The sequence below is a fragment of the Lonchura striata genome, chromosome 2, assembly GCF_050655825.1.
Source record: "Lonchura striata isolate lonStrDom1 chromosome 2, ASM5065582v1, whole genome shotgun sequence".
Lineage (NCBI taxonomy): Eukaryota > Metazoa > Chordata > Aves > Passeriformes > Estrildidae > Lonchura > Lonchura striata.
The window spans coordinates 90,479,803-90,983,065 of record NC_140704.1 but is presented as its reverse complement, the minus strand read 5'-3'; the positions used below and the strand labels follow the sequence as shown (position 1 = coordinate 90,983,065).

At 38.4% G+C, this 503,263-nt stretch overlaps 1 protein-coding gene across 15 annotated transcripts; it reads right to left on the bottom strand.

Moving 5' to 3' along the window:
- Positions 1–61,012: 61,012 nt before the first annotated feature.
- On the bottom strand, positions 61,013–429,516 carry FHOD3 (formin homology 2 domain containing 3). 15 transcript variants are annotated; one of them, XM_085573657.1, is made up of 31 exons: positions 428,999–429,515; positions 391,000–391,106; positions 374,197–374,261; positions 260,321–260,388; positions 246,511–246,616; positions 210,069–210,163; positions 182,634–182,745; positions 175,765–175,859; positions 171,509–171,652; positions 169,469–169,701; positions 160,461–160,559; positions 159,650–159,691; positions 157,801–158,178; positions 154,175–154,300; positions 143,659–143,793; positions 140,320–140,370; positions 135,401–135,615; positions 130,812–130,835; positions 129,166–129,477; positions 124,548–125,437; positions 117,935–118,093; positions 109,579–109,761; positions 104,885–105,004; positions 104,218–104,379; positions 93,045–93,235; positions 91,277–91,469; positions 85,775–85,804; positions 83,058–83,229; positions 80,945–81,106; positions 80,122–80,159; positions 61,013–66,806 (listed from the first exon to the last, which is right to left on the bottom strand). In XM_085573657.1, exons 1-30 carry the CDS (start codon positions 429,161–429,163, stop codon positions 80,143–80,145), a joined length of 4,851 nt encoding a protein of 1,616 aa, XP_085429783.1. In that variant the 5' UTR covers positions 429,164–429,515; the 3' UTR covers positions 61,013–66,806; positions 80,122–80,142. The 15 variants fall into 15 exon arrangements, with proteins under 15 accessions (XP_085429783.1, XP_085429779.1, XP_085429782.1 ...); XM_085573653.1 differs by lacking the exon at positions 80,122–80,159 and having other exon boundaries at positions 428,999–429,514; XM_085573656.1 differs by lacking the exons at positions 80,122–80,159; positions 140,320–140,370 and having other exon boundaries at positions 428,999–429,516.
- Positions 429,517–503,263: the final 73,747 nt, after the last annotated feature.

Below are 503,263 nucleotides of genomic sequence, written 5' to 3'. Positions count from 1 at the left end.
AACGCAACACAAGCCTAACGGCTTCTTTCACCCAGCAGGTTAAGAACAACAGAATCATTATCGTTGGAAAGGGCCTCTGGAGACCACCCAGTCCAACCCCCTGCCAAGGCAGGGTCACCTGGAGCAAGTTACACAGAAATGTGTCCAGGTGGGTTTGGAATGGCTGCAGAAGGGGACATTATATGACCTCCCTGGGCGGCCTGTTCCAGTGCTCTGCCACCCTCACCAAAACGCAGTTCTTCCTCATGTGGGGTGGAACTTCTTGTGTTTTAGTTTATGGTCATTGCTCCTTGTGCAATGGTGTCATAGGTGCTGCTGAAAAGAGTCTGAGACCATCCTCTTGGTACCTGCTTTTGAGATACTTGATTGTATTGATGAGATCCTCTCTCAGTTTTCTCTTGTCCAGACTAAACATCCCCAGCTCCCTCAGTCTCACCTCGTTAGAGAGACACCCCAGACCCAAAATCATCTTTGTGGCTTCCACTGGTCCCTCTCCAGCTTCTCATCTTCCTTGTGCTGAGGAGCCCAGAATTGGAGATGGCACTCCAGATGTGCCTCCCTAGGGCCGAGTAGAGGAGCAGGATCACCTCCCTCCACTGGCTGCAATGCTCTTCCTAATGCACCCCAAGATCCCAGTGGCCTCTTGGCTACAAGAGCACTGCTGGATCATGGACAGCTTGTTGTCTGCCAGGCCCCCCAGGTCCTTCTCCACAGAGCTGCTGTCCAGCAGCTCAGCCCCCAGCCTGTCCTGGTGCAGGGGGTTACTCCTCCCCAGGTGCAGGATCCTGCATTTGCCGTTGTTGAATTTCAGGCAGTTCCTCTCTGCCCATCTCTCCTGCCAAGGTCCTTCTGAAGGGCTGCACAGCCCTCTGGGGTATTGGCCACTCATTACAGCTTTTATTTTTTAAATTTTCATAAAGGTATATCCCTATTTCATATCTGACTTTCAGAGGTGTCCCAGTGGATTGTTTTTGGGCAATTTTCCTAATATTTGTTCCCAGTGAAATCTTCCCTTTAAACATAAAATTTTGGTGAGGGTGAGGTGGGAGTGTTAGGAGGTTTTAATGTGAATTGTATTTACAAAATCATCCATATAATGAGTGATCTGGGGGGAACTAGAAAGGTTTTTGAAAAATTCTTTTAACAGAGAAATTAAATAAGTTGTACAGAGTTTCTTATTCACTGCATTTTGATCACCATGGATGAAAGAATCTGTAACATACTGCTATTTTTGCTATGTACAGCAGAGGACACTCTGGCATTAAATAGAACTGACCAGTGCAGTAAAATTAAGACAGAGCTGGCAAACCCATTAGAAAAAATGGAATATGAATAGTAATCTAGTAACCAACACCCAAAGAGCATTTCTTGGAGTCATATATATTCTGACGTTAACAGGAGAAACTTTTGAGCAACTATGGAAAAAGAGCTATTTCTTTCACACCTAAAACTAGAAAGTATGCAGCAACAATGGTAAATCCAATTTTTAAAAAGGAAGAAAAGAAGGAAATTGGTAGAGAATTTTAGTAATGATTGTAAAAAAATGTTTATTACTCCTTCCTCTGCATCTTCCCAGATTATCAGAACATTTTACAAAAAAAAAAAAAATCCTCTGAGATTTGTATTTTTTAAAATAAATATATTTGAATATCAAGAGATTTATCTTCTGTGTTATATACTGTATAATAAACTACACTGCAAAATAGAAATTTCACCTTTCCCATAATTTTTTGTAACACATTTTAAATTTGTAATAATAAGTGTTTACATCAGTAATCTAATTTAAAAGCTATGCTTTATCCAGTCTGTGAATAGAAATTTGCCACAAGATTTCCTCAAAGCAAAGCGAATCTTGGACAGGAAGCGTGCACAATGGAAGGTTCATTTGTTGCAGAGCTTGGAAAACCTCAGCTTTCATTCAGAAACAAGTCATACATTATTCACCTGCCTTTAAAATTTCACCCACACCCACAGGGGCAGAGCTGTCAGCAGATGTCGAGTTTTCTTCCGCCCATTCCTGTGTTCAGACCCCAATAGCATCTTCCCCCTGAATTCCTAAGAACAAAGTTCTGTACTGCTTCCCTTCTGTCTGGGTAGTCTGCTGTGTTCTCCCACTCCAGGAGAAAGGAGCCACATGCAAGTGTAGGACAATAACTATGAATAAATTACTCATTTGATGTTTTTGTAGAACATGGTACTGGGATGCTCTAGGTAGTTCAAAGATGTAAGTACAGTCACCAAGCAGCTGTACAGCACTCCTACTTTATATGCAAGTTGCAGGTTTTTCTTATCCTTAGTATTATTCTATGCTTCACTGGAGTTTTTTTGGAACCCTTATTTTACAGTACTACATAGAGCAGTAAAACAATTTGTGTATATACTGGTTTCCTAAACATTGCTCATCAGCTATGTGGGATTTGAGTTAAAACCAGCTCTTGCACCAGAACTGGTCAGATCTTTCTCTGCATGAGTCTGGCCTTTTCTCATTTTAAACTTTGTTTTATCTCTTTCTCAAATAGTCTCACCCAGGAGATGCAATAATATTAAAGGAAAAATGAGATTTCTCTAGTCGTGTTTCCTGTCGAGAATTTGTATTAGTCAGCACAGAAATCACCATCTGGATCTCAAAAATACTACACTGGCAGAGCAGTTCTTTTTTAATCTTCCAAGAGTCTGGTCCACCAAATGTAACCATTTCTGAAGTTTCGTACTTAAAAATATTTTTCCACCTTTCACAATATGTTGTGCATCTCACAGCCCTGTTATGCATAAATGTTCATACTTCCTTACCCTGATAAGAACATCGAAAATGGAGATATGCAGAAGCAAGACTCTGAAGTATAGTGGTAAAGTGTTTCTTGACTGAGTGATGGTAATTCATCTGGGTAATTTATTCAGAAGCACTAAGCCCCATTTTTTTTACCTGAGTAACAAGAGGACATATCCCTGACAGAAATGATAAATAAATACATCCATTTATAAAAAAAACCAAAACAAAACAAAAACAAAACAAACAACAAAACCAGAACCGCCCAAAAGCAAACATTGAGAAGTCCTGCAGGAGGAGAACAAAAGAAAGCTTAAATGGAAGGAGGAAGCCTTCTGAAGTAGCTTAAAGGAGCTGCCTACTGGAGTCAAAAACCCCAGGGTGATTAATCATGCTTTTACATGACTTTCTGCCACTAAGCACTTCACCTTTTAATGTAATTCATTAAAGACAGAAATTATTTGCTATTTAGGAGATTAGCAAAAACCACTCTCTGAGACATGTATATATGATCCAGCAAAGCATGCCCATATATTGTGGGGAAAGATAGATTGAACAATCTGAAAAAATATGTCCAGCATTTCTGTGCTTTCTTTAGCCCTCTGTGGAAATGTAAAAATGTTTGTGGAAAGCCTTCTTTTTTCCCTATGTCAGGCATTCAGCCAGACAGTTATGTACATCCGGCTTCTTCATCATTATGCAATTAAGTGAAGTCATACTATGTAAACATCCACTGTGATTAATATATGGATGCAATCAAGTCCCAGTTTTTTGTAGTAGAGAGTGCTGTAACCAAGCAGGAAAGCACTCCAGGGTATGTATTAACTCAGGTGTACAGAAAGGCACAAAACATTAGACTGAGTAATTTTAAACATCTGAACAATATATTAGTGGATCATTAATATGTGCCCTAGAGTGCATATAGCTCTTAGTGACAGCATAAAAGTAAAAAAAGAAAAAAATATTGACAATAAATGTTATCTTTCAAGGAAAAGACAAACACTGCAATATATTGACATACTGTATGAAGAACAAAAAAAGAAAATTTAAATTTTACTTTAAATCATAGGAGGTGGGCTGATTAACCTTTGTGATCCAGTAGAGAACCCAATGTTCCAGAAGCCAGTTAGCTGTAGGAAGCAGACACTGTGTTTTTCTTGCTGTGTACTCAGCTCATGGTAGTGGAGGTGGTTGCTACCAGCATACTGAGCTCTACTACTACAAGCACAGCCAGAGGGCTGAGGAAAGCACTTATTCACCTTTACTCCACACTCATTCAAACACATCTGGAATGGTGCATTCAGTTTTGGCCTTCCCTAGTATTGGAAAAATATTTATAAGCTTGAATAAGTTCAGCCAAAGCCCACCAAGATGGTCAGATGGTTGGAACACAGAAACCAGATGAGGAAACTGTGGAAACTGGGCTCGTTTTAACCTAGAAAAGTAAAGGGTTTGGTGCAACCTAATGGCAGATTTCCAGCTTACCTACAAGGAGGTAAACTCAGAAAATTGAATGATTCATGGACATGCATGATGAGAGGCTGACAAACAATGGTGAGAAACTGAATTGGAAGTTCTAGCTAGATAGAAGGAAAAAGTTCTTTCACCGCAGGGACAGTCAGACAACGGAACATGTTGCCTAGAAAGGTTTTGCATCCTTGAGTATTTCTTCAAGACTAGACTGGATAAAATTCTTACCACTGTGGTCTGATCACATGGTGGTACCTGCTTTGAGCAGGAAGGGTGAAGTAATGCCCCAGGTTATGTCTGTACACTACGCTATTCACATTTGTGACATACTTGTGACATTTGTGACAGCTTGGTTTGTACTTGTACAAGTTAAAGTTCAAGCTTGATGGGCTTCCATCAGTTAGATCCACACAGTGCAATAGGCTGTGCAGCTGCACAATGTTACTGTCCTATCATGCAGAGCCTAACCACAGGTTAACTTGAATGTCAGCATCACCCTTCAGTACAGAGTACAGTCTTCTGGAATGTGCTTACCCTCAAACTCCTACTACACAGTGAGCAGGCAGAGTAGGATGGAAAGGTCTGCCATTAAAATTGTTACTACACAGCCATCAGCCATATCTTCTGAATGTTAGCCATCAGTTATGTTGTCAAAACATCAATTACTTAAGTAGATATAACTTTCTCAAATGCATGGGGATCCATGTATAAAAGCCATGTATTTTCTCATGCTTACTTGCTCCTTTCTCTTCCTTAAATTGAAAAGACACCTGAGCATTGCCAGTTTTAGTGGCTGTTTCCAATGGAAGTTATTTGTTCACCCTAAAACTGTATTTTTAAGCCCAGTTTTTGAGGAAAGAACAATAAATAAAGTGAGTTTATGAAGAAAGAAAGATTGTGCAGACAGTAGGAGCTCTTAGTTTGATCTTGCAACACCTTCAGGAACATGACTCAGGCACAGTAATTTTTCCAGTCATTGTTAATGACATGGTACTTTGTGCCATTGTCTTGCTATATCTGACTCAAAACCAAGTCAGAACTGGTGAAGGATAAGCAGCTGTGTGCAGGAGTCAGCTATAAATGCAATGGAAAATCCATGTTTCTTCAGACATCTGTGGTTTATAAAGTGGTGACCAGACACGCTGTCACTATCTGGTAATGGTCCAAGGCCACCGTGTGCTTTTTTGCTAAGTTACTCTCCTAACCTGTCACATCTGGCACTGCTGCCTAATTAGAGTAAAAGCCCCTCATTTCTATGGAAATGAGATTCTTATTTCTCTTGGCAAATGGGGAGCAGGGGACCGGAACGTTTGGAAGGTGGATAAGGATCCTGTAGCTGAGAGCACTGTAGCAATGCTGGGAAAATGTGGCTGCCCACAGTTATTGTCTGATGTTTTCCTTCTTCCAGCTGTCACATACCTACAACTTTATGTCCCCAAAAAGCATAATTTTCAAATTAACATGTTTGTGAGATGTTTGCTGTTGTTCCAGAAAGGAGAATCTGAGCTTTTCCTGTGCAGCCCTCCAGTACTCAGTGCCCATTTGCTTTGCTTTTGCTTTAATTTGAACTAGGCACAGTGTGAGGGAAAAGAGGCTCATGACCTTCCCAGTACTCCAGTGTCCTCAGAGTACTGTAAGGATGGCAGGTCTCACCAGACCTGACTCAATTGCATTTCTACTGATTGTGAGCATAGGACTTATATGTGAGTAAGCTGCTCCCACAAGTTCAAGGTATCACCCCAGAGCTTTTCTGAGTACACATCAATATTTACAGTGTGTGGACAATCAGGGCATCAGTCCCCAATGAAAAACCAATGATGTAGCCAGTCAGCACAGACACAGACATGGCAAAATGTCTGATATATTACTGCATCACTGCCTTTCACTGAGAGGCCACACCTGCAAGCTCTGTGTCCCTTATTGAAGCACAGATTTAATAGACATATTTTTATTGTCAAAGTCTATTTGTCTGGGGTTATGCTATCCAGAGCTTTGCAATTACCAAGCCCTATAATGTTGCCAGTGCAATCAAATGCATTTTTCCAAGTTGCAGTGTTAATGTAGCTACTGGTATTTTTTTTGGAAACTAGGTGTCACTAGTGGTTTAGAAATAGCAGATTCAGCTTCATTCCTATGTGCTTATTTTTCCTGCAATTAATTTATAACCTCTCAGACTCTCCCTGTGCACCTCAGAAAGAGTATGGAGCTGCCTTCTCTGTAACTGAAGAGTGAAACTAGATCCTTCTGTAGCCTTCTTTTCATCAAGGCAAAGAAAGATAGATTCTTCGTCTCTGTATCTCATCTTGATCATCCTGGTGCACTTTTGTGAAACTCACACAGTTTTTTCCTTTTCCCTTGCTACTGTGGGACCCAGAGCCAGACAGATCCAGGCATGATCTCACAAGTGCCAAGCAGAGGGCCCTTCTCTTGGCCTGGCCATGGTGCATTAATACTGCCAAGTATGGGATGATCTTCCATCATCATTGTTTGTGCCTGTTCAACTGTTCTGCCTATAGGACTCAAGAAGTCCTGTCCTGCAGAGCTTCTTCTCAGCCAGTGCTCCACAGCCCCAGCAGTCTGCAGCACCTGCATTGCAGAGTTCCAGGATTTCTGGGATCCAAATGGCTGCCCTACCCACCAATGCATGGAGTGCTTTCCCCTACCTTGCTGTCCAGCCACCAGCATGCTGTTAACTGCAAACTTGCTGTCTCCTTGCCCAGTTCATTCAAGGCATTAACCATTTTGATTCTGGTTTTGACCTCAGGTATCTCTAGTGGGGCACAGCAACTGAACATCAGTCAAATTCAACATAAGTTGAATTTTGTACCATTGTTCACAAAATTCCATTTTTCACCACCCAGTAGCCAGCTTCTCTAGTCCTATATCTCACTGACTCCCCAGAAAGAAACTGTGGGATGCTGTGTGCTAGATCTTCATGTTCCTGGATGCATTTTCCAGGAGAATTTGCTCCCTAAACTTTCTGGAAACTGAGGTTAGTCTGACTAGCAGATAGCCCATGGTTTCCCCATTCTTACCAGTCTTGAAGGGATACTAATCCCTATCCTCTCATGGAAATCACAGCCAAGATTGTCATTGAATAGCACATGTATAAACCACTACTATCTATAAGTAAGGAATCCAGTGGAGGCATCTCCAGTGCTTGGTACATCTAGAAGCTTTATTAAAGAATTACATCTAAATTCCATACATTTCCTGAATTCTTGCACCCTACTGTGTTGACCTTACAGTGGATACCCAAAAATAACTACTCTACAGTGCTGAAAATAAAGTGTGATATAATACATTCTTATTTTCAAGATGGGTTATCAAAGATTGCTTGAAAATCAGAGTGGGAGAAAACCAAGACCTGCATAGTCCTTTCAAGTAAGGAACTTGCTATGTAATCATTATGTACTAGAATTCCTTCACTAAGTTTCACAGTATAGATAGAAATTATTTTTTTAACACTCCTCAAAGAAAATGTACAGATTCAATACAGGTTCATATCAATATGATGGTCTGGAGAATTCTTCTGTATGATCACATGATAGGTGCACATGCATGATTCAGACTGTAAAGATACATACAAGCTGTTTTTCTTTGCAGGAAGGAACTCCACTGCTTTGAAATGCCTGAAGTGAACTTCTGTACCTCACAACTTCTGCTATCACCTGACAATAGTAATACACTGTGGCTCAGGTAGAAAATGGCAGAAGGATTTACCCCAAGGGAAACTTTGTACCAGTGATGTAAATTTAGCAATTTAGCAGCTCTTGACATTTTCAGCTTGCACATAATGATGGTACCGATCATCAGCATTCAGAACTAATCAGCATCCTGCATCTGTTCAGGGCTGAGATTAAAAAAAATAAAAGCATATATAAATAATGTAGAAGCAATCCCTCATTGTATAGTTCTTGGATACTGCCTGGTATGTTCAATCAGACCTATTTAGTTGTGATCAAAGTCACTGTTGTTTCATGCATAAATGAATGAAATAACCCATCTGTGACCTAGGAATCGCTCAAAGCATTTTAAGAATGATGATCAGTTATATATTTGAACACAGTCCTCATGGCTCAGGTAGATGAGATTTCCTGCGAATAAATATATATCCTTATAACATGAAACAATACTTTAGAGTGATATTATTTTGAAAACACAAAAATTAATGACATAAATAATTTTTTCATGTTGATACAAATATTGTTTTTCAGACTGTACTTTCAGCATATCTTCCCACCTTCTATATTCCATAAAGCTCAAGAAAGTTGTCTGGGCAGCATGAATATGAAAAGGAGTCAGAAGAACTTGGCAGGACAGGGAGGTATTGGTTGCCAGAACTGCCTTAAGTGCTGCTTTTATAAGGAAGGAGCTGGAGTTCTGTCAGTTCCATTGGTGTCTTAAGGTATCAGGACTATGCCAACAGACTTCATATGAATGATATCATCAGGAAATTTTGCTCACCCCAAGAAGTCAATGATTACTTCCAATTAGTATATGATTTGTTCTGAAAATTACCTGAAATCCTACCCTCCCAATGACTACAAACTTATGTTTTGTTTGTTTTTAATCTGAAGTTTGCTGTGTGCACAGCTAACCACATGCCATAGACAGCTGTCCTGAGTTAACTTCTGCTGTACCTGTATGGCAAGAACCTCATTTCACCACAGGCATTCCTCCCAGGATTCACTGCATGGCTGCCAAATTGCCAGTGTTTGTTTTGATGTGTCTGCCTTTGCTTCAGCTATCATGGCATTTATTCCTTGCCATTCTCCACCTGTATTTAAGTCTCAAGACTTAAAAGGGCCAGCTAAAAATTCTTAGAGGTCATTTCCCATGCAGCATGAAAAAAAGCAGAAAATCACTCCTGCCCTCTCTATCCTCAAACTTTGATCTTATAGAGCAGAAAGCTTACCAGCCAAAGACTAATTTACTTCTCTGTCTGGGAATCACTCAAGTACTGAAACATGGCTTGAAGGTCTGTTTTCACCCTAACACACAGGAATTAGATAACAGTTAAAAAAGAATGGAAAATTTACAGATCTGTGTGATGTTCACATGTGTAGCCAAATTATTTCAGTCTTAGTATGCTTTGAGAGTTGGTAAAAAATCAAAAGGGTATTTTGCCACAAATATCTTGTGTCAGAATTGTGACACTGTAAGTGAAATTTTAATCCATTCCCAGCATGGCAAGGCCAGGCCTTTTCCCTCCGTATTTAAACTTGTAAACTCATGATCTGAGTTTCTTGTCTAAAGCAAAGGTTATTCTTATCTTTCTTACACTGGTACCAATATACTATCAGTGTCCTCAGCAGAGCACCATTGGTGTAAAGCAGTCTTACAGCCATATTTGGAGTTCACCTCCAGTTTGCATGCCCCAGGCCTCTCTCACTGGTATCAGTGTGCAGCCACTGGTGAGCTTAAATGCACATCCTTGCCCACCGAATTTAAGGTAAAATGAAATTCATCAATATTGTTGGAGCTTTCCCGACACTCAGGGTTATTATTCTGATCTGGATGTGGATAGACACCTCGTGCTGTGAACACTGCAGCACAATGAACTGCACATTCAGGTCCTATGGGTGCTGCTTTGGCTTTTGCTGATGGCATAACTTGCCAAGGGAGTACGACTCATCTTTTCAAATAGGCCCTTATTGATTTGAGTGGCTGTATTTTCTATTTTGTTATTGCATTATACACAATTTAAGAAAGACTTTCCAGAGGTTCAAATTACATACAACTAAAATCCACTGATTTTTTTTACATTTACCTTTGGTCCTGATGGTAAACAAATATCAGTTTAAAATATCGCCTTAATATTACAGTATATGTATTGTCACAGTAAAATTGCTAGTAATGTATTTCTTCCAGTCTGCTGTATACCACTTAGTTTCATGTTTTCTGTTTGGACTGTAAAATTTATCTGATAGACTACCAGAAACCAAAAGAAACAACTGTCAACATGCCACTAACTGTATCAGTGCACAGAACAGATTTTAAAAGTCAATTTTGAAATTAAAAGTGACATAAAGGTAGCTGCTAGTGAAAGAATTTCTGGGGAAAAAGTAGAGTGTGAAACAAATGAAAAAAGTTGCACAGAACTGGTATCATCTTAAAAATGAAAAGAAAGAGAGCAAAATACAAGCCAAGCAAAACAAGATTTTATTTTGCAATTGTTTTCCCAGCTGATAATTGTTTTCCCAGTCTCCAGAATATATCTTCCTATTTCTAATCTTACTTTTTAACCAATGTTTTTTACTCTGTGTGTGTGTGTGTACGGTAAATGAGATGTTCTGATGATACATCTTAGCTAAATGCTTTGTACGTTACCAAGTGTTACCCAGATAGAACCTCTGACTGCAGCTCCCATACATAATTTAATAAGTTAGATGTAGCCACTGGATTTTATTTTCATTAAGGAGGGCTGGATGGAAAATTGATGGCTGTAGCAGGACTGGTTGGTATTTAACTTTGTTCTGTAAATACTGATTTTTAGGTTGTAATTTTTGCTTACAATTAGTCTCCAGCAAGTAGACTAATGAAAGGTAAAAGTTTTATTTGAAAACTCAAAGGTAAAAGCCTAATTTGAAGGCTGTGTGATAAGGCTATCAGTTTATTCTTCCAAAAGGAACCACCCAGATACCATAAAACTGCAGTGAGATAGGCATGTTAGAAGAGATCATGACTGGTAAATAGCGAAGTTCCTTTTCTGCCATGAACACCACCTGTCAGCAGACTTGGTGGCAAGTGACTGCTAAAAAGAACAGCAAAAATGTGATTTTTTTTTTAATGTTTATGTTTTCGGCAAAGTGCAAATATAAAGCTAAACCTTTTTTATTCTTTCCACCAACCATGGGACAACAAACCAGATCTTCCTTCTGCCTAGCAGTGCAGTGGGGTTGTTGTGGTTCGGGATCAGAGGAGCAGGTCTACTGGCTGGGCATTGGGAGAGCACCTCAGGTCCTGCCCTGCCTCTTCCAACCTTACACTTGCCTCAAGAGATAGCATTGCTCTTGCCAGAGGCAGATTCTCCCTGGCAGGAAGATGGCCTCCTTAGACAGAACTGTTTGAAGTACAATTTTCTTTCACTTCTCTACCCAAGCGATTCACATGGTGCAGTTGGCTACAGTGACAGAGAGAGCCTTCTCCTCCAACACTTCTCCAACCATTTTGTTCAAGGCTATTTCTTTCTTTCTCCAGCACAAGCTTCACTGCTTAGTTTACTGTGGTCTGGATAAAAGGTTTACTAGGAATTTTAATATGAAATGATTTTCAGAAGAAGAGCCACGTGCTGCATGCCAAGAGAACAATTAAGGAATCACTGTGGTGTTTCTGGCTCTCACAGCCCTCTTGTCCCGTTCCTCCTCTGTCTCATCCGAGCAATCTGTTTACTAATGAGAGCTTCAGTGTGAGAGGTTTAAAGGCTGAGAGGCTGAGATCAGGACCCTAACAAGCCACAGGCTTTTATCGCCTTCTCTGGGCATTCTTTCTTGACAATGTCTGTCTCTCTTTTGTCAACAACCAATTGAGTTATGATTTGGGCACCTCTCTTCCAGCTGAAGTGAGGAATGATCCTCTAGGGTTCTCCCCTGACATCAGTTTTAAAAAACCCCTGTTTCCTTGGTTGTGGTAGTTCTTACCCAGTTGGGATTTTTTAGGAAAACAAAAACAAAAACAAACAAAAAAACCCAAAAATAATTTGCCAAAAATGCACCCTTAAAAATTTTAAACCAAAGCAGAACTAGGAAAGCAGGGAATAAAAATCGGGGTGCAGAACTTTTTTTCTCTTTACATTCATTAGCAAAAATGAAAAAAAAAAGAAGAAAGGAAAAAAGCTGTCCCAAAAAGGCAATGTTAAGAAATATTTCCTATTAGATATAAAAAATAGTTATCTATATAAATGTATGATACAAAAACATCAGTATCTGATGTGAAACAATTTTATGAACAACTATAATCTAGTCACAAATAGAAAATATATTTTCTTTAAATATATTAGTTTATTCATTATTAGTTATATTACTTAAAAGACTATGTGCAAATACCATTTCATTAACAAAATATTTCTTGCCTGAAGTTATATCATTGTGTTCAATGGATTTTCTCCTTGAATTTTTCTAATTCCTTTCTAAATCCAATTTTATTTTGATGCTCACAATTATCCTGTAGGAATAAATTTCAGAATTTAATTCTACTCTGTTAAAACTTACTTCCTTTTCCAGTTGCTGATAACTTTAGTTAAAACCCTCCTATTTTCTGTATTACAGTGAACCAGAAGTAAAGACTTCCTACTCATTCTCTCTCTTTCTCCTGTGACTCAATTCTGTTATCACCACTCTGTCACCACTTTTCAAGGTTGGCAAATCCTGGCCTAAATGCATCTGGTACAGCAGTTTTTGTCATAAAAACTAAAATGGTACTAAACCTCTGCAACATAAATAACTCACATTGCACAAACCACCTGGAAGACTAATTCTGACTCATTTACACTTGAGACCCTAAGTAATTTTAAATAAGTTGCTCTCTTAACAACTGCTGTTATTTAACTCTGCAGAATATGACCACTTCTGTTAAAAAAATTACCGATACCAACATTAACAAGGCCTTTAGTTCATTTCTGAATAATAGCATAATTTTAGATGCTCACACTTGCTCCTCTATTGCTGCTTGCAGTACTCAGGATTAGTATGATATACCCTACAGGATATATCTGTCAGCTTGAAACCTGAAGAATAGATTGTACACAACTGCTATTTCAGACTTGTCAGTGTGAGAGATATATCCTGTCCTTGACCCTAAGATTTTACACATCTGAATGGATCGAAGTATGACACAAAGACCTTTTGCAGGAGTTTCTTCTTGTTCTTGGGAAACAAATTTTGCATTAGCTCTCAGCCAAAAAATCTATAATTGGGTCATGATGCTGAGTAATCATTCTTGTAAATATCCTTAGCTGCTTTTTTGTCTAGAAAATCAGCAAGAAGAAATGTCAAGTGGACAAACCCACAAAATTTTAACATACTTTAAAAATTGTAGCTGTTTTAAATTACCGTGTTTTGACTGTGCGAGTTAATCCTCTTCCTTTTTCAATCACAAAATATTTCTCCTTGTGGTGATGTAGACAAAATACTATATAATTTGCTCATGTGCAATCTTCATTCATTTCAGTGAGATTATATGGAAGTGGAAAAGAACCACCTTTCATGGAGTAAAATTTCTATTATGTGCTCTAATTTCAGGGAATACATCCCATCTTTGTCAAAGGCAGACATGTGCGTAGGGTAGTTACAGAGCGTATTTTGCTGAACCACATTACTCACACATGAATTTGGTTTTACATGCATAGACGACTGAGTGCCAGATCCTACTAAGGTTGCTTATACAATTTGTCTTATTTATTTCATACCTTACTGTACAAGGAAAGCTGGATTTAGCTCACTGTGTTTTTAGTACACAAAGAAATTCTTATTTCTCCGCTTCCCATAACCAAAAAGGAATTAATTTCCATGAGTGTGAAAGAGCAGGGAGCTTTTAGAGGTATGTTGTGCAGCCAATGTTTCTTTGATGGTAGGAAGAAAATGAAATTCTGCACTATCTGATTCTCCCAGCACATTTAGCAGTGCTTTCAGGTTGGATCTCCCCAGGTGATAAATATGCTTCCCTATGTTATGACCTGCCCCTGTGGTGGGGTAATTGCAATTCTTATTAATCTCTTGGGATAGAATACAGTGAAGCTACACAGAATGACTTGTGTTTATATATTTATATTTGTGTTTATATTTATGTTTATATTTATAAGTATATACACATATGGCAGATTAATTTTAGAAGAATTTGGTTGCAATGGAAAGGAGGTTTGCAGCACTTTTGGGCATTATCTATAGAAATATAACTATTTAAAGTATAACAATATCACTTAAGAAATTATATAAGGAAAAGCCAGAAAGAGAAAGAAAGGATAAGAGTAGACAGTGGAAAGGAAAGATATAACCATGCATGGATCCAGCAGCAAGGCTTGATTGCTGCAATTTCTGTATCTGATGGTTGAATTGATGGTCACAGACTTGATCCATTGGGGAGCCAAGGAAAGCCTGTGGAACACAAAATTCAGTGGCTCAAGTTCAGGTGGGAACACCCAGGGACCTCACCCGGAGGGGGAGTTTAACACTCTCTTATGCAACACTGTGGATCATGCACAATCCTCCGGTGGGAGGGCCCCAAAATTAGTCTGGTGGCACTGAGAGGGTTTTTGATGGTTTATAACATTTTTTAATGTTATAAATGCCTCTCATGGCAGCATAGTTGAGCGAGCCATGCCCCATCAGAAGGGATGAACACCTTCAGACCTGGAGTGAATGTCCCTATACCTCCTCCAGGAGAAAGTTTTATGCCTAAGCCTGATGAGGACGGAGGACACGGGCATGCTAAAAAGCATTGTCCCGCTTCGAAGGATCTGCCTTTCCCTTTCTCTGGCTCAAAAACCAACTTATTGGTAAACAAAAATCAGTTTGTGATGGTCAGCCTCCAGTGGAGGGTTCACATCCCCTCTGCACCTGGCCTGTTCTTATGGAGATCAGAGATTTTTCCACCACTCACCCAAAAACTCCCCTCCTCCCCTTCAGTTTGAAGGTGCAGCCCTGCCTCAGGAAACAGCTGATTATTTGAGTCATTAACCTTTAATATATCAGTCTCTCACACCTTGTTTTTCCTGTGCAAACCAGAATTGTCTAATGGGTTAGAGCCAGGACGGGGCAGTGGCACAGCTCCACTCTGTCACAGTCAGGGTTCTGTCACATGCTGCTCACAACAGCTGCAGTTCTGCACGGTGGTACTGGGGCTTGTTAGCTATTACGCTGAGCTAGGTAAATGGGATGAATCATTGTGCTCCCAAAAAACACTTGTGCTCTGGCACAAGATGTCTTGTCACGAAGTGTTGTTAAATGGACACTCAGACAGTTTGAAGCTGTCTGCCAGGCTCACCAGCTCTAACTGATTTCAAAACATCACATCGATCAGCATTTACAAAGTAATTTGCAGAAGGCATTACTCAAAATAAACTGGAATTTATCAAAGTCACTGATACGTGTAATGTTTTTTATATATTATACCATTTAAAAATAAATATGCTTTCAGCTTATCTGTCTTCCAATAGCTCCAAAGTATTATAATTATTTTTGGATGGTTGGCCTATAAAGCAGGATAGGGTATTTTAAACAACTGTTCTCTTTAAAAGAATCACATTATTTTCATGCCTTGGCATCACTTCTCACATAGTGACAGAGCCAGGTATTTCCAGTGTAAAGGTCCAACTGATGATCTGACAGAATATTATCATGTCTCATTGGAGTCACACATGGCTTGCTGTTATAGCTCTGTATCAACAGGAATCCAAATCCTGCAAGTGATAGAAATAGGTTTATTATTTGCAAGACAGAAAGAAGATTTCAGACAAAGTTATTTGCACCAAAAGCCAGACTCAGCTTGTTTTGATTTCTAGACTGTTTTGTTCACATTTTTACATTATTTTTTTGTGTTATACACTGTAATAATTTTTAAGTCTGATTTTCTAACAGAAATAATTATAGATAATTGCTAATATGTTATTATAATTTATTTATATGGGTTTTGAGTTTGTCCTATTTGTTCCATCCTTATGGAGTGCTACTACCTGGCGACCCTTCTGAAATGGCAGAACTCCAAAATCATTTTGGCAATGAAAATGCATGATTAGAGGCATTCCTGCCATCACATATACTTGTAGCTTTCTGAAATTTATCTTGCTTTAATCCTGGTGTTCATTCATCTAGAAAAGCTGGGTGTAACAACTCTCGTCTACACACATATTCTTTGGATTTTAATGACAAAGTTAATAGGACTTTTCATGCTTCATCCATTTCTCTGACTATGGACAAATTAACAGTCATGCATAGTTATATTTCTGCATAACTTTAATATAATAAAGTCCTCTGATCCCAAGTGCATCTTGGAGTGAAATCCTTTCTCCTCTTGAGCACATAATAAAACTTCCACTGATTCCTGTAAGTTTCATAGGCTTTGCCTGTGTTTGTTTTATTAGGCTTGAACTGTGCAATTCAGATCTGGTTCTGGATTTCAAACACTGCAAAATTTGAGAAAATCTAAATCCCAGATTTAATGATTGCCCATCTTGCATGAACCTGCACTCAAAAAAAAAAAAAAAAGACATTTTGGGACTGAATACAAACATTACTAATTTTTCACTCATTTGTTAGGGCAGGCTTCCTTATTTTATAGGGACTATCCAGCTAACTGCTGTACCTCTGTGATTTAAAATAGGAGTGTTTCAACGCATCATCCAAATGCTAAAATCCTGATACAAAAGACACTGCACCAGTTCCCTGAGAGTTGCCCCACCATCCTATTAACTTCTCTACACAAAATGAGGTACAAATCATAGTATTACTCATACAAGTTCTCTAAATCTTGAACACTGCTACCGTGGTTGACATGAGTTTAGCCCAGAATTGAACATTTAGTCCTGACCTGGTTCAAATAATGGAAAAATAATTCTGTGAAATGTATTTTCATTCTGAAGCTTCTTTTTTTCTAAAGGCTTAAAAGTTGAGATTTCTTTTCCACCCACGTTTGTGACCTTTCAGAAGAGACTATTCAAATTGTTATTTTTTCCTGTTCCTACTTTTTTCCTTTGAGTGTAAAAGAGAACAAGGTTCAAGGTGTACTTTGGGTTGCTTTTTTTTACCCCCAATTACTTTTCATCTTTGCCATTCTACAGCTATTCAAAATTGCTCCAATTCTGAGGCAGTTATCAGATCAAATCTCAGATATTTTTTCAAAGGTATGGAACTGCTGAAAAATTCCTGGCACAAAGAAAGAGTATCTAAAAATAAAGGAGTAGAGGGAAGATGGTAGATAACAATTTCTCATATGAGCAAAAAGAGGGGAAAAAAGAAGGGGGAAAGAGAGAAATTAAAACCAAGTTTAGTTCTCTGAAAATTAGGAGAAAATGGAAAAAAAAGCAAACAAATTTTTGATTAAAAAGAGATTTTGTAATGAAAGGCTTGATAGCCTTGTTCTTCATTCAGCTGGTGATGACTTAGTCTCACTAGAAGGAGCTACCAGAACATAAACCAAAGCTGTACATCAGCTAGCTATCTGAACTAATTTATATAAACTAAAATAAATTGTATGAGTTTAATTTTGGGGTAAGGTATATATAATTATATATATATAAATATATATATTTATAACAAGGCAAAATTTGACTACTGAAAGGTAAAACATCCAGAAGTGGTTGTCCTGTTAGGAATTAGAAGACTTCTAACCACACCATTTCTCCAGGATTCCTTGTTGTTTGAAAGAGAGCCAGGTGCTCCTCTAGGCACACATCATTCTGCTTTGATCCCCACTTGGGAACACAGAGGATCTGTTTCAATATTTAGTGATTGTACTGGGAGTCAGGAAAACTAAAATCACTTTTGAGTACAAGTTGCCCTCTCTGTATATTGGATTCACTCATTGTAAGAAAAGTTCAATAGGACTTACCTGTGGTTACACCCTTTACTGTGCTAAAACAAATCTGTAAAATTCAAAATTACATTCTTATTGTTTAACCAACATTATATATATGTCATTAATAATTACAACAACAATTTTCAAGGCATTCTTGTTCAAATACTTTATGCATTCTTATCAGCTTGCATTAGAAGGATTAGGCAGTGCAATAGTTACATTAGTCATTCCTCACATCTCTCTGGACAGCCTCTTTCAGGTGTGCCTTGCTTTTTGCAGTTACACCTGGAATATAGTGAGGAATTGCAGCTTCTCACTCCTGCTTTGGAACGTTATCTCGGAGATGAGATGGAGATTGTTTATCATTTAGACAATGGTAGAGATGAATGACTTATGGCAGGCAGTCAGCAGCAGTGAAGTTACTGCAGAGTAATGCACAGGTTATCGCACCTGCAGAGCAAACCTATTAACTGCATAGGATAATTGCATAATACTCCAGTCACTGAATTACTGCACATTAAAATCATGATAGATGTCCAAGATGTCTGTGTTTTAAAAATTATGCTCTAATATGAGATTTAAGAGGATGTATATTTTTATGCAAGAATAAGAGAAAGGAACAGATTAATGTAGCAACATAAAGTATTAGTTTTGCAAGATACTCAGGCATGTGCACAGCATAAGTATAAATAGCTCTGACAGAATCTTTGGGACTCAAGGATCATTGCAGAATTGCACTTAATCTGGAAAAGCTTGGATGCACCTTGTAGCTATATCATCAGAACTCAGAAAGGAGGAGGGATGGAGCAAATAGTATCAAAGTATAAGCCTGCTGTACCAGTACTTGTTACTTGGGAGGAAGTATTACCAATTAATAAGTAATCAGTGCTGCTTAGTAACAGCAAGTAAGCTGTTCACAAGCACATACAAATCTAAATAAGATGATTTATTGTCTCAGATGCCCTCCAGAATGTAATATAAGGTGTTAATTGTTTTATAGTAATGATAGCCATGCAATACGTACATGAATGCTGTGTGGCAGAACATTGATGTGTCATGCTGTTTCGGAGCCCATAAAAGAAAGAACAGAATTGGAAAATGCTAAGACTTTTGGTGAAGCTCCTCTATGCCCATCCTTCAGAATTACACTCCTCTGAATTTATTTAAATCAGAAAGTAAACTCTTTCCCCAGGTTTTTAAAAAAGACTTTACAGGGATCAACTTGCTTTCCAAAAATTATCAGCAAAATCCTATTAATTGTAGTCTCAACAGAAGCAGGTCCAAAATGGCTGTTCCTTAAGCATCTGACCAGAGTTCAGCTGATTTTTCAGAGATGGGACACAGCATTCAGATTCTTTTCAGCTACCCCCAGAAGCTGGCACTGCATGTGAAACTGTTGTTGCAAAGCCACAATACCAGCAAAGAAGGGTATTAAAAGGGCTTTCAAACAAACAGGGAGAGGAGCAAAAGGTAAAATCAGATACCAGTCCTAGGGAAATAAAGCTTGCAATAATATCTGGATTCTACATCTGCCCAGCATATGTAATTTCTGGCAATGAGTAACTACTGTTGGAGAAGTAAATAAAGAAGGATGACAAAAGAATCAAGCTCAAAACTATGGCTGTAAAGATCAGAGAAGGCCAAGTTAATAATGAAATAACATTGATGGTCAAAGACTGCTACAGTTTTTCTGACTTCTTCTGTTTTTTTAGAAAAAGACTCAGTCCTGCACAAGCTGCAGATGGGAAAACGGCGATGGTACCAATAGAAAAATTGTATTTTTCGACGAGATCTAACTTAGCACATAGACATGGATATGTCAAAATTACACAGGTAACAATCACCTTCAGTATGCGCATCAAGTTGACATTTTAGGTTGGTCTTTTAATTCTACAAAAGAAAAACATGCTTTCTACACCAAAAGGTGTATGGAAGCCAGAGAATGTCAATAAAGTGTTTGTATTTAGCATGGAAATGCAGTTTTTTGTCTTGGGTGTATCATAAAACATCCAGTTTAAAAGGAAATGGAGTAGAGAAATGCTGTCATCATGATTTATCTTTTTTTAAAGTTCTTCTAAGGATCAGCTCAAAGACATTCTCCAATATGATTTTGAGGTTCAGAAGGAGCACTATAGGTACTACAGAACATTTCCCCCATGTTCTTCTAATGACAGAGGGTAGTTTTGGCCATTCAGTACAGTCTTGTGTTTGGAAAACAAAATAATTGCTTAATCCCAGTGAAACAGTGTCTGTTTCTGGGCCTAGTCCCAACTGAGAGTGTAAAAAGAGTGTTCCAGTGTTTTTCAAGTATCCCAAGTCAAGTCAAAAACCGGAGTGTAGATGGCTTTTTCTTCTTTATGGGAATAAACTGCAGAAAGTAGCTTCAGCATGCACTTTCTGCTCTATGTCACAAGACAAATGGCTTTATAATTCCAGGGGAACACAACTACTCTGGCAACCGGTAGTCATAGTGCCGCGCCACAACACATACCAAGAGAAATAGCACCTGAAGCATCTGCATGTCAACTGATAGAAAGTTTTATATGCTTAGGACAGACATCCTAAATATCTGGGGGCTTCACATGGGAGAAAGCAGTAATATGAAATTTTCCAAGCATCCTGTCCTGCTACCAAGTTGGCTGCCATATCTCATATAGCATATGGGTCTTCTTGGACTTCTACGTTTTCATAGCAACCATGAATTATTATAGCTGGTTCTGACCCCAGTAGGAGATGATGCAATGTCTGGCTCTTTTAAACAATCACCATTATTTTTGCCTCTCCACAAGGCTTGTTCTCACATGATAGTTATAGGAGCCCAGCAGGTAAAAATCTGTACAATGACCTTATCTAAGGACCGGGGCTAGATATAGATGAGATTTTATTTGAGACAAGTCCCTTGTTTTCATCAGCATCGTCCTTTAGATGTTGTATTTCACTAGCTCTAGAGGAAGCCAGAAGGCAATGATGTTTGTATTTGAAATAAAACTAGATGTTGAGTAGTAATCTTGCCAACACTGCACCTGCTCTGTTCCTTCTGCTTCACTGCTCTGGATCGGCACCTGTGTGGGTACAGTCAGTGCCTTGGTGTGAGTCTTGGCTCCAGCTCATCTTCTCTCATCTCTCAGAGCAGGCCTGCAATGACAACCAGCCTCAGCTAACAGTCCAAATTGCCAGGAAAGTCCATGGGGATGGGACAGCTTCCAGGTCAAGCTAAAAGCCAAGTCAGTGGGTAAAGATCAGGGCCAAAATCAGGAACGTAAAAGGGTGGGCGCTGGTGAACCAACAATGTAGCTCAGGCAGAGATCAAGAGCCTGAGCTATTTTACAAGTATCAGATAAAGGAGAGGCAGGCCCCCACTGCAGCTTGTCACAGCATTGGTTTAAGTCTGAACATCTCTGTTATCAAAATTGGCTCTGAGCCCAGGGTGCCAAACCCCCAGGAGAAAGGAGATGTGGTCAGGTCCATGACAGTAAAACCACCCACAGTTTGAAAGTACTGGTTTTTGCAAAGAAAGATGAAAAAAATAGGATCCTAACTCTCTTAAAAGAACACATTTTTACTTACTTATGTCTTATTTTAGGCTGTCTTTCTAAATCCTGGGAATGCCTTGTAGACATCTGTTGCAAAATTGGAGAGATTGGGTTGTATTCTTCCCATTCGGTCTCACCTTAAAAAACATTATAGTAAAATAATAAGACCTGCGCCCTGGGGGTCTGAGCATTTCACTGCCAAATGTCTGATTGCTTTTCAGCTCTACACACAAGTTGCTACCAACTTGCCTTGATATGTATCAAAGAAGCTGAGTTCTCAAATACGCTGCCTAACGAAGAGATTAATAGAAGTCTCTAAAATCTAGGGATGAAGTTCACTTATACTTGCAGCTGTCCTTGCCTACCAGGGTCTTCTATGAGGCTCTACACATGTATGTTCTCTACCAGATTGCTGAAGATCAGCCAGTGAATTTGGGTGAAGCATCCAACAGTTTCATTTTCAGAAATGAGACACACAGTGCATAAAAAGGATGCCAAATAATCATCTACACTCTCTGCCTGTTTCTAACATGTATTAGAGAACATTCTTTGATGCCTAAATGACATAACAAGAGGTGACAGTAATGTTATTAGTCCTTATTCATCTCACCAAGCAGGGAACCCTAAAAAAAATAAAAAACAAGCTTCAGATAGATTTGCTATCAAATTCCCTCAGCAGCCCTTTGATTTTGAAATATGTTTTCCCTTTTTTGCAATATTTTTCAAGACCAACAAATACTGATCACAAAAAGTCTGATGTTGTCCTAAGTTTGTAACAGCTTTCAGAAACTCAGATTTATACTTTGACATATGAAACATGTAGAACATGTTTCCAGTCAACATTTAGTCCATGGCATCCTAGAAACCCTTTTTCTTTTCTTCACTGTATTCCTACCTGTCAGCCTCTGCTTGCTGCATCTTTCTGAATGCCAACACCCCAGACACCTGAGAGTACAGCCGGCTAGAACATGCTTGGAAATTTGCCCCTTGTCCACCTGAGAAAGGCTCGTTAAGTGCTTGGAAATTAAGAAGGCAGATAAAAGGATAATGTGATTGGTTTGAGTTTTTTTAAAGTCTTTTGGTTTTAAACTAATCTGATGGAGTTTTTAAGTGATCTGGAGAGAATTTGGGGCTAAAAAGCAGGATACAGTACTTTCCATTCTAAAGAAAAGGAACTCTAACCTGAAGCAAAAAACTGTTAAGTAGGCAGAAAATGCAGAACAAAGTTTGAAAAGGATGTTTTCATTCCAACCCTTGTATTCACGCATTTAAGTAAAGCTATGCATTACGTGTTTTAAAATGATTTATCGAATAGTAAGCCCTACAGTTTACTGCAACCTGGAATTGTTTACAGAATCTCACAAACAGCAGTTCTGTGGGGAGCAGCTGTGCTCAGCTGTGAGCAAAAGCCCTTCAGGCAGAAAAAGTGACATTTTGAGAAATCTCTGCATTTTCCACCCCAAGTCCTGCAAAAGAAGGTGTTAAGTCAGGACAGTCTGATGGAAGATAGAATTTATAAGCTTTCCTTAAAAAAAAAAAAAAAAAAAAAAAGTTTTCCCTTGAGAAATTGAGGAGTGGGGAAGGAAGAAGGTGTTAAGTGTGTGGAAATGTTTATGAAGCAGCATATTCATTTCATTCTCTCTCTGTTGGAATTTCTTTCAGTCTTCATTGCACAGAGCAGCAGGAGACGAGGAGCAAGACCAAGCTCAAAAGAAGTCAATCAACTCATTATCTATGATCCTTTTGTAGTGAACAGAGAAAGGTGAAAGTCTTCCAGATAATGACAGCAGAGGAGAAGCTCCTTTTATGCCCTCTGGGAACCTCTCTTTCCTCATCAACTGTAGATACCTAGAAAGTCCCTAAACTACTAATTTTGGCATCTAACATCCCTGAAGCAGGGAGGTATGATTATAGCCAAGAATGATTTGTTTCTTGGAGACCGGGGAGCAATAATGGAATTGGGTCTGTTTGTGGTGCCCCAGGTGGCTTCTTCCTTGCTGTGTTTCTAAGAACTGTGTTTTGCCCTCTGGAAGACAGCATTAAAATTTTCCCTTTTTTGAACAGATTGGTTGACACAGTCTGAATGGGTGCCAGAAGATGAGCCCTGCTGTCTGGCACCAGTAACTGGCTCCAACGAGAAGTCTCTCCCCATTTCCCTCATACACCAGAGAACATGAAGGAGCTTTACCCCACTGAACTAAGCTGTTATCCTAACTTTTATCTACAAGACCCCAAACATCAAGAAAGAAGGAGCTTGAGGTGTTCTACATTTTCACATTGCAGTTGGAATCTGGGAATCACTTTTCAGCTTATTCTACCAAGAGCATCTGATGACTTTGGACTTTTCCACGTAGTCTTTTTACAAGTTTGTAGAGGAAAAAAAAATACTTTTCATTTTGGAGAGTCTCTTTCCAATTTATTGTAGAAAAGGGGAAATTATGGGAAAGGCTCAGCAGAGTATCTGCCATCTTTGTTGTTTCCTTAAAAAGCCTTGCAGCAAACTTACAGGGAGACTGGGGAATCCAGTGCTTTCTCCCTAATATCTCTTGAACAATTGTCTAAGGCCACTGTGCAGGATTTTTCCATGCTGCAGTCCTTCTCTGGGAAAATATCTCAAACTCTTAAAGTTTGTTTTAGCAGGTTGAACTCTAGCATGCATTCTGTGCTGTGCTGATCACCTTCCAAGCACTGAAGTACTGTAACAATGCCAATCAGCTGTCAGGCTTTGGGGCTTACAATGATTGGGGCCAACAATTCTTTATGGAATTCAACCACAGAAAGCTGCAAAAGAGCAGGCACAGGTGCTAAAAATATCTTGTGTGTTCAATATTTTCATGTATTTTTTTAATTGTTGGGGAGAGCTTGCACTGATACGCTGGAGGCTCTGCCATCCTGGCAAACAAGTCAACATGGACATGAGACTGAAAATAAATCATTCCTGACTTTTATGTCTACCCCATTCTTAGTGTGAAGACTTGCTTCTTGGGAGTATTTTTCCTCCAGATAAAAGCCTCATCTGAGATTCAGACATATTTGGGTTTGAATTCCAGACACTGACTTGGAAAATCTTGCATTGCACATGGAAAAAGTGACACCTGATTCTTACGGCTCGCTGTAGCTCTATCATTCTCTCATCTAGTGGCAATGCTTTCTTAGCATTCTGTGCTTAACAAAGTTCTCTTTAATGAGGTCCTGCAAATGATTTGCAAGCCCTGAGAGGAGAAGTCTGAAGTTTGCTTTACGCAGTTGCTATCAGAGCTAAATGCCAATGGGCTGCACTGTGAAAACCTACTTTTGTCCATACGTGGAGGAGTGTGTCCCCATGAGAATGAAGACATCTCCTCCTATACTCCTGAGTATTCCCAGGTGAGGCTGCCTTTAATCCACTTTTTACAAGTGCAACCTTACCGCCTCCGTGCCCTTTATTGCCCATCTACCCCTCTCCTGCTTCTTGCCAGTTGTCTTCCAGTCTGGTTTTGATCAAGCTTGCATTCAGCCAGCCAACTTCAGTGTGGACTAAAAAGATTGGAAACCAATGCATTTGCAGAAAATCAGTTAGCAAGCTTAGTTTCATTGCCCTGTGTAACTTCTTTTTTCCTTACCCCAACCAGTTAAATGAATAGGATTGTAAAACATTCCCAGAAATTACTTAAATATATGAGGAATGGAGGTCATTTAAAATGGCATCTGGAGGGCAGGAGAAATCATTAAATGAATCCAAGCCTAAATTTTCAATTACTAAGGTCTCTTCTTCTGCAGTGCAGTTTTTGGCAAATCAAATTTCTACAGACAAATGTAAACAAATATTGTCAGGATTTTTGAATGCTGTGTTACAGGAGCAAACAAGTTCTGCCAATTTCTCTCACATTGTTATGGAGACTTGAAGCAACATGTTCAGTTTGGAGTATTCTGTTTTTTCTTTCCCGTGACTATTTCAATAGATCAAAGAAGAAATCTTCCCACAGTACTTGGTTTGGTCCTGTTTAAAAGGAAAAATCTGTAAGCTTTATTTGCTATTTTTCATCTCAATCAATCTGTTCTGACAGAAAAACAATAGCTGTTGGCTGAGGTGCCTAATGCTGAGGCCAAATAAGATTAGGGAAGGTAATATCAGCTTGCATATCACAGAACTGTTCATGGTTTGTGATAACCATTGAATAACCAGCATCAAATTGGTGTTTTCCTGATAGTAATTTACAAACAAGCTCCCACAAAATAACCTGTTTCACTGAGTCTGCGATAAGCCAAGGGTATCAAAAACCAGCATTATTGATGAGAGGAGCTAGACAAACCCAACTGTGCCTGAGTTTATATATCAGCTGAATGGAAATAACAATGCTTGATTTATTTATTTTACAAGTCTTTTTCAAGTTTAAGTAGTAGATGTCCCCACGTGGTTAAGGAGAACTGTACAGTCTTTCTATTATTGCAACACATCTGATAATTTTCTTGGCTTCAATGATGATTTTTCTTCCTGTCAGCAGTTATTTTCCTATAGATATTCTGAAAAGTTGCATGTGGTAAATCCAACTGTATCTAATTTTAGCATCTATTTGAGTTTGATGTTACTTGTTTATGGAACCAAGTCCAACTTCAAATTGAGCAAAACATATATTTATTCTGACTTTGGAGAGAATGTCTGCTTCTTTACTGTCCTATCTTCAGAATGTCAGATGGTTGCTGTGGCTCACCTGTTTACAATGAAGTTCCTTGAAGGCTTTATTTCCTATTTCTGGCTCTGCCTGATCTCTTCAATATGGTCTGAACATTTCTTTGAACTTCAGTTCATCATTGTGTTTCATTTCTAAGATCATGGTACTGAGTCATTGATTTCTTTTCATGGATTTGAACTATGTTCCAGTTCAATACATGATTGGAATTTTTTTCTCACACCTACTAAATATTGCTTGCTTACAGATCAACTCCTGGCCATGAGTTATTAATCTGGTGTGCAAATCCACTAAATATGGCAATTACTCTTCTTTTCAACATCCTTATATAGGGTCTTATCTGATGCTTGCAGGCAGCCAAGAATGTCTGCAGCACATTTAGAAAACCTTACAAAAACTGCACTTTGATCCTTACTCCCATTGCTGTTCATGTCTGTGCCAAATTCACTTTTCTCTTGAAATGTCTTCATAAGACCCTGCAGACAGCATAGCCATTATACCATATCATTTTGATGCTCTTTCAATCAGAAAATTTTGAATTCTACATTTAAGTAAAGACACCAAAAAATCAAGATTTAAGTCTGGAAAGGAAATACACAGCTTAATTAATGCCAATGCAAGTCTTTACTTGAGCTATTTCATCACTGGCTTGTAACCTTATCCTCCTGTGCTTCTGTTAATATTGTGCTAAAACATTCGATAGGCAAGATGGGAATTACAGAGAGACCATGCACTTGTGCATTTATCAACAAAGAATAACTGAGGAATAGTTTATAACAAATATATTGAGGAATATATTTGTATCTGTACATATAATTGTATCTGATCAGCACAATATAATTGTCTTTTTTGTTGCAGCACATTATATATCTGTTCAGTATTTGTCAGCTCACCTCCTCTTCTCATCAGAAATGTAATTTAGTGCTTTGTAAAAATAGTGAAAAAAATGAAAGACCTCTGTGAGGTAGGAAGATGATCCCTTAGATAAGTTCGTGGGTGTCAAATACAAGCAAGATTGTAAGTCTTATTTTCCAAGATAATGAGATTCTTAAAGATTCAGAAAGACACTTTGCAGAATTGTCAGATGCACATTAGGCACTTGACTTCCCAAGATGCACAGAGCACAGAGATTCAAGCCCAGAAAGAACATTGGGGCTATGGCAAGTGATACAAGAGTATCCTAAAGCAGAACCTGTAGCTCAAGCAAGATGGAGGGACACTTCACATTTGGCACAGACTTGGGAGCTTCAGGATGATTTGTGTAAAAAAACCCTAATTCTACAACTTGTAAAAGTTGTTAAGCTGGTATGTTTATTTCAGTGCTGGATGCATGTGGGGATTGTTCCCCACAAAGGACATGCATGCCCTTGAGAATTCTCGAACTTTTAAAATTATCTTTATTTGTATATATGCATAGGATTTCACAATATGTTAATATACATTTATTTTATTGGTTTTGCATTACAAATTGCAACTAGTTCTTATTAGTCTTTGTACAGAGAGAACTCTCTGGTCACTTTGTCGGTCTCTTGTAGTTTCAGCTTTTGTTCTTGTCTTTGTTTCAAAGTTTAAGGGGCACCTTTTACCTTTTTTTAGCTTGGAAGTTAGCATTATATTTTTTTGGCTGAGGCAGTTTTGTGAGCACAGGCTTTTTGTGAGAACAGGTAGTCTTGACCATAGCAGAGTTAACAGACTAAGCAAGTTAAAACAGCATGTTTCATCTGTGTAAGCAATCTATAGACTAAATCATTCAAAATGGCACATTTCACCTAAATCTGAAATGGATTTCTACCTTGTTAAATTTCTAATCTGTATCAAGGTGAAGAAAATAACGAAACATCAGTTAAAAGGCAGTTAGGCAGCAGCAAGCTTAAGTCCTTCCTTTGATGGGCTGTTCTTTTCTATTTTGGGCTCTGTAATGAACTCTGGTCTCTTGAAGACTGGAATGTGAAACCACACTTCAAGCTTCAGAAAAACAGAGGAGAGTCACTCGTTTTTTCAGAGACAAGTTATTAATTCAGCAGGTGGGCACCTGTAATGCTTTATATCAGAAGCTTGAGCTCAGAGACTTTAACACATATACACCCACTGAGAATTTTTAGAATCTGCATTTTAGACTTAAGTGTCTTAGCCAATCTTAATATGTCTGAGTCTTTTAATGACCTGAACCTACAAGGTATTTTCTAAAATTTCCTAAGTCTTTGAAGTTCTTAATGGGTGGTTATATATACCTTGGGGTAACACAAGACTTTTGCAATTCTGGGTATAGTTGGGATGTACAAAGAAATCTGGAGCTGGAGTAGGGATGTGAACCAAAAGCCCTTCTCATCTGAGTAGTTACATATGAAGTCTAATGCTCATGAATACTAATACGTTGGTATATATGACCTCAAAAAGGTAAGTGCTGCTAGAACTCCATCACTTTTATGTTTCCAAAGAAACAAATGTAAAAGGAGTGTGAGATTGACCCATGCACCATTTAAAACTTTATAGGGTTACTTACATTAAAAATGTGCAGTATTTGTTGAACTGTTACTATAAAAGTAGCTTTTAAAGTATCTGAGACCCTGGTCTAGTTATTTATTGTTCTAGGAAATGACTTTTATGAGAGCTGCACAGAAACCAGAGACTTTTGATTCTAAGTCTAGACTAAAGCTCAGCAAACCATCCTGAGAAAGTGGCTTTCTGACATATTGCCCAATGTGGAGGAACAGCTTCAGTGACAAAAGGGGTTACCTCAGATGAGAAAGTCAGTTGTCATCACTATGGGATTTTTTTCTCAGAGGCCATTCATGTACTGTAATGGCAAGTAAATTTCTCTGAGGGACTGCAGCCAGTATTCTCAATTTGGTAACCATTGCAGAATCATTTGAGATCTCTTCAGCAGAAATGTTGCTTCAATTCCACTTTTCAGTACTCTGAAATTTACAAAGTCAAAATTATGCTACTGATCCACAAGCAGAAAACACTGACTGTTTCTCCAGTCTTTGAATAAATGGGGCAGGACACGATGTTACAAAAAAGAACAGCAGAACTCAGCATAAAAGACAGAGCCTGCAACTGGTGATACAACTCCCTTGTGGTACCCATCTGTGAAGGCAGGTAACGTAAGAACAGCTCTAGCAGGGCAGATCAGAAATCTTTCTCTTGCAGTACCCCACCCCGGGCATTGGAATCCAGGAGATGCCTGGAGAAAGGAGCACAAGGATGAGACAACCATGCAATGCTATTTGCCAGAACATATTCTCAGTCTCCACTGCTTACAGCTGGCTGCCTCTTCCTTTCTGCTCTATACCTTTCAAGGGATCGTCTGTCACAAATTTTTTTGTTTATGTTTTTGAGCTCATAGAGCCTTTGGCAACCAGGATTTGGATTTTGAAGTCATGGCTCTCCCAGTTTCTGTGCCTGTTGTGAAGCAGGGACATGCTCTCTGCTTAGAGCAGTACCTTTCACTGCTGTTTGATTTCCAGATCCTTATGCATTTGTGGTATGGCAAAAACAATCCCTGACTGACTTATTGTTCTTAGTTACAGCTTGTGGCTTCATTACCAGTAGTCTGTGGACTCCCAGAAGCCTGCTAACCCCTGGTTTTACTCTCTAATATCCCTATGCCCTCTCTTAAAGAAATGCTGTTAGTCTACCATACAATTTTCCCAAAGAGACCTCTTATCACAACACCAGACTTTTGCATTGGAACTATTCATGTTTCCAAAAGACATTCCAGTTATGTAATAATGTATTAATTGCCATTAGCAGTATGGAAGAATATTAGTTAGTCTCCTTCTGTCTTAAATTAAGTTTGATTTTCCAAAGCAAAGTTAATTAAGAATACACATGAATTATGCAATCTTTAAGCATGACATAATAAAAAAGTAATTAGATTAATTTAAGAAATGTGTATTTTATTTGTAATCTGTAACACTTGAGTTGTTCCTTTCAGTTTTAGTTTCTATATCCATAAATTTTATGTGGAAAGTATTTTGGTATATTAATAAAAAGTCTTACCTAAAGACTGAATACTGTTCTGCTACTTAGTTGGCAAAGGTATATTATGTATGTGTGTCAAAATATAGAAATATAAAAATTTCTATGGCAAGCTGAATCAGACCATGAAACTAATTTCTTGAGAAGGCCCCTAGCAAATACTTTAACAGAAATAAATTTCATATTCAGCAGGCAGAAAAGCCTGCTCAATGCTCCACTGAAGTGCAGAGTACTAAAGAGTATTTTCATTCTGTCTGATTGTAATACTGAAACCATACTATTTCTGGAAGTACTTATGGGAGTAACTTTCAAACAGTTAATTGGGCATTGTTAAGAAGATGTGGTTTTTTGTCAAGGGTGCTTTCCCATTCAGTACCTTCTTTTATCTTCTCTCCATGACTAAGCAGAAAGCTGGGAGCCTCCCATGCACAGAGACCATTCATTATTTTCTGAATTGTTTGTAAGAATTACCTACTGGAGCTCTTTTATCTCCATACTTGTTTTGCAAAGAGAAGTCAAAGCAAATATCCTGAGTAGCTGTAATGTGTTTGGTTGTTTCTTGTAGCTGAAACCTTGGGTGATTTAAGATCTTAAATTGCCCAGACAGTGGCTGGGACAAAGGGACCTAAACTTCACATTGTTTACACAACAGAGCTGTGCCAGAAAGAGTTACTTTTTGATTCTAAATAATATGTATATGTTCCTTATATCAGTGACTGTTTAATAATTGGCTATCCAAGACTTGGTAAGGGGAAAGTTCCATGAGTGAGCCAGTGATGAGGGCAACTGTGCCCTGGTAGGTGAAAGACAGACAATAAAATGGAATAAAAGAAAAAAATATACCAAACAAGTGACTCAAAATCACATCACTCCTTGGAAAGTCCTCTTAATTTCAACAGGCACATACACAGGCCAGCTAAAATCTTCAGTGGAGGTCAATCAGCACAATCTTCCATTAACATGAATGACCTAATGATGATTTATTCTACCCGAGGATATAGCCCTGAGCATTTAGCCACAGGTTAGATGTGATTTTATGAGTTTTCTGCCCAGTTTTCCTGCCTGAACATTTGGAATGACTCTCCTCTAAGCACACAGTGTTTTCTGTGTCATCATTTCAAACTAGCCAGCAAGTTCTGTGTGGCACCGAAACCACTGCTGGAATGAGGTGCAAGCCAGAGATCCCAGCTAAGACAAGCAAATGCTTCTGAACTCACACACTCATTGTCCAGAGTTTGTGCTGAAGAACAAGCCCAGAGTACCTGCCAAAAAACATAAGACACTTGCACAGCTAGAAAAAAATAAAAAGAAGGAAAAAAAATGTTGACCAAAGAGTCTTAAAACGATTCTGAAAACATTAAATAAAATCACATCTCCAGGCTAGATATTTCTTTTTTTTTTTTTTTCCCTAAAGCAGCTATTTAAAACACAACAACCCTTTACAAATACCTTCTTCCATTATGAAGTGTCTCATTTTCGAGGCCAAGGAACTTGAAGGAAAGCATCAAATCAGGCAAGGCCAGGTGACTCAGGACAGAGTGGTTTACCTCCACAGTCAAAGCCCCAGGGTATTTCATGACTGTAAATTCTTTTCTTCTTACATACAGGTCTGGTGAGAATTTACAGGAGAACAAAACTGTTCTAATCTTGGACTACCATTTTCTCATCTCAAATATTGTAATTTCAAGCTGATTTATTTCAAAGTAGCTAGAGGAGTGCTGTAGCAGTGATTTCTTGGGTGAGCAGCAGGTACTGCAGCATCAGGTTGAGAGTGCTGGTAGGAAAAGCTGGGAGCAGCCTGGGTTGTGTCCTCCCTCCCTCCACGTGCTGAGTTGCACAAGAACAACCGGGATAAAATGGGTTCACTCATTGTTTTTCTTTTGTTTTGACAGGTCTGGGGACTGTGCTACCTTCACTGCTTTATGGTACTACAAGAGGGGGTGTTTGGGTAGGATGAGAGAGGCAACAGGAACTTTGATCATTCACCACCAGTTTCAATCCCTTCTCAGGTAGTTATGATCTATCAGCCTTCCATTAGGAGGAACATTATTAAAGTAACAAAGCAACAGAGGATCTCAGGCACTGTGTCACTACAAATTGCAACGTCCCATCTGGAATTCTGAGAGATATAAATGTGTTACTCCTTTTGACTAATCTCTTTAGTTCAGTTCCTCCCAGCAGTGCCATTGCTGCATGGCAGGGCGAGGGGAGAAGCTCTGATTATTACCTGTAGGTATGGGCACTCTTTTAGGTAGGAAAACTGAGAAGGGAATAATCAAGAACAATTTGCAGCTCCCCAAGTAATGAAAAAATTTACAGCCAGTAAGTCGGCACCAGACTTGTAATTCTGGTGAACTTGTACAGTTTACCTGTGAATGGGAATCCAATCACACCGCAGCATCATCACACACAGACAGGCAAAAGGCGCACAAAAGGTGCACAAAGTCTTTCTCCAGTACAAGACGGAGGAAAACTCATGCCAAAGTACTCTTTGGAAGATATACGTAACATTTTGCATGATACTGTGTTTGTGTACCTTTGAAAGCTCTCCCACAAATGAAGAACTAGTTAATAAACTTCTTTTTTTCAAGCTCAATACATCCAGTTCATAGTAATATAAGATACAAACTTTGAAATCTGTATCTATGGACAACTTTGGAAAACAATAGTCTTAGGAAGTGCTGTTTGGAAGAGAGCTGTTTACAGAAGCAGAGGTCCTGAGGAACAGCCATAGTGTTCTGGGCCCAGTTTTGGTAACAGCTGAGTTGTGTTCACCTTGCTTTGGGTTTGTCCCCTCCACAGTGGGTAGAGGCTGAGAAGTGAAGAATGGAGCAGATGAAGAGTGAATGCAAGAAGGATGGAAGAAGAAGAAGCAGCATATGTAGAAATAATGTGACAGAAAGAAGAAACCTACTGAGCAGAACTTTTCTAGCAAAGGAGGGAATAACAAATGGGGCAGAGATCAGAGAGAAATATGCTGCAGAGCACAGCAAATAGAGCATATGATGATAATGTGGGCAGGTGGCATATGATCACATCCTATTGCAGATGTGGATGCTTTTTGTCCATCTCCACAATGTTGGAATGCCTGCTGTGGCACTGTTTGCCAAGTCTGCATTTCCATATGACACATGCCTTCAGGTTGCCATGAGCCTGCTGCGTATTTGTCCTAACTGAGCATGCCAACCACTTGTGTAATTACCATTAAGTGAATCCAAGCTCACAGACAGGCCATCCTGAGCTGAGTGGGAAAGGCTTGAGTTGGGTAATGAGAACCACCAAGCATCAGGTATTTTGAAATTTATGAAAAATTGAAAGCAGCATCTACTGCCATTTATTTTCAGCTATAGAAAATTTCAGAGAATCTACTGCTGACCCAGAGAAAAGTTTTATTCTCTTGGAAACCTCCTTTTTCAGTTACTTGAGTATTAGATACCCTCCTAACAAACATGCATGTTGTATATGAGCCACTGCCATTCTGCCTTTGAAAAAGACCCAAGGCTCCTTTGCTGGATTGTCTGAAAGATGGCTTGGAGGGACCAGCCAGCATGTTAGATCAGAGAGTACTGTGTGCTGTTTATCTTCTTGCTCTATCTCCCATCCTTGGTTTCTGATTAAGAGTTATCCTCTCTCCAGTTTTCTCTGGAGACAACTGTTCATTCTCTAAGCTCTTGATCCTGGCAAGTTTTATTTGCTACAATATCTTACATGCTTACCACACAGAATTTCCTAGGCTTTCTTTGATCTAGTCAAAATATTTGCAGGAAAGCTGAATAGACATCACTTCTGTCTCCCTTTTACTTTACATGACCTAAATTAGTACTTAGTTATACTCTTCTTAGTGGTATAGTGTGGTGAAGGCAATTTATTTGCCATTTCCTGGCATGTTTGCTTTTTGTTAGTGAAACGAAGAGATACCAAAATACCAATTGAAGACATATAATTTTACCAGGGAAAAGACCAAGAATCCTTTAAATCACATAAGTATGTGTAAGCTGTTGCATATGGATGTACTTAAGTTTTTAGAGGGCTAGACCTTTTTTTACAGTTAACGTGTTACTATAGCAACAGCAGTACTTATTCTGGTTCCATTTGACATTCAGACTTTAATAGCTGACAGCATTTTGGATGGGTTATTTGGGGTTTTTCCCTCCATTTTGCCTTGTTGATGGCAATGAAAATTAAGTATTGGGACAGATTCTGTTCATGTTTAGAGAGGTGCAAGCTTGTTCTCAGCTGGAGAATTGCATAATGTGATCAGTAGTAAAACTTGGCCTGTCTAAAATTTATTGGAAAAATCTCTGAAGAAGATGTGCCTTTACCTTGCATGCTTTCTGAAATGAGAAGGATCAGAGAGCTAAAAAGAAAAAAGTTCTTTATTTTCCAGAAAATAGGTTTATCTCAGGAGAAGTAAGGCTTGTACTGGCTCTCTCTTCTTGGCAGAAAAGAAAGTAGTTTATGAATATTTGATTGAAAATACCCTTTGGTATCATGATTAGATGTTATCATATACTCTGCTTTGTGGATTAGAACTCGTGGGTGTACAGAAATCTTCCTAAGCAAATTGGGAAAGACCAGATATTGCTTGGCAGAATTTGGTGAATAACCCAGGGAACAATCATTTGTCCCAGAAGTGATGTTGATGAAAATAATTTGGCCATGGTGACTGTAAGAAGCTGCCCTTCCATACTGAGAAGGCTTGGCATTCACCTAGAACAAAGAATGGGCTACAGGGAAAAGCTGTAACTTTTACCCATGTAAATTTTCACTGTTTGTAGCACACAGATATATACAGCTATGCTAGCTTTCTGCTTTATCAAACAAAAAATCTCAAATAATAGCCTAGATAAAGGCATCTGTAAACAGAACAATATCTGTGTATACAATGCAATATAATTTCAAGGCCTTTTATTGGTAGTACTATAACTCTGTTCATGTTTCTGGCAGAGATTTTAGAGTACATAATACAGTATAGGAAACAGGTGGGACAGTAATTTAATATTCCTAGTGGCATACTTTAATATCAGAAGAGGCCACTGAGAGTCTTCAAAGAAGTCTCAGAGCAAGAACCATTTACTGAAATGATATGTAGTGTCTACCAGATTTTGCATCAAAGCATGTTTTTAAAGACCACTATAAAAGAGGAGAAAACACCACTTTTATTGGGAAATCTATCTTTACAAAGGGAAAAAGTCCATCATCATTGCATTATCTAGGCAGCAGCTAGGAAGCGTTCCAAGATCTGGGATAAGTTTACAGAATGGTAGGTAAAATATTTAGGCACATAATTCACGTTAACACCGATGTCTCTCAAGTGGTCACTTATTAGAAAGTGATCTCCTCAATTCTAAAGTTACATTAAAAATCTTAAAGAAAAAAAGTAAATTATTAAACTGATGGGTGAGGAGCTGGATGCTAATTTCCTGTTTAAAAACAGTGGGAGTTCTAAGTTTGTTACCGTACTGTAGTAGCAATGCCATTGGAATAACGATGACTTAGGAATCTAAGTGCTTTGCAGGGCTAAATTATGTGTTTCTAGGCTATAAAGTGTTGCTTATAGCTTAACAAACATAAGCCCGTTTGGCCTTTCATGTGTGGCTGAATGGGACAAAGCTACTGCTTAAGTCAAGGACATGTGGTCTTTTTGGCAAACTGGCAATCTTTTTATCCTGCAAAAGACAGTGCTATTGCTGTCTCTCAAGGCAGTGCGCCTCTTTTTCACCAGATGGTTTGTTTTAGCTGCTATTTATACCCCTGTATCTATTCATCCACACTGGAGAAGGCCAGGGTAAGGCCTTATTAAGGATTGGCAGTTTTATGAAAGAAATAGACTGGATTTTTCACTTGGAAGAGAGTCGCCTTCATGTGCAGCTGTACTGTGAGCAACTACCCAAATGAAAGGTGTGGTGGGATTTCTTTTTTACTGGCCTTCATTTCCTTCTGATTCAGATATTTTCCATTTGCTTGCTTTAAGCTCTAACCAACCCTCTAACCAACAACCATGAAATATAGCTTCCCAGTCAACACCCTCCATTTAAAGAGGAAATAGGTCTGTCACAAACCCAGTAATAGGATAACTATTCAGTGCCAGTTGCCATCTTTTTCCCCTGACAAACAGGCATTCTGCTTGTTTTGTCACACAGCCTGGCCTCAAGTTAAGAGGTAAAACAACCATCAAGGTGGCCATCAAGATGGTCACAGACACAGAGACACAGCAGACACAGAGCTGCACAAGCCCAGTGATAAAGATGACATTCAAGCATCTCTATTCATCATCAACAATAAAAATTCTGTGAGCTGTTACTAACCATCAGTTGTTGCTATTTCTTCTGCTGACAGTCAAAATTGTATCTATGCTAGCTCAGTTTGTGTTGCTTTCTCCAAATTAGGAGGCCTTTAAGGGAACTGGGTAAGTATTGAGATGTCTGTCAAACACCATTGGTGAGTATGTTGCTCAGCCATCTCAGTAACTACTCTCAGTTTATTAAACTGAATGATTTTATTTATATAAGTAACAGCCAAGATAGCCTTCCCAAGTGCAGTAATTATAATAGTAGATAACCACCAAAATCCATAAATATCTTTGGAAAAGCTGCAATGTGGGCTTCAACCTCCCATGCATTTAGCCCCCTCCTCTTCCTTTTTTGAAACCTACTTTATTAAAATTATCAGAATATGACATTAAAATAGCAATTGTCTTAAAAAAATTCAATTTGAGATTCCACATTTGAATAACAAGTCATGGTACATTTTCCATATTCAGGGTGTGGTTACCAGCAAGCTAATGGGAGCTCATCTGCAGATGGGGCATAGTGCTGTGTTCATAAATGCCTCCTCTGGATGCTTCCACAAGACTTATCTTCTGCCAAAATATTGGCATAACACACTCACCCAACAAAGAATTCATTGCAGGTAAAAAAGGTTAATAAATGTATGGTGCAGATGAGGTAAAGCATCTATTCTAAATTACATCAAATAATTGGGGAAAAAAACCCCAACAGAACAATTAAAACTTTACAGCATAAAATTTTATTGCTTTTTCCAGTGTGAAGCAAATCAGCTAAGAAGCCAACAGAGTAGTAGCTTCTTGCTGTCAGAAAGGCATTCAAAGCACCTCTATGAAGTGATCTGCTCTCAGGAAGAGTAGCAAGGCTGTGGGATGCTGAGGACCAGCCCTGCTGCAGCATCACTGGGGCAAGAGCTGGGGCCACAGGGGCTGACCTGGCCCTGGGCAGGATGCAGGGAGCCCTAGGGAAAGGGGCAGTAGAGTCTGAAACACCCTCTGAGCACAGACCATCTGATCCCTATGAAACTGCAGAGATTTCAGAATCCAGCCTAATGCCCAGTTCTGCAGTATATTTGGGGAATTTCAGATTCAGACTGAAAATAAAGGGAAAAAAAATCTGCAGCCAAGGTCCCTTTTCAACATGATAGCCTTTTTTGCCAGACAGGATATTCTAATGATGTTCTTCTGCTGAACAATATGAAACATCAAACAAGTTGTTTTACAATAACATGGGTGGATCTAACTGTCTCCATATGCACATTTTTATAGCATCATTGTTCAATTAATACTTTATTTGGTAAAAAAAAACAGTAACAAAAATATTTCATCTGAAAGTATGATCAAAGATTTGTTTCTCTCTGATGAATATTGTGAGAGTATATAATATGGGACGTAAGTCAACTTATTTTTCCAAAGATGTCTTTTGGTGTAATATTTTGTAAGTCTTACGGCTTTTATTGCAAAGACTATATGAAATGCCTGGGGAGGAGAAATATATATATGTATGTCTCAAATCATCCTGAAATGCCTCAAAGGGGGAGGGGGAGAAGGGGAAATAGAAAGTCATGTTGCAGTATTGTTCTCAGCTTTAGCAATGAAATGATGTAATATTGAATAGTTATAGAGTTACTGCAGTAAAATAAAAAATTCTTTTAAGGGACAATGTCCTGGAATTCTTGACTTTCAGCTGTTAAAGTCATACCTTCTAGCAAAGAGAGGGGACATCTTATAATCAGAGGAATAATAATCTTTTATATAGAAACATGAAATATTAGTATCAATTTTAATCTATTTCAAATTCAATGAACCAATATAAATTAGAATTATGGCAGAAAAAAACAATTGTCCATGAGACATTTCTTATGGTTTGGCATGTTTCATTTCAGGGTAAAGTTATGGCTTCCTGTGATAAAGGTTACAGCTACCTGTAATTCGCAGTGATTCTGCAGCAGAGACAGCATCAGGTCTGTGGTCTCCTTCCAAGCATGACAAAGAAACATAGATTAAAGGCAGCCCTGGGATTCCTGATTTCTGCATTCAGAGCTGGGCTCTATCACCAGTGTGATGTGTTACAGGGAGCAAATTCACTTCATACTTTCTAACTGTGAGTTGAAAAATAGGATAAATATTTCTCTGTATCATTATATATACAGGGAGTTACAGGGGGAAAAAAATCACCCATTGAGAAAATGAAGAGCAGAGAAAGAGACTGAAAAAGTGCAACTGAACTTCAACTGAACCCAAAGGTTATCCATATCTTTACATGGCTCCTTTACAGAGATAAGCTGCAGCCTTCCTGTCAGCTGCAGTGCTGAAGCAGGTCCCTTGGCATAGGGTAGGTCTGAGGGTCCTCTCCTGTGCTGATGTAGGACAGAAGTTACAGAGCCTGGAAGGTCAGAGTAGCACACTGGACCTGGCCTACCACCAATCTGCAAATTCATCTCTTTCAGATGAGAAAGAGGAATTGCTAAAGATATGTCTACTCAGTGGATTCAGGGAATGCAGGCATCTCCTATATTTTGAATCTATTTCCTCCAGGGAGGACCAAACCCATGTTTGAAATAAAGGAAAGACAACAGATTTCCAGTTCCATTTGTTTCCCCTAGAAGTCCACAGAGAGAGAAATATGGTGGGCTCAATGATGCTGAAAAGAGCAATGCAAAATAAAGCTGATTGATCCAGAAGTTTTACTATAGTGAAAATGAGTGAGGTAAATTAATGCTAAACATAAAAAAACCCCCAAAAACCTAACAACTATATTTCATTTGCTTCCTCATGTTGAGGTATAAGCATCTTATAATATACATATGCACATTCTTTATGAGTAATCCCTATCTTCTGGGTGTCTGCCCCTAGGGAAAATTTATGTTTCATGGATTTTTTGTTTTGTTGTCTGTGGTTTTATAATTTTCAGTTTACAGTTTTGGGGGTTTCATTTATTTTGTATACGTCACAACTCTGAATTCATTGTAACAAGAACTGTTTTCTTGATATGTTATCAAAGGTGTAATGGGCAAAGTTTTGTGTTTTAACCACAGACAAAATACTAGAATTTTGTCTGCTCTGGACAAAATCTATGGATGTAAACAGACCCAATGAAACATTAATTTTCTCTTCTTAGCAAGAGTATGAATTCAGCTGCATATCATTTAAGGTAATAAAGTTGAGGTACCCCAGAAAACAACATTTCATGACAGCTGCCATTTTCAGTACAGGGACTACACCATGTGATTACAAAGTCTGTTCACTATGTTCTTTTGAATCCCAGTTTTAGGCTTCACTAACAATCAAACAAGATCAGGGTATCTAGAAAAGGTCACCTGAAAAAAAAGGTCACCTGCAAAAACACTCCCACATCGTAAGTATAACAGTGCTCTTTCATTTCCCTCCTTAGCCTAAAGCCAGTTTGAAGCTGTAGCAGGGAAAGAGAAAAATTATTTTTTTTAAAACTGAATAATTCATTTAGTATGTTAAACATTTTCTAATTCAACATCTTCTCTTCAGTCAAAAATTTATCACCCCCACGTGAATGTTCTTGGGATGGGCAACTTACAATATGTGAGATATGCACTCCTCAACACATTTCAAGATGAAGTCTATGTCTCTTTCTTGGCCCAATCTTTCTGGCATTCAAATCTGTATTGCACCTGAGCAGGCATTTTCCTCCTGCAGACATCTGTCTGCATCCCTGTTGCAATGAAGCTGGTCATGTAAATCATGTAAAGGAATGTCATGTGTGTGATCTGCTCTTCAGCTGTGCATTCTCCTCCACGTAAAGAACTGAGAGGCCATGGGGAGGAGCCTGCCAGGAACAGTGATCCAACTACAATATACTGGTGGCATCAGGTTAAAGCAGCCCCTTCAAAACATACCCAGGGAAGGGAGGCAGGGTAATGAAAATGAAAGCCCTACCACTGGCCTTGTGCAAGCCTTTTTCCTCCTTCAGTATAGTCAGGGCTTTATATACTGAACTTCAAAAGTTTAAAGACTTTAAAAATTATTAAAATATCCCAAAATTACCTAAGTATGGAGACTTGTTCTTTATGTCACACTAACTTTTTCATTTCCAGGAAAGAAGAGATAATGCAAAGATAATTTAAGCTTTGGTATTTAAAAGACTTTAAAAAAAAAATCCTGATTGAAAAAAATATCAAATCTGTGATAGAAACTGATTAATATGACACCTGGTAAGCTATGACTTTGAACATCTATGTCTAATGGCAGAGCACACTTGAGCTTCTCATGCATTCTGAATGAATGGAAATATACAGGGGCTATCTGTCAGGTTTTGGTGGTTGATGCTGCTGGTTTTCACCCCTTTTTCACACATACAAAGGAATGCTATTAAAATATTTTAAAATACACTAAATAATGACTGAAGAAAACATATATTTTTCCAAAGAAAATATGAACTTAAAGATTTGTTTTACTGCTGCAAGAATGACAATTTGAACAAAATAGAAGTAGGATGGTTCCTATCATGGCACATTTTTATTAAAGATAACACAATGCAATGGAAAGGTGGGGAGCATCTGGGACATCTTCTATATGGGGACAGAAGTGACCAGGGCCACTTGAGGAGCATGAATTTTTATTGATGCTAACTTAATTGCTTATGATCCTCAACAAATACTCTTTTTCTCTTCATGTTATTCTTAACACATAAAAATCAGGATTTGCAGATGGATTTTTTAGCACTTTTAAAATGAGACTCCTTACCTGCCAAGAGTAGAATGGCCCATGATGGTCTTTATCAGATGCAGCAAAGGAAGTGGAGCAGCCCTATGGCCCAAAATGTGATCAAAGCAGCTCTGAAATGAGCTGTCTTCTGGATGGACACTTCTTGCAAATACTTCCTTCACTGTTTTGCTGTGCAGATGACTTTCCAAATCTGACTTGTCACAGCAACAAAAATATGTGGCTATGGACTCAAAATGTTGTCATTCTAGCTCTGCTGTTAGTGGGATGGCAGAGGAGACTGTGCATGCAAACAGCTGAGTCCTCAAGCAGGCTAATGTGTTTGAAAAGCTTCCCTTCAGTAGAGTGAAAATATTTATCTGCTTTGCAATCTTATGTAATACTAAATTAAGTCCAAGTCTCCAATAGCAAGCTGAAACTCAGGAGAACCTTTCTTCTTTTTAGTCTAGTAGCCTATTAAGGTTGTTCCTTATTCCTCATTCCTTGTAGACAAAAGCAAAATAAAAAGAAAAGCGTAGTCCATCTCAGAAAATATTTTTGATGTTACATCCACTTGGAATTACAGTAAAGAAGGAAATATTTCCCTCATAATCTCATGCCATTTTTCTTCAAACCTCTTAAGCTGCAGCCTGTACTACAGAACTGAAGACTTACTTATCTATATATTTATCTCTATCACTTATACACATTGACATCTCTTACTTCTCAATAATCTTTCACCAGAAAGGTAAAAGGGAATTTAAACCACTGGAAAAAACCTAAAACATTTGTTGTGTAACTATGGAGTCTGATTCCGAAGAGAAATGAGAAAAAAATGAGGTGATACTTTGCATTAGTTATTCAGCCATAAGTGCACCAAAAGAAATAGGGAAAATTTTGATTGTCATATAGCATTAATAGCCTGCTGTGGAAGTGATCATCATTCTTCTTCATGCAGTTCATACTTTAGGATGAAGGAGCTTGCAATACCCCCTTGAATGAAATACTGTGTAGAAGTTTAAAAAAATGGACTGTAATTTTTTTGTGTGCATTTTGTAGTCTTTCTATTAATTGATTGTTTCTTCTGATGTCTAATTACCTGAATTTCTTAAGGTAGCATTCAAAAGAACAAAGTTTTAAAACAACTGAATCTGAAGTTCTTTTGGCCTTGTCATCATGTTGCTACACACAACGTATTCAATACACAACGATTCAGCACAAGAATCTGGCATAGAGTCAACAAATTATTTACAGCACTGCCCTGCATTTGGAGGTCTGTCATATACAGAACCATATATGTACTTTTTTATTTCCTACTTCATAAGGAAAACTCTGCCCATTTTTTTAACATATCCTAAGAGAAACTACAGTAGACCTATGGATCATCTGTATATTAGGATATGAACCTGTTTAAAGAGATTTTTACATTCAGAGCCAATACATGCCAGATTGTATGTGAAACAGACTTTACATAAGTCTTCACCTCATCAAGTGCAGCATATGGCTGATTTACACAAAATAGCAGAAGCAAACATAGCAAAATATACTTTACTTATTTAGTAAAGTATAGCTTTCCAGAGCTTCCACCAATGAAGTTTCTTGTGCGTTTTTCCTTGATGGCATGGCCCAAGAGAAAATAATTGGGGTTTCTTATTATAAGGAGAATAGTTTTCAGGTGCTTAGAGGTATGTATGGTCTGCATCTCTACAGTAAATAAAAATATAACAGTGTCTGGTGGTCATTGCACAACTCCACTCATGAGAATAACAAATCTTCCTAAAGACTTGTTTGGGAGGCTAAAACATCTCTGGGAGACATGACAACAGGCTAGATACAGTTCTGCTGTGGTTCAGGAAAGATTGGTCCTGCTTTGGGATAGAGGCTAGACACAATAGTTCTGGAGATTGTTTCCCTATTTTGTAAGACTTTGTCTCATGTTTCCAAAAAACTAACCAATTTTTTGTGTGGCAACATAAAAATATCTGAGTTACTTTTCCTGTGTCCTGATACTTCATGCCACAAGCCTGGAACAGGGTACACACACACAGAAAAAATATTGAGATGAAACTTGACAAATTTGTTTTGTTAATTGACTGTTCATCTGGTGTCTTAATTCTACAAAACTGTGCTTCAGGTGCAATTTAAACTACACCTCTTTCTTTTTTTCCCCCATATCAACTATCATGTTCCATGGAACAACTGATGCTCTCATAAAGCATCAATGAGGCGAGAGATTGCCAAGTGATCATCTCTCCTATACCAATGTTTTCTAGAAAAGAGAACTCCTGTCTGTCTTCAAAGTCAGGATAAAGCACACAGGAGGTTTAAATGGGGGAAAGATCTTTTGAGAGTATTTTTCAGATTTCATACATTTTAAAGAAATGCAAATGACAGAGCAAGTGTGCCATTGTATTCTTGAGCATCCCTCACCTAATGCTTTTTCCTCAGAGTTCTGAAGACATGACATGCAAGTGCTGAGCAACGTTCTAGAAACAGCATGCTGCAGTGTATTTATTTCCTTTGCATGGGCTTATAACCATAAGCCAAAACTATGTGTTATATTGCTTCCTTCACATGGTGAAGGAAGTATTTGCAAGAAGTGTCCATCCACAAGCTTTGCATGTAACTTGTGACCCACTGTTTCCCTTTATGGCAAGCAACCAAAGGGAACTTAGGCCCTTAATAAGAAACAATCCCTTTTGCAAATGGACTTCAGAGTAGCTTTAAGAGGCAGCAGGACTGCAAGTGTTAATGCTGCGAGGATGCCCAGAAAACATGAGCACTACATATTTTTGGGCGTTAAGTACTTAAAAAAAAAAAAAAACAAAAAGAAGAGACATGTTGGCTGTTGTTAAGTATGAGCCTTAATGAGGTTGTTTCTGCCATTTGTTGCTAGACAGAGCCTAAAACTATTCACTGAGAGTATCTGAATAAATTTTTCTTCAGAAAGCAGCTGTTTACCAGATGTTCTTCAACCCATACAGTAAAATTACAGGTAGATATATTCCTTTCTTTTTAAGCCACAAAAACATATTGATAGGCATGAAATCTGACTTTAACTATCCCCTTACTATTGCCTTCTAACAGAAAAAAATAACACAGCATAGTATCCATTAGCAGTCACATAAAAGTATGTATGCATGCTAATTACTTCAAATACGTTGTGAAGACTCCTTTCATAATATGCTGGCTACTGTCAATATGGAACTGATTAATCCATGAAAACTCTACTGTGATTCCAGAAATATCTGCCTGCAACATTCATTCTGCAACTATCACCATGGGAAGACCAAGCAATGTCATCTACCTAGACTTCTGTAAGGACTTCAACACTATCCCAACAACATCCATAACTCCAAATGGGAGAGACATTGGTTCAAGGGGTGGACTATTTGGTGTCTAAGGAATTAGCTGAATGGACAAAGCCAGAGAGTTGTGGTCAATGGCTCTATGTCCAGGCTGAGGTTAGTGACAAGTGTTGTACCTCAGGGCTCTATCTTGCCATCAGTGTTCTTCAGTATTTTCATCAACAAGACAGACAGAGGGATCAAGTGCACTCAGCAAGGAAGCTGAGCAGGGCAGTGGGCACAACACAAGGATGGGATGCCATTCAGAGAGAGCTGGGCAAACATGAGAAGTGGGCGCATGAGAAACTCATGATGTACAAGTCCAAAGGCAAGGTGCTGCATCTGAGTCAGTGTAATCCCAGACATGAGCACAGAGTGGGGGAAGAACTCATTGACAGTCCTTACCTGTGAGGAAGGACTTGGGTGTTCTTGTGGATGAAGACCTGGACATGACCCAGCAATGTGCACTGGCAGCCCAGAAAGTCAAAAGTATCCTGGGCTCCATCTAAAGCAGCATGGCCAGCAGGGTGAGGGAGGGAATTCTGCCCCTCTGCTCTGCCCCACCTGGAATTCTGCATCCAGCTCTGGGGTCCCCAGCACAGGAAGGACATGGAGCTGATGAAGCAGGTGCAGAGGAGGGACAGCAAAATGTTCAGAGGGCTGGAGCACCTCTCCTGTGAAGACAGGCTGAGAGAGCTGGGGAAAAGAAGGCTTTAGGGAGACTCTATAGCAGCTTCCAGTACTCAAGGGGGCATATGCAGAAAAGTAAGAGCGACTTTTTATACAGGCAAATAGTGACAGCATAAGGGAGGATGGCTTTAAACTGAAGAAATTCTTCACTAGGAGGAGGGTAAGACACTGGAAAAGTTTGCGCAGAGAAGCTGTGGATGTCCCATTCTTTGGAGTGTTCAAGGTTGGATTGAGCTTTGAACAGCCAGGTTTAGTGAGACATGTCCCTGACCAGGGCAGGAGGGTTGGAACTAGATGATTTATAAGGTCCCTTCCTACTCAAGCCTTTCTTGTTTCTATATTTTTATGATTCTCTCAATTCTGTAAAAACAACTTCGATACATATTTTACTACTCAGCACAACATATTTTTGATCAAATCCTAACAGAAAAAATATTGAAGACATGCAAGTTACCTGACCACTGTTATATGTGCTTGTTCAAAGTAAATAACTGGTTTTATCAATAATCACAAAAAAATTCAGAACAATGATGCATCATATAAAATTGAGAAGGGTTTTGTAGAAGATGAAAGTCTGACAGAAGTAGTCAGAGAGAGATAATTTTTCAGAAACAAAAACTATTCACCAGATTAGGCCAAGAATACCTAAGCTTGAAAATTTATGTCTACCACTATGTGTTAGGAAAATGTTTTTGTTTGCTGCAATTCTATTTCCCCTCTTATTCGAATTAATATTTTTTTAGATTTTTGTTGTCAGTCTGATATTTCAAAGTACATCTGTAATAAAAAGAAAGATCCACAGCATCTAAAAAGACATAGAAAATGTTGAGCAGATGCTAGAAAATGAAATTGAGAAATCTGCAGAGGATAACTAAGTCAACTGGACAGAAGTATCTTGTCTCAATGAATGAGGTTGTCAGTGGGTTGAAGAAGCTACTTTTGAGAGAAAGGTCCAAAGGATGAACTCAGATTGTTCAGGGACCCATTAGGGACATTACTGCAATAACACCTAGAAACCATTCAGAGAAAGATACTGTCCTTGTGGTGGGATGAGGAACGACATGGCTCAATTCAGTATGTCTTATAAAAAGTTTCTATGTTTTAAAGGTAAGGATAGGGGGATTGACACCAGCAGACAAAATCAGCCGGGCTGAAGTTTCTTGTATACAAATTTACAAGGCAACCATGAAAACCACACACCTGATGAAACACGCCTTCGTCACCAAGATGAACCTGCAGGTGAACCTGTGGGGAAAAATACATTGCAGTAGGAAATCTCAGCGAAGGAATTCAAGAAGAGCTCAGAAAAAACTTTGGTCTGTCTACACAGACTTTAAAAAGCTTTTGCTCCTAGGAATTGGCTACCTACCTCACACATCCTGGCACAGGATGAAAGGGGTGACTACAGAGCCTGTTTCTCCATACTGCAGGTGTATAGATCGCAATCCTTGAGCACCATAGTCAGACTGTGTATGGTGTGGGTGTGTGAGCACATCTGATCAGTTTTTCCTAGCTCTCTGCAAGACCCAGGCATTAGTAAAAGGGAAAATGTAATATCCTGGAAAGATATTTGATTAATATGTTTGATGATATGAGACACTAATTTTTACCTTATCATGAGTAAAAAAAAAATTAGCAAGGCCCCTTTGCATGCAAGAAGGCTATAGCATAAAACAAAAATATGGAAAGGGAAAAATATTGCTTCAGGTGGGGGCCTTGTAGAAGAGTTAGACGACAGGACATGATATCAGCTATGCAGAAGCACGGATTTATGGTTTTCCTTGGGACAGCCTAAAACTGCAGTAGACTAACCTTCATCTTAATAACAGGCACGGTGTAATGTCTGTCTTACAGAATGTCTTTAAGGTTGGATTTGGTCATGGTCTGGATGGTAGAAATAGAAAAGAATTCTGGCAGTAAAAACCCCATAATATTTATCTCACTGGAACAATGCTGCAGCATGATAACACTGATGTGTCTGTATGTACATTTGTGTCTACACACGTACTTTAGCACCTGCTCTAAACAAAAGTCTGTTTTCTACTCTAAATACTGGAGCTGTCTGATTAACAGAGCACATGGCTACACCAGAGATAAGGATTTTCCTGAGACTCCTCTTCTCCAGGCTAAATAATCCCAGCTCCCTCAGTGACTTCTCATGGGTCTTGTGTTCTAGAACCCCCTTGTTGCCTTGTTGCCCATCTCTGGGTAAGTTCCAGCATCTCAACATCCTTCCTAAACTGAGGGGCCCAAAACTGGACACAGCACTCAAGGTGTGGCCTCACCAGTGCCAAGTACAGGGGGAAAATCACTGCTCTGCTCCTGCTGGCCACACCATCCCTGATACAGGCCATGATGCCCTCGGCCTTCTTGGCCACCTGAGGACAATGCTGGCTCATGTTCAGTGTGCCATCATCAGTGTACCCCCAGGTCCCTTTCTGCTGGGAAGGTTTCTAGCTGCTCTGTCCCTAGCCTGCAGCACTGCAGGGGGTTGTTGTACCCAAAATGTTCTGGCACTTGGTCTGGTTGAACCTCATGTTATCGGATTTGGCCCATCAGTTCAGCCTGTCCAGCTCCCTCTGCAGAGCTCTTCTACCCTCCAGCAGATCAACATTCCCCACTATTTGGTGTCATCTTCAAATTTCCAAATGATGGTCTCGATCCCAATTCCAGATCATCAATGAAAAAGTATTAAACAGTACTGGGCCCAACACAGATCCCTGGAGGACACCAATAGGGACCGGCCACCATTCACAGTGCTCACCACCGCTCTGTGGTCCTGGCCACTCAGCAAGTTCCTAACCCAGCAAAGGTCCCACCTGTCCGAGCCGTGGGCTGCCAGCTTTCCCTGGAGGGTGCTGTGGGAGATGGAGTCAAAGGCTTTGCTGAAGTCCAGGTTGACACATCCACAGCCTTTTCCTCATCCACCAGGTGCGTCATCTGGTCATAAAAGGAGACCAGGTTGGTCAGGCAGGACCTGCTGGCAGGATCCATGCTGGCTGGATTCCGTTCTACAGGAAGGAGTGCACTGTAATGCAGGGACGATCACTGAGGTGAAAACTGAGATAAGTCTAGAATATGAGCATTGTGTGGCTCAGGGATCAGCAGCTGGACTTTCTCCTGGCAGCTGGGCAAAAGAAGCATCCAGATTTTGAGCCTGATCAAAGCTTGTCAAAGATGCAGATGCAGCCTTCAGTTTTACCTTCAGGACCCCTCAGACATCCTGAGAAGCATGATAAAAAATGCCCCTCCCGCAGCTTGTAATGGGGTAAACATCAACCATGCACACACGTGTAGGAGAGATTATCAGAGACAAGCATTAATGCAAAGAGCACTAATACAACATAAGCCCAAAATGTCATTATAACATATATAACTGACAGCAAAAGTGTATTTAAATAATTGTGCTACTTGGGTAACTTTTGGTGGCAACTAGAGCAACCTGACAGAGAAATTATCTTACAAAAAGGAGAACCAGCTAAAATATTTGAACTTCCACATTTTTATCTTATATGAAGAAATAGATTGTCTTTTATGTGGAGTTTAGCAGGAGATTGAGGTGGCAGCTTCCAGGCTGCACAGCTAACAGTGAATTGCAACAACAGAGGTTTTTCCAAACTCAGACTTGTTATGCCACTAAATGGTGATGCAAACTATACAAGAGGCAATGGCAGCTCAGAAACACATGGTCCTTGGGGGCTGAGTTTCCTAATACTTGATAAACATGAGTTTGCAAGTGGTGTATGTAAACAATTTCAAGTTTCCATATCTATGCAATCATGAAAGAGAGGCGAAAATTTTTCCAGGAAATACCTTCTTCAGTGACAGGAGAGGAAGTGGGTCCACAAATCACCAAATGGGAGTCACATCACAGCTCTGCTTCTCCAGAAACTCCTTCCATTTGCTGGTGCACTGCATGTACTATCTCCAGCAAATTCAGTGCAAGCAAAAATTGTTAAAGGTGGGGATAAAAAATTATATAAACCCAAAGAATTTGCTTATAGGTCACAGAAAATTAGAGACCTGCATAAGACCCTTAGCTATGACAGAATAAAAAGAAATTCCACAAATTGTTTTAAAACCAGCAAGTGCATGTGCATTTACTGTAAACATTTCATGCCATGTTTATGTCGACGCTGCCATCTGCTTCTTCTACATATGAGGTCTTGAAATCAGCATGATTTCCCTTTCCAACAGCCAGCACCTCTCTGGAAAGAGGGACTCCTTTTGTTTTTGTCAGTTCTTGGGCTGCTGCCCTTCTAGACTAAACCACTCCAATAGTCTCAGCAGGAAATCACAGCCAGTGCTGTTGGAGCCAGTTGGTCCCCTATTATCCTATTCCTGTGGAATGGCTTATCTTGAGTCATTGTTTCTTTACAGCCTCTTTTTTAGACTGAATCAATGTACTCATACAGTGTCTACCCTGTAATAAGGCCATCAGAGTTTTTATACATTTTTATGGCCCACTCAACATCCTTCACAACAGTAAACTTGAGAGATTTCTGTCATTGCAGAGATGGGCCTTAGGCCCATAGAATATTGGCTGAACTAAAAAAAAAATATTTTAGAAAGACACCCAAAGCTAAAATAATTTTTGGAAAATATTATCAAATCCTTCATAAAAACAAATGTGTAATGAGGCAAAGAAATATAACCAGAAGAAGATGAAAGACTGGGCAATCCTTTTTCTTTAAGAGATGGGAATGTGGTATTTGAGACAATAAATTAGAAAACAATTTCAACAACAAAGTAATAAAAAGGATCAGGAAGAATACCCTGGAGATCAACTTCACCGAGTCTGGTTTCAACATCAGTTCCTGAGTGCGCTTATATTACTCACTCCTGTCCTAAAACCGCCCCTTCCAAATCAGACGCAGTTCTGTGTAGCTCCATTAATCCCCTATATCCCCTCTCTGCTGATTAAGTGGCTTAAAGAAGTTTATTTAGTCTCTCTAGCTTTCAAGATGAAAGGCTATTTCCTCAAATACTCAAGGCCTGTAGATACAGAAGGTGCAAGCTTCATTCCATACACTAGACAGGAATATCCTCGGCCAAGGACCCCCTCAGAACACAATCATCAGAGCACAGTGCACTGAGAAGTGCCAAAATGAGAAGAGACAGGATGACACTGCTTATAGTGACACTCTTTAGTTCAGGTCACAGTGTGTTGCTTTTGCAAGATGTCCAAGATAACAAAGAGAGAAAGAGAGTGAGGAAGGCAAAACAGAGCAACCTTCTGCTTCACTTGTCACCTTCATTCAGAGTAAAAGAATGAATGCCAATCCACCCTCAGCCATGGCGAAATGTGTACTAATGGGCAGAGCAATATTTCAGTAAAATTAAGGCAATATTCATGCAACAGCCAAAGAATATCTCAAAGCTCTGTCACAGATTGGAAGCATTATTCATTCTGTGTGAACATTTCTCCTGTATTGAGCCTTCTGGAGCATCTATCTCCTCAGATGCCTAACCTATCTAAAATTACTAGATCTCCACATCATGAGAAGAAAACTTCCAAAAGGCTTTTTCATTCATTTTTGCAATTTAAAATTAATGGGATTATTAACAGGAAAACTAATGAGAAGTTGTGTTGAAGTTACTATTAAGAACAAGAGATAAAAATAAAAGCATTTTGGCTGAAATGTGAAAAATTCAAAGTTAACCTCCAGAGTTTGCATCAGGTAAGTATAGAGCTCCAACATGAGACTTTTAGCCTATCTGGAGGTCCCTGGGTAGAGGAATGAGAATCTCCTTCCCTAGTACATGTGAATTTCTGCATGGACAATCCTGGGCCATACCCAGCAGGTCGAGTCCAACAACAGTGCACAGAAGAAAAAGTTTTACCTTGCTGCTGAGTGTTCTCCTCTGCAGAGGCATTTTCAAGTGAAGGCAAGAGCATCAGGCTTTCACTGGTTCCATCAACACATGCAGCTCTGGTATACACAGAAATAGAAACTTGCTTTTAGCATTATTTTAACCATGCCTTCAGCCAGCAAGTAAGGACCAGTAAAGACAATTCTCCTGTTCTGTGAGGACACATTGATACTCCATTTATCTTTTAAGCTAATTCACCTTCTCCACAAGGCAATGGGGTAACAAAATACATGAATATAACTGGCAGGCTTGCAAATTGACTGGACTTTAAAAAGGGTATTTACAGTGTTTATGATACAAAGTATGTATGTGAAGCCATATTCAGAAAGAGTAGACTTTGATTACTGACATTTTTACCATTTAAATTTTGCTCAATAAATCTCATAGAAGACAAGTACAGGAATTTGTTCAAGAACACTCCACATTCATTATTTACAGCTGCATTTTCTAAAAATGTTCACTGTAACTGAATCCCTGTTTGCCTCTAGAACACTCTAACACTTTCTAATTTTTGCTTCTTTCTTTTGAAGGTTTTAATGGCAGAAAAAAAGATATGAAATCACTGTGATCATTACCAGCTTATATATGCAGGAAGAACACTCCTGCATATATAAGAGTATTTTTGGTATTTAAGTCTAAAAAATGTGGAAGAGAAATAAAGGGAAATGGAAAATTTAAGGAAAAAACTGTGAATGAAAGCTTAAAGAGTTCTGTGAGTGCTGCTGATTAGATAATTGAGTTTCCTGATTATCCAATGAGGAAGGAAGATAAGTTTGGTTAAAAGCTCATAATAATCTGGTAAAGTGAAATCAGTAAGGTGACAAATGTCAAATGAAAAATGAGATGATGGTAGAAACAGAAATCATGTCTGGCAGAGCAATGAATGTTAAGAAGAAATTTGAATATACTAGTCATTAATTCTTGTAATAGGGAGGCTGTTTTTGTAGGAATGTTGATGGAGAAAAGACACAAGAATGGCACTAATTTTTCTGTTCTGCATTTGAAAAGAAACAGACCAAGATAATCTAACCACTTTGTTAAGCAGTATTCAGTGAGAGAAGCTAGGAAAAAAATATTAGTCCTGAATATCTTGAATGCTGATGTTTTGAATTTTTTTTACTGGGGGATTTTTAGTCCAGGGAAATTAATTTTATATAATACTTTGAATACCAGCAGGAATCCAAATGGTGCATGAGTCAGGGAGGGAAAGGGGGCTAACCCACTGGACTACAGCAGGCTTCTGTTAATCCCCCAGAAACTAAATGGAAAAATTAATATAGTATTTGCCCTAGCTGGAGGTATTCAAGGACAGCGATATAATTAATGTGTGCTCTAGGAATTAAGTTCATTTGTAGGAAATAAGTTCATTTAAACAAGCCCCACATGGCTGATGTCTGTTTACAAGTGTGTTTTTATGCATGCAGATCATCTGCTGGCATATGTTATAGGTTGAGGAGGTGAAAATAACAACACTCACTTATGCTAAGTGATGGTTACCTGTTCTGAGCTGGGCTTTTTGTGCTCTAAAGGCACTAGTTAAGGACTTTCTTCAGACACGTTCTCTGATTTCCTCATATTTTTGACAGCCTCTAAAATAAAAGCATAGCAAAATTTGGTTCCCTGCTTGTCCTGGCCAACATATGATCTGCAGCATAGACAGAGAGAGCACCACACACTGAATGACAGATGCTTTCCAGCTTCATAAAGCCTCGTCCAAGAGCTCTTGCATGCCTCTAGCAGGTGCTGCTCTGGGTGATGCCTGGGTGACTTGAGATGTCCTGTCACCTGTGTGAGGGGTGGCATCAGCTCTGCATTTCAGAAGCTTCCTTGATGAGAAGCTAACCAAATGTGCAGTATACTGCAGTGTGAAGTCCCCCCAACAAAGTCCCTGGGGGAGTTTTCAGGACCACCTTCTAGAATTATTGGGTTTAGTCAGGCTGGGTTGGGCTTGTTTTTTTTTTTTTTTTTTTTTTTTTTTTTTTTTTTTGTTGTTGGTGGTGGTGGTGGTGGTGGTGGTGGTGGTGGTGTTTTTTTTTTTCCTTTTTCTATTTCTGCTCCCCTGTATGAGCAAACTGTCATTGGCACATTGTACTGAGATGCAACTGGACTATAAATAAATGCTAAACCTCTTGTTTACACACACAGTGAAATCGTGGGAGCTGAAACAACACCTGACAGGCCAGCACGAATCAGTCCATTATAATGTAAAAGCAGTGATATTTTGTAGCCTCATACAACAACTTTAAAGCTTCAGAGGTGACACAGAGAGAATACTATCAATCATTTAAAAAAAAAAATCTCTCCAAGAACTTGTGGTCTATGTCAATGCCAATTATACTTTGGGCATAACTATATGCACGAGGTTTATCATAGCCAGTAACTTCAGCCAAAATTTCTTTCCAAAACTGTAGATAATGCAATTTCTGCCAAGTATAAATAAAGACTTTGAAAACACAAACTGCTACAAGGCAGTTATCCTGCAACCACAGCCCTCTTAGTTAAGAGTCTTGTATTCATTGGTTGCAACATTTAAAATGTTGACAGGGCTGCTCTTAAGGCTTATGTATTTTTCAGTAAGTAATTTGCTATCCTGTGCTACAAAGTCAAAGCATCTCAGAAATATCTGCAATTGAAAATCCACTTAAGAGTAACACAGGCTTTACTGACAGCCAAGTATTTTCTGACATTGGTGCACTCAAGATTGCATTCACATTTTATAATGGGAACAAGGAAAGATTGCCTCTATTCCTTGTGGCTATGGCAAAGTGCCATTTTATCCTGCAGCCATTCTGAATGCAAGCATCCTTTGGTCTGGTTCAACATCAAAATCTTGGTAAGCAACTCTGACTAAGAATTATAGAAACAATTCTGTTCCTAATGGTACTACTGTCTACTCTGAAATGCATTTACAGCTCCAAGTTGCAAAGATGTATAATGTACAAAGTAGAAGAAAGAAAGTCTCTTCTCCTTCAGTTTGTGCTGTGAAGTCAAAATTACACCAGTAGCTCATATTATATCAGAATAAAGTACCAAATTCAAATTCTGTTTTCTGCCTATCTGCCAAGTCCACAGATATGAGTAGATATACTTGCCTACAAAATTCAATCCATCACCTATTCAAAAATCATACATCCATTTACGCAGTCCAAAAGCATCACATCAGAGCATTTTGTTTTAAACTTCCTTTTACTGAGTGTTACTGAACTCTTACCATGAATATTGATATTAGCAGTAGCACCTTATAATCTTTCTGAAGTACAAGTGTTTCATATAATTTTCCATATTGTCTTGATTTTTTTCTACTGGATTTCAACAGCCTTACTTTAGTAAGGCTCACATACTTATCAATTTGGCTTTTATTATTCCAGCTTCAGTTTTCTAGGTCTCAAATTCCCAGTGATGATATTACAATAAACAAACTGTAGATAATAAGTAATTATTCCTTTACACAAGAAAATTCTATTACTTATATCAAGATTTGCTTAGCCTTCCCATCTATTACCTCTATATCTTAAAAAAAATAATTTTCTTCCTTTTTTTTCAGGAGGTTCATCAAGACTAATCACCTTTACAAACACTGCTGGTTTTATTTTCCTTATGAAGAAATTCCAACTCCATTCTAATTACTTTGATTTTGCAGACTGGATTCTATAATGTGACAGTGTATGTGTGTCATCATGTCCTGTCCATCACTACAGATTTTACTTCCTTCCCTCTGACATTCTGAGTTTTCTTTAACTTTCATATTGAACTTCTCCTTTTCAAAGTCTTTACATTGGTCTGTGTCAGTAATCACAGAATAAACTAGAAGAGAACATGAGCTTATTTGTCTCCCTCATTTGCTAGCAGTAGCTTCTCTGCTAGATATGAAGATGACATTAGAAATGAGTATTTCAGCCTGTGGTTACTTGTTTCTGGACCTCAGGAAGAAAACACAGAATAGGAGCACTGTGATATTAGCTGGCAAATGGGACATGGTCAGGGCTCTGCTCTGAGGAGCCTCTTCTTGCTCCTGGGTCAGCACTCTGGTGTCAGGAACCACACAAGGAAACTTATAGATCACTTGCAATGAATTCCTGGAACCAAGTGCCAAAAAAAAAAAAAGAATTGGCAGAAACAGTAACATATGATGATGAGTAACTAGAACCTTTAAGATGAAAGAGAAAGCCAACCATTTCCTACCTGGATTTAGAAACACTTCTCATATTCTCTTTGTACTCTGACTTTGTAAGAAAACTACCCCTAAATACTGCAGAGATGGCAATGTTGTCAGAAACAGTATACCTTCAGTAAAGATTTTTTAAGAGTTTCCTCCAAATTGTGGTCCTTATATGCAGAAAACATACATATTTTCTACAAGCAAGCCTGCTTTTTCTCCACAATTACACCCTTTTAGCTGCCAAGGAGAAAATTAAGCTGCTAACAGTCTGACTGGGGAGACCACAGAGCTTTTTGACTGTCATCTTCCTATTTCCTCTGATCAGATTTGGCATCTGGGGATGAATTGCATTAAACTTTGCCTGTATCTGCTGACCCAAGTGCTTTACTAAGAGAGAATAACTTCATCAGGGTGTGTAAAGAGTGACTGACATAGACAACAACCCCAGGTTTGACTGAAGGTTCTTAGTGAAACCCCTGGCTACAATGGGAGTGATCAACAGCACATTTCCCTGAGCATCCAGAGCCACTAACATAATCCCACTCTAACTTCTGCTTGCTGAGGGGAGCTAAATTTGCTACATTTGCTAAATCCTTCTAGCTGTGTACTGAAATACTTACCAAGATCTGGTCCACTCTAAAGCACACTGCAGCCATCTTCACAGTATTCAGGCCACACCTGGGATGAGAGGGCTCTCTTTGCTCCCTTGCTGCAGCCAGAAGACTCTTTGGCATCTTGTCTTCAGCCTCCAACTTGTTCTCACCAATTCCAGCAGCATGGTATCCTTTTTTAGCCATCCTAAGGGTACAAAATGTTACCTGAAGGAACCCTAAGGTGACTTGATGTAAGGAAGAGAGAAGAGCATCTGTTACAAGGGAGAATTTCTGGCTTTTTCTGTGTCTACTGCTGCTTCAATAAAGATAATGACAATGGGAGTCACAGAGCCTCTCAGAGCCTGAGGAATACAACAGAGGTACAACACCAGCAGAACCACGGATTATCCCATAGACTCCAGTCAGGATTTTATTATAGCCCAACAAGAAGTGATGCCCCCACTGCCACACCCAGAATTTGTGATTGTCTGAAGGCAAGGCCCAAAGCAGGCCTTTTTATGAGCTATATACCTCATTTGTGTTGCACTTACTTTTTTTCTCTCCTCAAAAAATAAGCCTTGGAAATTGTCAAATTCTTAAAACAGACTCGATAGTCTGCTTAAGGCAAATCCACTTAACAGTCTGTGTGATGTTCCCTTTCTTATCTTCTCTCTCTGTACATACAAACTGTCCCTCCTTTCTTATAGTGACAGAGGTCATAATCAATCCCCTTTTTCTTTTCATGTAATTTAATACAATACTTCTCTACAAGTAAGCCTTTCTACTTTGCATATTAAGCTAAATATGCCCTTCCCAGCCTTCCAACTCTCTGCTGCATTTGGGCTTCATTTAGTCCAGTGCTTGAAGATTGGCTGCTAAAAAAATCTCTGCACTTTTCATTGTCGGGTTTGCCTGTATATCAAAATAAGAATCTTGTCCTTGCCATTAAGGCCTTCCTTTGTTTATTTTTACCTTATATTGTTGATTTGGCATTTCCATTTGGGAACCCAAATGCCTTCTTTGCCAGTGTCCTTTCTGCCGTAGGGAGTGCTCTTTGATGGAGTCTGAATTTTCATATGTGCCTTAGTGTTCCCCTTTACTGGGACTCTGTGAGCTTCTGATGCCTAAACACATAAGAAGTTGAGACTGTAGAAGAGAACACTAAGGATGTGTAAAAAATAGGTGCTGATCATTCTTCAGGAAATTTATATCCCTGTGTATTAGATCTCCAGCCTTGTTGTTTGGAGAGCCATGCTCTGAGAGATAGAAAGAGCAGTAAACCCTGCGACTTTCTAGTAGGGTCAATCCCTTTTACCAGTAAATAATCTCCAAAGTTAAACCATGCATATAACCACCATTCATTTTCTACCCACCTTGAAAAAATATGTTCTGAAGTCAAAGTAAGACATTACCAGATTATAGAAAAGATTCCCTTGTGGTGTGAAAGAAGCATAAATTATATAATGCTGTTGAGAGATATTTGAAAATATGGATATTTATCTGTTACATACCATAATGTAAGGTCCACTCTCAGATTAACTATTATCAAGTAATCACAACTTTATGAAGACCTCTAGAAAAATTGATAGGATATTATCAAATAATAAGCTATTTGCTCTTCATTATGCATGCTATCTAAGTCATTCCTATCATAGAAAAGTAAGAAAACCTAAAGATGGTGGAAGTTAGCTTTGCATGGAGGATGCAGACTTGGAGAAGTAACTATTTACATTAAGCAAAATTAGTTGGCAAGAAACTTCTTAGAGTTCTTAAGACCAGCCCTAAACTTAAACTTGTTAGTTTCTGTTAAACTGTCTTTCTGTAAAGAAATAGTAAAAATTTTATAACAGTAAAAAGAGTTTCTACTGAAATTTTGTTTTCCTGTGAGGAAATTTAATGGTTGTCACATTCCATAGTATTAAAAAATAAAAACAAATAAAAAAAAAAACCCAAAACAAAAACAAAACTAACAAACAGAAAAAAGAAGCAACTGGATGCTTCAGGTTGTTTTGTTTTCAGATTTTGTAGTGTTTTGGCTTCTAGAAAGATGTAGAATTTCCAGATCATTTAATTTTGGATGCTAACTGTGTTTGGTCCCACATGCTTTTAATCTGAACACTTTGAGATAATTTCTCTGGAAACAAGGATTCACTCTCTTTTCAGACTATGGTGTGCTGTCCATTCTTGAAAGAGAACTCCCCGGTGCAACTGGTGAGGTTGAAATGATTTAGGGCCCTTTTATGCCAGAAAAGAAATTCCATTTTCCGTCTAGTTTAACATTCTAATAACTATCTTTAGGGGCTTGATTCAGGCTTGCTGATGTTGATCAGGCTCTTTCCACTGCTCGGAGAGCCAATTATCATCAAATTTTCATTTTGCTTTGGTCACTACTGCCTGATTTCCAATACACTTTATCATTATACGCACAGCTAGTTTTATTTCGATCAGAACTGCTGTTACGGGGATTATTTAGATTTTTTTTATTAACCTGTGCAGCCATTGCTCCCCATAATTAATGCAGTACATCTGGGAGGTCTTCCAGACAGACCTATGTAAAGGCAGTCTAGTCCACATTCAAATAGGTATCTTGCCATTTTACAAGAAGAGTTTCTTTCTTTCTCGACTTTACTATGAGGTCAATAATTTTCCGTAAGTTTATGTGAGGAAAAAGTTTGTTGAAACAATATCCAGGGCCTCTTTTTTAACAATAATTTTCCTTTGCTGTATCTTGCCAAAATTATTTAAGCCTCCCTATTTAAGCCTGCCTATTTATAGGAAGCCTGGACAATGATGGAAGGAAGATTCATTTTTTTGAGATCTTGTTCAAGAGTCTCAGTATTTCATTGCTTTATTAGAAAGGAGAAGTTTTACCTTGCTGTAGCTTTCCAATTCCTGGGAGAAATGTGTTTTCACAGGTTACTCCAAGGTCCATAGTAGACATATTTACATCCAACAGGCAGTCATGGCACACAGTTTTACCATGGTGGATATACTCCAGAGGTAGATCTATTCCAGACCCTTTGTCATCTGCTGGCCCCTCACCTGAGCCCTGCTCTTGTTGGGCTCTGGCAGAGCTTTGTGCTCCCTGTACCAGGAATAAGATGTGAAACCACTGCTGTAAAGCAAATGCAGAGCTCTTCCAAGATAGGCTTGGCTAATGCTGCCTTCAGATGGAATGAGTAGAATGTTTACTGGAGGCTATGACGGCTTTGACTCACCTTTGCCTTCAAGTTTATCCAGTTTTAAGTGCTGTGGATTTCAGTCACAGGTAATTTCCTTTGTTGCTTGTTAACTGCTGTTCTTTTTGTATTAAGTATGGAAGAGAGAGAGTACGTACAGAAGTCAAGACTAGTCAGTTTGTCTGATTTCTAGGCAGAAAGATCTGAACACTCACCAAGAGAGGGCTACAAACTTGTTTGCATGATTTTAGCATATGCTTAAAGAATTTCTGCTCATTATAACACCAATAACAGAGCAGGATATGCCCAGGGATGTGTTCTGGGACACAGAATGAGCCTCACCCTCCCCACGTCTTCTGTACAGTGACATGCTCCATACTGTTTTGCAGCTACATAACAAATTACAGGCTCTGGAATTGGCTCAAACAAGAGAGCAAGCTTGGTGTAGCAGTGGGAGAGAGGTTGGTATTGGAGAGAACTGGACTCTGAGTTTTGGAAACTGAGAATCGGTATTTTTGAGCAGTATACCTCTTCAAATGGATGAGTCCTGCTCCTACTCAAAATTCACTCAGTAAAAGCTGTGGAGAGGCCCTCACTGGCATGACACTTCAGGTAAATTGTGTTCCTTCTGGGATTTCCCAGCAGATGTCCATCTCATCAGAGCGATGCCAATACAGGCATCATTCTTCATTTCCTGCAAAGAAACTTGCAAGAGGTGAAGCTTTGAGAACAGCCCTCTCCCTTTTCCAAACTGCATTCCCATCAGAAAACTTGGAGAAGTTATAATAGGAAAAGATAGTTTGTCTTTTTTTTTCTTTAGTTGTGTGTTCTCAAACTGTTTTCAAGGGTTTATAAACCAGGGCATGCAGCTTTGCAATGGATAATCTGCATACTTACTCATTCCCTGACTACAGGCCAGAGGCTCCTCTGTGACAACAAATGAGTTCTGACTGGGCACAAGGTCTGAAAAATATATGTACGCATTGTCACAGCACATCTGGAATTTAGAACTGCTAATGGATATGCTGTGATAGAAAAGTGTCTGGCCAATAAACTTGGTTTATATATTTATTTTAAAAAGCATTACCACATTTCTGGCTAGTAGCCTTTCATCCTCTAGACTTTACACCAGTGTATCTGGAATGCTAAGCAGCTCTTTCAGGGATGCAGCCATATCCCAAAAAGCACCTTTTTTATTTGAAATAACTTTTAAAACTAATTAAAAAGGAGGAAGGTTTACATACCTAGCCTTGTATATCAGCTCCTACAATCTCAGAAACCACAGGTGAAAATTCTCTCAGACTCTCTGTCAACCCACTTTATTTTCCAGGGCAGCGCTATGAACATGTGCAGCTGTCTTTGAATAATATATTTTGACCTCATTACATGCACAACTCAAAAGAGCAATTGTGAGCAGCTTTTTCTCAGGACTAGCAGTGGAAGCCTGAGCATTTTGAATTCCTACATGTCACTTGGACTCCCTTGTCATCATAATCATTGAACCCATGGGCAGAGCTCAGCTCAACTTCTGTAGGGGCAGGGATGCCACGTTTATCAACTCAGCCTCTCTCAAGTACTGGGAAATAGCAGTAGAAGAAAGCATCAGAGACCAACAAAGAGAGAAAACTGTAAGACCACTGCCTCTCCAGGCAAGGTCATAGGCAGCCACCAGAAAAATACATCCCATGATGATGCATGAAAAGTATTTCAGCCAAGTTGAAGGCAAGTCTTGTTTACAAGCCACCTTCAGAGCTCTGAAGCTCTGGCAGGGACAGTGCTTCGTCTTGATGCAGAGGCAATGTGAAAAGCTCCCCCACACAGGCTGTCTTTTATCTTATTGATGTTTGCTTCTGTAAATCTCATACCTGTATGCTGTGAGCTCTGTGCACAAAGTATTTTTTAGGCGGGAGCCAACTCCAAGCTGATGGCAGTGCCATGTATGTTTAAGCGAGGATTTGTAGAGCTGGAGTACTGAAGGCCTGGAGAACCAGAGACACATTTTCACTTTCTTCATTCAAGATTAGGAATTATGCTCAAACTAATTCCTAATCTTGAGTGAAGAAAGTGAAAATGGAAAGTGGAACCAGGTGTAAAAGATCAGTTTTTCATCATCAGACCTCCCAGGTGTCTTACTGGCAGCTGTTTTGATGTCCACATGATGGCATTGTAGGTACATGGAGGAATGAGAAAAATAATTCATGATCCCCTTTCCCACCCATTTTCCACCCAAGCTCTCAAGATTGGCTTCATCACAAAACAAGAACCAGCTCAGTCAGTGCTTTATAAAGCTTTATTGCAAGATGTGTTTACATAATGCTGCAGAGGTGAGCTTTTTAACTACTTATATCAAGAACTTTTGGACACTGGTCTGCGGTCAGTTTTTCATATTGACCCTGCATGGCACAGGAAAAAAAAAAAAATAGGGTGTGATTGGATCTTTCCAGACAGTAAAGTGGGAAGAGTGGGGGAGAAGAGGCAGATAAAAATAAAATCCCCCCTAGTTTATACTAAATGTGACACAGCTTCTGAAGGATCAATACAAACGGTAGGTGAGCTTCGTGTGTAATAAAATCTTAAAAGAGTAATTCAAGTTCTTTATGAAATAGAACAGAAACAAAAATGCATTTTCATGGACAATTAAATTTAACATAGAATGAATTCACCTAAAATGAGAAAATAACAACCAAAACCAAAAACTCAACCAAAAGGACCTGTAGATAATATCTCTGACCATGCATGGCTTGTTTTTTAAATTACAATTCACAGAATAACACTGCTGGAGAGCCTATTTTACACTATGCTACACAGAACATGGAAAAACATGAGTAGTGACATTTACACAATTTTACAGTATTTCTCCTTTGTTTAAGAAACACGTCCTCTTCTACTTTACATTTTTTTTACAATTCCCAGCTCACAATAAAAGGACACTATATGTGCGAAGACAGTCTTTAAAAAGGAGAAATGCATCCAATGCTACAAATAAACCTTTTCTTTCACAGAAGCCTCTGTATTAGATAGTGATTAAACAAAATATATCTCTATTTGCCACTCAATGTGAAATGGACTAATTAGATTTTTTTTGGCATAAACATCAAACTATACATCTCTGAAACTCCTTTCTATATAACTATCAAACTGCTTGCCAAAACTTATTGGGGTCACATCTGAAGTGCCAAATAACCCAGATGCTGCCCCAGTTGAAGCAAAGGAAGGTGGGCTGTACATGCTATTCAAATGATTGTGAATGGTTTTCGATGGTTGCCTACAACCAAACATCTTGCCATTCAAAACACTTCAGTTTATTTTCTTTCAGAGACTGTAAACCTGGCAGTTTTTCCTCCAGATGAACATCATTGTCTGTATGCCTTCCAGCCTAAAGTGTTCCTTTTGTCCTGCTGCTGCAAGCACAGAGCCATCATCTGACTGTGTCCCAGGGTCAGGCTGCTCACCAGTGCACTGAGCCAGCCTTGAAGGTAACGGGAGGATTGGAACACGTGCAGTGAGCTACAGGAGTGAAAAGGAGAGAGGAATATGATCCTTCTGCCTAACACCATGTTCTCATGCATCTTTTGGATAGAGGCAGGCAGTGCATGTGCCTACCCATGAGTTGCAGTGGAAGGATGAAGAATGAAGGATGTGAAACTGGTGGGCTGACATCTTGTTCCCATTTAATCTCTGTGAAATCAAAGCATTACAATAACCACAGCTGCACAATGAACCTGACACAGACTACTGCCATCAGCCACAAGGTTTCCAAAGCATTTTGGACAGCCACTTGCTGTGATTACATCCCCAGGGAGGCTGCTGCAGGGCAGATGCCTGAGAAAAGGAATGATCTGCTGCACCTACAATAGCATTGTGCCCCTCAGGGTTGTGTTGGTTGTTGAAGTCCTCAAATGTAATTTTTCAATAGCTTTTAGTGTTGGCCAGGGTACATTTAGAGCACAGCGCACCAAGGATTTAAGGTGCTGTCCTGCAAAACCTTACAGGAGGCCCTTGCTGTTCACTCACATCATGACAGACTCAAAATTTCTGTTGAACTGGGACAATAACTCATAGCTTGATATTCACATGTGATTATCTATTATGCTATAAAGTGTCTTGTCTATCTAAAAAACTGATGCGTTATTTTGCTGACAGGATCAACCACTGCAAAGACTCACTAAAAAAGGGTTTCAAAAGAGAAAAACAAATGTATTTTTAAAACCATGTTTAAAGCTGCTTCCAGTATTTAAGGGAGAAAGACCCTCATTAAACAGCCTTTTTTTTTTGTTGATTTTGGATTATGGACAACAGAAAGGTCATACATAGCAGCCAAGGGGCTATAAAACATCTGGAACACATGAGACTGGTGCCTGGCCTGACTGAAAAGTGAAGAGTGATGAAATCACTTTTGTGAGGGATCTTTTACTTGCAAGTGCAGCACCCAAGCATTCCCTGGGGGTGTCTTCACCGCAACTGCTACTGAGCATTATCTCCACTTGGGAGTGAGATTATTGGAAGTATTTGCATGCAGTCTGTTTTTAAACATCAAGTGAGATGAAAGAAAATTAGGATAGCTTCCCTTTGGAGGTTATTTCATGTGCTAAAGTTTACCTCAGCATCCAGATCAGGAAGGTATTATGGTGGCAGTCAAGCAGACACAATGCTCTGAGCACTGCATTTGCAGCTGACTGTATCGATTGGAAAAGAAGAGAGGTAGTTATTATGGCTGCAAATATTAAAAACAGCCTTCATGGATCTCTGAGTGAGAAATGGGAACATGTGTTACTACATTGTGTATCCAAGATTTTTATATTTGTTAAAAAACAATCCATATCTCACAGAAAACTTGTCTTAAAACAAGTGTTACATCCTTATGGTGGGCTCTTCCAATGCTGGAAGGGCAGGCAGCAGCTCAAAACCTGAAGGTTATAACCTCACTAGATAGAGAGAGGAATACAGATATCATGAATTCCTCTACCTCATCTGGAATTCACTAGTTAGATGAATGTTATTCCCACAGTCAGGGCATGCTGGCACTCTGGAGGAAATACTGTCCCCTTACAGATTAGTTGATAATTTTTATCAGGAACCAAAATGGAAATATCTCCTGTAGTTACTGTGCTATACTGTGTCTGATGATCTTATTGCAATAAACGGTGAGGACAGTGGAATTTATCTGACAGTATACTAGTGCATAAACAACACCAAGTTATTCCTCAGAAAAGTTGCTATCAGTTTTACAGATAAAGAGCATAAACAAAAAACAAATGCCATGGAAGAACAGAAAAAGAATTTGCTTCACATGTAACATCCAGAGAATATGAAAGAAACCACCTTTTTTCCACTGAACTTACTCCAACTTATATTATTCCCCATATTTAATGTTCTCCTTGATAAGGAACATATAAAGTTTTGCAAAATTTTTGCACAATTTGGAAAATACATATGCCCAAATTCACCAGCTATGTTATGTTTCAGAGATAGATGCTGTACTATGCTTAAATGAAACACAAATTTGTTCCCTGTTAGAAAGTGGCCACTAACAGCCAAGTGGTCACTAATTTTGCACATTCAGCATATTTTAATTAAAATATTAATTTTTAAAGACTTGTTTGATTTTCTCCCTCCAAACAAATATAGGATCTCTGACAGCATAAATGTACTTTGTTGTGTTTTTGCTTTTTTGTTTTATCACCTAACAAGTAGCGCAGTTCAACATGACCATTTACATTCAGGGTGTCTTCCTCTTGTTTCACACTTCAAACACCTCCACGAACCCCCATTACCTTCAGTTCTTTGTTCTAAGCATACTTAAGCAAGATTTAAAAAGTTCATAGTGGTGAGCAGCACATAAAAATCCCCTTTCAAATCCAGATGTTCATAGGTCTTGCCTATTTTTCAGTGAAATTAGTTATATGCCACTTCTGTTTCCTAGCCAGCTTCTTCCTTTCCACAGCCTTCAAATACACAATATATTATATTGATTACCCAACTACTGCCTTCTGTTTACTTGTAAAATCAGCTTTTTAACAAACTGAGGGGAAAACCACATCAAACTCAATGCTGTTCTTAAGAACCATTGCTCATTAGTTTTATTCCATGGCAGATCCAAGGCATTGGCAGATAAAGAATGAAATGTTACAATCAATACGGTAGACAGCATAGTTAGGATGTTCAGCCACAGGTCTCACTGCAGTGTTGCCAGCTCCCTGGCTCTGTCATCACTTGGATGCTGTGCTCAATGCATGTGATGGATGACCATGGTTTCAGAGGTTTATTGTGTTTGGTTTAACTCTCTTGAACAATCTTCAGTGATTATCCTGTCCTTAAAGAGAGCAGAGTAGAAAAACTTGAAGTACCTGACCTAGCCTGGGTGCCAGAAGCAACATTGCTATGGCATTAGGACCCCAGCATAGACTATTAGTTAACTCTATTTTCCAAGTGTGTTTTGCAGCCAAAATGGAACCCTGTTACCATTACTAAACTGCTGCAGTTCCTCAGTTAACCAGCTTAAAGAAAGTCTCAGTTGTTACTGCTGTGCAGACATACCCTTAATCTTAGAGGCTAAGGCAATGGAAAGAGACAATCTTGTGCATCCTTTAGGATCTATTGGACATATACAGACTTTGGCTTAAAGAGTTCCCTTTATGTTATTGTTGTTTGCAGTTCTCTTTAAAATACTTCAGCACTGGCTAGGGTGATTGTTCAGTCCATCTTCACTACTGTATATGTCCTCCACTTAAAGGCAGATGAGTTGACTAAAGGTTCTTCCAACATGCTGAGGGCAGTTATAAAAGTCAGTTATAAAACTGTGAGATAAGGGCAACATATTGGAGCTGTTTACTGTGGTACTCACTCCACTGGTATCAAGGATAATCACACGAAAACAGTAAAGAATAGCAAAAACACAGCAGGCTTTTTAGCAGAGCTATTTCATATTCAGATTCATTGAATTGAAATAAAATCACCACCACATTGTCTTGCAGCAGAGAAAAGCAGCATGAAGGGCACAGGCAAGTGAACAAAACTTCTTGATCTTAGCATCCAAATGCATTTATGGAGTATATGTAAAAATCTTGGTGTAGATCTGTCCAAAATTGTACAAATGCAAAGTACAATCATAGCTCAACAAGAAGGAGGAACTGTGTTCTCTCCTCTGTGTGCATGCTGCTATGCACTGTATGAGTGTGCATTAACACACATGAATTCAGGATCCTAAACTCGCCACTTGTATTGCAGGCCATGGCCTGCCCCACAGGGTGAATCACACTAAACAACACTGAGTTCCTGCAAAAAAGACATTCTTTTCCTCCTGTCCAGGTGGAACAGTAAGGCCCCACAGTGAAAATCATGGTCCAGCTGGCTTCAGCAAAAGCATGATTTCACACCATGACTGCATATGTACAGATACATGCACACATGTCCACACATTCATTCTGTACATATACAAAGGTACACATACATTTTTACATTCTTTGGAGGCAAAATAATAGAATACCCAACAAACCACAGGGTTGCACAGATTGTGTATCTTTGCTTAATGAATCTGCTTGAGGAAAATTTGGGTTGCTGTAACAGGAGTTATTTTGCCTCTTTAAGGACTGTTTCTTGCCTTGACAAAATGCCACACATTTACAATGACTAAAACAGGGCACAAGGAAAGCCAACGTAAACACAGCTCACATAATGACAGATAACCTAGAGAGGCCCCTCCTACCCACATCAACACACCATGAGAAGAAGAAGCCATGTGCTTTCACTTAGGAACACTCAAATGCTTCCTCAGTTACCGTCTGGATGTCATGCTGAGCTGTGGCACACCCTTCTTCTGCCCTGGATGTGGGGTTTTGCTTTTTGTTGCTTATTAAAATTGAACTAACAGAGGATAGGATGTTGGGAGCAGCAGAGGAGGCTGGCAGTTCAAGGCTGTGCTGAAGGGCTGTCAGCCTGTGTGCTTCAGATAATCGGCTCTTCTTGTTGCCACCTCTGGGATGTCAAACCTGCATCTCAGAAGTGCTGATGAGGCCCAGTGCTTTGGCTTCTTCTGGTGTTAGCCCACTCTTTAGTGTCCTTCTCACTGCACAGTCATGAATTCCAAAAGCAGGCCAAAAAAAAAAACAAACACCAAAAAAACAAAACAAAACAAAAAACAACAAAGAAAATGCAAACAATTAGAATCAATAATTACACAAGACTTTCAGCTGCAAAAACCCCTGTTAACATGCAAGCTCAATCAAATCAAAAGTTGCTATCTATTTAGGGCCTCAAGTTCAGAAACACTGAGCAATGCCCTATGGCAAACTCACTGGAGCATCAACAGCAACTCCACACAGTCAGGCAAAAATACCTTTGTCGTTTCTGACATTTAGTCAACAAGAAGTTTTAAGGAAAAATACCCCAGCTTTTGAAGACTTTTCTTTTTCTCTGAAATTGCATCAGTTGTTTTTCAGTCCATTGAAAGTATCATCTGCCCTATTATTTTATAATTCATAAGAATTTTTAAAAATAGCTTTGGGATCTTTATAGGGATTTATGTATCTATCTATCTAAAACCTTTGATATTTGTAAAACCCTCCCTTCCCAAAGTTAAAAGACTATAAAATTGACTACTTTATAGTTGATTAAAATAGTTAAAACTACTGTTTTTGTACATGGTCCCCTTTCTTTTGTAATTTTCTCCCATCCTAGTGCTATTTGTGTAATCTTTGCTATTGGTAGTCTGCAGCATTTTAGCTGAATTTAAAAGATAAATCTAAGCCAATCAAAGCCACTAAGAAATTTGTTTCTTAATTTTCCATAGAGTGTTCTGAACACTAGCCCTGACAAGAGTTTTAAAATTTGTGATTGCCTTTTTTATTCAGAAACAAGTGACTGACTGCACAGTGAGCATCAGTGTCCTCCTAGTTTTACTAGTGCTTTGATTTTCAGGTGAATTCAAGACACAAGTGGGGTGTTCACATTTTAATGTTCCTCAAGTACAAAATGCACATTGAGAAGTTCAAGCTTCATGCAAAGCATAAACAGTGACTTAATATTGAACAGAATATATTTGGAGCCTAGAAACAGTGAACTCTAGAGGAAACTAATCTTAGAGAAACCAATTGCAAAGAGTTCTTTGCAATTGAGCAAAGAACTGGTCAATTGGTCAAGGAGTTCTTGCATAATTGAGCACAATTAAGACCTTTCATTTACTGAGATATTCAGTCCATGTAACTGAAACTGGGTGGTCACACTCATGAGTTGAGCAGGAGTGAGAGAAGGGACGGGATTGGCATAGACAACAAGGGGATAAGATAAAGGAAGATTATGGCATATCTGAACATTTGATTCATGCAGGTTGAATGAAAGGGATCTATTTTTGGTTGTGAAACAACTTTCATCAGATACTGAGGTTAATCAAATGAGCTGGAAATGCCACATTTCTATTTCCTCCATTATCAAACCCTTACTTGAAAACTTTTTTCAACACTCACTCCTTTCTCCTAGATTATTTGTATTATTAAACACCATCCAGGGGTCTGCATGACAGCTTTTTAGGATTCCTAGTTTTTCCTGCAATACTGATCAGCAACATCTCCCAAGTTTACCAATACTTAGGTTAAAGCACTGCAAGGTTAAATGAAACCGACAAAGCTAAGTTTAAGAAAGACCAGTACTACCAGGAGAGAAATAAACTTCAGGAAATGCTCTGGTCTCCTTGGTTAAGAATAGACATCAGGACTTTTGACTCAGTTCTCATCATTGGCACTCTTTCTGCCTTCTTAGATTTGATATCCAAAATATCCACAGTGTCAAGTGGTAATTTCTAGACATATGCTGTGGAATACCTTAGGATCTTAAGGTCTTGGGGAATCACCAGATACTTATTTCTCTATCAAAAGGAACTGTATCAGGAATGGAGTTGAAGAAAAAATCCAAGAAAGCTGCAGTAGAAACATTTTTGCCATATTAAACCCAAAGATTTCCCTATGTATTTCCCTTGCTTCACTTGGCTGCACTGCCTCTCCCCTGAATGCTTTTTTCTTTACCTTCTGTGACATCAACAGCTAAACATAGACCATAGCTTGTTTGGCCACAAGAAAACAGTGTCATGCTGAAAAATGCAGGGGACCAAACTTTCCCTGCATCCCTGATGGCCACATCCCCAGGGTGGCCATCTAGATGACATTTTATCTTCCTTTTCCTGATGGAAAAGTGAACTGGAAAACCAAATGTGGAGCGAATTTCCACATTTTAGACACTTCTGTGGAAGTGTCAATCCAAATGCATTCAGGACTGCTCTCACACATATCCCCAGCTCTCTCAAACCAGTCAGTCAGTCAGTCAGTCACTCACTCACTCACTCACTCACTCACTCACTCACTCACTCACATTTTCAAACTGAGCACAGTAACTACTGTAAAACAAAACTATTCTTTTCTCGACAGATGGGAAGAGAACAAATTGTTATTCCTGTTTGTAAACATTTCACAGGAACTGATGTACTCTGCCAACACTGGTTAGGTATTGGACTAAGCATAATTCTGCTCTTATTTATGATAAGATAAATCTGGAACAACCTTCTTTAGGTCAGTACAATTGCTACTGCACAAATAATTGAGTTGAGACTCTATCTAACTACTGAAAGGACAATGAATGCCTCAGTAAATTCCATCAAGCAGAACACAGTTGTTTAAATTCCTCCATCAGCCTGAGTAAGAGAATTACCTGTTTACTAGGAAAAGCCAAATGGATCTACAATAATATATAGGTTTCTTTGAAGTAAACTACAGTTTATATTCAGAAACCATAATTAGGAGTTAAAATACATGGTAGAAACCATTTTCATGGAAAAGCAGGTAGTCTTCTTTATGTTAAACAAGATAAGTCCCTGAATCTCCAGATGCCTACCTATCAAACATACTAAAGTATTAGATTGACATCATTTTGTATTAACCCTTTGATGACCGAAGAAAAGAAATCATTTATGTAGCAGGTAGTAAGGACGAGTGTACTGTTCTGGATTTGCTGTATAATTCACACAAGAAGTCTGGAGACCAACTCCACACTTGTATTTTTTGTGTCACTGCAAAGCAAGTAGGAATGGCAATACTCAATGAATTTCTGGGACATATGCAGCTGTAGCTCTCCTTTAATACAGAGAATGGTAACTTGGGTTTAAAATATTACAGCAACTTTAGGTATTAAGTAGGAAGTTTCCAGCAGGGGAAAAAAGAAAAAAAAAAGAGTTAAAAAATAAAGAGCTCCAAATAATGCAGAACTTTGTTGGTCATAATTAGATGGTAATGAAAATAATAAAAAGCAAAGATGTGAAGAATATTTTCAGTGACAGAATGATTTCCATAAAAACTGATGGCTGCTGACTTGTATAAACTAAGCATGTGGGGCCAAATACTGCAATTACTGTGGCTACTGGCAAGATTAAAGCTGTCCACCATCAATAGGCAACTGGAAGGATAACAGCTGACAGAACCATGGTCCAGTCTCAAATGAGGGAATTTTTAACCCTATAATGCAATAGGCCAGTCTGACAATGAAGCCACTTAGTGTTTGAAGTATTACGTACTTAGGAAGATGAAAGTAGTTTAATAAAGTGTCCTTTTGTATAAAAATTGTATCTAATATGCACAAATTACAGTACGTTTCCTCATCTGAAGAAAGAGTGGATGGGTGCAGCATACACAGTAACACAAGTTCCAGCCCCACTATTCTCTGCACTGACTTGTTGAATATAAAGGCTTGTGGGTGATGAAACCAGGAGAAGTGAGTTATGTACAGGAGCAAAAACTGCTGTGGGAGGTGGATGAAGCTGGTCTTGACATTCTGTTCCACACATGTCCGCAGAAATTTGTCTATTTCCTCATAAAGCTCAGTAGGGTTCCTCTACCTTAGGTCATGAACATGTTCTGTCATCAAAACTGAATGCAGGGAGATATTTTCCTTCCATGTTTCATAGACAATGCAAAATTACATTTCTCAACCTAGGTCTTCACTTTCTGTGCTTCGCTGAACTTTGTCGTGTTTCTTAACTGGACTAGACATAATATCTTGGCTTGTAAAACTCTTGGCCTGCTGCAGATCACATTAAACTGAGTTATGGAATGTATTTTGGAGGCAGTGACAATAAAAATAAGACTTTCAAATGACCTTTTAGGTTCTTAAAGAAATTTTTAAAATATTTGTTAAAGAAACATAACATCAAGAGAAAATAACTTTTACTCTTGTCACAAGCAAAGCCTGTTGAGATCCCATAACCAATAAACTAAATGTTTTTTTTCTGGGGTTTGAGTGTATGATATTCCTTATTAATAATGAAATCTAGAATTCTATTTTATATTCTGGCAGAATGCAGTGTGCTTAGGATGAACTCAATGAATTTGACTCTGCCTGTTGGGTCAAAATCTACAGATACACAGCCTTCACATTATGCTGGGGAAGTTTTTAAAAAGAGTAATTCTTGAAGCACAGCTTTGTCAGAGAATATAATTATCTAGGGTTAGGTTGTTTCTTTAAAGAGCAAATAGCACTCCTAATTTCCTCTCTCCATACTTTTTTTTTTTTAAGATTCAACAAAGAGTAAGGATCAGTCTGGCTGACACCATTTATTCTTGCATTTGCAATGGCTTTTGGCATGTGTGTCTACATTTGTGTGAATCACTTGTAAGGCAGAATAGATGTGACCATTCTCCTGCTCAGGCAGTCATAGAATGAGTGCCATTCCTACTACAAAGATGTGGCAGCCACAGAACCTTCCCTTTGTCCCAGGTAAAGCAGCAAGCTGCTGCTTTGGAACCAAGAAAATTCTACATGGTGTAAATTACACAGTAAGGACAACAAAAAGGGCAGATTATAAGAGGCAATACAGGCCAGTTCCATCATCTCATTTCATTTAATGTATCTTAGGGGTTTTTTTTCTGTTACCTATCCACATCCAGCTTGTACACTTAAGTCTATGTTTTCATATATTTACATTTAACAAATTGTCTTGGACTTTTTTACAGTGAGTCCAGCAATGGCAATTTGCAACTCAAAAGTTCAATCCACACAGCCTTGCTCGTATTTTCTTATTTTAATCCTTTTCATATTTTTATACCACTGTCTACATAAGTTATGTTTAATTATGCATATATCATTGTTTAATACAAGTAGGCCTAAATTCTTAATAGAGATGCTGTAACATTATGTGTAGCAACTTTCTTACAGAGATTTGCAGGTGAATTTTTGGAGTATATCACCCACTTCTTTGAAGAAGTACAAACAACTGAAATGTGGTCTTTGCCTGGGTCAACCACATAGAAAGCTCTCAGAACCAATACATTATTATGTATTATCATTCTGCAGCTTTGCTTTGAGTCCTGTCAACACTTCACAGATGGCACAAGTCTCTCCTAACAAGAAATCTAGTAGGTAACAACCACATTTGGGTGTTTCTTATGGTGGCTGTGAAATAAAGAGAAGTCTATCAGTGGGAAAGGACAAACTGGCACTTTATAAGGAAAGCTAAATTTGCTTTTTTTCATCTCCAGGTGGCTTATATTATAGGGAACAAAAAGTAACATTGCTTTAGAGAACCTGGGCTGCATATGAAGAGCATATGTGTTTTCAAAGTAATATTTAACATGTAGTTGAAACTGTTAAAGTTTCCAACTTTATGTATTTCACAGATCATCATTTACACAGTCCCAACAGTAGGGCAGAAAAGAAGATTTAACTCCTTCCTTGAAAGCCTTCTGTGACAAAATCTCCTTAATTTACATTAATTCCACTATGAAGAGTTACTACTAAAAGCAATCCTGCTGCACCTCTTTCATAATTTCTCCCACTTCACCAGTCAGAAGTGATTCCACTAATAATAGATAAAGAGTATAAAGCTCACCAGCAACCAAGGCTGCATGACTGGGTATACAGTGAGTCATGACTGAGTCACTATACACTATTTTCAAGACCAGACTATACATTAAATATGCACAGGTTGGAAAAAGATAGGACATGGGATACAAAAAGTAAATAATCTAATGTAAGTGTTTAAGGCCTGCAGCCTTTGTCTTTCATTTGGAATTTTAAAATGACCCACTAAGGGGATTTATCAACCTCTGAACACTGAGATATCTCTTGGAGAGTGACTTGGCAGAGGAGTGTGACGAAGCTTGAGCACCTGGACTCTGCAGAGTGCAAATTAACTATTCCCATTGGGAATCCACGCTGGGCAATAAAACAGTAAAATGCATCCTCTCTATGAGTCCATCAGATGGAAAATAACTGTGATCAAAATAATCTTGCAAATTCACTAATCAGATGGTGTTATTCTGCCTAGAGAAAGCCATATATACACATATATATATAATTATAGAATTTCTTGGCCATAGTACTGGAGCAAGAGAAATGAAATGTAGCTTTTTGTGAAACATTTTTGTTCGTCTTCTAAGAGAGACTTCCCTTCAAACACTTCTGACACTTGGACACTTCTGTGTCCAAGCAAATCTCTTCCTCCCCAGCTCCTTCTGCTGATCTCCTTGGCGGCAGGAGAGGGCTCCCTTTGGCAGCTGAGGCAGTGCCACTCAGGAGATGGTGTTTGTTTCGTGTTTAGAAAGGCAGCATGAAAACTGCCCTGTACCTCTTTGCCTTCTCTCGTTCTCAGATGAGGTGCTTTCCAGAAGAACTCAATGATTTTGTCAGCCAGCAACTCACTGCTGCCGAGCTCTTACTAGGATATGTACATGATCCTTCAGGAAGGAAAGATGATGCAAATAAGGAATAAATCACTGACCGGTGAAAAATTTGCAACTTACTTTAATACCAAGAGAAAGCAAATAAAATATATATCCTATCGACTTTGGATTAATGGTGTGCAACTCAGCTATCCCCATTTTTTCAAATTTTTTCAATTTTTTTCGTTTTTTATCCTATCCAAGAGTATCCTGCTTCTGGGAATGAATCCTGTGACAAGAATTCAAAAGCCTTTACCTTTAAAATATATTAATTAAAATGAAATTGGAGGGCAACATACATGAATTCACTGATGCAGTGAACAGCAAACTGGCAAAAGTGAAAACAATTTGTATTCCCTGTAAGATGCAAACAAATGGAGCAAATTTATTTCTTCTTCTAACAGAACTACAGTTGAAAAAGTAGCAAAACTGTATAGCATGAAAGTATTTATATAGAAAATGTCAATGCCAATATGCTGTGATAGGGAACAGAAGAGCTTTTTTTCCTACATATAATACTGATAACACCTGCTCTTTATCAGCTGCTTATCTCCTGCCAGTTTCTCCTGCATTACCTTCAGCTTGCTCTCTCCTGAAATTACGGAAGTGTCACTTGGCTAAGAAGAAATGGCCAGAGAGATTCCAGCACTTGTTAAGTCCTTGTCTAGGAGCCCATGGGAAGCTGCATTTGGTTCTCCCAAAGTTGGAGACAGAGCACAAGGATGGTCTGCCTATGCTGTCAGATCCTGGGGGGACACTAGCTTCACCTGCACAGACATTTAGTCCCATGAGCCGACAGCTACTCTAAAACCACTTGGGACCACCCATCATAGCAGCAGCTTTCTCCTTGTTCCTACACCACAACCTCTGTGCTTGGGTTGTAATGGACACATACATGTGAATGTGTAGTGCTCGTATCTCTCTTCTCCCTGTGAAGTAAATAAACAGGGATAAAAGATATACAGTTTTTGTAAAAATTGAATTAATTCTGACTTCTCACATCAATGCAATGACTTCTAGCCCCTTTTCAGTTGATGTATTCAAACAATGCTGTCCAATTTCAAGCAAATACTACAATCCACAAAATCTCTAACAGTGGTGCAGGAATCCAACACAAAGTTAAGGAATGCAAATATTGGTGCAGGCTAGGATAATTTGTTATGTGACCTCTATTTAAAAAAAAAATATAAGCAGTTTCAATCTGAAAGTTTGAGGCTAGGAGCCCCAAAAGAAATAATTTCTGTCAGAATAATACTCATTTTAGAAATGCCTCACAGATTCCTCTAAAATAGTGAGTGGAAAATGAATTTAAGGCTCTTTTATGAGCCATTTTTTAAACAGGTATTTAAACCAGCCTTTCAAAATCCCTTTTGTTTTGAAGGCTATGGGATGTAGAATTGTACAGGATAACTGCAAGTTCCCTCTACAGTGCTAGGATCAGGCCAACACTCTTGAACAAACCCTGAGGTATGAGAGATATGGTCTGGAACTCATGCAGACTGACAACAAAGTCCGATATATTTGAAAATGCAAAAAGTAGAATGTCTATCCCTATCTGTCAAAATTTGGTATCTTAAAAGAAAGCTATTGAAAAACCCCATAATACACACTGTAAAGCAGAAACAGAACACTAAATAAATGTGTAACAACTTAGAAATGGTATTGACATCAACAATCAAAATTATATATGCTATTGATTACAATGGAGAAAACTGAAAACATGGAACCAGCTATTCAGCCTGAATGTGAATAAACAAATGAATAAATGAATAAATAAATGAATGAATAAATTTATAACTATCAAAATCCATGGCAAGTCCTATGGGTTACACAAATAATGGCTAATGGTTATGCAACAGAATGGCAGATATGGTGCTACTTAGGCAAAGCTTGGACTTGATGAATTTGGAGGTCTCTTCCAACCTGAATGATTCTGTGCTTCTATGATTCTACCTCTCCTGTTTGTTCTTCTACAGCTGTTGATGTTGGCCTCTGGCACAGATGAGACAGGGGACTATGGAGACCTCATCCTAATCAGATACATCAATTTCTAGAGCTTACTGTGCTCAGCTGCATTTATTATTAATTCATGAAGTGCTATTAATAATTTAAATTCACAGGTTTTATTTTTATTTATTGTAGATCATGGAGTTTATTTTCCTAATTTTGCAAAGATCTTGCCATCTTAAGGATGGAAGAATGTATTACTTAAAAGGGATCTAAGACTCAAGCTGTCTTGGCATCTAATGGAGATAACCTTCCAGCTGCCAGAGGTCTAAGTGCTTTATCTCACATTCTATTTTTATTCAATAATTACATTTTTTTAAACTATGTATTGGTCTTTTGAAGGCTCAGTACTTTGTGCAGGGACAAACAGAGTTTGATACTGAAAACCATCAGTCTTACATTTACTTTTTCTAAATGAAAAATAATACCTCCTAAATATCCATCACTAACTAGATTACTCTGCTCCATACTCTAACTCCTGATAGAATCCAGCTACTCAAATCCAAAATAATTAATTGCAAATTCAAAGTGATGTTCTTTGCCTTTAAAGCATTTTATATAGTCTTTCTTCTTGCAAGGTTTTTTTAAGTATAATTTCCATTAACTCCTGCTTTTAGTCAGGCTATAAATACCAGAAGAACAGTCTCCCTCCTGGTATTTTGGCACTTCTGTACATTTTCAAAGCCAGAAAAAGTAAGTTAAGAGACATGAAACTGAAAAATAATGAAAATAACAAAGAAAATACGAAGAAAAAGTTACATAACACACCCTATGAATGCTCAACAAAAAATATGCACCTTTGGATTCACACAGTGTCCCATGTAGTACTTTGTTTTCTTTCAACACATTTATTCCAAAACAGCACTGCATGTGGTACTAAAACTTGTCTAAAGCTGGTCTCCATGCCTGGTCCTTTGGCACAGCTCTTTCCCACATTTTAGCACCTGATGACACCAGGCTGATTCCTATTTCACTTTTACAGTATGAAATACCTGACCTAGGATGTTCTGTAGTTGAAATTTAATCCACTAGCCCTAAGCTTACTTGTCTAGGATTCAGGTAGACTTGATTCAATTCCTATCTCCACCTACTCATGTGGTGCCTCAGACCCATTTCTGCATCATGATTTGTAAGTATTTGTTACTCCCTGCAAGCCATTACACAAATAAATCATAAATCCTTATGAGATACTTCCATACCTCAAGGGTCTGTCATGGGGTGTATTATTAGGCTACCATACAATTTTGAAGCCTGATAAAAGAGCAAGGCATTATCATGTCTCTCTCTTTTTTATACATCACAAATAAGTTTGATCGAGTTATCTCACTCAAATATTACATTAAAATGTGATTCAATTATTATATGTTCCAAACCCTCTTTTCTAACTAAAATCTAAAGCAGATTTTAAATTTTAATAAAATCTAAGAGTAACAGGAGTGTGCACACACACAGACACAGATAAAACAATTTGTGGGAAAACAAGCCTCTTACTCTGCCCTATCCCCATGCAGTGTCTCCAGCAGCATCTGATAAAACCATTACTGTGCTACTCATCATCAAATACCAGTCACACCCAGGCCCTACATTATAGTTCTTCATCCAGGGTCAGATGAAGATCTAGAATCAAACAGTGCTGCACAGTAAAGCCATCTTTAAAGAGCTATTTCTTTATAAATAAATAGCCGTTTTTGGCTATTTATTTCTAAGGAATTCACAAGTGTTGCTCACAATTTCTAAGCATTCACAAGTAATGCCCAGCATATGCTAGAATTAGTGCAAATATCTTCCATAATATGCTTATTCATATTTAATAAACTGGAGTATGATTTTTCCTCATGCTGACTCATAGGAGTTGTATCCTTCTCCTGAGACAGGTCCATCCAGTTCAATGAGACCAACACAGAGATGGCACCACAGTAAGAGCCTAATCCTGAGAAGACTGATTTTCCCTTAAGGGATCTATATTTAAATAGACAGCATGGACAAGAAAGAAAAAACAGTAGTATCTTCCTATTTGCTATTATGGAGTTTTGGGGAGGCTCTTAAATTAAATATATGTAAGTAAAATATTGTATCTTATGAATGATACTACTAGTCTTTATGAAATTTGGAATACTAAGTAGAGTGATTCCTAAAACTAAAACTTTCTTATCCCAAATTTCCCTTGCACTTATTGTTAAAGCATTGTTAAGGCACCATTTGTGAAGGCTTTCCTAAACTTACCAGAAAACCAGACAATTCTAATTATATTATCTTTATTTCATTGCTAAGTTGAACATGTCCCTGTAATGCTATAGAAAACCTCACAGAAAGCTGCCCTCAGACTGCAAGAACAGAAATAATATATTTTCAACTTAATTTTTATGCTTTTAAAACATGCTGAATTGACATCTCTGGTAGCTGGAGCCTACAGAATATAAATGTAAGAGGAAAAAAAAAGAAGCCACAGCAGAAGTTTCCCATAGCAACTTCCTTTGAAGCTCTCTTTGATTACCTTGAGGGGGTGCAAGAGCATTTCAGTTTCTGTGGCTCATTCAATCCTGTGGCTTTCTGATGAACAGATACAATTGCAATGTTATTTTCTCAGATATAATGCCACTGTAGTGTATCTGGTAGGCGGGTCTCTGAACACCTGTTGTAAGGCAGTGACTTCCAGTTGATTACTGTACTTCTAAATGACAAATTTTATTCTGAAAATCTTTTACTGTGTAAAGGTCTAGCACAGAATCTCTCCAGATCATCCCAGGAACTCAGTTGTTAAGCACTTAGCACAGTTGTTATGTACCTTAGATTTCTGTAATTCACTTCAGCTCCCACTGAACAAATTCCTTCCTAGTAGTCATATCTTGATTTATCAGTGACCCTATCTTCAACCAACAGATACAGATATTTCCATCTGTCTTTTGTTGGGTGACTCCCTGTCTTGCTCCTCCTCGCATTTTATAGTTCTGATGATTACCCTGAGCTTTCAAACTCTTCTACATCATTATGCCCTAACCAAGCTTGCTCCATACCAGATACAGACACACCGGTCAACAACCACAAAAGGTAAAATACTTCAAAAAAACATATCAAGATGTCTTATTTTCCCATTGCAACAATTTAATATGAATATAACATTACATTTTCCATAAACCTATTTCTGCCTTCCCCTAGCTATAAATAACTTGAGTAATTAGTTTAGGTTTTTTTTTCTTTTTTTTTTACTTCACATTTCACTTTCTTTTTTATGGGAAAAAATCCCTTGCCCATGAGAACCTTCTGCTGGAACCACAGCAAACGTTTATAGTGCAACTACATATAAATATTTTGGGTTTCTGATTTTGCTAAAAACCATGTGTCTCAGTTTGTGCTCACTAAAATCTTTTCTGAATGCTAAGTAAGCCTGACAAGTTTTCCAGTTGTGCACTGAAAGCAATGAGACATGTGCAACATGATGCACAGGGAAAATAATTCCTTTCAAGTGAGTTTCTCTTTGATGTTCCTGAAAAGATTGAATACCAAGCTCATGGCAAAAGCCAAAAGATGTGTATGGGAGTCTGAAGATTGAAGGTGATGAATCAAACCTATCAGATAATAGGGTCTCTTTGCTCTACAGATAATAAATATTGTAGTGTCTGCTAATCTAAATCATTGAGATATGACTAAAAATCGACTTTCTTACATGTTTATGTGTTTCTAACTGGAATATCTTCTGCTCATTTAACTCACATCATGCATTTGCAAGGGCTGATCTCTCTTCATTTCCTGGAGATGTCATATAATCAGTCCAGCTGAGTGTATTTTAAAGATAAACTACTTAATTAATTCATCATCCAAGTATATTGACTAGCTATCAGAGTGAAACAGTTCAGTTGGGAAATTCTCCTTCCACGCTTCTGCACATGTCAGCTAAAAGGGACATTAAACTACTGAACTTTATGTTTGTTTTGAAACTGTCTTTTAATCCACTTAAGAGTCTCATCCAGATCTTGAAGAACAAACAAGCACAAGAGCTGGATTCTATCATGATTAATTACAATGGAAATCAGTCCCAGCCTAAACATTTACTGAATGTTTAATCCCTGTTAATGCTTTTACTGAGCATAAAAGACAGTTCAATTGAAAAATAATGTAGTATATCTATTATCATTATCCTGTTTTGTTGTTTCTGCAGCAAGTGCTTCCTAGGGAAGAAAAGTATCAGGCAAAAATTAGGAATAAAACGTTTTGGTATATGTGTGTATGAAGACAGTGTTTTCAACAGGGGAGATACTTTAATATGGGATAAACTGGGGAAATAGGGATAAAGCATGGAAATAGGCAAATGTACAGGAGATTTATTTGATTTGCACAAGCCAACTGCAGCAGTCAGCACGTGCAGAACACCAGAACTCTGTGGGGAAGTGGGTAGCAGCAGGTGATGCCAGAAAGAGGTAAGGCACAGTGTATGACAGAAAGTAAGACAGACAATCCAGTGTCAGCTCATTTTCTTTGTTTAGAGACTGGCTCATCTAACCAGAGTGTTCACTTTGCCTCTGCTCTTGCCACATGCATAAGTTCCTTTTTTAGCATGTTGGGGGAAGTGAATATGCTTTCAGCACATGCTAATTTATAGCAAATAGCAAATGTTTTTGATCACCCATTATGTTAGAACAACTCCACAAGAAAGAAAATCTGTGTCATTTTTTCACTCACTGTTGTTGTCTCCTCTTTGTCCTAACTTCCCAGAAATGCTAAAAAAATGGATGGAAAGGTAGTCAAAAAGCCATATATGGTTAATGATGTTAAACACTAAAATCTTATATTCTTTTGGTAGTTATCTTCTCATAGTATTTGCACTAGTTTCTGCACATAAAGAAGAAAAAAACAAACCCAAAAAGTTCATCACCTCTTAAACATCGGATTTACTAAACCATGAAACCAAATTCCTCAAACTTGGGTGTCGCAGCTCAGTCCCAAGGCCACACTACACCATTGAAAGACCACCTTATAAATGTGCTACCTTTTCTTCCCAGTGGAAGTTAAACTCCTCTATAACCACTTTGCAGCCAAGCAGCAGTAGACATTTTGTTTTCAGGGCTGCGGAAAGATAGCATACAGCACGAGAGAGAAAGATTTTAAAAGGCGAAATGTCTCAAACTATTTTTGCTTTATGAGTAAGTTCAGCTACAGACACAACTATTAATCTTTATGCCAGTTCACAGTAGGTTACAGCATTTTAAGCAGTCTCCATCTGAGGTCCTGATCTGAACTCTCTAGTTATGCATAAGTACTGTCATAAATCACCATAAACCATTCTTATTATTCTGCTTAGGACATTTCAAGTTCTGTAGAAGACAGTCACCCACTGCATACAATACTGATTAAACAATAGTAAGAGGAACACAAGCCAATCATCAACACACACTCAAGCCACTCCCAATGTATGTCTGCCTACCAAAGGCCTGGTTCTTACACCAATATAAATAAATATTTGCACTTTCCCTTACTTTGAGCAATTTAATAGCCTTATACTCACATGACTTCCTATTTGCTCGTGACCGCTTCCTCTCTCTAGGCACCGCTCGCTGGCTTGGCACTTGGGTGGCAGACTTGACGATGCGATCCATGATCTCATCCGCGGCGTCATCCGTCGCGTTTGGTGAATCGTCGTTGCCAGCGTTCCACGAGCCGATACGGCCTGCAAAAGTCCAGCAAGTGAATTCAGGGAAAAGAAGAGAAGAAATCTCTTGCATCACTTTGGTTTTGCAATTGGGTTTTTTTGGAAATTACAGCAGGCAGCTCAGTCATCCTGACTCCAATTCAACTAAAAAAGAAGCAGCTGCCTAATGGAGAATATTTCTAAATAATAGTCTAGACTCCTTGCTGCACCAGGAGAGAGCCAAGAGCTCAAACACAATTATAATATATATATAGTTATATATACACTTTCTATTCCTTTAAGCCTCAGTGTCTCACTCTTGAGCACACTGCTGGCAAATGCCTGCTGGAGGCTCCTATAAGCCAAGGATGGATACTGTTGTGTGATCATGTTTCTCTCTGCTCCTATTACAAAGACACTAGAAGACATGGCACATTTTACAGACTGATGCAAATCGGAAACATGCATTCTTTTGTAGTGAAAGAAAGACATAATTTCTGAGCATCTGTATAACAACCTAGTGCAAAGGAAACAAGAAAAAGTCATAAAGTGTGCTTTGACACGTATTGTCCTGTTCACAGTGAAGAATTCACCTTCTTATCATAGAGCTGTATGTGTCCTGGCATGACTGTGTGTGCTCTAATGTGAGTGGCAGAGTTGCTGGCAAGCTGAAAAGCTGAAAGCAATTTTGGTTAAAACCATGAACAAACAAGTCAGCCATATTTCTAAATCCAAGGCCCTGGCACTCCTTCCCCCACATAGCATTGTGTAACACATCCTTGGTTTCCTCCACTACTGGCTACTGTTCTGTGGGCATTTTGTTTTTAAATTATTTGAAGACTTGTGTGCAGCGTGAACACTGACAGTGAGCTTTGCAGGAGTGGATGTGGTACAATTGCAAGCAGCTAATAAATCACCCACAATGCTATTTTATACTACAACCCTGAAGTCCATAAACAGCTTTGATTAGACCTTTACTCGGCTGCCTTGTCTCCTCGCTTTTTCAGAAGTTCTACTACAACAGTGCTCCTGACAAGCTCTTGTATAGCTCACCCACCTTCTGCCTCTGCTGTTCTGGGGAACACTAGCTGACTCTCACAATCAGGACACTCTCCTCATCAGCATTCAGTGGATTACTTGCTGTTCAGCTTGTTGCAGTGTAGCTTGAATTATGTAATATTTGTACTTTAGCTAGCTAATTGGCTTCTTACACTGGGGCTGTAAAACTTCTGAATTAGCCAGGATCATGGTTTTAAGCCTTAGTAAACTATACACACACAGAGTTGGATGTGCTATCAGTTGTATATATAAAAAAAAAAAAAGTATCAAGAACGTGTAAAATGTCCAGATATGAAGGACAAGAAATACAGAGAAAAAAATGAAGACTTGAATTTTGATTCATCATCTTTACTCCAAAACCATCTTCCATGTATTCCAAGTATGGGAGTGATGAGAAGAAGACAAAAGCAAGTACCCATTACCTTTGCAGTTTAGCAGTGAGGTTGTTAAAAGACAAATCACCTTTTTCCTACCCATTTTCTCCCCAGTCTCTCCCCAGACATTCATAAAATGCTGGAAGATCTTTCCACTTGAATTTGAATTGCTACTTTCTACTTGCTTCTCTTGAAAATAGAGAGAAAACCACATTCTGGATTCTGAAGATGGCCCATTTTGCTTTCATCATGAGAACAAGAACTCGGGCGTTAGTGGGCAGTCACCATCATCATGCAGGGAGAACTGAAAATTTCTGCAGGCTTGGACTCCTGATACCCTTACTCTGGCTGTGATCTATGTGTTGAAACTTCAGGAAAACTCTTCTTCATCCCCATGCCTCAAATCACTTCTATCATGAAAACACCACTGGGATGTTGCCCTTCCCCTTCCACCTTTCCAGCTGAGTGCTATGCAAAGGGGACACGACCCACGTCTGGGCCACTGTGCGGCTACCACAGCACAAGAAACGTGGCCAAGAGGAAATTCTGGCACTTACCTCGGCTGGCCCGGCTCCGAGTGCGGATGCCGAGTGCCATGGTGCTGTCCCCCCCCACGGAGCAAGTCTTCAGCACAGCCTTCATGTTCTCGTGCTCGGCAGCATCCTCGGCGTACTGCAGGCCCTGGGGCTGGCCCTGGCAGGGCGGGGAGCTGCTGGAGAACTTGCCGGACTGTGGGAGGAAAAGGACTTGTTTCAACTGAGAACAGCATGGACAATAGGCTAGGGGCTCAACAGCGAATTGCAAAAGAAGTGTCCTCCCAGGCTTGGTTTGGTGTAGAGCTATTCCCAAAAGAGCCCAGCAACAGTTGCTCCTCTCCAAGAGCATTCACTCTGACCAGAAATAAACCTGAAACAGGGTGACAGCAGGGAGCAGACAGTCGGAGGAAGAACAGATGCATTAGCTCAAGCTTTGTAATTTCGACCTTATGTCTGAGAGTAAAAGGTACAAAGCAAGGACTTGCTTTGAAACCTGCGATCCAGACTGGGCCTGATCGGGGGTCAGGCATGATGCTGAGAGGAACAGCATGAGATCCAACAGAAAAAAGAAACTGCTTTTTTTCCTGTACAATCAACTTTCATTAGCAAGCCAAAATGGGCACTGTGGTCTAGGAAGAGACACCTTTCCTTCTTTCCTCTCTGTCTTGCTGCTCAGAAAGCTCTGAAACTGCTCTAAAACACAATTATCTACAAGTAACTTTAATACACATTACCACTAATGCTTACAAAGTGTCTGGTCTGAAAACATCCAGACAAATCATTTATGGCTGAAACACAAAAACTGCAGTCAGAAGTCAGAAGAACAAGCAAAGCCTTACAAGAAATTGAGGAGTCTGCCCTCAGTATCCCTGTCACCACAACTACATGAACCACAGCAGCTACACTTAGCAGGGCATGCACAGTGTGGGCATGCAGCAGCTCCACCAGTGACCAAAACAACCATCTAGGAAGGTGGGAGCAGCAGAAGTGGGGACTTCCCAAGGAGAAGGGCTTGCATTGCTGGGCTGCTCTCCCTTCCCAGACTCTGCCTCCGAAGGGCTTGGATGCTGGTATTCACCACTGTGCTCTTATTTACAGAAAGCTCAAAGCACATTGAAAATACAGCCCTGACTGCAGGAAATACCGACCCTGTTGACAGCAAACAGGCATCAACAGATAATAATAAACCTTGGTACTCTCACTCATATCAGCCCAGCATCAGACACCAAAGTATGTTTTGTTTTTCCTTTTAATCTTACTCTAATTCAGCACAGATGAAAGGACAAGTGCTGAATTCTCTTCTTCCTTTGCATAATAAACAACATTAATTATTCACTTGATGATATCAAGCCAGTCAGTTAAAGGGATGCAAACCTGCAAAGCCCTTCTGTCAGAGAATGGTAAATTGAAAGAAAAAACTGGGCCATACTTTCAGAGCTTTGATCAAGTCCCCATGTCAAGACTGCAAATTGAAAAAGTTTAATCTGGAAACCAGTGATAAGATGATTCTATTTAAACATAGTGACTTTTTGGGGTAAGATAGCAAGTTAACTAAGTAGCAAAACAATAATCCTTACAAGGCACTGAGCTAAATATATCACTATGAGACCTATTTTTGATAGTTAGAAGTTTGTTTTCTTGTTAAAATATTAGTTTGCAACATTTTGATGTGAAAAGTATGCAAGTGCTAGAGTTTCACATGTGAAATTAAGAGACAGAAAAATATTAGAGGAAAATTCCTATGAAAGGGCATGCCGTTTTTGCATTAAGACTACTCTTATACAAAGTGGGTTTTTCAGTAATCAATACAATTTCCAAAAAATTACAAAGGATAAAGCCTCCACATAACTGTTAGTTCCTGTTCACACAGGTTAGTTACATGTTGGCATAAACAGGGAAATTAGTCTAATTTTCTTTCCATGCCCTAAACTATACAGCACAAACCGTAACTGGGGGCAAAGCTCTAGAGCCAAAAGTTTTATTTCATTTCCTTAATTTTCAGATGTTGCCATAAATTGCTGGCCAAACCCCAGCCTAGTGAGGAAATGACCACCACTATGAAACAGTGAGCGTTAAGCCACATTGTTTATGGCCAGCAAATTGAAGAAAGCTCTAATGCTGAACAAAAAAATGCATTACAAAAAAGATGCTCCTCAAATCAATAAACTTTTATTATGAATAGAGCTGGAACATCACCTTCAGGAGCACTTTATGATAGATACATGAACTACTTTCATGGCTCACCACTATAAATTAAGTGTCTCATTCTCTATTTATACAGCAAGGCAAACAGTTAGGATTTGTTTAACATCCCCATGTCTTGATGCTTTTGAAAATTTTATAAAATAATACCATGCACGGTTACACAGCTTAATGAGTATGAAATTATCCTGGTAATCCATAGCCCAAGATAATTTACGATATCCATAACAATTAGATCACTGATATTCTGGGTAATGGAGTACATTACAGATAGTAAGGAAAAAAAATGAGGAAACTTAAAATTATTAAGGCCTCAGATAAGGATATCCTTATTCAACAGGACATGGAGGCATATGGTTAAAGATGACTGTAAAAATGCATTCTTATGACTGAGACAAAAAGGTATGTGAAGTACGTCATGGTTCATAGTTCCAGTGGAGCAGACGGAATTGAGCAGCCCATACTATCTGAATTAGAAATTAGATGTCACAGCACACAGGAGGCATGGGATGACATGCTTTTTCAGGGAACCATACCTCAACATCCTCTTCTTCATCGGTCTGCCACTGGAAACAAAGGTCAAGGTGGAGAAGGACAAACAGCAAGATAGAGGAAAGACAGCACCGTCAAACCATGACAAAGAGGTAACCATGGTACTGTTTATGCAATAGGAGGACATAAAAATACAAGGCATATAAGGAATTTATTTTCATGCCTTAGATAATCAGTTTGCCTTTTTATTTTTTTTTTTTTTAGCTGATTGTATGTAGAGCAGACTGTCACTGCCAGTAGGGTATGTAGTGATTTCCTGATTTTTCTTACAGAAATGGTGAACTGAAACTACCGCTAACCCATCCTAGTTCTCTCCCTTGAACCATGTGGTTGTTTGCCCCATGGAAGCTGACAGCACTAGGAAGGGCTCCTTCTTCTTCCTTCTCTGTGCAGCACAGGGAGGTCCTGGCTGCTGTTTCTTTCAGTGCAGAGGTCAACTTCTTGGCAATTCTTTTCCTCTACACTTAAGTGTTTGTTTTAATTCCTTTTTTAAGCTGGGTTTCTTCAACTTCCAATTTAACAGAGCAAATTTTTCCACTTCCAATTCAACTCAAATCAAATACTGGGTAGTCTTTCAATAAATGCTTAAAGTTCTTCAGTAGCTGCCTGATACCTGATCCTGGGAATCAGAGAGGCAATTATCCACTGTTATTCAGGGCTTTCACCCTCTGTGACAGCAGGCATCTAAAACTATCTTGACAGTTGTACTACAATAAATGCACAGACATACAAAAATATTGTGGGATATGGAGTATTCTTAAATTTTGGGATTTACAGGGAATTAGTGAACTATTTAGATCTGTATTCCCAAATGCCTTCGGAATTCTTCATCTTTTAACGTAGATGCCCCACATGGAAGTTTCCCAAAGTAAAACATGGCTTCTCAAGTATCTGGGCTCCCTATTTCCACAATTTTCAGTTTGATTGATTATAAAGTGAAAACACAGTCCAGAAATTTTATGCACTTTTTTAAAATTTGTGTTTTGTTTTCTTTTTTTTTTTTTTTAAAGAAACATTCCACCAATAGTATGCCTCTCTTTAGTGTTACTAATACACATTTTTGACCTTATCTCCATCTCAGCTCTGATTTCTGTCTAGGATTGATACATTCTGTTCCATAAACATTCATCATTAAAAATGAAAGCCTGATTTACTTTGGCCCTCAGTTTAGTTTCAGTACAATCTCCTTAAGAAGATTAGCTGTGACTGCTGAACAGCAGATTAACATTACTTTTTAAGGGTATGTTTTATGCAAAGAGTGAGATGCTTATTTTAATTTGGACACAGTGGTACTGACAGAAACACAGGCAGTGTGTTTTGCAGAGGGACCATGGCAGGTATGTTCCCTTCCCTTTGCATTAAAATTGTCTATTTGATTTTTTTCTGTCCCCTGGGGGCAGGGAGTCACTCTATAAAGCAATTCTCTGAAGAGGACCACTGTCCAATTTTTGTCATGAGTAAGAAACAGAAAGAAAAATAGGAAATACAAACAATAGAAATAATTCTATCTATCTATCTATCTATCTATCTATCTATCTATCTATCTATCTATCTATCTATTTCATCATTCTGTACATCCAGCTAAAAGTAAAGGGCAGCAGGAGAGCAAATTAAACTAAACAATACAAGAAGGCAGTCAGGGCAAGGTAAAATTTTAGAGAATACACATTATAGAGGCTGTACTCCAAATAAAAGTGTATTATAGTATTTGTATCAAGATAGACTTTTACAGAGTATAGGCCCAGCTGCTGGTCTTCCAGCCCATTTAATTTAGCTAGGAGTGATTTGCTGTGGACTCACTTTAAGGGCACTTCTTTACTTGACTTTGCTCATGTCCAGTACTTGGGCATTACCATTTCTCTTCCCTGCTCCACATGGAGAGCACTCACTCCTAGAACCACTGCCCTACACACAAAGCTACTCCAGTGCACAGGAGGAATAGTTCACCACTCCCTCGTATTTCCATGTCTGAAGAGGCAATTGCCACTAGCAAATACTGACAACAGAAGTAAAAGCAGCAAAATAAATAAATCAACATTATGTTTCACAAGGGAAAATGCTCTCACCCTGGTATGTACATTCGGCCTTGTATTTACTTCTTCATTCTTCCTGTATTTACTTACATCATTATAAAAACACTGAGAAGTAGTAATAAATTAGAAATTTTTAACATGTAATATTATCAAAAAGCACTGAAAGAATATTGCTATACTGAATACCACTTGCAGACACAAGATGTTAACTTGAAGGAAAATACAGCCATTTGATTCTTCTGTCATTCAATACTGGATGTTACAGGACAGTTTAAGATCTCCCTCCTTCTCTTCCTCCTGCTCTCACATTTTTCCTTTAGGCTAGCATTTCTGTGCAGCGGATTTGCTGTGTCAAAATATTATGTCTATTGCATAGCAATTTTGTAATTGAAACTCTTAAGTATCATGAAAAGTGGAGCTTCATAAATCTGGGCGACAGATGCTTATACTACCTACTATTATTAAAAATAATTTAAAAGCTGAGACTTGTACCTATAATTGCATTTCTTCCCTGTTTTGCTTGCTTCTTACTTTTAGAGTGCCTGAAATGAGTGCCATCATTGGCTAAAGCCAGATATAAGGTTACAGAGACTAGGCAATTTTCCCTGTGAAACTGTGGCAAATAACTGTTTTTTTTTTTCCCTTACCCCTCTCCTCCAGACAACATTCACCAAGATTTAAACTGACAGTGTCCAGTCCACTTCAGCTATTAAAGAACACATAAACACAAAGATATCTGTGGTAAAAGGCTAAAAGGAAGACTGGAAGTGTTTCCCACTGTGCTCCTGAGCCCTACTCCATGTGAGTAGTTGTTGAAGCTGATGCAAGTTCTCCATGCAAAGAGCCAGCAGACTCTCCATGCAAGGAGCCAGCAGCCCTCTGCCCTCCAAGTCTGCAGAGGGACAAGGTTTAAGAGATACAGGCCTCCTCCTTATGAACTGGGCTGGGTCTGGCTTATTCCTTTCCTGCTTTTGTTAGAATCCCTCTTCACCTGCCTAAAAGCAGTGTACTGTGAGGTGATAAAAATGAGACCCTGAGGAAACTTTCAAAAGGGAAGGGAGGTAAATTTCAAATAATTGCACAATATTTTAAGGTCACCAAAAGCAGAAAGTAAAATTCCATATGACTACTGCATATTATAATCACTTTCTACAAAGAATTTCTTTCCAATGACAAGATCTCAACTTTATTCTATCAGTATATTATAACTAGTGAATCACTGTCAATGCATTACTGATCTATCTCCCCTTTCCAAGCCTTCAAATATAAAAAAAACTAAGAAAATCAAGACCAGATACAAACCACAGCCAAAACAAAACTACAATAAAACTCCACATTTTCATAATTCTTCACACATAAGTATCTTCCATCCTGCTGACTGGAAACTTGTTTTGAGGTAAGTATAACTTTGAAGTTGTCAGAGGAAGCTGTGACAAATAGTCTGATGCAATTCAATTCAGTTTTACCATATACTGCAGGTCAAATAAAAGGTAAATGAGGCCATGTTACTGGGCTATGGTCAAAGAGATTTAGCTAATTTCTGACATAACTATGTGGCCACATTAGTAACTCCCTTAAAGAACATTCTTGTTAAGGGCACTTTTAAAGACAGTTGGTTTTCAGACATGCAGGCTTTTTGGTTTCAAGCTAATAGGAGTGTTCTATAATTATAAATTAGTGATAAGCAAAATATACTTCCTTTTCAAGATCTGCAAGATATTTTTTGGTATAACACTATCTGTCAGATTGCATTTAATTCTTGCTAAATCTCAACAGCATTTTGAGCTTAGTAAGAGATCTTATTCCAATTCTGCTTTTGTTCTGGGAAAGGCCTTGATGTCTCCTTCCCTCCATTTTCAGGCCACTGTCCCTGGTTCTGCCCCTTGCTGACTCACTGTCAAGCCTGAGACTTTTTGTGGTTTGAAAGGGTCCCATTTCTCTGCTTCAGGAACCCAGCTGCCAGTGACCAGAACTCCTTTCCCTCTTGCATTTTCTGCAGGCAGGATTTACACAAGATTTCTGTCCTGCCACAGCAGTTATTCTGGACAGATAATACATAAACACTACATTATATGGTAGTAACACAGTAGGAAAATTGTAACTCCATTACCTCTCCGTCTTTCTTAAACTACTAAAAAGTGTCAAAGCTACATGAGGAAATGAAAATTTTAATATACAAAATGCTTTGGTTAATGCTGCCTTTTGGCTCCTTTAGAACACATCAGGAAAACCAAGAAGCAATTGCAGAAAGTGATTTCACTTCTCTAGTAGTAGTTTTGTAAATTCATATGACTGTATTATACCATTTGTATAAAATCAGAGCTTCTACCTTAACCTGAGACTACTCCAAAAGAAAAAAATCCTTTGATAATTTAACATTTTCTCTAGATGGGGGAGATTTCCAAATGTAAAGAGGATATTGCCAGGAAAGATCTATAAATGACTGTGAGTCAATGATTTAAATGCAATCTCAATTCATGTTAGTCCCAATACATATATATGTATTTATATATTTAGTTTGACCCATGTTGCCTGAGCCATAAAACTGTAATCAGCTTTGAGCTTTTCATGCCAAAGGCAGGGGTAGCTTCATATGCAACGAAACACTTGTGTTTAATTGAGACTCCAGATCTGGATTTTGAGACAGCTGGAAACTTTTATTAAGTACTGGCACTTCTTAAAACTCTATTTGGATTGAGTCAAACTACATCAACTAAAAAAAAAAAAAAAAAAAAGAAGAAGGGGATTTTAAAACCTATTATGCTGAGAAAGCTAATCTTATTTTAACTTATTCTATGAGTATGCAATCTTACATACTGTGGACATAAACTGTGGACACAGCACCTAGAGTGGACATAAATTTGTCCATCCTTTCAGAATCCCAAAGTAGTCTGTTACCAAAAAATTGGCTGGTCTGTGCTCTAAAGTTAAGAAAAAAAATCACATGAAATACACGCATATATGCATATATATATATGCACAGACATAAAAATAGATGAAGTATCAAGGCTCAAGATAATACTTGAATATTCAAAGGTCGAGGAAAAAATCCATTAAAATTTTGTTGCAATCACTTAAATGGCTACAATGATTCATCATCTAAATTATGTTCTCAATTAGGACTCTAATTTCTAGGGTTTTTTTTCTTTTTCATGTTCTTGGCTGGTCAGATACAGGTTCTGATGTTATCTAGATATTCTGGACACTGTGCAGCACACAGAGAAGCTCTTTTTGGATAATTAATTTCAGTTTGTTTTTGTCCTATATATTTTTATGAAGCAGAAATTATACACAGTCAAGGACTTTCAAGTTTTGTCTTCTAATAGAGGAGAGTTCATTACTCACAGAACAAGGACCTCAAATTAAATATAGAGTAACAACACTTCATATACCACATGCAGTGAAAGAAAGTTTTAAAAATCCATGCTATGGGAGATACCATTTGCCACTTACATCTGTTATCATTTTCCCTCTGGTCTTGTTTCTTTCCCTGTGGTTAGCTCGTTTCTGTTTTTGCTGCAGAACTCGTTCCCTGGTGGTGCGGTATTCCAGAGCAAATTCACTAATAATCTTGCAGAACTTATTGATGTTGACTTCACGTATTGCGTAGGGAGGATGGCCCATAAATAACAAAAATGAGTGAAACCTGGAAAAAAAAAGAGTTATAAATGTAAAGGGAAAAAATCATTATTGATGGTCTCTTGGAAAAAAAAACAACAGCCCTATATTTCACTGAATCCATTTATTACTTTACTAGCTCCCATCATTTCCTTTGTGTTACAGAATTTTCATGGATGCTTTGCATAACATTGGTATGTTTTATAATTAAAACCATGAAAGTCTAGCCTATGATAACTTCATCTCAGTCTAGTTTCCCAGGCTGATGCAGGAGATAAAATATTTATGGAACTCCATCACTTTATATGACTAATTTGGCATGTGAATGGCCAATTTCATTTCTGTTATAGAAAAAAATATTTACTAAGTTTCAATTCTATTTATTTGTATTAAGCAACTTCAAAGAGGCTGTTAGGACTCTGGGCAAAGTCTAGACAAGAAGAATGCAGATTTACAGGCTAGCAAACACAAGAAGGAAAGAATTTCTGGTTCACAAAACTGACCATAAAATTATATTATCTACCAACTACGTTAGTTTGGGACACTCTCAATTCACAGTTTTACTGCTTCTGTGGCATTCAGAGCCTTTGTACTATTTGCAATTTTTACTATTGCTTCTATGATTTTCAGCAGCACACTGAACGTGTAAAAATGTATGGGAATTCCTTTTAACTGCATCTACATCCCTGAGGACAAAAAGTCTTCCCAATCTTAGAAAGATGCAAGTATATGAAAACATTTTTAAGAACTATCATAGCAGTTACAGGATATCAGAGGAGAAAGTTGGTGTTTTTTTTACTTGCACAATGCATATGATAAACAACTGGGAACTAATGAATTAACTTCCCTTCCATTGCAAATGGCATTTCTGCTTGCTTGTGGCATAAACCCTAAGTCATTACAAAAATGAAAGAAGAACTGAATAAACTTTTCAAGCATATACCCACAAATTTGGGATCTTTTGGAATCCAGTTCTTAATTTTGACCATTTGGAAATTATCCAGAAGTCGGAAAATCTCTCACCATTTCATTAAACCCAACTGCAAATCAGGATTTGCAGTTGAATCTGCCTTCAGCTGGTATAAGCATAAAACACATTGTCTAAGATCTTGCAAATAAGAGTGGTTCTGCCTACAAAAGAACTTATTGTACTGACTGTACTGAAACAAGGACTGGTTTCAGCTTCTGCATATGATGAATTTGTCAATAAAACTTTTTTTTTTTTTTGCTACAGTCTGTTTTTGTTTATCAGACAGTAAGCCAAGTCTCGTTAATAAACGTCCAGGGATAAACAGAAAATCTATCAACTTAACTATAAAGCTGTTAGCTTTTGGGGACTAGGAGGCAAAAGACACAGTTATTGCACCTTAGGTATAAATGATTGCCTGGATGATTGCTTTATTTTAGTCAAAAATATAACAATTTCTGGAGTGGGGATCTTTCTTCAATGGCGACTATAACAAAATATGCACCACATACAACCCAGCAACATTCTCTGATGGGCATGAAACACTTACAAAACACATATTTATGATGTCATAATTTATAATTTTATCAAGTAATTTACTATCAAGGTATTGATGTCACTAATAGAATTCTGTACCTGTTAATTATTCGTCTATGGACAATCTTCAGGATTATGATTCTTTCTGCACAGTCTTTAAGGAACTCAGACATTTTTTGCTTTAGACTTGGCTTCATTTCATGCTTTGCTATAGCCTTAAGGTGATCCCATGATGCTTTGCACCGTCTTTCCATCTGACACAAGTTTTCCTGGAGTTGTTCAAAGTCAACCTGAAAAAGAGAAAGGAAAAGGCAACACTTGAAGTGAAAACACTGCGGCTGTATACTTGGATATCTGAACAATTTGTGTATATGAAAGAGTCAAGGTAGTGGCAGCACGACATCAATTCACATTATTAATTAATAGTAAAACAATACAAATAGCTTTCTCTATCACACTATGTATAGGCATGTAATGTTAGTAAGGAAAACTGAGAACAAAGAAATGCCCATACACATATATTTGGTTTTATTCTTGGAGGCCTAACATCTAAAGATGGGACAAAAAAAATATTGTGATGTGTTTTTTCCCTTGCTAATAACTTCATGTTTGCACCAAGCAACTGCATGACTCAGTTCTTTCTGAGGTAATGCAAAACTTTCTCTTTTTCTTAATCCTTTTCTCTACTACTCAAAGCTTTTTATACCCTATTTACTGCTCACTGTTGTACCCGCCAACAATTCTCCATTTTAGGAAGTACTTGGATCTATTCCCTGGTCATGCACTGACTTGTTAATAGATGATCTAGTTCTAATCACAAAATTCATGGGCCAGAATTTTTTAAAGCTCTATTGAAAGTATGTGTTATTTAGTGATCTCAGCACTAACTTTCATCCCTTGATATAGAATACAAATTTACTGGCTTGTAACAAGATCATATAACAACTCTGAAAGTCTCTCAACACAATTAAAATAAATGATTGCATCTTACAGTAACATTCATCAGGATAGAAGCCAACACATTCCACAGAAGGTGAGGGAAAGCCTCTCCTTTATTCATCAACCAAAAAAGGTGTTCAAACTGGGATACTCTTACAGGAGACACTCACGATGTGTTGCTAACAACTCAGCAAAGTGCATCAGCGACTCAGCCACAGCACACAACAGATGAGAAAAATAAAACTACCCAACATGTTCTGGAATTCTGAAGAGAGGAAAAAATGATTTTACAATACCACTTCATAGTTCAGATGAACTCAAGCTATAAAGTACAGACTTAGCTCTCAGATTCTAAACACATCAGTGCTTGGGATGTTACAGTCTCATATTCCAGTTAATTCCTTAATGCTAAATGAAAACCAGTGTCAGGGGCAAGTTTTATTTCATTCTTCTTAGCTGTGTGCAGCATCCACTGCTGAAATCTATACTGAGAATAACCATAAGAAATGCATTATTATTAAAAAGCTCCTGGTATTGATTTGATTTGTTTTTGCTGTGATTTATAAAGTGATGAATTTTTCCTCTTCCCAAGGAAATAGAAACATCCTTTGATCCACTCTGCTATTCAGAAAAGCCCTGCAGGCGGAGCAGCTGTGGGGTATTTGCTTTCCTTATATCCAGATCAATGCATATGTTGAAAAAAAAGTCCTTTCCAGGTCAGTATTTTCACTGTTGATGATAAACACATTGCTGCTCTCCACAGATGGTGTATCTAAAACTCATACACGGGGAAAAATACTAGCATTCCTGTTAAGGAAAAAAAATCCGAGGTTTAGATCTTCTTGGTAAGAATTATCCAACCTAGTTGATGAAGCATCTCAGCCTCTGTAGCTGAGAAATTTAAAATAATGACATTTAATGGCAGAATGAGTTTTAATCTATCAAAAAACTCTGAGGTTCAGGCCTGTAGGGGTTCAAGAAACATCTTTGGAGAACAAGAAATCTGGGAGGAATGTGGCAAATTCCTGGCCCTTGAAATCTGCCAACAGTCAGCACATTCACAAGAGTGGTAAGTTCCTGCAGGGATGGGGACTGGCAGGTTGGGCTAAGGGAGTGAGTTTTTTGAACACAAACAAAAAGTCATCTGTGGAAGTCCTAAGGAGACTGCAGTAAGTGTCAAAACTCAAAATGTCTCTCAGACATTTTTAGAGGTTCCAGGCCTTGGTCAGAAGCATTTTAGACCCTGGCAGGCAGCTGAAAAACAGCTGTGATTTTGAGTTTGAGCCATGGAATGAGTTACCAACTTTGGAGGTGGAACAAGCAGTCACAAAAGGTTAGATAGTATAGTAAAAGTAGTTACAAAACAGAGGGGAAATTTTTTTAGTATTGTACAGGGGGGGTTTAGCACATGTACAGGGGAGCTTTTACTTTGTACATGGGGGCTTTTACTTTGTACATGGGGGTCAGAAGTTCTAAGATGGAGGAAAGTGGGCTGATCCTGTTCTTCCTCCTTCTTCTTCCTTGCCTCCATGTTCTTGGTGATGTTGGCATTCACAGATTGGTTTAGAGTAGAAAAGCACTTTGTACTATAGGTAGTAGGTATTGGGGAAAACTATAAACATATAAAAGATAGCAGCAGCCCTGGGTGGAGGTAGGGAAGAAGAAAGCAGCAGACAGAGAGGATGTCAGTGTATGTGTTTGTGCCTCTGTCCAGGCCGCTGACCAAGCAGCCGCAGCCCGAGAAGACAATCTTTTAGATAACCAACAATAAACTGCCTTGAGACCGAACAGCAAGAGCCTGTGCAGGTTTTCTTTGGAAGCACAGGTTGGAGGAGGAATTTCACCACCACATGGGAACCCAGAATGAGGCCAGGGTTCCCACAAGTGAGAAGAACACCACCTGAAGTCTCCTGGAAAAAACCTCTGTGGAGCACAGGTGTGCTCGAGCAGAAGCTGTAAACTCCTGGAAGGAGTAAAGTAGGAACTCCAATATAGGACAATGTACCTGTGTACTCCCCAAAGGCAAACAGCACAGTGCCTGAAAGAATGTGCCAAACCTTCATGGAATCTCTGTCTGCCAGCTATCTAGTGTTTGGTCACTTCTCCTTTGTGGACAGAAAGAAATATACCTGCAGAAAAACATCCGCATGCGAAATATTAAAGTTCCAGTTTTTCCTGGATTCAATCAGGTACCCCACTGGATACTTTAAGAAATGCTATTTCACCAGTGCCAATTTTGTGTTTAGACAGAGAATCCATTACATTTCAGTCTGCTCCAGGTCTGTGATTCTGCTTAGGGTGTTATATACAAATATAACAGTAAGAGCGATCAGAAATCCCAATTACAAGAGATCCCCAATCGTGTGATCATATGATAAGGAGAACAAAAACTTGTGTGTAGTAATAATGCCAATTATTCAATATATTATGCATAAAGAAAACATAAAAAGGCATTTGTAATACCATACTACCTCTTTAACAGTTCACACAACATTGCTAAGGGAGCATTGCACCTTCTGATTTATGTGCTTATTTCCAACACTTTACTAAATGAATTAATGATGTAGACAGTAGATAGTAGATAGATAGTAGATAGTAGAGAACTATGAATCCTCTTTTTTGTTCTTTCTTTCTTGAAACGAAAGATGCACCAATTCTTGCCTGCAGGTGGATGGTCATGCTGGGACTAGGAATGAATTCAGGTGAGTTGTGGCTCCAGGAGAGCTCAGCATAGGAGGTACTTAGAAAAGAATTGCTGTGGCATTATTTTATAACTATGTTTCACTGAATAAAAGGAAGCAGTAATCTGAAATAGTCATTACAGCTTTCTTGCTGGACAGGAGTGTACAGATATTGAGATATTGTACCTGGCTTGATGATTTGGAGGAAAGTGGAAACATATTCTTCCTCCTCAGTACATGTATGTGCAAAAGACATGCAGCTTGCTGCCTGAATAGTTAACTTTCTGCTAAAATGTTTAAAATTAATACATGTTATTTTCTGCAGGAAAAAGAATGAGTCTTTTTTTCTTAGGGTCTTAGGCTGTTATGCAAAATAGAAAAGTTCTTTCTTTCAAACACTATGAAATGTTTATTTTAATTCATAAACCAATTTAGAAACAGCAACTTTCTAAATGGTTCAGGGATATATTTGATAGGTTCCTCATTTCTCTGGCCAAGCTCTTCTCCATTCACAATCACACTAGCTAAAAAAAATATTCAGAGCTATTGGTATCTGTGAAATCTCTTGCTAAGCTCACAGTTCAGTCTTCTGAGAAGTGCCTCAGTAGGCACTGTTTGATCAGAGAGGAGTAGCCAGAGACAGTATATGCAAACAGGATGTAAAGACAAGTTTATGTGATAAAAGCCCTCCAGTCAGCCTTAGCAAACCACAGCCCTAAACTCACTAATGGGCAACTTTAGAATTAAAAATCTATTCTTCAATTTAACACAACACCATATTTTGCACAAACTACTCAGACCAAAGAATAAAACCTTCCAACCACATGCCAGAAAAAAGAGCACTCACTTTAATCACTTTATGTCATTATTTACTGTTGCTACCATAGAAGCAGATGACTTTGCCATAAACAACAAAAATAAAAAGAATTCTACCAAGTTTCTCATTCCGCTGGGCTGAGAATTCAGTACCTCATGACACATCTACTGGCCAAACAGCTTCTGTTCTCACTGGTTTTCACCCGACTTTAAAACTGTCACCACATCACCAGCATTTACTTCCCTGCTCGCTGTGGTTCCCTGAACATTGGTCCTTACAAGGCCTATTTTTTCAAGTTCAACTCCATCCAATATCACATGCCATGTATAAAAGTTTAAAACTTTCTCATTCATGAAATACTACACCATGCTCCAATCACTCAGGCAGGACATGGATCAGGGAGCCTTTCTGGTGTTTGGGTTGGGGTGTTATTCCTCTGTGTGGCCACAAATACCTCATGGCAACACAGGAATTGCACACTTTATTATTTGTTGGGAGAGAGAGGAATGGCTACTTTGAGGTAACATTGGGAACTAAATGCAGTAGTTCAAACTTTAAATGCCTTCCACCATATATTCCCCAGGGCAGCATATACAACCCCAGGTATGCACTGCCATGCAATGCAAACAACTGCAGCCACTGTGAGATAACAAGTCATTTTTCTCCAGCTTTCCTTTAGCTAGAAACACGTTTCCTCTTCCAGCTAAATCTCCTCTAGTCTTTGGGCTCAGCTACCCCACTGCTGCAAGTACAAAACCATCCTTAAGTCAAAGATGCTGCACCTAAATACACTCATATTTTCTGCCTCCTGTGTTAACATTCAGCTCTTCAACAGGCTCAAAGATGTCACAACTGGATTGAAGCAAAAATCCCCAAAACAAGTAAATGAATGGAAACTGATGAAGCACTTCTTTTCAAAATCACTGTATCTAAAGATTTGTTCTGAAGGCCAGTGAATTACATAGCCTCAGCATGCTTTATAAGATTTCTATTGTTTGATACTGATATGTTTATTGGCATAGCTTGCTTCTTTTAGCGGTGAACATATAAAATCCAGTTATTTTCTAAGGAAGACTTGGATCTCTGCATTTTTTTTTAGTCACAAGGTGCATTTAAGAGAAGATTGATGATTTCACAATGACATGTTAACTTAAACGCACAATAAAACAACAACTATTTTATTGTACCTCATAGAAAGATATATATAACCACACACAAGCTTTCTCTTTTCAAAGTTCAAGATAGTTTCTGCAGCAGACCACAGTCTAGCCTGAGCTGTTTATAATTTAGGGTCAGACCGTTCATTCTCACATTATTACAGGGATGCTTCTGGCAGGGAACATGAAATCTTCCTCTTTTCCTGAGTTGGTTCAATGCCAAAGGAAATTCTGAGAATTGCTCCTTGCAAACACACTGTCATCTGAGAGCAGCAACCTTCTGTGGCGTATGTTCAAGACTCTGTCTCCTCTAATATTTCCAGACTGGTTTCCTTCATCAAGTGTCACAAGAATTATCCCAAGACCCTTGTTAGTCTGACTTGCACACTCTGGGCATACCTTTTAAGCAAGATAGATGCCAGCTCTCTAATGCAAGCAATATATAAAGAAGGTTCTGCCCAGGCATTTCTAATTCTAGGGTAAAAGGTGGCATCCTGTAAAAATAATTTTGGAAATGAGAGAACCTGAATCAACTCATTAATGAAAAACTACAGGACAGAGGTGGCAGAGGTGCTTACTGAGGTGTGACCAGATGAGTCTGCCCAATTGTATACACATCTCTCTTGCGTTTTACTTCATTAAACAATATCCTGACTACATGGAATCTTTCTGCAGATGCTGTATGGCAGTTCCCACAATCTGGGACAAAAGGGAACCATACCACACAGTGGTGACGTAGATCCCTTCAAGACAGTATTTTGTCACATACAACAATTCCCGAAGTCATGTCACTTGGAATGTTATTGAAACACCACAGTGCCACCAGGCATATGTGCTGAACTTCATCTGCTCTCTTTGAGACACAGCCTCAAAGTCTCATTTGCCATGGAAGCTCCTTCCCCTTTGCCCCAGTATGCCCTGCAGCCAACAGGATCTGCCTTTCCCTGCTCTACTTTCACCTCTGCTCCTGCTAGCCCATGCCACGATCTGAGGCAGCTGCTGGCACCACAAGGAATGACTGCAAGAAACATTGTGTTCCTGGACTTTTTTCTGCAGAACACCATTTGACTTTTGGCATTTATTTTTGTTTGAAACAATGTAGGGAAAACATACTTGAATGATAACTGCATACAAATACTTTCTGTCAAGCGAGACACAAGACACTGAAAGAGTACAGGAGGCAACATAATTTTCCCTACCTTTTTATTTTTTTTATCCTTTCTCTGCTTTCCAATTTATCAGGCAGAAGCTATAGCATATCAAATATCAGTTCTGTTCCAGCCAGCTTCTGTCTCCTCATGCCTCCCTGCTAAGGTCCTTGGAGGGTAGGTTGCTGCAGGCTTACTTCTCCCCTGTGTATGCCTTAGGCTCATCCTAAATTCTTTCCTATCAGCAGTCCTTGCCCCCTCCTGTGCTGCTAACATTTCCTATTTACTTTTAATAGCTGCCTGCTTCTCCACTGCCTAGTAGCTGTGAGTGTCCTGTACCCAAGTGTCTTGCAGCAGGGGTTAAAAACTAGACAAAAGTTTGACATCTTGTAAGTAAATTAAAACTGGGGAAGAAAATGACAATTTTAGTTTATCTATAGAGCTGGCCAGTTTTCAGATGCACAGGGGAAATATTTATGGGTTAGAGAGGGAAGATGAACATTTTTAATAAGGACACATTTTTTATTCACTAACAGAGGAGATATTGGGGCTGAGGCAATTGCTTCTTAAGGAAATTTCTAGGAACGACACTCAATCTTAACTGCAGAAATCTGAGGATCTCCTTTGGTATTAGGTACATCAGTTCTGGTACAACATCAGAAAAAAGCAAGATATCAAGAAAATAAAAAGGGCAAGTGATTTTAATCATATGATACTAAATAATAAGTGCTGTGCACAATTTTATAAATGCTTTTATTTCTCTAGAATTCTATTTTTTCTCTAATTTTTTCACTTCTGTCTGTTTTCTTGGTGCTAGTTATGATTTCAGTCCTTCAGTAAAAAGCCACGTTTTGCAATAACTATAACATTTTATTTCTGGTCTTTCTAGCTCCTTTTTGGTGGGGCAGCCTGATTTCTTTATGCTTTTGGGTTTTTTTCATGAACTAATGCTCAGGAAATTCTTATATGATGCGCATTTCAGGGGAAGGGGCATATCTGCTTATCTACAGGATGGAAATTGTTTAGCCTTTGTGGTTTCTGAAAGATGTTTGTAGGCAAAACACAGCTCAAAATACAGCCTAATCCACAGTGAAATATTAGTTCTCTTTTCCTGTCAGCTTTCCTAAACCAAGATTTCGCCTTGTCTGTGAACATTCCCTTGAAGAGGGCAGCTTGGATGGCTTCCACATCCTAACTCTCTGATTTGTGGCAGCTATGATCAAGTGGGAATAGAGCTTGTTACAGTAATCCATCAGTGGTTTAACACATGCAGGAACATCCCAAGGAGGGAGACCTTGGGTGACACGGGGAAGGTTAAGGCTATAATTTCTCTTAATGTGATTTTGTCTGGCCTTTTTAGATTTTTGTCCGCTTTGGGCAGGGCTACTGGAGCAGCAAACCACAGACTGAAAGACTGTGCTCGATTTTGCACGCTCTTAGACCTAAATTTTTTTTTAAGTGACAGCAGTAGGTTAAGCTTTCTTCCACTTTCTATGACTGAAAAATAGAAGAACCACTTGGGTAGAATACCATACATGGTGGTGAGAAATTTGGAAAACAAAGGCTCTTCTCTTTTGTGGTAACTTTTCTTCTTAGTGATTAACTTGATCCCAATCTAAGAATAAAAGGGAAATAACTTCTTAGCAAAGAGAAGAAGCAGGAAATGAGAAACAAATATACCTAAATGTTAAAAAAGTAAGAATCACTCAAATTAAAAACTAAAACATAAGAGAAAGTTAAAATCTTCCAAACATGAGAAACCAGACTCACTGAAGGCAATAAACCAGAACCTAAACATAGGCTGTACAAGAGGAAAAATAGGAGAAAAGAGATGGAATCTAAAGAGGAAATATCTAAGGATATAAAACAAAAACTACAAATTCCTTTATGGTACCAAAAAAGAAAAAACAAGTATGCAGGAGGTTCTGGATCACTGGAGATGAAAGAAACTGAGGAAGACAAAAAATAGAGAAGGGAAGCAAGATGACTTTCTTTTCATCCAATTTCACCACAGAGGATGTTGGGGAAAAACCTACTCTGGTGCTCCTTTCCCTTTTCTCTATTATATTTTTAGTAGATGTGAACTAATAGCAAAGTTTGAAACCTTACTAGCAGAAATATATGCTGGACAGAGATGATACCATACAAAGAAGTAAACAAGTAGAGTAATTATGACATCAATTAAAATAAAGAAATTGAGCCACTGGCTAAAATGAATATGAATATTTAGGAAACTATACTTGGTAACTTAGAGAATAAAAGGATAGCAGAAGTTTTGCCTATCCCTAATAAAGCATCAAACTTAGTGCAGAGGTCCAGGTTTTATTACTGCATCAGGTAACTTGGCTGAAAGGATGAGTGACAGGAAACTTAATACATAAAAATAACCACTATATTCTGAATGCTTATAAAATAGGAAATAGATAAGACTAACTAAAGTAAATTAAATTTCAAAATCTTTTCAAGGGGGTCATAGGAGTCCACCTATGAATTGTGAGGTTCAGAGGGCAAAAGAAAAGAAGGAATACACATTGATTCTCATTTGTTGACAGGGATAACAGCAGGCGTCTCATGGTTTGTGCTTTGTATTTCAAAATTATCTGGAAACAAAGAAGCATATCCAAGGGTAAAATCTACAGATGGCAGGATATTATTCAGATTAGTCCTGACTGAAGATTATTAGGGTTTGAGAGATAAGCAGTAAATCTTCTTCCGCAGATCATGGTCACTGCTGTAGACTGCAATAAAGTGCACAGTGCCTGGCAGCATCTGACTCCGTTGAGAGTTCTGAATGCTGTGTCAGCTCAGGAGACTGCCTGGATGTCCTTGGGAACTGCCTTGGGACAATGGGTGTCCAAAGGGTAGCAGCAAGTCAAAGAACACAGAGAAAAACTCAGAACATCTAACAAAAGGTAGCAGAATGGACAAACACAGTAAGATTTGACATTAATAAGGAGAAGCTGGAATACTGTACTTACTATTGTTTCACACATTCTAAAAAAGTAAGATGAAGAAAAAGTGCGGAAATGGTCTCATATACAAAAGACATAAAAGCATCATTTAAGACTTAGACAAGGATCTGAGCAGCCGAGTTTAATCTGGTCCTGCACTGAAAAGGGTGATGGATCATATGACCTTCAGAGATCCTTTCCAACCTAAGTTATTCTGTTAATTAGAAAAAAAAATATTTTGACTTCAGTATATTCAGACAGTAATTCTTGAAACAAGCAAATTTAAAAGCAGAAAATATTATGAATATTTATGATTATGAAGTCATTGTTGCAAGAACTGCACTAGGAGCCAAAGTAAGATTTCATTTCTGCAGTTAAAAAAATGTATTGTATTATACAGATGTCCTGAGTTGTCGGGGCAAACAGAGTTGTTTGCCCCCACATTCTCCAGGTCCTCTCCCAACATCCAAATAAGACGGCCTTTGGAAAAGAAATCATTCCTCTATTTGATAAACATAATGAGAATCATGGCTCATGAAATAACACTTTTCTAGGAGAAATCTTTCATTCCCTTTGAAACTTCTTGTGCTCTTCTGTCAAGCAGCTGGTATTGCCCACTGTCTGAATCAATGCACTGGACTAGAAGGACACTATAATTATCTGCTGCTATTATTTCCATGAGACATAACTCCTAAACAGAATTTTTATGTTTGCTATCTCCCATGTTTACTCCATTAATCAAGCAATGCACTATTTTTAAGGGTTATTAATGAAATCTCACACTCTGAGAGATTTAAAAGTGATTTTCCTATCATGCCTGCTCACAGCAGCAATAATCTCCATACCGCATCAAGCCGTTTACCAGACCTATGCATTAACCAGGGAATTACCATTTTTGATGAGAGGTGCTGCAACAAGATTCCTTTATTTCTATTTATGTTCCCTAACTCCTAAGGACATCCCAAGAGATCCTTTGGAGATACTCAAAACCCACCTGGACTTTTCTTCTGCAACCTGCTCTAGGTGAACCTGCTTTAGCTGGGATTGGACTAAAACCATATGCTGAGGTCCTGTCCAACCCCAGCCATTCTGTGATTCTGTGAGTTAAACCAAGTATTTCAAGGACTCTCTAATTCTGGAGACCAATTTTATTAGCAAAAAAATTAATTCCTTCCATTGGATTTAAAATACAATCAGGCACCTGACTTATAAAAGAGATTCCCCCAAGACAACAGAATAAATATATTTGAGGATACTGGTAAAATAATTTTTTGACCTGAAAATAGTTCTTTATAGTTATATACATTAATAATGTACAGAACATTAACATAGGTGTCATAACCAATGGCTGCCTAAGAGTGCACTGATGAGGGAACCTTGTGACAGCCAGAAATAAAGTTCGGAAGAGGGAGTACTGGCATCTTTGAAATCCAGTGTAAATGACACAATGAACACACATTCACAAATAGTGCTGCAACCGTGGAGGATCAAAAAAATAAAAGAATAAAATCTTAAATATTTCACTTCAGAGAGGTGTTATAAAAATGTACATATAGATGTATTTACCTACTGGACATACCTTGGCTGACCTAGTGATGGCCCCGATCTCTGAATAAAGATCAGTGCTGTCTGGGAACTTTTCTACCACCATAGTGCAGACGTGGTGCAGGAGGGACTGTTTGTGCACTGTGTCCTTGACTTCTGGAACCTTCTCGAGGTAGCTCAACTCAAAAGCTTTGGCCTGTAATGGAAAAAAATACACATTAAAAATAAATAGACAGTAAAAATAAAGACATCAAAAAATACACTAAAAATAAAAATGCTTACTCCTTCCCATGCTGATTAATAGACAAAAATGATGACCAATAAGGGGCAGAGGGCAAAGAAGAATCCTACAGGAGAGGAAACTCACTGCTTTTATTAATTTTTAATTTGCTGAAGACTAGGCCTAAAATCAGATCATCTACAGTGAAATGACCCACGACACAGTTCTCACACTTTGAATGCAAAGCATCAACACTATACTTAAGGGAGTTACACTGTAACAGTGCTTAGCTCCACATTTCCTTCAGATTATGCTGAAAGAGGCAAGACACAACACAAAACACAGAATTAAAGCACATTCTATCTCCTAAATTACTTTTCTGGTACAAAATAAATAGTGGGTTGCAATTTTCACAATGGTTTTGATTTGTGTTTTTTTGAAGGAAAAACCTGCAGGGGAAATGCTGGGACATCAGGCTTACATTGGTTCCATTCAGAAAGTTCCCAATGGCTAGCAGAGTAGAAAGGATAAATCCCAAAGTTTTATTGTGCTCCAGTTGGTCCATTCCCTCCTTCAGGTCTAGCAGTGGTTCTGCAACTTCCTAGCGTAAGGACAGAAACAAGAAAGTGAAGGTTAGTTTTTAATTCTATGGTTTAGATTAATTACTGCAAAAAGTTCCTGAACTGGCGTCTTGCAGAGTGTAAACTGGCCATGTGTGCTGGCTTTCTTCCATGTTCCAGCTAATAAATCACATGCAAGGACAGCAAAAAAAGTACATAAAATATTTTCCTACTGTTGTTCTTTTATGTATGCAATTGCCTTACTTGTCCTGGGGACTATTCTGTGAATCCAAACAGGAGAATGCTGCTGCATTTCAGTTAAATCCATGAACACACCCAAGCCCCAACTGATAAAAAAGCTTCTTAAAAGTATTTTTTCTAATCTTTGAACAACAAATAAAAAAAGTTAGAAACCTTGCTGATTTAAAATTTGTAGCTTGACCCTACAGCTTTCTCCAAACAATGGCCATTTCTGTGTTTTAGATATGGTTTTGTGCTTGTGAGAATTTAGAACTGAAAAAGAAAACCCAATGTAAACATGAAGCTTTACAGATAGTCTCATTTCAATATTTTAATTTAATGCATCTTCCACCTACACATTTTATCTGAGTATAGATATGCATACTGGTAAGGCTTGAAATCATAAATTCTTTTCCATTACCTCAGGAAGTGAACTACACCAGAGAGTTCAAAGGAAGAGAGTGAGGGTAATTGAGTTGACAGAACTTATTTCTATGTCTCTGTGTGAGGCCCAGGGTTATTTATTCTGTATGCACACTAACAGTTCACACTGTTTCTATCTTCAAATACCATTCTAAGCATCTGTGAGCAGCATTCTTTTCACAGAATCATAGAATGGTTTGTGTTGGAAAAGACCTGAAGGTCATCTAATTTCAACTCCTGTGCCACGGGCAGGGAGACTTTTTTCCCAAATTTCCCAAATTGATATACTCTTTATGAACCAAGATGCCAAAATTAGGCTGCTATCTTAGACCAAGAGGCAAAATAACTGAGAATTTCAATTTCTTAGAGACACACAATGGTTCCTTCAACAACTGTAGTAATATTTTACTATAAATGATGAATGAAACACATTTCTAGTCCCTACAGAACAATTTGTCTTTTGAAAAGAATATGGCAAATTTAAAACAAATTAAGAGATGAGACAGTGGGCTAAGTTGTTTATACAGGAGGAGAGGTACTAAATAATCCAGGACTTTATCAGAGTGAATTAAAATGAAACTGCTGTACAGTATTCTTTGAGTTGCTTTAAAGTCAGAGTTTATTTAGTTTGTTTTGTTATGTTATGCAATGACTCAAACTGTTCTCAATCTGTGGTAAATATGGGATTCTGAAATATTTAATTCAGATCCATTTTCAACCTGTCAAAAATACATTGCTAAAATACTAATTTAAAACATTCTCCAGGTGAATAAGAAGGTGGCATAAGAGGCTTCCAAATCAGGCCATACTGAGCCTTTCATTTAGCTATTTAGACAAGTTGTCTGATCTTAGACTTTCTTGCATATAGTACACATTTATAATTACTCTTTATTTCGTATTTTATTGTAGGATTAAAAGACAATAAAAAACTGTGCAAGATACTGAACAATCAGACAAATTTCTGATTTTTTCAAATTTACTCACTCTTGCTTCCTATAAAACTCATCTTCCACCTAAAGAGGGCAGATAGATAAGGCAGAGCTACCTCATGTCATTGGATACCACATTTTTATTTTTCAGCTAAAAATTAGGTTGGAATTAAATTTGAGGATTGGTCTTCTGTCTGAAAGACACCTCATAATGCCGGATTCAATGTTTGATGGACATGTACAAATGAACTCAACTCAGTGTACTTTTCTCATTTCTACACATGCTTATATTAATTTTGTGATCTTTTAAGTTATAAGCAAAAAGAATGTATTCGTCTGCAGTGATCTTAATTAAAAAAAAAACTCTCAGTTTCTATTCCTTTTTTTTAATACCTTAATGTCCTTTTAAGATAATAAAAATTTGACAAAATCTCCATCATAAGTAGTTTCATATGAGGAATGAGTAGCAACATAGTGCAATGTTTTTAACCTCTTTGTGCATTTAAACTAGGATACCAAGAGAAAAGTGAGAGAAATTATTGTTCTGCTAATGACCTTCAATTAGCATTTAAGTTAACATTTCAAAGGAGCATACACATTATCAAGAAAATAATTTGGAAAAGGTTTTTTCTTTTTTAATTTTCTATAGAGAGCAAAGAGTGAGTATTTATTCATCCAGTTCAGCCCCTCACAGTCTGAGGATGCTCCCTACAAATGTACCATGACTTGCTTCAGTTAATTAAATTCAAGCTATGAAAGATGATTTCTCTTATTATGCCTGAAAAGGTTTTCATGAACATAAAAAATGTATCACTTAACCCATTTCTTGAACAATTCATGTTCTTTTCTTTCAGGTTGTCAGAGATGAAGCTAAGACCTACTTAGGCAGTACTCTGTTCTTGGTAGCTTAGCAGAAGAGTCTCATGTATGAGAATCCTGGTCTTACCAGTAAGTCAGGTATTTCACACCATCTAAAACTTCCAGCCTCACGAAAATAATAGCACTCATATCTTACATAAAATGTATGTGTGACTTGGTAAATAATATGAGCGCATTCTGAACTCCTATGAATTTTCCTTATTACAAAATAAGATTTAAAAAGAAAAGATCAAGCAATGCCAGACTTAAAAAAAAAACCAAAACAAAAAAAAACATCAAAAGCTGTGGAGGTAAGTGATTTTGGGACCTATCTTTCATGAAGAGTTTGGCCTTTTGCAGATAGGTCTTCTGCAAAAACATAGTTTCAAGAACAGAAGAATGTTAGCAGTTCAAGATGCTCTTTTATCATCATAATCACTGCAAATTACTTAACTTTTAAAAACTGAATAAATATCCCAGTATCGTATTTCAGTCTAAATAACATGTATGTTTACTGGTTACCTGGAACTTAAACTTTTGTTATTGGAGACGCCCAGGTGCTCACCCTGCATTGCAGCCCTGATGACTGACCCTGTTTCTTTGTCCTCACTCAAGACCCTGTCTGCTCTATCTATGCTTGTCTGCTAAGCTTATCATGTACTCCTCATACTTTATCAACTTATCACTTGTTACTTCCTCCACCATTTTATGGTAAGTACTGTGCTTAGTCCTATCTACCTTCAAACAGGGATAAAAATATTGGTTTTGTCTTCCCTACAGCTGTTGCTTCTCCGAGTAATTTAAGTATTTGAGACATTTTGTACTGGCATCCATTCTACATGGATTTTAGATGGCAATAAATTAACTTCGTGGCAAAAGGAAACTCTCAGAATTTCTTTAGCTTTTAGCAGTGCTTCAGATGTTGCTTTTTGATTGAGAGGACACTAGAAATTCTAGGTATATGCAGAAATTAACAACTATGGCTATCTCAGCTTACATGAAAGGTACAATTAAGCCTTGTGGTAACATGAAAGCAGAATAAATAGCTGTACCAGAGTGAAAACAAAACAAAACAAAACAAAACAAATTGGCAAAAAAGTATTCATGCCAGATACAAATATTTTGCTATATAACTCAGAAATATAAATGGCTAATACTAAAACATTCCAATAAAAATCCTGAGTATTTGTGCGATTGCATGTCCTAACATCTAAGGAAATTAAATAAAGATTGAGTAATCTTGACAGTATCACGTGCAAATCAATCCACTGTTGCACAACTCATTAAATAACCATTGCTAGGTAAACATAAGGAATTTTCACAAGCATGTGAAACTTTTTTCACATATTTCACTTTTTAGAACCCATATCACACAGTTATACTGATTTTTCAATACACACCCATGTGCAGATACAAAACAGATCTATAGAGGAGAGAGCTGCTTTAAAGGCAATGCCAGGGATATGCACCTGAAGTGCAGCCAAAAGGAAGCTCCTGTGCAGAGATTCCTGAAAGACCTTGTGAAAGGCAGCAAGTACCTGAAATCCTCTACATGGTTTCATTCTGTCTCATCTATGCACCAAAATTTTATCCTATTTTTTAAAATTTGTGCCTATGATTCATCATTCTTGACAGACACCCCAATTATAGTGTCCTTTGAATGAATGCCAGCTACGGAGAAGGTGGCAACAACTGTGTGTGACTGACTGAACTGTCTTATTTTTTGTTTAGAATTTTGAGAGCTATAAACAAAAAAACCTTAATGGATGGTATTTTCCTTAGTTCAAATGGATGTAAGATCAATACTCTCATGATATAAGACTGAATACAGTAGTCCTCACTCAATCTTTACAAAAGAAAAATTTGCATTGCTCTTAAGTAATTTCCTGAATAACAACATCTGGAGAAGACGTGGCAGAGATTTAGCACTCTTCTTTGTTTCAATATCATTAGTGACTAATTAAGGGAAGGAAGACATAATCTCTTAATTTTATTTTATAGAAGGAAGAGATTATGAAGGATCAGTTTAGCTGTTTCCTGCTTGGCCACCAAAACAAAAACGACCCATTTACCATTTCCTCAAAATGTCCCTATAATACCAAGGTCAGGGAAAGATTAAGCAAAGCCTCGGAAGAATCTCCACCCATCCCTGTGCTTTCCCTCACCTTTTCCACTATCTCATAGTCCATCTTGAAAGCCCAGAGCTGGAGCCTGGCGGAGAGTTCGCTGATGGAGGAGAGGGTGAGAAGGAACTGCTCAGCACTGCCCAGGGGGACATCGGGATTTGCCAGCTGTGCCTCCTGGATCTTCTGCTTTTCCTCCTCGCTGGGGATCATGGTCAGGATTTTCTGTACAGGGAGCCAAAAGACAAGCATCAGTGGTGGGGCTGAGAGGGCTGGTTGCTGGGTGACCCCACAGCAGCCACAGCAGAAGTCCTCAAGTCCTTGGCTGTTAAATTAGGACAGCACAGTAGTAACCAAGAACTAATCCACTGCACAAGGAAGCAAAACAAGGACTGCTGTCTCACACACACAGTTTGTTTAAAAATGTATCTGGATTGAAATTTTTTTTTTTTTTTGAAATCTGTGTTCAGTAGATAATAAGTGGCTAATCATAGGATGAAACACTGAAGGACATGGAAGGAAATCGGTTAGGACTGATCTTACCAACTTTCATGTGTTTAAGTCAAAACTTAACATCTTTTTGTAAATTATACAGGGAAGTAAGGGCAGAAGGAGAACAGTGTTGTGGCCTGTGATTTACAGCAAGTCAGACTAAATTTTAAGGTCCATTTTAGGCCCTATATCTAAAAATCTTCTAGTACACTTGTAATTATACAGGAATAATTTGAAGACTCCTGTCCCTTGCTGTTCGCATAATTTCTTACTTTTTGTTCACTCTGTTTTGTTTTTCTTATGGAGCATGGAAACTATTGCAGCTTAATAGGTCATTCCTAAAGATTTCACCCTGACAACTTCCCAAGGAACAGACATTGAATTTAAAGCTGAATAATGCATTGCATAACATATGGCCTTTTTTTCTTTTTATCTGAAAAAAGATCTCAATATTTTCAGTTTCTGCTGTCAGTGCGGCTCAAATTATTTAAATTTTCCCTTTAAGTCATGGATTTGACAGGCTTGTTTAAATGTGGCAGTTTTCCTTCTGAAAGTATTGTTCTCTAAGGTATTGCTTCTTAATCAGTTTTTAACACAACAAATGCACTTCAAAATAAAATAAGAAAAGCAAAACAACATGAAGGCATCAGATAAGCTGAGATCTCTACCCTACTGACCAATGCCTCCTTGAAGCAAAGCAGATTTTTAACATAACTTATGTTTATTCATCTCAGGAATGACATGTTTTTGCTGTAGCCATCTATAATGATAGAGGCTGTTTTGAAGGGGAGGAGAGAATAATAAAAATACAGCCAAAGAGCTACCAGACCTGCCAATCCAAACTACAGCCTTGTTCCAACACTTTTCATAGCCAATTCATTAAAGCAGCACAACTGCCCCCTTGCAGTATAACAGTTCCCACGGCTGTACAGCACCAGAGCTAAGAATGGACAGATAGCAAGGGACTTCTCCTGCTCAATCAGGCAAAGAACAAGAGTTAAGCAGGCAAATAATGTTCAATTGGTTGAACTGGGACTTATTTAATTTCTGCCACAGCATTTCTATTGCTGTCCATTTTCGTCTGTTGACTTCCATAAACATTAATAAAGAAACATTTTTTCTGTTAATGTTTCCTCTTTCTCTTGTTCTTTGTTATAAACGACAGCAAAAAAAAAAGCCTCCATGTTTTGACACTTAATAAATTAATATTGTAAATAAAAAAAAAAAAAAAAAAAGAAGAGGAGGAAAATCCAAAGTCCATCAACACACTCTGGTGCTTTTCCTTGGCCTGAAAAGGAAAATATTCTGATGTACACATGTGTCAGGTGACAGCATTTGTGTATTGATTTTGAGATGTGCTATCCATCCATCCATCTATCCATCCACCCACCCAGACATGCTGAAATCTGTAACTTGGGTCATATCTACCATAAAACTAGATTTGTAAGTAGCTGCTTTATGGTCTTGGTACTGAATCAATACACATCTACAAAAGTCTGAAAAAAAAAAAACCCAAACTGAGCATGAGACTCATAAAGGACGGTGTTTTGCAGTGTCCCTTGAAGGAGTCGGGCATCTTAGTGCCTGCTCCTCTCTTCCACAAGAGGAAGACACGCCCTCAGCTGGGACAGAGCAGCTTGCAAATAGGATCATATTGAACATCCATACATGGAGAGTTTAGCAGTAGCCATGTGATGGGTGTAAAAATGCTTCTGATGCATTTTTGAAGGCTAACACTGCAGCAGTATTCTCAACTGCCTCCTTTTGGCAGGTACCCAGGGATCCCACAAGTATTTTGTGGCAGGGCAATGCCTTCACTCCAGATTTTGCACTGCTTTGGGGCATTTTAAAAAGAGCAAAGAAACAGTAAGCTTTATTTCCAAAGAGACTCTTCTCCTCCTTGAGCTTTATATAAACATCACAAGATAGATGGAGCTGACAAAAAGCATTCAAGTCCAAGACGCTGTGCTGCATACTGTACTATGTGAAACAGAGGATGCCAAGCAAAAGAGCCTGTGCTTGTGGTGCCAGCTGCTGAGGATCAGCTCTGCTGCTGAAAACCATGCCTTGCTGGGGCCAGAGCTGCTGGCAGGTCTCACACTATCCAGGGTGCAAGTGCCCTCATAACAATGAACTACACCAGCATTCCTGACCTGCTTGGGCAAATGATTCTGATCCTGCTGGTCATCATCCTTGGTGTGCCCCTGAGCAAGTAGTGAAATGCTCTTCTTCTTGATTTTTACTCTATGACTAATTTGAGCCATTTGTTTGGTGCTGGAAACTGATGAGTACACCATCTGCCACTTTATTATTATTTTAGTTTTTATTTCTATTATTTTTTGGAAAAAACCCTAACAGCAAAAGTAGCATAAAATCACAGCAGGGCAGAAGGTTACTGGCACCTGATGTGACCATTAAATCACAAATAGCTTAGAGCCCAATCATTAGTTCCTATTGCTCATCCCAGTGCTCAGAATCCCAGAGTGGGTTACGTTGGAAGGGACTGCAGTGGGACTGCTGATCCAAGCTCCCTGCTCAAGCAGGGCCATCCCAGAGCATATGGCTCAGGACTGCAACCAGATGGTTTGTGAATATCTTTAGTGAGCCCTCAGACTTTCTGGGTTCCCTGTTCCAGTGCTCAGTTACCTGCATAGTAAAGAAGTTCTTTCTCATATTCAGGTGGAACTTTTTGTGCATCAGTTTCTGCCCACTGTTCTTGTCCTGTTGCTGGGAACTATTAAGATGAGCCTGGATGCATTCTCTTGACACCCTCCCTTTAGATACTTAAATACATAGATACTGTCAGTTTGCTCTTCTCCAGGCTGGACAGGCCCAGCTTCCTTGGTCTTTTCTTATAACTGAGGTGGTGTCAGCAACCTTCAGGTCAATTAAAGAATTGGTTATTAACAAACCCTACGCTCATATTCTCTAGTACATGTGACACATGTATTTCACCTTCATATGTTCTCATGCAACTGCTTGGGCCAGAATCTTATGTTTTGAGGAAAACATGTGCACAAATAATCAAGGAAAATAAGCAATTTTTGCATGACATAATGGACCCCAATTATTCTGCTGCTGGACTCAGCCACCTGCTTGAACTTCCAGCAAAGGGATCAAACTGCTTATTTCCTGAACTCTGCCATCCTGAGCTATAATCTCCAAAAGTTCCTAAGAGGAAAGCAACATATGGCTCAGGGTCATGGGCCTCAATGTGTGATGCAAGGAAGCACCTAAGCAGTGATGGTGAATAGCCTAGCACCTCTGAGGAAATTAGGTGCTTAAGTTTTCTCTTTTGTGAGATAATGGGGCTTCTCAGTGATGATGAGGATGCAGGGGTGTCTCATCTTCGGTATTTGGTTTCACCTGATCTTACCAGGTGAACAACAGCCTGAAAAAATTTAGTAACTCAAATATCTGTTTGTTGTTGTTGTGCCTAAAGCTTTCTGTGGCTTGAGGACCACAAATACATAAGCTGCATCACCAAGTACATGTTAGTGGGTATTTCACCAGATATGTGACAGTCCTCAGAAGACAATTCAACTCCTGAAAGGCTCTCTCACATTTCAGCTTCCCAGGCAGCTGTTAACAAGACCCATTGCTGGTTTGCATTACCTGTAGAAACTCTTAGAAAAGGTAACAGCATATGAAGGTCAGAACTTCCCTGTAAGGGAAGCTGCCCGTACTAATTTTATCACAACTCTTCCAAAAATTCTGAGAAAAAATTACATCTAAAATGCTGATGACTATCTCTGTAAATCAGGAACTGATACCATTGACTCAGGCAGACCAGTCCTCTTCCTCAACTCTCTACAGAAATACATGACCATGTATTCTGGTCACAGAAACTGCAGATGATATTTTGGTCTGCTGCAAGGAGACAAAGTGTGGCTTTTTTTTTTTTTTTTTTTTAATAAACTCTGAAACAGATTAGGGCTGTGATATACTGACTGTGGGTGTCTGGCCAACAAGGCACCACTGAAGCCATTCTCTCTGCTGTCTAGACATGTGAAAAAAGGTGTTCTTTCGGATCATACAAGCTAGCATCATTTGAAACATCCCATCACACTCTTACAAAGCAATAGCTAAACAAGTTGGAAACTGCAAATGTTGATGTACCATGTCAATGATCAGAATAAAAATGTAAATACCTTACTTGTTTCCAAAAATCAGATGTTGATTTTTGTTTATACATATCACTATCTGGCTTCTTAACATCAAGCTCTCTTTCTTTCTTACCCCTTTTTACATCTCAGGGCTATCCAGCCACTCCAGACACCAATACTTCAAACTATTTATTATGAGTATGCAGGGTGTAGCATACCTGGGTGTGGAGAGATTTTTTTTTTTTCATTTCTTAGATTTACTAAAACTATACCTACTAATGCAATCAACACTGTGTAGCATCTCAAAGCCATATTGTAAAGCAGAAAACAAACCATGTTAATTTCCTCACAGCATTTCCCTAATTTTAGTGTGCTAAATTAACTATAGTCTTTGGTATTATTTGATTTTGGTCCACATTTCCTTACTGAGCAGCCCTTTATAGAGGGAGTCACTAATTTCCTTTGCTCCAGACAAGCACCATTTGTTGGACTCTGTTCTTGTAGTTTCTTCTGATACATAAAAGTTAGGTGCCACGATTAAGCTTGCTTTTTTTGATTAACTCCCAGCAAGACCACATCCATTGTAAGGAGGCAGTTCTTTATTCTGCAGTGAGGTCCAAGTTGTTTGAACATAATGAATGCCAAGTTTTCAAAGAAAGGAAAACACAAACACTGGCAAATGTAAGGTGGCAATTTTTTTTTTAGTTGGATTGGCTTATGCTTGCAAACACACGATGTGCATTCATCTGAAAACACATTTTAAACAGTGCCTGCTTTGCATACTAAGTGGACTACTTCTTTTCTAGTGTCATGGCCCCACTTTCTGCCCTTTTTCACAGCTCAGGTTAGGTTAGGGGTACCTAACTGCTTTAAGACCTAAAAATATCCTACATACTTAATAATAGAGGGCTTTAAAATAACGGGAGTATTTTTTCCACTTAGTTATATATTTAAAGTTAAAAAGTAAAGTATGGTTTACTAATATGAATTCAATGTCAAAAGCAAAGCAGCGCTCCGCAGGATTTAGGGCAGCAGTGCAGGCTCTCCTGGACCTAGTGCTCTAACTATGGACTGAGCAGATGAAGAATTGGGCTATCCTGAACTTGGGCCTGCAGCCCACTGCATCCCTGCTTGTTGCCAGCACTGCTTTAGTCCACTGTGCTTAAAATAATCATTAAGGTGAGTTTTAAGGTACCATTTAATCCACCGAGGTGCAGAATTAAAGCCAAACACACGCTCACATGACAGTGACAATGCTCCTCAGCAAAGGACACAACACAAAGCTCACTGGCAAGGCAAAGATGGTTCAGGTGACTTCTTACACACTAGGTGCTCTGCTCTTTGTTGGATCTGACAAAAACTGAAGATGATCCTATATTGTAGCTTCCCTGAAATTTTAGCAGTGAATGTTATGTTGCCACTGCACACATCTTTTCCTGCTCTCCTTACATCTCTCTTCTGCTCACTAGATGTGATATCTCTTCTAGAGAATTATTGTGCAGAAAGGCTTTTGAGTATCCACTATGATACAATTTTTTAATTAGGCAAATTGCATATTTTTTCCATACCAGTCCTGCCTCAATCAACCCATAGATAAGCTCTCAATTGCATTATATAGGAAATTGCTGTATTATCTGTGGGGTTTTTAATACATGAAGCTGATTCTTACAATATTACTGATTCATTCAAAGTGGCTACCAATTATTTCCTTATATTTAGATAGACATGAACCAGAAAACTTCTAAAAATCTCGACTTAGACTGAAACAACAACCTCTCTTCCCTCTATGCTAACTTAAGGGCTAAAGCCAATGAACAGACAGATAAAGAGAAGAGACAGGAAACAAAGCTTGCCTATATTGTAGACCAAAGGGACAGTATGTAAAACTGAGGCAGGGATCTGCTGAAAACAGTGGGACTCAAAATAATGCATTTTTGTATCAACCTGTGTACTACCTGGACAATTCTGCATAGCTTAATCCAGCCCTTGCTATCACTATAAAGGTTTGACTCTGTCACAGGCTGTAAGAAAAATATGTAATTTGAGATTGAAAAGGAAATCTGAATTCACTGTAGGTTTTACCTGATAAGAAGTAAATAAATATATATAGCTAAGGGAAAAAAGCTCTTTTCTCCATGGACATAATCCTTCCCAAACAATCAAAACTTCATTCCTCAAAGTGCAAAGTACCTGAGCTCTGTTGCACTAACCCTTTCTCTTTATTTCAAATACCTAATGATCACATGAGCATTACTCACATCCTTATCTTCAGGCTTTGGGGACCAACCTCAGAGGCCTTTTCTTTAGCATTGGGCAAGTATATTAATAGTGTACAATTTCCTGGTTTCTTGAATTCTTCAACTTGAAATCCACCATCATATAGATTTTAAATTAAATTATGGGTTCCTGGAAGCTAATGGAAAGGCCACCCAAAGGAGGGTGTGGTGGTACAAAGCACAGCTGTGAATGCCACAACAGGTGGCTAGCAGATGGATGGCCCAGAGACAAATACTGGCAGTAGAAAGGGTAGGCTGTGCAGAGCACCTGAAGCCAGAGAAGGACACAATTCTAAGGAGGTGATACACAGAACGTAATGAAGACTTGTCCTCCTTTGTCATCCATTTTCTGTTGGACTTTGTATGGAAACACTGCCTACAGCACTGACATCTAAATGGCTGGGCTTGGCTGGAGGGGTACTTCTCTCCAACGTTTTAAAGCTTAGTATTGCAGACTGCAGTGGTGAGTACATGAGCTAGGTCATGAAAAAATTACTGGTTTTAGAGTGATCTGTCACCTTCATAATAAAAGTAAAATATGCATAAAGGAAAAAGTAATATAGCTTGGGGAAGAAACTATGTTCTAGTTAGTTAGCTGGTTAGATAAATCAGCCTTCTAGCCTTCTAGCTAGAGGGATCTTTTGCCTTAAACATTTCTGTTGCATGCAACTGTTGGCAATACCATTTTCATTCCGGGAAGCTTTTCTCATTTTCTTTTGTAGTCAGCAAGGTGGAGATGGAAAGGGGGAAATCATGAAATACAGTGCCAAACCACTAAAAGGTGATTGTGAATTAATATATGACCTCTGATAGCCAGTGGGTGAGATTTGTAGTTGTGCAGATTACTCTTACTAGATGATATAGGCTTACTGAAAAAAAAATGAAATTAATAAGACCATAATGAAAAAAACAGTGGAGCCACAGGCTTCTTTTACACTTCACAGAAGAAAAATGTTTTAATAAAAAAATAATAAACAGAGCTCATCTTGGATCTTGGTAAGAATATCTGCAAAGTCAAACATGTAGTGGTAAAAATTACATCATCTGTAATCTTTATACCAACTGCTTTTCTTCAAACAACAATAACACAGAAATGCTATTCTGGGCAGAACTAGTCGCTGTATTGTTTTCCATTAGATATACAATCTAGAATTATTCCAACAGCAAGCTGGGCATGAAATTTATTAAAACCTGTACCAGTTGCATCAGCCCTAGTAACTCACTGCCTATTTTTGCTGCTCACAATATTTCAGTCAGGCTTCGGATAATACTCTGAAAAACCTGTCAGGAATTAGCACCATTGCTACTCAAACAAAGCAGATAATCCATCGTCACTGAGCATGCCCAGCCTCATAATACTTCCTGCTTCTGAATCCACCACACTGGTTTCACAAATTTCAACACTCAGAACATAATACAACCCCTTCTCCTTCTTCCATGACCAGTCTGGCCTGCACCATATGCAACATGGGAAAAAAAAGTATTGAAGATGCAGACTTGAAGACATTGACTGCTCTTTCTTACCTCTATTCCTTCCTTGTTTAAGGCATATTCATCAAAGTTCAAAATAGCAGTCTTGATGGTGCGGGGAGGGGGCAAGACAGTCAAGCCAATATTAATGGCATTGCTTCGCTTTGAGTCCAACACAATGATCTCCTGTCGCTTCCCGTCTGCAGCAGTTTTCTTGGTAAAGAAGAGAACAAGGTCATTATTCCTCTGATCTGTTTTATAAAGGAAAAGTCACTCCTTTCACTAATGACTTCCTCCCCTTAAAGAAAGCTGACACTGAGTGTAAACCTGATTTATTTTTAGGCATCAAAACAAGTGGAATTCTTGTAGCACATCCTCATCCTATCAACATGAGCTGCCAGGATTCAATCAGAGATCTGAACACTGCTGTGCAAAGCAGAGCTAGTCTGACACAGTCCTCAAAAGGGCAGTTTGGGGCAGGAGCCAGTCTGAAAAACACCTGAAACTGCCTCTGCCAGCCCAGAGCTCTCTTATGCAGCAGGACTGGCCAGTACGGGACTGATGGGGCAGTAGCAGGGCAGCCAGGGAGCTCCAGGGCTCAATTCCCTGTTGGATGCACCAATCTGGACCCTCTCTCACTTGTGTGGCTATCTGGGAAACAGAGTAGTTCCCACCTGCCTGCCAGCATTCTCCTGTGTTATAAATCCACCTCGGACACTGGCAAAGGAACCGTAGGTGACTCTCTGGAGGCACTGGCATGGTTTTCTGACCTTTGGCTGCCAGGGGAATGCTATATGACCTTGCTGCTCATTATATGTCTGTCAAGTCCTTCATAGATGCAGAAAAATTTCAACCCTTGTGCCTTTTACAAAGTTTTATTTGAGACTATCCATATCCTTAGATCTTACCTCCAAATACTACTAAGTACAAATAATACCAAAATCACAAAGGACTGGCAACATATGCTTTAAATCTGTTCCAGAGTACACCCAAGGAATTTCTTTCTCTTTCTCCCCATCCTTATAGTGGCAAAATATGAACCAACTATGCAAGGTGACTCAAAATCCACTTATATGGCATAATGTAGTGTTGAATGTGGTCTTTGCTTTCACACCTCAGCATGTCTCTCTTTCTCTCTCTCATCATCCCATGCTAGAAGATGTCTCTTTGGTAACTATGTATGTCATGCTGGGTAGCTGAAAGGTGAGAGGAAACTGCTCCTCATACTGTGATTTTTTCCTCCCTCTGCATATATGTGAACATTGTAAACATGTTTTCTGTGGTTCTTCTGCATTTTCCCTATCAGAGATAGACTGAGGAATGCCATAAAGCACAGGAGCGTAGGGAGAAGTCTTGCATGCTGATGTATCAGTCTTTCATCTCTTGTGAACTTGAGGAAAGCCCAGGAGGAGACTTATTGCTCGAGTCTCAATCTGTGCTCAGGATTGTTTTTTATTACTGAGCTTTGTCCTTCACTTTCTTTGGGTCTGCACTACAGCCACCAAGACACAAGATACCCCACTGCCAGGCCTACATGCTGTTTTTGAATTGGAAGTTAGTAAATATGATTTCATCAAAGCACCTCCAGCTGTGGACAGCCCATAATGGGGAATGCAGCTGTATCATTAAAAAGATACCTTTTTCTGGCATAGTTCAGAACCTTGCTTGCACAGGAAGAGCTTTGCCCACTGGTTCCTGCAGCTTGCCCAGCACCTGTATGATACCACAGTCCTTTCATCACACCAGAAAAACTAACGTGGTATGATGCAACTTTTGTGTCCACATGGGTCTGAAGGCAGGTGCTGTTTACAGGAATTAGAAATACCACATGTGTATGATCAGAGAAAGTAATAAGAGGACTGGTTTTTTTTTTTTTAACTTAAAAAGAAACAACAATTTTGCAGTAAACAGATTAAATTTTAGGAGAGCAAAGATAATATTTGTTTTCAATGTTTTTTGATCAGATCTGTCAGAACAGCTCTCTTCTTAACAGCTAAAAAGTATCCCCAAAGCCTTCCTGAATTTTCCCTTTTTTAAATAATAGACTCTTCTTTTTCTTGGGGAGCTACCTGAAGGATGTGAGATGCAGCTTCTCCTTTAATGCAGTAACTTTTACTTCCCAAGCCACTAATCACATTCTCAGGACCACAGTTAGTGGCCAAGACCACATTAAAACCAAAGAGGGTTCACCAGAGACTGCTTCCTCTTGAGCTGGTATTGCACTAAGCCTTTTTAAAACCACCACTTTTTACCTTGTCCTTTGGAGCACAAAATTAAAATAATTTATGCAGAAGGGGAAAGGCCAGAGGAAAGGAGTTAAATTTAGGCTTCCCACATGTGGTATGGGTAAGTAAGCCTCAAATCTTCAGCTCTGTTTTTAGGCTCCTAAGTCTGACAAGAGAGACATATTCATTTGGGGGATGCAGGACTCTCACAGCTGGGATCACTGCGATCCCTACAGTGCACACACTCCCTAACAACGAGTTATGAAAGACAGATGAGCTGCACAGGGCATGAGTGCATGGAGGTATTTTCCAGAGCTACAACTGCATATGGGATATAAAGTGTTGGGGTGGTAACCCTTTTCAAAAACAGAAACTGAAGAGATTTTAAATCCATTTTTGGGATGATGTCTGAGTTCCAAAGAAATCCTTTCCAAATAAATAAAAGGATGAAGAAAAGAGAAAGATTTTACTACTATGAACTTTACTACCTTACTGCTAGGAAAATAATTGCTTTTTGTCTGCAATGAAATTGCACAGGTGGAAGTGTCTGACTGTTAAAATAAGCTACAACTACTAATTTCTATGACAATATTTGGTGACTTCAATCTATGCTTTATAAATTCATTAACAGATAGTGAGTTAAAATGCTTGAAGAAACAGTGAACTAGTGCACTTGATTTTATATTTTAATGTGTCAGTGTGAAGTGTAATCCCTCAATTTCTAGATATATTATCATATCAAATTACAAAAGTAATGATAAAATACAAATGTACCAGGTAGTATAATCTGTGGAAAATAAACACTTCTGCAATGTATTAACAATTATGGTGAATTTAGACCTTTACAAAACCTAACTGGCCACATTCTCTTGTACCTGTTGAAGACTGGGTAGTCCAGATGGATTATTTAAAACCTACTACCATCCCACAGAAAGTAATTTGCAGTCTGATGAGAACATAGTCTTAAACATGCCTCTTTGCTTTAACTCATATGGGAAGCAGAAAAAATTAAACAACTTCTCAAGAGGTCATATAAAGAAATAATTATATTATAAGCATCAATTCAGAAGTATTTTCTGCCTTTAAAGTTGCAAAAGTCTGCATCAGTAGTGCAAAAAAATCTACCTTAATAGTGAGATGGATATTTTTAAAATATTTTTTTAGATTTTATTTTATTTCTATCTCAATTAGCAAGGATTTAATACAAGAGATTTAAAATGGAATCACTCAGCTGCCACTGACTTTTTCCAGGATATCTGTATGTAATCTTTTTCAGAAATTCTGGTCCACATTTGTGACTTGTCTTAGCATTTACTGAAATTGCAACAAATTATTTCAAAAGGACCATGTGTCTAAGCATGTGTACATGAAAACAGATTCCTTCCTTTTTCTCTCCTACTAATTTTTATGCCTGTGGGCACATGGTGGATCACTATATCCCACAGGGTATACATGAATCAGCAAAATAATACTTTCATGCAAAACCGAGTGGATGGTAACAACAGCATTTGATTAAGGAGTGTCTGCATGTTTTCACTTCTCTTCACAGAAAAGTAAACACTTTGAAGTACTTTCCCAAAGTATCTGCTTTGTTCAGTGGAGTGGAAAGGAAGGAAATACTACACTGGTTTGGAGGGGATACCTGATCATTCCTTCTATGGGCAATATAATATTTTATAATATTGGCAATATAATGCAGGGTGCTCTATTCTATAAAACAAACCATCTGCAACTAAAGGTGCTCCACGAAATAATATCAATGTGCAAATTCTCAGCATGGCATAAGTTTTCCTAAAATCAAGAATCTCCTCTCTCAGTCCCAGCCCCCAAAATCTTGTATTATGTCCTACAATTTTAAATCCACTTTATTTTATTATAGTCTATTGTGTTTAATGAAAAACTTCTCATGAGCCAGGAAGTAGCTGTTTATAGTTGTGTGTTGTGGAAATCACAGTGAAGGATTAGAAACTGGAGGAAAATTGGTTACAGCTGTATGAGAAAGCATGTGCACAAGATAGAGCCAAGCCCCCCTTTATACACCCTGACTTTGCTTTTCCTCTCATCCTTCTGGACTGCTCCTTTTCCATGCACCTACTTCCATCCCTTAATACGTAATCTAGAAATTTGACTTCTGATTTGTTGCTCTGCACTCTCTTTTTTCAGCTCAACCAACTGAGTTGTGACTCAGACTTTATGATATTATAGAATAAACCTGTTTTGGATTGCAGCCATTGGACATGAGAAACTAGACACATTGGGGAATTTGCTCTCTGGAAGTAAACCAAGCAGTCTGGAAAAATCGACAGCTATCCTAATTTGAGTGTAATCTTTGTACCAAACCTCAAGTCTTTTATGGATTTGGTGGTCTGCTTAATTATTCCCACTTTCTCTTGATCTAAGGACCATCTCTTGCTCTGGAAGATTTGCTGGTTTTCATGAAAACCAGGCAGGAGCTTCAAAAGCCTGCACAGAATTCTACTATGGTACTCCTTGGTCCCCATTGTCTTCTCTGCAATGAGACAATGAGACTTCTATGTCTGTGTTATGGGACAGGGTGGAAGGAGAGCCAAAAGTACAATGTCTCATGCAGAGAGCAGTTATTAGTCGCCAAGGGGAAAGCACCTAAATCATTCCTCAGACTTGCACTAATTTCAAAGAAACCTGGTCACTTATCTTCCAGCCAGAAGCCAACAGCTGTGCCAAAGCATCAGGCAGGTTTGAGAAGCAAGTGTGAGGGAGGGAAAATGGCCAAGGGTAGTTTGGGAACATGCACAATGACTGACTGGAAAAGTAAACAAGTCATAACTCCAACAATTTAGCATTTTATCAAAATTTCATGTGAGAATCAAAGATCAAGAATCAGTCAGAGTGCTCCATTACAATGCTGGCACTTAGCACAAAGCTAGATTTTGGAAATGGCAAGTATGTTATCATTCCACATTCAATTCAAGGAATTAAATATTTTATGGATCTAAGAAAATGCTCTCATTCCTTCCATCTATGAACCATCTGTGTCACCTTTGTATTTACGGGGAGAGAGATGAGGAGTAGCACACCACGATGTCACCAGCATTCCTTCCTCAGCAGAAAAGGAATTAGAGAAATTAATCTTGGCATTGGCCAGATGAACAATCTGCTTAATGTGTTTTTAAAGGTGCTACACCATACGTTTCAGATTTGCATGCATCTGTGTTACAAAAAATTCAGCTAAGAGCAGTAATGGCAGGATCTACATGAGCCATCTCTTTATGTACCTGTTGCTTGCTAGGTACTTGGGGGTTTGATTATAGAAATTCCAATGTTTCTATTTTGTCAAGATGATCAAGAGTGACTATTAGAAAATTTTGAGTTAATAAACTGGATAAGTGACACAGAGAACCTTTACTGTGAGACATCCAGATACCCCAGTGTAGGAGCAAACAACATCTATAATACATAATAGATGTAACAACTTTCTCTAGCTAAAGAGAAGTAAAATATTCAAGGTGCTGACTGTTTTTATATTACTATAAGACATACAGGCATATAGAGAAAACACACAAGCCATTCATTTATTTTAAGAGAGATGGACATTTTTTACTATCATTTAAACTAGAAAAATATTGTTTCCCTGATACCAATTATGCTGCTTAGAAGAAAAGGAGTTTATGTAGCCATGAAAAGCAAATGTTCAGGCTAATAACTTTTTTAAGAGTACTTCAAGTTCCCCTTAAGTGTAACTATAAAAAGCTTCCTTTTGCTGTTGATTCTAATGTCAAACAGCCATGTCATGAGCATTTGTGAGTTTATTTTATTACAATACTAAGGAAGAGGGAATCCTAGCTGCAAAGGTATTTCCTGTGCCAGCTTCTCTCCTAAAATTGCCACATTGTATAAATTAAAGATTTAATACAGGCCTGTTCATCAGTATAAAACAAATACCCAACACCCCTGCAGAGTTCAGCTGTAAACATGGTCCAGCTGATAATTCCATCCTTCAGAACAAAGCATATTTGTAGACTCTTTGCAGCAGATCCAGTCTGATATTCTAACCTTTCCACATAATGATTAGGAAAATATTACCAAGTGAAGAACTGTCAAATACACAGATATGAATCACCACGCTGTGACCTTTTTACAAATGCAACATAAAATATTTCAGAGTCCAGTATCTAGTTTGGCATTCAGCTATGGACAATCTAATGTAAAAGTTGTTGGTATTTGTCACCTGGAGTGATATCCCACAATTGGCAGACCTAAGATGGGAGGGCAACTTGGCCCATAAACCACCCTAGGCTCATCTCTAGTGTCAGGCCATGGAATATCTTCCATCATAGACCAAGCTAGAAACACATCCAGTAATTTCCACTGGTTTGATATAAACAACATAAATCACCTAGATCTAATTCAGAATGAATACCAATACAATAGCAGAAAAATAGCAAACTGAATACAAGCTGTACCTTTGTGACAGGCAGTTCCTTGGATTTAGACTCAAAGAGATGCTCCAGTTTGGAAGTGTCCACCTTAATGGGTTCCAGTTTCGACCACAGGAATTCTCTGCAGCGTTTGTTGTTTTTACACTGCCACTCAAATGGCCGTACCTCATTCCAAAACAGACGGATGGTTTTCTTCTTCTTTATAAATGCTGGCTGACCCCTAGAAACCTGGGGTGACCCTAAACCCTGAGGAGTGCTGAACAGTGGAGGAGGAGCCAATAAATTAGCAGAGGGCGGTGGTGGAGGCGGACATCCAAACAAGGGGGGAGGCGGTGGAGGAGGCAAACCCAGAAAAGAAGGTGGAGGTGGAGGAGGGGGAGCAAGGGAGTCCCCAGGACCCATATCCATGTCCAACACATCTATATCATCCTCCTCCCCCAAGTCTGTAAAATCCATGTCTTTGATTTTAAGTTCTCGAGGATTAGCCATGAGCTGATCCCAGATGTAATCAGATTCCTTCTTTGTCTGCGCTGGTGTTTTCTCAGGGACCTGTTCACTGATTTCATCTTCAGGGACTGCTGTCCCCTTAGCCAGCTCACCACTGTTAAATTTTTCTGCAAAGGCTTTCACACTGCCTTGGTTGTCCAGATTTCCAATCTCCATCTTTTTGACACTTTCATCTTTGGCCTGCTTTGTGGCCTGAAGAATAGAGATCCTGCTGGCTAGGCTAGTGAGTGACTCCTCGCTTTCCTCCGTCTCCTTCTTTTCCTCCTTCGCCTCCAGCTCCTTCTCCTCTTCATCTTTGGGCTTTTTGTTATGCGCATACAACATGTCCAGCATAAACCGCTTGTTGTTGAGGATGTTGCTGCACTGCTCATTCACACCAGCATCCTGAATGGTCTGTGACCATGGACCTGCAATCACACACACAGAGACAGGAGGAGTCAAGGGAAGGAAGTCAGAGCACCAAGAACACTCTTCAACCCACAAAAAAAGCCATTTGCAGGACACATGTACAGCTACTCTTAAACTAGGCAAGCAGCTACTGTGAAAATCTTGAAATAAGATACAGCGCTGATACATGGCCTGGTCTTAATGGGTTGGGAGTAATTCTAAAAAAAGGAAGGAGACTACAGAATAATTTAGTTTGCTAGGGACTATATAACTTCAGGATTTGAATGTTCAGGTTTCTCCTGAAATCTGTGAGGTTTCATTTTGGACTTACTAACTCAGCTCATTTTATACAGTGCATAAATTCTCATAACCTTTGGTATTCCAGAATGGGGCTTAAATATCATGACAATGACACAAAACAGTTTATCATCATACTCTTCACCTGGCTATGTACTGGAACAACCTCAGGAAAATATTATCATATGAAAGAGATCTTTCCTGCTTGATATCAAGGCCAACATGTAGCTGTTTACTTCTCCTCCTCCCACCCTGCTGGCTAGGGAAGGGCAGCTTTCAGACTCTCAGAACCCCCTGGCTGGGTACCTGGGCCATGTTCACAACACAGACTATTGGAATTCCAAATTAGGCTGTATACCCAGGGCACAGCTCTCAGGGCAGTTCAGTGAGTATAAGCATAAGAAATATTTTAAAAATTGTTCATGATAAGAGAGCCTTTATAAAATAATTTTGAACATGCTGCTCCTCAATCACTGTTAACCTCCCTGTTACATGTCAGTGTTGAATGGCTATTGGCCTTCCCACATTACAATCATTTAACAATTCAGTGCAATGAAGCTTCATCTTTCTGACTACTGCTTTTCTCACCAATAATAAGCAAAATACCATGTCTGAGACAGCACCATAAATAACAAATTATAGTGGTCAAACTTTAAAAATATATGATGTAAGCATCTCTGTGACTCCATTTCCCTGAATTTAATACTACTAACCAATGTGGATAATGTGTCTAACAATTATGGTGCTCCTTTTTCCAGTGGGCACCAGATGAAGTGATTAAACATGCAACAATGATAATTCTTCACACTTACTGTATTTCCTGTATGGAATTCTGTTCCCCATAGTCCTTACACATTTTATTGATACGTTTTTCATAAACTCTACTTCTTTTATTTAATCATTTTACTTTGATCGCTAGCCTGACTTTTTTTGGGGTCCTCGTGGTTAAAGTTTTTTTTTTTTTTTTGTACCTGTAGGTTGTCCTTTTTCTTAAACTCCCATTTTATCTTGGTTTCTTCATTTATGCTCCCACCTTTTTCAATACCTTGGGGTCTTAAGTATCTTTTACGGCTTCCTCTGTCAATGGAGTTGCTTTCTTAGTACAACATTTAGTTCTGTGCTCTGAGAAGGTGTCCTCTTGATGAGATTTACATCCAGGGCCCCACAACTCCCTGCCTCCCCTCCCTTAAAACAACACCACATTAAAATGTAGGACCTTGCAGCACAAAGTGTGTGGACAGCAGTGACTCATGCCTCTATTTAGATCAAGCTCTAAACCATGTTTTAAAATCAGTCCAGAGGTTTAACACCAGAAAAAAGACTTTTTTTCAAAAATGGATACAACCTACTTTCTTGCAGATGGATTCACTGCTTCCATTATCTGCTCATTTTTCATCAGACTTGATCCATGGGATTGCTTTTTTACCAATACTTGCTCACCTGAGGCAGTCTCTTAGATTTCTCTCTGAGGTAGCTTCACTAGACATCACTAGACAGCTCCTTCTCCACACCATAGATTTTACTCAGCTGTGCCCTCACAGACAATTTCCCCCTACTTCAAGCCTTTCCTTCAAAGATGTTCAGGATGGCTCCCAAGATCCATTTCACAAACTCCACATGATCTACCCCCTCTCAGTTTCATCAGATGGGATCCTCCAGTGTTTAATCCCTTTGCAAAACTACTCACCAGAATTTGCCCAGACACAATCTCTAATTTGCATTCTCCAATTTCCCCCCACAACTGTCCAAGCTGAGCAAAGATCATTTCTGTGAAGACTCTTGCTACCTTGCTGGCCTCTTCTGCCCTCCTCTCTGCAGGTAAAGCTTTGAAATACCATTGGAGAAACAAGACTTAGTGGAAGACAAATTTGGCAAGATGGCTAATGAAGATGCTTGCACCAAGGGTTTTATTCCTTTGTCATAAATGTACCCAGGCAGAACCAATGGGCCACTTCATAAATGGCAAAATGCTTCTTGGGAATGTCAAAACTGCTAGAGGAGGTGCTCTTGTTTGCTTTCCAAAACTCCGCACCTACTAGACAGCAAACAATTCACTACATGAGTCCTCCTATTTAGCACTACTGAATAAATCTCTGGTCTACTGGTAGTGTAGGACAATTTTACGATGTTGATTTTAGGAAGAGTACATTTCTTAGCTTTTAAAAAAGTACATAGGGACTTTAAATTAGAATGGTAACAGGTCAGTCAGACAAGGTAAGGAGAAAAAACTTGAAACTGCTCTTTATTTTTACTTGGACTATCTTGGACTATGCCACAGTGTAGCAACTTCCTTCATCTGTGATCCCTCCCCAGCCTTTCCCACAGATACATCCATCTACATTCTTTATGAGTACAATAGCATTCTAATTAACTCAATCTTGGTGCTGACTGGAAAGAAATTAGCTCTAAAATTTAGTATGTAATTCGTTTAATGCTTCCTAGAAAACAAAAAAAAGTGAGAGATTTAAACTTGAACAATTCAATCTGACAGTGTATGTTTATGTGGTAATTGGGATTCAGAGTTATCCCTCTTCTTTCAGGACAGAGCAGGACTATTTCACACTGTGAAGCACATCTCATTTTCTTATCTAGAATTTAGAAAATATAGGGCAATGCATTCCATGGTTCAGACCAAAGAAAACTTGAGAATCAAATGCTCTAATTACATTACATTCCTTTACCTCCATATAAAAAAAAAAGAAAAAGAGTAATCCTCTTTTATTCTCTCCCTGCCTGAGCTGAAATACAAACTCTGGCTATCATTATGTCTCTCGACAGAAACTTGGTACTGAAGGTATTTCCCAGGCTGAGCCTTTCCAGGCTGGTACCTGGTGGCCTATTCAACTAGAACCCCTTAGCACTACGGAACTGTTTTTTTCCAGACAAGGTGTGTTCATGTGCCTCCTCTACATGAGCTAAGGATGGCCACAGCCCAGACCTATCTTTGGCAGCTCCTATGTATCTCTCTCCCCTGTCTGAAGCCTGTCCAAGACAGAAGTACTGATGGGAAGGAACAAACATCTCAGCCCTCACTGCTCTTCCTTTTCCACTAAAATGATGAGAAAAGGTATCTGGAACTTCATGACAAATTGTGTCAGCACAGCCCTTTGTCTCACTGACTTATGTACAGAACACCCAAATAAATTCTCCAGGAGCTAGAGAGCTAAGACTCTGCAATATGCTGATTCAGTAGTTAATATATTAATCTTAGGAGAAGAAAATTGTCACAAATAAAATGAAACTTCATTTCATCAAGATTCTACTGTCCCTCAAACACAGTAACCTCAATAAAGTCTGGATGTCCAAGTAGAGAGTAGACAAGACTTGGCCATGGTGAAGACAGTCTTAGATAGGTGCAAAGGGTTTGTTAGCTAATTAACATCAGAGCTGCTAATTTAACACGTTTTTTCCCCACCAGAAACCCTTCATTATTGAAAAAGCTTCACTTTACCAGTTTCATTGTCACTGGTTAACTTGTCCTCTCTTTCTTCCCTCTCTAAAGTGCTGCTTGCTGAGGATATACTGGATGCAGAACAGTTGTCTTTTTCATTCACTTCCTCATTCTGCCTCTCCTTTTCACTGAGTATTGCACTTTCTTCTGGCTCTCTCTCTGGTCCTTGCTCCACCTCACTCTCTGGTCCCACCTCTGTAGCCTCTATTTCCTTGGGTGTCTCCGTTCCCTGCTTGGCCTCAGCCTCAGCCTCCTGCTCTGGTTCTGGTTCTGGTTCTGTCTCTGTCTCTGGTTCGGGTTCACTGGCACTCACTGGTGGAGAGAACAATGGGAGAAAGAGATTCACTTAACAATGGAGCCATCTCAGGTTCACCTCTCTAAACGAGAGCGACGTGAGAGTTGTACAAGTGCCTCATGGAAAGAAAATAAAACGCAAGTCCACGGCGTGCTTAGGAACATTAGGAGCAACAGACTGATGGATGTTGTGCGACGACAGCATTGCACGTGAGAGTAGCCTGGCAAGCCCCCTCACTCGCTGTCTGGAGCCAGCCCACTATTTTTATACATACTTCCACAGCTGCAGTGTTGGACTCGCATAAGGATTTGAATGAACCAGTAGAAAATGGGCATCTCACCTGAGCATTAACACTCAGTGCCTAGACAGAGCCAGGAAAGAAGAGATTCAAAAAAAACCCAAAACAACAAACAAACAAAAAGGAGAGTGATTGTGGCTTTTGGTTGAATTTTCTTTGGGTTCTAGAAGAGTTCTTTTTTCACCTGATGAGGAACACTTCAACAAAAAAAATACAAATATTAGTTTTAATAACACACTTGAATGGCACAGTCTCAAAATGGCACTGTCACATATTTGGCTGACAAAAACCATATGTTGTTTCATGCACATTTACTTCAAAATAGCCACATCAAAATTCAGCAAAGTTTTCAACTGCCTGGCATATGGTACATATTTAGTTTCTAGTTGGTTGGCATATGGCACACAATGAGCTTTTTTATCAGTTGGCACACAGAAAATACTGTTGATAGTACACACTTGATTTCTTCTTCCCTGCTTTCCCAGTAAAAATAATTAATTCACCTTTAGGGTTTTTAGCAGCAACAGCGGGTTTTCACATGCAAATATTCTCTGCATGCTGCAAAGAAACTGAAGTGCATTCACACATATTCACATCAAGAAGCTCACCGTTCTCTGAAACCTGAAATGGCCATGCAAAGTATGGCAAAAATGGACATGCATGTTAGCTCTGCATACTTCCCAAATTGCCTCTGTACTACATCTTTTGGGTGGCTGAACTATAATGACTTGGTTTGTCTCTCTGTTAACTATTTTTCATTACAGTATTGCAAAAGTCTTCTGGACTTCTCATTGTCTTTGGATTACACAAAATACAATGAGAATTTCTTCAGGTACTACGTGAACCTTTGAAGGAAAAAAAAAATCACACTGAAATACTGGAATGCAATCCAAATATTTCAGCCCTCTACTGAGCAGGCAAGTATTTATTCTAAGTAAATATATAAGCCAAAATAATGATGATCATATTATTCTCCATTGAGAGAACTTAAAACTCTAATACTAGATATGCAAGCACCTCTGCCCATGCCTTGTTTCTCTAAAGGTATCTTACCTATGACTGTATCCTGGACACTACCTAGGAGAGAATCAAAAATACAGAGTGTCATCAAGAAGTTGGCAGACACTGTAAATTCCAGTGATGTGTTTCTCACCACAGCTGTCAATGTGTAGGTATAAAATGAGAACATTTTAAAGTCAAGACAAGATTTGAATATGATTGAGATGAAAGCCTAGGAATTCTTCAGGAGTTCCTGGAACTAATGTGGTACTTTAGCAAGAAAGATTCTCAGCTTGCCATGGTTCAATGGTCCATATACACAAATGTCACAAATTAATCAATGAATAATCATAATTTCATATAAATTTTGGATATTTCTCTATTAAAAAAAAACCAAAAAACAAACTAACTGTAATGAAATAACCAAAAAGGTCAACTTCAAAGCTCAGATGGAGAAAGAAGCTGATTAAAATGTGGCCAGGACTCCTAACGCTTACTGCAACTTTGTCATCATGAAGCCACACTGAAGATTCAATAGAAACAATTCAGGGGAGATGCAAGAAATGCTTGAGAAAATTTGAACATTCAAAAGAATTCCAGATACTCTTCTAACAAGAAATATTCCACACATAGCAGAAATATGCAGCAACTTAGCAAAATCTAATGCATAACAAAGAGTAAAGAGCACTATCCTGACATAGGCCACTCTTTTAAGTTCCAGGAACAATAAAATCCAAGTATTAGAACAAAACAAGGATATGTTGTTACTCTTTTTGACAGTCTCTCTCTCTCTCTCTCTAGGGATAATATCAAACAATCCACCTATAATCCAAATCACTTGAAAAAGTGAGCTAAGTCCAGCAGGACTTGCCTTAAGAAACAGTACAAAAATGAAATCTCCCAGGAAACACTATCAAGAGAACAAAGCCAGCAAGCTAGACATGTGTCCATCACTTGCATTTCCATCATGTAATCCACTGCAGTGATATTAGTGAGAACTTATGAAGATGTTAAAAAAACAATTCTCAGTGAATGCTTGGTAGTGGCCTGTTTGAAATTAGCTCAAACTTTCAGTCCTACATCTACTGGGTCCATTTTCATACCAGGCAAAACACTAAATGGCAACCTCACAGGTGGCAAGATAAATAAATAACAGGCCAGTCTCCGTCCCTTGTCTTCAGACTTCTGCTGGTGGAGAGTGCAAAGACTCAGGAAAGGAAGCCTGGTCAAATCAAAAAGCATCAACAGCAAAGAAGGTGTGCCTGAGATGTTAATGAGCATGACACCTTTATAAGCTGATCCTTCTGAAAAGCAAGCCTAAGAACTTCTAACGCAGTAGAGGGATATGGACATTTCCGTTAATACTCAACTATAAATCTACTTTGAAGGAGACACAAGATTTGGTATCCTGCTGATAAGAACTCAACCCTCCAGTCCTATATGCCCTCAGAGAGAAGAAATATCTCTCTGGGCTCACCATCAAATCCCTTGTCAGGCAAATTGATTAGCCAACCACATCCCCATCTTTTTTCTTTGCCTTCCACTTGGAGATGTGCTGAGTGTCTCTTGTGGATGCATACCGTAAATCTAAAATGTGTATGTCTGTCCAAGACCTCTTGGTTCAATTGTTCAGGCATTGCCTAAAGTCTTGGCTGTTATTTCCCTTCAGCTACTCCAGCATAGGATTCCTTTTTCTTAGAATTCTACAGGGACTCCTTATCTCTCCCCACTCCCACTCCAGTCTTTTCCTCCCATTCCTTGTGTTGGTAAGAACAGGTGCAGACTGAATTGGTTCTTTCTTCGTGCTGTCAGAAATGATCCTTTTTTGTCCTCCCACCCGAGTTCCTCCTTGGACTTTCAGTATCATGGTTCCTTTGGCTCTGCAGCTGGGGCTGCTTTGGCCTCATTGCACGCTCATGCTCTGGTGCTTCCTCATCTGCTGAGATGCTCTTGTCAGTCATGCTTCGGGCAGTATTTGAACCCTCCTCAACCACCACTGTTCAGAAGGTCTCCCCTACTGTCCACAATGTGCACTTGGGTTGGCCTGCCTACTTTCGCAAGTGCTAAAACGGCTGCTTCTTTCAGTCAAGGGTTCACCTTAAATTCCTTTGTAGACTGACTTCAGAGATGTCTCAGTTATTGTTGCTCCTCCTTTGCTGCATACTTGCACTTCACAAAATATTCTCCAATGAAATTACAAAAGAGTAAGTAGCTGCTCCAAAAAAAAATTAAGTTCCTTTTTGCAGTTACAGGGCTGCCTTCATTTCCTCTGAAAGCCATAACACAAGTTTTACAAGAGTAAGTCCTACAAGACTTGATTACTTCAATGAAACCAATTGTTTTATATGAGAAAACACTGCAGCTCAGTAAGTCCAGATTTTTATATTGGGTAGTGGTACTGACACATTTCACAGTGTGAGACAAAGTTCCACAGACAGAATCTGTTTCCTTCTTAATACCAGTAGATACTGGATGGCCAAAGGACATTTCAGCACAAAAAGAATAAAATAAATCTGACTTCAAAAATCCCTTATTGTTTTGCTAGTAGATGAACACTCTTTGCCTTTGACCTCAAGTTCTGAATTCTGCAGATGAGTATCACATATCTCTTAACACCATTCTTGCAAACTCTTTAGAGCATCACATGCACAGAACCAAGGAACTGTTTTTCTTCTGCAGTTTCATTCCTGCTTGGGAAGATGGTGAACCCCATGCTAAAAGCAATTACTTGGGGTGCAAGTAATCTGAGTTCTGTCCATGCTCTATTTCAGCTTTTCTTACAACTGGCTTGAGCAAGTTAATGCTTTATTTTCTCTACCTATTAAGTGGGATTTGCAACCCTTCCTAGAACCAGTAAAATTGAGATTTTAATTCAGTTTGGAGCATAAGGAAGTCAAGTAATAGTATAGAGACCATGGCACTGTGTCTACATTAAGCCTGGTCTAATGTCCTCCACTGGCAGATATCCAATAATATGGGCACTTCCAGATGGTACGTCCTGCCCACATGTTCATGACTTCCTATGACCTTTCCAATAGTTTTGGTAGGTCTGAAAGAACAGTCATTCCCCATGCCCAGATCCTGCTGAAGTATACAGATTTCAGGCCTCTGTTCAGGTTCTATCCTGGCCAACTCTCTGTAACTGCCTTTGGCTGGAAGGCTACCCTGCCCCATCCATATATTCTCTCCTTTTGGTCCATTTGCCAGGCTTCCAGGTGCTGCCCTCCAATGCCTACTGTATTGCCAGGAGTTTTAGTAGAGAGGTCCTGTCTACCCACATGTTGATAGCTTTGTCATATTCTGGCTGTCTGAAGCTGCCCTGTACACCTGCTCTAATGTATTCTCCAAATGGTTTGTACTGCTCCATTTCATGCTGCAAATTTTTTTTAATGCTTCCAGGAGAAATATGTTAAAATAATCATCACAAGAGATACTTGCTCCCTACCCAGTTCTGAAATCCTAATGGTGGAAAAATCCAGATTATTTGCTCTAAAAGCAATATAGCACTAAACAAAATGGGTGTTTGGATATTTCTGACTATCAGTATTGGAGGAAAATATCTGTGGTTTGTAAGTTGAAATTATTCCACTGAGACTCTTAAGGTTCCCAACAAGAAAACTGGGGAATATAATTGGAAAAAATATATGAAACTAAATAAAATAAACTTCACCTACTTAGTACAGTGAGGACAAACATATGCAGCATTCAGTATTTGTAACGTTTTTCTTAAATTGCCTTGCATTATAGCATGCTACCAGCCATAACACTTCATAAAACCAAGCAGTGCAAGTTACAAATGCATTAATCACCAATAGCATGTAGCAGGAAATCAAATAAAATAAAAATGAGTGATGGCGACAATTTGCCCTCAACATGCATTCTAGCTCTCAATGTTAATGCAACATCATGTGGTGCAAATATAAATCTGTATGGCATGTGTTGCTTTGAGGACTGAAGTAGAGTTACATGATGCAAGTGGCAGAATGACATACAAACATATACAAAAAGCATTGCTCTGTACACCAATAAATTATATGACAGCAAACCAACTGTGCAAACACTAGTTATACTTTCCTTTTTACTAATTGTCTGTGGTCTCTTTTAAGTCCTTTATGATTTCTGCTACAATTTTAAGAGTTTTTTCTTGGTAGTAAAAATAATCAACATACCCCCACTGCCTTCAATTCAAGAACTTTTGTTTGTTACATTCAGCCTGTGCTCTACTGGAAGGTTATTATAATCTTGGCATTCATCTGTTGCATTTCTTTCAGAGAATCCACATACGCAAAATCTGTTGGCAGGAATACTGTTTGTCTAGTATTCAGTAACTCCTCATATATAAGGAGCATGACACTAAAATTAAGATCTTTGGTATTCTCTAATTATTCCATTTGAAGAGCAACAGACAGTGATAGTATAAATCATAGCAGCAATTAGCAGTATTTCCTCTTAACGAACAGATTGCATTATATCCAAATTAATGCAAAAAATAGGTAATTTAGAAAGCCAGGATGGAACAATGTAGGACCCTTTACTCTGGCACCTCACAGATTGTATTCTTGCACTCATGCATCAGAAATCACCACCCCAAAATAAACTGTGATAAACCCAACATTGTTTCCCCTGCCCTCCTTTTCACTTACCTTCTGAGGGCTGAGGAGTTCCACACAGGATGGAAGGGGTCTTCAGCTCTTCCTGGGACTCTATGGATGCTGGGCTGATGCACTTGGGTACAGGTGAGGATGGAGCTGAAGGAGATCTCAGGTTCAAGGACAGCTCACTTCTGCCTCGGCTGACAGTCCGACTCTTCAGCTCCTTCTCATACTCCTCTGCTGCCAACTTTTCCAAGTATTTGTATCTGAAAGTTAAATTCCAGAGGGTTTCCGTAAAGAAAAAGAAGCCTGTGGCTGATGCTTGTTTATGGATGAAACACCTGCAGGGAATGAGCTGACTTCCTGACACAAGGAGTACAGCACTGAACTGCCTGCTTGCTCAATCTGCCAAAAAGTGCACACTGAAGCAAAGACTACTGCCCTGAAAAATGTTAAATTGCTCATTACAGTACAAAAGTAAAAACCAGCAGAGTTAAAGAACCTTTAGCTATAGTCTGCACAGTCCTTCTCCTTTTTGGAAACATTTGTCTGTTCTCCTTTTCACCCTCCTCTTTCCTCTTCTTCCTCCTCCTCCTCCTCCTCTCAGCCCTCCCTCTCCCAAAACTAAAATGGGAGAGAAAAAAAAAAAAAAAGAAAAAAAAAAAAAGAAAGAAAAAAACCCTCCAAACCCAGAGCCCTTTAATACTGGTGCAAATTGCCAAAATCTGAGACTTGCTGTAAGGAGAGGAAAATGCAGCAGACAAAAACAGATCTTCCTGAAAATAATACCAACAATACACGTTTGAATTAACTATCTAAAGATTCTGAACCTGCTTCTATTTGCTGTGAGAGCAATGCACTGGAATTCACTTTGTTCTCTCCAGAGCCTACAATGGAAAGTTTTTTTTTTTTTATTCTGAAAAATTTCTCTGCCGGACTCAGACATCCAATAGCTTGTACCTGACGTCACATGTAGTTTATTCATCAAAGTCACTTTAAAAGAACAAAGATACATCTGTTTTGCATTTTAGGCAGGCAGAACTCACTAACTGTTTATTAAGACCAGCTACCAATCATATTCTTCATAGTATGCTTTATACATTTCGACCAAAATAACTTTTAAATATGTGCCTGTTCCAGATGTCTTCTAATTTTATCCACCATTATTTGCTAAGGAATAAATTCATGAATACAGCTGGATCAGGCTTTAGACTGTTTGCCTTACCCGCAAGTGAGCTGTTAAACAGGTTAGTCAAGACTACTGCTTATGTCCCTGAAACACTCTGGTCATCCCCTGTAACACACTGTTGTAAACACTTCATAACACTGAACACCTCTCCTCCCCCCTTCTGCATCACTGACAGCCCAAATTAGTGTAAAAGGGTGCACTAAAAGCAGGCAGGGTAAAGAAGTCAGCCATATGTGGTAACAAACATGCTTAGTACATATGGTAGCCACACACACATGCACATTTGCAAACATCCATATAGAGAACAAAAATATGGCTTTGAAGAGCAGTCCTTGTATTTTCAGAGGCAATTGCCTTACTGCAAACAGCAATAATGAAGAACAAACTCATTTTCTTTTATTCCTCCAGAGGTATGCACAGGCTTTGAACAAATTCTGCAAGAAAAAGAACCCCTACAGACTCTGGATGAAAATATAACAAGCTACATACTTGCATGGTTATAAAATAGGAACTGTTTACAGTTCTAACATGAAGCCAATTCTTGAGACTGAATCTTGCCTTTTCAATAGAGGGGAAAGCATTTCTCTGGCATCAGCATGATGTTTTGTTACAGCTCATGAAGCCACTCTTTCCTTAAATGTTGGTCACTTACAAAGGGTGTCTTCCTCCTCCTCACAAGCAGAGCAGATGGTATTCCAGATTCATAAAGAGTCATTCAAACTGATCACTTGGCACTAACAGGTACAGCCCAGCTGGCTGCTGCCAAGTGGGTTTTGCAGTTTGCCAGCAGACTACAACAAAGATCTGGATGGATCCTTGTATGATGTGGGGAGCTACAATGTTTTATTGTCCTCAGTTCTTTTTCAGGTGCTTTAACATTTTCTGTAGCTGCGTGCTGCATGGCCAACCAGCAAAGGAGAGACCATCATCAAGAGGCAACTTTTCAAAATATATCTGATTATTATACTGAAACACAAAAGGGAACCAGAACAGCAACTCCAATGGCAGCAAGCACATCAGCAGAACTCGTTATCAAATGCAAAGTTTAATAAATAGGTATAACTTAGAAATAAAAAAAAATAAATTCAAGAATCAGTTATTAATGCTTCACACTTGATAAATGACATTATTTAGGTTATTTTTTGTTTTTGACAAATATATTCATTGTTGTAATGCACTAAATAGTTATTTAGTTGTTGTTTTGCACTGGGAAATTGCACTGGGTAGCTTTTATCTTGCACTATGGAGTTTGTGTCACATTGGTCTCTTCCACACACCTTTCCCACACCCAAGCCTCAGGTGTGATGGTCTCTCCCTGGCCTGCTCCCCCTGCCCCTCTCTTCACCTGTGTCCCATTGGATGTGGCCCCTTGGTTCCCCCCACCCCCTTTTCCTGGGCTCAAAACCCCCCTGGAGAACACCTTTGCTCTCTTCTCTCTTCCAGATGCCACCCGATGCCTTGGCCTCTGTTACCCCCAGGGTGTCACCTGGATCTGAGGTGGCTCCTATTTAATAAACAGGATTTAGTCCCGAGGAGAAGAGTGCCTTTTGTCTTTTATCTTTGTTCATGTAGGATTCCTCCCCGTGCTCAGAGGGGACCAAGGGGATTCCTACAGCTGGCACCCATCCAAGGGGATTCCTACACTTCATAATGAATGAATGCCAGCAGCAGATATGCAAAGTCACGTAGACCAAAATCTGAACGGGTTGAAAGGATAAGCTACCATACCTCCACTACAGGATTGACAAATTGCCCCTGTATATGCTGTCATATTCTTTTAAACCATGGAAACCTGCACACACCATCTCGGCTATGCTGACTCTTCTCTATAGACAATGAGCCAAAAGTCTATGGCTATCCACTTGGTATTCCTCATGAACGTAACACTGGCTTTACCATCTTCAAGTTGATGAAATTATCATTTTGAGTTCTCTAGGTATCTGAGTAATGCCCTGAGGGCAACTTAAAATGTTAAGGTACCAACAAAATCATGATGATGGACAGTATTTGAACTGCACCTTACACTGGAGAGGGCTTGGGAGCTCAACTTTCTCAATTTTATTCTTTAATTACCACTGGAAAACATCCACCCAATCAAAGGGAAAATCATTGAACAGCAAGATTCATATGGAAGAAACATACAAATCAGTTTTTAGCTAGGATTCTAGGCATCTTGACCATAGGATTTTCTTAGTCTATGCACACTAAAACAAGTTCACATGCAACTTCTTATAGGAAATAAAACTTCATTTGTGCAAAGGTGTTTGTAAAAAAGTAGTTACAGAATGTCAATGTAATGAACTACTGGTGCAAGAGTTCATTTGCAAAAGTTTTCTCCAATATTTATGTGCTACCAAAGCAAATATGTCTTTCCTCTTTATGATAGGAACTGATAGTTTGGTATCTCAGTTCAAAAGAGCCCTGTAGATAACAAAACCGTACTAATGAATAGTGAAATAGTCTCAGATTGCATAGCAGTAATGGTGAACACTTTCCCAAAAATATTCCAGTTGGCATTTTCCCTTACAACCTGAAAGTTCTGAAGAACTCGCTTCTAATTTGTTTCAAAACTTGCAGATGAGCATGCTCACTGAAGAAAGGTTTTACTCAGCTCAAATCAGTGCATGATGCTTATGTGCTCAGATGCATTTCATTTCAGAAAATGCCTTAAACTATTTGCAATTGTTTTGAGACTGGAAGCACAATGGAAAGCCCATTTACCTTTTCTTACTCTTAGAGATGCTAAAATAATTTTTTAATATTAGCTACTTCAGCCTCAACAGATAAAACTTCAGTCTGCAGAAACAAAATGACCCCTGTATGATGATTTTGTGGAAAAAAAACAAACCCCAAAACACAAAAGCAACCAGAAAAACCCCAAGTAAAAACATAGCAACACAATGATTTCTGAGATGGCTGCTCTCTTATTTTGATAATGTAACTCCAATTCTTGACAATCCAAAAGTACCTCCAGAGAGTAATCTCTAGAGGACCATAAAAGCAGTAACTTGCATATCTTCCAGGTGAAAACAAGCACTTCCTCCAGCATGCAATTACTAGTAGGGGTAGAGAAGAAGCTACTGAAAGACATTCCTTGAAAAATATGCTTTTATAAGCACATACCTCCCAGCCTAGCCCAGAGTTTCTAAACTTGTTCACTGAATGGAAAAAAAAAGGAAAAATAAAACCCAAACCCTTCATCCCTTCAAATATGCTATTTAAATAAAACTAAAACAATGCCCCAATGATAAACACTGTTAAGCTTTGTAATTTACTTGCTGTTGTTTAAAGAGATTGGCAAAGAAAACTTGGCTCTGAAAGATAAAAATATGCTGAGAGTGGGTCAGAACCACTTCTATCAGTCTGTTACTGCAGTTCTGCAATGATTGTGACCTCAATTTCCTTTAGCCTCACTTGCCTTTTCTGACCCTCCAGAAAACTTGGGACCCACTGGGTGGAAAAGACAGGCTTATTCAATTTATAACTCTACTAAATTTGGGCAATTTTCTGAAGTAAATAGGGTAAGCTTATTTCCCAAATAGATAAAAGATCATCAATCATTCTTAAGCATTCTCACTGCTCTTCATTTATTGCTGTGCTTACAGCTGGACTTCATTCTGCTCTTTAACAACTTCTTTCTTATAGAAGTCTTTTGGAATAAAAGTGTTTTGTGCAAGCAGAGTTAAAAATGTAAACATATGACAGCTCCACAGTAAAGAACATAGGAAGTACAAACAGCCAGAGGGAAGGATAGGGAAGGATGGATGCATGACATACAAACCTCTCTTCTCTTGCTTGTCTTAGTTCTTCTCTTTTGTCTAAATAGTCACGGCTAGAAAGACAATTACAGTAAGTTGTAGCAGAAACCAGAAGAAAAAGGTAAGTAATACAAATATAAGTACAGTAGGAGAAGCCAAGAGTGGTACATACAAACTGATCAGAGACAATGAAGGCTGTTGTCAAAAAAACTTGTTTGCTTTTCCAAAAATTGCTGAAGAGTTTACACTTATCCATACATACAACATCAAATATGTACTTTGGAAGGTCAATATAAGTAATTCTAAAAAACCCTGCAAAAAGTGAAAAACTTGAAGCATGCTTTGAAACCTGGGATCTGAAATGAGATTCAATGAACTGCACTTATCCATAGGGAGCAGACACATGAGTGGCTATTTAACCATAGTGGCTATTTAACCATCCCTCATTTGCTCCATCTTAGAATGCCCCAATACAGTGAGTGCAGCCCCTGGCAGGATAGACTGAGGCAATGAGCAAACCTGTTGGCCTTCTTTCCAAGGAATCTTTCCTTAGTGAGTTGTAGTTGCCACAGCTGGAAACAGGACAACAGACTGGCTTTACTATGAAGGACAATTCCTCATTCCAAGAGGGTGCGTGCAGCATCCATGGACAGATAGCAACCTTTCGCTTCCTTATTTTTCACTCAGAGTTTTAGATACAAAACTCCTTTTATGTCAGCTGCCACTCCCATAGCTCCTCAAGTAACCCATATATTTAACTTTTGCCAACTCAAGTTTGCTGGATGCTTGAGTTTTGGAGAGGCCTGCCACATCCACAAACATGGATGCAAATTTAACTCAGAGCACAGCAGAACCCAGCAAATATCCACCCTGTCTCAGTATCACTGCAAGATGGTTCCTTACAATATATTTTTAATATTTGGTTGAATCTGGCAGAGAAAACTGATAAGACCTCCACCTTATTTGCTAGATTCTTTCACAATGTAAGCTGTGAGCACCAGAAAGATTTTCAGAACTACTCCTTTTAATAATGGCCTCTTTTTAAATTCTCTTTATATTGTATTATTAAATGAATTACTTATCATCCATTATACCAATAGCTATCAAACATCTGCAAGTGCTCTTCAAAAGTCCTTTAACAGGGAACACACATTACTGTTTCAGACCATCTCCATAGGCTTTGAATTCTGAACTGGTTATACTTTTACAACATTTAAGAAGTATTCCAGGAAATCTTCAGCAGGTAAATTTTAACATTACTCTTTCCCCGCTGACAACTTTCACTCTTACCTATAGCTGAAAAATTTAGGACATATTGTTTATTTATTTTTACTTTAGTTTAGGACATATTGTTCTATATATGCAATGGGTACAATAGTCCTTCTACTGAGAAAAATGTTCATTCTGCAAAGCATTCCTTTAGTTTGCAATAGTTTCTGAAGCTTTGTAGTTCCTCTCCTAATTCTCCAGCTCTTTCACAACTAGTGATGCTCTCCTTTAAATTATCCTCTATTTGTCAATAATGGTGCCAGAACCTAGTGCAATATTCTTGAGGCAGAGTTGGAAAGAATGAGATAACAAATGAGTCATGATGGTAAATCCAGTACAGCTCACGAGTTTAAAGACTGCATTGCAAGTGCTATTTTTAATCAAAATACATCTTCAGAGACTGGGTTTCTAGCCAGACTGATGATATGATAATGAAATCCCAGGAACTCTTATGAAACTGTCCATGACTTCTTGCTGTGACTTTGTCTTCCTTCTGCCAGACTATTTAATCAACTGTGGGATGCTGTCTGTTTGTGAAGTCTGGTGGCTTTGGAGACCTCTGTTCAAACAAAAGTTGTAACTTTTGGGTTATCACAAAACTCAAATCCAAAAGACAAAAACACTGGGCATTGAAAAATAATTTTAAATATGTAGCATAATCATTATATTTAGTTTATCAGTTTTTGACTCTGAAATAAAGGGATGAAAATGTATTTTTTTTTTTTATTTATTTTAAGAAACCTCTTTTAGTGACAGAACAACCAGTGTAGCCAAACTCTACTGAAATGTGCAGATCTGTTACTCAAACAGGTCAATGTGCCAAATGCCCTGTTGGCTTTTCCAGTCTGGGAGTTTCCTTTCTGAAAGATCATGTTGGCTGTCCATGGCAGCCTGCTGCAGCCTGATGATACCACTTGAAGGGAGAGTTTTTGGAACAGGCTGGAAGACTGCAACCTTATTGTTTCTGTTTCAGGAGAACTTGGGCAGCTGTTGGCTGCCAAAGATCCTATTATGGTGCTCTTCCACCTTCCCTCTGCCTCTCATTTCCTTCTAAACTAGCTATCTTCTGGAGCCAGGAGAATATCAATCAACCACTCCTAAGTTCCTCCTCTTTCCAAATTCACAGAATCACAGTCTGTTTCCACTTCTTACTAAAGGGATGATTACAGTGAAAACAATCCTGCATACTAATAAACAACCTAACGTAAAACACTGTGCCATCTTTTCCGTAACTACCAATTCTAAGGCTACAAAACATTTATATTACCATTCTTTAAGTTATTGCACTATGTCTTCTAACTACTAAAAAAAGGTTTGCTTTTAACTCCTGTCTGTGAGGAAACAAATTGATTTCTTAGTGTACATTCTTCAGACTGAAGGCAAACAATTTCAGGTATAGATTCCACATCTGTCCTTGGCCCACTGCAGTCTTTTTTAGCCCCTCTGCTGGGATTTTCTAGGCATGGACTGAAGAGGTTGAGGGGGCTTGTCTCTTACTACCCTCAGACAGCACACCCTGGGATCCTACATCGCACAACATTTTCTCAGATGTGAAAATGCAAAGTCCTGCATTCAGCTGTGACATTTGTCTGGCCAAGGTTTGAACAGTTATTTTGGTCATTAACTTCTGTCAGCTGTTGATTCCAGGAGGAAGAGACACATGTTCAGAAACACAGGAAAAAGTAGTTAAAAAGCACTCCCATACAGCAAGGCATTTTTACTTTGCATAACTTAAAAGGAAAAAGATGTTTCAATGCTGTCGTCCCTTCCTCACTCCTTGATACCTTTTTCCCACTCTTTCAACTTCAAATCCTACACCTCATTGAGATTATAATTTGGTGAGTATATTAGCTAATAAAATCAAGCTTCTCTACATACCCAGTGTAATTAGCTGCCTTTAAAAAAAATAGCTTTTTTATTAAACGCCAAAATTTGTTATGTGTTTAAATCTCAGCTTTTAAGATACTTAGATCAAGAGAAGTATTTAAAGGGACATTATTCATCAATTCAATTATTTTGCAGTTGAATGTCTCAATGATTGAACAATCTATCACACATTAAAGCAAGAAACTGGGAGCAAATTTGGGTCCTACTTGAACTTGTTTCTTTCTTCACGTTCTATCCTTTGCAACCTTTCTTCTCTCTCCTGACGCCGTCTTTCTCTTTCTGCTGCCAAGGACTCCTGGTGCTGCCGAAAAGATGATGTAAGGAGACCACCCAAAGCTGGCCTGCAGAAAAGGAAGATCAGATTTCTCAGTGTCACTTTTATTGATTATGCAGGCAAAAAATAAGTAGCAATCATGCAGCAAGTAACATAATCTCAACCAGCAGAATGGCATGGCAATATTTATGTATGGATGTTTCAAAGCATTGGCTAAGAGTCTTCTTGCTGAATTGATTATAGACTCTGTGATGAGCTGAAGAAAAACAATTAGGGTAGGCTTCCTAAACAGCCAAATTTCTAAAGCAAAACAAAGTATGTGTAAAAAGTCTTCAGTCTGTTTCAACTGCAATATTGTCTAAATAATTTTTTTTACTTTATAATCCTGTTAATAGAAAAGCTGAATCTTGTAAAGGATTTTTGACATTTTAAAGGAAAAAAAACTGTTATGCAATGATGTTAAAAACAGATGTGTCACAAACACCTTAAAATCCTCTATACAGAAAAACAAAAGTAAAGGAAGATGTCAGAAATGCCCTAGAGAATTCAAAAGCTCTCTTGAGTATCAGGCATATTTTTCCTTTATACATAAATAAATTTGATTATCATTATTTCCCTGCTGCATGTGCAGTAAGAGCAAGATGAATCTCATATATAAACATATCAGTAAAACACAAAGGGACAGTTTTCTCAAACCATTTTTAAATACTAACAGAAATGATGGCCTCTACAGTAAAACTTTTCAAAGATATAAGGCCACTTTTACATTCACTTTTACATTCATAGTTTGGTGCTGACATAGATTTTTTTATTGGCTTTACTTTGTCTGGGAGAGTAGGTCCTCTTACACAACCTTCCCCTAACATGGTGGTATTGGTACCACAGACATGGCAACAAAGTGACCTCAGAGTAAATGTGTCTTTCTTTCTGTCTCTTAGACAGGAAAAAATCTGTATTGTACAGGGTAGTTTTATACAGATGCACACTAATTGAATTAGACTGATAAAATCAAAAAGACATAACTCATGTAGAGAGGTTTCTGTGCATTGTTGTAACATGAGTTTTGCAATGAAAGGATTAATGAGAGAAATAGATACTGCCTTTTGTGTAAAAAGAAACGAAACCCTGCCTGCCTAGAGGAAGGTTCCTTAACCAGTAATGCAAACCTGAATAAATTTTCCTTATTTTTAAGAACTCAGACCCTCTCCCTTATTTATTTACTTGCCTATGGCTGCACAGTGTAGGCATTTAAAATAATGGCACCAATTCACTAGTGAACATAGGTGCAAAAGAAGACAAAAATGTTAATGCAAACGTATCTTCCCCAAGAGTCTATGTCTGTATAACCAGGAACACCACAAAACATAGCCATTTCAGCCCCACTGGCAGCAGGGCAGCATGAATATAATGTCAATAATTTCAATAAATTGAATTTCAATATGTCATATCCCACCCGCATAAACATTACATAAGATGGTATAAAACTTGATATTCTGTAAGAGTCCCTGCTGGCACTCCTCCAAAGCTACAGTATCAATGCTGGATCACACTCAAAACCATAAAAATCTCTAATATGCTTCAGCACTAAGAAAAGTGGGAAAAAATCCTCCAGCCCTGATAGTCAAGTACGTGTGGTGAATTTTCCCTTGAGCATATTTTAAATTTATTTTAACTTTTGACCTCTTAGTGCATATTTCAAGAGAAAGCTCTTAGCAGAAACAGTAGCACCACTGTACTAAAATTCAAAAGCTAGAGCTCCATCCCTGTAGTAGCACAAAAAAACCATGGCTATATTGTTGGATAGAACATCAGAAATTACTTTATGAAGGGGAAAATTGAACAGTGCCTCCATGTGAAGATATATGGAATTTAACTAGGAGAGATGGCAAAAGAGGGTCTCTATCAAGTCTTTGTTTTTATATGTTTTGTGTATTCTATATTTGGGCATTGATATCCCATCCTGCCCAGGTGCCATGAAGTCTGCAAACTCCATTTAGAGTCAAAGGAAGGTATGGCTTAAAAGAAGACTGAAGGAAAATTAAGGGGAAGGATGGGGTGATGCTGAGACCAAAAGAGTGATTGTAGGTCTGCACATCATCTAGCAGGTTGGAAGCCTTCGGCTCCGACTAAGCTCTTTGAGGCCCTACAATAAATGCACATTCTTATGTGGGGGATTACAGGGAAATCACATGGAGATGCACAGCTTAGTTCTGCAGATGGGATTCTAAGCTAACCCTGGTAGCAAAATACCTCCACACCTTGTGTGGAGCTTTGAGGTAGCATAGTTTGGCTAGCATTACTCACTGGGATAAAATTTGCAGATGTATGAAGAGCAGCATCACAATCTAAATAGAAGATCCAGAGCTGTATGTCCAGAAGAAAAGCCAGTGTCTAAGGAACTGAAAATGCTAGCTTGCCATCTCTTCAAAACTAACCAAACCAAGAGCAGTTAGTCAAAACTTGGAATTTCCGTATTTCCCGCTGGTTATGAGTGCATACTTCAGCTGAATTACAAGCTGTGAAGACACATACCCAGTTTAATTCCTTTGTGCCAAACACAGCATTATCATGCACAAGAGTTTGTTGCATGAAATGGTCAAATCTAACAGCTCAAGCTGCCAGAAGGTTCTGTACATAGAGGTCATAATTAAACAGACAGGAACACACTCAGCTGACCTCTTGTGTGACACTGACTTCTTAAAGCACAAATAGTGAAGGTTTTGGGTCTTCAATCACATTTAGAAAAGGGCAGGCAAAGAAACAGCACTGTTACAGCTGAGTTAGCGCTCGCTTAGTGGTTACACCCACTCAACCACACACATCTGCCCTCAGCGGGGACCACGCCTCACGCCAAACGCTCAGACCAGCTGCCTTATGAAGCCTCATGAACTCAACCTCACTGCAAATATCAAACACCACGGCTCGACTGGTGTTTCGGGGCCCCTATACTCCTTTTAATGTGCTCTGCAACTATAAATGCACAGTTTTAGTATTTAGTAAACTCGATAGGTAATTTTCTACATGTGCCTAAACTAAACCTGGGGTAAGCAGGTTACTTTCAGGATCTACACACCTGTAAAGAAACCAGAGGAAAAGCAAGCATTACGAGGTATTCCTCACACAGTCTAAACAATTTGAAAAGTGATTTGTCTATGTACACTTTATTGGCAAAATCTAAATATTGTTTCTGTATTTCCCTGGCAATAACACTTCGAGTAAATGTTCTCTTCCAGGAAGCACATACTTGAATTGCAAATGGCAGCATGACTGACCAAACCAGCTGGTGAGAAGGCTTGGGCTGAGCCACTGGGTAATTTTGTTGCTTTGATGCTGCTTGAAGGGTGACAGTGCCTTCAGGCCTCATGAATTTTTAGATCTTATTGAGGCAGGCCACATTTTAAAAATGGATAAGCAAGAAAAAGGCTAAAAAAACTTCTGGCATTGAATCAAAGGTGATAAGAGATTTTAATAGTAAAGAGATGTGAATGATCAATGAAAACATAATACAGTGATCACTTGCAAAATGGAGTTACAGCTAATATATGGCAGCATTTTAGTGCTGGTGTCATATGTTACCAGCTGGTAATATCAACCATTTGTTCAGCTCCACAAATACAATCCAGAAGGATGCTTACTCTGACTACTATTTTCAATCTTGTAGAGAATGCAAGGCTATTAAGAATGGACTGTTAATATAAAAAAGGTTAAGAAAAGCTTTCTTATGCCTGCTGTTAAAACCAGTAAAAGCTAAACAAGCTATGTTATTACTTCTCCATTACAGAAAGAAAATACACAACCAGAAAGCATCTAGATTTGTGGATTTGTGAATAGAGCTCCTCACCACAGAATCAGGATGCAGGGCCAAAGAGGTTATTAGTAACTTATCTTACTGGAAGAAGAGATAGTAAAAGGAAAGAATGGGGGGGGGGGTGGGAAGAAAAGAAGGCAAAACATATACACAGAGCATTGGATATGAAGCCAAAATGTTGACTGTAGGCCAAAGCTCTTCTGAATAAAAATTCAGCCAGCCTGACCTACAGCATTTAACAAAGCAGTGAATTAGTAATCATTATTAGATACAAATTAATGCAGACACAAGATCTTTCACCCTTTTTTCAAGTTCTTGCAGTTTTCTGAAAATACTCCATCATGGACTGTGAAGGGGTTATGTGTCCTGAATTACTCTAATCTTGTTGCAAACTGAAGAAAATATTTCTATCTTATTGAAAGCAAAACTGAAATTCTGAATGAACTTCATTCACATAAGCTCTGACATATTATTTTGTGGCTGCCTTTCCTTCTGTTCAGTTGAATTTTTAAAATTTTCTAAAGCGAAATTGTTATCTACAGGAAGAATACAAAATACAAATGTATATTTTTATGAGCTAAAAAAAATTAACAGATGACTTATGAGAGGAAATCCCTTTAGGTCATAAGGTTAATATTCAGGATTGTCTTTAATACAACATGGGGCAGAGTCAATAATAACTTTAATAAGGAAGCACTAATTACCTAATTTTGCAAAGTGCTCCTGTTCCAGCAGCCATGGGAATGCTACAGTGAGGGTACAACAGTCAGCAGCTCCTACTTGGCCTTAAGTAACTCTAAATGTCTTTTGGCTTTAACAAAATAAATCCATTTTCCAGCTTAGAAAGAGACAAAAGGGGAGGCAAAGCTGCCAAGAGCCATATTGCTTTTTACAGTTAAAGAAACTCTTCATGTGTTATGTCTCTCCACATGACATGGCAAATTCAAAAGCATGTTGATATAAGACTTTGCAAACAGACTAAACATTACTTAAGGAATCTTTATAAAAACTTCTCTCAAAAATAAACATAAAATTGAGAGCTAGAACTACTAATGCTTCCTTTAAAGAAAGAAATTTGAGAATGACCAAGAGAAGAACTTATTAATGTTACACTTTGAAGTGGCACAGGGGGACTACCCAAATTAGAGCTACAGCAGGACAAAGCTGTAGAGAGCCTGGGCAATGCACAAAGACTTTGTACACACTCTCCTCTTCTAGCTGACCTGTGCAGCTTTTACACTGTGCTTCTGTGTGCAACCTGCAGCTTCTCATCCTCATGTGGGTTACACCTTGCCTGGAAGTGACTTGCAGAGCTCAGGCATAGACTGAGGCCAAGGTGGATGAGCCCTGAGCATCAGCACTGCACATGGCATGTTCAGCCAGCAACACTCTGCAGTCTGAAACCACAACCAGTTCATGCTTCTGTTTAAACATATGCCCTATGATGAAGTCCACAAAGCTGCAATCAAGAATATTGCTTACACAGTAGTTCGACAAGCAGCTAGGCCAGTGCAAGCCACGACTGCTTCCCAAACTGCAAATCATCAAGTAATTCCTAAGGTCATTTTTCCTCTTAAAATCTCAGCAATAAAGTTGAGGCTTTTGCCCTGGGCCACTATTATCAGCTAGCAAGCTATCCATTCCTCATTTCCTTATTATGTTACTCAGAGTGAGAGATGTGCTTGGCAGTTACCACAAGGAAAAATCACCACGGTCTCTGGTCTGAGAGCCCAGAAGGACACACAGAAAGAACAGAAAGGCAAGGAAAGAGGAGCAGTTCTTGGGAGAGCAGCAGCTTTGCAGGGTGTATAGCAGGTTTTGGTTCATAGGTTTCTGTTTTACCTTAGTGCTTAACAGCTGGAGTAAGGGAACTGCAGAGCAAAAATCAGTGATAAATGGCTAACAGACTAACAGATAAAAAAAAAAAAAAAAGAAGAACCGAAGAACCTGCCAAGAAGCTTCATCCAGCAGCATCTCCTGCTGTTGTCAATTACTTAGACCTTTAAGTTTAGTAGAAAATCTAACTGAAAAGCTGCTTGGCATTGTCAGGTTTTTTGTTTGTTTGTTTGTTTTCCTTTGCTTTAAAGAGAGAAATTTGAAAGAAAGAACGAGGTTTCCAGCAAATCACTATTTGAGGCACCTGGAAAAGGAATAAAACTCAAAAGAACAGTATCTGCAGACTTTTCCTGCACTTTATGCTTATGCTTCAGGTATGGTGTTTAAGTGTCAGAGGAGAAAAAACCAGCTATAATCTAGGCCTGTTCATCTCACTGTCTGTGATCTGTTTTAGAAATAAATGTTTGAAGGTAAATTTCCTTTAAAACTTATAGAAGAACATGGAAATGAACACTCAATATTCAAGGCCCTGCATCATGGGAGCCCAAGGTAACATTGCTGTAGATCAAAAAGCAATTGAGATGGAAAACATATTAAAGAATGCGAAATATATTTAATATTTCTTAAACCTATTTTCTAACGCTCTGGAAAAGCTGGAGATGCTTCAAACACAAATAATCTGCAAACACCATAGCAGGCCTTTACCAGGCTTCGAGATTTGGAAGAACTTCTGAGGGACCAGCCAGAGGTGGAGACTAAGCTCACAGTGACTGGTGAAAAGCCTCAAGAAGTGGAGGTTTGCGAGCTGAACTTTCTGGCATTTGATTTAACAGAGGTGAGACCATGAACTCCTGCTCCTTTGGTTATGCAGTGCCCCGAGAAGGTTTTCTGAGCTAGGCTGACTGTACTACTGTTTGACTGTCCAGCCCAGGGGGAACCACCTCCTGGTATACGCATCAGAAGAAACCCACCCTGGAAAACACACCAGCAGGATATTTTTCTGGTAGTGGAATGAATTAAAGCTGGTGCTGAACTTAGGAGCTCTTGCCTTAGAAGTTACACTCCTTCATTATATGATAAGGACAGCCATGATCAACAATTCAAACATTTCACCACTAAGTGGACACTATGAGGGGGTGTGAAGCTTTGCAAGTAATAAGTTTGGTGTCCTGTGGCAGACTCCAGGCTGCAGTTTCAATCTGAGTGACTGTCTTAGATTCTGAGTCTGACATTCTATTTCTGGCTAGACAGAAATATCTTAAGTGTGAGCATAAGGCATGGAAATACAGACTAGTCCTACAACACCTTCTGCCCCCAAGGCAAGGGGGCAACTTGGAGGGACAGAAAAATGCTTCTCCCCCAATGTGTTTCAGTCATGCACTGTTCTTCCCTTTTGTTATTAAAATTTATGAGGTCATGAGAGTGATTTAAATTTTTTTTTTATTAACTGGGGAGAAAGAGGTAGTGGGAGCAGCGTATTTATGAAGCAAAGCACTCTTTGGCATTAGAAAACAGGCAGACTGGGTTATACTTCTTATGCTTTAGGAGTGACTTTCACAAGCAGAGAGATACAAGAGAACTGACACACTCCTTCTCTCCCAGTGAAGGGCTGAACAGAAAGTGTGCTGCCATTTGCCCTCTTTTCAGCAGGATTCCCATGGCTGCAATACGCACTTCACAAACATGGCTCTCCACAGGGGAGCCAGGGAAATGAGAGAGAACAACAGCACTGCAAGGAGTTGCCAAAAGGCGGCAGCTGTATTTAGAAACAGTAAAGTAAGCCTTTTCTTCTGCTGTACAATCAGAAATACATAGATGATGTGGATTTCAAAGAACAAAATCCGGCTACTTTTGCACTGACTTATACTGCTCTTACAGCCAAAGACTGTCAAGTATGAATGTCAAAATGTCAACCACACTCCTTCTTTCCACCTAAATTGTAGCTCTTGTTTTCATAAGCAATATACAGCCGAGGGTTTGAAAGGCCTGTCATAGCAACTGAATGGAACATGAATCACTGTGCTGGGCACTGCTCTAAATGCTGCTTCTTCCTTCCTCCTCATTCTTGAAGGTCAGATAAACGGTACCAGGACCTGCATCTGAAGCTCTTCCCAGCATGATAAAAGACAGGAATCTTTCTGTGAAGGCTTTGCATAACTGTAGCATAAGCTGAAACCAGAAAACACACCTTAGAGCTAACCATAGATACGCATCTGCTTCTTATCAAATGTCTTCCTCTCCCCTGCACTCCCATCTTTTAACTTTTTTTTGGGTGTTTGAATCCATGTAAATTTTTTACCATCAGGAGGTACGAAATACTGTTTACATAATCAGAGGCAAACACCATTCATAGGAAACTCTGAAAACCTCCACAATACTTTCCATTTACTAATTAGTGCCAAGTATTGTGTTATCCACTACATGGCCTATTCTTCAATAAGCAAATTCCATCTGTCAGTCTCTACATGGACATTTCTTCAGTGCATCTCTTTCAGGACAATGAAATTAAGGAAGGCTTCTGCCCTTCTTCAAAGCAGTCAGTTCTTTAAAGCTTGCAGAAGTATACATTTGCAGTGGCAACACTCTCAAAAAGAACAAGAGAATGCAAAATGACATCTGAAATGGTAAACTTAATTATCTTTAAATAAATAACTGTATCTATTCTGCAGACAACACACAGCTGTGGTGTACACATTTCTCAGTTTCACACTTCTCAGAGACTCATATACAGGAAGCATCAGGCTGTAACATCACTCAAATGTAAAAATGCAGAAACCCTGGTGAGTTCATGAACTACCATGAACAGCAAGCTACAGATTTAAACAGGAGTACAGAGATTTTTGTCATGTGAGGTGGAAAGTAGCAAACATAACCTGCAGGAAAGACAGATACGACACTGAGCACTGTGTTCAGTCACAACACGTAAGAGAGATCTGATGGTTGAAAGTAGAGCACTTTACAGTTTCAGAGGAAAAAGGAAGATAAGGTGTGTTGACTGGAAGATGCTTCTAGAAAAACTGGCTTCAAAATATAAATTATTTTCCTAGCAGTGATAATAAATACTGGAATATTGTCTAGAGAAATCATGTGCTGCCACTTGGAAACATGTGAGAGTACAGGGGTCTTTCACTTAGCTTCTGTGAGACCCATTATAGGTCACAACAGATGATTGCAGAGCTCCCCTCTGGCCTGATTCTTCATGAATCTGCACATTTTACAGCTTCATCCTGTGGGGCCAAGGCATTTTGGCTCCAAACCAGCAAGGCACTTATGCAGATGCTGAAAGGAAAGCTGGCTTTCCTCACTGGAGCAGGGCCAGCGCCATCAGCCTCTTGCAGGACAAGCCCAACCATCTTTAGCCATCTTGGCGTTTGACCACTTTGGGGTTTCTTTGCTGCAGTAGCAATCAGAAGCTCACAAGAGCAGGGGCTTGAAAACCATAAGCTTCCAAAGCAGCAGAATACTTTTAACTCTTGCTTATCTTGCATCAATTTTGCTGAGGTAAAGGGGGGGGGTGAATATGCTGGTGTAGAGTTTTTTTATTGCGGTTGCACTTGGCAATAATTTAATTGAGATCAGGAAAGACAAATCGAGGCAAGTTACTCCAGGAAGATGAGCAAATGAAAAACAATGCCTTTCTCCAAAGAGCAACTTAATCTAATTATTCACTCGATAAAAAGGATTAAATCAATACCTCATGGCTACAAATACATGTATGCTGGAAGAACCTAACTTGAACCATTCTGAGTAGCAGTCTGGAAAAGATATGAGGCATTAGGAAGGTTCAACATATATACACATACACACACACAAACACACATACATATACAGAAATATGCCAAAGAGTCATTAACAAAAATTAACTGGAATACAGAAAAAGGGTTCTGTAAAAAGTCTTAAATTCAGAAAACAGGGTGGAAGATACAGTTTTTATGAATTAGAAACCAATTTGGAAACAAACAATCCAAACTCCATCTGGCCTACTTGGATATTATTTAAATTATTGTATCATATTATTGAATTAAATTAATTTAAAAATTTTACTTTTCCTTAAAATCAGCATGATATCCTTTGAAGCTGTCATTTACTCTCAGGTGGTAACAGATAGTTAATTTCTGGTGGTCCAAACTTCTTGCCAAGAACTTCTTTCAAGTATCCATAACATTTTCCTACCTTGTTCTTCCCCTAGTACCTTACATAATTCAAAAGAGTATTTTGATTGTTCAATTTTTTTTTTTTTCTGGGTTGGGTTTTTTCCCATTTAAAATTTTTGCTTAAAGCAAGCTGATAACTGGTTTGTTATTAGGAGTTTGCTTTAGCTACAGCAATAAATGTTTTGCTTTTCATGAAATATAATGTGATGTAATATGTATTTTTAAGAAAGGACAAAATTATGGCCTAGGAAATTCCGAGCTAAGCACATTACCAAGATTTTGCAGTTGATTTAAGAAGATAGAAGTGAAAATAGATCTGATTTTATTTTAAAAAATGGGAAGAAATAAATATTGAATTCACCTTTTAATACTTAGAACCGCTTACGTGCGAAGCAACTCTGCTTTATCCATTTAAATGGAAGAAATAGAAGTAGGATGGAAATATATCCAACCTTTAACACCAAGTAAGACAGAAAGGCTTGAGAATGAGTGGGAAATTAACACATTTAGATTTTTTTCCATTTTTTTCCCCAATGTTAGAAAAAGTCTGGCTAGAAGCATTTCCAGTACTCATTCAGAACAGCTTACATTTATCTCCTTCATTCTTTCTGCAAAGGAACTGTTGCCAAAACACTGAATAATTTACAAACCTGTCAGATTTGGTCTCCTGAGGTGGTGACAGAGTTGTCCCATAACGAGTAGTGGGTGTTGTAGGGGCACTCACACCAGCGTATGGTCGTGGAGAAGAGTAAGAGCTGCTGCCATAGCTATTGTATCTGAAGAAATGGGAAGAAGGAGAAAGGGAGAGACAGAAAAAATCTGTCAGCAAACAGGCATGCAACAGTAAATCCTCTTGTTTACGGGGTGGTAATGATCCCATAACCCAGAATTTTTCAAACATTCACCTTCTGAAAATGTTTCTCTATTTCCAAATATGCAACCAATCATCTACTCTTAATATCAACCATGGCATGAACATACATGATGAATCAGTGAGCTATTGGTAAGGAAAATAATAAGATATTTGAATGCTTCTCCCAAGTGACAACTCAGAACAGGAATACTTGAATTACTGCTCAGTTACTTGGAATTATTAGCTGTTTTGGGAGCTGATATCCAGCCATTAGAAAAGGGGTCAAATCAGCCCAAGACAGCAGTATCCATATCTACTAAAATTAAGGAAAACAGCAGCACTCCTGAGACATGATCTGAACGTGGGCATCCATGACTTGCAAATGCTTGCATTTTAAATTGAAAAGCACCACATTCTTTTCAATTAAAGCCACCAGTATTTTCTTTCCCCTCTCCCAACATAAGTAATAGCTTATGTGCCATTTCGTACAATGCCTGTAAAAAATCATCACCATGGTTAAAAAGACATATCTCTGGAAGCATGGCTTTAGAAGTTTCTATCAGCCCTTCTCTCCATTAAAAACCCCATAAACTCACTTCACTTCAATGTGAGCTTGCTGATCAAAGAGAAATTGTTTCCAGGACTCCTGGAATGTCCACCTCCCCAGAGTCCCTTATATCAATGTTTTCATCCTGATTCCTGTACTGAATAGAAAAGGCAGTTCTGTTGCTTTGCTGTGCCTTTTAACCATTGTACTTAAATAGCATGTCAAAAAAAGATTCTTGATTTGGGAAAATATTAGTATTTCTCTCTTTAACACTGTTCACAGACAATGCCATTTCCCCACATGGAAAGCATATGGTGCTCTGATGATCAGTACTCTGCAAGGTCAACTCATCCAAATGACAAAATTAATTTTAGGTAATAGAGCAACATCATTTTCTTTATTATAATTCATAGGACAGAATATATCCTCCTTCACCATATCTTTTCTCTGCTGCTTCTTCCCTCACACACATCAACACTCAGTAATTTCACTCAGCAATTTTATTTGAAAAGCCTGGTTGGTTTCCTTCAGCTCCATTTAGCATACTCATCTAGCCATGCAAAATTTAATTCAAAGTTTCAAGTTTGTTTCTTAGGGTTCAAAAGCATTGCTGCCTGCCAAGGTCCACATTAAAATTAGAGTAGATTTCAGCTAGGTGTTTTACAATGGAAGGGATTGCACTTTAGAGAACATGTCCTCTTGAACAGCAATTTCAGGTTAATGCTTTAGAAAACACCCCCCATCCCTCATTTGTTTTTGAGGCACTATACTGACTAGCAACAGGGAAATAATTTTGGAAAAAAAATTCTAACATGCATGTTTCTGAGCCACAAAAGGAATTTTGCAGGAAATAATTGTTGTCTGGGCTTTCTTGCCCTAGAATAAAACTAACTAGAAAGTGGAGACAGTGGCCCACTGGAGGCTGTGTAACTGGACAGTGTGGAGCTTCCCTGGCAGCACAAACCCAGCTTGGCTCTTCTCTCCAACTGGCTCAGCCCAGGAATGTTCTGACCGTGCCTGTACTGAGTGAGCGATGAGAAAACTCCACTGTCCTGTTAAGAACTCAGAGCTCATTTGGTATGTTCCTGACACAGAGACCTCCATTTCCATTTCCACCAACTGCAAGGAGACCTTCTCATCACTACAGTCTCATCATTACATGTGCTTTTCTTCTCCTCTGCCTCATGAAAAAGCTGACAGAAAGTAGAGCCCTTTTTCAGACCAAGGGTTTTTAATTAGTCCAAAGACAACTCTCATGAACATGGAGGGAATGCACCTATGGAGTCAGACCTACACAATTAAAAAAATCAAATTCAGAGGGACAGGTCTGGACACAACATCCCACCAAATTTTGAGAAACGCTGAGTTGCTGGAAAAGGAACAAGGCAACACCAGAACACCAGGGTAAGTCTGTGTGCTATATCCAAAGTTTATCTTTCTAACCTTCCTCTGGTACTGGTTATTGCTTCTATTTTCCCTTCTTGACTCATGTACCAGTGTAGATGCAATAGTCTTATCCAGCAGCATTCACCCATAAGACATTTTCTTTCATGGACATATTACTGAATAAATTGTGCAGGCTCTGCTCTCCTTTTCCTCCAAAAAAACCCCAGAAGAATCCTCACCCCTGAACCTCTGTACTAAATGGAAGCAGAAAAGATGGTCAGAGGACAAAAAAAAAACCCAAACCAAAAACAAAACAAACAAACAAACAAAAAAAACCACAAAAAAAAAAACCACTGCAGAAATACTAAACATTGCAGGAACAGCAGGTATTTAGGAATCTACTCTCTAAAGTATAACAGCAGCAACAATGGAAGATCAGTAAATGAGTGTGAAAGGTCTAAGGGAAAAATGCACCTATCGAGGAAAATGTAAATTTAGAGGAATTCCAGTGTTCAGGTTGCAGGTAAAGGAAAAATACGTGAACTAAGTCACTTGCTAACAACTACTTGGATTTACAGGCTTTCCAGAAAAAATGAAAAAGGGACAAAACACACCCACCTATTAGGAGAGAAAGATCAAAAATTAAAAGGATCAAAGGAATCAAAACATTTGTTCACATGCAGAAACTCAGAAGGACTGCTGGAGAGAGGAAGAAATAAATATGCATGCAATATAAATGTACATTTTCAGCACCTAATTCAAATAACACTGACAACCATAAGAGACAGCAAAAAATGATCAACCTCTTTTCAAGCTGATTCTCTGTCATTATTTTTAGTGCTACTTACTGTCAATTTCTTTTACTTAAAAACAGATGAGACAAAACAATCTTTTTTTATTTTAGAGGAGTGGGATGGGGAAATTAAAGTTAAAAAGCAAGATAAATGCATGAGGAACAATTAAATTCAACAGATGTCATGGAGATAAAACTGTCTATTCTGAATGCTATGTTATCTTTATAGATCTCTTATTACAAGCATGAGCTGAAATTGCATGAGATGGACATGCATTGTAAGCAAACAACAAATTTAGGATTTGGCAGCTCAGTCTTTGAAGCCAGGACTTCACCTCTGAATTTCAAGTACTGATTTGACCTCTCCTGATTTTATAGCAGAAGAGCTCCATTAATTTTCATGAAAACATGTCTGAAAATTACATTGTTGTAAATGAGAGCAAAATGGTGCTCCTTTCCTGATCTCCCAAACAATAGGTTATTTATCTACTGCTCTATAGAGGAGGCCAGGATATGTATTAACTACAGACCTGGAAGAAGAGTAATATCAAATCAAAGTACAGGCTTACAGGGCTAAAATTAGTACAGTATGTTTTGGAAATAATACAACACATAGACTAGCATTATTAGCACTGTAAAATTATTGAAAGTTTTTATTAATTTATCTAAAAATTTTTGTTAGCTATATGAAATCTACCTGTTTTCCCTCATCATTTCTGCTTCCTTTTCTTTCACAGATGCTGGAGAATCTTCAAAGTCATAGGAGAAGAGGTGAAAAGGAGTGTGTGGTACATAAGGTAATTTCTCCACTGTTGGAGATGCCTTTGGAGTAATGGATGCTGAGGAATTTTGGGGAGAGCTCAGCAATGCTGTTGCAGGTGAAGATGGTGATGAAAGGACAGAATTGTGATGAGAGACACATGAGTCAGGCACAGAAGAGGAGTTGCTAGAAAAGCTCTTTGCTCTAGAGATGGTGAGAAGCCTCTCAGCTGGAGAAATGGCACTGGAGACAGCTGAAGAGTCAGAACACTGTGAAAAGCTTTCCTTCACAGCCTTATGCACATCTGGAACCTCACTGCAGGAGGAAAAAATCATTAGAAAGGGAAGTGGAGAGAAAAATGGGGCAAAGGGAGATCACAGTGTCACTTGCAGGGGAAAAAAAATGGAGAAGAGTCAAACAAACAAAAACTTCCAAAATTTAGACAACCATCACATCTTTTTAACTAAGGAGAACTCACATCTTTGTATCCCAGTGGGATTCTTCTTAGGGTTGGAAATACTGAGGAAAAGAAGCAACTCATTCTAAAGGAAAAGAGGGGATTTAACCTATAGGCTTCAGAACTAATTCTTGTGAGCTTTTTCACACCTTTTCACACAAATTTCAAAACAATTTTCTTATATTTCAAGTTAGCTTGTAAACATTGTCAGAGCAGTAGAAAGCAGACTGAGCACACTGGAAAATACTCCATGGAGCACAGATGCTTCAAGATACAGTCTGCAGGACTGCTTCTCCAAGTCCAGATATCTGACTATCATACTCCCTGGGAAGCTGATCTTTCTACTAAAAATGTTCATCTAACAAATCAAATTTAAAAAATAGTCAGTTAGCACTGTTCTGTCAAAATTCAAGTTTAGAAAGATCTCAAAAGTAACACCTTACTGGATATTTTTCTAGGTATGAAGGCACTAATTTCTAATTTCTCTGAGTGTCAGCATTCCATGCTGGCTTGCAGAGACTTGCAGAGTTTGTATCAAAGAAATATAAAACACATCTGCTTTTCTCTACTGAAGGCAGATGTTGGTGAGTGACAGAAGGCACAAAGCAGGTGAAAAGCCATGGGATCTGCACTCCAGGGTGTCTGTTTTCACTAGGAACTCCAGCATAAACATTGTGCATGGGCTTTGGCCTGGATCACTTGATATGGTTGGTTTTGTTCTCCCAAGACCACTTCTGCAATTCCCCAACCAGCAAGGAAGGCACAGTCCTTATCTGAGGACTATAGGCTTGGTATAGCATAGGCAACAAAACCACAACTTATGGTAGATATGTTGGGATCTTATGTAGTTAATCATCAGGTGTATACCAGGTAATTGTTTTCACAATGGAAAATCTGGAAACCTTCATCTATCGCACCTGCTGGGCTTGACAGGAGACACTGAAGTCAGGCCAGTCCTACCTAACAGCATCTAACATGAATAGCCAGGCTACAGATAAATTTTTTATGCTACAGACAGTGAAAGAAGGTGCTTAAGAAGGTCATGGGAGTATCACCCATTTATCTTAAAGAGATAATTATCTTAAAAAGACCAATGACATAAAAACATATTATGCTCTTCACATTTCTTAATGAGGCTCTTCCTCACTTTTTTAAGCACTATTTTAGTATACTCATGAGATTTACCAGTAATTTCAGTCTTAGCTTTGACTTTTAAGAATCAGATTTGAGGAAATTATCATTAATTTTGAAATTTCAGGCAGCCATTGGCAAGATTTGCAGACTGGAAGATAGTAATAATGAAAGTACAGTATTTTCTTTGGAACTCACAGATTAAACAGTTTCCTTTCCTCCTTCTGTGCTGTACAGCTTCTGCATGAATGTGGTTTATGTAAAAAAAAAAAAAAATCCAATCTCATTTGCTGAATTGCAAAGCCAAATAATTTAACCTAAATCAAATGGCTGTCCAGAACAAAGAATGTATTTGCTTGCTTTCAGTTTATTAGGATCAAGTTGCCAAATGCCAAACACATATATATATATATCTCAGAAATAAGTGGAAAATTTTTAAACAAGAGTATTGATAGGTGATGAAGAATATTGATTGGTGATTTGCTTATATATGTATATATAAGATGGGTAGGCATTTATAAAATTTTATATATACATATGTGTGTGTATATATATATATAGTATACACATGCATATCAGCTTTGCCTCAAAGTAGTGCTTTGCTATTAAAACATGAACAAATTTATATGGAATCTAAGGCAGCATTCAAAAAATGTCAAATTGCTGCATAGTAATACAACAGATATTCCTAAAAAGGTAGTAGTATGAAGATAGGAATGAAAACCTAAGAAACCAAGCAACATCCTCAACTAAGCACTGTAGTGTTTCATCACTGCCTTACCTAAGAAGTTAAACCAAGCCATGCTTAAAGTTATGCTTTTCACTATAGCTTTTAGGATTTGTGAGCATTACCTAAAGGTAAGTGCAGACAGTTCATAGTACACTGAACCTATATATATGAGTGTGTCAATTAGCACTAGTGAAAAGGTGGATGCCACTGCACACTGTGCTGGTGAGTTCACGCCAGAGCTTGAAGAAATGGTGGAGGGACAGTGCTAAATTCTGGTACCTGGCTTTGACCTGCCTATTGGCCTCTTCCTCCCCCTCATCCTCAGTATTGGGCTCTGTGACTGGCTGTTCTTCTTCCTCCTCTTCATACTCGTCCTCTCTGAGGTCAGACCAAGGAAAGAGTCATGCAGTAGGATGGAAAGAAAGAAGGTGGAAGAGAAAATAACATGAGTCCCCAGGAAAAGAAATGCAATGAAGTTAGAAATGGAAGGAAGAGAGGGATGAAGAGGGAGTTATGGGCCTCTTATGTTAGCTACTTAAAACTTCCTGCTAAGTATGTGTTTGCACAAGGGTAGCTACCGATATAAAATTGCTATCCTCTCCTCTATTTACATTTTTTACTATTATTTTAAGATTCAAAGCTGCCACTGATTTTTCATGAGCTTTACCTTCCATTTGCAGCTGCCCTACCTGCAGGGGCATTAATGAAAAGCATTTATGATAATAGCAATGTTCAATTCATTAGTCATTAAGTTGTGCCTTTTTGGCCTAAGGGACAGTACACATTGTGCTGGCATGGGACAGCTGGCACTGGACATCATGTTTCCTAAATTAGCCCAAATAAAACATTCCTGCTAAGTAACCAATAGCTCAAATGGAAAACAGAACAGGGTGAACCATTGAGTTTGAAATAACAGAGACCAAATCAGTTCAGGACTATTAGCAAATAGCAATATTTAAGTTATCAGATGCCAGTACATGAATTATTTCAGAAGAGTCATTACTATGGTCAAAGCAGGCTCCAGTTCAGCAGTAATTTTGGCAGAAGAGAAGTGTAAGTCATGCATAAAGCCTCCACAACCTACAAGCCACAAAAGTAAAATAGGAAATCTATATAAAACATAATGAAAAAGCTACAATCTGCCTCCCGTCTCTTGTATCTATGCTTTTCACCTTCCCAAACCAACAGACTCATGGAAGATACATTTGCAATTGATACAGTTTTCCACTTGATATAATGATGTACCATTGGGTTGTGTTCCATGCAAAAAAAAAAAATATACAATCAGTAATGAAGTTTGTAAGACACTCATATTCTTGCATTTTCCTGAAAGCTTGTTCTTTCCTCTGATTCTGAATGGATGCTTTATGTTTTTTTTCCATTTAGAATTAGCTTTCATGTTATAAGAATACTGAATATTTACAGTGTGAGATCATGAACTTATTGAGGGCAATGCAAAGGGTCAATCCAAAATTTGTTGCATTTATATGGCGTTACTTACAAAATAATCAAGCAAATGGCAGCGCCTGGAACTTTTCCAATACTCTGGCAAACATTTTACAGAGTAAAAACTTTCAACCATTCCTAAGGTGGCTTAGTAACCATCTAAGTAGTCATCTCATCATCTCCATGTCCTGCTCACAAATATATACTTTTGTTACACAGACATCTCTCAATTTTCACACATTTACTCATTTACTGGAAAAAAATAAAAGAAATGGTTGAAACAGGGTGCATTCCTATAATCCCTTCTTACTAACTCAAGCTCCAGGACTCAGATTTAGGAAATAACTCATGAAGCTCTGTGGGATCATGGTTCTCTCCTTAGAGCACAATGCATCCTATAATGCTGGCAGCACACCTATTGCTTATATGAACAAGAGTGTCCCCATTTTTGCTGTTTAAAGCTCCCACCAGGATTCCACATCAGTGATGTCAAAATTTCTCCTCTCCTCAACTGCCTCAAAATGCCACAAATCATTAGTGAAATACTCATCTGATATGGTGGATCTCATAAATTTGAAAGAGTTCTTTGAGAATTTATTCCACCCTATGAAGGCATGGCTAAAACAACAGGAGTTTACACAGCACAGAGAAAGGATCTGAAAAAAAAAAAAATTAAGAGATTCCAGAATGATCATTCTTCTGTCAGGCCAATGACACCTTCCTCAAGGGTGCTTGAGTTCTAGGTCAAAATCTTAGAAGAAACTTTGATTGGGAAGATCTTTTCTTTTGCTAATATTAAGTGTAGGAGGGCAGCAACTAAATGACAAGTGGTTGGAAAAGCCAGAGGAAGGATCTGGCTTTGTATGACTTGGCAGAAGAAATGACTGGTGCACACAGAGGCAGGCACACCCTCCAAATAGGAAAATCTACCATTGCCTTTACAGCAAAGTGCACTGCCTCTAAGTGGACTGTGCATGTTTACCAAGCATAAAACATTTCCTTTCAGTGAGACATGCACTAGAAAACTGGACACACCTACAGAGATGTTTTAATTAGTATTAAAAAAAGCTGCTATCAACTTGGACCTGAGATACTCATCAAGTTGTAAATTTTAATTTTTTTGTGTTATTATTACTTATTGGATCAATAGTGGGTCAATCCCTATCTATACATCAATGCAGTCCTTTTTATGGTATGGCTTTAATTTTTTTTTTTTTCTTAACCTATCTTATGTATCTTCCTCTATTGCATTCCTCATGGGAGCTTCCAAGATATTCTTACAAAGAGTAAGATTGAAAATTTCACACTTTTAGGGTTCTCCTTTTGAATCTGCTTGACTTAATGCTTCAAATCCTACCTTCACAGGAGAAATGTGTTCCCCTGCTCCAAACTTAAAACAGCAGGTTAGATTTTTATATGGTATTGCTGTCAAAGACTAATAAAATCTTTGACAGCAATGATGTGATGCTATGAACAGACACTACCTTGGCTACCTTGCCAAGCCATTTCATTTCATTGATAAATCTTTCCAAAACCTCTTCTTTTTTACATCCCATTTTAATTTTCATCCATACCAACCAAACTGTGAAAAGTTATTATCTCCCTCACAACTGATTATACGCCATTCAATGTCACAGCACACACAAGCCAGGTAGCTCAGCTCATATGTATGTATGTATGTCTATGTATATGCACATGTATTAAAGAGATTCACATCCACAGGTATGTGCCTGCATGTTTTTCCCAGAGATGTTTTCTTTGTCTAAGTTCATGCCTCAGTTGTTTTAAATATTCAAAACTAGGAACCAGAGATAAACATCAGGGAAAAAAATCTCAACGTGTTTCTTTTTATTACAGCAATAAAAGAGAAATTAACTTCTTCTTTCATCTGGACCTTTAGTAATCTATACCAAAACCTGAGTCTTACATCAAATGATGATGCTGAGTCTCCTCACTTTGCTGTTTCATACATATATACCACTCATCATATTTGACACAGACAGCAACTCTAAGCGATCCTAAATAAAATAAAAGAAACTCCATCCACCACTGTATCTTTGATCTATACCCATTAAGTATTTATACAATCAAATATTTTCTTATAGTGTTGTGGAAAGTCACCAGAACTTGAAATACCATGACAAAAACTAGAATTTTTCCATAGTAAATGCTAGAGAAAAAGAAAAGACTAGTTATGGTGTGGGATGTCTGAAAACATGGAAAATCACGATAATAAAAAAAAACAACGCTGCAGTCCTGGCTCTGCATGAAGCAATTTGAACAATCAGTTAATGGGGCCTAATAAGCAAACTAAGGTCTGTGCTGTTGGTTAGAAACTCGTCAGGAATCCAAAGCTGAGCCGAAAAAATGCTTAGCATCAGAGGCTCAGCTGTATTCATTGTTTTCTGGTAAAACCAAAATAGCATCACGATCTCTGCCTGCATCTTGGCAATCCTCAAACATCAGAAACATGCATTTTCTAACAAACAGGACCTTACGACTTCTCAGCACAGCTTTCCTTTATTTAGACAACTATTTCCCCATTTTTTTCTAGGACCATAAAGGGTGTTAAAGACCTTGAACCTAGGGTGCACAGTGCAATGGAGCTGGGTCGGGGTAGGCTAGAAATGTGTGGGAAACTTTGCAATTCCTTGTGCTACTCTTTCAAAGGAAGAGTCCTAACAGGCTTCCAGACAGGATCCTAAAAAAAGCCAAGTTCATGGATACATAATTCCCTGTTTGCTTGTCGGTTGTTTTTATTTTATCAATATAGCTCTCCTGAAGGCCAGCTTTCTTTAAATTGAAAAATCTGGAAGCCTCAGGTGCACCTGAACAGCTGGTCTTCCTCATATCTTTTTAGTCTCATGGTCTACTAAGAGAAAGCTTACTAAAGCCAGCTTTGGTCACTGATGTAGAATGCAGGCTCCATTCTGGTACGTTCTTAAGATGGCAATCAGTTCTTTCATTTCTTAGATGTCAAACACAGGAATACTGGAAAGAAAGTGCTAACCATGGCCAGGTTATCTTGAGCTGATAGTGTTATAAGAACAGTCTTAGCAATTCTTTGGTGATTTTTTTATAAAATAAAACAAATTAAAGCTATGGAAATAAAAAGCAGAGTCTAGTAAAGAGAGGAAAATACCTAATCCTAGCTATTTACAACTTCATAAACCTCAGTCTTTGACCTGTAACTAATTCCATAGTACTGGAGCTGTTCACTCAAATGCTGGTAAGAGGTGTCAGTGTAAATCTCCCAGAAGCTCACTTGAATATGTTTGCTAAGGTCTGGCTGACACAGCTCTGATGGGACACCCAGGGCAAGACATGAGTATGGTCTTTGTGCAGTACTGAAGAAAGGGAAATGCACAGCAAAAGGTGAAACATTAATTTGAAAAAGTGGGAGGAGCACTGGTTTCTGATTTGGATGTACAGAACTCAGAGAAGCTAAGCCATGTGGAAAACAGCACTGATAACTTATGAACAGGCTGCCTTTCACTCTCTGAAACCTAGTCAGGATAAGACTGAAAGACAGAGAGACAGAAATTTGCCTTTTAATGCTTATTTAGTCAGAAATCACTGCATACAATAACAACATAAATCTAGTGCAAGTCCCATGCCACTCCTTGCATTTTACTCTGACTCTATCCATGGTGTGGCTGGAATAAGCTAGCTTTACTTTAAAAAGAAAACAAACAAAAAAAGCAAAAACCACAACCCATGAAAGAATGTGTTTAAAAGTCTACTGCATAAGAAGCAGCATGCTAGACCACAGACTGAAAGCACTCATTTTGAACCAGGGCAGAAAACCTTAGGAGGTACCTCCAGCACAGCATTTAAGACATCATGTTAACAGGACCGAAATTTCCACCAGGCTTATTGGTGCTCTGTGCCATCACAGTAAGAGAAAGAAGTTTTAGCAATGCAGACCTGCTGCTGGTCAGGACAGGCATCTTAAGTATGCTGGAGTAGGTACAGATCTTTAAATCAACCTTCAGCCTTTCTTGGTTAGTAGCTGTTATCAACTTCTTTACTTACTTATTCAGTAACAGGCACATCAGGCTGGGCTTTGGTCTCCATGAAAACTATTTTAACACAAAGCAGATTCGGATCCTTATTTGTTTTGAACCACAGGCAAAAAAGCAATACATTTAGTTTGCAAAAAGAATGCCAAGTGGATGAAAAAGGCCTGCAAGTTTTCCTTTCGGTCGCCCTTAGCATTTACTGTCAACTTTTCCCAGCTTGAAACCCCAATGTCTGTTCCCAATTAGCCTGGCATAGATCAGGCCAACTCCATTGACTTCAGACAACTTTTCTGGATATAGAGCATTGTGAGACAGAACAGAATTTAGCCAATATTGTCTTTTTTTTATTGTTTTACCAGCACCACAGATTTCTCTCTTTTTGGAAGACTTATCGGTTGACACAAAGCAGATGACTATGGACAACCTGTTTGATGTGGTAAACAAAAGCAAAGCCATTGCCAAAACAGCTGATGAGCTAGAAAGAAAAGAAACATGAACATTGTGGGAAGGAGAATGATGGGAAAGAACTTGAACCTTCTCCTGATTTTGGTACAGAAGTCCAAAAATAACCTAGAATATTTCCCAAATTAAAATTTAGTAGAGTGTGAGAGTGTGACTTCAATCTCTACCCATGTCCATCAGAACAAATTCCACTGGATCTAATCCACTGCAAAACCAGACATAAGACATCTGCAGCCACACACAAAGTTTAGAGTTTTCAGCAGGAACAACACGCTAAGATTATCATTAGTACTGTTACAATTCCTACTGGGAAAGAAAATGTAGTGAAGGAATAAAGACTGAAATCCATTTTGTAACTATTTTTTAGGAAATACAGCACTTAGAAGTAAAAACTTACTGCCAATTTCTTTTTATTTTCTTAAGAGGAACCAGGGTTATGAACCAGAAGGTCATTAGCAGGAGATAGTTCTTTCATGGCTGAACAGAAGTCACTTTCAATTAACAGAGATAATAAGTAATTTTTATCCATTTGTATAGATTCCTGTCTACAACATTAACAGTGGAAGTAACAGGGTCATAATGAGCATTTCTTTTTGACAAAATCAGGTGATGCCTGCATCATATTCTAACACAGGATTTTAGAATTTAAATACAGATTGCTACAAGATAGATCTATTTAAGTCCTTGAAACCAATAAATACTTTGCATTGAAGACCATATGCTCAAATTTGAAAATTTGACTCCAGAAAACCTCTTTCCATGTGAGCCTAATTAACATTCTATAAATATGCAAAAACCTTAAAGGACACATTCAACTTCACTATTTTTCTGCCTAAGCATTAATGAATAGAAGCCATAAGGCTTTTTCTTTTATCTTTTTTTTTTTTCCCCTCAATTTAACTATCAGGTATAGAGATACTGTTGCACACATCTGGACTATTTCACTGAAAGTTGAGACTTACTGGAATAAGATAAAGCAGGAAGGCTGTTTTTCCTCTTCCTACCACAACTACAGATTTGGGCAGATAATGAATCTAAAAATGTGAAGGACAGAATCTGCTTATCTGAAAAGCTTGTTTACCAGAAACACTTTACCAGAAAATGAGAATTATAGAAGATCCACTGTTGACTATTTCTTTTTATGGTAACCTAAACAATTTCACTGAGCATAGAACTTACATCCCCAAATCCTGAATATACTGTGTAGTCTGTAATGTGCCATGGGAAAAAAAAAAAAAAAATCTGATTTTTCAGCTACAAATAATTCCCTGCCTTTACCTGGCAAGAGGACTGGAGAATGGGGTGGGGGCTGAGGCAGTATTTTTATTTAACTAATATGCAAAGTAAATATCAGAATTACGCTCATTCATAATTGAATGCCTGTTTCCTTACAGAGCCGGGTGAGCAAGTTGGGTATTCCAAATGGAATTTAAGAGAATTTAATTATTGTCCTACAGAAAATAACTGCAACACAAAATTAAAATTCATTGCTTAGATAAAGATTTCTTTCTTGTATTTAAACTTAAATTATGCTTTAAAATATGTCACTGTCAAAGAGTGTGTGGAGCAGAACAGGATAATTTTTTTATCAAAAAAGTAGCATGATTATTGCAATTATGTTATGTTGGTTAAAAAAATTATTTCAAGGAGCTTCTGAAACTAACCTGTTGTGGTTTCATTACCTGTATTCTACTCCCACTAAAAATTAGCTCGAACACAAATTTATCAGAAGTTACTGAAGACTACAAAATAAAGCTAACAAACATACTATAATAGTGAAAAAACATATTGGTCGAAGTTGTTGTCCTGGATGGCTTCTATTTGTTTAATTAACATAAGGGAATGAACAATTTCTGCAGAGTGGAAGCATCTCCTCATTTCCAATCCAAATTCATCAGTTTAAGAAAAAAAAAATCATATAAATCATATAGCCATAAATATGTGCTCCATGGCTACAGATTCCCAGTCATACTCTTAAATCCTGAAGCAGGGCCCGAGGTCACGTACAAGGCATCCCATGTAGAGCAGCTGAAGCTCCCAGTTGTACGCACACTGGAGATGCTTTAAACTCATCCTCAATGCACTGTCATCCTTGTTATCAGCCTGTAAGACCGTGGGGCACTCAGCTGTCAGCCCACTAAAAACCAGGCCACGGAAGGTGATGGAAAACAAGCATTAATGTGTTGTCAAATGCCAAAAGAAAAAAAAAAAGAAAATAAAGTGCTATGTATATGGTATACAACTACTGTTTCAGTTATCTGGAGTTTTACATTTTCATATTGTCAGAACCCACTAAACTTTAGTCAAACTAGCTCTCTTTGCAAGAAGGACTGATTTACATGCAACATGGGATTTTAAGACTCTAAGTTTACATCCCCTGCTAACCAAGAGAAACCTTCAATGAAGTTACAATTAATACAAGATATGCTCTTCTAAAGACCACGCTTTAGTTTTTCAAACTGTCTCTTCAGCAGTGAGAGGGCAATGTCCAGCTTTGGCTGTCTGCAGCTTTTATGTATCACCACCTGAGCTAGTCAGCCAGATTCCCTTTAGCATCAACTAACAGCCAGTCTCAGAGCTTGATTCATCTTCGTCGAAATTTCAGGCGTGTAGAACACATTAGATAACTGAAGGCCCACCAGTGCTTGCTGCACTCCACTGACATCAAAGGAGGAGAGCTGATCAGACATGTAACTGTAGTGAATTACTTCCAGCCCCCTTGTGCAGCAGTCAGACACGCTGAGGATCTGGAGTTCCTTTTTTACCTAAGCACACACAACCTAAGCCAACCATCGTAGGATTGGCAAAGACATCATATTCCACTGACTCCGCTGTTGCAGACTGCTGCTCAGCTAGCCATTACTGCCTCTCTTTTGCTAATTATAAAACATTAGATATATTCACTACTCTGCCGTAGCCTCAAAGGCAAATATTTATGCTGGAATGAAGAGGAGGAAAAAAAATAAGAATGAACTGTAACATACACAGGACAAATAGTTCTGAATTAATGTTACCATGCTCTTGTTACAATCTTCTGTTGTGTGTACAAAGTGAATATAAAATCTGTCAATGGATGAAATTAGGCTGAGTTAGTCCTCATACCAAATGCTCTCTGTTGTGTGGTTTGGGTCCACTTACTGAGGATGGATGGAGGCAAAGAACTTAGCTATGGAGGTAAGTCACCTACAAATTCATTTCTTTTTTGTGCTGGTGTTTTAACTCTGAATATGCTTTTGCTTTTATAATTTTTATTTCAATAAAAAGAGGAAGACAAACAAAAGCCTATCGTAATAATAAAGTGCAATGAGCAGAAAGTGACGGGAGAAGAAAGGAGTATCCCTCAGCTCCTGCCCTTACCTCTCGCTGAGTTCTTCCACGCGCTGCCCGTGGCTCAGCACGAAGCTGGACTGCGCGCAGGGGCTGGCGGGGGCTGATAAAGTGCTCTTGACGTTCTGTGCCGAGTGCCTGCGGCTCCGCCGGCGCTCCAGCCCCCTGCGCTCACCAGCACCCAGGCTGGCCCTCCTCCGATCCTTGCGCCCGCTGGGAGGGGGCTCAGCGCTCTCATCTCCATCTTCATGCCTCAGGGTCACCTGAGAAACAAAGGAAGAAGGCTGACACGGCCGCTTCAGCTACCACAGGTCTTCACACCTACGCTTAAAGATTTCCTGGTCTCAACATGATTAACTCCAGTTAGCATCACTGTTTCTACAGCTATCCCTGAAAGTCACTGTCTATCCATTAGCACAGTTTGGCAGCTCTAACATATTTATGTATCTCCTAATCTGTTTGTTTTCTTTTTAACGTGGGACCGAATTTTCAAGGAAGCCGAGCAGTCTTGGACAACTCCTTCTCTTTATATCCTTACAGAATACCTAGGTGAAGATTTGGTTTTAGTGATGTTAACAGGAGAAAACTCCATGCATTGACTGATTCAACATTTCCTCATGTTCAGACATGACACTTGTGGTGATTAAGTGGAAGGTACAATCTAGAGTGTGCTGGAAATAGCAGAGGACTAAAGCATGGTTGCAACGCCAAGTATTTCAAACTGCTGATGTGCTAATGTGAACTACCTGTTATGGTACATGAGGACAGAGATCCCTGGTAGAAACAACATAGTATCTAGTGGCTCTCATCTGAAATGCAGTCTAACATCTAAATAATCATTGTATGAGAGAGATCCACTCAAATAGGCAGAGGTACAGAAATGGTGATGTGTGCCATCAGAAGAATGCCTATCTTCTTATTTCTATTAGTCTTCTTACTCTGGTAATTCTTACCAGAAGTTTTAAAAAAAAACGAAGTGAGAAGTGAGATATCTCTGCTTAGGGTGTAAAATCTGTTTCTGTGAGAAAAAAACTGATTTTTCAGGTAAAAAAACAGGACTGGCAGATAAAAGGAAGAACCTGCATAGACATGTTTAAATTTAATTTGGTCATCAAGAAAAAGCTGGCAGCCAGCTAAGGCAACTGCCAATTCTGCAATTAAGTCTTTCAGTAGGTGCAGCATGCACAAAAGACCAATCCATCCTCTTAAGATTAATCACTATATTTTAAAAACGGCATTATACGATGATGCTTCTGATGATAAAAAAAAAGAAATAATATTATTGAGCCTTCTCATTCTCTTGTTTTTCCTAAAAATTGCTGAATATAAAGCTTAACTCTGCTAGTTAGTGAAGTGGCATGGGAATAGAATTGGTGGAGAAAATGGAGAATCAAATCTATCAAATCCTTCCCTGGACTTAGGCAGAGATGAAGTAATTTAATTTTGTCATATGAGAACACTAATTCACATTTACACTACAACTTCAGCCCAAACCTCCTAGCTCCAACACTTCCTACAATCTGAAAGAAGGCTAATTATTAAGAAACTGGATTTCCTACCCCTAACATATAACTGCTTCAGAAGTAGATATTTTATACCTGGGTGGTAAATGTGGAGTCACTCATTACTCCATATCTGAAAACTACATAGGATCTGGTCCAGTGTAAACTCTTAAACATGGACTTACTGGATACTGAGCTGCAGAACAAGTGGTACTTGTGAAGTTGAGCTCAGCTGCACTTTTTGACGAGCTGAATACTTTTGCATATGGGAAGAACTTCTACTTGCTCCACCATGTGTAACTAGCAGTTGCAGAAAGGAGGCTAGTAAATGTGCTGGTTTGCCTTGGACCATGCCACAGCTTTAATACAAAATGCCTCTGCATTAAAGGCAGCCATGTGCCATAGCAGGTCACATATGCAAATGTGTACAATACTTACAGCAACCAGATGTTTTTCTTTTAAAATAGGAGAGATAACCAAATTTCACCTAGGTTACATTCCCCCCCTCTTCTCAGCTTTGAAGTTTGCACAAGCTGTAAGATGCATAAAACAGGGCATGTTATGTTACCTCATAAATGTTAAATTGCTCAACTAAGTCCAAGTCTGTTCCTTTCTTGTTCAAGTGTCTCTGTGAAATAGCTTCAATGCCTAGCTCTTCCAGACAGTCCACCACATCGTAGAAAGAGTCTTGATCTGGCAATCCTGACAGAGTCTAAGAATCAAAAGAAAAACATTTAAATCTGTTTGTTTTGAAAAGAATTAAACAAAGGATTTTAGAAGTGGGTGGCAAGTGGTGCTATGTATGATTTCAATAAAGTAAACCCCATGATGTGGGATTAGAGACACCGATAGAAAATAAAAAACAAGTGGCACAGCTTTTAACAAACAACTCTCTGCACTTTGTAGAAAAATGAATAATTGGCAAAACAAATCAATGTTGTTATTTTATAAAAAAAGTATGGAAAATGTAGGTCTTCAAAATACACAGTTGGATTCTTTCTGGCTGCATTCAAGTGCAGACTTAAAGAACAGAGAATGTTAAACCATCAAACACAGGAATAAAAGCAAAGAGGGAGGAAAAAAAAAGAAAACGTTTAGCTAAAAAGAGTAAAGCTCAGTTCCTACTGATTCCATTAAATTTAGCCTTAAGAAGAAAAAGTCCAATGCACAGCTGTGTGATGTCAGGATAGCAGGAAACATCCTGCACCATGTGCCTACTGTCCTCCACACCTGCAACAACAGTCATCTTCCCTGAGCACAAATTGCTTTGTATTACAGAGATAGCGACTCCTCTGCTCACTTTCAAATTAAAAAGTCTTATTAAAGGTACACTGGCTCCTTAAATCCTATTCCAGGTTCCTACTGATTCCTAGTCAATTTATGCTGATTTTTACCGATCCTTATGCATGATGCAGAAGGACTAGTTTAATCCTGCACAGGTTGAGCAGAAACTACTGAACACACTGTGCTGCCTACCTGCAGGGCAAGGACATCCCTCACCACAGGCACCAGTCTATGCAGAGCTGTTGCTACAAAATATCTGAGAGCACAGGTTGGAAGCAACGCAGTTTTTCTGTATTAGCTCACCAGAGAGAAGTTTACTCTGAAGTAGTTTTCTCTCTCCTATTCAATTAGCTAAGTAATTTTTCTATATTGCCAGCAGAGGAGAGAAAGAGCAAGGGAAAGAGATGCAAAACTCAGGCCCTCTCCAAGGAGAGCTACATCTTCTCATGCCTGGGATGAACTGTGCTCTGTGAATACTGTTTTTTTTTTGAACCCATCTTTTCTAAGGTGTCTCTGAGCAGCAGAGTGCAGAAAACAGGAGCCCCTCTGGGTTGCCTCCCTGCACCAAGAAGTTTTACATACAGAAAAATGGGTCTGGATTACATGACTAATGAGAGAGAAATGGGCAGCTGATATAGCTGTCTTCTTAAAGCATCTCTTTCCTGTGATGTAAGCCATTGAAATATGTGCACCGACAATGTACATTTTAATCTTTTTTTTTTTTTCTAATTAAACACACCACAGCAACATTTTCTTCTTCTGTCATTACAGGATTATTAACTGGTGAAATCCACCACAACAGGAATTCTTAGCACAAAGATCAAAGATCAATTAAGTGTTAAGGTTATATGTTCAGGCTTTAATTAAGAATTTGTCTCTTTCCAGGACAGCATTTAAGCCTCTGTTTAGAACCCACTGAAGACTATGAAACTAAAACTTTAACAGTGCTGAAAACAGGTACCACACTTATTTTGTTCCTTCCTAAACTGACACCTAGCATTGAGTAAAAATCTGAGAATTTGGAAAATTAAGTCCTCACACTAAGCATTCAGTGGAACTTTAACTTGGTTGTGGAAATATTATCATAGAAAAGTGTTCAACTATGAGACTTTCACTTGCAAATGCAAGACATGGACAGCAACTATTCTGACCCAAATGCCTTCATGCATTTGGATGAAGGATAAGATGTTTTATCTCCAAAATGGTGGAGGAACAGTCCGATCTTCTGAGCATTTACTTCCTAAAATAACAGGATATTATCTTAATGCTGATATGCAGATCAGCCACCTTAAAGTATAGCTTTTTTAAAATCCAAGGTAAGGCAAGCTGTAGACTGGAAAAACAGCAGCATAAGGTAGTATTTACTGGCAACTGCTGCTGTCAGCAGCCTTTTATTGGTTATTATAATTTTAAATCACACAGCAGTGTAAATCCAATTTTCACTGCATGTTGTTGACCAGAACTGGACAACTGAACTCTCAATAGAAATAAACTATTTTTTCTTTGCACAGTTTGTCATTACACTCACAGATGCACTTTCAGAGCCTTAAAGCATATCAAATTCAATTTCTAACGACTCCAAGAAAAATAACAAAGGTAATACTGGAACTGTGCATAACCAGAAGTATCTGCACTGGGATCATTCTCATCTAAGAAATTCATTAATGCCTAAATCCTCACAAATTAAGAGAGGGTTAATAAAATATTGGCATAACTAAGTTGATTAAGCATCAACAAAAAAGAGGGAGAGGATAAATGAACTGGAGTAATTCTTATGTTTGGGCAGATATGTTTCTGCTCTGGAGCAGGAAGTAAATGGATAAGTGTCTGTAAATGGATACACGAGAAAGAAAAAAGAGTACAAGCATGCTTCCTCTTAAGACAAATCCTTCATGAGGACTCTGCCTGCACTGAAAACTTTGACATTTCCTCGTCTAGAGAAGCTGAAACCATTTGAGTCTTCTTTGTATTCTCTGTGGGGTAAAAAATTACAAGTGTTACATGCTGCTTGGTGATTTCTCTATAATCATGAAAAATATCCCATTAAAAACATCATAAAGCTGCCCATAAGCCAGATCATAATTATAAGTGTGGATTTGTGGGATTCCTCTCTTCCTTGATCTTCATAACCGCCTTGCTCCTTTGACTGTGACATGCTTTTTCTTTTTGTATGTTTTTAAAGAACTACCTCCTCCTAAAAATAGCCTTAAATGTACTGAAAAACTCAGACTAAAGGAATCAACTACAGAATAATATAAAAGCATTAGCAGGGAAAACCTTTGAGGAAGTTAAATGCCAGGTAGGTTACAAGTCTGCAATGATGAAAAGAACTATCTCAGAACGAGGAATCAGTACACAAAAGAAGATGTAAAGCAGAGACATTAATGACTAGTCACCTAGGCTTTAACAGCAGCTACACACAGAAGAATATATAACTGGTGATGCTTTTCAGAAAGAGAACAGCAGTAAGGTAAGGTGGTCTTTTAAACTCAAGAGGGACTTTACTACTGTGGAGTCAGGAGCAAGGGTGACTATAAGCAAAAGTACAGTAAGATCAGTAATGTCACCAGGACAGATTAGTCTCTCTCAGACATATTTGCCAGAAAATAACAGTCATTAAGAAATCATTTTATAAAAAGAAACAAACTAACAAAGACCCAACAAAAAAGCAACTCACAATTCCAATCATGTAGTCAAGAGCCCAATAAGCTGGCAGTTTGGTGTATAGCCCCCATGAACAAACTCAGCACCTTCAAGTGAATACAGTGAGTAATAATAATATTTCCTAATACTCTGCCCTATTAAGTATAACCATAAACCACACAATCATTTTGTTTGCCAAGAGTATGCCGGTTTTCTGTGTTCTTTAAAAAAAATATTCTTTAAGTTTAGTACCCCCTACAATTTGTCTATGACTAGATGCTGATTTTTAAGGAATTTACACTCATAAATTTCTAACTTTCAAGAACTTTCTATTTTCTCCCTCCCAATAGCATAAGCCAATATTTCAGAAAATATCTGACTTTACTGGAAAAATATGACGTGTAAATCTGGTAATCAAAAAATATAAGAAAAAAAAAGTAACCTTACTTTTTTTAAGCAAAAGCACTTTTACTAGCACTCAGACCTGTTAAATTCATCACATTTATATCACAGAAAAAAAAAATTCAACTATAGGAACTAGAAAACTGTACACAACACAAGCCTTTGTGAGCATGTGATCTTTTCACCAGCACTTGCTTTTCTTCTCTCCTTGGTTAGTTGATCTGTTGAGTTACTTGGTCGTGTTTTCCTTTAGCACTGCATTGTCAGAGCTGGGAGAGGAGCCATGTCAGACCACAATTCCACACAACATCCACCAAAATAACACCTCTGCTCCCAGCTGCTGCAGCACAAGTAACTGTGTTGATTGATTACAGCTTGTCCTGCAACTTCTTTGTGACAGGTCTCTTCCATCATATACTCTCATAAGGGAAGTTCACAACACAATTGAAAACACTAATATTATCTGCACCAGTCATGCTAACAAAGTAAACAAACCTTGTTAACCAAGGTCATCGTATAAACCAGTAGTTCTGTATCAACCCCATCCTTCTCCTCCAGTATCTCCATGATGTTGGACCATGGCTTGGCTCCTAGAGGAAAAGCAGAAAATATTGGTTACAGTGATCAAAATGGAAAGCCACATAAAAAGCTTCTACTTATCCAAGAAGTAGCACAAATTGGAATATGTGCCCAGGTGAAAGCTTAAGCAGAAAGATCCAGCTTTGTCCACAATCTCCCCTACTCCACTGAAAGCTAAATTAATTTAGACAGTGAAAACTACATTCCAGCCTATTGCAAGGATATAAAATACGGCAAGTGGACTCTCTACAAAGGTAGCAAAGGTATCTCTCCCTTGAAGATGAAGGAAGCTTTGTTAGCACAGTGTGTCTGACCAAAACTCTAAAAATCAGGTGACAGGAATTTTACCCAGCCTATCATAGGTTCATATAGTATTTGATAAATCTTCAGCAGAGACCTACGTGCTGTGCTTTCAGTGCGCCTGCTGCTCCTATTTCTAGTGCTATTCCCGAGTTGTGCTGCATTAAGGTAAGGCAGGTTAACAAAATATCGTGGCAGAGAAACAGTTTTCTCAAATTACTGTATGTCTTGGGGAAAAGAAATGATCAATGAGGGAAAAGATTTTTGCTGTGGCTCTTCCTCAAAATACTTTAATAGGAAACCTACCTACAGAAATTTCAGATATCATTTTCCACTAAGAAAGGTCAGAATTTGTGCTTTTAGATATTTGCTTGATTTGCATATTGATTTGAATTTGCATATTTCTCTGATGCCTGAACCCTAAATGTTTAGTGAGTTACTGTGCTAAAAACATCAGGCAAGCAACTCACCACCCACACTCAGCCTCTTGTGGGGAAGGTAACTTGTGAAACCATCCTATCTCACTTGACTGAATGGCAAGATGTCTGTATGTACCAAGTTTTATCTAGGAAAACTGAAATAAATAACAAAAGACTGCAATTCAGTGTTTTGTTTGGAGTAGAGTTAAAGGTGAGGAGGACTAAGCAGAGAGCTAACCTTAGCCTAGAGATACACTCAATTTAACTACACAACGTAACTGTGACAGTCTTTCAGTTTCAGAGGGAAACATGCAGGGTATTCCAACAGTCCACATCCCCTGAACACTATACAGATGATGAGAGTTTGAGTACAATCAGGTAGCAAAATGCAAATGTGCCATCACAGCCACCTCTTGCTGACTGGTTGGTCATCCCAAGTCTAAAATCTCTATTAGCCTGTAACAACCCTTTCTTATAAAGATGATATCATATATGCACCCTGCTACACAGACATAAAATCTCTGCTAACCAAGGATCTGCATTTCCAAAGCAATGGCAGTGCACTGCATGGAAAAACCTGTCTAAACATGAATGTGCAGACAGCAATATTCCTCCTTTTTTTTCTCCCCCTTCAGACAATCTCTGATCTTTACTACTTGGTCAGGACTTTTTTATCTTAAGCAAAGTCAAAGGAAGAAGAGGATTCACTCTCAGCTCTCCAGATGTATCTATATGCATTCTCAATTAAATACTAATTCAAATAAATGTCTGTAATGAAAATACACTAGACACCTCTTTACCAGATTCTCTATATTGCCAGACATTCTGTGCAGTATATGTTCAAAAGTCATGTGGAACAAATTCACTCAGCTTGCAAATGATATATGATCAGCAGGAATGATATTCTCAGTAAAAAAACTGTTTTCCTGTGGTTTTCAGTGAAAAAAAAAAAAAGAAAAATGGAAGGAAATAGGAAAGAGAAACAAAATGGGGAAAGCATGAAAGTCTGACTCACAATAATGCCATTTGGAAAAACAGTGAGTTGATAACAACATAAAAACATAATTATTTAGTCCACTGAATTTTTCAGTGAGAGTCCTTTGTTATTGCAGGTAGGTTCTACTCTTACTGGAACAATCTTGTTTTTTTTTTTAGGTGGCATCCATGTGGGGTTTTTTCCCCTGAATGTCTCAATAATTCTTCATTAGCATAAAATAATAATATTAATTTCATGGTCACTTTGCTGTTTTCATGCAAGGATTATATGTAATATTCTTCTAGCAATGCTGCTATTTTATTTCAGAATACAAATTTTAAAAATATTGTTGATTGGGCACACCTGCTAGTGAGGCAGCCCTGTAACAGCTCATCTATCTTTCAAAGGCTTTCTTTATGTTTTGTGTACTAAACTTCCAAAATCTAGGCTTAAATTCCAAATTTTTCATCTATTCCCTAACTACAGCCAAGAGGAGGCAATAACTTTGACAGAACTATTCCCATTTGTACTGGGTTAAACCTTTCTTTCAAAAGCTATTTCCCCCATTATTATCTCAATCTGGACAGCCAAAAAGTGAATGTGGAAATAGCTGTAAGGCCATCCATAGCTGTAAGGCCTTATTCCACCTGGGATGAGGCAGTTCTGCTGTGGAAGTTGTACCATTAGCTTACTGCTTTGCTGTCCTTGGGTTAATATTTTTGCATATATATAGTGAGAATCTATAGTTTCCAACCTATGATCCATGCAGCATGGGACATATATGCAGATCTAGCTCAGCTTCCCCTTTCAGAGCTCCCCCTTCCAGAACCTGTCCAGTCCAGCATGCTTAAAGTGGAAATAGACCTGTTCAGATTAAAATCATAATGAGGAAAATTGCATTTGAAAGGAAAGGTTTCATCCTGTACATACTGGAGAAGCTCTGCCAAAGTCATTGACAGTACTGCCTCCTCTTGATTCTAGTTAGGGAATACGTGAATTTCCTCCTTCACCACATCCTGATGTAGAAAAACGGTGCTATAGAAGAATGGTGATATAGCATCCTCGTGATTTTTCTGGGAGCAGATGGAGATGTTTCTATAAGGTTATGACTTTTATGCAAGACTTGTGGCAAAATCAGTGGGAGTGGTGAAATAGGCTCAGTAAAGTGAAACGCAAGACTGAGTTTTGTGTGTTTTCCTGCCTCCTAATGGGTAAAATGAGAACTGCTTTACTGCCCTTTAGGACCTTGTCACTTGAAAGAGCTCTTTATCACAGCTATTCTGACAGGGAGGCTGCAGCCTCAACTCTGATGCTACTTGCAGTGTTATGAGTTATGAGTAATGAGTAACCATGCATGGTGTATAGACAAAGAACAATGAGGTTGCAACAATTAAGCTAATATTAAACTAATATAGTCTATTTTCTGAATAACATTGCCCATTGTTTTAAGTTCCAGTCTTTTCTCAGTTTCCTCTTTACATGTTTTTGCATATTTATTTGAATGCTTTTTTTAATGTCATACACAAAACCTTCACAGCACAACTACAAAACATCTGCACAGTTTGTATAAAGCACGAAATATCTTACACAGGGGCAGAACCTTGCATGCGAACTGCCACCAGCTTAGAGAGTGTCTGTCTCCAGCAGCTGTAGGTTGGAAAGTCAGTAATACTTTTGGAAAGAGCCTGACATCTTGTACTTCTGGCTATTTATATATGAATGAACTTAGATCTTTCCATTGTACCTACTGTACATGAGTTAATTTAGTGGAATCTAACTATGAATGAAATTTCTGGAAAAGCAAAGAACAGATAATGAGAGCCATTTGGCTTTAATCTTTATCCTAAAATATGATTGTGATAAAGAAACCCTAGACAGCAAAGTGCAATGCCAGCTCCACTTCCACTTTGCAATCTAGTATGCTTAAAACTGAAAAGAGACCAAATTCCTCTGAAGTGCTGAAGCAAAAAGCATGGGAGAAGGGAGGAGCTAAATGAAAGTGCAAGCAGAAGCTAGTTCCTACATGACAAGGGCCATGCAGTTATTTCTTTATGGTCTGCTTGCACCTTAGAATACAGCTGGTGTTTCCATGGCTCTCTGTACTCCAATTTGCATATGTATGTATTCACACATAGAAACTACAGATGGGATCACTTTGAAACCAGGCTGAATTAATATGGGGTTCTATAAGTTAATCATGTGTGGTTACACATGTTGAAGAATTACGCCATATCTCATCACCTTGTATGTACATGAAGCATCAAACTTTTATCAAAGCAGTGCTGAACTTAATTACATACCTGCAAGATTTATGACAATGGCTCAAAAAAAGGCATTTTCTTTCTTTCTGTTTTTTTCTCTTCTGTTTCATCAGTCATTAAAGGCAGGTACTTCTCATTTATAGGCCACTAATTTAAAATTATAAATTAAAATACAGAATATCTACATCTAAAAGTGAAGGGCTTTGATATTGTATCCCACAGCATTCTTCTGGAGAAACTGGCTGCTCATGGCTTGGGTGGGTACACTGTTCACTGGGTAGAAAACTGACTGGATGGTTGGCTTAGAGAGTGGTAGTGTGTGGAGTTCAGTTCAGCTGGCAGATGATCACTCCTAGGGGTCCCCAGGGCTCAGTGCTGGGGTCACTCCTGTTTAATATCATTATCCATGACCCAGATGAGGGCACTGAGGGCAGCCTCAGCCAGTTTGCAGGTGACACCAAGTTAGATGGGAGTGTTGATCTGCTGAAGGGCAACAAATCTCTTCAGATCTGGACAGGGAGAACCAACGGTATGAGGCCAATTGTATGACAATCAACAAGGTCCTGGTACTTGGGTCACAACAGCCCCGTGCAGTGCTGAGGGCAGAGCAGCTGGAAAGCAGCTGGAAAGCTGTCAGGAAAGGATCTGGGAGTGCTGGTCAACAGCAGCTGAACATGAGCCAGCATGTGCCCAGGGGGCCAAGAAAGCCAATGGCATCCTAGACTGTATCAAGAATAGTGTGGACAGCAGTGCCAAGGAAGTTATTGTCTCTTTGTACTTGGCACTGGTGAGGCCTCATCTTGAATCCTGTATTCAGTTTTGGGCCCCTCACTGCAAGAAGGACACTGAGGTGATGGAGCATGTCCAGAGAAAGGCAATGAAGATGGTGAAGGGTCTGGAGCACAAGCCTTATGAGGAGTGGCTGCAGGAGCTGTGGTTCTTTAGCCTTGAGAAATGGAAGCTCAGGGGAACCTTAATTCTCTACAACTCCTGAAATAAGGCTGTAGCCAGGTGGGGGTTGTCCTCTTTTCCTGGTTAACAAGTGACAGGATGAGAGGAAATTACCCCAGGTTGCGTCAAGAGAGGTTTAGGTTGGATATTAGGAAGAATTTTTTTTCACCAAAAGGGTTATCAGGTTTTGGAACAGGCTGCCCAGGGAAGTGGTGGAGTCACCATCTCCAGAGGTATTTAAAAGCCATGCAGATGTAGCACTGAGGGACATGGTTTAGTGATGAACTTGGCAGTTCTGTGTTAATGGTTTGACTCAATGGTCCTAAAGGTCTTTTCCAATCAAAATTACTTTGTTACTCTATTATATTGATGACCTAAAAAGGGAACTAAATATAAAACCAGAAAAAAAACGGGAAAAAAAAGTCTCTTAAGGAGCTAAGTACAATTACTTAATGAAAATAATTTTAAAAAATAGGAAGAAGGAAAAACTGGGTATTTGGGCTAAGGTATTTGCAAAAGTTCATAAAATAATCTACTAAAGCACAGGTATGAGAATTCCTGTAAAACCTCTCATTATGCTCTTAACATATGCTCATCGAACTACATGCACCAGTTTTTGTGTTGTTACTCAAGCTGTTTTATTACTTTAGGACATGTAAATGATTGTCTAAGACTGCTCTACAGATAGAAAGGAAATACTTTGTTTCTCCTTTTTGTTTAATAATGACTTTACTACCATGTTGGTAGATATAGAGAATTTTGAACTCATTGATAATACCAGTGAGTTCAGAAAGCTGATGAAATATTAAGAATGACTGAAAAAAAGGAGTCATAGTGCTCACAGGTATATGAATATTATAATCATATTTATGCTTATGACATTATAAGGTTTACTGCTTTTAATTCAAAACACCAACTCGCAGAATCTGGTGCTTTGAATTGCCCCTGCCTGTTTCCCTGCTATAAGAGATAATTTGGGTTTTTTCTTTTCAACCCATTCTGATAACTGAAAGCAAAATCTGGCTCCTTTTTCCTATTTCTGGCACCACCTTTCTCCCCAACCCCCAACATTTTCTTGTTTCACTTTTACCATATCAAGTCTCTCAGACAAGTTGAGTATTGAGGCAGTTGCTCCACAGAGAGAAGCTTGCTTTCAACCTCCATGTTTGAGACCACAACAATCGATCTCCTAACCTCAAAAACTCTCCTTGAGGCAAAGGAATGTTTTGCATCAAGAGAGAATGCCCCAGGAGCTTAGTGATGGCTTTGTGGGAAGAACAAGAAAGAACCATTTTTGTTCTATTTATTTGTAAAAAATACAGTATACATATTCAAGTATCTTTCACGAGCCTGAAGAGTAACAGATTTCATAGTATAATATCTGCTCAAGGGCTTTATTTTAATGTAACAACAGATGGTTTTGTTTTTACTATAAAGCCTGTACTATTACTGACCTCGTCTTTCTCTTCAAAGGGATTACACTGATTAGATATCATTTTCTCTTCTAAATCAGAGTGCTGCTTCCCAGAAGGAAGTAGAAAGATGGTCTTGCCCAAAGGAGCCTCTGAGTCAGAAGGTAAGGGGCAGGGGAAGGAGGGGAGTTTACTTAGCACGTGGGTGCAGGGAAAGGGCAATGACTGGAACCCCAGGAGGTAATCAAGTTCCTCAGTTTTCACTCTTCACTTTCTCATTATAATGAATTATTCAAACAACCTTAGATTATACAAATTCTTAAAAAATGCTTTTAAGAAATGAAGGTTATGTTGGACAAAGCAGGCATCAATAACAGCAACTCTATAAACACTGAAAGCAGTGATGAAATGCTACCTTGATCTCAGCAGTGCTGGGATGTTGCAACCCCCTGGTAAGGCTACTCACCTCTCTTTTCATCCACAGTCGATACTGCCTGGATCAAAAGCGGTGCATTGGACTCTGTGTACTCCACAAACACCAGCAGCAGCTTCAGTGCTGTCTTTACCACCAGGCGAAACTGGAAGAAAAGAGTGCGACTTGTCACTCTCCAAACCACAGCATTCCCAGATGTGGCAAATCACACTGGCCAAGAGGCAAGCCCAGAAGTCCACATTTGGTAGAAACACACAAACAGAAGAGATTAAGCTGTGACAGCACTGAAAAAATGGAAGGTAAACATCTGGCTGAGAATTTCATACACTGGACAGTGTTCTCATAGGGAATCCCCACTAGTCAACGAATCCAAGTGAAAGCTTAATACTGCCACAAATAACAAAAGGGCGAACATCCCACCCCTGCAATCCCAAACACTGCTGCCCGAAGCTTGATGTACACAGAACCTACTGAGCTAACAAAGCATATATTTCTTTATTTCTCAACACATTTATTTCCTCCTTCAGCTCTGAGCCATTAATCCCATCATGATGCTGTATGATGGGACGATTTCCTCCTTATGCTTTCTTCTCTTCTTATAATGCTACTATTTAATCCGTAAATTATTAAATAGATTGATCTTCACTATTATATACAACTTGGGAGGAAGTGTGTTTAATCTCCAACTATCCCACCCTGTCACAAAATGTGTGATTTACTGGGACTGAGCATTCTGCCTGCAAGTTTTCAAGCTCAAGTTTTTGTACATCCTTAGGAGTGAGTGTTCATCAAAGACTCAGCATTGGTAAAATGGATCTACTAGAATTCAACAGCCAAACTCCATCTATTTCACCAAAGAGCTCCCATTTCCAGAAAGGATCATTCAACTAGAAGAGCTGAGTAAGATTAGGGATAATCAAGTCTGATTACTTGGCATGATCAGGTATGTGAAAAACCAACTCTGCTTGAGGAGAGGATTTTTTAATATTCTACATGCTGAGAGGGCTTTTACTGGGGGAGTTGATACTGATTCAAATTTGCTATACTTTTAATCTAAATAATGGATTATTATACTGTTTCTATCAATATTGACTAATTCCTATTTCCAATTTTTTTTCAAGTCCTCTTAAAACAACTCTCCTAAGAAGTAAAAACTCACTATTAATAACTTTATAGATATACACATGGTTGCAGGACAGTGACTGTGTCTATATTCCAAAAAACACTGCAAGTGCAACAGGCATAGACTCGAGCTGCTGTGCTCCCATAGCCACTCATGGAGATGTACTGGATCTCACTTGAAGGTAATGAGCTAAAATGCAGCTTGATGCTGTAAACACACAGTTCAGTGTCAACAGTGATCCCAGCTATTTTCCCTAGTTTTTTGGGGCTTACCCACTCATGCAGAATTGACCTTAATGTCAGCAATGGCACTACTGGCAATGCAAAATATTCTGCTGTTGAAACTAGACTTTTTTCATGTTTTATGTGTTGTTAAATTGCTGAATTTTATGGCTGACAACCAGGAAATCCCAGTGACAAAACCGACCAGGTCCCTTAAGACCCTTGGACAGTTGTATTTGCAGTGGTACTGCTGCAGTGATACTTCACAGATACATGGGGTAGGTAAATTAAAGAAATTGAAACCTGATAACACAACAAATAACTTCCCCACAACTGCACTATACATCTGTCTATTTGCCTGTCAGGCCAATACCATGGTGTTGCTGGTCTGCAGTGGCACTTCTCCTAGGAATCAAGTTCAATTGTATAATAAACATACTGAAAGAATTTCCAAAAAGTCTCCATGTTTTTTGTAAAGTTACTTTGTAAATTGGAATTACATCAGATTACTAAAACAACTCTAGCATTAACATACTTCCCAGATAACCATTTACATACTACCTACTAAACTGATTAGGGTTTTTTCCTTATAAAGAAAAGCTCATATATTACTTTTGATAGTTCTTAAAGCCTCAAGTCTCAGCCATGTGGTGACAATAGGATGAATTTACACCAAAGTGCTGCATGGCAAAGTTCCCATATGTCTCCATTTGACAGCAATCAGTGGGGGACACACCAGGCTTAAGTCTGTTTTTGCAAATCTTTTTCTTCCAGGAAAAAGAACCTTTGGCAGTCCCTTTGCTCAGATTATTGCCTGCTGGCCATGGCAGCTGCTGCAATAAGGTGCTGGTCCCTCTGCACCTGCCACGCTGCAAATCCTGTGAAGCCTCAGGGCAGCCCACTGCAGTTGCACCAGACCAAGGCTCAAGCCAGCTGATTTCAGGTGCTGATTTCAGGTCTGCAGGTATCAGCTTCCTGTGCTTAACAAGCTAACAGATGGTTTGTAAGGAATAAACTCAGAAGCAGTCCTGGAGAAAAAAGTGATTAGGGAAGCTGTATTTTGCTTGCCATTTAGGTCCTAGAAGGACACTCTTAAGTTCAGTTCATCAAGTTGCAAATTTTCAGGGCTTTTCCAACTTCTCACAAAAGAGTCAATTAGCCCTGGAAGTGGAGGTACTGTCCACTGAATATGCATATCATGGCTGCTTTCTTCTTGCACCAGCACAAACACTAGCTTTGAGAAAACCTGCATTTAAAACAATGCTGTTTCCTGCTTAATAGAAAATGGCATTTGGGACTCCTGTGGGAACTTTTAAGCCTGCCTGCTGCTTTGGACACTTTGGGCAAGGACAAAAGCAAAACACTATAGTCCTAGGCTAAGCTACACAATGCCTATACTGAGGACTTACCTAGCTACTCATGATTCACACAATCTTTGTGCTCATCCTGCAGTACTTCTCTAAACTGCATCAACAGTGCTTCTTGACAGGAGCAGGCAATCATTAAGTAGCTGCACTACCCCTAGGAAACTGAAGTCTTCAGCCAGCCAAAGCCCCTCCGAGACATCTGATAGCCTATCACACCCAGACACAAAAACAGTCCAGAGCCTGACATGCTCACACTGAAATCAGCTCTAATTACCCACTGTGGCACCAAGCAGTCTGTGAAAGGTTTGCTCAGGGATACCTGTTGGCAGGACCCATGTGAAGCACAGGGAATTTTTTTAATGTGGCCTCATATACTATGTCCAATCTGTTAAATGTTCCCTTTGTGACCACCTGTGGGCCTGAAGTTCCCATTTGTAAGTAACTATTTGCCAAAGTGGGAGATCCTCACAGCTTCCTGTGTGAGTTCTAAAATGTGTTTGCAGGACATACTTTTCAATTAATTATATAGCTAGTTTGCAAATAAAATAACTATATCTCAAAATTGGGAGATTGCTATACAGGAAAAAACAGCAGCAGTTCACTGTTTTCTTGTTTCTTTTGTGAAGTCATGGGACTTTTTGCCATTTACTATCATTTTATTTCACATGATTTACCCAGATGGCACAGCAATGGGAGCAATAGAAACAAGTTTCATATTTCATTCATGAGCAGGTGAATCACTAATAATCTGAATCGGTGTTAAAAACTTCATGAAAACTTTTAAGACTGTGGGATTTTTTCTTGGTACTCATTTACTATTGGAGAGGGGAACAACTGCTTTATGAATCTTCTTCAATAGTCACAATTTTGTTAAAACCCATGGGCCAATCACTTCTACTCAAACAGGACTAGAAAGGCAACAAAAGAGGTAGACATGCTAACTCAAAAAAGCCCTATAAACATCACTTTGCAATCATTGGTTGTTCTAATGAAATCCAAATATCCATTTAAATATTGCTGCTTAGTTTAAAAAGAAGGCTCATTGAGGCAATATGCGTACTTACTGGCTTGGTAAAATAATTTTTTAACAGTTCCAAGATTAAATCAGGATTCTTGAATAACCAAACACTGAGGCATCTATTAAGCTAGAAAAGAAAGTTCATGCTGTGTTTTTGTATCTTGTGCAAGCCAATTTATAGAAAGGAAATGATGTTAGCATCTTCTGGCTAAAGATAAGAACAAGCCAGCAACGTAAAAGGAAGAAGAAAAATTATAAACCTTTTCCCTCTGACTAGCTTTACCTTATACAGTACAGTTTGGCAATCCCTTTCCATCTTATCTCTTTATATTTAGACAATTACAGACTCAGGATACCACACAACAGGCTGCAAAACTCATGCCTCATGGAAGGGCTTATCGCAGTTGTTAATCGCTTGTCTGGAAAGGCTTTAACCTTTACAAGGAATGTTGTCACAAAGTTCATTGACTTAAGAGACCAAAGCAATATTTGTGGAGTTCAGATTGAAACATTCAGGATTCAATTATTTTTCTTTTAAAAAGGAAGAAAGTAAAAAGGAAATTGAATAAAAATATTTTACTTGGGGAGATGTAGCTATTTTGGATTTACGTTATTCAAATTTAAAGGAGAAATAGGCATTGCATTTTTAAATAAAGACTAACTACAGCCAAATCCTCTGAATACTAATCCAGGAGCAGACTTGGACTTACTGTAGGTCAGGTACTCATCCTTTTTGTAGGATACAGCCAGGCAGAGCTGCAGCTAAAGAAGCACCCAGTGCAGCCAGTGTTCAGCCTGCCAGGGAGAGGTGCACAGGGAAACTGGAACCCTTCTCTCTCGTGGGGTGCAAAGATGCCCCCAACTTCAGATCTAGTGCTGCAGAAAAAGCCCATTGGCATCTCACCAGCACCTGCAATTGGACTCAATTTCATGTTTTGCAAGCGAATAAAATCACCTTCTGTTCACAAAAGGAGTAAAGGTCTTCCTGGAATGGAAGGTTTTCTATGTATATTTAAATAAAATACATTCTACATATATAGAGTGTATTTATATAAGGCCACTATTTTTTATAATAAGCAACAAATATATAGAATAAATATTAATATGATATGGTAATATTTTAATATATAATATTATTATAATATATTGGTTTCCTTTGTAATAATCAAGAAAAGGGAAATATAAATATTGAGCTTGAGAGACTCTCAGAGTAATAATTTAAGTTGGAATGGCCCTAATACGATTTTCCTTCGTATCTTAGGTGAAAAATCCAGTTCCTTTCCTCATATAGCATGTGCTCTATCCCATCTCACCATCATGGTGATCCCCACTGGACTCACTCCAGCAGATAAATCTCATATTGGGGAGCCCAGCACTGAACTCCTGAAGTCCTGATGCAGCACCAAAGAGGGAGAGGCACTTCCTTCAAGACAGTGGCTACGCTCCCACCAGCCCAGCCTGGGATGTGTTTGGCCTTCATTCACACAAGGGCACACTATTAATGCCTGCTCCAATTCATATTCTCTTATTCAGAATAAGTAGACAGAATCAAATGGTGCAATATTAAAATTAACATCTGTAATTTTCCCAGATTTTAAGAGAAGGGGTAATGGCTTTAAACTGAAAGAGAGCAGACTTATATGTTAGGAAAAATTCTTCACTGTGAGGGTGGTGAACTGAAACAGGTTGCCCAGAGAGGTTGTGGATGCTCCATTCCTGGAAGTTTTCAGGGCCAGATTTGATGGGAATTTGAGTAAACTGGTCTAGTGGAAGTAAACCCAGTGGCAGAGGGATTAGAACTATGTGATCTTTAAGGTTTCTTCCAACCCAAACGACTCTATTGTGTGATTCTATGACATCCACCTATTTTTTAATTAATATTAAATTTTCTGAAATCTCTGTAACAATGTCATTCCAGTATTTCACACGCTGTCCACCTGTATTTATGTAAAAGAGCGTCTCCACTGCATCCAACATCTTAGTGAACCTTTCTCACATCTGCACTGCAGAAAGCCAACCAAGAGCTCCAGCACTGAGTGCACAAACAGGAAGAACCACCTCTGATGTGGTGACTGGAGATCAGCTGACTCAGAAGCATGCAGGGCTGGCTAAACATTGGAACGAGCCTTAACACCTACAGCAAGAGTTTTGGAAATATGTTGCATGGAGTGCTTACATAACCCAGACAAAATGGGGGCTTAGGGTGCCAAACAAGCAAGGAGAAAGACATTAGAGAGTAAAACTTTTGAAGCTTCCTAATACTAGGATTTGCAAGTGTCTTACAGAAAACAGAAACAACCAAAATTCTTTCAAGTCCCTTTCTTGTCCAAAACTGACATTTGAGGTCAGTTATTTCACTCCAAAAATTAGTGACAAGTACATTTAGTAATTCAGTTCCTTTTTATTAAGAGTTCCTGAAGGCAGGAATGATCACAAAAATGAGATCCCTCTGTGTCACCTAAGCCAAGAACTTCCAATCCGCCTTATTTTCCATCAGAACTTTAAAGCAGCATCTTTAAAGATGGAAAATTTAGAAATTCAAATTACCTACAGAATACCAAACAAAACTTTGTAAATGAATGTAAGCTTCCTTTACCAGAAGGAAGAAAGAATTCATATGTGCTGGGGCCGTGAAAGCTGCTTGATGGATCGCAATGAACACGTGCCAATTCCTCCACTTTCTTTTCAGAGATGCAGCATCTGCCCAAGTCACAGGGTGTGCATGGCACAGGGAGGATGACAAAGCTGGGATGCAACAGTTAAATATAGCGTGCAACAAAGCACGTGCACAACCTCCATTCTAGGTACTGAATATGGTGAACACCTGGGCATTTTATATCATTAGGGATTTAATGATTAAACAATTCATATTTCTGTGGGCTGGTGTACCAATAGAACAAATAAAATGCATGTGATGCCATATCTATATTTTAAGCAATGACATTTTAATAAATTTATATTAAACAATGCCAGATTGTATTTAATTATGCAGCCATTTCTGCTCAAATCTTCAAAGAGGGATGCTTAAATAAGGCAAATGAACTGTTGTTAAGGGCTTTGCAAGCTCAGGACTGAAGCTGTGAAAAGAATTAAATTGAGTTGAAGACCCCTATAAGCTTAGATGCAAGATACTCCAAAATCATCAGTTAAACAACAGTGTTTTTATTCTGAATGTTCCTTTAAGTTTTCTTCCTCCACAGAAAGTGTAATTCTAGGAATGACAGAGAAATACATGCATTTACTATTCTGAAAATAAATTTCTCAGAACTTTGAAAACATACTGGGTAATGACTGCATGTTCTGTGCACTGTTACATATGTGGTGTGTATCCATCATTTATCTGTGGTGAGAATTCTAACATGAAGAGAAAGAAGGTCATTAAAAAGAAATTAATCCAGCCTATTAACAAAACACAGGGAGGAGCAAATAGTGATTAGTGAATGGTCATCAAGAAAAAAAAAGGCTCATGCCTGTAAACTACCATGTACACCACCAATCATGGCCCAGAAGAGGAAGGGGAAAATACGAAAAAACATCTCTACACAGAAGTAGGCAACTCATACAACAAATCAAAGCATACTGCAGGTCAAAATGGATGAACACATGCAGTTTTGATGGGAGCTTTGAAAGAATATGTATGGGGTAGAAATCAGCCCTGTGTTAAGTCATTTCTAATGAACTACCAATGTAGCTATGTTTCTCTCACAGCAATTGCCACATCAGACAGACATTGTATGAATAAACCTAAGGCTGCAGTGTTTGCATCAAGACATGAGATGCTACAGGGTTTTTTTGAGCATTTTTCTCTCTTCCTTTTGGAATACAAATCTTGAAGAGGTGGGGAAGTGATTTTCTGCTCCCATGAAGTAGTCTAAAGTGATTTCTTTTTTTTTTTTTAATGACAGAATGAATGAAAGACCACAGCTTTCCAGGACAACACACAAAGTGAGAGCAATCTCATTGTGCTTTTCCCCCCTACAACCAGACCAATCCCCCCAATGTCTCCCACAAGAACTGTTCATTGTGTAAAAATCACATGCAATTATTGAGCTAGGAAGGAGGACAGGGTAGGACTTGGAGATTATAGGACATGAAAGGATTAAACTTCTTTACCCTCAGGTGACTTCTGAGCTGGTGTCCTTGCACCTTTGTCAGGGGCACAACCACAGGCCTAATAGGTGTCACACAGTTTTAAATGCTTTTCTATTTGGCTTTTTCAGATATTGCTGAAACAAAACAGTTTGGTTTCAATTAAAGTTTTAGTTTTTTCTATTGCAAAACACAAACCAAAAATATTTCCCTGGAAATTTGCCATCAGCCTGTGTCCAGACCAGGAATTATGCTTCTCTTGTAAAGATTTACACTCAGATTTAATTTTTTTTCTCTCTTCAAATAGTGCAGTTTCATTGTATCATCTGTTGATTCTTTTATTAACCATTCCCAACCACTGCTAACTTTTAGGACTCCCAGAAAATAAACACTATCAGTACCTCTAGCACTGTTTTCTCTGTCTGGATAAAGATTGTGATTGAATTATCTTAAATAAGGTATAAAACACTTAGCTTGAGAGAAACCACAGTAACATGAGAACCCATTTCTGGTTAAACTCATGCTTGTGTGTAATGTGCTATCAAACATGATAAGGAACAGACCTCTTTATTCTCTTTTTGTCTTCTACAAGCATGTACCTTATTTATGTCTAGCCCCAGTTTTCTAGCATTTTCCTGTTATGGATCATAGTGTAAGATTGTCTAGAAAAGTCTGTTCCTTTCATTAGATAGCAAAATCTTGGTTGGGCATGTACTAAACTAGCTTTATGCAAAACCAATAACAATATATTATGTATAACGTCACTCTAGCACAACTTAGTATCTGGAAACATACTGCCTGACTAGGCCATTTTCTTGTAGTTCCTGCAAATCCATGACCCTAAAGTGTGTAAGTCACAGTCAAACATGATGGGTCTTTAGGAATTAGTCATATATCTATTAAATAAAATGACTGCTTCTGATCAGCAGAATAAATTTAAAATAACCTTGTTTCTCTTGAATACTACCCTGATGATCTGTTCAGCAATGGATCCAATAATGAGATTTCATGTTTTGGTAACAGGTAAGTAGATAATAAGATTGAAACAATGCAGCATCAGAATTCCATATTAGAAATAAGTTTGCAAACTGAAATGGATTACAAGAATAGGGTTTGTGTGCCTGCATAGGAGAAATATTATTAAGGTCATTTGGCATGTCTTTTTTATTTTTCTTTTTTTCTTATTACATGCTGAGCTTTCCCACCAGCCCCCTAAATTGATGTATGCTTTTAGCCTTGAACTTTGCTGTCCTCAACAGATGGTCATTGGGCTGAACCTCTGGCAACCGGAAAGGTTTGAGAGAGATTGGCAATTTCAGCAACTTTTCTTTGGGCAGGGCCAAGTTGATAGTTCCTTAACTGTGTTACCAAAAAAAAAAAAAAAAAAAAAAAAAGGAAAAGAGTTTTTATTAACTTAATTGTAGATAAGACTTTATCTTCACTCCCTGCTCTGAAATCCCTTTCATCTCACACTCCTTTAGCTTTTGTTATACTGCTGAATGAAATCTTGGTTTGAAAAAACATCAAATGCAATACAAAATCACCTTACTCAAAACAAAAGACAATTAATTCTAAAGAGAGAAGGGATTCAATAACTTATTACTAAGGTATCTCATGCAAAGCATGTCAGGATCTGAAAGTCATCTACAATTAATCAAGTCATGCAACAGGTCTGTGATGCCTGCTGTGATTGATCACATTCTATGTACAGAAAAGCTGAAGTACTGTACATTTAAAAGGAAAACAGAAGATCTAACATTGCATCTTATTTCTTCTTTTAAGCCTCCAAATAAATATTTGACTAATGTGTGTTTTCAGAAAAATTTTAAATTCCAAATTAAGTCTTTATATTTAAGATCAAATTACTACTGTATCACTTTCTTGAGTGACTAGAAATTCTGTAGAAGGAATTTCACTTGCTGCACATCAATTTTCCATAGCAAACTACTTTCTTCCAAGACCCACTCCCTATCACCTGCTTTATATAGCTGGTGACCAGAAATTTCCTCATGACAGCAGCAGAGAGGGCTTCACAAGCTTCAGTATGTTTGATATGGGAACAGTGTACAAAGCAGAAAATCAAAACTCTAATGTCTTCAGAACATTAATTTTCCTCCAAACCAATACAGAGTGGCTCAAGTGGAGCTCAGAGGTCACCCTGTCCCTGATTGTGAAAGCCATCACCAATAAAATGAATGAATTACAGAGGAAAACAGAGAAATAAGAGAATTATTAAAGTATCTTCTCTTGGAGCCTCTTAAAAATTTAAACCCACTGAAACACACAACAACCATGAGGAGCACAGCATATTCACCCTTGTTTTCTTGGGCAGCTGTGCTGTCCCTCCCACTGCCTATTTCTTGACTCTTTCCTGTAACTATCAGATCTATATGCCCACTGCCCTGTCATACTTGACAGTAATGGAGCTACATTCCTACTCAAGTTGAAAAAGGCATTACAAAAGACTCCAAGTCAGCAATCTCATAAGAGAAAAGGAAGTTTTCAGTCATTTTTAAAGGACACAGCTAGAAAATTAGTCCTCAGTCCTCAGCCTTCCAGCAGCCATGCTGCAGGCTGCCATTTGCACAAAATACATGTTCCAGCAGGCATGGAACACACAGCAGGAGTGAGCCACAAAGAGCATGTGGGACGGCAAGGAAAAAGCAAGGAAGAAGGAAAACAAAGATAATAAATTGCTTCATTAGTTCTACTGCTTGTGAAACAACTTGCTAGAGTTAGTGGCCTTGGAAATGTCCTGTTTAAATGATATCAAGGTTGAGTTCAAGGACCCTAGGGGAAAAAACTATTTGAGTTTGCAAATACAGTGGAAAACTACTCTATTATTATTATGTGGTTTTCTGCACGTGAAATTTGTTCTTTCGACAGTTTCATTAAAATATACTCATATTAAATACCCAAACTATGCCTGTGTTTAAATAACTTCACCTGAAAACAACTGTAAGTTTAATGAAATGGTTAGCAGTCCTTTCCTGACACTGCACAATCTTATAGATGACATTTCAACAGCAAAAACACAAAATCATAACAACCTATGAATAAAGGGTGTGGAAATGGTTGAAGATAGCATGTCAACAAATTATTAAATATTACCTATTGCAACATCTTTCTTAAGCAATTGTTAATTCTTTTTGAGCATCCTAAAAAACAAATGCTATTATTTGAACTACTGAAATGATAAAACTATTGAAAGAACAAATATCACACATCAAACCATGGGACAAATGCACCACAAATTCTTCTTGAAAGAATATGTAAAAAGTATATATATACATATATATGTATATATATATGTATATATATACTTATTATTATAATAAGTATAATAATATTACTATAATGATAAAAGCACTATTGTTTCACTGTACTTATAGACTGCAGATTTTTCTCTATTCTCAAACTTCTGAGTATTATCAAGCATAAAAGAAATTCAGAAGCAGAGGTTTGACTGCAAAACCAGACCACTTATTTACCTTTGGACAACTTGCCAGATAAAGTTAATAAATAAAGATACTTTCTGGGGGACATGTGAACATAACAGAAGTGGTAGTATTTCTCCAGCAATCATCTGTTTGTCTATCCCAAATCTGGAAGAGGCTACTATCCTGAAATCTAGTTCTCATTATCAGTCAAATCTAGTTGCTTTTTTTTTAAAATCCAAAAAACTTAATCATAAAAACAAAAATGTAATAAACCACATGGTGGGTTTCTGAAGGGAGTGGCAGAAACCTGATTTATGGGGACACAAGTCACTGCATATCAGCGAAGGCACTGCTTAATTACACAGCCCTAGCAGTGTCCCTCTATTCTAACTCCCTCCTTTGCCAGAAGAGGACAGAGATGGAGCTATTCTCAATTTTGGTTTTTATAAGTGCTAGCAAGTATGCAACTTCTGCATACAGGTGGACAACTGCAAGGATATATTATATTACTCTTGGCTTCTCTCTTCTTTTAAAGTGGTAACTATATTTTAAGAGTTACAAATCTTAGTGTTCAAAGAAATAACATAATTCCTCTGTCTCAAACTACCTTCTTCCTCTGGCTTTTATCAACCACTCATCACATCCACCCTCAATTTTACAGCAAATCAAATAAACATACAAACTGAAAATATGTATGGTTGTTCTTGAATCACTTGGCCTCTTTAGAAAGGAGACAGAGTTGGAAAAAGACTCCTCAGACTCCTGCTTGGATAAGAGAAATGGAATTATTTCCATACAGCACTTCTGGTGATGTGACAAAGGCTTCCCAATACGGGCTTAACTCTAACCACATGCATGTTCAATTGTGTTCCAAAGGTCTGCAGATTAGATGAAGTTAACTTCAGCTTCACTAACCTCCATGTCCAGATCCCTACTGTAGATTGACTAAAAGCAAATGCCTTTGTTATAAAAAAGATCTGCCTTTTTACAGTTTTCTCAAAGTATAAACTATGTGGGTACCACTACAGCAGAAAAAGAAGGACATTTGGGTGATTCACTTAAGGGTTGAGGTTGGAAGGGATCTCTCTGCAAAGCCACCTACACTTGGTTGTCCAGGACGGTGTCTAATTTATTAAACGTGGCTAAAAATTAACAGATATAAAACCCATTAATTTAAAAAATGGCGGTTCTTAAATATTTATTTTAAAATATTCTTTATTTTTCAAAGCATGGCACTTGCAACTTATTTTCTACCTCTCCCTCACACACCCATACCAACCCCCAAACACACATATATTGAAAGGGACAAAAAATCTCTAATGCTTATTTTCACCCGATCACAGAGATATACCTAATTTCAGTGTAACAAAGCAGTTCCACGATGTTAAGACTTAAATATCCATACATATGCCCAAAATGTAGTTCTCAGTTCATCTATCATGTGAAGACAAGACCTTTTATGCAATGAGATCCAAGTAGTTCTCTGGACACCAGGTGTAGTCTCGGATTACAGTAAATATCTGTGAAATTGCATATTCAATGAACAACATTTTTTCAAGTACTTAAGAGAATATTGAGTGGTTTGCTGAGGAACCTCCAATGACTCACAGGTTTTGTGTCTCAGGTCCTCAGCAGCACAACAGTAACAGCAATGCTCACTTTGGGTCTAGTTTGACAGCAGACAGAAAGGGATAGAAACATGTTTTCTATAGAGCAGAACTGGAACATAGCTATGGAAAGAATTCAAGGCTTGGCAGCTCATGTTCAGAACTGACAGGTCCAGCATGGCTTCTGAACTAACCCATCTGCATGTGTAGTCTCCCTGTAGCCTACTTTTCTGAAAATCTGGATGTGCAGCTCAAAGACAAGACTGGACTAAGTGGGCTTATCTCCCAAGTGAGGTTAAAAGAGTCTCAGAAGTGCAAGAGAGCATCATCTGAAATCACCTGAGATGTCATCACAAGCCTAGAAACACCAAACAGCAATGTAACTGAAGTCAAGTATGTGTTTGTATATTCCTAGGAAGCTGTAGCTATCAAGCTATAGGTAGGTTTGCAGCAGCAGTGACCAGGACAAGGGATTAGATTCCAGAGTTTGTGTTTCTCTTCATCTGACCCTTAGTGCACTGTTCTGGACCTAAAGACTAAGTACATTTGACTAAGCTACTGCACAGTGAGATGTGCCTTTATTTGTGGCATTGTTTCACACATATTTCCGTTTTTGTTTCATCAGAATGAAACCTACTTCAGATACAGTATTTAAGAATTATTCAGCATCTGCAACTTGAAAAGTTTTTAGCCAAGTTATTGCCAGGGTCAACAAAGAGCTGAACCCACAGAAGCAGTTATCATAATCAGCAGTGATTTTACTTGCATCATAGATCAGTTTTGAGCTGTTGTTTTGGAGCAGTAAAGAGGGACAGAGAGGAGACTGTGGGGTAGGGGATGGGCAGGGGAACCTAACAAAAAACCCCAACCCTTTCTTTTTCCTGAGCTAAACACAACAGATTCTAAAGTCAAGAATAACTGCAGACAAAATCAGTAAATACAGTGATGTCCTAATGAGGGGCAGCAGTTAACAAAAGTAGTAAAATAAACTACTCCAGAACATGATCCTTTGTATCCAAGAAAGCTCAACTGAAATGCACTGCAGTAGCTGTGTAATGTCTGATGGGCATAGCTCCTATAGATTTAGCCAAAAGTGAATGCAGTTGAGATCTGACCTTTTCAATGAAGTGGAGTACAGGTTCTGAGGAGGTGACTTAATTGAGAGTACTAAAATCACACTGAACTCTTACTTTTGGTGTAATTTTGCTTGCTTTTAGATAGTTTTTCATGGTAGGCTTTCACATGAAGCAACCATGTGAATGGCATGGAAGATATTACCACAGTAACCATGAAAACACCTGAAAAACATTTGGGTTTTTCTGGTGGTGCTTCCATTCCCACCCCCCAAGTTATTACATAAGCACATTTCTTTTTATAAGAGCAAAATGTATCAAAATATTTGAAAGAATTATTTTAAATTTCCACATAGGGATTTAGTTGTACAGTTCTTGAATATTCTTCTTCTTCTTCTTCTTAATAACAATAACAACAACAGTTTTGCCAATGCTATGGAGCAAATTAAGAGTCTTGATAGACCTGCTTTAACCAGGAAAATAAGATCTCAGAACGTGGAAAGGACTGTATTTCAGTCTTGCTGCCAGAGATCTCTTTGTATTGCCTCTAAGTAGCAGAGCAGATCAAACTAAATGCATTATGCCAAACTAAAAATCTCTGCAAGTCCTACTCCTCCTTCCTAATTACTGAGTAATATTTTTTGGTACACATATACTCACAGCACAATTCATAGGAGAAAGAGTGCTGCTCTGGCTCAGCATAATCAGCTACAACTCATGCTCTGAAAGCATGTCTTTAATTGCAGCCCTGACTTTTTCCTTCGATCTCCTAGACAGCTTCCCCCAAGTGGGTATTGCCAGAGCCTTTTATTTGTGCCTGTTTAGGATGGCAGGATGAAGAATAAAAGGCTATGTAAGCTCTAGAGATGAACAAAATTAATCAAAGTAGAGGTAATAGGCTGTTATAGAATCACAAATAAATACTTTACACTTGCAGCTCAAAAGAAAGCTCCATGTTCTGAGCCCCCTAGAAAAACAAACATGTAAAACCACTGCTTTTAGAAACAGAGACATCTAGCAGCTGCAGCTTAACTATTTTATAATACATCTTTCCCTGCCATGGGAGTGGGATGAGGATGTGCTTGCTGGCCTCTTTAGAATCTGTGCTCTGGCAGTATTCCTCAGCAGGCTGAGTAATTCCTCCCCAGCACCTTGGACTGATTGCAGACAAAACCATAAAATTCCATAATGCCATCATTCTGATTAAGCTAGGTGTGTTAGAAATAAATGGAGTTAAAGAGAAAAACTCCAAATTACAAAAATACCCCAAAACTGAAAATGCATTTCATTAGACACACAGAGAGATTAATTAGCTGTATTAAGCTACAAATATCCAAAACTAAAGGATACCATCTGCCTGAGGGAAGGACAGCACAACTCAGTTTTTATCAATCATCTGTGCTAGGTATTAGCTTGAATAGGTGTTTTAAAGCAGGTTTTGAAGCTCAACATTGTATTTTCCTGGGAGCACTGTTTCTTCATATCCATCTGTGCCTGCTAGGTGGTGCTGTGGGATGTTTTTTCTAAGGCAGAACAGGCAAGTTGCTTTTTTTCATTCCCCTCACTGATTTTTTTTTTTTTTTTCCTTCTACACAAGAACAGCTGCAGTGTTTTCTGTATCTTGGCTGTACAGGATGTATCCTGTCAGGTCTCTTGTCAAGCACGTGGTGGCCACCACTGAGGATGCTGCTTCTCCAGGGCAGTCAGGGAAACTGTGTTAGCTTTTATCTGCATGTGTCCATGCAGGAAACCTGGAACCTCAGATGGATGCAGGAGGTATCAATATCTAGTCTAAAATTTTCATTTCCCTTTGGTTCAAAAGATACAGGACATTTAAACAAATTATTTGCATTGACAAAGAAGGATTTTAAATTAATTCAGATACACAAATCAAAAGCATGGTTTCAAAGAAAAGGGAAAGACTAGAACTTCCTGGACATCCAATGAGTGAAATGTTTCCCTTTTTCCCTCTCAGACTGCAACTTACTTCTATGATGAAAAGCAACCTACTGTAAAAACTTTGGAAGACATCCTTTGAAAAGGATGGTAATGAGAATGCTGGTTTAGGCTTCATTTATTTTTTATAACTAACCAATAGCTCAAGTGTCAGGATGCTACCAGTGCTATAACATCCACAGCATCATAAATGGTGCAGACTGGGATTAACTATTCAGACCTGTAGGTAAAGTCTTGTACATCTGTTCCACATAACTTCATGTCGGTTTAGCCAAAGATGATGAATAATCCTAACCCACCCTTCTGAGCAGAAGGGAAATAAAACAAAACAACCTCCAAGATGAGTAACTGTAGTACTACATCATATGATGACATCAGGAAAATCTTGTGCTCAGTTTTCAGATCCTGTCCCATGGCCCAATGTCTTGGGACTGCCTTGGAGCCTTTGCTGCTCCTATACGAAAGCCACCCTAGTAAAAATGTGTCTTTAACACAGCCTTCAATTGCTGTGTAGTGAATCTACATTTTTTGTCTGATGCTCTACTATGAATGATCCAAAAGTTGAACTTGGGTGTTCACATAGCATCCCTTCATCAGAAGGGGATGACAAGGAAACAAGAAGGGAAAATTTTGCAGACCAGTGACAAAAGAAGAAGTATATCACGATTCTGGGCAAGTTTGCCCCAAATCTCTCTATTGCATCTACAGCTATTACAGACATTCATGTGTGCAGTGCAGACCTGGAAGCAAACCTACTTTCAGGTGGTGTAACATGTCTTTCCCCCTACAGCCATGCACAATCTTTACTGCAAAAGGCCCTACAGTTCCTGTGAGCCTGGAAGAATGGCCCAAGAAACAGCAAACATGAGAAGAGTGTGTATTTGTGGAACTTAGACTGCAGATGAGAAAAAGAAAAATATTACCTGAACAGAAAGCACTGCAAACTACACAGTGTCAGTGACACAGAGGAGCCAAAATTATTAAGTGGAATTCTATCTTCTCTACTAAATAGAGTAAAACATTTTGCTAAATTTAATATACATAATATACATTATATATTTAATATAATTTTTATGTATTTAATACCTTCAGGAAAACACAATGAACAAAAACACAGTCCCCAGGGATTAACAGTTTTGAAGCAACTCCATACATTAATAGCTGCAGTAGTCTCTTGTCCCACTTCACTCTTTCTTTTCTACAAGAAACCCTGTGTCATATGCAAAGCTTATGGGGAAGCTTGGGGAAGCAGAAGCATTCAAACTGTAAGTTAGAGAAGTGTTAAATTTCCCTCCAAAATCATAACAATAAGAAGCTTAGACAAACACACTGACTTTTAAATTGCAGTGGAGAAAAATTACTTCTGAGAGGTTGCTTTAATTTTATTACTGAGCTAAAGAAAGAAGCAGTTACGCACTGCTGGAAATTAAAAAGACAAACCATGCATTTCTACAGTTGTGTGTCTTCTAATAAGAAGAGGAAATTCAAAAATAAAAGGGACCAATCCACAAAAATTCCATGCTGGCTGAGGTATTAACAGTACATTTTATATTGAAAATCACATTCTTGTTTTTTTATTAATGTGGTCTTCAAAAAGAGAAAATAGTAGAGAGATAGAGGGGGGCAAACCAGGAAGCATCTGAACTCTTGTTCAATTGCTGTGATCAAAGAGGGCCAGAATATGGGAAGAGAGTACACAGCATGCCCAGATGAGGCTCATTTCAAGGTATCATGGGAGCCAGATAGAAAACCTGCTGGTATGTTGGAAATTATTCTGAAAAGTCTTTATATGGTATAAACTACTCTTAGAGGACTGTGGGGATCAAAAAAAAAAGGAAGAAAGAAAAGCTATTGAAGAACCTTCCTTTTGATTTTGATCTTTTGAAAAGTAATTTATGTCCACATACACAACTTACGAGACCTTTTTCTTCCTAAGGACAAGTCCTGTAACTGAGGAGACCAATATAAAATCTGTAAGGTAACCACAACGAGTCCTGTGTAATACCTGAGCTGCTTGCAACTCAGAGGTTCCTTGAGGTGCACTACATGCTGAATATAAAGCCATCAAGTGTGTTTTGGTAGTTTCCATTTTTGATACAGCGTAGTTTTTTCTGTTATCCAAGTATATTCAGCTAGTAGGTTTTGCTTTAAAAACCAACTATTCTAAATAAAAGAATGACAAACATTTTTGAGTGATGCCAAAAGAACAGATATGGTAACAATTAGTATCAGGTTCAACTTTTACCTACCTGTCTGTCTTCACATATAATCTGTCCTTCTACTCCCTTATGTTCTTCCTCCAGGCCTCTAAAATCCAAATACCAATTTTCCAGATGAGGGACCAAGGCAAAAAGGGATTTGGAAACTGGTTCAAGAATGTGCCTGGAAGCTGGATTCAGCCTGGGTCTCCCAGAGTAAAAGCTCTCTCCCTATCTGGGCCATTCTTCCAGGCTAAGCTACAAGCAAAACACTGGTATATTAACTGCTGTGTTGGCTGAACTGTCTCAGATCTGGTTTACATGACGCTGCAAAAAATGTTGGATACCACCTCCTTTCCTGCAGGCAGAATTCCACTACTGCACTATATATATGGGAACGAGGACAGATACTGATTTAAGAAGAAAATTAGGATGAATTTAAGAGGAAAAATAAAGGCAATGAAGTATATAGTTATTCAGTTTCTGTTTACAAAGAGGAACATTCAGGACAATAACAGAGAGAAGATTAAGCAGAACAATTCTGCAGAAAAAGATGGGCCCTATAGGTCTCATTGCAGCAGCTGCAGAGTACACAGCAGATTCAAGACATACTTTTGGAGAAGCAAGAGATCCTTGCACAAACATTTGAAGAGACTTTGTGTGGAATTCCTACTACTTCCATGCAAACTCTTCCTGAATTTCATCAAAATCCTGTAAAAAGGATCCACACCAATTGTGCAGTTCTCAAAAATCTTTAATAATAATTCAATAAACATCAAAATAGAGATGAGAGGAAGAAGTAATTTGGTAATGATTTACTACAAACAGTTTGAGAAATTAAATGATTAACAAAAACATCCTACCCACATCCTATGAATTAATTGAACTCTGCTTGTCCCAGAATAAGTATCATAGTGCCTTGAGATAAATATGTAAACTGAGCTCAAAGCTCTATTAGAATAAGGATGGAATACCTGTATTCTTCAAATCTGATGGAATAAGTAAAAATTCACCATAATGCCCTTTCTTTAACAGTGATAAAATCCCAGAATGTTAACACCTACTCAGGAACGCAAAAGGTTGGCCACCTCCTTTCTCTATAGGTGTGCAGGAGTCTTCTCAGCACTACCACTGCAATCCTCCACCCCCATATGCTGCTTTCTACTGGCAGAGTAACCAAAAAGCTCTGCCTCAAATTCAAGACACTTAAGACTCAGGAGATCTGGATGCCAGGTTTGTTTCTTACAGTGGTCTCCCTACACAGTTCAGATGTAGAAATATATCCATTCACTATGGGGCATTTTCACAGAACCACAGAATCACAGGATACTCTGAATGGAAAGGCACCCACCAGGATCATGAAGTCCCTCTCTTAAATGAATGGCCCATTCAAGGATGGAACCCACAACTTTGGTGCTATTAGAACTGTGCTATAACCAACTGAGACAATCTCAGAGGACATTTTCTTATATTTCATAGTGATCTATGTCCTGTACCACACATACCACTGACACGGTCCTGTCAGTGAAGGCAAGAAGGAATGACTGACACAGAAGGTATTTGCCAGCATTATAGGACGTTTTGCGAATGCTTATTGTGACTATAGATTAAGAAAACTGTATCACTTGACCGTCATTAAAGGTCTGAGCTAATAAATTTGAGTTCAGTGACTTTTCAGTGACTGTGCATCAGAACACCAGAAAAGTCTTCTCTGCTCGTCCAGCTAAACTTTCTAATAGCCCACATGCCTTCTGCCAAGCACCACAGCCATTGTCATAAAAGATACATCACTCTAACACCTAAGAGCAACAAGACCAGAAAATGGGCAACCCTGGAAACTGAAGCATTATGCACCAGAGTTCACGAAACAGTGTTCCCAGAACACTGAAAAGGTGTTTTTCTGCACCAGAAAAGGTGCAGACACAGATGCTTATTTTAATTTTAAAACACTGCTGAAAATGCATCTTATTAAACTCTTGAGTTAGGATTACTGATATTTCTACCCTGAAAAATTATAACAAAGTTTTCTCAAAAGGTGTGTCACAATGACCACCATGTGCTTTATACTGGCCAAATTGATTTCTGCATTTAGATATGCATCAAAATCTCATGTGTATACCATAAGCCTGGATTATAACTAGCATCTTTTTATCCTTAGAGCAACTCTCTTATATTTTTTCATTAGGTTTCACCTGACAACTTATTTTCTATTTTATTTAGTCAGGCAATTGATTTTCTTGCCAAAGACATTTCCCACTGGTGGCTCCAAGCACGCTGGAAAAAGTAGGTTCCATTTTCTTCAGTCTCAGTCCTCAATACAGACGAACTTGCCAACTGTACTTTCTCCTTTCACTGCAGTGCTGGACATAATGCATGTCAGAAAATACTAGGAGCTAATATCAGATATAGATATTAATATATTATTAATTAACTAATTAATCTATTATAGAATTCATATAGATATTAATAGCTAGGGTGTGAAGCACAACACTTTGCTCACCAATGTGAATGGTAACAGGCCTGTGACACTGAACTACTGTAGTGAGAGAGACCAAGGCAATCCTAAAAGTTAGCACTGACTTTAGGGCTCTTTTTCAGTTTTTACCCCACCTAATTCTATTATAACTCTTGCTTTTTTTTTCTCTTCTTGCCTTTCCTTCACAACAAGAAGTTTGCACATCTGCATAGATGCATGGTATTTTATTGGAATAGTTGGACATATTTCACTCATCTCTAACCCGACATTTTCTTAAACAGTTTTGAACATATAAGACAGAGTGAAAAGTTGCATCTGAGCTTTGGCCATATTGCTGGCAGTTAATCATTACATTTTCTCATTCCCCACTTCAAACGATTTGAAATCAGATCTCTGATGTCTTGTGAGGGAACTGTGTGTTTTCTAGTATCTCCTTAATCTACAAGAGTTCATTCTGAACACAGAAAAATGTGTATTCATCCTTCCAAAATACTCGTAAGTGAATGCAACAGATGGAGCTACAGAATAGTTAGTGCTGCAGGACTCAGCTACTTTTATGTTTGATGGAAGGACTTTGAAATCTTACCAAACAAGTATGTTTGGTAAAAAGCAGCAGCACTCACAGCAGTCTGTCTGCTGAGTTGGAGAGACCAAAGTAAGTGTTTAACACAGTCTGTGCTGGATAGTATATCCTATTCCAAGTTTATTGCAACATCCTGATCCTTATCTTCAAAGCACTAATTAAATACAATGCAAAATAACTCAGTTCATGCAACAGTGCTGATCCAGTTTCTGTGTGAAAGAGGAAGAAAGCTCTCTGGTGGCCTGGGTGAGCATAGGCTCAAGACCTCAAGAAGTAGAAAATAGGAAAATTCCTGTAAAACCACGATTTTGTTTCTCCCTGCCATACCATTTCCATAACAACAGTTCAATGGCCAAATGCACAGTTGATTAACTGCAAGAGGCAGCTGCTATGCTGAGATGAATGTTCAGGGTTTCATGAACTGAAAACAGTACCTGATCACCACAGCCCAACATCCTGAGTGCAGGGCAGCCCATGGGCGAGACTGCAATAATTTTAGGCTTTGAGGGGAGATCTCAGTTTTGCTCTGAACCCTTCCAGAAAGCAAAGGAGACAGAGAGCCTGTAAGACTGATACCCAGCTAATATTTCTACCTGGTTTAGGTCTGAAAACAGAACAAAACTAGAGGCTTGACAGAGTTGTGGCTGGAGGTAAGAGAACAATGATGCAATCTAAGTAGCCTCTGCTCAAATTGTATGGGGCATCTCATATGTCAGAAGCTGCAGGAAGGTTTCTTAACCATCAGGGCAGCAGATTGGGAAGAAAATATGTAAAATTCATCACAGCAGGTCCCCAAGCTGTGTGATTTTTCCTGGATTCTTAATTCTTTTAGCTAGCCAAAGTTCCTAGATCACCTTCCAATCACATTGAGAATAAAGCAATAAAGAATTACAGTTGCACTTACAATTGCTGCAGTTCTACAGCACAATCTCCTGCTCACAAAAATTGGGCATATGAATAGACCATCTATACACACAACTATTTTTCAAAATATATGACCAGAAAATTGAATGAAATCTAAATACTTAGTATTTCCAAGATTCTCAACAAGAGGGTATACCATCCACATTGGCAGTGATTTCATTCTACACGCTTTGGGCTTGGTAGCACTAATACTACTATTTTGATTTTGGTCATATTTGTTAATCCTCCTAGAATTGTAAGCTTCTCCATTACTACAAACCACTTTTTGAAGACCCACTTTAAAATCCAGTTACACAAGATTGGGTGACAAACTTCTTGAGGAAAAGATCAGGTTATGGTATTCTCAACTTTGCTTATGTCTTCAGTATAGCGCAGGCATAAATGGCTTGTGAAATGGAGACTAATTTAGTCAAGCTTTTCGACTGAACATTTACCTCCACATACCTTAAATGACTCATTTGTGTGAAAAATAATTTACAGTTTTTTGTGAATAAGAATATTATTTCTCTCAAAATTCTCATAAACTGACTACCAATCACATGCATGCTTTAACCTGCCCCTGGCACCACGCAGAAAAAGCATCCTCTAATGCACTTGTTTGAAGCCAGGTAGATGGGGCCCTGAGAAACCTGGTCTAGTGGAAGGTGTCCCTGCATGTGGCAGGGGGAGCCTGGAACTAAATGATCTTTATGAACCCTCCCAATACAAACCACTTCTATGGTTCTATGATTCTATGACTTTCCTTTTGCAATCAATAAATTTACCCACTAAAACTACATTGTTCTAGCTGAATGTGTTGGGCTTTGTTTTTCCTTTTGCTTTGAAATATGTTTTTATGCTTCTTTCTGACAGAATTACATTTTTAAACATTCAGAAAGTAATTTCTTCAATACCAAAGCAAGCAAAATGTTCACACAAGGCACAGGGAACAACTTGATAGTTAAAGTTTGTAGTAAACCTTGCAATCTAGGACTCAGACAGAAGCAAAGTAGGAAAAAAATTAAAACAATATGTTAGATAGGAATCTTTAATCAACCTCGTTGTATCAGCCTGGGCCCAGCATTCCACCCTGTCTTCTGAGGTTACCCAGCACTACTTTGAAAATGGATTATTTTCCACTGAAAACAATGCCAAAAAGGGGCTTTAGCTCCCCTGGGGGAAATTAGAACAGCCTGGATCATCAAATGGAAAAAAATAATCATTATCAGGAGCAGTAAAAAACAGGGGGAAAGAAAAGGTGAAACTAAACTCAGATTTTGGTCCACTTTAAGACTTAGAAGTGGCTTTGAAAAGTAAGATGGATTGGCAAAAGCTTGCAGGTTTGTGATGCAAAGAAACATTTGCTTCTCTAGATATAGAGATATAGAGAAAATACATGGAAGCTCCTATGCTTTTTCCAAGATGTTTGGTCCAGAAACATACTTTTTGTAAACAGTCAATAGCTAGTCCTGGAGGCCTTAAAGCACTGATACACTAAAAGTATTGTACACCTTTTCTTACTAGGTCAGAGGAATTACCAACACATACAAAAGTTGTTATGTGTGTATAGATATATAAAAACTTGTACATGCCTACAGATGAGAAATACAGTCTACGGACTTAATATGGCTTAATACATACATGTCTTTAACTTGGTGCCCCTTCTTTTGGCTAAGAGAAATTTTCCAAGAGTTATCACCATTTACCTGCCATTGATCCACCAAAGAGCTCCAGCGCCAGCTGCCAGCATAAACAAATGCCTCAAATCCATTTAAAACCAGCCTAAATATATTTGCAATACAACACAAAAACATAATTCCAGCTGCAGGAGCAGTAAAGTATAAGTAGCAGAAACACTGAGAAAGTGGTGAAATATCATCTCCCAGGCAGCGTGAAGCTGAAACAAGAGTGCTACAGCACGTGACCAGTTAAGGCATCATCCTTGACAGGTCAGTTGTTTTGTTTTGTTTTGTTTTTTTAAGATAAAAATTGGGGAGCAATCCTGAAATCACTGTTAACTAACATTCAATTGACTTCTAGTTTTGTCTTCTAAGAACCAAACTCTCTTGCATAAATGTCCCATGCTAGCACTGAATGCTAAAAGAAAGCTTGTTTGACACCACTATTTCCTATTTACATAATTTGTAGCTTATATAAGATGGTTAGAGCCTTGGCTCTGCTATAGCCCTCTTTTGCATGCCTGCAGCAGCTCACTGCTGACCTCAGTTATGTATTAAAGCTATCTGGAAGCCAACAGCATGTAACCATACACCCATAATTGAGTACATACTTGAATGCTTTGTCAAACAGGGAACCACTGATGAATTGAATTGCTGCCTATATAACTAATGATGAAATAGTAGCAATGTACATATAAATTGGGATTATGCCACCAGTGTTTTATGCCAGGGATGTATCAGCCACTGACGACTGGAAAGCAGTCTACAGGCAGCCTGTGAAAGCCCACTGCCACACACTGGTGTGGTCACTTATGGTTGGACAACCAGCAGTGGGCCTAAGAGTCTAAGATGTGCCAATAATACTCTTATCTCCACATAATACCACTAAAGAATGGTACTGCTACCATCACACTTCTAATCTAGTACCTATATAATACTTATATAATACTGATCTGCAACAAAAGGCTCTTTCTGTGCCATAGAAAACAAGTCATCTAAGATTAAGTTTCTTCCTGCTTTTCAGTTCTTCACTCTGACGCAGCTGGTGCCTCTGAACTGGTACAATGACAACAGTGCCACTGCAGTCATACCACTGGAATTTTAACTACATCCCTAATAACTTTATTCAGAGTAAGCATAGATAATAGCATTAAAATTATCAACAACTTCTGATAACCCATCAATGTAAGCGTTCATTGATGCTCAGAGGGGTAAAACTGCAGCAGAATTGGCAATAGCAAGGAATACAATGGCAAAAATCTGGGGAGGCTTTCAGTAAACTGCTTAGAGTCCTTCTTTGACACTAATTTAAATTTTTATTTGCCATGTCTTTCCCCCATCCCTGTACAGAAGTATTGGTGGGTGCATAAAGTGATCTTGGAGCTGGGTACCAAAATCACAGCTGTTGCAGTGCTAAGCATGCCAGCCCCTGAGGTGCTCTGCTGAATCCCTGTGATGCAACAATCCACTGCTCAAAGTGAGCAAGGGTGACAGAGCCAGCAGCCCCTTGCAAACAGAGCAGAGCAACAGTGAAGGGGCAAAACTACTACAGCTTTTGATAAAACAATAAAAAATATCAGTGGAAGAGATTTAACAACCTCCACTGCTAAGTATATTAAACCCAGTCAGATCTCTTGAGAAGGCAAGAAACCATGTGTCACAGCTGTGGCAGCTGAATAACTATGTTCCTCCTGCATCCTATTAGAGGGATTTGTCCCAAGACTTAATTGGCAGTTTCACTATTCCTTTTTTGCTCAACAATGTATTTTTCATCATCTCTGCCGTGGAAAAGGCACCAGCATAGCAGGGCTGAAAATCAGACTGTAGGTGCATTGCAAATTCCAGGGCTTCATTTTTCACAGAAAGTCAAAACCACCTTTAAGTGAATAAAGCAGCTGTCCCACCACACTGACAGTAAGCCTGCCATACTTTCGGTTAACTTCTGGCACACAGACAGGGACTTAGATCTCCTCCAAGACAGTCGAAGAATAATGAAAAAGCAACTCTGATGCTACCTGAAACCAAACTATTCAAAGCACATTGCCTGCATTCCTCAGCTGCAGGCACTGAGCCAGGACATGGAGATAATCATTCAGGCTGGAAATGGGGGAGGGAGAAAGGAGATTAAGGATCCAAGAGCTGAAGTACTCAGAGAAAGAAAATCTAGAAAGAATTTAATCTGCAAGGTAGCAATACAGTCATGTTTCTCTCCCATTTCACTCCCATTATGTGCTTTAGAGAATTAAAATAGTCACGGACTTGGCAGTATTTTTTGTTCATTTTTTGCTCTTTTATCTGTTCCATAGAAAATGAGGATCTATATGAAGCCAACAGTTTCTCTCTCATCTCACACTGCTTTTACAACTGCGGCAACATCCCCTGTTTCAGAAGGACAAATGGCTCAGAGTAATGCCTAGACAACAGTGGAACATTATACAATGGGGGAAAAGTTTCTCCTTATGTTTTCCCAATCATGAAGCCCGCCCTTTAAGCCTAAGGTTTGATAACTTACTTTTACTTATCTACCAATATAGGTATGTTGACCCAAGATAAATCAGTTCTTTAATACTGCAGCATCTGTTCTTTGACTTGACAACCTGCTGCAGCAGTGAAGTTTGCACATTGTAGAAAAAATTCTAGTTAAAAAAGGACCCTTAGGACATTGAGCTCTTCCTCCTTGTGCTATGAGAGCTATCAGAGGAAAAGGGGAGAGCAGCAGCATCTCTATGTCACTACAGTATCCAGCAGCAACTTTGTGTGACTCAGACACTTGAAACATTCCTGGAAATTTCTTAGCAACTAAAACTACGGATTCAACTTCACCAATTATAGCAACTTTTGAGTTGTAAACAACAGCCTCCATACTCTGTTCTAGCTATTGCATCATGCATATCTATGTACAGATCTGCATGGTAAGAGCAGCAGCAGCCCCTGGCAGGCCTTAATAAGCTTCCTAAAGCTTATTAAGAGCCAACAGGCTGGAGAAGGGTGTATTTGTGTGTTTACCTGTCGTATGGCCCCTCACAATGGCACATCAGTAGAAACTGTGCTCTGCTTGCTTTTCAAATTCCAGCAAATATGCCCTTAAAGGTAGACTGTGCACTATATAAATCAATATTCCACTGGAGAAGACCTATCCAAGCCCTTCTGGGGTTCTCCAGGCAAAAGAAGGCTTGAACTTAAGAAATATTTCTTTGCTGAAAGGGTGGACAAACACTGGAAGAGGCTTACTGGAGAGTGGGCGAAGTCCCAAAACTGTCAACATTTCAGAATTATTTGGACAATGACCTTCATAAAATGAAGCTGTTGGGCATTTGGTCTAGATGATTGCTGTAGGTGTGTATTCTAGTTTAAGAAGGAGGTCCCTCTCAACTGTCTTCTCCCAGTGCTCAGCAGAACTGAGCAATGTTGAATGGTGAGTAGAGGGGTTCCAAAGAATGCCTTGGGAACTGCAAATACAAAACCGAAAAATTTTCTCCATGGTCAAGTGCAATGGCAGCACAGACAGTAATGAGGGCATCTTTGCTTTTAAGAGCAGAGTTATGTGCTGACAAAAGAGTATAAAAACAGTAGAAAAGAATTAACAGCTCAGTGTGACCTGGTTTCCACACAGAATTTTATGGAATGTTTTAGAGTCTAACACACAGTCTATTTATACCCTAAAAGCATAAAAAAAGTAAAATGCATTTAAAGAACACCAAAACCATATAAAATGAGAATATCTGAGAGTCTTACCTTTGAGCCAATAAGCGTGTACAGCCATTGGATGGTTTCATTATGATTTATCACTCCATTCATGCCATCAACATAAAGCATTATCTGGCCCAAAGCTATTGCAAAGAGAAGAGAGAAAATATAATTAGAGCTGGTGAACACTTTTTGTAATTCCACGTATTGCTGACAATTTTCTCTGAGCAGGGTTTACCAGAGACATGGGGAACTCAACTAATGAAAGATATATTGGGCAAGATCGTGCTAGATGAAATCCTGGGAAACTGCACTAACTTTACTGACTTAATCTGAAAATATAACTGTGAATTTCATCCAGAGACAAGCCCAAACACTTGCTCTTTCCTAGAGGATGCCATATTTTATGCTCCTCAAATCTGCAAACAGTACTCTACACACTGCTTACTGTCACAATGGCTCCTTCAGCTAAAGCACTTTATATATTACGAGCCAAGGTTTTCACCATTTGTTTCAGCTCCATGTATAATGTTTGGAATTAGTATATTTGGATTGACAGTTTCAGTGAATTCCAGTGATATGAAATTAAAGCTGGGCAATTAACATGAATAAGGATATCAACTATTCACTACTGCACAGTGCTCTCTTGAAAATAAGTTTTACATTTTACTGAAAAAATACAAAAACCAAAGCATAGTTATTAGTGTCTTTATTAATTTATCCTAAATTTTTTACAACAGCTTTACAAAATATACTAGTACAATATTTCATAACAGTAATTCCATAGTTTGCAATTGTGATAATATGAGACTTTCAAGAGACAACAGCTATTAAATCTTGTCTAAGTGATAAGGACAGACATTTTTTGTAAGGATTATGAAAAGTGAATTAGTACAATTCATCTATCATCTTCAAAAGTTTCTACTGTTAGATCTTCTGCTTTATAGTAGGAGATAAAAACACAGTGTGATGAAAAAGAAATCACTGATGTAACACCTTTTAGCACAGCCTATTGGCCTAACAACTCAATTATTTAATGCACAGCCTGATGATCCCCTAGTACATTGCTTTATGGGGGAAAAAAGGAAAAAAAAAAACCACCCACAGGGTGAGGAAAATTATGACACTATTAATCTTCCAAACACATTCTGGATGTTTGCTAACTCTTGCACAGGTTGTGTGCAGCACATGGTCATTTACCTTGAGGGCAGATTTTCAAAGACATGAATGCTAGGCAAGCACTTAGGCACCCCCATAGCCAAATAGCTAATAGTCATTTCTACACCATCTCCTCCTTTTCCCTTTGGTCAGTTACAGTCAAAAATTTACAGTTAAAAATCGGAGGCATTATTTTTGCATTCTTTATCTAATCTGTCACATGAAGTTAGAAGGAAAGCCACACTCAATGAATGCCACACAATCAGTGAAGACTGAGAAAAAGCAAGCAAGAGAGCTCTGGCACAGAGATAACCTGTCTCTTAGGCAGGCACTGCCACTGGAGTATGCCAGGCACTCTCTGCTCCTCCTCTCCAGGAAGCAATCAGTCAGCACCCTCTGAAGACATGTCTCTCAGGTGAATAAAATCAGGTGGGAGGGACACAGGCACAAGTGTTATGGTAAAATAAAAGATCTAAGTCAGCCAGTAAAAAGAGATACGAATTACACTGCCTGAATAAATGGCTGCTTTGAAGCATTTCATTGCAGGTATGAAATGCTACTATCCCAGTAATCAGAGAAAGTTCTTAATTCTTGTTTTAACTTCCTTTCAATGCTAAAAAGATTTGGCACTGGATCAGGGCGAGATCCAGTCATGATAAGGTCAACAAATCCATTTTTCCCCCCCTTACAAATTCTTTGGTTGGGGGAGAAGGGCTCTAATTTGAATTTGAAACAAATGTGAAACAAATTTATGTCTTGGAGCATGTTTTCCAAATTAACATAGAATTCAAAAACAGCAAAAATTTTGCTTTAAAAAACATGTACACAATACAAAATTACTCCACTGCTTATACGTAAGACTAATTAGACAGGATGGCTAAGTGAGATCTGGCATGCATTTGTTTTCAGATGTGACTCTTCATAATAGCAATATGTTAAGGCAAATTAGTAGACCTCCGAAAGAAGACAAAGAAACGTTTTAATGATTCTTGAAAACACAAGGGAAAAAAAACACTCCCATTGCTGCTTGAACTAGTGGCCATAAATTTCACAGGGCAAGGAATTACAAACAACGTCATGAAACAACCAAGATATAAACAGTTATGTGCCTACATCCAAGTCACATCTCCAGTAGTTATCTGCCACACGTGAAGCTCTCAGCTGCTGCCAAACCTTGGTGTGAACCTTCATACTGCTATTTCCTGTCTTCAGAAGTCAGAAAAATGAGACAAGAAATGGTTGAGGAGAAATCTGTTTTCATTAAGAGGTAGAGTATGATAAGGAAAATCTGTATACTTTGTACAAAGCTGACACCCCATAAATTCTTAGGAAAAGAAGGCCACAGGAAGACCTAAAAGAAGGAGAATGATGGTTTTCATACCTCATCAAGTATCTGTACTGAGGAAGAAAAGGTCATAACCACACCACACAGCCAAAATGGAAGACACCACCAAAAACACCAGTTTAGGAGCAGACTGCAGATCCTTGGGCCCTCCCAGGTCTCAGGTCTGGCAGAGTAAGACATAGCAATTTGGCACTAAATGGAAACTGACAGAGGATATTTTACATTCCTTGGAGATTTTCTACCCAACTGCTATCTCACCTCCCAGCCCACAGCCGTACTCTGCTGAAATGGCTGTGGCTGCAGCTCAAGCTCCGTGCACCCAGCACGCTCACACATCCACCACCAACATCCAGGGCTCCGACAAGGGAGTGCAGCCTCATCTGCAAGGTAGTTTGGGAGGCCAATACAGTCCAAAATAATTAAAATTCACATTTGTATGTGCCTTTAACCAAACTTTTTTATTTTTCTTTACCAAAAAAACAAGGGGGCTATTTAATCCATTTAATCCTATCCCTCAGCTAACTGGAATTCTTTCTGGAAGTATATCGGCAACCCACTTGTATTAGGAAAGTTTACTATTGTGCAACAAGGGGATGGGAGAGGGGAATTTAAATATGAAGCAGACCTAATTTGGAATTTCTTTGTTCCCACTACCCTTGTCAAACCCTTAATCTTATGTGAAAGTAGTGTGTGACTTTACCCATAGCTATTTTTGAATGGTAGTTTGCTGGATTTCTTAGGAAAGGCTTAGGCTAGAAAAGGACAGCCCAGCCAGAAAGCTCAGAGATTTCTGTGAAAGAAGAGGTTTAAGAAAGCCTCTAAAACTTGCCAATATTGGCACTGATACTCTCCTGGGATATAAAGTTTACAGGACCAAAGGGGAAAAATTCTAGCACAAAACATCATCATAATGAATATCACTTTTAGTTAAAGTCTCTTTATCCCACTCAGACTGGAAAAAGTTTCAAAGTTGTTCCTTGCCCACACATGCACCTGCTTCTCTAGTCTGCTCTGCTTCCAATTTGAAGCAGTCTTGAACCACAAGACTGACTTAGAAAAAATGAAATCACTGAATGAGCAGAAAACCTATTTTCTTACAATCTCCTGTGAGTCAAACCCCTACTCATCATGTCAAGAATTATGGCAGGGATGCATCTTGTGGTTTTTGTTTGTTGCCATCAGAATAAGCTAATATACAGTGTGAAGCAGGAAAAATACAGACCTTATCACTTCAGGTTTCAGCTCCCAGGAAAGCTTCTGGCCTGAGTTCATCAGGCAGTTCATACCCAGCAGCTGTGGTGCATGCCATGTGCTGCAACATGCATGTACGTGCATGTACAACTAAGGCAGGTGTGCACAACAGACAGAACGGTGATGAAACTAATGGGGAAGAAGAACCAGATGCTAAAATTCATATTTTCATTGCTAGCTAAAATCTTATCATCAATGAGAAATCAAGAGTCTGTGTGATTGCATTGATTCCATTTGAAAACTGACTGCTAGTTTGGTATGCTATCCTGGGCACCAAAAGGGCTTACTTCATCAAAGCAAACATCCTGATGAAGAAAAACTCCATCTATGTCTAGTGAGGGATCCCAGGAAGAAGATAATACAGTTACCTGATATACTACTACAAAGCTACTACTACACTACTGCTACTAGGTAGTAATTCTGAAGAAAACAATCATACTTCAAACTTCTTTCTTGGTGTTTCCTCATTAGAAAAAGGCAAGATCCCAGCTACTAAGTGGGACAATCTGGAACACAAAATCTCCAACTCAGCTCAGCCCTCATACGCTGGATGTCAGAAGCTGCTACTTTTGCTTGTAGAACATTCCAACCATGAACACACACCCTCATAATCAGAGATTATTGTCTCTATAAAATCCAAGGAAATTTAATTTCCCTGATGAGAAATCATTATTAAATACACCTCCTGTACAATCCACCTATTTGAAAATTAGCAAAATCACAGCAGAGCTCCTTCTTCTAAGAGGTGACATTAGGTAAAACAGAGGACCTGGTCTCTCTATGGCTTCTGAAAATGATCTTACAAAGCAACACTGTGGCAAACCTCATGACTCACGCTCAGTCCACAGGGTTAGAGCCCCCTAAAATTTGTACATTTGGGGGTTGGTTTTGTATTTTTTCCTCTGTTACTATTTGTATGGGTTGGTTTTAGCTTCAGTGAAAAATCTACTATTTACAGAGTTATTCCTATTTCTTTACTATTGTTGACACTACATGCAATGTCATCTAGAAACTAAAAACAGTCTTGGTCCTGGCCACAAATGCATGAGCATTGTGATTTTTATTAAAGTTTTTAAAATCCCAACTCTTTTCTTAACTTTGCATTTTTACTCTCTGTTCATTTGTTCTTTCTTTTATAACACATATAATGGCTGAAACAGGCTAAGGAATTAATTTTCAGAATTTCCATACTAACCATGGACTGAATTTCTATTAAAAAAGAACTGAACCATCTCAGAAAAATCACACCGCAGAACTAATGCTATGAACCAAAGCTGTAAAAATAGTTCTAAACAGATGTCAATGCATTGTGTTGCTATTAAACTTCAGAAGCTCTTATGCTAGTTAACACTACTTTAAACTCAAACTTTTAGTCTTATGCACATTGGGAACTTCTGCAAACTAGTTTCAGACTTCAAGTAATATTCAAAGTTCAAATCTTTTGCAGAGACAGTAGGCTTCCAGATCAAACTCAATCTTCATTTTTCCCTCTGTCTACTTTACAGAAAATACATAGAGACACCACAAGTCCACCACCACAGAAACATTCTACAGAGGAATTTTCTCCTCTCCATGTTTCCTCTGCCACCCTTTTTCTCTAGTGTTCATACCTTTAAAACAGGACACAGCAAAGTCAAAGGGAACACAGCACCTTTAAACAGCTGAGGTTTCATCAAAAGCTGATCCTTTCTACACACCATGAAACACCTGCAGCAGTGCACAGTCACCTACAGAGCCAAAGCAGCTCCTCTTCCAGTATTTCTTTTGTGCTATTTTAATACATTTACTTGAGTGCAAAGAAAGAATGGACTCTCACTTTACTCTGACAGTAGTTTACTGAAGGCCTTTTTATATGAACTAAAACTTGGCTTGCATATATGCATTATAAAAAGTTTGCATGATTAGTCATAATTGTTTTAACCATTATTTTATGTCACAGCACTCAAGATTTAAATGCACTATGTTTTACCATGTTTTACAAGATAAATAACAGAGCAATGTAAAATAAACTGGGTACAGCTTGTACAGCAATAGGTAAAAACATTTCCTCACAAAGAAGAAATATGCAATTAAAATACCTTATTAATAAGTAAGCAAATATAGCTGAGAATTGGACTGCTATTATGCAAACTGACTAAAAGCATGGAAGAATAAAAAAAAAGGAAATAAATAAAGAAAGAAGACAAAAGGAAAAACTGAGGAAGGAAGAAGATGGAAGAAGGGAAGAAAAGACAAAAGAAAAGAAGAAAATGAAAGGTTGACTAGATGGTTTTAAAAGATGCTTATTCATCTTCAGTGCTTCATGCAGCAAAACACATCTGGCAAAAGGGACGTGTGGTAGCCTGTAATTAAGATGACATATATACAGATATAGAGCTGAATTAAGGCAGCTGCTTCTTGATGGAATCAATACTGGCTGTAACACTGAATAATATTCATCCAATATATATACAAAGTTACATGTTTTTCTTAAGAATTGAGATTTTTTGAGTTTTAAAGCATTTTCTGAGAAGACTTCCTCATTGGCCCTCAGAACATAAATTCTGAGGGAGCAGGACATGATAATGAGATTTTCTTGTGAAGGGGAGCTTTTCTGCAAAAGAGCAGGACAGAGCAGGACACTGCCCATGCAAAGAAGACTTATCTTCAATGGACTTACTTCATCTCCTAGCTATGGACTCCTGCATGGAGTACTGATGCTGCAGCCAGTGAGAAGTGGTTTCATTTTAGGGCAGAAATTAGGATCTAATTTAGGATTAGGTCTTTCTTCTTATTTTTAAAAGTATTTTAAACTTCTTATACTGGATTTATCATGCTAGAGGCTGCCTAGCTCAACCTGTTGCTAAAACTAGGGAAATCCAGAGCAGGTTATTCATGACCAGGTAGCTGCTCAGCCTCTATGGGCAACCTGTGCCAGTGCTCAGACATCCTTACAGGATTTTTTATTAATTTTTTTAAGTTTAAATAAAATTTCCTCTATTTCAGCTAGTGCCCATGGCAGGCCTCTTGTCCTTTTGTTGGGCACCTCTGAAATCTGGCTCCGTTCTTACTCCCCCAATCATATATTCAGTCCCTTTCATAACACTGAAATTCAATTAAACTGAATTTAAACTGAAGATCAATACATAATCAAGAAACCAAAACCACACATTAAGCTAGAAGTCTCCAAAAAAGAAAAGTAACTTCAATTTAGAATGAACATAGGGAAATTTAGTGAGCGTCCCAAGTTAAGAAGTGATTCCTTAGTGCTTCTATTTGGGAGCTGATTGAGTAATTTAGTCTGGCAATGTGCTAGATGTGATGGATTTCAAGGCCTTTCCCTCTCCATTAATCATCATGAACATAAGCCTTCTGTCTGTGTAAACAATACTAATCCTGACTTTGAAGGTACAAAGAAGGAAACACAAACCAACCTTTGCAGAATGGAAAAGATAATTTCTGCAGCGCCCTTTCTTGAGCTCCTCAGACACCTATTTACCCTGCACAAAGAAAGGTCCTGCAGGTGCAAGCTGTCTTTTATCAATCATTATCAATTACATACAGCACATCAGTTTGGAATTCCAGCATCTGCTTTACATGCCGAAAACCTAAGCTTTGAGAATGAACTCAGCTTTTGGACTGGGAAACACTGTAGAGTCAGAAGTGAGTTTGGAAGAAAATGCAACAGAATTCAGTCTCAGCAAAAAAACACAGGTTATGTTGATTGTTGGACTCAGTGTGTTGTTGCACCTGGGGCAAAGAAAAATATGAGGGGATACATGGATTTTTAAAATTTTTTTCTATTATACGTCAGCAGGATCTTTGCTCACTGCAAGTAGGCTGTTTTCCAGTGACTATGGAAAAAAAGAACACTGTCTTGGGGTTCCTGCCTTCTCCGGCAAGTAAAGAAGTGTGGCACAGCTGGGCTATTTAACAAATGGACTAACACTAGAGCAGAAAAAGGACATATGGTAGGGTAAAAATGTTCACATACCAAACATTTTTAGTCATCAACAGTGTTTCTTAGTACAATGGTAAACCTTCCAAAATGAAACCTGTGGTTTCAAAGGGAGCAAGTGATAAATTCTCACTGACAGCTTTTTTTCCCCGTTTCTCTTGGTGGGGAAGCCACATTTCCTAATATTTATTTTTTTCCTAAAAATAAAGAAGATTCTTAGGGAAGCAAAAGGGGGAAAATCCACAATTGCAAGCATTATTGTATTCTTCTTATTACAGGAATATCTTACTACATTCCAATAATTTATTAATTTATAATATTTAAATTTCCCTACAATTCTTATTAGAGGAATATATTATTGTATTGTATTCTTATTATTAGAGGAATAGAATAAAAAACATGTGCCAGTTGAAATTTCAAACATTGCCCAGCTCTATCAGCATAGCCTTTGTAAAGTATAACATTGATCAATGATTTCTTGCTGTCATGTAGCAACAAGTTGATGCCATCATAAGAGCTGTTGTTTCCCTAGATAGCAGTTCTTTGTTTTCTAAGCTCAACTTCATTCTCTGAGGTCCACCCCTGGGCAGGTAAACATGTGCTCAGTTTGGCATCCTGGGATAACAGCATTGCAATCAGTATGGTTGCTAAATACACTTAAAACAGTGTTCGGCAGAGAGGCTTACAGAGAGTTGCAATGATTTCCAGGGGTATGTAAATTTACCTCTGCTACACCCATGCCAACAGCCAGTCTCTGAAATTCATGTATTGTGGCATTCATTCAATAAATATGGACCTCTAAAAAATGATACAAATTATATTCCTGAAGAACAGAAAATCAGTGAAGGAAAAATGAATGAAAACCTACCACAATGAATGTAATCCTACCACTCGTGTTTACATCACTTCTCACAGAGTGTTTTGCAGGAAACAAAGCATGCTGCCAAAAGTGACTCTCAAGAAGACATCCAATTTTGAGTTAAATTCAAACACTGTTTATTCTAGCCATTAGAATAAGGTATGTTTGGGGAATATCAGGGTAGAGATGCACTGAGAATAAAAATACAAGTAAAATTCTTCAGCTAATTACTTCAATATAAAGCTATTTTCTTAATTCTCACATAATTCCTTCACCTGGAAATGCAATCCAAACACAGTTCCCTCTTCTTCCAATGTGAGGTACCACGTGTGAAAAGCACAATAAAAGATAGATTATTTTAAGAAGCACTACAAAAAACTTTATGTAGAATCACTTTTGTCATTTCTTGTTGCTTAAGTGACAACAGGTTTTAGGCAAATCCAAAAGTTCCTCTAAAGGGGCACATTGGCTTTTATCATCTCAGCAGACAGGAATGCAACAAGTGAACACACAGTGCAGATGTATTAAGATTGTTCCAGGATACTTGAGTAGTGTTTGAAATGTTAGTGTCAAAAAAGATAAAGAAGCTCTGCGTTTTAAAATTATGCTTTTTAATATAAACTTGAGACTTTGTCAATGCTTTATCATCTTGAAATCAACTGATTTAAAGAGCACTGTAGAGCAGCACAGAAAGTCATATTTTTCTTAACTGTATTCCAGACCATCCAAAATTCTTGAATAAATTCCTGCTCAAGAACTGACTCAAGGGTAGAAATCAGCAGGATAAACAAGAACACACTATGCTTTAAATCCAGCAACTAAATTAAAATAGTTCCTAAGCAAAGTGAGAGAAAAAAATGTCTGCTCAAAGCAAAGGCAAGGCTGGGAGTAAGGCTTTCTCACAGCATCCCAGTCTCCTTAGCATACTGTGTTGGCTAAATATGAATCAAACCAAACAGATTGAAAAGAAAAGCTGTTTGAATCAAGATCTCCGTATTTTACCTATTGAGGGATAGATCCCAACATCCAATGCTTTTATGAAAAAGAATGCATGGGTCACTTTTTATTTATTTACCTGTTTTAAAAACAATACTGAGTGTATCTTTCTAATTTTCCTTATTGTAATTAAACCATGACAGATGCTGAAACTAAATTCCTCATATACTTTTCAGATATTTATTGCTCTTCAGCATGCTCAGCCTGTCTCTAATGTTTCAGATAGACTCTACCCTGCAGTAATGTGCATGCCATTAAAGAATTCACTTTCATCTCTTGAATTTATGCTTGTTAGGGCAGATTAATGAAAGACTCTATTCTTTAAGTACTGGCTAAACAAAGCCAAAGTCAGCACTAGAAATAAAACCAATACAACACTTCATTAAATGTGCTTTTTATTTCTTTTTGTTTCAAGTATGTCTGCCGCTATGTGAAATTTAGGGTTATACAGTCTCCTTTCAAATCTCACAGTAAAGAATGTGCTCAAGCCACAAGTTCATATCTCCTATTTGAAGTGGACTTCTCATGAGAAAGGTGCAGGGAAGAGACATAATTACAAATCCCTTTAAGTACAGAGCTCACACTCTCCCAAAATATTGACTGAAAATGCTGTTTTGTGTCTCTGCTCATTCATCTCAGATAATGAGCAAAGATTCCTTCCAAATTAACTGTAATTCTCTTCTAATCCCTTGATTCTTTTTCCCCCCCTTCAGCACGGTGATAGTGAGAACTCTTTTGAATTCGGAATCCCACCTTATTACGGCAATTCTTAAAGAGAAACATAACAAAACCATCGGTGTCATGCTCAGACTTTTCTCCTCTCTGACTCAATAGGTAGACAGCTAAGCACAATGCACACCAGTCCTGTTTTTTCACTTTCTCAAAACTCACAGTTGACATTTACAAAAAAAAAAAAATTAAATTCTGATTTATAATTGACAGAAAGAACAGAGAATCTCTGCTCTGAAATTTGTTTCCTTAGCATATAAAAACATGAATAAAATTGATTCAAAACGAAGAAAAAATAAGTATTTGGGGGCACAACCTTCATTTGACCAAAGAATGTAAGATCTGTCATTGGCAACCAGTTGTCATCTATGTGGTGGCAGGGAGAGATAATCATGTAATAGCTGAATATGAAGATGAAGGTGGTGGCTTTATTCAGGTTTGACAATCTACATTTCTTATTTATCAGTAGCCCTGTGAGAAATGCAGCTGAATAAGCATATTTTATTTATAGAGAATATTTTTAGGTGATTTTATTTCTTTTGTTGATTATTCTACAATTCAGTGATCACAGCATTACTGGTAACCTTCATATAAATCAAGCATGTTTCTTGTATTATTGCTCAGCACTCCCTTAGCAGGAGTTACATATGACTGGATGGTTATAGGATCCCAGGATAACAACACTGAAGAAGAAGGTGCAGAGACAATTTGGAGACAGGAGTGTTTTACAGTTCCTTGTGTTAGTTTGGAGCAAGGTTGCTGAGCTCTGGTCTATGAGCAATAACATCAGGCTCCACGTAGAAGCAGCTAAATTACTTCCAGACCCAAACCTGGGTCCTGCAGTTCTGCAAGTATCACAGACACTTCTGCACAACACTTCTCTAGTCTGAAGTGATGTGGCCTGAACCCAAACCATCTGTGCATAACTGGCATAGAAAGTTATGCATCTATAGAATAATTAGTCCACAAACAAGAAAAATGCATCATGGGCAATTAGTTGTTTCTGGGTACTTAGAAAGAAGTTAAAAGAACATTAGGTACACAAAATTCAAGCACATGAAACTTCATGAAATGCCAGAGTTAAGATTCCTGCAGAAAACTTTGTTCAGCCTACTCTGTGTACAAACTTAATTATGTCAAAATCAATTTCAAGAAATATTATTCCTGAGCTTTGGAGTACTTCCTCACTCAAAGTAAGTGCTGGAAAGTGCTGTCTAGAAAGCACATTCTCTCACTGTGTGGTCCTAGAATTTTTTTAGTGCAAACCTGCTGTGAAGACAGAATATTTCATTTCCTGCAGGATGATGTTCATCAATACAGGGAGTGCTTCATGAGTCTGAATACTTTTTCTGAATATAGGACATTGATGAGGTAAAGAAACTATTCTTCTAGAGAGAAGTTGGGGCTCTGGATGTCACATCTGAGACACCTGATAATCTAATTTTTATTTGAGAATACCTTTTGGTATAATAGTACTTTTAAGTTAAACTCTGCGCAGTACAGTCTCAGATTGGCCCCCCAGAAAACAATAAACACACCTTGACAGTGAACATAATGGTACTTTCTGACAAATTGAACTGGAACTACTTGCCTAGGAAGTACAATACATACTAACACTGTGGTAGAGGTTCAGTTAAAACCTCTCTCCTGCTAAGTCAGGAACCTTAAAATGTGTAGCACCACCATCCCTTTTCTCTTCTTGAACTTTGAAGACTGGCAGCCTTATTTCCAATGTCTGGAAAACTTAGCTTTATAAATGTTCCAATCCTTTAAGAGTTGGACTCAATAATCCTTGTGGGTCCCTTCCAACTCAGAATATTCTTTGCAATCTGCTTTTTTGTTAGATTGGTTTGGTTTTGAGGAAAAAAAAATAGACATGTGTAAAAGAATCCCTCATCATGCTCACCATGCGTAAGTGGAATGAAACTGCAAGGTTCATCACACTGGGTTTTGCCATTTAATTTAACAGAACACATGCTTTTCCCATTAACTTTTTACACACCCTAAAGCAACAAACAAATCTACAAGCCATCTCTGGTTTATGATAGAAATCACACTGGCAGAAGTTGCTTTACCAGACATGATTTAAAAATTTCAGGGCATCAGAGCATCATTGCAACAATACTTGGAGCTTGAAGAAGCAAAAGTCATTTCAGATGGACAATAATTCAGGTGACATATCTAGAGGCACTTGGCAGATCAGCTTTGATACCCCTGAGCTTCCACAAAACACCACCCACCATCCATCATGCACAGCTTTGTCATCCTCCAATCTATTCTCTGGATTTGGCAACACTGATAAAATGTCAGAAAATGCCAGAACCTTCTCATTACCCTACTGAACCCTAAGAGAATGATGAGCATCCTGCTGCTCTGCACAACAAATTCTGACAAGTGGAGATTATGAGACAGGGAGGGACAACAGACTTCTGATCTGCTCTAAGCCACTGTTCCTCAAGACTACTACTCTGTGGCCTCCCACTTGTCCTGGATGGGCTTCTTTAGCTCCAAGCATCTATCCAAAAAACATCTCACATTCTTTTGGGGCTAGTATCCTTACATCTAGGAGAATGCTGCTAACAATTTGATCATTATTACCATCCAGAACAACCTCTGTTTAACAAAAGACTGTTAAACAAAATTGGGTAAATTACTTGTTTGTGAAATGAAATTGATGCATGCTGTCTTCAAATTTCCTGCTCTTCATAAAATGATGTCTACTTTCTCTAGAACTGCTACTTTTGTTTCATAGTTGCAACTGGGAATTAGTTTTAATTAATCTCATCCGTTCTGATTGCTCAAGGCCAAAGGCTGATTTTTTTATCACAGCATACAGACCATCTGCAACAGTTTCTCACTTTTCATACAGTACTAATTATGGAAAAGTTAAAAAGTAAATAAAACACCTGAGTTGCTTTATTGGTGCAGAATATGAAGTGGAACTAAAACATACTCATTTTGATTCACTGATTTGATTCACCTACAGAAATTTATGTTAGCACAAAGTGTAAAAGCAACAGAAAAGCTTGAAAGCCAGTAATTCACATTTTGTAGTCAAATAGAAGAAAAAATAAAAGTAAACAAAAGTTATCAGCTAAATGAGGATGGCTGCTTCCTATTGTGAAAGAAAATTTCAGTGCCTTACAAAATCAGCACTGAAGTACTACAGCTGATATAAACCTGTAAAAATTATTTTACAACCACTACATAATAAAACTGTTTCACATCTTCACAATAAAGTATTCAGACTCCAAAATACCACTCTGTATTAATCTTTGAGAGTTCCATTTTTGCATATCAGCTTGGGAAAATGCTTCTAAGTTGGTTACATAAATAGGTTGCCTATAATGCATCCAGTCCAAGTGACCTTGCAAAAAGAAATAAAATATGAAGTGGTGAGAGAAAGAATCAACATTGTTGGTACAAGCAATAAAGAAATAAAGTCTATTTTTTCCCGCCTCTCCTAATTTCTTTTGAAGTTTAACATACAGAAAGGCTCAGAGACTGAATCCTTATCCAAACTACATAAATCTCTAGGTATATGGTCCTAGCCCCATAAAACCTTGCAATTATTCCTAATGGTGCTTTCCAGCAGGAAAAACTACTAGAGAGCTATCTTTTCTCACCAAATCTTCAATCAATCGTTTCCTACCACATCTTTCCTTAGGAGAATGAATCTCCTTCCTTGCAATAATTGAATTGGAAGCAAGCCCCCAGACTGAAGGTGAACTCTACAGCAACTGGGTACCCCACACTGCTGCTGAGGCTGCCTCTGAGAAAGACCCAATTAATTCCCTTATTCCCTTCCTGAATTCCTGAGCAGGGTCAAAAGGAGGCAACACCATTTACCACCACACAACCTGTTTCAGACAGCTGGTGCAGCTAATAATGTAAACATGGTAACACCTTGAAAAGGTCAATCAGAGGAAAGGCAGCATTAGCAAAGCAATTAATTTTGGGTTGACCACATGTGTATTTCCCTCTCACTTTACTCTCTTCCCTTGCTTCCCTCACCTTCTAGAAGGAAACATAAAGAAAACTTTTCACTCATCTGAGCAGAAATTTTCAAAAGGTGAGAGATAGGATTTTCTTGAACATTGAGAATGCCTTATTTTCTTGGGATGATGTCCAGAACAATATTTTATTTATCGGTTGCCAAAAGAAACACTTTTTAGTTTTTTCATTAGTCGAAGGGCTTTAAGAACTCACTTGAGGGAAATGATCCAACTAACAAACAAATAAAAGCTTTTCCTGCACTTCACATGCTCTGTGAAAAGTGGACACTTCATTGAATCAGCACCTGTAGAGCTAACTGTTCAACCTGAAGTGTTTACTATGTCCTTAACAATCCTCTTTCATTAATGAACATGGAAAAGCTGTAGATCCTCTTCATCCATCTGTCTGTCTGTCTATCATCCATCTATCTATCTATCTATCTATTGATCTATCATTTAATTGTTTTTTACTAAAGTGAAACTTATGGAAAAGGAAAAAAAAAAGTTCTAAACTCATGAGATTCAACGGTCTTCTTTCATTTCTCTGAAGGTTTAATTACATGGCATTTCATAAAGCTGCAGAGCAAAATGTAAAACAGAGACAGAGCAAGGCACTAGAGTCCCAGGTGGATTTCCAAGGTCACACTGAGCTTGCCTGCCCTCAGAGCCCTTGAGAGCTATAAAGCTGAAATCAGATACTGCTGCATTTACCTCCTGTCTTCTTTCACCACCTTTTTTTCTTAAACCTAGACTGCCAACTTTAACAAGCCTTCTATATGCATCACACACCATACACATTCCTCATCTAATTGACATGAAGAATATGGAGCTTATGGAAGGAAGAACTCAAAGAGTAGCTACGTAATATAGTCTCTGTTTGTAGAGCTGCCATGGTGCTTTCCTGTTGTAGCTTTTGTACTGTGTTTTTAATTTGCACAGCCAGTCACAAACACTCCAGATCTAGCAAGACCAGTCAGGACCCATATAAAGAATTGTGCCTACCAACTAAGGTAATATTTTCCCTTTAGTTTACCAAACTCACCTGCATTAGCACCTACAATTATGATTAAGCAAATAAATTTCAGAGATCTGAAAGATTAGGAAGTATCCAAATGGAGATTAAATGCATTATTGCAGTGTAAATTACTTCTTCCATGTCACTTCTACAGTCCAGCAATAATTTTTATGCTCCCTGGATCGTGCATTAACACATTTGGGTATTTTTGTTCACATATCCTCACTTTTAAATATTCAACATGTTTACAGATGCATATTTGCAGATAAAACTCTTTATGTATCTCGATTCACATATCTCTCAAAATTCTTACTGTATTGTAAAAAATTGGTCATGTCATGATAAATGCTTTCATATGTGTATAATTAGTTTTTAAAAGGATTGCTGTTTATTTGTACAAAAACTTTCAAATAATGTTTAAAAACCCAGAACTTCGCAGTGGTTTCAGAATTCTATTTTTACAACAAAATGCATGCTACAAACAACAGAAAACATTGCCTTGTTTAAGGTTCAAGATAATCATGTATGTGGAAAGAAAAGGAGATGTTTCACATCACTTTTGCCACCAGTTCCTACTAGAATATAATTTCAGTGCCTGCAGAGGGAGAACCCAAAAACCCTAAGAAGATTCTGAAATCTAGCCTCTCCTCACTAAAATAGAAATATTTTTCTCTTTTTTCTTCTCCCTTTGACGAAGTTTATCAAGGTTAAATTTGAAATCACTCACTCCTTACAAAAATTTCACAGTATTTAGTGAAAGAACAGTGTTTCTGCTGCTTTCATTTTCAGTTTCCACACAAGCTATCTTTACAGTCTGAATTTTGAACAGCAAGAAGTCAATACAAAGTCGTAACTAATGTGACTTTTAGAAAGTAAACAAAAGAGAGTGAACTGCCACAAGAAGTTTCTAAAACCAAATGAATGCATATGAAAACATGTGAGCAACACCTGTAATTTCTCATTTTAAAGAGGCCTAGATGAGATAACACGAGCTACCAAGTAATGGCTGCTTGTTGCAGTCTGTATGACTTATCAGCACTCAGTGCTGGAAAGCAGGATTTTGTGTTATGTGAACTGTCTCATTCAAAGTAGGAAGCCTAGAAGAACAGATGGTAACATGAACACAGCACTAATAACACAATTTTAATTCCATGGTAATTTAGTCTGAGGTGCTTTTTTATGTGTGATAGAAATGGCTGAGGTAAAGAATCAGCTGTCATTTTTACAAGTCACTTTTTTTGCTTAAGAGGACCCAAGACTGCTAGACAAGAGCTTTTTTTTGAGACCAAAAATTTAGTACTTCTGACACAGAGAACACCAACCATACATTTAACCCTGGACAAGTAGTCCACAACTCGCCATCCAGAACAATGCTAGCTGCATTATGCTATGAAACAAAACCACACTGAAAAAAGGTAGGAACCAATGGACTCTCTACTGTATTAGGAATACCCTCAGGACAACAATACCCCTGATTCTTAGGCAGCAAACTCAAAGCAGTTCAAACCCCAAGGGCAGAATGGGTTAGCCTTGGTAATAAGAAAGGCAGGAAGGGAATTTTGCCTTGTTTCCTAGTCTGTTGGACGTCTGTAATGCACTAGAGAACTTCACTCTCCTTGGATTTTGCATCTCAAAAACCTGAGTAGAACTGCATTCAAAAGAATGGGTGTCAATTTTCCTTGGCCTTGAGCTATATGATTCTTTTTACTACCATTGCTCCTGAAAAGAGTTAGATGTCAAATAAAATGGAACGTAGCTGTAATCTGTGTCTCATAACACAAATAACTTAATCTGATAATAGAAAGCAAATATGTAACAACCTTAATCCTGGTTCACATATGAGTACTTAGAAAAAGGTATATGAATTCCTGAGAATATCTATCACCCTCCTGTCCGATGCACTCTAATACAAATATTATGCCTATTATGCATCATGCCATTATTTTGAATGCATTTACAAGTTCATTGGCTTGCTTTAGATGAATTCTACACTTTCTTCCCATTAATCATCTCTTGAAGTATCAGCTGGCTTTAGGTACCTAAGTGATTCTCTGGATACTCTCCTGAAACATATGAATAAAAACTGGGCTTTCCTCTTCATGGTTTCCTTGAGCAGTCTGTCTCTGTCAGTCACCCAGTGTCCCTAGGGAACTTACCTTCCTCATTCAGCTGAGTTAAGTGTGAAGTGCTGAAAAACATAAATACTTCATTCTCTATTTCTTTTTTCCAAAGAAGAGAAGAAAATTATTAGCTAACACATTCTTCTCCTTCTCTACCCAGTCTCTAATAAAACCTGTGGCATCTTCTGAGAAATAAATCCAGGAAGACAGTGACAGCCCACTGAACCTTAATATGAGCACCTACCTAAGGCAGCAGACTAGTAGAAGGCACAAATAGCCAGAGTGTTGCTTCCCTTTGCTGAAAATAACAGGCTGAACAAAGCTGAAAAGCTGGTGCTTATCATTGGAGATGTGTTAGAGTTGTGGCAACCAACTGCTTCTCTGCTCCATCTCTATTGCAGCAGCTGCGAAAAGAGTTCTCCAGGTCACTTCCCAGTTGGCCTTCCTATTTGTGCCATGGCAGTCTCCTCTTCCTCATCCAGCAGCAGAAATTCCTGGTGTTTCTGCCCTCAGGCAGCATAAACCAGTACTGATTACAAAGGAGAGAAGCTTGAAGTGTTAGAAATACTGAATGGTTTGGGCTGCAAAGGACTTTAAAAATCATCTTCCAATCCCACTGGCATGGGCAGAGGCACCTTCCACTAAACCAGGTTACTCAAAGCCCCACCCAACCTGCTGATCAATGCTTCCAGGGATGGGACATCCACATTTTTTCTTGGAAACCTGTTCCAGTGCCTCACCATTGTCATTAAATAATGCCTTCCTGATATCTAATCTAGATCTACCCTCTTTCCGTTTGGAGCAATTCCCCTCTTGTCCTGTCACTACATGTCCCTGTAAAAATCCCTCTCCAGCTCTCTTGTAGGCCCTGGGTAGGTACTGAAAGGTGCCCTAAGGTCTCCTCAGAACATTCTCTTCTCCAGACTGAACAACCCAAGCTCTCTCAGCCTGTCTGCATAGGAGAGGTGTTGTAGCCCTATGAGCATCTTCATGGCCCTGGTTTGAACTCACTTCACCAGGTCAACATCTTTCTAGTGTTGGGGGCTCCAGAGCAGGATGCAGCACTTCAGGTGAGATCACATGAGTGCAGAGTAGAGGGGTGGAATCATCTCTGTTGACCTTTTGGTCACATTCCTTTTGATGCAGACCAGGACATGGTTGGCTTTCTGGACTGTGAGCACACATTGCCAGGTCATGTTGAGTGTTTCTTCTATGCATGCTTGACAGAATACTGTGAATATATAATCTTGCCTACAAACTTTAAAAAAAATCAGAAAAAGGGAATATAATAGCACAAGGTCTTACAGATGGTCAGATTGAAACAGCTGGAGTCAAAAGTGCCTTACTTGAAATCAACCTCCAAGTCAGTAACAGCAGAAAGACACTAAAGTTGTCCCAATCAAGTAACTGGAGCAAGGATTCTACTTGCACTCTGGAATAGCCAGTGATATCACTGGAAGATGGTTTCCCTCTCCCACTCAAGGAAGCCACTTAAATTTGTACTGCTGCAGCTGCTTATGAATGCCCACAAGTAAATGGATACAGAACTGAAAGAATTTCAGACCCAAAAAAGTAACAGGAAACCAGTGAATTTAACACATTCTAGACCAGTGGAGTGGATGGTGTGGAATACGGAAGCAGACAGCAATAGTGCAGAAGGACAGAGAGAAAATAGCATTTTGTTCTGCTTTTTTGGAAGAGCAAACTAATAGCTTCCCTATGTTCTTCCAGCTAGAGCAGAGGCAGCAGAGGCTGTCTTTTCACTGACAGACATATATAATAGCCTCCACTATTGCAAAGAGATACCAAAGGAAAGCTTAATGCCTTTTACAGTGGCAATATTGCTTTGTAAAAGCAAATCTCTATGATTTTGATTTGCTGGATCTTATCTGCTGTCAGTAATGGTAATGTAAAGAAGATGTGAATCATCAAGAAGAGGAAATTAAAAACTGAAATTTTCTTTTCTTTGACTAAAAGCTCTCTGAATTTCATGTGAATTGAAAAATAAGACAAGACAAAAAAATAATTTCCAAAAATATAGCATGCTATGTTCTTCATTAGCACCAATAATATAGATTTTAAATTCTTTTAAGTTATTAGCTATCACATATAAAAAAGGCCTCAAACACAATGTGGTTCTCGTCGTGAACACAAGTGTTAGGAAAAAAACAGAAATGCCAAACCAAAATCATCAATCACTCTATTTATATTTAGAGAAATCATAGTCCTATGCATTGTATATAAAGCATATAATAAGACATCTACTGGAATTTCTTTATCTATAGTAATGTGTTTGTGTTCTCAGAGGATAACCAAGAAATTTGCTGTTTTAATCTAAAGACTTTTTAAAAAAACTTATAAATAACAACTGAAAAATAAGCTCTACAGCTAAATCCACACTACATTATCCTGATTATTTTTAACTAACTTTAGAGGACCTATATAAAAAAGCTCTTGTAGCTTCTTTCTTTAGCTCATGGTTTCTTTTGAAAAGAAAAATGGCCAGTAAATGTCAATACAACATGCGGGAAAAATAAAGATTACTTTTTCAATGTGAACGTATTTATCAAAATTGCTGTGTTTTTGTTGGCTTGAACATTACAAGTGTCAGGCAAACAAATGTGGAAGACTTGGAAGACTCTCATTTGTAATTATTTAAGATTCTGGATCAAATTTGTGTTTCACACATATGTCAAGAGTTAAATCTTATTCATGTCAGTACAATAAACAAAAGCACAATCAAGCCCATCAGATCTTAATCTAGTTTGAAATAAAACTTTGTAAATTGCAACTAGTAAGAACCATCCTGGTTTACAACATTTAAAGGCAGAACTGTGAGACTTGGTCATGATGCACACATCTCATGCCTGTATGCTGAAACAACTCTTTCAAGGGCCATTTGCAATCAGAAGAAAGAATATTTCTTGCACCATCACCTAATGAGGAGCAGCATGTTCATATTTCAACTACAAGATCAGGTTTGGAGTGATGTCACTAGCAGCAATCTCCTCCATGCTTCTTGGTCTTTTGACTGCAGAGTAAAACTTAGAAATATTACACCTCTTCAATGCAGAAATTGTTCCAAAAATGTAGAGAATACAATACATTTTATTTCTAATAATTCACTGTTATGTAAGCTTATCTTACAACTTAAAGTATTGGTATTCACCATGCTTTCCCTCAGTTATGCAGGCAAAAACTGCTGCTGAAAACACATGCTGGGAAAACCAGCAGCCTAGCTATAAATAAGGATCCCAGGAGATTACTTTCACCCCAATTCATACATATGTTTAATTCAAAAACCAACATCATCACTGCCATGCGCCTCCATAGGCTTCAGGAGAAATAAAATTTTAAGGCACTGTGTCAGAGCCCATGTACTGAGTACAGTGCTGAAGCTGTGCTCAACTATGGATCATTCCCCTGGTGCATGGCTCTTCACAATGTCATGCACAAAGGCTAGAATAGTCATAACACTCTGCTTCTCTGCCAATTGCAAGTGCAGAATGGGGGAAGAACACATAAATCAATGAAAGAATATGTGTTGCCTTATTCACATTGACCACATATCAAGAAGTTTCATATTCTTGAGAAATTAGTTATTCTTCAAGTACTCATGCAGTACTTGAGCATTCCATATTTTTTTCCTTAGAGCTTATTAGGAATAAGGAGCTTCAATCTCTCAAGTTCAGACTGCTTTCCTGGCCCAAATATATCATACCTATCTATCTCTCTATCCATGTTGTGCCAAATGCCAATAGTGAAATATTTTAGGATAGAAAAAGCTCAAACAAAAGCCCCAGCATATTTTTTTTCTGCCACAACCTTTGCAAGGGGATGCATCTAAGAACAGCCTTCTGTAGGTAACCACAGCCAAACATCTGTCTGATTGTAACCAAGCAATATATTCTGATGCACATCTGAAAAAAGTTTGTCAATACTGCCACTACAAGTTAGCTCACAGGAAGTCCTAATAACTGAGGACAGAGGTTGCTTAAGGTTAATGGTTGATCACTGTGGTCAAATGAAGCATCATATAAAAAGTGCAGGCCATGACTTCCTGAAATTCATTCACATAGGCATTGAAAAAAGGGTTTTCTCAGCACCATCAGGGAAACAATCCAACAGAGGACTCCATGAACACCTGTAGTACTTTCTCAAATCTACAGGCAGGAGTAGGTTTTTCTAATCTATCAGCATTTTAAGAGCCTTGGATAGTTCTGGACCAAACACAATTGCACAGGAGGACTAAATCTGGAATGCCTGTGAGAAAAAGCTCAGGAGGGTTTAGCTGCTTTACATGCACTCAATAATAACTGATTTGGCACCAAGTGTGCAGGCTCACAATGGTGTTTTCCAACAAGGCTGTTAAGCCTCAAGCCTTGAGCAGGCTGTGGCTGAGCTGCCCCTGTCCATGGTACTCAATCAACAAGCTATGGGCCAACATAGGTCACTGCGTGCAATGATTTTGGATTTAGATGGCACATCCAACCACTCTGGTTATCAGGTTTGGAAGATACATACTATGGTTTTGTTGGCAAAAATCTGGCTTTGCTGGCATATTCTAGTGAATAGGGTTCAGGCTTGTTCTTCTGAAAGACCCTTGAAACAACAATTCTGCCATCTGTGAATGCCAGTCAGGGAAAGTGAGCGAGCCCAGCCTTTGCCAATGCTTTGGGTATTATTCAGTTCCAGTGGAACACTGTACAAAACACAGGACTTTTTTTGACCGAGTCCTGTGGGGCAGGCAGATGCCTGTCCTGATCTGTCTGATAGTCCCAAGTACACAAGAACAGTTGCATGTATTCATTAGAGATCCAGAAGATCTCTGATTTTGTGGGTGGTCCAAATGTCTTCCCTGACTTGTTCTTCCAGATCCTTCCCAACTGGTTCTTTCAGAATCAGCATGGTTAAAGATATGTATTACACAGGTGTGTTTTTTTCTATAGTGTGTTTCCAATTAGTATTAAATATTACAAAGCAGGCTCCTAATCTCATGTTCTTTCACACATTGCGGTTTCTACTTGCCTACAGAGACCTGGGGAAAGGTGACATTCACAGTATACAACTTTGGACACCAAATACCAGAGCTCAGTCTTCCTGAGCCCGTAAAATCAAAGGGATAGTCTTGCCCTTTTATTAGGTGATTCAGGGAACCATTACACCCACTATACACATAATGGTGCCATGGTTTTTGACTATAGCACTGTCTGTGTCTATCAAAGACAACAAAAATCATGTCACATCATCAGAATTTCTAAAGCCTGAAAACATGATGTCCAGGTGTTTATGCTCTTGATTTTCAAGCTCAGGAGCAGAAGATAGGGATTTGTGTCTCTTTCCTTATCTCATCCAATCTCCAAATACATACCAAATGCAATGGAAGTCACTGAAGGACAAACAGTTTTCTTAAAGGTAACTAAATGCCAGCTTATTCAACCTCTTCAAGGTGAGACAGATGAGACTCATTGTTTGAGGGAAATGACCACCGATATTCACTGAGACTCTCCATTACCAATGGGTTTCCTGTCAGAAATGAGGAAGCCCACAGATCTAAAGTGGTCTCTGCCAAGTTCCCTCAACTGGTCTTGAGGAAGAGTTTCAATTAAAATGAAACAAATTGCATCAATACTCAAGACTTTCAATTTTAAACTATAAATTCGGACACAGACGCATGACTTCATATGAAAAAAAAAAAAATTGAGAAACAAAAGATAACAGGAGATATGGAACTACTAATCAAGGAGCAAATCCAGTTCAGTCACAAGTGTGTACTGGGTTCTCTCCTGCTCAAGGTGTCCAGGTAACTATTTGAGACAAGGTAACTGGAATTAGGTGAGAGGAATTCTATCCTGCAATCTAAGTAAACAGGATTATTTTATAATTTCTACATCTTTAATTATATATTCCAAAGGATTGATATAAAGGCAAGGTTCCAACACACATTTCTGATAAACACTAACTTCTCCATCAGGTCTCACTCTACTAATTCACAATGAAGATATTGCACAAGAACTCAACATTAAAACATTAAATTAAAAAAAAAAAAAAAAAAAAAAGGTCAGCTCTTTGTAGGCAAAATCCAAGCAATTACACTCTCAGTGTAACTGATTCAGCAGTCACCCTATCAAATCACATTGCTACAGCTAAAGACCAGAGTAAATCAACACAAGCCATTTCACCCTTGTAGCCAATAAAGCATTAGTTTCCTATGTATTTTCAACATCTAAAGTGAGCCAACAGCCTTATGATACAGAAATTGAAGGCACCCTTCATATGGGACAGTCTGCTTGCTTCTAAAATAGCCTGTTCCCATGAAAACACACCAGGGTTTAGTTGTCCATAATTTCCTCAATTTTCAGGTTTGAACTGAAACTTTCCCTGTCATGTTTGAATTACAACACTTTCCTTTTTTCATGGAAAATTTCCAACACTTATTATATTTGGGGCGGGTTTCTGAAAGGCAGGAAGAAAAGGAAGGAAGAGAACTTTTCACTGGAATTTAAAACACTGCTAAGAATATTTTCAGAAAGATGAATATTTTGGGAATTTAGGCTCTTTGGAATACTCAGAAAAGTTATAACCTCATGTCAGTGAAAAAGTTCATACAGAAAACATTAAAATATGCCCAAACTTTGTGTGTCTATAAGGTTTTGAAATAGCTGTTGTTTGACACTTGTAACAACCTCCACTGAACATATACAATCAGCTAAAATGTCTGTATAGTGGATTCTTGAAGCTCAAAATATCCCCATAATGCTCCCAGCTGCTGCCCTCCAAGGAAGGCCAAGGCATTCAAAGAAAGAGCAGCAGCTTGTGAGAGTTTTTGGTTTTATTTTAAAGAACTACCTTCTTAATCAGATGGTGATAAGAGGAATCCTAATTTGAATGCAGAAGGAAGCAAAATACAAACCTAGAGATGTTCAAGGAAATGCAAGAGGGAGCAACTCTGACAGAATACCCGATGAGTGTCCGAGAGTTATGAAAAGAGATTAAGTGACTGGGATAAATGAGGGAAATAATGGGAAAGACTAACAGCTATTTGGCTGGAGGAAACACACAGATTAGGGCTGATGTGAGTGACGTTGAGGAAAGAAATGTACAGAAGATAAGATACTAAAGCTTGGCTGGATCATTGGTAGTGGCACTGCAACACTCTCCCTTATTTGTTTGACTCAGATCAAAATCATGGTTTTTCTGACACAGGAGTTTATGTCCCAACATTAAGAAGTGGAACTTCTTAATGAGTAACTCAAAAGTACTATAAAAAAAAAAAAATCCAAAACAATAGCAAAATAACAACCTTTTCATACCCATTTTTCAGATGAACACATTCCTTTGTCAAGTTCAGTACACCATCACACAAACACATCTGCGGTGTCAGAAGCCAGGACAGACAGTGCAGAGGTGGAAAGATGCGATGGGAAGAAAAGGCACTTAAGACAGCTTAAGCTGGTGAAGAAATTAATGTAAATGAATTTATGAACATTTTTTTATGGATTGATGATGTAAATAAACTGATAGACTGACAGAGGTTAAAGGAAATTGATGTGAAAAACATGAAATAGAAACAGATCTGAAAAACAAAATTAGGACAGAGTGGACAAGAGTCTGAATAGGAAAATAAGTGCTAAGAGTAACTATTAAAAAAGGAATACACAGAAAATACCATACCAACTTTGAAAAACCAGCCCAAGGACAAGCTCCAAACCAAAACTCAGAGTTACTGAGTCTTTCTGAATTCAAAATGTGTTTTCAAGTGCCTCATTTCCTTATCTGCCACACAAAGATAATGCTGCCCTTTGAGCTCTTGGACAACATCTAGTGACAAAACACGCAATCATGCATGAGGAAAACAAATGTTTTGTAACAGGGTTTGCATAGCATGAAATAATCACAAAGCCTGGGGAAGGGCTGCTGATAAGAGCAGCTATTTAAAAGGTGTTCACTAAGTGCACAGGTGTGATGGTGCTCATTTGGCTGAAGCAGAGCAGCTGAGGGAAAAAGCTGTACCACTGTGCCATCAAAGGCTGAATCTACTGCCACACAAAGGGGGCAGGCAGGTCTGCAAAGAAAGCTCAGACAGGTATTTTTAATTTTAAATAATTTTGTTTATCAACCTTAATGGTATTCTTAGTGCATTTGTCTATAATCATCTTAGGAAAAAAAAAACAAACCTAAAAACATTTATCACAAGCAAATAGAAAAAAAATAACCTTAGCAATCAATATATATATAGTTTATACACAATACAGTCAATATTTCCATTATTGATACTGACCCGAATACTAAAGCAAGCTTATGGTGACCCACTACAGAATTTAGGGAATGTGGAAACCATGTTTAAGAAGTTGTAGATTTAAAACCAGAATTTCTGCCCAGTGAGTGGATTTTGCCTGAGTGAAAAAGTGCCTGCTCCTAAGACTGCTCCCTGCATGCTGAGGAAAGGGTACTGAAATTGGGAACAGCTGGGATGTAAGTCTGCAGATAGGGACCCTTGTCACTACAGAGACAATGCTCATCAGGAGTGAGTGATGATGTGCAGCCCTGCTGTACCCAAAGCCACTTTGGGGCATAAGTTTAAAAATCACAGAGGTGTCACCAAAGAAGGGAATTGCAGGGGGGAGGGGAAGGGACAGAGAAGGCAAGAGGGAGTTGAGCCTTGTCTATGCTGGTGATAACATATAGAAGGAGGAAGGTTAAGTAAGAGGAAACAGGATATTACCCAGTATTGGCAGAAGTTCTTCAAGACACCACCTGTCATTTAAATAAACCTACTTAAAACATACAATAGATGCAACTGAGACATTTGATGGCACTTCTCACAGCACACAACAGTATTTTTAGTGTTTTTTCACTTCAGGGAACCCAAAGCACTTATAAGGTAAGAGGAGAGAAGAATATTTGTTTTCTAACTGTAAACAAATTAAAGAGGCAAAGGAAAGAAAAGGCTTATTTTACACAGCACCTACATCAGTAAACTCTCTTCATTAAATTGACTGGAAAGAAATTTCAAAGTGATAAATTATTGAAAAACACAAGCTAAACAACAGAGGTACTATATTTTTAGTAGCCAGTGCAGGCCAGTGATCCTGTATTGCTTGAGTCCAGGAGGTAGGCATAGTCTTCTCTTCTGGCATGACAACACCGGCTTTAGTGCCAAGAATTTAAATGGAAAAAGCTGGAAATGCCTCACCCACTGAAAATAGAAAAAAAAATCCTTATTTTCAGGAAATATGGAGAGAAAGAAATCATGTTACAAGTAATAAACAGTGTATCAAACCCCACTTTTTGTAAAACTAGGAATAGGATAAACCTCTGCTTCCCTCCACTGCAGGCAGGGAGCCCTAGGTATAACTCTTTTCCCTCTGGCTTGCAAGGGAAGACAATATCCTGTCTACCTTTACATGGCATATGTCTGCCTTTACATGGCACACTGAATTTGTTGCCTTACCCAGTCTGCTCAACCCCTGCCTGTGCATCCACTGACAGCCTTCACACACACTTGGGGAGTAGGGGGATGCCAGCCCCCATTCTACTCTCATCACTTCAACACCACCCTCAGTGTCTCCAGTCCTATGTATGAAAGGAGGTGGAGAGGGCAGAGGAGGAGGGTAGGAAATAGTGCTGGTCCTTACACTCCATTAAAAAGCAGCAAAAAATTTCACTCTTTCTCATTCAACCCATGAATGTGTATTTATTTACTAGTTCTGCTTTCCTGAGGGGCATGTGCTGATTCATTGATGCTTCTTTGGGCTGCACAGAAGAACTGGTGAGCAGAAACCCTCCACAGCATAAACAGAAACATTATTACTCCCACACTCCTTCACTGTCATCAGCCTACAAGCATTCTACAGTTTTTCTTAGACATATATGTGTGAAGACAGCACTTATAATCAGTTAATAATTAATACCGTGCTAATACATGCAAGTCCTATGGCTTAGCTTTTAAGTTCTTCAATCATCTACAATTTCTTAGTATTTGATGCAGTAGTGATCATAGACTTAAAAGCAGGTCACTGCCTAACAATAATGAAAATAAGTAGTTTAAGAATTTACAGTTCACTGGTCCAGCTTCCGGATGACACCTATGAGAATGTGATTGATAGAAATCCACATGCATGCACATTTGCAAGGATTCCAGACACACAGAGCTAATATGTGACTAAAAGTAATGTATCTGTATGTGGAAATTAACTCCAAAGATATTTAAAGAACCTCATTTTTGTCATGTCCTTATATCATACAATAATCACCTTCATGGAATAGCAGCCAGAACCTCTCAATTGTCTTACGCATTTGACTCGACCTCTTCCAATTGTCATTTAAAGTCTTTAATTTTCCCTGATTATGTATCAGGATGGAGCACTCTGTGTGGCAACTACCATCTCAAATAGCTCTTAAAGCCTCTACTCTATTTCCCATCGATATTTTAACATGTTTTATGTGCATATATTCAATGCAAATAACCTATAGCAAAATTACCAGTAGCCATATACCTTGCGCAATTCTTCATGTCTGTGCTGGCTTATGAATGTCTTTACTTTTCTATACATTTTGTCCTTTTCTACTTTTGGGCTACAAAATTACTACAAAAAGGCAGAAACACTCTGTAATGTGCCCATAACCAGTTGGAATCAGTACATTGTTTTCAAGGCTTGTCCATGAAGTTTGAGTAGTTAAAGCATAAAATATCCATAATAGCTTTAAAGGCCACAGGGAGTACTTCCCAAATACTTAGTCTTTGCTCAGTAGTTCAGGATATGCATTTTTCATATTCAGTTCCTCATTTTACATGGAGTCTGCATAGCCTGAGGTGTCACATTTCATGGGAATTTCACATTGCATAAAAAAAAAATACTCAGAACCTGAAGATTCATTTTCATAGAGACAGAAAGCAACTCAAAGGTTCCCAGCCTCTGTCAGCTTTAAAAACAAGGGAAATCCATAATTTTATGGTGGTGTTATTACTAAATTCCATGTAGACCCTATATCCTCCTCACAAGCAGTCCCACCATAAAAGGCCATTTCATAATAATGCACGGTGCAAGGAACAGCTCAGTTTTTTTGTAGATGTCTAAATTACTATAGGGTTGTTAAACTTTTGAACTCAAATTTGCTTTGATGCCAATTCCCATCCCAGACTGGGAGGACTTGTACTGTATGCTCTGTGTGAAGACTATCTGGCTCTGCTTCCAGATGGATCATGCATCACAATCACGTCCTGGGAGAAGGGAGGGAGGAGGAGGAAAAAGGAGAGTGCAGTGCTTGCTCTAGCAACTAAGGGAATGCCTAAGGTTGTATTCAGTAGGGAACTCAGTGTAATGCATACATAGAACAAATGCAATAAATATCATTTTAAAATATGCAGATGAGAAATGAAGAAAGGAAACTCTAACAGTGTAGAGTGGAAAGGAGAAAGGATATTTTCTCTCTTATTAAACTGCATGGCTTCCAATGTAAAGCTCTCCCAACTACCTCTGTATACACAAAGGCATTTAATCTTAAAGATACTTGCAGAAATTAAAGAGGATTCACCTACTGAGACAAGGAGGTTTAGTGTTTATATTATTAATCATGGAGATAAGTGTAATGTGTCCTTTTCTTGTGGTATAACAAAGAGCATCTTAACATAATTATTTCTAGTCTAAAGGGTTCATGAATCCAGATGCCAAATCCATTTGTATTTTTTTTTTTTTTTTTTTTCATTTCATGGCTTTTCAAGAAGAGGCATATCTTGAGGTTTCTGCACATGTAACAGAAAGAGTTACTGATCCATCATATATATAGATCTCAGATATATATTTTTCTGGGACTGCTACTTTTGATCTGAACTACGAGAAGTGGTACCTATAATGTTTGCTGATAGAAAACTGGCAGTGTAATCCACTTCACAAAGGGACACGGCATGGCTGCATCCCTGCCAGGCTGTACCTCAGTTCAGTAGTGCTGCTCATTAACAGGTCTTGTTAACTCAGCTACACTAATCTGCTACTAACTTCCTCACACAGCTATGGCTTGATTTGGTGTGTTTTGTTTTGTGGATTTTTTTTTTGTAGCAGTGGTAAGAAGCCTAGGTTGTATCTCCATGTGGAGCTGCCCTGTACTATGTGCGCATAACAACTTCCACATGGAGTTGCCATATGTTGGTATGGTTCCACAGGAACTGTGGTCTGATGTCCAGCATAAATGAAGGACATGAACTTTGAAATGCCCATAGGGACAAGTGTCCAATTCTGGTAATATTTCTGAAAGGCCAAAGAACTTAATTTACTGGGAGACTGTGCCACCAAATCTCTCAGAAGAAACACTCCCAAGTAACCAAGCTACAGGCACTCATTTTCTCTTTAAAGTTCAGGCTGTTATGGCATGTAGTTTGAGATGGGGTGAGAAGTTTACATCCTTTTAAAGTACTGCACATAAGAAGACAACTTAAATATGTAGAGATATATAGGAGCTTCACAGTTGCATATGGATACCTTCACACTGAAGCTAAGAGAAAAGAAAGAAATACAAAAGTAAGCCTAATCAAGTGTTGTCTATTCCTATTTACTGGGGGCTGGGATACTTTTTCTGCAGCTGGAAAACTTCAAACAGTTCTCCAGTTCACACAAAAACAGGAATATTGCAAAGATATGGAGTATTCAGTATTAGCTCCCTTTTCCCCCCTAAACTTACATTACTACCATCTGTTTTACTGCTGCAGTACTAACCAGCAAGACATGTCTATTTAGTATAGAAATAGTCTCTCACAGACTTTATTTCTGTTTTTTTGTTACTTACACAACCCCTGCTTCCCATATAGACATTTACTGCAGAAGAACATGCTTCTCTGTGCTAAATGCTTTTTAATACCTAACCTTTAATGCAAAAGCTCGAAGCTACGTAACTTATCAGGCTGAGGGAGGGAAGTTCAAGAGCACTGGAAACATTCATGTCCTTGTAAATAATGAGGGGTCTTTTTGATAAAAACAGCCAGCCAATTCCTGGAAGCAGATCATCCCCCTGTTACAGAGAGCACACTTACAAACCCCAAGCATTCCTAGTAGCAGTTGGCTCAATGCAGAAATGCCACCAGCTAGCTGATAACTTCATGCCTGGCTTTCAGAATGAGAGAGTTATCAGCAGCAGCTTCCACAGCCTGCTTGCAAAACCTCATCCTCACCTTCAACTTCCTCTAGCTCCTTGACATCTTCAGGCACACACGGTGTCCTGGTGACAGACAGTAACCAGATGGTCTTTTACCATCCAGTACTGGCTCGTTTCAGGAATTTAATCTGATTTCCCAGAATACACAGAGCAGCCCTTGGTTCCAAACTTGGCATGCAGGTGGGATTGCATGCCTCTGGCTTTATAAATAGGCATAACTGTTGGTGGCTTTGGTATATGTCAGTGTTTGAGCTGTTTGCCTGTTAGTTCAGAAAACCTGACCCCCTGCCTGGGCATTAATCTGTAGTTCTGAATGACTCTGGTGGCTCCTGTGCATGTCCAACCACCCTGCCAAAGAGCTCAGTGTCTCCTAATTCCAACAGCAAAGTCACTTTCTGCTTTACAACCTAGTAGCTCTTATGGTAATTTCTTTCCATTTTTTATTGTTGTCAGCTACACTGTACTGTATAATTAAAAGCACATGCAGAATATAGATTTAGAATCACCTTGCTGCAGTAGGGAGCTGAGGTTACTAAAAGGCTAACACAGATACAGCTACACTCTTTCTCTTCATCCATCCATTTGGAAAGGTTGGTTCCCATTTACCAGGCAGACAGGTGAGGAATCAAAATATTGCCCCATTCTTATGCCTCACTGGGGGATTGGAAAGTTTCAGGCTCCTCAGTTCTCATTGCTCTACTTTGGGAAATCACTGCTGCTCTTGGGAACTTCTCCAACATGGGCAATTCACATCTGTGCAAATTGCAACTATCAGGAGAACTGTTGTAATGGGCTCCTCATAATTTAAGCATGTAACAAAGATCAAAATGTGCCTTGGAGTTATGTTTCACATGTGATTTTAGTGTTTTAAGACACCCAGTTCTTTTTTATTTACATTTTAGGACTCATATAGAACTTTTCTGGTAAAAGTCCCTCATAACATTACTTGAAAGTCCCAAAGGTCTTGCAAAACCCAGAAAAAAAAAGAAAAAAAAAAGAAAAAAACATTATTATATACTCATTCAATCTGCATGAAGATAAAAGCATGCTTGTACAAATGCAATTCTAAAACAAACTACATTTGCTACTTATAAGGAAAAAAATATAGGGCATACTTATAATAAAGATGCTATTCTATCAGACTGAAGATGTTGTTGACTTTATGCATGAATTTATCAACCTTTAATCCTCTTAAATGGTATGTCACTGTTCCTCAGAGTATGTCATATCCCTTACCCAGGACCATTATCATTATGTTCTCTGCTTGCACAAGTATCTGTAAAAACACACAGGACTTCAGCACTTTATCAGAAGTGCAGAGGGTCTGTGATAGGAAAATGCTCTACTGCAACCTCATGTTCCACCCAGATTATTGAATTAAGTCTAAATTACTGAAGGTTTGACTATACTATCCTTGGAGATACTTAAAGGATGCACAGACATGGTGCCTAGGGGCATGGTTTCATGGTGGATTTGGCAGTGTTAGGTTAATGGTTTAACTTGATGATGTTAAGGGCCTTTTTCAACCTAAATGATTTTACTATTCTAATTATCTTTAATTTTAGATTATAGTAATGGTTTAGGCATTTACGGGAGAATGGTTAACTTAAAGCACAAATATTACCTCAAATCATAACTCCTAGGCTCCTCCAAGTACTTTTCTTTATTTCTTCTTTTAAAAAAAACCCTACACTAGAAATTCAAAACTGCCAAACAAAATTGAAACCATCTCTCATTCAGACTTGACACTCAAATACTTATTCTCCATATATGCACACAGAGAGCTGCATCCAAAAGCTGAATTTGATTCAAGCATAGTCTGGTATGAGCACTGTATGACTAGTCCAGTATGACTCCTGTCCTATTTTTTCCTCAGCCTTAGCTCCACAGACCTTGCAGCAAAGTCAAGGCTTTTTTCTGCTCAGACTGAACACTTGGTTTGTGCTCTCAGACCACAAGAACAATATCTAGCTTTCATCTAATTATGGACACCTCTAAATACTGATCTGAATCCATAAGCAGCCAAAAATGGACCCAAGTACACAAATAGACTCTACAAATGAGGCTGGATGACCTTTTGACAACTTTCTCGTTTGATCTGAGGGACAGACAGCACAGGACCCACCAGGCAGAACTCCTCACATCACAGAGCCAGCAAAGTCATCCCTGAACCTCACAGATTATGTATTCAGTATATCTTTAAAAGAATTAAGCCTTGATCTACACAAGCTGCTTTTTTCCCTCACCTTCCTAACAGCACTGTCTAAATTATCAGAAAACATGAAGGATACCGTGGGATTTCATGAGTTGCTTTCTCATTCTGTGCAAGGAACAGATGAGCTCAAAATTATATCCAAAAAGTCTTCAAAATTACAGTAAGATTTTTATTAATCCTCATCAGTTATGTTTATTTTTATTACCGTTAACCCATTCCTATCTGGTTTTGAATATTTAGGTAACATCCACCATACCAAAATCCTGTAACTAGGACAGAAAATTTTAACTTCAGTGTTATCAGTGAAGTTCTTAATCCTTATGGATCTTTGTGGAAAAAAAGGAAGATGGAGGAAATAACAAAAAGGAAAATAAGCCTGTTTCCATGGTGGAGGGAATGTCTGTCAAAACATGGTTACTTTAGATATCTATAATAATTAAAAGCAACATTGGTGCATAAATTTAATTTTAAGAACTGTTAAATGAGGATCAAAAGCTGTTTTCTAAGCTAGTCTTTTTAAAAAGTAACCCTCAAGGGAAGCCCTGGCTACTCTTGGCTTCCAGTCTATAGGTTATATGCTGACAGAAGGGAACATTTTGGGAAAGGTACAGTCAAACAGCCCTAGTTCGGGGGACCTGAGCAGAAATAAACAGTCATTCCTTAGCAATCAACAATAAACTATCTGTATTTCTCAGCATTGTATGTAAAAGCCACACTTACCTTCTCTTCACTTACCTGTTAAAGTAACTAAAATTTTCATGACTCATATTTAATCATTTTTTGGTGGCTCAGTCTGACTTGAACCAAGTCAAAGCCCCTAAGCAGAAATTCACAACCAGGAAACATTAAAGTGAAACAATGCAGACTTTTGGAAAAAGGAAAATAATATCCTCAGGAAACAACTTGTACCTGGAACTCACTGAAGCACCAATAGCCCTTAAGCATATGTGTATTTCCAGCCTATTTTCCCTCCAAGGTACAAAGCTATTTCTTGATGAGCACAGACAAACAAATAAAATTTGGGAAATTGCAAATAAAACAAATAAAAACTGGGAAATTGCTCAGTCAAGATCATGGACAGTCTCATGTAGGTGAGTTCTTGAAGTAAAGGAGGCAACGCCATGCCTAAGGCTGTCACTTACTGTCACAAGCCCTGCAAGCTGGGCTAGAATTGCCAGAGGAAAAGAGTGAATGACACCAAAGGTGCTGGAGAAATGCCAGAATATGGAACTTAGGAGAAATCCTATCTATTTATGATTTAGGTTAAATACAATGTAAATAAGAAGAATATTCCAATCCAAAATGATCTGCAGAACAGCAAGAACGCTACAGCAGGAAGGCACAGAATTTCTAAAAAAAGACTACTTTTTATTTCTTTAATCTCCACTATTTAACACTAAGCTTAGAGTTACAGGACCACCTCTGTGCTAATTGTGACGTACCTTCAGTAAAATTTATTCACCTATTTACCAGTACTCTGGGTTTAGTAAAATGCAGCACTGCAATAGGTACACAAAACTGCCACAAAAAAAACCTCCAAAAACCACGAAGCAACAAAACAACCTAACCAATCACTATGATCTTCCAAAAATAATATACCAGAAGCACTCTTACATTATGCATTTAATGCTTCTTTTCAGCACCTTCCTCAACGTATTCAGATAAGATTGTTTGGCTATACCATACTTCCAAATCTATCTTTATCTCATTGCACATGCAGACCTATTCAGAAAGTACATGCTGCCTCCTGGAACTGCAAACCACCTGACATAATTTTGGAGTTGTAACAAGCTTTGAAATTCCTGAAAGACAATCAAGACCAAAACTGAAATGAAGCCCACATCACACAGCCCTATTATAAAGGATGCTAGGATACACTACCCAGAGAGAAACTTCAGCTTCACACAGCAGCAATGTAGGGAAAAAACAATACCTGATTTTCAGAAGTTACCAATCCTTAAAGATATCTTCCTAAAATTATGTTTTCACCTTTATGGCATACTTCTATGTAAGTTAGTTTTTGTTATTGTTAATGTTGTTTTGTTATATTCATTTTGAATGAGCTGTAATCATTTGTTAATAACAATGTAACAAGATGAGTTTGCAGTTGCATTTGTATGATGGCATGGGCATTGACACTAAGTCTCTGTTCTATCATTCATTGAATTCTCATGAAAATTTCTAATTTTAGATCATGGAAACCAAGCTCTTGAAAACCACCACAAGAAAGAGACCATTAGATTTCCTTGAATGCTGCATGTATTAGTGTATGGGAAGGGAAGGAGAATGGGGAGGCTCCTAGACTGAGGGCCAGACTGTCCCATACAGCACTTTTATTTTGCTTCCAGTCTGAATTTTCTGAGATCATCTATGGCCAGTTTTCTCCCAGAAACTTTTAATTGAACATGTTTCTGTGTCCTTGTCGTCTATTCAAGTACATTTATGTGACTGCATAGCTACTGACATAGAACATAATTCCTGTAGTAGTGGTTTGTTTCTTTTACATTGCCAAACCTAGTCTTATCTTCAATGTCTTTGCATGAAACTCCACTTTCTATTTGAATCCTTGCTTTCCATAATTCAGCATATCTGGTTCTTACAAAATTCTTCTACTTATTTTTGTTGGTTTTTTTTTTTTTTTTGCCCCTCAATGTGTAATTTGAGTTTTAGCAGTTAAATACACTAAAATGACATTTTTAAATACAGCTATATACGTCAGTCTGAGAGAACTCAAATTAGCGATCTACCACAACTATGCCTTCGTAAGCATATGAGATCATACAGCAGCAAAGATCCCTTGGAGTGACTGTTCTCCTCTCAAAATACTGAAGAAACTCTCCAAATTTACAGCCTAGTTTCCCTGGCTAGAAGAAAAACGCATGCACCCATGCCACAACAGATGAAATCAGCTTTCTAATCACATAGCACACCTTTTCCAAATCCCTCTCCAAACCCTATCTTTGCCAGTTATCTTTTAAGTGCAAAGAACAGAACATAAACCTCTCATTACCTCTTTAACTCCAAAATGCCAGATAGCTTAAAATTGTTTCCAGCCAACTGACCCCTTAAGGTATTTATTTTTCCTAGTTTATTCCATAAATACTGAATGATATCCAGAGATACCAATGATGCTGCATTCTGCTGCACCTCAACAGAAAGAAAAGAAGTAAGAAATAAGAAAATACATCTCCCAACAGGGTACTAGAGCAGACTGGGTGCCACCAGCCTCTGTTTCCCTGGTACTTTTCAACTGTTTAAGCAACATGGAGAAAACCCTCCATGCTGCTTGACAGGTCAACAGCCACCCATCACTGCAAGAAAGGAGACAAACACAGCTCTCAGAACTACTCCTGCTACGTCCAACCTGCTTACAGCAGCTCCTTTGTAACTGATGACCATACTCCAAAAAGTTATTTTGTTCTGTGCCCTCTGAGACAGTTATCCAGTAAAGGTTTTAGAATGACTTTTCTTTCTTAGAATTAGAGAATTGCAGTGTAACCTACAAGAAAAGGTGAACAATGGGGAGACTAACATGTTTCCAAACATTCCAATTCATTTTGCTCTGTGGTGTGTATTAATCTTCCTTAACTTTCCTGCATAACAGGAAAGGAATCAGGACCAAACTTAGAAGCAAGTTCAAACACACTTTACACAGCAAGTTGCTGCAGACCTGCGAGAGTTTCCAAGCAATAAAAACAACTTCTGGATGCATTTCCTTTACCTCTCAGGATGTAGTTCTGATAATTCTGGTCGGCTTCTGCTCCCACTTTGATTAAGCAAGTCAGACCTTCAGCAACAACAAACTCATGAACCAAGTCCTTGTCATCCTGTCACAGGAGAAAGGAAAAGCTGATTTAGATTTTTGAAAGACAAAGAAACAGATTATATCATAATGTAAAAAACAAATGCATGCCTGCAACACTGATTTTGTGTTTCACATATTGTAAGCAAGTTGATACAAAAGTTGTTATAGAGAGGACCAAAAGTAGAATTTTGAGTTTTAAAACCAGAATGAAATACATCAGTGCAAAGCAAGAAAAAACATGCTTTAACCTTTCAGTCAACTACAGAAAATTAAAATCTGCAAAATATGACTTTTCATTTTTTCTCATTGAAGACTTGCAGACATTCTCCACAATACAAAATCTTATCATATCACATAAACAAATATCCTTAAAGTGTCAGTATCAACAAGAGAACACCATCTCTATTCCTTAGCATAATTCCAGTTTCAGTATTTTAGCTGTGTACAGAAAAACTTTAAAACTGGTTTTATTGCAATGTAATATTATATTTATTACCTTAACATAATATTAATTCATTATATTTAGAATGGGAAAGTAAAGCATTAAAGATAAGATATGCTTACACTGTGATGGAAAACAGCAAATACAAGAGAAAATTTCACAGGAGTTTATACTTGCTAAAGTGGTTCACTATTTTTTCACCATCAGCTCTTTCCTCAGGACAGCAGAATGACCCCCTACCACAGATGGAAGTGACACCAGGGAGTGGAGGGTTTTCCTGGGCCTTACAAACCTAACTTGTGTGTCAAGGGACTATAAAGCACCACATCTAAAGCTTGTCTGTTCTTACAGAAGGCTCATGCAGACGAGTAAGAAGCTACTAAGAGCTGGATTAAACAGCCCTTAATGAATTAGCCATACAAATTAGGTACAAGAACAATTAAAGATATTAATGGGAGAGAATTACTCTGTAGACAATCCCAGTTGCTGACTGCCTTCTTTTAAATGATCTTAATTTATGCTTTCATACATAACAGTGTAACAGACATAAATTCCAGCTTTCCAAAAATGCAGCTCCAAGAACCCAAGATCCATACAGTAAATTTGTTGAGAGTGATTTCTGAATTTATGGTAAACACTTAGCAAACTGCCAAGAGAAATCAAATAATCAATTTCTTTCAGCTGGATGGTTTATTTATTATTAATTTCCTTCTTTCACTGGAGATAATTTACACAATTCCCACAGTCTGACCAAAGGGGATGTTAATAATTGGAAGGTGATCTATCAGTTTGTGAGAAGTTTAGAAAATTATGAGAAAAAAAATCCATTCCATGTTTTACCTGGTCAAATCTGTTAAAACAATTGGAAAAATATAATACAGTCATGTACGGATACACAAATTTATCACATGATAAAGGTGATTTATCCTTTAAATAAAGTATAGAAGTATAAAAAGTGGAAGTATGCAATCATACCTCACATCCTGGGGAAAGGATATCATAAAAGCCCAAAATATTTATATATATATATATATATGTGTGTGTGTGTGTGTGTGTGTATAATATATATAATTATTGAGTGAAATAATCTCATTTTTTTCCAGATGGCAATGTTATCCTAGTTCAAAACAAGCTCCTTTTTCTTAAAATGTCTTTTCTTGGTACTTGAGAATATATTTTGATTTTGCATCAAGTGTGTTTGTATAGTCTTTGAATGGAGAAAAAAATAATCTATTCTGGATTGACACACAGTGAAATAAAGAACATTGGAAAAACAGGAAAAAGTAGGAATAACTGTGGTCTGCAGATTCTGACTTTTATTAATAGACCTAAAATGCCTGTTTGGGAAAAATAAATGACATTTGGATGGCAAAGAAACAAACAAACAAAAAAGAAGTCCATATAGCAGAGAAGTTAACAGTAGTTCAGTCTTAAGAATCATCCAGATTGAGCCCAAAAAAGAAAATTATTTTTTTTATTAGCATTTAGCAATTAAGGGCTGCTGACATTCAGGGAAAGATAAAAACTGAAACACCTAACGTAACTTTAGGTTGTTTTCCTATAATCTTAAATAATGAATATGTATTAGTGCATCACCTGGAGAAAAATTAGAAATCAACATTCAATTGTCAAAATAAAGCAATCTAAAAACCTGGTTTTATCTTTATGATACTTTTTATTTATTTGTTTAGTTAGTTATTTAGTTACTTATTTTTTTTTAATATGGATCTTTCCAAAAGGAAATTTTGAGATCTGTCTTCTGAAGCTTTTTCAAAGCAACTAAGTCATAGAGTCACTCTAAACTGAAAGGAGATATATTGCAGGGGAACAGCAGAGGAAATAGAGGGGATGAGGAACTCCAACCAGATTGCTTTTGGAAAGCACTGAATAAACAAATCAAACCTGAATTTTAAAAAAAGGCTTTTAAGGTACTTCTCCTTTCCCAAATAAAAGGGGAAAAGAAGGTGTAATGAAGTAGAATACAAACACATCATGCCTTAGACATAAATCTCAACTCAGTACATTATCTATCCCATCGTGTATATACGATGAGAGGAAAGAAGCAAACATCTGGAATGTGCAGTGAAAGATGAAAGGCATGCAAGCCCATACGTTCTACATTGAAAGGAGAATGTTTACATCAATTTTGGTCTAGGATAATCTTTTCAGACCCATTAACTCACTGACTTGCCAAGTTAGGTGACCTCAAGAGTAAAGGCTACTCTCTAGCAGTGGTTAAGAGGTTCAGGTTACCAGGAAGAGAGCATTCATTGTTCAGAATATATGGCATGAGTGTGACAATGATACCTACAAGTCATGCCACACGTGTGTGATAGCAGCTAGAAGGAGGCAGGGAAATGTTGCCATTTGCCATGGAAATGGACTCCTCTACTAATATTGCAAAGATTTATGAGCCCTTAATCAGCAGGCATTAAGGCACTGATGAGAAAAGCAGCAAAACAGGCAAAGCTCTCTAAGCTAATTGCTAAGCTCCTGCAACCATAAAGATTGTGCAGTGACACAAAGTCTGACTATTTAAAAGTCTTTATGAAAAGGTACCATTGGCCTCATCAGATAAATATATTTTGCTCATTTATTCACTGACTTCAATTAGATCATGTCACCTCCTTTTTTAGGCTTCTCGAAGAAGATAATGTATGTCTGTGCAATAGATGTCTATTTTCATCCAATGTATAACAGAAGAGACACTAAATATACTGAAAGTGGTGACTTTAAAACTTGTTTATGTGGTTGATAAAGTGCACAAATCATACTTTTTCACCTCCATAAGTCAGCCTAGCAACTAAAAAGATCCCACAAACCCTGTGATCAAGCAGTCTGTACCATGGGCTCCTGTGCCACCGGCAGAAATAGTGGGGGACATTCTCTTCCTTCCCACATGTTTGTACCGTTTGATATTTTATAACTTGGTTTTACAGGGTCTTACCTGAAGATGGAGACTGAAGATGTTTTGCAAGAACATATTTCATCTGATGTGCAGCTTCCACGTGCAAAGATAAATTGCCTATGTACTGTTTAAGATAGAATTTTCTGAAGCCTGCTATTTCTGTGGGCCATATGGTTGAAAGCTTTTACCCAAAGCATAATTATTTTTATGCCACAAGAAAGTTGCTTCATTTCCTAGTAAGAATTGAGGTTTTGGAATGTAGTTTCTCGAGGGATTTTTTTTTTTATTTAATCTAACCAGCACTGTTGAAAGCTTCATTCCAAGCATTTGGGGAAACTGGATTAGTAAGTGAATATTCACACTTGGATATGCACATATGTATTTCTTTCTTACGTGGCTAACAGCTGTGCAGAATACTGTCTTTCCAAGGAATCATAAAACAAAACAAGTTGCTTGTCTATAAGATTTTCACTCAGAAGAATCTCATTTTTATGTTTTGAGCTTCCCCTTCTTCCTTTAATAAGCTAACCCATTGTTGCTGTGTGCTTAAGCATTCCCATATTTAATTCTATCTTGTGCAATTCTCTCCTGTTTCTGTTACAGAGTTAAAGACTGCACATTTTATAATGTTCATTTCTTTAAATAAGAAAAACCATGAGTTTCCCATGATTTCCAGGTTCCCCAGCCTGTGCTCTCCCCCATGACACATTATTGAGAGAGCCAGCAATCACATTTTGTACTGACCAAACCTTCCAAAATGCAAAAGTCGCTGCAATCCAGCCTAAAAGTGAGAGCAGCACAGGTAGACAGAGTACCAGTCACAGACAGGAGAATCTCCTCACTAAGCTTTGCCTGTGGGTTTACAAGAGGGGATTGCATTCAAACCAGGTCCAATGGTTGATGCATTTCAATGTCTGCTGGAGGAAGAGCTTCCCTCTCTACTCTGTCACTCTACAACATCCCTATTAAGACAGATTTAAACTCTGATTATCAGGTCAGCTCTGGTTTTGTCTGTAGACCAAAAACTGTAGCTTCACAAAGATATACTGCATTCATATTCCAAAATTGTGATAATTCACCTAGGCAAAAGGTAAAATGAATATTGCAAATTCACTGGACACCATGCATATGAGAAGAAATATATATCAACTTGAAGAGGAGGAGAAATCTCCTCTGCTGCATGAAATCTTTTGGGACAAGCTGCTGACAGCATATCAGTACAGAATCCTATAAGCAGAAAGGGCACAGCTTATTCAGATACTAACCTGGCCTGCCTCCTGAAGTAAATATCCCTACTTTTCAAGAGGGAAAGCTAGTGAAATTTTGATTCATTGTTATGTTCATCTATAAAATAGTATCATGGCAGAGTGCACTGTCCCTAGTCCACATTATTATGTCAGAGCAAGGTCTCCTTGAAAAGCTCTCTTCCTCAGATTCCCCTGCCAAGAGTTTGCACTGCACAGAACAGGAAACAGAACTGAAACAGAAAACCCAAATGACTATGTTCAATGTGAAAAAAATAAGATAACAAGTGAAAATACATTGATCAATAAAATGCCAGTGCATTTTGCCCTCTGAAAAAACATAAAAGATGGTTAAAGCACATTTTTTCAAACAGTCCCCATCCTCTCCCCCACTTTTTATATTTAATCTCCTGCAAAGTCAAGATAGGATCACAAAGTTCAGCTGGTTTTAGGAGGATTAAGGTTTAGGGATTAAGCTTCATTCATTTGGGGATGTAAATTAGCGGCAGAGGGACAGCAGCTGACTGGTGAGGAATGGGAGGAAGGAGGAGGCAGGTCAAAGAGCAAACCATGCACGACTGCAGGCTTTTGCTGGCATAAATCTCAAATGACAATGTATCTGGCATTCCACCACAAGAAAGTAAAATAAAGGAATATTGCCCAATATACTTCAAAATCTTCCCCTGTTACTGAGTGCATAAAGTCAGAAAGATAAAATCCAGCATCAACGGATAAGTAGGTCCTTGTTTCACCCTTCCTATACTTAATAGTACAAGGAGAATATAAACAGATTTTTTTTTTTCCTAAGCATTCCTCTGGATCTGGCAGACCCTCACATATAAAAAAAAAATCCCAAACCAACCCCATACTTTGCTCCTAATTCGACTGCCCTGGGCAGCAGTAGCCATGTGGCAGCACAGACCAGAATACACTTCCATGACCCGAGAGCTTTCATATCCACAGGCACCCTGTACAATTTCAAATGCTCATACAATTCCGCATCCCAGCAGCAATGGAAAATTAACATGCAATTCCTTTCAGTTGCCTTTTCAGCTTCCTACCTCTGCAACATCAGTGACTACATTAGACATATATCACAGCTAAGCCTCCACAATAATGTTTTTAAGTATTGCTACCTGCCTTCAGTATGCATCACATCTGCTGAAGTTACCAGCAAGATAATTACTCCCACTGACAACACTAAAATGATGTAGTAATAAAAGTTATGTCGTGCTCTATTAGAAACAGAAATCCCAAAGCATTTCTATGGTCCAGTTTTTTTTATTGGTTAAGCGACAGGTTGCAGATCAAGATTGGCTTGCAATTTTTGCCATTAGAAAAACTCACTCTGGCTTGAAAACTGAGTAAACATAGTCAGGAAGTGATTGAAGGAGCACAGATTGCCAAGATATAATTTATAGTTACTTTCCCACACTTCAAACTATAGTTCTGTCCTTTGGACTCCAAAATTGTTGATATCATTAAAATACTAGATTGCCAATCCAGAAGTGCCTGATATTATCTAATTTAATTGTCACTGTTTATTTCAGTCCATTTTAAAAGCCAAGTCATCTATTACAAACAAATCTAGAAAGAAATCATTCCAAAAACATACACACATGCACATATACACACATATCCATACAATATCTACATACATCTATACATAAACTGAAGTCCTATGAATCTCTCACGACTGTGTTCCCATTTAAACCTCAATTACTTACGAAGCTACAAAACAAAATGTATACAAAATGTATGGACCAGATGATCCAGTTGCTAAGTAGGCAAGTCTTGTACTAAACATGAAACCTACTCTGTGTCAGGGCATTACTCCTGGAAATGAACCAAACACAGATCTGAGAGTCCTCTGCTGTGACAAAGAGTCCGTTTCTCTCAAACACGTATTTCCACTCTGTGATACTTGGTAACCCAGACACTACCCCAGGATAGGTGCTTCGCAGGTTCACTTGCTGTCTTCTGTCAAATTCCCACCAGCACACCTGGAAGAACAGCTCCTTGAAAACAAAATTGCCCTGGACTAGGATGTCCCAAAACTGCTCAGCTGCTAGAAATAAATGAGGTAGAAACATCAGTGATAAAGGGTCTGCAAGGACCAAGCAGCTGGTTTATATCTCAGTGGAAGCTCCTTCACCTTGTTCTACTTGTTGATTGCAAAAGCACTTCACCCACTTTACAGATCTCACCAGCTTTGCCAAGCTTCCATTTCTCTTCCCTCCAACCTTTACCTACACTTTTCCATGCTGTGGCTCCACTCCTCATTTTCTTCTGTTCACCATTCTTTACACCTTCCCAACTAATTTCATGTACAACTGTGTAGAAACATAGCCACAACATGACACAAAGACATCAGTATTTTTACACTGTTCCCTTTTTTCCTATTCTTTCATTTATTTACATGGAGCAACATTTTACAACAGAATGCATGGAAATTGCCGTCCCTCCCTACTTTCACTGAGTCAATAAATTTAGTCAGCATTCAATGGCTTCTGTGATGACAACACACAACAATGAAAATTAATCCCCAATTCTATAGTTGGAGGGAAGGGATGCCATCCAGAGGGACCTCGATGGGATTGAAAGGTAGGCCAATGCAAACCTCATGGAGTTCAACAAAGTGACCTGGGTAACGGCAATTGCAGACACATTTACAGGTGGAGCAGAGAAGCAATTGATAGCACCCTGTGGAGAAAACCTGGAGAATAAAACTTGTGGGAAACCTGGGTTTATGAAAAACTCAACATGAGCCAGCAATGTGCATTGGCAGCCCAGAAAGCCAGTTGGGTCCTGGGCTGCATTCAAAGCACCGTGGCCAGCAGGTTGTGGGAGGAGATTTCGCCTCTGCTCTGCTCTGGTGGGACCCACCTGGACTGCTATGTACAGTTCTGGTGCCCCCAACATAAGAACATGGAACTGTTGGAACGAGTCCAGAAAAGGGCAGTGAAGAGGACTGGAGCACTGTTCCTACAGAACCAGGCCAAGAGAGTTGGAACTGGTTAGCCTGGAGAAGAGAAGGTTGCATGGAGACCTCATGGCAACTTTCCAGTATCTGAAGAGAGTCTACAGGAAAGTCAGAGAGGGATTCTTCATCAGGAACTTTAGTGACAGGGCAAGGAGTAGTGGGTACAAACTGAAAGAGGGGAAATTTAGGTTAGACCAAGGAGAAAAATTAGCTTTCATGTTTACGTTTTTCTGATAGATAACAAGTCAGTAAAACACTTGTATTGGCACCTAATGTAGCAAAGGAAATAGAGGTTGCACAACTAAGACAAAAACAGATTCCTACAGTGGATGCAACTGGAAACCCAAAAAAAATTAATGTTGTCTTAAGTTAATCAAAGACAATATTTAGAGGAAAGGGTCCTTAGCCTGCACAACAAAGTTGCTCCCATGTCACACTCATGTTCTTTAAGTTTACTTTGTTCAATTACCAAGCTTGAATTATTGTGATCCTGTCTCACCTTCACCACTATCTTCTTCAAAAACATCCTATTTCCCCCTTGCTCTGAACATGGTGCTTTCCTTTTTCTGTGACTTTAACTTCATTACTTTTACATAATGTGCCTGATTCCTGCATCTGATGAGGGAGCTGCAGGTAGAAAGCCATCTTACTGTGATGATACAATGTTTATTTCTAGTGCTCCCACTGAACTTAACTTTGTAGCTGGGGTGATGCCATGTTAACCTGAGAAAAATCCCAAAGTTATCATGAAGTTCTACTACTGAAAATGTTGGGCTGCCTTCTTGCATTGTGCAGAACAATAAACTCAGAGGGAACTGAATTGTGCTACAATTCTTAAAACATGCTGAAAGTAAGAACACAGAAAAGAAACTGCGCTCCTATTTAACATGTCGAACAATTTGTAAGCACCTTTCTGCTTTCAGTATTTCATTTTATTCAGATAAGTAGGCCGAGATAATTAGAAGATCTTTTTTCCCCACATAACTTTTTTTATCCCCTGTGAGTTCAAGAAGCAAGCAAGAATAAAAAAAGTCCCACCTCAGTCTCACATTAAGTTATTCAATTTTTAGGTAGAAAATCTTTGGTTGCCTCCCCCCTATAATGGCACTTGGCAGGAAATGAAAAAAAAAAAAAAAAAAAAAAAAAAAAAAAAAAAAAAAAAATCCTGCTGTACCTATATCTGTTTACCACACTCTATCTCCCTATATACATTCAACCATCAGATAAAAATAGCAGTGAAACTAAAGACATTTTATGCCACTGACTTGATGGGGACAGAATTTCATTTTTTGCACCTTTCCTAGACAGCAGATACATCAACACACTGTGTGTTTGTCCTCCCAGTAAATAGCAAAATTAAAAATTCCTAGACAAGTCACCTAGAGTAGAGCCTACCAGGTATATTCTTCATGGCAGATATGCAACAGATCAAGCAACATCCAGGCACTGTATTATGCATCTGAAGAAGCTAAAGTAGACAGAGGCATCATGCTAAACATTTCCTGTTAAAATTCAACCATTCGCAGTGATTAGGGAAGGAATACTGATCCCTTCCCAAGTTTTAGGCTATCTTTATGGTGTAAGCAGTTCACATTTTTTACTCTCGTTAAGCACTCTTAGATCTTGGCCAGTAACATTGTCTAGATATGAAGAAGGCACTCTACCTGCTAATGAAACTGAGAAATTCATTTTGTCATTTAATGAGTCATATCTATTTTATTTATAATCCCTAAAGAGTAATGAGACATCTCCTTTGGATTAAACAAATCTGTAAACTGCTATGTAGAACTCTGGTGAATTTGATTTGTGAAGGAAATGAAGGTTTCTCTTTTTCATGACTTAAACAAGAACCCTTCCAAGAGGCTCTTAAAGAGGAGAGGTGGCAGGCAGCCTCCTCACAAGTGATGACAGCAGCCCCTAAATCAAGTGTCACACAGCTTCAAACCCTAAGGAGTCATCAGTCATGCTTGCAGGAGGGGAAGGAGCAGCCTCCTTCCTTGAGATCAATGAGGCAAACACAGAATACTCCTTCTGCACTTCTAAGGATGATTGATGACTCCTTAGCAGCTGAAGTGTGTGACATTTGATTTCACTCACTGATAAGATTGTGTCTTCCAAACACCTTCTAGTTAATGTTTCCAGGGCCGCCACATAGCTGTTCTTTGTGACATTTTTTAACACAAAGCTCAATTGTTGAATGATTAATGAATTTCTCAACAACATATGAAAATTCTGTAAGAGAATTTTGTAACTCTTTCCCTTGATAGTCTGATCACAACACAAAACAGGAATCTAGGTTCCTTATGAAAACTAATGGGAGATCTCCTGCCCCCTGCCACTGTCAAATGACACTTGTAGGATAAACAACCCTTAAAAAGAACTGTCTTTTTTCCTGAAGACATTAAAATATACACTTGAGGCCTGCTTTTCAGAAAACCTAATGCATTGATTGATATTGATTAAAAATATTTTCCAAAATTTTAATAAGCAGATTTCCACAAGGTTATCACTTTCAACAGACTTGAAATTAACTTTATGGCTTTCTTATTTTTCTTACAAACCATATTCTTATCCAGTTATGTCCTATTTTGAAATTATGCAATCAGCATAATTTGAAACTATGCTTTCTAACTACAAGGTACACTTTCTTACAGGTCCTAAAGCATGCCTGCTTTATATTGCATCCTGTTGTATCACAGGCCATGTTACATATATTTTAAAGTATCACTTAAATCTCACAGCACTATTTACATTTTTTTTTTGCTTTTCTTTTTTTTTTTTTCTTTTAAGAGTGGTATTGAATCAAATGCTTTAAGCAGGTGTATTTTAAACTCTCTTATGAAGTGAAGAATATTTTTCGATCCTGATTTTCTAAGTGCCATGTTTAGCTAGATTCTGCTCAATGCCTTTGGAAATTTTAGCATTTTACAAAAAAATAATGAGGTTTTGATAAATACAAGGACCAGGCAATTCAGAAGTTTGTCAGAAAATCTATTCAAATGGAGAGAAACTGTTCTGGTTGTCAATCATATCTTACTTAAGTTTGTTTATCTGAAAGCATACTGGCAAACAGAGGAAGAAAGCTGCAGTACAATTCAGAAAAAGATGGCAACTGTGGCTCACTCAGCCCTTCAGAATGAATGACTGGAACAGAATGGCAGCACTGTCAAAGAAAAACGCTCCACGTAACCTTCATCATTTTGCCAAAACCAGCCCACCAGAAAAAATCAAAGAGAAATTCCAAGCGCAGACTTGCCAAATGATTCTTTCATCTAAATTTTGAAACAAAGACATTGCTCTTGCCAAACATTGCTAAGCTTTGCCGAAACCTCACATGAAAAATCAAGAGCTCTGACTATTTGGAATTCAAATTCAATGTAAAACTTGGGCTTATTCCCAATTAATGCAAATGAGACACTGCACACTGCTTGAAGGTCTTTAAATTAAAAATGATCCTGACATAGAACTGAGCCAAATTAAGTCAGTAATGCTGAAATTATAAAAAAATTGTGTTATGAACTGTCCTGGCACTTAAAGATATGATGAAGTCTCCATAACACTTGGAAACCTTGTTATTATGAAAACACTCTTTTTAAGTCAGCATCTTTTTTCTAAAATATTACACTTACAAGGAATTTAAAATACTCTCTTTTAAGGGCAAACAAAATAAAAAAAATATATTTATGTTGAAAAACACATTTTTAAAAAAAACTATTACCATAAGGATAAATTTATGATGGTAGCTTACTTTCCTGTCATATACTAAAAAAAAAAAAAAGACATTTTGAACAGAAATGATTAATATATAATATAACCTTATTACATTTACTTGTATTTTTCTTCAGCAAATAAAAAAGGGGCTTGTTTTCCAATTGAAACTGTAGTACCTCAAATACTTGTGCATATTCTATGAATACTCTCCAGTTTGAGGATCACTTTTCAAGTCCCCCCTAAGAGAACTTGTATTTTAAGAGTATATGTACATTTTTTAAGGGTACGTTTGCTCAACTATTAGCCACAGTTCCACCAGAAAGAGATTCTTTATGTGGTAACTGATAATTCCCAAATTCCTTTCCCTACCACATTCATTAGAAAATAAGAAAGTTAAATTCTTCAAGGAAAAATATGCCCTGAAACAGCCAGACAGGTTTCACTTAAAACTCAATTCATACATAGATATGGGTTTGAGCATTGCTTTTCCCTTCTCACTTGTTACTCTTCAACACAGTTAACCCCTTAAATTAACTCAGATAAATATTTAAACAGCATTTTCATTAGAACAACTGATCAGCTGGAAGAGAGACATCTCACTGGTGTGTTCTCTGAAAGCACTGAACACTTGTGCTCAGAAATACCTACTAGACTTCCAATAACCTATAGGGAAGAGGGCATTTATGAATACACAAACTGGGAGAATTCATGATGGAAGGGCATGGATGATGGAAGGGAATACATGGAAGGGAGATGCAGGATGGGAGATGCAGGATGGGTGGGAAGAGAGGCTTAGCCTCTCCTTTCTAAATATGTGCAAGTACCCAGATTATCTGTGTAACACATAATGTAGGGAAACACAAACATTTCCCAGAAATAGCTGAGGTGCACAAAAAGAGAAAAAAACAGAGAAGACTCTTGGAAATCTGCCTGATTTCCTGTAAGCACACAGGCCACATGCTTGGCAAACCTCACAGGGAAACCCAGCTTGCATCCCTGTGACTCTTAAGCAGTCTCCCTCTGGGAATGAGGGACTGTTTCTTGAAACGACAACAAATTTCCCAATCTGTACTCATGAGATGACCAGGCTGTTTTGAACTAGAACTCCTTTCTTTGCCCAAAAATTTCAAAAATCAGGGACATGTTTCTGACCCAGAACACATCTTCAATTACTAAGATTTATCATTAAATGGTCCACCCTTCACCATTCACTCCTATTGTTTAGAAAATTTCAATTCTGACATTCTCTAAATTCTAAATGCTTAACTTTGAATCCTATAAAAGGATCATGTGTTTAGAAAATTTGCAATTCTGCAGTCTTGCAGATTTCTTAAATGTTTTTATTATTCTTAGAATAAACATCTATTTGAAACAAAGCAAAAATGTTAAACTAAGAGTTTGAAATCTTTCCACCTAAATATTATAGCTAAAAAAAAGGATTGTAGGTTTTCATCCTCCATTTGGATACATTCGTAAAGAAGTGCTCCTCTTATTGTTCTCAGTTATATTTACTGAAAATGGAATGTCTCAAATGAATTCCATTTTAGAATCACATTGAGAGCATGCTCTAATTCACACAGATAGGATTTTTTTCTTCACTTTTCCTGACCTCTTCTCACCAATAAGTTTCCTCACATTTTTGCAGTTTTCCCAAGTCCTTCTCTCCAGTGAAACCAATCTGAAATCCAAGATTTTAATTCAAGAAAATGAGGTGGCATCACACCACTTGTCTATCACATTGTCCACTTCCTCACAGGACCTAAAATCCTCAAGATTTCAGATTTTCTCCATAATGAACATTCAATTTCAAATCCATGCCTTTCCTTAAAATGATCAGTCACTACCACATCCTCCTCAGGTCTATGAAACATCTTTTTGGCTTATCAGTAAATCTTCTCTAAACTCAGTCTAAATTCAAACACTTTCAGAGATCTCCCAGTACATTTTTGGTTCATCAGAACTGTTGCATGTCTCCCATAAATCTTTTCAGTTTTTGATGTGTCTTAAACCCAGACTATTTGTCCATTATCAGGCCAACAATGGGTCATCACCCTAACTCATAGTTTCCCTGACTCACCTTTTCAAGTTCCCCTTTAAGTCTTCCCAAGATATGCCACTGTCTAAAAAGCAGTCTAAATTTCTACCTAAGGGTTTCAATTTTCTTGTCTCTCTCCTACAAGGTTTACACTCCACACTCTACCATTATGTTACATCTTGTCCTTCTGACAGACTGAAGGAACATGGGAAAGTTTGCAGATCATAAAAATAAAAGACTCTAAAAAGGAATTGGCACATTCCAAATTACAAATGAAATCTTAAAAGTCTCTTTTGCTAGAAACTGTAAGTTATACTCTAAATTAAAAAAAAAAAAAAAGTATAAGAAAAAAGGAATTAAATTCATGTTCAAATCATGGAATAGACAGCTATTATTTGCTCACCTGAAATATTTGTTTCAAGGAAAAAAGTGCCCGTCTCAGTTCCCGTCCACTGGAATTGTAAAGTTTTTCTGGGAAAACAAAATAAGACAAGAGAAAAAACTTCAGCATAAACAAAACTGACAACACAGCAAGAATGTAGTACAGCTTTTAACAGAATCATAGCACCCACTTCCCATGAGGCAGACTTTTTAAAATACACATATAGGACTTATTCATTAAATGTGCATGTAAACTAGGATTTAGTTGTCTATAACTTAAAATTTCCAGGTAAATTGACAATAGCTTCAACAAGATCAGTGAGAAACAATTCACTCTGGAGTTTTTTGAAAATAATTAGAAATACTGTTCTTTCTGCATTAAGGTAAATTTAGGGTTTACTCAAAGTACCAGATTAATCTCAAAAGACTTGTCTGAGACCACTCTTTGCCTTTGTTATCAAAGCTAGAGCCACTGAATCCCATCCTTGACTGCCTTCCCTCTAGACATTCTTTTCTCATGTTCTCATCTTTCTATTGTTAAATCCTTTCTCCAATAGCAATGAACGTTAATACCAGAAATAGTCGGACAGTCTGTTCTTAGCATAATTCAAAACAGTGTTTTATTCTCCTGAAAACTGATCTTGACCTTTTTCTAAATGAACCAGAAGCCTCCTTCTTTTCATCATCCAATACTGAAATGTATTACTTCATTTATTCCCCTACTAAAGCATTCTCATAGAAATAATTTAAAGACAAAAGCAACTCTGCAACTGTGCTATCCTTCTGAACCCTGCTACAATGTTTGTGCCTTTGGAAGAGGTCTTGGACTGTGCCTCTTAAGTCTGTTGTTGCAAATTTGCGACTGTGCAGGGATAGAACAGAAGTAGACCTTCCTGGTCTACTGTGTTTGGTATATTTGATAGAGAGGGGCTTTATGCACATCTACAGTCCTAAATTTAATTTTATTACACTACTGCAATATAAGGACAATGACAGGAAAATCAAATCTTCATGGTCACCTCAGATGACACACATGCCTCATCCACAAATCATCATGAGAGCACCATCTCTGCAATCGACAGAGTAGTGGCCTGTAGTGGCCAGTAGACCCTGGAATGCCCATAGAATGATAATAATCTTATAAGAAACCTAAATATTTTAATTAAATAAATTATTTAAATAAATCAAACCCCAACATTTTATTTCTTACTTTTCCTTGTCTATTTCTCTTTCAGTTACAACTTTACACTACAAAACCAAATTTCATTTTAATTTCCTCTGTCAGGAATTTGCAAAAAAGGGACTAGCATTTGAGGATTCAATGTATTTATAACTCAGTGATCATTTTTTACCTCAGTCAAGGAAGGTGGGGTCTAATTCTAGAAAAAAAAAAAACATTTCTTATTCCAACAGTCATCTTCAACCAAAGGAAAAATGCAAAGTAAAATGTTATCAGAACTAACACTATTTTTTTTAAACTTTGAAAGTAGTTTTATTCCTCTCTAATTGTATCTGATTTCAAAGGCAGAAGGTACAGAACTGGCAAAACTATTGTTTTTGTAAGTCATCTCCTTTCTTGCACTTTTTATAGATTCTTGACAAAACATTGGAGGAATGGATTTCACTTGAAGCCCTAAACTTAGAGGCACACTTTAATTACTCTCACTTAAAAACGCACTGGCATGTGGGACCACATTTCTTGGCAGGATAAAGGGTAATTTTGTCAGGAAAGCCTAAAGAATAATAAAGATCTTCTAAGACCCGGTCTGTCAATTTTACATGCCACATTACACAAAATATTCCTTTTTGAAAGTTACCTCCATCTGGCATTTGTTATTACTAATTTCCCTCTATTCATAATTCACCAGCATCATTATGAGCAGAATGTCTCCAAACAAGGCAGTGCATTATCATCTTAATTAAGAGAGGCACCACTTCTTAAAGTCCTGGCAACTTTGTACATAAATATCAATGTCCTAACAAATGCCATCTGTTGGTCTTGGTCTTAAACAGAAATCATCATCATAGCCTGGGGTGAAGTCCTAACAAACCATTGTTATGATACCATAACACTGGTTGTTTCATTGGTGCGTGAAGATTTTTGGTACATCTCAGAGAAACAATGCTGAACATTTTTTCTCCTTGGTGTTTTCACAGAGCATAACCTCATCCTTGGCAGTCAGCACAAACAACGCTCTCCCTGCTCGCCTGTAGCAAGGAGGACAGAAGTTACTGACTGCAGCTCAAAAAGGGGTCTATTCTTAGAGCTAAGAATCAACAATTGCTGCAAGTATCAAGTTTGACAACATTTGTGGCACGTGTCACAAATGTCTGAGGTGGGTTGAAAATCCATCTGAGGAGGGACAGTCCAGGAAAGTCATCTCACTTTTGACATCTTCTACCAGAGACAATACACATTTGCAGGTACCTCCTGATACAGAGCTGATCTTGTTTAATCAGCTCAAAGTCCACAGCATCTTCACCTGTAACTCTTAGACACAGGCAACACACTCTCTGCATAAGTCTTGACACCCACTTCTTACAGTGCTGGCAGCCACCAGAAACATTCACTGACCATAACCCAAGGAGGAAAGTGATGAGGCTATGCTACATCAGATGTTGGTTTAGAAAACCTCAGTCCAGGATGAAGCTCACACAAGGCAAGAAAGCCTGAGTAAGCTGAGGTACTGCATGGACCCTTAAAAAAGCTTGTACTTTTATTTTATTTTATGTGTGCTGTTTCTCAGATTACAACTGGGGGACACTTGCTAAGATGCTCTCAAAGCCTTAGAGAATTCCCACTTGTTAACAGTAACTTTAGCACCCCAGGGACCTCAGGCTCATCCTGAAAGCTCTAGACTGCAAGTGAAGTGACAAAAATGCATCAGCAGAAACTGAAAGGCAAAAATCAGTTCTGAGCTCTTTTCCTATGGTAGAAAAACAAAATTAAAATAAAAGAGAGAGAGAGAGAGAAAAAGGCACATGTACTTACAAAGTTTTCACACTGCAGATGATTCAGAAACTAGATAGAAAACGCTTTTTAATGCTTGTTTGACATAAGCAGTTTAGTGTTGCCCTATGAAGCAGGGAACTAACTTTCCATGTTGAAATACAGCGGTGACTAATTCCCATAGTCCTCCCTGGCAGAGCTGTCTGTAACTAAAAGAAATGATGCCTACAACTTTGAAACAGGAGTCTAGCCTGCTACTATCACCAAACCCAGAAAATTCTGAGTGCTCCAAGGACAGTCCAAAAGACTCATAAGTTCACTGCTTTGTTATTAGGTGCCAGATAAGCTTGAATATGTATACCAAGACTGCTTTACACCAGAAAACAAACCTCTGAATTTCAAGCAGGAATATGTGCTGCTACACCTCTCCATGAAACTTCTCTGGCCCTTTGGTAAAACACACTTCCTGTAGGCTGGAGACGTTCTACATTCATATATTTCAAGGTCAGTGAAAAAAAAAAGGACCAGTGAGTTTGTTAGTCAGGGAGTTTGTGATATCTGACACATAGACTTCATCTACCTATTAATGATGGTAGCTTTGACAGCTGTGTGCTGGTAAGTGACACTATTGCAGCCACTTTTACTGCTTTTCTTCGAGAATAAAGAGCTGCATCCGCAGCTGAGAAATAATTTTAATTGCTTATACACAGACGGCAGAAAATTCTCCTTGCAGTTCCCTCTGATGTAAACTAACGCTAGAGGGCACTGCTTATTTCCTTATTTTATGAAAGAAAAGGTGCTCTGCCCCTCCATGGGCTTCCCACTGATACAGCAACGCTGTTTGGGATGCAGAGTTGGTACTTCATTAACCTTGAAAGCCCTGTTTTTAATCTTTAGACTGTTTTTAATCTTTACACTGCGATGTATCCTATGAAATTGAAAAGCACCAGTGCTGCCAATTTCAAACATTCAAAATCAGGATCAACTCTTTTGAAATTAATAGAAAACCAGGTACTGGTATGGGCCTGAGCTTTATTCACTGCAAGAACCAAGAGTCAAATTTATTAAATTATTATTCACATCATAGTAGGGAGGTATCCTTGAAAGCCAGAGAGATTCCCTTAGCTCAGGAGCTGTTTCTAGGAGCAGAGAATCACAGACAATCACAGATTTGAGGTAGAGCCAGACATGTGTGACAGGTAGCAACCTGAAAGTGGCTATTTTGGTTGCTATTGTAACCTGCAACAGCAGAACTTGTTTTTACTTTTGTGAAAAACAACCCAGGCTAAGTGAAAAAAGATACATATAGGTGAAACTGGTACAAATGTAGCAGTGGGGGGAAGGCAGTTTGGTTTGAAATCAACATCTTTTCAGAAAGGAAAATAAGTCTTTAAAGATATTTTATCAGACAACTTGCAGCTTTCAAACAGATTCTATATTTTCAAAGATAATTGTCAGAGGCTCAGATTTCATTGGTTTTCACCTCTTTTGACTAGGTGGGAAAAGGGGCTTTTAAAAGAAAATAGTAATTTGTTCTTATATTCTTAAATAAAGTATTGACTTTTCTTCTGCCTTCTATGGGAAAAAAAAATGAGTGCTTTCAATCCACAGTAATAAAAGAAAAAATGGAACTGGCTGAACATTGCTTGGTTCAGTCCCACATGTTACACCTGACCTCTGACCGACAGGGTACCATCCTCCTCCCTTCCTCTTCCATCACACCCATTGAATTAGTCCCTGGGATATAGTAATTTATACAGCATCAGCCTTTTGAGCTGTTGGCAAAGGCTTGTGAACATCTGGCTGAGCACAAATGGGAGTTGCTCTGCTTCACTTGCTGCTGCCTGAATGACCTCCATGTCTCCCATCCATGCCTCTTTTCTTTAAACTATAATTTCAAGATGAAGCTGCTTTCCTTACAAAAACATAAAAGGGAGATTAACTCCACATTTGATTACATTAGCAGGATACCTAGTGCAGATCCACTTAAATGACATTTGAAACATTTCCTGCCATTCATTGTTACCTGGCATTGGACAGAAGTAGAAACTTTCTCTGACTTCCAGTAGCCACTTGCAAATTAGCCACTACTTAGAAACTAAACAATTTAATTCCTCTCCCTGCAACAAGGAATAAAGTATTATTTAAAATGCTCACTAGGAATAAGTGTTAGTGGTAAAAGTTTTTCAAAATTTAAATCAACTGTTTACCTTTTCAGCAGCACTGATGGAAAAAAAAAAAGGAAGAACAAAGAAAAGTATTTATAACAGTAAGAAATTTGGGCATTCATTCTTTCAGTGAATGCCCATGCCACACTTCTAAATTTATTACTTCACTATTCCAATTTTAAATGCATGTTATTTTATCTGAATGAATGTATACAATTGTAGAATTAAAAATTTGAACAATACAGTAACAAGTCAGGCAAATGGGTCCACTCCTGTAAACAGGCATCAGGAACCAGCCAGCAGACTTCACTCGAGTAGGCCCACGGGTACATACAGTGCTGCAAATCTATAAAACAACTGTATATAAAACTAATTAGCGTAGTGTGCCAGTCCTTCACTGTATGTCAAACAAATTAAAGCAGTTCTCTAAGAAAAGACCTGGTCCTGTGCCAAGAATAGGCTCTTAGTTTAGCTTTTGTCCACGAAAGTTAGTCATAAATGTGTTGGCCAGACAAGGCACTCTCCTTTTCTTCCCAGACTCCCTAGAAAATGCACGAAGAAGGGATTCATTCACAGGCATATTGCCCACTATTACATTAACACAATTGCTGCTTCTGCTGAGATTACTTTGTTTTGCATATTACAAATTTCTTTTTTTTCCCTCTGAATTTGATCTTATTTTGTCTGGATAAATGGTAATGCATTAATTAGTGGAACATGTCACATGCAAACTCAAGCTACATATTCTCCCACTGATCCAGGGATAAATGCACTTAGTGCAGGAAGGAGCTTTCTCACAATAAAGAACCTTAGGCCAAGCAAGTGGCTGCGTACAAATTTCGGGAAGCTGAGTCCACATCACTGTCAGCACCGAGTGCTTTGAAGGAATGTGCAGGCTGCCTCCAAGGAATGCTGCCCAGCTCCCCGGCAGAGAAAAAACCTCCCTACTCTCCTTTTCATTCAGACACACAGCAGCTGCTTAGTTAATTATCTGGGACAGTGGGTCCCCTCATCAAGCAGGGTCCTTTGCCCCCACTGGGAGAGGGGGATCCTTTGTCGGGAGAGGATCCTATTACGCCTGCATATGAGAAGAGCTCAGCTTCAAGCCTGCATCCTTATTCCCTTTCTCTGTAAAGGACCTGCAGGTGGGAAGTGGGAGGAGGGAAAAACAAAATGGTCTTGGACACCCTTTCCTATCCCATACCCTAAAGCTATGTTGGCAGAGGCTCAAAGTAAAGAGTGCAAAGAGCCACCTGCAAACCCCAGGGAGCCTGTGGGTTTGGACTGACAAGTAGGGAGAACTCCGGGGCAGGATCTCCCCTGGGAATGAAAAATACCCAATTCAGCCAGCACATCAGAGCAATTCTATACACTCACGTATGGGATTTTCTGCCTCTTTGAAAGCAGAAGTCTGCTTTCCTGACACTACAAAAAGTACCCAGCAGAAAGAGTCCCTGGATTTTCACAGGGAGAGTATACATGGCACAACCCCCACTCTGGGAAGATGGGTTGGAGCTAATATATTTTGAATATTTCTCTGAAATGCCAAATGTCTTAGCTTCTGTCACAAGGGAATTAACATAAGACTGTCAGCACAAGAATGATTATACATTTAAATCCACTGAAAAAAGTAACCGCTCCTGCAGGTTCAAGTGTCCTCCCTCACTTTTTGCTTGTGCTTCTAAGAGCTATGAAATGAGAATCAACCAATTGTGGGAAATGAGTAATATATAAGAAAAGTCCAGAAGATCAAGAAGAAACAAGATGACCCTGAGGATAAGAAATCAGAGACATGCAACAAAAGGTCTTTTTCATTCTGAACATAACATTCCTGAATGTCCTGGTGACTCTCCTACCCTTGGTTCTTTCTAGGTGTTAGTGCTGGAGGTTCAGCATAAACCACAGTAACATCTAAGTAATTCCATTATATTTAAAAGAATGAGGTTTTTATGCAGATATCTGGCAGAAGGGACTTTCCAGTCTTTTCCATACTCCACTGTCATAGTTTAACACCAGCTGGCAGCCAAGCCCCAGACAGACACTTGCTCATTCTCCCACGAGCGGGATGAGGGAGAGAATGATAAGTGTAACAGTGAGAAAACCAGTGGGTGAGATAAAGACAGTTTAATAGTAAAGAAAAAGCCACCCACATAAGGAAAGTTAAAAAAAAAATTCATTCACCACTTCTGATGGGCAGGCAGGTGTTCAGCCATCTCCAGGAAAGCAGGGCTCCATCATGCCTAACAGTGACTTGGGAAGACAAACAACATCATTCCAAATGTTCCTCCCTTCCTCCTTCTTTTCCCAGCTTTATATGCTGAGAATGACACCATATGACATGGGATGTCCCTTTTTGGTATGCTGGGGTCAGTTCTTTTGCACCTCCAGCCCCCTCGATGGGGTAGAACAAGAAGCAGAAAAGGTCTTGACTCTGTGGTTAAGTGCTGCTCAGCACTTAACATGTTAACATGTGTTAACAAACACATCCCTGGATTACCAACAGTGTCTTCAGCAGAAATCAAACAGTCCAGAAGCCTCTCCCAAACTAGGTACTATGAAGAAAATTAACTCTACCTCAGCCAAAACCCCTCTGGCAGCATAAAAAGACTACAGTGATCTCTTCTCAACCATTTCTACCAAAGTTCTGCATATTCTGCTTGGTTTCAAGCAAACCATGTTATGGACAAACCATTAGCCAGTTTCCCCTTTACATAGCTCTAAATTAATATCCTTTTACTTTATAGACTCATCTACATGGAAAAAAGAAGAATATTTGTCATGCTATCTGCACACATTATGGCAAACAAATGCCAATGATTTACACTAAAGGTAGATGTCAAAATGCAGCAAGTGTTTATATAGTTAAGTGCAAAAGGAAACCTTAGTCTTCCTCTGCTGGATCCAGGCGTATACAGCTGTGGAAGATGGTGCTCTCTCTGTATATTGCACTGCATTATGTTAGAGATCCTAAAAACTGATTGTGCCAAAACTTCCTTTTACTGTTTCCATTTCTAAATTAGCTATTAAGGCCCTGTTTGCTCATAAGCAAAAGAAAGGATATATAAGGTGATGTGGGCTGAAAGCAGGGTGAAGCTACCTGACAAAAAGGGTTTGCACTTTTCCTCTTGGCTTTATATGTCTCTGCTCACTACTGTTTTCCCAATTCTATGCTGCAGAAACCTATGTCAGTTGTCTTTGACTGTTGTGGAAAAAAAGGACATAAGCAGTAAGAAAGCCCAACAAGGAGGGCACAAGCAGGAGAGCACAACAGCAGGTTCTTCCTAACATATGAAGTAAAAAATCAGAGTGGGACATTAAAACAGTGTCAGCAAGAAATCATTTAACTAAACAGAAAATAACAGCAACGATCCCAAGAAACTTGAATAGTTTGCAAATTTCCATGATTAAAACCCCAGGCTTTTAAAATTAGTTGTAGCTGGAGAGATACTGAAAATGCATGGGGTGTTCATATCCAAAAGATCTCTTTTATAACTCGCTTTCAGGGTCTGGCTGGGAAAAATATTACAGGCCAGTGCCACAAAAGGTTTTCCTGCCCTCTATGAGCCAAAAACTGTGACTGGAACAGCAAGTCAGCTCTGAATCCACTTCCCATCTGGTTATCACCACAGATTTTATTTCCAGTCCTAAGTTACTTCTCTCATGTATCCTTTCTAATTTTGTAAGCTAGAATACAGAATTCTTCTTTATAAGTTACAGTTACATTTCCCAGTGGGCCTGATACCTACTAATAACTTTGAACCTATGGGGACAATGCACTATGGAGGTCTATGCACACAGAACAAACTGCTCAATCAGCTCAGTCTTCCTTCCTTCCTCAAAATAAAAAGCCATATTCAAAAGTTACAACATATTAACAAAATAAAGAACCTCTGCCTCTTCAGCTTACTTATTTCAGCTATGGAACAGGCACCATAGTGTACTTCCCTACAATGATTTATTTATATAGGTCCTCTCCACTTGAATGCAAAAGGCACTAATATGCTCTTTAGTTATGAAGTGCAGGAAACAGTACTTTGGGTTGACAGCTTCAAAGGAGAGCACTTCTGCATGTCCAAAAAATGCTATGACTTCTCTTCTGTAAAAGTCAAAGGGTTACAAAAGGGAAAAGGCTGCATAACACGGTCAGGTATTACAGAACTGTATTAGAGCAAGTGGTGATGGAAAAGACTTGAGAGGTCATCTTGTTCATCCCCCTGCTAATGCAAAATTGTTCCCTAGAGAGTAATACAGCAGGAAAGCAGTTGTTATGCTAAAATATAGGTTACATAATTCAAGAGAATGGGGCTGGGGAAAATTGCTAGAAAAGAAAATAATATAGACAAACTTACTGCTTCTTTAGAGATTACTGTAGCAAAACTGAGGCTAAACCATAATTTTAAAAAGTATGTGGAGACCAACCTTTAATGTTTGTTTCAGTTTACAACACAGTCTCTGAGTTGCTGATCTTTGTGGTTGTGAACAAACACATTAGCCAGTGCCTCCTGGATTAGAAATATTTAATAAGAATATGCTAGTTGTGATTTTTTGGGTTTTATTCCATTTTAAACACAGTGCCAACATGTTGCTCTGCATGTTCAATCAGTATTAGTAAACAAAGAGCAACAAGAAAATTATAGCAACCCTTCACCAAAAAAAGATAAAAACTTTAGGCTCCATATTCCTTGAATTATGGGTGCCGTATCTGCGCTGACAGCTCAGCAAAAGGCAAAATGTCTGAGCATAAAGACATTGCAGCTCTGTGCCAAGAACCTGAAAGAGCTCCTGAGCTTAAAGCTCATATCAAGTTTTTCTTTTGCATAATACATGACAAAATATGTCCAGTGCTCTCTCCAAGACCAAGCTGTTGCAATCAATGATCCGAAATCCAGCCTCAACAAATGCATCAAAACTTAACTAGTCCTTTCAATTCAGAGGATGCAGCCTCCTAATTAACTGCATGCATTGAAGCATCAATTTGTTCAAAAATCTGGAAAGCAAGGATGAAACCACTCATCTGATAGCAAGGAAACAGGCAAAAGAGGAACAGCAGAAGCAGTTCATGTTGAAAACCCGATAAAGCTGCTTTTCCTCAGAATGCTGCTAGCAATTAAAATGTTGTGTGCATTTTTAAATATCTGGACCTGCACTGCCTATGTGCATGTGAAATTTCCCACTCTCACAGCCATGCTGCTGGAGGCAACAGGTTCCAACTCAGTGTTAGGGTTTTTTTTGACCATTTGAAGTGGCCAAGACCAAGAAGCCACCACAAATCCTCAAACACAAAAACCACTAGATGTGCCTGTGATTTTGACACACTTTCAATATTAAGGATCGGTATTTAATTGTACTTCAGCAACCCCCAGAAACATCATCCACACAATCACAAAGATCCCTTCTGGAAAGCTTCTAGAGGTGGCACCTGGATCCAGTGGGGTTCCATCTTCAGCATTTTTTTTAATCCCAAAATTAATTTGAGAATAGAATAAGCAAAGAATTTCAATGTAAATGCGATAGCATCTTCAGGATATTTACTTCACATTTTCATTACATTTAGTGATGATAAGATTAATTTCTAAAACAATTTTTTATAATTTAAATTCAATATACAGACCTCCTTGGTCTGAAACTCTTGCAGTATCTCAATATAACAGCCTCTTCCTTATTTTAAGAACTTTACTTGTAGCTTATCTTTTCTACACCTTCCTGTTCTTGTGTACATCCTCTAATCAATTCACATCTTTAAATGTGTAAATCCAGACACAGCAATACAACTAAGGCTTTACTGCTTTTGAATATAGAGGAGAAAGAGCATTTCAACAGACAAATATTTGATTCTGCTTTAGTGTTACAGTCACACAACAAAGAACAATCCCTTAAGTAATAGTCTCATAGTCCCTAGCAGACATGATCTCAGTCGAAAACAATAAGCTCGTTAACCAGATTTGTTCTAATAACTTAAACTGCTTTTTCCCATGTGTCTTGATGCATTTTAGAGTTTTTTGGAAGGATGCTTCTTTAGAATACTTGAAGGATATAGTTAAATTAACAGAAATTAAATTTACAGAGATGGATTTGCAACAGAGGGAAAATGAAGAAATATCAGATGTGCAGAAGGAAAGACTGCAGCACAAATACTTTTAGCAGATGTCAAAGTAATTCAGGGTCAACAAGTTTCCCATCATCATGAAATTGCTGGGACATATGAAAAACACACCATTTTGGCAACTGAAAAGCAAACCCCACAAATAAACTGTAACAGAACCACTAAGATCTCAGGCTAAATCCATGCCAATGCATGACTCTCATCTGATGCAGATGCCAGATCAAGCACATGGCCAGTACTCGTTCAGTAGTCTGGGGAAGTTTGGAGATCCCTGTTATCTGCTGGACAACTCCCTTACCAGCATTCCTGCTGCTGCTGCCCCCTGTGCCTTGCCATCTCCTGGCACATGCGGGGGTGCAGGTGGCTGGCACATCGATGCTCCATCTGCTATCCCATGTCTTACAGCAGCAGGGACAGGAAACAGGCATACCAGGAACGTGGCACAGGCACCCTGAGCAGCTTAACACAGGAGGAAGGAAGGTGACACTGGGGCAGCCAAGAGTCTCAGGCTTCACATGCCACACACAGCAGCCCTGAAAGAGAGACCTGCTGCTGTCCTGTACTCCAGAGCAATCTCTTTGTCCTTCAGTTACTATCTTTTATGTATCACTCAGACACTATTATCACTCACTCTTTTATTATCACTCAAGGAATACAAAGCTTTTTCAGAAGTGGAGACACCTTTGTACTCTATTAAAGACCTGTACATTAGACTGCAAAGATTTAACAGCAGAAGTACTTTGGTGTTTCACATCCATATGAAAAATATGTAAAAGTAGGGTATGTCTCCACTTTCCAAATACAATTTCCAAGATCCATGATTAGGATGAAGAGAGGTGTCGAAAGCTACATGTATTAAAACCAGGAAATTACTGATAAAAGACCATGTTCGTCAGGTAGAAATTTCCGTTTTGGAACTTCTCCTCCATTTTCATAGCTGAAAAATATAGTCAATTTTCCGGAAACAAGATGCATGGTGCTTGTAGGGTCCAGAACAGTATGATTAGATCTTTGAGAGGGAACACAAAACCAGTATCAGAACAGTCATTTCATCCCCATTAACAAACACAACAACTATACACCTCTGTGCCAGATGGTTCTCTGAGTTCTGTCTGGAATCAGTGAGAGAAGCTGGCATATAAATCCACCCACTGCTCTGGCAACACATTTTGCCTTTTGAAACAAAAGCTAGCTGATGGCTCTCCAAGTGTGCTGCCCACTGGGGCATCAGCTCTTCACCTCTCTCTCTGTCTGCAGCGACAGAGGTAAGAGAGACCTTGGAGCATTCCTAGCCTCACTTGGAATGATTTCCTGACTAAGTTTCCCCCTCAGCATCTCCACATCAACAGTTTTTACAACAAATAATGTAAATGAAAATTCACTCAGGTTATGAGGTTTGTTTCCATATGGCCCCATCCTCTGCTGGATCAGGGCAGCTTCCGGGCGAGTTTGCAAGTTTCCAGCGTAAAAGGAAAGGCTATCCTCACAGTGCTCCGACCATACCACCCTACCAGACATTTACATTTCCAAACATTCCTCAAGCACAATTTCTGTTTACCATACCATGTGGAACCCGGCCTGAACTTGTTTAACACATGTTTGCGTTATTTATCCAAACTCATTCATCACAGTTGTAAAACATCTGACAGACGATGGAGGTTTTCCAGTGTGTATCAGGCCTCTCACTTAATTCAACCACTGATTATTTCCACCTCTAAGTAATTTGACCAAAGCCACACGAAAGCATTCAGCTATACTAAATCTTTCTCTGTTTGTTATTAACTCAGTCACTGGCTGTAAATAGCTCTATCCCTCTCTCTACTTTTCTAATTAATCAGAAGAATATCTGTATACACATGTATATATGATATATATTAACACACATCATGTTATATATAGTTATATAAATTATATGCTTTTACATATATGATATATATATTCTACACATATAAATACAATGGCTTCTTTTTAAGAGGCTCCATGTGATAAGAAAAGCTTAATTGCTACACAGATTGAATTGTCATTTGCACCATAAACACAGCCAGCTGCTGTGCAAAGTGCTTCCCCATGCAAAAGGCACACACTACAGCACATATTACACACATTCAGCTACTTAAGGTGAATTTTTTTAATTCCCAGTTATAGGAAAAACATAGTAGCATAAATCCATGATTTCACAAATTCATTAGTTATAAGCACACCAAGTCAATGGAGCTTTGAATCAGATCCTGAAACTGGAATGTAAAAACTGTTCTTTCTGTGATTACTGAGCACAAGCACTGTATTTATTTCTTTTTTACTTCTTGTCTTTTGCAGAAGGAAGATCTTTCACTGTTCCTCTTTTTTTTTTTTTTTTTGCATACTTTCTATTTCTCATTAATCACACTGACATAATTCAGTAACTATGAAGCTAAAAGCAAGTTAACAGCTAAGACCTGTAAGAACCTTAAAAGGACCAAATCCTGTCTTCTATCTAGGCTTCCTAGATTAAAAAAATATGGTTCAAAAAGTGTCATATGTGCTGCAGGAATTCAAGATCGGTTCACTGTTCCTCACAAACCCTCAACTGTTTGCTGCATGGTTTGAATGTCTCATGTGTTACTTTTTTTCCACTTTGGAAAACTGTATAAAAAACCATTATGAACTACATCATCACACTTTCACTTGACAGCACAGGCTGGCTAGAGCAGACATCAGAGTAAATAAGTCCCTGTCCTTTCTCACTTCAGGAATCAGATGTGTCGTGGGAGTGTGAGGCCAAGGTAAAAGGTGGGGCAGTAAACCAAGTGACAGATCCCTGCTTCTCTTCGGCCAATGGTGTCATGCCATTGCCTTTGAGAATCACCATGTTCCAAGGGCTAGTATGGTATCTAGTATTGTCTCCCTCAATTCCCACCCTATTATTATTTCTAAAACCTATACAGAGACACTGGAAAATAAGGATGATGACAAGGGATGAGTACAGAAGACAGATCCAGCAAGAAAACAATAGGGTTTGCACATCTGATTATATTCTATTACATTCAGAAAACAGGAAAATGTGGCTTCTTAGAAGAAATGCAGGATATATTTTCACTGTCAGCTAGAGAAGGAAAACCATAAATAAATAACCAGTTACTCAAGGTTGCCTCAGTGATGTTCTTGGTCTACAATCACTACTAATCTTTCAAACAGAAAGCAGGCAATGAAGCTGAAGGGGCAAAAGACTTTAAGAAAAAAACCCAACAATATCCTTATTCTTTCAACTGAGGAACACTTTCTTACTGTATACTTTTTTTTCATTGCTCTTGGCGAAGCTTTTTATGCAAATAAGTGCTCTACAGCCTACTCTCATATGCTGTATATAAGACAATCTCTCAAGTGTGTACAGAAAACTTAGCTGATGTAGAAATTGGTAACTTGTTTGTTAAGTGGCACTTTAGTTCACGAGCATATTAAATCCATGATGCATAATCTGCTTGGGCAGCCTGCTAGTTTTAAGATGTTAGTCTAGACCTATAAAGTCCTAAACGTCTTGGGACCTATTTATCAAGGCATTGAGCTTTTTTGGAGGTTTTCTGATGAAACAAAAGTTATAATCAGAAAATGTCAGTCACTAGATTGGAAACACTGCATTCAAAGTCTCTCGCAGCCAACAAACTTTCTTTCCAAGACAGGATCTCAAAGTAGTCTGCCTATATTCATAGTAACTGAGGACCCAGGAAGGACATAGTCTTCAGCCTTAAGGTTGGTGCTCTGGGAATCTGCGGCGCTGCACCATGATGAGGCAAATCAGAGGAGAACAAAACTGCAGGTCCTAACAAGTTGAGAGCTCTCGGAGCCCAAGCTGCACTGCAGACAACCCAGAGAGCCCAATCCTGAGCACAGATGCCAAAAATCAGTCACAAACTTCACAAAAAGAAATTCACTTCTACTCAGACTTGTTCACTTCAATATCAATTTTATGCAGAGGTATTAGGATGGTATTTCCTGAGTAGTTTCCGAGTCGTGCCACAGAATATTGGGTGTGTTTGTGAAAGCTCTGTCACTCCTCACTCCCTGCAACTTCAGGGTTTTGCATGTCTGGAACAATCTTATTTTTTTCCGGTGTTTCATTAGCAGCCCCTTTCTGAGAAATGCCAGGTGGCACCATGCCCAGAAGCACTTGCCAGCTAATCTCAGAGGATTGGGCATTATGCCATTTGAATTAAAAGAGCTCAGCTCTAACTCACTGATAACAGTTAGGAATCAAACCAATAAAAATGGGAAAACAAAATGAATACAAATAACCTCTGAATGCACACAGATGATAGCTTTTAACTGAAAATGTATACAGTTGTGGAGAAAGAAAGAAAGAAAAAAAAGGCAGTCAAGGTCTTTTTCCAAAACTTAATCCGGGGTTCAAGTGAGAAAAATCAGCTATGATTACATCAGTTGCTGAAAACAGCAAAAAGAAAAAGAAGGAATTTGCGCATTTAAGTAGAAAGTTAAAGTCACAGGGTTCCCTGGGACAGGGAGCTCAAGCTTTAGGCAAGCTGTTCGATGCCAATCACACCATGAAGTGCAGAGGTGAAAGAGGAAGAAAAGAATTTGCATTTGAAGGGAACAATGGAGTTTCCTCCTCAATCCCTTCATTCTGGCATTTTGACATGTCCTTCCTAAAGTAAAAGCAACATTTAATTTATGAAGATAAATAAAATCATAAATAGCCAGTTAAAAAGTCTGTATAATCCTTATGTTGTCCACATCAACAGTAAAACATGGAATATTCCACCATGTGCATGTAGACGAGCGGGCAAGAACACAGATTAATGATCCTGTAAATCATAAACTTTTTCTATCATGAGTTTTGAAGTTTTACAGGCCAGAAATCCCCACTTACAACACACTTCACAGGAGGGGTAAGGAAAGGAAAAACACAAGGCTAATAAGGATGTGACTATTAGGAAATAAAACAATTCAAAACCATTTCCTATAACACAGTTAAAGAAAAATATGGGAGGCAACTTTGGCTTACTCTGACTGCTGTCTTAATAAAAGCATATCTGTGTTATTTACATCTCCTCTATTCTTTCAGTGACCATGAGTCAGTACAGGACAGCTATTTTTCCTTTCACTTCCTCCTACATGTCTTGGAGGGTCAGAAAGCAGTGGTCTTGTAGTATTTCACAGCTAATTAACAGAGATAACAGTTAATCGAATTAAATAAATCACACAGAGAAACTGCCTTTTTCCTGTGGCACAACAGCATCCAGGGAATTTTTATAGGAGAAACAACTGAGATGAGAGTTAGCAGGTCTCTCCCCTCTTACAAGCAAGGATAAAGCAGTTTTAATTTTGGTCAGAACAATCCCCCAACTGTTCAGACAGATGAAGGCCCACAAAAGTTGCTCGCTTTTCTGGCTCTGTTTGCAAAGCATGGACATCAGCCACGGGCAGACACTTCATCACCCTCCACACAGAGGCAAATATTTCAGAGAGGACCCAATCCTGTGTGAGATGCCTGCTCTCTCCCTGCCTTTGCCCCTCATGTGCCCTGCTGCCCGTGGAGGGCTGCAGAGACCTGCTCTTTACAAAACAAAAAATTTCTCCCAGTGAGAATCACATTTGACTTGCTACTGATCCAGGCAGAAATTCAGAGGGAAAGGGGCTAGCTTCTGAGGTACTATCCATGAAAATATCTGCTACTGGATTTGTTAACTACTAATCATTCTGGGGTGACTTCTCAATCCTCAGAAAAGCTTGCTTGTGGCAAGACATGCAACAAAGCAAAACCAGAAACAAACTCTGCTCTAATAAGAGCAGAGCAGATCGAACCTAGAAATTAATAAAGGACAAGAAGTGGAATTACAGATGACATTTGTACAAGGTCATTTCCATACCCCAGCAGTGTGTTTTTATACAGATTTATTAGCTGCCGTAGGGCTGGATTAGTTACAGTGCTTACACTGACAAAAGTAGTCAGAGTTTTAAATTCCATACATCCCATTTCTTTCAAGGACATTAAGACACCTTACAGAAGTCCTCAAGACATAAAATGCTATGGATAGTCAGAAACTACCCAGATTTATCCTCTGCTTTATATCCCATCCATCATCAATACTAAGCAGTAATATAAGATGAATTTGCAAGAAACGTGGACAAATACAAACACATACATAATAATCAACGTATATTGTGCCATCTGCATTTTTTTGGTATCTTGTTTTAGTCACACTTTTGATCAAAATACACCACTGTTTTCCTCTATCAATAATATGACTGGTAATTTATCCAATACTTGAATACCAAAGGATACATTTCACTTAAAAATTATATGCCCTGAAAGATGTAAAGTAATACCCACCACAACTGCTCTTGCTTTGGCATGCTGGCCTTCCCTGCATCACAAACTGTGACAACAGACAGATTACAGTTTATAGATTGTAAGTAAAGTACCCTGGATAAAGAAGATCGCCAACTATTATCAAACAGAAATCCATCTCACTTCAAAATCTCTGACACTAGAAAACAGCAATGAAAAAAAAAAAAAATTAAAGAAGTCAAAGTTCCTGTGAGAAGCAACCTAGGATCTGAACTTCAGATTAAATTACTCTCTATGCCCTGGATTCAAAGACGAGCCTGAACATGTGTCATGGTTTGACAAACCATGACAACATGGCAAAGGTGCTCTCCCTAAAGACTATCAAAACAAATGAGACTTTATCATGCAAATAAAAGCAGACATAATTTTTCTATCATTACATCAGAATTTGCCTAAAGAAATCAACATTCCTGAAGCTGGAGCACACTACCCATGCTACACAAGCTGTCAGAGTCAGGTTAAATCAGTTGGGAATTCTAAATGCCTAGTATCTGCCTTCAATTTTCCCGGGCAGTTACTTCCTTAGCAGTAAACTGCATTGAATCAGCACACTGCCAAGCATGTTTCCTTTTCCTTTTCTTTTTGAGATACTGTCCCATGAAAATCCTAGCTAAAAGAAATCTTTTGCCGGTGGATGGAAATTATTTTGCAGGCTACAGCCTTCAAGACATCACTGCACTACCTATTCCCAAAGACTTTTGGTACTAGATAAACATGTTTGTGTGTCCCTTGGTCATGTTTTCATTTTCTCTCAGACTGCTTTCTGAAGGACAAAGGAAAAGACTGTGAACAGACTTGTGTAAGTGCTTTGGCATGGGAATGACTTCACACAGCAGCATTTCTATGCCACCTCGATGAGGTAGGACAGTGCTGGTCCAGCAACACAAACCAAGTCATACCAGTTTGTTCTGCCTGGAGACAAGCCCCCTTCCAATAGACCAAACCTGCAGAATCCACAGACACAGTTCTGCCTAAATTGGAAGAGAGTAAGTGACAGCAAAAATGACCTTTTTTTCTCCTACGAGACAAGCATTAAAAAAAAAAAAAATCACCAAAAAGCCACAGAGATATGGTATGCACAGATTTGGTTTGCACTTTCCTCCCTTTCAATAAACTTTTTAATTTTAGTCAGAAGCAGCTTTCATGACAACTCCTTGTTTGAAATCCTTGAAACTTTTACTCATTTGGCTCACTTACATGAAAGCCCAAAACATAAAAACTTTTGTTTTCATGCCATCCCCAGCAAGCGGAACCAAATCAAAGACTTGACAGCTATTTTATGTTTGAAATATTGGCTTCAAAGCAATGGGGACAGCACAGTGTGGGTGGGCCTGACACTACAGCTGTCTTAAAACAAAGAGCCTATATATCAAAAAAAGCTCATGAGAGAAAGATTTACCCGGAAAGAATTACATCCAACAGAAATGAAGATGAGGAAGAGGACATGCATGCACACATGTTCAGGGGAAGCTGGGGGAAAAGGGTAATGGTGCAGTTAAAAAACTAAAAACAAACAACAAAAAGATACTGAAGAATGTTGTATCCACTTGCAGCTGTAACCACTTCCATGGAAAGTATCTTTTAAAGAGCTTTCTGTCTGCATTATACTATCAGTGCAGTACATGAAAATGAGAAGACTTACTTGAACTAGCAATGGGGCAAAACACTCGAAAAGGGTCTGCATTCAAATGAGGCATTCCATGCATCTATAAACTAACTTGGAATAACAAGATCCATAAGGTAAGTGAATAAAACCATAGATGAAGTGCTTAAGGTTTAGATCATTTTTTAATCTCTATACTCCATTGCAATGGATTCAGAGTGATTTTGCTGTTTAAGCAACAGGAAGCAGCAAATATTAAAATATCACACCCACAAAATTCTTGTCAGCATGTATTATCAAAATAATAGAAAGCCTAATTTTAAACAGAAATGCAGCAGATGAAGATTACAGGGGCATTGCCACAATTGTGCCTGTGTCTGAGTTTGCCAATGGAGTTTATGACAGGTGAATATTTTAACTGCAGCATCAGTTTAAAACATTTGACAGGTTTCCAGGCACTGGGAGCTGTTAAGTTTCCAGAGCCTAGATTCTCTCCTCTTACTGTTCCAACTGCTGAAACTAGTGTGTTCACACACAGCAGCAGTGTATTTCTGTACCTGTCCCTACAGAAAGGCTATCAGGAAGTAAATCAACGTGGGCTCATTTCTGTCCCTCCCTCCTGGGACTGTATGGGACAATACAACACAGCTGGACAGAGCTTCCTTACCTCTGAAAGACTCACTTTGCAAATGAAAAATGATGAACATGTCACCTGCTGGTTTGAAAAGGCCAACATGGTGTCACAGTACACACACTGTGCTTGAAAATGGAATTTTATCAAATCTCAGAGGCAAGCTGGTTCACCTTTGGGACACAGACATTGCAGATTTGAGATGAGAAGTGAGAATTGTAAAGACACACACCCATGTGATGCTGAAATCAATACGCTGACACTTCCCTCTTGGAAAAGACAGTGCTCTGGGTTACGCTGCAACGTGTCAAACAACATTAGAAGCCTCTACCTTGGAGCTGGAATCTTGATGATCCACACTACATGTATCCAACACACTCAACAGCCTAACAGGGCTGTAGTCTTTTGGCCCAGCAATAAAGAGCATCATCAGAAGGGGCAGAAGCATTAGTTTACCTTTGTATTGTAAATCTCTCCTCTCTCACACACACATGCACAAAAACTTGCTGTTCATTGTCTGTTCAATGAAATGATTTCTGTGTCGAAGCTGGGACCCTTCAACTAAGAATAGCCATTCGGTGGGGCAGAGGCAGCTCCTTCATACCTAGAGAGAGAGGACATCCACAGCTCCATTTGCTCCCAAAAGGGCCCTTCACTTCAAAGCCCCCCACACAGCAGAAAGCTGAAAGTCTCTTTTGCAAACCTCCCTTTGTTTTGTTTCCCCGCCTTTGCCAACTATGATGATTCCAGAGCCACTGATAACAAAAGCAGATGTTTACAGCCACATGGGAGGCTTCCCTGTATACAGTGGCTACTGGATTACACTGCATTAATCACTCCATGACATTTACCATATGTATCACGTTGATTAGTAGACATTTTAAATCCCATTGACAGTGGTGGGATTAGATGTGCACAAATATTAAAATGTAGAGTCCTTCTCCATATGGTCATCATAAAAATTATTCTCTAAAACATTGGCCTTTTTCAGAATTCTCTGAAAAACTGAAAAGTGTGCGGATGGTTATATATCTTGCCGAGAAACAAATATGAGGCTTTCTTAGTAATTAACGCAACTGCAGGATCTAAGATGAAGCCTTCACAGTCTTTTATTATTTTTTATATATTTTAGAAAGCAGAATTTTCCTTTTATTTTGCATGTTTCTGGACATGGTGCAAATACCACTGTTATTCAACAAAACTGATAACTTTCATAGATTATACAGCTAGAAAAGGGCTTCTGAAAGAAGAAACAAATATCCTGAAAATGACTCACTGATATATTCAGATCACTGCTACCTGGCCCCAGCTGGCAAAACTCAACCTCTGAATTGCTTCCTACCATCTACTGGTTTAGTACAGATTATTGGTCTGATTCAGCGACTGCCTTTCATCTGACACCAAACCCCTCCATTCCAACCATCAGTTTTGCTTTCATATGTACTGAACCCAGTGATGGGATATTTGATCTTCTATCAGCTCCATCCATAATCATTATTACAACTAAGGCCTACTAGTGCCAGTATAAATGTTTGGTCATTGGAAAATTATGGGTACAATTTACAGACTAAGCATTTCCCTGAAATGGCAAGTAAGGCTATAAGTTAGTAACTCACACAAACATCAGTGCATTAAATGGAACAGAATTACTCATCAGCTGAGACCAAGACATTCTCAATAAACTTGTATTAGACATCCATGTGCAGAATCTGATTATCCTATGCTCATGGAGGCACAGACTTAATCTATCAGATGAGGATGGGTATCACAATGTGAAACTTTTCCAGTGATATAATTTACAAAGAAGATTTGGTATATGATGCTGTCTGGGATCTGGCATTGTTACAACAAAATCTTGAGGAGATTACTTCCAAGAAAATACATTCTATAAACATCACCTATTACTGCAAGCTCTGCAGTGCTGACTTCCAATTGCACATTTACTTTTTATGCCAAGCAGAAATGTGAAATCTTGTATTATTATCTGAATATAACTTCAGGGGATGCTGGGATTCAGCAGTTATAACTAATGAAGCCCATTTTTAGCATTCATATACTGTCATAATGGGAACAAGCTGTTTTCTTTACAAGGCTGATTTCATGCTCAGCATGGCCTACTGCAATATATTCATAAGAAACAATAAAAGTAGATAAAATTATCAGATAAAATCCCTGATCTTTCCTACAAATAACTAAGGTGTTACAAAACAGATAAAATGCTGTTTTATGAAACACTAGGTAACAAACTAGACAGCCTGGTCCATTTTGCTGTATTGCAGCATGTACAGCCCGCTGTGTCTCCTGCCCATCTGCTTTGGAATTCAAGTTCTATCTTACGTGAGACACAAACAGGACACCTCCTGCTCAGCCACCCTTAAAGATAAGGGCTTTTGGGATCTGAATGTTGGCAGGGCTCTAGGAGACTCTGCAGCACACTGGGGATCTGGTGAGAGCAAACACCCGTGTTAAGTCTCCAAGTCCCCCTGGCACAGGGTACAGGTAACATGCAGGGGCATCTCTCCACCTTCTGTCCCTGCCCTCCCCAGCCCCAATGGACAAGAAAAGGCAGCTTTGCAAATAACTACGTATAGGGATAACTCTTAGCTTATTTCCTCAGAAGATGTGAACTTTTCTGAAGATGAATGTTGAATGATCTTGGGGGCAACTCAAGTTTTTTTGGTAGGTTGACTTCACTGGCACCAACTGCCCTTAGACTGACAAGCAGCATCAAGGTCTATCTCCTCCAGTACCTCCTTATTTTCATGTCATGCAAAGAACTGTTGGGGCTACAAACCCAATGCTGTGTTTTGTACCATTGTACTGGTAGTAAAATTAATCACAGCTCTCTAGACAGCACTTCTTGTGCTGGAAAGATGGGAGAATACAGCATTTACATTTAGGAACATTTTTCTCCATTATGGCACAATTTGTGCTTCGCATGACAAAACAACGCTGCATGAAAGATGGCAGCTGTGGCTGTGCCAACTCTCAAGTATGCCAGTGAACTCTGGATAAGTTTTAATTTCACACTAAAGTGCTTGTTAAGTCTCATTGGGAATTTCCTATTAAGTATTCCAAGTGACAGATTCTGCCAGCTGCAAGCTAATCCCATTGAGGTAAGCCCTTGCTGCAGCTCTCAAGCGAGAGAAGAAAGAGATGTGCATCTAGCTGCACACACACATTTTTCCTTATATATCAGCTACTGTCTCACTGGCTCTTATATTTATACCAGAAGCATCTTCACAATCTTTTCCCCTTGACCAGAACTAATTACAAAGAAAGTGATCTGGGAGGTGAAGTACACTTAGACCACCCCAACACATACTCCTGCAAGCATGCTATGCCTTGACTACTAAATTCCTCAGCACTTGTAATTGTGAGCAAATCCCCAAAGCAAAAAATACCATTTGTGTGCAAAGATTAAGTATTAGTCTTTTCTTAGCTATATTTTTATTATTTTCTCATATTAAAAATGGGCAGAATAGTATTGTTATACTTAACAGAAATTCAGACTTGCCTTTGGAGAATGCTACTTTAAGTTGTTTCACAACAGATTTATTCTTACAAATAAATAGATTGACAAGTCAAACATAAATAGATTTCTTAATGAATGACACCAAACATTTGTTACATTCAGAACAGATTAGTTTTACTTTAAAGGGAGCAGAGGCAAAGCTGACACATCACACACAGCTACGTAAAATGCCAACCTCCAGCCCAAGAAGTATGAGATTTGCTGCTATGCATCTCTTACACCTGGCTTTTCAAATAGCTGGGCAGTGGAGCCAAATGCCTTCATAAATTTTGTTGCACTTGGAACTTTACTTAGCTGCACAGCCAGCAATTTGCTTGCTGGTCAGATCCTCATCAGAGACCTGAATGGCATCTTGCTTTATTACTCAGCAGATTTTAGACTTGAAAATAATTTTAGAGCAGCAAGGGGGGGTGCAGGGGGAGTTGTCAAGATGCTTTAGCTCCGATGGCTATGATCTAGGATTTCAATCTGCTTTTGAAACAGCATGATTCTCACACAAATCCAGCATGAGAAGTCGAGCTCTGTTGTTCAGTGGCACCACTCCTTCCCTAGCAGCAGACACTTGGAAACAGCAGAAGGTGCAAAACCCAACTGACTCCAAGTTCTCTAAAACATTAGAAAAACACAAATCTGAAGCTCACAGCTGCATTTTATCAGATTTATCCATATAAATAGACCAAACCCAAAGTGGATCCAGACCTGAACTTTTCACCTTGTGTCCCTCTGTGACGAAAATGTATCTCATTTTGTTACTCAGACTAGAAATTCTTTAAGGACTTATATTATATTTCTAGCTAAGGAATGATGCTCTCACCAAAACCCTACTGTGCTATGGTGCCTAAAATAGTTAGCTCACTAATACTGTCCAGGTTTGGAGGTTACATTCTGAACAACATGTTTTGACTGAATAAGGATTTTTTAATAATCTTTTCAGTTTTCTCCCATCATTTATCTTCTTGGAGCATAAGCACTATGAGCCTGGACTAGTTACAAATACCAGTGAAGAGAACACTGCTCTCCTATGGGCACTACCAGAACACCTTTAAGAGAGGAAGAGATGTTCAGGAGGAGATCACAAGTCTTTTGTCTAGTCTTCAGTGTATCATATACCTTGGAATGTCTTATTGACTCTTGGATAAATGTCTCCCATAATGCATAATCAAATTACTGATGACTGATCCAACTACCCTTTATCAAACCCTGTCTTTCATCAAAACCAGACACTTTCACAGTGATTCTGCAGTATTTCTTTCCCCAAGCTTAAACCCAAAACACCCTCCCCTTTCAAATCCACAAATTGCAAAATTTCAGACACCATTAAAATAAATTTTAAAAGTACAAATCACATAGAAATCACATGCACTAAACACAAACATTGTTATAATATAGGTTTTGGGGGGGATTTTAGAGCTGAGAAGTTGGGAGTCTGGGGTTTAATTAACACATTTTGCTGGAGCCAACTCTCCTTTAGTAGCTCTAGTGTGCAATGAGGGAGATGCTGATTTTCTTTTTAAAGTACAAATATGGCTAATGTTGCTGCTTTCCAAATTCTGTCTCAGAGAGTCAAACTCAGACAAGCTTTGTGCTGCAGTCACCACTGTGTTCAGTGCCAAGGTGACAAAAAAAGACAGCACTGTCTGGTACCTGAATTACTGCATCCCACTTGACTAAAACCAGCCTGCACAGAGGCAATGTAGGGGTCTCCAAGTGATAATATAATCTGGTTAGTTTCCTCATAACAAACCCCAGGTGATTTTTTTTTTCACATTATATATTTATAGGCAGATGCCAGCTGTTTAGACTTATTCAGATACTTGAATAAGTTCAAAGCATCTCCAGGCAGCTTCAAAATACTGAGGACCTACCTTCTTGACAACTGAACAGGCCAGATAGCTCAACACAAAGGTACTGCAAACATAAAGCAGCACCAGAGCTTGCTATAGCTACAACTGGCTACTGTGCTGTATTTAAATGGAGGATGGGCCATGCTGCTTAATCACTTTAAGTGGGACAACTTTCTTTAAAATCAGTGAGTGAATGGCAAGATCTGCAATCTATTTTTTTTTTTTCTTCAAGGTCTTTTTGAAAATCCATGCAATTTAAAGCCTTATGTTCATTGTTTAGTTTTGTGGAAACAGATTCATGTAAAGCAACAGACTTGAGTCGTAGGAGATGGTTGAAGCAGACTGATTTTAAATTAACTAACAACTTTCTAAATCAGTTCTGGAGAGTGTCACTCATTCACCTGTTCTCTGATTAATTTTTTTCCTCAACTTAAATTCACCACTAGGTTATTTTTCTTGCTTTGCTTGTGAAGGGAGTCAATCCTACCAAAACAAAGTTTTTATTTATTACTAACATTGACAGCAGTAAACTTATGTTTGTGTAAAACACACTTACAAATAGCCAGTGTTCTGCCCTACGGCCACACAAAAATAGAGGAAGCTTAACATGCAAAAGAGAATAAGCAAATTATCTGCTGTATGTATCTACAGGGTACAATCACTGGAAAGGAGAAAGTATAAAGGAATTAATTTTTCCATCAATGAATCAAACCAATTCAGATTTTCCAGTTTCTTAAATTACTTAAGATATCTGCCCCCTACCCCTCTTACCAAGGCTTCACTGCTGCAGCTTTGTCCCCCAAACAGATTCTTACAGCCCCCAGGAGGGGGGAACTCACAGGAGGTGTGGAACTCAGACGTGCAAAACACTGAACTTGGTATACAAAAAGAAGATTCCTGCTCCTTGATCCAACCCTGTTTCAGACTAATTAAGAGCAACACTGGCCACATTGCTGTGCAGGATGCTCACAGGCATTAGTTTGGAGAACCTACTCCCATGTTAGCCCATGAATATACAACACGAAGAACACTGAATTAAAATAGCTCTGACATACATCTGGGTTTGTATACGTCACAAGAATTACTTTAACCTGGCTACCTGCACTGAGAGCCAAGAAACCAGAGCTCAGTCCTTCACAGAGTGTTCAAGAGCAGCAGGTCCTGCTGAAGAGCAAAGGAAAACATGTGAGGAACAGATTTCCATTTATGCTAAACAGAGAGGAGTGGACTTTCCCTCATAACAGCAGATCAATGAGTGTGTCAGCCAAGAACTCCTTTCATCATCACCACGGAATCATCTGCCGTTGGTGGAAATTTTGAACTACCTTAATTACAAAGTGCCATGGTTTCAATCTGCCATACCTCCTAACAGAAATCAAGGTGCAAACAAGCTTCTAAAATAAACTCAGGAAAAAAAAGTATAAAGTTACAGAGTCAAAAATAACTTAGGCTGCAAGTAAAATCAAGGACATGTGGTCCAACCACCCACCCAAAGCAGGGTTCCAAAAACCTAGGTATGAGCTACCTGCTGCACTGCATGCAATAAAACCAGAAAATGTCAAGACACCCAGTTCCAGCTTTCCCTTTAGTGGGACTATAGTTGGCTACATGTAGCTGTGAAGTCTCCATTGTCTTAATGAAAACAATCAGATCTGCTTTCTTCCACTGAATGTTCTCAAATGCAAGGGACATATCATTTAAATAACTGTTTTTTCTAACCAAAGACATCAATTACATCCAAGAATCTGCAGCTGTTAAAATTGCTTAGGCTCCTACACTGAAATAGCTGTCTGGCTACTCAGAAGCAAAGGGTGAGACTCTACAGGGTGATTAAAAGGGAGCCCAAATTTAAACATGAGAGATAAAAAAGTACAGATACTTGAGTTGAAAAAGGGAGCTGACCAGAATGGAATTAGAAATAAATTTTTGCAAATGAGAGAACTAACATAGACAGTATGTGGAAAAAAAAAGAAGGAGAAAGAGGAAAACATTAGTAATAATTGTATTTTTCTTGTTTCCAGACTTTGAAAGCATTTGAATAAATACTAAAAGACGGGGTGCTTTAGAGATAAATGACCTTCATCCCATCCTTCTGTCTCTCTCACTGCATCAGTTAAAAGCAGCATTGCTTCTCTGTACTATATATACAAGGTAGGGACTTCAGGGACTTGATCACATTGGTATGTCAAGTGCATATCTCCAACAGTTTGCAAAGTTTATTCAATTCACATTTGAAGCTCTCCATACAGGCCTTCTGAAAACATGTCATGTGTGAGCAAATGGCAGAGCAAGTGATATAATCCTACTTTTACTAAAAAGCAATGGATAGCTTCCTGTTTTCTCCAAGAGGTTGCATGTGGCCATGAATACCTGGTTCCTTAACTGGTCTGCCTATCTGATTTGCTTAAAACACTTTTTTTGCTATAGCATTTTCCTCTCTGGGTACTCTAAGAGTACTTGAGTTCTGCCTGAACCTTGGTAGTTATTTCATTACTGTAATGCAAATTAATGCATTAAGCATACAGCTTTTGTGATGTCAAAACAGCTTTAAAGAAATTAATCTATACACCTTGCTTATTACACCAACCAGACTTTGTGATTTCCCAGTACAGCTACTTTCCTAAGGTATCCCTCAGTTAAACTGTGTAATTACACTAGTTCTGTAATAAGCCTAGACTTATTTTCTGATGTCTTTGTCACCATTCAAGTGTTTGCTGTAATGAAGCAACAGACCTTCGGCTAAGGGCTGCTTTGCCACAGGGAATATATCCTGGCATGAAGGGCTGGAGGGTGACTTCCAACTAGAGATTATGTGGGCTGGAACCAAAACAGAAATGCCCACGTCCAGCTGTTCTACTTATGGACCTTGTGGTCTCCACCCAGAAGGGGAGGATATTTCACACATAAACCCAAAATGCCAGTTTTGCAATTCCTTACAGAAAATAAGCCTCTGGCCACTCAGATTTAGCCCCATCAAACAGCTGCCAGTGCAGCAAAAATAACCAAGCAATCCTGCAGTGAGTGAAACAGTGAATGTTATCACATCACATTGGAACCTCAACACCAACAGATGAGGAGAAACCACAAATAATTCAGCAACACCTTTGGTGAAAGCCTACATTCAGCCATAGTTAAGCACTGAAACAGAATGCTGCTATTTAGGTATTGTTTAAAATGTCACGCATTCAAAATGGCCACTTTTAAAAGGTCTCCTCAGGGCATACAAGGAGATCAAGTGTCTCACAATGAGGTTGCAGTTTGGACAGACTAAGAGAAGAAAAGTGACTGTCTGCAGTTGGATTTTTATAAATAACCATCAGTCCCATCACGCAGCTGATACTTCCCCTTTTCAGTTAGGAAGGATGTCATTTAACTGAGAGCAAGGAAAATTTCTGATTCCTCTGAGAAACTCTCTGGGTAGGATTGTCTGCATCCATGTTAAAGGTTAAAAAAATACTCAATAGTCACACTGAAGTAAAACATTTGAGTTTAGAACCTTGCAAATGTCAGTGCCTGTTACATTTATGACATTGTTTCTATTTAAGCAGTTAGGATTTAGTGTCATAAGATAAGCATCTTACATCAGAATTTACCTATAATCAAGCTTTTACAAATACAAAATTATATATACCTGTTAGGTAACTCCACTGATGAAAATTTGTCTATGAAATTCTCATGTTTCCTAAGAATCTGAAATCCTTCAAAGGAATTTTTTTTAATTCAAACATGTAAATAAAATACTCCAGGAAGTGAGTAATTGAGATTAATATACAATGGTTTACCATGACAACACTTTTGATTCCAGTTCTTAATGTAAAGTTATAATTATTGCCATATTACTGCCATAAATGCAACACAATTTGGGATTACAACTTTCCCAACTCTGAAATTGCTTGTGCACACTCAACAGTTGAAGCTGTTTAATACATTTTCTAATCCTGCATTAAATCCTAACTACAGAAGCATTTGGTTTTTTTCTTATAGTTGAACTCTCTATTCAGTACATTTGAATTATTTCAACTTCTCCCACTCTGTCCTGAGTTCTTCCAGCTTCCACAGGAAAGATAAATACACAGTTAATACAGAGAAATCAGAAGCCATTTTGGAAAATGTCTTCAAAAGTCTCAGAAATTAGAACAATGATTCAGATTGAAAGATGCAGCTCCCCAAGTTACAATTGTTTAAACTTCCTCTCTGCCCCAGTTCTCCCCTCGGAAACCACAGAGATGCTGCTGCAGCATTGGCATCTTATATTTGGGGAGATAAGCTGCATCTCCTTAGCAAGCTGTGAATGTCACACAGAAATTTCAGGTGGCTCAGCTCTTGTCAACATGCTGAAGTACCCATTGCATCTGCCCCTGCATTTCTGCTGATCTCTGAGTAACTGTGCATGTATGCGAGCAAGGCTGCGTGCAGTTTTCACGCCTGAAGCTCTGCTAATGCTGGTCAGCATTCAGCACACACCCCTAATGACATATTTTTAGGACTGTTGAGAACCTTAATGCAAACTTGCTCTCCTCTGCTAGCCATAACACGGTACCACAAATAGCTTAGCAGTTGGCAGCACTTTCTATGTCTTATAAAAAGTTGCTTCTGATCACAGACCAGGTTTTTCGACACGTACTGTTCTGTCCAAACAGGCAAAATATATTGTGGGTGTAACACTATCTTTTTGGGCAAATATCCTAGACACAATGTTACCTTTCTTATTTTTTTTAATAGTTTGATCTAGAATTGCAGCCTGAAGATTCAATATGAAATTGCAGCAAACATTTTTGTGTTGCTGCTTTCATCTTAGCTTATTCTATATTAAAAGAAATTCCACAGTAGCAGGGCTAAGCATAATATTTGTTCTCATCATCTTTTAAGCTGCAAGAATTACCTGTTGCATCAGATCCAGTCTTTCCTTATAGTCTTCTCTAAAATATATCTGTAAGTGGCCTTATGTTTGAAATAGGGTCTGAAATCTCACTCAGATGCAGCAGACTGACAAAAAAATACTGGGAAACTACCCAGGCACAAAACTCTACTGGTAGGTCATCAATCTTCCCCTTATTCCTGACTTGGTCCTTTCAGCCCTCAGTTACACACAACCTTTTGTCTTCTCCACTGCCCGCAGCAGAACAAAACCCATGAACAATTCAGCTGCCTTCCCTAGAAGAGGGCCTGGGGAAAGCTGCTCCTACAATTGACTTGCTGTTGGGAGAAACCCATCTTCCAGCCACCACTAAAACATAACATCTGAAAAAGAACAAAAGCCATCAGCCTGAAACATTTACAGAAATGCATACCAGTAAAGTGGCTAGGTATCCCAAGATATCATCCATGTGATCATATTCCTGTGCTCTCCAGGTATGGAAATAAAAAACAAGCATCTGTCTTATTTAATAAAATATGAGAATACACTGAAAAGCTTTACCTCAAGGCTATAAATGAAAAGAGGTTTTGCACAGCCTGAGAAAACACTTCAAACTGGTAGCTGAAGTGTTGCTCCTCCAGTTTATCCAGTGCTGTGAAAATGTAAAAGGAGAACACAGCCAAGGCAGGGTATGAGGGTGGGGGGGGGGGGGGATTTAGAAAAATACAAATATTTTCAACTCAACATTTCCACACCTTTTTCAGCTCTAAGATTAACAATACATTGATCTAAACTTAATAGAAAAGTACAAGGACTTATGTTATCCAGAAGGCCACAAGGTAAAAGAATTATCTGTTCAACTCCAGCACAGACTCTGAGGGGCTGAGGCTATTTTACAGATCTAACATGCAACCAAGTAACTGCCACAAGTGACATGAAGTACCCACCTGGCTAATGCTCTCAGAGCACAGGTAAAGGAAGCTGCAGTGTCCATGGAGCATTAGAAGCCCTACACCAAGGACCAGCAGTCACCTCTTGAGCTGAAGCTGGCCACTGAATTCAGCTGCCAGGATGTTCTGAGGAATCATGATCCTCCCTGATATGAAGCATTCAATATTGTGGGGACAAGAATTTCATTCACTTGAGCCAACAAAGCCATGAATATTACAAGTTACCTCAATTTTCAAACACATTATCCTTTATAAGTTTCCTATACGTTGACCAGTTTCTGCCAACAAATAACTAAAAAGCTCAAACAGGTATAAACATCTAAACCATGTACTTCTCAAACTCCTACTTGTTTCTCTTACATAATTAAAGCCAAACTGGCAATGGATCTGCAATTTTCAGGATTTACCAAAGCCAAGTGGCATAATAAAAACTGGCTGTAGGCTTTAGGAGAACTTTCAAAAGCAATGAAGTGACTTAACACTCAGGGTCAAATTCTGAAAAAGTGATCTAGGATACAGATCATAAATGCTTAAACGGCAGTATGAAAGAGGTAATTTTTCTTTTCCAAGCCAGTGGCAGAGTATGCTGATAGGAACTCAGCAGAAGCTGAGTCAGTTCCTGGAGCTGACACCTCTCTCCAGGTGCTATGCACTCCTGCTCCCGGAGCAGCACTGGACCTGCTGAGCCATGAAACATCTGCCCACGCACCACTGCCTGTGCCTAGCTTGTGGATACTAGCTTTGGGCATGTCTGCAAGGGGAAATGGAGACTCTTGCATTCATGGAGCTTTACTGCTTTCAGACAGGAATCTGTCACAAATTCATTGATGCTTTGAATCAGTTGTCAGAGGTGAGAGAAAGGCATGTACATTCAACACCTCCCTTGCTCAAATTAGACACTCCTGAATCTGGACCAGCCCCTGGAATAAGCTTCCACACTCCCTCCTTCTGGATATGAGATCTCCAGTACAATCATGCTGTGCTCCAGAGACATTATCAGGCCTTGTGATTTGAGAATATGCTTTCCAAACTCACACATTCAAGAAAAGATGTCCTTCTAAAGTCAAGATATTAATAACAGTCCTTAAAAATGGTTGGTACATCTCATCTTTTTCACTCTACGCACAAACACACACACTCATAAACTGGCTTACTGGAGCAGCAGCCCCTCAGCTAAGAGACAGGACTTCCCAGACCTTAGCTTGATGTAGAGACCTGGGCTGCTCCATTCCCACAGGAAACACCAACTTGAAGAGATTGCACATGTAGTTAATTACATGTAGCAAATTGTTTTCTAACAACACTAACACTTGAAAAAAACTCTTACTCTGAAAAAAATCAGATATGGCTGCAATACATGTAAATACAATAACCTGAAGATTTTGAGACTGAGAATAATCAGAGAACCTAAGCTGCATGAAAACAGTATTTTGCCAAACAAACATCAATAATAACAATGTAAAAGAGAGTATGGGACAAATCTGTAATTTCTACCTCTGGAAATCACAAAACACTGGCTTCCAGTATTCCTTAGAAAGACTCAGCCCACTGACTTACAGCTAGTGTTAAAAAAAAAATCATTTTACTTCCATGTCAAGTAAGATGAGCACAGATGTTCTCCAAAAAGACCATACAAGGAAGAAAAGAGGTGCAGAAAATGTCTATGTATTTTCTAATTGTGTTTCAGCTATTGTTAAATTAATTTTATGGAACTTGAATCTTTAAAGAAGAGCTATACTTACAGAAAATTGTGGAGAACCAAACTTATTCAAGGAATGCTGCTCAGCTTACAAATCAGATTTTTCCATTCTGCTAGAATACCATCTGACTTGCAAATAGGAGCAGTAAGGGTGACATCTCTTTATCTCAACTCAGGTCTTCACCTTACAGAGTGGGAAATTCTCACTTAAAAACAAAATTAAGCCTAGGACAGTAGTCTAATTTTGGTATGTTCTGCACCTTCAGGATTTTCTTTTTCCACAGCATTTAATAAACTCTTTTAGTAAATAAGAACAGGGAGTTTATTTCCTTACCTCCATTCTCCACTGTTGCTTCACAGTAACAGAAATATTATCATTTAGTAATACTTCTCTTTAGAAATTGACATGGTAAAAATCTCTTTTCCTTTTTGAATAGTGTTGTCATATTTACTTTGAGACACATCAGACAGACTCACAGACCTTAGTGTGGGACAAAAAACATAATGTCAATATTTCTTTTATATTTCAGCAGCTGATTAAATGCCTTGGATGAAAGTTATGTAAAATTTTAATGAAAACTAAGCTGACTTACAGCAGCAGAGCATATGATGGCACTCTTGCAGGCCACACTTGGCAAATGTACTCTCTAAAATCTATTTCAGCCACCAAAAGGAGATGGGCATGAAACTCCTTGTATTCCGCACTTTTCATTACATACTCATGGCTTGATTGCTCAGGTTTTGATGGAGGGGTAGCTATGCTGACATCCACATTTTCTAGATATACCTCTGAATACTTATCATATTTAAGGGTGGCTTCAGCACTGATACCACACAGGAAAACTAAAAAAAAACCTGAACCCTTTTGTGGCCCATGACTGTAAAGACAGAAAGCAGCTTGTAACAGAAAGAAGTTGATAACTGCATATCATTTGGAGGAATGATGGCCCGCAATTCAAGAGAGTCATGGAATACATGAAGAATAATTAGCCTCCATTACCCAGGCTACTTCAGTGATAAGAGGCAATGGGCACAAATGGAAACAAAGGAGGCTCCATCTGAGTATCAGAAACCTCTGAGTGTGATCAAACACTGGCACAAATTGCCCAGAGAGGCTGTGGTGACCCCATCCCTGGAGATGCTCAAAGGCCATTTGGACAGAATCCCGGAGAACATGCTCTAGGTGTCCCTGTTTAAGCAAGGGGCGAGACGAAGTCACCTACAGTGGTCCCTTCCAATTCTGTAATCTTACCCATTCTGTAATTCTATCACTTGCATTTCCCTGTGTATTCTATGTATATCCTTCCAGACACATTGATGGTTAGCCAAGATTAAGATTAAGACAATGGCAGATGAAGACTAGCACCAGAAATGTAGTCACTGAGTGTAATTCCAATTTAAGACCTAGACTGTAAATACATGGATGAAAACAGAAGCAAGCGCTGATACTTTGGTACAAAGCCTGGACTGGGGCCCAGGCCAAAGTGAAAGAGTTCATATAATTCCCTTACAATGTAAAAATTAATGTAATAGAGCACAGTTGTTCTCATGTGAAAGAGGATATAAGGCAGACTTTGTGAAACAGGAAAAAAAAAAACCTAAAATGTATAAGAATTAATATTGTGATTCAGACTAAGGGAAGTCAGCTAAGAACTGGCTGATGCAAGTCTGACAGACCAAGTGGTGAGTGGGGGCTGAGACATAAGTAGCAATGAGAAATTCTGAAAGTTCGAGTTTACAAGGCTTACTAAAAGCACGCCACAAAACTTGTATAAATGTACACTTACTGCAAAAACCTGGCACACTAACTATCCTCTTGTGCTGTAAAAGATGCTTGTTGGGCACTTTTATTTCAACCACCAAGAAATACAGGATAAGAATCACTGAGCCAAAGCCCAGCTTGTTGAAGTAACACAGACCTGCAGGGCTCGGCAGCTGAACAGCCACAGTCCATTAATGAAGAGCTGAAGGATCCATTCCCTAAGGTGACCAAAAGCTCAACACAGAAACAATGCCCCAGCCAGCCAAGATAACAGTTACCTTAAGAAGTTGAAGCACAATGCTCTCTCAATTGCAAACCCTGTTGCACAGGCTGTATCAGGTAAATTCCCCAGGGGCTGTATGAGGCCATGGCTTCAGCACAGTAAGGCTCCCCACCCACAAATCACAAATTACAGAATCACAGAATCACAGAATATGCTGTGTTGGAAGGAACCTATTAGCATCACTGAGTCCAACACCTGGCCCCGTGCAACACATGCTGTCATCTCCTCTAAGGGGGTTCAAGAAAACCCAGGATCAAAAGTTTTCTTGCAAACTTTCTCAGTAGGAGCTGAAAGATTTTTTGCTGTCTGTACAATTCTGTGAAGATGAACCATTGGCAAGTCACTACCAAAGAAAGGATTCATGTTTCTTTCTTTTCCTTGCTGTAATGTATCTTAGGGGAGGGGGAATGGAAGAGAAAAGCAAATCAAAAACCTTAAAGAAACAAAGACTGCAATCATTCAAGGGTTATTCTTTCCAAAAAAAGACTCAAGACCATATTTGTAATGGCAATAAACACTTTAGTTATATGCTTACTGTATTTCAGATTAGCAGATATGTTAGCAGTCTGTCATACAATAGCTTTAGGGGCCAAATAGTTTGCTCAATTCAAGTATCTACTCTGAGACCCACAGGAGAATAAGTAAAACAATTTGAGCCAAGTATTTGTATAAAATACTTATTTTGCCAGCACCCTAAAGAAAATAAGCAGAAAAATCTCAAATTGCAACTTAAACACGAACATCTATTACCGTTTCCTTGCGGTCTATAAATCTAATCCTACTGCCCATACATCAGATTTAGCCATGCTTTCTGCAACTTCTCAAGTGTCCTCTCTTTTAGAAGTCTTAATCTGTATTAGCTTTTCTTCTTTATGTACATTTAAGGTGCAAAACTGCACCTTGCTTCCTGAATTTGTCTTTGAAAGACCTCACAATGACTTTTTCCTGAATTTGTCTTTGAAAGAACTCACAATGACTTTTAGTTTTCTCCTCTTCCTAATGTAATATACTAACATAAATCTAATCAAAAAAGCGGTGTGGCATCTGCCCTGTGACAGATTCTAATGATCAGCAGAAGCCAAACCCAGAGAAGTTTAGTGAGAGCAATTTTAGAAGCAGAAAGGGTCATCATCCTTTCTGAAAGCACTTCTATTCTGCCGATGTCAAATTACCAAAAGATGAAAATTGGTTTTGATATTAAAGTTGCCCTCGATTTTAATTTGCTTTCTGCAATGTCAACTTTTTAAAGCCATTTCTTGTTAAAAGACATAGGTCTCTCCAATTCCCAGACTACCACACAGAAAAATGCTTAAACAAACCCTTCTGAAAAACATAAATAATGGGGGTTTTTTAATGGTTAAATCCTTCATCTAATATAACAATGTTCTCTACTCATCTTTATGAATTTATACATCTTATGCCCATATAAGTGCAAATCTCTGAATTTGAAACATTTGTGAAAATTACACCACAGTCTAACAATAAAAAACCCAGACTACTTAGCATCATTCTTAGATAAATAAATTAATAATGAGAAAATAACCTATCAATTATGAAAATAATATCAACATAACCACTTACTGTATCCTTAGCTGTATCCTAAGTCTACAATTAGCTAATAATAAAATTCCTTTTTCCCTTTATTTCCAGGCAATGTTTCCCTGCGGTCAACAAACAGTACAGAAGGAAAGATTAGAAAGCTATCCCACAGAAAGCAGCATGAATGTTTATTAACCTCAAAAGACTGACTCAGAGGAAACTAAATTCCAAAACTTGACACATCCTACTTCTTGTATCCCAATCAGCTCTGTGGTTTCCACCATGATTTCTCATTCTCCAGCAAAAACATCAAACTATTTGGAACCAGATACTGTTCAGACAGTAATGGAGATCCCAAAACACAGCTTTTCTGAGCCATAGACAGACATCATCGTCCAAGACTGGGTTTACGCAGAGAGGCATGGTTAAATGCAGATGTTATTCTACTGGAGTTACAATGGCTTTGAAGTTTTCCAACTCATTTAAGAAAGTTGCTGCACAGTCAGAATGCTGTCATATGCAACAAAACATTTGTTGCTCACAAAACATCCAAAACCACATCTTCAAACTTCTCTGCCTGCCCTTTGTAAGCACAACACAAAGAGGCATCCATTTTTCTGAATGTAGGACTGCATCTTCAAATGAGTTGAATAATAAGAGTGATTTTAAAATCCTTCTCCTATGATACTACAATGCAAACTCCTGATGTGCTAAGATATTTTTGAGACTTCATGCTTACTACATCAAAATTATCAAACCCAGTATATTTTCTCTTTAAAAAACAGGCTAAGTCACATGAAAAAAAAGCTTATAGGAAAACAGTAAATGCATCATTTAACAAACACTACCACTACGAAAGTTGTCAGACTGGAAGTCAATATAAATCCTTTAAGCAGAAGTACTTCAAAAGTTCTGAACAACAAATACCCAGTGAAGATAACTATATGCTTACATATATTAATATTCTACCAGCAGCAGCTGTTCAGCAGCTGCTTGCAAATAAAAAAAAGTTTTAAAACCTTCTAACAATTAAAATAATTTCATATTTCCAAGGAATGAATGGAGACTACATCTTAAAATAAACAGATTCAGCTTCCATTATCTCTTTAGTAGGAGCAGGAAACACTCAAGAATGGGGAGGTGGTTTGTCATGGCTATGAACACATAAAGTTCACCATTATGTAGAATGTGCTACCATCTTTTGTCTGAAAAACATACAATAAAAGATAACAAAGGATGGCTACACTTAGGAGGTCAAATCATGAAACAATCACAGAGTTTCATGAGATGGTTCATCAGGTTAGAAGATTTCCAGCTAAATAACAGAATAATGGAATCATACAATGGGACCGTAAAGATCATTTAGTTCCAATGCCTCCACTATGGGCAGGATCACATTCCACTAGACAAGCTTGTTCAGAATGTCATCCAACCTGCCCTTCCACATTTCCAGGCATGGGGCATCCACTTCTCTGGGCAACCTGTTCTAATGCCTCACCAACCACCCTTCCACTAAAGAATTTCTTCCTAACATGCAAGCTAAATCTCACCTCTTTTAGTGTAAAACCATTCCCTTCTGCTCTATCATTATCTGCCCATGTAAAAACTCACTCTGCTTCTTTTCTATAAGCTCCCTTTAGGGACTGGAAGGCTTCAATGAGGCTTCTCCTCAGAGCCTTCTCTTCTCCAGGCTGAACCCCAGCTCTCTCAGCCTGTCTTCACAGGAGAGGTGCTCCAGCCCATTGGCCATCTTTGTGCCCCTCCTCTGCACCTCCTCCAACAGGTCAGTGTCCTTTCTGTGCTGGGGACCCCAGAGCTGGATGCAGCCCTGCAGTGGGGTCTCACCAGAGCAGAACAGAGGGGCAGAATCCCCTCCCTCACCCTGCTGACCATGATGCTTTGGATGGAGCCCAGGATACTTTTGACTTTCTGGGCTGCCATTGCACATTGCTGGGTCATGTCCAGGTCTTCATCCATGAGAACACCCAAGTCCTTCCTCACAGGTAAGGACTGTCAATGAGTTCTTCCCCCACTCTGTGCTCATGTCTGGGATTACACTGACTCAAGTGCAGCACCTTGCCTTTGGACTTGTTGAACCTTATGAGGTTTCTGTGGGCCCACTTCTCACGTTTGTCCAGGTCCCTCTGGATGGCATCCCACCCTTGTACTGTGCCAATTGCCCCACTCAGCTCCCTGCCACCTGCAAACTTGTTAACAGTGCACTCGATTCCCCTGTCTGTGTCACTGATAAAGATACTGAAGAACAATTGTCTCAAAATAGCACCCTGATGGACTACACTCATCACCAGCACTGGCCTCAGCCTGGACATAGAGCCACTGACCACAACTGTCCAGCTGTGTCCATCCAGCCAAGTCCTTATGAACTAAGTAATCCACCCTTCAAATCTTTGTCTCTTCAATTTGGAGATAAGGATGTCATGTGGGAAATGAAAGACCATTCTTATCCATTTTAGACCAGATTTAAAAGTGAATTTTCCCAAGTATTATCTTGAGTGTCTAAGTTCAGCATTTAGAAAGTTTCTGATACGGTCAGAAATTTTATGTTCATACTAGCTAGCAATGACTGCCTTCTTTACAGTAAACATTTTCCTTCCACAACCACCCATGGCATCTAAGCCATCCTGTTAACCACAGACATATGCTGCATATTACTATTTGCAGTAACAATCTGTTTGCATTCACAGTCTCTTATTCTGGTTTATCAGTGAACCTCTGTCACACAGTGCATATTTACTTCAGTGGTTTTGGTTATTAATTATTTTGTCTTGTCTTTGCTAGCTTACTTCTTCCATTTTTTTTATGTTTATGATTAAAAAAAACAACCTTCAAACATTCAATGACATAAAATGATAAGTAGAAACAAAAGAATGCTGTCATGAAATTGCAAATAAACATGATCAAATAGTTCTAGTCTCATTTTTATCCTCTCAGGTCCTTGATATTGCAGAAAATAATATGTTGTAGGTCTTATATTTTACCTGCACACACTTAATAGTACCACACTTTTTAATGAACATGATAATTCTAAACAATATTTTTAAGGTACTAGGGAAAAGAAAAAATAATTAATTCAGTACCAGTTTAATGAATCCAGTACATCCCTTTTCATCCTTCTAATGAATTGGCAATTCACTGAGGCAAACAGTGCTTGCTGAACTCTCTTCTCCTTGCCCAAAGAGATCTGGCAGAATCAGACTTCTGTTTTGCCATGGTAAGCCAGACTTGATTTTTTTGACAGCAAAATTCCTGAGGATTGAATTAAGGACTTCTAAATGAAAACTAGCTAGATGATTAAAGTTTCTTCTGTTAAAACAATGAGAAATACCTAATTTGCCTAAATCAGTACCCATGCACCAGCCACAGAGTCCATCAACAGCTCACACAAAGAAATGAGATACAGCATCATCTACTTGAATGCAAGCAAGTAGGTATCAGGAGGGTAGGACAGGGCAGGGAGCAGATTTGAGAAAAGGGAGATGGTGATTTAGGTAGAACAGGCGTCAACTCTCAGTTTTGGTTCCCCATTCTCTCAGATGCTTTGCCTTTGAGAGGGACAAAGAAAGATAGAAAGAAATAATTCAGCTTAAATGTCACTGTCTACTCTGATGCTACTTTGAGCATGAAGATGGTGCTACCATGTGTGCTAAGCAATCTTTTTGCAATATATTGTTATTTTTGGGTTTAATCAATTTTTTCATATTCCCACTGTCCTTTTCCAGTTCACGGAGATTGCTTCCCTCAGCTTTTCTAACAGCATTGCTTTTGGAAGCATCACAAGGTAACCTGGATGCTGTCCTGTTTGGCCTGCTGTGCTCTTGCGGTAAATTTTGAGAAAAAACTCTACATCAGCATAATTTCAGAACTCAGGTTCCTTTACAAATCACAGGAAGCAAAGAATTTTGCAAGTTGGCAAAGCATCAGAAGGACATCATCATAGTCAGGAGTGCAGCAGTTACAGATCACAGAGAAAAAGCCTGAGGACATTGAGGGATGCATTTACAAGGGCATGGGTTTTATCACCACAACCAGATAGTGAGCAGACTTTTTAAATGGTGCTTTCCAAATGAGGGCCAATGGGATTTTTCCACCCTGTCACTCAATATTACAGAGTTAGCAAACATTTTTAATTGATCTATCTGGTTGTTCCCATCCTTCAAATAACCTCTGTTGACCTATCACTCTAGGCTGTATACTGCAAACTCTGCCTCTGCAGAGTGCCACATTAAAACACTGCTGGTTTCCTCGGCAAATAAAACAAAAACTTTCTAATTGCACTTTAGGCAATACAGGACCAACATACATGAAGTCTTTTAGTCAACAACCTTTCAAAACACACAATTTTTTTCTCTATCAGAAAATGTTTAAATCTGAAATACTATATCTCTTCTTAAATCCTGGAAAGCGTTCAGCTTCCCTTCACCATCACAGTTCATTTATCTTGCAAGAAGTTTCTGAGTGCTTGCTACAGAGAAGAAATTTTTAAAAGGCACAGAGAGACAGAAATGTCGTGGTGCCTGACACTGAGCTCTGGACCTGACTCATGCAGGCTGCACCTTGGAGAAGACTGTACTCAGACCAACACTGGAGCCATCATTTCAGCTGGCCACTATTTTACACCTGGAGTTGTGAAAGTGTGAATAGAGGCACCACAAAATTACATGTTGATTTTATTCAGGATTTAACAAGTCTTCCTCCAGAGAACATTTTTGTTTCTTTCTGATCTCCACACCAACATCAAGAAATCTTCAAGGAAATATCTAAATACGTAAGACCTTCTGAGCTAATGTTATACAGAATGCAGTGAGCACAGACAGACTCCTGTAGTGATTATTTTTTTTTTCAGTTCTTCTCATAGTCACCTTAGTCCTATCATTGAAATTAGAAATCCTTGTGTTGAGTACCTCCTCCTGATCCTCTCCTCCCACAAGGAAAAAAAAAACGTTAAAACCAAAAAAGAATGCATTGGGATGTCTGGCATAGTCATGGATGAGACACAGCTAAGGGACATTTAGGTACCCAAGAGAGAAACACGTAAACTTTTTTAAAGTATGAGTTGCCCACGCTTTCCTCTGAGGCAAAATGGGAACACAGCTTAGAATTTTCTGTGACCTTGCAAATAAAATGTAAAAAAAGCAAAGTATCTGTTTGTGGCCACTAAAAATATATTTTTCTTTTCCAAATAAAGAGAAACTTCCACCTTCTGTGAAGCTGAAAATATTCAACTTCACCCTTTATCTCAGTCTTCAAAAACCTTCAATACTTTGGCAACAAAAAACACAGAACCTGGTATGAATGTGGCCAAGTAAAGAAAATGCATGCAGCTCTAAGGTTTATGTCACACTGATATATCTTAAATGTAACAGATTACCACTTAAATTTAAAAGGACTAGAGAGAAACATATATAATTAACCAATTTGAGGTGAATGTTCAAAATGCACACATTTGGGTGTGAGAGCCAGCAAGGCAGGGTGGGATTCAGTTTTGAGAGGACCAACTGTTAGCATTGGAAGGTAATGGAAAAGAAAAACTATCATCTGAGAGTTCATTGAACTTATTTTCTGCTCTACTGAGTGAGTTTTCCTTCACTAAACTAATTTTGGCCAAATACAGATATTTACATAGATCTCGTTTTGCAGCATGATAATAAGAGAAAGTCTTTACACATGGAAGTTTGGTAACTGATTACAAGAGTCTTTTAAAAGTTTTTCTTCACTTAGCAGTAATTTCATTTTTCACCATCTAGCCAGCCACACCGTTCTGTGAATTGTAATTCACTCATCACCGAGCAAAGGCAATCTAATCCTTATCTCATTAGTCAGTACTGGTTCCTCAGCTTCATTTATTATTTGTTCTGTCTGAAATACTTCAGATGACTGATAGAACGAAGAATAAACATAGGCAATTTTCACAGATGTGTATAAACATTTAATACAGCCAAGTGACGTGAAGACTGTGGACTGGGTCTAGTTCATTAGGGCCAAGGTGTTGGCTTCTGCCAATACTCAGTGTGAGTATTTGCTGGAGGAAGGGGGTCTGTAAAACCTATGAAACACATTCATCTTCAGAAAACTCCAAGATACTTCAGGCTCCTACTTTTTTCAGCCTGATGTGAAAGGAAATGAGTGGTTTTCTGTCCTAGTCCTAGGAAGCCTTTCTTATAAGCATCTCCTTTCTTCGTGAGACAAAACCAGTGCCAGATGAAAAAGCCACAGTTGATGCAGTGACACAGAGGCAGGGGAAGCTGGCATGTCTCCAGGTCCTGACCCCACAACAGCATCCATTTGATGGATCATCTCACTGTGAGGCTGACTGGGAAGGAACCTAGCCCACCAAGCCTAGGTTTCCTACACACTCCTTCCTTATTTCCCTCTTACTGATGGGCAGCACACAGTTTCTGGCAGGGATCCTCAGGGAGCTGAAAACACTAAAACATGTAGATGACAATGGGTGAGGAAAGGGAAAAAGCACCAGAGCCCATCGCTTATATCACCAAAAGAAATTGATGAGCAGCTGGCAGCACTGGAGTTGTCTTGCACAGGAGCATCTGCTTGGCACCCAGTTGTCATGTTTCATGAGGCTGGATTCCATGCATCTGCTGCCATATGGAAAGGATAGATGGCAACTGAGATGGGAACACCTCAGAACATCAGAATTATTTCTGTCTTTCTAACATTTCTCTTACATCAAAGGAGTTTTGGGTTGGTTTTTTTTGTTTGTTTGTTTGTGGTTTTGTTTATTTTTCTAGTACAAGGACAAACTTTACCAATTTGGCCATGGTTTGGAACAGGCTCCAAAAAAACCTTGGAAGATGGTGGATACCTACTGACAAAATGTATAAGGGCTTCACAAGGCATAGAAATTAAAACACTGAGTTTTGTTAGAAGATTTTGGCAGGGGCAAAAGGTACCCTGAATGAAATACTTCAAAACTGTGGCAACAACCCTCAGGAGAAATTTAAATTTCTAGTGGGGGAGGAAAGAAAATAAAAATAAGGAAAAAATCAGTATAATATGGAAAAGAAAAAAAAAATCTTATTTAGGAGGGACAAGGTGCACTTAGAATTTGCAAAAATAAACTTTTTTAGGACCGCAGCTGGGGTGGAAGTGTCTCCCACTAAGTTAAGTTAAAGTTGCACGAGATTTTATTTCATAATGACAGAAAATTAAATCTTCTGAGATTTTATCATTCAATAGATATGCCTAATGATAACAGGAACTTTAAAAAAATTATTAAAACATTGCACAAGATTTAGCTGCATCGTAAATGTCATCCTCATTTAGAGTACATGCTTAAATCACCAAAACAAGACCTGAACCACCCAGCTAGAATTATTTAGGAATGATAATTTAATCAAATTATCTACTACAACCTGGTCATTCTAGTGTACAGTGTTGCAAAATAAGCTGATTACTTCAGCCTGCTTTCTCCTGGTTTTAATTGCTATAGGGGTCACTATGACATTTACTCTCTATTAGCATTAGGATTTTGCAACTAAAGGAAATATATTGTGCCATAGCATACTACAATAATTAATATATTATTGAGCATACTATGCTAAAGTGTAGTTTTGAAACTACTACCCTTTTAAAAGACATTTCTTGACAGCCTTCAAGATTTGGCTTGTGTCAGACAGTTAAAAATTTTATTAAAGCATAAAAATAAATTGTAAGAAAAAGTTTCCCAGTTGTACAGCAAGAAAATTACTGTAAAAACCCTGTATAAAACAAAAGCAAAGAAACAAAGAGCTTTTAATGTTTAATGCCCTGTTTGGTCCTGAAAAACTCTCACTGAAGAAGGCAGGGATTGTGCGTCAGCAGCTGAACTTGAGACTGGGACCAGGAAAAGCCACTGTGGAAGAGTGAACAAAAAATAAAAAGAGCACATAAAGATTAACAGCTACTCCAAAAAACTACATAATAAGCTACAGAACAGAATGCCATTTCCAGAAAAGATCAGAAGCTATTGCTTTTTGGTTGCAACCAAAGCTTAGTCTAAGATTTCAATCTAGCACATAGTTGCAAAAGGGCCATCTAAGGTGAGAGCAGGATATGGACAAAATGCTTTGCTAAATCAATTTCTAAATGTTTCATGAGCAAAGGGCAATCTCAGAAAAATGGAACACCCCACATTTAAAGTGTTTTTTCATCAGGACACCATACATAAATAAAATTTTGAAAACTGCATTTAACCTTACAATTCTGCTAATGGAGTTTCATGCACTGACAAGGTGTCCTGGAGCAGAGTGCAGGGAGTGCACACAGGCTGCATCCCCCTGGGCATCTCCAACTTTGGCTTCTGTGGAGAAGTAAGTAATCATTTGTTAATTCAGCCGTTATTGCTTTGACTGCTTCTGTTTTCTCAAGTACAAATTTTGACTGGCTAAAAAGAAAAATAATTGTTACCCAGGAAGGAAAGCAGTATATATTAAAACACTTCTCAGAGAAAGACATTGTTCCTGTATGGTCTGAAATGAGACTCAGTGAGGAAAGTATTTCATGAATGTTAATCCAGGCCCACTGAGTCTCAGTCCAATACCAATAGGTTTGCATACATCAGTTCCACTAAATTACACTTCTATGCCTGTCTATCTGAGGCAATAACAATGATTTTCTCTTCACCATTACTCTGCTCTGGTGAAAGTTATACTAATGTATGTATGTTTATTTTACATACAAGTTCCTTCCATCATTTGTCTAATAAAATATATATTTAAAATATTCTGAAGAATATGGACGCAAAAGAAAACTTAGTGTAATTTCCACACAAAACTTGACAAACCACACTAGCAACACTAAAATTAGAGACGGCAATGCAAGACTAATTTTCACTCCCTTTTGTCTTTTCTTAGTAAAAAAACCTGAGGATGAAAGCCTTTAACTTAAATTTCATGTGCAAATGGGCTTAATAAATATGATTTCTGGGACCTTGCTTGATTTTTTTTTTTTTAATACCTGCTGCAACTTGAATCTGGGGTATGTATCTATCCCGGAGCTGTAAGACAGAGTGCACTAATGCCTGATACAATGTAAGGAATGCTACTGTCTGCATAGTTTATGTATGAATGGGGGGACACCAGCTCCTACCTGGAAAGCAAAGTCTGCAGAGCCCATGCCTTGGCATGTATATAAATTTTTGACCCCAAGACACACCGAAACCTCAGCAAGTACCGGTGCAGTCAACAATGGCTGTGGTTTCAAGTGCTCTGAATCCAGTGGGCTGCAGTCACTGAACCATAGCCAGCTCAGCTACTTTGAGAAGGCATCCATATGGTCCAGGCTCTCTGAGCAGCACTGGAAGAATGAGCTCCAAGAGCCAGGTGCTGCATGAAGCTGTTTGTCAACTGTGACAACTGAGCTATTCTCCTGAGACATTCTGGAAAACGGGTTATCTCTTTTATTCCATGGTATACAGTATGCAAGCGAAAGCATGCCTTCCTGGTATCAATATACCTACATCAATGAGTGATTGAGCCCAACCAATTTCTTCTGAAGGAAAAAAGGAAACTGAAAAAAGGGATCTGTTGATTCAATACCAGGAAGGGGTTATGTTATTTGTTAATTTTTCACACTTTTCCAGCTTCTTTCACCTATTTTATTTAAATGATACACATTAATACATCTTTAAAAAAAAAAGATTTCAAAGCAGGTATCCACTTGCCATAGTCCAGCAAAAACCAGATTAAAATCAAATTTATAGTTGAAATAAGATATTAACATTTTTACTATTAATTTTGGATTGAAGAGTGGACTTTCATCCCATAATTCCCTGTGATGCTATGCACAGTTGTTGTCTGCTTGTTTGTTAAGAAGAGAAGTTACATTTTCAAGCATTATTGCTTGCTGTCGTGAAAAACCTTGTCATATTTCCTCCAAGGGAAAACACACAGACTTCTCAGGGACAGCCTCACACAGCACCAAGATTCTAATGCAAGATATCCTTTTTCAGAAGCAAGTAAGACAATAAAACATATTTTGAGAAATAATATTTGTGTAGTAGTCTGTAATATTTTAAAATGTTCTGCTACAAGAAAAAAAAAACACAACAAAACAATAAACCTCCAACTTTTAACTTGCAATGTCGGGGATATTTCAGCTCCTCTAAGTATCATATTATCGTAGTCTCAGACAACCAAACCACGCAGCCAGTCATATTAAATATGGGAGTAATTTACAGGCCAGACTTCAGGTCTAGTTTTACAAAGGCAGTCCCTCAGCAGAGGGATGTCAGACTCATTGACATGGGCACTGAGTGACAACCTTCTCCACAAAACAGGAAAAGGGAAAGAGAGAGAGCTATAGAGAAAAAGATGAAAAATTATGTAATCTAGTATTCATAAATGCTTGTCTTCATTTTCAAAATACACCTACATACAACTTTTTATTTTTCCATTGTGGTTGCATGCAACATTCAGCAGAGGAAAAAACTATACTGCTACATATTTTACATGTTTTGAATCTCTAGGAGGATTTGAATAGAAATGCTAGATACTGGTACTATACACTTTTCAGTTCACACCTCTCTTCCTCATGCACAGAAAAATCCCGTAGATGTTTAAAGACACTTGCTCATCACAGACATCCCACCCATCTCCCACGGAGAAAGGTGCTAGACTCGAGTTCTGCTAACACTTTAGAGGGGACATGGGCTCAGGTATGTTCTCTGCAGCTGGAGAGCAGAGGTCAGTGCTGTGCACAGATCCGTGGGCACGGACACATACTCTGGACATCTATTAGGTCAAATGCTGCTTAAGGGATATGGATCCCCGAAATGGGACTTAGCACAGTCAGTCACATCCAGCCAATTCTGAGCCATCCACTTCTGCTCTCACATCTTCTGCTAAGGGGCAGGCAACAGGTTTAGCTGAATGTGGATTTTCTGGATTAATTTTCAATCAAATTGGTCCCCTGGGGTAGCTTATCATGTAGCTGGACAAATACTGCTTGCTGGGAGGAGGAGGAGGACAGAGACAGACACTGCATTTCTATTACACTGAAGCAATTCTGGATCCAACCCCACATTACCAGGATTCAGCTGTGCCTACAGTTCAAGTCATGAACACCGAATTTTAACTTCTCTCAGTGAACCAAGGCCATATCCAGTTCTGGCATATTAGAAATTGGTTTCAGGTTACCAAATACAGTTGTAAGCAAATATTCGATACAAAAAAAGGAGGTATTTTCATAGTACATGATAATTTAAAAAAATTAAAATATTGTTCATCTTCTATAGAAAGTAAGAAACAGATGAGAAGAAAGGGTGGGGAAGATGAGGGCTGCCCACAGTGAGAACACAATGGGTTGTCTTAGAAGTTCCTCTGAGGAAACCACACTGAAACAGTAAACCTCCAACACGGTGAGCAGGATCACTGCTAATGTACAGAGCCGAAGGGCCAAATTAATTCCTTGTGTAACCCCAGTAACTTCAAAGGAGTTAGCCCAGAGATGAGTTTGGCTTAAGGAATTTTGAAATGGACCCTAACCAATTCTCCCTAAGTAGATTTCAGATCTGTGGCTTCTTGCGTTACAAAATTGCCTTGGCTCTGCAGTGTTACTGTGTCCTTTATCAGCATTTTTATTCATACAGAATAACTAAGAAATCCAAACCAGTAGCACCACCTGATTAATATCATCCACTCTTCAAAGCATTTGTCTTAACACCAGGGGTTGTTGTTTTTTCAAGCTGGTGGGTCTCAGCACTGATGACTTCATTGTGTGGTCTGTCTGGTCAAATTTGCTGCTGAAATCCAGTCTTTTTGCAGCTGAAGGGTAATATTTTAAGTTAGTCATGAGCAGGGATTGAATGCTAAACTTGACCTTTCCACCTTTTCCAGTGTGTGTATTTCTGTGCTTCCTCTGCAGCCTCTGGATGCCCATGTGCAGTCTGCTTCATCTGGCTCCCAGAGAGACAAGATTAATACTGCCTTGTCACGTATCGATAGCCAGCAGCGAAACATAAACAGCCAAAATGCTGTAATGAGTCCTACTTACTATCTTTCTATAAAACAGGATTTATAGCGACAGATTACATTTCCAGCAGCCAAAAGATGTATAAGGAGGGATTATACAGTCTATTCTGATTGCTTGTCTCTGCTTCAGCTCTAACTACACTTTTTGGTGGCTTGGACTAAGCACACAATTTTTACACAGCTCTTCCCTAATTGTTGGAAAAGCAGCATGTCTGCCAAAAAACACCTCTACAGCCAAAATTATTACTTTAATACTCATTAATGCATTTAGGTGTACTGTGCTGCTGAAGCAGTTCCAGTAACTTAAGGGGGGAGAAAGGAACTACTCTGTGCAGATAAGACCATCTCTGTTAGGCCCACAGGTATCTATATAGCCCTTAAAATGCTTTTTTCCATGGTCTGAGCAAAACTGCATTCAATCCAGAGCATCTTTCCCTTCAGAAGCTTTGCTGTGACAGAAAGTGTGGGTGGCTGAAAGAATTGTTTGAATCTGCTTTTTCCTCCACATTGCTTCTTCCATTGTTATTTTTGTACCTGTTACAAGATATTCTGTTTTTTATCAAACAAGGACAGACTTTCAGACTGCATTGCTAAAGCCTGACCAGCCAAACTTTAGAAGAAAATATATATCAAAAAGTGGTATGAAGGTAAAAACCCTGTTAATAACATAGATTTATGGCTCAATTCCAACTTACATCATGTGCTTTTTACCACTCTCTTCATATAAACTTATTCAAATTCACAGCAAAAAATCAGTGACTATCAGCAAAACAAATAAGGGAGCAAAAGACATTCAAAATATTTAGCTTCCATGCTCAAAGTGCATGGCAAGTAGGTAATTTGTGTGGTGAAAGACCTATTTTCTATTTTGTGAACAAATTCATTATGTCTGGCTCATTGTTTTCATTAAGTAAGTACATCTGGCTGCAGTAAGGAAAGCATGATGAATATTTTATACATGATTTTTCTCATCATTTCAGAAATAAGTAAAAATCAATTCACAGTAGCAGTCAAAACTGAAACTGAGGAAGACAGGAATTGCTGTATTAAATCACAGTGGAGGCACTGGTGCTTGACAGCTGTACAGGCCAGCTGCTCGAGAGACAGCTGTAAGACCTCCATCACAGACAGATGTGGGACAGTCAGCCAGCATCCTGAGGCACATCTTGATCTCCAACAGATAAGAAATTGGACTATGACAGATAATGGTTTACTATATCTTCATGAACAGTAACCAGACACAGATTTACAGGCAAATGAGGAGGATTCACAGACAGAGGAAAGCTCTAATCCCATTCCTTTGGTATATTAGTACGTCCAAAAGCTTAGCAAAAGCACAAAGAAAAATCCGGTATTTCCTTCCCCCTCCCCTCCCCTCCAATTCAGATCTAGATGGAGCACAAGAAGAGAAAGCATCCTCTGAATATGGGGTTGTCTGGAAATTCACTACAGATTAAGGAGAGAGTATGAGCTCCTATCTTACTCTGGGACATATCTGTAGGAGCTATACAGTTTTCCTCTTCTCTCCACATGCTCTGAAAAACTGAAGTAAAATGAAGGGCATCTCAGGATTGAGCTGAAATAAACATTCTTCCCTTCCTGTCTTGCTAAATCCATTATCTGAAATCATCGTCTACATTACATGCCTGCATAAATAAAAATTAAATGCAATTCTCACATACCTAACTAGGAAAACACATGTGGCCTCATTTCATGACTTAAGCTAATCATTTATAGTCACTGTGGTGCTGTTATCTGCTATCTAAATGACATGGAAAATTACCACTATCAGTGTCCTAATGCTGATATATTATCCCTATCAGGAGTAATTATTTGGTTTCACATGCAGAGTTTCAGTCAGTATCTGGGGTCTATGCCAATAAGCGTCAACATCAAATAAAATGGCTGTCATGATACAAGCAGACCTTTACCATTTTATTATAACTATTAGTAAATCTCTAAGAAATTTGTGACTCTTCTTTAGGGCTTTTACCTTTTTTAGAAAATACCAAGTGACAAAGGAAAAAAAGACTTTCCAATGTTTTTTAATTCCTGGACAAAGCTGAGGCTTCTCATTTCAGCTAGGTATCTAATAATTATCTTAGCAAATAAATGTATAGTGATTTATTTCAAAACACTGAAGTGCATTAGAATCCTTTCTAGTGTTCAAAATTAACAAATATACTACGAAAATAAACCACAATACTACAAAATAAATAATAATTTCTTAAATTATATGCTAACTGGAATGGCTCTGAGTTCTTCAATTTAACTAGCTTAATCTTCTGAAATTCCTAAGTCAGAGCTATTTAGAGCTGTTTTAATGTAAATTCACTATCTTCTTTAGGGGATCCTATGGGAAAAAACAAAATTTGGTTTGATGGAATAAAACTTGACAGCTATAACACTGCCTTCAAACATCACAGGAAATTCACTGAATGAGAATAAATCACACGAGTTGTTTTGGCTGGTTGCATTTTTTTGTTGGTTGGTTTGTGGGTTTTGCACATAAACATTTTACTACTAACCCTCTCCTCCAAAACAGAGCTGTAAGACCTTTCTCAGGCCAGCTAAGGGAACATAACCATTGCTGGATAAAGAAATCCGAATAACCCAAGTGTACTATTCATTTGTGAAAAAAGCTTTGTCTCCAGTGATTCCGCATATAACTGGTCTGAATTCTAATTTTTTAGTCAAATTTATTTTGGCGACTCTTAGGACAGGAATAAGCCAAACGCAGTCCCCTTGTTCCCCCAGTTTGGGACCAAGCAGCAGAGCAAAAATGGATTTTAAAATACAGAGTTATTTTATTCAGGCCAGTAACTAAGTGGACAAAATCAAGTGAATTGTTGTACTGAAGCCATTAAAATGAAGCCTACTGCAAAATGAAGCTTCTTTTTATCTATCTGAAAGGATCTGTAGGATATCTTCAGTCATCATAAATACAAAAATGAAACATCTCAATTTTGGCCCCAGTACCAGACTTCAGGAAGGTCAATTCAGTTGATGCACAAAAAGCAAGTCTCAAGAGCATGCTAGTTGTCTTTCATGTATTTGGTCCTCCTGAAGACAAGCATTCTTTTTCCAAGTCTGATATCAGCCCAAAGAGATAAAAAATAAATCCCTTTCCTAAGCATATAATGATTATCATCCTAGATATTTTCAAATGTTTAAAAAAGACATTAGCTCCAGAGACTACGCATTGTATCTTAATCATAATCAACCCCCTCCCCATCATTTATGTTATAGGATGACAATGAAAGAGCTTAATAGTTTTTTGAATTAGTAATTAAGGGCTGCATTCCTACCAAGGTCTTCTCCATAACACCACTGAGGCCAGTGTCCAGTTTGGAATCTCTATTCTGCAGTGTTGATGTTTCAGTGTAGCATTTGCACTGCTGGAAATCTTTTGTCAGCTCCCATAAAAGTCACATGAACAAATATAGCTCCCTTTATTAACTCATTCACTACACATAAACATGGTATCAATAAATATTTGACACACAAGTTTGATTAGTTACTTCCACTGAATCTTCACCAGAATCATGAGAGCACTGTGTATAAAAAATTCAAAGTTAAGAATTTAGTGACACAAACGTAAGGGACTCAGAAGAGAGAGACTGGCTGGAGGAAGACAGAAAAATTACATATAGCTTATATCCCATGTGATTTGCAAATACATTTTATTTCCAGCCAAATGGTCCTTCACTCTGGAAAGTTTTATTAATATTAGCTTTCCAGAGGGGCATTAGATTTTTACATTTCAAAATACACAACACTGCTCTAAAAAACATGAATCCTCATTTTTGGGTTCCTACTTGTTAATAAAAGATGATAAATTCAACATTTACCAAGCTCTGAGAATGCCACACGGTTAAGATTTAAATGGTGTTATGGAAACAATTTTATTTGAGCCATCTCCTATCCACGGGTTCAATCTTCCAAGTAACATATGCCAAAAGACCACAAAGGTAATGGTGTATGTTTGTGTTATAATGATATTTTCATTTACCAAGTGACAGGTTCTTCAGTGATACCTAACAAACAGCACCAGGAATCACACAGAAACAGAGTGGCTGCTACTGAAACATAATTTATATACAATTTACCTGAGTGCAATTGCTTCATGTGCTACAAATCCATGTTATTCTGTGCACATATATATGCAATTATGTAGGATGTGGTCTACTCATGCACATATTGCATGCACATGCATTTTGTTAGGATCATGTAGAAATCATATGTATTTTAGAGTAAAAGAAATTTAAATGTGTGTGTCAGTGGGAATGCTGGTTTGATGTTTTTAAAGGGAGTTGGTTGGTTTCTTCTGATTTTTGAATGAGATAGCAGCACATTGCACATATTCATGATGGGAATACCCAGGAATGAAATACCTCATACAGAATAAACCACATAAAACACCACACCAGTAAATCTTTTCGCAATATAAAAGGTAATCTCCAAAAACTCTGTGTAATATATACTGAAATTAACCACGCAAACAAAATGAGATTCCCTAATGGGACATAAACTCTGTCTTCTTCTCAGTTGAAGTACTTTAAGGCAAATATATTGTATATTGTTTCTACTGGAATTTGCCAGCTACTCATATTTTACTGCTTTTTGGGTTTTTTTCCTGAACTGTAAGCATGATGTTTAAGAAGCAGGACAGTGATCTAAGAATACTATGTACATCCATGTAAATCTGTGAACAAGAAAGATGAAAATTATCTTACCAGCCTGAAAGGGTTAGAAGGGAAAAAAAGCCTGAATTTCTAGGAACTGTATCACCTGGTCAAACGTGGAACGAAAGATATGTTCCAATATTTCAAATACTGTCTTTAAGAAAGTCCTTATTCTTCAAGTCTTGAAATATATCTCATTATGGTATCAATTTCAGTATCTCTTACTGAAAATTCATTCAATTCAGTAAAATTTCTGATGGCCTAAAGACATAAATTATGTTAATCATCTTTTTCACACCAACCTGTATATCTATATAGCTTTAAAGCACATTTTGATGGCTTCTTATAATATTGCTATTATGATATAATATTATTTTTATAATATATACAATGTTATATAATTTTGCTATTCCTGCAAAAGGAATCTTTGCTCTGTCAGTGTTCTTTGCAGTCAGTGGTCTGTGTTTAAGCTGCATCTTATTCTCTAGCCCTTTATTCAAAAAACTTTTTTTTCCATATACTGGAGTTAATGGATCATGTTTAGATTTTTTATTTTTTTTAATGCCTAGGGTAGTAAACAGGATTCAGATTTTGGTAAAGATTAAGCATGTGACTACACTTGCTTACAACACTTAAATATCAATACATAAATAATTAGCCAGGCTAACTGTGCTTTGGGGGATTTCCACAGGCAGTAAAACTCAATGTCTCTTGTTCAACGAGGAGGTGCTTTTTGGAGCTTGTGCTGGTTCAATACATGCCAGTTCTTTCGGTTTTAAACAGAATTTCTGATTTGTGTGGTACTTCAGGCTTAATCTACACAAACAAATCTATTACTTACAAAAATTAATATCCATGATTTTTAAGCATAGATAACGTGTGACGAAAGGTCAAACACAGGAAGACTCCACAAGAACAGAAACAAAATGTGTCCAAAGGAGGCAACAAGGCTGGTGAAGGGCTTGGAACACATGCCCTGTGAGGAACGATTGAGAGAGCTGGGGTTGTTTAGCCTGGACAAAAGAAGACTCAGGGGTGACCTCATCACTCTCTACAACTCCTTGAAAGGTGATTGCATGCAGGTGGGGGTTGGTGTCTTAAGATGCACCAAGGGAAATATAGGTTATATATTAGGAAAAAGTTTTTTACAGAAAGTTTGATAAAGTACTGGAATAGTATGCCCAGGGGGTGATGGTTTTTAAATCATCCCTGGATGTGTTTTAAAAAAGACTGAATATGGCACTCGGTGTCATAGTTTAGTTGAGGTGTTAGGGCTGGGTGGGACTTGACGATCTTGAAGATCTCTTCCAACCTTGTGATTCTGTCAGTCTGTAGGGCGTAAGTCTAAGATCCGTATCACCAAATTTAAAACAGAAAACTTGACCAAGACAAAGTGAACGAACACCACCAGGCTGCCCATAAGTAACAGATGTAAGAAATCCCTGCATTTTCTAAATTAACTGCTGTACCATGTATGGAAAAGGATGGTGTTTGCTTGACTCTCTACAAGACAGGTGACATTACAAGTAGAAAGTAATCTTTGCATGCCAAACACAGCAGGTATGCGTACTGCAGAAAGACCTGTGCAAGCAGCACCTACTGTAGTCGGAAACCAGGTGTGTGCTCCACTTCAGAAGGACTCAAACATTCATCGAAATTAATGGATTTTTTTGTTGTTTCTGCTGAACAATTCCTAAGTTTGGCTTTGTGTTGTAGTATAATTATTTGCAGAGTAGCAGCAAAATTAAATACATCTGTTTACCAAATGAAAGTCAAATAAAATAGTAAAAGCTCTTGTGTAATATCAGACCATTTACTCCAACTACTCTTAAAAAGGTTATTCATCTGCTACCAGACCCTTAGGCCACTATACATTAAAAATCAATGACAAGTAAGAACAGTTTGGCTTCACTCAAGAACTGAGTTCACTCAGAAGGAGCTGAAGTGGAAAGTTGTAATGATTAACAAAATGAATGAAACCTACACCAGTTTCTGCAAGCATACTTATAATTTAAAACACAGACTTTGATATAAAACATTAAAAAAGGTCAATAAGAATGAATTCTCATTCATTATTTGCCAGCATACACATTGTTCCTTTATTAAGACACAAGATATTACATCCAACTCCACTGCAATTCTAGCAGTAAGGATTTGGCTTTATTTTTACAAGATCTTACATATCCTCTTCAATAAAACGTTCTTTCTTTTACTGCTTGTATTTCAAAGTCCTCACAACATAAAATGCATTCAAGCAGCAGAATGGGTGGTTTGTGGTCAGAACACCAGCACACATTTTTGATAACTTGTTAGTTTGTTTGGTAATTCTGTTTCCTTTATAATTTCTTAATGATAATACTACAACCATGAAAATTGAAAGTACTGTTTTTTCCAGACACCTTTCTCTACCTCATCAAATTTCTTAGAGGGACTTACACTGATTAGCAGCAAGTTACTTTTAAAAGAGTTTAGTTTTGAATAGATCTAGATAAAGTAATTTTTCAAAAGCAACCTGTTAACTTGCTTGAAAATCTTTGCAAAGAATAAAATCATTACAGTTCAAATATAAAATCAGTGGAAAATCCTAACAAAAAGTTGGGTAGGAAACCTACCCAGCACAGGTGCACTACCATAATCAGAGTGTGTTACTGTGGCACTGGTATGTGGTTGGTTGTGGTCAGGAGAAAACTGAGGAATGTGGATTAAGGCAATTGCAGATCAGAATTCCACTCTGCATTACATAAACTTTTGTTACCACTACTGGACAAATATCTCAGTCACCTCGCTCCTCACATGGTTAAGAAAAAGTATTTCTCTGGCTCCTGTGTTTGACACTAGAGGTGTAAAGGATCCTTGGTCTGAGAAGAATCAATGGTAAAGGTCAATCTTGTGATACCAGTGACGTTGACTCCTGGGTAAGTCTGGTTAGCCCCATAACATTTTCCTATCCTGCAAACCCAACAGACATGGGGAAATCAATATGGTTTTGGCTGCTGAAATATCACTAACAAGAATTTGGTCCAGACTTGGCACTCAGTGATGTTAGAACAACCTAATTTTTTTTCCACTTACATTAAGACAAAACTTAACTTGTGATACCTGGGATAAAGGTCATCTTTCGCAGCCCCTATGGCTGCAGCTGCTGAGCTGGAGGATTAGTGCTTTCTACCCAACCCAACCCCTGCATTTGGCTTTACTTTTACTCTTTTAAGGTACACACCAACATTTAGGAGATTTGCAGTGTTAGTTTTTCAGGTCTGAAGCAAGTCACCTATACAAGCTCAAATGGAAAGAACAGCTACAAGTCAGGTTTCTGGCTAGGTCTTTATCTGCAGGCTTGACACTTGACTAGAAACTTGGATTCAGTCCTAGGCTGATTTAAAAAAAAATTAAAAATGAAAACTAATCTGAGACCCCTCTAAGGTTTCCCCAAACTCACAGACTTTCAATATTTCCTTCTGTCTCCTGTCACTCTCTTTGCCCCTTCCAAAATGCCTGGCAGCCTTCTCAAGCTCAGACTCTCCTGGATTGCTCACCTAGTCTCCTGTACACTTCTCAAACCTCAATTTAAAATATCTTTTTCCTTCCATTTTCTATTCCAGCCAGATACTCTGCACCCCCATACCTAAAAGGGAACTGGATTCTTTTTTGTTGTTGTTCCTCTGACTCAGAAGTGGAGTTGCATGACATTTCTGAGGGGAACTAGCAGTTACTTTATACCATTATTAGATCCTTATAATTCACCTGTTTTACACAGCTTTATTTCATGTTCATATGTTCATTTTTTTTTTTTTTTTTTATTTCTTAACTGCATTTCCCTTTATATGCAGTTGGATTGCAAAACCAGTTGGCTTTTGAAAGCCAGCTGGCAACACCAGTCCCCACACTTCTTCACTTGCTCCTGCCTCAGGAGACTTGGTGGAAATGTTCAGCACCCCACACAAATCAACAGAAAATATTCCCAGTGCATTGGAAATATTTTCAATGCTAAACAAATATGGGATTTTTTTTATACTTTCTGGCATCTATATGAGCCTTTGATATGGTTGCTTTCCTTGTTTTCTAAGGCTACATTAAATCCCAATAGGCAGCAAGTCCAAGAGAAAACATGCATCATTGAACAACATTTCTGCCACTTAAGCAATTCAAGTATATTAGTTTCAGAAGACAATATCTGGACACAAATGAAACTGAACTAAGAAACAGTCTCGAAGGCAAACTCAGAGATAAATTTTAGTTTTATTGCAGTCAAAATTCAATAAGATGTAGAATGGCAGGAATGAAGAAGAGACTGTCTTGGCTTGATCTCAGTCATGAGAAGAAAAAAAGACAACTCTGAAATGTAGTTAGAAAGAAATAGTAGGGATTGGTTTGACCCCTGGAAGCTGAATCAAATTTATTGCTTTGAAATATGAGAAATAACAGATTCACTTTAAGATGGTCCTAGATTGCAACAGTAGAAGAAAAGCATCTGACAAAATCTGAACATAAATCTGAGAGTGACAAAAAACACTCCTCTTTTTTCCATCTTTGTCTTCATGAACATCAAATGCAGAGCAACACCAACAGCTGCAGCAGTGAACAATTAACTTCGGCACAAGAATAATTCTGCCCCAAACCTACACTACACAGTTTAGAGCTTTAAGCCTGTCTAGCCTCAAGGGAGTGTAAGATTTATCATAGATTAATAAAGCTGCTGCTAGATCTGGCTTTGCTGTGGCTCAACCAAACAACGCCAAATTGTCAGAAGAACATTCCCACATAAACAGACCCTGCTTTCTGTCTGGTTCTCTGCTCTGAGCCCCTCCATGGGCTGCAGCCTCTTACTCTTACAAATAAATGACAGTGAAAGTATTTGCCATTTTCAAATCTTGCCAGTGCCCAATGCTGTCAACTCTGTTGGTTAGAAATCTTAAGATTGCTTTTCTTTTTAAGATTGAATCTTCTTAAAATTATTAAATTTGAGATTATTTTACTTCTCATTTAATTTCAAGTTTTAGGAGACATGCACAAACATTTCACATGACCTTCCAAGACTCTGAAGTCAAAGATCTTCTTCTAATAAAAATTTACCCCAAATTTTCACCCAACCAATTTGCTTGTGAGACTGATTTTGTAAAATAATGAAAGGATTTGGATGTCAGCCAGATCCCAGGAATGCCTGGTCTCCCACACTACCTCAGGTTGGGAACAGCAGCAGCTCCAGAGAGCAAGGGGCAAGGTCTGTGGCAGTCGTGCAACCCTTGTGATTCTACACACAGCTCTTCTTCTTGGGTTGAATCCACAACAGGTTGATTTAGGGTCTCAAGTACGGAATTCAGCTATTTTATTGATCATTAAAAATACTTCCACTAATGAAAGGGCAAAAAGTCTTAGGAAATTGCAATCAAGTGTGAAAGAGCTTATTTAATTTTAAGTATTAAATGCTCCCGAGACTTCACAACTAGTTGAGTAGCTTTAGTGTTGAGTTTTGCGCTGCTCTTCAATATTTTAACAGCATTTTTGTTCCTTAGCAATAAGCTTCCCCCACAAAGTGCAGTCTGAGGAAAGAAAATAATAATAATAAAAAAAGAATGCAAAACAGAAGAACGGCAAAAAGTGCCAAAAGCTAATTGGTTGCCTCTGATAAATGTCTTATTTTCCATGTATTATGCTAAGTATTAGTCAGCCCATTTCCAAGCTGCTGAGATAGAGAGAAATCTATAGCAGAAAGTACTTTCTATCAGTGTTACACAGTCTATATTATATAAAGCTACTTGCATTCCAGGGAATGAAGGGCAATCCCTACTCAGTGTGGTGGTGCAACCACAGCTCCCTGTCTTCCCCAAAGCAGGAGTTTTCTATCCCCTGCTCCTGGACCATGGTAAATTAATGGGGCAATCTCAGCTACACATGCATGCTCCTGAGTCAAAGCAAGGACTCTATCCTGATTTGCTTCCATCAATAATACTTCAACCCAGGAACAGTTCCTAAAAACAAGTCAGATAGTAATAACCTAAGTTTGCGAGTTTACATAAATAAGCTCTGTGAAGTTACTCCTTCTGTTTACTGAGATTACCAGAAAAGTCAGCAAGTTGAAAAAGATGAGATAGATTCACATTTCACTCACTCCCTTGAAAGTCTGGTGTAAATAAAGTCAGTGCAAATTCTGGTTAATTACTCCAGAAGAAATGGCAGCAAATCTTGCTCTAGGTATCTTGACTACTTAGCCAATGACGTAAGAGAATTCTGAATGCAAAACTGAGTTTTAAACAACAGCACAAAAATATCCACCTTTAGCAGCTGGTCAAGATGCAAAAGCTATCCACTACAGTGAACAGTGAGAGTGAAAACCAGGTACCATCCAGCCAAAAATAAGCTCCAACACATTCCACAACAAATCACATATTTTTCACAATATGTGGAGAATATACATGCACAACACAAATAAAACAAAGAAAACCAAGCCAACAACCCAGAACAGAAATCACAATATATTGATGCACAGCGGCTGTAAAATTGTTTTATGCCAGGAAAATCTTCCCAAGTGGATTAACAGGCTGATTGGCAGCTGCCACTGGGCTTCTGGCTCTACCAGCCACTGCTCAGAAGTGAAGTGGCCTTCAAACACCTTTCCATATAACATGAAAGCAGCAAATGTTCTCAAATGAAATGGTAGTATGACAAGAAGGCTCTCAGACAGCAGCAGAAGTGGAACTTGAAGGACAGGGACGATTTTTACAACTGAAGGGGACAGAATATGTAAAAAAACACTGAGCTGCATGACATGTTAACTCATAAATGCCACAAAACAATAAGTCCATAAATACCACATAGCATGCTTGCAAGTAAATATTCAGGAAGGCATAAAGAAGTAATCTCTATCAAAAACTGCAAAAGTAAAACAATGCACTATAAATACCACCAGTTTTGTCTTCAAGGAAAAATTATTTCAAAATTATCTGACTTCAGTGAAAAAGCAGCTTTCTCCAGGTTTAAATATGCTGTGGTGACCACTGATCTATGTGCTTTGGCTGAGACGCCAATGCATTCCACTAGAAGTCAACCTGCCACAAACACAGTTATTTCTCTGTAATCTATACTAATTTAATGTACACTAGCGCTACAAAAAGACAATTTAAAAAGGTCAAAGAAATATCTGCTTTATATTATTTAAATGAAAAGTTAAGTCTGCTAGGAAAACAACTTTTTGTACACTGTCATAGCTTTCTACATATATATATATACACTAAAAATCCCCATAAAAACAAACAAAATCACAACCTCAAAAAATCTGGAAACAACCACTGAATGCTGAGGATTTTCATTAAATAGCATTCTGACACATATACTTTGCTCATTCCAGGAAGAGAAAAAGCTTTTGCAAGGAAATATCAAATAAAATATTTATTAGCCTTCTCCACGTTGCAAATTTCCCAAGCTCCCACATTTTGTAATGTCAGGAAATTGCTACTATAAACAGCCTAAATCTGCCAAAAATTAATGTAATTGGGGCCAACAACTGGTTCCTCATCCCTCACTTCCCATCCCTTGGGAGGTTCCTGCCTCAGGGACACACTGAGCACAGGTGTGCCTTGACACAAGTGGAGCCCGGGGCTGCAGTGTCCTCACCTCCCCCTGCCTGTCACTCCAGGAGAGCTGCAAGAAGGTGGCACAGGCAGCAGCTGAAGGCTGGAGCAGGGTGGGAGCTCCACGAGCTCACTGGAGCCTCCAGCCAGGCAGAGTTGGAGGCAAGGGGCTTGTGAGCCATGGCAGCCTGGAGCCTGTTGTTCACCTGGAAGGCCAAGCTTCCCAAGTACTTCCCTTACTCTGCAGCTTTTTAGCTGTCCTTACACAAGCTTTGGTTCTTAAATGTCAGCTGCAATGTTACTTTTTTTTAATCCTAAAGACAAGATTAAAAAAGGTTCTGATTTTTTTTCCAAGTCAACTTCACCTCTTGCTCCAATTAGGAACAAGATCATGTTGACCATTTCACAGTGGCTTCTCCAAAATTTCAAATCACATACATTCAGTGGTTTTATTTACTCAATAGTTCAAAGTTTCCTTTCATATCAACATTGCCCCAGACAATCCCTTTCATTATGTTAAGAAAAGCTAAAATTGGAAACTTTTCATGTAGCCCCCACTCAGGTTATTGTGGCAAGGCATGGCATTTCCACCACCCAGCCAACACAGGCGCTTTGTTAAAATGTGGCCAGACAAAGGGCAACAGAGCACTCATTGACTCCTTGCTGGAGATATTTGGGCTGGCAGCAACCTATGAGTGACTGGGCAGAGCCTCTCCAAAGACAAGATGCTTGCAGAGGCACCAAGGGCCTCCCACACAAAAGATGTTACTTTACAATGCCAATCAGAATTCAACTTTCTTCTTTCTCAAGAAACCTAAGTCAGGCCAACATTTGCACTTACCAGAGAACACCAAAGACTATTCGTTTCTTTTGGAGGGAAATGCCCTAAAAAACACATTCTTCAAAATAAATCTGCTGTAAGGCAGACTTGAAGGGTCCCAGGGAGCTGGCTGTGCTACCACCCACAAGGGACTTCCAAAGCTGATACCAAAGATCAGAGCAGAAACAGGGGCCCAAAACAACATCTATGCCACGATACATACTTTTTCAAGCACTCAGTCATCACTCATGGAAACTGAAAACAACCTTGAATCAGATATTTTACAAACCTTTCCCTCAAACTAAAATCAGATGGGAGGAGGCATCAAGCTTCTTTCTCAGTCTCACCTTGCAAACATAGTAATAGTTTTTTCTGGTTCATGGAACAAAACAATTATCAATAATACATTATATTTATTGGAATAGCTTTATCCAAATGTCTAGCTGTTTTCTTTCTCAGGTATTTTGCTGGATAACTTATTTTCCTTTAGAGAATTCTGAACTACCTGTGTTTTGCAGGTTGGCAACACATCCCAGATGCTGCTTTCATGTCTCAAAGAAGCATGTAACTCTCTCAAACTAAGCAAAAAGTATTTTTGGATTCTACAGCACCTTAAAAGTTATTTATTGCTACAATTTTATAAGCAATTCAGAAAGTCTGCCCTTGCGTGCACTTCTGCATCCAAGGTCCATAGGATCCATCTCTTTCATTTTCAACCTTGACCTTACATTTTGCCAAAAGTCATACAGAAATTGAATGTAGCTATTTCTTTTTGGCCTCTTATTGCGGAAGGTTACTTACACAAGCACATTATTTCAACTGAGTATGATTGAAAGAAAAAGATCAGATAAAATGGTATTTGAGTGAAATTATTTTAAGACCTTTTAGTTATAAATATGCCAAAGATGCTGGTTTATATAAACATAAGCAGCAACTTGATTGCAGTCACCTCGTTTGCTCCTGCCTTGAGTTTTGCCTGCAATGATTCCATTGATGCCCCTCAGGAAATTCACTTTTCCTTTTCAAATTCTTTTACAAACAATATCAGATCCTTCTAACAAACTAGGAAAGCCAACATCAACATGTGTAAATGCATAACAACTCAGTAAAATCAGCACAATGCACTGCTTTAGCATTTACTAATGCTTTTTCTTTGCCTATTCTGTATTTGCTGTTTGTTGCCTTTTCTATTCCTGCTCTTCTCCTGACTGTGGAACTTGCTGCCCCTGGCACTGCCCAGGCACTGAGGGAAGTGCTGGAGAGGCACCAAGAGCCAGGCCATGCCAAGGTGTGCAGCCAACTGGCAACAGAGCTTTGGCTTTCTGACATAGGCGGACCATCATCATATGGTCCATCTTACAGCTGTTATGTGGTTCCTTATTTCACCTCATCCTCATCCATACAACCTTCAGCACTCTCCTGCCACCCACCTTTCCCTCACACTCTAATGTAAAGGTTTCTTGAGTCCCTAAAACCAGCACACACTGATATCACTGATTTAGAGGCTCAGTTATGCTTTCAAAGAGGAATATATGTGCAAGTTTTATAAATCACTCTAAACCTATTGTATGCTCATTTACACTGCACCTTTCCCAGCTCTTGATAACTAAGTCACCATTCCTCCACCCCAACCTCTATCCTCATTCCGCAGAGGCTGACATGAGCAAGATCTGTATGAAATAGCAACAGACTACCTCAACTGCAACTCTCTATGTTATATCAGAAAGCAGAAAGCATAGCTGAAAAATCTTCATCTGCAATGAAACTGGCTGCAGGGACTTATACAGAAAGGGAAAATAAGAGCAGAGGAGGATGCAAGAGAAAAGACAAACAATGTGCAAGAGCAACACAAAAACAGGTAGTTGCACACAGTATGCAGCTGCCCGCACATTTCTCTAGGAAACAAACTCAGCAAAATTCATCAGTTTAATAAGGCACACAATGAAAAAAAAATTTAAAATGTATTCTATTTGCACAGAGAAAAAAGAAATGGCCACAACATCCCCCCAGAAAAAGAGAGTTTTATTAAATCAGAAGTGCCTGCCAAGTAATAAGATTTCTGAAAAGAGCAGGATTTTAAAAAAGTTTAAAATGAGAAGAGGCGGCAATTTGTTTTGAAACATGATTCCAGCTGGCTTAGCATCTAAATGAAAGAAAATTATAGATCACAGTAAACATCATGTGTAAAAATAAAGAGTAATCAGAGCCCCTCTTAAAAGAAAAAAAAGTCAGACCAAACAAGCTATCCATACAACCAATAATTGTGAGCCACTTCCATGCCAGCTGTAATTGCCACATTGCAAAATACATTTTTCTTAACAATACTCAACTTCTTTGTGACGTTCGCCAAGTAACTATTGGAAAACAGAAAGAGCAGCATGGGATTCTCACAAAAATAAGTTAAAAGTATCATTGCAAGAAGAAGTATTATCTTGTGGAATTCAAAATACATGCCACATGAATTTTAAATGTTAAAGCAAAAAATTAAAGGGGACTCTTTCTTTCAATGAAGGAAACATATAAAATAAAGTGCCTTCAGTGAAACTTAAAGCAAGAACATTTATAATATTCTATGATAGTATATCAACCAAAACATGATCCATTTGCTTTTAGCATGGACAGGTCTCTAGAAAGTCCCAAATGCAGTCATCTGGAGGTGGGGAACCAAACCCATATGGCACAAATTAACACTACAGTTCCCTCTTCTGCTAGTTCCAAGCCAACATCCTCAATTACATCAGAAACACAGAAATCAATACAAACATGAAGTTTTCTTTCTTTGTAAAAAGTAGTTTAAGGTGCAGAACCAGGCTGAAAAGGCAAACAGTGCACTCTAAATTTTAGTGTACTGTAACAGCAATACAGCTCTGAGTCAAACTTTTTGAACCAAATTAAGATAGAACATAAATTAAGAAAATGGGAGTCAAAACCCAGCACTTCTTATGATACGGACAGTCTACAGCTTAATTTCATATGACCAATGATTGATTTTCTGTATGCTATCACCAAATGCTACAAAGATTTGCATTAACACATGGCTGCAGAAGGGTTTCCAAAAGTCTTCACTGACCCCTTGTAAAGGAGCCAGTTCCCTGCTTCTGGCCTACAGCACATGGCAGTAACCCATGCAAATACCAATAACTACCTGTCAGCAAGGCCGGAGAAGGAATTCCATGCTCCAAGCAACATAAATATACCAGGAAAATTTCTAGAATATAAATTATGAAAAACCCCCAAAGAAAAGCATATAAATAGATATATCCTAATAGTTTCAATCTAGATTTGATAGGCCTTGTTATTATATAAATATTTGTTGGACATTTAAATCCTCTTTTCACTGCCCCTAATCTTCCTCCTCTATCCTGACCTTCCCATAGTAACAAGTTCACAAAGCAATTTTAGTGCACTCTTCAGAGTCCATTACCCTTCTGGGAAAGGATATGTAAAATATGTCAGGTTTGCCTAGAAAGATGCTCTACACATAACAGTTTCTTAAAAATCAGTCCTACTGTCAAGATTTTGTTCCTTTTTTAACAAAGTGGTCACAGCTTCTTTGAGAAAGCAGTGGGATGAGATGGAGTAAAATTAGAAGGGGCAGAAATAAAAGGGAGCAGAAGGAGAAAATGGCCCTGGTGCAAAATTCCCCAGTAAAATCTTCCATTCAACTCCTGCATCAAAAGTCTGATATCAGACACTTGTTCAGCAACTATCTATATTCTCAGACCTCCAGCTGCATAGCCCTTTCTTTTTTCAAAATCTGCAGCAAACAGTTTACTACTGAGTGCTATAATAGCTTAATAACCCTTAAAAAGATTAGGTACAGAACACAGATTAGATAACACAGCTTCATAAGACACAGTCACAAGATTAAGTTCTAGATTTACCATATCTATGCCTAGAGGGCTTGGAACAGCCTATTGAAGGGAAAGAGTTTCAGGTCTCTGAACTGGTCACTCTTTCTTCTTGTGACAAATGTCTCTAGTGTTTCAGCTGGGACCCATCCTCAGCTGCAAATCAAACAGCTGGCATTAATCAGTGTCTCTTCATACACAAGCCATCATCCCCATGGAGGAGAATTAAAAAACATGCAGGAAATCCAGCCTTTGTGTTTGCTTGCAAGGCAGATAAAATGAGCTGTCATCCTTTCTCACAGCAGGAAAGACTAAGGACAACTCAGATGAAAGTGCTGACAGGCCTGGCGGCGGGTGCTGGGTAATAGGACTTTGAAAGCACCATGTGTTCATAGAAGACCACCAGCTAGCAAAATAAAACATTGTTTAACACCAGGTACATTTACAATGATTAAACACAATCAGTTTACCTAATGTTCCTCAGTTCCTGAGAATTAGTTTGTTCCTCTACTTTACAGGCTATCACAAAAGAATAACCATGAAAACAACAAAATAAAAAGCTTGTCATTTTACCAATATGTTCTCTCATTCTTTATATTATCTCCTGTTTGAGTGACCAGGAACCAGTTAAATGCTGAATTGTCCTTTTGAGTCACCATCAAAAATTATCCACGTCACACTAGTCCGCACAGAGTGGTCTTTCACTGCAGTGCCAACACAGCACAAAACACAACCAAAAATGAAGACAAACCAAGGGAAAACATCCAGTAGCCATAGCTCTGGATGTGTGACATTTTCTGACCTAGCTGGACTTCAGATGGAATTTTGAGCCAGTCATTTAAAGAAGTTTAGTTTTTATTGCTAGAAAACTTTGAGGAGAATATTAATCATGGATGAATATTCATCAATGGTTTGGGTACAGGCACCAAAAGTCTGCAAAAGGAACAGACTTTTACCTCATGACATGAGATGAGAAAGGAAGGATTTATGCTCCAGAAAGTACAGAACAATGTTTCATAATGATTGGCGGAAATATAATGAGTCAGCAACTATGTCTGCAATCAAAATTAAAAAATCAGTAAGGTTGTATGTTAAAAGAAACAGAAGTAACATTAAAACTCAAGCTAAATTACTAACAATTTTCACACTATATAAGAAGCACAATTCTTTTTTTGAGATACTTGCTCAGTTTAGACACATCAAAACTTGAGGCTACTTATTTAAAAAAAAACCCAAAAAGCAATATACGAACTTATGCTCCCACCCAAAGCTGAGATCTCCAATAGGAACCCACAATTCCATGAGCTGAAGTTTTAGAAACTTCAGTTCCTCACCATTTCTGACTGAATGACAAGAAAAAGCAGAAGGGGAGCTTTTAAAGTTAAAAAATAAATAAACAAACAAACAAACAAACAAATAAATAATTAAAACAGGAAACATACAGGAAAATTGCAACCAAACTTGTCAGGAAATTAGAGGAACTGAGTAAGAGTGCTTGACTGACCTGGGTCACAAATTACTGTTCTTATTCTTTCCTCTTCAAACTGAACAATGCCTTCATAAACAAAAAGAAAACCTGTAATTTCAACTGGTTTGAAAGAGAAGTTAAACCGTATGTTTTGTGTGGGATTTTTTTACAGCAGAGAAAGAAAGGCAACTGATATATGGGATGACATATATGACTTCTGAGATCCTTTGCCATCCAGACTGGATTCACCTCTATTCTAAAAGGCAAGGATCTTTTACAAAGAAATATACAGTGACAACAGAAGTTCCATACAAACCCTCCTCCTGTTACCTTTAATACACTAAAAACCCAAAATGCTGCAATGCTGAGATGTCCATTGCCCTGCTCTGGCACACAAATGAATCACCAGAGACAAAGGATAATGCTTCTTCTTCCTGTCCATCAAAGCTGAGGCATAGCAACGTTCAACAAAACTCCAGGCATGACAGGTATGGATGCTTTTTAGGCCTTACAGCTTTCTGCTTTGCTCCAAACATGGGCCCAGTTACTGAGATGCTACCAAGAAATGTGGTATCACTCAATTATAAGCTCCCTATCGGCATCACTTAGAGATAAAACTTACCAAATCCATATCTGGTAGCAATCTGATGTGCTGTTTTGACCCGCAACATGAAAGACTGCAAACCATTTTTGATCCAAAATGTATAAAACCGGGCTGTATAAAAAATTACAAGACCAGAATAAAGTGTAACTACTCCCTACTGCAAATGTTTATCTTATTACAAATCACAGACTTAAGACATTGATCCTCACAGCAGCCATAACACCACCACATCTTTGCTTGACAGCACAAAACTGTGCTTTCTGAAAAAAGGCAGAAATCAGTTGCTTCAAGGTTTGTTCTGTGGAGCCCTCCAGAACACCAGCATTTGCAATCTTGAGCATTATCCACATGTGTTTGGAATACAAACACGTCTTTTGTAGATGCCTCATTGTATCTGCTAGTGTATAAACACTGCAACCAGTCTCTCTTGGGTATGTCCGAGCTTAGCAGAATGTCAGAGCCAAACACCATCATCCTTGACAGTGAACAGCAGCAGCAGTTAGAAAGCAGAGACAAAAAATGGCTTGAAAACCCATTTGAAAATCCTGACCTTTCCTCTGCAGGCTGGGTATAATTGGTCAAGGGAAGCTGCTGCCACCTCTAAGCCAGACATCCCATAGAACCAGGGCTGCTCTCACCTAAGGCACATGACACTCACTGGCCTGACACTGCTCCATTCCTCCCAACTCCCCCACTCCCAACAGAGAGCAGTAGCAGGTGAGATGGGTAGAGCAACTGCTCTGTTACAATCCCACCCATCTCATAATCTTTCAAACCCATATGAAAAAAATCTGAAGCAGAGGGCTCTCCATATCTAGAGGCAAACATGGTTTTCAGAGTAGGGATCAAACACACAAACTGCTATTTAATTTCTGTGCTGGCTCTTCACACCTTGTCCTGACAGTGTGAACACTGATTAAATCAGTAAGTTGAAAGGATGTGGTAAAGCTAGGAAAGCAAACAATTTGACCTCTACGTTAGACGGTAGTACCTTAAAACTTTCACCTAATTTTTCACATCTTCTCAGTAAGATATCTAATACTTGCTAACAAACTTTCTAGTGTGTATTTGTTTAGTTCTCTTAGTAAGCTCACAACCACCGCTCTTCTTTACTGTTTCCCAGAATTTTCTGCCTTCTGATCCTAATAAAAGCAAGAAATCATGGGTAATTTTATTAGCAGCTTGCTTTTGAGAGGATGATGAAACGTTCTGCATGCTGCACATAAAAGAATTGCAAGCTGTTCTCACTGCTCAAGCCAAACAGAGGGCAGACTGCACACACTCATTTGCAGAAAACAAGAAGTACACATGCTTAAGGTGGTTACTGCAGGGTATGATTTGAAACCTACCTCTAGGAATGTGATTTCCACCTATTTCTCTCCTTTTCCAATAAAAATCAAAAGTTTGATGTGTATGTGTAAAGGCTGCCATTACTTTCAGAAGTAGTAGACTGCACAAGTTTGCCTTGCTTTCTTTTTCCCTGGAGTTTACACACAACTTCCGAACAGCATTAGGGATGGAATGGAGTGAATTAATCTACCAAAACTATTTCCAATGTTTATTCAGTTTTAATGTTTTCTTTTGAGGTTTCTCTAGCTGGCTGACCTGAGACCTGTTTCTTTCCCCCTGGAGCCTGTGTTGTGGTGCCAGCCCTTTTATTACAGCAGGTTCACATCTAGCGGTGAGAGCAGACAAGAAGAAACTGCAAGCTCTCTGCTGCTGCCTTTGGTTAGCAGCCTTCTCCTCCTCCCACTCTTCAGCAGATGTTTCTGCTGTTTTACCACAACAGGATCTTTTCATACCCTCACAATTCCTAAAGCAAACAGCAGCCAAAATCAGAGACCCATCTCCAAAGAGCCACAACAAAAGCACTGACCCAAACTACCACCACAATACAACTGGAATAAAACCCCTTGGCCCTTGGGAGAAAAGGAGGTTGCACACAATGTCACCAGGACAGTGACTTATCTTTGGCAGATCATGTGAGAAAGTCTTGAAGTAGCTGTAGTGACAGAGAACAGCATGAAAACAAATGGATGATTCAGATGTGCATAATATTCCTTAGAAGTGATATTATCAGAAGCTCACATAAAACATTATCCAATCTTTTTACCACTCAGAAAAGCCCATGGCATTTACAGCCGTCTTCCAGATGTTGTGCATTTTTAGTTACATGTGTCTGTGCGCATGTGCATGAAGTCAGTGGGCTCAAAACAGGTGGGATTTCTAGAATCTCCATTTGAAAATAAATTCCTAGGTACCACTAAATGTACATCTAGCAGAGTAGGAAAATCAGCTTTCATACTATGTGCCAGGCTCTTGCAGCTGATGTCGAGCCCATGCTAGGAATTTTCTCATAACAATGGAACCAGACTGTGGGAATAAAACAGTTATTCTTGGGCTCCTCAGGTCCCAGCGGCTGGCAGGGTAGAAAAAAGGTCCATTTGGATTTAAGTACAGCTATATATGCGAACTAGTTAAGCTAGTTCTCTCAAAAGTAATTAAACTAGTTTGCCATATTCCCTACCCTCCTTCCCCAATATCATCTTAATTAAGCCTTATTTCCAGTAAGTAGTATGTAAAATTACTCCTATTTTTTACATGCAGAAATAGACACCATATTGCTTTGTCTTTCAGACTTGTTAGATGTAACGCATTTGTGGCACTGCTGTGACAAACACAGCAAACCCTACATAGTGTGTCACTGTCATGTATTTACTGACAGAAGGCATCTGCACTATCCAGTTCAGGTAATAATCAAAGCTATGCCTGTGGCTGAGCTAAGGTCTTTGCCTGCATTGCACTGCTACTATTGCCTGCTTTGAGGAAGTCACATGTGAAATGCTATGAGGTGATGTGAACATTACCCAGACCTTCCATCTGGTTTCAAACACTCCTCAGGGTTGAGTGCAAGCACATGTGTGCCCATGCACAGATGTCCAAAGAAACTGCACAGCCTCAGTCTCAGGCTGGCCTCCTAGCACATGCTGCTGCCCTGATCTCCATTTAACACATGAATGGCAGCAATGCTCTGCTGCCATTTCACTCCCTCAAAACCAAAAGCACACTTGTTCTCAGCCAAGCATCTATGCTTGCTGATGCTTATCCACACAGGGTTCCTTACATAGCTGACTTTCCTTATTCTTCCCTAGGTATCTGCTTCTCTTTGATGTTCAGGCTTTCATCTGTGGTAACAATGAAGAATCATGTGTTTGAGGAAGAAAAGCATAACTCAAGATATTCTTAGGAGAGAGAGTTGGATGCATCTAAGGTGGAGGATGACTGCAGGTCAACTACTATTTTCTTCCTGATCTTTAGCCTAGAGGTGGTTAAAAGGAAACTGAATGAATGATTTCCCTGTTTTAGTGACATTGGTAAATTCTGTGTAAACGAAGCTATCTTTGACAAAATCTTGGTGAACCTTAAGTTAAAACAACAGTGGTGATGTCATTGACAATGCTTCCTACAGCTTCTGTTGAACTGTTCCAAAAACACTACACTGGAAAATTCCCCATGTTTTAGGCATCTTTCAAGGTCTGCAATTTGATTTCAAGTAAAAATACCTAATTTTTTTTTTAATTATCTGTTCTTTAGAGGATTATTAAACCCAGAACCAATAAGTTTTGAAGCATCAAACATATAACTGAAAACAGGTATGCTGAGTTTAAAATCCTAAGTGATTATGGTGGAGAAGGTTTATTCAGACAATTTTAAGAAAGATGAGGTTTCATCAGTTGTTTTGCATAGAGCTGCTAGTGAAGATTTTGGTGGGATTTTGTGAAAAAATGCACATTAAGTATTATTTTGAGAGCTTCTGCAGGGAGAGTTTTGAGAGCAAATACAAATATTTACACTATAAATGCACTTTAATCTTGTGGCTCTTACTTTGGGGAACAGATCAGAGTACCATCTAATCCATGGGCTTTATAATAGAGGTCAACAACACAGTTAGGGATTTGAAATACTGCTCTTTGCAATAGATTTCTCACAAACAAGCTGGAGAAGAAGCACTACCTGCAAGAATTATGCAGACCCTTCTCACAGTAAATAACTGGAAATTGATACTATTTTAAAATTTGCAGATTTCTTGCGGAGTGAACTGTTTTCTTATTAAATAAATTCTTGTGAGAAGATTTGCTAATGTACTGAGAGAACACTGGCAGAAAACCATGTTCAGCACCAACAAAAGGTAAAAAATAATTAGAAAGCTCAAAACCAAGTTGAGGACTCATTAGCACAGAGAAATGAAAACTGAACTGCTAGACGACAGTCATTCATATCCAAGCTATAAGATATCACATAGGGATTCTTCAGGCTTCTTTGGTTTTTGTTACTTAAAAATTAAAGCTCAACTATTATTCAGTGGATTAGAATGACATTTGAAGTCTTTTGTCTAAAATTCAAATTCTTATAGCCAATGTATTCCTCAAGACTTTATTTTTGAATTGGTGGTGTTTGTTTGTTTCAGTTTTTGTCTTAAATCAGTAAAAGGCTCTTTTGATATAGCTCTCATACCATGGGTACAGTAACATTAGTGCCACAGAGAGTGAGGCTGGTCTGCTTCATTCTGTTTCAGTTAAGAGTAATTACTGGTACAGGATGACATAATTGCAATAAAACTGTGGCTACATTTGGCAAGATTTTAACACATTTAGGCACTTATATAGGCATACTGTGGGGGTCATTACATTTCTGACTCAAATATTTGTCCCTATGGATGTATCCTACATATAAATTGGGCAAGGCAGGTACATCCAGAAGGCTGTTGAGAGCAATCACCTTGGATGTCTAAGTGAACGGTGCTAGACTGTTAACTTTGCCCAAAAGTATTTTATTTTACATTTAAAGCTTCTTTCAGCTGGCCTAGACTTCACAGAGATGGAAGATCAAGTGAAATTTTAGGCACCTCAGTTTTAAAAACAAATCTCACTGGAATCTAGCTTTCAAAAGCAATTTAAATTCAAAAGTAAACTATTTAAATTTTCTTAAAATCAAATATCTATTATTTCGAGATATTTCTGATGCACTCTATTATTAGTTTTGTTATTATTATTTGTATTATTATTTTTTGTTTTGCTATTACTTTTCCTTTAAATGGAGTATAGTGTTCAAACCAAAGTTTATAGAGAAAAATAGTACAGCAATGGACTCAATTAGGAGATGGAAGGAAACACAAAGGAAATTGAAATGTTTTTTCAGGCCTAAAATAGAAGTAACAAACTTCCAAGATAAACAGCTTGAGAGTAACTGCTTCAAGTTTAATTTGATAAACAACATTACAAAATTACTTTATAATGCTCAGCAGTTTGATGGCACTGGAGATATCTGGAAACAAGGAAAATCTGAGTCTCTCATGAGAAACCTTCCTGCTCAACATTTTAAATGATGATGTAAAAACAAGGCAAGAGTCCCTTATACTGCACTCTACATTCTGTCTTAGATCCCCTACACCACTTCAGCAGTAATTCGCAAAATGGGGTCAGAACACATGGCAATGAGTTTACAGAGATACTAAACTGCATAAAAGGCAATACATATTAATAAAACTCTCTGCATTTGTTGTACACAGAGAATTTTTGAGTCCTAAGTTTTGTGTATCCACTGCTGCAGACTCATGAAGTGAATTTTATCCACCAGAAGTTACTTCAGCCTGCAGCCAATGGGGCAGCTCCAGCATAAAGGTATAAAACCTAATTAACCACTTGGTATTTTAATCATAATCTAAAAGTTCCTCTACCATGTGTTTTATTTCTTACAATTATTTCCTAGTTTAAAAAAACACATTATTCTACCCTATGTTTTTCTCAATACATCAAAACTCAGTTAACCCCAGGTGAGTTAAGCTTTAACTGCTAAGCTTTAAACTGTTGACTGTCAGTTACAGAATCTGCACTTCCTTCAGACCCGAACCAGACAAAAACTTGACATATGTTCAGCAAATTAAAAAGAGAATATTTCAAGGTGAACAGCTCAGCCATGGTACAACTCAAACTAGCTGCCCACTAGTATCTCCTATAACAGAAGACTTGGGAAAGCCCCTACACCATTCCAGACCAATACTGGTACCACTGATGGCACTGACATCGAGAGTGAACATTTACACCCAGTCTTCTCCGTTTCTCAAAATATCATGATTTCCTGGGGTTTGTGACTATCTGAAGCTATCTCAAGTACAAAGATTCGAGACGTACCACCAAGTTTTCAGTAGTCTCAGCCAGAAACAGACCTCAGACACAAGACAGAGAAGCACAAACTTTCATTATATAGAGATAAGTTATTCATTAGTTATGAAAATAACTACAGCACAGCCACAAAGAAGCTGGCACACAGCTGCAATAGGATTTGTGTACTGTTTAGGCATGCAGAAGTTTGGACCCCTTTATTTAAATATCACTTTAAAAAACTGTGCTATCAGACTTCCATCTCTGTCTACATATGCATCACCGAACACCCAAAAACTCATCACAGCAAATTCTACCAAAGAAGAACCAAAATATATTATCTGGATCATGTAAAAAGATCCATGATAATTTAAACAAAGAAAGGATCTGAATAATGACATTTCTTTAACTGTGATGAGGTTGGGCACCTTTCTTTGTTGCCTGGACCTCAAAATATAAATAAGTACAAAGAATAAGCAGAAGTAGAAATAGCACTGTCACAAAGAATTAAGAAAGACTTAAGGCACACCCAGTACTCTATTCTGTATTATGACTGATGCAAGTAACATGTGAAATACACCCAGAGAAAATTAAAACTGACAACAGCAAGCCTGCATTTTTTGAGCCATTCAGTGACTTAAGACGTTAATCAATTTCTTTGGGACGTCTCTGCTGTTCATTACTTGACCTTATTCTTCTTTATGCCTTACTACTATTCACTGAGCAGCAAACAAACACAATAGCACACAGGAAGCAGCCAACAAAAGTCCTTTTAACAATTGCTCACACTTTTTGAGCTGCACAGAACTATTTGCTGCACATGTCAGGGCTGCCCAGAGGCTACTGGTTTACAACCAAACTGAGTTTTCTTAAACACACAGCAGAACAGTATCTCACTTTGGAAGTGAAGAAAGTTGGATTTCTTAAAACTTGAGGGAGCAGGGTAGAAAACAGACAAAATCACACTGCTGACACAACCAGCTTCCTTTATGTTTTCCTTATTTAAGTGTTCTGAACATTCCATTGAATTCTCACAAATAGTTTTGGTAGGGCATTTAGCATACATTTGCTCTATATTCACTTGCTCCTCTGCTAATTGACATTTCTTGGTGTTAAATCATTCTCACAGATGAAGACACATCACAGATTACCTGTTTGCTTTCTAGGCTGAGCTCAAGGAAAACTCAGAGACCAGCTACTCAAAGTACTCCTTTTCTCTTTGTATGCAAAATAAATGAATTGATAGGCGTGTTCAGCAAAGTCACAGCATGGTCCATTCTGCAATTATTTTCAGAAATTTGGCGTAAGTACTTAGAAAAAAAGATTTCTTTAGGAAAAATTACTTAAGTTTTACAATGGTAAAATAGTTGGAATTTATTTTCTAGTTTTTCTCTAAGTGGCAGCATGATCCATCAATACTTCACAGACTCCGAATGAAAACTCTCAAAGGCCTCATAAAAAAATTCCATGAAAGCACATATTTCAACGAGTATGATTTGAGAGAATTTATCATTTCAAAACTAACCCATCACAGAAATTTCTCTTGCAGCCTATACCAAGGAGCATTACCAAGGGCAGTTAATACAGCAGACATCTGATTTACACTGCTGTCCTGTGCCAAGTGCTTTACCCCGTCAAATTTCAGCTGCACAAGCTGTCCTGCCTCTCACAGGAGAAAATGTCAGTCAGGGACACACACTGTCCTGGTTTTGCTAGGTGAAGTTGCAAAGAGAAAAAGGCATTTCTGTACAAGTTTTCAAAAGCTGTTATAATGTCTTTTAGAAAGGGAGGAGAAGAGGAAGGATAAAAAGAAAAAAAACCAAATTATTTTACTTTAAAGGTTTTGTTATGGACCAACATGCTTTTTCTTTTTGTTGTAAATTAACAACATGAATACAATAATGAAATATGTATCAGTGGCCTGGGATTTGGTTTAGATATTTTTGCACTCTTCTGCAGGCAATAGCTAAGCATCAGCAGGGAAAGTCTCACTCTTACTTTTCTTACTTTGGAGTAGCTAAACTCTTTTGTAAAATCATGGAATTTTTTTGCAAAGGATAAAATTAAAGAAATTAAAATGGTAATGGAGTCCAGTACCCATCAAAGTAAGGAAGACCAGGGAAAAAATAATTCAAAATTCTAACACAGTCTATTATGTTAAAAGCAAGATCCAAGCAAAAAGGCTAATCTCAGTAAACAGTCCCACCACCTTCCCATATTTCTTTCATTATGCTGTTGAAGCCAAGTAGCTCTGAACATATGACATAATGTGCCCTCAACAAAATAAGAAAATTTTAAAAGTTTTGGGCTGTTTTGGTTCTTCTGTGTTTTGTTTTTCTCTTTTTAACTCTGTATCATAGTTTTGTCATTTTAGGGCTCTTAAAAATATTTTAAATCACCAGTGACTTGGACAAAGCTATAAACCCATGATATTAAAAAAACATTGCACAAATATTCAAATTTTACCATATAGTATTACTGTTTGATTTTATCAGAAAAAATTTTCACGTTTAACCCATAATGTCTTGGCACTTAAGTGACGGAGAAGTCAGAAGACATAAATGTCTCCAAGGGGAAAAAAAAACCCAGCAAAACTCAACAACCCAAATCTCTCTCCCTCTCTCTCTCTCTCTCCAGTATAAAAAAGAAAAAGAAGAAAAAAAAAGGGCTCAGTATAACACAGCAATAGTAAAGCACAAAACACCTTACAAAAGCAAGTCCTGGCTCTTGTATTGCTCTCAATTCAAGCAAACATCAGGGGATGGGAGGAAACAATTAGGAGAAAAGAAATACTAGTCTTATTCTAGGAATATGAACAGCTTTGGGGTAAGGCACATAACTCACCTTCATGTTATAGAAATACATCTCTATTCACAGTAGGCACTCAGCCAATAAACCCCCTAAAACCCTTTATTTTTCAAGGTTATCTAGCAAAGTAGACAAAAACGTATTTCACCTGCTCTCTTTATGCCTGATTTCCTCCCCTTCAATCCCATCCCTCTTGCCCCTTGCCTTTCCTGGTTTTATACAGATCCAAAAGTCATGTTTCAAACCAGCACATTTACGTTAGCATAAGAGGCATGGAAAGTGCTACCACAAAGTCTTAAACTGAATTACAGTCATGTGTTTCAAATAACAAAGAACAAGAACAAAATACATGGTTAGGCCCCCAGCCTCTTTCCATAAACACGAGCAGTGCCAAAGGATGGCATGTGTGTTTCTTTAGGACCCTACACAAACATTTTGAAGAAGAGGTACAGATAGGCTGTCCAACAGGGGTATGTGGACCTGGCACAAGTGGGAATCTCCTGTAGACCCACTTTGTCATTCTGATACCTACATAAGGGCCAGGCTAAGGACTCCTTTATCAACCTCAGATAGACTAATGGAAAACCAACATAATTATTTATCCTCCCAGCGAGACGGAGACACATGAAAGACAAAAGGATTTGTCGGATGGCAGGAACATTTCTGCAGACCACTGGAAAGCCAGCTGCATTGGTAGCACCCTGAATCCACAGAAAGTTGAAGCAAAGTTGGCTGATGTGGAATAGTTAAAGACTTTTTCAAGAAATACAAAAAGGATCCTGGAAAAGAAATTCCATAGAGAATGAATCTTGCAAAATTCACATGCTTCCCTTGGAAGGGTGGCTTCAAATTCATCAGCAAGAAAGCTTGTCCAAAGGCAAAATCTTGAAAGCATTATGACTTGCTCATTAAATTATTCTCTTCACTTCAAGTTACTGTCAAATTGATGTCAGCCTGTGATTCTCAAAACACTTAATCATGGCAACAAGTCAGCCTGAGCACAAAGTTCAAACCTCAGCTGTGCCAGCCCACCTAAATGTTTCCACACCACCACATCACTATCTGGGATGAGTGAACGTCCAGCTTGTGTACAACAGCTTTTCCTTCTCCTTGTAATAGCCATCTGCTGTTAGAGGAATAATAGGAAGAAACTCAAAATATTACCCAATTTCTTAAGTACACTGCAAAAGATGCTTAATCAGACTAGAGCTCATTTCCCCTCTCTCTCTCTCATACTCATTTTAATGAGTAATACGAGTCACTCACTAAAAATCTATGGATGAGTTAGTGCTTTTTGTCCTCTAGTCTACAGAATAGCAGAGCTGCTGTTTGAAAAATGTAATTTCAGGAGTGGTTCATCTGTAATAGATTATAAATTCCAACTATGCATCAGGTTTTTCAGAGGAAAATAGCAGTTCTCCTTAAGCAGTAGCAAATTCAACATACGCAGGATTTCTCAATACACCTTTTTTTATAGTGAAAAGAGAGGTGCAAATACTCATCAACCTCCTTGATATGCAACCATGCAGAGGGGAAAGGACACACCAGCAATGTTGCTGAATTCTCTTCCAAAATTCCCTTTCTTCTTTCTGCTTTCACAGTATTTCTCATCAGCAATATGGCAGGTTAATCACATTACCCCGTTTTATTCCTCTCCTTGCCAGTGAGGGAGAACAATAGTGGCAGAGTTATGATGTGTCAAATCTTGGCACATACAATTTCAATTTCTAAAACTGCTTGAAATTGTAAAACACCCCTATTGTTTCAATTGCTTTATCTTTGTTAGGATTTGCATCTTTCTTTCTGCATGACAAGCAGACACTGCATTTGTACAAGTCCAATTGGATGAGCACATTTAAAACTGTTCCTGTTCCCACACAGAATTACTGCAGGCAGGAGGATGCCATGATCAGCTAACAAAGTGGGTATTCTAAGTTTCTGGCACCACAGAAATAAAGGGAGAAAAGACTTCCAAGCTTTGACTAAGTCACTGCATGTGAACAAACTGATTTTATTATTAAAATATAAACCCCTTCTTCTTTTCAAAAATGCACTTACAAAATGAGAGAAGCCAAGTGGATAAAACTGTACTTGAGGCCCATTGAAGGTTCACGAAAATCACTGCAGTATCATTACTGACTAGTCTCTGCCTCTAACCACCCTTGGAATTTTGCCTTCCATAAGGGACCTCCTGATAAATAGGAGGCAGCAAAATGTTCAGTAAGAATAGAGGATAAAGCCAAACAACTGAGAACAAAAGATATTTTCCCCCATGACTTTCCACATAGCAACTAACAACACATTCAAACAAAAATAGAAATTGGTCAAGGTAATTTATCTTTCAGCTAAAGTAGAGGAACTAAAAGGACACCTGAAGCAGCAACTTCAAATTATCTTCCCACAAATCTTCTTGTAAACCAAAGAATAACTGTTCTTGGCATTCACACTAAGTAAATAAATTAATTAATTAAGTCTGAAAACAAACAAGCAAACAAAAGACTCCACCAAAACACTTTGCACAAGTAAGCCTAAGCACCACATTTCAGAAGTCCTTTAAGCAACCCTTTGCTATCTGTAAATAGACCAGAAAAAGAAATGGCCACTTAGATTTTCCATATGCTATCTTAGTAAAAGGTTACACAACCCATTCAAAGGTTTGACAAGCACTTCCCCAACTTTTTGTTTATCCTGCAGATGGTATAATTACACACAGAGAGCAAACAGACTGCCAGCTTGCAGAACATTTTAAACTGCATTTTGGAGGAGAGTTTTTAAGTGTTCATGGAATCACAGAATATCCTCTATGGATAGTTGGAAGGGACACGAGGAATATTGAAACACAGCTCCTGTTACAACACCTTGCATTAATTGCAATTAACATAACTGGGAGGAGAGATGGTAGACATCTAATAGTGCTTCAAAGAGACAAAAATCTTTACCCAGATTGTCACATTCTCTTTCTGGATATTCAAGATTGCACAACTTCTGCTCCTTCATGCAAATGTTCTGAAATATATTTTGAAAATCCTTGAAAGGCATTTAGAGAATAATGCAATTATCAGGCACAGTCAATATGGGTTCACAAAGGGCTAGTCTCTTCCAACTGAAACATTCTATTATATTCAAATATTCTTCATGTACTTAGTATTTTATGACCTCCAAAAGAAGATGAATTCAAATGCAAACCAGCACAAAAGTATTATTAACATTATATCATAATATCTTAATTACATAAAAACAAGGACTACAGAGAATTAGATCAAAGTTGGGTTACGTTCATAAAAAAACCACACTCACAACCTCACACAGAGAGAAGTTTCTCATTCACAATCTGGTCATGCACATGTATAAACAGGATTTGGGCATGAGATGCTCTCTGAAACAACACTGTGATTCTTGAATTTAAAAAAGGAGAGACCTTTGAACCAGCTCCAAGGTGAAGAAAGATGAGCTATGTTCACCGTTTACTGTAAAATCTCATCAACAATTCTCACTTGGGAAATAGCACATGCCAGAGGATGCCATCACAATGCAGCTTTCTGCATTAAAAACAGTCTTCTGTTCATCAACTTCTCTTTATAGAAATTCATAGGACACTGCAGGAGCTTACCCGTGGCATCATAGCTAACACCTCTGGGGAACACTACCAGGACACCCTACTGATTAGGCTGGCTAGACTCTGAAGGTCTGTTAACAACATGGATACACACTGTGTGACAAAACACCCATTACCCACTTAAAATTTACCTTTAAAAATGTTAAAGGCATGGACACAGAGAAGGTTATACTAGATATGTAATTGTCAAAGCTAAAGGAATATACAGACAAGCCATGCACTTACTAGAATGTAACAAGCATATACCCATGAGCCTCTGTCAGGATCTGACTTCGCCCAACACTAAGAAAAATGGGAAGATGGATTTTTCTCAGTTTGTCTGAAAAGGTTTGTCATGTGTCAGACTGAGATTTTAAATATTAAGTTTCACCCTGGCAAGTGCTGTATTACCATGGAGGTACAACAGCCTCTGAAGCAGGATTCTACTGTGGAAGTGCCTTACATGTGCAGTACTACCAAGGACTATTAATTCCCAAGAAAGTCTGCTTGGAATCACTTCAGTCATCATTTTGCAAGAACATGCACACATGATGCTGACCCAAAAGCCAAACATGCTCTGTAAGGGGCTCCAATCTATGCAAAGCAGGAATAAATGAAAGCTACTTACAGACAACGTGAAACTCACACACCGTGGCTGTCATGGCATACAAGTAGGGCAAAGACACTTTCTTTTCTGTCAACATAAGCACTGCTACATGGGTTACTAGAACAAGTCTGCAGCAACAAAACCCTATGCTGAGTGATATACCTACCACTGATGTTTATTACACGTTATTATACAAAAAATTCCCAGGTTTGGGCTGGTTTTTTGTAGTTCCTGTTGTTGGATTTTTTTTAAGCAAGAATGCTAAGAGATAAAAATACCTATGTGAAAATACTATGAAGGTTATGCATACAGGACCAGAGACTTGAGTGATGCTTGTCGTACATGAAAAATGATTGCAATATGCGTCTGTATTCCACCAGCTAGTGGAAAAAGAAATGCTTTTTTTTGATGAAGCAACTGCGTAACTTCAGAACTTCTTTGTATAAAACACCTTGCAAGACTAGAAGCTCTGAAGACACAGACTTGATCATGCATTTCTGAAAGGGAAAACATAAAATTAAACCAGGATACAGAAACAGATCTAAACTTCCTTATTTCAATACCTTTCCCATCCTACGAACACAACACCTACATCCTATGCTTCATCATTGACGTTGTGTCTTCACTGAAACCTCTCAAAAGCTCACACTAAAATGAAAACATATAAACATCTGCACTTTTTAAGAAGAATTTATTACATGGAATCTTTGGTTAGTGATATGACCAAGATCTTAATTAAAGAGACACCAAACTTCTCAAAAGCATGACTATTCCCACAGGAATGAGAATAAATCCTTCTTATTGAAATAAGAGCAGAAAAATAAAATAGAATTCATACTTGTTTCTGGCAAGAAAGGCATTTTCAAATCCCATTTGGTGTTGTAATTCTAATAGCTTCTTATTTCAACACTACTCTGGAAGACTTGTTTAATATTTCCAAAACTCTGGGTTTTTCATTGTCTTTAACAGATTTATACACATATTAAACATGAGTACCTCCATCCATACACATATCCCTCTCTTTTTTTGTACATTCTACTTAAGTTTGTCAAATAAAGGAACTGAACTGTGTAACAGACTGATCTACAAATTCAGAGATCTCTTAAACTGTGAAATCAAACCTGCTGCTACTCAACCAAATAATGGTCGTGACCTAACATTTCAATCCCCACCCTTATCCGACCGATACTAATTTTACACTGGCATCCAAAAAGGTCATGATTTCAGCTGGAAATCACCTAAGGAGATTTTATTTTTTCTGGGAACTAAAGACATTTAACTCCTTTCTGACTAAGGCATACAACTTCAAATATTCCTACCTTTAGCATCACCATGACTTCAGCTTCACAGTCAACTTAAATGACCAATACTGGTTAGCAACATTCAGAACAAATAATGTTTTTCACTGTTCCTGAACTTTAGGGAAAATGGGAGAATCTTTGCAAAGTGAGATTCAGCAGAGAACTGGGAATTAAAAGCGGCAAGTAATATTCCAGGGCCAACACCTACAAACTGTTGCAACTATTTTTTTTCTCATTAATTACCAATAAATCATCTAATGGAAATAAAGCAGATGTGTGATTTAATTTTCTTCCATTTTTCCCTCTGAATGTACTATGGTGTCATGATACTTAGCAAGGAAATAAGACTACTAAGAAAACAGAAAGAACATTTTTATCTAAAGCTGACTTCAACTGGTTACAATATGAGCTTAGAGAACAACTTCCAGCCCATGTGTTTTTGTCATGTCAACAGTTTCTAAAGATAATAAATGCTCTTCAGTATCATGCCTGGCATAACTAAGCCTGTAAGCAGGCTGCTAAAATTATATAGAGAATGTACAAGCGAACTCTTCAAGCAGTTCTCTAATGACTTCAACCCAAGAGCAGCACTCCAGCGAAACGAAGGGATTTGGGCAGGAATGCAGACTATACAATAGGCAGCCGTAAATAGAAACCAAACTTCGTCACCACCAGCATCCGCGTCTCCATGTTACGCTGCACGATGCCGACTCTACCTCACCCAGCTCTGGCAAGTGCTCGCTGGGGTTGGCGAAGCTCTGCTACACTCCCCTGTATCTACAGCCCACTGCAAGGGCTCTGAGGTGTAGATATATATATATGTGTGTGTGTGTATATATATACATATATGGGCTCTTTATCCTCTTTTCCTACACTTTACTGGCAATTTTCAAGCGAGTAAAACGGACCATTTGAAAGGGTACACAAACAACAGTTAAGAAAAGCAAGGCTACTGAACAAGCTTTAAGTCATCATGCAGATTGCTGCTCTGGGCTCTGCAGCATCCATAGAGAGTGAATCCTGTGCACACGGTTGTGGCATGGCTGATTCCTCATTAGCAATGATGCCATGTGCTTTACAGACGATTCTGCTAAGACTAGACTATAAACATATATATATATAACACATGTACTAATTATGAAGTAAAATTAACATATGAATTTAGCATAAGATAACATCGAAGCATTAAAAAAAATATGTTGGGAACTCAATTTACTAAAACAAAAAAATTTGGAATCAAAAGTAGGTAAGTTTTTCCATACAAACAACTGCAGCCTTTAGGCAAGATCGCTATGTCGCTAAAACTAACATCACAACATTACCACACATTTGAACAGCACTTCACTTTTGAGAGAATATTTCCTTGAAGTTCCAGTTCCTGCAATCATGAAACTGCACATGAATTTTACCATTATAAATTAAAATAAATTAAGTGAAATAAAATAAATAAATAAAATCACCTCAATCCCTGAAGCTGGAAGACTGAGGATGTGTTATCTACTTCTCATCACGTGCAAAATACCAATCATCCAGCTCCTGTAAAAAATGCCTAAGCAGGCTTATGTACCTTTTATACACAATTTACTGTGAAGTTTTAAACTGGGCATCCATAGAATACTCCAGACCCACAAGAAATCTCATCTCAGGGCTGAATTGAACCCACTGCTGACAAAGGGTTCAGGAAAAGCTTTCTCCTCTGACAACATGGTCTCCTTGACAATTTCTTAGAGGAGTCAGAAATGCAACTTCTTGAATTTCAAAGCTTTCTCAGGTTTAGTCTTTCTCAAAGCTGATTTTCAAGGAGCTGATCCAATGCCCAGGGAAGCAAGTGGAAAGACTCCAACTAAGTCCAGCAGCCTGTGGATTGGGTTCTGCAGCTGGAAGAGCTATTCTTCATTAGGTTTTATATTAAATATAACAAATGCAATAAGAAGCATGTATAATCTTACTGATCAAAATGACACAATCTAAGAAGACCTTAAGATAAAATTCGTACTCAGTTATATCCTTCCTTTGAGTTTTAAAGCACTCAGAAATATAAAATACCTTTTTTCCTCTACTCCTTTCCTTTTCATCCTTGGCTCTTACATCTACTCTTACATCTCCTCTTACTATTACTTCTTTAAAAAAATTACAACCCACTCCCCCAACAAAAAAATATTAATTTAAAAGAGAGTTATTCAGAAGTCAATACTGTACTTTCCAAAACTCATAGTAATTGAAGGCAAGGTAAGGTCTTAAAACATAGAGAGGGCAATATTTGAAACCACTGACAAAGTTAAATTTTTTCCACCTTTTCTGAAGAATTACAAATTATGCTCTTAAGCATTAAATGGTCAAAAGTAACATGTCAGAAATATATTATTACAAGACAGCAGTATTGCCAAAACCTCATTTAAGTTGCTACAGCCTACAGAAATATTCGTCTTAAGGACTTTTCCACCTGCAGCTAAGAAAAATACTCTTTAAAAAAGCATGGGCCAAACTGGTCTTTGCCTCCATCCAAAGAAATCAAGAGGTGTAACACTTAGACTTTATCCCACCACACACAGCTGTAAATATGACACCATTCATCCCCTTCCTTCATGCAAAAATTTTAGACAAAAATAACCAAAGAGCCCACCAGCAGAACTGCAGTCCCAAGAAACATCTTCTTACTAATCTTTTATGAGAGAGAATTATGAGCACTTGCTCCTTTTTATTTATTTTTCTTAAGCGCTAACACCAAAGCAATGAACAAGAGAGACATGAAATTATGTCATCACCTGTTGTTTTTCTGTATCCATTTCAAAATAACTGAAGCATTAATGGGCTAGTCTCTATGACATCCACAGGTAGGCTCACAAAAGAGCAGTAGTACACTTGCAAATAGAAATTGTTCTAAAACTCACTATTAATAAACCATATGAACTTCAAGGAAACATTTAAACTATTCTACTTTCAACTAAATTTACATCCATGTGTTTTCAGTGACGGTGTAACTTCAGCACAGAGAAATGCAGCCTGCATGCTAATCCACAGTTAGGTGACTACTCATGGCACTTGGGCTTGAACAAAGCCAGCAGCACAAAGCCCTACCTGCTCTCACTGCTTTGCCACAGCCCCCCGTGCCAGGGGTAGCAAAGGCCTTTCAGGGGGTGCCTTGGGACTCCCAGCTGCCGTTTGACATGCAAACGGCATTAAAGATCTTTCAATCCCACCTCAAGGAGGGAAGATAAAGGCAGCACTTCCCAGAGGAGCTCTGCTCCCAGAGCAGCATCCCTGCATCACTTCAGGATGCTGGCACTGCTGCACACAAAGAAATCATCCTTGAGGTTATGTGAAGGACTTAAAGGAAGCAACTGGAGGGAATTAGAGAAAGGTACTTCAGGCTACAGTTCTTCTCCTCAAGCATAATAACAGAGTATCTTAAAAACTTCACTTTTATCTTCTTATATACAAGCACACATTTGATAATTCCAGCATTTCCATTTTATTTAGAGACACAAGTGGTAAAATTCACATCTGAATTACAGGCTCCAATTGCTTCTTGTATCAGTTCAGCTTCATGTGATTATATTTTCCAACCAGTGTCAGTGGAAATCAAGCTCTGCAAAGCTAAGCAACTTCACGGACCCCCTAAGTCATTCCACAGGTAGCTTACAAGGTTTTTAGAGTTTCTACTCTTATCTTCAACCCGAGCAATTATTATATCACTTTTATCATAAACACAACCATAAACAAAATGCATTTTTCCTCTCCAGTTTAATGCGACCATCTAAACCAATTTATTTCCAACTGGAGGCTGAAAATTTAACCATTACTGAAATAGAAGTTGAGTAATTTTCAGACACTCTCAAAATACAGAAATGTGTTCCCATGACTTTAACCAGAAGAGCACCAACTGATCCTTCTTTGTAAATTAAAGCTCTTCTGATTAGGTTGCTAAATAATGATATCAATATGTTAAATGATTATAAAATATTATAATTACTACTACCTTCAGAAATACATAGGAATACATAGAAAAGAATCTAAGTTAACTAAACTCTGGAAGTTGGAAAAACTTGTGGAAAATATGACTATGAAAGAGAAAGAATGTTGGGAGCAGAAATAGCATGCATTAATAGATCCTACCTACCGTAGTATCTAACGGAAAAAAGAGCTTTCACCTATTCTCATTTTCCACACTTTAAAGTATATCTATTTTTTTTAATGTGCCTTAATTGTAAATTCATTTATTACTTTCATATCCTCTTTATTCTTTTTCAGTGACTGAACAGAACATAATAATATGCTACTAAGTAACATTAATCTCAAAATCAAATGGCAAAACAAAATGTGACCAATTTCTTGGGATCAAACACTGAACAGCTTTCAAAGAACCTATTTCTTCTTTGCTTCCTGCACATCTTGAGAGAAAAAAATGCTATCTTCATCTCAGTGGTACAAGTATGAATAATGATATGTAGAGAGCTGAGGAGAGTCTGAACACATTAGAGACATATACAGAACTAGATATAAAGTGATTGATAAAATCTCACCACAGAACTGATGCAATGGCCTCTGATTGCCTCATAATAAATACATTAGTCAAATAAATAAATTGGATATTTTTACTTTACAACACTCATGAAAAGGGCTAACAAGTAGCTTGCCTAGATTCTCCCTTACCAGTTAATCTTGCCTCCTTGCAAACCACACTCCATGCCTGCATTTCTAACTACTTATTGCAACATCACAAAAAGATCTCTACTGATCTGGTGAACAGCTTGAGATATTCCCAAAGTAATTTTCACAATCCAGATGATAGTTATGGATAGTAACTGAAGACGTTTTAAGAAGAATGCACAAAGGACTCCTGTTCTAAATTCAGAAGTTAGTCATAAACTCAGGTGGTTTGTTTTTCCCTCGCCCTGAATTTCGGCATTGTTATGGACTATATCTAAGTTTCTGACTTTGAACAGACCACTATGTATCATTTATTCAGCCTGAGTGAAGAGAATGCATGCTGGCTAAGGGTTTTCTGTTTATCTTTTTTGCATCACATTTCAGCTTCCTGCTTTCCAAAATCTTCTAGATTGCTGGACTTGGTCATCACATTAGCACTCTCAAGGCAATACTTAAAAACAAAATTTTAAAGCTTCAAGTAAACTTACTAAAATTTAGAAATTCAAAGACTTTGAAATTCTGCCTAAGCATCAGTTTGTGTATATTCCTGGAAGTAATATTCAGTGTGAATCTAAATTCACTTTGTATCTTTAGTCACCAAAAAAGCCCAAACACAATCCAGAAAAAATAAACAAGCCACCCACCCCATCCCAGTAAAATTAAAATTGAAGTGTGCAAGAACAAAGCCCCCAGAATTTAGGGGCATAGTCCTTTTAGTTACAACATCTAACTAATTTCAATACAATTCACAGTTGCACATTTACAGATAGTGCAAACCACAACCTAAAAATTAAGACACTGAAGAGATACAACAGTGGTATTTTCAGCAAAAAAGACACAGTAGTTGTGAAATAGCTGGTACATGTTTTTTCCCATATGACAGACTCCACCTTCACATTACACATATTCACTTGAAATTACAGGAGTGCTTAACTCAGTAAAGCTCCAAACCTGTTTGTATTGTTGTACACTGCGCAAAGTGAGATTCCATGGAGTCAAGTAGAAATCCTTTGTTTTGTCAAGTTTCTCAAGACAAAGAGCCACAGCATAATTAAGAGCTGAATGGGTAATACAGTTAGCATTCTCATGCACATATTGGAAATATTTAATAAACACACACAAATTACTACCAAAAGAAGGAAGAAAACTGAGAATTGTGGAGACTGTAATCTTCTGCATAAAGAATTATGCCATACACCATTCAGGTTTAGGTATTTTTCAATCCAACAAAGCAAAAATTCTCTCTTGAAAGGTGCAAAATTACTGCAGTTTAGTCTCCACTGAGACCCTTGTCCAAAGAACAGCATTTGCAGCACAAGAGTGCACTGAACACAACTGCTGAAGTCTGTTCATGTGCTTAGGGTTATTTATATGCACCAGCACACAGGGGATTAGACTCACAACACAGACCACTTGCAACCTCTCTGGGTAATTATATAGTGAAATTATGACAACCAGTTAACTTGGAACATAGAAACTTTTGAGCATGTTCACTATAATTAAACAACATCTACTTCTAGTCTTCTGACGTTAAACTGAAAACAAATATCTTGCATCTTTCTCCAATTTTTTAATGCTTTATTAATGAAGTAGATGTGAAAACAGAAACATATAAAATAAATCTAGTGTGCTATGCTATTTTGAGAGTTTTTTGCTGCAACTTGCATGTTAATACAGAAAAAATATACCTAGTGTTTTATATAGATATAGACACATATTAATACACTCTATTAAATACATGAAAATTTAACAAATCTTGTAGAAGGTGATTGTTAATACACACCTGGGTTGCTTTTATATAGCACATTACACATTTGGAAAACACTAGTTCTGAAATAACTCTCCAGTTCATGTACTTGCATTTCCAGTCACACTGCCTAACCAGCAAACAGAGCTCACTGCCACAGTCACTAGAAATAACAGCCTGACATGGAAAGGTGCAGGATCCCCCTTTGGCCCAAGGCCTGACAACAGCTGTAGCCAGAAATGTAAATGAGCAAGACTTCTCTGTTTCATTGAATCGATGGTACTACCTTGAAAACAGTGATAGAACATTTTCTGTCGGATGGTAAATCATTACCATACTCCCAGAAAGACATCAATGACAGGACTTAGTTGAACAGGATTTCTTTTTAATTTGCTGCATAAGCAACACTGCTAGATGTGACAGACTAGATGGAGAACTACAGCAAAGCATTTCCATCAGTTGATTTTCTGGAACCTCTCTTGACAGCTAAATTTGCCTTTGATAGCAGCTGGAGTTGTTTTGAAAGAAAAAAACCCCAGCCTGCTCCCACTAATCATTCATTGCTTCGGTTTACAGAGCAGTTTTGGTGTATGCTAACATATTCCTTCTTTTGGACAAAAATTAAACCAGAAGTCATGATCCAGACACACAACAAATACATTCTAACTCCTAAGTACAAAGTGAAAGTCCAAATCAATGACTGGTATTTTATACAGCTGTGAGTGACATATACCCTAGAGTGAGAGCGTCCAGGGGCCAACTAAATGCAATTTGAAGACTCTGAGATGTATATATAGTATAGAATTAGAGGCCGCCAACACCAATCATATCAGTGTCCACATTTGATCACAGCTCACCAAATTACTCATTGATTGTACATAACAAGAATTTTGATTCTAGAAATCCATTTATGGTCAAGTAGGAATCAGGACTAAAAAAATACAGCTTTTTAAAAGAACATCTGTAAGTAAAATCTCCTGCTTATATATGTCAGAATTATTGACTGATCTCAAAATACAGTAGGCAAACTTTGACTCAAGGTTTAAAAAATAATGAAATAGCATTTTAAATAAATCTAACAAACAACTAATACCATCAGAATCAATGAAAGAATCTACTCTCACATAAGTTACATGACAAATCAAAACTAATTCTATTGCAGTATGCAGAAAAAAAATTCCATTGTCCAAACTCTGCTATCATTTTATGAATATGACAGTTTCCCATACATTAAAATTAACATTAGCAAATTACAAAACAGTCATTACAAACAATGATCAGGGATAGTATTAATGTTTAAATATAGCTGTTTCAATAATGTGCACAAACTCAATAATCTCCAAACAACAGAGGATTACAAAATTACACTACAGAATCCCTACAGATGCCTTTTTTGCCCAAACCTCTCTCTAGGACTCAGAACTTAAGCAACATGGACTACATGTTTCCCCATATCACAGAATGCTATGCCATTTCCCATTTTCAACAGTGCAACTGAGGAGACCCAATCCAAGAGAGATCAGTCTCTGCTACAGAAAACACTTCTCAGCAAGGCCAGTTTTGTCCTATAAACCACTGAGAGCTGTAATGACAATGCCACCCCTCTGACAAAACTCTAGCATTCAGGAATAGCTGAAAATTTAAGCTACATTTTATTACTTATTTACTAATATAACGACAAAAATCAAAATATGTATTATGGAATAAGCAATGTAACTAAATGCAATGCTGACACTACAGGAAATAAATATTCTCACTTCAGTACACAACAACTGAAGGACACAGCCCAATATATTCACTTAAAGAAAGAAAACTAAATTAAAAAACCTCCTGTTGTTGAGGGCTGCCCATGCACCCCTCCTGTGCTCAGTCAGAAGATAAGTGCTTGTCAACCCACCAGGAGTGGGACCTTTCCCTGTCACTATCCCACTGTGCATAAGAAAACAAGAATCATCCCTGTTTCCTACTTGAAAAAGCCTTTCAGACCTACCGACCTCACTTCAACCCCACAGACAGATTTCAGCCTGCACACCTCCTGCACGTGGCCTGAGCTACAGGGCAGAGGGAGATTTAGGGATGCAGACTGTACCCACAATTGCCAATAGCCCATGCACAGTCTTAGCCAACACACAATCTGTTTTCATCCATCACTGGCAACACTTGAAGGTCTCTTTACCCCAAAGGATAACATGACATTCATAACTGAAATTTGGGCAGAGCTCTGCTCCTGAAAATGAAGCACTGGGACACCACAGGGCTGTGCTAACTTCAGCTCAGGAAGGCAAGGACAGATGTTGATGCTGGGTTTTAAATCTTGTTCTATCTCTAGTCAATTCTTTGTTAAAACTGCTAAGTGGAAGCTCTCTTATTGGATATTCCATACCCTTCTGAGCTTTGAGAGAAGTCATACCTGGTGGATTTCAGGGACTGCTAACACCAAGGAAGAATACCCTTTTGTATGCTGACCACCTGTACAATCCGTTAACCCTCATGGCAGCTGTTCAATGTATAGGCTCGTGAATGGTGACAAAGAACAAGCCTATTAGAAAAGAAAATATAAGACAACACCACTGCTGCATCCAGCTTTAATTATAATTCAACTTTCCTCCATATTAACCTGGCGCCATTTACTCAGAGATCTTGATTTCCTTTGACAGACACATCAGCCCACTAGTACCCATCTAACCCATCCACCCATCCTTGCTTCAGCAAAGAACAATATCTGATTACTTATATTTGCTATCCAAACTCAAAGAAAATAAAATAATTTAAAAGGACAAAAATAAGATTAATTTAATTATTTTTTTCTGCTCACTCTAATCCAGGATGTATTTCACTAATCTGAAAAGCTAGTAAGGGAAAAATCAATTTAGCTGCAACAGGACTCTCTTGAACTTTAGTAATAGAACTTGCAGTTAATTAGTGTGTCTGATGTATGGATCAACAAAAAGAAGTACTTCCACAAAACTTTAGAGAATTTACCTGATGACTATTCACAGAACTGTTGCATTGCTGTGGCACACCAGCATACAGCCGTTGAAAATTAAGAAACTCATTGATTTTGAATGAGCAACAAGCTCTTTGATTTCTTTAGAAAAGAACAAACTATTTCAGAGAATGAAAATAAATCTTTACCAGCCATAAGGGTCTAGTGGTCTATCATAAAGTCTGTCAGAGTTATGAAATAAATAAATCAACAGATTTTATAAAATATTATGTACAAGATAATGAGTTGATAAATAGCAATGCATATTTTATAACAATGAAGTTACTTATTCCTTAGTTTCAGCTACCAGATTCTCTTATAGTAAAAAAAATGTGGTTTTAGAATTTATATACATTAAGCTTTTAAAAATAAACAAACAAAACAAACAGAACAGTAAAATGAAACAGTAATGTCGTTGCCTTTCTCTTTCTTTTAGAAGAACCTCTCAAGGAGATGAACCTGCTCCTTTCAAGGGAAAAATCTCAAGTGCCCCCTAGTTTTAGAGAACAACAACAAAAAAAAAGGAGGCAAGGACCCATTCTTCAAATACTGAGATTTAATTGATGTCCTCACTTACTAACTTCTTTAATTGCTGTCCCCTTCTGCAAACAGGAGTACAGTACTTCTCATAATGCTGAACATGGATGCACATATAACTGTGTACATACACACAACTACAGGTCTCTCTTTTTAACAGGTGATCTCTTTTTAAATATCCCAATCCTTCCCTAAGGTGGATTTACAAAAACACTACCTCAATGACTTTGTATTTGCTGTCTGATCCCCAAAACATGTTCCAACACCATTGTATCCTACAGCCAAAGGAACTGAATTTATAATACTGTAGTCAAAGTGTGTTTAGCATAGCAGCTTCACTATGCAGCTGCTGCAGAGTAATGTGAAGTTGAGTAAGAAGTTTTTATAAATAGAGCTTGGGGATCCCGTGTCCTGTGGAGCTTGAATTTTTATTTGTTTTTCTTTAAGCTGTTAAGACAGAAATTACATGGCCAGGGGAACATAGCTGCTTGGAGACAACAGCAGAAACTTGTGTTCCAGTCAGAATGACTGTACTTGTGCAGGTAGTCCAGGAGGACACTGAGTAATGCACTGTAACAAACTCTGCCTCTGGGATATGGACTCCGTGGAGGAGGAGGAAGTGGAAGCTCAGCATACAGCAGAACACACACTACCTGCCACACACAAAAACAACCTCCTACAGGTTGCCACTCTGGTCACAGCAGTATTTCAAGCTCCATTCCATCTCTTTAAAAAAACTTTACTCACCCCAGCCCCTGGAGGTCAGATGCTCTTCCAGAACATTTTCCATTCAGCCCATGGCAGAAGCAAGGAGCCACCCTAAAGGAGGCTGCAGAACACAGAACTGGCAGGACAACCACAAGAAGTTTGCCTTAACAGTGAAAATCAAGCTTTGGAGGAGTAAATGATCCTTGTAATGTCTGCAACCATCAGTTTACAATGCACTGTTTTGCATTTCTCTCAGCCTCTTATTTAGGATTTCCACAAAAAACAGTTCTTTGAAAGGCTCTATATAGCATTTCAAATTAAAATAGAATACACATGGCTATGTACATCTCCTGAAAAGGGGTAATAGTGAAGAGATACAATAAGATACAATGATCCAGTGAGCTGCTAATACCTGAATACATGAACTCATCATGCAACAAAAAATATTGAAGTGATACAAGTAGATAAAATTTACATTGCAAAATCCTTAGCAATATTATCCATTTACATTTAATTCTAGGATCATATACACAACTTCACTAATTTTTATTTCAAGTAATTGTAAAGCCTCTCACCTTCCCAATTTTATAGCCATGTCTAGAAAAGCTCATGAAGAAACACACAAATTATATTTTAAATATACTGTATCTCCACTCCTGCCTGGTTTGCTATACTGAAGACAATATATTTATTTACTTATTCATTTATTTTGATTGAACGGTAGAGTATTTTGAATGCCAATTTTTTGTGTATACAAAGAAATACAAAGAAGAAACAGACTTCTATACTCCTGTAGATTGTGAATCTAACAGGGGAGAAGTGATGGGGAATGGAGAAGGAAAAGAAAATAAATTAGGTTAACCTGAATTGAACCTCTGAAATAACACATAACCTATACAATGACCACATAGAGCTGCAAACAGAACAAGAAAGTCCATAATCCAACTCTTGGCAACCAAGGGACTTATGTTTTGATGTGGCACTTTTCCTGCAATAAACTGCCTGCTGCAGGTACTGGCAGTCACACATGGTTTACCTCCACAAGACATCCTTGGCAATAACCTCCTATTGGAAAGCTATTCCAACAGTTGGACATAGTCTTGAATGTCGACTCAGAAAAAAACTCAAATGTGTATGCTCATGCTAAAGCTTTTCTTGCACAGTCTTTATACTCAGTGGGACAATTTACAGCTTTTGGTAACTACTGTCTTAAAAATAAATGAGAAGAGGGGAGGGTTCAACAGTGCACTGTGACAACCATCTTCTTTTCAGTTACAGAAATGTAAGAAAGTTAAAATTACACTTGTTAATTTGTTGTTTTATGAGAATTTTCTCCCTAGCCCTACATGTTAATGGAAGAAGCAGCTGTTGGATCAGTCATCCTTAGCATCCTGTGAGCGACACTTCTGTCCCATTAGATCATCAGTAGTTAGCTACAAGTGAGTCTGGTAAGCTTTGCCACTTGTTAATATCACCTAATGCTTGTTTTTGTAAGTCCCGACTCTTCACTGTTTTTTGTTTTTTTTTTTTTTTAGCCAAACTTTAGCCATCTGGTGTGCTGTCTGTCCCCTCTTCTCTCTCTCCTGGGAGGCAAAGAGGCAGTCAAGGAAAGATAAGAAAGGGAAAAACGGTTCAGTCATGGAAGAAAGAAACTTTACTCTGTTCCTTTTCTCCTCTACCAGTAGCTAGAAAATCTAGCGACCAAAACAGAAAAACTTGGTGGTTTCTAACACATCTTCCCTCCAGCAACTGAAGTTAAATCTGAGTTTTTCAATGTCAACATACTTTTGATGCCTGCAAATAACTAAGAAAACTACTGGCAAAATATGAGTCCCAAAGACAACCCCAACTTTCCCCTGCCATCCATTAGGCCAGTTCAAGCTGTGCCAAGAAGTTCACAACAGATTCACCTAAGTCTCCCCAGAAACCCTACACTCAGCCTGGATGCCACACAGCAGAATTTGACAAGAGCCTTTCTGCAAGCTGAACATAACTCTAAGACTTCTATGCCATGGTTAATTAAGGAACAAATCACATCTGAGAAATGCACTGCCCACCATCACTTCTAGGCTGTGATTACATCTGTCAGTACTTCACTCTGCCCTTTAACTGCCTGCAGGATGGTGAGAATTGTGCCATAACCTAGGGTATTTGCTGCATAGGTCCTTCTCACCCAACATCTAATGCACACAGTTGTCTGAAGTAGCAGAAGCTAAAATCCATAAGTAATTCTTCTACAGCATGCATGGCCAAGAAAAGATACACAGATAGAAAGTTCATAATAAAAGCTTTGAAGTCTACTGTAATTCCACAGTTCTTAACTTTTGAAAGTTTAACTCTTAACCGTAACTATTTTAAATATTTTCTGGGTGGGAAATTAGGCATTTAAACTACATATACCTTTCTACATTTCTGTAGTCAAAACTGAACACTTTGAAGAAGAGATTATCCTTTTCAAGTATTTGGAAAGTACCTTGCATGTAAGCATATAAAAGAAATCATAATAAAAATACTGCTTTGTTTCCAGTTTTATACTCCTTCCTTTTGGTGTTACAGCCAAAGACCTCCAGGAAGGTTGCTGTTGATTCTAGCCCTAGTCATGTACATCATGCAATGCATTTGTCTCCTGCCCTAATTACCTTACTCTATTTCAATCTCTTTGCCAAGCAATTCTCTATCTGTTGCAGTAGTATTTTACCTCAACGGACCTGTTCTCTAGAAGTGAGCCTGTATTGAATTAACTCAGCTTCATTTCAACCCAGGTATCTGTACACCGTAGCACTGAAAGCTTCCCCAGTAACACTATCATTTTTTTTCTAAAGCAATAAGGAAATTAACTATGCCATTTGGATACAAAGGTGCCCAAGACCACTGTAACATAGATATACACCACTTAAGACATTCCTCATCCTCAGAAGCTGGCATTCCCTCAGGAAGGGCGGGAAGGGTGAGTTGGTCAGGTTTTATCCCCTTGAGTTAGCTTAGTAGCCTCAACAGTATTTCTATATCCTCAAATTTCCTTTTTGGTGCAAAATAACTTACTGTAATCCCAGAGAAAGTTCAGTGAATTTAACTGCCTTCACAGCTGCTCCTTTGGAAAACTGCAGGGTATGCAACACAGCAGCATCCAGCACCAATCCATGTCACAATTTGCTCAAGATAAATTGCTTAGATTCAGAAATTCATGACTCATGGACTCTTCCTTCACCACTCTAGACATTTGTCCAGTGCTTCTAAGTTGTCAATATTCAATGAACACACGCCACATACAACAATCTGTTGATTAAAATCAATGCAATGAAAATACACTCAATATAAAACTATTTCTACAGAATCCATAAAGGAGAACTGCAGCTGAACAGAAATGTTCAATCTGAAATTGGAGCATGAGATCTTAAATAATCTTTGACTGCTGATCTCTACTCCAATTGTGTTTATCTTAATTTTTTTCTACTCTCAGATTTCAACTTGGAAGCTCCTTGCTAAAATCCACAGAACAACAATGAAGGTCAGCATAAGTATTTCACATCTATACATGACAGAAATTACATACATACTGTACCAGGCTCTCAGCTGACTTACAAAAGAATTAGTTTGCACAGGCTGAAGATCTGATTCAGCACACTCAGCTGTTCCCAAACTTTGGATGCCAAGTCAGATCAGCAGTAATTAAATCTTGGGCTGCTGGCCTAGCAGAAATTCAATTTTATTCCAGATCTACAGGGTGAACTTAGAAATCTGTAGATGCAACTGAAAGCAAAAAGAGTGGTTGTAGTAGGGATTAAGTAGGGATTTTATAGAGGAGATTATAAAATGTGGGATAGCAAAGGACTGCTCTCAGAGGATGCCCTTGCCAGTCTTAAGTTCTTCACAGAGACTAGCAAAAAAAAAAAAAAAAAAACCAAAAAAAAAAAACCATAAAAAAAAAAGAAAACCAAACTTGTCTAAAGTGGTTTTTACTAGAAGTGATGTAGTAAACCAACTTTAATACAGAACAGTACAAAACAGCACTGATTTCCCAAAGCACATTCTTTATAGCACACAGTTTTGAAAGCATGCACAAATTTTCAAATTAACATCCATAAACACCCTTGCACATAAAAACTAAAGCTGCAGAGGATATTTTTGTTCCTTGTGGAAAGCAATACTTATACCTCATGAGTCATGTTATATTTCTGATATACGTAGATTTGCAGAGACATTCTGTGAGTTTCCATGGTAAACTGATCTCCTCTGTACGCAGGGTGTATCAGCTGCCCTCCCTGCTCAGCAGTAATTGCGCTCAGAGCCCCCATACTTTGCCACTGTGGGTCAGATTCACACACACAGACTGCAAAGCTTTAGGATTTTCAATCCAGATCAAATGGGAATTCACGACTGAGCAACCAAGTAATAAAACTGAGGTCATCAGCACATTTCATGCTGGTGAACAAGTACCAGTGACTGAAGTGCACAACTCTAAGACACTGCAAAGCAGAAAGGGAAGAAAAATAAACCAAAACAGATCTTCAAATAATGAGTATCTGACATATAAAGTGACTGATTTCAAGACAAGCTAATGTCCCAGAGCTTCAGCAGAAATTAATGCAACTGTTTCTGGCTTGAAATGGGAAAAAAAAAAAACTGTTCAGAGAGTGAAAATAACAGTAGGACAAGAAGATCAGGAAATTTAAAACATGTCATAAAAAGCAGGACAAGGAACAAGTTTCCTCAACAGAACATTTTTACTGGTTTGGATAATGTGTTCCCAGTTTGCACAGGTGATGCAGATTGTTTTTTCTTAATCCTCTGAAATTTAGCACCCCTGAAAAACATTCTAATTTTTTTAACAGAAAATGTAATCCCTGCATTAGGATGTAAAATGTAATCAATGCATTTCAAAAGAATGATCATCTTTTTTGGTTAAAATTGCGGAATGTATAAAACATCTTTTAGCACTGTGTTTGTAGTCCATCCCCCTCCTGTGTCAGGACACAGACTGTGATTATTTCCAGGAATCCCATTAAATTCCAGATCTCCCAAATCACTAAACTGACCAGGAGGTAGAAAGCTTTTACTGTATTTAATTTTGCTTCCCATGTGTGTACAAGGCACAAGGCATGACATTAGTGGCTGGGATACCACACTGACCCTTCTTAAACCCTATTATTAAAAGTCATCAATAGGCTTAATGAATTGTGGGACCTTTCGAAATAGGAAAGCCTCCTCAGCAAATGTCTGCAGAAAATTCTTGCATTGAAGCCTTATGCAAGTACGATCATAAGGCAGAAGAGAAAAACACCCCATAAGCACTGTATCTTTGGCAGTTCAGTAAGCAGACGGGAAACTACAGTGACAGAGCAGCGGTGTTATTTCTGATAAGGTAATGAACTCATAAAGCACAGGACTGTTTTCTGTCAAATTATACTAATTATTCTTACTAAATAACACTAATTGAAATTTACTGGTGATATTCAAGTAATTTTACTCAAATTATCTCAAATTTCAGCCAAACACAGCAAACCCTTTTCTTGAGTCTGCTATGGACTCATGAAAAATCAGTGATGAGCAAGCAAAAAGAGCCATTAGTTACATTTTCATTAGAATGAAAAACAGATTTGTGGTGAATTCAAGCCCATCATGAACAATGAACAGAAGGGTTAGTTCTGGCTCCTTCAATACACCTAAAGATGCATCAGGGTACACCTTCATTTTCACATCAGAAGAGATGTATTAGGTCAAGTTCAGATCTTCACTAATTCCTCAGGAAGTCCCGAGTTAAAATTATATCCCATTAATACTTACAGAATTTTAATACAGGGTCTAGTGAACCAATCTGATGAACAGGCTGATCACCACCATCATAAACAACGTGAACAAAAACTTTACATGGAAAGGGAGAAATATTTGACCAGAATGAACAAAGGAGGTAAGAGTTTCAGCTGTGAAGAAATGACAAAGAAACACTGAATACTTACTGGGTAATAGAAGAGATAGATGAAATTCAATGCACAGCACTGTTACATATTTGGTGTGGATTTTTTTTGTTTTGGGTTGTTTGATTGGGGATTTTGTGGGTATTTTAGTGGGGTTTTAAAATCACACAAACCCTCCATATAGTGATGACCTTGGAAGCTGCTCAGATGATACAGTTCTGTAACAATGCTGCTTTTTAGCTTTTCCAGAGCAAAATGTTCCAAGGAATTATTTTAAAAGGAACACAAAGAAGAAAGAATCATTAAAGTACTGTTTAAAGAAATTGTGTACTCATATTTTCAATAGCAACTACAAGTGAGACCCTGAGTCTCGAACATTATACATAATGCTCTAGCTCTTCCAGTTTTGCCATTAGTCAACTTTGTCACAGCAGAGAACTGTTGAATTATTTTAAGGAAGCATTACACAGCAAAGACAGTCCAGTTTGCACTGGAGCCTATTGTACTGGACACCCAGACCATTCCTAAATACTTTACAGGCCTTTCCCATCCTTTATGGGGATTTCCACTCCTTAAAGAGATGATCTGGTGAGAGTGTGGGAGAATAATTGAGAGAGAGCTACCAAGCTTTTAGCAGAAGTCTGAAGGTGAACAGCAAACTTCTTTTCCTATACAGCTACAGAGAATAAAACTGAAGTTCCAAGTTAAAAAAAAAAAAAAACAAAAAAAAAAAAACCACCAAAACAAAGCCGAACAAAACCAACCAATCAACTAACAAAAAAAGAAAAAAACAAACCCCAAAAAAATCCAAAAGGCAAATCTACAGAGGATGACGAACTTCATAAACAGCACCTTGAGGATACTACCTTTGAGTCACTGAAGCACAAAACTGTCAGAGGATGAAGAACACTCTGGTGAAACACTGTCACTCATCTTCATATTCTTCACTTCAACTATTCAAACTAGCAGTTGTAAAGAGAAGCAGGCTTGGGGAACTGGCTTAGATGAACCTTTGATCTGATCCAGCAAAGGCCATTTTCTTACACAGTCCATTTGTCAATCACTTCATGCTTGCCCACACTTTTTAAGAGGGAAGATGAAAACCAATCAGAAGTTATCATCGGGAATAACCTAGTTAACGGCTGTACAATAATCGTGTACAAAATAAAACAATCACCTTCATAGTTTCCTTCGATCATTCAGTATAACTTAAGTCAGTTTTGCACTTACTTGCACTATACCTGTGCACTGTATGTGCTTGCAAGCCTAATTTATTTCATCAAAGCACAACAGCAAGACCATATATTCACAACCTTCCTACATATAACTGCTTCCTGAGGATGCTGGAGCTATTTACCACTACATTATTATCTGCTTAGTTTTCCAAATATGCAAACCCATGTTGCAAGGGGTGGATGTAGTATTATTCTTTCTTCTTGGTTCCTAGGGATTACAAAGTGGTTTCCCTTTAGAAAACAGAATAAGTTTTTATGCTTTTGCTTCACTTGCTAGCAAGGAATGCTCCCACAGATCCTGCCTGTAAACTATGTGTTTTCTACCTGTACAGCTGTCCCCAGGCAAGAGACACTAATTTTTTTACTATTGCACATGTCATTCAGCTGCAAGAGGGAACAGTATCCAAGTTTCAGGAGATGATCAGAGAGAAAGTACACTTAAAGAAAGTTGGCACCTAAAAAAAAATCCAGGCTGGAATTTTCCAGAGCTGAAAGCAGAGAACCAAGTGTCTCCAACCAGCATTTGTTTTGCAGCTGTCCAGAGGTGTTCATTCATTTTCTGTGAACATAAGCAGCACAATATGGCCTTCCTACTCGTGCAGTTCAGAGCACCTAATGTACCAAACAGCTACAAAAATCAAGAGAACATGGAACAATAAACAGAAGATGGAGAAAACTGGGCTATTCACTAACACATCTTTAATGAAAGTCTTATGAATCAAAATGGAAAAGAAATACCCATTCTTAGGAAAACCCATTTTTCCAAGAAATTTAATCTCCTTATATTTGACCAAGACTGTCAAAGAAGTGAGCCTGAGAAACATAATCCTAATTACCTCATAAGGGAAAAACTAATCCAGTCACTTGGGCACATGTGAGAAATCCACAGAACATGAATATCACCTTGTCCCCAGTGTGTGTTTTGTTCAGGCTGATTAAAACTCCTGAAAGCCAGAAGCAAGCTGCCTGCTTTTTCAGGCATGAGACAGTGCTTCTGGAGCCTCGGGCTCAGGGGAAGATGCCAAGTTCTCAGTTGCACACACACTTCCCACTGCCCCATGAGGACCATGGGGTTACTGAAAAAGCACTAGACAAACAGAAAGAGATGGACCCAGCTGCTCAGGCCATTGCTTTGGACAGACAAAGGCAGGGGTGAATGCTGAAGGCATTTACACCAGTTTACACCAGCCAAGAAACTACTTTGTAACACTAAAACACTCAACTTCCAAATCGGATATGGTGCTCAAAATGACACACATCTGCAAGCAAATTCTCCATCCACAACAGATACTTTTATTCTGAAATGAGAGGTTGGTGTAAGTAAATATAAGAGGTTCCCTGCATAATTCTGATGTTACTTAACCCCAAAGTATTCATGAAAAGAAATGGTAGGCAGATAGGAATTTGGCTTCGTCATCCAAACTGTGCTACTGTTTTTTTTCCCTGGAGAAAACAAGCTAAACCTGATAAGAAGTACTGAGGTAATACATTTCACGTACTATCAATGAGGTAAGAAAAAAAGAAAAATTAAAAGCAATGTTGTCATGAATATGCAAGCCCATAAACTGCAACAGTACAAACAGATCCAAAGAGGTCATAGTTGGATCTGTAATGCTGGTTGTCATATCAAGAAGGCAGAGTTGACAGGTGTAAGTCACAATTTCACTATCTACCAACAAGACAGGGTAAAAAGGGTGAATGCTGACATGTGCCACAGCCACCTCTGATAAGGTATCTCATTTAGATGCCCAGGACATTCAGCTGCCCTGAAAACAGATACTTTGTTTTTTCAGTGGGGAGAAGGCAGGTACAGCTACAGCCCACAAAATTACTCTCTCCTCCTTATTATTCTTTGGAAACACAGATCTTTCCAACTGGGTGCTGAATGCCAAAGTACAGCTGGGCCGACCCTCAAAGGCAGGGCTGTGTGCGCAGCGCCGGGGCTGCCTGACCGCCTGACACCGACCCATCTGTCAGCAGGAGGCACAGGCAGGCAGCAGCCGCCTCCAGAACCTGCCAGCTGCAGGGCATCAGGCTCAGAAGAGGAGCAGGCAATGCCAGCAAGTTACTCTTTGGCAGCAATAGGAGGGACAGCAAATGAAAAGAAACCCCCTTTTTAAGCAGCTTGGCACATAACATAGCAGGCTCTGCAACACGGCAAGCTCCTTGCTTCCTCTGAGGGCAGTCATGTCAGAAAGACTAGAGTAAACCTCTTGAACTTTCCTCTTCTCCTGGGAAGGCATGTAACTGCACATCTGATCCCTGGGAAACTGGCTGGCACAAGTTATCAAAAAGCACCATCTCATTTGAGTGCAAGAGTGGTTTTTCATAAGGGTACAATGGACCAACTGTCACAACAAACCACCTTTTGGGGCAAAGGGTTTGCCCAGAAAGTCTTGTGCACCAATACTGATAATTTCTGTCTCAGTCTTAGCAAAGCTTTCACTACATGTGCAGAGCAGATTCCATCTCCATTTGATTTCATGATAGGCCTTACACCCAATGGAGGTAACTCACAGCCTGAATCCCTGAATCCTACCCTTACTTTCTTTCCAGTGAAACTTCAGAGGAGTTATTGCAGCATGTTATTCCAAACTTACATACACAAATTATGTATTAGATCCTGACAGGAACTAGGGAAAAAAAATCAGTGCAACTATATTCAGAGCTTGGCAAGGAGCCAAACTTCAATAAAAAGCTGTGATCATTTGAGACTGACTATCAGGATTCTGAAGACAGAAACCAGAAATGGGCAATGGACCATATGCATACCTCTCCACAAGGCAATTTGTCTCCCAAATCTGTTCCCTTTATGGTCAATGGAGCAAGATGAATTCAGGACAGGACCATAACTGAGATGCTCTGATGTGCACTCTGAGTGGGTTCTGCTCTCCATGACAGAGGAGGCCCAGTGGCTGATGCAGCAGCCAAGAAGCATGCCTGGTGTCACTGGGAGGCTGACAACAACAGAAACCCTGGCAGTGGTACAGCAGTAAACCTTCACCTAGAAACAGGTCTTTCCTACATAGTAAAAAGCAATTCAAGCAATATGAGAAGGAGTAACTCTGCCTGATGCCTTGAAGCAACCTGGCATCTGAAAAAAAGGCTTGTAAGGGTCTTACTGCTTTCCCATAGTTTCCTTGTTGTGTTTGGAGAGGTTTTTGCATTGGAGGGTTCCTTGAGGCCTGGGTGATCTATTGTGTGTGTGTTTTGGGGGTTTTTTTGTAGGATAAGACAAAAGGTTCTGAGTCTTCACAAAACAGATACAATTCCAGAAATGCTTTTTCCACATAGCACCTGCAGTTTTCCTGTTTAGCTTTTTGTTGTATCTTTTCCTACTGAGAAATTAAGAAACTGAGAATTTCTGTGTTTGAATTGCTCCCACCTCCTGCCTTTTTGACAAGCATGCCCAGGGGCCAGCTGGAAATAGCACCCAGCACCCCAAGGTAACAGACAGCTGGTCAAGCAGGTACTGCCAACTCACAGCTGGTCCTTTATGTCCTGCTAGTTAGTACCAAATTATACACATTTTAGTGGCTTTAAAACAAAAAGATTCAATCTCAAAAATCTTGGGTTAGAAAAACTCTTCCCAAAGTCCTAGTAAACACCTGCAAATGACTGAATGTCAGCCTGAAACATGCACTGTATGGAAGGGAAGACCACACACAAGAGCAGCAGTACACAATATAAAACAGGAAGACCATGGTGACAGCATTGTGCAGACCACTAACCTCAGGGTGAAAATCCAGGAGACTCAGTCACTGCTACCAGAGTGCCCCAGAGTGTGCTGTCTAGAGTAGCTATAGGTACTTATTATTCTTCACTTCTACTCACCTTGTGTCAAAAGCACAGCATGTGCTCATATCCAGGGCTTTAAGAAGCTGTTCAGAGTATCCTTGTAGTGTCCTTTTCCCAGGTTACACCACCCCTGAGAGTACTGCAGGAGTACCTGGCTATTCCAGCAAAGATATAGGGGCACATTTTATTTGCTCTCCACTCTTTCTAGTTCCAAAGTATTTTTAATGTACTGTGAATTTTAACATATTAATAAAAAATAATAAGTTGTAATATGCTGTTGTTGAAGAGAATAACATGGCAGAACTTCCTTGCAAGAGATTTGATAAAGGTTTTCTGGTTAGTTACTTATGGTGCTAGACCTTTCATGCAAACATACTTACGTTTTCTACAGCAAGTTTTGCCTAAGTGCAACACCAAGCATCTCAGCGTAACAGCATGGGAGGGAAAAAAAAGTAAGGAAGCCTCCTGATGTATTTCTGATGCAGTTACAAGGAACCACTCATGCATGCTCTGAGCAGCAAGAAGCAGAAAGGCAGTCATAGGTGACTGCCATCCTGCCAGCATCATCACCACCCTTCCTGCCCAAAACAGTTCATGCAGCCCCTGGGCACAGGTGAGATCAGTCCCAGGCCTCCTCCTGTTCCCAACCTTTCCACACTCTCAGCTTGTTCTATTTCACACAAAGTCAAGGAAAAAGCAAATGTCTCCACAGACATTTGATTCTGATTAGGCTTTTAAGTGTCCATTGAATCTGAATTTAGGATTATGGGAAGAAGTAAGGAAGACATCCAACATTTATATTTCACTTCCCAGTACAGAAACAAGTTAACTGGATATGCCCGTTTTTCAGACATTCTGGCCATTAAAGCTGATGTGTAAACTTTGTTTATAACTACAGGGAGAAACAAACCTGCAGAAGCAGGGCCTTTTTTAAGCAAAGAGCTACCAATATACTCCCCTTAATGTTTTAATAGAAAGACTGGAGCTAAATATTTAATGTCTGAAAGGTTAAAAGAAACCTGATATATAACTTCATACCAGACTTATCTCAAACTGCTAAATATGAATTGACATAGCTTATGATATCCTACATCTTACAATAGCATGCTGCTCAGCCACAGTAACTGCTGAGGTTCTAAATAAAGAAGTTGTAACTTTACTTCTTCGTAGCCTAAATTTTTATGTGCCTTGTTGAGACATAAGCAGGAAAAGAAAGCCTTAAAGAAGCTGATACCATTATTAAAATACAGATGCTGCACATAAAAAACACAAGAAAACAAATCAACCAGCCAACCAAAACCCACACCAAAACCAAACAAACTCTCCCTGCCCCTCCAAACAAAACACCCATACCCACAAAAAGGGCAGCTGATACTTAAAAACACTTGAAGACATGAGAAGTTGTGAAATAAAGCTAATTTTCTGAGTTACTTCTACCATTCATGACCACATCTGACCATGGCATGTTCTGAGCCTAAGAATTTCATCTAAATGCTTCCAGAGGTACTGTCACAATATTTTTCACTATAGTAAACACTTCATTCTTGAAACTGGGTCGATTTGGTGTATCTCACTTGACAGTCTTAGAGAAAACAACATATATTACATCAGGGTGCTCTGCCACTTATTTAAATAAAACTCCTCAATCTTTTAAGTATTGCTTTCATGAAAGAAATAAATTGAGAAGCACACAATTTACAAATTAAATCATCCTAATTTCTACAGAAATAAAAGCAGCTGCACATGAAAAAGATGAAAAGAATATAAATCAAAGAGGAAGAGAATAGCTGAAGGCAAGGAAAGAACAGTACACACTACTTGAATGCCATAATGAAAATCAACAACAGAGAGCAATTATTTCTTGACTGCTGAATTATGAGATAGTGCATTTATCATTACAAATCATTATGGCAAGAAAAGTTATTAAACCATATGAAAAATCAGTTGAACAGCATTATGAAACCACATGTATTTTATATCATCATTCTTATATCACAGTGAGATCTTCAAATGGTTACAAAACTTGAACTTCCTTTCAGTAAGTATAAGGACTGAAAAAAAACATAGCCTTGGTCTAAACTATGATACTCCTATACATAAACTTGCAGCAAGTTCACAAAAGGTTGGCAAGTGGCATTTGCTTGAAGCATCACTGACCATGAGTTTGCACATTTTGATTATGCCATTTTTAAAGATAATCGGTCAAACAATGTTCAAACATACATCTCCTGACCTTGCATTTCAATGATATGCATACATTTTCTTTTTTATGCTAATAAGAAATAAACCATCATGAGGCATCAAAAGCTCATATGTAATGCTTAATTTTTAAGAGAAGAGAAGCTTACTTTCCATACTAGCATAATTCACTGTTTTATGAACTAACACTCCTTCTTCCCTTTTACTACATTACATGTGCAGGTCATGAATCTTAGAACACCTCAGAGAGAATGCAACTACATTTAGCTTAATTCAACTTCAGCAAAATCAGCAACCCTCTGCCTTCCTTACAAACAAAGCTAGATCAGTAGTTGGGCTGAACACAATATCACATTGAAATACCAATTTTCTATTCCAAACCCACAGCTTTTAAGTAACAGCTTCTAATTTTGCTTCCATAGTTTGTGTCCTTAATTTTGTTCTACTGTTCTGCAGGGTAAAGCTTAAAACATGAGAGTGTGCAGGACTGTTTCAAGAGAACTAATCTGAATCCAATTCACTTGTTTGGTTTATATCTTATGTATACAGCAGGTTTACATGGAGGCAGGAAACAAATAATTCTGTTCCTTTCCAAGTGTAATGCTAATTTATTTGAAGATACTTCATATGAACTTTTTTCCCCCCAGTTATGGGCTTGAATATGCTGTACTTCAGTTTACAGCAAAATGGGTTCAGCAGTCTGAATAGAGACCATAAGAGGAAGAACTGCTTTTTCTGTCAATACAAATATCTATAATGTATGTGGGAAGTGCAAATAGCCAAAAAGGGAAACTTATGAAAACTATAAATAGCTATTGATATGCTATCAATAGCTCCGACCTCATTAACATAGATATAACTGTTGTTACCGGTTTTTTTTTTTCAAAGGAGTTCATTATTCGCAGCTACAAACGGTTTGAATTTTTGTACAAGATTTTTTTTAATCTTCAAGAAGATATGTTTAGATTGCAATGGGAAAATCCATTTACAAAAATACCATTATTAATAATATGATACTTTATAAGTACTTTAAGAAAAAAAATCTAAAACAAGTCTAATTGGACTTCTGTTAGACAGTGGGAAGCAAAGTATCATACAAATTTCCCTTCCTGGCTTTATGAGGACATAGTTTCCTTATAGTACCACTGAAGATGACTGAGGAAGTTTTATTGTTGTTTTTTATTTTGTTTAGAAATAGGACTTGTTTTAAATCTCACTATCAGAGTCAAAAATAGATTCTATCTCCCTTGCAGATTTTTACATACGGCAAAACAAAACAAAACAAAAAAAAAAAAAAAAAAAAAACAAACAAACCAAAACAACCAAAAAAAAAAAAAAGGAAAGCTGTCAGGGAAAAAAAAGTCAGAAAGAAGATATCCAAATTCAAAAATTCAAATACATTTCACTCAATTTCTGCAGCACTTCCCAGTGTGAGTTGAATCACCTAAGCTTTCACATTTTAAAACAATGCTTCCAGAGACAAGAAAAGTATCCCACTAGCATGCCCCACAGATGTCCCTTCAAATCTGAACAAGGCCATCTAATGCAAGAATTTGCCACTTGAATATGAAAATGCCACTGCTAATGGAACCATTACCTGCTCTAAAGTCTCTTGGTTCTTCTTGCTACAAAGTCTATTTAAGTATAATAATTTAAACTAAATATGCAGGGAAAATCTTGGAAAGGTATCCTTGTCTCAAACAACTTCTGAGATCCTACAGGACTGGCCCAGAGCTTTCTCAGTGAGATAACAGAAGGTAAATCACAAGTTATGGGGAAGTACCATGGTTCGTGCCCACAAAAGAGGCTGACCAAACACATGCACAAGAAGTGCAATAGAAATCTAAAATTTTGATTTAAAAAGGTGCGCATTTTTAAAGCAGAACCACAAGTCATTTACATGGATAGATTTTTCACAAAGTAATCTGATATGGGAACCAGGGGATTTTACTCAGAGCATCTGTGTTCCACATTCTCAGGAAAGAAAATTTAAATAATCCTAAAAGCTGAAAAAGGTATTTTTATCACAGCCTTTGCAGCTATTTCACATTTCACTCAAAGAGAGCTGAACCAGATATCTCAAATCACATCTGGATGCAGGCCCCAGTAAGTACTGTATGCACTGCCTTAACTAGAACTCAAATTATTCTATTAAAAAAAGCCTAGCCCTTAAAAAACTCCCCCTGAGTTCTGGCATTCCTTTTCAGGTTTTTTCAATTTGTGTGATGTCAGTTTACATCTAATAAGTATGTTGTTTATTATCTTCATTTAAGTCAGGACTTTTACCAAGTTACAGAAAGAGTCATAGGAAGCGTATCACGATTACAAATCCATAATGCATGCAAGATCCCTGTGTAGCACCATTAAATCCATTAATCACAGTCTTTTTGGTCCCAATTATGCTAAGAAGATATTCGATAAAGCAATTTCAACTCACCTCTCTCTCTCTCCTGTTACCATCAGTGCAAAGAAGGCAAAACCACAGTGCTTCCGACAAATTCTCAAGGCACCTCTTTTGTTCCCTTTAAATTAAATCCGAATTGGTTGCACGTTTTACTGAACTGCTAATGCTCTCCACATGTTCCCTCTCTCAGACTGAAAATGTTTTCTATTAGGAATGCCTAGCACTGAACATAAAACTGTAAAATGTCCTTCAAACAACCCAAAGTTCCTCTCTTTCTTTGGAATGTATCACTACTTGCCCAAATGAACAGCTCACAGTCCTACAAATAAGCTTCCTTTAGGAAAGCTTTTTAGTAAGACTCCTTTTCCTATTGTGTTCAGAAACTCCCTTATCAAATGAAAGCTGTTTATTTTAAAATCCATTAAGTTATTTCTTTTTAAAAAAGCACCAAGGTTTTAAAGCGTGAGGTAGCAGAACTTCACATTGTCCATGGCCATGAAAAACCTACTCCAGCACTCAGCAAATGCACAAATTCCAGAAAAGATGAAATGGGATAATAATATTTGCAGGGAGAAGCATCTCAGGTGAGACAGTACCAAGAACATGAGATGTAGGCACAAACTTAACTTCACTCTCAGAGAATGAAATGCAACATGGTTTCACATTTCCTTAACCATAAGAGCACTGACTTTTCAACACTTCAATGCTCTTACGAGGAAAAACCACATTTTTTTACCCCTTTCAGTCCATGTATCTCAACTTATCTGCAACAAAGGGCCAGGTAAAGTTACAGACTCAACACAAGATTCTGTGTTTGTGAAAGCACAGTGGTTCCACTGGGGAGGAACTTGTCTCTCCATGTGCTTGAGGCACAAGTCCTACCAGAAGGTTCAATAGATGCAGAAATAGTTGTAGTATCTAATCATATCTGCTCTAACACATGCAACAAGTCCACATAATGGAAAACAGAAGGGATAACTGTACATGGAAAAAAGGACTAGGTGCATAGTTCAGCTATTACAGGACAAATAAAAACAGCTGGCTTCTACTAGCCCCCTGGTTACAACCAGCTTATAGCTTCCCTCAGGTATCCCAGAACAATAAAGGCTCAAGAAAATATTTATGGCTGCATTTCATAAATGATATTAAGAGCAAGGGGATATCAAAAAGATAATCCCAAGAGCTCTGTGGAAAGACTGGGTTATTGGTGCTAACACTGCTGGTTAACACAGATGCCCTGATAGCAGGAGCTAGAAAGAGCTGCTGTGAGCACAGCAGCACTGGTGTCCCAGGGTTGGGAATAATCCACTGTGGAGGTAACTCTGCATCTACACACATGCAAGAGCCAATAGAACAGAATTATAAAATGGTTATAACAACTTATACCAAAGCTATATTATACATTTTGCAAGACTCTTGCAAGAATATACTTGCACTCTGTTTAGGGCCCTAACTGGAACAAGCTATAAAATGTAATATACACAAATATCTATGCAAATTATTTTAAATCTATTGGCAGACAAAAGAAAACTTTGCACAAATATAGGAGAGTGGTATAACCATATGAAAAATGTACTTTTATAGAGCAAAAGCATTTAAATAACCAACTGGGGGTCCTGGCTGTGTGTTTTGGTTGGTTTTGTTTATTTGGCTTGGAATTTTGGGGGATTTTTTAATAATAAACTGACACAAAAAAGTATTAAAATTTAAAATGGTCCTTACAACATTTGCTGACCTTCCAAGCCACAGTACTCTAAGTAATCCCAGGTCAATACATTCACTCAGAAACACATCAACTTTTGTTATTTGCATTCTTCTTGTATTACATTGTATTAACAACTAAAGCTCATACCAAACTTCTTTTGGCAGAATCATTCTAAGTCATGGATCCCTGTCCAAACATCAATGTCAACATTGATTGCAACACTCATTATTTAACATCACAGGAATAAGCATTTTAGAAGAGGACATGGGGGCTCTATTGCGCTAAATACAGCATCCAAATGGTGCCTTGTCTCTCAGAGATCACACCAGATTCTGAGAAAAAATCTATGGAGCAATGAACAAACAAATGAAGCAGGAGCCGCAAACAGAGCTGGCCAACCAGGGACCTAATGGTTAAACCACATCTTTCTGCAGGAAAAGTGGAGCTGGTAAAGACCTTTAAAACTTCACTGTCATAATGCTGCTCTGACTACAACCTTCCATTTAGTTTCAAGAGGGGCTAAAACTTTTGACATTGTTGGTGTTCACTCTCTGTAGTTACATTTTCATTTACATTAGACTTTATCAAGGCTTCAGCTGAGCCCTGTAATTGTTAAATATATACAAACTAAAATAATAAGACACAACTAAATACAAAGTCATACGGCTGCCAAAAACACTAAAAAGACTTTTCCCACAAGGGCAGTAACTCATAATAAATGGGATTTGAATAAAAGGTCAAATTTGAAAGCTTGTGGGAAAAAAAACCCAACAGTTAACACTATCTGATTTAAGGAGCACTCAGAGCCCAGAAGATCAATCATGTTCTGGGCTGCATCAAAAATGTGGCCAGAAGGGTGAGTGAGGGGATTCTGCCCATCTATTCTGCCCTTTTGAGACCCCAACTGGAGCACTGCATGCAGCTCTGGGGTCCCCATCCAGGAAGGATATGGACCTGGGACAGATCTGATGGGCACAAAGATACTCCAGCCCTCTCATCACCTCTCCTGCGAAGTCTGAGACAACTAGGACTCTTCCACCTGGAGAAGACAAAGCTTCAAGAAGACCTTATAGCAGTCTTGCAGTAATCAAAGGGGTCTTTTAAAAAATAAGAGCAACTTTTTATATGGATGGCTAGTGATAGGACAAAAAGCAATGGTTTTTAACTGAGAGAAGGCAGATTTAAATTAGACATTAGGAAGAAATTCTTTATTGCAAGAGTGGTGAGACGCTGGAACAGGATGCCCAGAGAACCTGTAGATGCCCCATCGCTGGAAGTCTTGGAGGCCAGCTTGGATGAGGCCCTGAGCAAGCTGTTCTAGTGGGTGGCATCACTGCCCACAGCAGGGAGTCAGAACTAGATGACATTTAAGGTTCTTTCCAACCCTCTCTATTCTACAATTTCACTAAGATCTTTGGACATCAACAAGTACAAAAATTACATCTATAATTTTCAATTAGTTATGTTCTCTGAACAGAAATGGTTTCAGCAATTTTCTTTTGACATAAAGAAATGTTATAAATATTGAAGTTTGTATTAAAACCACTTAAAAGTATTAGCTATTAATTAATCCTGATAATTTATTCAGGATAAAGACAAAATGGGAGAATAGAGTAGTGTTTAAAAGAAAATTCATTCCTTCATGTTGAAAGTCCTGAGTATGTACATAAGAAAAGAACTCAAATTGAGAGTTTAAAAAAAAAAAAAAAGGAAGTATTAATGCATTAAATTAAGGTACTTAAAAGGGACTCCTATTTTACAGGGTAGAAAATACCACAACTTCTGCACTCAAGTTATTAAGTATTATTCCTTCCCTGCTCTGCTTGAAACCCAAAACTCTACCCCACTTGACATGGGACCTGAAAAATCTTCCCAGGTCTCAAAAATATCAGTAGTAGTAGATGTAGTCAATATGTCTTCTGACACTGAAGCCCAATGAATTCTCCAGAGATCTGAGGTCACCCACGATGGAAAACTTTTATCTGGATATCTGAACATAAACACTTCTATTGCTTCCCACAATTTAAAAGTACAATGAGTTAGGAAGAATGAAAAACATATTGATCCAAATTCAAAATGGGAGAATTTATGGCAGGAGAGCTATTTCTTTACACCTATCAGCTCTTAAAAACAAAGTAAAACTCTGAACACAAAGATGACAGGAGGCTCTGCAGAAAAGTCACTACATAACAAACCACACCTTCTCAGAAAGCAGCCCTAGCTACCTGTTGGGGACTTTGCAGAGTCAGTATCATTGCTAACCACAATGCTTTCCATGGAGACTGTGAAGACTGAAAGAAAACTTAAAAAGCATGACAGTTTTACTCCATGTAACACCATCTCAGATTCCTCTAGCTCCTGGCTTCTACTCTAAAGATGTAACGTATCTTTTAACATCTAAACCTAACGCTTGCATTTCCAAAGAGATGTTAACAGGCAGCTGATGTGCACACACACACAATTACTACCCACAGTGCCAGTGAAATAACCCTCTTATTCTGTGACAGGTTTGACTACCAGGCACAACTCTGCAAACAGTGCCAGTAGTAAGAAATACAGAATGTTCCCTGACTCTTTCAAACTATCCCATACCAAAAAATAAGACAAACTTGATATGCAAAAAATGAAAAAGAAAATAAGAGAAAAGAAGCTACATTACATCAAGCTAGGGGCTGAAACAAAAACTTACCCCAAAAATCTAAACTTCAGCAGGGGGGATGGAAATTAGAACCAGAACTTGCATTTGGCTTTTCTGACTGTAACGAACCAAGCCAAAAGCCCATATTCAAACACACCTCTTCTCTAGGAGTTTGAAATCTGGACTCAAGTTTTACAGCCTGGCTTTCTTTGCCACCAGAGAGCAACAGCACCTGACAAGGGACTACACTCTCATACAGGAACAATTAAGATATATGCACAGTAATATGGCTAATTGCCCACAGTAAGCTTGAATGAAAACAGATAAAAACAATGCAACCACACATTGAAGCTCAGAACCTTATGTGCTCCAATTCCTCGATGGCTGCACTCTGGAGAAAAAAAAAATTACATGAAAATTCTTTTTATAAAACCTCAATCCGGGAAACTTATCAAATCTTGTCTTGCTGTACTGGTCTGTTTTGCCAAATACACTTCCAGACCTAACAAGAACAATCTTCTCCAAGCTGTTCTTAATTTCACTCACATTTATAAAATCAGTTTAGACTTTGCATCATCTCTGTTCCTTCTCTAACACTTAACACGTATGCTTGCTCTACTGTTCTTCCTCAAGTCAATGGTAGTAGAGGAGAAACTGTTCTTGCACAAGGCAGACTAGAGATTGTTCTCAAAGAGAGGTATTTGTGGAATTCTGTAGGTTGTTTATACTCAGTTCAAATTCTCAGAAATGCCATTTCATAACATATGCTGGGGGCAGGGGAAAACGTTTAGCTGTATTTAAAGCCTGAATCCTCCAAAAGTCGCTGCAGAAATGGCACAAAACTGACTTCCTCCTCTTACATTTAAGGAAGATATCCATATTTCAAGGCTTCAGCTATGATATCTTGAAGGAAGACCAACAAGTTAAACATATTACACTGTTGAATCTACTGTGGAGAAGCTGAAAACAACTGTAGCATAGACACACAGGATTTTTAATTTTTTTGTTTTAAACCAGCCTCCCACAGAATCTGTCATACTGTCACCAGGACATAAGCATTAGCTTTGCCACTGACACTCAAACATTCTGCTCTGTAGAATGCTGGAGAACATATTAACACCATCCCAGGCCATCAGCCTCCTTTCACAGAACCTTAAAGCTCTTTTGACACACACATTTTGACTTTCATTAGACTTTTCCTTGTGACAGCATTGTTTTAAAGACGGTTTTTAAGACATTGACACTGTGACAATGACAAATACGTGGCCAAGATCTGCAAGATGTGAAGTAATAAACTTAATATGCTACTAAAATATAGCAGTTAGCTGTCAGCCAACAATTCTTCAGATCATGAACACAGACTTTTTCAGGTGCCCACAAAGGCTGTGACAAGATAGATAATCAAAGAACCACCCAACCATCTGACATCACTGTCAAATGCTATACTTCCCTGTGATATTTAACATGCTTTAAGGATAATTAGGTTAATACAACCTAATGTCAGCATGCAACAAACAAAAAAATAAAATCAATTTATTGGCCATTACTGTCAATTTGGAACACAACCAAGTCTGATTCATACTCCACAGATTTTCTTCTTGGAAATCGATTCCATTTATTTGTTCTCTTTCAGACATGTGGAACTTAACTTACCAATGCAGGCATGGACTCTTACAGAGAGCTGGGTCCTCAGAATTATGCTGTGCTTCTTCCCTCTCCTAAAAAGAGAAAAGCATGTAAAGGTATAGTGAGGAAGAAGAGGAACTGGAAATAAACAAATCAAGTTGAGCCTACAAGAAAAAAAAAAAGGTGGGAGGGAAGGGAAGACAATAGAAATTTTGTCTTTGTTTCTCATAATCCACTTCCATTTTAATTTGCAATAAATAAACTTTCCTCATCAAGACTGTTTTGACTATGATAGCAATGGTTAGGTGATCTCTCCATATTTATTTCAGACAACAAGTTATTTTACCCTATTCCCCTCCATTTGCTGAGGACAGGGAGCAAGAGAGCAGCTGAGCAGGCATCTAGATGCTTGCGAAGGACAGCCGACCACAATGAAAACTGTATAAGTGAAGTATCAAGTGATGACTGCACATTTTCATTTTCACAGAAATACTTTAATGCTAGGTATAATTAAGCATTAAAAGAAAATCCAAAGTTAAAACAGATGTTTTGACACTTTCATAGATCTGCCTGCTTATATAGCCTAATGGGTTTTTAAAGCATGTATAGGTATGTTTTTCATGCAGAGGCAAAATTGAGGTCCTTTTCCACTCTGACTCCATATCAGGCTTAAATGGAATTCCTATTTTAATTAGCTGCTAAAAACCTCATTTGGTTTTCAGCCAAATTAGCATTTCTTCAACCTGGACAAGAGCACAGTTCTTGATTTCTAGTGTTACACCTGCAAACTGGCATGAGGGCACTGACAACACCTTGTCTCTGCACCCAAACCTGCTCACCTGATGGAAGGTGGGAGGGTAAGAAAAGCAAAATGTATTTTATGCTTGTACAGCAGCGTATTCTCCCTCATTTTTCTGAAACTAAAATGGCAGTTCCTGGACAAGTGGCTCTAGGTGGTCCTGATGACCTCCAGAGGTCCCTTCCTACTCAGCCATTCTGCGATTCAGTGAATTTGTTGTGGGAAAACACTCATAAAGGCACACTGTTTTTGGAACACAAAAGGATGCAGCTTAGTTTGTGTCATGCGAACCAGAGACCAAATTCAACATACAAGTTAGAGCACAAACCAGCACAACCTTTCTCGGTTACTCTTTACACAGACACCCAGCAGAATCTTATTCTTGCTGTAACTTAAAACATTTTTCTAGTAACAGCAGAAGTTCTTCCCCACCATATTGTTTCCCTACCCACAGTTATTTTGCAGAACAAAAATATTTCCATTATTTTCATGAAAAAACAAAGCAAAATATTTTATATTACTTCTTTGAAAGATCTGCAGAGGAAGAAAGGAAGGGATGTAGTGACAGGTATTTTCAGAAAAATATTGTCCCTAGGAAAATATAAGGGAAAATAAAAGAAAAGGACAGATCTGAAAAATAGTGGTTAATGTTGACCTCTCTACCTGCTAATAGAGGACTTAGTTTCAATTTCAGTAATCTATTTCTCTATAAATTAGAAAAAAAAAGTTAAACAGGGTTTTTTTTTTTTAAAAAAAAAAGCAAAACCAAAAACCTTTCATGAAAATTGCTCTTCAAAGGAGCTGCTTGGACATCGTTAGTGGGCAAAGTGTCACCCTTCTCTTAATAACTTGAAGTACCAAGCAGCAAATGCTATTGCCCCCATGAAAGCAGGCTGTAGTTTGGACTGTGAAATTCCCTAGAGCAGTTCCAGGTTTAGGACTGACGCTCCCCACCTAAATGCCTCCTGTTATTCTGGTAGGACGCAGTCTTTGCTTGCATTCATATTCTGCAGATTTTTAATGGCTGCCCCTCCCCACAGGAGTGCCAGGACTCCTCTGGAATATTGAATTTGCCAAGTTAATGAAGTATTTTTGACCACAGCTCTTGCCCTTTGCTTCTCTTGATTTCCCTTCCTTGATGGACGTGTTGATAGACCTGACATACACAGATCCTCCAAGATAAAATCAGAAAATGGAAGAAATGAGTAAAAATTGTTTATTGCATAATGATAAAAGGATAGTCCAGAGTTAGCAAAGAAAAAGAAAGTCTATATAATCAGACCTATTATTCTTCCCATCCTGAAAAACTGATCAACTAAAAGAAACAGCTAATTTAACAAATAATGGCCATTAATATCATGACACTCTCTAGTGTTTTAGCAGTCTGTAGGATACAATGACTTCACCAGTGCTCTGCTGCAATCTACACACCTGTGGTGACTTGCTGAAAGAACAGACAGCAGGTAGTGTCCAGCCATTTGAAAGCGAATAAACACAAGGACCTGAGAAATCAGCACCATTTTAAGACCTGTAAAGATTCAGGCCCATTACAATTTAATGCAGGTTTTCCTCCTTTTCTAAAAATCCAATGCACAGTGTCTCCCAATACAAACAAGGCCCTTTTTTCTAGCTCTCCAAGCTTCAACAGTAGTGCTACTTCCTCCTCTACCTCTCCTCCTTACAAAGACCTCTGAAAACTTAAAGCAAAATGTAGAGCAAGCTCTCTTCTACAGGCTCTGTTTACACTATCATTGCAACTGTAGTATCTCCCAGGACAGAATGTTTTCAAACACACAAACATTAATTTTTATCTCCTACTGGCTGCCCTGGCCATTTTTCCAGCTTACCAAAATCAGTATGATTCAAGCCCCAGATGTTACGAACATGAAGACTCACTTAGGATGGTTCATTTCTCCCACTTCCCCATAGGCCACACCACAATGATCACTACAGAGGTATTTCATGGGGTTTAGGCATACTAGGTTTACCACACAGCAGCCAATTATAATAAGACCAGTCATATGTAAAATATTAGAAAAAACACAATTTCCTGATGAATACTTTTGACTATCATGCAATATGAATAACAGTTTTGCAAAATGAAGATCACCTCTGAAAATTACTGCATCTATGATTTTACACACACCAATTTCCTGGAAAGCATATTACAATAATAAATTAAAAAAAAAGGGTAACTTGAAATCCATCCATGATTTCACAGACTCATGAACTACTGGCCAAATAGTATTAAAAAGCATGCCTGTAGGCAAGCCTGTCATGATATCAGGACAGGGAAGGAGGGTACCATGGGACAGGCAGGCTATTTGCATTAAAAACGAAGTAGGTTCAAAAATACACAGAAGAAAATACTATTTCCAACAAATAAGATAAATTTATTAAAAACAAAACCTAGACATACAACAGTTTGTAATATACTCTTAACAAAGGCTTATATTTTTATTGATATTACTTTTTTAAAAAAATATGTTTCAGCGAGTGCAGCTGGCTACAATTTATTTTAAAAAAATCCAAGAAGTACTTCACAGAGTTAATTTAATAGCTGAAATTTAGCAGTAGAAGAGTAGGTACATTTCACATATTGTGCTGACATAGCATTCTGCTGATCTCGTTGAGATCAGAATCATTACTGCTATAAGATTAACTTCTAGTCTTTGGAGTTACCAAGACACAAAACCTTTTCTTTATTCAATTTCTCTAACAAATTAAAGTAAATAAGCATATGCCAACAGCTCACTGAATGCTTGTCTTATGGAATATATATGCTTTATTTTGTCATTGTTATGTACCTCATTACAAATAGCTTCGCTCAATTATACACTTTCAAGTTGTGATTTAAATGACATTTTGAAAATACTACCTCAATTGACTGTCTTAAACAGATACTTGTTTTGAAGCAAAGCCTTTGTCTGAGCTAAGCAATCCCTTGACCAGAAGGAAAATACCAAGAATGTTATTGGGGGTACAGAGGGGAAAAAGCATTAACAAACAAAATAATAATCATTTAATGCCAAAACCACACATTAAAAGAAACCAACACAGTCTCCTCTTAATGTTTCAAGGAAACTTTGAAAGGAAATTTAAAAGCATCTGTTTTATTAGGACATGACATCCTTCTTCTTAGACCTATACTAAAGACCTGCTGGTATCAAAAATGGGACTTTTATGTAAATATCTAATTAAGATTTATTAATGTTTTTAGCAAGACATACCACAATAATTTCCTTGACAAAGGTAATCTTTGTAAAATAGGAGAATGCATCAATTAACATACAATTTCTATTTCAATGTTTTCTTTCTTTCAAGAAGCAACTATTCAGACTTCCTAATATTCTTCTGAAGGGCCAGATATTTCAATTCAATAAATTTAGCCTCGAACAATCCCCTGATTCTGAAAACACATTATTTTGTCATTTAAAACTGAAATAGAAAAACACCTTTCTAACTTTCTTAGTGATTGCTTAATAACTCAATAAAGAAATTTCATTAGATTAAAGGTGTTAATTCTACAAAAGGCCATGCCGTGTCCTTCTGGGTTCCTCCTGTTCTGCTTTCTACACAATACTTGATAACCATGGAAAAAGCTAGTTTTATAGCACAGCAGCAAACAAATTGCAATGGTTTTAATAACACTCTATAGCCGTACAGACAAGTAAACTTACTATTCTTCATTGTATTTGCTCAAAAAATAAAATCTGTCACAGACATCTGAATCATGAAGAGGCCATCATAAGCAGAAGTTGAGTCCAATGCTGTTAGAAGCCATGATTTTAGCTCACTAACAATTGGATTTGGTGAGCTAAAATTTTAATTAGAATCTTTTCAGTTAATGTACATAAGAGTGTGTCTACTCTTAGCTAGGGTCTGTAGACCCTTCTATTTCAGAAATATTTAAAGCATATTAAAAAAATGTTACCCCATGAAGGCAGACTTGGATTTCAATCTTTCATGCAGTGCTACACACATTCATAACGGCAGCACAGCAACTAAGAGTGATGCATCTTGTTAGGGTGACTCTGTTTTTTTCGTATTTTTTTAAAATAAATAAAAATATTATAATAGGTAACTATATCTAACCCTCAGAGCAGTTTTCAAGTAGCATATTCCCACGAGTCTCATTGTACTCTGTTCCAAGCAGGGAATCTCACCCATTAAGATTAGTGTTATCAGTCAGTTGTAGACAGAGATAATTCTTGAGGATAACTCAGAGAGAAAAATCATTTGCTGTACTAGAAAATGATGCAAAACCTTTGAAAACTACAAAGTAGTTTGTTTGTGCACATAGAAGTTTAGATATTTAAACTAATGAGTATCCTTTCCCTCAGATCCCAGCCAAGATTCTGGAAATACAGCCTAGATGTGGTGGAAAATGAATACTAGAGTTTCAATTCAAACAGAAAATATCAGTAAAAGGATTGTAAGAATGGGGTTCCAGAGGACAGACTTTACCTTTCCCCCTGCACCGGGCTAACAGCACAGATGATGCTCTTCCTCATCCTGCTTTAGAGAAGCACTGTAAAAAGCAAGAGGTTCCCACCTGCAGCTTGCTTTGAACCCGCGGAACTACACAAAAACCTACAGGTTTGCCCTCCTAAGTTTCACCAAATCAAGGAAAAGAATGGAAAATAAAATCATATACCAGCGAACAGTATAGGTACCTTGTATTTTCATTATTTAGTTGTTATAAGATGGGAAAGTTTGCTGCTCCCCCAGTCTCCAGCTCCCCCCGTACTTAGTTTTTCACACTGCTATGAAGTGCAGTATCAAACAATCACTCACAGCAAGGCCAGTTCTGAACCAGAGGGAATCAGATGAACCAGGCATACGTTTACCCGACACCAAGCCTCTCTTGAAATAACAAGATAATTTTTTTCATTATCCTTCAGAACCACCACCAAAGCAAACACAATGGGTTACTAAACCCAGCTAAACTAACACCATGAGCTGTTGCCTATTTATCCCAAAGAGGGCAGAGGTTGGATGGAAAACTAACTTCAACCTGGTAGCACTGAAACTATTTCCAGACCTGGACAGCATTTAACGTCAGCCTAACCTGATGATTTACCCTATAACAATTCTGCAGCTAATCCTGCCTGATGTAACAATCTAACCATTAAGAAAACCTATCTACCACAGATGCTGCTTTCAAAATACACATGCACAACACATGCTTCAAATTTTGTTACAGCTTCTCATAGCACTCAGGTTTCTTCGTGGGCCATTAAACATCTCCAATAACCACATCTATGTTTTCCAACAGAAGTAGCTTAATAAGAACAGCATTCAGCAACTCCTGAGCTCAACAAAGAATCACTGACTCCCACAAAAGAAACCTAGACTACAGTATGTCACCAGACGCAAACACATAGCAACAGACTTGCTCTAAAGTGCATTACTTTTGCAAATAGCTTTTGCTTTTTCATTTCAGAACCCATCCATTTACATCTTCACTTGCACACACCTTTTAGGGAGTGAAAAATGCTTCTGCAATGGGGTATTGCCTCACAGTTGCTTCAGTTTAAGGAGCAGCAATGGAGAACAAACTGTTCCTTGTTGAATGCATAAAGGATGAAATTTTTGCCAGAGTTCAAGCACTTAAGTCTATCAGGTTTTCCCTGAAAAAGATCTACAAGCCAGCACACACATACAATAAGGAAGGTGTTTTTTAACTTGCTATTAATCAGACAGCATAAATCTTAGGCTTTGATTTCAAAGCTGTTAAGATACAGTTTGACTGCCATTTCACCATGATATGCTTCTCCAGTCAACTACAGATTCAAGAGATTGGAAAATAAAAATCTGACACTTCAAACAAAAAGCTGTATAAAAGCCAAGTCTTTTTACAGTGAGAGAGTGCACATGTACACAGAGTGGAATTAAGAATCTCCCTTAAACTCCTCCAAAAATCTTATCCAAACAAGTAACCTTTTTGAACTTCTTAGGTGATTATTATCCAAAGATCCAACTGTCATGTTCAAGCTCATGTTATTGCCATTGAATAATGGAAGAAGAGGAGCTCAGGAAATAATATCAATAATTAAAAAGAAGTCTTTTTCATGCTAATACCTTCAAATGGATGACAGCACTAGCAACCTCTTCTGGTACATGACAGGCTATATGAGGCACACACACTCATCCTCATAGGAAGTCAGTGGGCTTTTCTCTCTTACCTCATTTTTCCACTTGAAAATTAGTGTGAAATCAGAATGTGTCTGCATCCTGTTCATGTAATATACTTGCAAGTCATCTAATTGTTTTGCAGGGTGGTTTTATTCAGAGCATTCCCAGATCATGACAAATTAATTGAAGTAACAATCATTTGACAAGAGTGGACAAAAATAAGTAAACCGATAGCAACCATTTCTGTCTGTACAGTCTGCATGAAAAAAATAATTAAAAAAAAAAAAAAGCATAACAATAATTAAAACTTTACTAATCTAATAGAAATAATCTCAGCATATCCCCTAAGCAAAAACTGGGATGGCAAAATCTGGCCATTCATTAGAGCAAGAAACAGCATACAAAATAACAAAATATGCTTAGGTTTGTATAGTTTTTTTTTCCCTGCAGATTATTCCAATATTGCGTTCTGTGTTTGTCAACATGATTTTAACAAATAACTGTCTCATTCCCACTAAAAACCTATAAACCACCACCATCTGAATGCCAGTGAGTGGAAGAGCATCTTGGCTGACACACCACTGTCTGTACAACTGTGCAAATAAGGGCTACATACAGACTGTCACTACGGGGTGCTGGGTTTTACGTCCCCTAACTCTTCACAAGTACATTTACTAGGCATCATTGCTATTTTTCGTTTTCTTTCTTTTCCTCTCCCCCTCTTTTTAAATGGAAACAAAATGGGATAGAAGGAGAAGGGGGAAGAAAATGAGAAACTCAAAAGTGTGGAGCGAAACAATCAAGGGATTCACAGAGTATGCATTATAAGCCACATGAATACCACCAAATTATTTATTACTAATGTAGTCTGAGTGTATGTCGGTAAAAGGTGCAGACTTTTGTGTACCTCACCAAAAGGTAATGATTTTTGCCAAAAGATAATAAATCACTTTTACACTCTCTAAAAAGCAATGAGTTCAAAATGGGGGAAACATTTGTTCCATTTGTCCTTTTTAGTAGTTTATGTGCAAGCAAACTTCAGAAGCTGGAAAATGAGAATTCCCTCCCCACTTCCTCCCCATACTTTCTGAATCATCATGCTGGCTCTTTCTCAGTTGTTAATGGCTCAATTTCCACACATTAAAACAAGAACCTTCCAACAGCCCCTCAAATATTTGAGGGCTGACTGCTGCCTTCACAGTCAGAAAATGACCATTTTTCAAGAGCTGTCATTCGTGAACAAAACTATGTCCTTTCCCAACCCAAAAGCTCAACTCATATAATTGTTTTCAGTGGGATGTTTATCATGTCATTTTGTGAAACGCTTATAGCATTTTCAATTAAATCTCCATCTTACATTTTTGTATTAAAAAACCACAAATTTAATGAGTTGGAAAATGGTGAAAATAATTGAATTAGAACAGTTATTTTAACAATAATATTGTTTCTGGGTAAAACACAAAACCGAAAGTGTTGTTTCCACACTTCTTGTCAACCTCGCATCTTGTTGTTCTTCATGTTCTGATGATACATCACCTGACCAATGCTTTACAGTTCTTAGGTTATGTATTTCCCACTGCTGTCAGTAAGTGTCAAGCTCTGGCTGAACATTCCTCCCAGGAATCTTTACACCAAGTAATTTCTGGTCATATGGTTTTGCTATCACCTCTACTTGAAGTTCACATTACATGAGGATTTTAGTTTAAAACCTCTTCACACTTGGAGAAACATATGCCTTTGAAATATCTGGAGTTTTGGGGAAAATGCGTAGAACTGGAAACCTACAGGACAAAGGCAAGGAGGAAAGTAAAATAAATTAACCTCCAACAGTTGTGTCACTTGCTGTTTTCACATCTTCAGGCACAGAGTCCCTCCAGTGCTCCCAGCCACACTGTGGGACCCACAGATTTGGTTCCAGACCACTGCGACTGGTCTGGGTGCATTAGGAAGTGCATTGCAGCAGGTCAAGGGAGGTGATCCTGTCCTACTCAGTCCTGGTCAGTCCACATCTGGAGTGCTGTGTCCAGTTCTTGGCTCCTCAGGACAAGAGACACATGGAGCTTCTGGAGCACATAAAACAGAAGGCTACATGAAGGGACTGAAGTGTCTCTCTTATGGGGAAAGACTGAGGGTGCTGTTCAGCTTCCACAGGAGACAACCGAGAGAGGATCTCATCAGTGTCTGTCAGTATCTGAAAGAAAGGTATCAAGAAGGTGGATCCAGGCTCTGCTCAGTGGTACCAAGCAACAGGACAAGAGGCAGTGGGCAGAAACTGATGCACAGGAAATTCCACCTGGACATGAGAAAGAACTTTACTAAGCAGGTCACCAAGTACTGGAACAGATTATGCAGAGAGATTGTGGAGTCTCCTTCCTTGAAGATATTCAAGAACCAGCTGGACACAATCCCGTGCAATGGGCTCTGGGATGACCCTGCTTGAGCAGGGAGTTTGGATCAGAAGTCCCACTGTGGTCCCTTCTAATTTAACCCATTTGTTGATTTTGTGACCAACTTCTAATGAAGTTCTATAGTTTCAGAGCAAAAACAAACAGCACCTGAATAATAATCTTTCTCACAAAGGCCCCTGATACCTGACATTAATCTAATTTACAGTTCCAAAAGAGGCATATAATTTTTTTATAATTTAAAAAAAATTAAAATTTATTCAATTTGTAAAAAATAGTTTTAAGAACTTTTCATAAACATTTCTCTCTTACTAAAAATCATTCTCTACTACCTTAAGGGAAAAACCCTAATCTTGTATGATTTTCCAATTTAATTGATGATACTAAAAAGATAACAAAGTGAAGAAGATATTATCCAAAGCAGAACAACACATTTCAAAGCAATGTCCTACTCACTTAATTGGTCATTTACACTTTATCAGAATGTGACCATTTTAACCAGACTCAGCAAGTAATATTTAAAAGCTGTCCTACCTACCTTGCAGTAGGACACACATGATTATGTAAGTACATAAAAATAAAGTCTACTTTGCACTGATCAATATACTACTTTGTGTCTCTTTCTTCTTTTGTAAGTTTTCCATTAGCATCATATTTGGCAAGAGCTTCCTCCTAACTTGATATACAAATTTTTAAATATAAAACACTGTTCACAGCCACTTATTTCTCCATATTAATTCCACTTCGGAAATGGGTTTTGTATTTGTTGATGGTCCATCAATGCTTTTGCTAGCAAGCACAATTACTGAGCAGTAAATATGAAATAAACTACTGTTTTGCTGTACTGCTGTGGTCTTAACCCTGGTAGTATTCACTAATTTTCATGGCTTCATTACCAGAGATCCTGGGCTAGTCACAGATTTGCAGCCGTTTAAGCTGTTAGCTCACAACTGGAGGTTAAATTGGAGACACTTATTTTTATCAGAAGCAGATTACCACCTTAGTTTAGTCAGGGGTAAACCAAATAAACACACACCACACACCAAGCACACAGACAAATGGTGTGCATGGGAGAAAAGCGAGAGTGAACTTGCTTACACAAACCTTTGCATTTACCACGGGGTAGGAGCACACAGAGGAACAGTTGCTATGGAATAGGAAGTGTAGCTAACTGACAGCTTTTATTAATTACCCAGCACAAACTCCCTCAGCTGCCCACACACTCTGGGCAATACTACACTGGTTTGCCCCGGCAGACCAGCAGTGAGTGCCCACAGTGCTGGTACTGTTCCAGGTTTGGATTCCAAATAAGTAGTTCTACTCACAACAGGAGTTCAGAACAGCCCTGCAGCACTTTCTGGCAGCCCTACCTGAAGCCTCACAGATGATCTGTTTATGGAGAGAGGAAGGGATTTCCTCCTCACAAGTTGAAGGGAAACACACTTCCAAGCCTCGAGAGCCACTCACTTAATTTACAGCTGCGTCACTGAGGAAGAGGGCAGAGTGCAAACACAGCCATTAAGCAGCTTCAATATTAATAAAATTAAATGGTTTTAAATAGAACATCTGGCATCAGCTGTTTCCATAAGCTGTTTTTATTTAAGTTTCCACCAAAAAACACTGGACTTCTCAGCTATTTTCACATGCAAATCTGAATGCCAAATTAGGCTATCTTTAAAAAAAGTTGTCCTAGCAAAAACTGTAAGAATTATTCACACGCTTTTTGGTTTGGCACTTTATTTGGTATGTAACAGGCTGGGAAAGAGCTAAGCACAACAGTATTTTTGCAATACATTTTGCAGTGGAAATTATTTTTCAATAAAAGCTCTCTTATTGTATTCATTTGCCAGCAGTAATCACTAAATTCAAAAATAGCAAATCTTCACATGTTTCCACAGGTACCTCGGTACAGATGTAGATTTTTCCCTTTACAACTGAGTAAACTCTGGGGCAAGATGGGAGAGAAAGAGACAGAGCTGCTGAAGTAAGAAACAAAAGCTGTGAAATAATGAGTCAAGCTCTTAAATACCTCAACATTTAAACACCCTCACCAAAAAAAAACCACCAAAAAACCCCATAGGGCAAAAAATCCAGACCACAGAACATTTCAGAACTTGGTATTTGCAGTGCCATCTTACACCCCAAAAGCCACCATGAGCTTTTGACACTACTCTCAGGCGCATGGATCAAGAGCACTGTGCCCCTTGAAATTTTTTAAGTATCAACTGCCCACGACTAGCCCCAGTCAAGTTTACCAAAACCAGTCTCCTGCTCACCCCAAACGAAAATCACACAGAGGGTATAGAGCTCATGAAGCCTCCTTGTCTAAGCCAGGGGAGCCACTACTATGGATGCTGGCTCCTACGCAGTCAGAAGGATGCAGTACAGTTTCCAAGACTGGGGCGCTTGGAGAAGAGCAAAACCAACTCTGCTTCCCTTTAAAGGACATGTTCAGCACATCAGTGAAAGTCAACTTTTACAACTTTTTACAACTTTTTTTCTGTAGGCTTTTTGTCTGAAGATTCTCCATCTAGACTGAAAGGAAGCTGTTAAGGTGCACAGACTGCATCCCCATCTGACATCCCAGACTTCTACTCCACACAGTAAGTTGTGATCCCTGTAATTTCTGTGCTTACTGTCAGACTCCAGACCCCTCCTAGACAGCACACACCAAAACAGGGCATCCAGGTTATTTTCAAAAGCTTTAATAGACTTTGCATTTTGTGTCTTTTGGTGTGACTAAAGTGGCCTGCAGTCTCTGACCTCAATCTATGCAGAAGAGATATACTTTTATATCATCAAGCCAGCTTTAAATCTGAAACTATGTAAGAAAACAAGCCTTGGGCTGCAATAAAATTTATTCAAGTTAATTATTATTTTCAATATGCTTGTTTTCTAAATACATTTTATATTCACAAATCAGTATTAATTTATTAACTACAAAAGTAGTAGCATTTTACTATTTGTAGGAACCTTAATTTGTCAATCATTTCTTCACAAGATACTGTGTCAATGAAATTCATTGACAAGAAATCTCATAACTGGTGAATAATTTTCATGGTGGAAATTTCAACTGTTAATTGCCTCTATCCTCCTTTCAGAGCACATCCCTCAAAGTCACATGTCTCTTTTGTCAGGCCTACAAAATATATGCACATTTGTGTAATTATTTTGATTACACACTCTGGAAGCAGAAATGCTTAGAGATGCCTTGCCAATTGTTCTAAACAGGGAAACCATATGGGACCCATAATTTTATTTAATTTTGATGTCAATGGTTATTGCAAGATAACTATGAAAATGAATTATTACAGTTCCACCTAAGAATTAATTTCAATATTTTACCTAATTATTTTTATATAATGAAATTGTATCAGGATTAATAAGCAAAAAAAGCTGCATAAAGTTTTGAAAATACGGGTGGTAATAGTTATTGTCCTCAATATTTGTGAGGTAATTAAGAACAGCATCAACTTACTCAGCCATAAAAACCAATGTATTTCTTTAGGAATGTGAAATTTTAATCTGTATCACCATTTATTCTGCAACAATAAAGTTTTAGAAAAACATCTACTTCTAAATATGGTTCAACATCTCAATCTGATATATTTTAGAATGGAATACTGCTACCTTGTAGAAATTCTTACATCTTTCAAAAATTACAACAATCTCTCAGCCCAGGCTTTTTAGTTTGATGTTTCTAAGGGGTTGTTTTCCTTGTGTTTTTTTCTTGCTTTGTTGCATGCTTTTAATTGTGACCATCAATTGCCATTTTCAGATTCAGCATTTCATCAGACCTAATAGCTAAATATCACAGTAATCAAAATATTTGGTTGGACAACATGAGTAAATAATATCAATAAGCAGTCACAGTCTCCTGTTTGTAGCAACACAATGACAATCTTTCCCTGGTACCTCCCTTAATTTTCTTCTTGTTGGCACTGAGAAACATAGAAATAGCATCAAGACAAGACATAGCGAGAGAAAGCTATCAGAAGTTGAGAGCATTTTCCACCCAAACACATTCTGTTTAAACTAATACAAAATTAGCATAGAATCTGCTAGATTTCAGTCCTGCTTCTAAAAAATAAGCCATAACATTTTGTAAGACGAAAACTAAATTAACTTTCAAATGCATCCCCAACATCCTTATGTAAACAAGTGACAAAAAGCTTTCATTCTCACAATTGTGCTATTTGCAAAGTCTAAGTGGGAAAAAATACAGTACATAAGCAGGAAAAGAATGTTAGAGATCCTTGCCAGACTCCACTGTCTCCAACAGATTCTGAATCAAGACCAGAATGAACAGCACCATCAAGAGGGAAGAGGTCTGTCATGTGGCTCACCCAGCCAAAATGGCTTGAGATAGGGTGTCTAGAAGGAATGCAAAAACATTAGCACTGAAGCCATTTATCAGAAGTACTTTAAAAGAATCCCTGCTGAACAGAAGTATTGAACACATTTTCTGTGAAGAAATTTTCATTGCTCATAGCACACTGCCTGAAGAAACTATTGTTCTGCATTTTAGGACAGTGTTACCTTGTGGGCTACCATGAGGGCTTGTTAAGACATATCCACAAAGAGAGCTTGAGCAATTATATGGTAATTTAAACACATCAGCTTCTTGACAATTCCTGCTTTCTCTGTAAAACCACAGGGAAGCCAAGGAAAGGAGCTTTACCTGTCACCAACACCTTAAAGCAGCCAGCCTGCATAAACAACTTCCATGGTGTATTACCCTACACAATGAAGCATCCACCAAGTAACTTGTGTTGGAATAAAGAGAAAAAAGCCCAACAGCTAAACAACCTAACAAGCAAGTAAGCCATGAACACAATCTAGACTTTAAAAGAAAGGTTGTTTTCCTACATACTCCTACGGACCCTTTTGCTGGTTGCAACACCTTCTGCAGGGCCAACCTCATTACTTGGACAGATGTTCATCCTGGTTCTTCCAAAATCAGCCCCCATATAAAAACAATCTGATTTTCCTGAGCCCCACAGCTATTCTCAAGGGTGCAAATGGCAGCAGATACAGATGTGGAGACCGGAAGGCCATCCAATCTCCCACCTATGTTTTAGTTAGCCCTCTGTGGTACAAGGCTTTTCTCCTTCACTAGATAGAAGTTTCCATTCTGCTGGAGTGGACAGCAACAACCAAAAACCTCTTTTCACTATATTCAGTAACAGAACAGCATTCATTTGAAATTGCGTGAGTGCAGATGTTTCTTTTTTGGCAAAAAGATGCTGCAACAGCCAGACTACAAGACATTCTGGCCACTTTAAGTAGGGGTTTCCATAACTAAGGTTCTAAAATTTTCAAAATGCCATGAATATCCAGCTACTAAAGCCTTCACTCAGAGTTCAGAAAGCTTCAGTGACCCTGATGAGCACTGATGCAGTTTTGGCATGGCAGAAAGGCAGGTCCTGAGGTAGCCTAATCTCAGAAAATTAAAAGATTTGAAGATTAAGAACAGGACCTTGAAATGACCCAGGCAGAGAAAGAGAGAGACTCCAGCCAGTCCTTCCCAGACAGAAAGCTGCTGTTAAGCTCCCAAGGTCTGCAGCCAGAAGCTCCAGCTCAGGAGCACTACAGCTCAGTGTTCTGGTCTCAGAACTGCAAGGCCCAAAAATGGAGTTCAATTTGATAGAAATACAGGACAAAGGAAGACATTACTGACTGCATCTGCTACCCTATGTCTAGAATATTTTCTGAATAACATCACATAAACTGCATTTACCATGAAGTAACAATGTTAAGTCCTACAGAGAAGTTTATCCCACATGCTTCCCAAAGCTCTGGTGCGTCTTGTTTATCTTTTCTTCTCTCACAAAACATGGACAAAAATGAAATGCAGAAACCCATCTGAATCCTCACCAGTACAAAACTTCAAGCAGCAGCAGCAGTTCCATATTTTTTGTTTTGTTGGGTTTTTTTCCTCCAGGACAGCCACCACAGAGAAAATTATAACTGTGTTTCAAAAACAACTCATATCATTGATTTCACATGGCCAAAAGAAGCACAAAAATAAAACATGCTGAACAGTAGCTTTATATTTCAAGAGCAAAGTCTGGCAGGAAATGCTTCAAATGGTCTCTCACTTTCCAGGTTGCTTGGCAGTGCCAAATTGTTTCTGCAAAGTGTTAAAAGTAGCAAAGGCAAAATTACCAGAATTATCACAGAGACACCAATGGAAGGGGAAAAAATGTGACAAATTGAAAAAATATTGCTAAAAAAAAAATCTTTAAATTACTTGCCTTCAACTCATTATAAAGTTAGTTGGAAATATGAACTAGCTGTTCTTTGCAGTGATTTTTATCACGTATGCATGAAATTGAAGACTTTATCTTTCTACACTCAACACTCCTATTGCATAGGAAAGGAGGCTCAGTTCAGCTTGTATTGGCTACTCTGTCTATTGTCAAATTCTCTTCTAACAGGTTTCTAACAGAACAGTTTTTTATCTTGTAATGGTTATAAAACATGCCCCAAACTGGTTTGTGTGAATAAGACATACACAAATGCACACATATGAATATCTGGAAAATATTTAAAATTCTTCTCCACATAAAATAATCTTCAGAGGCACAGTTCAGATTTATAAGGCATATTCATCAAAGACAAGAGAGCTGACAGAAGTGGAGAAAGAGTATAAGCAAAGGGGTTGGATCTCCTACTGTTAACAAACTCTGACCAATTTAAAATTCAGTTAAACACACCCATAAAATAATCACAACTATTCAGTCCAATATCGTAACTAGGAAGACAAAACCAGATCTAGAATTCCTCATAATTATGCATCTTAAGTAAGACAATCACCCGAAAGATCCAGAAAAGGAAAATTCTTCAAAAAAGGAAATCTCCTATGTGCATTTACACAAACATACATTGATGCTAATTTCTGCTTTCACTTTCAATTCTCAAAGAGATGATTATGGAAACTGTGTCATAGCAATCCATGTTGTGCCAGTAATAACTAAATAAGAAAAAAAAGCAGGAGAGGAGAATATTCAAAATGCACAAAATGCACTCCCATCCCTTGATTTGGCTCAATCAATACCAGGAGTAAGAAAATAAACCAATACAGGTCTTTTCTTCAAAATGATAAATGGAGGACTTAACTTACCAAGGTAAAATAAATCGAGTTTATAACTTGAGGAACACCACCCCAATACAATCCTCTATATGACTAATATCATAAGAAAGATCTCAAAGTTCTCCAAACAAGCCATCCTCATTTACCAAGTTTCAAAGAACTATAAAATCTTACCAGACTAATCAAGATACTCATATCCATAGGTTTCTTTACAGTATGTCATATTTTAGAGAAACTGTGAGAGTGAATTTAGAGAGATGTCATAAAATTCCTAATCATACAAAGGGACAGGCATATATGGGTAAGATTTTTCTTTTCTCTTCCTATGCTGACCTGAACATAGGAAGTTAACCACAAGCCTATTTATAAAAATTTAGTAAACCTTTACTTACCCAGCATCCTCCTGGAAGCCTTCTAGTTCATCTCGTTGCTCTGCTAGGGTGGACTCTAGATCCAGATAGGTACCATTATGAGACAATTGAAGAGTGCAGTCATCAAGCTGTAGAACAAAATTCAGACCATTAGATTAGAGCAGTCATTCTCTCTAACATACCTCTAACATTGCCTTCCCATTTTCTAGGTCCCCAGACAAGATCACCCTAAAGCAAACGATATGTTGGGAGCAGGTATGAAAAAATTTTTGGCAATTTACTCAATTCCAAACCAATGCTCCCCAGACCATGCTTGCTCACAACAGTATCAACACAACTAAAAAACACAGTGAAATTTATTAGAACACACAGAAGATCAGAGGGCTTTAGCACAGAGCCTTTGAAATGTAATACAGAAAGTGAAGTTAATTTCAGTGTGTATCTAGGATATAAACTACTGTCCTCTGTTCTTACAGAGTTGTAAGTAGAGTTTCTGAGCCTCTGGATGAAGACAGAAGGAAAAAATAGCTTTTTTGTTAGCCACTGAATGGCCCCTATGAGGACAGATGCAGCCAAGGGACAGTGCAGAATGTGTCAGCCGAGAGTTGGGGTCCTGCAGTGAGAGCGAGTACGGTCAACCAAGTCACAGATTTTTCTGGCATTCTGCTTTTAGGGTCAGGCACTAACCAGCCTCAGAGGCTGCAGGAACAACATGCCTAGGCACTGGGTGGGAGGAGGACTGGAAACCTGTGCCAGCTTCCTACAAAGGTACTGAGGTAATCAAGGACCAGACCTGAAAGCAGAAATCTGCCCACAATGATGCTTAAGAGGGAGGGAGGAAAAAATTAATAAACTGCCTTTATTTCTTTTCTGTCTTCCCTAATCTTCAAGTTTTCCATTAATTGTTGCAGCTGTTGTTAAAAAGAGCCAGATTTGACTAAAGTTAGGAAATAAATTTTCTGGGTATTATTTTCAGGGTGCTCATCACAATAGAAGATCTAGGATGAAACATCCCAAAACTCTGGCTAACTCATTGACCAGGAACACAAAATAGTTACTGATTGAGAAGGAAAACTAAAGAAGCTGGGAGAAGAACTAGAAAGGAACATGAGCTCCTCTCTTACTATGACATAACTCAGCGTCAAATAACAAATAATGAGGAAAAAAAAAACCTTCCCAGGGCAGGAGAACAAGACAACATTTACCAAGGGGCAAGTGAATGCAGAGGGTTGTCCTGCCTAACCACTAGGGTTAAGTGACCATCTGCTCAGAGAATCCAGCACAGAAGCATAAAAATGGACATCTGTGAGTCAAATTTAACACACTGCTGAGACCTTCATGTGCACCACTACACTGGGAGTCCTACTGTAACTGCTTCCAAGCTCACAAATATTGTAAATTCCAGATGTGTTGTGCTACTAGATACAAAATCCAGTCTGAGAGCCAAACAGAACAGAGAAACACTAAGGCTGGAGAAGACCTCTATGATCATAGAGTCTCACTGTTAACCCAGCTCATGTTAACCACAAAAGCATGTTTCTCCATGCCACATCCACGTGTCTTTTGAACACTGCAGGGATGGCAATTCCACCACTTCACTGGAGAGCCTGTTCCAAGACCTGGCCATTCTTTCAGTGAAGAAATTTTTTCTAATATCCAACTGAAACCTCTGCAGGTGGAACTTGAGGCCATTTCCTCTCATCACAAAATCAAGGAATGGTTTGGGTTGGAAGGAACCTTAATCACCTACTTCCAACCCCGTGTCATAGTTTTCCTGCTGCACAATGGGTTCCACTTCCTCCTGTTGATTGCCCATGCTATATGCATATGTGTAGATGCACTTCATTTGGGTGATCAATCCCACTGCCTTTTCATGGGAAGAAGCTCCAATTCCTACATGAGCATTCCCAAGTGCTTCTGCAGTTTCTAGCACATCAATAACTCTTGCTGCTGCATGGATCTCCACCCCCTACCATTAACAAGACAGCAGACCAAAGGACCTCATTAGCACGCTGTCTCTCCAACAGTTGCATGCTTCCTCCAGGTCTCTCTTCAGTGATCATGATTTTATCCCCTCATCCCTCCAAACATTGTTTAAATCTGTAACTGCACCAAAGGGGAAAGGGCCGCAGCCAAAAGGCTGGGATGGAGTTTTCTGGTTCTGTTGTTAATGCTGTAGTGGTTGTGGTTGTTTATTTATTATACACACTAGTAAAGAACTGTTATTCCTATTCCCATATATTTTTTACTGAGAGCCCCTTAATTTCCAAAATTATAATAATTCAGAGGGAGGGTGTTCATATTCTCCATTCCAAGGGAGGCTCCTGCCTTCCCTAGCAGACACCTGTCCTTTAAACCAAGCCAATCAAAGAACCCAAAATGAAGATGGTTTCATTCCTCTTGATTTTGCAAAAACAAACTGACAGATTCTTTGCATGCCTCCATCTACCAAAAGGCAACCATGGCAATGGTGGTGTAACCATACATCCCTGCTCCAAAGGCCACTTTGAGAAGAGTCAAATTTTTAACACCATACTTCATGCCCATCTTCTGCCACAGGTAGCAGCCATCGACTCTCTGAAGGACTAGGCGGGGTCTGAAACAGCCAGTGACTCAAGGAAAGGAAATCACCACCCTTTATCACTTCTGTAATTTTTCTTTCTGCTCTTTTTAATACTTAGAAAGAAAATCAATTAAAATCTATCCTTGATGAATTACCTCTTTTAATTTCCCATCCAAGCTTTGATTCTCAGTACCTGTTCAGGAAAAGCATAATAAGCAGCCATTCGTCTTATCTGACAGCCAATACCTAAACTTAGTCACTCTGTTTCCTGCCACTGATTTAGATACAAGAAAGAAAGACAAACAGTGTATTCTGGATTAGCTGTGTTGGAATTTCTGTAGAGAGGCTCATTTACAATTAGTGATAGACTGCAACTTCTGCAATTTGAAAGAAAAGTTAAATCTCTGGAGAAAGCGTAGAGAGAAGAGGTCAAGTTGTATTTCAAATTTGTTCCATTTTTTTTGCTTTTCTTTTTTGGATTTTTCCCTGGTGAAGGAGCAAGCGATTAAGTAAGGTGACATAAGATTTTACTCTGATTCCTAGAGATTAAAAAAAGCAAAGAACCTGCAAGTTCAACCCTCTGATATTAAAAATACAATAGCAATGATACTCTGTCTCTTTCCAGTTACAAATGAGATTATTAACCTATACTAATTAAAATACACTCTTCAGAGAAGAAGGACTAAATACTACTCTGGGAAACTTTTTCCAAGTAGTTCAGGGTATATAATGAAATGCTAATTTATTCAAAGTAATGCCAAAAGGCAAACTACTAATTAGATAAATGTTGTGCTGTCTCTATGGAGATTAGGAGATTTGCCCACAATTTCCATTCATACTGCATAATTAGAGAAAAGAAGTTGTGCCTTACTAATATCTTGTGACTTTAGTGTACAAAAAGCACTACGGGAACAGGAAGTCCTTTGTGGACAAAATAAATGAGAATAGTACATTGAACCTATGTTCATCTCATTTTCATAGTTTCAGCTGAACATGGCATTCATTCAGGCTTTAAGGCACTGTACATTGCATGCTGCATTTGTTAATAAGAGTTACAGTAATGAGAGAAATGGCAATATCTTTTATTTCCATTACTTAATTCTAAGTCTTGCCAAAAAGTCGGGCATTTTTTATTCTTTTTCACTGTACACACAAAGACGGAGGTGATCAAAATAACACTTTAAAAGCTAAGGTAAGTATTAAGGCAATGAACTCTTAAAATCTTCCTTATATAGGACCACTTTGCTACTCTGCCTCCAGCTTCACTTGTACACATATATTACAGGCAGAATATAAAAAGAGAAGCCACTTCGTGAATTATTTTTAAATAGTATATTGCCTGCATTTTTTAACACAAAGGATGGCTGATGTTCTTTCATTAGTGCTTATTAGTAACAATTCAGAATGTTGGTCCCTCCACTCTGCTCAGCGTTAATCCCATGTTTATCTGCTATACATCACTTCTCCTGTCTCTGGAGACTGTCACAAATAGCTCCATCTAGTTCATTCATTACATGCTTCTCCCACTGATCATAATTCACATTGAAATCCTTATTAAAAAAACATCTTCTCTTAGGAAAATCAAGAGGCAGAATTCCTACAATCTTTTAAAGAATATTTAACTGATCTGTTTTACGTCATCATGAATGAGACTTCTATTCAGCTTTTGAGAAATTCTTTTATTTAACCTTTTTATTTATAATTTTCTTTAACCTTTCAGTATTTCTTATTAGTCTCAAAATTTTGATCTGCATTTTGTTGTAATTAAACTGCATAATTCATTTATACTACTGCCAAAAGGTGAGATTCTCTAAGACCTTTTCAAAATCTTAAAAAACCATTTGTTCTAAAAATCTCTAACCTCTCCCTTCAAATTGTTTATCATTTTTTGCATGACACTTTACTGTATTGCCAAAAAAACCCAAAAGGTTGAAAATGGAACTCATCCTGTAGGCTTTTCCATACCTTCCTATAATCACATTAAAAGAATACTACCAGTATAATCAAACCATAAACAGAAATAAGCACCATCAAATGGGACAAAAGTAATGCTACTTCTCTGAGTCAAACACAGGGTTACTCCATCAGTCTTCTGCAAGATTTCAAGTTCTTTTTATTTTAGTGTAAGCATTAAATGGTATCAAAAAGCTATAAAAAAAGGTATCTGCTCATTTCAATTACATTCTCATCTTTGTAAATGAACAGTTTCTTTGGAAAACATCCATGGTATATTTTTGAATCCCTATGGAAATTTTTGAAATCTCTATGAAGAGTGGGACTACCTAAGAGAAGTCTCATTCACACAAGTGAAGAAACAAAAAAACATGCAACAGTCAACAAATTAAGTGCTTTAGTCAGACTCACCAGCTGACCTGCTGACAATGCAGAGCTGTGCACTGGGTTTACAGGAAGAAAGCAATGAAATTAAGACTGTCTGTATGCAGGTTATCCTCATTAAAAAATTTAACTGATGTGCTAATTATCATTTTCAGTTCCATACTGAAATAGTAAGATCTGTACTCTGTCATGACAAGATCAGTTCAAGAAGTAGTAGTTTGCTTAGGTGCTGCTTCATTGATTTATAGCTGTCTTTTTGGACAAGAGGAAAACCTGGAAAAGGCTTCTTAAGCAGTACTGACCTAACTAGCTATTCATTGATTTTCCATAACTGACCAGAACATAGAAACATTGAGACAACAAATTGCTTGTGCGTAACAGCCTGACGTGTAAATAGAGCAACTAAATTAAACCACTCTTTCTGTAATAAAAGTTCTAGAAGAAGAACAAAGATGTTTGAACTTCTTTCAAATTGTAGCTGGTGTCCACACAGTGGTAACTGTTCACACCACTCAGACACTACAGTACCTATGCTGTAAAACCAAAACTGGCACCCTAAATACCACCATCCAAACAGTTCCATATATATATATATATACGGATATGGATATAAATTATGCGTTCATTTTAAATATTTTTTCCTGCCATTTAAAAAAAAAAAAGTAACAATTGCCTAAATTTGACAGCCATATCCAAAACAGGTGAAGAGGAAGTACACAAAAAGATCATAAGATTACAAACAATATTTAGACTGTTATATATTTATACCTACACTGGTTAAAATTTCACTTGAAGTTGAACACAATTCATTTTGCAAAAACAAACAGACATTTGATTAAAAAGTTAAAACATGAGAATATTTAAAAGTAGAGCTTCCTACTCCTTCATATTTTGCCATTTTCTCCCATTATGGAGCAAAACTCTACCACATAAAAGGATAGGAGTATCCTGGCTTCAGCTATTACCAAGAACAAGCATAACAAGGTCAGAGCTGCAGAGCTTGATCCTGGTCCTGATTCAAGGGTCACTCCCAACTCACCAGCACATGGAGAGCCCTCAGCAGCAACACACCCATTTGCAAAACTGAACCCATACAGATTGGAGAAAGCTAAGCAACCCACTCATGCAGGTGTTCCTTATAGAATACCAGTAGGTCAAGAACATAGGGCAAAAGCTCAGCTTGTCATCTTCTGTCTCAGGTAATCATATCTGGCTAGTAGCAGCTAGTTCCTCATCCTGTGGGGCCAAAATAGTTCATATTACAAGACTATCAAGCTTAAGAAGACTAGAAAAAAAAACCACTAGTAGTATACCAGTGATGATTTTTTTTTCTCTCATTTCAGTAACTGACCCACAGAAAGAGGTAACAGCCATTTTTCTTCATAAGGAAGCCCTTATTGCCATGCAATAGGAAAGCACCTTTTTTTTTTTTTTTAATTCACAGTTGAAGTACATCACCAAAGGGAACAAAGAATAGCAGGGGAAAAAAGAAGAGCAACAAGAACAGTGTTGATCAGCCAGTTCACTGGTGCTGATAAATGACTTCTGCCACTTTCAGAAACCAGTTAAGTAACAGAAATTAAAGTAAATTTTTAAAAATATCAATGTGCACTAAGTCACTTTTCATCTACTGCCTTTAGCTTCTTACAATCCAAGAGAAATACCAAGAAACCAAGCACAAGTGGCGTGAGGAGAGAACAGAGCAACTCCTATATCCACACACAGACTGATTGCTGCTGCTCCTCCTCCTCACACACCTTTGAGAGGTTCCATGTATGCACCAGTCTCCTCACTCAAGAAGCCCAATGGGCATATAATTCAATGCAAAGTCAGCACATATTTTACTGTACCAAAAGAAACTCACAAAAATCTCTTTTCCTTCAGAAGGCTTTGATAGGCACCAGTATACATCCAAGTGGACATTCCTTGGGTTTAATGTCTCTATCCCATGACAGCAGCAGGTTGGTAGAAGATAAGGTGGGGAAATGGTAGATACACCCTCCTGTCATTTCAAAAAGGCACAGCAGACCCACAAGCCATTCTCCTCTTCCCTGTTTATTCAAAGACAACAGAGTTGTACTTTTTCAACAAACAATAATGAGAAATGCTCTTTTCTTACCTCCAACTCCCTACCCTGAGAATCTATTCATAAGAACATCTTTTGAACGAATCTCTCTAAATGGCATGACCAGTAGATTGACTGAGGTGATCCTCCTCCACCTGTGCCTGAGACCCCAGCTGAAGTACTGCATCTGATTCTGTGGTACTCACCCTAAGATGTGAACCTAACAGAGGGTTCCAGAGGAAGGCCATGAAGATGGTCAGAGGGCTGGAGCACCTCTCCTGTGAAGAAAGGCTGAGACAGCTGGAGTTGTTCAGCCTAGAGAAGAGGAAGCTTCAGGGAGACCTCATTGAGGCCTCCCAGAACTTAAACAGTGTTTTTAAATAAAAGGGAGAGCAGCTTTTTCTATTAGTAGATAGTAAAAAAACAAGGGGGAACAGTTTTAAACGTGAGGAAATATTTAAATTAGACATTAGAAAGAAATTCTTTACTCAGAGTAGTAAGGCACTCTAACAAGTTTCCCAGAGAAGATGTAAATGTGCCATCAATCAAAATGTTCAAGACTAGGCTGGATAGCCTTAAACAACCTAATCTAGTGGGTGGCATTGCTGCCTATGGCAAGGCATTGGAACTAAATGATCTTTAAGAGCCCTTCTAACCCAAACAGTACTATGGTAAATGTGAATGAAGTGTTACCAAGTTGGCAGACAGTGTGTGTGCCAAGGTATAGCCAAGTATTCTCTTTATATTACCTTCTATTTAAATAAAAGTAGGCATGCTTCAAAAATGGAGTTCAAACAGTGATCAAGGATTCCGTTCATAGGACAAAGGGCCCTACAGTGTAAGATAAGAGGAGGGTACTTTTGTTTACTGGTGTTAGTACAAATCACCAAAACCACTCAATTGCAGTCACTCACTGAAATCACAGCCAGCTTTCACCAGATTTCCAGTAATTTGAGCTAGACCAACTGGACAGATTACTTTGTTCATTTGGTTGTTTCCAAAATTTACAGAGAAAGGGAATGAGAGAGAGAGAGATTAGAGTAATCCAGTATCAAACTGCAGAAATAAAAATCCCTCTTCTCTTGCCTTTGGCACAGCCTCTGAAAATCCTTATCTTACTCAAATGTCTTAGCTCATCTTTCATTTAAACATGATCGGGTTACAATTGTTCTTATTAGTGGTGGTGTGCTCCCTATTCACCTACAGCATGTTCCACAGAGTAGGGTTGATGAAAAGCAACTTTACAATTCTTTACAATCAGTTTTCCCTTTCTAAATCCAAAGCCTTGTTTGGCTTTACATATCACGAGTCTGAACATTCACACACTCAAGCCAAGCAGTTCTTAAACACTCTCCCTTCTGGCTCAGCTGTTTTCAACACAATGGGAATCCTTTTACCAGGGCCAACAAGTTTCAGTTCTCTCTTTGCATTCCGATATCCCCTCTTCTTTAATAAAACCAATTACTCCTCAGGAAAAATCAGAAAAAGCATCTACTTTTCCTTTTCCTACTCACCAGCACAAAGGTATTCCACATTTCTAAGCAAACTAGTACAAACTGATTGGCAGAAATGAATATTTAATATTTTGTCATCCAAGATCAAGCTTCACATGAGAATGACTACGCTGTTTTCAGAATGTAACATATTTTAATGTTTCTAATTTTATTGCAGATCAGCAGACACAGGTTTTCTGTACCTGCACACAGTGGTCCTTTGGTGGCACCTTAAAACATGATACAGTTGCTGTCACTGTTAATTGTCACAGACTAAGAAAAAATAGGAATGGTCTAGTTGCATCCCACAGATCACAGCAAATCCAACAATTCTTTATCTGGCTTCAGTTACATCTAACTGCTCCCTTCTCATGTGAGTAGGGGCTATCTGGTCTGTGTCATGTCATCATTAGTTTGGGCAATATAATGCAGAAAGAGCAAAGCACTTAGGCCAGGACTGATGCCACACAACCTTTCTTGAGTAAAAAGCTTGACATTCATGAGATAAAAGGAAAGCAAATAATCTGTATTTAAGCCACATGTTAGTGCCCAAATTTAACACTGGACACTAAAAACTACTCTCATTTTCAAGTATGACAGCAACCCCGCACACCATCACTACCTTCAGCTAAAAGCCCTGTGTGCCAAGCAGCTCCACTGTAATTACTTGAAAAAAAGCAATACTCCTTCCCCCATACCCTTCTCCTTTTTAAAGCTAATTTTGTAATTCTATGTATCTTCTAAAAACAACTCAGAAACCTATCCTTTAAAATTCTAACTAAACCAATACTTCTGTGAGGTCAGAGTTTTAAAAGTAAGGTCAGGCAGAGGAGCTATACAGGTCATTTTTGGTGATGGCAACTGCACCACGTTCAGTCATCCACGCTAACAAGTCAGTAGGTTGCTAAACTCTAGCTTTCTCTTCCATACTCATTTAGAGGTTGATGGAAAGACCCTTAATAACTTCCTAAACCTTAAACTTTACATTATAAGACGTGATCCAGCATGTACAAGAGTATCCTGAATTATTCAGCCCTTTAGGAGTGACTAGCATATCTTGTAGAAGTAGTTATTAATGCTAATGCACAAGTGATTTATTTTTAGCACAGTAATTGCCATTGTCAAAATACTTCATAACTACACTCGCTTTTTGCAGAGCTTATGTGCAGTCACATTGACCGAGTCATGCCTCCACAGAAAGGATAATCCAAAGGTTTGCATAACTGGACACAAGGACACAGGCGTACAATCACTTTAAAAGGAACTGTTACTCTGATATGGAAATGGTGGTATTTTGAACATAGCCTGCACTCCTAGTCTGAAACAGCAGCTTTTATCTCTGGTCTGGTAGACGCCACAAAATACTCCTGGGGTCAGGTAATACAAGGCATGAAGTGAAACATAAATGCCACATTAGATCCTCAAGAGCCACTGGAAAAATACACTGCCAATAAAAATATTCTGCTGAAATAACAAAGACATTGAAAACAAACACAGAAAGCTGTTATATTAATATTATGGGTTTGACTTAAGAATAACAAAAGGAAGTTCAGAGTTCAAAATTCTGAAACTGCTATTTCAGAGGTCTCAAATACAGACAACACCACAGCAAACATGTAATGAGTGGATGCCTACCTGTTGCTATTTTTAGGCAGCTTTGTCACAGACTCTCAGACCTTTTGCTTTGCGATCTCTTTAACACAGTGCTCCCCAGGGAGCAATTTAGAATTTATTACAGTATCTGCATCCAAGTATGACACCATGGCTTTCAATAGCAGCCACATAGGCATTGTTAGGTAGCAAATGATTGCTCAAAATGTCAATAGCCATGGAACAAGATAGCCAAATTAATTTAGTGTTTAGTACAATGTTTACTATTAACTAAAATAAGTAACTGAAAAAAATTTAAATAATTGCATTTCTGCATAAAAAATCCTGATAATAGTATATGGGATGGGGAACTAACACACCTAATTCTACCATTTTAAATTACTTAAATTTGAGATGACCACAAACCAAACAGGCACCAGAATTCAGAAAATTTAGACTAAAAAGCTACATCTCTTTAACTCAAAAAACCCACATTTTTCCTCACAGTAAACATAACAAACCTGTAGCATGAGAATAACTTAACCTCTGAATCTATTCAAACTTTTTGGCATCTAAATTTTTCAAATCACTTTCCTCATCTGTGTTCAGCTTTTCCTAACTAAGACCAAGAGCTAGCTCTCCTCACCTTCATGATTAAGGACATCTTCAGCTGAACAGAAAGGAGTGAGGCCATAAAACCAAGATTCTTTATTTGAAAGTATATACAGCTTTTTGGCTGATACACAGGGGATGCCTACAGCTGACAAGCTCTCATGAACATTTGGCTGGAATTACTGTGAAGGTATCCAAGGAAATGGAAATAATCTATGAAAAGAAGGAGATAGGTCAAGAAAAATGAGAAAAGGAGGAGGAGAGAAAGGATTAGGTTCAATCAAGTTTATCATCTGAGGAATCTTTTGTTCAGAGTGTGTGTATCTGTGTGTAGGAAAAGCACTGAGTTAAAATCTCAGAAATGATTATTTTAAAGGTAAGTAGTAGTCCAGGAAGGCAAGAATGATAACTATTTCATGATAATTCCACCTGTCTTTTGTGCATCTCTTATTAAACTGAAAACTGAATATTTAATATTTGAAAAAGGATTTTTGTAGTCATGTACATATAAATTGTAGCCTTTTATTCCTAACACAGTAAAAGGTTTATATTGATATCCTCCACCTTGCACACAAGAATTATAGCACTGATACTTTAACTGCATTTGGGACATTGCAGGTAGCTCAGTATTCTATCACAAAACTAAAATACTGGACTACTTCAGAACTATTCACACAATTTACAGATATAAAGCAATGCACACAGTAAGGAATTACCCATCTTTGGCTGCGGTGGTTTCATTGCCGTAACTGGCTGAACAACTACCAGACAATGTACCACCAAAAAAAAAAAAAAAAAAAAAAAGACAACAAGAAATAATACCATGTGTAGATGGCATTTCCATCTAAAAGTGGTGCAGATGAAATGTCAGTCCTGCTATAAGATGAACTTAAAATCAATATTTGATAGAAGAGTTTATTTGCATCCATGAGCACTTCTGTATAAAAAAATCAAAACTAAGGAAAAATGAGAAAGGTAGGGGCAACATACCATGACATTTGAAAACCTAGAACAGGAAGGTGCTGGGGAAAGAGGACAGCTTCAGAGAAAGAGGAGCAGGGTACAGTTCTGGAACAACAGCAGTTCAAGTACAATTCACAAATCTTTGAGGGCCAAAAGAGATGGGGAACTAATAAGAGTCACAGACTGAGCCAGTAAAAGACATAAGAAGCCCAGGATAAAGTGTCTTGTTATAATCAAATTTTGAGTCAGAAACTTCTGATCAGGTGTCTGAAAGCTAAAAAAACCAACAACAATAACAACAAAAACTAAAAAATTAACACAAACCCATAGGTTTAGGTAGAAGACTGTGGGAACTCAAAATGTCTCTCAGACATTTTTAGAGGTTCCAGGCCTTGGTCAGAAGCATTCTAGACCCTGGCAGACAGCTGAAAAACAACTGTGATTTTGAGTTTGAGCCATGGAATGAATTACCAACTTTGGAGGTGGAACAAGCAATCACAAAAGGTTAGATAGTATAGTATAAGTAGTTACGAAGTAGAGGGAAATATTTTTTAGTATTGTACAGGGGGGTTTTAGCACATGTACAGGGGGGTTTTCACTTTGTACATGAGGGTCAGAAGTTCTAAGATGGAGGAAAGTGGGCTGATCCCATCCTTCTTCCTTCTTCTTCCTTACCTCCATGTTCTTGGTGATGTTGGCACTCACAGATTGGTTTAGAGTAGAAAAACACTTGGCAACGTAGGTAGTAGGTATTGGGGAATAATTGTAAACATGTTATACGTAATATATCTTATAAAAGATAGCAGCAACCCTGGGCGGGGGGAGAGACGAAGAAGACAGCAGATCGAGAGGATGTCAGGGTGTGTGTGTGCCTCTACCCAGGCCACTGATCAAATAGCTGCAGTCCAAGAACATAATCTGTTAGATAACTGGCAATAAACTGCCTTGAGACCGAACAGCTAAGCCTGCGGAGTTTTTCTTTGGAAGCACGGGTTGGAGGAGGAATTTCACCACCACATGTGGCCCCAAAACAAGGCTGGGGTTCCCACAGAAGACACTAAACATATTCACACAAAGGGTTTGCATGAAATACAAAAGAAAATAAAGTATGGCAGCACTATCAAAGAGAACATCATACATTTGTCAACAGAATCATTTTTTAGATATAGCTTGAACCTTGGAGGTTTAAATGAAACATCTGCTCTATTAACAATATTATAATGAGTACAGTCATCAACTCTTCCTTGTACTTAGACTGCCTCTTAAAGGCTTTGTGGTTTCTAAACCAAACATCAATTGGGATGTCATTAAAAAAGCAAGATTAAAGTTTATGAGAATGAAACTCAACATAAGAACACCGAAAAATGGGGAAAATACATATACCCTGCAGACTGTCTTCTTAGCTTCAAGATTTTAGAAAAGCACAAAGATCTCGTCACATTTTCTACCCTTAAGCAGGATTTATTTGGCACTTGTGCTTCTTCTTTTTTTTTAATCAGTCATTTCTTCCTTGTTTGATTAGCTGCCAAGAAGTTTCAAGCCTCAGCTTTAAAACAGTTGTCTGGACTAGAACAGGCAAACAAAAAAAAATTCATGAATTCATTAGGATAACATCTGAGTAACACTAAAACAAAAAACCCACACTGTTCAATGCAGTTACAAGTAAAATAATAGGTTTGTGGGGAAAGAATGAATGCAACACTACCAGCCATATCTCAACAATACTCATTCCTTGTTTACACTCTGATCACCCTGTTTCAAAGTTCATCAAGAAAATAAGTAGGAAAAAAAATTGCTTTAATAATAAATTCCTGATCTATTTTGCTTTTCAGTGCACAGACTCTAAAAGATACCATGGAGAACTAGCTGATGCCCAAAGAGGAAAAAAAAAAAAGACTGGAATAGTTTGGGGAAATAGCAAGGGAAGATCACGGTACTCAAGAACACCAAAAAAAAAAGAAAGCTAATTATGCTTTTAGCTTGAAAGAAATGCAAAACTGTTTACAACTGAACATTCAAAACATTACATAAGGGGCCAATAAAGCTCATAATTAGAGCAAAGCTTAGATAGCAAATCTATTTAAATACTTTTAGGAATAGGAGGATTAATTTTTCATACTTAAGATCAAATAAAACATGTATGTTTCAAGACATCAGCCATCCAACATCTATTATTTAAACTGGTTCATGAGGGTGGTACACAGTTTAGGTTATAGACTCATAGGATGATTTGCATTGAAAAGGACCTTAAACATCATCTAGTTCCACCCCCCTGCCATGGGCAGGGACACCTTCCACAGCACAAGGCTGCCCAAATCCCCATCCAACCTGGCCTTAAACACTTCCAGGTATGGCATATCCACAACTTCTATGGGCAACCTACCCCACTACCACACCACCTTCATGATAAAGAATTTCTTCCTAATATCCAATCTAAACTTACCTCCAGTTTAAAGCCATTCTGCCTTGTCCTGTAGTGATAGGACCTTGGAGAAAATCCCTGCCCACGTCTCTTATACCCTGTATAAGTACTGGAAGGTGCTATAACGTCTCCCTGCAGGCCCTCTTCCCCAGACTGAACAACCCCAACTCTCATGGCCTGTCTACAAAGGAGAGCTGCTCAAGCCCTCTAAGCATCTTTGTGGCCCTTCTCTGGATTCTCTCCAACACATCCATGTCTTTCTTATGCTGGTGGGCACAGACCTAAATGTAGTACTCCAAGAGAGGTCTCACAGCAGCAAGGTCTCTATGGATGGCATCCCCTCCCTCCACATGATACAGCTGGGTGTCATCAGTGAACTTGCTGAGAGTGCACTCGATCGCACTGTCCATGTCACTGACAAAAATGCTGAACAGTGCTGGTCCCATTAACAACATCCGAAGAACACCATTCATCACTGATCTCCACTTGGGCACTGAACTCTTGGAGCAAGACCAGCAGACAATTTCTTATCCACTAAGTGGCCTGTCCATCAAACCTATGTCTCTCCAGTTTAGAGAATAGGACTTTGTATGTGACTTTCTTGAATGCTTCACACAATTATGGGTGGATGATGGCCGCTGCTCTTCCCTCACCCACCAACACCAGAACCCCATCACAGAAGGCTACCAAATTTGTCAGGTACTATTTGCCCTTAGTGAAGCCATGGTGGTTGTAATCAATGCCCTCATGATTTTCCATGTGCCTCTGCATAATTTCCAGGAGGATGTGCTCCATGACCTCGCTAGACACCTAGGTGAGACCAACTGGTATGTAGTTCCCTGGGTTATGTTTCCCATTTTTCAAGCAGTGAACCTTCCCCTCCTTGTGTCCCCTCTCCCTGTCCTTCATAAGGAGCCTGTATCCATCCATTCAAGTCATAGGACCCATCCCATCATGTCTCATGCAAGTGGCCAGCTCCTGGCAGGTCTTGGCACTTCCCTGGGATTTCCCAATCTCAGGAAACCCCACTATGTGCTGCCATCTCTTACTCTGCTGTGGAACATGCCTGCATCACCTCAGTAATCCCTCTAAACTGTAACAGTAGCTCTCTGGCTACAGAGAGCAGCACAACTGTAAACCACCTGGCATTAGCTACTATAGATCAATGACATCAGTTATCACTTTCTTTTATGCACAAACCAACCAAATACCTGTATGTTGCTATAAGCATAAAAGTTCCTAGTAACCAACCTGCTTGGGGCCATTGTTTTCAGTGCTTACTGCCAACATTAAAAAAAAAACAACCAAATCTGAATGACCAAAATAAAACATAAAGAGCAGTTCTGATAAGCAAAATAGGTCAAACCCAGTAAGACTGCACATGGCTTTCTGCAGTACTTGACTGGACTTACAGAAGTCTGTCTAATTGATTTGAAGTGTATTTGCCTGCAAAAAAGATACTGCATTTGGTCACAGATACCTAGAAGACCTACACATGTACATGGCACCTTTATGTAACTATGTGTTATCGTCAGGCAAGCTGGAACTTTGTCAGCTTCAGAGCAAACAGTCTCATGTGTGTACTCCAGCTCCTGCCCAGCAGTTGCAGCTTGTAACATAAATCATTTTGACAATCTACCTCATAACAAATGGTTGGGTTTCCTTGCAATGCAACTGGTTATCAAGCTGTCAAAATAGCCCGGCTGTTTGGAAGTGTCTGATGCAGATTTGCCACTGAACCCATGCATCATGGAAGAAATCCCCTTTAGAGAGCTGAGAACAAGCAAGGAAGGGGAAGATGCTATTTTGAAGATTAAGTTGTCAAAATTATTTTACAGACATCCAGGGCTATTGTGCAGATCTGGTCCTTAGTGGTGTGCTCATATGAGCTGGTCAAGACCACACACAGTTCTCCATCCCCAAATTAACTGGTGTAATATTTTGCACCACAGATAAGCCTTCATAGCCATGTGGTTGAGAGCTCAGATGCTCCTTGAAGCTGCCTGTAACAAAGTAACTTGGAATACCCCATTACATACAGAATATATCCTTAGGCTTTATGGATTATCTGGTCTAATATTTCCTGGACAGCGCAGGAACACCATACTTGCACCTTACAAAACTAGGGACTTCCCAACTTTGTGGGGCAGGACTTCACTTAAAAGAAGTAGGAAAAAATAAATAGAGAAATAATAAAAAAAAAAAAATCCTCAATAAACACACTAAATACACTGATTTATGATTTTGACTTAAATGGGAATGTGGATGTGGTTTATGAAGGGAACTCAGCTGCATGTTGACACCTTTAATGCTAAAAGTTGAAAATACTTTTAATGTTTTCACATGGAGAAACATGCCTAATGCTTGAAGTTTGGAACAAAGCTAGGAGCAAATTTAAAACAGTGGGAAGAATCACACTTCCCACAGCAGAGGCAACCCTAAGATGGTTAACCCACAGTCACACAGCAAGCTTCTGGCACATCCAGAAAGAGCAAATGTTCTCCCAAGCCTTAGATCAAGGCATTCTCCTCAAGCTTATCCCCTCTTTCCAAACATGGCCTTTTGGTACTTGTTTTGAGACCCAAAAGTCTCAAAACAAAAGTATAGGCTTTTTTCTGACATGAGAATTAATTCTATACTACCTTACACTAAAAAAAGCATCATGTTAACTAGTAACGATGAATAAAACAGGTTTCTCTTCCATAAAGCCACTTTAACCTCATTACAAAATATCTGGCTCAAGTAAAATGGCAAATTTTCCCCTCTAATAAAAAAAGCACTCATTTTGAGCAACTAGTAGGAAGACATACCTGTCTCTCACTTCATATATTCCCTTGATAATCACCATACCTTTCACTGACTTAAAAAAACCAATAGCACAGCAATAAAACACAGAAACAAGTGAACAACACATTCAAGAAAAAAAAAACCAACAGCTGTTAGTCTCTCTCTTCAGAATTGATTTTACTACTAATTACAACAAGAACTAATTTAGTTTCAAAGTGAGCTTAACCACTATTATACTGCAATAACATAACAGATCTTTACCTTGGAGCTGTTGCTATTCATCCTTCCAGTTTCATTCACTACAGACAAATGTCTCACATAGCTCACACTCTCTAGTAGGAGCTAGCTACAAACAAAAACTCTGAAATACGAAGCACAAAGCTCTGTTTTATTCATGGTGCTTTTGTTTGCCAATTAATTTGAAAGCATTTTTACAGGGGAAGAAAAGCATGGCTTGGTTAAGCTGCCCTCTCAAGACTACACAGTAAAAGGACAGAGGCATAACTCCTATACAATTTTAAAAATTAACATATAAACAACTGCAGTTTGCAAAGCATCAGAGCCTTTGGTGCCATTCTACACTCACAATATATATACCAGTGTAACTTTATCAGCTCTGAAGGGATGATGTCATCTTCTCCAAGAGCTTGTAAGTGAAATAAGAAACAGGTTCTTTCAATAATCAAGAAGGCCCAGTCCATTTGTCTGGCTTTCATAGAATCATAAAATCATTTAAGTTGGAAAAGACCTTTAAGATAATCAAGCTAACCATTAACTGTAGCACTGCCAAGTGAACCCCGAAACCATGTCCCCAAATGCCACATTTATACATCTTTTAAATACCTCCAGGAATCATGACTCAACCACTTCCCTGGGCAACCTGTTCCAGTGTCTGACCACCCTTTCCATAAAGAATTTTTTTCTAATATTCAATCTAAACCTTCCTGATGCAACTTGTGGCCATTTCCTCTTGTCCTGTTAGCTGGGAAACTGATGCCCACCTCACTGTAGCTCCCTTTCAGGCAGTTGCAGAGAGGCATAAGGTCTCCCCTGAGCCTCCATTTCTCCAGGCTAAACAGCCTCCCTCAGCTGCTCCTCATAAGGCTTGTGCTCGAGACCCTTCACCAGCTCCACTGCCCTTCTCTGGACACACTCCAGCACCTCAATGCCTTTTTTTCAGTCAGGGGCCCAGAATTGGACACAGAAGGTCAACACGGCTTCACCAGAGCCTAGTACCAGGGCACAATCACTGCCCTGCTGGCCACATCGTTGCTGATACAAGCCAGGTGCCATTGGCATTCTTGGCCACCTGGGCAAACGCTAGCTCATGGTCCAGCTGCTGTCAACCAGCACCCACAGGTTCTTTTCCAATGGACAGTTTTCTAGCCACTCTGTCCCCAGCCTGTAGTGCTGCCTGGGGTTGCTGTGACTCAAGGGCAGGACCCGACACTTGGCCTTGTTGCATGCACATCATGCAGATGGTCTCGGCCCCTCAATTCAGCTGGTCCAGATCTCTCTACAGAGCCTTCCTAAGCTCCAGTAGATCAACAATCCTGCCCAACATGGTGTTGTCTTCAAACTTACTTAGGGTACACATGACCACTCATTTACTATCATTTATTTATTGATGACTGTTTATCCTCAATAAAGATATTAAGCAGGACTGGCCCAAATAATGAGCCCTGCGTAACTCCACTTGTAACTGGCTGTCAACTAGTTTGTAACTCCATTCACCACCACTTTCTGGACTTGACCACCCACACAGTTTACCCATTATTTTTTCAGTGCACACACAGTCCCCTCTTGAAACACTAGTCCTTCTCTATTTATAAGGGGCAAAACAAGGACTAAATACTGGGGTGCATTCAAAAGGCAGTCTGTGAAAGAGGATTCAGTTTTGAAATTCTCCACAGGTGCTTTGCTGTTGTAGTCGGTTGGTACACAGCCATGGAAACTCAGGGCACCCAGGAGCATTCCTGTGGCCATGGATACTCACTCTTCCCCTGCCTGCAGTACCTCTGGATGACTTTTCACTTCCAGAGCAAAAAATAAATTAGAAAAAAAAAAAAGAAACAAAAATAAAAAAGGCACGAGGCAACATTCAAGCTCATGCTGGCAGTGGTCCCAAGGAAAAGAAACCAAACAAAGCACAAGCCAATAAACAAAGATCCACAGATTGGAAAAATGCTGACAACCTAAGTAGCAGGAAGTTTCTGATGATCCAAAAGCCATCGTGAAGCCCAATTAAAAAGAACACAACAGCTATGATTGCTCAGCTTGGCCAGACAAGGAATAGATAACTCAGTCAGCCTATAATAAGAAAAGAGTGAACCTTTTTGTCATGCATGAAGAAGGTTCAAAGAAATTAGAAATATAGTCTTTCCCTCCATAAAAAAAAAAAAAGACAAACCAAAAATAAAAAAAACCTCACCAAAAAATCCCACAAAAAACCCAACCAAATAAAAAATTAGAAAACATTTTCACTAAGTGTCAGCTCAATGCAAAAAGCAACTGTGAGCACACGACTTTCCTACTCTTCCTTTATTTTGAAAATATTATTTCAATTTCTGCGGCAGAGGCATTTCAGGTTGGGCTTTTTGAGTCCTTTTTTTCTGAAGCATTTCATTGCTCTTCACTAGTAGAGCAAACATCCTGGTAGTTATTATGTTTAAATACATGCTTCAAACATTTTTCAGGTTATTTGGTTTTAGACAGAGAAATAAGCCCCAGATGGTTTACTGAGGTTTTCCACCAGGAAATTCATGGCCTTTCCAGATGTCTCAGATATCTAAAAGTCAAAACGTATTTTTTTTCGTGACAGGCATGAATATGTTCTTTCCAACAAGTTGCTTAGGAGATTATTATAAATGCATCCATAGGCTATGGGTGCAGATTGCACAAAATGGATTTGGGATTATTTGAAAGAGTGAGCAGCAAGTAAATCTTCCTAGTATTTTCCTGTTAGAAGTGTTTTGCATATCTGTATCCTTGTTTGGCATAATATGGCAAGCAAAATTTGATAGAAGGAGAATAATTTAAAAATGCATAATCTCTATTTATAATTGCATTAAGTAGGCTGAAATGAGGCCTGGAATTCATTTCTGTAAACCTTGGACAGTCTTGTAACTTTGATGATGTGTAGGCCTATCTTTTAGGTAGTAACATGCAGAACCCTTATGATCATGTTATTTCAGTGGCTAAAATTCCTATCTCTCTCTGCTTTTTCTCATTGATAGGTAACTTCTGGATGTCTTGCAGGCAGCAACTGCTGCCATTTCTCCCCACCTTTGCTAACATTGTCTCTATACCCCAGTTATCAGCCATCTTCCCCCTCTCAAATTTTTTGTCATGTTAATACAATCCAGTTAAGCTATCACAGAGTGCTCTGACATTCAGGCCTCAGAGTTCCTACTTCTATTGCAGACCTGAGGAAAGGCTCATCATCGAAGAAAAGAACCCTACTTCTCTTGGCAGCTTTGTCTTTTTCCTGAGACAGTGGCACAAGAATTCTAAACAAGCAATGCTGGGAAGAAAAATTAATACCGCATGCTTTTTTTTAAACAGGAAATATGTCAGCTGTCTTCTTGGGAAGCACTATACAAGACCAGGTTTGCAGGTTTATTTAATATACTCTTGTTGGAATTTTCTGGCAGCAGCACCTCCCACTCCTCATAGACATACAGGCACAATTCCCAGAGAAGATACTGGGACTCTACATGGCCACCTGGAGGAACAGACAGATTTTGTACTGATTTCTTACATGGCCACAAAAATATATTGAGAAACATCAAGCAGGAAGAGATGAAGGTCCTGATTTTTCAGGAGCAAACAAAAAAGTGATCTTCTCAGTGGAACAGGAGTGGGGTTTCTATCATACTCATGGCTATACACCAACTTCTCATTCACACCGTAAGTGCAGTTCTTCCATAAATCTCCATGGAATCAGCTTCGACACCTCCTGCAGAAAGCTCTGGCAACACAGTTTACAAGGATTTGTTTAGAGTATGTTCAGAGGTAGAGCTCTGAAGGCAGTCTCTTCTTGTCTCAGTTACCTGTTTTTCATGAATACACAGAGAGAAAATCATATTTAACTGATTTATTTTTTTTATAAGACCAAAGTTATATCTTGGGCTGCACTAGCAAAAAATTTTAAATTTTGATTTTACATTCATCGGGGCGCAAAACACTTCTAGTAAGAGAATTAAATCCATGAGATTTCTCTTTTTCGCACTCCTTTTCCAATTAGACATAGGGTTTATGATATGAAATTGCACTATATTTGTAACAAGAAATTGCACTGATGAGTAACTGGACGAGTAACTGCAAGCCCTATTAACCAACAGAAAAGTTAATAAACACAATTCATTCTGCCCTTCCAGAACCATATGAAAATATTGATTACTAGTGAATAAACAGTTCTCCTTTAGAAACCACTTATTAAATAATCGAGGTGGGGGGTTGTAAACAACATAGGGTATAGATCTGCAGTCAATTTCTACTACACTTTGCAATTATTATGTAAGTGGTAGCTTTGTCTTTATGCTGGAGGGGAACTACAACTCAAAGTCCATCATTGAAAACAAAAGCCAAGAATGTTGCAAATACATGATAGACAGAAATCCTGTAAGTGAAGCTTTGCAATTTAAGCTTATGCTGGATCTCTCAATTCCAGCATTAGGCTCCCTTTATTTGCTCTGATAAACAATGGATTAAAGATTTCATCTGTTGGCCATATGCAGTAATTTTTTCATCAGTACTTTTTCAGTTCTGAGATGGTCTAAATTGCAAAGATACTTGTATACCTCAATGGTCCTGTGAGCTGTAAAGGTAGTAAGGTTCTCTGTTAAGTAAAGGCAACCATTCAAGCACAGGTGACAGAAAGAAGCTCTTAGTCATCAGACACCAAACCAGAAACCTGATTTCATAAAACAACAAGGTTTCCACAGGACACAGGGTCCCACTGCAGAAATGTATATAAGAGAACCTCAGTATATAAATGCATAACATGTCAAAGGCTAACCCATGTATCCATGGTTCCCTCCCACTTGGTTTGAATTTAGCTTCAGGTGACACAAGTCAATTTGAGACCAGCGGTATATTTCACATAAAACATTGAAGAGATTCTTTTCCCTGGTCACAGACCATTTAGGTACATTATGATCATCTTTCAAAGAGTGTAATCAAGTCATTCAACAATCTCTAGTCCAGCAAGATCAGCCCTGATTGCTAAACAACAGTATCAAGATGACAAGCTGACCCTGCTTTGGCCTGATTAGACACAGTGGTTGCTGAAATATCAACAAGATGTGAAGAGAAAGGGATCCATGATCATTACTACCTATAGTTGATTTTCTGATGGGAGAGTTTTTGGTTGACACCACTCTGCTGAGTTACCCTTAAACATGTCTAGCTTCACATACTTCTGTATTCTTTGGTAGCATTCCATTTGTTTGCAAAACGCAAAAAACATAAAAAATGCAACAGATTTCAACGAAAGCCTATAGCACTTGTTGGATGACTGTTATTATAAGCCTAAATGATGGCTTGTGACAAAATAATTGCAATACCAAATAAGGGTATTTACTTTTTCCAGGAAAAAGAAGAAGCAGAAGAATTATCAGGCTTAATAGACAAGTACAAACCAGAAGCTGCTTATTCTTATATTATGAATACTGAATAATTGTACAGCATAATGAGAAATCACTAAAAAAGGGGTAACAGACAACAGAAGTACGCACTCACAAGAAAAAACAGAATAAAGAATGCATACAGGCATTGAATGTTCATTCAGTATCCAAATGACATCTAAAATCTGTTTGAAAAAAGTATCTTGGATTTGGATAGTAAAACAATTATTGTCATTTACACAAGGATAGTGCACAGAAACTTACTGTTTAAGCCATTATTTCACTATAAAGAGCTCTTGGAAAAATAACTTCGGAGAATCAAGCTGAGCTGCATATTAAGGCCATACTCATAGTCTGCTACTCCACCACATCCAATTCAAGATGACTCAAACTTGCAAGAAAAATGTCTCATCTGACCCATATCTAGAAGACCTCAGTGGAGACAGCTAAGCAAGTAGGAAAATGGCTTTCAAGTACCAGTCATTCACCAATACGCTATGGAGATGTACATAGAAATATACCAAAGATCTGGAATCAAAGTTCTAGCCAGCACTGTGTCATCAAGAGCATGAAGAAAATATCCCCACCTTTGACAACTGTCCTGCTACAATTTCTTAAATAAAATTAAAATTAATTAAAATACATTTGTGAAGAGAACACCTTACATGTCTGGAGAGTCTTTCTTACATATGCCAACATGGTGTGTTCCTTCAACAGCAAGTATTTTGCAAGCAACTATCTTGCCATCATTAGTTTTCTATGTGTCTCCCAAGAATGAAGGTAGCTCAAAAATCTTGTTCTCAAATCAAAAGTTTAATTTGATATTTTTATTTAGGTTCATATTTATATGTTCCTTCTTTACTTTCTTCAGTTTAAACAACTTGAATTGAATAGCAAAAATATATACTACTTCTTAAAAAGAGTTCTTATTCATTAAATAATTTCAAATACCAGTAACATTCTCACAGGAAATATGACAGAAGATTCTTACACCCATTAAAAGAAGTACATCCCAAAGGGAAGTCTCATTAACACCTTTCCTATATGAATGATAGGATTCAACATGCCAAAACTAGGGTGATTGCAGATGGTAGTAATATGTCATATTGTCAAACATCACCCTGTCTTGTATGCTGGATTTCTATTTTTATTACAAATATGGAATGGTCCACATTTAACAGTGACAGCCCTTTCCTTAGAGATGAGAAATGGATATAGATTCCTTCAGGCAAAGAAAACTTAATGTTGGTAAGAGCCATGCTCAAAAATCAACTGCTTAAGCAGGTGCTGATATGACTATACTGATAAATTCTGTTAAACTTTTCATCCCAAAAAACTTTCTCCAACAAGCATTCAACTAACTACTTTAGAACACATGAGGTTTTCACTTGAGAGAAAAAAGTCCATCTAGATACAGTTTTACTGCACTAACTGGACATTTTTAGTACATTGGACTAGTACATAAAACCATGGCTTAAACATGTTTCACCCAATATAAAGTAAAAAGTCAGTTTTCCTCACAGAAACTTTAGACACCTGCTGCTCTGACACTGATGAGACCATTATGTAAATATAAAACATCCGGATATCAACTCATAAGTGAAATGAGTTGTAAAAGTTTTCTCAGGGGCTGGCTCCAGTATAACAGCTCAGGGAAATTGGACAGATGTCTTATCTTTTTCCCTGGCAATAGACATATTTCTTAAGCTTATTTTCACTTTAAAAAGTTTGAAGAATTTAAAGAAAACAAAATAATTCCCGTGCCTCCAAATCATAAAATAATAGATTACACACAAACCATTTTTCTCCTGAACCAGAACAAAATAAGGTGCCAATAAAAGATTGCTCATCAGTTTAGTACTTTATTTTGTACTTTAGAAAGACTATGCTAATGTTGTAATATAACACTCAAAGGAAAATTGCATATACAAAACATTAACTCTATGCTCTGCAGCAGCAATGTTGCTATTCAAATGTCATGCCAATTTTGCCATTAGGAGACATTCAGCTGAAATGCTTCTCCTGGAATCCCAGGCACTGCTCTCCTCTACCAATCCACTCCCTCTTGCACTCAGAGAAACAGTGGTCCATGCCCCAAAACCTTTTTTGTCTCTGGGAAGATGAAATGGCTATTTTCCAAGACTCGATATAGGAAAGAAAATCTGTTTTGCATTCTTCGTTATACCACAAACATAGATGTGCATCCAGGATGAGGCAGACTTTCCCTGTATTACAAGGCTTTTATTTGGTTCTTCCTTTTGGTCTAGCATAGTAGCTCTAGCAGTTCTGCGCTTCTATACTGATGTGCTTCAAAGCTTCACCTCTTCTCTACTTCAAACAGAAGCTCTTCACTCAGTGGCCTCAAAAAATTAACAAATCATCTTTATGTGACCCACTGCAAGCACGTCTGCAACTAACAGTAAGCATTTCCCAAATGTAAATCAAAAATATGGGCAAGAGTACAACAAAGCTTTGAATATTAGGTTGTACTGCATAGTTCAAATATAATTTCCTTACTTGCTTATCCTTTTGTTAGCACTGGAGGTTACAGACACACCCCCTTCATAGATGGCCCTCCAGAAACTGCTTCTCAGAATCAAGCAATTACAATGCTATTTCTGCCTTTTAAATAACCCTTTTCTTAAAAAATAACACTTTCCTTCCTCTTTTGCATGCAGTGCATGAAAGAAGCAAGCCCTACTTAAGACAGCTGTCTCATGTACCAAATGCCCATCATCATGATGTCACCCATGAAGAGGAACAAAGTAGTTATCATCAATTGCCAAAATCGGTCTCCTTGAGGATGCTGACTCACAGCAAGCCGCAAACCCATATCAGCTTTAAGCTGAGCTTGTACCTTCTCATATAGCACACGCTGCAATACTGAAAAGCAGAAAAGGGATGGATAGGAAGAATGAGACTTAGTACAAACCACACAGCCTGCTTTGCTACACAGGCCTTTGTAATTGCCCAAACACCTCAATGTGTTTGTATAAACATTCTGTGGTCAGGGATTTGCACTCACCTCCCTTCTCCACAAGACAAACAAACTAAACACAGTAATTAGCTTCAACAGCATCTGATTAAGTAAATAGGGTTTTCCATTTCCATTAGTAGCTCATAAAGGCAGACACTAATATGAGCATCACTCAGGTCATTGCCCAGCGGTGACAGCTTTACAGTCATGCCAAAACAGATTGCACTGCAACAGCAAACATGAGTCAAATTCCCTGGTAGGACAGGCACAAGTTCACACAACTATGTTGTTACAGGCTGTGGTAAGAACATTCAAGCCAAATCACTGAGACTTTCCCAAGCAGCTAATTAGAACTTCTCACAACAAAACACATCAGTATTTAACAGAGATATCCAAAAATAAATCAGGGGTTTGGTTTGCTAGAACAGATTCTCCTACAAAATATCTTGACATAACACCCATTCAAGTTATGAGTGACAAAGTATAGTCTACAAGAGATACTAAATTTGGCTAGCAACCTGCTCATGATTGTATTCTTGTTTCTGGGCCAGGAAAGCTTTACAGACTTTCTTTTCTTTCTTATCGTGTACCCTCACCCTACCCCATCAGTCTTTGCTTGTCTCAAAAATCTACCTTCAAAAATAATTTGAACCATTCAACTTATTAGTAGCCACATGGAAATACAGCATGATATCAGTCACTTTATTTAAACTGTCAAACATCCAGCTGGTTAAAAAGTACCACAGGGGCATGGCTTCAGTAATAACCTCCTATGACTCACCTACAGAACACACTTCAGCCTTGACTTATTTTGAAGAAATTGACAAATACTCAACATGAGAAAACAAAGGTAGGATTAATATTACTTTGATTGCATTTACATATACACACAAATGTCCAAGAAACTAATCTTTTTACAGTAATTATTTGTAGCTTACTTTCCCTTCCCTGATTTTAAGAATTAAAAACAGAGACTGAGTACTTGTACAGTCTTCATCTCATGGCTGATCCTTCAGAGGAATTCACTGAAGAAAAAGGTTGGGTTTTTTTTTTCTTTCTGAGTATTTCTTCAAACCATAATTTATGAATTGGTGAATAATTATCTCAGACATTTAGATTATTGTTTTTATTTCAAGAAATCTAATTTGGTGGAAGAACATGAAAGTATAATTTTAATCAATCTCCCTTGAAACTTCTTAAAATAACACTAGCTAATGACTACTCACAAGACAGTAAGCTATTTCCCTTTTCTCAGCTGCATATATCTTTCTGAAATATTTGTTGGAATATCAGTGACAAACTGTAATAACATAAAGGAAGTAAATATAGCTCAACTTACATGGCACTGAAAAGTATTTCTAATCTTTTTGACACTCAAATCACACCTAACTGTAATGATTTCCAAATGCTATGGTCTATAACCAGTGGCTTTCCCACAGAAGCAACATCAATCTAAAGAATGGGTTTAAGACAAGGACATTCTTTCAACAACCTACCAGACCTATCGAAGAATAGTATAGTAGGTCATTTATTTGAGCCATAACTATGTGAGCCAAATTCATCAAGTTAAGAAAATAACCTTCTTCAAGCATTAAATCCTAGAAATCATGGGACAGCATTCTGCCTATGGCCTTTGTCAACTTTTAATTATGTCATGTTACCAACAGACTGCCAAAGCAGAGTGCAACTGATAGCACACAGCATGTCTGAGTACAGCCTATTTTTAGCCTGCAATTCAATCAGCACTCTTACAATGGCAGGGATTAATGTCCAAGACAGCCACGTTGCTGTATATAGGCCAATGCAATTACATGCTGAAACATGTTGAGAGAACGTGGTGGCAAACTGGAGTCAGTGTTGGGAGGAGCAGCACCAGACAGGCAGCTGCTCCATGGTAGCTGATGTCTTTACTGGCAGAGCCCACACTCCCATCTCACCCATCTTTGTTAACAGACCACAAGGGAAAGCATTAAAACAAATGACAGTTTTACCCTAATTCCTTTCACTATGATTTACTGCTTATGAAAGACAAACAACATTTTGGCAATCTTGAAAATCAATATCCTTCTACCTTCATTGGTAGGTGTTCAGATATCTTTAGCTTTGCCAACTCTGAGCAGCCCCCTTCGATCCTGCTTGAGAATGCTGTCAATGAAGAGACAACTCTGTCCTCATTCTGGCTCTCCTGAACTCTTGTGCTGACATAGCAGTTACAACATTTGCAAGGATGTTTTTAAATAGCTGTCTTTCATAACACCGAAAATAAAAATTAAGATTTTCAAACCAACATATTTTTACACATTCAAGTGTATAACTCTTAATTTAAAATGTTACACTCTTTCTGTGCTTTTAACCTTCAGGAGTCACATTTTCAGGCTTTTCCCATCCAACTATACAGACATCTTTAAAAAAAAATTTAAAAATGAACCTTGCTGTGTAACAGACAGGATCAGGACCTATGGGACCTAATGCTTTGAAATTATCAAAACAAAAACAGGTCACACCACAATGCAATCATTTATTCTCTGGGAATAGTTAAATGATTCATCAAACAGTAAAGACTTCTGTACACTAAAACTATGGCTGGATACTAATCAGTCACTACATGAGGAAGCTTATGGTTGTGTTCCATTACCAGTTTTCTGGGACCAATAATTTTTATTGATATAGCCCCTGAAAAGTAGCCTAAACAGTATCCTCTTCCTCTTAATCTTTATACAAATGACCATTAGGAAACACTTCCTTCAAACCCCTTGATGAAAGAGAGAAAAATACTAAAAGGAAGACATACCTATTCTGAGGACTTTCAAGATAAACACATATATAAATTATGGGCACATCTAATTAGCAAAGAAAGAATTCTGTATCTTGAGATAATTCTCTCCATTATAACAAGCTCCCAGATTTCAAAGTTGCTACAGTTGGTCATTTCTCCAAAGGGCACATTTTTGAGCGCTGATCACTTTTCTTAAGCAAGTAACTTATTGTTATTTCTGAACAATAAGTTCAGAAACTCAAAGATATGGGCACACCCTAGGCTTAACATAAATTGACATTGGTAATTGGTGGCTATTTCATCCACATTTCAAAACCAAGCAAAAAAAAATCATGAAGAAGACAGAAAACCTAAAAGCATAATTCAGCAGCATCTGAACTGAGACACCCATCTTAAGCCTCAGAAACTACACTTCTTTAACTTCTAAAAGATGAGGATTTTCTTCCACCACTTTCCCACGCAACTCTCAGCTTTGTCACAAAAATTACGCATTTTTCTTCCCAGACAAGGCTCAGTCTAGAAGAAGCATAACTACAGCAATGCACACACAAAGCAAAATAACATCCAGTAACACCACCATACAGTAGCTGAAACAATACTGCAAACAAATTGGCTAAAAAAAGCAACAACTCAAATCAGCATCTAAACAAGAACACATTACTATCTACAAGGCAAGTATAACAAATCTAAGTGCATTATTTGCAGTTATTCAAGCTTACTTCTGTGCAAGAATAAAGGGGACATAACAAGTAAAATAATGAGCAATACTACAGTATAAAGACATTACATGAGTGCTAGAGGCACGGGGTAACACAACTGTGGATACTAAACCCAGAAGAGACACATTTCTTTCTGCCTTGTGTAGTCACCAACAAAAAAACCTCGTATTATAATCAAACCAGAACAAAAAAAAATTTACAGTAGGATGAGAGTCCTTCAGCTGTGACCAGCAATGATCACGCCAATACATTAATTATTTAGGATAAATTGGTCACGTCTGTCTGAAATAAAATACACTGCTTTTCCACCTGTGAATGAAGACTGCCTTACTCATAGTCACTTGGATTATAGGTTGCTTGCATTTATAAATGAAGCTCAAATCAACTAGTAGCATGGTAGAGTGCTTGAAAAAGATGAAAACACTAAAATAACACATGTAGAGACTGAAAAGCACAAACAGTGCTTTTCTTCCTTAGTAACAATTTTTTACAAAACATCTATTTTCAAATCACAATTCCCTATAAAGATGCCTAAAGGAAGGAGTGTGATAAAATATGCTTCATGAGGGGGACTTCTGAAATTCAGAAAGCTGTAGGACTGGCACAGTTTCATAACAAGACATACATGAATCTGCATCTCCTTGGCACTCACCAGCTTCCCAGTCCTTGCATCTTTTTGAAAGTGATCAACTTTAACAAAAATAAATAAACCCAAACCAAAACACAAAGAAAATCCTGCTAATGCCCTTACTTTTTAAAGACAATAGTCAGACAATGAGGTCCTTCCTGCCTGTGAGGCAGGGCAGAACAGAAAAATCTTACTATCTCAGGAATCTGAAACAGGTATCCTTAATTCTCTGTCTGGCAAACCTGGAAGGGTCTTCCATAACAGAGACACCAAGACCTCCTTTAAAGAGGGCAGAGGACTTGAGATTTTTTCACAAGCCAAGTCCCTCACAATGCTAGAGCTGAAGGGGAAAATAAGGACCCTTTGTGTGTGGAGTCAAAGGTCATGCTCCAGGGCCAGCTGCTGCAGTATGGGAATAAACAGAGCATAGATATGTGTTTTTTTTCCAATTTCTTCACTACCTGTAAAATGCCAAGTCTTTCTAAGTACTAGAAGTCTATTAATGTCTACCCCATAGCTAGAATGGGTTCATCACTGGCACTTGGAGGAAACTCAGCACTTTAGTTCCACACTAAGAGAAAACAGGCACAAGTCCCCATTTGGTATTTCACTAGCACAGATGAGATTCCTGTTGGTTTCCTGATTGCACACTCCACTATTACATTCTTTCCCTTGCAAGCCTTGCAGTAATGAAGTAAGAAAGCAGACACAATGACCTTTTTCAACTAGCTTTACCCGGCATATGACACTCAGATAAGCAACCTGGCTGGCACAGCTGTGAGAGCTCCAAGTGCCTTCTTTGCCAGCCCCAGGTGGTTCACACTGAACACACAGAGAAAGCCCACCAGGCAGAGTCCAGGAACTTCACCTTCTCCTTGTCAATAAAAAAGCCACCAAAAAAAAAAAAAAATACACACAAAATCCATAGGCACCTCACCAGCAGTTGGAGCAGCTACTTTACCTCTGATGCTGCTACTTGTGACTGAAATAGAGTATTTAGAATTCTAAAGAAAATACTTACTTTGTCAATTTCACTTACAAATATTGAAGGGTTCATTAGTAAATCTGAAGCAACTATCTTCAAGGAACAGCACTGAAATATCCCTGATTTTTATTTTTTAACCACGATCAAAGTTACTTAAAACTATCTCTTTAAACTGGCATAGTCTGTAGCTTCTTGAAGAGAAGACAACACAGAAGCCAAGATGAAAGTAAATTTTCTTTCTTTCCTAAATAGGGAAATACACACTATCTCTAAGTGCATTTTATTCCAATATGATCACGCATGCTGTGTGCAAGAGGAAAACTGTCTTGCTTTATCAGTATCACTAGAGGTAAAGCAATACAACTGATGAACATAAAGCTTCAAGCCATACACAACCTTCCATTACTGCATGTAATCACACATACCTGACTTTACTTTGTATTACTACTTCTTTATTTTATGCAGCTTCTTCTTAACATCCTGATACTTAGAGTTTAATTGTTAGTAAACACACGACAACACTTTTTCATTTTTCCAAGTATATGTATTTTGTCCTATAAACACCTCTAGAACTACACCTAAAAGAAGATGAAGCTGCTTTTCCAGTCACCTCAATCCTTTCTGTTCAGCCTAACGATCACTACCATGTAAAATGATGACCAATATGACCAAAAGATTAATAATAATGTGTTGCCCATATTTAACCATAGCAACTAGGCATGCAGGACCAAAATCATCAATCTTCCAGGATTCTGTGGAATAAAATAGATAACTATCCTCCTCACAAAATAGATAGAGGGTCAGTTGAGAAGTATGATTACTGAAGTCAAGTAGTCATACTGAAAGTAAAGGAAAAGGTCTAAACTTATATATATTTTTAAGCATCCTTAAAATGCTAGGCATGACAGAATTACTTCTTTTTAACTTGGAAATTGGAAACTGCAATGCATTTTTGTGGTATATATGTGTTAAGCTGATGACGTGGACAGTGAACTTCCAAGTCTTCAATAGTTTCATATGCCAGACAGTTGCAGATGTTTCTAGGTAGCTGGGCCTACTAGAGAGCTCACTGCTACTATTGTCCCAACTTGTTCCACTGCTAAAAATATTTAACAACATTCTTTGCTGTCTTATTAATAACTGTAATACAATATAAAGTTAATATTAATATAATGCAATCCAGGTTGTGTGTAAAGTGATGACAGAGGTGTAAGTAGGTGGCACTCTTTCCTCTGAGCTGGTAATGAAGTAATATTAGCACACGAGTTCAGCCTACTGAAGCAGCATTTACCAAAGGAGCTGTATAGCCCCAGCCCAGACCACTTTGGGTCATTCAAAAATACAAAATACCTTTTGAAAGAGTAGAGGTACCAACCTCTCCTGGCTGAATTCCAGCCAGAAAAATGGACTGTAAAACCAAGTAGGGTTGTCACCAGTGACAATGTGGTGGATGGGTGAGTTACAGCCCAGTTGCCTTGCATACATTTGCACAAAGGTTGTAACGCTCATTGTCACAACCCAGTGAGTGAGATCAGACAGAAAGAAAAGGGATTCTCATTTAGACCCTAATTATTGGCAAAGTAGGATGGCTGTGGATGGACTAGAAGTGAAAACTCTTATATGACATTGTGAGAACTTTTGTTCTTCTTTAAAACAACACAGGTAGAAGAAGAGGAGATTGCAACATGCCAAATCCCACATCTCTGACTATTCCTTTACCAACATAGGATATGAACTGTGGTCATCTTAGCTTCTTGCTCAGTTAATCCACTAGTAATCTTCACACAACAAGAATTTGAATAAAATGAGCTACATACAAACTGGGTTTGAGAGCAAGCATCAAAATTTGGAACTGCAAGTACTAGATTTGTGGTAAAATAACATCAGGGTCAGATTTTTTCCTATTAATCTCCTTTCTTTGACTAAGAACCTCCAGGAAACACAGGGTGATGAGAGTTTCCAGAGGCCGCATCTGACCAATCTGTGATTTAAAAATTTAGTGGAATCCTGAGAACTACCAGTACACTTGCTCCTATCATTCTTGACACGCTGCTCTACAAAGGCTCTTGAGCTATGATCAGCCAAACTCAATGACCTGCAAGAGAGGTGTCAAAGTCAGGAACTAAATCTCTGGGATAGATTTGTGCCTCTTCTTTTACAACACAGCTTTTAAGCCTGGATCAAACAACTGAACTGAACTGCAACTTGTCCAAACTGTAACTTGTCAGAAGAACCTTGCAAGAACTTCAAAGTCATCTTAAATTAAACTGCCAGAGGTAAAGCCAGGCATTTGACAATTACTTTTTATCTATGCTAGGGGTATTTCTTCTCTTTGAAGGCCCACAACGCAGAAGACAGTGAGCTGGTGGAGACTGAGAATCTTTTCACAGTTGTGCTTTGGGGCAGGTGTTTATACTCCCCCAGAAAAGTTTGCTTCACACAGGACTCTGATGCAGCTTGTGCTGTCAAGTCAAGAGACAGCAGTATCTTGCCCCACTCTGCCTTCATACATAATTCCCTATAAAATTCAAGCACACACGTCTGCTACAGGGTCAATCTCTTGAAGCACAGGAATTTGTCAGCTCCAGAAATACTTGACTGATGTCAGAATACTTTGGAAACCTTTTGGAAACAACCATTGTGTTAAATCCCCTCTTCTCTCGAAGGATGAAAAAAGGCTGATTTCCACCTGCCCCAGGCAGAATATGAAAGACCTAAGAGTCTTCACAGCCCTCAACTAAAATATTTCCCAGTCCTCAGCAGCAACATTTGCAGAAGATATCAGACAGCTTCCCTTAAGTGTGGGTTCATTTTCCCTGGGAAAATGACAATATTCCAATTTCCATCTTCTATTCTTCAGCTCCCATTAACGACATAGTAACTAACCCAAAAATGCTCTCTTCAGAGAACAGCTGCTCTATTTACCAGTACCTACATCAGGACCACACTTTTTTCTTTTTCTGCCTAGCCTCTATGGACCAATGCATTATTACTTAGTGCCAAGGAAACCCAGGGAAGAGAAGCCAGCTGGTAGGCTTACTGCTCTCAGAAAACCTGAGGCTGCTGCCAGGGTACAGCCTAGCACAAAGTTCAATGCCAGAGATGAGCTCCATGCCAGGACACAACCAGTGGAACTATTCCTGCTATCAGTTTACATCACACCATGCCTCAGAGTGAGCCGTGGCTTAAATGTAGGGCTAAATCACAGCAGCTGAAGATGGAAATGTGGATGGCTTCTTTATGAATGAAACTCCTGAATCCCCCTAGAGCTCACTGGATTTATTTGCTTATACCATTTTTTTCTGAATGACACTGTTCCTAATTACAAATTCTTGGAAGGCATTTAAACACAGAAGTTGTCTCCAGTATTCTCAGAGGTAACAGGAGACCAAAAAAATTATTCTTATGGCACTATAACCCTCCTTTACACCATAACAACCAATACCCTATATGCATGGAAAGATTTTTTGGTTGTTGTTTTCCATTGTTACACAAAATATTTAAATTACATTTTCTTGATAAATTAGGCGGTATGATGTTCTATATTATTGTAAAGATGTATTTCTTACAGAGCTGCCCCAACACTGAACACTACTGTGGCATGTGAAAACAGACTATGGCAACATACTCAACATGCTGTAATTATGTGAATAAGTTATAATGAAGAAGATCTCTAAAAAAAGCACACCACTTGACATTGGCCATGTATATATAGCTACTCTCCTAAGCGACCCTATGTCAGCAAGTTATAAGTATCAAATAACTCAAAGCAATTCAAAACCAACAAACCCAATATACCGAATTAGATTCAAAGAGCATTATTGGCACAGGGCCTGAGCCACAAATTTAGACCCAGTTCCAAATTTTCCCAAGGTTCACAGAAATGGGCAAAAGGGACATCCAAAGTCAGAGTCCAAACTAGATCCAGTCCTACTTCATACAGCAGACAGTAAGAGTGACCTAAAATCCTCGTAAACAATAAAAGCAAAATTCAAAATGGCACCTTAGGCAGCCAAATCAATATAAGCAAACCACAGAAACTCTGCAACGTGGCATAGTTACTCAGCAAGAATTTGTAGATGTGGCTACAAATACCATAACAGAATTTGTGGTACTTCATTGCATCATCAACCAGGATGGCGTGTTATCATATAGGACCAAATCACTCATAACCACGGGGGATAGCTGAAACAAGCATTCCTGATGGCAGTGCTCTGCCCCATGAGGCTCAGAGTGTATGCCAGACAGAACTGAGCACAGTGAACGAGAAGTTGCTGTATCCAGAGATATGGATGTAGAGAAAAGTATGTGCATAGAGAGAAGCAGGGAGAGAGGATAATACAATTAGGCACCCAATTCCAAGTGAAAGAAAGATCACAGAGACTCTTCTTATCAGTTTTCCCTATCAGCCAGCTTAGGTGTTCCACATTATTCAGGATAGCAAAGACCATTCCAGATATTATTCTCAGAACTCAGTTTCTTAACTTCCCAGTGAAACAGCATAAGGATCTAAAAACATCACTGCTCAGAAGACAGTGAGAAGATCTGGAGTTGCATCCAAACTCAAGTAAAAGTGTGAGTTTAAAGAAAAGAAGAAGTAAAACCAGTATGTGAAATTGAGCTGTACTTTCAAAGAACTAGAGTGAAGAAATCCTGCTCTTTGGAATCAAGATAGAACATCTGTTGGTTACAAAAAAGCTACTAATGACATACTATGATAGGTCTGAATGTCAAAGCATTTTTCGTTTACTTTTTAAATGGTTTTCTTAATAATTGTTTATAATGGTTAACTTAAAATGACTTGCAGTATACAAGTTGTTTTACTAACTACAAAAATACCACCATCACTACATTGTCGTCATTACTAACTTCACGACAGTAATGACGAAATCTGACCCCACCGAAGTGAGCTGGACTCCTGACACTGACTTCATCCTATCAAGTACATCCCACAGCAGTACATCATCTAAAAGATGTGAAAATCATCCAGTAGTGTGAAGGCAACAAGCTGGCAGTTCTGTTCAGAGAGTAAGTGAACGTTCACCTAAGTCAAGAGACGGCAACTTAAAACTTGCTGGAAAAAAGCCTAGCACTGATCATTCTAACATGCTGGCAAAAAGGCCACCAGTTTATAAAACTTCAGAAATTACTTAGACATTGGTGTTCCTACGCATTTCATCATCATCACTATAGAAAGGCTTGGGCTGAAAGAGACCTTAAAGTTTCAACTCTCCTGCCATAGGCAGGGACACCATTTGAGCTAGAAACACCTAGGTCTGTTCCAAGATATTTTGTCATGATACTAAATGAACCCTCAATCCCTTAGCTCACAAATTTTCAAAGTAATTAATCAATCAAACCTCAGATATGTCAATGTGAATCGACACCTGAATTTCAACCTATGCTCTGCTTTGACAGCTGCATTCCTCTGGGATCAGAATTTGCCCTGATCTCTGGATGAAACGGAGCAAAATTCTTCTTAGTGGTGATCTTCTATTGACAGTGAATATGGTCTTGAGAAAGGGCTGCAGAAAGAATATGCCCACCTCAAAAAAAAACTAGAAAAAAGCAACACAAATCAGTTTTTTTTACAGAATTACAAGTACAAAGATGTAATGCCAAACACAGAAATGCTGCCCTAACTGCAAGCGCAAACATGGAACTATGCTTCCATTATAATGAATAAAGGTAAACAAGTCTAATCAACCTTTTTTTTTACCTTGTAGAAACCCAGAGATAGCCAACAGACATAATTAAGGCAGAAAAGAGGCGGCTCTGCAAACACAAAGGTAACTGTAACCATGAAAGCAGATTTAAATGAGCTGCCTACACCCTCACAATGGAAACAAAGTATTTGGAAGAGGCAGAACCGCAGGTTAACAACTCACTGGGCCAGGACTTGCCTCTAGCAGTGCAGTCATCTTTCAATAGCCAGGATTACAGTACCTCTAGGGTCACAGGCCATCTCTCACCCCAAGTCTACAAGTCCAATTTCCAAACATTAATTAAACTTGAGAAATGCTGCAAGCAGAAAGACTGGGCAGGAGTTAAGCATATACAAGTGACCATGAATTTTGGCTGGCTCCTAAGAGACTAAACCGTGGTGGTGGTGGTAGAATAAAAAGTTATAAAAAGCCATGGAAGTATTCAATCCAAAGCGAAACATAACACAGTGAAATATCCCTGAAAATGAAGTTGAATTAACTCTAAATCCAGATTTTAAACTATTTCTTTATCACTTCATTAGGTGTCAGAATCCATCCTGCCTTTCTTTTAATTAGCTCTAACTCCAAAAAAAGAAAAAAAAAAAAAAGCCTCCCATGAAAACAATGGGACCACTCTCTGAATTGGGGACGACTGAGCACATGAAAACAGAATTGACCCAGCGCACCAAGAGCTTCCAAAGTTTTTGTGCTTTAGGCAGAGCTCTGTTCACTGGATGCTGTATCCTTGGCAACTATTATGCGAGGAAACCGTTCTACAAATGCAAAACTTCTGTCTGCTCCATGAGCTTTTCTCTGAAATACTTTTATGGGGGTTTAGATATCCTTAAATCTAAGGGGACACACAGCCCTTTGTCATCTTTCCGCAGCCTCCCATGAGCATAATACAACAAGTGATGTTAAGAGAGTATTTTCCTCCCACTTCATCACAGAGCAAATAAAAGTTTTACAACTTTTACTTTGTAGGGAAAAAAAAAAGTGGGCATTTTTTCCCTTCTCCTTCAGTGCACTCTGCAGAAGTAATGTGCAGATACAAGATAATAATGAAAGGACATCATTATTATGTCAATCTATGAATGGCATTGCTTTGAAAGCTAAAAATTCAAGGATAATGCTCGGGTACCTGATTTCAAAGGCAAGCTACAAATGCCAGCACATGTATTAGAAGAAGCATGCAATAAGAGATAGGTAAGACTTGACAAGGACTATGCTGCAGTTCTTCGCAAGAGGGACTAGTAGCACCGATTGTTTCAAGGGCAGCAGACGCTGCTATTTTTACCAAAGCCCCGGCTAGAACTGCCTGGCTCATTAAACTTCACCAGGCAGAGCCCGGGTCCTGCCGGCGCGACCGTGCCCGGCGCAGCCCGGCTGGCTCGACACACCACCTTATCCCGCAGTGTCCCGAGATACCCAGACAACGCTAGCGAAAGACAGACACCGAATACTTGATAACCAACCTGGCCTTTGCTTTGATGAGGCTTTTCTTCTTCTAGGGAAATAGTGAAGCAGCTACAGCCGAAGCAGAGGCGGTAGCTGCCCTCGAGAGCGCTTGGGAACGCAGGAGAGCAGCAGAGGGAACCCCTCCGCCGTCCCGCGGGGCCTCTCCCCAGGACTTAGGGAGATGCCCATACCGCCGGGGCGAAGGGAAGCGCCGGCAGGGGCACGGGAGCGCCGCGCCGGGGCCGGGGCCGCCGCTCCCCGCTGCCCTTCGCCCCTGCCCCCCCACCCACACGCCCCTGCTCTCCCCCGGTACCTTCTGCGGGGCGCGGAGGAGGCGGTGCACCCCCGCCAGCTGGGTGGCGAGCGGGATGTCCTCCCGGAAGGTGTACAGCGGCGGCCGGGTGGGCTCGGGGAAGTTGGTGCTGTTGAAGGGGTCGGTGTCATCCAGCAGCTGCACCCGGCACACCAGCGTGGCCATGGCGCATCCATCCACCGCCGCGGCCGGGCGCGGGCGGGGAGCGGCACCCCCAAGTCACCGGCACCGAGGTGCTGCCCGCGCGAACGCCGCCGGCTGCGAGCGGCACTCCCTTCCCCGGCGCAGCCTGGCCGGCCGCCGGCAGCCTCTCCCCACCGCTCCCCGAGCGAGCGCCGGCCGCCTCACAGCCGCCGCGCCTCGGGGAGGCGGCCCATGGCCCCTTCCCCGCCGGGATCCACGAGTGAGAGCGCGCTTCAGGCCGAGCAAGGAGGAGGCGGCGCCGGAGCCGCGGGGCGCGGGCGGAGCGGCAGCGGCGGCGGCAGCGGCGGCGGCAGCTCCCCCATTCCCGGCCGCTGCGCGCCGAGCGGGCAGCGGGAATGCCGCGGCCGGCACGCGCAGCCCCCAGGCCGCGCGCAGGGTCCGCAGCGCCCCCGCGCGGCCGCGCGCCGCCGCCCCGCCTCCCCCGACCCGAGCAGACCTCCCCGCGGCCGGGCGGGAAGAGAGCGCGGCCGGGCGGCCCCCGCCTCAGCCGGCCGGGCGGACCCCGCCTCGGCCGGCCCGGGGCACGGAGACACGCACCGAGGCGGCGAGAGGGGGAAAGGGGCCAGCGGGCCCGCCAGCCGCGCCCGCTGCATCACCCTTGGCTCCTGGCAGCGGGGCGCGTGTACTGAGCGCGGTGTTGCTGTCACAAGCGCCCCAGATGTCCTAAATCTTCAGTGTAGTATTTACCCCGTTCCAAATAGGAGCTTTTAAAAAAATACCCGCTAAAAAAAAAAAAAAAAAAAAAAAAAAGTTTTAGAAATTTACATGAAACGTGGGTATTCGACACAAGATGGTTTTTCTATATTTGTACAAAACCCTTTCTGCCATTAGGACTGCACATACCCGGGGTTTGTCTGGCTTCCCAGAGCATAGGGCCCGGGCAGACTTCCCATCCCGGACAGAAGACTGCCTGTCTTTGCATCTTGGCTTTCTCTTGCCTCAGGCCTGCTCTTTCTTTCTTTCAGGGGAGAATGGGGACAAAGTGCCAAGCCCCTGGGTGGGCACAGGGCAGAGCACTCTGCTCTTCGCTCTTGGAGGGGAATCTGCGCTCTGTCTGCAGCCTCATTGCTGGGGATTCAGGATGGTCTTCGCTCTTGGGGGCACAAGGTGCAGGAAAAGAGACATGAAATAAGTCACAGGTGAAATACAGGGAATGAAGCGTCTCACCTGTGGGAGTGGCTGCATTTGCACAGGCTGTCTGCCCAAGGGGATGCCCCATGCTTTAAAGCCATGGTTCATAACCTCTCATTCTTCACAGACTGGCCTGTGGGGCAAGACCTGGAGCACTGCAAGAACTGGGGGATTTACCACAGAAATGTGTCTTAGGCAAGAAAGTATGACCTCTAGATCATAGTGTTGCATGAAGAAACAGTTTCCTCCCAAAATTATTACTGGCCTGGGAGTATTTGTCAGAACTGAGACAAAAGGGGGTTTCTGTCCACACATGGTCTGTTGTCCTCCGTTTCTGTTATTCTTGGGACTAACTTGTCGTGGTTCAGTTTTGCCAGCGGTTACGCATATTTTCAGAAAAGAGAAGTTGTATGTGGTTGCGATTTTTGCATCTGATTAATTTAAAATTCCTATTTTCCAAAGAAACCTGTTTTCACATCTCCTCTAGTAGTAGGAAGTAAATTTCTAGAGAAAACAGTACTGCTGTATATCTGTCTGCTTATTTATGTTATATATTTTTGTCACCATGTGAAGTGATATTTTGGCTTTCTAAATCATAATTTACTAAATTTCTATTCAGCTTCCATTTTTGTAAAGCTAATTTCTATGTTTGCTGCTAATTAATGGTTAATATGAGGTAGCATAAGATTGCTGTTCATTGGCTTAACACTGATTTTTTGTAGATTAATATCTGGCACTTGCCTCATTGCAGAGGCGCTAATACTTGGAGGGCAGTTTTAAATAAATCATGGAAGCCAAGATTTTGAATAGAATCTACGTGACAGCATCAGCTTCTCTTTTGACTAATACTGGAAAACGAAAACAAAGAATGGCTTCAATCCTTGGAGATAACAGAGATCAGACAACTCTGAGGCTCCACATCTAGCCACAGAGTCTAAATTCCATAAGGAAGAATTAGACCTTGCGTATTGTGGTCTTCAGCTAGATTTCCATATACAAGGTGGCCAGCAGAGACACATTTTTTGACCAGGAAGGAAAGAAAATAGAGCAATCCAACCATCAAAGCATCCTGAGTTAACCAGAGCTTTTTTACAATTATTTCTTAGTTGTAAACACCCCCAAACCACTATAAACCTATGAATTTCAAAATCTGTGTTTTACTGGAATTTTAATTCAATTTATATAGGTAGAAAGATAAAACAAATCTGCTGGATAAGATAGAATAACATTACAAGGATAGTAAGTGTGAGTGTAGAGGGAGAGATACATATCTAAATTCTACATTTGAATGTTTTCCCACCTTTCTACATATTTTTCAGAGGCTTCTGAATCTGCAGTCTCTTTTCAAAAGACTGAGCCAGGGCTTTTAGTTTGCTCCCTCGTCTTCCAGACATCAGTTTACGCTTCTGCTGCAAAGCTGTATCTTTAAAAAGTCCTTTCCTCACACAATGCCTGCTTCTGCAGGCTGCAGGAAAGTGCCCTCTCTCTTCTCTGTCCAGGTTGTATTTATTCAATGCAGCAGCCAAACCAAGGCAAGAAGTCTGACTTTCCTTCTCACAGTTCCACTACAGCCTTTCCAATGAATGTGAGATGCTTTTAACAGACCTTAGCACACAGTGAAATGCAAACAAGCAGTCAGATACCGCCTGTTAGAAATACGTGGCATGAAGCACTGGGAGCATTGCATCTGGAAAGACACAGACACAACAAGAGCAACATAAGAGGTTGCCTTATCCCATTCCCCATAATGGAAGGTAAGGCCTTCTCAGAGAGAGAGAGAACACATTTGCTTCAGTCATGCTGAACAAAATTTGCGCTCAGGAGCTCCAAGGAATGACCAGCAAAGGTCAGGCTGTGTTCCCTGTGCCTTCAGTGGTATCATGGGCTAGCCAGTCCCATTCCTGGAGGAGGCATCTGACATGGGCTGTGTTACCTGCTGGCCTCAGGGTCCCCGAGGGGCATCTCTCACACCCCTTCCATGAAAACACAGCTTGCACACTATCAAGTAAAGTTTGGTTTCAAGCTCACAAGTTTTTTGGGGTTTATTTTTCCACATAATCATAACGGGAAAATCCATCATGTGCCCGTATTTCTCAGGAATGAAGCATAACTTAGGAGTTTTCATTTACGGCTGATTTATTAATATTAACTCATCCCATTATTGGCATTTCTTAGAAATACATTGTTGAATGAGTTAAAATGGTGTGTCAAGCTTAAATTTGAATTTTATTATTTTTGAAACCTCAATGTTAAAATAACATAGGGTTTTTTGTGTTTAATTTCCTCTTCTTTATTAAAATAAAAAATATGTATTTGAGGGAAAGTTATTGAAAGCATGTTTTTTAACCCAAAGACCACCCAGACACGATGTAAATGTGTATTTAAGCATTAAGAAAAAATGATGCTAGGTATCAGAGCAATTGGAAGAGCTCCACAGGAGTATTATTTTTTCTGGTATGTCATCATGTCAATGCAGATCAAGATGCATGATGGTGAGATTGAATTCTAAGTATGTGAAGTGGCCAATCCTTTGACATTATCTCTTTCTTTTGGACAAATTGAATTGCTTTCCAAATTTCATTGTTTGAACTTCAAGCCTATTTTAGTTATGGGAGAACAAAAACAATTTTAATTTCCATTATTTATTCACTTAACATGAATAAAGATGAAAAATAGCAGTCTATTTGGTAATGGTAATCAAATTGGGCTTGCAAACCGAATTGAAGTATGGTAATGGAAGTGCTGACAGATCCTCTACTGTAGTGATAGGAACAGTATTTCTGCCTTATCCACACTATAATCTGTAAATATCGCTTTGTTGTCTCAGTGAGGTTAGGAGAGTGATTTATTGTCATTGTTAGCATGGACAAGAAAATAACCTAACACACTTCTCCAAATAATGTTGTGTAAGTGAAATCCATTCTGTCACAAGACCAAAAAAAATACTGTAGATTTTGGCCTTTGTCATCCAAGGATCTCAAAGCACTCAGCTACCATCAAATGTTGCCTGCTTATTGCTGCCCTGCAGATGGGGAAACTGGGAAGCTGACAGATCAAGGATACAATATTAATATTATTGGTTTTTTTGGTTTTTTTTTAACTGATTGCAATGGAACCTGAACTGGGTGTCATATGACTGGATCACAGAAAACATTCCAGAAAAGCCCATGGTAACAAAATCTTTTTTCTTTGGTAGCTAAGGACTTGTAATAGTCCCAAAGTTTGTCAGTGGTCTTCATCAAGCTTGAATTGCAGAATCACACATTCCAATTCTGTTGAGTCATACTGAAAGTTATTTTTCTGTGGTGGCTGGCTAATACTTTGTATGAAGTAATACTGTATGCTATTAACACTGGCTAATACTACAGTGTGGTGATGAAGCTCAAGGTTCACAATTTCCAAGTTACTCGATATTCAAAGATAATGCAAAGATCTGTAAAAATGGATTCATGGATCATATCACCCCAGGAGATAATCTGTTAGATGTTCTGGTGGTGATCCTGCAGATCACCTTCTGTGCAAAGTCTTCACCTAAGGCAGCCAGGTCTTAAAGATCTAGCTGCCTTAGGTAAGGCTGTAACCCATTATCTGGCTGTAACCAGGTATAACCATGGCTGTTATCTGGCTGTAACCAGGTATAACCATGGCTGAAAGAGCTGAAAAGTGAAATTTCTATGATGTGCACACTTCTTAGTGCCATTGAATACAGTCACAGAAAAGCACACATTTGTTTTCCTTTCGTTGCACAAACATACATTTGGTTTCCTAAAGGAATCCTGCCTTTTTCAGCACAATGACCAGAGGACTTGATTCATGCATGGAAGTATTTTGCATCACCTTCACCGTTTGATGCTCAAGGCCTGCTGCCATATCCATTGCACGCTACTTAAACCCTATTCTGATGACAGAACTAATTTCCTCAAGAGATTTGCTTCAGTGCTCAGTACTAAAATAGATTATAGCTTTGCAACTATTTATTAATTTATTTTTATGGCACTCCTCTGCAGAGAAAAGGTAATTTTGCTGCCCTTTGACAGCTGGAGTACTACCAGACAAAATTGAGATGAAATCAAAAGTAATGACTGCTGTTGGCTCTTCAGTTCTGAGCTGCCTAGAACCAGCTTTCAAAACTTCTAGAAACATTATGCATTGGAAATGCAGCTGAGAGTGACTAGACTGCACAGAGGAGGAGGAAAACATGCAGTGAGACTAAAAAAGTTCCTGGGAGCACTGGAATTTTATCATGGCAGAATTTATGGGGCTTTATCATGACTTAATTGTGGGACTTAATACCCTTACCCGAGTCCAAGCTTCTGGATTTATTCACTTTAAGTGACTCAACCAGTGAGGTGGTGAGCTTGCAGAAAACAATCTTCTCTGTCACTCAGTCATGATTCTTTCTCATAAAGAAAACATGTATATCAAATGGAGGTGTAAAGTAAAATTTATTCTGAAAATACTTTATTCAGCACCTGTGTAAGCCTGTATATCCATGTGCAGAAATGGGTTTTTTAGATTCCAAAGAAAATTCTCACTTCTGTTTACTCTTAATAACTATACATCAAACCTCCAGCCAAGAATCATTCATGCTTTATCCAATTCCAAATAACTGTAATTTTTTAAGCACTCAAGTTCCATGGATATTTGTGAGGTCACAAACACCTCTAAGGTGTATAAGGATGCAAGCGTGAAACAATGAGAAAAAACAAGCATCAGTTAAGAGCTACTTCTTCTTGTGGAGTCTTTTACCATTCATAATGTTTCAGGGCTGTAACCACACATGGTTTTTGAAATGGTGACTCCAGAGCTGATCATCAAAATCATACAAAAGCACATTCATCAAATCAAAGTACTCATTTTGTCACCTAGCTATGTCGTTTATAGATTTTCTGACCATTTTTCATTATCCTTTAAAAATCAGAGGCCATGTAGATTCTTCCAGGTGACATTAATGTTGCTCCTTTCTGGGAATTAGCTAATTAGGATGAAGGGAAAGAAGTTGCATGGCTTAAAGGATATGGCAAGGTGGAGAGTGAGGGTCCTACAGATCTACAGAGCCTGTATATCATGATCAGATGGAGAGGTTGCTGAGTTGGACCACAGAAGAATGGAAAGAAAACCTGCTAGGGGGCAAAGGGGAACTTAGAAAGTTAATGAAATGACTGAAAAGAGAACTGGAAGCCAGCTCTGATTTAACCCTGCCAGTGCATTGCGAGAGGAATGGGCTACAAACATTTTCTATTTCTGCTCTGGTTTCCTCACTTTGAGTTTACTGGAAATATACTAGCCTATATTCTAACACATCTGGCTTTTGAATGGTTTGATCCACTTTGGAAAGTTCGCTTTGGGGAATGGGGTCAACAAATCTTGCCTCACTTCATCTGTCTCCTCATTCTGTGATGCATGCTGTACACTAAAGGAGAACAGCAGAGTGGTGACAAGGGTTTCTGAGCTTTGCCTTCACAGAGGATATGGGGAAAAGGCTATTTCCAGAAGCAAGGTGAGACTATGATGCACCAGTTGTCCATCCTAGTATGGCAAATTCTGTAAGGATCCCCAAAACTTTCAGTAATTTCCTGCCCAATAGTTAGGTGAAAACATAATGTTTTTTGGCTCAGCACTGATGTTCATTATTTCTTTTCAGTGGGATAAAGAATAAAGCACAGTCCTTTTTCTCCATTATAAAAAAGCACCTGAACTGAAAAAAACCTGAGCAGCTGAACTGACAAAAAAACCCCATTCTCAACCATGAGAATGGTTGTTAAGGAGCTTCTTATTCTTTGGAACACAAATTCTAAAATAAGCTGATATTTGTTTTATCAATTATAATATTATCTTGCTAATATAAGATTTTACCATGAAACTCAGTTAGTCAGTCTTTCTTGGAAAATGGGAAGACATTGCCATAGATTATATTACTTAGCAAACAAATTATATTTTCATGTATAATTTGTGTTACTGCTTTTTAAATTTCTTTTTCCCTAAAGGAGAAAAGCTCATGTTTCACACTTATTTGTACAGAAAGCCTCTATCATTGCAGGACTAAGGAGGAGAAGAAAACAGGGGTGAAGTAACCTGCTTAATTACAGGCATGCTGTAGCTGTGGTGGCCGTTTTTGCATTTTCAGCTCAGTAGAAACAAACACCAGACAAAAGTAGTGCAGACATTTAACAGACAGCAGCCAGGAATGTGGTGGCCATTTGCTGGCACATGACCATAGCTGAGTAAAATTGAAAAACTGTTCATTTTTAAAAGTATTCTCTAAGATAAGAATAGCATCTCCTTGAGTGAAACCAGTACATTTTGGATTGAAATCTGAGCATCCAAAATTTGCTTTAATTTGTCTTTTACCAACCAGCATTAATCCAGTGGTTAATTGTTATCAAATTACTTTTATCTTATAAAGTAATGCTGTTTTGCCTTAGTGACTTGTATAAACTAAACTTTGGACATTTTACATTTTAAGTTTCCACTTTTGTATTGTGGATTTGATGAAAATTGATATAGAAACTGGGAGGGTTAAAATAAACAGATTTTACAGGGGAAGTGTTTATGGGAAAAAAAACGCAAATATTTGGTGTGCTTGACAGTTTATCAGTCCTTTTGTCAACAAAATGAGCTTCTGCAGCTTTACAAATTGTCTTTGTAGTCAGACATTTGCACCTTAAGTTAGTTAGCTGCTGATTAAAATACTACTTAAAATATATTTTCCCTAGTGTATACACATACAACAAGTGTATTCCAGGATTGGACCAAGAAAAAATATTTGTGGTTTGATGAAAACACAGGGGAGTGTTCATATTAACTTTTATAAACAAGTGAAGTGACTGTAGATAATCCAGCATTATTTATATTTTGTAAAGAGTCCTATGCTGATATAAATATCCTCAATGCAAAATTACTTGTGACTGGTTTTGTAAACACAAGATCATAAACAAATTTTTGGGGACAGTTAAAACAGGAGAACGTTACTCTTAGTGACCAATATAATCTCCCACAGGATGAGGAGCAGGAGACTTTATATTAAGAAATTGCAAGATAGTTTGTACATACTTTTTAATGATAAACATTGTTTGGCAGATGATTTTATATATTCCACAACAGTTTTGGTTTCAAATATTTGTCTTTCATACACTTTTCTAGGTTAATGTGTTCCCATAACTATAACCAATCTCTCCTTTCTTGAATGCAGGCATATATTTAACCTCGTTGCAGTTTCACATTAAGAAGTTCCACAGGCTAAATACAGATTCATTTTAATTCTTCCACTTCATCATTTTGGAATTCCTCTATTTTCAATTTTCTTTAAAGCTTACATTATTAGACAGATGCATAGATAGTAATACTTTTCCTTTTACAGCATTCATTGTTTTAAATAGTTTTTCACTTTTTTTTTAAATACAATTTCTTTGTAAAATAAACATGTCTAATATTTTTTTTCCTCTCTTCAAATGAAAATTTTACATTCCTGTGCTATCCTGTAGTCTGTCTCTGAGCATGCTGTATGTTTGGCTTGTATTTTGGGGAGTGGAAAATTGAAAATTGGACAGAGAATTATGGGAGTTAAAAGAACTATCTTCATAAAGCCATTGTAATGTTTTCTGTATTAGTTTTTATCTCATTCTTTATGCATCCAAAGAGTTTTATTTATTAAATTTTAGCTTTCCAGCCCCTGGTGTACATAGAGCAGGAGCTTCATCTCTCTTTTCAGAGTAAAGCAATTCTATTTTCCTGGAATGGACACAGTTACTATAGAACCTAGTAAGGCTTTGTACCAGATACATACTGCTTTTTCCAGTGTATAGCAGAAACACATTGCATATTTTAAGTTTTCTGAATAATTTGTTGTAATGACTCGTCTTACCTCATCTCTCTTGTGTACATCAATCTGCTTGTAAATTTGATTATAAATATTTGTGTGCATAGGCAAATGGAGAACTCCTGCATATCCCATACTTATGGGAACAATTAAACATCCTTTTTGAGTTGCAGGTCATCATTTTGAACACAGTCTTTTTTGAAGACTTGCAAAATAATTACCTACTAGGACTCTTAGAATCTCCTGCTTGAGGGCTGAATGGCACAAGAATCCTGATGCCTCTGGGCCAGTGAGCTATTTTCTGTTTTGCTACTCTTAAATGTCTTCTACCTTGGTTGTAGCCTGAGGTTGTGACTTGCAATGCAGTAAATGTCCATTTTCCCTTCCCTGAAGAAACATGAAGGGATCTCTATGTATTCCAGATAGATAAAACCTGTTCTGCTGGCTGAAGCTTGCAGGTCTAATCCTTGGACCTTTGCCACCTGACACCAGCCAGCTAAGGAGTTTGCCTTTTTGGATATTACTTTTCAAATCAGTCCTTTGGACTTCTGCTAAGGAAAAGTCCAACAAACTTGCACAGAGATTGCTTGTCTTTCTCCTTGAACTGTGTTTGGCTAAGAAGGAAAACAATTACACCTCTCTAACCATTTCCTTGGAGGCATTGGCAGTGCCAGGTAGTCACAACCACCAGGCTCTTCTCCAACAGACTCTCCACTCCTCAGTCTGCATGTTGGGCACATGGCTTGGGCAGAGACTAGGTGTTAGAAAGCACTTGATGTGCTCTGAGACCAAAACTTAGACTATTCTAGTCATGTGAGAAGTTTTTTTATCCTGTTGGATTAATAAGCCTGAATAAAACACAAAGGCAAATTTTGTAGGATCAGCCAAATGTTTGTAGGATGCCAAAATTCCTCCCCTAAAAAGAAAGAGTGATAGCAAGATCTCCTGGAGCACTTCATATGCACAGATATTTCACTTTTTGAAAATATCATTCTGTTTTTGTCAGTATTTTTAATCAAGAGAAAGGAACTCCTTGAAGGAGCTTTTTATTTTGTTTAGTTTGTGCTACTCTTAAAACTCTGGGTACTGGCATATCCTGCTTATCACTTGAACTGTTGAATCAGAAGGCACTACACCCTGTATTTTAATATGACACGCTTTCCTCCTTTTCATCTACAGAAAGCACCCCCAAAACAAACCCATAACATGTAATTCTGGTGGTCTAGTCCTCACCCCATATCTGCCAGTATCTGAGACAAGGAGCAGAAATGGTGCACAATTAGGAGGACAGAGAGCATTTTCATATTTTATCATGAAACATTAATTTTACAAAATATTTTATTAGTAGTGTTGAAAATGCCCCCTGGAAACTCATTTTAATCAGCATGCTGCCCTCTCCTCTTGTTACTCTTTCTATTGTAGAAAGGTTCTTCTCAATGTTATCTATATCAAAAGCTTTGAGATTTACTTTCTTTAGTTTGTGGGATTTTTTACCCTTAACTGCTGAATAGTGCAAATAACCTGTAGATCTCTGCTGAGATAAGGAGTAGTGAATGGAATTTTTGCTTAAGGCCACTGTGTTCAAGCACAGCAGGCTGGGCACCTCCTACAAACCCTTGTAATCAAGATTCAGAAAATGACCTTGTCCTACCTCTCCCTTCAAACCCCCATGTGGGTGCATGTGAGACTGTGGATACTGAAGCTAATGAGGCTGCAGCTAAAGTCACATGTAAGACTGTGAATGAAGCACAGATGGCTGAGGAGGCTCACAGACAGCTTTCCTGTTGGAGAGGAGGATTGGAAGGCTGCAATGTAGTTCAGCCAGGACTCCAGTAAAGGTGGTGAGAGTCCTGATTTCCACTGGGATACAGGAATTAGGTTGATGGGCTCAGTCTGTCAGTCAGCATGAAGCAGCTCATTTTCAGCACTGCATTAGGCATAGCAACTGCCACAATGTCTGCACTCTCAGTGCCTCATGCTGCTGCGGTAGTACCATCCACAGATATACCCACATGAGGAAGTACATGCACAAAAGACAGATTTAATATGAATTCATTATGAATGTTGCCTTGGAGGAAAGTATTGGGTCAACCTAGTGACTCCAGAATTCAGGACAGTGACATCCTTTTTTGCTCTTGGCACTGAATCTTGGTATTTAATTAATTCTGATTTTCTTTGATTAAAAAATTTGTTGAGCTATCACAGACATCCTTCCTGTCTTTCTGTTCTCATCTTAACTTTAACTGGCTATATAGCCAAAATGAAAACAACAGTCAAAACACATGAAGGACCTGCAAAACATTTGGGGGGTAAAAATTTATAACACACAAAACTTATAAAAAATTATAACACACAAAATTTATAAAAATTTATAACACGCAGCTTGTTCCTTCTTGATTTTGAGACTGACTTTCATAACTGTAACATGAACCACTATTTTTTTTTCTGTGATATTCAATTTAATAGGTAGTCCATCTTTTGGGTTTTAATATCAAAACCAATTTGGAATACCTTTTCTTGATGTGGTCACATTTCTTCCAAAAAAGAACAAATCAAGCCTGAATATGATTTTTTAGTGTTGAAAAAGTAATTAATTTGTCTTCCTTTTTTAGGGCATAATCTCTTCTCCATGTTCAGAGGAGATCTGCAGTCAGATTCCATGACAGCAGAGTTCAGTGCCCACCAAAAAAATAGGACCTTCCAAAATTCTGCAAGAGGTACCTTGTTATAAAGTGCAAGCAAAGCAAAGAACAAAAGCTTAAATATTCATGTAAAAGCAATGCAACATCAAGAATAATAACAGCATATGGATATAATTTCTTCCTCTGAAACTGGAAATTATGATTTATAATTGATAAGTTTTTTCATTTGCCCTATCTGCTTTATCTGCTTTTTCCAAAAGTAAAGCAAGGTTAAATGCAGCTGATGACTCTGAAAGCCAAGAGCCAATCTGTCAAGTGAATTCAGAAGGATGACAAAGCAGAGGCATCATATTAAAACAATTAGAAGATCCATGGCAATTAATTATAAATAATGTCCTTACAGCTGGGCTCATGAACAGAGAGTATTTTTGTAGTATTTTACAGTCATACAGCAAGCACTATATCCTAATTGGCTTTATAGCTAATGAAGAATGACACAGAACGCAAATCTCTTATTAATCTGGATTAAGCAGAGAAAACAAACTTGTTTTAAACCTAGCTTTATAAACAGAAGGTCTAATCCTGAGCCTGCTTGTATAGGGGTGTTAAACTAAATACAGTAGGAATGGTGTGTTTGCTCAGTGGTCGAGAACAAAGCAGGAGGCAGCCCTACACACTGCCAGCAAGGGGGTTACTCTTTGCAGTGAAATATGAGTCATGGGATCACACACACAATTAATAAGCCAAAATCAACACAGGCGGGAACATTAGGCTCATTTGTTTAATTATTCACTACAGACAAAGTCTGTTCATTTCATTTCAGAATCTGGGCATCATCACCATTTTGCACTGGATCAGTCCCCATTGAGATCTGCCTCTAGACCAAACAAGGGAGTTTCTGATCCAAGCAATGGCCACATCTAAGAACTTTGGATAAAGTAGTATTTAACTTTTGTCTAGGAGTTATGAACTGTCTGCAAGGTATAGTGGCTTAAATTGACACATGCCAAAAGATTGCTAAACTTTCAACAGCTGTATTATGTATCAAGAAGCATTTTTACACATGACATTCACAACAAAACAATAATAGATTAAAATGAAATTCATTCCAACACTCAGGAATTCCATGAGTATCTTGATTATTGTCTTTTTGAAGAACATTTATGTAATTAAAATGCACCATTTTGGCTACAAGGAAATATTTCATGCAGAAATGTCAGTGGTAACAGCAGTTTAAATTCAGTATTTTATCACATCTATAGGAAGGTTTTGAAAAGATAAAGATTATTGATTTTGATCATCAGAATTTTTGTGGCTGAAGACAATTTTATTCTGTGACATTGTTCCAAAGATTTGTGTTCAGCTCACTGTGATCAGAAGGATGCTCATACTTCATAATTCATCAGGAAACTGAGCAGTGATCTGTAAGCCATCCCTAAAGGACAGTAATTATTTTGCACAAAGGGAAACCAAGGTATCATTTCTCTTTTGACCATTAAACACTGTCTGATCAGAAGCCAACATTGAATCTTACTATTAATTTCTTTTCTAAAGGAAAGGTGAAATAAGCTAGTGTCCCTTGGGTATTAACAGCAGGTTATGGCCGCCAACCTAACTCAGTGCTTGTATGAGAGAACTGATGGCAAATGTCAGGCATCAGCTTTTCTGCAAGAGTGAAGAAAGTAATGATTACCTAGGTAAAACTGCTACTAGCTCAATATATACACTGTGCTGAATTAAAAGGAAGTGCTCTGCACTGTGATCCTGTGAGCACACTCAGGCACTTAGTGCATGTCTGGATGTTCAGGAGTCCTGACCTCTCTCAGCTGGTTGGTCTGTGGATTTCAGTATTTAAGTAGCTGAGAAAGAGCTTGCAGGCTCAGCACTTCTGTGCATCAGGCCACCTGTTGAAGTGCCTAAATATAGTCCTCTGAGCTTAACGTCAGGCTTGACAACCTTAGCTATTACAAACTGCTATTGTGCCTCTAGCAGTTATTCTAAAAGAAGTTCAAGGATCCTGTAGGTCAGGAAATTAGCAGGAAGACAACTGCAGCTCTCTCCTTGCAGAGAGAAAGGCAAAGCTGAATGAATTAGCAAATAGATTTGGCAAATAGCTAAAGTATGAGGAGCCACCGTGTTACCACTTAACGCTAAAGCTGATGTCCAGCTGAACCTTCCACTAAAGAGCTAATGCAAAATGAGCTGTACACACTTCTTTTAGTGGCTGTATCATGTTTAAGCTACCAAAGGATAAAAATCTAACTGCAGTACATAGCTCAAAAGCAGAAACTCATAGAATTTCTCCAGTCCTGGATGTATCTCTTTGTCTCTCTTGGAAAGCATTGATTTGGTTCCCTAACCTAGCTGAAAAAGTGACTGGAGAACAGATTTTCACGATTAAAATAAATCAGGTTGTCTCTAAGCTCTAAAGATGGAATTATCACGCACAGGAATGCTTTCATGTGACCATTTGGTTTTTAAACAAGATAATTGCAGCAACATAAGTAGATAGATCTGTGTATACAGCTGTTATTGAGGAGACTCACACCAGCATAGTTATTCCACTTCTGCAGAAATGACCACTGAAAATCCTGAAAAAAAATCCTTTTATATTGCTAGGTCTGCAGAGATGTGACATTTGTGTGTATATTATGTAAACAGTGCCCCTACCCTTAAAGTGAACACAGCCCTTGGATTAGCAATTTTCACAAGATGATCAGGCAGATCTTGTCGATAGGATTAGCTCACCTCATTTTCAGAGTAAGAGAGAAAACAAGAATCTGGTGTCTCAGCATATTTTGTAAGCACAAACAAAAATACCACTGCAGTACAGTCATTTCTCAGTTGAAAAATAATACTGTTTATCTATCCTGAATGCCAGAGGACCCACTGGAGAACATGTGACAAAACACAAGAAAGGAATACAGTGTTACAGAGGGAAACACCATTGCAGTTACGGTAATGGATGTGCTGCTATGCTGGGGGTCTTGCTCAGAGACCTCGAGTTCTGGATAACAATTTCAGCTGGTCTTGATTAAACAAAGACTGGCAGCACAAGTACCGAGAGCTATTTCCAGTGAGATCTTTGAACCTTGTTTATGGCTAGCTGCCCCCAACAGCAACTACCTGACAGCGGGTGGTGTTTTCCCCACGTCTGCTGAGCTCGCCGGATGCTCCCATACTACACAGCCAGGGAAGCACAGCCTCCAGCCAGGACATCAAACATCACTGCCAGCATCAAGCACTACATCCCATCCCATGTGCTCCTGTACAGCTGTGCCCCATGCACATGTCTGCCACGCTCTGCTTTCATACCCTGGAGATCATTACAGCTGCAGAAAGTTGCTCCTCAGAGATACTTTGCACTCACAGAAGGCTGCTGGACTGCTATGCAAATAACTTCTTAGCTACCAGCTTTCACATGCAAATATTTTTCAATGAACCTTACACTTAAATTGAAATGATGAAGATCATACAATGTCAGGCTGCAGGACTTGCCAGATGAATTGCAGTATCCTCAGAATAGAGGTTTTGGTCCTATTATACCTCCAGTTAATTAATTACTAATTAACTTGAGTTAGCAGAATTCAACACTAAGTGCTGGTCTAGACATGCCACAAATATTTGTTCCAGAACATTCATAAGAAAAGCCACAAGTATTTGAATCCTGAAAGAAAAAATGTGTGGAATATCCAGACTAACATTTGCAATTGTGCTATTATGTCATGTTAGCATTGCAATTAATTACTTTGGGGTAGAGGGTACTAACATTACCTAATATATTTGGTGTTCCATATTGCCACTGACAGAAAATTCATTATTTCATATCATTTGTAGCTGGTCAGTAGACATGTGAGAATTCACTAAACTTGGAGTGTAAGGTTGTAATAAATATGTAAACGTTTTGGGTAAAATAAAATTAGATACAAAAACATTAGCAACTTTCTTGTTTGTGATTTCTATGTGTTACCTAAAGTTCTAACAATGTATTTGCATTACATCTTTGCTTAGGTATGTTAATTAACTTAAGCTTAACAGTCATAAACCACCAGGAATGTAATGAAGAAAAATAGTATTTGCTTTACTACCTTTTTCCATACTTTAAAATATTAATGTAAGCTCAGTTTTACATTCTTATGCTTTTCTCACATAAAGTCTCCCCACTTTATATTCTTAAATCTTTGTTCTTCATGGGTGGGAGCAAGCAGCTCCACATCTCAAACTTTTCCAATTAAAGTAATAAAAAAAAAAACCCATTGTAATGTTTTCTCTGACTGACATCTTCCAGAAATAAGTGTTATGATCAAATGATAAGCCAGTTCCTGCCCCATGCACTGCACATTTAGGTTTTTAGTTGCAGCCTCCCACAGCCAAGTGGGAGCTGCCAGCCAAGTGGGATATCTCATGGTCTTTGCAGTTTGCACCTAACATTTTATCCCCTGCCTTTCCACAGGCAAACCTCCTAGTTTCCTTATGTTATGTGAAAAAGCAGTGGCAGATGCCTGGCCTTTGGCTCTTTCACAGTCATGTAAATCCCAGAGTTTTGCAGAGGAGGAGTAATTAGCATTATGCTGCTCTCTAGGGAGTGGGCCTTTCAGAAAGTCCCTTTGAGCACAGGGCTCGAAGAATCCCCTCGGCACCCACAGTGAAGGGGTGCAGTAAACATCTCACACAGCGCTTTTAGAATGGGAGCCAACCACGAGCCTCAGAGTGCACATCCTGATGAGTTTGGGGTAAGAGGCTGTCAGAGAACTTGCCTCACATCTAGGCTGACCTACCATGGACTAACACATGCATGGAAGATCCCGCCCGCGATGCCAGCTTCCATAATTCCTTCCTGTCTCTGTCCTGTACACGAGGCAAACTCTCACAGAAAATCCCTGTACCCACAATCCCACATGCAAGTCAGATGGTGAAAAAAGGCATGACAGCATCTTTCCAGTACCTAAAGAAGACTTGTAAAAAGGGACAGGGACTTTTTACACAGGCACATAGTGTTAGAATGAGGGAGAAAGGTTTTAAACTGAAAGAGGGAAAGCTTCAGTTAGCTGTTAGCAATAAATTCTTTATTCAGAGCTACAAGCACATGTTGCCCAAAGAAGTTCTGGATGCCTCATCCCTGGAAGTGTTCAAGGCCAGGTTGGATGGGGCTTGGAACAACCTGGTCTAGCGGAATGTGTCCCTGCCCATGGCAGGTGGTTTGGGGCTAGATGATCTTTAAGGTTCCTTTCAATCCCAACTACTCTGGGATACTCTGATACAGAATGAGATGCATCAACCAACAAAAGCAAGGTCACTCCATGAGGAAGAGCAAGCTGAGAGATGAGGAGGACCACAACACAGACAATAGTCTCACAAAATACTGCCCTTAAGCAGGGGCAGTCAGAGAACAGGAGAGCTACAGGCTTCACCAAGACCCCACTGAGCACTAGGAGGTGAAATAAAATGTCAGGTCCAAGACCAGTTCAGGAAAACCAGCAGCAATTTGGAAGGACCAGGAGTTGGAAGAAAGCTTGCTGTAAAAGGAGATGCCGGTCAAATCTTCAGCCCTAATGGCTGCTGAGACCATCAGAGCTTCTGCTGAAATAAGTTAAAGTAAACAAAACCTCTTGTATTTAATACTCTGGCTGCTTATGCCTAAGGTTTTGGGGTATGTGATCTGGGCTGGTGATGGAAAAATCTGGGTGATATGACTTTAGCAGGGAAACCTGGAAAAAATAGATAGATTTGCAAGGACTGTGGGTGCTCAAAGAAGTTTGTTACTGGATTGATGTGATCAGCAGTGGGAAAAGGCTCCATATAAAAATGGCCTGGTTTGGGAGATGTGCTTTCTAGAAAGCTAAACACAGCTATCTTTGATAGAAAATGTCTGGAAATGTGTCCCTTCTGGCCCTCACAAATTCTTCTGGCATTATTTATGAGAAGAGTATGAACCTGGTGAAATTGGGCAAGCAGGCTACAGGAATGTGGGAAGGGGCTGGAATATTTTGGTGACAGAAACTGAAATGAACAAAGGATGGTGCTTATGATGGGGTATGTGCATATTATTGTCATAGGCAAAACTTTGACTGTTGAGGGGAGGTGACCCAGCCATCTTGGAGAAAGCTCATGTTATCTAGACATAACAGGATTATTGCAGGATTTCATTTGCTCTCTTTGTGAGTGAAGCAGAAATGGGGTGAAAATCAGCCTGCTTGACTGCTAGTTTAACAAACCCACAAAACAGCTGAGACTGAAAGGGACCTTTGGCAGTCATCTCGTCAAACCCCGTTACTCAGGAGAATAAGCCCATGTCCAGGTGGCTTTTCAATATCTTCAAGGGGGAGCACAGTCTGAAGATGTGTGAACACTTATTTCTGGAAGATGTCAGTCAGAGAAAATATTACAATTTTTTTTTTTTATTACTTTAGTTGGAAAAGTTTGAGATGTGGAGCTGCTTGCTCCCACCCATGAAGAACAAAGAAGAGCTTACACTGGGAGAAGACCCATGAGTTTCTTCCAATATCTGTCTTTGTCTTGGGCCTTACCAATCATTAAGGAACATGGGGTAATTATTGCTTATTAGGACTTTTGGGGCACTGGTAAGATTCTAGGCTTCCCCAGAGTAGAATAATGGTTACAGAGGAAATCTAAATTATGCTTTTTTCTGAAAATCAACTGAAAAGGAATGTTACTTGATGCTATTCTTTAAAGCTGTCATGCAGAGACTGTATGTTTAATCTGGGAAATTCTTCCACACTGCCACTTTTGAACCCATTCCTCTTTCTGTAAATTCAGGGAGATCAGCTCCCTTGCATTTTTTTGTATTTTCTATATCAGTTTACCTGTTTGATAAAGTTTTCATCATATCAAATTAGTAGCTGCAAAAGCCTTCACATCCTTTCCCTAGAACATATCTGCTGTAAGCATTGTTATTAGTACAGGTTTTTTAAATGGAAATGTGCCTCTTTCAGAAAGGGAAAAGGGTCTTCATGCCTTTGGGTGTAGCTGATAAACTTCTTAATTCCTAACCAATGTTCTTATTCAGCATCTGTGTTTGTGTCATCAGGTAGCTATGCTTCCTGCAGCCCTTGTGCTTATTTTCTATGTGACCTTTTCAGATCCAGCTGTATTCTGAATCACAGGTTATATGAATGACATCTCTTTTACCTTGATTTTGATTTTCTCCAATTTCCTTTTACCTATAGAATGGTAACTTAGAGCTTCAGATGGACTCCATTATGAATCAAATATTAATCTTCGAGAACAGCAAAAAAACCAAATCTATGGAAAGATTCTCTTTCCCAGTTTTGTTGTTATTGGTAAGCTTTTCATGCTTGGTTTCATAATAATGACAAGATGTCAGTGGGAAATGAGGTCCCACGGATGTAAGGCTCTTTGCAGATATCTATAGGAGTGTCTCCAATTAAGTGATTACAATATAAAAGCTAAAATAGACACAACATGGGGGAAAAAAGGGAAGCATATGCTCTTTCTGGGAGCAAACATGGGAAGACATGGCAAAGGGAATAACGGGAAGCTGTTGCACCCTCAGGTAACAGTTGTATGATTCAATAGTCTGTCTACCCATGAGACCTCCCAAGCAGCCTCATTCAAATTGCTTGTGCCTCTGCCTTCCAAACATAGGGAAGAATATACTAAAGATTTAAGGTGCTTTCAAAAGTTCAAGTCCTAAGTATGGAAGATACAGCTTTCATAACCTGAAGAAAAGTGGTGTCCAGCACCAAGGGCTGATTTTCATACATGTTACTTCACATCAGTAAAATGAACAGAGCAGCAGTGCATGCAACATGTCTGTGATAATTTCTTTTTAGATAAGGATCATTATTTTCTACTTAATGGATCAAACACAAGCTTTATGCAGCTACTGTGCTTGGAAGAATGGGAACTAGTGAGCCCTTACTGTGTTGGAGGTGACTGATTTTTTTTACTAGGCATAGAGTGCCACCTGCAGCACCAACTTTGAAGCTGAAAATGAGGTAAATAAAGCCATATCCATAACTGAAGGGAATGTAATATTATTATTTATGTTGTGTAAGGGACAAATTCACAGGCCTGAAACTAAAGAATGTGTGAAAAAAGAAAAATATATCAAGATGACTCTTATTTGTCTTTAATACAGAATAAGGAAATTGATGACTATTCAAAATGAGTAAATGAATTGATAAAGTCAATACATCATTTAGTAAAAAAATGTATTGTTAATTTTTGGTGGGATATATCCAGAAATATATGTGAAAAGACATAATGAATATCAAATATATATGGCAATTATGTTTACTTCAACGAGTCCTTAACAGTCTTTTAAGATTCCTTAAGACTTTTAAATTTACACTTTGCTTATTGTTTATTTAAAAAGTGTATTTGAAAACATACTGTTAGTATTCATCACTGAAATGGATAGTGAATCCTTTATTAATAAGGAGCTAGATTGGGTCCGAGCTTTTAAAGGGATTTCAGAGTTGTCTCTGTATGTGGACAAACTACCATCCCATATTTCTACACACTTGAAATCTGAAGAAATTGAAGACTATTACAGATCCAAGTTTTAAAGCTTGCTTTAAAAATATTTACAAATTAATTTGGAAACATGCCAAACATATTTTGCACTTTAGCAGTGTAGTGCATGCAATCATTAAGTAATCTGAAAATAGAAGTTGATCTTTAAAGAACTTGGGAGTACAAGAAATCTGCAAAGGAAAAGGAAAAAGGCAGATGGTTGTGGCAGCTCTGGCATCTTTTCACTGATGCCTTGTAACCATCATATCTCTGGCTTTGAATATGAAAAATAAATCAAGAAAAGGCACTTACATAGTAAATATGCACTGGGCTGGAGCTATGGCTTTCAGATGCTGGCAGCATATTGCTAAGGATTTCCATAGAACAGTACAAGGCAACTACCATACTAACCCTGAGAAACTCTGATGGCCTTGGGAATTCCTCTAAGAATTTTGTTTTAGTTACCACCAAACTGAGTTTGACACAATGTCATTTAAAGGCTAGTGGTAATTTTATTGTCAAGGTACAGGGACAGAGAAATTGGCCTGTATTTTAAGGCTGAATGGAATCAGATACTACTTTTATAGGAAAACAACCTTTTTGCTGCTGTAGTCAAAGGAAAAAAAAAATTGGAAAGCAGGGCATGATACAAAACAGTCAGAGGTACTCAATTTCATAGACAAATTGCAGCTTTGAGATTTAATGATGTTTTTAAAAATACTTGTTATGATCTACTAGTCAAACAGACAGTTTGTGAAAGTTTCCATTTTTATGAAATACTCTATGCAGGATTTTAAAAGGAAATAATACTTCCCTGCCAATAATTCTGCTGGCTTCTGGTCTAAACAAAAAACCAAACCAAAACAAAAACAAAATCAAAACAAAAACAAAACAAAAAAACCCAAACAAACAAAAAACCCAAACAAATCTAAGCTTAGAAAAACACTGTCATTAAAATCACCTGGGGAGCTAGGTGTTGTGAATAAGTCAAGAGGACACTGAAGATATCAGTGTTCTTTTGAATAGGGATTTGCTTCTTCAAATTGAGCAAAAAAAGCTGAACACTAATGGAAAACTAAAATGGAAGTATAACCAACTTCTGACATATGGATTGTTTCTAAAAATTTCATTTATTTCTTAACTTTATTAGGCACAGCTGGTTTAATCAAAATAAGCCAGTCACGGTTAACATGGCTATCAAGAGTGGAAATACATTTTACAAGTTCAATTACCTAAAGGACAGAATGAAATCTTTTAGGTTCTAAATGAAGGATTTGAAGAGATGATGTCATATTTCACAAAGAAAAGAGTAGGAAAATAACTCTATCACTCATTCTGAAAAAAACTTTAAAACCATAAGAGTGGATTTTCAGTAAATACAGAATATCCAGCAAATAAAAACTGTAGTAGCTTGCATTTCTGTCCCCTTATTAGTGGTTTTAAAATGTGAAAATTCCCACTTTGCGATAAAGGTAGAATTGCAGTGGAACATTGAAATACTTACTGGTTTTCTCTTCCTGTACTTTCAATTTTAGCATAATGCTGATTTTTTGTATATATACATTCTTGCATTATACTGGGTACTATTCAAGGTTGCAAATTCAAACTGCAAAGTGTGAAAATCTGAAATAAAAGATTCAAATCTAAATAGCTCATTGTAGTGTTATAGCTGAATCTCCTACACTGCTGGTGGAAAAGAAGGGGGGAGCCTTTTATCCCATGGGACTTTAGAGAGAAAAACCTAAATTCGTGATAAGGATATTTCACTTATATTTGATTGTGGTATGGTTTGTACACTTCTCCCAGATTCCAGTTTACTCAGTGGAAAGGTCATGAGTGTGAGGTAGGCTGCAATCCCAGCAGACCCTTCTGATGCTTTTATCCAAAGGGGCACAGTTTAAAGCCTTGCAAGGCAGGCTTGGGTAGCCTGAGCCACTTAGGTCTATGCACCACCGATGGGAAATAAGCGACCTCTATGCCACATGGCCTTCCCAAACCCACAACTCATCAGCAGTGGTGTCCCCATCTCTTCCCTTTTACATTACCTGAGGTACAAGGTGTTCCCTGGAGTGTGTGAGAAAGCCAGGCAGAGCTGCTTCAGGGAATTTTGAATGGGTCTCCAGGAAAAAAAGACCTATCCCTGTGAGAACAGCTGATTTTGACTAAGCCTTAAAATAAGAAAATTCGAATGTCCACAAGAGGGCATTATTAAATATTAAAGGAGCATTCATTTCCAGAGCCTGTGTGTGGAAATGCGGGTGACAATATGGTTCATAAGATTTCTTTTCACTCAGTTTTTCATGGGGCTGCCCAAGTTCAGAGATTAGAAAATTCTAAGACTGAGATACAGGCAATAAGGGGCAGCAAATATCAGTCCTCCATGTTTTCTGTAGCACAGATTATGCATGTACTATTGTCAGCTCCCATCATCCTGGTGGGATGGAAAAAAAATTATGAAATGAGATCCTGAAGGTCAATGCTCCACAAAAAATAACCCCTGCCTAGTTTATAACATGAGGCTGTGCTTAATATTAACTACCCTGTTAGAAGATAATGGATTTACTTGGACATACAGTATATAGTTAGTTTGCTTGTTGGACTCACACTCAATCAGACAACAGCATGGGAACTTGATCTTGTGGTAGGAAAAGCTAGAAAAACCTAGGTAAATGGAAGGAATAATTAAGAAAAATAGGTTGTGATGTCTGGGAGGGAATTGCTCCAAATCCTGAAGAAAAAATACAAAAAGGGACAAAAAAAAAAAAAAAAACACCAAAAAAAAAAAAACCACTGAAGAAAGGTTAAGAGAAAAATACAATAAAAATAGGTGTCCTTGGTGTTTTAGTTATTGCCAGGTACATAGAAGTGCCTGTGTCCTTGACTGTGCTTGCTCCAGGTGGTGTTCAGTGATGGGTAGAGCCATCTAGTCATTCTGGGTCCAGTCACAGCCCTGTGTCCGTCCATCCCACATGATCCTCTTTGTTTGCCAGGGTATGTGATTGCTACCCCTGATAGCTCAGCCACGTCAAAGAGTATGAATTCAGAATTATAGGAAGAAGAAATAAACATGAGTTATTATAACAAAGAAAAAGAGCTCCAAGGGGCTTGTGTTTATAAAGACTTTACAATTCAACCATATGGTGCATTCTGCTGGTACAAATGCTTTTTTTCCATGCAAAAAACATTACCTATAACCACCTGAGATTCAGCCCAAAATATGTCACAAGAGTTTTTAAATTGCAGTATCTTTTTCACTTGAAAGAATCCAGAAAAAGCTAAGACTTGAAGCCAAATTATTTTCCCTTGCCAAAGAATATGTATATGCAGAGCAGCAGCGTGCTGTATATCTTGTTGATCTGGTGTTTTCCTCTTTAGAGTACAGTTAAAGCCACTAACGCTCACAGAACCTGAGGAAAATGTTCCCCAGGTCCCATATTACAATATCTTTATATTCAATTGTACAGAAACAGCTCCCTACCACACTTTGCTATTGTTTTTTTGTTAAAATACTTCCATTTTTATTGCACCCTCTGCCACTTGATTTATTTGTTTATGTATTATTTTGTTAACTTAGAGGATTTAACAGCTTCTGGCAAATATATAGGACTGGCTGAACTTGAAGTAATTATTTTTCAAATGAGTTTTCATGCTTGAATGATTCCCTCTTGTGAAGAACATACTCGGCTCTGGACTTTTTTTACATAAAACATATTTGAAAAACAACTTGCAAGAGATGATTTCACCCTTCAAAACTATTCCTCTAATAATGCTTCTATCAAATTTGCTGTGAGGAAAATTGTTAATATTCTCCTGAAAGAATTAAAGTGTATAAACCAAACAGGAACTGTTTTTTAATGGGTGGGGAAGGATAACACTTAGAAACCTAGAGGACTGAAGGTGGGAGAGGAGATATTTTTAGCACCTGTAAGGAAATGATAAAGCTGGATCCAGCCAGAGAGGTAATCATCACCTTGGTTGCAAGTAACCAAGAATGAATTACGAAAAAATTAAATAAAGCCATCTTAATTCTAGAAGAGTAACAGAAGGAAGAAGCACCAGGGTTTTCCCCCTCCAGAAAAACCTGAAGCATTTGGTGAACTCTGACCACAGCTTGTGACCCTGAAGAAGGTCACCAGGAACTCCCTGGGGTGCCTTGAGAAAGGGATTATACACCTGCCCATCACTGGTATTGTTATCAGGGGTACTTGAAAATACCTTAAAAAGCAAATGTATTCTGCTTGCTTTTGCTATTTTTGCACAATTTCTGATGCTAAACATAGCATCTCCACCTCCACAGAATCCACACTTTAATAAGAAAATCAAGCAAGTTTTCCTCTTTTTCCTTTCAAAATATGTGTGTTCTCTCTGTTCATCTTTTTTGATAGCAAATGCTGAAACTTTTCATTTGTGTATTAGAGGGATTTTTCTACATGCAAAATTTTGCAAAGGTTAAAATGATTCTGCAAGGTTTCCAGCCAGTGGCAAGGAACATCTTAACTTTGAGAAGGAAAATTCTAGCTTAGTGCTGGGATTTACTATTTGTTTCATCATTTTGTGGCAGTAGTTACATTAAACTTTTAATATAGAAATACTTCCATTTTAATCTAAATTTATTTGTGATTATTTTGCCATCTCTATGCACTGGTCCATGTAGCATTACCAGGTACCATAAATAACTAAAGAAGGCAAGAAATGGTCCCACATAGCAATAGCTATAGCACAGCTTACACATAGCAATATTAATATTTTCCCTTCAATTTGGAATTATTCATGTATAAATTTAAGTTACTGCACTAATATTTTTAGAGCAGAAATATGAAAGGTGTTGGCTGCATGGGCCTTCTTGTTAGATTTTCTAAGGAATCCAGTCTTTGGGAGTGCAATGATGTACAATTTTACTGAGAGTGGCTGTATATGGACCTATTTGGTGCCCTTGGGTATTTTCTGGGCCTATCCTGAAAGTCGTGATCTGAACAAAATATGTGTGAATACGTACAAGGATATTAGCAAAAATACTTGAATTGGATTGTAAGAGGAAACTTACTTTTTTCATTGTGCAAGCTAGAAATTGGAAAAGACAGGAGTCACCAAATGAAAAATAAGAGTAGTCTAAGTTGTAGGAGGTGGACTGAGAAATGAGCTTACTCTCTGTCTTCTTTGTTGTAGCCAGGAAGGCCAGTAATAAAAATCTGAGTTGTTTTTGAAGGTATATCTGAGGTTGATGATGAGAAGATGAAATCTAAGGTTAATTCAAACAGTTTTTGATTGAGGAAGAAGGAGAAATGTTTGGTTTTGATGAGATATTTGATGGACTGTAAAAGGCTTAATTAAAAAGTGAGAAAAAACAGCAGTGACAATAGGTGGCAGTGTCGTCTCAGAAAAACTCATTGCTTATATTTTTGCTTTTGCCTGGATTTGCTCTTTTAAGGGGAAGGGAGGGAATAATAACCCTCTTTTGCCGTGGAGAGCATCAGGAGTCAGGAGTCAAGATTATTACTAGCTTTCATCTGAGGTTAATTTTCTTCCTGGCTTTTTCTTTTATCATCATCTTGAAGATTTGTGTGATGCTCTCCTATTTGGAATTGACCTTGAATCCCTACAGTTACCAATGCAGACCAAAAGGTAGTTTTTAATACTTGGTCTGTATTCTGGGATTTGAAAGCCTACAGGGCTCAATCAGCTGGAAAGCAATTCAATTGATTAAGGGATGAGTTGAATTTGTTTAGGATGCTCTGCCTGCCTGTCAGCTCTTCTGGTAATTCTTTAAGGTTTAATATTTCCTGGCTTTGTGAGCAGCATTCTTTTCTCCCCTGCTGCAGTGTGAGATCTTGCATGCAGCAGCAGTGGGAAATGTCACTAGGCAGACAAACAAAATTATTCACAAAGTTGGTAACACCTGAGAAACAACCTGCCTTCCAGGCTCACAGAAGTAACTTTTACTGTAACTACAGGCTAAAGAAAAGTGATGGTCTGCAGCTTTGAACAGGGTTCAAGACGTCTCAGCTCCTCACGCTATCACAGATGTTTTTTCCTGCGACCTCTGGCAACTTTCCTAATCTTCCCTTCTGCTGCTTAGCCTGTACAATGGAGATAGCACTTTCATTTGCCTGACTTCAGGGTAATGCTTGTCTCACTCTGCTGTCCTGTGCTAGAGGCATTCTGATTCTGAGTTAGACTTTTGGTTGTGTAATATGAATAAAATTAGCTGTATCTGCTTAAGGGTTTACAGGTTTGAGAGAAGCAACAGAAGCAGAGTAAAGGTAGCACAAAGAAATTACCTAATATGAAGTGTTTCAGTGGACCAGGACCAGACTGGAAACTAGCAGCTAGACCACTGACCTAGAATACAGAAAAATCTAGATTAAAATTTCTTCTCTGCCAGAAAACGTTTAAAATTTCCAAATTACCTGGAAGAGCATTTATTTGTAGGAAATGGGATATTTGTGGGAAAACAAGGCTGGGAATCTTCTCATATTAATTTTGTGCACAAAAGAGTGAAAGATCTTAGTTTACTTATGTACTTAGGTCACTCAGAGGAGTACTAAGAATTGTTGCATAGGTCTTACCTGCTCAGGCTGATATAAGGAGTGCTGCTTGTGGATAGGTAGCAAAAGCACCTAGGCATGATTGAAACTGCCCTTTGTTATCTCTCCTGAGGCAAAGAACTCAGCCTTCGTTGCTTTCCCCTGCTAGTCTACTTCAGAAAGCTATATTGGGTAAACACCTTTTTTCTTTCCCAAAGAATTTGTGCATTCAAATTCTGCATAGATTTTTTTTTTTCCCCTCTATATTACCACTGCAATCTTTTTTCTGGGCACCCCTTGGGTTTGCACCAGAGTCAAGGTGCAGTCTCCAACATTGAAAGCAGAGGTTCTCATATACCTGAGAGGCAGTGGGCTACCTGCTCTGTATTTCCTTTCTGGTACTGAATCCTCAGAGGGTGTAGAAATCCCAGGTATCAATACTGCTGTGGTAGCTGATGCTCAGCTGCACACATTGAACACATTTGGGCTCTGAATCCCATGGTGAATTTGGGTAAAAGAGGTATTGCTTCACTGACTGACCTGAAAGCTGTAAACTGCCACTCTGCTCCTGTTGTGAAGAACTGCTGACCCGTGTGGCTAAAAATTAGGCTTCTCATATGTTGCCCCAACAGAGCCTTGAAGCTGCTTGGTGTGCAGTGAGAATTAAGTCTCACTGTTGGCATAATCATTTTGAAATATCACCCTGTGAAACTTATTTGCTATGCAGAAGGATGAATTCTGGAAAATAATTGAGCTTTTCTGTGGCTGTAGGTATGTGCACTGGCTACTGCTGTGATTACAACTAATCTTGGAAATGCTTGGCTCAGAGAACTGGTGTGCCATGGTGGAGAGAGCTGACACTGGTATCACCCACAGGTTACATCCTCTGTGTCCTTCGTCATCAGTTGTGCTCTGCTCTGTAGAAAAGAAATGTGTATGAAGGTAAATGCCTTTATGACTCTATGAAAATAGCTCTTCAGTCGGTCACTGCTGCAAAAGAGGGAATTTCTTTGTACTAGGTCCCTGCAAGATGACCTAGGACAATAAACCCATAATAAATATGGAGAACAGAGTTATTCTAGACACTCTGAATACCAGTGAAATGTGGGATGGTGTTGTGAGAAAAGAATCACTTCTATGTTTATAGATTTTGTGCAGCTGTGGTATTTTAGATGTAATGCAATTATTATCCAGACTAACAATGTTTCACCATGCCTGATGCTTATGGAAACTGTATCTCCTACTGGAAGGACTCCTGAATATTTTATTGCTTTATATCTGCCTTCCCTGAAGTCTGTAGGGATTCATTGGATAATTACTATTTCAAGAGCCCCTTGAAATACAAAAATGCTTAAATCCCACACCACTTTCAAGAAGAATTAAGCACTTAAACATTAGTGGGTATCTGGGTTCTCAGAATAGTATTTTTAATTTAAAATCCCAGATAGAAATATTCAGATTTGAATTAATATGAAACTAAGAGGAAATATATGGTTATTGTCTGAATTATTATAATAAATAACACATTATATATTAATCTGTATGCTATAATTCATGTTTTATTATAATTGCATATGAATTATGAATATGGTATGGTATGAATTAATATGAAATCTATGGTTAAATTTGCACCAACCTCCACTAAGTTAGATGGCTGTAGAAGATGTCTTGGCCTATTCCAAGCAGGAATGAGGTAGCAGAAAACAAACCGTGAAAGCTGATATTCTCTGGTTCTTATTTCTTCATCCACTGCTATTTAGTTTGTTGCTGCATTTTTCACCATGGTGTGGCTATTTGCAGAGGATGAGTTGTTTTTCCGAACTGTTTTCTTGTAAAGCACTGCCCAAAGTAAATGGAGATGGGGAGGGCTCTCCCACATGGGGCTTTCTACAAAAATATTGTCAGCTATTGATATGAGTTAGATACTTGAGCCAGCTATGGGAACTTGGATATGTACTACATATTCCTGCTTCAGAGCAGTTATGAACAATTGTATAGGGTATTTTTGCAGTAGAAGAACAGGAGGAAGACAGCAAAAAGGTGAGCTTTCTAAAAAGTCCCACCTCACTGCCTTCAAAAATATTACTCCAAATAGTTGAAATTATCTGATAGTCAGTACTAAACAAATGAATTTTTCTTTCAATTTTCATGTAAGTCTATTGTGTCTGCATTCTTTTGCATTATTTCTTTAAGAATATATTATTCTGATTTCTGTTTTTGTGTGAAGTCTGAAATTGTGTTTACCAGATCTGTCAGTGCTGGCCTGGAGCACTTTCAGTCCTGTCTAAAATCTTGATATATAAAGGAGAATGTAACTTTATTATACTTTTCTCAGTAGAGACAAACACCATTATTGATTTTCTTCTATATTCATTTTGGTTTTTGAACTGGGGAGTGAGAAAAGAGGAAAGTCAAACTTTTAATAGCAGACTACATTATGATGTGTATTAAAGATACATCATTCATGTGTTAATATATGTTTTATTGCTAAAATCAAGTCTTTCAAGAGCTAAAAAAAAAATACTCATAATATTTCCTTGCCCTAATACTTAGAAATGTTGGTAAATGATAGAAATATTCCCTTGTGTAGATCATACTACTAGCTGCTAAAGCCTGAAAATCTCCTAAATCTTCTACTCTTAAGAAAAATAGTATTGTACTTAGAGCAGTAAGTCTTTAACTATAATCTTCCTTCACGTATCCCTCACGTCCTCACATTCCTGTGGCCCCCAATTATACCATGACAACTTATTGTATTTGGGAAGACTGAAATAAATAAGTTCAGTATATTTCTGTCTATGTGTAATTACTATATTGAGGCAATTGTCAGCAAAAAATATCAACAAATGGTAAATCTTTAACTGATCTATCTGTGAGCAAAACTTGTGGCAGATTTGGTAAAATACATTTATAGGTGCCTGTATTTCAAGAAATTAAAAAGAAAAAGAGAAACATTATTATAAGCTAAGTGATTTTTTCCGAATTTGACTTTTAAATTTTTATCTTAGGTCAAAGCAAAAACACAACTAAATATTTTGTCTGAATTAGCCTGTCTCAAGTGCAAATACTGATTCTTTCATATCTCCACATGTCCCCTTGTTCCTGATCTAATGTCCAAACACATTTTCTGACAAATTACTTTCTGCATAGCATCTGATTACCAATGATCCTTTCTGTATCAAATCTGATTCCTGATCAGAGGTATCGGTTGGCTAAATTCTGTAGAAATCTGCCTAGGAAACCTTGCTGTGAGCATTCAGGTAGGAAGCCTGAGTGCTGGAATAGTTATTTCTTTCATTAATATTTGAGTGCTGTCTTAGAAGCTGTTATAGCTATACAAAGTAAGTAGCTAAAGCTGTAATTTCAAGTCTAAAACACATCCAAATACAGTTTCAGGAGAAACTGCTATCAAACCTTAAGTGTGTGTGCAAGCTAGGTTATATTGCCTGTCTTCTTCAAATAAATCCTTTTTCCTTTCCTTGCTGTTTCCAGTCTCTAGTCCTCCTGTTTGCTTATTACTTGGGGGTGTAATTTCAACCTAGTAAGCATTTCCTATAAAATAACCTTCACCATTCTGTAGAAGCAGAGGTGATGATTCTGGAACTGAGCTAGCCTGCCTTTAAAAGATAAAGTTTAAATGAAAGATATACTGGCTTCTCTAAATGAAAGAAATTGCCAGGCCAGGCCAAAAGTACTAGGAAGTTGTTTCAATTGTTAAAAGCTGTATTTATAAGTACAGATGGGGAAGATTTATTTTTTTTTTGTTGCTTTGGACAGCCTAAACAAACTACCTATTTTCCTGCATCCCAGACCCCAGTCTTCCCAATGTTTTGAAGAAGTACAAGACTGTTGCTTTTATGTTTCATTTCTGCCTCCTGCAGAAGTATTGGCTGAGAAGAAAAATGGATTTCCTAATGGGCTAAAGTGAGAAGGAAAAGGGAAAACATGACTCAGGCACCAATCTTGCTGTCTGTCAAACTTAGTAAAATCATTTAAAGTGGCCTCATGTATGGATGCATGCAGATACCAAATTACTGTTTTGCTCAGTGCTTGCTTTTTTGGGTCATCAGGTTTGGAATTCTGTAGGCTTTATCCTTGGAACAAGTCTCTAAACCAAGTGCAGAAGTTGTGTACTAAGTGTAAAAGAGTTGGTAATTATAGTGTAGCACATGCAGAGTTATTTAAATTCCACATGTGACCAAGAGGAGAGGTACTGAAAAGGAGCATTTTATTTTGTAGGATTATTTTCATTTACTTGTTGTAAATACAGCCCTGGATCAATCAAGAAAGATGCTCACAGTAGGGTTTTTCCATGTTTTCAAAGTCTGCTCTCTCCCACTGTTTCCTAAACAGCTATTCTTTGAGGTCTTTCTTGAGCACCTGTGCAAAAAAAAGGAAAAGCTAATTCGGGATTTAGTTTCTTGTTCAGTGAGGAATGGGAATGACAGGATGGGAGGGGGGAGGAGGGATTCATCCTTCCCACTATGGCACTAATGAAAGTATGCTTCTCCATGAGTGAAATTTGTTCTGCTTTGAAGTCAGTGGAAGGACTAATGATATGGAGGAGTTGACTAGTGATGTGTAACACCATGCAAATGTCTGTATTTTAATCTTTATACTGAAAGCAATTAGTGCCTTCTGTCTTGTCTTCCAAGGAGGCATTTTTCTGCCACCTGTTTTGGATATTGCTCCCCACATATGCCAAGTACACATAGTACTTCATCCTAACATAAAGACCTTTGGTCTGAACATGGTCCCTGCAGGCATAAATTCAAGTATGTCCAACTTTTCCCTACAGAAGAGGGTGTAAACAGGACAAAAAATATTCTGAAGGAAGCAAATTTCCAAAGGAGTGGGTTTTCAGAATTTTTCAGGTGTTTATTTTCTATTTTGTGGAGATAGCTTATGCCAGTCATATGGTTTAAAGATTTCTGGGACCATTAGACCAGGAAAGAAACTCTTTCATACCAGTTTTGAGAAAAATAATCTGAAATAAAAGGCAAAAAGAGGCACTACAATGTAAAGTGTTCTAGTGGTGCTTCTGGCACAATGTGCTGCTTTAGCCAAATAGATGGATGCCTGTTGGTTGACACTTGTTTAGTGACAATCCCTCTGTTCCCTCCACCTCTTTCTTCCCCATTGGAATAACTGTGGAATTACATCTTCATTTTAATTTTGTTCTTCGATAAAGGTATCAGGAACAGTAAATTCTGAACTTTTAAAAAACAAATCTACTACATATCTATGTCTAGGGAGGATAGAGAATGATTTTACCCACATAGAGATATACTACTTTTGGTTTTTTTAAAAAGTGAACTTCTGCAGGGAAGAAGGCTTCCTCTGAAAGCCTTGCTTCCTTTTTTCTAGTACAAATTCCAAATAATTCTATATTGAATTTAAACTCTTAGCTGGGCCTAAGTTCAAGCAGGTTTATGAGACTGTCATATAAAAAGCTTTGGGCAAAATTTTACAGTGTTTAAACTTCCTCCACAATGGGGAAAGAAGAAGGAATTCAGAAAATCTAATTCCCTTAGCAAAAACTGAGCAGTCAAGAAGTACTTTGGAGTTAAAGCAATCAAAGAAAAATAAACCTTTTTCTTAAAGAACCATAGACCTTGTGCTGATGGGAGCTATTGAAAAGTTTCATATAGTTTTTGCTGGGTTTTCTGCTTAGACTAGATTTCAGCTATCTTCTTCCTTTTCCTGCCTTTTCTGTAGTGGGCACATGATTCAGCTGTTTTTGATTATTTTTTTAAATACTACCTTCTCATGCATTTCAATATCTGTTTTAAATACGTACTACACATGTAATGCTTCAGCTGGAACCATCAGTGCCAATTTGTGCATGGAAAATGTGCTCATCCCAGGCTCTGAAAAATTAATTTTTCTTATAACCTTTATATATTTCCACTTGGTATTTTGCTGGGAGTAGTTTGCCAGTCTTTAGACAGTATGTATGTTTGTCTAGAACTCCTTCTAGTAAGCTCTGTGTTGGAGAAATCACTCATTCCTGGAAGCTTCCAGCAGCCTCAAAGGAACAGGGAGCAGATTTCACCTGTTTAAGGTCAGGAAGGAAACAAACTTTAGTTTAGTTTCCAGTTGCTACTGATGTGAATATAGTGTGGTGCTGTGGAAAGGTAGTATACTTAGAAGAGGTATCTTGCAGGTATCTGTCAGGTCGTTGTTCTTGCCTGCAGTGCCCAGCATAGTGGAATATAAAAAATGGAGCTATCCTTCCCAGCACAACAGAGAAACCCATGAGCTGCTCTTAAAAATGTCAGCTGAGGTGTTGCGCTTGAGATTGCACCCACAGTATCCATGTCTGGATGGCAGCATGTTGTAGGCATTTATTCACCATCTGGCAAGGAAGACAAGCAACTGCCTGAAGCCCTTCCTACAACCCAGACCCTGGGAAAGCTCACTGGGCAGCAGATGGGAGTCAGATGTCTGCAGCCCCAATGGGCCATATGCTGTTATTGGGGTCTTCAGCTCTGCTGAGAATAATGACTTCAGCCTCTTGCTGCCACCTGACAAATCACTGCTGTAGGCTATTCTCACTGAACTTGGCTTGCTGGCCACCATGGAAGCTGCTTTCCTTCTGCAGTAAGGGCAGGAAGCACCGACACAGCAAGCATTCTTGATTATGCCATGTTTTCCTTCACATTTTATTCCAGGCTCTTGATCGTGGCTGGGAGAGTTACCAACTGTATCAGAACTCCTGTGTTCCGTGTTCTAAGCTGTCTGTCTGGGGTTCTTGTAGGAGCTCCTCTGGGCCTGCAGCCAGGTATGTGTGTTCAGCAGTGGCCATCCCACTGTGAACCAGGAGCTTGCATTACCTGGGACTAATGGTACACACACAGTCCAGGGAGACTGAAACTTTTCTGTCTCTGGGGCTCTTCAATTAGTAGAAGTGAAGCAGAGATGATGCAATCAGTTTTCCCAATTAAAACTATTTTGAAGCCATTATAATAACTTCTGCAAAACATTCCTGATTGCTCTTCAGGATGTAAATGAGTGTTCTGCTTCCCAGGAAGGTCACTAAACTGAGATCATTAATCTAAGGTCTCTTTGTTTCTCTGACCATTGATTTAATAATTCCTTTCCCCTATGAGCATCATCTATAGATACAAGTTTCATACTGCTCCCTTGCAGATGACAGTTTGCTACCTGTTTTTCAAATCAGACAGCAGAGAGATTGAGGTTTTGCCTTACAGAACTAGAGCTAAAAATTCAAGCTGATGCCAGAGGTATAGCAAATCTTGTCATGTGTGTGTATTCCCCTTTGTTGTGGCTGAAACCAGGGCGCCCTTCCATCACAGGACCTATCTTCCCACAGCTCAGCTGCATTGTTGGCAGCCCCACACTAACAATGGTCTTTGAGAGGAGGTGTCATGTATGGGCCCCCCAGCATGGTGTCTGTTCCTCCATCACCCCAGTTCTCTGTAGCTCTGGCTGTTTCCATGTATACCAGACTGAACTCATTGCTTTGCCATGGATTCTTAGCTCTGGAGACAGACACATATGATGATGCACAGTGTGTACCTTAGGTTATATGCAGAAATGTAAACTCCTGCTGCTGTCATAATTCCTCAGATTAAATGTTCAGCAATGCAGTTAAAGCATATGTCCACATATCTTGCAATTTAAAGATTACAAACTCTTTTCACAGACAGAAACCTAATCACAATATCATCCACTCCTGTAAATGTTAAACATCTGAATATGTTTGTGTAGCTGTCTAATAGAATTGTAAACCTGCTGAACTTCCCAGATTTCACCCTAGCTGCCAGTAAGTAATTTACTGTGAATGTGAGACTGAATTCAGATCCTGCTTATGACTGGTGTTAAGGCAGGAGGGATAAAAGGGGAGATTCCACAGTTGTCTTGAGAACAGTGCATGCTGCTAGGAGCAGTGATGGGTGTGAACATTTCAGAAAGCAAACCCTGCTATTCAGTGCATGCCTGCTGAGCATCTCTAAAGTAACAGAGCTGTCCATCCACAGGCTGGTTCTTTTGCACCCTCCTGGTTGCTGGGTATGACAGTCTTGTATCTCTTCCTCTCTCAAACTTTATGATAAAGGCACTGCAGTAGCTTTTGTGGGCTGTAAGGTGCCACGTGGGAGCCAGAATGTAAATTTTATCAAGGCTCACAATAAGACATCACTATCGGATGCTGAAAAATCTGAATATGTTATTTCCTGCTCTTATTGGAAACAGTATGGCAAAATCAATAGGAAAAAAAAAATCTCATTTGAGCTTGATGAGAACCCCAATTTAACAAATACATAAGTCCCAATTCTCCACCATATTTTTGCCTTTGCACCTGTCTGTGGGTGCAGGATTTCTGACACAGCAGCATCACAGACCTGCTGGCTGGAGTACTGACTTGATTGCCTACCTTCCCTCTAAGGAGAAAGTTTATAGCATGCTGTCTATTTGTAACATGGCAGTTTAGAAATGCCAGAGACTGGAAATTGGACCAAATGTGCCATTCATAGAGTTACAAATGGGAATCATTTAACGCTAAAAACATCTCCTGCTTTTCCTCCACTCTCTTTTTTCTAAAGGTCAAGGTATTTGTATAGAAACATTAAGCCAGCTGTAGAGAGGTTGCAAGACCATTCCAGATACACTGTGATGTGATTTTTATCTCCCACCCTAACAGGGAATGTCAGTCATAATTAGTGTTACACATAAATTTCTCATTGGGATTCAGGTTTCACATTAGGAACTAAACTATGTAGCGTGCTGCACTTCTGGCTCTGTAGTTTCAATTATCAGATTCAGCGATGAAAAACCACAGTGAGAGATAATGGCTGAGGTCAGGGAGGTTATCTTTTTTATAGCAGTTGCCACCTTAAATGAGAAAACACAAACCAAAGAGAGTTTCATTAACCTGACTAAGGAAATGGCTGCTGCAGATAGTGTGTCTGCAGGAAAAGTGTGATCAGGACAAAATCCTTCCCATGGCCTTGGTCACTGCCATAATCATCCTAATCCCCAGTGGGTATGGTGATGATGTTCAGTACAAGCCTGCTGTACCCTAGCTCTGTTTCATTGATGAAGCATGTAAGCAGATTATTTCTGGTTTGATCAGTGCTCTTGCCAATCAAGAAACTCTCGTTACTTTAGAGCAAAGAATAAGAAAACCAGAAGATGAAATAAATACTGCACAGTGCTGGGCAGAGACTGAAATCCAGCACTGCAATTCAGGAAAGTGACCCTGGATTTCTTCCTTTTCTTTCAAGGGGCCTTAGAGCTCTGGAATCCCATCCTAAGAAATATTAAAGGGATAGAGTATTTAAAGGAGTTAAAAAAAATACAATTATAGGGCTGGCATTAGCATTGGAAAATTAGGTCTGCCTGGAGCAGAGACTATCAGTAGTGGCAAGGCAAATTAACATGCTCCATGCTTGGTCTGTGTGGATTTTGGGGAGCTGTGTGGGGTGACTACTGCAAAGAGATATTATTATGAAACTGACTCACTGTTGGAAATGGTGATTGCCAAGAAATAGAAAACTTCCAAAGAAAGATCACTTAACCTGCAACTTGGGCATAAAGATGCTGACTTGACCCTAGCATCAAAATCTATCTAGAAAGGCCTTATCTTCTGGAGGAACAAATGTATTCTACTTCTCATGGCTGTTTTCAAAGTCTAGAGTTCTTCTAGGGGTCAGGAATATCTGCCTGCCATTTCTGCTTCTCTCTTTTCCTTCAGACACACAAGAAGTTTTTGGATACCTCTGCCTTGAAAAATCACTTGTAGGTTGAATGTTAGAATAAGAGGCAGAAGAGTGAAAAACAATCCTGTTTTCCCTCAACTTTTTAGCCACTGACAGACAGTGATCTTCTTCAATGTCACCTAGTACTGGCACAGAGTGACTTCTGTGTATGCAGATAGCTCAGAACTTTGGCTGTTCACATCTTTCAGTATTAGAGCTCATTTGCATCTCTAACTGTTCACCTTGATAATTGTTCCCTGTCACATGCTTGGAGTGGTCTGCAGCTCCCAGTCTCCTCTGGCTGATGTTCAGGCTATCTCCAAGCAGAATGCCTAAGAAACAAGGTTATAAAATGAAAGATCTCTTTGCTTTCAACATGGATATGTAACTGTAATGTCCAGAAGACAGATGAGTTTTGATTTCACTTTTGATTTTTAACGACAACAGATAATTGAATAAGAAAAATTATTTTTAAAAACTGCAATTTCTTGCAATTTAAGGAAAGGACTGAACTACTCTCTGCCAACTTGTCTCTGGTTGTACTGGTCCTTACTGGATGGTTGAACCTAGTTACCAGCTGTTCTTGAAAGGCTGTCAGCTCTCAAAGGACTTTTCCCAGACCCCTAGGACTTTTCCCCCTTCATTCAGTGGGAATTAACCAGATATCTCAGGGGATGGTCACAGCTGGATGGATTTTCTTCCTAAATATGAACTTATTTTGTGGTAATGCGGGGAGAGTAGAGAGTGTTAAAAAAATTTACTTAATCACAGATTTCCTGACTGTTATGAAGGGTCAACTATAATATGGGAAAGATCTGAAGTTACTGGTATAGAGCTGCTTTCATTTGAAAGTAGCATAATTAAAAGGAAAAAATAAGGAAAAAAAACTAAAAAGAGAAAAGGCATTAAATATCTGAAATACATTTTAGAAAGATACAAGTAAATGTGAGTTCTAGTACTTTTGCAAGGAGTTGTATCAAACAAATGCTTTCAAGCAGACAGCATAATGGCCTATTACAGAAACACAATGTCACTTGTAGGTGGCTAGAAGTACAAAGTAGGAAGATGATAGTGTCACTAAATGCTTTTTCAAATTTCAAGGATGGGTGTTCACTGGAATGTTTGCTGGCTGAGTAAAGATACGAGTGCAGATAGATGGGGGCAGGAGGAGACAAACAGTCTGTTTTCCCCAAAAAGCTGTCTCCTGTCCCTTCATCTTTATTCTGATTCAAGCATCCAAAATTTGTGGGTTATTTACTGAGGCTTTAACATCATTCAGCTATGAATAGATTCCCAGTGGCCATAGAAAAGTGTCCATGTTAAAGTAGTGTCCAAAATGCTATAATACTGCTGTCATTTTGAGAGAGGCAATAAATATCAGCAATAAATTCTGGTTTCTGGAGTGTGGGGGAATTTTTTTGCTGTTTTATTTTGGTGGCACTATAGAAAATTAAGCATATCATAAGGTGTGCTGCAAAATGCAGTGTAGGTTGGGAATGTCTATGCTAATTTTAAAGGACTCAACTTGAAAAATCAGGAGTTATCTAGCTGTCACTGTACAGTGCTCTGCACTGGCTCATATTGTCACATTATTCAGGCAAAGTACTCGTCAAGAGTTAACTCAGTAAGTGCATTGCCTTAGCAACCAGAATATTAACACACTACAGCAGCAAAGTATAGCCAGTTTATACTTTGATTTCAGGCACAGGAATCTGAAATGGTGATGTATGTGCTGTAGTGCTGTGCAGGATTGGGATAAAAAGTGATGGTAAAACTAAAGAAGCACAAATGTAAGATTTATTGTGTATCTAATGCTTAGGCACTTCTGGTTACTGGAGTGATTTCAAAGCAAAAAATTAAAAACAACCAACCAAACAAACAAAAACAACAAAAAAAAAAAAACAAAACCAAAAACTAAACCAAACCAAAACAAAAAACCAACCAGAAAACAAAATCATGCATGTGCCAGAATATATGGGCAGATCACTCCATCTTGTCTTTCCACTTCTTTGCCTAACCTTCATTAATTTTACATTTTTTTCCTTCATGAGCAAACCTGTCATGAGCTTTTTAGTGTCCCTTATTTTTTTCCTGTCATTCATGCATTTCATCCAATATGTAAAAGGTATTGCCTAAATGGAAAACACTTTTAAAGCAGCAAAGATGTAGAAAGTGGCAAATACCTGGCAGAGCATCATCTAAGAGAATAAACTGAGCACTTAATATGACTGAAAGACAAAGTTTAATTTTTAGATGACTCAGTATTTTTTTACATATGGATCTAAAGTAGTGAGAAAACCACTATGAAATGCAACATTTATTATTATCCATCCAGGACAGCCCTGATTCACTTTGTTTTATTGCTTGCTGCAGCTGTAGATACACTTTACATTACTTCCTGAATCCCAGTGTGCCCCAAATGTACTTTAAATAAGAGACTGTCTCAACTGAGAACAACTATATTGCATCTCTACACAGACTGTTCCTTCCCATGCAGATGACCCATCTCCAGCCTTGACCCAGGGATGTGAATGTGATGACTTCCACTCATGTAGGATACAGAGACCTACTTTTATTTCAAATACTTATCTCTAATTTTGAATTCAAATGCAAATCCAAATGAGCATGAGCAAAGTCTACAGTACACTAATGGCTGGTCTAAAGCCATATAGAATAGCTTCATAGAACTCCTCTGATGATCAGCTGAAGAAGAGCTTTATGTCTCAATTCTGACTTGCCCAGGTCTTCAGAGTAAGATTGAAAAAACTTGTTCTGGCATTATATCATCACAACAAAATTTTCCTTTACCTCTATGAAATAGCTCTTTGTTTATACAGAAAATATACTTCTGAAGGCTGGGATCATACCTGTAATTTCATCTAAAGAAAAAATTGAGATGTGATTTAAATTTTTTTTTTACACTGTTTCTTGTTCACTCCAGTCTTAGACACAAAAGGGAAGTCTTGAATTCTGTTGTTTGAAGTCTGACTTGGTCTATGCAATAAGGACATAAACAAAAGCCTGCTTAAAAATTCCCTTGTTTATGTCATATATTTAATGCTCTTTTGATAACCTCTTAAATATTGTGTTCAAGGTGATACACAAAGAACTCCGGGCAATTTGACAAACCTGTATAAGATTGTCAGTGAGATGCAGATTTGCACAAATGGAAGCAGATGGTAAACCAACTAGCAGTTCAGGGAGACAGACATCAGGAAATTACAGCAGTGGCAGAAATTAAACACCTAGTGCCAGTGGCCCAGTTTCTTAAGTGATGTGAATTTCTGTGTGTGATGCGCAACATATTATGAACAAAAGAAGAAATGGTACTAGATATTGCATGTTATAGTTACTCTTTTAAAATAATATGGTCCCTACGCACTAAATTTCCTGCAATAAAGTCTCTAAATGGTTAAAATGGAAAAAACAAACAAACAAAACCACCACCACCAACAACAACAAAAGAAACCCAAACAAAACTAATTAAGAAAATTTTGTTCCCTGCCATATTCTTTAACTTTTCCCACAAATATGACTTGTCACTTTGCTCTTGTGGGAAACACTGAATGTGTGACCCAGAGGGACTCATTTCTGGGAGGCTGAAGTTAGAATAAGGAGGTCCTTGTGATGGGTTAGAGAGTCAGTTTGATGGATGAAGAAATTACAGCCCCTACCAGCATAAAATATCTGGACATGCATGCAGTTGGGTCATAAGCTAAGAGTAAAAAAATGTTTCATGCAGGTTTTCCAGCTCATCTGATTTTATGTCTCAGATTAGGTATCTGTTACAACAAACACTGCATTCTAAAGTAAAATAGGAGATTGTGAAAGAAACAGTTGATTTCTGTTTTACTTTCTGTGGACTTCTTTTCAGGAAAGAGGAGAAGGTAAGGAAACTCTTCTCATACCTCTCTAAGTAGTCAGGATCCCATCTTCCATTATTTTCACTCTCAAATACATCTTTGACTCATTTCTGCATCTTTAGAAAGAAAAGAAGGTCGCACTATTTTCTCAATTCCTGCAAGTGCACATGTTATACATGTCCTTTTTCCATGTAGGGAAAAGTGTTATTTGGCAGGTGTTGATGCCCAGCATCTGTGTTTGTGGAAAACAGATGCTGCCTTGTATGACTCCTGTCTGGTATACTCTGGAGAAGAATTCTCCTGTTTTCATTCGAGTGAAAATAAAGGCTGGGGAGAAAATACTGGGGATTAGGAGAAATGAGTGGGAGGAGAATGTAGAGGAGTAAATTGCATTTACTTGATTGTCAGGGCAGGGGGATGGAACAGAAATTTCAAGGAGTGGTGCTTCAGGTTTCAAGCTGTCTTTCTGATCTCTAACACTGGAAGCAGTATGAACCTTCAACTAGCTTGGATGCTTTGTCTAATGATTTGTCAGACCACAAATTCAATGCAAATTCTCTGCTTAGTATTAATCCTGTAAAAGTCTGGCTAAGACTAATTAAACTTTTTATTTTGGGTTCAACAGAAAGCAAATACCCAGACATTTTGGACTTTGCATAAAGCTGAACACTGCTGTATTGTTGAATAAGCAAGAGAGTTCCTTCAAGAATGTTGATGGTAAATTTTTGTTTGTATTTTTTTTAGAAAATAATTTCATTGATGTGAACAACTTATTTTTTTCTATTTTCTCACCCAGTGCTCATTGGATGGCTACAGAAGACCCGTTCCACCATTTATGGAAGAGACAGAAATCTTAATTCTGGGGTTCTAAATAGCAGTTCTGCCCATAGCCTTGAAACAAGGGTCAGATTGTGGACCAGCATAGCTGCAATTTTATTGGTTTCAGTTTTACAGAAGTATTAAAATTGAATGCTTTGTAGACCATCTACTTAACACGAGTGCTAGTTCTGCTGAAATTACTGCCTATTTCTGTTCCCTTTTATGACTTCCACAGCTTGATATATGTTCCTACTATGGCATCTCTTCCTAATATGAGTGTCTGGTTTGCAATGAATCCTGAAGATTTGGGTTCTGTACGTTAACCCACATTCTGAGAGCAATAGCTCTTCCTGAAACATGTCAAAGCCAACCACATGGCTAATTAGTAATAAAGAACTGCTTATACTCCTGTAAGTGTCTCTTAAGTCCTTTGACAAAGACATATGATAGCTGTCAGAAACTCTTTAGAAAGTAGTATCAATTTAGTAAACAATACTGTTGGTTATTTCAAACAGATTCAGTATTAGAAAACCTGGGAAGTTCCCTCCCACTCACAGATCCAGTATGTACTTCGCCATGTGGTTAGTTTGCTTTACAAAGAAATTGCATGAAGAAGCTAAGTCTCCTTGAAATTAGTGCATCCCTTTAAATATTATCCTGGTGTCTCTTGATTGTGGAGTAAAAGAAATTATGGGTCTATGCCAAGTTAACTCTGCTGCTGCTCACTGTCTATAAATACTGAAATATTCTCAGGGGGAAATGCCATGGAAAGGTGCAAAATACCCCCTTCATTTTAGGGATTTCATTCTCTTCCCTAGAAAGAAATGAGGGAAATAGTTTCTGCAGAAATAAGTATTAAATAAGTAATTCTTAATCAAAACATAGAAGGGCTTATAGTTGAAAAAACCCCAGTAGACCATCTGAGTTGCATAGAAAAATTGATTATGGACTAATCGGAATTAATGAGACATTTTGACATCAGACCTCTTAGGTTTTGGGCTTCTTTTAAGGAATAGACCTACTCTGGAACTGTGGGTGTATATGATAAAAGTTTGTTTAAAAAGCATACCCCACTGAAATTTATAGCTCTAAGCTGAACCATGGATTTCTGATTACTAGTGGCATGGATTTATAAATTCAGTATCTTCATTTAATCATACAGGAAAATACCTCTTAATCTGTGTGGTTCACAACTTCAGATTTTCATCACAAACTAAGGCTGATACCAAGAGCACAAAGTTAAAATTCTTGAAATAATAATATTTTGAGGGTGTGCCAATGACAATGGTTTCCACTTAGATTATCAGCTTTCCCAAACATGCTGATATGTTAGCTTAGTATTTAATAAGAAGAGAATGCTTCTGTGCATGTTCTTTTATTGGAAATCTAGTTGCTTTGAAACATGATTTTGCTTGATACCTGTTCTTTTTGCAAAGTTTTCCCCAGTTTTATAAAAAAAATGTCAAGATACTCATCTAATTGGTGGCTGTTTCTAGCTGTGCTTTGGGAAAAGAATGTCTCTTTTCACATCTATTTATTTTTTTATCTCTGAAAACATGCAGTTGCTGTCTAAAGCTCTCCTGCATGTTATATGGAATGTGTGGATCTAAAAGCTATATTTATTAGTCCCAACAGGATACATTTGGAAACCAATAATCTTCAGAATTTCCCTAGCAAAAATTGCATGATTTACAAACACCTTTTATGTTTCCCATTGATCTATTCTCTTTTATTTTCTATAGCATTAGGGAGATGTCTGTAGTTTATCATTGCACAGAAGAACAGAAACTCTTATTATTTTCTACAGTCCATCTGTGTAGCATTAGATGTCTGCCCAGGCTGTGGGGACCTCTGCACAGCATAGCAGAGAGCTAGACCAAAGATTTGTTTCGTCCAGCATCCTGCCTCTGGCAGTGCTAAAATGCCAGAGAACAAGAGCAGAACAAACTCAGACTTCAAGGGCTTTATAAGCAGCAACACTGCATACTGCAGGGTGATCACACTTTTTGATGGTCATGCTGTGTTTGGTGCAGCCCAGGGTGGGGGTCGGTCTCTGAGCCGCCAGGACACACACACCGCTCACTCAAACTGAGCCTGCTGCTGGTCCCTTTCTGGGAACCCATGATTTAGGAAGGATGTGAAAGTCCATGAATGGATCCAGAAGAGGGCAAAAAAAAATGGTGGTGAAAGGGCTAGAAGGAATGTCCTATGTGGAGCACCTGAGATCTTTTGTATTGTTTGGCTTTGAGAAAGGAGTCTGATGGGCAGCCTCATTGCTCTCTGCAGCAATCTGAGGAGGGGAAGTGGAGATGGAGATGCTGAGCTCCTCTTCTTGGATTCCAGTGAATGAGGCATAGGAATGATTCAAAGCTGTGCCAAGAAAGGCTTTGATTGGACGTTATGAAACACCAACCAGGAGATCTAACAGTGGAAAAGGCTTTCTAGAGAAGTGATTGATATCCCAAGCCTGTCGGTGTTTAAGAGACATTCAGATAATGCCCTTAATTATATACTTTGACTTCTGGTCAGCCCTCAGCTGGTTAGGCAGTTGGATTCGATGATCACTCTAGGTCCCTTCCAAGTGCAACAGTCCATTCTAGTCTAGTCTCGTCCAGCATTTTTAGCACAGGGGCTCTGTGCATTTATACAATCTCAGTGGATTTACCCATCAACTTATCCAGTCATTTTGTAACATTTGGTGTACCATTTCAATTTATCACATACCATAGTACTTTCTGTATCTTCACTACCTGCTTTGTGAAGAATCAAGCTCTCCTGAATAGTATAAATTATGCAACTGGTAACTTTATTGAAGGCCTGCAGCCCTCACATTGGCAGGAGAAGGGAGCAGTTGATTCCTATCTATCTATTTCTATCATTATACATAGATTTTACAGACATATGCCATATTCTAATTTATTTTGCTTTGTTTGTTTGGTTTTTCTTTAAGAAGCCATTGCATATTTTAAAAATCTTCTCTGAGTCCCCTCTGGAGGGAAAAGGAAGGCCAGTGTTCAGCCACAGTGTTCAGTGTTGCATATGGTGTTCAGTCACAATCATGCACAATTTGACTCACCCATTTTGTCATTTAGTCTTTTCTTAATAATTCTTATCACTGATTTGCTTTTTTGACCACTACTGAGCAGTGAGTTGATAGTAACCCCAAGAGCACATTCTGATGGCTGGAAACCCATTGTTCCATATGTGAATATAGGACTGCTTACCCCATGTTGCTTAAACTGTCATAAAAATACTTTATTTCTCAGCAACTTCATGAGAAATCTCAGATGTGGTTCTTTTTATTCTAAGGGCTGAAAGTCAATCGTAGAAGAAAATCAGAGAGGAATCCTTAAGGGCACAAAAACTGAGTTTAAGCTAGTTTTATATTCTGTAACTTATAAGGGGCATCATATAATAAAGACTGTACTTTGCATTTGGTTTTTTCCCTTTTCAAAACTCTGAACTTGTGTTATGCATCCATGACACTAAATGGTGCCTATGGGCAGCTGCCAATCTTTTACTGCATGTTTGTGCATTAAATTTTATGTACTGTTAGAGGTGAAATGCTGCCATTAAGAGTAAGCAGTCTTCCTTTCTAGTATAATGGATACAAAATGGATACAAAACTCTGAAAAATAAGGAAGGCAAATGAATATTTGAAAGAGACACAAGAGTTAGGCTGTGTTATCAAAACCTCTGCTGAACATTCAACCACATCCACCTACATCTCTTTTTCATGTTCTTTTTTAATGGCTAGGCCTTCTGAAATTTGGTCTATTTTGCATTGAACCTTGCTCTGTAGTACCGCTCTTGTGTATGTGACAGATTTTGTACTGGTAATGTCAACAAATCTGGAAAATAAGCTATTGTTTTGAGAAAGGCAGATACATCAAGTTGCCAGCATGTTACTAGGACTATTCCTACACTCATAAAAGTTTGGCTGCTTTATCAAAGCCCCATCCACGTCACAGGTGTGCACTTTTAAAGTGAGGAGGAAGAAGTGAAAAAGATAAAAGGAGACAAAATGTTTTATTGGCTTCTGGAAGCAGACAGATTTTTGTAAAATCTCATAAATAGCTCTGTTCTCAGTGTATGGACTTACAGAAAGCATTTTTTTTTTTCCTATTTCTGCTTACAGACATCTGTTCACATTTTCTGGTGGGAATTCTGGGATTTAAACAGCCATCTGCTTCCTACTGTAGCAACTCAACAACAAAGGGCATTTTCTCAACTAACAAAGAAGAATCTTAGACTAATATAAAGGCACAGTTAGGAACATATGCTACTTTTTCTTTTTAACCTTAGTCAATATATTTTTCAGTCTATTTAGATTACACCAATTTACCAAAACAAACTGAATAAAGCTTTCAACATTTCATGCAGGGAGTCGAAACTTTGAATAAAGCCGCGGGTGTGCAGCCATTGTGTGACTCTGCATGAGCGTGTTGCTGAATTCTGCAGCTTAGCAAAGATGGAGAAAATCAATGAGGTTGTACTACAAGCTGATTTGTTTCAACAGGATGGAAAAAATGCCTATGTGGCTTGTAGACTGGAAAGCAAACCAGACCACACATGCCTAGGAAGCAGAAGGCACCTGGGAGCTATGTAGCTGTCTGTGTCCTGTTTCCCTGAAATCTAAGTGGTAGCATGCAATATGAGGCTTGTAGGGCTAGGCAGTTTCTGATATGTGAGCTTGTCTCTGCAATAATCAGACTAGACAACCTTTATTGTAGGTTTATGGGCAATATGTTGTGTGTTAACTACCTATAAGTGGTACATATTCAATGTATTATTCAAAAGGTCAACCTTCCCTCCTTCCCCCTCCCCCTGTAAGGGCATTCCAAGTATTATTGACAGTGCTTTGTATTATGTGAATAATCCTATTGCATTTCCAAGATATAATCTATCCCTGAGCCATAAAGAAGATCTTAAAGGATTAATTCTGGGACAGATCTCCATTCAAAGTAAGTAGCATGTGCATTATATATACTTAATGAATTGAAATGAAGTTGTAAGTTACTGTCAGTACAGAGGAGATTAAAACAGAGAAGAGCTAAAATGACCCAGAAGAACTTACAGTGATAAAAAGGGGATATAATACAAGGTCACAAACAAGAATTTCTGCCATACAGCAGGCATTCATTAAATAGAAGCTATGCCTGTACACATTAAATTGTTCTGATTCTGGAATGCAATTTTAAGTTGTACCCAGACATGTTTTTCCACTGGTCGGAACATACAGAACATCAGTGACCCTTGTGATACAGTGTATGTTGATTTTGTTACTGCACTTGGGAAATATATATTCCAAACAAACTAGAGAAGAGATAAAAGGCTAGTCAGAAGAGTGGACACTCTTACAGGAAAGTCTTAAAATTATGTAATCACTGGCTAACAGGAGGTTAAGAAGACATGAGCATACTCTCAATACATTCAGTGGGGAACGAACAGTTGGAAGAGTAAACTGTGAAGTAGTCTGGAAGGTGAAGTTGGCACAGTAAACCAGCTATAAAAGCAATTTTTGAAGGATATTTAATTCTGGAATAATTTTTTAGTCAAAGTGGTATAAACAAGAAACAACAACATTCAGAGAGACTTCAATCAGTTTATGAATGGGATTAAATAATATATTTTATTATAATGACCTACAGTGGTTCCCCATCAGAATTTGGAGGAGGTGTCACTCCTGCTCTCCTGTGACATGGAGAAAGACTGAGAAATTCTTTTTGATGGATTTGCCTTCAGAACACCCAAGATACATATGTTGTCTGTTGTGAAGTTCTCTACCATAGTTTTCAACCTTTCTCTCCGTATGTTTTCTTTCATTTTTTCCCTTTTTTTCTTCCCTTTTTTTAAACATTTTTTTTACACCTCTTTTCTTCAACAAACATTTCAGTGTTTTTTTGGAATGTATCTCCTTTCCTCCCTGCACCTGTTCTTATCCAGCACTGCAAAACTAGGTTCCTGACACATTAAATCTTATACTTGTGTTGCTGTGGGTAAGCTTATGTGATACAGATCAATACTTCAATTTTACTTAGTGTTTTGTCAAAATAATGAAATTAATCCCACCTTAATATACCAAACTTTAAAATGTATAAACTTGTGATGCTACTGAGGACAAAACTTCCACAGCCCACCCTTTTTCTGGGCTTAATCTTGGCAAACGAAATCAAATACAGAATCTTGAAATGCAGTGAAAACTCTCTAAATTAAGGAGTTTTTCATTACAAATTTCAGTAAGTCTGTTTTATGGACTGCTAGTGGGGCACAAAGATTAAAGAGCCATGGCCAACTTATATGAAAGGTCAATGCATGAAGAATTATTTTCTCCACTCTCAAACTACCTGTATGCAGGTCATAGAATTAAGACTGCAGAACATAGAATTTTTGTCACTCCAAAGCATACCATTGGTGGAAATTTCTATATTTTTTCCCAGACTGACTTCAGTTATGAGAGACATCAGTTCTACTACAATTAGAGGACCACCTAAGAGAAGAGATATGCCCATTCTGCTTGGGAATGGGCACATAGCCTGGAGTTCTGGAAGCAGCTATTGGTTTCTGAGGAGTTAGCTGGGATTTTATGAGCCCTTCAAAAACTTTGCTTACCAACAAGACCACCTAGAAATAATAATTAAATTTTAACTCTTGGCCTCTGTTATTAAAAAATTATCCTTCTCTGTGTCCACTAAAAACCTTATGAAGGTACTGTATCATGGCAAGTGGAACACTTGTCAGTCAGAAGACTGTTCACTCTGGAGTCACTTAAAATCAGTGGATGTTGGCCAGAGGGTCTTGAGTCTCCCTCTTCCTGCTGGCATTAAAGCTAGAAGATTAGGTACATCTCCTGTCTAGGTACATCTCTTTGGTACTGGGCAAGGGGAGAGGAAATTGGAAAAGTGACCTTTTTACTGCATATACAAAACCCAAAAATATTTAGGAGGGAAATGGTATGCATCTGTTTCAATAAGCAAAACAAGACAATTGAAAAGGAAAACAAAAAAATCACCTAAAAGAATTAAAAGTACTATCAATTGAGACTAATCCAAGATTCTGCTGGGATCCATGTACATGCACACAGACACTTATACTGAATTCTGAGAGGTTACTTGAGATTTACTGTCATTTCAAAACCAATAAAGTTGTCCATGCAAATCCACATTTAATATCCTACTGAGATGCATTTAAAACTCATTAGCAAGATAATATTCATATGCCTCATAGAAAGGACATGAAAAGAGTAGATTTTTAAAGAGATTAATCTTCACCAGTTTTACTGGGAGCTTGCCTAAGGAAGGACAGAAAAATCATTTCACTGTCTCTGTCAGTGCTGGCAAATTGAGCCAAGGGGCCAATCTGTTTTGTCAACCAGGTCTTGGCAAAGAGGCAAGCCTTTGATTCCTTCCTCTCAAGGAATTCCTTTCAAGCTGCTGCCCCCACCCAGTTAAGCTTGTTTTCAGTGGAAACCCATTTACTCAGCTTTCCAGTGCTGGAACAGGCTATTCAAGGTCTATCTTCAAAACAGTTCAGAGTATGAAGTCACACTTCTTCATTTGGTTGTGTCTGAATGCTTCCTGATATGTCTTGCTGAAATGTTTCAGCCCTGATCCATTGCTGGTGACCATAATGTTTTCATTAATCTAAGCAAGGGAGGTTTGACTCTGTCTTATTGGTTTATCTTTGATGCATCAAATCAATAGAAGAGGGAGAGTCTCTTACACTTTAAGTTTTTGCTATCACAAGAAGGTTTACTTATCTCCCTAAACTCAAAGACTGTATGTTTTTCAATATATCAGTTGTTATCCTCTGTTTCTAACGACAGCAGTCAAATTCTATGTAACAGAACAGGTTTTTGTAACTGATTTCCCTATTATGTTCTTATGTTCCTTCAATATTTTTAATTGTGGTGCCCTCTCAATGTTATGATCTCATTTGCTTTATATAAGCAGCATTCTTGCCCCACCACTTTTTTAACACTTCTCTGAGGGAGACTTATTTTATCTGTTTGGATGCCTCTCTTCCAATTGTTCTTGCTCTTGTAAGTTTTTGACATATGAAGTAAACCAAGCTTCTCTCAACTGTACTAAAACCAACTTCACTCAGAAACAATCTGAATGAAAGTGCAAAGAGAAAATTTAGTGTTATAACTTTAGACAGAAAAATATAGCTGTGTTTCTACAGTAATGAAAAACATGCCCTCTACACCTGAGCTGCACGAAAAAATGGTTTATATGGTTGTTTATCTCTTTGACCATTCAATTCAAACCCAAAAAAGGAATCCTACAAAACAAAACTGTAATTGCATTTAAAAATGTACCATTCCAATCCAGAGAGCTGAAAGGAAAACAAAAGAAACAGAACTAATTCCTTGACATCTGGAGTGGGGAGGAAGTTCTTTCTCTGCTTTTTCCTGTAGTCCAGAATTACAGGAATTAAGCAAAGGGATGAGCACCATTGCTGTGGGCGAGATAGCCTTTATTTCAGGAGTTTCACTTAATTTAATGATTTGTGTACTGAAAAAACCAAGAAGGATAAAAAATTAAACATTTACTGAATCATTTTTCTTCTCACTTCCCCAGGGTCCATTTCAGTCCAGTACCTCTCTTCCTCCCTTTCTAGTCTCAATTCCTCTTTTTCTTACAGTGAGTTATGTTCAGTTTCCTCTCAATTCCCTCTGTGAGGCAACAAGTGGTGCTGGAGGCTGGAATCAATGCATAATGGTTTCTATCAACTGCTTCTTTCTCCTTACTCTATTTCACTTCCACTACTCCATGCACCTTACTTAAAAAAAACACAGAACCTATGAGGTCACAGCAGTTTGAATAAATATCCATTACAAACTCCACCTTTTATTTCTACACACTAGACTACATAATAATACAGATTTGCATTACCAGCTTATGGTTTTCTCTGTGCAAGACTCTCAGCCTAGAAGACTACAGCAGTTTCATTACATATGCATTACAAATTCCACACTTTATCACTGCAAGGGGATATCTCCATTGCAGGAACAAGAAGATTTGGCCATCATTGATGACAAAGTCAGCTTGCTTCTGTAGGGAACCTTTTATGAGGGGAACAGCCTGCAAGTTATGCAGATCAGTGCTTTCTTAAAAAATCATCTCTATTGTGACAGCATCACTTTAGTTGTGTCCAGGGGGAATGTAGATCTCTTAGCCCAACTAACAAGCAATAGGACAAGAAGAAACGGCTTCAAGTTGTGCCAGGAAAAGTCAGATTGAATATTAGGGAAAGGGACTGCCCTAGGCCCATTGTAGGTGGGCTGTGACCCCTCAGGGCTGCCCTGGCCCCAGCACATGGTCCTTCTCTCCATGTGCCTTAGCTGGCCCCTCTGACTGGTGGAGGTCCTGAAGTGGGTTTGATCAGCCAAAGAACCATCTGCAGCTGACTGCAAGAGGCACAAGACAGCACACAGCCACCCCCTGCCCCAGTGCATCCCACTGGGACTGGGAAGAGTGAAACTCAAATGTCTGGAGAGTATTCTGTGGGCCATGGAATGGGCTGTTCTATAGCAGGGCTCTGGACAGGGACAATGTTCTACTGGCAGCAAACATTGGCCAGCTTATCACTGGAGGCATGATAAGCTCAGTGGGGCTTTGTCACTACAGCTGGAGGAGTCTCTTCCAGAGAACATTCCTGTGATATGACAGAAACTGAGGGACTGACAAGGGAAGCTTTGGGAGCCCTTGGTCAGCAGTGGTGCAGTCTGAGGCACAGAAGGTAAATCACTATGTAGAGAACTGTGCATGCAACCATTTCAGTTCAAAGGTCTGGTGGAATGAAAAGGAAGCAGCCAGCAGTAAAAGGATTGGGGGAACATGAATATTTTTCTGTAAATATGTACTTGTGTTTTCCTTCTGCAGTTTCATAAAATTACTTTTATTATAGCTTTTAGATGGCAAGATACTTTTTCTCACAAGGCCTATTTGTTGTTGTGGCTCATAAGTGGTTCCCAAGCTGAGTGCTCCTTGCAGACTGCAACACAGGCTGTGGAGTAGTCCTGTACAATTTCATTCCCCGCCCTGACTCTTTGGGAGGCAATGACAAATTGCTGTCTTGACTTGGTTGTCAACAAAATTGGATCCTTACTTACCAAGAGTGATGTAGTCTTTTAGGCTGCACTCTTATTGATCCTATTAGCTTTCTTAGCAATTCATGAATATTTATGTCAACATACCAGCTGCACAGTTTACTGGTTCCCTTAGAGAGGGAGTTGTATTAAATTGGACATAGTTCAGCGACTTAAAGGCATCAAATATTCTCAAAGCTCCTGAGCGATGCATCCCAACAAAGAGGAAGTCAGGCAAAAATGCCAGGAGGAACAAGGAGCTCTTGAAGCAGCTTCATCTCAAAAAGGAAGCCTACAAGGGCTGTCTACACAGAAGTTGGCTAAGCAGCCAGGGATCAGTTTAGATAAGCTAAAGCACTGATAGAATTATATCTGATCAGGGACATCAAGGGCAACAAGAAAAGCTTTTATAGTGAAGACTAGAAAAAATGTTGCCTGTCTCTGGAAGGAAATGGGAGACTTGGTTGCCTAAGACATGGAGAAGGCTGAAGTACTCCAAGACTTTTTTACCAGTCTCCACTGCCAAGTGTTCCAGCCACACTCTCCTGTTACTTTCCAAAGGCAAAGGCAGGGACAAGGAGAATGAACTAGCTGATGCACGAAAAAACTTGGTTTGAGACTGCCTAAGGAACCTGAAGGTGCACAAGGCACCTGATAAAATAAATTCACAGATCCTGAGGAAAGTGGTGAAAAAAATGGCTAAGCCACTATGCACCATATTTGAGAACTCACGTCAGTGCGGTGAAGTTCCCATTGACTAGAAAAGGAAAAACATTAGTTATTTAAAAGGTAGCTATAGGCAAGTGAGTTTCACCTTGAGGCCTGGCAAGATCATGAAGCAGATCCTCCTGGAAACTGTGCTGAGGCACATGGAAAATCAGGAGGTGACTGGTGACAGCTAGCATGGCTTCACTAAACAAATGGTGTCTGAGAAATTTGGTGGCCTTCTATGATGGGGTTATGGAGAAGTTGTTGCTGCCTCATCCCTCAAAATGTTCAAGGACAGGGGTGCTGCACAACCTGGTCTAGTGCAAAAGGTATTACTCTAAGCTCCCTTTGAACCAAAACCGTCCTATGATTATGATTCTGTGTTTTGAAACTCATGTATTTATGCTGAATTAGTCTCCAAGTACATATAGAAGTTGTATGCTTTAGCAGCTTCCCCTTTATTTCTTCAATTGAGGAGGTTGTCTAGGAGAGGACTTGCTGTGATCTCAACCTTAGTCAAATTCTGATTAGTTTAGTGAAAAGAAATTATGCTGTTCTATAGGGACTCTCCAAGGCTTGGAAATGCAATGGATTTTAGGACTGCTGTAGGTTTTTGCTACTGTTGGTCTGTTAGATCTTTAGTCCTGTTATCTTTTATTCTGAGAAGTTCAGTTCTTTCAAGTCTCATGGCAAGAACCAAAGCAGAGATTATATTCTTAAACAGATGAGGAAATGCCACATGTAGCTGACTGAGGGCAAGGATTGTGAATGCAACTCAAAACCACTCCTGCACACTCCTCGTCCTTGTGCCTTTTAGAGTTTGAATCATCAGCACTAAACTGAAGGGTTACCCATATGTGCAGCACTTGGATTAACATGTCTTTCTCAACAGCTTGCTTGATCTGCATGCAGCTTTAGAAAATAATGTAAATTCTAATACATGTAAGCTGCAGACTGAAGCTTGAAAAGGGTGTCCAACAGACTTCAAATTGTATCACAGATGTCCTTTCTGGTACTGAAGATACCACTCCGCATACAGACTGCAAAGATAGCAGTTCCCAGTATCTAAACTGTAGTGGCCTCCTGTGTTAGACACGCCCTTATAACTACCTAAACACTCCCTCTCATCAGAAATTTTTGATGGCGTTTCTCTTCCTGACAAATTTCTGCCACAGATGGTGCTGAGGCACTGTTTTTTGAATCTTACTTTGGAGATTTTGTTTGCTGTCAGAATCTTCTGGATAACTACTGGGGCTGAGCTGAAGTGATTAAAAATGAGCAATTAAAAAGAAGGGATAGCAAGGAATGAAGCCCACAGAAGCCAGCCTGCTACTGCAGTGGTTTCACAGCTGACTGCATAAGTGGATATCTGACACAACAAATGTTGCTTTGAGCTCTGCTCTCTGCTGAGCCATGGCAGTGATTCCATGGAGGCTTTCTTGTGGGTTATTATTATTAAAGACTTCTGATTAGAAAATTAAACCAGTGATGTTCTGACTACTCAGAAAGTGTCTTTGCAGAAAAGAAGGAAATAACAAGGTTAAGGCCAAGAGAGTGGTAAGATTCTTGGGACTGATGACTGTAAGTTTGTGGGCAAGCTCATGAAATCTGTCATTCTCCTGCCCCATAAGAGGGCTGAAAGAGCTAAATCCTAAAAGGCAGAGAATTTTGAGACTGTTTGCCAAGTCTCTATTTCCCAGATTAAAAGTGGAAAAAAGAAAAGGAAGGAAAATGAAAACAAAAATAAGAAGAAATGGACTCGCTTCTTTCTGGGAAACCAAACTTGCATCTTCTGGCTGGTACTTTGTCATCAAAGTATGTCAATTAAAATAAAATTTTGCAAAATTCCTGTATAACTATACAAAATATTTAGGCTAACAGAAGGGAATTCAGCACAGAGGCTGGAAGAAATATTAGTCAGGGAAGATGAGAAAGCTAAAGGTGATAGTGTATGTTGGTGCTCTGAATGAACATTAAAAAAGCATGCAGTGCCAATCAGTTCAAAATGGAAGAGAAAAACATGAAAAAGTAATATATTTTATTTATTTTACTTTACTTACTTTCACTTCAGGGTTATGAGAAGTACATTTTAATTTCACCTTTCAGAAGTCACAATGTATTATTGGTCTTGATCAGAATACAGGCCCAGACATGGAAATGTTTATGCTTATCCTATGTTAACAGATATTATGGGGACTTTTCTGTGGGCTGTTGCAGACTGTTGCAGTTGCAGGCTGTTGCAGTTACAATCTCCTATTGTATCACCACAAATGGAAACCCCAGGATACTTTCTAACCCTAAGAGGCAGCAGCTTACATGCACTATTGTATGAGATACTGCAGCACTGTTGTGATATTAAGATGAAATAATGAGAAATAATGGAGGTATAAACCTGAAAAAATATTTTTTGTCAGCCTAGTGTAGAAAAGCACATTACAGACAGAAAAAAAAGCTGCCATTTTACGTGGGAAACAGCCCAATGTTACTTTTATTTCTTTTGTAGTGAAGTAGATGATTGTAATCAGTTTGCCCTGTTTAAAGTCATTACTGCCTTTGCACCTACTCTTAATTATGTATTTGGAACCTCTGAGTCTATCAAGTCACTTCCATTAGTGGTGGCTGTAACTTGTACCTCTTTCACAGTAAGCCTACTTCAATATTAACTCAAAAAGGATTTTGCACTTTTAGCAGGAGAGATATGGATAAATCCGTCAAAGGCAGAATGTTAGTAGTTTAGAGTGTATATCTTGTCAGATGGTGGCCTGATTCTAACCTGAGTACAGTACAGTGAGTACCTGAAAGCATGACGTAGTCATTTCTTCTGTCACACATACATATAATTCACAAAAGGACATATGAGCAAAATGGTGCGAGGAGAAACTTTAGAAAGCTGTTTCAAAGTAATATCACAGACACTCCATCGGTTGCTGGAGTTATTTAAGGAAGTGATGACATAAATGCTGCATTTGGCTTTTTGTCTCTTAAGGTCCTTTAGACAGGCTTTAACCTTCCTTTTCAGTGCGTGTATTTATGTGTGCTTTGCTCTTCTTTTACAGTCACTTAGAGAGTTGTTTCCCTCACAGGAGTGGCAGTAAATACTTCATTCCAAAAAACCTAAATGGAAGATCCATTGCCATGAGTTTTTGGACCCAGATACATGACACCAGAAACATCAGATTGCAGGAGGAGAGAAAGGGCTCAGAACTAATTACCTTTCTTAAATAAGGGACTCTTAAACTAGATGTGCAAAATGATTCATTTTATGAAAAAGTAGGCTTCATTTGGAAAACCTTGGCAGATGGAGCACAGGGAGAGTGAAGTCCCTCTTTTCCTGTATTGTGAAATAGACTGAGGCAGCAGAGAGGAGCTCTTTGCCTACACAAAGAGACCTGTGGCACTGCACATAAGGTAGCTTTTTTCTTTTAATTTTTGTGGCAAAACCAAAGGAGGAAAGCCTTGAGGAATTGAAATCATGGAGAATGATGAAGACTGTCACAAGCTCAGACTGCCCTGGTGACCTGCAGACCTTGGTTGTGCCACTCTCTGTGGAACAGGAAGGACATGATGTGCCTCCTTACTTATCAAGTCTATCCCATTTAGTTCTGATTTTCATTTGGAAGATACTGGAATACCAGTTAATGTTCTCTATTTTGGAAGCAGTCTTGTGAATATAGGTGCCTGACATTTTTTCTTTCAAGGTTTCTATTCTCTCAAATCTTCTATCATTTTCAGGCTGTTTTGGTTATGTAGTCTGGGTAGGGATTCTCTTGCTGACTGAAGCAGCCCAGAGATTTTAGTCTGACCAAAGCACTTTTAAATGGCAAGCAGTTCTGTGGGTCTTTGATGGGATTTGAGGTCCTTTAGCTTTTCTTGGGAGGATTTAGCATATATCAATTGTACCAGAAGACACAGTTATCCTAGCAAGGGCTGTCCTTGATGGCATAAAAAGCTAATGGATATCTTTATCAATTCCGTATTTCCTTAGGGCTTTCTCTTTGTAAGAACACAGCCTGTTGAAAAAAAAAAAAAATATAGCCAGAGTAGCTTATCCAAATAACATCCTATGTGTGGACAAAACCATAATCTAATGGAGATTTGAGTTTTGCTCTTAGGGAGCATCTTGGGGAAGGGTAAACGATTTTTTCCTAAGGAAGCTTATGCTTTCACCTGACTACTACTGAGTGTGAGAAATGATACTGTCTTCCAAAATTGAAAAGGTTTATTAAAACCTTATCAAAAATACAACAGAAAATTGAATAGAGAAAATATTACAGCCCTGGTAGCAAAGGATTTTTCCCACCATGTGCTCATCTACACAATGGAAGTTTTGCCTTTTAACCCTTTACCTTTTGCCAAAGTTCTGTTCATCGACTCCTTCCTCACTGTCCAGTGGTGGAGTTTACTACCTTAAATCTTGATTGGAGATCAGATGTTGCCATAGTAATAAGCCGACCCTCCCAAATGTCCCGAACCCAGGTGGCTGCATGATAACAATGCAATGGGGTAAAACAACTGTAAGTCTATAAAACTTCTCTTAACACATATACATGATATTTGCCTTTTAATTGTGAGAATCAGCCACTGCATTACTCCTCTATCACATGGGGATGATTAAGATGATTGTCAATTGCACCTTAGTGGCAGCCACGTATCTGTCATGAAGCATTCCCCTCAGATGCCTTTAGTGTATTTTGCAATCCCTTCACTTTTTTTCCTTTTGAAACAATTTATTACACCCTTCACAACACAATCATCTCATCATGGAGTTTATTCATTATTGCATAACTTGAGCTATTAATAGGGTGACATAGTTAATGTGTGGTTCCTTCGCTGTTTTGTTAACATAAACCCTGGAAAATGTGGATTTTCTTTTAAGGCCAGCATGTTTATTTTTCCCAGTGTAAGTTTTAGAGTATTATACTTCTTTTAAGTGCTTCAGAATTCACAGATGATGGTAGAAACAAGGCTTGGTAGGTAGCTGATAAAGAGGATCCTTTCCTCGCAATCCTCCTTTCTTCCATCCCTTCCTTCATATCAGCCTTTACTATACAGAGTTTGTGTGCATCTTTATATGCATCTTCTGTTCTAGGGAAGTACTTTTTCAATAAATACAAGCTGGAGAAACAGTATTTCTAGACAGGAATCATTAGCTAATAGACAGAGCACTAGACTGAAATTCAAGGAACAGAAAGTGGTTTAAAGTGAAAATTTACAATGGAAATGGTAAAAAAGGATCATGCTTTCCTTATTTATTGTGTTTGATTTTAGACAAAGCGTGCTCAGTTTTAAAACAGAGAGAGGAAATGTGTGAATTAGTCATCCCAAGTAATCCCTTTGGGACCCAGAGGTCAAACTGGTGCATTAATTTATGAACCATTACCAACATCAGAAATTTCTACTGGCAAAGTTATATAGCTATCTTGTGTCTCCCACCTATACAGTCCTGATTATACAAATGAAAACTAAACCTGTGTGGTATAGGTGGCTTTATCCATGATTCCTATTTATTCTGTGTACTATTCTTTCACATTTTAAAGAATTAGCTGCCTAGAGCCCTCGATAAAGAAAGAGATCAAAAAGGATGCATGTTGTATTCCTGAACTGGGACTTCTGATTACTTAAGTAGCTGCTGCAGGTACTTATCAAGTTTAAATTACTGCTGAAAGCTATCTGGAATACAGCTAGGGGATTGTTAAAATGTGCTAATGGCTTATGGTTTTCATTGTGGGGCACCAAGGTGGATGACTTCAGTTCCCATGACCTACATTATGTCCTGTGCAGGTGCAGAGGAGACAGAAGAAGTTTTTATTTTAATATCATTTATTTGAGCTAGAGCTTAAGATAAGGCTTTAAAAATACCTCAGTGGTCTCTTTCTGTAAAAGGTGCCCTGTGAAGGGCAGCTGTTAACTCTTCACACATGGGAAGGTCTGGCAGGCTGGAATAACCTGTTTTTAAATTATGTCCTGTTACACCTGTGATCATGACTGAGTCTGCACTGCAGGACTTAATTGTCTTCAATGGGACTGGGGCTTATGGAGAGTCATTTGGCTCGGCAGGTGAAACCAAGGCAATGTGCTAATGTGTCAGACTATATTTTCAAACAAGCAAACCATGTTTTCCTTACCTGTGGCTGTGTTGGCTTTGCCGTGTTTGGGAGTAACAAACTCTTCAATGAGTCACTTCAGCAAAGACAACTCTGAATGTTCATGGGAAGTGAGTCTGCACAGTGGGCAGGTGCCATCTTCATGCAGTATAATTGTCTTGCATGGAGACTGAGGGGTGGGTTTGCTGAAGGAGAGGTACAGCTAAATCATCAGACTGCTTCAGTGTTTGTGCCTGTGTTGTCCAGCTGCAGGCATGGGAATATGTGGCCTGCTGGCTCTTCAAGAGGGTGAGTGTTCCTCTCTGCTTAACACTAAATTCTCTTACTCTTGGTGCTTGCACGTATGGGATTAGATTACTTCAGAGTAAAAGTGTATGGGTGGTGTTGGCTGTTGTGACTGCAAAAGGGCAGGTAATGTATTTATGCTGAATTTATTGAAAATAGAGGTTGTTTAGGCTGTAGCTCTGAGGTGAGTTTAGAATGAAGCCTGGCTGGAAGGGCTGTCTATGAGTTCACTTGGGAGAAGGCAGGAGGATAATGTTTTTAATTGCTCTTCATGAGGAAGACATTGATAAATAATGGCTTGATGTAGAAAGAAAATAATTTCTTGCTGTTACAAAGTCTCTAAACTACCATATCTAGAAATGTATGTATGATCAAGTAATTGTTGGCATTTTTATGTTTGCTAATAGAGTCATTTCATTTGAGAATGTCCTTTTATTGACCTCTCTTTTGAAAGTCCTATCAGCTGGCTTGATGCGGAATACATTTTACTTTTGTTCTCTCTGTGTTGCCATTGCTTGAAAGTTATCTTTGTAGGAGGAAAGACTGTTCTCTGCTAGAGGTGATATAACACATGGTGGCTGTAGAGGTGAGAGGATGATGGTCTGCTAACAGTACTTTCTGTAGTATACTTAGTGGTATTTTGAGGGAGAAATAGAATATGGGCAGAGAGTTTCTTGCCTTCCTCTTTTAAAATAAAGTTATTTCACAAATACTCTGTGAATATGCTGTTCATTCAAAAACACTCTGAAAATTAAAATTATTAAAACTGAAATAATGATTCATTTTTTCCCTTCCTCAGTTAAATAATAAACCTTTGATTGAGAAACCCCTATGGTAGCAGGTTAATGGGGCTTACCACATAGATCTGACACCAGATCTCTTTGTGAATGGACCCAGTGGATGAAAGAAGAAATCATAGAAGCCCTTTCCTGTCAAAACCAAAGTATGTCTGGATAGGAAGGTATTCCTCCTGCTCTGTAGAGTGGCCTGGCTAGTTGGAACTGGAAAAGAAGGGTTTGGAATGCATAGCTCTTCAAGATACTGATGGTGAGGCTGATTTGGTAGCCTAATAGTTGGGGTATTCACTTGGAAGAGCAAAAATGAGTGCCTGATGTTTAAAAGCTTGAATGTTCACCTTGTTTAAATGTCACAGATCAGTGTCTGTAGAACTTACTGACTATTCCTGGTCTGATAATGAACTGTACTGACTATTTCTGTTATTAAAGGAACATAGATATGGCTAATTCTACAGAATGCACTGAGGAAAACAGATTTGCTGTGGTTAACAGATTTGCTGTTATTGAGTCATAGGTCTGTAAATTAGATCACATTTTTGTTAAACTACTGATGATGATTTCTGTGTATTTTCTCAGGCAAGCACAATTCACTCAGTGCGTTGCCAAAGTACCCGTTCAGTTTACAGCTTTTGCTGCACAAAGGAAAAGTTCCATCTTCAATGCCAACCTGACACAGCGTTCATATTCTGGTCAAAGAAGGTTTGCAGGTATCGTAGGAAGAGAACAGAAACTCTGTAAAGGCTAGGAGAAATGGTCTGAAAACTAAAGCTCAGGTTCTAACCCAAGTGGTAATTTGTCTTGCAGAGTGAATATGCCTCGTGCTTGTTAATTCAGAGTCCTGCTGCATGTCTGGGATGTGGAGTTCAGTGTAGATGAATAATAAATGAATATAAAAATATTAAATTCAGAAGTTAATTTTAACATCACATGCATTAGTGACAGCAGAAAAAAATGCATGTGAGTTTATAATTCTGTGAAGCTGTGACAGTTATTTTATGTGAATCCTCAGCACTTGTTAATGTTTAACTTAGATGGTGCTCTTGCACACTATACTGCCTAATTTTTATGTTCTGAGCTGAGTGAAAAGGAGTTTGACATGGGGTTTTCTAACTGTAATGCTCTAAGAGATATGTGATGTGCATGTGTGCTAAATTTAAATTAGTCTGCATATGGCTGACAGTTTAGCTATGAGATTATAAAATAACTTTACATGTCTGAATAGATGAATTTGTGGATTACTTTTCTGAAATTTTATAGGATTGATTTTTTCCATGCTCTCTGCCTAACCCGAGTTATCAAACTGAACATTCAAGAATCTGGTCAAATGTCTAAGACTTTAAGATAATAGCATTATGTAGCTTAAATTTTGTAAGGAGAGATCTCTTTATGCCTTTAGCTTCTTCATTCCCCCAGCCTCAACATCTGGTTGATATTTCCTAGAACTTTGCCAGTTGTTTCTTAAAGCAAGGAAGACTAAAGAAGGGAGCTTTTCTTTTGTGATTGCACCCTTGGTTAGTCCTTCATCATGAATCATTCTTGGCCATTTTTATAATGGCCACTTTCTAAAAGTGATTATGTACAAGCTATATATATAGCAAGAGTACAGAAACACTATGGAAAAGCCTTTTTGAACAGACCTCTATAAGCAAAGAGCACTTTGTAGTTGGGTCTGCAGCAGCTGTGCATGAGTACCTCTCCAAGGCACTGTTTGGCTCTGGAAAATGCTTGGTTCAGTGATGTTTCATGGAATGTAGACTATAAAGGGGAAGTTAAAGGCAGGAGAGGGATTGTCTTCCAGACTGGGAGTTACTTTTATTGCAGTTCTTGTAACTCTGTGAGCAGATCTAGAGCCTTTTGGCTGCAGCAGAAACATCCTGTTACCCTCAAACCAGACTTGGCATGTAGATGGGATTTGCAAATTGATTGTTCACTGCTTTCTAAGAAGTTGCCTCTTTGCTGCAATTTAGACAAAGAAAAACTGAAGAAATCAGTTTTGATTGTTTCTGTGCTTCATGAATCTTTATTTATGCTAACCAGCCACTCTTGAAACAGCCAAATGTATCTTATTACTTGCATTTTGTATCAATTACTGTTAAAAGAATGATGGTGTAAAAAATGTATGGATTGTACCAAAGACAATAGATGCTTACTCTTTTCTGGTATTCAGAATCTATGGGCCTGTATACAATCATTTTATCAGCAATATAAGTGGAACACATTTGTACCCAAGATGGTCCTCTATTAATAGAAAAAATTTGCATATTCAATAGATACATAGGACTTCTTTATGTAAGTTCACAACACTTCTGTGGAAGTTGGAAATAAAAAGTTATAAGTGATGACATATACAAATCTCAGATCTATTCTACTGTTATGAAAAGTCAGGATGGAGTGGTAACATAAAACATTAAAAGAAAGTTATGTCACTCATTTGTATACTATAGCAGCATACTTTGCTTGGAGATTGTCTACGTAGAGCAAAGTTGGAGTTCAACAGTACAAGGGACAGGAAATCTGTGATGTTGCTGAACAAAACTTATAAAAAACCCTCAAGAGATACTAATGAACAAAGCAGTGAATACCAGAGACTATTAAAAAGGGATCTTGGTGACAGCCTCTGTGGACCATGAATGATAATATCAAAAGCTTCTGTCTAGACATTTTTCCTTTTTATTCTGTTCTGTGAATGTTTTCCAAGGGTATGACTGTCAAATTTTCAGTTATTGCTTGTAATGAGAGGATTTTGGGTCCTATTCCAAAGTAGTTCTATTTACTAACTGAGCAAGCAAGTTTCTCACTTCTTGGGCCTGATGGCTATATGTTTCTGCTGTTGGTATGTATTCTGTTTAATGATGTTTGGAAGATACAGGCAGTTGTAACTCTGAGACCTTACTCTCATTATTCTATGGAACAGGTGACCTGTGTGACTTGAGGTACTATGAGGACTTAAAAAGCACAATTGCCTGTTACAAACACTCTTAAAGGCCACAGAAGGACTTTTCCATGAGATAAGCACAGCAGGGAGCAATAGGGTGGCATCAACTCCAGGCCTAGCAGAGGTGAGATCTAGGTAGCACATTCTGGGTAATGCATCCAAACAAAAATTCCCACTGTGGGACTGTAAAGAAGCAACTGCCTGTAGGCATGTCATTGGTCTAAAGCAAGATCACACCCAGCTATGGACAGATGACATCTGCAGCAACAGAATACTCTCTCTCTGCCCTGACCCTTTCCTGCAAATATGTCTCTGTGGGTACCTGGAACTTGGACTGTAAGTTAAGTCACTCTGATGGAAACCTGAGATAACACAATAATACAACCTTTATCTTATCTCAGACCTAGGAGAGGTGAACAAACCTGGGGGACAAGAATGTATCACTTATAGTGGACACAAAGAATGCGGAATTTATGGGGCACAAGGAAAGTCAGCTCGGCAACTGCACAAAAATCAGCTCCTACTTGTAAAAAGGTAATTTCAGCAGTGGGAGGCTGCAACCACCAACTCACAGCCCACTGACCCAAGATATCACTGACTCAAAAGAAGAGAAACGCTGAGTATGTGGACTAATTAGCATGAGAAGCAAGGAAATAATTCAACCAATAGAATAAGATGACTGTGTAGCCAATGAGCAATAATTTCTTTGCAAAAATATATAAACAGAAGTTTGAAACAGTCTTGAGACTTCACCACTGAGTGAAGTGATGATGGGGTCCCCACCCACCCATAGTGAAGAAGGGCAAGTGGAATGCTACTGGATCCACCAGTGGTAACCACCTTTTTCTTGATCTCTCTCTGCCCTTCTCCATCCATCCATCTCTCTCACATTTAATGTTAAATAAATCTGTATTACTGACTTTGGTATATGGTGTTGTTTGCACCTTAATTTGGGCAGAAACATCTCTCACTACTTAGATCATAACAGGTACTGAAAGAAAGCAAATATTTTGGAGGCTGAAAATATGCATTATTTAACTGGGATTGTGGTGTTGTCCTTTGGACTTGAATTAAATATATATTTCTAAAGATGAGTTGGACAATCCTAACAATTTAATAACTTGAACTTTTTCTTTTCCCAAATAGCGATGACAAGAAGGTAAATTTTCAGTTACAATCTCCATCAAGCATGAAGTAGGTATATTGGGTGGTATGTTATTATTCAACTACCAGAAAATACTATATAGAATCTTGTTTTGAGAGAGGCACATCAGTGGTCTACAAATTGAGGTGTGTGCAAGATGGGGTGTGGGAGGAAGTACTGAAGCCTCCATTTATGTAAACTTTTTAGATTAAAATGCCCTCAAAAATAAGTCTACTAATACTTAAAATACATCTTGACACTGGTGCTTGGTCTACATGTCATATGACCACATTAAGGTCACAAGATCTGCTCTGGGAAGAGTTGATACTCCAAAATGTAGAGATTGACAATGGCACCTTCACTTGTTCATTCCCTTGAAATATTTTGCGATGTATTACAATTTACATTTGTCTGGTTAATGGATCTAAACATTATATGATCTACTTTTAGCTAAACTAACCCTCACAAAATAGACAAATATGTTAAAAAGATACCTGCAAAGGAACTTGCTGGTCAAATGTAAGGCTAATAATGTGAAACAAGTGAACAAATAGGAAATGGCAGAGTTGACGCTTCTGGTTATAGTAGAAGCTGTCAGCTTCATTATGAGGTGAAAGTAATGATGTCCTTATCAGATTTGACAAGAACTTGGAAAAAAAAATTCATTATAGAAATAAACTGAACTTTGAACCAGACTTTTGAATTGCTGCATCACAAAGTGTTGAACCAAATCGGCACAAATAATGGGCCATATTCAGTCACATACCTCTCCCTAAAAAATTAGTTTTATTTTTAGGGGAAAGCCAAAAGGGGATTTTTATGCTGTTAATAAGTAAAATTCTAATTATAATTAAATTATTGGTTATTTAATCCTTATTTTAATTTGCTTTTTTGTTTTAAAATGTGTATAATGTATTAAAAGAGTAGTACATGTACATAGTTTTTAAAGAAAAAACTATGCATGTATTGGGAGTTCATGCTCAAATTTATTTTAATTTATGTTCAATAGACATATATGAAAAAAAGAATTGGCAACTGTTGAACTAGGGAGTAGACACTTAAAGAACAAATAGAGATTAGATAATTTACCTTCATTTGTTTGGTGTCCTACAGCACTCTAGACTGTTGGTGTTGTGGGGGAATGGAAATTTTCCTGTGGTTTACCACAGTTTAGTTCACATGGGATGTCTCAGAGATGAATCAGTTGTGTCTTGTACAGAATGCAGCATCCTGTGATGCTGCTGTTACTCTGAGACACGTGTTGTGCGGTGCCTGAGTAATGAATTCAGCTGAAGAGCCTAGGTATTAACTCCTGGCATTTTGTTGAGTTCATTAGCATCCTTTTTTAGGTTTTAGCTTTTTAGAGTGGCTTTGACCAGAGTGGTTAACACTAACCTTGGTGCTGGTGGGAAGGTTAACATGACATAAAATTTTTTGGAACACAAACTTTGTCACGATCATCATTATATTAAATAATGCTGTATAAGTCAGCCAAGGACACCTTGATTAGTCTGTAACATCTTTTGATTAACATTTTCTTTTTCCCCCAATGACAGATATTTATTAATACAAGCTACATAATGAAGATTTATTTCTTCTACAAAACTATATACCTGTTCTTGTATTTCTGATTATATAGCAATTTTTGAATTAATGGTAAAAGACTAATGACCTGAGGAAAGATCTGTGGAGATGCAGAACTTTGCCAACTCGGACTGTATAACATGGTGCTTTTTATGTTGGTTCTCCATGAATGAATGCATAATCATGTATTTAATGTGAATATTGGACATTACTCTGTGGTAATGAATTAGCACATTATTTTGCAAGAGAATTGCACAGGGAAATGCAATCAATGACATTTCATGTTCGTTTCAGCTAATGTCATTATTTTTATAGTCTCATTTCAGTCTTTCACTTCAAAAGTCTAGTGCTATTATTTTGTGTGTGTGAAGCAACTCTAAATCCACGTTAATTAAGGGTACAACTTTTCATACATCCATCATAATTTTAAAATTTAATCTATGGGTGTGCAAGTTAGGGCCTGAGATAAGAGTTTCTTTATGCAATTATAATTTTTGGACAATGAAATTCCTTTGCCATGAATATGACAAGAGGAGAAGATACTGTACTAAGTGATTTTTTTTTTTTTTTTTGCTTAAATGCTTTTTCTAGTAGTTTTTAGCCCTACTTGGTATGTTCTATCCAGAGGAAGAGGTAACTTTGGCATAATTCAAATCCATAGACAACCAATTAATTACTTGGAGTTTCATCTTTCTGTGGTCTTCCTGTGCATTTTCCATCTGATTCACTGTAAAGGCAGTCCCTTTCCACTGGGTTAGTTAAACCTGGGATATCTTTCCCTATATCCCCTTTATCTGCACCTGTGCACCATTTTTCTATGCTCAGGCAATTGCTTTGCCCTGCAAAGCAAACTGTAAGGGTCAAACAGACCAAGTCTCTCCTCTGCATCCACCATCCGCTGCACCGATGAAAATTGTGCTGGTGGTGCGCAAACAGGGCTTTCAGAACAGACTATTTCTTCCATGCAGGTAACCTGTCTAGAGCTCCTCTCCAATTATAGAGGGTGGGTGGTGTGTGTGTCTAGAAAATATTGCATTTCTGGACTTGCTCAGCTTGCCCTAAAAAGAATCCATGTATTCCTTTCAGAAAGCAGGAGGAGATCAGAGGACTAATTATTACTGCAGTTTGCTTGCATATTGTGTTGGTAACTGGTGGGCCACCACTGGTTCTGTTTTCTAGAAAATGTACTGCCAAAATATTAACAAAGGTCTCCTGGGGTGTGGAAGGAGAGCAGGAATGAATCTTAGAGGATGTAGTTCAACAGAAAACTGGAAGGTTATTTACTTGCCACTCAATATTAGGAAGTTTTTCTATTTTCCTATTTTAAACCCACAGCTTCCAGGTTTTTAAAAATAGTTGTGTACTTTTCAAAGCTCTAGTATAGTTTAATTTTTTTCCCCTGTTTATGGAAGGCATCTTTATTTTGAGAATAATTTAGACTTATGATCAGCTCTGCTTACATGTGAGGTAACTTTCCAACAAGGTTTTTACACTTGCATTCATTCTTCTGTTTTGCTTCAGTTCCAGAACTCCCTCTACTTTTAATTTTATCCCAGTTCTGAGATAGGTTCTTCCTGCTTGAGTTGTATTAAATATTTATATCAAATAAAGAGAAGTAGTGGAAGAAGTAGACAAAGTTGGGATGAAGTTACTATTATCCAATAGTACCCTGGAGATACAATGAATAAGTCAGGTGTTTAATATGAAAGAGTGATCAGTTTAATTTCTGCATCCTTCACATCTCTGTGTAATCATGCAATTTATCAGTAGTTAGCACAAAATGTCACTGGTGACAATGTTATAAACAGATTTTAATTTACAGATAAATGTTGCAATACAGAATATTGAGGAAATAAATTGAGCTCCTTTTTCCATCTGCTTATGTGAATTCCCACACATATGCCAGGAGTGCAGCAGCATGCACATAAATTATAAGTAAAATGTGTTTATTATTTAAGTAACACATAGTGATCAGCTTTTAAGAGAGCACGTCTGGTTCTGCTTTTCAGTTTAATATTCAATTTTCAAATGCATGGAGACTTAACTTTGAGTTCAAAGTAAAACAAATCTAGGGTGTGTGCTGTATTTCTTCTTAATCTTGTGAGTCCTTACTTTTGTTCAGAATAAAGAACCAGTGAACTGTAATGCCAAGTCCTTCACTCTTGCATTTCTCTCAGCCTTAATTTCTCCCATTCTCTCTCATGTTCTTAGTAACTCTGTGGGGTTTTTTTAAGTTTTTCAAGGTGAAGCAGTAGAATAAGTGCAGATTATCATTCCTTCCTTAGGCTCTACTTTGCCATTGTGATTCTTGAACTGAAATAATATGAACACTTAAATGAGACCAGGACTGCTACCTTGTGAAAAGAATAAAATCTGGTTTTCTACAGATTTTGGTCTTATGAAACATGGCTTTGACAGCAACAGCAAAATAGCATAAGAATGGGCAGGAAACCATCTTGACACAGATTTTTGGGGTTCTGGTTTTACTAAGTCCCATCTTCCACTGCATTTCTGTCTTGCCTACTCAAACAGGAGGAGGTTCTGTCGCAATAATAATATTCCAAAGTTTGCATTTATTTCTGCTCCCTGAAACTCTCCTCAGCAGTCAAGATTCCACGGTGCTTCTCAATAAGGTTCTTGATTAAGATTTTTCTGAAGAACCATTTAAATATTGCATATAAATTTAAAAAAATGCCTGAATCAGACAAAAAAATCTGTTTTCATGGGTAGCTGTGGACAGCTCCATGTATCAAGATTTTCAACTGACCTTGATTAGATATGAAGAAAAAATCTCCTGAAAACTACATACCAAATTTCTGCCTCTAGGACATTCCTCCTGCTCTGATGGAAGAGTTTGAACATTGTGTGACAGAGTATGAGCATTGTTTACAGCCGCTCACAACTGAGTAGCTGTAAGAAATGTCTTTGCCATAGTTCCTTTTTCCTTGGGGCATGGAAAAAAAAAAATCTGGTTTTGCATTTTTAGGTTGGTTTTTTTAAATGTTTTAACATATCTAAGTGTAGCCTGTGAGTAATCTAAACCAAGTCCTTTGAAAATGGCCTTGCAGAGTGGTGAGAGTGTGTTTCTGGACTGTCATGGTTCATAAATTTTGTGTGGCTGATGAATTACACAGTAGATAACCACCTCATACTTTGTATTTCCTGCTGTGGATAGAGCAACTTCCTGAGCTCTCTGTGGTAGAGAGGGACTAATAATTTATTGGCTTTTCTTGCTTCTGAAATTTGTAGGCAAAGGACCAAAAATACTTCTTGCTGTATGACAGGAAACCCAGACTTTTTCCTATTATTCAACCATCTGGGAAATGATGTTTGTTCTACCATGGAAAAAATAGTTTCATTTCAATCATTTAATTTCAATACTTTAAATAATTTAATTTAAATTAAAATATTTAATTTCAATGTAGTTGAGAAAACTTGAAAGTCAGGTTTTCATGTATAAATGTCATTATAAGAAGCAACTATCCTGTAGTGCAAGCTAGCTTTTAAGTGCTGTGACTAGAAAGTATCCTTGTCCTTCATGCCTTCCAAAGGATCTTATCCTAATTTAAATTATGGTATTGTAGATTTACTAACCTTGGCCACAGCCAAGAGTACCTGGCAGCAGGGTGCTTTTGGGACAGCTGGGTGCCTGAGGCACTGCCCCTGCTTCCATGGCTCCCATGCTCCCTGTGCTCCCTGCTCTCTCAGAGGACTCTGCTCAGGCTCAGGGAGTTGCCTCCAGGCCCTCATCCCACATCCCATGGGAGAAACAGCTCCTTATGAAGCTGGGTTCCTCTCCTGCCCCTGTGCCCTCTGCATCTTCCTGTTGAAACCACTCTTTGCCCTCGTGGTCTTCCAACACATATCGGAACGCCTGGCTTTTACTTTAGTCTTCCCACTTCTCCAATGATAAGAAACTTGCAGGTAATTGAAATTCTAAACACAAAAGTGTTTTAATAGGCTTGGTGGGAATGAGTTTTAAAGGATGTTTTGGAAGTTATCTGAATAATAAGGATGTTTTTGAAGTAGTTAAATTTCTTTGTGGTGAGTGCTCAGATTTGGTTACAGGTATCTGAACAGATGCACAGAAATGAACTTTGAACTGGGCTGACTGATTTTGTCTGTATTTTGGAAGGGATATGCAAACAAAGCTGTTTGAGATAACAGTGAATATAGAATAGGAAAAAGGTAGAACATAAACCTAGTTGTCCATGTACATTTTAACTTCTAATATATGTGAAAAACATAATTTCCTAAACAGTAATTGTCTTTACAATGGTATATTTTTGCAGTCTGAGTTAGATGGAGTATGCCTATATATGTACAGTTTAGATCTCTGTTTATATATATTGCCTCAAGACCAAGTAGTCCAAGGATAGTTTGGGGCCTCATAGCAATGACAGGAATGACAAACCACAGGAAGGACACTGTTTTCAGGCTTAGCAGAAACTGGAGAGAGCTCAGAACAGTAGGCATTGCCAGCAGCCCTGCTTGACCGGGTAGCTAGGAATGATGGACAGATTTATCACAGGCGAGATCATAAAGGTCTCTATGATTTTAACAGTGGTGCAAATATATTGGTTATAGGTGCTATATTTCAGAGGCATAAAGTCAAAGAAAAGTTATATTCCCAGAAGGAATAAGAGAGTCATATGTCCAGAGTGACAGTCATTTGCAAACAAGCTAGGAATGTGTCTTACTAATGGGCTTAGATTGTGCAAAACACTACTGCAGAAAACATGTGAACCACAGCTGATCATGTTAACAGTTTCACTGATCATTAGAGCTGAAGGAAAAACAGAAACTGCCAGGTATATGTTTGGAGAAGTGATGTGCAAGTTTAATTCCATTAATTTGAGATGAAGTAAGCGGGAACTTTTGGGTAGTGTCTTAGAGAAAAACCTTTCTCAGGAACTTGTTTATTGGATTACTAGAGAATATAAACTGTATTCTTAAAGCAATAGAAAACTTCTTTTTAAACTCTGAATTGTAGTGCCATTATTTATTTTAGAATATCAGATTTTACTAGCTAGTAGCTTTACTATCCAAGAGCTGATGCTGATGTGTAGAAGTCTAATTATTATCCATTATAATGGTATGAGTTATTTGAACCAGCCAATTATGAGGGAATAAGGTCTTTCCATGCCAAGAGCCCTGAAAAAAACTACACCACAGGAGGACGATTACTTAGTCAAACCAAGTCATTGTGCATCCCTACCTCATCTCTGATAAATGGCTGTGAGGTATAAACAATCTAAGAATAAAAGAACAGGGCAAGTGTCATTACAAAGAATAAAAGAACATGTCAAGTGTCTATAATACATATTCCTGATTCTTGCCCAATTTTTAATGGTCATTTTCAAGGAATTTCAGAGCCACCTGTGATTTCTCCACAGTTAGATCACCCTTAATGGATGTTTTTTTTTTTTGTGATTATATTTACTCTCTTCTTGTATAAATTTTTAATATAATTATATCCTTGTCAAGGAATTCTATGACCTATCTCCAATTTAAGAAGTAGCTGTCTGGGGCTGTGAAGATGGATACTTACTAGAGGTGTCCTTTTTACTGAAAGCTTGAAAACCACACAAGTTCGATGGAAAAACACTTTGTCTCCTGCATGGTGTTGACATACATTTTATGTCCAATATAGTACATATGGGACACGTTTAAACATATTGATTTACAGCTATGACTTAAATAGAGTGGAAAAGGAGCGAGAGAGTAGAAATAAAAAAACAAATTCATGGGATATACTTATTAATCCTGCTGAAATCTGGGGTATGCCAGCCTGTTCAAACCAGTGTGATGGCTGTGACTGTCAATCCACCTTTGAACTGGTGTGTTGTGACTTGTGAGCCAACAGCTTTGAGGAATTTCTTGTGGGAGCTGTGATAGTAAGTTGGCGCCATGGACAGGAGGCTGAAAGGGACTGAAAAGCCCCATAGATTTTTTTATCTGTCATTGGCTCAGCTTTTTTCGTCCCTGAATGGGAGATAGGATGGAACTGGAACATACACGAGTAGGACATGCTAAGCCTTGAACCCTTTCACTTTGTGGACGATGCTTGCTTCATCCTTGTCTTCCTAAGTGTGTCAGTAAGTAAATATGTATTGTGCTGATGCAGCCTGAAAGCTGAAAGAAGAAAATTATTTATGCCCCTTTATGAAAATGTTTAGATAAAGTGCAAAATGAGAGAGACAAATTTCTACAGAATCTGACACATTACAAAAACATTCACAATTTCTGGTTGACTTTTTACAAAAACATTCATGAAATTTGGTAGTCTCCTTACAGAAGTGTTCAGATTGGGAGCAAAATGAAAGGGCAAAATTGGAAACTATGCTGCACATAGAGGCCTTGTCTGACAGCTGCACTTTATGCCTTGTATGGCTGCAGAGTGGGAAAAATTACTGAGGGTGGTGTTGGATACTGGGATAGGAACGAGATGTTGGCTTTGGGAACATTTATTTTGTTATTGCATCATGATTGAATTATTTTAAGTATTAAAATGATTAAGAATCTGCTATGGGAAATCTGGGACTGAGCCAGTGAGGAAACCAGGTCAGATTATGTAAGTGTGGAGTGTGTAATTGCAAAGGGACATTGATCCCAGTTGAGGTGTGTGGGTGTGGCTGCCAGAGTGGCTCCTGGGTGGCTGAAAAGGGAAGTGACCTTAACAACTGTACAATAAAACATACAAATTCCCTGATGTGTGGTCTGATGTCTTTGTACAACCTGAACATCAGTTGTCCCCATGATGGGTTGTGACACTGCTTCCTTTGTAGAAATAACCTATTTTGGTTTTCACTGTTTTCCCTAATGGAGGTGGTTCATGTCATGACCATGAGGCAGATCTGGAGTGAATTTTGAAAATGAAGTGTGGGTCTGAACATGGTTTTTAAAAGTATCTTCTTGTGGCATTACATAACCTCAGTTTCTTCTGGTGCTCAGAGATCTGCAGGAGTGTGAAGAACAAATAAGGATCCATCCTTTTTATTTGTGTAGAAGTAAATTCAAGTAAGGCTTCTAGGTTTTCATCACCCTCACCCCATATTTTTAAATGAGGAAAATATCTCTACTGTCAGGTTAATAATGATGGGGATTCACCTGCTTTGGCTTTCTTTGCTCTTGCAGCACGAGCAGCCTATCACACCACTGAAATAATAGCTGAAGCTTTGATTATGGATAGTTTGACACAAGTCTAAACTAACTAGGAAAGCATGCCTCTTCTGTTGTCCTGTTACAGTGAGAACATTCACCTTGATTTTTTTTTTTTTAGTAGTTCCCTAGTTTGGTGAAACAGGTGGTATTTTATTGTGGTTATAAAATCATAATTTAAAGCTGAAATGTCCTGGAAATTTTTTTCCCTTTTATGTAATGAACCATACCTGAAAATACACACAGAGGTAAATGTCTGAAGATTTTCTGTGACAAAAACACACTGTTAATTCAAAATGGGGATGGACTGCTAAGTACTACATGTCTAATAACATTTAAAAAGCCTCTTTAAACAGTTCTTTGTCATTCAACACTATGGGAGTGTTATTTTAGGAAAAGTTACTTGAAAACATGCTGAAATATGCATTGGAATTCCTACAGTATTGCTGTAGGAATTCATGTTCAACTCTGCAACTCATTTTTTTTCTGCAGACTTGAGGTAAATTTGCAGTGGCCTCTTCTTTTAGCCTTTTAATTCTTCTAGAATTTGTTGTGAATGCATGTGTATAGTGTCTTGTTAATATATTAAAGATTCTGATTTTTTTATGAGGTCTCTTCATAAAGAGTTAAGGAAGTGTTGTCATATTAATGTGAATGCCTTCAGTTGAGCCTAAGAGTGTAGTGCAGGATAACAGAAATTTCCAAGTGGTTTTTGTACCCATACTAAGGCAGCAAGTAATAAAAAAATAATATGATCTCCATTTGTATTTCAGCATGTTTCTCTTTGGGTATCTCAAAGCACAGTAAAAGACCTGTGATACACTGGTCTAGATGATGTTTAAGGTCCCTCCCAGCCCAAACTGCTGTATATTTCTATGAGATATTTTTATTTGGGAACAAATGATCAATGTATAGTCCTTTACAGACACAACAGAACTTTTGTTCTCTTTCTTTCTTGGGATGTGTGTGAAATGAGGAAAAATCCCAGTCCCACTATATTCCTTTACACAAACACTCTTCTGTCTTGCTAGTAGTTTTTTGTTTTGTCACAAAAAGTGTTTTACTGAGAAATCACTTGGAATGCAATTTGAACCATTTATTTTAAGGTGAATAATCAGCATGTATATCCTAGTTAATGCTTATATATAGCATTTAGATGATTGAGGTATGTGTCTTCTCTATGCACAGCTGATAGAAAATCTTTTATTGTGGAGAATCTTTCATACATGAGACTGTTTCAGAGCAGAATAATAATGTGCTTCAGCTATGTGTGTTTTCTGCATTATTACATATTTTTCATTTTTTGTTGTTGCTTTTGATTTTCTAAACTTTTCTTAGTCTTACTCTAAAATTACTTGCGGAAAGATTTTTTTTGCCCTTTCTCCGGGACAAAAATCTGTTTTTCCAGTGTCCCCAGGTCAATGTTTGGCATTTTTGATACAGTAAGGAGCAGAACAAAGGTTTTTCTTCAAATCACTTTTCGTTAGTTGGAATTGGCTTATATGGGGCTTTTAGAATTCTCTTCGCTTCCAGAGATTTGTTCTTACTGCTGTAAAGGGTCATGAAGAAGCAGATAAGCAGATAACTGATGGATTCATGATCTGCAGTCACGTGAAGATCTGCACTTCCTAGCCCTGTGGTATGGTTTGAGAGAGGGATCCCATCTCCCAATGCAGCTATCAGATCACACACTGCTTATTCCAGATAATATTCCAGAAAATATTAACTCTTCTAATTTTAGCTCAGGTTATCCTAGATCCAAATTTCCAGGGCAGAAAATGGCCATTAACATAAAATCACAGTCATCTGATGCTATTCAGTGAAATTATTAGCTAGATTGCTCTGAATTATAAAAAGTGAACAGCACTGCTTCAAGTTGAGATAAAAAGTTCAAGCTGCACTGTGGGTCATGGAGTTTGCTGCTGCTGGTAGAATGGGCAGCTGAAGCTGCTCTTGTGGGTGCTCAGTTTGTTGTATTCTTAAACTGTCAAAAGCATTTATTGTATTGAGAGTGTTGAACTACAACATGTCTTGTTTTCTGTCAAGTGTGTTGCTACTATTTCTCTAATAAGGGAGCCTCTTACTTTGTTTTCAGCATAATTCACAGATCTGCACAAGCACAAGACCCTAGGGTTCCAAGAAGCACTAAAATCCTCTAACTGATATTCGTGTCTTTGTTCTGGGGCAGAAGCTGGTAAAAAAAAAAAATTACTAGAGGCATTAGACTCTCA

Coding starts and splice junctions, on each gene's coding strand:
- FHOD3 (XM_085573653.1), bottom strand. CDS start 429,163: ATGGCCACGCTGGTGTGCCGGGTGCAGCTGCTGGATGACACCGACCCC. Junction 246,617..260,320: donor CCTTGAAACAAATATTTCAG/GTGAGCAAATAA, acceptor CTCCTGTGACAG/GATGACAAGGACTTGGTTCA. Junction 104,380..104,884: donor ACTTTCTGAATGGAACCAAT/GTAAGCCTGATG, acceptor TTTCCATTACAG/GCCAAAGCTTTTGAGTTGAG.